This window comes from Bubalus kerabau, chromosome 12 (assembly GCF_029407905.1).
Source record: "Bubalus kerabau isolate K-KA32 ecotype Philippines breed swamp buffalo chromosome 12, PCC_UOA_SB_1v2, whole genome shotgun sequence".
Lineage (NCBI taxonomy): Eukaryota > Metazoa > Chordata > Mammalia > Artiodactyla > Bovidae > Bubalus > Bubalus kerabau.
Genome location: NC_073635.1, coordinates 79,690,507 through 80,267,222, shown reverse-complemented (window position 1 = coordinate 80,267,222; position 576,716 = coordinate 79,690,507). Strand labels below are relative to the sequence as shown.

At 44.3% G+C, this 576,716-nt stretch overlaps 4 protein-coding genes and 3 long non-coding RNA genes across 31 annotated transcripts; 3 read left to right on the top strand and 4 right to left on the bottom strand.

Annotated features, from left to right (window-relative positions):
* Window positions 1-9,339: 9,339 nt before the first annotated feature.
* Window positions 9,340-179,831, bottom strand: UBAC2 (UBA domain containing 2). Of its 3 annotated transcripts, XM_055542930.1 has the most exons (9): window positions 179,602-179,821; window positions 149,805-149,932; window positions 147,369-147,488; window positions 146,726-146,835; window positions 74,218-74,341; window positions 70,769-70,816; window positions 49,833-50,078; window positions 25,009-25,131; window positions 9,340-10,509 (listed from the first exon to the last, which is right to left on the bottom strand). In XM_055542930.1, exons 1-9 carry the CDS (start codon window positions 179,801-179,803, stop codon window positions 10,402-10,404), a joined length of 1,209 nt encoding a protein of 402 aa, XP_055398905.1. In that variant the 5' UTR covers window positions 179,804-179,821; the 3' UTR covers window positions 9,340-10,401. The 3 variants fall into 3 exon arrangements, with proteins under 3 accessions (XP_055398905.1, XP_055398906.1, XP_055398907.1); XM_055542931.1 differs by lacking the exon at window positions 70,769-70,816 and having other exon boundaries at window positions 179,602-179,824; XM_055542932.1 differs by lacking the exons at window positions 9,340-10,509; window positions 25,009-25,131 and adding an exon at window positions 39,482-40,193 and having other exon boundaries at window positions 179,602-179,831.
* On the top strand, window positions 79,387-93,852 carry LOC129624709 (G-protein coupled receptor 183). Of its 2 annotated transcripts, none has more exons than XM_055542933.1 (3): window positions 79,387-79,434; window positions 87,341-87,485; window positions 92,607-93,852. In XM_055542933.1, exon 3 carries the CDS (start codon window positions 92,625-92,627, stop codon window positions 93,705-93,707), a length of 1,083 nt encoding a protein of 360 aa, XP_055398908.1. In that variant the 5' UTR covers window positions 79,387-79,434; window positions 87,341-87,485; window positions 92,607-92,624; the 3' UTR covers window positions 93,708-93,852. The 2 variants fall into 2 exon arrangements, with proteins under 2 accessions (XP_055398908.1, XP_055398909.1); XM_055542934.1 differs by lacking the exon at window positions 79,387-79,434 and adding an exon at window positions 82,172-82,745.
* Window positions 140,164-141,303, top strand: GPR18 (G protein-coupled receptor 18). The gene has a single exon (XM_055542935.1). It carries the CDS (start codon window positions 140,164-140,166, stop codon window positions 141,172-141,174), a length of 1,011 nt encoding a protein of 336 aa, XP_055398910.1. The 3' UTR covers window positions 141,175-141,303.
* Window positions 179,832-200,919: 21,088 nt separating the features above from the next.
* Window positions 200,920-202,516, bottom strand: LOC129624184 (uncharacterized). The gene is made up of 3 exons (XR_008700803.1): window positions 202,392-202,516; window positions 201,308-201,440; window positions 200,920-201,014 (listed from the first exon to the last, which is right to left on the bottom strand). It is a non-coding gene; the product is annotated as an uncharacterized LOC129624184 (long non-coding RNA).
* Window positions 202,517-222,332: 19,816 nt separating this feature from the next.
* Window positions 222,333-223,846, bottom strand: LOC129624183 (uncharacterized). Its single transcript, XR_008700802.1, has 3 exons — window positions 223,526-223,846; window positions 223,249-223,423; window positions 222,333-222,847 (listed from the first exon to the last, which is right to left on the bottom strand). It is a non-coding gene; the product is annotated as an uncharacterized LOC129624183 (long non-coding RNA).
* A 26,799-nt stretch (window positions 223,847-250,645) lies between these two features.
* DOCK9 (dedicator of cytokinesis 9) lies at window positions 250,646-536,217 on the top strand. 22 transcript variants are annotated; one of them, XM_055542924.1, is made up of 54 exons: window positions 250,646-250,709; window positions 386,877-386,993; window positions 407,387-407,476; window positions 411,215-411,297; window positions 413,555-413,624; window positions 415,325-415,420; window positions 416,384-416,518; window positions 422,057-422,231; window positions 423,158-423,225; window positions 434,956-435,030; window positions 436,299-436,439; window positions 436,763-436,966; window positions 437,354-437,476; window positions 441,928-442,010; window positions 442,948-443,070; window positions 446,237-446,316; window positions 446,395-446,582; window positions 446,922-446,987; window positions 448,062-448,154; window positions 449,396-449,519; window positions 449,874-449,995; window positions 451,282-451,368; window positions 451,736-451,825; window positions 453,327-453,442; window positions 453,716-453,785; window positions 454,586-454,711; window positions 455,281-455,352; window positions 463,234-463,380; window positions 463,576-463,659; window positions 464,612-464,723; window positions 468,096-468,274; window positions 468,518-468,631; window positions 470,620-470,740; window positions 474,780-474,913; window positions 476,977-477,091; window positions 481,779-481,845; window positions 483,682-483,729; window positions 486,322-486,458; window positions 493,172-493,287; window positions 500,070-500,207; window positions 500,329-500,511; window positions 502,043-502,156; window positions 502,277-502,492; window positions 504,024-504,081; window positions 505,622-505,728; window positions 518,179-518,301; window positions 518,960-519,073; window positions 519,754-519,789; window positions 520,646-520,792; window positions 523,405-523,615; window positions 529,225-529,415; window positions 532,578-532,678; window positions 532,812-532,950; window positions 534,923-536,217. In XM_055542924.1, exons 2-54 carry the CDS (start codon window positions 386,964-386,966, stop codon window positions 535,043-535,045), a joined length of 6,105 nt encoding a protein of 2,034 aa, XP_055398899.1. In that variant the 5' UTR covers window positions 250,646-250,709; window positions 386,877-386,963; the 3' UTR covers window positions 535,046-536,217. The 22 variants fall into 22 exon arrangements, with proteins under 22 accessions (XP_055398899.1, XP_055398894.1, XP_055398890.1 ...); XM_055542919.1 differs by lacking the exon at window positions 250,646-250,709 and adding an exon at window positions 250,713-250,748; XM_055542915.1 differs by lacking the exon at window positions 250,646-250,709 and adding an exon at window positions 251,905-252,136 and having other exon boundaries at window positions 486,391-486,458.
* Window positions 305,059-306,698, bottom strand: LOC129624706 (uncharacterized). Its single transcript, XR_008701110.1, has 3 exons — window positions 306,593-306,698; window positions 305,947-306,032; window positions 305,059-305,165 (listed from the first exon to the last, which is right to left on the bottom strand). It is a non-coding gene; the product is annotated as an uncharacterized LOC129624706 (long non-coding RNA).
* Window positions 536,218-576,716: the final 40,499 nt, after the last annotated feature.

The following is a 576,716-nucleotide window of genomic DNA, read 5'->3' as shown; positions in this document are numbered from 1 at the left end:
CATGGGATTGCAAAGAGTTGGACTCAACTGAAGCGACTTAGCACACAGCGCGCACCTCTCATGTATTCTAATAAACACTGCTTCGTCCTTGGCCCCTGAAGGGTGTGCAGTTTCTTCTAGGAAAAGAGTATTTTCACATCAAATGCAGTCATGACCAGAAGAATCGTTGGCTGAGCTCTAGAGTCACAGTTTGGACAAGGTTTCTGATTTGGGGAGGCAAATTGTTGTAAAGAGCAAAAAATTACCCCTCCCCCAAAAACCAAAATCTCTAAAAGCTTAGAGTTAACGTTTGCAAAAATGCCAAGGTTTTCCTGACAAAGTACGAAAACGAGAGGAAGACACCCTTCAAGTTATTGGCCTGGCAGCCTCTGGGGTGGGGGAATGGGGGTGAGGGAGTGGGTGATCACTTTTGTAGGAAAAGTCTGATCTGGGGCAGAGGGTACACATTCCTGTATCGCGTGTGTGGGCAGGGACAGTCTGGGGGAAGGAAGAAAGACAAGCACGTGGGCGTGAGCGTACCTTTTTCAGTCGTGCGTGTCAGAAAGTGCGTGTGCACGCCGAGTGTTGTTTGCATTCAGTCAAAACAAACCTTTCATGGAGTTCAAAGCCAAGGGGTCAGTAGGGCTGGTTCCTTCTCAAGCTGCAAGGGAGACTGATCTAGGCCTCTCCTGGCTTCTGGCGCTTTGCTGGCAGTTATTGTGCTCCTTGGCTTGTGAAACATCACCCCCATCTCTGTCTCCATCTTCACCTGGTTTTCTCCCCGTGTGTCTCCATCTTCACATGGCATTTTCTTCTTTTCCTAAGGACACCAGTCACCTTGGATTTGTTGTTGTTGTTGAGTTGTTGTGTCTGACTCTTTGTGACCCCATGGACTGTAGCACACGAGGCTTCCCTATTCTTCACTTTCTCCTGGAGTTTGCTCAAACTCATGTCCATTGAATCAGTGATGCCATCCAACCATCTCATCCTCTGTCATCCTCTTTTGTCTTCAATCTTTCCCAGCATCAGAGTCTTTTCCAATGAAATCAGCTCTTCATATCAAGTGGCCAAAGTATTGGAGCTTCAACATCAGCCTTTCCAATGAATATTCAAGGTTGATTTCCTTTAGGATGGACTGGTTTGAGCTCTGTGCAGTCCAAGGGGCTCTCAAAAGTCTTCTCCACCCTAATGACCTCATCTGAACTTGATCACACCTATTTCCAATTAAGGTCATATGGGTTAGGACTTGATCTTATTTGAGGATCCAGCTTTTAACACCCATCCATTTCTGAGCACCCCTCTTTCCACTCTTCTCTGGAAGAGTCTCAGTCCATCCCTGACCCCTCCTGTAAGCCCCTGTGATACCACATCAGAGTCCCATGACCAAAGTGAGACTTGGAGGAAGGAGTAAGAGGGGTCTGCTTAAATACTAGTTGGTCCAAAAAAAATGTCAACTGCCACGGTTTGTTTTTCAGCCCCAATCAAAATAATTGCATGTCAAAATGGAAGCGTCAGAGTGACCCCCTCAGAGGGTCCCCTCACTCTGCGTGTGGGAGCTTAGTCCAGAGGAAGGTGTAGGGCCGGTGGGTGGGGGGTGGGCCCTGTGGGTGGGGGCTCTATAACAAGGTCACTGGGTCCCATTCTGGTGCATGCACTACCCGTGGAGGTGTCTGAAAGGTTCTGCCCTTGGGTGGAGGGTCTCCTCATGACTTCTAAGAATTTTAATCACTTGACAGCTTTAAGGAGGAAGAATGGAGTTTCAGAAATGGAGTTGAGAGATGCCCAAATGTCCCTCTGGCTGTCAGCTTTGAATCCCTACTCCGTTGGCGCCACCACCCACCACAAGCTAACCACGGCCCAGCTTTCACTACGGTTTTCTCTCTCCTTGCCATGCCACAGTGCACGGGCCAACACGGAGGTGAAGTCCCTCTGGCATGTGTGTGCTTGTGGGTGGCCAGGCTCAGACGGGCCAGGTCCCCCATGGAGACCCCAACCCTGAAGGTCGGGTCACACCTCAGGCCACAGGAATCCCTCATGATGGGGACACTGGAACTGGTGACACGCTGTCACTCGTTCGCTCCAGCTCAGTGAGGGCGGGGGCCATCGAGGCAGCTGGATAAGAAATCGGGGGCAGAGGCCCTTAAAATTTCTTGCCGCCCTTTGGGAGACCTCTTTGGCAATTTCCCCAATCTTTATGAACTTCTTGCTGTTCTTTCTTTGTTTTAAAATTTTAGATTTTTTTCTCCCCCTTTGTTTCCCCTCTATTTATTTATTTGGGTGTGTTGGGTCTTGGTCATGTGGGATCTCTAGTTGCAGCGCATGGGCTCTCTGGTTGTATTGTGAGAGCTTAGTTGTTCCACGGCTGGTGGGATTTTTAGTTCCCCAACCAGGGATTGAACCTGAGTCCCCTGCATTGCAAGGATTCTTAGCCACTGGACCACCAGGAAAGTCCTACTTACTCACTGTTGATGCCACGATAGACACTCTCTTAGCAGGCCTCACCCAGCCGTCTCAGGAGCTCTGTGGGTCTGAGGGTCACAGACTGCACACTGCCTGCTGCTGGCCCGTGGCTTCTGCCCAACTCCTGGCCTTCTGTGCCCCCAGTAGGGCTCTGGGCTCCCCAAGACACAGCTGTGTTTTTTCCCAAAGCTTCTCACATCAATTGTTATCAAAATTAAATCATGATTACATAAACCAATCAAGTATAAAGGCAAGAAGAAAGGGCTGTTGTTGTAAGAACTAAGTTAAATGCTTTGGGAAGTTTGGTGACGGTGAATCGCTTACAGAACAAAAAGTACTGTCAGGACAGGCCTGAGTGTAAAGTTTATAGGTCATTCGGAAAAATGCAGAAAACCAAGATGACACACACTCTGACTTCTTTGCTGAGTTCTGGAGCTAACTTCAATTAAAAAAAAATAATCCAAACTGGAACTCATAAGCGATGCAATGTGGGTGTGGATTATGAAAGACACACATTTGTAAGCAGTACAACTACAATTTTCAAAAAGGCCTTAGTGACATTAACACCATTGACATGTTTTAACTTAAAATATTTAATATATGGGCTCCTGTTTGTGTGTGTGTGTGTGTGTGTGTGTGTATATATATATATAATACTCATATGTAGGTGTGCTAAGGTGCTTCAGTTGTGTCTGACTCTGTGACCCAATGGACTATAGCCCACCAAGCTCCTCTGTCCAAGAAATTCTCCAGGCAACAATCCTGGAGTGGGTTGCCATGCCCTCCCTCCTCCAGGGGATCTTCCCGTTGACCCAGGGATTGAACCTCTTACGTCTCCTGCGATGACAGGCGGGTTCTTTACCACTAGCGCCACCCAGTAAGCCTCATGAGTCACTGAAAGTTCAAAATTTAAGCTGAAATGCATTAATACACATAACCTACCAAACATCACAGTTTAGCCCAGCCTACCTTAAATGTGCTCAGAACACTTATACTGGCTTACATCTGGGCAGGATCATCTAACACAAAGCCTATTTTTTACAGAAGTGTTGAGCATCTCGTGTAATTTATTGAATTCTGAGCTGGCAGCGCAAAACAGAATGGCCGTCTGGGTGCAGAATGGTTGTTTACCTGTGACCTCACGGCCGATGGGGGTCTGCGCCTGCCACTCCCAGCGTTACCAAAGAGGGCTGGGCTGAAGAGAACCTCTACAACCAGGAAAAGATAAAAATCCGAAATCCTAAGTACAGTTTCCACTGAATGGGTATCACTTTCACACCATCATAAAGTCAACAAATTATAAGCCAAACCATTGTTAAATCAGGCCCCATCTGTGTGTGTGTTCTGCAGTTTATCCAACTTTTTTTTTTTTTCATTTTATTATTCATTTAATGGAGAAGGAAATGGTAACCCACTCCAGATTCTTGCCTGGAAAATTCCATGGACAGAGGAGCCTGGCGGGCTACAGTCTATGGGGTCACAAAGAGTCAGACATGACTGAGCATGCATGCATGCAAGCATTTATTTAATATTTAAGCTCTCACACTAGATTTTTACAAGCTGGTGAACACTGACAAAATTATTTCTTCCACAGAACTATAACCAAATGTTCCTGGACAGTATACATATATGGTTGAGCTAATGTCAATACACATCACCATTTAATAAATTACATAAAGAAACAAATTGTCAAGTATCCAAATATTAAGTTACACAGCTCAAAGGCTTCAGTTTAGTTCAGTTCAGCCACTCAGTCATGTCCTACTCTTTGCAACCCCATGGACTGCAGCATGCCAGGCCTTCCTGTCCATCACTAACTCCCGGAGCTTGCTCAAACTCTTGGTGGTGCCATCCAACCATCTCATCCTCTGTCGTCCCCTTCTCCTCCTGCCCTCAATCTTTCCCAGCAGCAGGGTCTTTTCCAATGAGTCAGTTCTTCACATCAGGTGGCCAACATATTGGAGTTTCAGCTTCAGCATCAGTCCTTCCAATGAATATTCAGGACTAATTTCCTTTAGGATGGACTGGTTGGATCTCCTTGCAGTCCAAGGGACTCTCAAGAGTCTTCTCCAATACCACAGTTCAAAAGCATCAATTCTTTGGTGCTCAGCTTTCTTTAATAGTCCAACTCTCACATCCATACATGACTACTGGAAAAACCATAGCTTTGACTAGATGGACCTTTGTGGGCAAAGTAATGTTTCTGCTTTTCAATATGCTGTCTAGGTTGGTCATAGATTTTCTTCCAAGGAGCAAGCATCTTTTAATTTCATGGCTGCAATCACCATCTGCAGTGATTTTGGAGCCCAAGAAAAAAAAGTCTTTCACTGTTTCCATTGTTTCCCCCTGTATTTGCCAAAAAGTGGTGGGACTGGATGCCATGATCTTAGTTTTCTGAATGTTGAGTTTTAAGCCAGCTTTTTCAATCTCCTCTTTCACTTTCATCAAGAGGCTCCTTACTTTTTCACTTTCTGCCATAAGGGTGGTGTCACCTGTGTATGTGAGGTTATTGATATTTCTCCTGGCAGTCTTGATTCCAGCTTGTGTTTCATCCAGCCCAGCGTTTCTCATGATGTACTCTGCATAAAAGTTAAATAAACAGGGTGACAATATATAGCCTTGACGTACTCCTTTCCCGATTTGGAACCAGTATGTTGTTCCATGTCCTGTTCTAACTGTTGCTTCTTGACCTTCATACAGATTTCTCAGGAGATTTGATTCTTGACCTGCATATCAGATCTCTCATATGCCTATGTCAAAATGTTAAATGTCTGCTTGATTCATTAGCAGAAATCTACTTCTTATTTTTGCAAGAGAGGTTGGGAATCATACTTCAAACAAAATGAGCTGTAGTTTGCTCAACTTTTTGATGTTAATTGACTAACTACCGTTTCTCAGTCTAGGACAAGAAGGCTTCTGGCAGGTGGCATTTGTACTAAAAATCGTGATGCGATATTGATTCATTTGCTGTTGTTCAGTTGCTAAGTTATGTCTGACTCTTTGTGACCCCATGGACTGCAGTATACCAGGTTTCCTTGTCTTTCACTATCCCCTGGAGTTTGTTTAGACTCATATCCATTGAGTCAGTGATTCCATCCAACCATCTCATTCTGTCATCCCCTTCTCCTCCTGCCTTCAATCTTTCCCAGCATCAGGGTCTTTTGCAGTGAGTCGGCTCTTTGCATGAGGTGGCCAAACTATTGGAGCGTCAGCATCAGACCTACAAATGAATATTCAGGATTGATTTCCTTTAGGATTGACTGGTTGGATCTCCTTGCAGTCCAAGGGGCTCTCAAGAGTCTTCTCCAGCACCATGGTTCAAAAGCTTTCATAATATATATTTGGTCACTCAGATGACCAGAATTCTTTCTCATATATATTTGGTCTTCATCTACAGTTCCTGGCTCCCAGTTCCTAAACCTTGTAATTCCCTAAGTGCAGAGAATCATGTAGGTGTGTTTTATTATGTGAACAAGGTGATTTTTGGAAGCACCTAAGGATGGGGGCTGATCGCTGGGAGAACTAACCATCTGATGAAGAGCTTTCTGTCCCACCCCTCTGTCCTCCAGGCAGGGAAGCAGGGCTGGAGCTCAAGCATGCTTCCCCCTTTAAACCAGTCCTTAAGCCACCAGCAGGTGTTGATGTCATATTTATCTCTGTGCAGATTTGAACTAGACAGAACCCAGCCTGCTGAGGGCTTTGAAAAGACCTCTGACCCTGGTGGCTTGATGCATAGGAAAGGCTGGCGTCAAGCAGAGGCTACTGAAATAAGGGTTTTACAAAACCTGCACAGAAGTACTAGGCTGAGCAATGTTTAGACACAGTGCAGTACTTCTGAGGAAACTCAGTACCTAATGTTACACTAAAAACTCCACTCACACAACTCTCAGGATAGCAAACTGGCTGTGAGTCCCTGTGAAGAAAGGAAATGGCAATCTTGTAGGGCAGAAAAGTCAGCCACCTGGGCTGGGCTCCCCCACTGCCCTCTCGGGGGGCCCGGCACCTCTCTGCAGGGGCAGGGCGACCAGAACTGACTGATGAGCAGGGACATGGGACCCCTTTCCCACCACGACACAGGCCGCCGTCCCCCGCCCCTGGGTTCCCCATGTCCTTCTGACAATCCTCTTCACCTTCAGCCTGGAAGAGAGGGCGAGCATTGCAGGGGTTACCTGACAGCCACTATCTTCACCCAACTCAAGGGCTCAGTTCAGAGGCAGGGTTTACAAAGGCTCTGGGCACCGGGCCCACAGGAACCCAGGGCTCCTGGTTAAGGACGCCCAGAAACATCAAGACCAGTCTGCTGTTTAGGCTCTACCTGGCCACCTGGAAAAATGGAGACTTGTCCTTAATAACAATTTAATCTCAGGGTAGACGCTGTATTGCCAGCAGCGCTCCTAACCATCTGATGAAGAGCTTTCTGCCCCACCCCTGGAATGCTCCTGGAAGTCTGGGGGTCAACATCCTGACCTCGAATGTTGGGCCTGTTAGGAGAGCAGCTGTGGTTTCTCAGAAGCCCGGGATCAGGGAGTTGGGAGCAGCCTGGGGAGAGCTGGGTGGCCTTGGGCACAGTCAGTGGTTTGGGAAGAGAATTCTGGCCCCACAGGAGGAATCGGGGTCCCATGCAGAGAGGGTTTCCCTGCCCCTTCTCCATGCAGAGAGCAAGGCGGCCAGCACACAGGGAGGAGCTGCGGGCCCTGTGATGTGGTTGGAGCTGGGGAGACTGGGGCAGGAGGCAGACAGTCAGGTCAGTCCCCAGGGGAAAGGTTGGAGGTGGAACACGTGAGATTTTCCTTCTCTGCTCCCACTGCTGCTGCAGGTTGCTTGGGGGCTGGAATTTCCCAGCTGGACGCCAGGTCTGGAGCAGCCAAAGCAGCAGACACTGACTGCGGGGAGGGGTGACATGATTCCAAGAAAAAAAACATTTTGAATCCCAAACTCAGTCTAGGCTTAGGAGTCAGGACTTTGAAGGCAGGTTTTCCTTTATTTGGGAAGGGGAGAGGGTGGTGGTTCACTATAGACAACTTTTTTCCTTCTCTTACAATCTGGAATCCGCTCACTTGAAATTTAGGCCCAATCTGTTGCCTTTTGCACAAAATTCACAGCCTACATGATCTTTATTCTAGATCTTGGCAATCCATTCCATTATTCTTGCCTGGACAGAGGAGTCTGGAGGGCTATGGTACACAGGGTCACAAAGAGTTGGACAGGACTTAGCAAGTAAACAACAAAAGAAACCAAACCACATGGCTCCCTGACGCACCCTTCTGCCATGCATCCCCATGTGTGACTGCAAGAGGGGTCCTTGAGGGGTGCCATCAGCCTGAGACTTCGAGGTGTCTTGACAAGAGGCATGAGTGTCTTCAGGAACTCACACTCTGGTATCAGGTGCTGTCAGCGACAAACTGCTGGAAGCAAGCAGGTCAGGGGTGGGAACACAGAAACTCGTCTGGGAGTCAAGTCAGATGTGGAAGGGTGTGTGTGGGGACAGGAATATCCTAGAGGGCTGGTGATGGATGAAGGGGGACAATGGCCTGGAAGCTGCAGGAAAAGGATGCAAAATAAAGGGTTACCAGTGGGAAGGTGAGACCTTGGCAGCTGCAGGGAACTGGAAAAGAGGCTGAAAGAAGCTGTTACTGAGTCCCTGGCCAGTGAATCCCAGAGACAAGGTGCTGAGGCAAGAAATACGACTTTATTCAGCGAGCCTGCTGACTGAGAAGATGGCAGACTAATGTTTCAAAATAACCATCCTGTTGGGGTCTGGATGCCAGGTTCTTTTATGAGTCAGAGATCCGGGTGGCAGGGGGAAGGGAAGGGAGGTGAGGAAACAAAATAAAAAGGCCATTTAATCTCCAAGATATCTCCTAGAATGGTAAGCCTCAGGCAGGGGGATGTATTAATTTCTTCCTTCCTCCCAGGTAGACAGGGTCCTGAACAAAGGCAGTTTAACAGTCAGGCAGAGGGGCAGGATTCTCTGAGGCAGGCCAGTATATATAGGATTATAGTAACAAAAAGCAACGGAAAGCAAGTTGAAGAAACAGCTCTAACATGGAGTCAGAATTGACTTCTCCCTGCAACAAAGCCAGGACAAACCTGAAAGGTCATGCCACCCTCACAGACTTCAGTTCTGGAAAAGGACTGAAGCAAAGGGTGGCCGGGGCTCCTTTCAGCTGGCCAAGGCTCTCTCATTGAGGAGGGAATCCTGACAAGAAAGCAAACAGCTTGGGGGTGGTGAATCCTTTTTAAAATTTAGGCCTCACCTTGGGATCCTGACAGTGGGCTCTCAGCTCCCCATCCTCTGGGAGAGAGGTGGTGGAAAGTCTCGAGTGAGAATTTTGCCTCTGGTTTGGTTTTACTTCACTAGGCGCTGCCTGGAAGGGAGGAGGAACTCAGGAGATGGTGTGTTTTTGGACACAGTTGCTCCTTTCCCGTGACATGTTTGCACTGGAAGCCCAGAGGGTGGGTTTAGATTTGCCGTGGAGGTGACACACGAATCTGCCGTTAGGCCCTCTGGTCGAGCTCTGTCAGTGACCGTGGTCGAGGACATCCCTGCACTGCTGACTGTCCCTACAATCTGAGACATGGACACTCAGATCAAGTTGTGGCCTCTCCTTGGGACCAGCTAGGCTCCCAGAGTCACCTCAGCCCCCATTCTGAGCAGCCTGATGGCCCTGGCAAGCCTCAGGATGGGGTCTCACAGGGGCCAGTTCTAATTTACAGGCACCAAAGAGCTCCTCTCACTTCAAATAAGGACCCAAATCTTCTCCAGAAAGATGAGCAGTCTGGTTAAAAAAAAAAAAAAAAAAATTTGGCTGGTAAAGAATAGCATAGCTAGAACAAAGTTTTATTTAGGTTGACTCTAAAAAAAAAAAAACACACACACAAAAAACACCAAAAAGCAAAACACATTAAAAACTTTATTGTTAAGTACCACACATGTCTAAATTTGCATCAGTTTGAAACACTTCTGCTGGCTTTGCAGAACACAATAGCTGCAAGTTTCTTTAAATCTTAACAGTCCCTGCTTTAGGTCTTTCCAGGCTCGTCTGCTCCGGCCTCCCCCTCCTCCTGTGGTGGGGTCAGTCTACTCTGCCCCCACGCTGACATCAGGTCACCCCTGGGCCAGTGGGAATCTGCTTCTAGAGGGGTTGGCCCTGCAGCTAGGGTGGCCTGTACTCCTTGAGGAAGCCCTCTCTTGTTGTTTTCTCTTTGCCCCATTTTTACTCCCAGCCTGAGTGGCTAACTGGGGATATTCTAAGCAAAATTCACCCCAGTGAAGTTTCATGGAGTCTTCCAGAAATGCAGGCTGGTATCTGATAATTCCTTTTTTTTTTTTTTAATGGAAGTGGGGAGTAGCTGGGACAAATCCCCTGGACTGGAGCTGGGTAGAACAGGCAGAGGGGGGTTTAAGTTCCCTCTCCCTCCCTCGTTGGTGGGCCTGGCCAGCTCCGCAGGTAGGAACTACTTGCTCTGGGGAGTGAGGACCCTGAACAGCCACTGGAGTTTGAAAGCAAATTTGACGGGGGGTAAAAAAAAAAGCAATGAAAAAAAGTCCATAAATAAAATCTGACAGGTGCTGTCTGAATAACAGCCCCCTTTCTGGCACGAATGATCTGATATAATGTAGGAAGATACGTTACAGTAGAAAGAATATTACAGCAGCGGTGATTTCCCATCTGTAGCGCTATTCCCCCGCTTCCTGAAATCTGCAATTTGAGTGCATTTTAAACACATCAGGAATGAGTGATGATTCTCCAGACCAAGGGAAATACTCCATAAAAAAATAAAGATAGAAAAGGCATGCTATTTTAATGGCAAACTTATTTTGGATACTTAATGGTAACTGGTCTCGGAATTAAGGGAGGGAGCAGCAGGGACCCCTGTGCCCAGAGGCCAGCACAGGGCCCTGGGCTGGCCGGGAGCAGGGGCAGCGCTCGCCAGTCCCCGTGTCGTCGGCCGGGACCCTCAGTGCTGCAGCAGGAAGTGGGTGGCCACGTTAAGGTCGTTATTGGAAGCTCTCAGGGCTTCCAACGCGTCGCCCCTGGAAAATCCCATCTCCATGAGCCGGGCGACCTGAAAACAGAAACAAAACCAGAAGTCTGATGAGGAGGCTGACCGCATTACCACCAATCCACCAGCCCCACGATGTTCCTCATGCGAGTTTTAATGCTCCTTGTGAGCTTTTCAGGTTAAAAAAAAAAATAAACCACCCTTTCATTTGTGTGAAAGCTGATGTTTATGAAACGACAACGGACCCGTTTTCGGGTGCTCACTATATATGGTCCACAGACGTGCATTTTCTCACTGAATCCTCACTTTCAGGACAAGGAAGGGGGCTCCCGAGGGTCAGTGACCTGCCAGGACGAGCAGAGGGTGGCTGCGCTGTGGGCCCTGGCCTTGGGGGGTGGGGGATGGCAGGTCGTACAGCAGCCCCGGGCACAGGCCTTCAGGGTCAAATCGGATTCCTGAAGAATAACTTATCCCAGCCGCATTTCCCCGGGCAGGTGAACAGCTGCCTAACTGGGGATTTATTCCTGATGCTGGTGGACTCTGACGGTACACACTCCTTGGAGCTCCTGGCATGGCTCAGGCAGAGCACGGCCTTGGGGTGCCCGCCCCACAGCCTCTCCCAGGAGGTGGAGCGCCCCCGGAGTCCCCACCAGCAGAAGGGAGGAAGTCCAGGCACAACCTTGCGGAGGAGGCAGCTAGAGCCATGGAGGATTGGGAGGAGGAGGCTTGCGTTTTTTTCAAACACAAATCCTGAAGCTGTGAATGCAGAGGTTTCCTGTGCTTTTACATACAGGCGGTCTCCAAGGTCGAAACGGCAGGGTTATTGGTTTGTTCTTTGTGACCTGTTTTCCCACTTGAAAATGTATTACAAAAACATCTAGGACCCTGGACTAGCCGCAGGGGTCTTTTTTTTTTTTTTAACTTATTTGGAAATAAACTACATTTGCAATAACATATATTGAAAAGAGATACTCTTCCAAATGTTGAGATTTTCAACAAGGTGTAAGTTGACAAGGGACTGGGGACTTAGTCACCACTTCTAACCTCCTTTGGACAGAACGCGATGCCCCGGGGGGCACACAGCGGTCAGAGCTCTGCCGCCTCTCCTTGCCCTGCGGAGGAGGGTGTGGGCGGGGTGAGTGGGGAGGGTGGGGCGAGTGGGGAAGGAGGTGCAGAGCTGAATGGGCCAGAACCATTGAGATCACAGGTTCCTGGGCCCTCAAGGAATCTTTTGTTGTTGTTCAGTCACTAAGTAGTGACCCCATGGGCTGCATGCAGCACATCTGGTTCCTCTGTCCTCCACTCTCTCCTAGAGTTTGCTCAAACTCATGTCCATCGAGTCAGTGATGCCTCCAACCACCTCATCCTCTGCCACCCCCTTCTTTTGCCTTCAATTTTTCCCGGCATTAGGGTCTTTTCCAATGAAGTCAGCTCTTCACATCAGGTGGCCAAAGTATTGGAGCTTCAGCATCAATCCTTCCAATGAATATTCAGGGTTGATTTCCTTTAGGATTGTCTGGTTGGATTTCCTTGCTGTCCAAGGGACTCTCAAAAGTCTTCTCCAGCACCATAATTGAAAAGCATCAATTCGTCAGCACTCAGCCTTCTTTACGGCCCAACTCTCATATCCGAACAGGAATACTGGAAAAACCATAGCTTTGACTAGATGGACCTTGTCGGCAAAGTGACGTCTCTGCTTCTTAATACACTGTCTAGTTTTGTCATAGCTTTCCTTCCAAGGAGCAAGCACCTCTCATGGCTGTAGTCACCGTCAACAGTGATTTTGGACCCAAGAAAATAAAATCTGTCACTGCTTCCACTTTTTCCCCTTCTATTTGCCATGAAATGATGGGGCCGGCTACCATAATCTTAGTTTTTGAATGCTGAGTTTTAAGCCAGCTTTCACACTCTCCTCTTTCACCCTTATCAAGAGGCTCGGGAAGAGGTTAACCCAGCTGGGAGGAAACGAGGCACACTTTTCAGAAGCTGGGGCTCCAGCCGGTGTTTTTCAAACTGAGGCTGGGACCCCTCATCATTGGGTTAAGACCAAGATTAAAAACAAAGCGCATGGTGAGGGTCTTCCCTCCAAGGAAACCTCATTCTGGTTCCCCGCCTCCACACACGCCCCCGAAGGGTCGACCCTGGGGAGGAGGCCAGTGGCCCATTTCCAGCTCAACCTTCGGGCTGAGGCACTGATGGCTGGTGTGGGCAGAGGCGGGGGGCTCTGCTTCCAACTCCCCTCAGGGAGGAACAGCCGTTTCTGGAGTTTCAGGAACACTCCACCACTCGCTGGCTGGGACAGAAGGCTCTTCCTCAAGGGGGCCGATCTGAGTCTCACTACTTGTCACCCGTGGGGCTTCCAAGGCCTTGATCTGTTTTGAAGCCACAGGAAATGCCCCGTTTCCTTCTCTGCGTGAGGCCTCCAGTGTCCTCCTCTCTCGCTCCTGGTCCCTCCTGGCTGTGTGGCTCCGTGTCTCCCACCTGGTTAACTCGTCTTTGTCCCAATGGTCTCAGGGCCCCATGGCCTTTCCCGAGTCCCCCAGCTGAGGACGAACCCAGAGTGGGTGCCTCGTGGTCCTGCCAACTTCTGTCCTGTGCTCCTCCTGGCTGGGACTGGGCAGGTGGCTCCTCCTTATCCTGGTCAGGGCCTGGTGGCCTTTGCCAACCCCGTGTCTCAGGGCCCAGCACTGTCCGGCCTGCCCCTGCCTCCCAGCGCTTGCCTGTTTGTACTGCTGCAGGATATGGTGCTGCTGGCATGGTGTGCCCAGGGCAGAGTGCGCCTTCCTGTGATTCCCAGCCTTGGCACAGTGGGCGTGCACGTGTGTGCGCACGCGCACATGCCCTGAGTGTGTAATGACAGCATTTTGGGGTGGTGAGTGATGCTGGGCCTGCGATAAACTGAGCGAAATGTGCTCAAGCTAGGCCCCTGGGCTCTGGGTGAGTTTAACCCACTCGTCCAGGTTTAGGACTGGGCGCTGTCAAACTTCTGATCACTGTCTAGTAACCGAAACTGCCCTCAGCTTAAATTCTGTCCTCGATGGTGTTAGTCAGCTCCCTCAAACGGGTATCATCCCCATCTGATTAGCAAATGAACAAGCCACTCAAGGTAAACGCCAAGCAGACGAGATCAGAGGCGAGCCCAGAACTCACCAGAGCCCGCCCCTTTCCACCCAGGAGGCTTAGTCAGCAGTCTTTTTGCATTTTCACCAGTTTCAGATTCAGTGTTATTATCCGTTGCGATGTCATCAACATCCCTCTCGAGGGGACGAGAGGCGCATGTGTCTTGGTGGCATCCTGTGTCAACAGGAGCTGAGTGGGGCCTTCAGACCAAGGCCCTTTTCTTCCATGAGTGTCTGCTCCATCATCTGTCTCAGGCTCCTGCCAGACGTGACACGTCCGTTCTCAGGATCCACACTTTTCCCTTTTCCTTGGGGGGCCTTTCACACTGAGTGTCACTCGGGGAGAAGGGCCACAGGGCATGTGCTGGACATGTGGTCAACAGGGCGCAGCCACCTCGCCGGTCCAGGTAGGCCTACCAGGCTATTTCCACTCCTGGATCGACATAACCTTTCACGATGCTTATTCCCGTGACTTCTGGTTAAGGACCACGATATTTAGTAGAGTGAACGTGGCCCAGTGAGGAGGTGGGCAGCTCCATCTCTGCCATGTCCCTTACCCGTGGACACACACCACGGGGCCAACGATTTGGCCGTTTTCAATGATGGGGAACAAACCGCGTGGCAAATGCCACATTCGCTGTCACCTCTAGGACTTAAGGCCTGGCTGCTTCTTTGCACCCAGCGACAGGAACAAATTCATCTGTTTGGCAAATCACGATTCATAACCTGGAGCTGGTGACACAAGAGCCTCGCCTGGGTGCTGGCACTGGGCGGGGGTGCTGGCCACAGCTTCCATCTGCTGGAGTTTCCTGTCCAGCGACTCTGAATCTGGTTTGGAATCAAGGAGATGCTGAGCACAGGTCGCCCCCCACACAGAGCAGAGCACGCGTGGCACTGGGGCCAGAGGGAAAGCGGCTGGGGTCTGGGGTGCGCCGGGCTGCGTCTGAAGTGGAGAAGTCCTGGTGAGGAGAGACCCATTCCGGGCACGCCAGGCTGCCTCCGAGGTTGTTCTCTCCCAGACACCATCGACCACATGTGCCGTCACTGGTTTTGACAGCCGAGCTGGGTTTTTCGCAGGTCTCCGCGGCTCTGTGCAGGCCGCGCTGGCCGGCCATCATGAGCTGGGTTTTTCGCAGGTTTCCGCGGCTCTGTGCAGGCCGCGGCTGGCTGGCCATCACAGCCCCTTGCCTAAAGCTGGCTCTGGGGTCTTTTGGATTTCTTGGGCGGTGAGGAGACGAGTGTGATTAGAGAATCTGCACTGCTGAATGACCTGGTACTCTGACCAGAGGAGAAAGCTCAGAAAGTAGAAATCGGGTTAGCAGTATTTAAAAACTGAACAACACAAGGAAAGGGCACTTGTGGGTTTCCTTTAGTTTCCCAAACTATAAATACCTACAGAAAAATGAAACGGCAAGCTTGGGGTGGGTACGAGGAAAATATTAGAGGACCAGAAGGAGGACACTGAGGGGTTCCCACAGGGTCCCCATCACCCCACAGGGGACAGTGCTGGCTGGGGCGCCCACGGCCACACAGGAGCCCGCGCCTCCTGCTGCTGCCCATCCTCGGGGGCCCAGGGCTCAGCAGACGGTGCAGCCCCGGCCAGGGTGGACGCCAAGAACCATCATCATGGTCCTGCTTGTTAACCAGCGCCTGACTTGCACAGACCTCGAGCGTTTCGCAACCGTCCGGGTGTGAAGGCCGACTTAGCCTGTGACGCAGGGACTCCCGTGCTTGGGGGTGGCGAGAGAAGGCCGAGGCCACACAGGCCTGTGGTCGGGTGAGCGAGACTCAGGCAGGACTCTCTAGAGGCTCACAATTCCTCAAAGTAAAACCACAGGGGAGCTGGCAGCTGTGAAAGAGGCGTCCCAGCCCCGGGGGTTGGGAGGCGGGGACCCCGCCAGGTGGCAGAGGGGCTCCACGGAGTCACCAAGTGACCCCAGGCCAGGAACTAGGGCGCCGGGCTCCCAGCTCCTCACCGCTTTGGGGTAAGAGAGATGGGTGTGAAAGGCCTGGGACAGTGGCTGGCAGCTGGCAGGCGCTCAGGAGCATCTCCTCCTGTGATCATCCTGTGCTACCGAGAAGCCACTGGGCCAGGTGTGATCCCTCCCTCGGGGCCTCTGAGGTGACAGAACTGCCCTTGGGTTTTGTTTTCGGCACTCACTTTAACTGCTTCCACTTTGCTAGTTTTATATCCTTTGTTGGTCAAAGAACTGGCGTGTCTTTCATGAGATCAAAGGCAGGCTCGTTTTCAGAGGTGCCACGGCGAGCTCGGAGTGGCTGGAGGGGAGCAGAAGGGCCACCCCCTGAACCCTGAGTCACTGCCATCCAGAGAAAGGCTCAGGTTCTGAGATTCCACCCCAGGTCCACAGCCGAGCACCCGCCGCGCCCCCCCCCCCCACACCTCCCACCAAGGCTGAGTGTGGCCACGCTGAACAGCGAAGCACGGGACACGTCACCTGTTTCTAGTGGCTGCTGCCGCTGCTGCTGCTGTCGCTTCAGTCGTGTCCGACTCTGTGCAACCCCACAGACGGCAGCCCACCAGGCTCCCCCGTCCCTGGGATTCTCCGGGCAGGAAGACTGGAGTGGGTTGCCATTTCCTTCTCTAGCGTTTAAACCTTGCAGATAAGCATTGGCCTAACAAAACTAAGATGGTCAGCCCGAGTGAAGGTGGACAGAGTTGAGAGCACGTGAGTCAGTGCGGGGCTGGTGGGGCCGCAGCGGTGCCGAAAACCCAGGACAGGAACTTCCTAAAATGCATCTCCTCCAACGTTCCTTTCCTGTTTCAGAGCCCAGTGAGTCCTTTCTTCCTTCTGCCTGCCCATCGATCGTGGGAAAGTTTCCATCTAAAAATTCTCGACATGAAATATCAGAGTAGAGTTCCCCTTAGTTTCTAGTCTAAAAACCTGAATGATCCTTGCCTCTAACTTCTTTTGGAAACCGGGTAGAGCTGGGTCAATATCCAGAGAGGACGCTACGATTTTCCTCGTCACTTATACACAAAAAAGTCAGGTGACTTAAATGTAATGTCTCCAGGGCCTGTTTCTGGTGACTGAAAATGCGACTTCCCAGCATTATGATCAGAGGAATTGGACGGGGAGCAGAAGCGGGCACTGAAATTGCAGCTCAGAGGGAAACGTGAGTGCAGGGGCCCCGCAGTGATGTCTGGCTCCAGCTGCTGCTCCTGGTCAGGGACCCCGAGGCCAGCCTGGGGGACGGGAGGGGTCCTGTGACCGTCATCCACACGTGTGCTGTAAAGGAAGACACGGTGGAACATACTTCCCAAGGAGAGACCCCAGCAAGTGAGAAAAGAAACCTGAAGAGAGAGGAGATAAACCTGGGCCAGTGTTCCTTTCCTTTCCCCTTTTTCTTTTTTAAATCCTCTGTGGTTGGGACAATAACCACCTCAAGGTTATTCTTACTCAAGGAAAGGCATCAGAACCTGCCTTAACATTCTACTTGCAGTTCAACTACGCTCTGACCCGAGTGAAGCAGCGCGCTCATTCCAATGACATCTACAGCAATTCCTCTCAGTCTGAACCACTCTTCTGCTTGTTTTGAGTAAGACTGTGGTTTTAACTTCCCTTTAGCTAAGGGTGTCAAAAACAAATGGTTTTGGGGGTTCTTACTTCCCAAATTCTGACTCTTGCAAAAAGTCATGCCCACCTGAAAGGTGGTCCCAGCCCTCCCCACAGGCTGCCCTGGTGGCTGGCCACGTCCCAGGCCACATGCACGCCCTGCCAGGAGGGGCGGCCCCCTCTTGGGCTTGTCAAGGCAAGCTCAGGGCCAGAGCCCTGTGGGTCAGAGCTGCCCTCGCCCGTCAGCTGGCCCCCGCACCCCCTCCTTGGAGCTGCTGAACCCCTGTGGTCACACAGCTGGCTGAGTGGACTGGCTCTCCTCTGTGCCTGCCCAATGCAGGCAGCTCAGCGGCCCCTCATCTTTGCACCTTCCTGTGTGCTTTGGGGTTTGGTCCTGAGAAGACCCTCACTACTGGCTGCAGGGGCTCCTCTGCTTACATCTTTCAGCATTCAGCAGACTCAGATCAGATCAGATCAGATCAGTCACTCAGTCGTGTCTGACTCTTTGCGACCCCATGAATTGCAGCACACCAGGCCTCCCCGTCCATCACCAACTCCCAGAGTTCACTCAGACTCACGTCCATCAAGTCAGTGATGCCATCCAGCCATTTCCTCCTCTGTCGTCCCCTTCTCCTCCTGCCCCCAATCCCTCCCAGCATCAGAGTCTTTTCCAATGAGTCAGCTCTTCGCATGAGCTGGCCAAAGTACTGGAGTTTCAGCTTTAGCATCGGCACCCCCCAAATTGGCTGATTATTTGATTGCTTCCCAGTAATTCACTCTAACAAATCATGTGTTCTAACACTAGTATTAGAGATCAGAGATGGAAAGGGCTGACGGAGGACCACCCTCTAACACATTTTTAAGTGAAAACAAGAGTTCTTTTGAAGGAGAAGCCCTCCAACCACACCTTCACATTCAGGCCTCTAATCCCCTCCACCGGGGCACCTGCTGCCTCAGGCTCCGTGTTAGGAGAGAACATGGAAGAGAAGGTGCCAGCCCCCGTGCAGTTCACCATCTGCCAGGGAGCCAGATGGCGTGGGTGTCTCTAGATCAACACTCAGCTCACTGCGGGTTCAGACACTCAGGGCAGGAGCACTACGTGAGGGGCTGTTTTCATAATGAGCTCTGTGGAATTTAGCTGGGCTTTTCAGAGGCAGTGGTAAGGATCCCAGAGATGAGGGAAGACTTCCTGAGATTGAGATCCTCTCACACTGAAGAGATTTGGCTCCTTATTCACTGAGATTGAGTGTCTGTGTGATATCTCTCTCTACCGGGGCCAATGGGTATTTCAGAGGATGCGAATGGAATCCACACAACTCCATTCCAGTCTCACATATTATAAACATGTTAAGTGTAACCGTATCTCGTCTGGCAAGTCTCATAAGCACTAGGACTGTACTATGTTTCCCAGGCAGGGATGGAAGAAATTACATATGTGGTTATGATCATAATAAGCCCCTTCCTCCGTGTCTAATCCATCCTCTGAGGAAACCCAACAATGTGATTCCTTGTTTAAAATCCTGCTTGGTTTCCTAATGCCTAAAGTCCATATAGTCAAAGCTATGGTTTTTCCAGTACTTCTTTATGGATGTGAGAGTTAGACCATAAAGAAGGCTGAGTGCCGAAGAACTGATGCTTCCAAATTATGGTGCTGGAGAAGACTCGAGAGTCCTGTGGACAGCAAGGAGATCAAACCAGTCAATCCTAGAGAAAATCAACCCTGAATATTCATTGGAAGGACTGATGCTGAAACTGAAGCTCCAATACTTTGGCCACCTATTGCAAAGAACTGACTCACTGGAAAAGACTCTGATGGTGGGCAAGATTGAAGGGAGGAGGAGAAGGGGATGACAGAGCATGAGATGGTTGGATGGCATCACTGACTCAATGGACATGAGTTTGAGCAAGCTCTGGGAGTTGGTGATGGACGGGAAAGCCTGGTGTGCTGCAGTCCATGGGTTGCAAAGAGTTGGACATAACTGGGTGACTGAAGAACAGCCTAGAAGCAGAGGTCCATGCCCCGCTGAGGGCCTTGGGATGCCTTCCTGTTTATTCCCTACGTGGGGCCCCTGCCCTACCTGTCAAGTCCCACTCCAACTTCACCCACCTGTGCTCCCCAAATCTGATGTGCTTTTCACCAGGCTGCCTCTTTATAGACAGCATTGCCCTCCCTCCCCACCACACACACACACACACACACACACACACACAGACACACACACACACTGGCATTCCTTCAGCAGCATCGGGAGACTTGGATGCAGCTGACCAGAGCTGTCCCTCTGCCAGGGCCCCTGCACCAGGCTCTGCACCAAGCGAGGGCAGGAATCGTTGCCTCACTTATCTCTGTATTTCAAGAACCCAGCCCAGGGTTAGAGCAGGCAGAGCAGACAGCTGATAACTGCTGGCTGACTAGAAGGAAGGAAATAAATGGACGGAAGAGAAGTCAGTATTTGTCAAGTCCACATTCATCTTACTTTCGCTAAGTCCCAGCTCTGACTCCATGAGTCTAACTGTCCCGTCTGACTTCATCTGTGCGTCCCATTAAGCATGAAGCCAAGAGTCCTTTCTAAGCTTGGGGAGGGCTCAAGAGAGGCAAACTTGGGAAGTATTTCCCCCTTTTCATTAAAAAAAAAAAAAGATCAATAATGATAAAATTTCATTATTTGTTAATTTTGAGTTTGGGGGTAATATAAACAACCCTTGGTTAAGAAGAAAAAAAAATTTTAAAGCAAGAGAAATGCGATAATGAATAGATTTATTTTTAAGATAGTAGGGTTTGGGATGACATCTGGAATGGGAGAACTGACAAAGGTGCTGGCTGAAAGATAGTAGGGGTGGACTGTGAAGAACTGAAAATCCAGAAACTTAACAGCAAAAGTAGAAAAACTGGCAAATATTTCTACAGTCCTACACCAGACTATTATTAGACTTAATGAGGGATGCACATTCTTTCTTAGACTAGTCTTTGTTTTCATAATAGATGGACTATATTTCCTATCTTAAATATCTCTCACTAAAATTCCTAAAGTTTTTGCTCACATCAGAAAAAAAATCATTTCCCTTTTTCTTGGTTTAGAAAAATTACTTTTTCTTAATGCATTAAAATCACATGACTCTGATATTTAAATAAAGAAAATTGTTGTCACTGTTCAGCTGCTAAGCTGTGTCTGACTCTTTGTGACACCATGGACTGCATGCAGCCCACCAGGCTACACTGTCCTTCGCTATAAAGAAAGAAAATACAGCACATCCAATTGAAAAATTAAGCATAAAAAGGTTTTGTTAATTCCAACTATCTTAATGTTACTAACAAATAGTATTTATATAGTGTCTCAGTTCAGTTCAGTTCAGTTCAATCACTCAGTCATGTCTGACTCTTTGCGACCCCATGAATCACAGCACGCAAGGCTTCCCTGTCCAACACCAACTTCTGGAGTTTACCCAAACTCATGTCCATTGAGTTGGTGATGTCATCCAACCATCTCATCCTGTCGTCCCCTTCTCCTCCTGCCCTCAATCTTTTCCAGCATCAGGGTCTTTTCCAATGAGTCAGTTCTTTGCATCAGCTGGCCAAAGTATTGGAGTTTTAGCTTCAACATAAGTCTAATGAACACTCAACACTGATCTCCCTTAGGATGGACTGGTTGGATCTCTCTGCAGTCCAAGGGACTCTCGAGAGTCTTCTCCAACACCACAGTTCAAAAGCATCCATTCTTCTGTGCTTAGCTTTCTTTATAGTCTAACTCTCACACCCAAACATGACTACTGGAAAAACCATAGCCTTGACTAGATGGACTTTGGTGACAAAGTAATGTCTCTGCTTTTTAATATGCTGTCTAAGTTGGTCATAACTTTCCTTCCAGGGAGTAAGCGTCTTTTAATTTCATGGCTGCAATCACCATCTGCAGTGATTTTGGAGCCCCCCAAAATAAAGTCAGCCACTGTTTCTACTGTTTCCCCATCTATTTCCCATGAAGTGATGGGACCAGATGCCATGATCTTCGTTTTCTGAATGTTGAGCTTTAAGCCAACTTTTTCACTTTCCTCTTTCATTTTCACCACAAGGCTCTTTAGTTCTTCTTCACTTTCTGCCATAAGGGTGGTGTCATCTGCATATCTGAGGTAATTGATATTTCTCCCGGCAATCTTGATTCCAGCTTGTGCTTCTTCCAGCCCAGCGTTTCTCATGATGTACTCTGCATAGAAGTTAAATAAGCAGGGTGACAATATACAGCCTTGACGCACTCCTTTTCCTATTTGGAACCAGTCTGTTGTTTCATGTCCAGTTCTAACTGTTGCTTCCTGACCTGCATATAGGTTTCTCAAGAGACAGGTCAGATGGTCTGGTATTCCTATATCTTTCAGAATTTTCCAAAGTTTGTTGTGATTCACACAGTCAAAGGCTTTGGCATAGTCAATAAAGCAGAAATAGATGTTTTTCTGGAACTCTTTTGCTTTTTCCATGATCCAGCAGATGTTGGCAATTTGATCTCTGGTTCCTCTGCCTTTTCTAAAATCAGCTTGAACATCTGGAAACTCACAGTTCACATACTGCTGAAGCCTGGTTTGGAGAATTTTGAGCATTACTTTACTAGTGTGTGAGATGAGTGTAATTGTGTGGTAGTCTTTGGCATTGCTTTTCTTTGGGACTGGAATGAAAACTGACCTTTTCCAGTCCTGTGGCCACTGCTGAGTTTTCCAAGTTTGCTGACATATTGAGTGCAGCACTTTCACAGCATCATCTTTTAGGATATGAATTAGCTCAACTGAAATTCCATCACCTCCACTAGCTTTGTTCGTAGTGATGCTTCCTAAGGCCCACTTGACTTCACATTCCAAGATGTCTGGCTCTAGGTGAGTGATCACAGCATTGTGATTATCTGGGTTGTGAAGATCTTTTTTGTACAGTTCTTCTGTATATTTTTGCCACCTCTTCTTAGTATCTTCTGCTTCTGTTAGGTCCATATCATTTCTGTCCTTTATGGAGCCCATCTTTGCATGAAATGTTCCCTTGGTATCTCTTTTTTTCTTGAAGAGATCTCTAGTCTTTCCCATTCTATTGTTTTCCTCTATTTCTTTGCAATGATCACTGAGGAAGGCTTTTGTATCTCTCCTTGGTATTCTTTGGAACTCTGCATTCAAATGGGTATATTTTTCCTTTTCTCCTTTGCTTTTGGCTTCTCTTCTTTTCACAGCTATATGTAAGGCCTCCTCAGACAGCCATTTTGCTTTTTTGCATTTCTTTTTCTTGGGGATGGTCTTGTTCCCTGTCTCCTGTACAATGTCACAAACCTCCATCCATAGTTCATCAGGCACTCTGTCTATCAGATCTAGTCCCTTAAATCTATTTCTCACTTCCACTGTAAAATCATAAGGGATTTGATTTAGGTCATACCTGAATGGTCTAGTGGTTTTCCCTACTTTCTTCAATTTAAGTCTGAATTTGGCAATAAGGAGTTCATGATCAGAGCCACAGTCAGCTCCTGGTCTTGTTTTTACTGACTGTATAGAGCTTCTCCACCTTTGGCTGCAAAGTATACAATCAATCTGATTTTGGTGTTGACCATCTGGTGATGTCCATGTGTAGAGTCGTCTCTTGTGTGTTGAAAGAGGGTGTTTGCTATGACCAGTGTGTTCTCTTGGCAGAACTCTCTTAGCTAGCCTCCAGTTAACCCAGAGATCATATGGAAGGTACACTTGTAAATGTTACTCTAAGTGTCTCGAGACAAGGGCAGCATCTTTCCTCTCTTTTACAGTCTCTCGAGCACCTACCACAAAAACTACTGAGCATCTACATAAATAATGCCGGAGGAGGGGGACTCTGTGTCTTAATGTGGGACCGTCTTTAAGAGTATTTAAGGATAATCAAGAAACAAAAGACAAAATTCGGAAAAAAATCAATGAATAAGGAAGTTTATGTTAAAAACAACCTCTCATGTATTTACATCTTTTCATAACAGAGTCAAGAAGAAGCAAATGGTATTTTAAACTGATAGCAATAACATGTTAACCTCATTCTTGTCATTCTGGGAGGATCAAGGACAATGATTCATTAAAAAAAAAAAAACAACACTAAGACTTCAATTACACACATTCACCTTGTTATCACTTTTTAACACTTTTTTCCCCCCAAATGTCAAAACTAAGAACTATTTACCCTTTAAATACTTTCTATTGTTAACGGCTACTCTTTGAGGGATGTGAGCTGGGTTCTATTAAGGAGACAGTAATATAACATAACTTTATTTCCCTTCACCTGAATTTGAGAGTACTGGTTTATTTTTCAATCAGTTATCGTAAATATTTCACAAATGCCAAGTTGCTTGGCTTTAGTTTCTAATCATGGAGCTACCATTTTTCAGGTAATTCGTCAATGGAGGCGGAAGAGAACTATGGCTCCTTAATGCATCTCTCAACCCTAACGAGTAGCTCAAAGGATGAGTCTGAGCTGAGAAGTTAAGGGCGAGGGGCTAGGTCAACTTCTCAGGCACATTCAGCTGGTTTCTTTCACTTGTCGTGGCCTCACCCAGAGGGAACTGTGGAGGTTCTGCCCAAGAGCCCTTCTTGAGCTCTAGAAAAAGCCAGGATATGGACAGTTTTGCCACAGATGCTGAGGGCCTTGGGTTGGACTGGTGTTTGCTGGCTCTGGTACCGGGGGCGGAGGTGGGCATGGTGCGACCTGCTATGAAATGTTGACCTTGGTCTGCTTTCTTGAGAAAAAAGTGATGTTCACAGAACGAAATTTAAAAGGGTTGTTACTGAAATGCTCTAAACTGACTTTTATAGATTTTCAAAAACTTCCCAGTGTGAAGAAATCAGAAACATCAAGGAAAATTTCAAGAAGAGCACTAAGAACCTGATCACTCTTCCACCCAGATTCACCAATTATTACTTTGCTGCAGTTGCTTTCTGTCCATATGCACACACACACATGCTCTACACACACACACACACTCTCTCTCTCCCACTTATTTTCCCTGAGCCACCTGAGATGGAGCCGCATATATCCTGCCCCTATTTCCTTGTCTGCTCTAATCTACAATGCAGGCATGCTAAGCCGCTTCAGTGGGCGACTCTTCAGTGTCCGACCCTGTGCGACCCCATGGACTGTAGCCCTCCAGGTGCCTCTGTCCCTGGGATTCTCCAGGCATTTCCTTCTCGGGGGATCTGCCCGACCCAGGGAGTGTATCCAAGTCTCTTATGTCTCTTGCACTGGCAGGTGGGTTCTTTACCACTAGCACCACCTGGGAAGCCCACATACACAACATAATTTCAGAATTGCTGTATTCGTACCCATGAGGAGTTTGGGATTTGTTTGCAGTTCTTTTTTTCTGGTTTTTTTTTTTTTTTTTTTAGGCAGAGGACAGATTATGTTCACAAGTAACTGAAATTAATTTTCCCCCTTTCTTATATCATTCCCTTAAGATACAGTTGGAACATTTACTTCAGTTGTCTTTTAGTTTTATGGCTGTCCCCGTGTTGATTTGCTTTTTGAACCTGTAAAACATTTACTTGATTCCTGAAGTTAAAACCATACAGACAGAGAAGCTCCCGGACCTTCTGCTTCCTTCTCTCCCAGCCCTTGCAGTGAACCAGGTTCAGTAGTTGTGTACATATGAAACGTCTACACTTAAAAATAAGCAATCGCAATGCAATTTTCTTTGAAATTATATCCTCCTCAAAGTCATAAGACCCAGATAAGCCAATGAGAGGGCCCAAATGTCTAAAACGGGTATAGCTGGCAGTTTACCTGGTATCAAGATCTCTATTTATCACTATACACTTGAATTCTTTCAAGTTCTGTTCACCAGAACTGCTGGGGGTGTGAAGCCCGGGTTTAGGGCAAGTACCGGGTGTTAGGTTACCTGCTCCTCCGAAACCTCTAGAGGTGGGGACGCTGGTTGTTCAGCTTGCCGACCATCCTGATAGTTTACGTTTCTTCGCTGACGCAGAGGAGGGAAAAGACGGTTCCAGTTGATCATTCCTCCCTATAAAGAGATCATCACACAGAGATCAGACATGGAGGTGAGGAAGCCTCGTAACGCTCGGCAGAGCCTTCTCTGGTGATGCAGTCACAGCTGCAGACTGGAGGTAAGATGTCAGACGGATGTGCTGCACGCAAGCGGAAAGGGCCCTGCAGCCCTTCCATCAACACGCTGCAATCGGCAGCCTGCAGGAGATGCGCAGAGAGAAAAGGAGGGGGTGGGTGCTGCCAAAGGGATTTGTGTCCTCTGGCTGCGGAGGGTGGCGGAAGACGCAGGCAGTCACTCCTAACCTCAGCCCCACGGTGTCCCCACTGACGCCATCCCAACTCCACTGGGCTCTGGAGAAGCCGCGAGGAGGCTAACTCGGGGTGCGCAACCAGAGACCTGGCGCTTCCTTCAGCAGCTCTTTAAAATGCTGCTCCTCCCTCTTCTTGTTCTTTTTTAAAATTTAAGTAAATTCCGAGCAAGGTCAGCAGAGAGAGAGAGAGACTGCAGGTGGAGATAAACCCCAGGTTGGGGGACAGGCCTGAGAATGTAAAGGTAAATCCTCCACAGAGGGACAAGCGGTTCAGGCCTGTCCTCCGTGTGGCTTTCTGGATAACTTAACATTGATGGCGAGGTCACTTCTTGCCTTTTCTATGTCATCAGTGAACAAAAGCCACAATGGGAAGAAAAAAAAAGTATGCACCTCACGCTGCTTTTTAAAAATGGATGCTTTTTTACCCATATGCCAACTTTTTAACTGATCAACTTCAATCTGTTTCTAGATGTCTTCTGGTTCTGGAAGATTTAGAGACTAAGAAAACCTAAAATTTTTCCTACTATAAATACTTGTGGATAAAATTTTAAAATATTTCAAAAGCAGAGCTGAACACAAAGGGGAGACAGAGGCCCGAGGGCGACAGAAACAAGCTCTGGAAACCAGTGCGGTAAAGAAGCAGGGACAGGTGTGAGGGCGGGCACACTCTGCTAACTCAGACCCACCTGGGCACTGGCACCTATCTGGGTTCAGGAGTGGAGGCCTCGGGTCTGAAAGAGGCTATGACTGTATGCAAAGATGTGGTGAAATCGCTCAACGTAATACTGAGTAAAACAAGCACAAAAGTACATCTGTATGACTCCCTTTATGTGCTGACTTTTCTGTATGTTATACTTTAATAGAGTAAGTATTACAAGAAGAAATAGAAAACTTGACAAGACTTTTAGCCATTAATGTCACTGAAATAATACTTAAGGATAAGTCCATGAAAATTTTAAGGACCCGCTGTCTTATACAAATTGTTCTAGAGAAGAGAAAAGGAAAAGAGCTCTCCATCTAATTTTCTGAGGCTATGTAATGCTGTTTCCAAAATCAGAGAAGGCTATCATAAAACAGTCCATTTTTAATTTATGGACAGGTACAATAATCCTGAATAAAATATCAACAAACTCAGTCCAACAGTGTTAAAAAAATTACCATCTTATCCAATAAGATATATTAAATTAGGATTTATCTCAGAAATCTTAGAAAATATAGTAATGTAATTCACACATTAACAAATTAAAAGAGAAAAAACAAATGCTCACTCAACAGATATAAAAATAATTTGATAAAACTTGATGAAGAGATAAGAATGCCTATAACCACCTCTTGCATTCAACACAAGTCACTGCATCATGAAGACAGACCAATCAATTGTGAAAGAAAATGCAGCAGGATGGAAGGGAAGAAACAAACCTGTCATTCACACAGGATGACCGTCTTACCTAGACCATGAGGACTCACAAGACAGAATACAAGACACAAAAATATCAGTAACATCCCTTGCCTGCGATCACTGAGAAAATGTAACTGCAAAAAATTCCTATTTACGAAGAATAATAGAAACTATTTAGGTACTTAGGAGGGCTTCCCTGGTGACTCAGATGGTAAGAGTCTGTCTGCCTGCAACACAAGAGACGTGGGTTTGATCTCTGAGTCGGGAAGATCCCCTGGAGAAGGAAATGGAAACCCACTTCGGTATTCTTGTCTGGGAAATCCCATGGACAGAAGAGTCTGGTGGTCCATGGGGTCACAAAGAGTCAGACACGACTGAGCTACTAATAGCTCTCACACTCACTTATGGTCCTTATGCATTAAATCTAACAGAAGATCTGCAGGTCTCTATGAAAAATGGTAAGCTTGATTGAAGGGTATCAGTGGAAAGACAGCCCATTCCTGACCGAGAAGGCTCAAAATTGGCATCTTTCCACACTCTGCCAATTCCAGAGTGCAGCAGAGATGGTGGGCTGACTCAATAGCCACACTCTTAAAATAAGATTTCTTTTGGTGACACAGTTACTAGAACACATTCTCAGTGTCCCCTGCGTGGACTCAGCTGGGCCAACGGTACGTAAGCAGGAAGGGCACGCGGGACCCCCAGAGGGGGCCTTCGAGGGAGGGACGCAGCCCTCCTCAGTGCTTCCTCCTCCTTCCTGGCCCCGTGCTGAGGACAGGGCAGCAGCAAGAGAAGAGGACACTGGGGGCAGCAGCTGCTCCCGACGGTTCGGGGCTGTCAACGTCTGACTTGTTTTACACGAGACAGACTCACGCCTTGCTTAGGTTTCTGTGATTCCACGCTGCTGTCACATGCAGCTAAAGCGGTGTGTGTCCATGTGTGTTTTGGTGGAATGAGACAGCCTGAAATTAAGGGTCAAAACTAGACCTGAATACTTTCAAGAAGTATAAAGGAGGATTTTTATCTACCAGTTATTAGGACTTACTGTCAGACGACAAGAATAAAGAAGGATGGCCTGAGCACGTGATAGGTGAGCAGTGCAAAGAAACAGGCTGAGAAATCAGAAGTAAACATGGACACTTAGCACATGATGGAGGGGGCCCTGGAAGTCAGCCGGAAAGACACCATTTAGTGAACAGTACTGGGACAACTGGTAAAAAGACAGAATTAGACCTCACGCCACATACAAAATAAGCTTATTTTAAAATAAACCCCATAGATTAAAGATTTAAATCTGGAAAGCTAAGCTGTTAATAAACATTTCAAAAGAAATAAGAGATATTCTTTATGTTGCTGGGATGGGAAAGGATTTCTAAAACCAAAATATGAAGCATAAATCACAAAAAAAGGGTCGCTAACAATTACAACAAATAAGAATTTTGTGTGATTATAAACAACAGAGCTAGAAGACAAAGTATAGATTAAGAGAAGACATGTGTAACATATAACTGACAAAATAGTATCCAGAATATGTAAAGAATCAATGAGAAAAAATAAATAACACAAGAGAAAAGTGGAGAATGCATATGAAAAAACAATTTACAGAAGAGGAAACCCTGAATCAATAAACAAAAGATGCTCAACCTCACTAGCATGGGAAATGCAAATTAAAACGGCACTAAGTCATTTTATAACCGTAAAGTGAAAGTGAACTCGCTCAGTCGTGTCCAACTCTTTGCAACCCCATGGACTGCAGCCCACCAGGCTCCTCTGTCCATGGGATTCTCCAGGCAAGAATACTGGAGTGGGTTGCCATTTCCTTCTCCAGGAGATCTTCCCGACCCAGGGATCAAACCCAGGTCTCCCGCATTGCAGCCAGGCGCTTTAACCTCTGAGCCACCAGGGAAGCCCTAAAAGTGAAAGTCGCTCAGTCGGTCTTTGCGACCCCACAGACTATACAGTCCATGGAATTCTCCAGGCCAGAATACTGGAGTGGATTGCCTTTCCCTTCTCCAAGGGATCTTCCCAACCCAGGCATCAAACCCAGGTGTCCCACACTGCAGGCAAATTCTTTAACAGCTGAGCCACCAGGGAAGCCCTTATAACCGTAAGACTGGCAAAAATAAAATGTCTAACAACACCAAGGATGGGGCTGTTGATGAGAGTTTACACTGGCACAAACATTTCAGAGAACAATGTGTCAAGATCTAGTAAAACTGAGGATGTTCTATAGTCTAGCAATTTTATCTCCAGGTAGCTGTGAGTGCCTCAAGGGGCATTTAGAAGGATATTCTCTGAAGTACTGATTATAATATTAAGTAAGAAAGCGTAAAAAAATTCAACTGTCCGTAAGTAGGGAAATAAACTAGTGAGTGGTTCCATTATATAAAAGACTATTACATGTGCGGCTAGAATAAATGAACTAGATCTAATGGATACATCTCAAAATACAATGTTGAATGAACAAAGAAAGCTACATAAGAATACCTGCATATAAAACTATTTATATAAATTTAAAAATATTTAGAATAATTCTATCTAACCTATTTTATGGATATATATATGTATGTGTGTACACACACACACACACACACACACACACACACATGTGGTGATGCTGCCCCCACCCCCCAGGGAAAATTTGGGGGCAGATGTCTGGAGGCATTTTTGGTTGTCTGAGCGGGTGGGGAGGAGTCTGGGGAGAGGGTGGTGGGTGCTGTTGGTTTTTAGGAAGTAGAGGCCACAGCTGCTACTGTTGCCGCTGCTGCTGCTAAGTCGCTTCAGTCGTGTCCGACTCTGTGCGACCCCATAGACGGCAGCCCACCAGGCTCCCCTGTCCCTGGGATTCTCTAGGCAAGAACACTGGAGTGGGGTGCCATTGCCTTCTCTGACGGATGCTACTAAGCACCCTCTAATTCACAGGACAGACCCCACAACAAAGGACGGCCTGGACCGAAGGGCCCACAGTGTCCTGGCTGGGAAGCCCTGATATACACACAGGTGGTGAAGATACAAATACATGCAGGCAGTGGACACCGTAAAAGGCATCAGACACACAATACAGCTGCTTCAGGACAGGACAGTGGGAAGGGCGATGAGCCTTTGGGTGAATCTGTAACATTTTATTCTTCAAAGGGAGTGAGAGTGAAAGAATAAGCAAAGCAAAACAAAAAACCAACAACAAAAAACAAAACTAAACCCCAAGCTGTGATAGAAAAAAGTGCTTAAAAAGCAGAAAGTTACAGGAGCTCTAGGCTCTGGGGTGTTTTGACACTGGCCTGCCTTTTCTGTAGGTTCAACGTGAGCCTCTGCAAACAGGAAACACTTCCTTCACTTTGTCTTCTTCAAAAGCAATAACCACATACTCAAAAGAGGAAGGAGGAAACAGCTTGCATTTTGAAGAGCCATTTTATGTTATTAGTTGGTAAGGAGATTTTCAAATGAAGTCAAAGTTCTTCTGAAAACAAGCAAACAACTGATTTTCCAACTGAGAGCAGCAAACGATTGTTCATGTTGTATCATGTGGAAGTTACGTGGACTAGAACTCTATCTCTAAAGGTCCTGGCTGGTTTCAGAGGGGACTGCCAGGAAGGCCATGTCTACACCTAGAAGCCGGGTCAGAAGAGTCCCCCAGGGGCCCTGGGGGCACTCACGGCTTCCACAGGAGACACGAGCAAGGTGCATGGTCTGGTCCTTGATGCCACAGAGCTCCTGATCTCTCCGGGGAAAGGAAGACATCCAGAAAGGGAAAAGTCAGAACCAGGCAAGGAGGTCCAGGAAGGAAGCCACGAGGCATCAAAGGGCACAGCCAAAGCTCGGGGTGAAACTTCAAAGAGGCTGGGGGCTTTTAGCCGAGTTTTAAAGGTTGAGTGTGGTTTCAACCATGGAGAGGCTAGCCAGGCATTCTGTCAGGCTGTTCAAAGACAGGGGACTGAGAATGCATTTATTCCTACTTCAAGGGCCAAAACAATGCTCTGCAATAATGACGGAGGGACAAAAGAGTAGAGGAGGCTGAGTGACTGAGAGCAGTCTCTAGAGCCAGAATACCGGGTTCAAATCCCAGCTCTGCAATTATCACCTGACCTTAGTGAAAGTGGAACTGAAGTCACTCGGTTGTGTCTGACTCTTTGCGACCCCATGGACTGTAGCTGCCAGGCTCCTCCGTCCATGGGATTTTTCCAGGCAAGAGTACTGGAGTGGGGTGCCATTTCCTTCTCCAGGGGATCTTCCCAACCCAGGGACTGAACCCGAGTCTCCTGCATTGTAGGCAGATGCCCTACCGTCTGAACCACCAGGGAAGTTCACGTAACCTGAGGCTTTAGTTAAAAAACAAAACAAAACAACAACTTCTTTGAACTTCAGTTTTCTCATCTGTAATATGCAAATAACAACTGCACTCACAAGGACATGAGAAATAATGAGTTTGTATATGTAGGGAATTTAAAACAGAGCCTGAAAAACGTTTAAAAGCATATTACGTATATATTTAGCTATTATTACTGATACTTGTATGGTTATTTCTCATCTTCCCAGCTCAACTACAAGACCCTGGAGAGCTGCACTGGGGGTGAGATTTGCATCAAAGCCCCCAGGTGGCGGCACGACTCCCAGCTCAGTGCAGCCCGAAGCTGGTTCCCCAGCAAAGGGCGAGATGGAGGTTACAGAGCGGTATAAATGAATGTGATGGTTTAGAACAATGAAGTCTTTCCAAAAGCATCCTTATAATATTTTAAAAGGTTGGTCACTGGGGGCTGGGAAAACATCCTTTATTCTCTGTGTTGGTGATCTGAAAGCCTTTATCAGATGCTAGGTTCTGAACTGTGAAGCAGGTGGGGCCCTCTCCACGGTGGCTGCATGTGGACCGTGTCAGGAAGATGCTGGGGTGGGTTATGGGTTCATCAGGACATAGGGACAGGACTGCTCAGTGACACTGAGAGGCAGCACCTATGTAAGAACCATCCACCCTGCTGTGGCCCATGGCTGTCCAGTGGCCTCCACGTCGCGGCACGCACAGAGGGCTGTACGGGTGTGACACACGGGACAGAGGAAGCCCCCACACCTGGCCCGGCAGCTTCGGGCCCTCCCCGCCGCCCTGTGCACTGAAGGGATCGCTACCTCAGCCCACCTGTGACCGGGACCCAGGGGTTGGGAAGTCCTGCTGCAGACTCTAAGGAAACACTGCACGTTTAATGCGAGCAGCTTACCGTGGAGTTCAGACACAGGGAAGACCAGAGTGCTTCTGGTGGCTTGTTACAGTAAAATCAGCGGAAGCAGAGTGCCTGCTCAAGCACCGGTAAGAACCTGAGCCATGAAGCTGGAAAGAGAGCTCAGACGGCGTCCCCATCTTCCAGAAACTCCCAGTCTGGTATTCTATCCGTTAAATTGCTTTTCCTTCTTCGTCCAGGTTACCTGGAACACCCTCTGCTTGGTCAGTGGTGCCTCCTTCGCTCTACACACCTTCCTGGGACACTGGACCCCCCTGCCCCCACGCCCCTCTGGCTTCTGGAGAATCATGCTTTCCTGGTCTTTTGAGACTCTGGTCACTCCCTGAGTGCCCCTGAGAGCTGCTGCCTCTGGTCTGTGTCCTTAACACGCTGGCTGGTGTCCCTAAGGTCCTGTTAGGATCATTCCTCCTCTCTCTCCACGTCTGTCCCCAGGGCTTTAGTTTCCACGTGTCTGGTGGAGACTCCTACCCCGCCCCCCATCCAGGTGCTGCCCCCTGGAGCCACACGGCCGGCTCTCCCGACAGGTCCCCTCAGAGGCTCCAGAGACATGTAAGATGGAGCGTGTCCCAGACAAAACTCGTCATCAGTCCTGTATCTCTTCCTGTGTCCCCATTCCTGGGGAATGACACGGATGTGCATCCACAGCACAAGCCAGCTCACCAGCTCTGAGAACTGTTAAGTCCCGAGTCCTTCGGAATCCGTCTGCTTCTCTGAACTCTGACTCCTGCTGTCCCATTTTAGATCACCATCAAGGGTGATTTTCTGAGAGACAAATCTCATCATGCCATCTTTCCACTTAAAAACCCTTCAGTGTTTCCCACTGCCTTTCTATCAGTCTTAAAATACTTTTTTCTTCATTGATAGCAATCACAAACCCACTACTTGCTAACATACTTTTTTATGAAAAAAAATTTTTTCTGAAAAAAGATTATTAATTACTGAGAAGAACGTCATTATTTTCTATTTTTGGATACCTCTTTTATGTCTGGCTTAATGGAAGATAGCTGGATTCTAGCATCTCTGTCTGCAGTCAATTCTGCTACAAGCTTCTCTGGCTTCTGAAGTATATAAAAATATCTAGCCATATGGAGATATAGAGCTAGAAAAAAAATTAGAGTATATTAACAGCCTTCTCTGTAGATATTCTTTGATACTCGTCAAGCTCTTATTGGTTTTAGGATACAGTTCGGGTTTCTTACCAGAGCTTGCCAGCCTCCTGTTGACCACCCCAATGGTTTTCCTCACCACGCTGGCCTCAGTCTAGACACCTGCCCAGGAGGCTTCTCTAATCCCCGGGGTGAGCTAGTCTGGGGTGAGTTGCTCCCTCATGCACCTTGCCAAGGACAGTCCTTGGGACGATACACTTCAATCTCTGCTAGGAATTTTCCCAGCCGGTGACGAGATGCCATGAAGGCTGAGACTGTCCTTCTTGTCTCTGTATTAATAGACCCAGCCTTGCCTGCCACCCGGCATATCCAACTACTTAAGAAATATTCGCTGAATGAATAAGGCAGTGGACAAACATACAGCAAAGCATATTCTGAGTGAAGTTCTAGGAGGTTTTCCTTGGCAAAGACGGAACAGTGAGTTGTAATACAGGGCCCTAAGTGTCGGGATGGCCAGGGTGGGAGGGGCTGAGGCTGGGAGGTCCATAGAGTGGAGCACATCACATGGCCGATAGGACCTTTAACAGCAGGAGGTGGCAGGATGCACTGTCTCCCTCTAACCCGGGAACCAGCAGTTTTCAAAGAACCACGGCTGGGGGGCTGCGGTGGTGCCGGGAAGCTGGAGCTAGGAGCTCCTCACGGGAGGGGTGTTTATAAAGCGCTGACTGCTGCCCTGTCCACATCGCAGGCAGCCGCTCATGGTGTAAATATGAGCAGGCTTGGCTTCATTCCCGTACCTTCTATGTGCAGAGCGCTGCACGGGGCCAGGTGAAGAGGGCTGTGACACACCGAGAGGCGGCTGATTCCCACGGCCCAGAGAGCGCTTAGCTGAGCTGACAAGACAGAGGCATGGTGGAAACTGAACAGGAGGCACTGGGGATGCGGCACGTAGTGACCGGGGGCGATGTGAGAGGCCTCTTGTTAGATTGAGCGCCAGGGGCTGCTGGCATCAGCACTAGCTTCATGGCAAAACCCGGAAACAAACCCCATCAGAGCCGCCACACCCAGAAACTAGCCATACATCTATCCATCATGTAGATGAAAGATGGCAGGACAATCATAGGGCTGAGAACAAGCCCGATCACGTCTTTGGGAAGCGGATCCTGGGTCATGCCCAGGAATACGACCAGGAGAAGCACGTGGGAGATGGAGGCGGACATAGCGTGTGAAGCGCCCTGTCGTCACGTTTGCACAGATGCCAGAAGTGGTCACAACAGTGGCGCTCTGCACTGCCGGGCACAAGCAGTCTTAGCAGGTGCTTGGAGGAAATCATGGACTCGAGGGAAACCGGGGGGTGGCTTGAACACAGTCCCAGGTTAATTTGACAGCTCTCAGTTTTCTTTGGGGTTTATCTGACAGCCAGTTTTGGGGGCTCAGACACTTCACATCAACCACCCTTCTCAGCAAAACACAAGGCCACTTCCACAGTAGTGAGATCTGAGACAGGACTCTGCAACAGCCTGATGCCCTCTACCATGGTCCCCCCTCCTCCTTCTTGTCCTGGTTGGCTGGAGCTCTGGGGGCCACTCCATTGCTGGGGGGGGGCCCAGGCCACGGGTGTGGTCTGGACACTGGACTGGGGAGGCAGTGAGGAGTAGGGTAAGGAGGTGCCCAGAGTCCACAATTAGGAAGCAATGTGGCAGCCCAGGCCACTGCGCTCCCTGCAAGGGGCGCTCCGGCTGGTGTGCTCGCCACCTGACGTGCGTCCCGAGTCCTGTGTGTCTCGGATGGCACGTCTTGTGAGAGACCGGGGCTTCCCATCACCGCTGATCTTAAATTCTAACAGGCAGAGAAAACGACCCAGGAGACAAGAGCAGCTGGCTTCAGATGACCCTGAGGTCACGGGCTCCCCACCTCGGGGGGTGAGGAGTGGGGGTGATACTGGGGATCCCAGGTACTGCCATGCCTGGGGTGGGGTCGGGGTGCTCACATTTCCCCAGGGCTGGCTGAGCCTCCTCTAACAGGGACTGTCTCTTCCGTGGAGCGTCAGGATCAAAGGTTTCCCCGCCTTCTGGGGGCAGGTTTGGTTTTGATTTTGGCATTGAACGGGAAGGCACGCTCTCTTGTGAGGAGGAAGTGGTGGTGAGGGTGTGAGCAGCCCAGGCTGGGGCCATCTGGTGCAGGAAAAGGACATCTCTCTCTCGCTTGAAGGCGTCTTTACTATCTTCACTTGATTCACTAGCACATGTGTGTGAAACTGAACACAAGAACTGCACAGCACCAGGCACAGCTTCCTTGAAAATATGAAGGAAAGGGCATCTTTTGGCACTGGGATGACACATTTCCACATTACACTTTTTGTTTACAATTTGTTTTGCTCTTTTTTTTTTTTTTTGCTCCTTAACCTTAGCTCTACACAGAAATTATTAGATAAAGGTAAAAATTAAGTTTAGTTCTGGTATTTGTTACCAGTAAGTGTTTGGACAGAAGAAGAGGTGAAATTTGTTATTAAAACTGAGATTGGGGATGACTCAGTGTTTCCCCTCTTTTTACCTCTCCTCCCCCTGAGCGGTCACACATCTTCACCCTTCGGCAATCATCTGTCACCCCCTTACTCGTTTTCCGACCAGCACCGGGCCAGGGCAGACAGCATCTCCTGAAAGCCTGGCGACCCTTTTGGACTCAACTCTCTTCCCCGTACATCAAATCCAGCCCACTCTCAAGTACCACTTGCATTTCCTTTCAAGGGGGTCTGCCACTGTGTACATCTTCGCTGTCATCCTCTGTGATTAAACCAACAGATTCTTAGATGACATCACTGCCTTGGTTTACTGAACTTCACAGATATTCCATTTGTTACATATTGAAGGTCTGTGGCGACGCTGCACTGAGCGTATCCATCGGTGACATTTTTCCAGCAGCATTCACTCACTCTGTGCCTGTGCATCACTATTTGTTATGGTGATCTGTGATCAGTGACCTTCGAGGCTACTGTTGTAATTGTTTCAGGGTGCCATGCATGCTGCTGGCTTATTTTAAGAAATTGCCACACCCACCCCAACCTTCAGCAAACACGACCCTGATGCCTTGTCAGCGGCCTTCAGCATCGAGGCAAGACCCTCAGCCAGCATAAAGATTATGACTCCTGGAAGGCTGAGATGATACCTAGTACTTTTTTTTTTTTTACCAATAATGTATTTTTTTGATTAAAGTATGTACATTTTTAAGGACATAATACTACTGCATATTCAACAGACTACAGTATAGTATAAACATAAGTTTTATATGCACTGGGAAATCAAAAATTTGTGGGACTTGCTTTATTGAAACACCTGCTTTCATGTGGTCTGGAGCCGAACCTGCAGCATCTCCAGGTGTGACTATACTGTCCCCGTCCAACCTGTATGCCGTGGCAGGTGAACCGTGTCTATACGGCCTTTCACAACGCCACCACCTCAACTGAGGATCTTAATTACATGCGAAATCACATCTGAATTGTTCTGGCCTGTTTTGAAGGTCCTCCAAAACCAGCCTCATCCTAATAACTTCTCATCTCTCCCCTGCACGTTCCTGCCACTTACCAGGACCTCACTCACTGAGACAGCATCTGCCCCAATTGTGCCTGTTACCCAAAATGCCCTCCCCCGGCCCTCCACCCCTCTGTCACCCTACCAGTGTGTACAGGGCCCGGTTCTTGTTTTCCGTCTGCAACTAGCTTCTTTCTTTACCGTCCAAATCCTTACTGCTCTCCCCATCGCTGAACGTCTACAGAACTCAGTCAAGCAGCCAGTCTGAGAGGACGAGACCACCTGAAGGTCTAGGTTGCCTTGTGTGTACAACAGAAAATTGGACTAGATGTTCCTTAAACTAATCACTCCGAGTTGCTTCTTCCAAATCAGTATCTTACTTCCCTGGTAGCCCAGATGGTAAACAATATGACTGCAATGCGGGACACCCAGGTTCCTTCCCTTACAAAGAATGTCTTGAAAGCCAGGCAGTTCTCTCTCAAAAACAGGTTTTCCCTGTTGCAACAGGAGCCCTGGGGGCTACTTGCTGGAGCTACTGCAGAAGGTTCCTCGGGCAGACACAGGTCCAGACACTCTCCACTTTATCCCCTCTTGTACAGACTGCCTATGAGTGTCACCTGTACTGATGGAGGCACTCTGATGGGCAACTCTACTGAGCAAGGATCCTTGAGCACCACCCCTACGAAGATGGCAGCAACGGGCAGCTCAGGAACGCAGAAGTCAAGTACTGAGCGGTGATCTCTCATAGCCCGGAGCCCCTGCTCTGAACCACCAACGGAGCAGCACCTGAACCTCTCGCCCCACCCCGGGAATCCAGGCGAGACAAGGGTGTGTACACCACCATCACTTAGACAGTATGATTAAAAAAAAAAAATCTTGGTATTGCTAATCTGTGCTCTGATCTCGAACAGGAGATCATGACTCATGAGCCTGGAAACTCCTGTGCTCCTGCCGCCTTCTTCACAAAACCACGTCTGTCACTCGCCGCAGCAGGCCACAGGCCTGAAGCTGGGGTGGGTTCCATGAAAGTCAAGGCTTCTTGAGATGATCAGGAAGACTTTTTTGTCCTGAAAAACTCACAGGTAGCCCAGGGGTCTGTCCTGCCCTCGGACTGTTTACTGGTTTTGAAAACCCACAGGGATGGCTTTGATTTTTTTTGAGGAGGAAAAATTTATAAAATGATTACGGAGACACATTTTTTTCTTCTAATATTCCCCTGTTTAACATTAGGTGTGCTTCAAGATACATCTCTAAATTCATTCATGGTTTTAAAAAGCAATTGATAAATCAGAAAAATAAAAATAAGAAACAATGATGAAGAGAACTAGGACTGCTGATAATTTCAGTCTCCCCTAAACACCGAGTATGTGGTCATTGTATACTTGCGTCCTTAAGCACCATGAGACTATACCACCCTCTTCTTTCTCATGAAGACCAAGGCAGAGTGGAAAACAGAAATGATTTTCTCGAGGTCACTTAATGAGTCAGCCTTGGAAAGGGATTAGAATTTATATTGATCCTATCTGCCTGTTCTGAATTGTGTCACAAAGGTCACTGTGATCAACTGCAAGAGCACCCAAAACATAACAGCAGTTTCTGTAAGGAGGTGCAGATTGAGATAAACAGCAGAGCTTGAATTTCACTTGAAAATGGAGTTCTCGCACCTCGTTCTGATTTAATTTGCAGATTTTTATCAACCGAGCGCTAGTAACTTATTCCGTACCCGATACTACACACTTCAGACTCATAAAAGAAAAAAGTCATAAAAGAACTAGCTCTAACTGATTAGATTGCTTTGTTGACAAGGGAGCGCAGCAACTTGAAAAGGATGGCTTTAAAATCAAATTGCACCAAAAAGTGAAAGAGCAAAGCTGAAAAGGAAAAGTGCTGAGAAGCCAGCCACGTGCTCGGGTGCTGTCTTCAGGGCTGCCAGGGTTCATCTTGGCTGACAACCTGCTCCCTCTGGAGTCAAGGTGGACTCCTGAGCTACACACACACACACACACACACACCCCACATACAAAGAGACACACACACACAGGTTTAGGGATACAGCGTTCAGGGTTCCGTTCCAGACACACTTTTCTGGGGGAGGGACTTCTAGAAGAGCCCTCATGACAATTTGCTCCCTACTCTGATTCGGGAAGAGGAAAGACTGTGCTGTCTTGTTCGCTGTGGTACCCCCAGAGCCTGGCTGAACGCTAAGTATACTAAGGATGTTTTGTGGAAAGGAGGCTAAATGGAAACTAGTCTTGGTGAGGCCAAGAGGTGAGACCCAGGCAGATGAAGGGACAATGACAGAAACTGGAATGAAGGGCAGTCAGGCATGCTGCCACAAAGACAAACCTCAGAAACGTGAGGCCAAGTGAGGCCCCTGTCACAAAGGGCCAGACGGTACCTGATTCCATTCGGTGTCTAAAACAGGCGAGTCTAGAGAGTCAGAAGCCAGATGGCCGGCTGCCCGGGGTGAGGCGGGTGGGAGGATGCAGGGCTGACTGCTAATGGAAGTCTCTTCTGGAAGCAACACCCATGTTCTGAAACTGAATGTGGTGATGGTGGGAGAACTCTGAGGACACACTCAAAATCACTCAATTGTCCTTTTTTTTTTCGGCTGTGCTGGTGGCTTGAGGGATCTGAGCCCCCTGACCAGAGATCAAACCCCGGGCCCTGGTGGTGAAAGTGCCAAGTCCTATCCACTGGCCAGCCAGGGAATTCCCTGAACTGACCTCTTTTAAGTAGGTGAACTATATGGTATGTGACTCAATCTCAATAAAGCTACTACAAAAACTTAATAAAATTGAGAACCTGAGAGCACTTTTATTTACACTAAAAAAAGTGTCACTAAATTAAAAATCCTTGATTAATAAAAGGAACGCTCATGATCTGCAAGGCAGATGTGGCTCGTAACCATGCACATGTTAGATGTTACCTGACAACTGTTGCTGGGCTGGATGAGGAGAGAAACAATTTTCACAGCCACAAAATGTTACTAAGGGAAGGTGAGAGAATACAGCCAACTCAGTTCAACCAAATACTGAGAAAATAACTGAAACGCATGTGTGAATCACGGTCAGCTGCGGCAGGTGCCAACTCTCTCCTCGCAGGTCAAAAAGGCTGCTCACTGCTGAAAACAGAGGTGATAATCAACCAGGAAACACGGGCAGCCGGAGGGAGTGCAAAGGTAACGAGAAAATCAGCATCAAGCGACCTCACTGCTTTGCTGACGAAATTCCTGCTTGGCTTATACCAAGCACTGATGCGTTCACAGTGGGCTCCAGCGTACTTCTACTTCTGCAATACGTGGCGATCTTACAGAAATGCCTTAGAAAGGCTTGTCACCAAGTTCAGCCTGTGGTACACGATGGCACTGTCACCATCAGCCCAACAACAGAGGGAATGGCGGTTACCAGACGACCAAGCTCAAGACAGTACAGACTTCCTGGGAGACAGAGGTGCTTGGAAAGTTGCTGGCTACATAATCTTCCAGGGCAGAGGGTTGATAAAGCTCTTCTGTAAAAGGTCAGGCAGTGAACGTTTTAGGTTTTGAAGACCAATTTCAAAGATGATATGCAGGTACTTACAGAGCCAGTAAAAAGGTAAAGACCATTCTTAGCCTCAGGTTTGGCCCATGGGCCCGCAGCCTACTGACCTTAGTTCTAAAGGTTACAAGTTCCAGAGAGGAATAACAATCATGTTAGCTCCTAAATCAGGACTCTCAAACTTCCTGAGACCCTGAAAACAGACCTTCCGATGCAATCAGAATAATTAATACCTGATGGATCTTTCTGATGTGTCAGGTAATGCTGCACCAATTATTTTATCCTAGAGAGGCTGTGCACGGAGCTCCCTGTCCACCAGGGTTGATTCCTTGACTGCAGATTTCTTCCCCTTTTCATTACATCCTGTTGCTTTTCTACTGTGACGGCGGCACGACCAGCAAAGAGGGGAACGTGTGCTGAGGAGCTGCAGAGATTCATGGCTGCTCAAATGTTTGTCACAGAGGGGATTTCAGTGACTGTTCTGGAGGTGTGAGCGCCCTGGGGCTGGCAGGGCTTGACCCTTTACTCTCACGTAGCGAGGACGCCCTGCCTTACCCCACGAATGTCCCGAGGACTCAGAGCATCCTCACCATTCCCCAGTGGCCCTCCTCCTCCAGTTCCACCCTTCCCCAGGATCACTCACGTCAAGGCCAAAGTCATCTTTCTTAAGAGACGAATCTTACTTACTCTTCCGTTTAAAAGCCTCCACGGATTCTACTTCTTGCAGGACCAAAGAAAAACACTTTCAAGTGTGGCACAAGACCTCTGACACCCTGGCCTCACCTCACTGCCCCCTCCTGAAGGAAACCCTGAGCTCAGACAAATGCACTTGTCATCCCCGCAGCTGTCTCGAGCCCCTACGCTTTTTCTCCCCAGGCCTTCCTTGTGGAGGCCCTCCTCCATGTTTCTGGCCTGTGTGCTGGCATCTTCCCGAGTCTCCTCAACCACACAGGGCTTTGCAAACCGGGACTCTTCTGCTGGCATGGACTCCAATAGAAACCTAGCCCTGTGCACTGACTCATCTCTCGTCCCTCAGGGGGCTGCCGGCTTCTCAAGGGCCGGGGCAGGGTCATTTCCTCTCTCTGGACTGCACGCTGTGGTGGAACCAAGAGGGGCGCAAGCAAGCAGAGCGCACAGCTCTTGTCCTTCAGGAACTCAAACACTCTTCATGAATGAATGAAGCACAAGCCCCTGAGGAGTTACATAACAGTCTCGGCAGTGGAAAAACAATCAGCAGCTGCTAGTACCAAAATGACTGGGCGATGTCAGCCACCGTGGAGCTGGCGACCATGCTGGGGGCGGGGGGCGGTAGGCCCGGGAGCAAGGAGCTGGGGGGGTAGGCTACCGTGGAGCTGACATGCGCCCCTACGACAGGGTACAGAAGAAGGGGACGGCTCTGTGCTTGGGAGGGAGATGAGAGTGAGAAGGCAGGACCGCCTGGGCATCACTATGGAGTCAGCTCAGCTCTCATCGCGGCGAGTCCGTCAGAGCTGCTGGGGAGTGACCACCGTGGAAATGTCCAGAAAGGTTGCGTCGCTGGGCCCGACGATGAACTGAAGGGCACCTCGGAGTGGCCCTAATGTAAGCCCAGGGGGAGCGAGGTCTGCAGAGCTGCCACGCTGTCGCCTCCCTTCAGTACTGGGGGCATGCGTTCTCTGCAGAGTGTGGGACAACAGCTGCATGTTCGGAAGTGGGGACGTGACGCCCGCACGGGGTCTGAGGACGAGGCCGGGTGCTCTGAGCACGAGGGATGCTCACCTGTCCTCTGCGCCAGTCCCAGTACTGCTTCTTAACAAGGTGCCTTCCACCAAAACGCCTTTCACAAGGCAGCCGACTCCTGCGGTCTCCTCCTCACTGTCTCTGCCTGGCCTTTCTTTTTTTTTTTTGTTGGGGGGTGGGGAATGGCCTCTGAATCTGTTTAGCACCCCTACTCCATCCTTCCTGAATCACTCCGCTGCCCTGAACTCTCCTGGATGCCTCCTTGCCCCATGGATGGCCCTTCTTCCTCCTCTCTGCTCTCTCTCAAGCTGCATCTCAGGCTGTCTTTAGTGGTTTGCTCCAGACTTGCCCACTCATCGGACAAATATACGGTCCTGAATACTTTCCGGCTAGGACTATACACCTGCATTTGGCTGGTGATCTCAGTGTTTTTTTTTTTTTTTTTTGGCTGCAATATGTGGCAGGTGGGATCTCAGTTCCCCAACTAGGGATTGGATCTGTGCCTCTTGCCTTGGAGTCTTAACCACTGGACCAGCAGGGAAGTCCCTGGCATCAGTCTATTAAGAAATTCTGTAAATAGTTATTCTAAGCGTATGGAGCCACTAATTTCCTGAATACTGAGTTCCTACCACCACGTGCCAGGCATTATTCACATGTTAGAAATACAATGGAAAAAGTTTCCACCCCCCAACCCCACCTCCAAGACACACGGCTGGCCCTGGTGCCTGAGTAGGCTGTGCGGGGCTCTGAGGATGGAGAGAGGGTCGGAGCTGACCGGGAGCCTGGAGAGGGCTTCCCCGAGGAGGGGGTTTTAGAAAACATTCAAGGGTGAGCGGGAGTTAGGCAAGCAAAGGCCGCATAGGGTGGGGTGGGGTGGGGTGGGGTGGGGTGGGGAAGTTGGTGCAGGGGAAGTTTGTTGTCGGCAAAGGGCAGATGTGGAGGCAAGAAGTGAGAAACAACAGGGCTGAGATGCCTGCAAACAGTTCAGCATGATCAGCCGGAGGCGGCTGGGGGCTGGGGTGGGGCTGGCAGGGAGATGGGGCTAAGGAGCAGGCAGGGGCCGCACGGGTGAGCAGGAACCACCCTGGAAGCTGAGGCAGGCCTCCGAAGGCCCTGGTGGGATTCAGACGATCAGATTTGTGTCCACAGAGCCCAGATGGGGGCTGGAATGTGGGGCAGGATGGGGGGAGAGCGCGGTCGAGACAAGATTTTCCTAGGTGAGCGATGATGGTGGCGTGGACCGAGGCAGGGGATGGAGAGAGAGGCAATGGAAGGTTTATATGGAGAATGTAGACTCTCTGGGACACAGGTGAGGGAGGGGACCTGTGGGATGGGGAAGCCGAGGGCAGAGTCCAAGGGGAAGTCAGGATGCTCTGGTCTGGGCCTCCGGGAGGACGATGGTGCTTCCCATGAGGGAGGGAAGGAGGGGTGGAGGAGCCAGGTCAGCAAAGCAAGGGTACATTTTGGTGCCCCGGAGCAGGCAGGGGGAGATGCCCAGTGGTGGTAGGACGCTGAGGTCTGGAGCCCAGGAGAGGAGTGGAGGCTACAGGTCTAGGTCTGGGAGCCACGAGCTTAGCTCAGGGGAGCCTTGGACTGGGTGTGGTGGGAGTGTGCCTGGGAGAGCTGGGCAGGCTTGACCTGGGAGACAGCACGGGTTCAGAGCTCAGTGAAGAGACAGCCGTCATCCTGGCCAGGGGGTTCACAGAGCTGAGTGCTGGAATTCTAGAATCTTCTGTTGGTCTCTTCCTCCACGGTCTCTCCTTCCTCTTCCAATCTCACACACATCGATAAGAGGAACTTTGCTGAGATAACTGTCCTAGCAATACTACTGATTAAACCACTTTTGACAGCCTCCAATGTCAAGCTCCAACTCTGCCGTTGGGTTGAAAAACACCTCCCTCTGTTACGGTTGCTGTGTTCCTTCCCTTGGTCACTACGTACCTACCTCTCGGCCCCCAAGTCTCCTTGAGGGCCTTCCCCTTTCAGGCCTCCCTACTATCTCCAAGGCCTCCCCTCCGTCTTGCTGGTCCTCTCCTCTAGGATGATCGGCCTCATCCTCTCCACCGCCTACATCCTGTCCAGCCTTCTACTCCCTGAAGCCTCTCACAGCATCAGGCCCCCTTAGGGGTCTTACTGCCCTGGGCACTCTGGGCAGTATTTCATCATTCTTGATGTTTCTCTAATTCAAGTGTGTCTATTGAGTTCCCTGACATTGATCAAAACCTCTCTAAAGGGAAAGGACTTGCTTCATCATTCTCGATGTTTCTCTAATTCAAGTGTGTCTATTGAGTTCCCTGACATTGATCAAAACCTCTCTAAAGGGAAAGGACTTGCTTTTCACTTCTCAGGGGCCGAGTGCACCAAACTTGGTCACTGTTTCAATAATGACCGCTGGCTGACTGCAACTCCAGAGCCAAGTGCAGACCACAGGCGGGTGGACGACAGCGAGCACAAAGCAGGTGCCAGGCAACAAAATAAAATCTGACAAGAGCAGGCAAAGAAGTGCAAAGGAATACACCCAAACAGGACTCTGGCCTTATTCTGGAATGCTTGAAATTAAAAACTGCAGACAGATCAATCTAACACACAGTATTTAGGAGCTGAATGGCTTTCTGACCAAACAAATGTTGGGTTCTACAAAAAAACATTTGAAAACCCACAGCCTGTAAACAAATAATAAATTTATCGTAAATGCAATCATAGAATTTGAGGAGGTCTGCAATAAAGCAGAAGGATCCTAAAACAATCAAAAAGATATTTTAAAGAAGATGGAGGCAGGAGTACTAACTTTGGGTTTAAACAGTTAATTTGACTGAACCTTAAACTTAGCATTGAGTTTCCTACCAGCTGAAGCCAAGAAGGAAAGAAAAACCCAGTGAAGGACAGAGCAGAGGCCCTGGAGTGAGACACATCTGGGCCCCTGTTCTACAGCCCTCTCGGCAGCAGCGAGTGGGCGAGCCAGCACCTTGAGCCCAGGGTGCGGGCAGGGAACAGCTGGGACTCTCAAGGCTGATGCTGGGGATAAATGCAGAGGGAATCGAGTCAGTCCAGGACTAGGGACCCCCTGTGCTCTTCTCTGCAGCAGACCTCACAACAAGAAGCCAGTGGCAGGACTCCAGGGGCTAGCATACTGACCTGGGGGCAAGACCGACCTCAGAAAGTGGGGGAGCCTGCCCAGAGGCGGGCGGAGTCACAGACCAAAGGGCACCACTTCACGGCCGCCTGCTGGAAAACCCTTTAAGAAGGGCGGGGACCTGGGGCTGGTTTACTCATGGGTGCTTGGGCTGTGCGACCCAGCAGATGCTACGGTGTTCAGAGCATCTGTGGTGGGTAAAGACCCCAGGTGGAGTCCGCAGCCAGCCACAGGGGACAACCGTGGTGCTGATGCCTCGGGCACTGGGGCCAGGGCACGCATATACAGCAGAGAATTACACAAAACTCCAGTTACACTGCTGCTGGAGCCTTCGGGACAGGAAGTGCCTAACCATGGGTATGGAGTGAGCGGGTGGCCAGAAGTGTGAGACCTACCAAGTTCTAGTGTTAGGTGGGGCTAAAGATCCATCGCCCCACGGAAGTGGTGTGTGCAGGGTGAGCAGGAGCCAGGCAGGGGGTGCAGTGGGGTTGCGGAGGCAACTTCGCCTGGACCACCATGTCCATCACCCCTGTCGCGTAAAAACCTCTGCCCCAGTTCACACCTCCTGCGACACCAGGTTGGGTTCCTACAACCAAGTGACCAAATTCGGTTCACGGGTTAGCTCGGTACACAAGTGAAAGCTGAAAGCAGACAGTGGCTGCACTACAGCTCCAGCTGGGGGTCACCCTGGAAAGACAGGGACGGGGACAAGTGCCCCCAATGGGGAGACCCTGAGTAGTGCATTTGGTCGTGCACTTCTCGTGGAAAGAGTGGTGGCCTGAAGGAATAACATCTATGGACTCACCGGACGTGGTGAAGGGCTCGGCTGGGTGGCCAGGGGACGGGAAGGCAGGGGACGAGGCTGCCCGGGGAGAGGCGTGTGGTCCGGCAGGGGCAGGCAGGTAGTGTGACACCCAGGCCCCCATGCTAACCATGAACGCCCAGCACAGAAGAGGTGGGGACAGAGCGATGTGGCAGGTGGCCGTCGGCCAGCCCCTGGCACCGCTCACCCCGGGCTGGCACGTGAACAGTGCAGTCGAGGTGGAAGGATGCTGTGTGTGGGCCCCGCTCTCCAAGGTGGACTTGGCTTCTGAGGGTGAGCGAGGGCAGCGCTGAGCCTGGACACTCCACCACCTGTCCAGGAGAACCGACTGTGCCTGAGAGCCAGGCTGACTCTGCTGGGCCCTTACTGCTCAGGAAGGGGTGCTGCTATAGACTGAAACATGTACCCCCCACCCCCAAATTCATATGCTGAAGTCCCTGACCCCCCCAATGCAACCATACTTGTAGACAAGGCCTTTAAAGAGCACACGTGTGCTCAGTCATGTCTGCCTCTTTGCAACTCCATGGACTGTATCCCGCCAGGCTCCTCCATCCATGGGGATTTCCCAGGCACGAATACTGGAGTGGGTTGCCATTTCCTTCTCCAGGGGATCTTCCCGACCCAGGGATCAAACCCGGGTCTCTTGTGTCTCCAGCATTGGCAAGCAAGTTCTTTACCACTGGGGCCACCTGGGAAGCCTTTCAAAGAGGTACTTGAGGTTTAATGAGGTCATAAAGATGGGGCCCTAATCCAACAGGACTGGCGTCCTTGGAAGAAGAGACACCAGGAACACGCAGGCACCAGGGAAAGGCCACGAGACACACAGTGAGAGCCAAAGAGAGTCCCGACAGAAACCAGCCCTGACAGTGTTGATCTTGGACCTCCAGCCTCCAGAGCACTGAGGAAAACTTCTGTTGTTTAAGCCACCCAGTCCACGGTCTTCTCCTGGGGCAACCTGAGCTGACTGACAGAGGCAACAGTTCACTTTACCTGAAGGTGACACATTTTCCGGTCTCAGGGCCACCTGCCTTCTCTGTCACATGGCACCACTCCCTGTGGGCTGGCGGGCTGTGTGAGGGGCTGACCAGGGTGCCAGATGACCTCTCTCAGACCACAGGCCTGCTGCCAGCCAGGAGGGCAGGGCAGTGCCCAGACTATGGGGCACAGCGACCCTCTCACAGCATGACCCAGGGCTGCCCACTCGCCAGATGGACGGACAGCCAGGTGAGGCGAGAGAGACACCAACTTGCAGATGGCACCTGGCAAGGATGGCGCTTGGGGCTCCAGTGTGCAGAACAGCCCAAATCAACGACTGTCACTTTGGCGCTGTGTGCCCAGGAGGCGGAGCATATGGCTCCTGGCAACCAGGGGTGGGAGGAGAGGGGCCCTAACGATCGCCCTCCTGCTGACCTACTCGGGGCGTCTGGGCTCCCTGTCCCGTGACTCTGGACTCCCTGGTTTACACGGCCTGGCTGACAGGAAAGGAGGTTCCAGAGGGGACAACGCAAGAACACTGCTACTTCTTAAGTGACCACTGTGGTCCTGTCAGTTTGGGCTCTTCCGACCAAAAAAAGGAGGCAAGGGAAGGAGTCATTATCCTGCAGGAGTAATTAACCCTGATTATTAGGAAAAATTCAGCCAAGGGCACACAATGTGGGAGGGAAGACCCGGTGTGGCGCTCGGGTGACCTGTGAGGGCATCTCCTAAACCTCCTCACCTGTGTTCTAGCGGACACGTGTGTGGCAGACACAGCCCAGGAAGGACGCGGGGACTGGGGACCCAGACGCCACAGGGCTGAGCGCACCTGTCTCTTCATCCAGTCACCTTCCAGGCGGGGCCGGGACTCTTAAGCAGACCACAGAGGAGGGGCTGGTCACCAGGGTGCCCTCGAGGCCGGCTGCCGCAGAAGGGGAGGCAGTCAGTCCTGCGGACCTTCCGCTTAAGGTTTCCCCTGGGAAGAGTGCCCCTGCCACCTGGGAGGAGCTGCTCCAGGAATCTGAGTGAAACACGAAGCTCCCAGCAGCATGAGAGGCGGTGCTCAGGCCCCACCTCCGCCAGGAGTGGTGCTCGTCTTCCTGCTGTGGGGGTGACAGTTCTCAAGGGACACCGCTCTGTGGATGGAGTGCAGCTCTCAAGACCCGCAGTCCAACCCTGCGTCTGTCTGGACTGGAGACACTTTGGCAGACACTCTGTCAACGCCAGGGCTCCTGAGCCGTAAGATTAGCTCTCAGACCTTCCTTGTGACTGGTGCTCAAAGGCCCCCTCTGTCCTTCACCACCGCTCCCCCAACGCTATGATCATCCCAACAGTGCTGTCCGATCAGCTCTGCATGTGAGAATCTGCTGGGGACGCCAACTTCAGAAACACAACCTCCCGTTTTGCTCATGAGCACAAGACCACAGCTGCCTACTGGGGAACCCCCTCTCAGACAGCCCACGGGCACCCCAGTCAATGTACTTCTCCTTGTCTGCTCTTCTGTGCTGATGGGATGGTGCTGCCATTGAATCCCTCGTTAGCTGAGCCAACCATCTCAGATCACACACACTTCTTTCTCTCCCTCTCAGCTCTGTCCAGGCTATTGGAAAGTATTTATACTCATTATCACTCTGGACGCTGATTATTCTGAGTCCTCATCCTTACCATTCTTCCTTCCATTTCCTCAAAGAATTTCCCCTCTTCCTCCTGCTAAATACAGGCTGAGTCTGCTGCCTACGTTTCATCCCAGGTGTGATCCTCTGCAGTGGTCCCCGCCCTCGTTGGCACCAGGGACTGATTTCACAGAAGACGAATCGGGGGTGGGGGTGATGGTTCCAGCACATTCCATTCGCTGTGCACTTTCTATTATTAACACATTGGCTACACCTCAGATCATCAGGCGTGAGATCCCGGAGGTGGGGACCCCTGACCTGTTGGGTTCACCTCCCAACCCTACACACGGACTCTAGGAGCCATACCTGCAGCCCTGATCTCTCCAGGAGCTGCGTCTGTCTCCCCACACATCAACTTCCTTTACTGTACATTCTGGAGTCACCTCAAATTCAAATACACCTGCAGGGACCAGCCTTCACTTCCCTCTCTCTCACCTGCAGACCTGGCCCACTGATAAGGGAACCCCTTCTCCCCACCCCAGATGGAAATTCTGGGACCCACTGACGTCCAAGGATGTCACACCTGACATCACTTTCCAGACCACATGCAATGAAGACCGACTTCTCACACGCAATGCAGGCAGGTGATGTGGGAGAGAACAGAACTCTCTCTCATACCCCAGAGGGTAAAGGGGATGAGACGGGAAATGACAAGCCCAGTGTGCTGGGTCACAGAAGTGCCCAAGCAGGATCAGCTTGATTGAGAGAAACCCTGGGAACACCAGTGTGGTATCACGTTATTCGGACAGAGCCGTTTTTGTGGGCAAGTGCTCGATATTTCCTGACGATTAATGACAAGGCTGAGAAAACCCAGCACTTATCTGACCGACTCATTGGTTGTTTCCTTGAACTTCTATTACCTTCACAGTCTCTCCATCTCAACCAAGGAAAATCAAGAAGTCTGATATCTGCTCTAAACTCCAGAGCACACAATAATAAGCATTTTAACAGGAAGACACTGTGGCTTTTACAAGATGATAAAAACAGATAAATATTCCGTCTTGTTAACTAGGTTGGTGTTTCTCTAAGAAATCATGCTTATCTATTGGAAATGGAGCCAGAGTGTCCAGTTTGACCAGTCTTTCAGTGGCAAGTTACTTTTTTTTTTTTACCTTCCAAAGAAAACACTAATAGTCACGATCAGAGACCTTGGAAACATGTCAAGATATCCATGATGCAAGGCAGAGGAATGACACATGGTCCCAACCACATGTACGATCTCAGAGGAGATGTTTACGCAGGCCCCTGAGCACCTCTCAGCTTTCGGTTGTGACTGTTATGGTTTACCTGCTGCTGTCTTTGCCGCCTCACTTGTGCAAACTGTGACAGCGTCAGCTGCCTGTCCAGCAGCTCCATCCTCTGCTGCCTCTGGATGTCCACTGTGGCCCCCATCCCGACCCTGGCCTCACTGGTGGGCTCCGAGGATGAGAAGAGGGGCTCCAGGGTCCAAGCGCAGAACCTGGCCATCCAGCTGGGCACATATAGCACCTTGTGGACTTGCAGCATCCTGCTGTTGTAGCAGATCCCAGAAGCCTAGAAGAGAAAGAGTCCAACTGCATTGTTGACAGGTCATAACATTTTTAGGGAACATATCTGACACAGAAATCAGTGACCGTAAAATACTTCAGGTGGTGCTTCTGCCTTCACTTTCGTAGGGTGAGGTGAAAACCAGAATGCCTACAGAGTTGCGGGATACTAAGCAGGACAAACCAAACCAACAAAAAACTCAATCTCCTCAGTAAACAAATGTGTTTTTAGTAAGTTAGAAGAGACAGCAAAATCCTACCTATTTAACACTTGAAAGTACTGGCACCATACTTAAAAACAATGTTGTCTTTCAGAAAAAAAAAAAAAGCCATAAAATATCTGATTATCAAGACACTTTCACACTGTACTAACTTTGTGGTTACTTTTATTGGCAGATGGCCATCAGAGAGAGATACTGACAGAAAACAACCCTAATAGTCAGTGATGTGACCCAGACATACCTTTATCAGAAAATACAGATGATAAAGATGATCTAAAATGTATATAGTATTTTAATAAATTTATCAAGTATTGATTTTTCCTAGATTTAGAAATCCTTGCCAATAGTTAGCAATGAACAGCTCTGCTTACTATTTTTCATCTTTAAGGCAATTTACATGGTAAGAGGAATCTAAAGAGTCCCTGTGGTTTTCTAGGTAAACATGAGAATGGCTATTCCTTTGTTAGAAATCTTCAACTTTGTGAATCTGATTCTTAGGATAAGAAGTTATTCATATCAAATCAGAGCAGGTTTGGTAACTTTCTAGTAAGAGAAAAGTACACTTTAATATTTTATTAATAAAATTACCTAATTAGGCAAAAATCTATTGAGAATTTGCTATATACCAGGTGCTGTTCTAGGCACTTAAAACCGAGCAGAAGACAAGATACATAAAGCCCTACTCTGACAGTCATGGTCAATATGGAGATCGGACAATAAACAAGCAAACATATAAAATGATTCTGGATAAGATCTATGAAGGAATTATAGTAAGGTGACTTGGAGCAGGGATCTTCTTTAGCTCAGGTGGAAGTGACACTTGAGCAGAGTTTTTAAGGATAATGAGGTTCCAGTGATTTGATGAACTGGAGGAAGAACCTTTCAGGCAGAGAAAACGGCAAAGGCAATACAAGAATGAACTCAGGAGTATCTATGAGAAATCCTGGTGGAGCCGTCAAGTGGGTTGTTGGATATAAAATTCTGGAACTCAAGGGAAAAGTTAGCAGAGACAAAGATTTGAGAGTCCGTTGTGTCAGGCTACATTTAAAGCATGAGAACTAGAAGAGACCATAGGAGGGTGAAGGAATACTACAGAGGAGAGAAGAGGACTTTGGACTGAACCTGGGATACACCAGGATTTTGTGGATGGACAGAGTAGGAGAAGCCAGTGAAGCAATCTGAGAAGGGGCTGCAAGTAAGAAGGAAAACTAAGAGAGTTTAGTACTGCTGAAGCTAAGAGAACAGTGTTTTAAGAAGGAAATAGCCGTGTCTAATGCAGCCCAGAGTTCACGTAAGATGCGAGAGAGGAAAATGACAGTTGGATTTGGCAAAATTAACCAACTTTGGTGCAGTGGTAGAAGCAACAGACAGACTGCAGGAGGCTAAAGGGCGAATGGAAAAGGATTTCAAATAATTTCCATGCTACTTCCTTCATGAATTGTACAAAACAACAGAGAAAACGAAAACAGAAACAAGCTTCAGATTCAGTGCAACGAGAGAACATCTGTAATCCTCAACCACACTAACAAAATGGAAAACACACTTAGCAGTCGAGAGGAAGGGTAAATCCACAGGTGGGAGAAGGGCCCCAGATGGATGACAGAGGAAGGTGGGAGTGAAGGGGAGAATCAGAGGACTCAGTGCCAGAAGCAACCCATCTCCTCTGCAGGGAGGAGGCAAAGGCTCGGCAGGGCCTGCATCAGGGAGGCTCTGGCAAGGGTAGGGCAGCCCCTTGTGGGACGCCTGGGCTCCATGGTGGGGGCTCCAGACAGACACAGAGGCCCTCCGTGGATGTCTTCGGAGCTTCCAAAAGAAGACCACAGAGGAAATGTATGAAGAAGAAGACTTTGTTTCAAGAGATAATAACCGAGTTTTCCAGGATGAACAAAGAATATGAATACTCAAACTGAAAGTTTAAGAGTCCCAAGATAGATAATAAAATGAAATGTACATCTAGCTCCATGAGAGTCAGAGAAAAAAATCCTTAAAAGTGTGAACAACAAAAAAAAGAACAAAACAGCTCATTACACAAGGGTGAAGTCACAACCCATGGTAGTCATGCACTGACGGTGCGCCCTGGGGAAAGTTCAGGATGAAAAGGTAGGAGAAGGCACCCTTCGCTTCAGATACACAGGTCCCCAGATGGTCAGATGCACAGCTCAGGAAGTACTTTCAGTGACCTCAGATTCCTGCATCTTCATGTATAAAGAGAAGCACTAAAATGAACTTGAGATTCTGCCCTTTGTGATTACTGGTAATCTTTCAGCGGGATGTAGGCCTGACTAGATGTACTTCCCAGCCAATAAATCCATACACGCTCGCTTCATCGTGATTTGTTTGGCTTCATGACACTTAAAGAGTTTATGGACACTTTGGTGTGTATTACGTATCACGATAAAATGATTTAAAAATAAAGAATAAAGGGTACAGGATAGATGAGGTAATTTCAGGGAAGCATACTGAGGCCTATCAGATTATAAAGTATGCTATAAAGTTTGAGTAAGCAAAACAGGGTGGTCTTTATGGGTGTGTGTGTGTTACGTTGCTTCAGTCATGTCTGACTCTCCGTGACTCTGTGATCTGTACCCTGGCAGACTCCTCTGTCCATGATTCTCCATGCAAGAATACTGGAGCCGTGCCCTTCTCTAGGGGATCTTTCCAACCCAGGGATTGAAGCCGCGTCTCTTCTGTCTCCTGCATTGGCAGGCGGGTTCTTTACCACTAGTGCCACCTGGGAAGCCCCAGGTCTTTAACTAGAGTGTGTCAAACTGATGTAAAGAGCAAGGGCAGAGACATAGACTCGATTACAAGGCACCTGGTACACAGCAGAAATGGGTATGTCACACACGAAAAGAACACACGGGCCACACGGAAGGAAGAAGTCAAACAAGCCCCCTCTGCCTGATACCACACAAAACCTCCCAGTGGGTTAAGGACACAAATGTAATTTACGAAAATGCACATCTTTCTGTGCAAATATAGAAGGGACATCTTTTTGGCACTGGGATGAGAAAGGATTTTTAAGTAAGAAACATAAAGCCTAGATTATAAAAGAAAACATACATTCGTCTACTTCATAATTTAAAAGCTACAGTAGGCTAAAAGTTACATGAAGGGGGCGAGGAAGTAAGGATTCCTTTTCTGAAGGTCTGAGTAAAAAAGAAGATGGAAAATGGAATTGTGCAACAGCAAAAGCACAGTGATTCAGCTGAAGACAGCAAAATGTTGTCATAAATATCACGAACTGTGAAAAAAATCTAAACAGATCAGAATTGTGAGATTTGAATTAAGTAAAAAATTTAATTTTTATTTTTTTTTCATCTCAAAGTGTCCAGCTATGATGGTAAATTTATCCATTTGCCCACAGTTCTAACCCCAAGTATTTGGAACATGTTTGTGTAATGTGGAAGCTGTTATCAGTCACACATACATCAACCCTTTTGTCACAATAAAGTCTCCTTCTTTGTTTTCAGTGATACTCACAAAGTCTATTCTGTCTTAGATTAATGTGGCCACTTCTGATTTCTATTTGCGTATTAATCTCTCTCCATCCTGTTACTTTCAGCCTTCTGTGTGTGTGTGTGTCTGCGTTTAAAGTGTGCCTTGTGGAGAGCACACGGCAGTTTCTCACTTTTAAATCCAGTCTGACAATCTCTGCCTTTTGATCAGCATCTTTCCCTGTTCACACAATATATTTACCTTGATACAGATGAATTTTGCTGTTTGGTTCTGTCTCAACTGTTTTTTTTTTCTTTGCTCCTATTTTCTTATTTCCTTTTGCATTAAGCAAATACTTTTCAGTATTTCATCTTAATTCCTTTAATGGAATTTTTAAAGCAATATCTCATATTTTTTCTTGTGTTTGCTCTAGGGATTTCAATATACACACAAGGTGCTTAGAATTAATGTCAAAATACTTCAAGTAAAATAAAGGAAACTTACGAGAGGAGAGTTCCATTTAACATTACCCTCATTCACTGTGATACTTTTCTGTTCTAATACATTATGAACGCACATAACAACTGTGTTATTCACGCTTTATGCAATCATATGTCTTAAAGAAATAAGGAAAAAAGTAATGACAATGTACAATTGTTGCCTGTACTTAAGGAGCTCGCAATTTAGTAAGGCAGGGGTGGTTCTTAATGGGAAGGGTAGGTCAGAGATTCCTTTAAGGAATTGAGGAAGGCTGAAGATTTTTATTCTCTTGCCCATATCTATCCCCCCACCATTACATATACAATTATGAAATCATGTGTTCAATTTTAGGAGGGACAGCCTATGAAGAATTAGTACATTCTACTCAGCAATGAACAAATGCATGACTGCAAATTCTGGCAGGGATAAAGTGTGCTCATTGGCATAAAGCTCTATTCTAAGGCTCACTTATCTGAATGTATGTATGCTCTGGCAGGGGAAGAATTCTGGTTGATTTTGATCACTTCATGGCCTCTGCACCTAGAAGAACACCTGCTGGGAGAATGGTGAGTGAATGGTCTAAAAAATATGTCATCTTAGATTCTTTTAAAGGAAACTGGAAAGGTACCAAAGGACACACTTTTTCGGTGCTAAGTTCATACTTCCCATATGACAAAAACATAGAATCCACTGGTTCACGCCTCTGGTACCTCAGCACCACCTCAAGTCGTCAAATAAGTAAAGTGCTACTGTAAAATGTTTTGGGCGATGAAATAAAAATTTGTATGTTAAGGTAAGACAAGAAAAATTTAAACATAAAATTTTCTCTGCCCATTTCGTTGTTTCCCCTCTTCTTTACTGAACTGAACTGAACTGAACTGCATCTTCGTCATGTGGTTACCCAGCCCTCCCCATCGGCAAAAATTCCTGCTCAACCACAAAGATCAATCTTTTTCCTTCTGGCGCCTGCTAGGCAACTCCTTAGATGATAACACCCTTTACTCAATCCTGTGGGGGGTCACGATGACCCCCACATACCTTGTACGTGTAGACACCTTAGGTGAACAATGCCAAGACATCATTCTCCTCAAAGATAGAGACTGATGCAGAACAGACTGGTCAGATGACCTGGGGAGATACTGGGCCACACGAAATGGAAATTCATAGCTTAAATACTTATGACCTTATTTTACTTATATTTTGACTATTTTACAAGATTATTGTTACTTGCATTACCAAATCTGTGTAAAATAAATGATGACCAGGCGACGTGAAACAACTGACCAAAAGCATATCCTCTAAGAGCCAACAGTGTGACTCCAGGCAAGGGAAGAAGCAACAAGAGGGAACCATTTCCTAGAGCAATAACGCACTAGTCAGATGGGTGCTTCAGAGGCTTGTGGCTACTGTGAACAAGGCCTAGTCCAGTAACAGCAGTGAGTAGCCTAATGATGAAATCCTCCTGACCTGGGAACGAGCATTCCTAAGAGCACTGGGGAAAGCTGGTGACGAAATGTTTCCCAAGCCTTAGTGAGTATTACGACTGAAAGGGAAGAGAGAGAATGAAGAAAGCTGCCCACCATCCAGTTCTCTAAGAATCAAATCACCAGCCGCTGCAGTTGCTGACCTATAGCACACTCTGGGAGGAACTCAAAACAAAGTTCAGGGTGAGGCACTCTGTGCTCTGGGAAAACTGACAGAGCTGGCCCTCAGACAGCTAGATATTTCAGGAGGAAATGTCATAAACTCAGGGTCTGGCATTTTCCCACACTTAGAAAAGCACTCAAATCATTAACTAAGCTATCTGTTCCTTGCAAATAGCAGCAACCTTCTGCCAAGATGCGTTCTTGATTGCATGCACCCTTCTGTCAACATCACATATGTTCTGGTCACCTCCTTCCCTCTGCAAACAGTACTCAGAGCTCCCTGGGAGACTGTCCTGGGTTATAATCCTCAGGTTGGCTCAGATAAAATTTTCCATTTCTTTCTTAGATTGACTATTGATTAAAATATAAAGAGGTTTAAGAATTTAGTTTCCTATAAATATGTGATAATCACATCACTCTATTCTAGGAGAAAATGGGGGATAAGCACAGTAAACTTTACCTAAGTTATACCTCATTACTATCAAAAGCCTTGAGAGAGTATTATGAATTACGAATAATACTTATTCATTATACTACCTTACACATTACTTTTAACTTTCATTTTCATTATCTCATGAACCCCTCTTATATTGGGACTTCTGAATGAGAATTTGGTTGAAACCCCATAGAGTTTGTGGAAAAAAACAGGCTTTAAAAATAGACCATCTGCTGGGATTTGCATGTCAAGAGGCCAGGGGAAATTCTAAGGGAGGGGTCTGGCAGGCCCACAGAGCCCAGAAGCCCCAGATCAAGCTGAGAGACCCAATGACAAGGGGTGAAGCAGTGGCAGGGGTCTTGGGCAGGCTGGGAGACAGGTCTAGGATGTTCAGATACAGTGGGAAGGAACATGTGGGCTGTGTCTGCAAAGGCCAGGTACACCCAGAACCAGAACACTCAAGCGGCAGGAACTGGGAATCCTGGCCAGCAAGAGGGCCCCAGGGGTCAGGCAACCAGAGAGTGTTCTGGATCTCTTGCAGTTGCAAGTCTGGGCCAAAGGGGATAAAGAATTTAATTTGCTGGGTGGAACCATGCGAAACTCTTGATTACAGAGAGTAAACCTCAACTGTCCTCTGGTCTTGTTTAGTGTTAGCATGAAGCCACAGCCAGCAAAGGTGAGAAACCATGACATGGCACCAGCACGCAGGTTTCTACTGATCTCCTTCTCCAGTCAACTACGGCTGAACAGAGACCCACTTGGCAAACTACACTGCTGCGGTCCTGGTGAACCAAGGTCCCAACACGTGAGAAATTTATCTGGCGGGACAGCAGGACAAACACAGGGGCCGTCACTCTGGAGGAGAGCATGACTGTCTCAAGATAAAGACGAGACAGGGGAAGAGACGCCCCCTGATACCTGGACCCCTTCACACAGACTGCATATTCACTCACGACCTGAAGAAAGCAGGCCCACTGAGGCCTCATTTATTCATTCAGTGCATGTTTACCGAACTTCCACTATGTGCCCAGCTGTGTTCTAAAGGCAGGGAGCAAAACAAAGAAAATTCCTGCTCTGAAGAACTGTTCGTTTTCCTATTCCTTCTTCTTCACTGAAAATGCTAAAGAAAGAAGGAAGGAAATTACTTATTTTATTATGCAAAGAATATGTACACAAATCAGAAGTGCCCAAAATTATTTGTGCCATTTGTAATTAATTATGAAATGACTGTCCTTTTCATGACAGAATCAAGTAGCTTTAGCACTTATTGAAAGTCTTGCTATTTTGTTCTTTGTCAAGTACAAAAGTGATTCAGATGAATTTCCCATAGCTCTCTTTTCATTTTCATTATTATTTTGAACTATCTATTTAAAACACTGGGTATCCTTCTGACTCTTGGGAATTTGAATTAGAAGAGGAACAGAATTAATTGAACTAATAATAGATTATTTGTTTTTAAGAAACTGTCTTAGAAAGCTGCTCTAAGCTTTTCCTTTCAGTAAACCATGCATCAAGAGGATGAGGTTTTCTGCATGAAGCAGAAAACTGTAAATTCCAGTGGTTTAAATACAACAGAAATTTACTTCTCTCTCATGTTAGAAATGCTCCAACCATCTTAACTGCATTCCAGGCAGTGGGGGGAAGAAAATGAGGAAGAACAAAAGGACAAAAGGCTACTTTAAGGAGACTTCCTAGAAGTCCTGCCAATAAGTATGCTTGTAGTTCACTGGCCAGGATGCCAAGATTTAGCTTGACAGCTAGACCTAGATACAAAGGCAGCTGGAAAATGTGATCTTTTAGTTGGAGGTCCTGCTGCCCCTAATAAAATGAAGGTTCTGTTAATAAGGAAAAAATACACTGGGAGACAGCTCGAATCTCTAGTACATGGCAAAAAGCCTTAATCAAACACTAAAAGGTAAATACCTTTTAATATCCCTTCCAACAAGGAGACTGTCCTCTTTTATAATTATATTCACTTTCATAAACTGATTCAAAAAACTAAAATTAAGAAGTAAATAGGTTTATGTTAAAATCTGTTTCTTACATTGGACTAAAAATAATAAAAATGAATTTAAATATCAAGAATAACTTATGCATTTACAGACAGAGATTCAACAGGGAAAAACTCAATCCTTTCTAAGACCAGGAACAAGACAAGGATGTCTATTCACCATTCTTATTTAACATTATATTAGAGGTTTTAGCTAGTGCAATAAGGCAAGAAAAATAAAATGCATAGATCAGAAAGGAAGAAAGAAAACATATAAACCAAATATATTTCCTGATGACTTGATCATATATTAACATGTGGGAAACCCTGAAGAATCCACAGAAAAGCTACCATAAATAAATAAATAAATTGCTATTGTATCCTCGAGGATACAATAGCAATATACAGAAATCAACTGCATTCCATGTACTAGCAACAAACATTTGAGACAAAACTCCAATTAAAATAGCATCAAAACCTCACAAATTATTAGAAATACATTTAATTAAAGATGTATAGGGCCTATACATTGAAAATTTTAAAATTAAAAAGGGGAATTAAAAAATTACATAGTAGACACATACTATGTTTATGAATTGGAAGATCCAATATTATTAAAATAGTTGTACTAGTTACACATTACTGAATAACAAATTATTCCAAACGCAGTGGCTTAAAACAATATGCATTTAATATTCATACAGTTTATGTGGTCAGAAATCTAGGGACTGCTTAGTTGGGTGGTTGTGGCTCAAGGTCTCTCATGAGGCTGCATTCAAGATGTCATCCTACCTATGTTCATCTGAAGTCTCGACTGGGGTTGTAGGACCAGCTTCTAAGGTAGCTCAACACCCAACTGGGAGATTAGTGCTGATTGCTGCCGGGATGCCACTGTTCTTTGCCATGTAGACCTCTCCACAGGGCTGCTTCAGGACCCTTGTGACATGGCAGCTGGCTTCCCCCAGAATGAATGATCTGAGAGAGAACAATATGGAAGCAATATGTCTTTTGTGATCCGCCCTTTGGAGTCACACTCCATCATCTCTGCCATTTTCTATTCATTGTAAGTGAATCGCTGAGTAGAGCTCACATTCTAGAAGAGGGGAATTAAGTTCCATTTCTTGAAATACAAAATAATTTGTGGCGATATTTTTAAAATCATCAAAATGGCAATCTTTCCTTCATTGATCTATAGTTTCAGTGCAATCTCAGGTTAAATTTTAACTTTTTTTTTTCTTTTTTGAAGAAAATCACAGGCTAATTTAAAAGTACATATGGAAAATCAAAGTTTCTCAAATAGATTAACCAGCTTTGAAAAAAGATGAACAAAGCTGAAATACTTGCATTACCTGATTTTAAGACTTACCACTCTCAAAAGTACTCAAACAAAGTGGTACTGGCATAAGAGTACACATATAAATCACTGAAATAGAAAAGAAAGTCAAGAAACAGACCCACACTGGTCAATTGACTCTCAATAAAGGAGCCAGGGTAATACGCCAAGAAGTCTTTTTGACAAACATTGATGGAATAATGCTAGACATTTGTATGGGAAAAAAAATACATCTCAATCCTTAACTTCACAAAAATCATACTCAAATTGGATCTCAGACCTCAATGCAATAGCAAAAACTATTACATTCTAGATGAAAACACAGGACATAATGTTTGTGACATCAGATTAGCAAGTATTTGTTAAATAAGATATCAAAAGCACAAACTATTTAAAAAACTGAGACACTGAATTAATTGAGTTTAAAACTTTTGCTTATTGAAAGAAATAGTTTAGGAAACAAAGAAGCAAGCCAAAGACTGGCACAAAATTTTTATAAAATATATCCAACAAAGGGCTTATACCCAGAATATAAAATGGGCACAAGAAAAGATGCTCAAATCACTAGTCATCAGAGAAACACAAATTAAAACCACAAGATATAACTGCACGCCAACTAGAATGACTAAAATTAAAATGGCTAACAATGCCAAGTGCTGGCAAGGAGATGGTGGAATTGGAATGTTGATATATTGATGGTGGAAATGCAAAATGGTATAGTAACCTTGTAAAATAATATGGTACCATATATTTTTCAAATGATGAATTCCAGCAATTCTACTTCTAGGCATTTACCCAAGAGAAGTAAAAACATATGTGCACACAGAAATGCGTACACAGATTCTCATAGCAATATTACTCATAATCAAACCTGGATATAATGAACAGACAAACAAATTGTGGTGTAACATACTAGGGATTGATATTTACAATAACAAGGAATGAAACAGTAATCAAAGGTAAATGGATTTCAAAAACATCATGTTAAGTGAAATAAGTAGAACATAAAAGACTTCATACTATAGGATTCAAATTATATGAGATTCTAGAAAAGGCAAAGCTGTGGTGACATAAAGAAACCAGTGGTTATCTGGGGATGGCAGGTGGGTGAGAGCAAAAGGAATGAAAAAAAATGTTTAGGGAGAAGAGACTGTTTTCTATCCTGATTGTTGTGGTAGCTATTACAAGTACCCAAATTCACCAAACTGTACACTTAAAGTTGATATATTTTATTGTATTGTAATACTTTAATGAACAACAAAAAAATTTTTTCATAAAAGTAAATGTGAAGATCTAGGAAGACTGAAATTTCTAGATATATACTTCTCATCTTAAATTTTATAAAAGAGGTGAGACTTTCACAGACTGAAACCAGTCTTTAGCAACAAAAAACTTCTGATATCTTGAAAATATTTCCAGCTAACATAAACTAACATAAGAAGACATCGATAATAAGTTATGCTGTCGTTTATAATGAATATGTCAACTTCCCTGGTGGCTCAGACAGTAAAGAATCTGCCTGCGATGCAAGAGACCCCAGTTCGATCCCTGGAGAAGGGAATGGCAACTCATTTCAGTATTCTTGCCTGGATAATCTCATGGACAGAGGAGCCTGGCGGGCTACTGTCCGTGGGGTTCACAAAGAATCAGCAAGACTGAGTGACTAAGCACGCACATAATAAATATATTAAAAATCACATGCATTGATTTTACCATAGTTCTTTCGCAGAGCTGATCATAAAGATATAAGAAAAATATCAACATAATCAGCCCCAAAGAGGAAGGAACACTGGACATTTCTATTTCAAAACAATCAGCTGAAAGACATAATCAAAACTGATTCAAGACTTCCTATCTCTTGATAGGGAAACAACGTGAAGACTCTGTGAGAAAAGGAAAAAAGCACTCTGTGTGGCAACTGCCATGTAGTCTATCAGGAATCATCAAGAATGAAAACATCTGGGTGTTTTCTTGTTGACCTCTTATCTCCATTTCTTTTCCCTTTGACCGGCAGCAGTACTGACCAAGCTTAATATATTCTACAGTATCCTTAAAGCCTTCTCAAAGCCATCCTTTACTTTGTTTTCTTTTTATTATTATTATTATTATTTACTTTACAATATTGTATTGGTTTTGCCATACATCAACATGCATCCGCCACGGGTGTACACGTGTTCCCCATCCTGAACCCCCCTTCCACCTCCCTCCCCGTACCATCCCTCTGGGTCATGCCAGTGCACCAGCCCCAGGCTTCCTGTATCCTGCATCGAACCTGGACTGTCGATTCGTTTCTTATATGATATTATACATGTTTCAATGCCATTCTTCCAAATCATCCCCCCCACCCCCAGACAGTCCAAAAGACTGTTCTATACATTTGTGTCTCTTTTGCTATTTCGCATACAGGGTTGTCATTACCATCTTTCTAAATTCCATATATATGTGCTAGTATACTGTATTGGTGTTTTCTTTCTGGCTTACTTGACTCTGTATAATAGGCTCCAGTTTCATCCACCTCATTAGAACTGATTCAAATGTATTCTTTTTTGTTTGTTTTGTTTTATTTTTAAATGGATGAGTAATACTCCATTGTGTATATGTACCACAGCTTTCTTATCCATTCATCTGCTGATGGACATCTAGGTTGCTTCCATGTCCTGGCTATTATAAACAGTGCAGCGATGAACATTGGGGTACATGTGTCTCTTTCAATTCTGGTTTCCTCGGTGTGTATGCCCACAAATGGGATTGCTGGGTCGTATGGCAGTTCTATTTCCAGTTTTTTAAGGAATCTCCACACTGTTCTCCATAGTGGCTGTACTAGTTTGCATTCCCACCAACAGTATAAGAGGGTTCCCTTTTCTCCACATCCTCTCCAGCATTTATTGCTTGTAGACTTTTGGATGGCAGCCATTCTGACTGGCATGAAATGGTACCTCATTGTGGTTTTGATTTGCATTTCTCTGATAATGAGTGATGTTGAACATTTTTTCATGTGTTTGTTAGCCATCTGTATGTCTTCTTTGGAGAAATGTCTGTTTAGTTCTTTGGCCCATTTTTTGATTGGGTCGTTTATTTTTCTGGAATTGAGCTGCAGGAGTTGCTTGTATATTTTTGAGATGAGTTGTTTGTCAGTTGCTTCATTTGTTATTATTCTCTCCCATTCTGCAGGCTGTCTTTTCACCTTGCTTATAGTTTCTTTTGTTGTGCAGAAGCTTTTAATTTTAATTAGATCCCATTTGTTTATTTTTGCTTTTATTTCCACTATTCTGGGAGGTGGGTCATAGAGGATCCTGCTGTGATGTATGTCAGAGAGTGTTTTGCCTATGTTCTCCTCTAAGAGTTTTATAGATTCTGGTCTTATGTTTAGATCTTTAATCCATTTTGAGTTTATTTTTGTGTATGGTGTTAGAAAGTGTTCTAGTTTCATTCTTTTACAAGTGGTTGACCAGTTTTCCCAGCACCACTTGTTAAAGAGATTGTCTTTTCTCCATTGTATATTCTTGCCTCCTTTGTCAAAGATAAGGTGTCCATAGGTGCGTGGGTTTATCTCTGGGCTTTCTATTTTGTTCCATCGATCTATATTTCTGTCTTTGTGCCAGTACCATACTGTCTTGATGACTGTGTCTTTGTAGTAGAGCCTGAAGTCAGGCAGGTTGATTCCTCCAGTTCCATTTTTCTTTCTCAAGATTGCTTTGGCCATTCGAGGTTTTTTGTATTTCCATACAAATTGTGAAATTATTTGTTCTAGTTCTGTGAAAAAGACCGTTGGTCGCTTGATAGGGATTGCATTGAATCTATAGATTGCTTTGGGTAGTATACTCATTTTCACTATATTCATTCTTCCGATCCATGAACATGGTATATTTCTCCATCTATTAGTTTTCTTGTACACGACAACGCCAGAGACATAAGACAATGAGTTTGTTGAAGGTGATGTTTGAGCTGCATTTTTAATCCATCATATGGAGGACCAGTTAAATAAATATCTTTGATGGTCTTAGAAGAGAAAGTACAATACAGCTACAGACCAATTTCTTCGTATTAAGAAGAAATCAGAGGCTGCCAACAGGATAATGTTTTCTTGGATATTGGTCGGCCCACAAAATTCATAATGAAGGCTGCAGGAAACTATTGGAGGTATGGGTCTTTCAGCACCTCTGGATACTTTTAAAACTTCTTTATGACCAGGATCTGCCTCCAGAATCCAGTCTCCATGGATGATGATCAGGGCCTTACCTTAGTGGGGTTGGCAAGGGAAGATCTAAGAACAGCTGGTACCTAAGTGTCTTGTGTTTGAAGCAGACATGGATCAGAGCCTTGAAATAGGCACTGGAAGGCACTGGGCCCACTGCACCACCAGAACACCTGGCCTTTGGTCCTGGCTCAATCGCCCAGCAGTTGTGCAACTTGAGCTTCAGTTTTAAAACAAGAAGCCTAGGTTCCCCACCACTGCAGAGAGTGTGTCAAGAACCTAATGAGGCGGTACACATTGACAACATTCTGACAATCACAAAGAATAGCAGTGTTTTGTTGTACAGAAATGATTATTTTGATAATACTGAATTTTATCTGAGTTTTTAGAAACTCAGCAAGTATTTCTAGAATATAGATGAAATGCCAGATGTTTTGTTAGGCACTGGGGATGATAAAGAATAATGTATAGTTTCTAAATTGAAAGGGCAGATTCAGAGAAGGCTTCAGAGTTAGAACTTAAATGAATACGATTTTCTAGGAAAAGAAGGGATCTAATGGTGAAGGAATGGAGATGGCTGGAAGAAACTGCCATATGGTTATGCAAAGCTACCTCTGAAGAGCACAGATGCTACAGCTCCAGAACCTGCATTTGAACATTGTCTCTGCTACGTATCAGCTTGTATTCTTGGCAGATAAGTTCTTTGTGCCTCAGTTTCTTTATCTATAAAATGGGGACAACAGTGTCTACAATATCAGGTTTTTAGGAGGACTAGTTAAATAAATAGTATTTGTAAAGTGCTTAGAAAAGAGCTGTGTTAGTCTGCTTTCTCTAGGTTATACGGTGATAACAAATTATCCCAAATTTCAGTTGTTTTTACAAAGGCTGTTTTTCACTCATCTTGCACGTTGGCTATAGCCCTGCTCTGTGTGTTTTCTTCATTCTGGGATCTGGGCTGAGAGAGCAACATCTATCTGGCACGTGTTTTTCTCATGACAAAATGAACAGAGCAATGGTGGGACCGCACAAGGGTGCTTAAAACTTCTGCCTGAGAGGCACCCATCACTGCTGCTCATAGTCTGGTGGCTCACGTAAGTCACAGAGTGGAGTCTGACGTTCACACGGCCCCTAGAGGCCCTGCAGAGAGGGGTTAGGGAGATGGGGCAGCAAATACGCTCAACCAACAAAACAGCAGAACAAACAATATAATCTACTACCAATGGGTGGGACATAGCATGTGCCATGGGTTTGTTAAAGAAAAATAAGTGATGACAAAGAATCTCAAGACAGCATGAGATGTCAGAGGGGTAAAGTGCTCAGCGACTCCAGAGTACAGTGTCCATGGGCTGAGAGAGGGACCTGAGGAGGCCTAACATTGAAAGGCTCTGCAAGAGGGCAAGGTTTTGCCTATAGGTAAAAGACAGGTGACAGTAATGCCAATTATATAGCTGTATCTTATGAGGCATTCTGTGCCGGTTTTTATCAAGACACTGGCATGATTTCATTTGTTCTGCACTGAACATTTAAAAGTCTACCAGTCACTCCCCGTGCAACACTTGTCTAAGACAACACTCTGTCAGCAGTGGACTGAGTTGTAACTGTTTCAACAAAGAAGAGGACAGAAGGCTTCTTTCAGTAGGTCCAGGCTACCTAGGGTCAGGATAGGGGAAGGGGGCTCAGAGAGGAAGGGAGGGAAAAGAAGGGGGAGGAAAGAGAGGGTGTGAAAGAATCAGAGAGAGAGGGGGCACTGTACAATGGACTGATAAGCACTCAGTCTGGTGGTGGGATTGTAAATACTGTGTTAATTAGAAGACGGTGAAAGCACCCTCTACATATGGCTGCTTTCTAAGGATCCACTGTCTTCTACATGAGGTTCTTTCACAAGCCCAACCCACCTCAGAGCTCGACCACCCTTGACTTCCCTCTGCAGCTTCTGTCCTCATTTTCAATGAAATGCTAAAAAATCATCTCAATCCCTCAGGTTCAACTGAAAACCTTAGGCATCGGATGATGATCTGCTATGCTGTACCCTTCCTTTGGTGAGCTGGGAGAGGAAATCTAAGGGAAGAAAGAATAAGGAAGAAGAAAAGCAAGAGTGAAGAGCAGAGAAAGATGTGAAAAGGAGCAGAATCAACACCCATCCTCATTCACCTGGGAAACAGGTCAGGGCTCCAAAACTTCCTCCAAAGAAGTTCTGATTTCCACAGTGGCTTCCGCTAGGTCCGTCAGCTTTTTTCCCTTAATGATTTATCATGGAAAGCCCATCAACATAAGGTTCTGTTTGGTGCTTTTTCTTTTACAGTTACCATCAGACAATGTTTTACTTTTTGTCTTTAAAACTCTTGTGGTGGGAAGAGAGACAGGTAATTTACTGCCCACAGATGTGCCATCCTGATTCCTTCAAGGCTGCTCAACTCTCCCCTTCCCCGCTTCTGTGACTTACAAACCCTAATAAGATGTCTATAATCTCACACCATCATGAAGTTTTTGTTTGAAAAGCTTTAAAGATTTACTCTTTAAAGATCTACACCCACTGCCTACAGAAAAAACATACAAACTCAGACCACGTCCAAGGTCCTAATGAATCTGGTATGAATCTATGTTTCTAATCTTGTTACTGGGTAGGACAGATTTTCTTTCACACTACGGTGACTTGATTGTAAGATAATCAAAGTCTGACGTACTGTACAGAGCAGGTAACAAATGCAGGAAATGGCTAGACTGTGAAAGCAACAGGCTGATGGGGAGAAGCCAGAGTCTGAGGAGGACAGGCCTGCCTCTTCACCTGCTCTCAAACAGCTTGAAAGAGGACCAAACGATGATGAAGACATGAATTATGAAAAGAGAAAACTTGGCAACAGCAGGCTCTTTCTATTTTAATCATTCCAGAATCAGCTCAGGCCTGAGACTTCAGCTTTTGAGACTTCGGGTACATCCCGGTGGTAATGACTCACTACTATGATTCAGAGGATGGCAGAAAATGAAGAAGTGCAGGGCTACAGACAGCCTGAAGGCTTTCTTCAGAACCACACAAAGAACTTAAAGTTCAATAAGTAACCAATGTTTTCTTTAAGGAAAAAAGTCTTATTAACATGTAACAAATGTAGTGGAACTGTGGAATAGAGTGACTTCCTCCAAAGAAGGTCTCCCACAAAAGACATGAAGAAGAGAAAAAAAAAAGACATGAAGAAAAGTGAGACATGAGGTGGGAATAGGACTCAAGGAGGTGCAGACTAATATTTCTGAAGTACCCACTTAAATGGAAATATTTCACTTATGTACTATATCAATTATTATACAATTCTGCCAACTTTCAAGGAAACAGTCATATTTTTAGGCATTAACTGTTGGTATTCAAAGCCAGAACGGTCAATGGAAAAACAATGTGATATTAAAATAGGTATCAATGTTACATGTGAGTAATATCAATCTTTATGCAAAACCAAATGCCCTTTATACTTTCTGGGCAGCAACTGGAATCCCCAAGGGATCACAAAACGGATCCTAGCTGTTCTGGGCAAATCAATTCATTATTTCTGCTTGAAAGCTAAACACACTTCCCTAACCCCCTCTCCAATCAGGAAAAATACTTAAGTCCTTATTCTTTTCAGCGACATCACTCCCAACCTAGCAAAATACTGTACTAGTGGAATTCACCCTCCTTCTCCTCTTTTAATCAGTGGGATACTTTTAAGCTGGGTATTCAGAAACATTTCTAATCATGACAGGATGGGTGACACAAGGAGAGAGAAAAACTGGCCTAAAGCAAAATAAATCCACCCATAACTAAATAAAATAAACCCAAAGCTGGCAGCTTTTCAGAAAAGCATGAGTAAAGGTTTTGGTTTCTATGACAGCAGATAACACATTACTTATGTTTATACAAATTCTCTTTATAAGAAAAAAAAAAGCTCTTTCTCTTAAAAACACAGATTGAAATAAAATTACTTCCTTACTACACACAGTATGTTAGGAGAACTACTGATTTCAGAGCTAAAAGGTGATCTTTTATCAACAGGTTTTCTAGTATTCCTCCAAAACACTGAATATTATCTGTGCATTTTTGGGGGGAGAGTAAAAATTTTATTTTATTTTTAGTATTTTAACATAAAAAACCCCCAAAAAACAAAAAAAGGAAGTTGCTTGATAAATATGGGGAGAGGAGGAGTCACGCTGAGCAAGAGACATCTGGGACAAGTTGTGGCTTTATGAATCTCAGACTTCGATCCTATAATCAGTGGTGTGTGAACCAAACACTCAAAAACAACACCCTCCTTTATAATTATCCTTATCTAAAATATACCATATTGTATTAAATATGTCATAATAAAAGTCTGCTTCTCTGGAAAAAGTCAGAAACAAAATATTCATTAAATTCAAAACAAGCACTAACATCTACGGTATAATGTGAAGGAAAACTGGGGTAATTATCACTGACACTAATCATTTTAAGTCAACACAATTAGTATCATCTAACTACAGTGGGATAATAATAAAGAACAAGGTTGATATGAAGATTTATCAGATTTGTGTAATGGTAGGAGGTCTGTAACCCTGGTCGAATTACTTACAATAAAGTGAAGATTGAATTGGCTCAGAGATATTTATTAATAATGGGATTATTCTAAGCTACATTCATCTGAAAATTATATTTCAAATATCGAGCAACTCAATTCACTCTTCTGAATGTTAATGTTAAAAATTTGTTAAACTTCTGATTCCTTTATGAAATCAAATCAGCCCCTTACCACCTGTTAAGCATGTGTACTAGAAAAGACTGACCACAACACACAAACTTTAGATTTTAAAAAGACTAGAAAGAGTTGAGAAATGCAACCTTCAATTCTAGAACACTGAATGTCACAAAGTGAAACTTTCTGAAGTGGTATCAGGAACTTATTTGAAAACCAGGAGTCTGCAAACAGAATAAAGAAATAAAACGGGATGTCTTAAAACAAATGAGTCACATAGTGAGTTTATATTGAAGAAGGGCTCAGACAATGACAGCAAATCAATCAACAGAAAACTAACACAATGAGATGTAATACAATAAGGTACTTGTCAAATTTTTGGAAGTTTTAGGAAAAAAAGGACTGAAGATTATCACTGTTAAGAGAAACAGAATGTATCACAAATGAAAGAGTAAATTCTCAGGCTGCTCTCATTATGAAAGCAATGAACTCTCAACTTACTGTCTTCAGGTTGGTTAAGAACCTGCCAGTCAAGCTGGCAGATCAAGTGGGGATGAGATTAGATGGGGCAGAGCCTGGCCACTGTGCCTCACACGAGCAGAATGACCCCCGGCTGTCCTTAAGTCACTACAAGTCTTAAGAACACCAGGCAGCTCAGATGGTTTGAAGACCTCACAATGGACTTCAGCTCTGCAGTCCTGAAGCCAATCTGGGCATCGGTGGAAAGTGTTTCGGGAGAGGGAAACAAAGTGACTTCAGTCCTCAGAACTGCGGCTGGAAACTGCGAGGAGTGAAGGAATAAATCGTATATGAAAAGAACAAACACAGGAGAGCATAAAGGAAGGACAGAAGTGAGCCGGCTTAAAGTAATGACCCAGTGTCCCATCATACTATTCACCCAGGAAACAAGAGTGAGTAGTGATAACTTACGTAAAATGTCTGCAGTGGAATGCACGGGGGAGGGGGGGGGGGCTGGCTTAGTTGCTAAGTCGAATCCAACTTTTGCGACCCCATGGACTGTAGCCCACCAGGCTCCTCTGTCCATGGGATTCCACAGGCAAGAATACTGGAGTGCGTTGCCATGCCCTCCTCCAGGGAATCTTCCTGACCCAGGGATCGAACCCAGGTCTCCCACATTGCAGGCAGATTCTTTACTGCCGAGCCACCAGGGAAGCCCAGTGGAATGCAAAGTTATGTCCAAATCCTTTCCCTTTGATGTTATACATATCCCTGTGAATCCAGTCTGTAACTTTCTTAGTCATTTCCAAGAAAGAAATTAAAATTATGTTCCACATATACTGCTGCTGCTGCTGCTAAGTCGCTTCAGTCGTGTCAGACTCTGTGCGACCCCATAGACGGTAGCCCACCAGGCTCCCCCGTCCCTGGGATTCTCTAGGCAAGAACACTGGAGTGGGTTGCCATTTCCTTCTCCAATGCGTGAAAGTGAGAAGTGAAAGTGAAGTCGCTCAGTCGTGTCCGACTCTTAGTGACCCCATGGACTGCAGCCCACTAGGCTCCTCCATCCATGGGATTTTCCAGGCAAGAGTACTGGAGTGGGGTGCCATTGCCTTCTCCGTCCACATATACTAGTTATAAACATATTTTTTATAGAAATCTGGGTGTTCAAATTTAAGCCATGGATGAAAAATAAAGCTCAATTTCATGCTTTAGATTCCTTCTTGATACCTCATAGAGTTGAAGACGTAAGTTAATTAAAATAAAACAAAACAATACAGAGCATGGGGATGGGGAAGATGACGCTTCTGTGTGGCACACAGATGAGACACCACCCAACCCTTCGGCTAGCTCCTCTTCCTTCTCCGGCCACGCACCCTGACGAATCTTGCATCAGTTCTCATCCACCTGACTTTCCGCTTAACCTTATTTTTCCCCTTGCATGACCAAGTCTTTTTCCGAAAGAAACAAAATCTCTCTCCCTGCTTTCGGCAAATCCGACTTCTTCATTTTCTTTTTCTGCTGTTTTCGTCCTGCTATGACCTCAACTACTGCTAATGTAATTTTAAAATAACACAGACAAGAAACTCAGCTAAAACTTTCACTAAAATTACCTTGAAAACTGAGACAATCTGGTCTCTTCTGTCTCAATGATCCATGTAACTGGCTTTTTCATCACTAAGGAAGTGGCTTTGAGATGGAATCTGACACCTGAAGACAACTGAATATAACCCATAATCTCAATATGACATTTTCCCTCAAGTTTCTTCAGGAAAGAGGGGAGGTGAGGAGGGGGAGGAAATCACACTTACAAGTCCACTTATGGCTACAATCCAGATGTAGGAACCAGAGGTGAAAAGCTATAAAAGAAAAAAAAGGCAACTAAAAATGAAATTCAACTGCCAATCACAGCATATTTACTTTTACATAATTATAGTCATTACCATTTATGTTGTCTTAATTATATATATTCTTAATCTAAACAAATGGAAGATTACCAAATACTCTGTTATATAAAGGTAAATAATATACCAATTTTTCTTTTCTTTCCTCTTCTACCAAGACCTCACTCAGCTTTTCGATAGCCTAAAACAGATTGGTTGAAACCAGCCCACTCTTATGCAAAGAAAAATAAGTGAAATTCAAGCATATTCTTGTTTACAAATGGACATTAATTGGTTTACACAAAGTAAAATGCTATATGGACAGAAATTATTAGCATTAACAACACGGAAAATATGTAGTCACCGCCCAATGCTTAGTGTCAAGTAATGACATATATTATAGCTCCTATAATTCTCTTATTTCAATTTCTGATTATTGCTACTCTAGTTTTAGATGGAAGGCGTCTGTCAGCATACAGGTCCTTGCCCAATGCTGCTCTGCTGAGCCTCTCATTCCAGTCTGGCCCAGAAAGAGTGAACCAAGTAACAGGGCTCAGAGTTTATTAATGGCAAAAGTAGTTAGAAATGGGTCTCATGAAATCTCTGCCTTTTTCAAATCATTTACATCCAAGGATTGTGTTCAGGGTTTTTTTTTTTTTTTTAAGTCATAAGACATCTCCCAAGTGTTCCTGCAAGAAAGAAAAATTCATAGCCTAGTAACAGGATAATATCGGGACAACTGGTAAAACTGGAATAAGACTGTATCAATGTTAATTTCCCAATTTTGTTAACTGAACAGCAGTTATGCAAGAGAATGACCTTATTTATAAGAAATACACTGAAATATAATATTAATACTGAAATATTTAGAGAATAAAATGAAGTCACACATGCAGATTAAAAAAAAAAAGATTTGTATCTTAGTGTTTGTTCACAATTAGATCATTAGATCATTAGATGGGGAGTTAAGCATTTCTGCTCGTAGAGAAAGAAGCAGTTCATGGCCGACATCAGTGCCAGATGAAAACCTCAAAGTTGTGCACGTTTATCAAGGACAGATAGAAAAAAAGATACATAGAAAGAAGACAGATACAAAGGTAACAGATGGCAAAGCACAGGTAAAAAGCAGTCTGACAAGCTGTGCTCTTGTGTTAGCTCATGGAGAAATGAGCAATGGCTGCAACTCTAATCCCTTGATTTAAAATTTAATCCTTTGATTGAGCGTGGATGTTTGTTCAGTGTGAATGACTTTGAAAACAACAAGAATGAGAATTACGTGGAAAATTATTTTTCTGTAGTCTTCTTCCAAAAGTACAGAGAACAGTAATACTTCCACAGCACTTGCTGTGTGTTTTTTCTCACTGCTGGCCTCTCTGAGGGGCAAGTGCTGCATCTCAAGCTACATTTTATCCTCCATGGCCCCCAGCACTGGGCATTACGTGACTGGCTCTTGAGCCCTGGGCACGTCAATGTCCCTTCACAAACGTCTTTGCTCTCCTGAGAATGACTAAAGTCAGTCAGTCACTCATCTAGCAAATGTCCCTGGTTTCAAGAAGTTGCTGAGTAACCGAGGCACAGAAACAAGTATGAAGGTTCGGAGGGGAGGGAACAGAAGTCTGGGGAATAAAAGGTTCACACTCACGTCAAGGTTGGGGAAGGGTGGGAGTCGATACTGGATGGACAAGAAGAAACCCTGGATGCCATTTATGCTAAAGAGTTCAGATTTTATCAAGAGGCCCGGGGCATCTCCACCTCTACTTTCTGCATCGACTTCTACCCCACCAAAAAAAAAAAAAGACAAAACAAAAGCACTCACAATCTCAGAAAAACCAAAGGTGGCAGTCATACAGACATATATTATTAATATTAGGAACCAACTGACTTAGTTTCTTATTACCTGTTCTGATTACCCCCCAAAACTCACTGCTACAATCTCTAAATCTTCAAATGACCATGTGAAACAGGTATCATTGTTCCCACTTTACAGGTGGGCAAATGGGGGCTCAGAAAAAGTGATGGAAAAGGAAAGTAATTACCAGGGCAAGTACTTACACCAACATCCACTTGGCTCCAAAGACTTGCCACAGTGCTGCACTGAATCCCTGCTCTACAGGTAATGAAACAAGGTCTTCTACCCTCAAAGCTGCTCTCTAACTGGAGCCAACATGAGGACCAGAGGCTTCCATGACCGGACCCAAGTATCAAGCTTGCGTATGCCATGTCAGAACTGGAACTTGGGTCTCTGCCCCTGGTCCAGGGGACTCTGCGACCACTGCATTCTGCCTTCTGTTGGAACATCTTAAAAAGAATTAAGCATGCCACTGAAAACCCTAGTAATAAGAGTAAAACATGGAAATGGGATCTTAGGTTATAAGAGTATTAGAGAGGACAAAGGGGAGTGTAAAGCTACGTAGGCTGAGAGATGAGGAATAAACATATTTCATGAAAAATGGTTGTAAAAGTGGTAAGGAAACGCCCACCCCAGATGGGCCATTGATAACACGTCAGAGCAGACAAGAGAAGGTGGAGGAAATGCTAAAGGTTAAAAGGGGAGGGAGGAGGGCCCTGTACAGTGACACTGGCATCCGGTCTGATGTGTGTGGGATAAGGAATGTTATGAGTATTGACGGATCAAAAGGCCAAGCTACATATGGTACCACAGGAAACAGCAGAATAAAAGTTTACATTAAAAGGTGTGAGTGAAAGAAAAGTGACAGGTGTAATGCTACAGGTAGAAAACTGAAAATCAAACGTATCTTCTATTCCCGGGCCTGGAGCCTAGCAGAGAGCAATCAATATTCACTGAATGTTGGTAAAGACGATCTTTTTCGATTTAAGTCAAATGGTAAGTCCACTAATGGCCATCGGGTAAAACCATGTAGCGAAAGGCGACAGTGCAATCAAGCCTGCTGCGGCATAGGAGTCATGAGGCTGGCAAAGCCTATCTGCTTCCTGCTTTAGAGCTTTATTTGTGACTCTGTATTCAATGAATCAATTTTGGCAGTGGCTTTCCACGTTCCGCCTCTGGACTGTTCTCACGTTTCCGCTTCATACTGCGATTTTTGAAAAAGTACTTACATGCAATTGTACAACAAAATTAAAATATTTTCCACCAATACAAATTACAGTGAAAGCGCTTATCAGATTTCTAAAGGCTACGAAAGTATTCTAGTACCTTATATACCTTGATGTTCTCGTTCTGTAACACTTCCTTTGAACTTTTGATACAGATCATGAAGCCAAACTTATGGGAAAAAAAAAACTTTGTTTTTCAAGGAGATCAAATGAGAAAAAGACCAAAAAAAAAAAAAAAAGAGAGAGAGAGAGAGAGACAGATCCTGGTTAAAGAAATGTGAACAGAAAAATGTATACTGTACCTGTAGTCCCAATATATAAATCAGTGTCTTGTTTGTGATGGACAACGGGCCCAGAATATGTGCCACTTGGACTCTTGGGATGGAGCAGTAAAATGGTACAAAGAGAGCAAACACAGGTGCCAGGCTATGCAAACAAATAAAAAAAAAATCACTATGGTGTAATGCTCAATTTACAACACCAACGGCAAATGAATATCTGAAGTAACACTGCTTATCGTTTTATTTCAGTCTGAAAACATGATCTTAGATACACAAGTTGGTTTCTATATGTACAACACATCCAAAATAATTTGTACATATATATAATATTTTATGAGAACTCTATCTAATCTTTGTTAACTCTCCCAAAGCGATTGCAAAGTAATGGTTTGGCATCTACTAATGAACTATCAGCACTGTGAGAAAATGTAAAGCTGATGCTATGTTTTCTTTTCATGAATGACTTGAAATCTGATGAAAGAAGCGAGACAAACCAAAATCAAGAAACGTTACAATTCATCATGGCAAAATGCAAAATCTTCATGTCAGACTTGTCCGATTACATTTCACTGTAGCACTTGACAAGGCTTGCGCTCTTGTCCTCCCTTTCTCAAATGTCTTCCTGATTTTGTCTTAAACCCTGCTTCTTGCTGGTTTACCCACGATTTCTTCCACCTCTCTTCTACCTTCTCCAGGGTTCCACTGGAGACGTTTCTCTTTGCTCTAGTCTCTCTCTGTATAATCCTAAGCCCTTCTACGCCTTCAACTAAAAAAAAATGAAGTGAGTCCCCAAGCTGTCTGACTGTCCCCTCACCTTGGCTATGAAATTCGATCTGATACCTTCAAGTTGACATACTCAAAAGTCACAAACGTGTTGCGACATGAAGACTTGCTTCTCTTGAATCCACCTCCTAATACTGCCAACAGTATTTTCTTCCCCCACAGTTCTGATCATGTCACACCCCTGGTTAAAACCCTTCCTTCCACAGGCTCCCAGTATCCAAAGAGGAAATTTCAAACATCAGCATGAACTAGCAAACCCTGTGATTCTTTCTTACCAGTGTGGTTTCCTACGACCATCCCCTTTCCCCTTCCCCTGATCTGGCCCATCCCCTCTCACCCCCTCCCCGTCCAGATGCTCCCTGGGCACCTCAGCCTCTGCTGACTACTCACTGATGCAGGTTATTCTTTCAACACAAAAGCGTCGCACCTTTCTGCTTAGGAAACTTACGCTTATGGTGCTCGACAGAGCTCAGCTCCTCTCCCCAGTGATTTCTCCAACCCTCCTGGTGGTGAGCTGCTCTCCTTTGCCCTTGAAGCTACCCCAGTTTCACTGTTTGAGTGAATCAATGAATCAATCACCTGGGCGCTGTGCGAGAGGCAGCAGGCCAGGTACAGGAGCTCCATCAACACCTCTAAGTAGGAAGCAGCCCCTAACCTCAAGGAACTAGCTCCAGGATTGCAGACACACATTCCTACCAGGGTAAGGCAGCAGACATGAGCGAGTCCTGTGGTTTGGCACACACGTAACACACATTCTTCATTAAACACTGGTTAATTTAATTAGTCTTTTATTTCCTCGTATTTTGGACGAGTGGCATCACACAAAGAAATTATTGCATCATAAGAAAAATGCAAGAACTACTTTTCACTTCCACAAAGAAATGTTCTCATTACCATTTCTGTGGAAACAACAGGTCCCTCTAGAACATTTTCCCATCTTTGATAGAGAATATGTTATTAAAAAATCATCCACTGTCCTTTCTACTCTTAAACAAAACAAAAAGCCAACACATGTTGAAAATGAGGTAGATGGCAGCACTCTGAAACTTCTTCTATTGGTACTTGCTGAATAAATGAATTTCTCTTTAAAATGGTAAAACCATACAGCAGGATTTGCCTTTTGTTTTTAAAAGTCCCTTTTCTTGCTTTATTATTTTTAATGGGATTAAAACATACAGTTTTATAGATACATTCAAACTATGGCCTATTGTTCTCTTGGTAATAATAAGAAAACCCTATTTTGGTTGCACTTGAAGTTTCTGACTAAGGAACATGTCTTTAGGTACTCAATTTATAGAAGGTCTTCTGTTTACATTTAGCAATAAAATGTAAAGAGTGAAGGTATAACAAAACATCTGAAGCAGAGTTCTTACTTGAGGGTACATTTCAATGTAAACTAAGAAATATTGATAGGAATTTTAATGACCACAGTTCATATCTTACATACCAACAGAAGAAGTTTCAAAATTCCTTAGAAGTTATTCATCACTATATAGTTTTAAATGATGACTAAATACTAAACTACACCTACCCAATATACAAAAGCATGTATTTCAGACCATGGTGTGGTACAGGCTGCTGTGTAGAAAATTTCCACTGCTATTTCTATACACACTGAGTGTTATTAGTCACTGACCAGTCTTTCTCTTTTCCTTATTTTACAACAACATTTGTTCTTTATACTGTCAACAGTAACTCAGCTTGACCTTTTCATATTGAGAACAGCTAACTTCTGGAAGCCCAATGTGGTTTAAGCATACAGGGCCGAAGTACAGAAAGGAATACACGATATAAAGGATTCATTCACTAATGTCACTAACATTTGTTGAGTATCTCCTATATACTCACAACTATGCTTGACAGAACAAATAAAATAGAAGCACTCAGGTCAGGTCACAGATGTCCATCCTATATTTTCTATGGAAAAAGGACAGTGACTCCACTTTTATAGTACAACTAAAGAAATCCTGGTAACTTTCAACAATAAAAATAAGGCTTGTGAACTCATGAAACTATCTGATAGTAAACATCAACAGCATCTCAAAGGACAATTACCCTGTCACCTTTTCTTTATACACGTGACTACTCTAATACCAAAAAGAGGGGAAATCCAGTTTGCTAGAACATTTACTTTACCTAGATACGTTCATAAAATAAAAATGCTTTACTTATCAAAAATTATTTTGAAAATTAAAAGACAAAAACCCCACCAGGATGGCTTTTCAACAAATTGAAAAACTTCTCAACAGTGTCTTCTTCAAGGCTTCTTCGATCCAATTTTTTTTTCTTTTTTCCCTTCTTTTTTACTTTTTAAATTATGAAGCATGATAACATATTTACAGGAGATTTGGAAAATACAGAACAAAGTTACATATAGTTTTACTATATATTACAATTATTTTGTAAGTAGAAAAATTAAGATTTTTGGTTGTAGTTTAAACATCAAACTGTCAAAAATTAATAGAATGAATAGACAGAAAAGTAGGATACAGCAGATCTGAAAAGCACTATGAACAACTCAACATAATTAAGATCTATACAAATTTCACACAACAGGATACAAATTCTATTCAAGTTCCCACAGACTATAAACCAGGAGACAATGGAACATATCCAGGGACATTAAACAAGGTTCAAAAATTTCATGGTATAAAGGAGTATTCAAACCAAGTTTTAAAGGAACTAGTTCTGTAAAAGTTTATCACATTGACCAATCAAATCATAAAATCTCTGTATTTCCCCCTCAGAGAATTTTTATACTAGGAGTTACCTTGGTGATCATTTAGTTCAGTACTTTTATTTTACATAGTGGCATGGAGTCCCAAAGAACTGAGGTGAGTGTTACTCTTCTATTTGACAACATTTCTCTATGCATCTTCAGCACGGTAGGGCTTATAATAACCTCAATGGAATAATACTGAGAGGCTAAAAGTCCTCAGCACTTTGACAGAATCCTGGAATGGAAGGGTCTCTGAGGGCACAGAGTCACAAATCCCTACCAAATGATTCAATTCTCTCTACAACATCCCTCCAAACAGACACCTGGTTTATGCAAGCACCTACAGAAGAGATGGACTTCCCAGGTGGCTCAGTGGTAAAGAATCCTCCTGCCAGTGCAGGAGACTCCAATTCGATCCCTGGGTCAGCAAGATCCCCAGGAGAAAGAAATGGCAACCCACCCCAGTATCCTCACCTGGAAAATCCCACGGACAGAGGAGCCTGGCGGGCTACAGTTCATGGGGTTACAAAAGAGTTGGATATGACTGAGCACACAAAAACAAAAGGCAACATGCCCTTTTTTTAAAAAAAATGATCCCAACTTTTGAGAACTGCTTTCCTATTCTGATTTGAGAGCTGTCTCCTGTGACCTCCTCTTACATGCCTTCCTTTTACCCTCTGGAGTTAGGAAGATTGACACATGCAACCTAAACCCTTTACCGTGATCATGAAGATAATGATCACATCCCTGCCAAGCCTGGACATGCTCAGTTCATTCAATCTTTTCTCCTAAGACCTGGGACCGAGCCTACACCTCCTGGGCAGGCTCTAGGTCATCCATGCCTTGGCAAAATGCAGTTTCCTGCGCTCACTGAGAATGGCTAGATCATCTCTTGTATTCTGAGAGCTCTATTTCCATTAATTTAGCCTGTAAATCAATTTGCATTTTGATATCCATGTGACACTGTTGGTTTAAACTGAGTCGATTAAAACTCGAAGGTGAACAGCACAGGTCTGTGTGCATAACAGGTGATTGTAGCTGTAAGATGCCCCTTTCAATCTCTCCCTTGTTAACATGGGTTCATGAAGTCACTGATCCAGTCGGTTGGTCCCCTGCCTAAAAACACCAACTAATCATTATACACATGCAAAAGAGCATTTTCCTCCACTCACCACAGAAACTTCTATTTCTTTCTCATTAAGCTGCTGATAAGATACAGAATGAGTAAACTACTCCCTGCACCAAGTTTCCAGACACAATTGGCAAAATTGACATTTTTCCCTTAAAACATGTTAACACTCATACTTCACACATAATATGGATACAACATCATCAGTAGCTATATTCCTTTTTTCCCCCCCGGTTACGGTTTATTTCTTCAGTCTCTTCCAAAGAATTTTTTTTAACTTAAATCTTGATAGAAAAATTTATAAAGTTCCATAGATATCAACAACTCATAAATTCCAAGGGGTTTTTGGATAACCCTTTTCTAAAAAAAAAAAAAAAGAAGAATCACTAACAGAAAAATTTCACTTCCCATTAAAAAAAAGTGCACACGCACACATGAGGCTAACTGATCACTACTATGCTCAGTCACAGGGTGACAGAAAAAAAAAGCCACCACCATAAAAGGATGTCTGGTAATCTCCCTTAAAACAACATGCCAAGGTTAACCTACTTCAGTTTGGGCGAATACTGACTGCTGCCACACAGGGGCCCCAACAAGACACTGAGAGGTAAGTAACAGATATTTTGCTTTTTTCAACAAATTCTTGTAAGTTAAGAAAAACTTTGAAAGTCTAGTTAAGGTTTAAAGTAAAGGTAAAGAATCTTTGTAACAAAAAGCTATAAACATTTTTAACATCAGAAATCTTACCATTAATACAGTTGAGACTCTCTGGTGACTGGCAGTTCTAATAAGCTGATATTAAGCTAGGTGAAGGCAGTGAATCGGGCCAGAAATATCTTTGCCAAAAAAAATAGGGCTTACTTCGTATTTCTGTGTGAACTCACAATTACGAAAAACAGTATCAAGTAATCAGCAAATACTGCCAGTATTTCAGGAGACTTTATGAAGGAAAATAACAAAGTTATTGTAGAATGGAGCATTTCTACACCTAGATGTCCTGTGATGAAGTTATTCAGCACGATTGAAAAGTCAGTACATGTTACTATTTGACCACAGATCTATGTACATAAAAGTCTTTCCTGTATTTCTGTTACTTCTCTACTTTTATACTTTCTATTATTTCTCAGGATAGAATCTCAATAGTCAAATTCCTGGAGCAAAGGGTACACATTAAAAAAAAAAGAACTTTAATTAAAATGGATATTTTTCAGTTTACAGAAATATTTACTCTCCCACCAGTGGCAGACAGTCTGGGCTTCACTGCTTCTCTGACAACATGAGTATTTTATTTCTAAATATAAACTGTTAATCTAATAAGTGAAAAAGGAACAGCGCTTGTTTGCTTTATGTTTATCTGAGGATCAGAAAGGCTAAACACAGCTCGGTATTTTCTTCCTAGAACTTCTGTATGCGTAAAAAATATCACAAAACAATGAACTAGGTGCAGTGAACTGCCGATATTTATGTCCAGGTTGGGAACGGAGGTGACAGAAACTCTTGGTAACATGTAAGCTGTGCAGAGACTTCCTCTAAAGGAGGGTGTGCTTTTTGAGGGGGAGGGTCTTGCTCTAAGTGCGATATAGGATGGTGGTTAAGAGCATGGGCTCTGGAGTCAGGCTTGGGCTCTCTTACTTACCAGTTGCGTGACCCTGGACATGTTGCTTCTCGGGCTTCATCTGCCTCACTTGTAAAATGGGGAGTAACCATACTGCCCGGTCCTTGGGTGTCATAATAAGTGCTATATAATATTGGTTGTCATAGAAAGCACTGGAAAACTGCCTGCTAGCCTTGGTCTCTCCTCCCTCTGCCCATTAAACCACTGAAGGATGAATCCAATAGGCAAAGTTTCCCTGCCCTACCACTTCTGTGGGCATTTTCTTCTTCTTGAACTTATTTTGAGATCTTTAGAGAATATTTCACATGGAGACTGAGTCTATGGATGGCTATACACCTAACTGTGCTGCCTGCCTGGACTTTGCATCTGCTAGGATTTCAGTGCATGTTTTCTCTTGGGGGGTTAATCGTAGTTCTTGGACATGATGCTGCAAAGAGAACACGGCTCCAGAAAGCATCCTCACTCACTGGGCTCACGTATCATGTGAGTGGTGGGATTGCCTTTGATAAATTACTTTCAACTGGCTTCTAAGAGCTTCTCAGTAACATGGCCAGTCATCTAATGGAATAAATATCAACTCAGGTCACTCTATGACTTTTTATATATTTATGCTTTCCATAGGCATTGATTAGCTATCTGCAGCTGGCCAGATCTGAAACATTCTAGGGGATAAAATGAGATAAAATTGGTATCCTTTAAAAGTTTACAACTAAAAAAAGAGCTCCCCACCCAGTAAAGGAGTTTGGCAGGGACAGCAGTCTCTCTGCTACGGTTCAGGGCCTCCTGCAGCTGCTAAAAGGTCCTGGTTGTGTATATGCTAAGGATGTGTAGTATCCCCCAGTCCATACAGCTTCCCAGCCTCCCAAGACGCTTGTAAAACACAGGGATTCAATGGCAGATAAAATAACTAACATGCGAAAATCCCCTTAAAAACAAGAGGTGACAAAGATCCTTGTGGTATCTGGAAAGCCTGAACAGAGAAATAAAAATATTCTGTTAGATATCTGCAAATACTTAACAAGCATAAGAGCCATCCTAAGTATTCACCTTCTCTTGGTGGAAATTTCAATCCAAACTGTTTTCATAGACATCCTGTTTTAAGCCAGTAAAGTCTAAATTCATTTATGAAACTTTTACTTGCACTAAAATATTTTACAAATAAATTAATGAACTCCTTATTGATAGCAACTTATTCTTCTCCTTCCCTCTCTTGTCCCATCTCCCCAGCCCTTCTCTTCCCTCTGGTTCAGCCAGGTGTATGAACTGGTATGTGTTAAAAGTTCTGAGATGTCTTCCTATTTTACTTGTTTCCTACCAATAACATCAGATCAGGCTGGAAATAGGAGCGGGGGCTAAAATGTATTACGCTGAATGTCATTCCTGGAGCCGATCTGCCAGGAGTAAATCCTGACACTTAACAGCTGTGTCTTGAGGCAAGACTCGTAAGCGCTCTGTTCCTTGGCATTATTTCATCTGCTTCACCACTGGCAAAGGATTTGGGAAAGCTCTGTGAGAGTCAGGGTGAATATACCTAGGGAGCCCAGGGCACTGCCTGGGACACAATCTATGCTGCATACTACTGGCTACTTTTATTCATCAAACGCACCCTGTAGTCTAATAAAGAAACTCCGACTGAGGATCAAGAAAGCTGGGACTCTGCTACTCCTTAATGGGTATTTACTGAGCACCAATGATGGGCCGGCTGGAGATAACGCCAAATTAACAACACAGCCCCCACTCTCAGGACTTCACAGGCTAGCAGGAAACAGGAAAAACAAAACAAAACAAAAAAACAGCACAGATGCCAGTCCAGGGCGCAGGGCCTGGCAAGGGCGCCCCACGCTGCCTGTCTGCAGGGCAGGCGGGGGCTGTCGAGGAAGGAGAGGACAGGACAGAATCAGGGAAGCCTCCAGGAGCAGCTGATTTTGAACAAAGGCCTGAAAGAAAGAAAGCAGGAGTGGAGGATGCAGGCTTGGGCCAAGGAGGCGCCAGAGAGAAGGAAGAGGATCAGAAAGGAAGAGAGCTGGGAGAGAACACAGGGTATCAACAGGCTATTCCAGCAGGGCCTGAGCTCGAGGTCACGGGAGGGAAGACGGACAGAGATCCAGCTAAAGAGGGAAGCGGAGCCCGATCACAAAGGAAACTATGTGTCACCACAGACAGCGTGCAGTCTGCCCGGGGCCAGAGGGCACCGTGTGCGCCAGCGCGGGCTGCAGCTGCAGCTTCAGAGAGAAGTGAGGGCGGCTCGAGGCCAGCAGAGCAGAGGCAGCGGCTTGCACCCAGGCAGACAGACAGACAGACGGGTGAGTGCAGGGGGCAGGGAGGAGGGGCACAGCAGGCTGAAGGCCCAGGAACCGCTGCCTGGCAGGAGGCAGGGGGTGTTGGAGGATGCAGAGGCCTGGGCGCCTGCGTGGCCCCTGGCTCGGCACCTGTCCTGGGGGGAGGACCCTTGATCAGATCAGATCAGTCACTCAGTCGTGTCCGACTCTTTGCGACCCCCATGAATCGCAGCACGCCAGGCCTCCCTGTCCATGACCAACTCCCGGAGTTCACCCAGACTCACGTCCATCGAGTCAGTGATGCCATCCAGCCATCTCATCCTCTGTCGTCCCCTTCTCCTCCTGCCCCCAATCCCTCCCAGCATCAGAGTCTTTTCCAATGAGTCAACTCTTCGCATGAGGTGGCCAAAGAGGACCCCTGAGCAAGAGATCTAATCTCTCTGGAATTCCCTTTATCCATAAAATAAGGATATGTAATGTTTCTGACTAATTTCTATGAGATAATAGATATGAAATGCAAAATTTCAAACTCCCTCAGACTTTAAGGAGAAAAGGTACCTATTATTTCTGGAAACATTTTGGATTCAGGAGATAAAGGTTAATACTGACTCAGCCCTTCTTTATAAGGAGTCTTTATATATTTATATACATATATTTATGCAGTTGATTATCTTGCACATAGGTCCCATCATGCCACATGGAAATGGTCTTGTCTTCCTTACACTGAAAAGTGTATCAGGGTGGGAATTTTTTTTTTCTTTCAGTTGCTAAACAATATGCCACATATTTCGAGTCCTCAGTGCTATTACCTCCTTCTGTCTTCATCTCTGAAGACCTTCATATCATTTGAGTCAGTATTCAAGTTGCCAAAAAGCCACAGGAGGAATAAATAATCAGTGAAATGTGAGAGAAAAATAGCCAGATTATATAAAACCCCAAATGTGCAAGTGGGTGTTTAAGCAGGTAACACAGGTCAGGCACCTTTCACTTTCCCATCAGTTCTGACGTAGGTGTTTACAGAAGGTGCAGCGTCTCCATGGGGTTCAGGACACCACGGAGGCACAAAGAGGAAAGGACAGACCAGCCAACAATGGGGTGTTTTTTGTTTCTGAAGATGCACCCCACGCACTGGCCTGTACCTGACCCTGGGCAGACCTACCGGGAGGCGGTCAGGACCAGACCGTGTCCTGGGGTCAGCCGCAGGGTCACCCTTCCACAGACCGGAGAAAGCAAGCAAGCTCCCCGGGAGGCAGGGAGGAGAGCTGCCCTCAGACACACTGACCGCAGATGACAAGACTCCTGACATACACACTCCGGAGCATTGGGGGCGGGGGGGTTCCCTCGGAGACACGGAGGCAACTATCAGCCTGCTTTCTGGACGATATTCCCTGTATATCCTCCCCTAGAATCAATCTTGGACACGGCTACCAACTCAGGACTCAAAGTCGGTTGGGGTGGTGAGGGGTGGGGGGAACGACCCCTGAGAGCATAGGAAGATTTCTTTGACTAGGTTATCGGGTGTGGACTGACTATCACAGCGGTTCAGAGTGGCCCTGGAACAGGCGCCTGGCCACGCCAGCGGAGGGAAGCAAGGTTGGGCCTGTGCTGTTCACCGCCCGTCCGTGCCTTGGGGCTCTTTCCACAATCAGAATGACAATCAGGAATGACTCTCCTGCTCCTATTTTGCAAGGTGGGCTTCCCTTGTGGTTCAGTGGTAAAGAATCTGCCTGCTAATGCAGGAGATGCAGGTTCAAACCTTGGGTCGGGAAGATTCCCTTTAGGAGGGCATGGCAACCCACTCCAGTGTTCTTGCCTGGGAAATCCCATGGACAGAGGAGCCTGGCGGGCTGTAGTCCAAAGGGTTGCAAAAGAGTCAGACGTGATTCATGCCTAAATTTTGCAGGGCAGTGGGGACACACAGCTGCTCGAGTGGTTTCTCACCTTGAAGCCGGTGAAAAACATCCCTGGTTGAGTGCCAGGCGCCGGTGTGTGTGACACTGGACCAGGTTCAGATGTCCCTGTTCACTCAGCTTCCAGAACACGGAGTCTTTTCCAAGCCCCTGACAAATATGTATAAAAACAGGGTAACTGGAGAAAGCAACAGTGATTTCTTTCTTCCATGGAGTATGTCTGTTGTCATGCGTGCTAAGCCGCTTCAGTCGTGTCTGACCCTGCAGCCCAATGGACTGCAGCCCGCCAGGCTCCTCTGTCCATGGGATTCTCCAGGCAAGAATACTGGAGTGGGTGGCCACGCCCTCCTCCGGGGGTCTTACCGACCCAGGGACTGGGCCCACGTCTCTTGTGTCCCCTGCATGGCAGGCGGGTTCTCTACCACAAGCGCCACCTGGGAAGCCCGAGCGTTTGTCCTCAGAGGCGCTGAACAGCCTCAGCCTACTGTCCTGAAACGTCTGTTTCCCCAGGAGACAGAATCCTTGTCCCTTTGAGTCCGGAGCCTTTCTCTGCCCACTCCTTTCCCAGGGACTTTCTTTTCTCCCACTTAGAAATCTTTCCTCAATCTTAGCCCTCTTCAACAAAATAACCAAAGGACAGTGTATCAACAGAAATCAAAGAACTGGATCAGACAGCACACATCATTTAACAATAGACAAATATCATTTGCATCTGCATGTCCACTCTGGGGCTCCCCGGGTTGTTTTCAGAGCGTGCTCCAGGAACTTCCTCTCTGGTGCAGGCCACTGTGGGCACTTTGACTCAGATCATCTTGATGTGTAAACACAGTCCTGAGCAGACTTCACCTCATAGAGAAGTCACCTCTTAGCAATGATCCTGTTAGCATGCTTTGACCCATTCAGTTCATTGCTAAGGCCTGAAATTAAACAAAATTACTAAAAGATTAAGCCCTTCTCATTTTAAGTGTTGATGATTATTAAGTGAATACGTATTAGGGGTAAAGGTGGCATTTCAGGAATCGTAGAGCTAAACTCTAAAAGCCAGTATTCTTAAAAAAAAAAAAAAAGCCAGTATTCTAACATTTACTAGATCTTTGAATATAATGAAGACTTTATTCTGCTTCTGCCACAAATAAAAGCTAAGATAATAATTATCCAAGCAAGTAAGCTGAGATTGCAGAAAGTATGTATCAGTACCCTGTGGAAAAAAACCACAACTGCCTCCAAGTTGGTATCCAGGGTAAATATTTCTAGAGTACAAACCACATTAGCTCTTGGACAGTTTTCTGAAATACTAATAAATGAGTTTTGAGGGGGCTTTTTATTTTTTCCTTTCTGTGGCTAGAAAGAACTCGACAGTTCATGTCAACATGTCCGGTTATGCAAAAATGAGATGATAGTGTCTTAAGAAACGCTCACCACTCTAATTAGTAAGGAAACCAATCTACAGAAAACCATACACACAGGCCCACTCCCAAAAATGTAAGTGAAAATACTTTGGAGGATATTCATATTTTGCTGTGGAAGAACTTGCTGTTATATGTTAGGGTAACAGTAAAGTTAAAAGGATCGATATTGAGTGACAGAGATAAAACTGAGACAGCCTCCTTTGCTTAATAAGAAAAACTTTCAGAGGACTGGCACAGATGGCTGCCCTGTGGTTCCTTGGGTGGAACCTGAATAAGGACCCACACTTCCCGCAGCCCAGGTACATCTGCGCCCTCAGGGCAAGGCTTGCGCCCCTCATCCTTTCTGGCGTAAGGCACAGGGGATAGCTTAGCGACGTGGCGCGTCTTTTCATCAGAAAGCGTCACAATGAAATTCTGACTATTAGAGGTTCAAGTACTCTAAGGAAAAAAGATTTAGAGTAAGCATTTCTTTGTGCTTTTCTCAAGGCAATAAAAGGACAAGCCATGGGATTTTCAAGTACAACTCAGTATATCTAACCTCAGTAACATGTCAGATGCTGTTGTCTTAACAATTATGAAAAATGTTTAAAATTCAGTCTAGAATTAAACAAAGAGGTAAAGAAAGGAATGATTTGGTTATGACTAAAAGAGGAAGGATTAGAAACAGTTAAAAGGGGAATTTGCAATGCAAAGGTTGATAAAGGAGCACTGTAATGCAAAGAGCAAGCAGAACCTGGGTGTGTCAATGATATAACACCTCATTGGACAAGAGCACATTCCCAACATCCATTCGTCATCAGGTTTAGGTCCTTGGGCATTAAAAGTATCATGTCTGAATTTTCAGGATCTGGCGGATGGAGGGGGCACTAGAAAGCCATTTTTCCTGAATAAAAGCATGGAGTAAGTCAAGGTTCAGGAAAGTAATCCTGAATCCTAAAAGGATTAAAGGAAGGGACAAAATAGGGTTTCTGAGGGAATATGATAATAAATTGGGATTGCCTGATACAGGGAACAGGATAACAGTCAAATATGTGAAAGGATTTTTCTCTCAATTTGAAAAAGATAAAATGGACTAAAACTATAGCATTAATAATAACACTGGGTAAACACCACCAAAGGTAGTATAATACTAGAGCTGCTGACCGATGGAATCGACCTTCCAGAGGTTGCTAAAGAGCCAAACGCACACATTCCGAAACAGCCCACATTCCCCTTTACCCGAGAGCCTCTGGGTCAGCCCACGTGCACGTCCGCCTTGTGCAAGGGCCTTTCTCTGACTCGGGACGGGGCCTCTCTGCAGTCTCCCCTCAGGGCTCTATGACGCAGCATCCACCGGCCTGGCCTCGACCTGGGAAGGCGCCTCTCCTGGAACGGCTTCTGCTGGAAGAACTGGCCGCCCGCTCCGGAGCAGCTAGGCCACGTGTGCGCCGGCTGTCTGTGCACAGGTGAGGACGGCCCTGACACCTCGACCACCCTGAAACCACAGACTCTCGGTTCTTGAGAGGCAGCGTGGAGCGGCTACCCCTGCCGAGCGCTGGACAGGGTAGGAGGCTGGAAGCCAGGTAGGGAGGGAGAAGAATCCAGTGCGTCCTCTACCTTCTCTGAGAGGGGTCACCTCGAGGGCAGAGTAGGCAGGTGCTGGCCACACCTGGCTTCCAGGACGGCTGGGAGGGGTCTTCCAGATCGGACTTAAGGTAGGCACCCAGCAACAACTCAGGCCTGAATCTGAATAAAGAACACTCAGGGTGAGCTCTGAAACGCAGGTCAGAGGACAAGCTTTGGCAAGAAGAGCTGAATTGTAAATTTTTACTCACATTAAAAGGGAAGTATTCACCTATTTACTCATTCCGTAAGTTAATTCACATTCGGTGTTAAAATTGAAAAGGTATGAATGAAACTCAAAATTTACTTGTACAAAATGATGTGCTGGCCTCTGTGTCCACGCATGGATGTGTGTGTAAATAGCTGCTTTTCTTCTTTCCAAAAAGTGGCCTGACATGGAACCTGCTTTCCCTACTTAACATTATTCCCCGTCTGGAAACAGGCATCTATGTAACCATTTTCAGTGGCCGTGTCCTGGCATATTCCACTATAGGGCCATAAACTAATCAATTCCCTAATGATGGACATCTGATTTGGTTGCAAACTTTCACACTTAAAATTTGACACTGTTTTAAACATCTTTTCCTTAGGATAAAATGTTCTGAAAACACTGCCTTGTGTGTTTCATCCATCAAAAGACCTTTATTTTTGATGGATGCTACTGGATGCTGTACTTCACTCAGTGAAGCGGTTGGCCGTGCTTTCACAACTGGTGGGCAGTGACACATTCTCAGAGTCAGTGTAACTCTCCTAACCTCTACAACCATTATTATTCATATGGAAGATTAGCAGACTCCACAGTGTTGGTTTTTTCCCCCACCGTGTATTTCAAAGGCAGTTCCCAGGAACCTACTTTGGAAGATTCCTCAAAATAAAATTTAAATGTTGAGATTTTCAGAAAAAAATTTTTTCACAAAAATTCAAAAACTAAAGGTAGCTCTTGATGCCTGTTCCTGCAACCTGTGCCTGGAATTTCTACCTATGTCCAGACTCAGTTTCTGCAAAGTTGCTTTTCATTCTAATGAATAAAGTTTCTTCTATTTTTATTTCATAATTGCAATGCCACGATTTCCCCTTCAAGAATCACTCCATTCCCCCCTCCCCACCAAAACACACAAAATATAAAGCCCATACTTACTGGGTGGGTTTTGTTTGGAGTTCTAATCATCAATAACTCCATTTATTTTTTATTATTTTCTTCTATTTTGGGGGTGGGGGCAAACTCAGTTCTTTTCTAGCTTCTTGAGCTACATATTTAACTTGCTGCTGCTGCTGCTAAGCCACTTGAGTCGTGTCCGACTCTATGCGACCCCATATTTAACTTGGCTACTTTCAATTTTTAAAGAAATAAATGCCTTCAAGGCTTTGCATCAATTTTGGGTTAACTCTTTAGCTACGCTCCACTCTACCGTTTTATAAGATTTTTGTCCTTTAGTTGTAAGAACTTCAAAATCTGCATTGTGATTTCTTAACCCATAAGTTCCTTAGAAAAATAAATTTCTTTTTTTTTAGAAAAATATATTTCTAGAGTCCAAACTGATTCTTTACCTTATTTTTAATTTCTAATTTAGTCGTACTGTACTACTCACAAGGAATGTGAGCTGCTGTTGTGTTATACTGTGTTAGTTGCTTAGTCATGTCTGACTCTTTGCAATCCCATGGACTGTAGCCTGCCAGGCTCCTCTGTCCATAGGATTCTCCAGGCAAGAATACTGGAGTGGGTTGCCATTTTCTTCCCCAGGGGATCTCCTTGACCCAGGGATTGAACCCAGGCCTCCTGCACTGCGGGCGGATTCTTCACCACCTGAGCCACCAGGGAGTCCTTACTCACAAGGGGTGTGAGCTGCTTGCTAATGATTTTCCGAGACTTTGGAGACACATCTCATAACCAAGTAAAAGGTCAAACTTGCAAAGAATTCGAATGTGCTTGAAGCACAAATTCTGTTAGCATTTAAGTCCTGTTGGGTTAATCTTCTCCTTTTACCTATCATATTGTAATAAAAATGTGTTAAACTCTCCCATTACAGTTGTGGATTTGACAATTTCTCCTTTAAATTCTGTCAAATCTTGCTGTTACATGTAAAATTTATGATTATTTTTATGTCCCTGAACTATTCCTTTGAACTTGTGTAGTGAATTCTTTTGTTTCTATTATTGATTGTGTTTTGAATTCTATTTTTTTCTGATATTAATATTGCTAGTCTAGCTTTCCATTGGTGGATTCTTTACTGAGCTACCAGTATATGGCTGGATTTTTAAAAATCCAAACTGATAGTCTCTGTCTTTTAAGAGGTGAGTTCAATGGTGGCTCAGATGGTAATGAATGTGCCTGCAATGCAAGAGACTCAAGTTCGATCCCTGGGTCAGGAAGATCCTCTGGAGAAGGGAATGGCTACTTACTCCAGTATTTCTGCCTGGAGAATTCCATGGACAGAGGAGCCTGGTGGGCTATAATCCACAGGGTCACAAAGAGTCAGACACGACTGAGCGACTAACACTTTCACTTTCAACTTTTTGGGGCTTCTCTGGTGGCTCAGATATCTGGTAAACAATTTGCCTATAACACAGGAGACCTGGTTCGATCTCCTGGGTGGGGAAGATCTGCTGGAGAAGGGAATGGCTACCACTCCAGTATTTTTTTTTAATTTATTTTTAATTGCAGGATAATCGCTTTACAATGTTGTGTTGGTTTCTGCCATACATCAACATGAATCAGCCATAGGGGTGTGTGTGTGTGTGTGTATTCTTTCCCCCTGGAACCTCCCTCCCACCTCCCTCCCTATCCCACCCCTCTAGTTGTCACAGAGCCCTGGTTTGAATTCCCTGAGTCATACACCAAATTCTACTCTAGTATTCTTGCCTGGAGAATCCCATGGACAGAAAAGCCTGGCAGGCTACAGTTCACGGGGTCTCAAAGAGTCGGACACGACTAACACTTTTTCACATCAATGTATTTAAATTTGTCGTGTCACATTTCCTATCTTCTTATTTTATTTTTTCTACCTACCATTTTCATCCTTTGCTTTTTCCCAGAGTCTCCTTTTTTGTCTTCCCTTGACTAATAAAAAGTTCTATTTCCTTTTTTGCTCCCATTTGCTTTAGGTTGTAGTCCTATATTTTCATGATTAACCTATCAGCACTGTAGGTAATACACACCTATGACATTAGTACAGTCCTCTCAGAACCTCCTTGTTCTGTCGGTATCGCTGTTTTAAGATCGTTACAGAGATTGTTACAGAGCCTCCACTTCATTTAACACAGCAGTTGGAGATGCAGATGTCTAGTCAGTGCTTTGATAAGGCTAGAAACAGAGCTCTTCCCTTTAACATACAGTACCATCATTACTAGATATACTGACTTCTCCCTCAGTTACAGTGACTTTCAGATGAGATTTTATGCATAGAGACCTATCACAAAATTATTTTCCTTCTAAAAATAACTTTACAGGGGACTTTCCTGGCAGTCCAGTGGTTAAGTTTCCGCACTTCCAATGTAGTGGGGCTCGAGTTCAATCCCTGGTCGGGGAACTAAGATCCCACATGCCATGTAGTATGACCATAAAAAAAGAAAAAACTTCACAGAATTTACTGCTCTGCTGTTTCTTAGTTTTATTGAAGTTCATCCTCATATATGGATTTTTATTGTAGGAGTTTTTCACTCTCCATCTTAGACATTATTTATAATAAGAAAAGAGGTAGAAAAAATCCAGGTATTCATCAAGGATGTAAGGAAGCAAATTATGCATTACCGCTGGAACACTTCAGAATACATATTAAATGTCTACATAAGATCTACACATATGACAAGAACACAGACTACCCTGATACATGAACATAGTAAATGAACAAAACAGAACACAGAATACCACGTGTGTAATTTTTCCTGCTGTTTGCACATGTAAGAATGAACACTGCACACGTCAGTGGGGCACCTGCAGAATGATACACTTTAACACTAATTTAAAATTCTCCCCTCAAAACACTTTTTTCTTTCTCTTTTTGTTTCTTTTTCTTCTTTTTTTTGTTGTTTTTGTCATGGTTGTCGTGGTCATGGTCTTCTTCTTCTTTTCTTAAAGAAAACCTAACTTTCAGTTCCTAACAAAGGCCTTAGCTTGTTTCTCATAATTTTTGGGTTAACACAAATCAGACCACTGTGGTAAGTTCGTATTTCACTACATAAATGTGTGACTGATTTCATTTCCTGGCAGTGATATGCATTTGACGAAAAAAAAAAAAAAGTCCAACTGATATTCAATTTAAAAGCAAAGTTTTACACTTTCTGAAGTGTGGGGTGCTTTACGTGATTTTACTCTTTACCAGATAATGATCCAAAAAAACAAAGGGGAAATTTCTGCTTAAAAAGTTAGTGCAGTCCCTTGTCACAAAAATACATTTGCCCTATTTAAATGGTTCTATTTCCTTTGCCAGAGCTTTGCCAAAATGACCAAATTTTAAGAGTAAAAACATAAATTTCAGTCTCTGCTCCTCCTGTTATAATATAGTATGTAACCACATTACATACACATTTTTGAAAATTATATAAATTTTGACATTTTAAGTTAGATCTCAAGGAGTTAGTTTATATCATTTTTAGTTAAATATGCTTTCTGTTTTATTTATATTTTAAAACTTCTAAAATTAAAAAAAAAATTTTTTTTTTGGCTTCAGTGCTCAGCATGTGGGATCTTAGTCCCCCAACCAGGAATGGAACCTGTGGTCCCTGCATTGAAGCCCCAGGTCTTAACCACTGGACTGCCAGGGAAGTCCCTAAAAATGCTGTAATTTTTTTTTTCGATTGTCAATCTTTATTTTAATATTTGTCTTTAAAGCTACAAATTTCCCTATAATCAGAACTTTTAGTTGTATCCCACAAATTGGTGGCACTAGTGGTGAAGAACCTGCCTGCCAATGCAGGAGATTTAAGAGAATGCTTTTAATAAAACATGCCCTTCTTGGTTTTCTTAGAGACCCTGAACACCACTGATGGAAATAAAAATGGACAATTTTACGACACCCTCTGCAGCTTCTCTGGAAAGCGACTGTGATCTCTATGCCCACCGCCACACAGCCAGGATCCTCATGCCACTGCATTACAGCATCGTCTTCATAATTGGGCTTGTGGGAAACTTACTGGCCTTGATTGTCATTATTCAAAACAGGAAAAAAATCAACTCTACCACTCTCTATTCAACCAACTTGGTGATTTCGGATATACTTTTTACCACGGCTCTGCCTACACGGATAGCCTACTATGCGCTGGGCTTTGACTGGAGAATCGGCGATGCCCTGTGTAGGATAACCGCTCTTGTGTTTTACATCAACACATACGCAGGTGTGAACTTCATGACCTGCCTGAGCATTGACCGGTTCTTTGCTGTGGTGCACCCCCTGCGGTACAATAAGATAAAAAGAATTGAACACGCAAAATGCATCTGCATATTTGTCTGGATTCTGGTATTTGGTCAAACACTCCCACTACTCATAAACCCTATGTCAAAACAGGAGGCTGAAAGGACTACATGCATGGAATATCCAAACTTTGAGGAAACCAAATCCCTCCCCTGGATTCTGCTTGGTGCCTGTTTCATAGGATATGTACTTCCGCTTGTCATTATTCTTATCTGCTATTCTCAAATCTGTTGCAAGCTCTTTAAAACTGCCAAACAGAACCCGCTAACTGAGAAATCTGGGGTCAACAAAAAGGCTCTCAACACAATTATTTTTATAATTGTTGTGTTTGTTGTATGTTTCACACCTTATCATGTTGCAATTATTCAACACATGATCAAGAAGCTTCGTCTTCCTGGTCTCCTGGAATGTAGCCAAAGACATTCATTCCAGATATCTCTGCACTTTACAGTATGTCTGATGAACTTCAACTGCTGCATGGACCCTTTTATATATTTTTTTGCATGTAAAGGGTACAAGAGAAAGGTCATGAAGATGTTGAAACGTCAAGTCAGTGTATCAATTTCCAGTGCTGTGAGGTCAGCCCCTGAAGAAAACTCACGTGAAATGACAGAAACTCAAATGATGATACATTCCAAGTCTTTAAATGGAAAGTAAAAAGGAAAGGAGTCTTGGATTTATACCAAAGTAGACTGTATATTGAACTTTGCAAGACTTTTCTTATAACAAGTGTTAGATTTCCAATTAGGATTCTTTTGAATTCCTTTCACTGGGCACTATTTCTCACCTCCAACTTGGAAGTAAACTGATATATATATATATATATATATATATATTTACACTCAAGAACAACATTCAGCAAAATTCTCATTTGTAAATGAAACAGTATACCTTTAAAAGGGAGGGTATTTTAATAAATCTCAGTGTAAAAAGAAAAGTTTTGTGTTAACAAAAAACTAAATCATTAATGTTCCTCACCAATAATTCAAAAAAAGAAAAAAAGACTATCAAAATTGTATATTGCCAGTGTAGAAATGTTAATATTGTAATATTCCCTTTCTCTCTTTTTTTTTTTTTTTTTTTGTATAACATTTCAATTCATGTTTCTTTCAATCTTAGGCTTTACCTCCTCGATAATAACCATTTTTTTTTCTGAGTCATAAATTTTCATCTCAAGAAACTTGTTTTTGAATAAAGAGCTAGATGCTACACAATTATGAGTATGTCCTTCAATGCTCACCGTGAACTCTCAGCAAAAGTTACAGGGAAGAGGAAACTAGCAGCAGGCAGATTTTGGAGCAAAGCCTTATGATGATGATGGTGATGAAGGCAATGAAAGCTCTTCCCAAGCAGCCAGCACAGGGTTCAAGGGCCACTGCCCAGGAACATGACAAGGATCTCATATGGAAAGAGGGTCCACTTGCTAAATGCTTCTTGAGAGTTAAAAAAAAAATATATATATATATGTATGCAAATAGGCTTGGCTTTTTTTGGGTCCCTAGGGGATGGTATCTTGTTTATACAGAAGTTGGCAGTACCCTGTATCTGTATTTCAGTGGGTTGGTTACCAGGAAGGGTACGGAGGATGTGCAGTGGGGGTGTAATTGTGGCTTGCCTTGTTAAGATGGAGAGTAAAATGGAAAATCATGAACTTCACAGTCACCAGGATTCTTTACATTATCGTTGTTTAGTCACTAAGTCATGGTCTGACTCTTGTGACCAAATAGAAATACCTCTGTATAACCTGGGTTCGATTCCTGGGTCAGGAAGATTCCCTGGAGAAGAGAATGGCAACCCACTCCAGTATTCTTGCCTGGAGGATGCCATGGACAATAGCGCACCAGGCTCCTCTGTCCACGGGGCTGCACGGAGTCAGACACGACCGAGCAACTTAACACTTTCTTTACAAGTAGCACGGCCTCCCCAAGTACAGTAACCCATCTGCCAGCTCAGATTTGCTTTACTGGATCCCTCAACTACCTCAAGACAGTACCTATGTTAGCAATGACTCCACATTTGATAACTCAACTAAAGAAATGAAATGGTATATGATGGGTCATACTTAAAATTTTTATTAGGCTTTATATCCTGGAAATACTTTATTTTAAAGCCTTACCTTACTCACTTTCAGATTTTATCCTGTAAGAAAACTAATCTTAATGGTCGATTCAATACCATTTACTGTGTACTTTCAGATTTGTATTGTGTTAATTTCACAGATAGCTTAAAGCCATTGTCAAAAATAGCCATTGGTCTTTGTGACACCTTATGAAGATAGATGGAGAAAGCAATGGCACCCCACTCCAGTACTCTTGCCTGGAAAATCCCATGGACGGAGGAGCCTGGTAGGCTGCAGTCCATGGGGTCGCTAAGAGTCAGACACGACTGAGCAATTTCACTTTCACTTTTCGTTTTCATGCATTGGAGAAGGAAATGGCAACCCACTCCAGTACTCTTGCCTGGTGAATCCCAGGGACAGAGGAGCCTAGTGGGCTGCCGTCTATGGGGTCGCACAGAGTTGGACACGACTGAAGCGACTTAGCAGCAGCAGCATGGAGACAGATGACCGCATGGATAGAAGTCAGGAACTTAGGGCCTTTCCTTCATCTATAAACTTTTCCAAGTGAAGAAGAAAAAGGGCAAAATACTATATTTTATGCAAGGTGGCACTTATGTAGACATTTGAGTTTGATTCCCAAAGAGAAACCATTGTGAAAGTCACTAAATGAAAACTAGAAACAAAAGCTTCCTGAATTTCAGAGCATCTTTACGGCACACAAGTTGTATGACTGTGTTCCAGCACAGATTACTGTGTGTATGAGCCAATATGCTGCTTCATAGTAGATGAGAGAGTCCTCTTTGTGCTAACAGGGTCAGTTCTTAAGATCCTTCAAACAAGACAATAAATATCTATGTCATTTGACAAAGGAATAACGTGCTTTTTTCAGAACAGTCTTCTGCCTCCTCCTTCCACTATACCACAAGTCTATATAAACGATTTTATCCAATGATAAGGAGCCATACTGCCAAAACGGTAAACTTTAACTGCTAAGTCCCTTCAGTCGTGTCCGATTCTGTGTGACCCCATAGACGGCAGCCCACCAGGCTCCTCCGTCCCTGGGATTCTCCAGGGAAGAACACCAGAGTGGGTTGCCATTTCCTTCTCCAATGCAGGAAAGTGAAAAGTGACAGTGAAGTCATTCAGTCGTGTCCGACTCGTGGTGACCCCATGGACTGCAGCCTAAAAGGCTTCTCTGTCCATGGGATTTTCCAGGCAAGAGTACTGGAGTGGGGTGCCATTGCCTTCTCCAGGTAAACTTTAAACCTACCCCGAATTAATCTTTTTTAAAAAGGTCTGTACTCTAATCAAACTCAATTCTTTGTTGTCCTTCGAAAGGACCGTACTGCCCATTTCATTCATGAAGCCACGGTTCCTACATGGCCTTGGAGCACCCTCCCCCTGTCTTGTATTATTAGTTGGCTTCAGGTTTATTTCCCATGCGTTTCCCTTGGGAGCAGGTAACCTTGGAAAACAGGGTCAATGATGTATAATATTTGTATTTTGTTACAGAAAAATAGGAGGTGGCCTTATATATCACACATTATTTGAAAATCACAATCTATAAGTCCTTCTACATTGACCAGGTGATATTAAAAATTTTAAATAATAACAGGGAGGTAGGAAGAAAACACCTAAGAAAGCTGATAGCTACAAGGCAGCTAACCATATTTCCTCTTCCACAGTTTTATTTTTATGTCTAAAAGGATCATTTGGTTAATTAAAAAAAAAACTCTCAGAGCTACTTAGCTTGAGTCAGTATAAACACGTAGACTCTTCAATGGTAGTAGAGGAGAGTACAGAATAGTGAAGGTTAGATTTTAGAAATGACATCAGGTATATATGAAGAGTGCAACTGGTCCAGGAATTATGTAATGTCTTCCTTTTCACAATCTGTGAAACAGGATGAACAGACTGTATTGCTCACACTTTATAAAGAAATCCAAATTCAGGAAAGGAACCTGGTAAATTAAGAGACAGGGCGCAACAGGAATGTAACCCTAACTTCATGTCTCAGTCATTAAAAGAACTGAATCACACAGACTCAGAGAAAAAGTATGAGAAGGCAGGTTTAATTATAGGCCAGCAGGTTAGCTAACCCTTATACAGGACAAATAACCAACAGTGGGAAGACTACATGCTCCGGCTGTGAGTTCCCCGAGGATGAGGGTGTTGTAGGTTATACACAGCATCTGGTACACAGCCTGGCCCAAAGAAGTCTCTCAAATACCCAGCTAATTGCATAGCACCTGTTTTGTACTAACAAAATACTAAAGCCCTTCTGAAAGATCTCCAAAGTTATAAATTTTTTCAGGAAATGAAAAAGAAGTTACATATGCTAGAGAATATGTAATTGTGTAACTGAAGACAGGGCCTCTCAAAGACCCTGCAATTTAAAGTAGATATATTAAAGAACAGAACTAATGTCCCAAGAAGCCAGTTCATATTTAGTTACAGAAATATGTTCTGCTTGAAAACAACTTTAGATTTCAAGAGGCAAGGGCAGTGACTCCTACTGATCACTAATAAGTACCAGGCAATCTTAAAAGAGGAAGCACAGCCCTTAAATAAACTTTTAGAATAGTCTATTTTGGTTACTCTTAGCCCACGGCAATTTGTTATTCTTTGCAAAGCTAAAAACATCTGCTCATTGGACTATTCAGATAAGAGTGAAAAAATGAAGAGCTGATCTGGCGACAACACAGCCTGTGTTTTGGAATCTGGGGGCGACTAGATCAGCTCAGGAGAACTGATGTCACCGGCAGTTTGCTTTACATTAAACCCTGAAGAACTGGTCACTTAAAAAGTGATCCTCAGACTTCTATTCAACTGCAAGCTCAATTAGCTGAGAAGGAACAACTGCTGACTATTTACTACATGCCACTTTCAAGTACCTGACAGGCATTACCTCCCTTAATCCTCACTACTTTAAGAGGTGGGTAGAACTGTATCTGGGGCTTCCCACGTGGCTCAGTGGTAAAGAATCCTCCTGCCAGTGCAGGAGATGGGAGTTTCAATCCCTGGGTCCGGAAGATCCCTTGGAGGAGGAAATGGCTACCCACTCCAGTGTTCTTGCCTGGAAAATCCCATGGACAGAGGAGCCTGGCGCGCTACAGTCCACAGGGTCGCAAAGAGTCGAACACAACTGAGTGACTGAGCACACACACATAACTTTATTTTGCTGATGAGGAGACTGAAGTGCCAGGCCATGGAGACGTGGAGCTGGGAGCTCGATCCAAACCCTCTGGCCCCAGGGTAGTGCGACTTGGAGCATGAGGTTTTCACCACCTACAGAATTATGTTCATTAAGAGACGGCTCCATTCCTCCACTTCCTGTGGCTTCCTGGGCCTTGGACACGTCCCAACACCACATTGGACCTTCAGCTCATCTTCTTTCCCTGTGGGAGCACCCTAATTTCTCTGCTTCTCAAGCTCCATTCCCTCAGTCCCACACCCTCAGTCCCACACTCAGTCTCATCCATGGTTATTTGGCCAGTAAGCCCTGCTTTCATTTTCTCCTCCAGAACTCACTCTTGCCCATCTTTTCTTTGCCCCAAATCAGCATCCTAGGCTGGATGCTGGCAACACACACCTAAATGACCACAACGTCTTGCCCACTGCTCCCCTCACCTGGAGCCAGATGCTTCAGCCTTCCTTTCAGGTGCTATACCGGAAGTCAGCAGATTAATAACAAAAACCACGCTAAACAACTCCTAACAGTCACATGGTATGAGACTCTAAGGCTTTATATATAATTCAGGCCGACAATAATTCTTCAAGGCTGGCCCCACTGCTGCTGCTGCTGCTGCTGTGTCGCTTCAGTCGTGTCCGACTCTGTGCGACCCCATAGATGGCAGCCTGCCAGGCTCCCCCATCCCTGGGATTCTCCAGGCAAGAACACTGGAGTGGGTTGCCATTTCCTTCTCCAATGCATGCATGCATGCATTCTAAGTCACTTCTGACACTGTGTGACCCTATGGACAGCAGCCCCTCCTCTGTCCACGGGGTTCTCTAGGCAAGAACACTGGAGTGGGTTGCCATTTCCTTCTCCAATACATGCATGCATGCTAAGTCACTTCTGACACTGTGTGACCCTATGGACAGCAGCCCCTCCTCTGTCCACGGGGTTCTCTAGGCAAGAACACTGGAGTGGGTTGCCATTTCCTTCTCCTGGTCCCAGTACTATCACTGTTTTATAGATGAGGAAATTATGCCCCAGAGAAATTCAGTCAATTACCCAAAGCCACACAGCTAGCAAGCAGGGGAGACAGGCTCTTGACTCTACAGTTTGGCTCCAAGGTCTGTCACTTGTTATCACGGCATTGTCTCTTTTAAACAAGCAGAGTATATGCCCAGGTCCTCAGACAGCCTTGAAAGAGACACTTACTGCTCACTGGATATTCTCAACTTCCTATTGTGGCACATTTGACTACCTCCGGCCAATGGGTTGGCCAGAAAAAATGCTGTAGGTCCCTTCCAGGCTGAAGCTTTGGACGGCAGTGAGGGACCTCCCACACCGCTCTTCTGCCATGGGGACCAGCGAGGTTCTAGATGGTGGGACCTCTGTCAGTCTGGGTCCTTGAATGAGTAAAGGGAGAACTCCCCAGCCCATACCCCATCCATCTGTGTTGACAAAGTAGCGCAAACGAGAGATGCATTTATATTCAGCCACTGAGATCTCAGGGTTAATTTGGGGCCACAACAGATTCTAATTAACACACCTACCCATACACCAAGGGTAAGAAAAGAATGTACCTTCTATGCAGTTCTCCCAGCAAACAGATGTAATCTTCCCTAATCCCAGTTTCATCATGTCATTTCACGCTCCAGGATTGAGAATAGTTCCCCATCATGGACCGCATGAAGCAAAAGTTCCTCTCTTACACTTTCAAGCGTCTGCTACCTCACTGTTCTTCATTGCTCAGTAAGTACCTCTCAAGATAGCCCTGGTCTACCCCATGAATATGACAAATACTTGGTCCTCTTGGTTGGATTCTCCTTCTTTGCCATTCATTCTTTACACTCACATTCTAACTGTACCTCCTCCTTCCATTCTCCTTTGACTACTCAAAGCCACCCATCTTCCCTTTCCTCAACTTATTTGGCTTTCATATATCCTATGCCACACAGTTTTAACTTTAGACAAAAATTATCTTGCTACAAAAGAAGAGAAAAAATACAATGGCCTGGAAACCTGGTTCTGGTTTGACTGTGTATCAGCTACATCACCTCTTGTCAAGTCTTTTAGCCTTTCTAGATTTCCGTTATCTTATCAAAGAAATAACGGCACTACATGACATGTATGCTCCCTGCCAACCATCACACAGCCTGTGGTCTGCTATTTCACATGCACCACTCTTACATCCCTCAGTTTAAACATATGCCCCGTTAGGGCAAAGATCTTCAATCTTCCTTCTATTCTGGGTAGCTTTGAGCACAGCACCTTGCATGGAGATAATGCTCAAAGAAATATACATTGGGATTTCCCTGGTGGTCCAGTGGTTTAGAATCAACCTGCCAATGAAGGAGACATGGGTTCGATCCCTGGTCTGGGAACTAAGATCCCACATGCTGAGGGGCAACTATGCCTGTGCACCACAACTACTGAGCCTGCACACTGCAATTATTGAAGCCTGCATGCCCTAGAGCCTGGGCTCCACAATAACAGAAGCCGCCGCTACCAGAAGCCCATGCACTGCAACTACAGAGTAGTCCCACTTGCCACAACTGGAGGAAGCCCTCACGCAGCAATGAAGACCCAGTGCAGCGATAAATGACTAAATAAATTTTAAAAATTAAATATACACACACACACACATGTTGACTACAGGTCATCAAATGGTAGCTGAGGACATTATATGATTGTTGCTGTTATTCAGTCACTAAGTCATGCCGATTCTTTGAGACCCCATGGACTATAGCACGCCAGGCTTCCCTGTCCTCCACTATCTCCCAGAGTTTGCTAAAATCCATGTCCACTGAATCAGTGATGCTATCTAACCATCTCATCCTCTGCCACCTCTTTCTCCTTTTGCCTTCAATCTTTACCAGCATCAGAGTCTTTTCCAATGATCAGCTCTTTACATCAGGTGGCCAAAGTACTGGAGCTTCAGCTTCAGCATCAGTCCTTCCAATGAATATTCAGGGTTGATTTCCTTTAGGGCTGGTTTGACCTCTATGCTGTCCACGGGACTCTCAAGAGTCTTCTCCAGCACCACAATTTGAAAGTGTCATTCTTCTGTGCTTAGCCCTCTTTATGATCCAACTCTCACATCCATACACAACTACTGGAAAAATCATAGCTTTGACTGTACAGACCTTTATCAGCAAAGTGATATCTCTGCTTTTTAATACACTAAGTTTGTGACAGCTTTCCTTCCAAGGAGCAAGCATTTTTTAATTTCATGGCTACAGTCACCATCTGCAGTGATTCTGGAGCCCAAGAAAATAAAATCTGTCACTGCTTCCACTTTTTCTCCTTCATTTGCCATGAAGTGATGGGACCAGATGCCATGATCTTAATTTTTTGAATGCTGAGTTTTAAACCAGGTTCTTCACTCTCCTCTCTCACCCTCATCAAGAGACTCTAGTTCCTCTTCACTTTCTGCCATTAGAGTGGTTATCATCTGCATTTCTGAGGTTGTTGCTATTTCTCCCAGCAATCTTGATTCCGCTTGTGATTCATTCAGCCTGGCATTTCACATGATGTACTCTACACAGAGTTAAATAAGCAGGTGGCAAAATACAGCCTGACACACTCCTTTCCCAGTACTGAACCAGTCAGTTGTTTCATATAAGGCTCTAACTGTGGCTTCTTGACCTGTATACAGGAGACACATAAGGTGGCCTGGTATGCCCATCTCTCTAAGAATTTTTCACAGTTTTTTGTGATCTGCACAGACTATGCACAAGCTTTTGCATAGTCATCGAAGCAGAAGTAGATGTTTTTCTGGAATTCCTTTGTTTTCTCTATGGTCCAATGGATGTTGGCAATTTGATTTCTGGTTCCTCTGCCTTTTTTAAACCCAGCTTGTTCACTGGAAGGACTGATGTTGAAGCTGAAACTTCAATACTTTGGCCACCTGATGCGAAGAGCTGACATTTGAAAAGACCCTGATGCTGTGAAAGATTGAGGGCAGGAGGAGAAGGGACGACAGAGGATAAGATGGTTGGATGGCATCACCGGCTCAATGGACATGGGTTTGGGTGGACTCCGGGAGTTGGTGATGGACAGGGAGGCCTGGCGTGCTGCGGTTCATGGGGTCACAAAGAGCTGGACATGACTGAGCGACTGAACCGAACTGTACATCTGTAAGTTCTCAGTTTATGTACTGCTGAAACCTAGCTTGAAGGATTTTGAGCATAACCTTACTAGCATGTGAGATGAGCACAACTGTCCGGCAGTTTGAACAATCTTTGGCACTGCCCTTATTTGGGACTGGAATGAAAACTGATCTTTTCCAGTCCTGTGGCCACTGCTGAATCTTCCAAATTTGCTACACATTGAGTGCAGCACTTTAACAGCATCATCTTTTAGGATTTCAAATAGTTCAGCTGGAATTCCATCACCTCTACTAGCTTTATTTGTAGTAATGTTTCCTAAGGCCCACTTGACTTCACACTCCAGGATGCCTGGCTCCACATAAGTGATCACACGATCATGGTTATCTGGGTCATTAAGACCTTTTCTGTACAGTTCCTCTGTGTATTCTCACCACCTTTTCTTAATCTCTTCTGCTTCTGTTAGGCCTTTACCATTTTCTGTCTGTATTATGATTGTGTATGCGTGTGAGCTAAGTTGCTCCAGTCATCTGCCACTCTGTGTGACCCTACGGACTGTAGCCCGCCAGGCTTCTCTGTCCATGGGATTCTCCAGGCAAGAATACTGGAGTGGGTGGCCATGTCCTCCTCCAGGGGATCTTCCCGACCCAGGGAATGAACCCGTGTCTCTTACACCTCCTACACTGGCAGGTGGGCTCTTTACCCCTAAAGCTGCCTCAGAATCCCCTTATTATAATTAGTACTATTCAAGTATGATGGAGGAGAGGTCTTATTCTTGTGTGTGGTAGTTTGTTAGGCAGCAACAGATAACTAATACATTATGGTATTGAAATACTAATCCTGGAAAATATTTTAAATTGGAAACTATAATGACATTTAAATAAATCAAGACTTCTTTTCCAAAAAAAAAAAAAAGTTTTCTGATGAGAGTATAAGAGGCATGCCACTAGCTTTCCCTCTTCTTCCATATACACAGAGGCAACAGATGATTATGTTCATTTAATCTGTCCCTGAAAATGCAGATCCAGATATTAATTTTTCAATAGCTTATCTGCCCCCCAAATGGTAAAGACTTTCGCTTTCTCTTTATTTGCACACTTACTATGTTGCTTCTCATTGTTGACAGTGGTATATGGATATCTTGTCTATTTGAGTAAACTGCCAGCCACGTCTGGGCAGGAACCCTTCTGTCTCACATGGTACCTACTACAATGGGTCTGAACCAAGAATTCAAGTAATTTTTGATTGGCTTTTAACAGTTTTTTCAGAGTGTGAGAACATTTATTTCTGGTTTCCATATCTTGTAAGAATGACTTTTCCCATGCAGGTTTTGAGAAGAAAAAAAATGCGTCAAAATGAAACTACAAGGAGGCTGAAAAAGGTTTTAATCCTACTCTAAAAAAAGTAACATTTTGATGTGTTCTCACTGTTTGAGTTCCACAATTTTCCCCTTAAGTCCTGGAGTGAAATATCTGCTTCTTAAAATATATAGTAAAAATATATGGGGTCATTGTCTGTATCAGGGTTTTAAAAAAAATCAACGCAAACTACATTACTGGTCTATCATATATTATAATTCAACACAGTCCCTGGTGTGAGTTCCAACAATCTGGGAAGCGCTCACCCTGAGACTGGGCATGGATGGTGCCTGCACCCACATGCTCAGGTCCCCAGAGACCCAAGGAAGGGAGACTCTGGGAGGAGCGTGAGATCCCTAGGGGAGAGACCTGCGGAGGGGCTGGTCAACTGAAGGCAGGGGCAGGGCTGAGAAATACTGTAGGTCTTAGCCATGAAGAATTGAGGAAGCAAGAGTTAAATAGAAGAGAGAAAGGAAGAAGTGTCTCATAAGGGACCCAACTGTTGAACTATTTGAACTTTGGTGTCTGACAAAATGCTGACAAGGCGATGGGTACATGGTAGTCTTTCATTACACTGTTCTCTCTGCATTCACATATCTTTGAAATTTTCTGTCATAAATTTTTAAAATCGTTAAGTATAGTCTCCAATATATTCCCCATACTACTGAGACATCAGGGCCACTGGCGGCAGAAATTCAGGGATGAGTGGGAGGGGCAGGTGGTGGTCACACGGCTACTGGTCTCCACCTCTCACCACTAAGCCACACAACCCAAGTCACGTGGGAAGACAGGAATGAGACATATGGGGCCACGTTCATATGTCAAGAGTGCAGGGAAGTGTAGTCTAAAGGACCTATAAGAAGTCCTAGTAAGAAACGGCTTTTTGTGACAAAGTCACTAGCAGATTACAGGTTATACCAGATACCTGCATAAAAAGACTGTCGGGCTTTCATACACACACACACACACACATACACGGGCAAAAAGCTGCTTCCTTTCCCTTAAACTACATTCCAGTTCAAATCTGAATGCCTCAGATATGGGTATGTTGCTCCGGACACATACATCTGAAGTCAAAGATAAAACTTACGTTCTTTTGATTACCAATACTGTCAGCCAAGGTTCACCTACAGATAATAGAAACCTATCAAACTGTTTAGGGCAAGAGAAGATTCAGTATACAAAACTAGGCGTTTGTAAAATTTTTAAAAGGGCCAGAAGGGCAGATCCAGGCTTGGTGTCCAGGAACAGACTCTGAAGCAACACGTAAGGACTGGTCTACCATGAACACGGTTTCCTCTGCCAGAGTCAGGATGCTGGGAATCAGGAAGTCATTACATCATTTCAACAGAGTCTAGGAAGCAGGAAGTAGTCTGAACTGTAACCTCCAGGGCCCTGTGGGGTCTGTGGAAATGGACCACCAAAACGGGCATCTCAAATGCTACTGCCTCAGCTCACACTGAATTCAAGCACTGCACAAGACCCAAACCATCGGTAGGACTCTGGGTGCAAGGGAGTGTGAGAAAGATAGCATTAAGCTTTCCAACCTCTGTTTTCTGTGGATACACACTAAGAGGACCCTGGAAAAGGTAAAGAGCAAGACGATCCAGGCATAGTCACTATACCACAACAAATATTAAAGCTTTCCACCAAATGGGACGGAGTGTCTAATTAAAAAAAGAGAAAGTTAAGAGATACCATAACCAAATGCAAAACCAAATGTAAAGGACTTTTTCAAAGAGAAAAAATGAATATAGGAGAAGTCTGAATATAGTTTTGGTATTGTAAGGAATTATTAAGGAATTATAAATAATTTTGCTAGGTTAACGTAATATGTTTCTATAAGCAAATGCCACTACTTTTTAGACCTTCCTTAAATATGGAATATTCCCTTGTGCCTCAGATGGTTAGGAATCTGCCTGCAATGCAGGAGACCTGGGTTCAATCTCTGGGTCAGGAAGATCCCCTGGAGAACAGAATGGCAACCCACTCCAGTATTCTTGACTGGAAAATTCCATGGACAGAAGAACCTGGCAGGCTACAGCCCATCGGGTCAAAGAGCACAACTAAGCAACTTCCACTTGATTATGATGTCCAAAAACTGCTACAAAATGCCTGAAAGTATTTAGTTTTTAGGGGACTAGAAAAAGAATAGGGAAGGGAGGCAAAAATGTTAATTATTATTTCTGGGTTCTAGGGCTCATTTTTGGAGAAGGCAATGGTAACCCACTCCAGTACTCCTGCCTGGAAAATCCCATGGACGGAGGAGCCTGGAAGGCTGCAGTCTATGGGGTCGCTGAGGGTCGGACACGACTGAGCGACTTCACTTTCACTTTTCACTTTCATGCATAGGAGAAGGAAATGGCAACCCACTCCAGTGTTTTTGCCTGGAGAATCCCAGGGACGGGGGAGCCTGGTGGGCTGCCGTCTATGGGGTCACACAGAGTCGGACACGATTGAAGTGACTTAGTAGTAGTAGTAGTAGTAGAGCTCATTTTGGGTTCCCTGGTGGCTCAGATGGTAAAGAATTTGCCTGAAATGTGGGAAATATCCCTGGGTTGGGAAGATCCCCTGGAGGAGAAGGCTTCCCTGGTGGCTCAGATGGTAAAGAATCTGCCTGCAATGTGGGAGACCTGGGTTCAATCCCTGGGTTGGGAAGATTCCCTGGAGGAGGGCATGGCAACCCACTCCAGTATTCTTGCCTAGAGAATCCCCATGGACAGAAGAGCCTGGCGGATGACAGTCCATGGGAGCAAAAAGAGTCAGACATGATGGAGCAACTAAGCACAGGGCTCATTTTATTATTCTCTTTGCTTCTGTGATTGAAATTTTTCAAAATAAAAAGCTCTAACAGGTTATACCAAGAGAAACACGGAAGCACAAATTATTTTCATCTAATGCTTCCTTCAAAAACTTTAATTTTACTATATTATTAAAATCAGTACCATCTTCTATAAAGTAACTAGCTTATACTCTTCAAAATGTCAAGATCACAAGAGATAAAGACAGAATGAAGACTGTCACAGATAAAAGAGTAAAGGGACATAAGAATTAAACACAAGATGTAATTCCAAGATGTCCCATGGCCATCCTTTTTTTTTTCTTTTTTACTATAAAACTGTCCAACTGCTAATTTTATGGTCATATATACTGAGGTATTCAGGGATAAAGGGGCATTACATCGAATACTTGCTCTCAGATGATTCAGAAAAAAAAACAAAACCCTATAGAGAGGGAAAATGACAAAACAAACATAAAAAACATTAACAATTAGGGCATCTGGGTTTAGGGTCCTATTCTCGTAACCTTCCTATAAGGCCTGAGTTATTTCAGAATTTTTTAAAAAAAGTATAAAACACAGTGGCAACATGAGGGAGCTCTGAAGAGAAACAGCATAGTTTTTTTTTTTTTCCCCCTGTCTATTAAATTAAAATGATGAATCACAAGCTGGAATCAAGATTGCTGGGAGAAATATTAACAACCTCAGATATGTAGATGATACCACTCTAATGGCAGAAAGTGAAGAGGAACTAAAGAGCCTCTTAAGGATGAAAGAGGAGAGTGAAAAAGATGGCTTAAAACTCAACATCCAAAAAACTAAGATCATGGCATCTGGTCCCATCACTTCATGGCAAATAGAAGGGGAAAAAGTGGAAGCAGTGACAGATTTTATTTTCTTGGCTTCAAAATCACTGTAGATGGTGACTGTAGCCATGAAATTAAAAGATGTCTGCTCCTTGGAAGGAAAGCTATGACAAACCTAGACAACGTGTTAAAAAGCAGAGACATCATTTTGCTGACAAAGGTCCATATAGTCAAAGCTATGGTTTTTCCTAGTAGTCACAGATGGATGTGAGAGTTGGACTATAAAGAAGGCTGAGCGCCGAAGAACTGATGCTTTCAAAGTATGGTGCTAGAGAAGACTCTTGAGAGTGCCTTGGACAGCAAAGAGATCAAACCAGTCAATCCTAAAGGAAATCAGCCATGAATATTCATTGGAAGGAATGAGGCTGAAGCTGAAGCTCCAATACTTCAGCCACCTAACGTGAAGAGCCTATTCACTGGAAAAGACCCTGATGCTGGGAAAGATTGAGGGCAGGAGAAGAAGGAGATGACAGAGAATGAGATGGTTGGATGGTCCACTGACTCAATGGACATGAGTAGGAGCAAACTTCAAGAGATGGTGGAGGACAGAGAAGCCTGGCGTGCTGTGATCCATGTGGTCACAAAGAATCGGAGATGACTTAGCAACTGAACAACGACGACGACAACTTGAAACTTAGAGGCTACGTAACTGGAGCACTGCACAGGTGGTGCTCTTCACACAGCACCCATGGCGGATTATGCTTGTGATTCTCGTTTAGCAGCAAAACTTGAATGTCATCATACAAGTTGCCTTTAGAGACTAACATTTACTTTTATAAACATTTGCAACGCTGTAGTTGAAAATCCAAATAGGAAGTTTCAGTTTGATGAATTTATACACTCAAATTACTTTCTAAAAGAGTGAACAGGTGACCATTAATTGGATTTTTTAAACCTAAAAAAAAAAGCAAAGTGGCATTAAGGCTCTGTTGCACAGAGGGACATGTTTGTGTTGAGTCAGACAGGCATGAATTTCAATCTAGGCTCTGGCACTTAAATAGCTGTGAGCCTGATGATTAAATCAATTCTCAGACTCTCCGCTTTCTCATGAAGGATACAACCGTATCAATATCTACTACTCTTGCAAGACTGCCATGGGTGTTCATTTAAAAGGAACATATGTCAAACAGGGCTCTATGGTACAAAATAGTCATTTAATATTTATTGGTCAAAATTACTAAAGAAAAAGAGCTTATTTTGCTGCCAAAAAAATCCCCCAATCGAATGTATAATATTAACATTTCAACACTATTGTACTTTCTCTCCATGTTGTTGCTGATACTAATGAACACATGCTTTATCTCATATTTATACAAAAAGCATCTATTAAGGGCTTCCTCCTGTTTGTGGCGCCAGGATGCAAGGACTGAAAACAATACAGACCAAGTTACCCTCACAAATCTCATGTTCCACAAGTCAATATCAAACATTAAGTAGGCAGACAATCTTCCCTCAATGGGAAGGGATACATTTAAGTATTAACTATGGTTTCACTGCATCCAAGGCTGGATTTTTGCTCTCCCCCAAGTGGTCTCTGAACTACTTTAATAATAAACCCTCTTTCTACTAAATAAACCAGTGTTGGTTCTATTACTTCAAGTAACAGGCATGCCTGTGTCTTGTAATTCAGAAAGCCATTTTTTCCTTTGACCTCAGATAACAGAAGCAAATTAGATATTTCCGAACTCAAGGTATACCATATACCAAAAAAAAAACTCAACCCTGAGATAGAAATGAGATTATTTTTGTGTGTTACATATCTTGCCATGGTTACCAAGACGTGGTGAGCATTTTGAAATTTTTTTCTTAGAATAATACAATGATCTGAATCTAAAATCTTTGTAAAGTACAACTTCCAATGATAAACAAGAACAGGAAGTGAATCTTGAACAGAACCAGACTGAGTTCCCTTCAGTACTATTTACTCTGCTGTCATCTAGCCTGGTTAACAACATTAAACTTTTCACCATCCTAGCCTAAAGTTCTTAACATCTTCATTTCTGTTTCAATAAAACATATTTCCTATCAAACTGGAAATTTTGACATGTACTTAAATATTTTAAGTCCTAAGAGGAAGACAAGCTAAAATAAAGGAATTGAGTAGCGAAGTAACCGACAAAAGCAGAAATGAAAACAGATGTTAAACTTCTTTGAAACAAATTTTTACTGATAGCCTCAACCAAAGCTATTTCAGTCAATGACTAGAAATATTCTACCTAGTCAAAAGATCTCAACAAGCTTCATAGGTCACTGCCTCCTCCAGGGTGTGGGCTAACTCTTTTCAGGGTTCTATTTACCACCCAGCACCGTGCATGTCAAAACAGGTGAGAGGCTCTGTAAAAGCTTCGTTCGGGTCAGTGGTCTGCCATCAGGGGTAATTTTGCGCCCCTCAATGTCATCTGGCACTATCTGGAGACGTTTCTAGTTGTCAGGACTGGGAGGTGGGAGGTGCTGCAGGGCAGAGGCCAGGAGTGTTGTTACTCAACAGTCTGTGATGCACAGGACAGCCCCCCAACAGCAAAGACCTATGTGACCAAAAGTGCCAGCCGAGGCTGAGAACACTCTGGTTTGGGCTGACAGTATCACTGCCCTTCACATTCAAGTGTAAAATCACTGATGGGGTGGCTTCATATAACCTCTGATGATAGCTTACAGAGTCTTTCAAACAGGATACACTAAATCTACTCCTTGGGAAGATGCTCAGGCCACTGAAACTGCCAATGAAATCTCCACAGTGTGAAAAACCTGAGTCTCCTTTCACAATTAACCAGCTGTCTCTGGGGGTAAGAGACTCACTATTGATGTCACTTTTTTGATTCAAAAGACACTGGGCTTCAAACATTACTAACACCTTGATTACACTGAGTAGCAATCTCATTTTCTAGTCATCCCTTAAAACAGTGTCAAACACACAAGTGAAGTAACAGAAGCCACTTCCTCTCCTTATGTATCTTTTAACATCATCATGACTTTTCTTTTTCCACTTTACAGAAAATGCTGCTCAAGGCTTCTGAGCTGGCTTCCTCAGAGGAGATGACAGTTCCCACTGTACAGAGGATTAAAGTGACACCAGTGTGTGTGCAGACCGCCTGGGACGAGCATGGTGTGTGCTGACTCCTGATGGGTGACGTCAGACACACAGCATTAGACACCTGGACACTAAACTGAGAACTTCGGGGTTAAGATAAGAGCTATTCTGGGATGCCCCTGGTGGTCCAGTGCTTAAGAATCTGCTTTGCACTGCAGAGGATGCAGGTTCGATCCCTGCTCAAGGAACCTTAAGATCCACATCCCGCAGCCCACACATTGCAGCTCCAGAGCCCGCATGCCACAACTGGAGTGTCTATTGGCCGCAACGTGACGCAACTAAGGCTCAGTGTGGCCAAATAAATAACTCAAGACTTTTGTTTTATAAAAAGCTATTCTGGGGACTTGCGTGTGGTATAGTGGATAAGAATCGGCCTGCCAAGGCAAGGGACATGGGTTCGATCCCTGGTCTGGGAAGATTCCACATGCTGCAGAGCAATTACCCCCAGAAGCCACAACTATTGGGCCCATGAGCCAAAACCATCGAGCCTGTGTGCCCCAACTACTAAAACCCACAAGTCTAGAGCCTGTGCTCTGCAACAAGAGAAGCCACCGCAGGGAGCAGCCTGTGCACCGCAACGGAGAGCAGCCCCTGCTCACCCGCAACTAGAGAAAGCCTGAGCAACAAGCAACGAAGACCCTAGCATAGCCATAAACGAATAAATATATTTTAAAAAGAAAAAAAAACCTCTTCTGAGAATATAAGAATGAATGGATTGTATGTTTTTTCTCTAGATATGATACTGGAATGATTTTATAAATCAACAACATTTTAATCTTTTAAACATATCACTGAACTCATATTTGAAATTCAGTTTTTACATTTTTCTTATAAGTAACAGATTTGAGGTAAGTCACAAAAAAAAAAAAAGAAGAAGAAGAAGAAGAGAAAAGAAAGAAAAGAGCATTAGTACAAAAGAAAAATCAAAGTAACCAGCAGGTGGTAGATCAAAATTTCCATCGCGACAGGTCTCTGGTGTTCAAGAACACTTCACGGCTTCGTGCCACCTCCCTGATGCTCCACGCTGAGGAGCTTTCAACAAGAGAGGAAGATTTTGTTCCAAAAAGCACTAAGTTGAGAGAAGCGTCAATTAGGTAACCAAGTATAAAATCAAGTGGTAAATGTTACATGTAACTTGGAAGTACAGTCATCTGTGAGCACAAAGGAAGATGTGATCACTTCTGGCTGGGGTAGGGATTCACAGAGTAGAGATGTCCAAGGTGAGCCTTGAAGGTCAAGAAAAATTTTGCCAGGTAAAGAGGAGAGAGGATATTGCAATCAGAATTGTCTGATTTATGAATAAATTAATTCAGAGGGTGGTCAATAATGCAATTAGGCCAGTGTGTAGAGCACAAGGGGGAACTGAGTAGACGAGGCTGGAAAGGTGGGTGGGAACTCAACTCTGAGGTGCCTCACTAACAAGTTAGACTTTACAGCGCAGCAGTAGGAAGTCACAGGTTTAAGAAGGTGTAAAGGAATGAGGTAAGATCTTTTCTGGCGATAAAGTTCTGGAGGAGGGGGAACAGCACAGGTGACAGCGTGGAGCTGGTGACCGGATGCACAGTCGAGGGGCTACTGCAGTAGGCCACACAAAAGGAGATGAAATGGAAGCAAAACAACACGGCTTTTCATTCACGTATTTGCTCCACCCGCCACCATCCATTCACCCATCCATCCAACCACCCGCCAAACACAGTGCCCCCTGTGTGGGAGCCACCATGCTAACAGAGGCCTGACTGATGGGTAAGATAAGCAAGGCCTTTGCTTGCAAGAGCTTATATGCTATGGAGGAGATGGATATCAAACCACCTATTACACAATTAATTTTCATGGTGACAAGAGTTATGAGAAATGGCCTAAGAGAGCGTATCACAAGAGACCCTGCCCTAATCTCAGGGTGGGCATGGTCCAAGAAAGCTTCGAGGAGTGACCTTTTGGCTCTTCCTGACACCTTGGAATCGGGGGTATGTATTTTCTCACACCTCTCATTCTAAACAAAAATGTGAGAACCTTCTGTTTCACTAGTCCACTTTGCTTTTGTGCAGCCACATTTAAGTACTGACTTCCTAAAACCACTGATAGGTCTAACAAAACCAGTAGGCATGCGGGGAGGGGAAAGGAAGACTGAGGATAAACAGAGCGGAGTGGGGTGGGCACAAGCTAAAGGGTGAGAGAAGGGGAGGGAGGAGATGGTGGAATCTATAAGGAAAAGAGATGGGGCAACAGGGCTCGGGATCCAAAGGTTTAGCTTCACAATAGCAGACTCACTAAGGAGAGAAAGCCTAAACTGTTCTTGTGACTGATACTCAGAAACATAATCCTTTGCAGACTGATAAACATGAAGACCCAGCAGCCTGCCAACTTCCACTGCTTTATCTTGCCTGGGAGGCATTCTGATTTTAGAGTGGAGCAATCTAGGCCAAAACTCCAATTGACTTACATGCCCCTGGACAGATCTCTACCTTTTTGAGATCAGATAGATCTTTTCTTTTTTTTGAGATCAGATAGATCTTTTCCTATCAGTGAAAGAGATACCAAGAGATAGCTGCAGTAACAGGCAAATTTGGCCTTGGAGTACAAAACTGAAGCAGGGCAAAGGCTAACAGAGTTTTGCCAAAAGAACGCACTGGTCATAGCAAACACCCTCTTCTAAAAACACAAGAGAAGACTCTACACATGGACATCACCAGATGGTCAATACCGAAATCAGACTGATTATATTCTTTGCAGCCAAAGATGGAGAAGCTCTATACAGGCAGCAAAAACAAGACCGGGAGCTGACTGTGGCTCAGATCATGAACTCCTTATTGCCAAATTCAGACTTAAATTGAAGAAAGTAAGGAAAACCACTACACCATTCAGGTATGACCTAAATCAAATCCTTTATGATTATACAGTAGAAATGACAAATAGATTCAAGGTATTAGATCTGATAGAGTGACTGAAGAACTATGGATGGAAATTAGTGACACGGTACAAGCGGCACTAATCAAGACCATCCCCAAGAAAAAGAAAGGCAAAATCGTTATCTGAGGAGGCCTTACAAATAGCTGAGAAGAGAAGAGAGGCTAAAGGCAAAGGAGAAAAGTAAAGATATACCCATTTGAATGCAGAGTTCCAAAGAATACCAAGGAGAGATAAGAAAGCCTTCCTCAGTGATCAATGCAAAGAAATAGAGGAAAACAACAAAAGAGAAAACAACAAAGACTAGAGATCTCTTTAAGAAAATTAGAGATCCCAAGGGAACATTTCATGCAAAGATGGGCTCAATAAAGGACAGAAACAGTATGATCCTAACAGAAGCAGAAGATATTAAGAAGAGGTGGCAAGAATACACAGAAGAACTGTACAAAAAAGATCTTCATCACCCAGATAACCAAGACGGTGTAATCACTCACCTAGAGCCAGACATCCTAGAATGTGAAGTCAAGTGGGCCTTAAGAAGCATCACTATGAACAAAGCTAGTGGAGGTGATGGAATTCCAGTTGAGCTATTTCAAATCCTAAAAGATGATGCTGTGAAAGTGCTGCACTCAATATGTCAGCAAATTTGGAAAACTCAGCAGTGGCCACAGGACTGGAAAAGGTCAGTTTTCATTCCAAACCCAAAGAAAGGCAATGCCAAAGAATGTTCAAACTATGGCACAACTGTACTCATCTCACACGCTAGCAGAGTAATGCTCAAAATTCTCCAAACCAGGCTTCAACAGTACATGAACCGTGAACTTTCAGATGATCAAGCTGGATTTAGAAAAGGCAGAGGAACCAGAGATCAAATTGCTAACATCCGTTGGATCATCAAAAAAGCAAGAGAGTTCCAGAAAAACATCTACTTCTGCTTTATTGACTATGCCAAAGACTTTGATTGTGTGGATCACAACAAACTGTGGAAAATTCTGAAAGAGATGGGAATACCAGACCACCTGACCTGCCTCCTGAGAAATCTATATGCAGGTCAGAAAGCAACAGTTAGAACTGTACATGGAACAACAGACTGGTTCCAAATCGGGAAGGGAATATGTCAAGGCTGTATATTGTCACCCTGCTTATTTAACTTATAAGCAGAGTACATATTGCGAAATGCTGGGCTGGATGAAGTACAAGCTGCAATCAAGATTGCTGGGAGAAATAGCAATAACCTCAGATATGCAGACGACACCACCCTTATGGCGGAAAGTGAAGAAGAACTAAGGAGCCTCTTGATGAAAGTAAAAGAGAAGAGTGAAAAAGCTGGCTTAAAACTCAACGTTCAGAAAGCTAAGATCATGGTATCCGGTCCCATCAGTTCATTGCAAATAGATGGGGAAACAATGGAAATGGTAACAGACTCTATTTACTTGGACTCTAAAATCACTGCAGATAATAACTGCAGCCATGAAATTAAAAGACACTTGCTCCTTAGAAGAAAAGTTATGACCAACCTAGACAGCATATTAAAAAGCAGAGACATTACTTTGCCAACAAAGGTCCGTCTAGTGAAAGCTTTGGTTTTTTCAGTAGTCATGTATGGATGTGAGAGTTGGACAATAAAGAAATCTGAGGGCCGAAGAATGACTTGATGGCCATGATTTTGAGTAAACTCTGGGAGTTGGTGATGGATAGGGAAGCCTGGCATGTTGCAGTCCAGGGGATCTCAAAGAGTCAGACACGACTGAGCAATTGAACTGAATTGAACTGAAATAGATATAATCATACTGATTTCAAAAAAAGTGCTATTTAAAATAGGAATCAAAGGTGATAAGCTATTTGAAATAACTATTAGCTCAACCCATCTAATCTATTAATCTACACACAATAACATTATCGCTTCAAATCTGGAGGCCCTGGGGGCTCTATGTTTGACAAATAACACTTTACTTCTAAAGTAAAGGCATTGAACATTATTCCAGCTGTGATAATTAATTTGTGATCTGGATACTTAGCCCAAGTTCAAGCCAAAGGGACAAGTAATTTAGAAAGCTAACTGTCATTTATTGTTAACTTTGCCCACAATACCCACTTCCCTTAAAATATCCCAACGGTTGATATTCAAGATGACCACAGAAGATTATAGGTGTGCTGCTACTTTCTAATTGGCCGTCAGCTTGACAGAAACCTACCCCTAGCACTTTTGAGATTTAAAGTTAACACTGCCTCTTAGTACCAACTGTTACTACAGTAACGAGGGAGCGCAAATGAAAGTCCATTAAGAGCAACAAAATTAAGAAAGAATTACATTAATTATCTATGACTGTTTCTATTAAACAGGTCTAAATAACCAAGTCATTCCAATAAATAATTATGGTAGCACTGTAATATTTGTTTCCTAGCCTCCTGAATCAGCTGTGTCCAGTCCTAAAAGGTTTGATCCTTTGCAGAGTTAAGAGGGAGAATTAGATCTATGTCATACATATAATTTGATCACCATGAACAGCAGGGAAGGTCCCTCTATAACACTAACAGGAATATATCCTGCTAGAAATTGGGGACTTGCAGAAATGAGAACAATAAATTTCTGTGGACAGATCCTGAGACTGTGCAGGCCTGTCCCTGCTCCTTGCACTCGGACACTGGGCGTTCACAGTGGAATACCACAAGGAGGGGACCCCACCATGAAGTCATTCAGCCCCTAGCACACAATCTATTTCTTCAATCAGGCTTTTTTAGAAACTGGCACTTACATATAAACAGATAGCCAAAGGCTCAGAGATATTTAAGAAAAGCCTCTAATATCAAAAACAGAAAACAAGGAGAAAAAAAAGGAACTCAGACAAAACAGAAACTGTGCATAGAAATTAAAATCTTGAGGTAGAGGATTATCCTTAATATCATGAAAGACACAAGGGAAAAAAAAGACTATATCCATGAAACAAAAAAGCAGGATGCCAGCAAAACTGAATATTCGAAAAGTAAAAAAGAACTGGAAATTAGAAACTAGGATAGCAAAAATATTGTAAAGGTACTCAATAGGTGAAAAGGTACTTAATATCATTAGTCATCAAGGAAATATGAACTAAAACCACAATACATATCACTACAAATCCACTAGAATGACTGAAATGAAAAGGACTGCGAAGTCTTGGTGCACGCACTCTGGGGGAAGTCAGCTGTCAGATCATGAAGATGCTCAAGCAGCTTCATGGTGAGGAACTGAGGCTTCCTGTCCATGGTCATGTGAGTGAGTTATTTTGGAAGAGGGTCTTCCAGTTGAGTCAGGCCTCCAGACAACCATGGTGTCCGCTGGCATTCCGACTGCAACCACATGAGGGACTCAGGGCTGGGGTCACCCGGCTCAGCGGCTCCCAAATTCCTGACCCACAGGAAAACTGGCAGTGTCTACCAGAGCTAAACAGAGCTACTCCTTAGAACCCAGCTTTTAACTCCAAGGTACACAGACAACAGAAATGTATACATATACACAACAAAAGACACGATATCACTCAAATCAGAAACAAGCTCAATGTCCATCAACAACAGAATGAAGAAACAGCAGTAATTCATACAAGAGAATACTGCACAACGATAAACAAGCATGAACTACTGTGACGTGCAGCAACAACAGTGTGATATTGAGATAAAGATACTAGATATAGAAGAGCACATTTTCACTTACATAGAGGTCAAACCCAAACAAAATCCGACCAGGGTTAAAAGGCAGGACAGACTTGGGGAAGGAAGTGGTGACTGGGGGGCAGCACAAGTGGGTCTTTCAGGTACAGGTGATGCTCTATTTCTCCATCTGTGTATCCACATGGGAGTCACTTTATAAAAATTCAGTGAGCTCCACACTTAGGACACATACACTTTTTCATGTACATGCTGCACTTCAGTAGAAGTTTATTTTAAAATGGTAATTAGAATCGGAAGACAGAGCTCCAGACATCTCCCCGCAAGGAGAGCAAGAACACAAAAAAGAAGAAAAGAGAAGGGCGGAAAAGAGATGAAAACTGGACCTGTCCAGGAGGCTGAATACCCAGAGAGCAGGATTTTTTCAGAAACAGAGAACCAAGAATATTGAAGAGAAATAATCAAAATAATTCAAGAAAAATTCAAGAAGAGCAATGTCTTGAGTTGTCTGACTGATATCAAGGGTCTACTATTTGTACAACCAAAAGAGATGAAAGCCACATGGCAACGAAGCACCTCATCTAAGCTGTCTCAAGGTTTTCATCAGCAGATCTTCACACAATCTGTCCACAGCAACAGCGCACGGCTGGTACTGGTGACAAGAGAGAGCATCCCCTCACCTGCTTCTTCCTCTCATCCTCCCTCCTCCGCCTCAGACAAATTGCCATATTAAAAAAAAAAATGCTTCTTCTCAATGCGGTTTATTTCGAAGAGTTTGAAGGTGAATCCCCAACTAGGTTGCATGCCTGCTGGGATGTCAGCAAACAGGAGCGGGTAACAGATGGTCTCTGTGGTGATCGTGGGTTTTCTATCCTGGGGGCTCACTGCCCCCACTGATCTGCTCTGACATCGCCAAAACATTGAACACGGCTCAGGGGAACATGGGTTCAGAGGCCCAAAGAACTAGACATCCTTGGAGTACAATCACAATGAAAGAGAAACAACAAACAACATCACTAATGAAAGTGGAATTTTTAGAACAGGCAAACCTCAAGTTATAATATGTACTAGTCTCTATACATAAGATAAAATATTAAAAATATGAAGTCAGATTATGTGGAAACATTAAATACAAAAAACATAACAGATGGGATAAATACTCTTGAAGAACAAATTAACCAAGCTTGAAAAATAAACTTAGGCATCCTCCCAGAGGTCAGCATAAAAGGCTGAACACGAAAAAGACATAGAGATAACATGTTTAAAGAAACAGTAAGTCATTTAAAGAATGCACACATATTTCAACTAAAGGTCTCTTTGCCATACAGTTTAGATAAAGATAACCTATATGCAGACACACCATGGTGGTATTTAAGAAAGACAAGGGGAAATTCTAGAAACTTCCAAAGGCAAAGAATAAACAAATGACAAATGGATAAGATCAACCTCAAATTTGCAAAAGATACAAGGGATTCAATGAGATAATACAGTAATACTAGTAAAGTATTGAAGAAGGGACTTCCCTGGTGGTCCCCTGGTTAAGACTCCACACTTCCACTGCAGGGGGGTTGGGCTCAGTTCCTGGTCAGGGAACTAAGATCCCACATGTCATGCCAGGGGGGAAAAAAATAATTTAAAAAATTTTTAAATATTGAAGAAAAAAACTTCAACCTGGAATTTTTAAATATCCAAATTATTAAAAAGTGAGCAAATGAAAAATATCTTTATGTACATAAGGACTCAAAGCTCTGCCACACACTGTGAAAATGCTTATGAAAAGATTACTCCACTAAGAACTAAGGGGGAACTACAGAACGCTGAATTTAAGGGCGATCAGAAAGGAGAGACAAATTCACAACAAGAGTACTCAACATTCCTCGTTCTGTAGCTGATAAAGCAAGAGAACAGAGAACCACTTGGGATACAGAAGACATAAAAACGTACATCAACCAATGACCAAATTGACATTCACAGAAGATACCACCCAATATAACATCAGAATACACCCATTTTTAAAGTGCATTTGGAGTATTCAGCAAGGGGGACCAAGAAACAAGCTTCAACAAACTTAAAGGAACTGGAATCGTACAAAGTAGTTTCTCTGACTACACAGAATTAAATTAGCATTCAATACCAGAAAAATATTTGGAAAAATCCTGTAAATTAAAAACTTTTTTTGAATAATCCATGAATCAAAGAAGTCCCAGGGAATGTTGGGAATTGAACGAAAATAAAAACAACATAAAACTTGTGGGATGCAGCTAAAGCGGTGTGTAAAGAGAAACGTATAGCACTGAACACATGTAATACTAAATATTAGAAAAGCAAGGTCTCACTCAATGATCCAGGCTTCTATTTTAAGCAACTAGATAATGAGTATCAAATTAACTCCAGGGTAAGCAGAAGGAAGGCAGTAACAAATGATAGGAGTAAAAATCTATGACACCAAAAAGAGAAAGTAGAGAAAAATCACCAAAACTTTTTTTTCTTGTAAAGACTTCATTCTTTCTCAGTTCAGTCCAGTCCCTCAGTGATGTCCGATTCTTTGGAACCCCATGGACTGCAGCACACCACGTCTCCCTGTCCATCACCAACTCCTGGAGTTTACTCAAACTCCGGTGATGCCATCCAAGCATCTCATCCTCTATCGTCCTCTTCTCCTCCTGCCCTCAATCTTTCCCAGCATCAGGGTCTTTTCCAACGGGTCAGTTCTTCGCATCAGGTGACCAAAGTATTGGAGTTTCAGCTTCAGCATCAGTCCTTCCAATGAATATTCAGGACTGATTTCCTTTAGGATGGACTGGTTGGATCTCCTTGCAGTCCAAGGGACTCTCAAGAGTCTTCTCCAACACCACATTCAAAAGCATCAGTTCTTCGGCGCTCAGCTTTCTTTATAGTCCAACTCTCACATCCATACATGGCCACTGGAAAAACCATAGCCTTGACTACACGGACCTTTCTTGGCAAAGTAATGTCTCTGCTTTTTAATACGCTGTTTAGGTTGGTCATAACTTTCCTTTCAAGGAGCAAGTGTCTTTTAATTTCATAACTGCAGTCACCATCTGCACTGATTTTGGAGCCCCCAAATATAAAGTCTCTCACTGTTTCCACTGTTTTCCCATCTATTTGCCATGAAGTGATGGGACCAGATGCCACGATCTTAGTAGTTTTCTGAATGTTGAGTTTTAAGCCAGCTTTTTCACTTTCCTCTTTCACTTTCATCAAGAGGTTCTTTAGTTCTTCTTCGCTTTCTGCCATCTTTAGAGTTGTTAATAGGTAAAAGAAAATGAGTTCATAGAGGAATTTTTAAAAATCCTATCAATACAGAAAGTTCCAGGCCCAGATCGCTTCACTGGCAAAATTTATCAAATATTTAGGGAAAAAACATACTAATTCTACACAAACATTTCAAGCAAATGGGCAGAAGACATGTCCCAGACCAGCATTACCTTCATACGAAAAACCAAAGACATTATAAGGAGAGAAAATTATAGACCAATGTCCCACATGAATATACACATAAAAATTCTCAACAAAACATTAGCAAATCAAATCTAGAAATATATAAAAGGGATAGTACATCAAATGGAGTTCATCACAGGAATGTAAGGTTGATTCAACATTCAAAAATAAATGTAATTCACCATAAAGCAGTCTAAATAAGAAAACCATAGACCACATCAATAGATAGAAAAAAACTATGACAAAATTCAGTCTATTTATGATTAAAAAAAAAAAACTCTAGGCAAATGATAAACTAAAAGAGATTTCTAAGTGGGAAACCTTAAACTATAAAATTTCTACAAAAGGAAGAAAAACATCTCTATACTCATGGATGAGAGAAAGATTTCTTAGAAAGAACACAATAAATATGAGTTGTTAAAAAAAAACTGACAGTCTAGATACTATCAGAATTTATAACTAAGCTCCTCAAAGTTCACTATTCAGAAAATGAAAAAACAAGCAAGACTGGGAGAAAATATTGCAAAATACACATCTGATAAAGAACCTGCATCCAAAACCCAAAGGCCTCTCATAACTCAGTAATAAGAAAACAACCCAATTTAAAAAGGAAGGGGGCAAGATTTGAAAGAAGATGGATTAATAACACACAAGCACATGAAAAAATATTCAACGCAGGGAAATGCAAACTAAAATGACAGTAATTGTAACAGATTCCATCCACTGGAATGACTAAAAACTTGCTTTAAAAATTAATACACTAAATGACCCGAGGATGGGTATTAACTAGAATTTTCATACATTGCTAATCAGAGCACAAAATGTTACGGATACTTAACAAAACAGTTTGGCGGTTCCTTAAAAAGTAAAACATATACTTACCATGCCACCTAGAAAAATAAACAATCAATAAATAAGAGAGTTCAATATAGTTGCCAAATCCAAGATCAACTTATAAAAATCACTGACAGTTGTCTACTCCAGCAATAAAATAGCTACACTTGGGAAACATAATACATAAACACAACATCATTCACCATAACAAAAACAAAAATCTAGGACTACAAAAGATCTATAAGAGAAAAATTTTTAAATCAATTAAACAACATGGATGTTATGAATAAATGGAGAGATCCTTTATGCTCTTGGATTGGAAAACTGGATAAAGGTATCAGTTCTCCCCCAAATCAAACTATAAAAGCAATACTGTATCAAATTCCAGCTGAATTTAAGATAACTGATTAACTTACTCTAAAATTTATATGGAAGAATAAAAGTACATGTGTAGTTAGGGTAATTTTGCAATAGCTGAACAAAAAGTTGCTTGTTCCACTAAAAAGCAAAATAACTTAAAGATATTAGAGTATGGGGCACATGGACATATACAGAAACCAATGGCATACAATAGAGCACACAGAAGAACACACACACACATTTCTGCTCCTGGATTAACACGCCAAAGAGAGGTCCACTGGACTCACGTAAGTGTGAGTGAAGATACAGATAAAACAAGATGACCATGAGTTGACCATTACTGGAGATGGGTGCTGTTGAAACTGAGTTCCTTATAGTGCTTTCTACACTTTTTTATGTGCTTAAAACTTTCCATATAATAATCCCAAATATCTGAATAAAAATAGAAATCACGGCATGTGCTGCTTCAGTGATCCCCAAGGTAGGTACTAGATACATGCCCCTGGTGTTGGGGGCTGAATTTTCAGGCCTAAGACAGACGACACGGCCTCAAGCTGCTCAGGCAAGAAGACCTGGGACTGAGCACAGATGCTAAAAGACCTGTACTTTTTACAGAGAAGACTAGAAATATTCCATTCAGTCTGAGAAAGCGGTTATGACATTTAGCTTACACGAAAGGCCTTGGGAAAAAACCAATAAACAATCCCAACAACTAATCACAATGCAAGGCCAATATCACACCTGAATTTGTGGTCTAGATTTACCCTGCTTGAACGGCTTGGGAACTCCAACGTAAGAAAATAACATAAAAGCTATTCCAAGACAACAAAAACCCCTGGGGATCCAGCAAAAGGAAGCACAAAGTCCTCCTGCAGAAATGCTTTCATGAGCTAGGGCACATGGGGGCTCCAGCAGCAAACAAAACCCACAGAAAATGAGTTCACAATGAAAAATCACAAACCGCAAAACAGCAACAGACTGCCCGAAGGGAGAATTTGATAAGATGAGAACTAGAAGCAACAGAACAATGTGCAAACATGCAAAACTATTACACGTGCTTTTAAAGGAACAGGAACCATTTTTTACAAAACAAACAAACAAACAAACAAAGCCAACACTATAGGCCAATATGCCTCCATCTTCCAAAAACTCATGAATGGCTCCCATCACCCTCTAAGTAAAAGCTGAAGTTGGTACAAAGACCTGTAAAGCCTGGTGACCTCTCTTACCTCCCTGACTTCACCTCCTACAATTCCCTGCCCTCGGCTCCCTCTGCTCGGGCTACAGAGATGCCCAAGTCAGGCGTCCACCTGAGGACCCTCGTGCTGGCAGTTCCCTGCACCTGGATACAAGCCCTCCCATCCCCCCCGCATCACCACGTGGCTCTCCCCTGGACCCCCGTTCAACTGCCACCCATCCACTGAGGCCTTTACTGACCATACTGCTGAAAACGGCAACCCTGCTTATACCCTGGTGTTTCTTTTCCTGCCGGCCGGCTGGCTGATTTGTTTTTACACAGCATATATCAGCATCTGTCATATGATGTATTCTATTATCTTGCTTACTGCCTTCTATCCCAGATTACAACATAAAGTCAATGAGAAAGACTTGTATCTGTTTTGATCAGTGCAGGATCGTCAGAGCCCAAAACATATACTATGTACCACAAAGCAGGTTCTCAATAAATATGTGTTGAACGAAGAGATGGGGAAATCAGAGGAAGTGGACCGTTCTTGTAAGACATGAGGCAGAATTCTCATTCACTCATGCATGCGCAAATGCACCCTCAAACACGACTTGGTCGTTACCTTATACAAGGGAGTGTCAAGGTATTCTTTTCCTTACTGTGCAAATTCCTCCTTCACATCCTAAAAAATGACTACAACTGACTTTTCAAAAAATAACTTACATAAAACATCAGTACACTTTCTAAGGTATTAAAAGTACACAGTATAGTAAAAAGCACCCTTCATAGTTCAGCTTCCTGTTCCTTATTTTTATCTTTCCTGAGAAGTCATATGTATGTCCACACCATCAATTTCTACATATACAGAAACTATATAGTTCTTCTTAAGTACAAACTCTTACTCCTACTTCTTAAGTTCATGAGCTTTGAGAATATTCTACTTGTTGTTGATACCTATAGCGTTGGATATTAATACAGAAATGCTAGCACCCATCACTCCATTCTGTGCCCAAGAATCAGCTAAGATCCACTCTTTGGGAAGACAAAAGCTGATTACTGTAACAATTGCATGCGTGCTCAGTCGGGTCTGACTCTTTGCAACCCTATGGACTGCAGCCCACCAGGTTCCTCTGTCCATGGGATTCTCCAGGCAAGAATACTGGAGCGGGTTATCACTTCCTCCTCCAGGGGAGCTTTCTGACCCAGAGACTGAAATCACATCTCCAGTGTCTCCTGCATTGGCAGGCGGATTCTTTACCACTGAGCCACCTGGGAAGCCAATGACTATAACATGGCATCATATTATCACCTCTGCTAAATTCCAAGTGTCTTCTTATTAGTATTTACACACATGTGCGTTCTGATAAAAATATAGTTTGTGGCTCATAAAAGACTTCAGAGATACAAAACATAAAATAGTATGACTATATCCTTTTGACAAAAATCTCTCCTTATAATTCGCTTTGTTTATCCCAGATGACAGTATGTTTTTTTCCTTAAGATAAGTATTGGGGCCAAGAAGGGTATTACTTCACCTTGAATAGTTATAAACTTGGAATTGTGCAATTTTGAGCCCACTCATAATCAGAACCTAAAATTATTCTTATGTTTTTATCACAGGACTTTCACAATTGTTATACCAACAGTGTCTGAAATTACGTGCCATGTAATTTAGTAATAAATAAAACACATATACATAATACCATTTTAAAATTCTGACTACAGTATATAGGCTCTGAAGATAGTCAAAGGTTATCCAAACTGCTCAAGTTGTTTGTATAAACTATAAAATCTCTCGTATCTTTTGATTACAAAACGATTTCACAATTTGAGCCCCATTTCACACCTTTGGAGAAGGCGATGGCACCCCATCGCCTTCCAGTACTCTTGCCTAGAAAATCCCATGGATGGAGGAGCCTGGTAGGCTGCAGTCCATGGGGTCACGAAGAGTTGGACACGACTGAGCGACTTCACTTTCACTTTTCACTTTCACGCATTGGAGAAGGAAATGGCAACCCACTCCAGTGTTCTTGCCTGGAGAATCCCGGGGACGGGGGAGCCTGGTGGGCTGCCGTCTATGGGGTCGCACAGAGCTGGACACGACTGATGCGACTTGGCAGCAGCAGAGTAGATGCATCAGGTTCTGCCTAACACTGCCATCTAATGGTTCACAATGTGACTGCAGGCAAAGCCAATCAAACTGCCGATGTGCTGCTCGCTCTCAGAAAGGGGAAAATATCCCTCACAAGGAAGCTTAAATCGTTCATACTAAAGTTCTATAAGAACTGTTAGTAATATGTGAAAAATATAAATCACTCTGAATATTTTATTTTGCAAATGTTTCAAAGATGTCACCCGACCAACTCACTATTTAGGTCTTGTCATCTGACATTTAACTTGATTAAAATTGATTAAAAATAATTATTAAGATTCTTTTTCACTCTGGTTCTCCTTAAGTATTTATAAAGTATTTTCTGGAAATACTTCAAAAATATAAAAATATTCTTTGTTCATGAGCAAAATCAATCATTTAGATGATACAGAAAAACTCATTTTACAAATAGCTTATTTCACTAGTATAAGAACCTACTGCAGGGAATTATGTCCTTGTTATATTTATTGAGTAAAACTGACATAAAAGATTAGTTTCAGGTGTACAACATGATTCAGGATGTGTATATATTGCAAAATGATGCTCACAGTAAGTCTAGTTAACATCCTTCACTGTTTACAAAGTCACAAAACTTTTTGCTTGTGATGAGGTCGTTTGTGTTGTTTTTTTCTCTAGCTAGATTACCAGTTTATTATAAGAGGACATATTGTAAGAGGACATAACTCGTTGTTACTGAGAAGACAGGAAGATGAGGTCACTCTGCACGTGTGTACACAGCACGTTTTCTTTATCCCCTCACCCACTGATGGACGCATGTATCTTTGTTATTGAGAGGACAGGAGGACAAGGTTGCTGTGTGTGTGTGTGTGTGTGTACACACCATGCTTGCTTTATCCATTCACACACTGATGATGCGCATGTATTTGTTACTGATAGGACAGGAGGACAAGGTTGCTCTGTGTGTGTGCACACATTCTTTATCCGTTCACCCACTGAAGACCAGTCAGATGGAAGAGATGCGTGGGGCAAGACACAGCGAAAGGATGCGGAGCTCCGCGCTGTCTCCAAGCCGGCCAGCCACTCCGCACTCTCCCTCAGTCTCTGTGTGGCCACCAATCCTGGATGCCTGATGAGAACTTTGAAGATCTACTCCTTTAGTATCTTTCAAATACGCAACACAGGAGTATGAACTGTGGCCACTATGCTGCACACTGAATCCCCAGGAATTATTCTATACCTTTTGATCCCCTTCACCCATTTTGCCAACCGCCCCCACCCCCACCTCTAGCAGTCTGTTCTCTGTATCTATGAGCTATGTTTTTAAGATTTCACATATAAGTGAGACCGTGCACTGCTTGTCTTTCTCTGTCTGACTTACTTCACTTGATGTAACACCCTCCAAGTCTGCTGCAAAGGACAGCACTTCCTTCTTTTTATAAAGCTGGGTAAATATTCCAGGGGGTGGGGGTGTGTGTGTGTGTGTGTACACACCACACTTTCTTTATCCATTCACCCACTGATGGACACGTATATCTTTGTTGCTGAGAGGAAAGGAGGACAACGTCACTGTGTGTTGTGTGTGTGTGTGTGTGTATGCGTACACAGCATGCTTTCTTTATCCATTCACCCCTCATGGATGCATATACTTTGTTACTGAGAGGACAGGAGGACAAGGTCGCTGGACACCGCTGGGCTGCAGAGATCCTCGTGGGAAACGCCTGTCCCTCTGCTGGACTCCTATTAACGTCTCCAGGTCTCCAAGCCGACCAGTGGATCCCACCGCAAAGAAGATACAGGAGCAGAGATGCTCAGAGTTTCAAGGGCTTTCATGGGAATTTCACTCCTGCCACCTACCCAACCTGTGGGTTTCCTGGACATCCCTGCCTGCTGCTTTTCCAGCCTCTGCTTGAGAGTCTTCGTGTCAGCAAGTCAGCACCTCCCATGGGAGTCACTTTGCCTGGAGACAGACGGTGCCTCCGAGCTAGCCCTTACCAAGTTCAGTAACTTCCAGCAGCATTGCTGTAGGCTCATCATCACCCACCCCTGCCTGTGCCCTATGTGTCCCATTTAACTCCTCTTTCCTCGAGCAGCCTCTCTGACAGCTGAAGCCTGTTCTGCCCTTCTCCTCTCCAGGATCAGCACGGCCTGCGTCCACAGTTGCCCCTCCCGTCCTGATGCAGACAGGGACCGCCAGGGCTGCGCATGTTGTCCGACTACCTACACCATCCACAAGCATGTCCAGGTCCGCCGGCAGGCACATCGCAGCACCGTCTCACGGGCTTTGTGACCCCATGGACTGTAGCCTGCCAGGCTCCTCTTCCGTGGGATTTCCCAGGCAAGCAGACTGGGGTGGGTTGCCATTTCCTCCTGCAGGGGTTCTTTCTGACCCAGGGATTGAACCTGCATCTCCTGCACTGCAGGCGGATTCTTTACCACGGAGCCACCACTGGATTTTCTCTGCTCTGCTATTCCTAACATATCTCCCGAAGCTTTTGTAATTTGCAAATTTCATGAGCAAACATGCTCTTATTTTCAAAGCAATCATTGATACATATTTATCAGGCTAAGCAGGGAATGAGAACATTACAGAAAGGTAAATGCTGTTCTTTCATTTTCATATTATTACAATAATACAGGCAATTTCCAGAGTGTAAGAGAGAAGCACTTGCAAGTGGAAGGCTCTGTGTGAGCCAACTCTGGGATACGGCTTGCTTCTGCTCACCCAGCTTTTACACCCTGCTAGATGAAGGAAAGGCATTGAGGACTGGAGACAAATACTCGTCAGATTAAGTCACTGGGGAAAGTCTCTAAAGGACAAATGGAGGAAAATCTACCCTACCCTAGCTTAACATTAAAATTTTTAAAGCTTTTCAATTCATCCTTATCATGAGAATATAACTGGATGGACCTAAAACTATGCCAAAAACACTGTCTTACATCAAAGGACGCAAGCAGAGTTAAGGCAGTCTATGGAATAAAACAAAATATTTGCAAATCATAGTATCTGATAAAGGATTATACCCAGAAAATATAAAGAACTCCTAGAAGTTAATAACAACAAAAAAACTGATTAAAAATGGACATAGGACTTGAATTTCTGCAAAGAAGGTATACAAATGAGCAATAAGCACATGAAAAGATGCTCAATATCATCAGGAAACAGAATCAAAACCTCAATGAGATACCACCTCAAACCCATCAGGATGGCTACTATCAAAACAAAAAAAAACAGAAAATAAATGTTGGCAAAGACGTGGAGAAATTGGAACCCTTGTGCCTTGTGGCTGGGAATGTAAAATGGAATGGCTGCTATGGAAAATAGTATGGTGGTTCCTTAAAAAATTAAAAATAGCATTGCCACATGATCCAGCAATTTCACTTCCAATTGTATACCCAAAAGAACTGAAGCAGGGTCTCAAAGAGACATCTGTACTCCCATTAGTCACAAGAGCCAAAACATGGAAGCACACCAAGTATCCATTACCAGATGAGTGGATACATAACACGTAATACATCCATACTGCTACTGCTAAGTCACTTCAGTCGTGTCCGACTCTGTGCGACCCCATGGACGGCAGCCCAACGTCCCTGGGATTCTCCAGGCAAGAACACTGGAGTAGGTTGCCATTTCCTTCTCCAATGCATGAAAGCTTTGAAAAGTGAAAGTGAAGTCGCTCAGTCGTGTCCGACTCTTCGCGACCCCATGGACTGCAGCCCACCAGGCACCTCTGCCCATGGGATTTTCCAGGCAAGAGTACTGGAGTGGGGTGCCATTGCCTTCTCCAACAGTGCTTACTACACACCAAGAAAAAAGCAAAGCACTAGTCAGAAGAGGGGCAGGAGGGGAAGGGGGTGCCTCGGAGAGGTTGTCAGGACACAGAGTCTAACAAGAGGGCAATACTCACAGGAAAACAAAAGGATACAGCAAACTGAGACAAAAACCCAACAGCCACATTCACTCATTTAATTTATTCTTTATCAGTGCTGCATTACCCAGTAGGCAGAATGACCCAGAATTTATGGCAAACATACACACACAATCAAAGTAATTATCATGGAATAAAACAAGTCAGAACTTTGTCACAATAGTTTATCAATTAAAATAATTAAAGAAATTAAATTTATTTTTTAAAACTCTGATTTTCTTACACTCATCTCATTGGGGCCTCATTTTCTTTATATATGTTTATAATATCTGCCTGGCAGGTAAAGACTTAATAATGGTAGATAATCTCATATTACTGAGCCCTTAAAATAGTCCACAGACAGCCAGATGCTGAGCTTTAGGGACAAATAAAACTCTGTTGCCATTCACTTGCTAAGTCATGTCCAACTCTTTCTGACTCCATGGACTGCAGCACGTCAGGATCCTCTGTCCTCCACTATCTCCCAAGGTTAGCTCAAATTCATGTACTGAGTTAGTGATGCTATCTAATCATCTCATCCTCTGCCACCCTCTTCTGCATTTGCTTTCAATCTTTCCCAGGATCAGGGTCTTTTCCAATGTGTTGGCTCTTCACATCAGGTGGCCAAAGTATTCGAGCTTCAGCATCAGTCCTTTCAATGAATAAAGTGAAAGTGAAAGTTGCTCAGTCATGTCCGACCCTTTGCAACCCCTATGGACTATACAGTCCATGGAATTCTCCAGGTCAGAATACTGGAATAGGTAGCCTTTCCTTTCTCCAGGAAAAGAAATACATCCATATAACTGAATATTCAGTTCAGTTCAGTCGCTCAGTCGTGTCCGACTCTTTTCGAGCCCATGAATCGCAGCATACCAGGCCTCCCTGTCCATCACCAACTCCCGGAGTTCACTCAGACTCACATCCATTGAGTCGGGGATGCCATCCAGCCATCTCATCCTCTGTCGTCCCCTTCTCCCTTCTCCTCCTGCCCCCAATCCCTCCCAGCATCAGAGTCTTTTCCAATGAGTCATCTCTTCGCATGAGGTGGCCAAAGTACTGGAGTTTCAGCTTTAGCATCATTCCTTCCGAAGAAACCCCAGGGCTGATCTCCTTCAGAATGGACTGGTTGGATCTCCTTGCAGTCCAAGGGACTCTCAAGAGTCTTCTCCAACACCACAGTTCAAAAGCATCAATTCTTCGGCGCTCAGCCTTCTTCACAGTCCAACTCTCACATCCATACATGACCACAGGAAAAACCATAGCCTTGACTAGACGGACCTTTGTTGGCAAAGTAATGTCTCTGCTTTTGAATATGCTATCTAGGTTGGTCATAACTTTCCTTCCAAGGAGTAAGCGTCTTTTAATTTCATGGCTACAGTCACCATCTGCAGTGATTTTGGAGCCCCAAAAAATAAAGTCTGACACTGTTTCCACTGTTTCCCCATCCATTTCCCATGAAGTGATGGGACCGGATACCATGATCTTCATTTTCTGAATGTTGAGCTTTAAGCCAACTTTTTCACCCTCCACTTTCACTTTCATCAAGAGGCTTTTTAGTTCCTCTTCACTTTCTGCCATAAGGGTGGTGTCATCTGCATATCTGAGGTTATTAATATTTCTCCTGGAAATCTTGATTCCAGCTTGTGTTTTAGAAAAGGCAGAGGAACCAGAGATCAAATTGCCAACATCCGCTGGATCATGGAAAGAGCAAGAGAGTTCCAGAAAAACATCTATTTCTGCTTTATTGACTATGCCAAAGCCTTTGACTGTGTGGATCACAATAAACTGTGGAAAATTCTGAAAGAGATGGGAATACCAGACCACCTGACCTGCCTCTTGAGAAATCTGTATGCAGGTCAGGAAGCAACAGTTAGAACTGGACATGGAACAACAGGCTGGTTCCAAATAGGAAAAGGAGTATGTCAACTGAATATTACTCATCCTTAAAAAGGAAGAACACTGTGACACATGTTCCAACTCGAACAGACCTTGAGAACATTATGCGAAGTGACTTAAGCCAATCACAAAGGATATTCACTTACACGAGGCACAAGAGGAGGCGAATTCACAGAGACAGAGCAGAACGGAAGCGGCCAGGGGCTGGGGGAGCGGGTAAGGAAGCCGTTTAACGAGCACAGAGTTTCAGTTTGGGAAGAGGAAAGAAGTTCTGGAGATTGGCTGGGCAACAGTGTGAATGTACATAACACTACTGACTGTACCTTAAAAACGGTTTAGACAGTAAATTTTATGTTGTGTACATTATACCACCATTTAAAATTTTTAAGCCATATCAAATTTGTTCCAAGGTCGCCTTTATGCCTGACTCTTACTAGCATATCGGGCACAAACAACATTTAAAGCGGAATCTTCTCCAAGTCCTAGCCCAGGAACGCAAAGTCCTATAGAGGAAAACAGTTTCCTAAAAACAACAGGATGCTTCCCAGGAAAGATCTCTAAGCCAAAACATTTTAGAGAAATGAGGATATGTCTCCTACATAATACTGAATAATGTAGGAATACTGATAAATTAACATAGCACACAAAGATCAGAATTATCTTGTACCAAATAAAAGCTTTTGAAAACACTGATTTCAATCTCCCTGAGGCTTCAAATCATGGGAAGAAGAGCGCCATGGCTGGCTGTCACCTGTAGGTGGCAGTAGAGGCAAAGTATTCGTGTCAAAGCAGCCTTCAAGGTCAACCAGTATGGGGCAGCAGCAGAACACAGGCAATTCAAGTTCTGCTACATTAAATAAACTGTAATAAGTTCTCTGATACACTGTGAGTGCTTATCTTGCGAAAACACGTCCACCCCAGGGCCTTTCCTCAACCAACTCTATCTCTTGCCTCATTTTTTTTGCTTGATATGTTTTTGTGATCATATCTACTTAGAAATATTATACATTCATTTTGGAGGGACATGGTTTTCTTTCTTACAGAAAAAGAAATACACGCATGCTAGTGAAGTCAGAAAGCCTATTTATTGAGATCTGTTTTGTGCTAAGCATGGTGCTAGGTGCTCTGAGACATGTGAAGATAGATGGATCAGGTCCTTGTCAACAAGACAGACCCAAAATGTGAATAATAGAGATGAGCGTCCAATCAAGGGGTGAATAACAACACACTTGTGAAAGAGAGAGAGAACCAGAGACACCTCCAACTCCCACCTCTAAAAACAGGCTCCCACAACCCACAAACCTTTTGGTGAGTTTTACTGCCTATGTGTGAATCCCTAAATGCTTTATTTCAGTTTGGCCTATTTTCTGCTGCTGCTGCTGCTGCTGCTAAGTCACTTCAGTCATGTCCGACTCTGTGCGACTCCATAGACGGCAGCCCACCAGGCTCCTCCGTCCCTGGGATTCTCCAGGCAAGAACGCTGGAGTGGGTTGCCATTTCCTTCTCCAATGCATGAAAGTGAAAAGTGAAAGTGAAGTCACTCAGTCCTGTCCAACTCTTAGCGACCCCATGGACTGCAGCCCACCAGGCTTTGCCATTGCCTTCTCCGGGCCTACTTTCTGAAATTCATACAAATAAAATCGTACAGTATGAATTCCTTTGTGTCTGGCTTTTCTCGCTTCACACCATGTACACTACATTTGTCCATTCTGTTACATGCATCTCCTGTATGATCCATTTTGATTGTGAAAGGCAGAAAACTGTTTACACAACTGATTTATCAACTCTACAGTTGCTGAACATGTGGGTGGTTCCTAATTTGGAGCGATTAGAAATAACGCTCCTATGAACACTCTTTTCTATCATCTCCTGGTACACGGGAACATGCATTTCTACCAAGGAGTGGAATCTGAGTCACAGGTGTATGCATCTTCATCTTAGTACTTAATATCCAGCTGTCTGCCAAATTTAAGTTCCCACCGGCCATGCCCAAGAGTTCCTGGTTGCTCCACACCCTCGCCAACACTTCTTATTAGTCTTATTCACTGCGGCCACTTTGGTGTGTGGGTAGTAACATCCTTATGACAGTTTCAATTTTTAGTTCCCTGATTACTTATGAGGTTGGGCATACTCACACACGTTTTCTGACCGTTTGGATACACCCATTCTTGAGTGCTTCAAAGTCTTTGGCTCATTGAATGGCAGCAATCTCCCTTGCAAAATTAAATTTACAGGCTGACAGAATCCAGCTACAAAACCTTTCCTGGGGAATACCAACTCATTGGTGAGAAACAGGGATAGGACAGGAAGTTCTATTTCCTCAGAAGATTTTTTTTGCTACAGATTGAATGACTACTTTGACTATTCTCTACTAAGTAGGACCAACCTCAGCAAAACTTGCTGAAAGAAAGGACAACACCATAATAGAGAAAAAGCACAACACAATCTCACAATCTGAGAATCTTGAGTAAATATCCCTGGGTTACACCATCGAAACTACTATTGTGTCAACATACTTTGCTGTTGGCATGATGATTAAATTCTATGATCCCATGGAAAGTACTTAGACCTCTGCCTGATGACTCTTTACCTCGTAATATAGATAAGAGTAATGACAGAGATAATTTTTTCTTTAAAATCCTAAGTAACTCTTTTAAAACCAATAACGTTCAACCTATAGACACGTAGTTACTTTTTAGAATACAGATACTAAAAGCCTCCATCACACACACTAGTACACGAGGTTGGATATTTAAGTAACTCGATAACACACCTCTCATTTCTTTACCAGTCTTGACTCTCCACACTACCTTTTTCTTCTAAACTGCTATTTCACCATATTACTAGACATCTTCCCCTAGAAATTCATCTCTCTCTACACATACTATCTCCTTTAACTGTGAGACCAGACTCTGTAGGGGGCAGCCCAGTACATCACAATAACCAGAGTTCCACTCAACCAGTTGTGCCCAGGGACCCTGAATGACTCTCCAGGCAGTGAGTGAAACGTCACCCCACAAACTCCTGACCTGGGATTTTAGGGGGTCTAGGAGTGCTTTCACTGCCATAAGAAGCCTTATCCTAAGATCCTCTATGTGAAAGAATCTTTAATATCTTTAGGCAACTCTTTCATTGCCAGTTAAGATCTATTCTAACTAGAATTATTTATCACTTTGGTTATCTGGACTCAACTTCTTTGCTGTGAGGTAAGTAAATCATCTGATTGTCTATGTGTCTGTAAAATTGTGAAACTGAACAAAAATTGCCAAGGAAGAGGAATTTGGGAAATGCTCGATTTACAATACTGTTTAGAAAATCAAATGGAAAGGAGGTAGATACCAGTTTGGCTATAAGACTACAGCTGTTAAGTTGTTGGAGTTACAGTAACATAGACGGAGACAAACAGTATCTCAGTCGTTTTCATCCAGAAACCACTATGGGACATATCTGGCCCCCTCCAAAAAAAAAAAGGAGCAGTGACTTCAGAAGCGAACTTGAACAGAAAAGGGGCAGGGCGCAGAGATCCCTAACATCTAGGCGGGAGGCTGCCGGGCCAGGCAGGAGTCTCACTCTTGTTTGCCCCCCACCTCTTCTTTGTGGGGACTGGCTGTCTACCCACTGCTCTAGAGCCTTTGTCTGCTGACGGCCACCTGCGCTGGGCAAGATGAACAGTGACAACAGCAGGGTCCCTCATAATACTGAGGAACCAGGATAAGCCTCATGCCTGCTGAGGAAAAGAGAAATGTGTTAAGAATGAGAAATATAGTTTTATCTGTGGCACAGACAAAATCTCATGATATAAGAGCATGCTTTTATAATGGGGATTTACTGTGTAAGTCTATTAACTACATCCTTTCCGATAATTGTAAAATTGGCTTAACTAAATTATATTTGCTCTAAAACTGGCCTCGAGGGCTAAAATAAAAATTCATTTGGGGCTCTTAGTACTTAAAACCAGAATTCAAAAATGGAGCTGAAATGGATGGTTCCATAAGGTGAAGGGAACTCTTGTGAAATCCCTCTTTTGCAAGGTGACAATTTTCTTTCACTCATATCCCAACCTAAGTCAGGAAATTAAAGCTGCAAGAATGATCCCCGAATGAGACAAGTTCTTCCATCTGAATAAAAAATTCATTAGGTTCAAGTATTAAAGAAGCAATCTAGACATAAAAGTTTAATTCTTGATCCACTGTTTACTCACTTGCTGCCAAATGGTTTGGGGGAATTCTTTTTTTTTAAACTGAAATTCTTTTCCAACATAAAATTATTGTGAGAAGCCTGGAAACCCAGAGAGCAATGCTAAGTGCTGCAGTGTCAGGGGCGGGGGGTGGTCTTGTCTATATTGTTCCTTGCGATTGGCAAGTTCCCTTCACATTAGCAAGTCAGAATGTCCCTGATGCTGACACTGGGCTCAATATTTCATCCATGACTCCCTCAACCCTCGATTTCTTCACCTATGTTTTCAATCATACGTTAAACCAGTATTCACTAAATGGCAGTTAAACACATACATACACAACACATGCAAGCCCCCAAGGACCTCAATTTAGAAGAGGATAAAAGGCAAGTAAAGACCCAATAACAATACAAATACATGCCATTACAGAGGTAAGAAGCCAGTGCTAAAGAACCTTACAGGCACAAATAACCAACCAGCTTCAGGGGTCAGAGAAAATTTCGTGGGAAAGGCAACATCTAACCTAAAGCTTTAAGGATAAATAGCAGCCAGCCATACCAAGAGATGGGAGTGTGGTGGGAAGGGATACCACAGGTTGGTGTAACAGCCTAGGCTGGGATGAAGAGAAAGACAGGGCCCACCCTCAAGCTGTGTCCCTTGGTGCCTTCCCCCAGAGACTGTCGAGTCAGAGAAAGGATTCTCCCTGCGCAGACAAGGGACCTTTTCTTAATGAGATCTATGCCTTCCCATACCTGCTGACTTCAGCAGCAGAAGAACACTAACCAGCAGTGAATTTTAGAAGACCTGTCACAGGCTATAGGAAAGCAGGGCAATGAAAAGATTGGATCTGCAGGTAAGAGGCTCCTATCTTCAGGTAAAACAGCAAACTCCTATCCTGCATATGAAACATAACTCTGTGTGTAAAAAACTGACTATAATGTAACGAGGCAATGAGCCTATCACATCTAGTGAATAAATCAATGTAATCACCTCCCAATGGAAAGTCTTTACAGCAGCCAGGGCAGAAAGGGGAGGGTAAGGAACTTGGTACCAGAAGAGACTAGGCCTGGGTATCTGAGTTCTCAGCAAGTCACTGGCCCTCACTAGGCCTTGAATCTCCATCTACACAAGAAATTGTAGCTCAGGGTTGCTGCTTGTGCTTCTAAAACCCATTCACCTGGCATTATCACAATCAAAAGTATTTTAATCACCACAGGAAAGGGTCTAAGTAATTTGTAAGTCACAGATTTACTACAGTTTTGTCGGAGGAAAAAAAAGAGCATGTGCCCACAAGTTGTCTTAAATCAAAAAACCAAACCGTTAAGTTCACATACCTTTTAAAAGCTGACAAATCATGCATAACAAAGTATAAAGATAATTAAAATTTTAGGACAAGCAAATGAAATTATGATTTTTTTTTTTTTTTTAAAGAAAAAGAAAAAACAGTTAATATAGCCAAGCAGGCAATGATTGGAGTTGCTCACTTCTCTTTTCTTTGCTTTCACTTCCCTTCTTAGGTTAAAATACTCCTAATATGTAAATTATTCCACTCAAGACTCCCAGAGTCCTTTTTTTTGGGGGGGGGGCAGTATTTATTTTTAATTGAAGGATAATTGCTTTACAGTATTGCACTGGTTTCTATCAAACATCTACATGAATCAGACATAGATTTACCATGTCCCCTCCCACTTGAACATCCCTCCCACCTCCCTCCCCATCCCACCCCTCTAGGTTGTTATGGAGCCCCATTTTGAGTTCCCTGAGTCATACTTGCCATTGGCTATCTATTTCACACATGTTAATGTATGTTTCTGTGTTACTTTCTCCATAACTCCCACCCTCTCCTTCTCCCCAACCCCCCAGCCGTGACAATAAGTCTATTCTCGATGTCTGTGTTTCCATTGCTGCTTCCCAGAGTCCTTTCTTAGCAATTCATAGGGATGTTTTTGCCAAAGGAATTACTTCCAGTCTTCCATGTGATAGACAAGGGATATGAAACACTGGGTACTTAAAAAATAAAGCAAACCAGAGTAGGGAAAGGTATGTGCAAAGCTGAACCAAGTAACTGAGGGTGCCCAAATTTCTACCATTTAGAGATATTTTAGTAGCAAAAAGTAGATATTCGACGATTTTAGGAACTTGTAGTAAAGGGCTCCCACCAAGTGCCACCTTAGCACTTGGACTTTCCTGGTTTAGAATCCTCACAACCCTGCCAGATGGGTATTATCTCTATTTTAGCTCTACAGAAACTAAGTAGGAACAGAGGTTCATGGTGTTTAAGTAACTAAACAAAGTCACACAGCTTAGAAAGTGAATAAATTATACTATGAATTGTATTCTAGTCAATATCAAATCCCATTCTCTTTCAACAGATGATGCAGGCTTTAAGCACCAAAGTAAACAAAGTGAAGACATTTTTCTGTGATTCTCTTAAATACGTGCCATCATTTCAAAGGGAGCTTATGCTAAGCATGACCTCATAAACAAATCATTTGTGAAAGAGAAAAACCACATCCAGGGCAAAGTCATAAGTTGAAAAAGCCTTATTTCAGCGAGCACTTCCTGAAAGAGACAAAGCAGCAATTGCAGCTGAGCGAGTACCAAGTCCTATACCGAGTATTATATTTGAAACAACTTTTTAAAGCAACGGAAGAGCCTAAAACAAAAGAAATATAGCGTTTCTTAAATACACGGTTTCTAGAAAGAGCTATTTTAACACAAGCAACTCAAAGATATCTCTTTTACAGAACTGTGTTTACCGAAAAATGTTCTTCTCAAACACAGCCTTTTGATGGTCAGGAGGTAAGTAGCATTTAATCACTTTTATCACAAATTATCAGAGGTAATGTACTTATTTGTTAACTCTTAAGATCTTTGTTTTATTTTAGTAATATGTTGCTGAAATTATGTTGGTGAAGGACCTTCAAATGGGTTATACTGTCATCTTCCTATGTTATTAATATGATTTTCATTTATTTTCAGTATTTTTTACATTAATAGTAAACGTTTTTTTCAACTTACAGAGAATGTTGATATAATAAATTGTATCTTCAGGAGTCTTTATCACTTGGTTTTCAATTACACTGTTTCAAAGAATGTAGAAAGCTTTTAAAATGCTGACTTACAAGCTAATCGTTTTTCAATATTTATCCAAAAATGTATGTGTGTGTATGGAGTACAACCTGTATGGTAATGCCTTTACAACACATGTATCACACAGATTTTAGTCAACCTTAAGCAAATGAGCACAACTGTTCATGACATAATAAAGTCAGCTTGAGCCCAATGAGGAGGAAAAGATTCTTTCAGAAGAAGTTTGTAAGTAAGGAATTTCTGGGACAAAAATCAGGGATAAGGATGGGTGGAGGGAGTTCTGAGAAAAGAAGGATACAAAATGTCATTTATATTACAATTTCTACTGTGGAAAAATTCATTCAAAGTTAAAAATAAGAGCCAAGTCTCTAAAATGATTTTTTTTTGTATGATACTAGAGATTTAACTTCTCTATGTAGTATTTTTCTCATTTTATAGAAATTAATATTCCAGTCACCCCAATATGTGGAAATTTTAATTAACACAGGCTTTTAAATATATAGAATTCTACTTCAAAAATCGTATTTAACCTAAATATTCGGCAAACTTGGAAAGGTAGGAAGGAGGGAGGGAGGAAGGAAGAAAGCAAAGTCCTATCTTGTCTTTGTCCACAGCAACTGCTCTAATTAATTTTAAATTACTGCCCACGATGTCACTGAGCAGATGGCCCATCTCCCCCACAGTTTTTACTAAAGAGCCTCAGGGCTGAACGAGAGGAAGCCCACTCTGCAAAATGACATTTTTGAAGGAAACTTTCTTACACCTCCTTATTTCAAGGGGGATGCCACAAGGTTCCATCTGTGTGTAGCAAGTCTATTTTTAAAATCACTGCTGCTGATGTTATATCGTGGGTGATGGAAGTATCACACAGGGGGGTAGCGGGTCAATGATATTTACAATCACAACTCCTTTCCAGTAGAAATGGGCATTGCCGGTGGGGTGAGGAGTAGAAATTATACAGTTTCTGCAAACACATAAAGTCACTGAGTGACTTCTTGTTAATAACTACTTGTCTCAGACACTCCTTTTTTAAAAAATTAAAATTGACAGACAATACTTACCCTTCTGTATCTAGGCAGAGTGAGGAGGTGAAAGCTACTATCCTAGAAACAGCTTATTCTCAAGGTGGTGCGCTCTGTGTTCCTCTGTAGCCGTGACATCTCCTTCTGGGACACTGGTAAACACCATCTGGAGGATTCAGCATTAGGCAGTCCCAACTGCACGTTAAAAACTAGCCTGTCTATTGTTTTTAAGAGTCAAGCTCTTAATCTGCACACCATGGCACAAGAACTGCTGTTTCTAACCTACGATAGCTTAGAACATGATGCTATTAAGAACTGTTTGCCACTTAAAAAAAAAAAGTAGATTTAATGGCCAATTAAGCAATGTTTCATTGACAAACTAGAGAGTAGCTACTGTGGGTCACCCTGCCAAAGGTTCCTTCCTGCACTCAGCCATCAATCCAGCAAACTGAGCACCTACTGTGTACGCAGCAGGCAGTGCAGACAACACAGCAGTAAGAAGGAAAGCCTCCAGCTCTCAAATGAGGACATTTGAGAACTCAATATTCGGTAGTCAACCAGCTGTATGGTTTCTTTACTTTCTAATACATAATTTATACATTAATGTCTTATATTTAATGAGTAATAATCCATTATATATTAAAATTATACTTAATGAATAAAAATCAGACATTACTGAGTTACCAAGTATTTAAACAGAATAAAGATGATAAAAAGTGACAAGCTTAAGAGTCAAAATTCAGAATGGCCTTTCCCCAAGTAGTTCCAAACAAAGGATACCTAATATAGGAACAACTGCTACCCAATCCCATACTATAGGGAGACAGAAAATGAATACACTGGCCGGTGCATTGTGACACACCAGACCATCTTAATGGGCTAGTACATATTAGCAGTAACACCCAGGGAGTGTATTTCTTAACAAATACTAAGACACGTATATTGACTCTATGACATAAAGTACTCTCAAAATCCACTGACATGCCAAGCTGAATGTAAGAATGTTAAGCATTTGTTTTTCAACCAAGGTTTCATTCCTATTTCTCTTTTACAGTTTCTAAGTGTCATGCCCACCAACGAGCTGTAAGATGACCACCCTTCACAGTCAAGCTCAACCTGGCCATCCTATCGTCCCACATCCAGACCCACATCCAGATGAATACAAGATTGCAGCCCTCGTCTTCTACAGCTGCATCTTCATCATTGGATTATTTGTTAATGTCACTGCCTTATGGGTTTTCAGTTGTACCACCAAGAAGAGAACCACTGTGACCATCTATATGATGAACGTGGCACTACTGGACTTGATATTTATAATGAGCTTACCCTTTCGGATGTTTTATTACGCAAAAGGTGAATGGCCTTTTGGAGAGTACTTTTGCCAGATTCTTGGGGCTCTCACAGTGTTTTACCCAAGTATTGCTCTGTGGCTTCTCGCCTTTATTAGTGCTGACAGATACATGGCCATCGTACAGCCAAAATATGCCAAGGAACTTAAAAACACGTGCAAGGCCGTGATGGCGTGTGTGGGCGTCTGGATAATGACCCTGACCACCACCATCCCCCTCCTGTTGCTCTATGAAGACCCAGACACAGCCTCCTCCACGCCCCCCACCTGCCTCAAGATTTCTGACATCATTTACTTAAAAGCTATTAACGCGCTGAACTTCACTCGACTGATATTTTTTTTCTTGATTCCTCTGTTCATCATGATTGGGTGCTACTTAGTCATTATCCATAGTCTCCTTCACGGTAAGACCTCTAAGCTGAAGCCAAAGGTCAAGGAGAAGTCGATCCGGATCATCATCACGCTGATGGTGCAGGTGCTGGTCTGCTTCATGCCCTTCCACATTTGCTTTGCTTTCCTGATGCTGGGAGGGGATGAGAACAGCTACAACCCCTGGGGAGCCTTCACCACCTTCCTCATGAACCTCAGCACTTGTCTGGACGTGATTCTCTACTACATCGTTTCAAAACAATTTCAGGCTCGAGTCATTAGCGTCATGCTCTACCGTAATTACCTTCGGAGCGTGCGCAGAAAGAGCTTCCGCTCAGGTAGCTTACGGTCACTAAGCAACATAAACAGTGAAATGTTATGAATCGTCACTGTTTTGCCTTCAAGCTCTTTAAATACACTTTACTATCTATCTTAGTTAGGGTCAGTGGATATTCTCTAGGATATCACCAAGTCCCTTCTCTCCTGGAAAAAACAATAAAATAAACTTAAAAAACCCTTCCTCTTTTGTGGGATCTTATTATTGTGGTAGCATAATTAAATATATTGAAACATTCTAGTTCATTATTTTTATATTAAAAACTTACATAAAACACTTGCATGAATGATTGGGAGAAAAGCATCCAATTCCTGTTTCAGATTCAAGCCTTATCTAAATACATCATTGAGTGTTTGGATTTAACCCTATGTGCAAATGAGAATTACCTGATCTCAAATAATTGAGCTACTGTTTGAAATAATTTGAATTATTTTCCAACTAGATGCAGCTCCTTTTGGTTTGATTTACACTCAGAAATGGTGGTCTAAGTCCAGTTCTTTGTGTTCTAAACATAAAACTTCTGGGATTCCTATAAAAACAACTGTATTCAACACATCACTGTTACTGATGTACAGCAAAATCTGCAGAAGCAAACACCCGAGGGGTGATACAGGTCATCGCCATCAGCCCTCCCCTCCACTGAATTCATTTTCCTTCGGAAACAGACTACAGCCACTCAATAAATACTTACTGAGAGCCCAGTATGCACCAGACTCTACTTCAGACTAGTGGGGGAAACCGAACCTGAGACCCTATTTCTGCCCAATAATCTAAGTTCATTCCCATGACATGAGGTTTCTGCTATATGGTGAAATATGTTGTTCAGTAGCTAAGTCACGTCCTATTCTTTGTGACCCCATGGACTACAACACACCAGGCTCCTCTGTCCTCCATTATCTCCTAGACTTTGCTCAAATTCATGTCCGTTGAGTCAGTGATGCTATTCTAACCATCCCAACCTCAGCTGCCCCCTTTTCCTTTTGCCCTCAATCTTTCCTAGCATCAGGGTCTTTTCCAATGAGTGGGCTCTTCATATCAGGTGGCCAAAGTATTGATGCTTCAGCATCAGTCCTTCTGATGAGTATTCAGGGTTGATTTCCTTTAGGATTGACCATTTTACTAGTCAGAGACTAGTAAAACTTAGGCTTGGATTCATATCCAAGCCTTATCATTTAATTCCTCCTAACGAAGTAACCAAGTGACTTCTCCATTTAAAAAGGAAAGGAAGTCAACTATAATCTGTAAACATATTATTCTAAATATTATGAAAGCACATAAATGAGTCAGCAGTAACTTCCTCTTTGCCGAATAGCCTGCATGACTCTTAGCATGATCATCTCCTAATGGGACTAAGAATCAGATAAATGCACTGGCTATAAATATATTTCTATAACATGGGAAAATAAATATTCTTAAAAAAAAAAGAGATAAACACAAAGGAACCCAATCATAAAATAGCATTTTCATACCAGAAGATCTCTTAAATGGTCTTCCAGTCTAGTCCTTCTGCTTTAAATATAAAGAAAATGAGGTCCACAGAGGTTATGTGACTTGCTCAGCTAAAGCACAAGCATTAGAAACCAAGTTTAGCTCTCCTTTCATGTCAAGAACCAATTTTTCAATAGTAAAAAGCAAACAAGCTCACAGAATGTAAACATTCTCATAGCTACATAACGAAAAGGAGTCAAGATGGTACTGAGAGAAAACCACTTGAATTTTTTAGCTTTATTAGTCAAGTGAGCAAGACACTTAAATATCATTAAGTGAATATTGCTAAAACAAGAGAAACCTCTATTCAATATGTGCTATACAATCACAGCCTACTCTCATCTATACAGATTAATCTGCTCTTACATAATTCATTAAATGCAACTTCTCTGCAATGACTTTTCTTGATGAGAAGAATTTGAGAGCACATGATACAACTAAAGTCTTTATCAACACAAAGTCAAAAAAGCGAAAATGTATGTCACGGTTCTCACAATAAAACAAAAACACAGTTAATTAAAAATAATTTTATTCAGCATTGTAATCAGATACACTTTAATATGATATGTAAAACTTCAAATTCTACTTATTCTGGAGTGATTTGATTCTGGGAAACAATATATAACATCCACATATAAATACTAACAATGAAAAAAAATAATAGGTATGTAAGGACAGGTGTGTGATAAGCATGGGTTACTGGAAGAAACTAATATATAGCTACTTTCACAACCTAATGGTTGCGTTGTCCAATTATCAAGTAACAGTCATGAGAATCTATTACATGCCAGGTATAGTTTCTTTGTAAAGCACCAGAAAAAGAGATGAACATGTCTGTGGTTCAAAGACCTCACCTTACAGTCTTAAGGGGCTACACTACAACCAAGGCTACCCCTTCAACATTCGTGAGGGTGAGGCAGCGAGTACATAACAGAAAGCTGGTCTGCCCTCAGTGGGCTAGGAGGGCGGCACAGGAGGCCCAGATAATGACCGTGATGATGTGAAGCAATCAACGCTAACAGGGATTTTAATAAATGTGTTGGACTATACATAAAAGGACGAATAATCCTGCTGAAGGACAACAGGGTGCAGAAAGAAAACCAAGCAGATACAAGAATATAAATACACAGCAGGTCAAGAATGACAATGGGAAACTCTGGATTGGGGTCAGATTATAAGGGCTTTGAAGGAAAAGAAAAAACATATATACATATACACACACACATACGGGATGGGGAAGTTACTACTGCTAGGATGTTTGCATAGGTTATTTAGTTCCCTGTCAAGTACAGACCCCCCCAATTTACATATGAGGATTTTCTACAAACTGAGCTCAGGAAATAGAACTCTAGAAGTAACTTGCTCATGACGACACACAACACACGGCAGAGCGAGGAAACCTCAATTATATCTGGTCTACGTGATGGCAAAGCCTAAGCCATTCACACTATTCCAGACAGCCTTGACGCCATCTTGGAGTTTGATTATCATTCTGAAGAAAATAAAAATCTAAAGGTTTTTAAAAGGAAGATTAGTATGGTCAAACTTCTATTTTAGAAAGACAACTTCTGAAAACAATGCATGAAATGCTTTGGAGGTGACAGGTAGACTAGTTAGAGAATTATTATAAAATTTTAGGCAAGAAAAGTTAAAGACTAGTTAAGACTGAGATTACGACAATATATAATGAGGGGGTGATTCACAAGCACTTCGAATGAATAAGGCTCAGTGACCCACTCCAACGACGACAAAAGGGAAAGAGTTCCAGCTTGGATGACTGTGTAGATGGAAATGCCTTTAATTAAAGAGTACAGAAGGAGGAGGAGATGAGAGCACAGAAAGAGAGGTGATCAGAGGAGGTGAGAGCTTCTGAACACGACGAATTTTCTCGGAGTCTTAGAAGTCATTAGGAAACACGAGTAAAGATGAGGAAAGTAATATGAACTGGAAATGGAGAACTGGGACACGAACAACAGATGTTAACGATAGCTGAAGTCATGAGAGTGGACAAGATGGCGTAGAGGAAGCTTTTGGCGTAAGTGTGAGAAAGAAGCTGCCAAGAGTTAATAAATAAGCTCAGAAAGGACCAGGAGACAGTAGCATGCTAGCACTCAGGAGGGCAGGTTATTTCATGAAATAATGGGATGCCAAAAGCATACAGTGTGCTATTGGGGTCAAATAAGACAAGTGAAAACGAGCCACTGGCTTCAGAAATCAGTTGGTCACTGATGACCTTTATAGTTTTAATAGTGGTGAGCTTTAAAAAGAGAGACACAATTAAATAAGAAGTGAAGAACTGTTGGGAGTGCAGATAAATTTGGCACTGATGAGAAAGAAAAAAATATTATATGGAAAATATGGCACATAATGCACATACACCACACTGACCAAAAAGTTTCCTGAGTTTTTGAAGCTTTGCTACCATCACGTAAAAGATACATTTATAAAATGCAAAGTTTACTTACTGAAGTAAAGATTTATATTCCAAGAAGTCTATGTTTGAGAATGCTTCAAGATTCAAATAAGCCATATAAAAACAGAAAGGGAAATATTGTTTCATTTAGGTAATGTCTGAATTAACATCCAGTCTTCCAAAGGGGATCCTATAACTTTTGAATTTACCCAAATTTGCAATTCTTGCTACAGTTAAGATATAAATAGGCAAATGCCTTCTTGCCTTAAGAATTGATTAAACACACACACACACATTACCACCTATTTCAAAACTGAATCAATATTCCTTATATGTACCAGTTAGGATTCCATAAAGAAATGTCATTCATTACAAAGAAATAACTGTCACTCCACTCTATGTACAATAGAAAAGAAAGTCCTCACAAGAAGATAACGTAAATAATAATCAAAAGCTATGTCACTACCTACCCCCTAAATTCATTCTAACACAAACATACCTGATATGCATAACCTTTCCACAACTCAACAGGTCTTAGAAAGAACCAAAAGAATTGGTCTCGATGAGAAATGTGTGGGAAAAACTAATGATTCAGTAATGCTGCTTATTTTCTGAATCAATACAGCATCATTCCTAATGACTACACCATCTTCCACAATAGCAGAATAGCTGAACTTCTTAATCTAACTGCAATCACAACCCATGAAGCTCAAAAACTGCATAATTATGACACAGAACTTTATCTGTCTCCACTAAAAGATTATTCAGAATTAAACATTCATAAGACAACTAAAAATCGACACTCATGCCAATAATTCAGTAAGTCCACTACAACTGTTAAGTATTAACGATGTAAGTGTGAGAGCTATTAGATCACTAGCCGTATTTCAAAAATACAGATCCAAAGTGAAGCTGGATCAAGATACTTGCATAGCCTAATAGTTCTCAAAAACGCATACTGAAAATTAAAATAAGGCTTAAATTAGTACACATGAATTTTTAATATACACTGTCTTTATTTCACAGTATCTCATCTCTTAAATACAGCCTCAGAAACTTCATTCAGAGATGTTTCAGTATCATTTGTATGTGTTAACAACTCTGCTCCCTGCTGCTAGTTATTTCACAAACTAATACATGTTTTTTCATTTTGTTTTTAAAGAAGACCAACACAATATGAAAGCACAAACACTCTACAAGTTAGGCTGCCCGCTGCAGATTGGGCACAAAGTCATAACCTATTTATTTTCTTTTATATTTGGCGGAAATTTATCAACAATACCATTTTACAAAAGCATCATTCTTCAGAAGCCTAACTTCAGACAAATTAATTTTGTTTCCTAACTGAATCTAATTAAATGTTATATTTTTGTGTTTAAGTAGTTAAAGTTACAAAGACGAAATTTAACTATGAAAACACAATTCTATCTTCAGGACCAGAACAAAAAATTCATTTAAAATTCTCTAAAATATGAGACTTGAAAAAGACTGAAAATAAAATCTATTTTTCAGATCTATTTTATCTGCTTCAAGAACATAATGAAACTGTATGTATACACTGGATTTTTTACATATAAAATCAATTTTTACTACATCTAAAAGTTTAAAATATTCTTTTACTGACTTTCAAGTACAATAATGCTTTAATCAGATTTACATAGTTATGAATTAAGCTAATCTTTAGGAGCTACTTACAATCCAGAAGGCAAATTCCTGGCCATAGTGACACCAAAGGAATACCGCACAGCTTCAACAAGGATGAAGTCACCCACCACTGACAAAACCCAGGAGCCCAGCAAAAAGGACTAAAAACAAAACAGGAAGAACATTAGAGGGAAGAGACTTCTAAAAATAACCTTTATTCAATTAAAACCAACTCAGGTTTACACATATTTTTTTAAAGTTTCTTTTTGTTCCAAAAGACTTTTCAAAATGAGGGATTAAAACCGTATTGATCAAATGTTATTAACTTCCATAATTTCTAAGTATGCTGAAGAAAAGATATTTATAGCATGATTCATTTTTACAAGTAATGCACAAACCATTAAGCAAATTAAGTGATTAGAACTATATTAAAAGTCCTAATTAAAGTGGTTATTGCCCACTTGCACTGATATTATTATCTATTTTCACCATTATTATTATTTTATTATGCTAAAAGCTTCAATTTCAAATATTTCTTTGGTTAATGTCCATGCTCCAAGTCAGACAGAGGATTATGTAATAAAAAGACAACTGTTAAAAATAACACCAAGCGAACAAAACTACTTAAAAATAAGAAAACAAATATCTTTTCCCCGTAACCGAAGTAACAATGGGAAAATACATAAAAACTTACTGCAAATTTTCTGCTTCCATATCTTCTTTCAAATATCCTAAAATTATAAATAAGCAGACTACTGCAGAAAGTATCTTTCAGATCAAGGCAAATTATTCTTCCAGAAATCAACCTCCAGATCTATAGATGGGGAATTAAAAAAGAATAACAAATATGAGTAAGCTCTGTTGGGGGGTCTCTTCGTTAGCAAATTTATCATGTTTACTTCAGACTGCTTATTTTTAACACTCTAAGCTCAGATCTCCCAAGGCAGAACTGAAACTCTCCATCTCTGTAGCAGCTCTTAAGAGACGCATATTGAGGGAATCCTAGGAGGTTCTGGCAGGAGAGTGGGGCTATTCTCACTCCTGGACAGAGGATGGTTGTCCTCTACCCAGGCAGGTCCCAGCCCTAGAGCACAGATGCCCACAGAGTGGTCCAGGAAAATGGGACTGGTGCCAACTTAGCCAGATGAACCAAAGTAACACCACCCCGTGATCGGAAAGGCGCCAACTCAGGGCCTCAGGGCCCTGACACTCCCTTATGAGCAATGTTTCTCAGGGCTGGCCAGATGCTAGAATCCCCTGGGGATCTTTCTAAAAAGTACACCAACTCTTAGGCTCTCTGACTCAGCTGGTCTAGGGCAAGGTCTGGGCATCAAGAAAGAAAAATGGTTATGTAGGTGATTCTACTGCATGGACAGGGTTAAGAACCATTCTATTACAGCAACTGAAATCATAACGGAAGCTCTACGATATTCCCACAGAAAGCAGTAGTATAGATAAATAACTCAGTCATAGGAACCTGGTGAAGCCCACCTGAGCAATGGCATTAATGACATCCTTATGAAGAAAAAGCGTCATGCTCAAGAATGGATTAACACACCTGCCAATGCAGGAGAGGTGGGTTCAATTTCTAATCCAGGAAGACCCCACATGCCTTGAAGCAACTAAGCCAGTGCACAACGACTGAGACTGCAAGTCGACGACTAAAGCCCCCGCCCCAGAGCCCCTGCTCCCCAACAAGAGAAGCCACTGAAACGCGCAGCCCGAGAACTGCAGCTGGAGAGCAGCCCCCACTCGCTGCAACTAGAGAAATGCCCCTAAAAGACAAATAAATGAAAAATTAAAATGTTTTTAAGAAAAGAATGGACTATCATGCTTAAAATGGCTAATCAAGAATTTAACAAAGGAAAGGTGGCAATTATAACCATAATTTGCACTAACATTCTGTGATACTGTGATTTATAAATTAGAAATGGGGCTTCCCTGGTGGCCCAGCTGGTAAAGAAACCACATGCCAGTGCAGGAGATGCAAGAGACCAAAGTTTGATCCCTGGGTCAGGAAGATCCCCTGGAGAAGGAAACAGCAACCAGCTCTGCAGGAGACTGGGGGGCTACAATACAGGCCATGGGGTCGCAAAGCGTTGGATATGACTGAGCGCGCGCGCACACTCACACACACACACACACACACACACACACACACATTTAAAAATATATGTTTGGTTTTTGCCCATTTCTAGCACAGAACTCTTAAAGCCCTTAGAATTGCCAAAGTGAAGAAAGCCATCACGGTGTCTTTTGTCAGATTAATGAGGTGACTTTTGGAAGCACTTAAAAATGGGGACTGGCTTCCAGGAAACCAACCCTGTGATTAGAAGGTTGGAACCTTCAGTCCCACGCCCTGACCTCAGGAGTAGAGGAGCTGGAAGGTGGGTCAACTTACAGATGGCCTGTGATGTAATCAATCCTGCCTGTGTAATGCCCTGGAGGAGGGCAGGGCAACCCACTCCAGTATTCTTGCCTGGAGAATCCCCATGGACAGAGGAGCCCAGCAGGCTACAGTCCACGGGATCGCAAGGAGTCAGACATGACTGAAGCAACTTAGCACACCTGCATGCCTGTGTAATAAATCTCCATAAAAGCCTTAAAAGGACAGGCCTCTGAGAGCTTCCCGGGTGATGAATACATAGAGATTTGGGGAGAGTGGGGCAAAAATCCAAGAGAAACTTCTTATTGATTTAACCACCACCATAAAAGAAATTCACATACTCACAATCTGCTAGAGCTGAGAGAGCTTAGCACATCTAACAGATGCTCAAACTGAAGCAAGTTTCTGCAAATGTTAAGTATGCAAACTAATCATACCAACAAAACAGATTTAACACTGTTTAACTCTCTTGAAATGAAAAATCGCATTTCCATAGTAAAAGGTGAAGTTGAAAAGAAATGTGCAAAAGGAAACTGGAAATACTGCAACTGCTTCATTATAATCTGCTTTGCTGAAAATTATCAATAAATACAACTGGAAAAATGACTTGTTAATGGGATAGTAATAATAAATATTTCTTACAAACTGAGAGGCTATGAGACACTGAGACTGGCAGAAAGGAGGGCAAATCGGAGACAAGAGGCTTGCTTTCTCTTCTCCCAGAGCCAGTGGGGCGGCGCTCACCTGGAAGTCGTCCTTGACAGCCTGGAGGTCGTACACGAAGAACCTCTGACAGTGCGGCAGGACGAGGGCCAGCAGGAGGGACAGGGCGCTGGGGACCAGTAGAAGACACTTGGACACAGGTGCCTTGTCTGGGGGGAAAACAACATGGCTTTCAGAACGCCTGTCCCTAAGATTCTAAAGACTATACGAGTGAAGAGCAAGAGAATTCACTTCTTTTGAATTAGGATAAAGACAAAGTTCACATGCTCTGGAATTTAATTCTTATTTACATACATTTTCAAAATATTGTCCTGCAGAGGTAAGTGATCAAAGGGCACCGGGAAACGCATGGAATCTGCTGACAGGGGCTTCGTTGTCATCTGGTTTTTATATGAAACCAAACCAAGTTTACTTTCATAGACTACCTTTCAGAAAAGCAGCCACTGAAGTGTAAAGAAACAGACAAGCATGCTTTCCATCAAACTGACCAGTCAGCTCTTGAGCATGACTGGGATTCACGTACATAAACATTTATTTTAAGAAATTTAAGTTGCTCAGTTGTGTCCGATTCTGCAATCCCATGGACTGCACGGCTCCTCTGTCCATGGGATTCTCCAGGCAACAATACTGGAGTGGGTTGCCATTCCCTTCTCCAGGGGATCTTCCTGACCTAGGAATTGAACCCGGGTCTCCTGCATTGTAGGCGGATTCTTTACCATCTGAGCCACCAGGGAAATTTAAGAAACGGTTAAAAGTGCTAACATGGCTGACTGCAGTGGCCTGCTGAGATTTTCCACAACGGGCACCCCCGGAGCCTTGTCTGAATCTCACGCAGCCTTCAAATGACAGCTTGGTTTCCACTTCCTTCCAATCAGTCTCTTCCATTTTAGGGGGGGCTTTTCCCCAACCCCGCACCCCTGTCTCCAGATACTACTTTACCAGTCAGGGTCTGGAACTTTGCCTTCCTGACTACATTAAAGATTCCCAAGGAAGAATCTTCAATATGATTCTCTTCTATATGCTTCTGAATGCTGGCTATAAAGCCTAGCACAGCTCCTTGAGGGAATGAAATATACAGATCATCAACACTCAAGACCACAGGAAAGTGTCACCAAAAGGGACACTCTCAGATCATGTGAAGCGCACTTCAACGGTATTCATAATAAATTCCCTGGGAAAGAATCCACTGGTCACAGCTGGTGGTGTGGTTACCGCACTTGTTTATGCATATAAAAATAGCCCAACTATTTCCTCTCTGGTAAGGTCTTACCAACAGCTAAACTCAAACCACGGGTAAAGTCGCTGCATACTGCCTCCACCACTAAGATGCAATCAAGGCTCCAGGGAATTGAAAAGCTAACAGAGCTCCCCACCCTCTAGAAAATGGAGCCCCCTCCGCCCAGGAACTCAAACGTACAGGGAAGCACTACAGCTGTGAGCCTGAGCAGTTCTATCGAGCGCTATTTCACCCACAGTTCTCCTAACCTGTGAAATGAAGAGAAGAGAAGAGAAGCTCCCTCAGAAATCCTATTAAAGAATGAAGGCAGGGAAAACTCCTCCAACCACCGCAATCACCATCCCAGGTGATGACTGCGGCAAGCTCCTCCCTTACCGTTCAGACAGAACTGAGGGTCGCGCATGGGTGATGAAGGTGTGCCTTGAAAATTTCCTTCTTGACCCTGGACTTCATCTATGCTTGTGAAATGGGCCCCATCGTTTATTCCTGCCTCTTCCTTGCAGCCTGTAGGAACCACTGTAGGTTCATGGTCTCAGATCTCAAATGGACACTTCCACTGAGCAGCAACGCTACTGCTTTTCTCCACTAACCTTCCTGCTCCACATTCTCGGTGGCTTACATGTCACCATATGAATAAAGGGACAGTGTGCTCTGGTGTCCTCACTCATATCTCTACAATGAACAAGCTCCTGCTGCTGGGGACCACGCATCATCCCAAGGCCCTAAGATACAGCAACAGATGATGGACAAAGCTCCTCCCCTGTGGTGCTTACAGTCTAGACAGTGGAGAAAAGAAAATACACAAAGTGAGCTAAATACGTATCATGACAGATAGAAATAAATACTACGGGAAAATTAAGCAGGGTAAAGAGCGAGGCTGTGTGACCTACCATGGGCTTCCTGCTCTCTTTCCAGGTAAGAGACAGGACTGCTGCCCACCCACACCTGCCCCTGACTGAAGTGGGACATGGCGATGTGACCTGCTTTGGCCAACTCAACATGATGTGGCCAACTCAACATGATGTGGCCAACTCAACATGACGTCACTCCCAGGCAAACACCGGACAGCCAGTGACTGTCCTTAACCTGGGCCAGTGCTCAAGATGGAGGCTCGGCTATGAGTCAGATCCCAGCATGGAAGACAGAGTGGGAGAGGTCCTCCTGGGTGACTCACAGAGAGGGAGGCCATCAGTGAGAAACAAAGCTTGTCGCTGCAGACCCCTGATGTTTTAAAGCTGTTGGCTGCTGCAGCCTAACTAACTAGCCTGCCCTGGTGTAGGGGGAAACAGTGCTGGTGTGGAGGGAACAGGGAACTTAGAAGGCCCTTCTGACAAGGTGAGGTATGAGCAGACACCCAGGGAGGTGCCTGGGGAGCAGTGTTTCTGGCAGATGGAAGAGCAAGTCCAAGGGGTGAGACAGAAACACGCTCCACACGATGAAGTAAGGCTGCCAGGATGGCCAAGAGGAGAATGCGCGCAGAGCTGACAGGCAGGATATAAGGTCAGAGAAGTTGAGGAGCAAACAGTGGAGTGTGCTTAAAGGCCACAAGGACTCGACCCTTTCCTCAGAGGGTGGCAGGATGCTCTGGGGGAGGCTAAGGAGATGATTAACACAATCAGACGTGTTTTCACAAGATCGCTTTGGCTGCTATACCCCATAGGAAGGCAAATGGACAAGAAGCGAGACCAGGAAGGAGGCCACCATGATAATCCAGACAAGAGATGATCACAGCCTGGACCAGGGTGATTTGGGTTGGGGTGGTGAAAGTGGTCAGTACTGGCGTATGTTTTGAAGATGAGAGTGGTCAGAACTGAAGTATGTTTTGAAGGTGAGAGTGGTCAGAACTGAAGTATGTTTTGAAGGTGAGAGTGGTCAGAACTGGAGTATGTTTTGAAGGTGAGAGTGGTCAGAACTGGAGTATGTTTTGAAGGTACAGCAAGCAGGATTTGCTGGTTAATGGGGTGTAAAGCATGGGCAAATGGAGAAATCAAAGATGCCGCCAAAGTTTTTGTCGTGAGCGGTAGGAGAAATGTTGCCAGTTCCTAGGCTGGGAAATTCTGTCACCTTCACCCTTACCTTGCCTACAAGATCTACACCCATCTTGCAGAGCACTCTCTAAGCCCACTTCCACCCCCACCTACCAAGGCTCTAGCCTCTCACCAGTGCCACTCAACGTCACCAGTCCACAAGTTGTTACCGGTCTACAGTGAGAACAGAGTATTAACCAACACACTACGTCCTTCAGGTAGGAAGTCCTGCTATGAAAAAAATATCTGTACTGAACACACACTCTGCTCAAATGTCATCTTATCTGTGGCCACCCCATGTGATTCTGTCTCTCCTTTGTTCTAGTTTATTTTTTCATAGCACTTATCAACAAGTGACTTATTAAATAGTGATTCATCAAATCTATGATTCAAACTGACTGTAAGATACATCATTATTTTAGGTGTTACTAAAAAAGAAACACTGTCAAATGTAATTCTAAGATGGCACCAATTGTAAAATACAACCCAAGGCTAGAAACACTAAAATGTGAGAAAAATTACAATTTGGAATCAAGAAATACATTTCTTTGGGTACTGCCCATCTCCCATCCTCAGTCCCCACTAGAATATAAGCTTCTCTTTTTTTAATTATTTATCTTAATTGGGGGCTAATTACAACATTGTAGTGGTTTTTGCCATACACTGACTGTATCAGCCATGGGTGTACATGTGTTCCCCACCCTGAACCTCCCTCCCACCTCGAATATAAGCTTCCTGAAGGCAGAAGTTTTGTCTATATGTTCACTGCTGCAGTATCCCTCAGTATCCCTGCCTATAGCAGGATCAGGTCCATAAAGGCAGTCAACACATGTTCGTGTGTTGAAGGGTGACTAATGTCTAAGAGACGCTCACTAAATACCAGTGAAAGCAACCTAACATCCATGATGGGTAAGTAGATAAATAAAATGCAGTATATCCATATAATGGAATATAATCAATTATATTCAGTCTTTAAAAGGAAGGAAATCCTCACATGCTACAACATGGATAAACTTTTTGGACATTATGCTGAGAGAAATAAGTCACATACAAAATGATAAGCACACACAATATGATAACCACACACAAAATGATAAGTATGATTCCATTTATATGAGCTATCTAAGTAGTCAAATTCAGAGACAGGAAGCAGAATGGTGGTTTCGAGGGGCTGGGGGGAGGGAAGAATAGGGAGCTGTTTAATGGGTATAGAGTTTCAGTTTTGCAAAGATGAAAAGAGTTCTAGAGATAAATGCACAACAATGTGAATGTACTTAATGCCACAGAACCATACACCAAAAAATGGTTAAGATGGCAAATTTTATGTTACGTATGTTTTACCACAATTAAAAATAAAGACTGAAAATAAATAAGTTATTTACTGACTTAATAACTGATCCTATTTTTTCAACCATTTTCATTCTGTCTAGGACTAAACCACTAAAAATACAGATCTGAGTACTTAAATCAGAGAACCGTTAAGTTCTCCTCTTAAGGTGAGCAAAAATGAGGTCCCAAAAAAACCAATGAGGAAAGCTACAAGATAATATACAATTGTCCAAGAAGTCCTACATCACAGGGAAAGTATACAGTGTTACTGTATACAGCAAGATTTACTCAAGACCTGTACATTTCACCATATGAAGTTTACTTTAAGGAAAAAAAAAGAACTTGAAACAATGATTAAATTCTAGTTAACAACATGTACACGTAAGTGTTTAGAAATAAGTGACTACAACTTATTTTGAAATCATCAAAAAAATAAGACAAACTGATGAAACAGAAAACAGATATTTAATAGAACAAATGTGCAAAATGTTACCTGGAGAATCTATGTGGTAGGTATATGTGTTTATTACAACCATTCTTCAACTTTTCAGCATGTTTGAAATTTTTCATAATAAAACATGGAGAGGGGTACACAGTGAATCACAGAACTTGAGAGCTGAGAAAACACTTCAAAATACATTAACCAAAAACTTATAGAAACAGATAAATCCACAATTATAGTAGGACTCTTCAGCACTCCTGTCTCAGCAATCAGTGACACAAGTAGACAGAAAATCAGTGTCATGGACCGAAATGTCCACTGCTCTCCTCCAGATTCATGTGTTGAAGCTCTCACCACCAATTCCACTGCATTAAGAGAAAGGGTCTTTAAAGAGGTAATTTAAGGTTAAATGAAATTAAAAGATGCTTACTCCTTGGAAGGAAAGTTATGACCAACCTACATAGCATATTCAAAAGCACAGACATTACTTTGCCAACAAAGGTCCGTCTAGTCAAGGCTACGGTTTTTCCAGTGGTCATGTATGGATGTGAGAGTTGGACTGTGAAGAAAGCTGAGCGCCGAAGAATGGATGCTTTTGAACTGTGGTGTTGGAGAAGACTCTTGAGAGTCCCTTGGACTGCAAGGAGAGCCAACCAGTCCATTCTAAAGGAGATCAGCCCTGGGATTTCTTTGGAAGGACTGATGCTAAAGCTGAAACTCCAATACTTTGGCCACCTCATGCAAAGAGTTGACTCACTGGAAAAGACTCTGATGCTGGGAGGGATTGGGGACAGGGGGAAAAGGGGACGACAGAAGATAAGATGGCTGGATGGCATCACCGACTCAATGGACCTGAGTTTGAGTGAACTCCGGGAGTTGGTAATGGACAGGGAGGCCTGGCGTGCTCCAATTCATGGGGTCGAAAAGAGTCAGACACGACTGAGCGACTGCACTGAACTGAACTGAAGAGAAAGGGTCTTTAAAGAGGTAATTTAAGGTTAAATGAGGTCATTAAGGTGGGGTCCTAATCCAATCTGTCCTTATAAGAGAAGGAAGCACCAGGGCTGCACAGATACAGAGGAAAGACCATGTGAGCACACAGGGAGAAGACAGCCATCACAAGTCAAGGAGAAAGGCCTCACCAACCCTTTCATCTTGGACTTCCAGCCTCCTGTCCTGAAAGCAAATAAACTTCAGTTGTTTAAGACACCCACACTGCAATACACTATTATATCAATCAGTAAGAATATAGAAGACTTGAAAAACAGTATCAATCAATGTGACCTGATGGACATTTATAGAACACCCACCCAACAATAGAAAATTACACATTTTTTTTTCAAATGCATATGGAACATTCCTCAAGATAGACCAACCATATTCTGGGCCATAAAACACACCTCAATAAATTTAAAGAAATTAAAATCATACAAAGTATATTCCCTGACTACCACAAAATTAAAACTAGAAATCAACAACAGAAAGATGGATGGAAAATCTCCCAAATACAGTTGACCCTTGAACAACACAGATCTGAACTTCAAGGGTTCACCTATGTGATTTTCCCCCCCCAATAAATACATAATATGGCACTACATGATCCATTGTTGGTTAAATCCACAGATGCAGAACCATGGATATGAAGGGCTGACTATAGACTTAAACCTGGATTTTCAACTTCATGGGGGTCAGTGTTCCTAACCCCCATGTTGTTCAAGGGTCAACTGGACTTGAAAATTAAACAACAAACTTCTAAATAATATCTGGGTCAAAGAGGGAGTCACAAGGTAAAACAGAATATATGTTAATAGAATAAAAAAAAACAAGCAAAATCTGTGGGCGGCAAAGTAAGGAAATTTATAACATTAAATAGTTATACAGGAAAAGAAAAGGTCTCAAATAATGACAAAGGCTACAAGCTTTAATAAACCTAGAAAAAGACAAGCAAACTAAACCCTCACCAGGCATATGAAAAGAATTACAAGCAGAAATCAATGAAATAGAAAACCAAAATATAATACAGAAAAAAAAAAAATCAATGAACCTAAAAGCTAACTCTTTGACAAGATCAATAAAATGGATACACCTCTAGCAGGACTGATCGGGGGAAAAAAAAAGAGAAATAAAGGAGGGGGGCATCTCTACAGATGCCACAGACATTAAGAGCCTAATAAGCGGTTTATAGCATTGCAAACGGAGAAGGCGATGGCGCCCCACTCCAGTACTCTTGCCTGGAAAATCCCATGGGCGGAGGAGCCTGGTAGGCTGCAGTCCATGGAGTCGCTAAGAGTAGGACACGACTGAGCGACTTCACTTTCCCTTTTCATTTTCATGCATTGGAGAAGGAAATGGCAACCCATTCCAGTGTTCTTGCCTGGAGAATCCCAGGGACGGGGGAGCCTGGTGGGCTGCCGTCTGTGGGGCTGCACAGAGTCGGACATGACTGAAGCAACTTAGCAGCAGCAGCAGCACTGCAAAATGCACTTAATGCACTGGAGCATACACTTAAAAATGGTTAGAATGGTTAAATCTTATGTATGTACTTTTATCATAAACAATTTTTAAAGGATAATATGGGAATATCAGAAACAACATTTTGCCCACAAATTTGACAACTTAAGATAAAACAGGCAAATTCCTTGAGAGATACAATCTATCAAAGCTCACTCAAAAAGAAATGAATAACTTGAACAGACCTATAGAAATGAAGAAACAATTCACAGCTAAATGTCTTCCAACATAGAAAACACCAGGCCTGACAGTTTCACTGATGAATGGTACCAATCACTTAAAGGAAAAAGAAAACCAACCCTACACAAACTCATCCACCATGCAGAAAAGGAGAGAACCCTTCTGAATTCATTTCATGAAGTCAATGCTACACTCATACCAAAAAAAGACCAAGACACTCAAAGAAAATAACATACCAATTATCTCTTAGAAGCACAGATGCAAAATTCTCAACAAAATACTAGCAAATTGAATCCAGCTATACACAAAAAAGATAATAGTCACAACTAAGTGAAGTTAAACCAGGAATGCAAGGCAAATCAATGTAATTCACAACAATAAAGAAAAATGTGCTGTGCAACTCTATTCGCATGTACAATTCACTGTACAATTATCTGTGTATTCTACTACGCCAATTTTTGTCCACTCACGAGACAAAACTGGACACTCACTGTTGGGCAGTTAATGACAGGCTATTCCTGTGCTCTGATCTTACTACCAATACTATCCAGCATTTATGGATTACTCAGCAGTACACAGTCCCATCCACAGCACCTTATGTGAATGACCTTGTTCCTGAAGGTCCTATACCTCAGGGCCTTTACACCCGTTACTGCCTCTACTCAAAACGTTCTCCCCATGTCCAGCCTGTTCTCATCACTCCAGTCCTCATCTCAAACAGCACCTCAGAGTGGCTTTCCCGCATGACTCTGTATTTCAGTTCAGTCAGTCAGTCAGTTCAGTCGCTCAGTTGTGTCTGACTCTGCAACCTCCTGGACTGCAGCATGCAAAGCCTCCCTGTCCATCACCAACTCCTGAGTTTACTTGAACTCATGCCCATCGAGTCGGTGATGCTATCTAACCATCTCATCCTCTGTCGTCACCTTCTCCTCCTGCCCTCAATCTTTCCCAGCATGAGGGTCTTTTCCAATGAGTCAGTTCTTCACATCAGGTGGCCAAAGCATTGGAGTTTCAGCTTCAGCATCAGTCCTTCCAATGAATATTCAGGACTGATTTACTTTAGGATGGATTGGTTGCATCTCCTTGCAGTCCAAGAGACTCTTAAAGAGTCTTCTCCAACACCACAGTTCAAAAGCATCAATTCTTTGGCACTCAGCTTTCTTTATAGCCCAACTCTCATATCCGCACATGACAACTGGAAAAACCATACCCTTGACTAGACGGACCTTTGTTGGCAAGGTAATGTCTCTGCTTTTGAATATGCTGTCTAGGTTGGTCATAACTTTTATTTCAAGGAGCAAGGGTCTTTTAATTTCATGGCTGCAGTCACCATCTGCACTGATTTTGGAGCCCCCCAAAAATAAAGTCTGTCACTGTTTCCATTGTTTCCCCATCTATTTGCCATGAAGTGATGGGACCAGATGCCATGATCTCAGTTTTCTGAATGTTGAGTTTCAAGCCAGCTTTTTCACTCTCCTCTTTCACTTTCATCAAGAGGCTCTTTAGTTCTTCTTTGCTTTCTGCCATAAGGGTGGTGTCATCTGCATATCTGAGGTTATTGATATTTCTCCCAGCAATCTTGACTCCAGCTTGTGCTTCCTCCAGCCCAGCGTTTCTCATAATGTACTCTGCATAGAAGTTAAATAAGCAGGGTGACAATATACAGCCTTGACGTACTCCTTTCCCTATCTGGAACCAGTCTGTTGTTCCATGTCCAGTTGTAACTCTTGCTTCCTGACTTTATTAAATGCTAAACGGATCAAAGGTTTTAAAAATATATATAAGATCTCTGGTTAAAAAATAAAAAATCTACATCTAGGAATTTAGCCCAAAGTAATTATCATGAATATACAAAAAGATTTTTGCTATAAACACACTCATCACAGCATTGTTTGTAACCATGAAAAAACTAGGAACATGACTATCCAATAGGAAAATAAACTGTCCTATCCATAAAATTGAATGATATTCAATTTTAAGAACTAGGTTATAGAAAAATATTTCATGCTTTGGAGACATGTTCCTAAGAAGTAAGTGCAAAATATTTCTAGTAGCATTATTATATAACACTTTTAAAAAAAGTTCATACATGGGTTTTTTTTTAAGCATCTGTCAAAGTATTAACAGTGGTAATCTCTGAGTGATCTGTTCATGGGAGGTTTTAATTTTTTACGAAAATATTTTAAGAATTAGAAAAAATAATTTTGGTTTAGCTAGTTATTAATTCAGTAACAAGTGTCATTAAATCCTTACGCAGCAAGACAAGGCAAATCGCTAGCAATCTGCTGGCCCCTCTGTAAGTGGAACCAGGAAGTGGTTCATCCATGGAGAACCCAAGCAGGGATCAAATGGAAGGTTAAAAACAAGTCACTTCTTTGCAGTGGGTCCTTCCACTTTTGAAAACAGGGATGTTACAAACTTTGAGAATGACAGGCAATACATTAATCTAAAAATAAAAATGCAAAGCATCTATGGGAAAGACAACATAAAACACCAAAGTTTAGGGTGTCTCCTTTTGGGTCCCTCAACTCTTTGGCATGACTGAGGCACACAGCCATCTCTCCTTGGCAATGAGTAGCATCAGGCTACGGTGACTGTGTACTGCCCTAAAATAATTATTACAGTACATGTGGAGTGCTTTATGCCAAGCACTGTGCTAAAAAAAGCACTCAGTGAATGCTTACAGTACCTGAGGCAATAGTTACTTATCTGAATGTCTTAGGTAAAAAATAGGATAAAAAGGTTAAACAACTTCCTCAAGGTCACAGCTAGTTAGTAGAAGGGCTTAGATCTGAACTTGTTCTGCCTGACCCCAAAGCAAAGGTTTTCTAATATATAACAAGAAAATCTGATATCTTTGTATCCTAGTCCATGGTCCAAAGGGATTTTCACTATTACTATTTTTAATACTTCACCTGTACCTTTTTGGTTCCTCAGAAAGTTAAACATAGAATTACCATGGTGTCCTGGTGTTAGTCACTCAGTCATGCCCAACTCTGTGACCTCATGGACTGTAGGTCACCTGGCTTCTCTGTCCATGGGGTTCTCCAGGCAAGAATACTAGAGTGGGTAGCCATATGACCCAACAATTCATCTCCTAGTTATATACTCAAGAGGACTGAGAATAGATATTCAAACAAAAACCTGAATATTCATCACAGCATACCCTAAGAGCCAAAAGAGTAGAAAGAACCCAAATGTTTATCAACAGATGAATAAACAGAATGAAGTACACCCATGAAACAGGCCATCACTCAGTCATAAAAGGACACACGCTACTGACAGAGGCTACAATATAGAAGAATCTTGAAAAATTACGCTGAGTGAAAGCAGCCAGGAACAAAAAGCCACACACGATGATTCCATACACATGAAGTGCCCAGAATTCAAAAATGCAGACAGAAAGCAGATCAAAGTGGATTATGGGGCGTGGGGGGGCGGGTGGAATGCGAGGGGCTGCTTAGTGGGAGCTGTGCTTCTTTAGGGCGCGATAGAAATGGTCCGAAATTAAGAGACTGACCACTGCACAACACTGTAAATGGGCCGGAAGCAAACAGCGGTACACCTTCAAACGGTTAAAATGGTGAGTTTTATGTTATGTGAATCCTACCTGAATAAAAATATGCATCTTTTAGGTACTGAAGACACTAACCACAGGTCTTGCAAAGCGTAGCCATGTGGGCTCTTACAGAGCATCGTAGCTGACGAGCGCTGCAGGGGGTGGGGATGAGGGGAACGAAAAGGCAGCAACCCTGCCTGTTCCCACAAGTCACCATGTCACAGCACACTCGCCAAAAGCCCCGGTGTGGTTCGCACCCCTGGGAGGAGCGGCCGCCATATCCTACCAGTTTGGTTTTCCTATTTCTGAATACTTAACTATTTGGTAAACTTCTCAGGGGTCCCCCAAGAATGGGGTGACTTGGTGCTTTATGAAGTCACTTAAGCTTTTTCATCGAAAAGGGGTTAAGCTAATGTGTGGAAGTCCATGAAAAGGCAGAAACCTGTGCCTCTTGGGAGGGATGCCTTCAGCATCCACCTTGCTTTACTGTTCAGGACTATGAGTCTCCTGGAAGGAAACCTGATGAAAACATACCCTCAGTGATCAAGTGGAGGACAGCGAGTGCCTTCTGGTGACTGTCCCCACAAAGACATCCATAAAACTGCTCTATCGGGGTGGGGTGGGGTGCGGGAGACACAAACCAAACACATATCTGCAAGGCAGAGAAACCTAAGTCTGATTTTCAAGTTTGATGATCCAAGAAATCTCTTCCACTCCTGTCTGGTGGGAAAGTCTATGATTCAAGTCAATGTATGGCAAAAACCACTACAATATTGTAAAGTAATTAGCCTCCAAATAAAATAAATTAATTAAAAAAAAATAGAGAACCAAGCAGAAAGTCTTTTAAGCCTGGACTTGTACACACAGCCTTTTAGCACCTAATCCATTTGTGTACAGAGACGCTACTAAACATCTTAAACCACTGGTGCCAAGACTGGCAGGTCAGTAGGAACACAAAACACCCACTTAAACTCTAAAAACACTAAAATGAATTCTAAGCGGATTCAAGAATTGGATAAAAGCAATGAAACCAAAAAGACAGCTCCAGACAAAATTCCAGTTCAAGATGACAGACTCCGATACCTGTCCACGTTTCTTCCCTTCCTAAGTCATACTGAAATAAGAGGGCCCTCAGAACACCAGAGAAACATCTCCTTTCAAAGTCGTCCAGGGAACAATCAGTAAAGACCAAGACCTGGGAAGGAGCGATGTGCAAACAGAATTACCCGTCAGAACAATCTAGAGTATCCCTCAAACTTCAAGCATTTCCATTTTGGCACCACAAGTTTCGCTATATCCCAGTGCTACTCTAGCATTTAACACTTCAACTCACCTTACTATGATTTAGTCAAATAAATGTATTTTAAAAGAAACTTTACATCACTATAATAATTACAAAATGAGTGCCACACTGTCATCAGCAGGTGATAACTATAAAGTGAACACGCTTTACGAGCTTCTAACACTGCTGCTGACAGAAAGATGGCGGCCTGCCTCTTTCCTCCAGGTCACAGCTGGTGACTGGCTGCTAACAGCAACGCACGTCAGACTAGCACCTGACTGCGACTCTCCCTCTGTTACAATCAAGAGGAGAAAGAACTGACAGGGGAATTATTATCTCACGTTTGTCTCAATGGCCCTTGGTGTGGAGCCCACATCCTGTGTAAAACCATCCCCATATAAACGGCACACATGCCTGCCTTGCCGTGACAGGTGGGTGGCCCTTCCACAAAACCCCACCCCCAGGCACACTCGGATTTTCTCACCCACAGCCATTCATCTGGCATTTTTCTCCCTGGCAGGAGAAAAGGCCTGGCCCCCAAAATAAAATTCAAGAAGTGCCCTCTGAAGAAAGTGGCGATGTACTTGGGAGGACGCTGAGGTGTCTAAGGGCTGAGAAGGACTCGAAAAGAGCGCGGGTATCTCCAGACTCCCCCAGGAGGTGCCAGCCTGGGGAACGCAGATCAGTGGGAGGGGGTGGGTGGTAAGAGGAAGGGCAGCCTTACTCAGAGTGAGAGTTACACAGGGCTGAGCCCCCCAGCCAGCCCGCAGGCCAGCAGTCGGGGATTTCCTCCTGCTCCCCACCTCTGCAGCCTAGTCACAAGCTCTGCACACCTGAACAGGGCCTGCAGGCAGCCCGGCAGCAGAGGTATGGGCCTCCTGGGGACCAAGACCAACCCACACACAAAGAGGAAACCCACACCAGCTACTGAGGAATCCAGTCTCTCACCATGCACAAGAATGGCCAAGTGAGCGTCTGGAAAGTTCACCCTGTGTCCTCTGCACCAAAACGTTTACTGCAGGAGGGAGGCCAGGGGGAGAACACAGAAGACTTCCAAGAAGAAAATGATGCAAGGCTCAAGAAGCCGCAGTAGCTGAGGGTGAAATTAAGTAGTGAAGAAATAGTGAAAGAAATTAAGAGACTTCCTGAAGTAGCACAGGTTTTATGACCCAGGGCTCTATTTTCTCCTACGACTCCAGTCACACTCCTTGGTTCAACACTGACTGTGTGTAGGTGTGTGTGCTCGGTCATGTCCGACTCTTTGCTACCCCATGGACTGTAGCCCGCTAGGCTCCTCTGTCTATGAGGCAAGAATAATGGAGTGGCTTGCCATTTCCTCCTCCAGGGGATAATGAATACACAATAATAACAATGTAAACATAGCTATCATTATGATTTTCTGTGTGTGTATGTGTCTGAGAGAAAGAATGCATAGGTTAAGAACTTGCATAGAAAAATCTCTAAAAGAATGACCATTAAACTATCAGTAATAGTCATTTAGCTGGAGTAAAATGTGACTATTCCTTTCTACATTACATTACTTGTGTAATTTGTGAATTTTTTGGCAGCAAGTATTTTTCCGTTTTGTCATTAAGGCAAGACAAAAACAACACTAAAAGTCAGCTTTGAACATCATTAACAATGTTATTAATGATGGGGTAAATTTATTTAAGGCTAAATGAAAAAATCAGAACAGGAAACTGTATATAGATCCAATTTTGCTTTTAAATACGTTTACATACATACATATGTATGTAAAAATTTACAGAACACCAAGATATGGGTTTGGGTGGACTTGGGGAGCTGGTGATAGACAGTGAGGCCTGGCGTGCTGCGGTTCATGGGGTCGCAAAGAGTTAGACACAACTGAGCAACTGAATTGAAGATGTAAACAGGGATGAACTCTCGGTGGCACAGCAAAATGGAATTCTATGTTCTTCCTTTTATTTCCCAAATTTTCTACAATGAAGACCATGCCCAATAAGTCTTAGAAACAAAAAGTTAATCAATTTAATAAAGAGTTAAATTTCCTTGTCGCAGGGTCCATAAGCCTGAAAGTACTAACTTGCATCATCAATCTTTAAAAAACAACTAATACTGTGCTCTTTTCACAGTATCATGCTACATTCAAGGGACTAAGGTGACATAAGCATTGGAAAATGTCTGAGAACAGTGGCAATGTAACATAAAAATCTCATGAAAAATGTCTGGGAAAGGGAATCATGATTTACATAAGCAGTGCAGGGGGTCGCAAAGAGTTGGACATGACTGAGCAACTGAACAACAATAAAAATAACAATAATTTTCATTTATTATTTAAATGAGAGTTAAAATTTAAGCAATGTACAGCATGTGACGATAGGTAACAATACTGTATTGTATACTTGAAACTGGCTAGTAGATCTTGAATGTTTGACACACACAAAAAAGATCACTGTGAGGTGATGGGTATGTTAATTACCTTGACCACAGTAATCAGTTCACCATGTATACATATGACAAAACATCACATACAATAGAAACATATAAAATTTTTGAAAACTATATCTCAATAAAGCTAGAAAAAATGAACTGAACAATATAATTTTAGGTTTAAAAATTTTAATTAAAAAAAAATTTTAAGCAGCCCCACACACTACCAATGTGTTCCACAAAGCACACATCAAAAATGTTGGAGTCAATTATTATTTATGATATTCTTTATCAGGCTGTACTTATTAAAATTCCATAGAAATACATTTTTAAAGTAGCTTGATTTAAGGTAGGTTCTGACTTAAACTGATACTGCCATAAGCTGAGAATGGAAAAAGGTGGAAAAGGCAGATAATGGGCTAAGTCACTTTAGTCGTGTCTGACTCTTTGCAACCCTATGTATGGACTGTGGCCCGCCAGGCTCCTCTGTCCATGCGATTCTCCAGGCAGAATACTGGATAGGGTTGCCATGCCCTCCTTCAGGGGATCTTCCCAACCCAGAGATTGAATTCACGTCTCCTGGGTCTCCTGCATTGCAGGGCAGATTCTTTACTGCTGAGCCACTGGGGAAGCCCAAGGTAGATAATGTGCTTAGTTGCTCAGTCGTGTCCGACTCTTTGCAACCCAGGGACTGTAGCCCGCCAGGCTTCTCTGTCCATGGGAATTCTCCAGGCAAGAATACTGGAGTGGGCTGCCATTCCCTAATTAGGATTTTTTTTTTTTTGGTAGGAGCTAATTGAAGAAAGTAGGGAAAACCACTAGACCATTCAGGTATGACCTAAACCAAATCCCTTATGATTATACAGTGGAAGTAAGAAATAGATTTAAGGGACTAGATCTGATAGAATGCCTGATGAACTATGGACGGAGGTTCGTGACATTGTACAGGAGACAGGGATCAAGACCATCCTCATGGAAAAGAAATGCAAAAAAGCAAAATGGCTGTCTGAGGAGGCCTTACAGATAGCTGTGAAAAGAAGAGAAGCGAAAAGCAAAGGAGAAAAGGAAAGATATAAGCACCTGAATGGAGAGTTCCAAAGAATAGCAAGGAGAGATAAGAAAGCCTTCCTCAGAGATCAATGCAAAGAAATAGAGGAAAACAACAGAATGGGAAAGACAAGGGATCTCTTCAAGAAAATTAGAGATACCAAGGGAACATTTCATGCAAAGATGGGATCCATAAAGGACAGAAGTGGTATGGACCTAACAGAAGCAGAAGATATTAAGAAGAGGTGGCAAGAATACACAGGAGAACTGTACAAAAAAGATGTTTATGACCCAGATAATCACGATGGTGTGATCACTCACCTAGAGCCAGACACCCTGGAATGAGAAGTCAAGTGGGCCTTAGAAAGCATCACTACGAACAAAGCTCGTGGAGGTGATGGAATTCCAGTTGAGCTATTTCAAGTCCTGAAGGATGATGCTGTGAAAGTGCTGCACTCAATATGCCAGCAAATTTGGAAAACTCAGCAGTGGCCACAGGATTGGAAAAGGTCAGTTTTCATTCCAATCCCAAAGAAAGGCAATGCCAAAGAATGCTCAAACTACAGCACAATTGCACTCATCTCACACGCTAGTAAAGTAATGCTCAAAATTGTCCAAGCCAGGCTTCAGCAATACATGAACTGTGAACTTCCAGATGTTCAAGCTGGTTTTAGAAAAGGCAGAGGAACCAGAGATCAAATTGCCAACATCCAGATCATCGAAAAAGCAAGAGAGTTCCAGAAAAACATCTATTTCTGCTTTATTGACTATGCCAAAGCCTTTGACTGCGTGGATCACAATAAACCGTGGAAAATTCTGAAATAGATGGGAATACCAGACCACCTGACCTGCCTCTTGAGAAACCTGTATGCAGGTCAGGAAGCAACAGTTAGAACTGGACATGGAACAACAGATTGATTCCAAATAGGAAAAGGAATACGTCAAGGCTGTATATTGATTGTCACCCTGCTTATTTAACTTCTATGCAGAGTACATCATGAGAAACGCTAGGCTGGTAGAAGTGCAAACTGGAATCAAGATTGCCGCGAGAAATATCAATAACCTCAGATATGCAGATGACACCACCCTTATGGCAGAAAGTGAAGAGGAACTAAAAAGCCTATTGATGAAAGTGAAAGAGGAGAGTGAAAAAGTTGGCTTGAAGCTCAACATTCAGAAAACTAACATCATGGCACCTGGTCCCATCACTTCATGGCAAATAGATGGGGAAACAGTGGAAACTGTCAGACTTTATTTTTCTGGGTTCCAAAATCACTGCAGATGGTGACTGCAGCCATTAAAAGATGCTTACTCCTTGGAAGGAAAGTTATGACCAACCTAGATAGCATATTCAAAAGCAGAGACATTACTTTGCCAACAAAGGTCTGTCGTCAAGGCTCTGGTTTTTCCAGCGGTCATGTATGGATGTGAGAGTTGGACTGTGAAGAAAGCTGAGCACCGAAGAATTGATGCTTTTGAATTGTGGTGTTGGCAAAGACTTGAGAGTCCCTTGGACTGCAAGGAGGTCCAACCAGTTCATCCTAAAGGAGATCAGTCCTAGGTGTTCATGGGAAGGAATGATGCTAAAGCTGAAACTCCAGTACTTTGGCCACCTCACGCGAAGAGTTGACTCACTGGAAAAGACCCTGATGCTGGGAGGGATTGGGGGCAGGAGGAGAAGGGGACGACAGAGGATGAGATGGCTGGATGGCATCATCGATTCGATGGACATGAATTTGAGTGAACTCCGGGAGTTGGTGATGGACAGGGAATTCTGGCGTGCTGTGATTCATGGGGTCGCAAAGAGTCAGACACGACTGAACGACTGAACTGACTGAATATACTATGGCTGTTTTTATTTGCATAGTGTTCTTTTTACTTTCTCTTTATTAGTCAAGTTATTAAGAAAGAGAAGGGAAAAAGAACACTATGCAAATAAAAATAACCATAGTATATTAGTTCCTACAAGAAAAAAAAAATCCTAATTAGGACATAAAACATCTCTAGTGAAAACAGAACAAGATTTTGGTTCTGCTTAGGAAGAAAGAGGGAGACTCACGGACTGAAAGCCAACAAAAGGAACGTGGTGGACCCGAGAGAAAGGAGCTGCAGCAGACACAAGGGCAGCAACGAAAAGCAACGTGCCAGGACTCAGAGTGCGTTTTCAGTGACCGGGAAATAAGCCCCACTGCTGAGCAGAGCTGCTGTATTCATCACGAGCCTATGAACAGGGTCAAGTGGTCGAGAGAGCGAAATGTAAATAAACTTGAGTCTGAGCAGTAGCAGTGTGCATTAGTTGACAACACACAACAGGGAGCCAGACTGCATTCCAAGTCTAGCCGTGCTCCTCCCCAGCTATGATCCTGGACAAGTTACTTAAATACTGCACCTCACCTTCCTCATCTGCAAACTGCGAGGAATAACTCAGAAGAGCACCTCACGGGGTTGTTCTGAACCAACCAGCGGTTCAGATGGAGCCTAGTACTGTCATGTAAGTGTTACACGGTAAAATTTACAGTGTGATACAAGTAAAACTGGTAATGATGCATATTTTATTAGTTGTTGATTGAAAAATTACAGAGATACGCAGAACTCTCATTTAAATGATGATTCTCTTTCCCAGGTGTTTTTCCTAAGGCTTAGAGGTTATATTCCCATTGCTCCTAGTCAGAGACTAAATTCACATCAATTTAGTCTCTAATGTGGCATGACACAGTGGAAAAAAACACTGGCTTTGGAGGCAGGCAAACCTGAGCTCAGTCTTAGCTCTTCCACATAATTTGGACAAATTACACTCTGAGCCTCAACATACTCATTTGCAGAAAAATAGAGTAATAATACCTAGAGCGACTGTGAAAATTAAACGTGGTAACTTAAGTAAACCAATATTTTCTCCCTTAAAATTGCTGGTAAAGTTGTAGGTACCATCCTGTGGGGCTAGAATTTGGCAGTATCAAAAGTTAAAACACTCTTTATCTAGTCTTCTTTTACTTCTAGGAATATCTGAAAATTAAGATGCTCTCAGCATTACTATAATGGAAAAAAAAAAAAAAAAACAACAGAGGGAAGCACAAACCTAACTGTAAGAATAGTATACTAAGAAAATGCTTATGACAAAGGAGAAAACAGCAGAATATACACACAGTCATTATGACTGCATTTTAAGCGTGTTGCATGAAATAAAAGCAAGTTAGAAAATAGTATTCAAGTGTGATAAACTTAATTATTAATTTGGATATTCATTTTTGCAATGGAAAAAGTATAAACACCAAGATGTTAATAAATGATGTTTTTATTTCTTCCCACTACTTTTCCATATTTCAGAATTTTCTTTGGTGAACATGTATTCATTTTACAATAACAAAATCAGTTAATTTAAAACAAGAACATAAATGTATAGAGGGGAAAAGATTAAGAAAATTAACTGAAATGCTAACTGTGGTTTTTCTCTATCTTGCAAGCTTTCTATAATGTGGTTAATCTTACTTTAGATTGAAAAGAAAAACATTGTTTTTAAAAGCATCCTTGCTCAGGTTTGCCCTTTCCTACTTAATATGTCTTTCCTTCTCAATCAAAATTCTTGAATAAAGAGTACTGTATTTCTCAAGAGTTTCAAAAAATCAGTTCAGTTCAGTTGTTCAGTCGTGTCCGAGTCTTTGCAACCCCATGAATCGCAGCTCGCCAGGCCTCCCTGTCCATCACCAACTCCCGGAGTTCACTCAAACTCATGTCCATCGAGTCGGTGATGCCATCCACCCATCTCATCCTCTGTCATCCCCTTCTCCTCCTGCCCCCAATCCCTCCCAGCATCAGAGTCTTTTCCAATGAGTCAACTCTTCGCATGAGGTGGCCAAAGTACTGGAGTTTCAGCTTTAGCATCATTCCTTCCAAAGAATACCCAGTACTGATATCCTTTAAGAATGGACTGGTTGGGTCTCCTTGTTTCAAAAAATACACTCCCTCAAAACTTAAGAAATCTGGGAAGCAGCTTATCCCCAAGAATCAGGCATTAAAAGCAACTGGTTCAGGGGTTTGGGCAAACCAGGCCTGCTCAGTTAATCCCTTACTGCAACAAGGAATCAAATCTGAACACAAATACACAAAGTCACCTCTAAAGAGGCCAGCCAAGTAATCCTTGGCCCTCAAAACAGAAACCTAACTAAAACAAGATGGCAAAATTGCAGGTTTCACTGAGGTACTGAAATATTAATACAAGAGTCGCTGAAGACCAAACGGAGACTCCACAACCAAAATGCAGAGTTTACAAAGAAAGAGCACCAAGAGAGTCCTCTCGGTCAGATCTTGAGTATAAAGAGCAGAAGGGTGAGAGCTCTCTGCTGTGGAGAGAGGACATCACGAGGAAGACGAGTGGAGTGAACCACCAACCCACTGTGCGTACATCCAGGCCCTCGCGTCAAGCTGAGCAAGGGGTGAGCTGAATACTTGAGCCCTGATAGGAGGTGGGGGGTACAGTGGGTTTCTGGAAAGCAGAAGGAGGAGAAGCCATGTTGATCAATGTGATAAAAAATGTACGACCAGGACAAAGAATCAGCAATTCCAGCAGAGCAGAGGTGGACCACAAGCCAGAGGCGTCGTCTTTGATTTGTCCAACAGTACCCTCAAGCAAGCCAAACAGGCCTTAGAAGGAAGAAACTGCAGATGGACCTAAGTTTCAGGAAGCTAAGGAAGAGTCACCAAATGAAGCCCACCAGCCTAACAATACATCCCCCAGAGGTCAGGGGAGCAACCCACATGAGTGCCTCCCCAGACATCGAAAGAACCTACAGGACAGAGTCAGCTTAAACCACTGGCCAGGCGCAGAGAGAAGCATAGAACAGTCTGAGCTCCTCACCATTTCTTCATCCTCCCACTCTGCCCCATCTAGAAACCAGGAAGGAGAAACTGGAAATTTCAGGGTCAGTTGGGACACAAAAGGTCAGAAGCTAGTTACATCACTTTCTCTGACAAGGCATTACCAGCTACAAATCCCAATTGAGAGAAAGAAGAAGGAAAAGTCTTAAATTTGAATGAAGGCTGAATGAACTGAACTAGGTACTTTCAATCTCTAAAGAGGGAGAAAATCTTAACTGGGAGAAAGAGGGAGAAAAAGTCTTACCTTTGGATGAAGGCTGAATACACTGAACTGGGTACTTTGATCTCTAAACTGAGCTTATATTTTGTGACTTCTGTTCCCTAAGGTTACTGCCACCTGAATGCACCTTTTGTCTTTCACTTACTACTGAATCCCGAGCTCCTAGAAGAATAGCTGACTCACGGGTATAGTAAACAGCTGTTGAATCAATAACTTAAAGAGTGAATAAAAAGTCATAAAGCCTGATGCCGTTTCCTAAAGGCAAAAAGCTTCCCAAGCCAAGTGCATTTTAAAGAGATGGTGAGAGACAAAAATATTTACTTTGATCATCTCCCACAACTTACTTATGTATTCAACACATTGAGTACATACCTGAGGAAAGAATGTATCAGAATGTGGTATGGCCCTTCCTGGGAGCACCACCAGAGCCGCAGTGCGAAACTATGGAAGTGTCGTGTCAGCGCGATGCTGGTGCGAGTGCTCGGCTTCTGAGGCCATATCCTAAAGCTGAAATGAGGGTGGGGTTTGTAGACCCTGAGTGACCCACTGGTCCTTACGGCTCACCCATCTCTAGAGTGAGAAGAATGTCCTTACCACAGGCTGGCACCACGGTTACCGCGGATTCATCAACTGCATTTGACTCGAGCTTCCTAACTAAGGTTTTTGGATAAAGAAAGAAGAGTTTCACTCAAAGGAAATTTCCAGCTCAGCTGAGAACGAATTTCGCACTCCGATAAATTTATACTGGTTCCCAACTCAGGGCTATGTGAGCTTTAGTTAGCATGATACCCTTGGGTACTGACAACCATACGAATCTCCAAAGGGCTGACTCCAGCTCTGTCTTCCTGAGACTCGCTCAGCTGTCCATCCCAACAATCCACTCTATTTCTACTCTCTACTTTTGGCTCATGGGCTTCCCTGGTGGCTCAGTGGTAAAGAATCCACCTGCCAATGCAAGAGACCCAGGTTCCATCCCTGGTTGGGAAGATGCCCTGAGAAAGAAAATGGCAACCCACTCCAGTATTCTTGCCTGAAGAATCCCCATGGACAGTGGAGCCTGGAGGCTATAGTCCATGGGGTCACTAAGAGTCGGATATGGCTTAGCAACTAAGCAACAACAACCTTCAGTTCACTCTTTACTTCGACAGAAATAGGTTTTGGCCTTAATGATCCACTGAAACTGCTCATCTTAAAGTGACAATAACTTATAGCCAAATTCAGGAGCCCCTGAGGATGTGAAACAAACTAAGTAGATGTCGTCAGGAGATGAGAGGAGAAAGTCAAAGAACAAGGAATTTTAGAAAGGTACAGACTACCAGGTATAAAATAAATAAGATACAAGGAGGTAATGTACAGCACAGGGAATATGGCCAATATTTTATAATAACTTTGAATGGAAGGCAATCTATAAAAACTGCTTATCAGTATGCTATACACCTGACACTAATATAAGATTGTAAATCAACAACACTTCCATTTAAAAAAAAAAAAAATCGTACAAAAAGTGTTCATCAAGGCCAGTGTGAGAGAACATTCCACTAAGACAAGGAGTGAGAGGCCCGTATGTGGACAAGGAAGTCTCTGGTCACTCACTCTCGGTGGTATGTGGGGGAGGGAAGAAGGCACGGTAAACGCCAGGCCGCAGCCGGTGACCATCAGAAAAAAAAACAAACAGCTAATTAACTGCAGAGCTTAAGAGTGAAGGGAAGTGAGAAAGGAAAACAAGTGAAGACATCTTTCAAGAAGCTTGGTAGGGAAGAAGAAACAAAGTCATTAGCAGTTGGGCACGTACAGAACACAGTCAATGGATGAAGTGGTTATGCTTCTGTATTTTTAAGACTCCAAAGAAGTCTCCAGTTAAAAATACTTCACCCTAAGACTATACTTTCAGGGATCATTTCCATAGGTTGTTACTAGAGGAGTCTCTCTGCTGTATGACACAGGGAACTCAAACCGGGGCTCTGTGACAACTTAGAGGGATGGGATGTGGTGGGAGGTAGGAGGAAGGTTCAAGAGGGAGGGACACATGTATACCTATGGTTGATTTGTGGTGATGTATGGCAGAAACCAACACAATATTGTAAAGCAACTATCCTTCAATTCAAATTAAATTAATTAAAAAAGAAAAAAAATACTTCACCCTACTTATTTACTAGGCAAAACTCTAGGAGTTTACACATGATAAATGTTTTCATCTTCACAACCACCCGAAAAAAATAGGGAATAACATCTCCTTTCCACAGAACTAGAGCTTCCCTGGTGGCTCAGATGGTAAAGCATTGGCCTGCAATGCGGGAGACCCGGGTTCGATTCCTGGGTCAGAAGATCCCCTGGAGTAGGAAATGTCAATCCACTCCAGCACTCTTGCCTGGAAAATCCCATGGACGGAGGAGCCTGATAGGCTACAGTCCGTGGGGTCACAAAGAGTCGGACATGACTGAGGGACTTCACTTTCACTTTCACTTTCCACAGAATAGGGATCTGAAATATCCTGGGGATCTCCGAAGAGCCCACAGCAGAAAGCACCAGCTTTAACTCGTGCCAGAAGAGAGGAGGGAGTGTCACTAGAAAAGGCAGCAGAGGATGATTTCCCTGGTTGCCCAGTGGTTAAGACTCTGAGCTCCCAATGCTGGAGCCGCAGGTTCAATCCCTGGTCAGGGAACCAGATCCCACATGCTGCAACTAAGACCCAATGCAGCCAAATAAATAACAAAAATACGTTTTAAAAGAATGAGTTAAGAATAGACAAAGGGTGGGCCTCAATTAGAAGAATTCTTTGAGATTGGGGGGAAAAAGAACTACGTTCACATGCCTGACAAACCCTTACTCGTCCCTCCAAAATCAGCTCGAACATCACCTACATTAGCACATCTCCTCTAACACCTGCTAAAGAATGGATACAAACAAGTTAGTGAGAGGATGTGCCCAGGCATGGCCATGGGTGCCAACACCCATGGCCCTTGTATCTGGGATGGAGTAAGCGTGGGAACAGCCTGGATGATGAGACAATGGAATCCAAGAAATGGAACTGAGCAGCCGTGCCAGGACTCAGCTCGCATGGACACCACACATTAGGATGAGGCTGGGGTTTTGCCAGGTGGGCAAAAGGGATCAGCAGGACAGGGATCCGAGGTCGCCAAGGGTCTCGACGGCAACGCAACTCGGGGAATCAACCGTGGTCTCCACACTGGAAGTGGAAGATGCCAGAAATGGGCTGTAAACTGGAGACAAGGAGATCAGAAGTCTGGCCATCAGAGTCACCATGAGAGAGTGGGAAGAAGCTGCAGGAGTTTGTTTACAAAGAAAGCAGGCAAATCAAACTAGGTCAGGTGAGGACAGTTTTCTCCTAGAGAAACACCCATGTCTGCCTACTCTGTTGTCTCCTGTCTCCCTACTCTGTTGTCTCCTGTCTCCACTGCGTCTTCAACACTGGTTTGGAACTGCCTAAAGTTTTACTTTGCCAACAAAGGTCCATCTAGTCAAGGCTATGGTTTTTCCAGTGGTCATGTATGGATGTGAGAGTTGGACTGTGAAGAAGGCTGAGCACTGAAGAATTGATGCTTTTGAACTGTGGTGTTGGAGAAGACTCTTGAGAGTCCCTTGGACTGCAAGGAGATCCAACCAGTCCATTCTGAAGGAGATCAGCCCTGGGGTTTCTTTGGAAGGAATGATGCTAAAGCTGCAACTCCAGTACCTTGGCCACCTCATGCCAAGGGTTGACTCATTGGAAAAGACCCTGATGCTGGGAGGCATTGGGGGCAGGAGGAGAAGGGGACGACAGAGGATGAGATGGGTGGATGGCATCACTGACTCGATGGACCTGAGTTTGAGTGCACTCCGGGAGTAGGTGATGGACAGGGAGGCATGGCGTGCTGCGATTCATGGGGTCGCAAAGAGTCGGACACAACTGAGTGACTGAACCGAACTGAACTGAGCTGAAAGTTTGTCCTCAGCCTTCCAGGTCTACTTGCTGCTCCCGGTGTCGTCATTCACATCCAGGGCACAACCCCCACGTAATGGCCCGTGTCCAGGCCAGCTCCCTCTCTGCAGATGGCCCTTGGGTTATCTTCAACTGGACTTCCCAGGCCCTCAGACACTAAATGTCTTCCCCCCAACTGAGCCCTCCGTTTCTACACTCTCTGCCTCGGTGAACAGGAACGTGTCTACCCGGTCACCTTCAACTCCTTTCTCTCTCCCGATCTCATGAGCTCTACTGACACAGCCTACCTGCCTACACATTTTTAGAAACCTCCTTCTCCCCCGTGTCTATCTCCACTGCTCCCACCTGCACCTAAGCCATCAGCCTCTCCCGCTGGACTCTGGGCCCCTCCTGCTGGCCACCCTATTGCCTTGACCTAAATCTGTCCCTCAGAATCATCCCCCTGGTTTTAAAAATTCAGATCTCTAATGGCCACATTAGCTCTTCTGAATGTGACTCTCTGGGGATGGGACCAGGAATCTGAAAGCTCCGTGGCTGCTCTCGCAGCCAGGACACAGGCAGCGTATGGAAAACCCTGCTCGCATCCCCAAGGGGAAGCTTCCATTTTGCCACCCACAGCAGCGTGAAGCCTCCCCAACCAGAGTTTCACAGCTTCACCTTCTCCTGCTTCCTGAACTCGGCTCTACCATCCGCTCCTGTCTGTGTTCCTGGGGAGGGGCAGCTGGCTACATCTGCTCTTCAGGTTCCATCCCCAGCCCTCGACTCACTGGCCTCTGAATGACGTCACTGCACACACCTCTGTGCAGGAAGTGCTCCCCTCCGCTGGAATCAGCAATCCCCTAACTGATCACTTCTGGCCTCTCTGCCAGGCCCTGCCCAGGCTCCGTCCCCCACAGAGGCCCTCTCCCTACTTGCACGCCTGAGCAGTTCGTGCTCAGGCTGCAAAAGTCAGCTGAAGCATCGCCCCACAATGGAAGTCTTAACAGCGCCTCTCCCCTCCCGAGCCCACCCCCTGCCAGAAACCCACAGCACCCAGTACAGACATTGTCTCATTGCTTTTTGTCAACTTTTCTCCCGCTAGACACTGAACTCCTTGAAGGTGGGACCTGAAATTGGAATACATTAGACAATGGGAGAAGGCAATGGCACCCCACTCCAGAACTCTTGCCTGGAGAATCCTATGGACAGAGGAGCCTGGTAGGCTGCAGTCCATGGGGTCACTAAGAGTCGGACACGACTGAGTGACTTTACTTTCCCTTTTCACTTTCATGCATTGGAGAAGGAAATGGCAACCCACTCCAGTGTTCCTGCCTGGAGCATTCCAGGGACGGGGGAGCCTGGTGGGCTGCCGTCTATGGGGTCGCACAGAGTTGGACACGACTGAAGCGACTTAGCAGCAGCAGCAGACATGCAATGAGTGTTGCTTGAATCCACGGTCAGAGTGAGTACACTGTGAAGTAAGTCATGGGACCGCTTACTAATAAATGTCAGAAATAATACATCTATTACTCAACATGTAGTCGTCTCTAAGCAAGGATCTAAAATGAGGCATGAACATGAGTCCTACGCACGTTTATCCAGTCCTAATCACCCGACAGCAGTACAGTTTCAAAGACATGGTTGCAAATGCCTTTTGCTTGATTCACGACCCTGGCAGCACCAGCTTTCTTCAACACCTGGAAAACGCCCTGCTCTGCCTGCTTGAGAGTCTCTGCGCTTGTGTCTCCCCTTCTGCAAGATGCACACTGTTCAACAAAAACTCACCTGTTGGCTCCTTCACACCATTTCGGTCACCTTCCTGAACGTCTTCTCTGACCATGACAGCTAAAGCAGCATTCTTTGCATTCTTCCGGCTTCCTGCTATAGTCCTCTATAACTACAGTCTACGCCACTGCCCTTGAATTTTCCTCACGACACTTACCACTATGTGCAATCCCATGGTAACATACTTATTGGATGCTGGTCTGCTTCATCCTGTGTACCACTTTATCCTTTGTACACAAACAGTATGTGGCTTATGTACATAGTCAACAGACACTTGCAGAATAAATAAATAAATGAGAGAGAGAGGAAAGCAAGTGTAACATGAAAACACCATCATCTACTAGTCACAGAGGTGGGAAATATGCAGGTGGTAGGAAAGAGCAGGGATTTTTCCCTTAAAAAACACACCTTGGGGCAGGGTTAGGCAAACATTCATCCTCAGGACACTTAGGATCAGAACTCTCATTTACCAAAGGGCACATGACTTATCTAAAGGAAATCACTTCCCTTTCAGTGGGGAGCCTTGCAAAGAAAACTTTAGAGCAAGGAAAATTTTCCTGCCTAGACTTGCCAAAAGACCAGTCCGGGGAAAAAATGGTGCCTAAACAACACTGTAAGTTCTGCAAACACTGGGACCAAGACTTGTCCAATGTCAAGTCCCCAGAACCCAGCAAGAGTTGTCACATCCCCAGAAACCAACTCATAAGAGTTGCTCAAAATGTTTGTTAAAGGAGCATATAAGACAGGACTTCTGAGGAATGGCCATTCCACCCATTTTTATGCTTCGGATACATTTATTTCAGAAACAAGGCAAGACAGCTAAGGAGGAGCCTTGGGCCTAGGCCTCTCCCCAGGCTGCAGTTTGGCTCCTAGAAATCAATACTTATCAACCATGTGCCACAAGTAATCATGTCTTACCTTCCCCAGAGTCACCTTATATCAAATTTGAATATACTTTGGCAACATAATGGCTAACAGAGCATAGTAACCAGTAACAGATTTTGCTTGATGTTTTTTGATTAGCAAGGAAGGATGGCTCAAAATGATGAAAGAAAACAAATAAGACTGAAGAATTCTACCATTGATTGTGGTGCTGGAGAAGACTCTTGAGAGTCCCTTGGACGGCAAGGAGGTCAAACCAGTCCATCCTAAAGGAAATCAACCCTGAATATTCATTGGAAGGACTGATGCTGAAGCTGAAGCTCCAATACTTTGGCCACCTGATGTAAAGAGTCGACTCATTGGAAAAGACCCTGATGCTGGAAAGATTGAGGGCAGGAGGAGAAGGGGATGACAGAAGATGAGACAGTTGTATGGCATGAATGGACATGAATTCGGGCAAACTCCATGAAAGAGTGAAGGACAGGGAGGCCTGGGGTGCTGCAGTCCACTGGGTCCCAGAGTCGGACACAACTGACCGACTGAACAATAACAACCGCTAATTTCCTATTCAGCAGTGCATGGCTCATAGTAGGATCACAAGAAAAACACACCACCTTCTCAACTATCAGTTTCAACAGTCATGATGTTCTCTATCCAAAAGGTACTCTGAGGAAGATTAACTACCTAGTAGCTGTTAAGATACTCTGAGGCCAGTGCTTGAAAAATGCCATAAATCAAATCATGAAACAAGGTAAATCATAAATACTAAGCCCACTTCAAAACCTGAGAAGCTGAGAAGTGAGGAAGATTTATAATTATGCCTGTCACCCTGATACTAACTTACTCCCAGACTAAGATATCAATTTACTGACAAGGTATCTTAATACATCTTTTGTTACCAGAACGTTTATTGACCAGAGACATATTAATATTCACTTATGTAACAAACTGCTGACCACAGGTGTTAATTTCTGCAAAAATCCCCTGGTCAATAATGCGATCTGTGTTCTCGAAAAGATTCCTAGCTTTCACAAGAGATCATGAACGTTTGGAAATGTCAACTGCCTCTGTACTTGGTAAGATTAACTTCACACATTTGGAGATAAGGAAGCATGAACAGTGACAAGCAGTTGCAAAAACTGTAGCTGTTCAAACAGTTCGCTGTTGCTCTGTCAATGCCTAACCTCAATGCTGGTCAGCTGACATACAGTCCATCTTGAAAGTTAAAGTGAAAGTTAAGTCGCTCAGTCGTGTCGGACTCTTTGAGTGCCCGTGGACTGTAGCCCACCAGGCTCCTCCATCCATGGGATTCTCCAGGCAAGAATACTGGAGTGGGTTGCCATTTCCTTGAGTCAATTAGGCCATTTCAGCAAGAAAAAGAAAGCTGTTTAAAAGGCTCTATATATTTCTCTACCCTCTATCTGTTGACACCCCACCGCTGATACTCCACTAAAACATAACAACATCCAGCAGCAACGGCCCTGCTTGTGCCAAACTCCTTCCAAACTTCCTTCCACTTTCAAGTACTTTTAATCAGTTTTTGTTTATCTAAATACTCCTAAGGGAGGCTGAGGAGGAAAAAAAAATCAAAGTAAAACTAAGGGGTCAGGTTCTGAAGCAGAGGTTTGAAATCTGCATCTGAGGGAAGCCAGTTGGGGTCCCTCGGTAGCCTAAAATGAATGGAGCAGGTTTCCAGCATCGCCTCCACCCGGACAGCCTCTGGTTTCTCCGCTGAGGGCAAGAAGCCGGGCCAGAACACCAGGCAACCCAGCCGGACCCTAACTGCCCAGCCCACTTGGCGGCAGCCCCGGAGCACCTGAGCATCGAACCTGGGGCTCACAGGCGGTAGGGGGCGAGGGGAGCTGGAGGCGGGACTCAGTCCTCACTGGCCCCTCCAGGCTGAGACGGGGGCGGTGACCGCTGGCCCCAAGGGGCAGGAACTACCAAGGTTCTGGCAACGGGGATGGGAGATCCGCCCCCCACCACCCCACCACACACACACACACACAACCTCCTGCAACCCCCGAATCCCTGCCGCCCCCAGCCTCCTCAAGGAGGTACCCAATGGGTGCCGTCTAGGGGACACAACCAGGATGGCGGCGGCCGGTACTCACAAAGCCCACTGGAGCCGGTGCTGGTGAACATGGTCCCGGCGCCGGACCCAGAGCCCCCGCGGGGGACAGGGGGAGGGGAAGCGGAGACTGAAGAGGGGGGGCGGTGTGGAGAAAAACCCTGTGACCGCGCAGGCGCACTCCGGGCGAAGCGACGAATCGGGCTACTCGACTCCACACATGAGGCCGCCAGAGAACAACGCATGCGCGGCTCGTCCGTTGTTTAGTGTTTCTTTCTTTTTTTTTTTTTTTTTCCAGCCCGCTCCGCCGCCTCACCTACTTCCTGCCGTGAAAGGGAAGTGCGTCCGAAGTGAAAGGGGTCCGCCTCTTCGGATTTTCCCGATGGCCGCGGGAGCCTTGGGAAAGGAGTGGGGATGGCTTGTGGGAGGAGTGGGTGTAACTCTGGGGAGACCGCTTTAGTACTTTAGCGCCGCCCCTCGCCCCGTGGAGTCACCAAAGCAACATATGCCTCCGGAATGCCGGCGCGGGGGACATTTCCTCTCCGCTTGACGCCAGGCGCGTTCCGCGCGTGCTCAGTCCTTTCCGGGCCGTCACGGAGCCGGCTCCCCGGCTGACTGTTGACACGACCGCCTCGCGTTCCGGTGTCCGGCCGAGTGCTGAAGAGACAGCTTCTCGGATGGAAGAGGACCCGGAGCTGGAAGGCCGTCCTTGTCGCGGGGAGCAGGGCGGTCCAGCTGTTCCCTCCGCCTTGTCCCGTGTCAGTCTCTCGCGAAATCCCCACAAAAAGCGCCAAGTGCCGTGGTCCCTGGACCCTCAACCCCTCTCCGCCGTGGTGGCCCGTGTCATGTCACTAGCCGCGGTGAGTCTGTGGCGGAGCGAACCGACTCCCCAGACTTCTGTCATGGAGTCCTTAAACGGACGCTTGCCATTAAAAAAATTTTTTTCCTCCTTGTAAAATTTTTACTGCTTAGTAGGAGATCGGTCCTGGGTGTTCTTTGGAAGGAATGATGCTAAAGCTGAAACTCCAGTACTTTGGCCACCTCATGCGAAGAGTTGACTCATTGGAAAGGACTCTGATGCTGGGAGGGATTGCGGACAGGGGGAAAAGGGGACGACAGAGGATGAGATGGCTGGATGGCATCACTGACTCGATGGACGTGAGTCTGAGTGAACTGCGGGAGTTGGTGATGGACAGGGAGGCCTGGCGTGCTGCGATTCATGGGGTCGCAAAGAGTCAGACACGACTGAGCGACTGAACTGAACTGAAAGCAAATTTACTTTTCTTTTAAAGGGAGGTTGAGCTTGAAAACTTTAATGTTATGCGGTCGTTAAAGAGGGCATCCCTGGTAGTTCGGCTGGTAAAGAATCCGTCTGCAAAGTGGGAGACCCGGGTTGGATTCCTGGGTCGGGAAGATCCTCTGGAGGAGGGCATGGAAACTCAAGTTTTCTTGCCTGGAGGATTCCATGGACAGAGGATCCTGGCAGGCTACAGTTCATGGCCTCGCAAAGGGTCGGACACGACTGAGTGACCAAGCATGCGCACAGATCTTAAAGAACATATATGGGGAGGCTTTGGACACCTGATGTGAAGAACCGACTCATTGGAGAAGACCCTGACACTGGGAAAGATTGAAGGCAGGAGGAGAAGGGGACGACAGAGGATGAGTTGTTTGGATGGCATCACCGACTTAATGGACATGTTTTTATTGAGTCGCTCAGTCCTGTCTGATTCTTTCTGACCCCATGGACTGCTGCAGGCCAGGGTTCCGTGTCCTTCACTATTTCTCCCAGAGTTTACTCAAACTCATGTCCATGAAAAGGAAGGATACACCCGTCTGAATGCAGAGTTCCAAAGAATAGCGAGGAGAAATAAGAAAGCCTTTGTAAGTGAACAATGGACATGAGTTTGAGCAAACTCCAGGAGATGGTGAAGGACAGGGAAACCTGGCATGCTGCACTCCATTGGGTTGGAAAGAATCAGACACAACTTAGCGACTAAACAACAAGGGAATTACATTATTATAGTTATTTCCAACAGCCTATTTAGGTGAAGAGTTTCAGTACAGTGAAATAATTCTGGCAAAAGCAACAAAGTGTAACAGAACATTTGAGATTTCTTTTGACAGAATTAGAACATCTTTAAATTTGATCAATCAAAAATGTTTAAATATTTCAGATTATTACCATCTCTTTTAGTTTCTGGTCTGAAGTTGCTTGGTTGTGTCCAACTCTGCGACCCCACAGACTGTAGCCCCTTAGGCTCTTCTGTCCATGGGATTTCTCAGGATTTGCATCCCCCACCCCCAGTCTGCCTCCAGTACCCACTTTAGAAGTCCACCTCATTACTCTATAGAGTTTTCTTTCATTTTCTTTCTTTTCCCCTTCCTTTTTTTCTTTCTCTCCCTCTTTCTCTCCCTCCCTCCCTTCCTTCTTTCCTTTCTTCGTCTCTTCTCTGTTTTCTATCACATAGCAAAGGCTGTAGTCTCCAGAGTCTGAGTTCTAGAGACAGATCATATGCCCTAACACGTGGTGGGGTGTCAGAACGGGAAATCAGTTTTCTATCAGACTTCATTACTCCCACTCAATGCATAGGGAAGTATTTTAAAGCAACTCATGGAGCCTGATTGTGAGACAGTCGAACATCCTCATCTTCACTCTGACCGTCTGCTCTTTCTTGGAGGCCAAGCGAAGGTTCCTTGTCTTTCCCATGTCACAAACATAATCTGGTCTGCTGGTACCATGTGTGCACATTCTCAACCTCCGTTAGTTATTTTTCTGCTGTGCATTCATTTTTCTATACCTCCTGTGTGGGATCACTTCTGATCTTCTGAGTTCTGTTTACAGGGGAATGCTAGTGTTGTTGCTGTTTAGTCAGTCATGTAGGACTCTTTTGGGTCCCCCTGGACTGTAGCCCACCAGGCTCATCTATCCATGGGATTTCTCAGGCAAGAATACTGGAATGGGTTGCCATTTCCTTCTCCAGGGGATCTTCCCAACCCGGGGATCAAACCCTCATCTCCTGCATTGCAGGTGGATTATCTAACCACTGAGCCACAAGGGAAGCTCATCTCCTACTATAGTCATGTCCAAACACTCACATCAAAATATGTATTAATTTCTTATACATTTCTTTCCTTTGTTTCATTGCATAAAAGTAATGGTGTTATATTGATTATTAAAATTACACATAGCATATTTTCCTGAGTTTCATTTAGGGTATTAGAATTACAGAATATTTGTTATAAAAGGGAGAGTTGGATCTCCTAGAATTGAGAGCCATTAGACTATATTGTATATGCCATGCATACATTTGACAGACTGTAATTGGGTGGGCTTCCCATGTGGCACTAGTGGTAAAGAACCCACCTGCCAATTCAGGAGATGTAAGAGATGCAGGTTCGATCCCTGGGCCAGGAAGATCCCCTGGAGGAGGAAATATCAACCCACTCCAATATTCTTGCCTGGAGAATCCCATGGAAGGAGGAGCCTGGCGGGCTACAGTCAGATCGCAAAGAGTTGGACATGACTGAAGCGACTTAACATGTATAGTTGGGTTCTGGATGGCCTAATGTGAATAAAGACCATGCAGTCTTAGGGCATCTTCAAAATTACATATCAGGTGTAAAAGACATTTTCTTGTGGCTTGTTTTTAGGTATATGACATAATAGGAGACATAGAAGCTCTTTATTAATATGACCATACATATTCCATAACACTAACTGTTGGTTAGAATATTTGTAAGTTATATTATCCTATTGTAAATAGGATTATTCTGTCCCTTATCCATTTTTTCTCCTCTGAGGGTAATTTTGATCTAGTGGATGGGGTCTTGCTCATAGTACAAGAGCAGTAATAAAAGTAGAATGGATACCTAACTTCCCCTTGCAGGGTTGTCAACACCACACCTTCATTTCCTAGCCCATCCGTGTTGTTTAAACAAGTTGAATATTCCTCACTCAAAGAGGCTATTGGATGTAGTGCTGTTAGTTCATGTTCTCCCAAAAGCCAGCCTTGAGACAATTTCGATGCAAATCCCACCCCTCCATTTGAGAGGTGACTCTAGGAAGCATGGTGAGGACCTAGGGAAGTGAGGGGAAGAAGGTGGTCAATAATGAATGGGTTACAGCTGTGAGCGCTTGGAAGTGAGTCCTGCTGCTGCTGCTGCTAAGTCGCTTCAATCATGTCCGACTCTGTGGGACCCCAGAGACGGCAGCCCATCAGGCTCCACCCTCCCTGGGATTCTCCAGGCAAGAACACTGGAGTGGGTTGCAATTTCCTTCTCCAATGCATGAAAGTGAAAAGTGAAAGTGAAGTCGCTCAGTCGTGTCCGACTCTTTGCGACCCCATGGACTGCAACCCATCAGGCTCCTCTGCCCATGGGATTTTCCAGGCAAGAGTACTGGAGTGGGGTGCCATTGCCTTCTCCGGAGTCCTACTAGAGACCTTCTAAGAGACTGACCAGAATGCATCTCACAACTAGCTCACTAGCAGGCAAGGAAGCCAAGCTATTTTCGTACCAACTCCCTTTCTCATTGGATAAGGGTTGCTCCTGAGGGTTATAACACCTTGCTATGCTTTCAGCCATGCTCGTGCATGCAGAGAAAGCCCTCGGGCAGAGAGACACACGTACTTTTACAATTGTCCCTGAAGCTCTAGATGACCTTCAACATGGGCAAAGAGGCTATGGTTGAGACAACAGCAGCATCTGCCAAAAGTGGAAAGGAGGCATTGAGGCCAAATGACCAATTCCCCTTATCCTCTTACTGCAGGCCACAGGGCAGGACGTTTTTACTGGGCCAGCATTCTCCTCCCCTTGATGGAGATGGCTGAGGATTCATACGACATGACTCATCCTGGCCCATGATGTAGCTGTCCTAGATCCTTGTCAGGGTGCAGGCTGGATTTCAGGGCATCATCAAAACAGGACAGACATGCCAAACTTCATAATCTCATGCCCTGCCCACGATATGTCCTCTTAGGAATCTGCCCAGTCGCCTCCTGTCCATTTGGGCAAGGCTAACGACCAAGATCTACATCCCCCAGGGTTGTATCAACAGAAGTGGGAGCTTGTCTCTCACTGGCTTACTCAGAGATGTGAGGGTCATTATTGGCTCAGATGTTTAATTTTGCTGTGCATCTCATGGCCAGGTCATGCTGACCAGTGATAGCATGTTGATTTGATATGTTCAACATAATGTCCTAAAACAAGATATATTCTTTTATGAACTTCCCTGGAAGTCCATTGTTTAAAACTCTGTGCTTCTACTGCAGAGGTTGAGAGGGCTCAGGTTCAAGCCCTGGTCAGGGAACTAAGATTCTGCATGTTTCATGGTGCAGCTGTAACACATATTCATTTACTTTTGTAATTATTCTTTTCCCAAGTGGAGATAATCATAATGATTTTGTGCAGGAAACACCTTATCACTCTTATTTCCATTACTAGTAATATTTAGTAATACTAATAATACTAGTAATACTAGTAATCTATAGAAATTCCATAGAAATATGCATACTTAGGAATATCATTACCATAGCAGCTGGTTTAAAGAAGAAAAAAAGAACACATGGAAATATTTCCTAAATTTTAGGAAATAAGCTGGAAAACAAAGGAAAGTACTAAAGACTGACCATCATATGCCACTTTACTTTGCTTATTGACTTTGTCTTTTCTATTTTTATTACGGAAAACTAAATTCAGGACCCTCTTTACCTACATCTTTAGTTCTCTCCCTGTTTTGAGTTGAATTGTGTAACACCCACCCCCCCAAAAAAATGTCTGTTGAATTCCTAACCCCAGGAATATCAGGGTTTGCTTTTATTTGCAAAAAGAGTAATTGCAGGTATAATTAGTTAAGATGATGTCCTAATGGAGTCAAGTGGGATCAAAGTGGAACATGATTGATGTCCTTGTGAGAAGATGTCCCAGACAGACACAGGGACAACGCCATGTGACCACAGAGGCAGAGACTGAAGTGCCTGTATCTCTAAGCCAGGGAACACCAAGTATTAATGAGAAAACCCTGAAAATGGAAAAAGCAAGGGAGGATTCTTCCCTCTAGGTTTCAGGAGAGCACAGCCCCCAGAAGTGTGAGACGATACATTTCTGTTGTTTTAAGTCAACTAGCTGGTGTGCTTTTATGGCAGTTCCAGGCAGCACGCATCTTTTCTCTTTAATTCATATTTTAAAATTTCTTATTCTGTCTGCTATTCACCTGCTACCCCTTTCCTCTTAATTTCCACCTACATAAAAGCTGACATTTGACTTCTGCCCAGCAACCAGAAGGCCAAGCTCACCATGCCCTTTCTAGCAATGCCTTAGTCCCAAAGGTGACAATAGTCTGCTCTCGTATGTCATATGTCTGATGATAAGATCATGAACCCAAAACTTCACTGGTAAAATATTTCTTCCCATGATGCTCACCAAATCTGCTGTAACTTAAGGCTGTTGTTTTCTTTCTTTCTTTTTTTGGCCATACCACACAGCATGTGAAACTTCCCTGACCAGGGATCGAACCCTTGCCTCCTGTAGTGGAAGCATGGAGTCTTGACCAATGGACCACCAGGGAAGTCCCAGGGCCGTTGTTTTCTGATCGGACCAGCATCAAGGAGAAATAACCATTCTTTCACTCACCTGGCTTCATCACCTGTTCACCTGGCACCCACTCTTCCCACAGTCATGGCTCGCCTTGACCTCCCTCTGCATTTGAACCTGTGGTCCAGTCAGTAGGACCAGTTCTGATGTAGGGTAAGAGGAATTTGAGAGACTCCAGTCCCCTGCTCTGGGAGGGTGGCTGGATTCCATCCCCTTGAGAGTGGAATTCCTTTGTGAAAGTGAGTACGCACTAATGCACTCACCAGTGATTGCCTGTCTCCCCTACTCCACTGCGAGCAGGGCCTGTCTTTAATCTTTTTATCACCTTGGCACAGTGATTGACACAGTAGATCTTCAATATCCATATTTATTTATTGAATGACGTGAATGAGCCATGCTGGCTGCTCCAGCTCTACGGTTGGGTGGGCTTCTGCTTTTCCTGAGGTCAGTGTCTGTCTCCTGCCCCATGAGTAGTGCATGCCTTATGCCCCCAGCCTTCTCACCCTTACAGTTGTCCTTCGCTGACCCCATGTGTGATGGTGAATTTCATGTGCCAACTTGGCTAGCCCACAGTACCCAGACATGTGGTCAGATACATCTGCAGTTACTATGAAGGTATTTTTTAGATGAAATTAACATTTAAATCGGTAGACATTGAGTAAAGCAGATCAGCGTTGCTCTGGATTGAATGTTTTCGTCCCTCTGCCAAGTTCCTATGTTGAAGCATTAATCCCCAGTGTGATAGGGTTTGGATGTGGAGGTTCTGGGAGGTAATTAGGTCATAGGGGTAGAGCTAGTGTCCCTGTAAGAGGACATCGGAGAGAGGTGACCTCTCTCTGCCATGTGAGGATGCAGCCAGACGCTGTCAGTTTGTAAACCAAGAAGAGGGCCCTCACCCGAAGCCAAATTGGCCAGCACCTGGGTCTGGGACCTCTTAGCCCCCAGAACTGTGAGAAATATATTGTTTAAGCCACCCAATCATGGCATTTTTGTTGTAGCAGCCTACGTAGACTAAGAAAATCCCCCACAGTGATGCAGGCAGGGGTTGGGGGCACGCTCTTGCAAATAGTCCAAGGCCCTATAAAAAAGACTGACTTCCTCTAAAGAAGAGGAAATTCTGCTAGCAGATGTCTTCAGACTGGAACTGTAGCAGCAACTGTTCCTGAATCTCCAGCCACAATCACATAAGCCAATTCCTTATAATGAATCTCTCTCTTGGCCAGATAAAGAGAGAGATGATAGAGAGAGAGATAGAGAGACAGGGAGATGATAGAGTGAGAGAGAGAGAAAGAGAAATGATAGATATCTATGGGGAGACAGAGAAATGTGTAGATGCAGAGAGATATAGTTACACATCCTACTGGTTCCGTGTGTCTGGAGAACCCTAACCAATACACCATCCCACCCACTTCCAAGGACCAGTGACCTTTCTGGGAATGCTGGGCTCACTGGCTCCCTTGCTGACAGATGGTCCCTGTGTGCTCGGCTCTCTAAGTAGAGTGTGTTTGTGCAGCCCACACACTCCGTGATCAGTGACAGTCCCCCGACCCTCGTGCTTTGACAGGCACACTCGTTGCCAGCTGCTCCGCTCCCCAGGTGTGTGCAGCCCGTCTAGATTTGCCCTAAGCCTTTCACGGACTCACTCAAACCTGGTTCTGTGACTTCAGACTTCTGTATTCATTATGGTTTTTTTCTGTTTTATGATGATTTTACATTCTGGGGAAAGACTGTTGGAAAGATTCTTGGAAAGACTGTTCCTCTCAGGACTAGGGATTCCTAGAGATGGTGAACAACTTGCCTGGGAGCATGACTTTCATAGGCAAACCAAACCGGCCAAAACCCTCATTCTCGGGCTCCTCTTGTGTCTAGCTCTCACGTACTGTGCTGTGCTTAGTCACTCAGTCGTGTCTGACTCTTTGTGACCCCGTGGACTGCAGCCCGCCAGGCTCCTCTGTCCATGGGATTCTCCAGGCAAGAATACTGGAGTGGGTTGCCATGCCCTCCTCCAGGGGATCTTCTGAGCCCAGGGATCAAACCCAGGTCTTCCACATCGCAGGCAGATTCTTTACTGTCTGGACCACCAGGGAAGCCCATCTAGCTCTCATACCCCAAACCAATCTTTCCCTGCTCTAACTCCCCACAGGGCCCAGCATCAGACTACTAGAGACCACCCCTATAGCCCAGAGGCCACCCAAATTATTCAAGCCATCCAGTCCTAAACTTGCTCAACTTTGCCTACCCTTCTTGGCCCGTTCCTCCCTGTAGAAACCACAGGAAAGACTCTGGACCATTCTCTCTTCCTTTGCTTCCAGACTGCCCCTAGTTCTTCCCCCTCTGTAGCACGAGGTGCTTCCTCCCCATGGAAATTGTAAGTAGTAAACTTTTCTCCAAAGGCAGGTGTCTCCATGGCTGTCACCATACCATACCCGATTAAAACAAAGCCCCGGTCTGTTTCAAGATAAGCCCACCTCCCGGCCTCCCTCCCCTCATTCCCTCACCAGGTATGGACAGAGGATTTCCAGACTCATTGTAAGATAAATCACATGCTAGAAGAGTCTCAGAAAATCTACTGGTAGAACTGCATCAATAAAGGCACTTAATATTCTCCTTTATATTGCCTCAATGATAATAGGTAGCTTTAGAACTGGGGGTTGGTTAAAGTGTTAAAATGAGGTGGTGGTTCTGATTTGGCAAGTATTTACATCCCTATGCCTGCTGGGACTGCAGTATTTATTTATAAGGGAATTATTCAGCAATGAGTGCCCCGCCAATGGCCAAAAAGATGAAGGAATAATGACCTGGGTTTTCTGAACTAACCGATAGCAGTCTGTCCTCGTGTGCAGGCCAAGGAGGTTTTTACCTGTGCAAACATGCGAGGCGGACAGCCTGGGACTCAGGTGGACCCTGCATGAGGGAGCCCGACTCCAGGGGGAAAGGAGCACCCACAGGACAGGTGGGATCCTGACTGACCTTGATCGTGCCTGTGAGCATATGTCCATCTGTCTGTGTGTGTGGGTGCTAAGTCACTTCAGTTGTGTCGGACTCTGTGTGATCTATGGACTGTAGCCCGCCAGGCTCCTCTGTCTAAGGGATTCTCCAGGCAAGAATACTGGAATGGGTTGCCATGCCCTCCTCCAGGGGATCTTCGCAATCCATGTCTCTTACTTCTCCTGCACTGGCAGGCCCACTATTGCCATTCAGAAAGCCCCATCTGGCCGAGAAGCCTTTTATAAACCACTGCCTTTGTGCTCCTATCATTATCTGAACTAAAACATGCCCATCACTGGTTATAACCCTCATCTCTGGTGCTGATGCCCCTAATTTATTCCCTTGTAGCTGCTCTGTGTAACATCCTTAAGCAGACCTGCTCCACTGGCCACCAGCTGACCAGACATCTGTTCAATATCCTCCTGCATCCTTAGTCATTTTTGAAGTAAGTTTTTCAAACACCTCAGCCTGCTCGTCCCCAGACTAAATATTTCTGTAACCTTTTCACCCTTTGATTATTTTTATTCCTTTTTTATTCCTCTCCAGTTTTCCATATTATTCTTACCCTATGGAGTTTAACTGGTATATGAAATTCTACACATAATATAGAGGCATAAAATACTTGGTATATCATGATCATGATATATTTGTGATGATAACTGACAAGGTCTAATCCCTTGCTCCAGACTTCTAAAGGAAAGGAAAGGACATTCTAACACAATCTGCCATTCAACCCAAGATAAGGAAAATAATAAGGACATGGAATAATAAGGGAAAATGGATAATGAATAATGGATAATGAACTAATCTATTTCTATTTTTAAGATAAAAGGTATCAATTAAAAAATTATTCTAAGCAAATTCACAGCAGAACAACTGCCCCCCAACACACACAACCAGTAGTTTATATGAATTCCAGCTAACTATCCATCATGCCAAATATAAAAAGGTCAGAGCTTTTTATCAACAATTCTATTTAAAAGAAATGATTTGTATACTGTTACCATACATTGAGGGCTTCCCTGGTAGTTCAGACAGCAAAGAATCTGCCTGCAACGTGGGAGACTGTGGGTTGGGAAGATTCCCTGGAGAAGGGAATGGCTACCCACTCCAGTGTTCTTACTTGGAGAATTCTATAGACAGAAGCCTGGCAGGCTACAGTCCATGGAGTCACAGAGTCAGACACGACAGAGTGACCAACACCATGCATTGCATGCTCTTTATTGTCTTAAAACGTGAACACAGATGTGTTAAGCATATAAAATATAAACAGGTGGTCATGTCCTCTAATCTTGATATATTGTAAGAGCTGAACAACCCTAGGTATCTGTTCACCTCTAGGGGGAGCCAGGGTAGTGTAGTGCAATGGCCAAATGCTCAGAGCCAGAAGCCTGCCTTCGAATCCCACGTCACCTCTCAACTAGTGTAGACCTGGGGCTTCCTCAGTGGTCCAATGGCTGAGACACCATGCTTCCACTGCAGGGGGCACAGGTTCAATCCCTGGTCAGGGAAATAAGATCCTGCTTGCCTTGGAGTGGACTTCCCTGGTGGCTCAGATGGCAAAGCGTCTGTCTACAATGCGGGAGACCCTGGGTTGGGAAGATCCGCTGGAGAAGGAAATGGCAATCCACTCCAGTACTATTGCCTGGAAAATGTAGGCTACGGTCCATGGAGTCGCAAAGAGTCAGACGTGACTGAGCAACTTCACTTTCACTGCCTTGGAGTGTAGCTAAAAAATAGGGGAAAAAATTGCTTGGGAAAAAGTAAAAAACTAGTGCAGACCTTCAGGTAGTTCTGCTTAACTCTCTACACTTCATTTTCTCATCTGTAAACAGAGAATGATGATGTAATAGTATCTACCTTAGGGGTCTTCTGAGCATTAAATAAGTTAATACATTTTTTAAAAAAGACCACTTTGAACAGGTCCTGCCCATAGTCATTTCTTGAATTATTATTATTGTCATTTTCATAATTATATTTTGAACACTGGCAAGGAGGCTGAAACAGTTCTCACAATCGAGGCTGTCTGTGCCAGAGCACTCGTGAGGCAGTTTGTCCCAAAAGGAGTAATTAGAAATAAAGAGCCGGATCAGCATGATCACACCATCTGACGAAGGACCTGGGGATGCGGTTTCTGGCTTAGCTTCGCCAGATCCTGGTTCTCTGGGGACTTGAGCTGCTCTCCTCGAGGTGTTCCCAGGGCGTGCAAAAAGAGGGGAAGAGTCATCCTCCTCCTTCTGGGCTTTCCTGATAGCTCAGTTGGTAAGGAATATGCCTGCAATGCAGCAGACCCCCGTTCAATTCCTGAGTCAGAAACATCCGCTAGGGAAGGGATAGGCTACTCTCTCCAGTATTCTCGGGCTTCTCTTGTGGTTCAGCTGGTAAAGAATCCGCCTGCAATATGGGAGACCTGGGTTTGATCCCTGGGTTGGGACAATGCCCCGGAGAAGGGAAAGGCTACCCACTCCAGTATTCTGGCCTGGAGAATTCCATGGACTGTATAACCCATGGGATCACAAAGAGTCGGACACGAGTGAGCGACTTTCGCTTTCACTTGACTTTCCCCTTCCTTCTTTCTCTATGATCCACCTTTGGTCTGTTCACTGCTGCAGCATCTCTTGCTGACCTGGGGTCCAAATGGGGGCTCAAATGTCCACAGAGGCCGTCACTGAAAGAAAAGTCTGGCCATAAGCCATCACCAGACACACTTAGCTTGCATCTTAGTCATGCAGGAAGATTCTCCCACCTACACAAATAAAGATGCTTTCTTGGGACTTCCCTGGCAGTCCAGTGGTTAAAATGTGCACTTCCACTGCACAGGGCCCTGGTTCGATCCCTGGTCGGGGAGCTAAGATCCTGCATGCCACGTGGCATGGCCAAAAAAAATGGGAAAATTTTTAAAAGGAGAGAATGTTCCAGTGCATTTACTGTGGAGAGCAAACATCAAAAAAGATGCTCTCTCCCAGGATTTGAGGACATAGTCTCACTTCATTTATCTTCCATTTTTCCACTTTTGATGGTGACCCAGATATGGAGAAGTATTTTTTTTTTCTGTGAAAAGTCAACAATACAGGCGTGATAATAACAGCCCTTAAAGTGTAAGGGGGCTTCCCTGGTGGCTCAGTCAGTAAATAGTCCACCTGCAATGTGGGAGATCTGAGTTCAGTCCCTGGGTTGGGAAGATCCCCTGGAGGAGGGCATGGCAACGCACAACAGTATTCTTGCCTGGAGAATCCCCACGGACAGAGGAGCCTGGTTTGCCTGGAGAATCCCCATGGACAGAGGAGCCTGGTGGGCTACAGTCCATGAGGTCACAGAGTCAGACACTGAGCGACTGAGTGACTAAGCACAGCAAAGTGGAAGGATCAATAGGGCGTGGCAGAGACTGTGTTGAAGGGATCAGCACACACCTCGTCTGAAGAGCTGAGCCACTCTGAGCCCCATGAGGAAATCCCAGGAGGGGTTGGGGCGGGGGAGATACAGTAATGCAGCCCAGAGTTTTGGGCTTTGATGAAGAATTCCCAGCTATTAAATGTTGGCTCATATTGATCTCCGTGGGCCAATCCAAACGATACCACAGGAAGGCCTGCAGCGGTTGTAAATCCATGGTGTCTGCTGCAGAGCCCCCATTAACACTGTCAGTGTGGCCACGGCACCAGTGGTGATCTGGGGACCGTGCAGCGCGGTGGCCTGGGTCCCGGCCACAGCCAGCGAGGAGCCTCGAGTCCTCTGAGCAGAGGGTCTCTAAGACGCTGATTCTCAGACACATGTGCACAAAACCACCCATACGCTTGTTTTAAGTGGTTCGTTATGTAAGATTCTGAAGGCAGGCCCAGGGATTTGCATTTTTCAAAGAACCAAATATTTTTCAATAGACCTTATTTTTTAGAAAAGCTTTAGATTCACAGGGGGGAAAAAAAAAAAAAGAGAAGATAGTACAAAGAGTTCCCATAAGACCTACACACAGTTTTTCTTATTAGCATCTTACATTACTGAACATTTGTCCCAATCAGCAAACCAATACTGACACATTATGATGAACGAAAGGCCATGTGTTATTCACATTTCCTTTTTACCTGCCATCCTTTTCTGTCCGGAGCCTGTCCAGGATAACACATCACATTTAATTGCCACATTTCTTTAGGTTCTTCTTGGCTGTGGCAGCTCTTCAGACTTTCCTTGTTTCCATGACCTTGACTCTTTCGAGGAGTATCGGTCAGGCGGTTTGTAGAACTTGATTAGAACCTGCTGGATGTTTTTCTCACGGTAAGATTGAGGTTATGGATTGCTGAGGGGAAGATCCAAGGGTAGAATGCCGTTTTCATGACTTCACAGCAAGTGTGCATACTGTCAGGCTGGCTCCTCACTGTCTGTGTTGACCTTGATCGGCAGGCTGAGGCGGTGTTAGGTTTCTCTACTGTCAGACTAATCTCTCTTTCTTTCTCACATATATACATGCTTTTTCGTACTGCCCTCTTTGAAAGGAAGCTGCCACGTGCAACGCACACTTGAGGGTGAAATGAGGCTCTGTGTCTTTAAGGCAGAGGACCCGCGTGAATTATTTGGAATTCTTCTGCACAGATTTGCCTCTTCTCCCCTGTTTATTTACTCAACCATGTATTTACGTCAGTATGGACTCACAGATGTTTATTTCATATTCTGGGTTATAACCCAGTACCACTTTGTTGCTCAAACTGTTGCAACGTTGGCCACCGGGAGCTCTTTCTCCCAGCTCTTGTGTCCCTTCGAGCACCCCTTCCCCCTCCCATGTGGGTTGTGAGTCCTTTTTTTTTAGCAGAATCCCCAAGTGATTCCGGTGCAGGTGGTCCAAGGGCCTCAAAGGGAGAAGTGTGGCTCAGGTATGCCGTGGGCTCTGGCTACAGAATCCCAGCCACTCACTGATCCCTTCAGCAAGCAGGTGAGGGGTGACTCCCTGTCCATCTTATCCATTCAGCAAAGACACTGAGCGTCACCACCCTGCCTCCTCCTGTTACCCAACCAGGCTGCTTTGCCCGATGCAGGGCAAGCTAAAATGCTGAGATGCCAAGGCAAAGCGAGGGTCTATTCGCAAGGCAGCTCAGCTAAGAAACAAGTCTCAAATCTGCCTCCCTAAAGGGAAGGTGTCTGGGGTGTCCACAAGATAAGGAATAAAGAAGCAGGGCGAGAGGATTCCCTGGCGGTCCAGTGGTTGGGACTCCACGCATTCACGGCTGGGTTCACCTTTTGCCTGGGCTCAATCCCAGTTGGGGAGCTAAAATCCCACAAGCCATGTGGTAAAAGAGAGCGAGAGAAGATCTTTTTTAAAAAAAAAAAGCAGCAGCAGGATGGGCTTAGACACGGGGAGCGTGGGGGCAGGTGACTGGGAAAAGGTGTGGTGATCATTAGTCTGCACAGGTGTAACTAGCCAGCAGGCCTCCACGTGTTCGAAAGATCACTCACACCTGCCCAGCTGGACGGCCCGTGGTCCTAGCTGGCCTTCACCAGCTCAGCTCAAGCTAGACACCGCTGACTCCAAGTTTCTGGGAAAGAACTCTGGTAAACATCTTATTGTTTAGACTATGTACAGCTGGGAGGCCTTGCAAGTCTTAAAACGGCCTTGATTAATGACGGCAGGTGAGATGACTCGACTCCTAACCCAGGGTGTCACTCCCTGCCCGGCGCTCTGCTGGGTCCCGGAAATTCAGACTTGGGGGCAGACCGGCAGTGGGGAAAGACGGCTGTTGCTGACGGGAGGGTGGAAGAGGAGGGCCTCCCGGTCCTTTGATCCGTCCTTCCTCAGTTTCCCGGAGACTATGGAAAAGGGCCTGCTAGGACTTGGGAGAAGCGGTGGACTTCTCTAGCAGTCCAGTGGTTGAGACTTCACCTTCAGTGCAGGGGGTGCAGGTTCGTTCCCTGGTCGGGGAGCTAAGATGATCCATGCCTCGTGACTGAAAGACTAAAGCATGAAACAGAAACAATATTGTAATAAATTCAATAAGGACTTTAAAAATGGTCCACATTTTTAAAAATCTGTAAAAAACAGAAAAAGAATTTAGAGAGGATATAGGGACAGAGCAGGCACCCCGAGGATGTGGGAGGGGATTGGGCTCCAAATCACCCATGGAAGATTTGGAATTAAATAGGAAGGGACTTCCCTGGTGGTCCAGTGGTTAAGACTACTAGCTTCAACTGCAGGGGGCTGAGGTTTTGTCCCGGGGCTTCACTGATAGCTCAGTTGGTAAAGAATCTGCCTGCAGTGCAGGATTCCTGGGTCAGGAAGATTCGCTGGAGAAGGGATAGGCTACCCACTCCAGTATTTTTGAGCTTCCCTTGTGGCTCAGCTGGTAAAGAATCTGCCTGTAATGCAGGAGACCTGGGTTCGATCCCTGGGTTGGGAAGATCCCCTGGAGAAGGAAAAGGGTACCCACTCCAGTATTCTGGCCTGGAGAATTCCATGGACTATATAGTCCATGTGGGAGAATTCCATGGACTGTATAGTCCATGGGGTCTCAAAGAGTCAGACATGACTAAGCGACTTTCACTGGGGAACAAAGATGCCATATGCCATGTGGCGTGGAAAAAAAAAAAATCACAAATCCATTACAGAATAAAATGGGCCATAGAAATTTTTATAGATGGGGTGGAGGTGGGCTTGTCTGAGGTCCCTTCATCTATAATATCTTTAATTTTCTGGATGAAACTGGAGACCAGGTGAATCCTTACTTAGAGCAAAGAGTTTGAGTTCAAACATGGGGTCTGGGAGGGCATTAAAGGTTTGAGATAGTGGTGTGGCAGTTTGAATCTAGTCAGGAGACAAAACCCACAGCAATAATTTGAGAAGAGAGAGCTAAATATAAAGAATGGTTAACTACATTAAAGTTAAAGAGAAGGCCAAGATATCTTAGAGGAGGCACTTATGACCTCTCAGACTGGGAAAACAAAGGCAGATGGGTGGGGAATTACTTAAACCCTCACACATCAGAGGAGTGGTCCCTTGGGACCAGGACCCAGCTCTCTGAGGAGTGGGTGCTGGCGGGCTGGTGATGGTCGGGGAGCAATGACACCATCTCTGTAAGCGCTGGAGTAACTGGAAACTGGATTCAACTGCTGTTACAGGAAAGCACAGCCCCTGCCATGGAAGGAGGCATTGTTGGGGTGTTGCTCTGAAGAACCACAAGCAGAAAGGAGGTCTCAAGTCCCTGCCTCTTCCTGCAGGCTTGCAGCCTTCCTGTTGCACCCCTAATCGCTAGAGCCCAGTGTGTGGTTTGCAGAACCTTCGCCCAGTAGCATGAAGCCAAGGAGAGAAGCTCGGGTTTGGAGCTGAGAGGCAATGATCATCACAAGGAAGTCGCCCCTCCACTGCACGAGCGACATTTAGTGCCTATACACAGATGCGAGTCTGCATCCTGGCTAAATTTCTTTCCTCCCTTGTCTGAGAATCATTTCTATGGCTCTTTGCTGAATTGGAGCTTTCTTTGCATCCCAGAGCTCAGCTGCTGTGGGTTCCCTTGGTGGTTTATCCCCTCCCAGAAAATTCCTGATGTATTACCTAGCTCAAAAAGAACTAACAAAGGGTTACAAATATCCATCAACAGACAAATGGATATGCCAGATGTCATATATACATACAATGGAATTCAGCCTTAAAAGGGAAGAAAACTCTGACATATGCAACAACATGGGTGAACCCTGAGGACATTATAGAAGGCAGCTACAAAGTATTGTGATTCCACTTACATGAGGTACCTAGAGTCTTGTTTTTTGTTGTTCCGCCTCTGAGTCATGTCCGACTCTTTGTGACCCCATGGACCCGCCAGGCTCCTCTGTCCACGGGATTTTCCAGGCAAGGATACTGGAGTGGGTTGCCATTTCCTTCTCCAGGGGATCTTCCTGACCCAGGGATCGAACCCACGTACCCTGCATTGGCAGGCGGATTCTTTACTGCTGAGCCACCAGGGAAACCTAGACTACAGAGTAGTCAAATTCATGGAGACAGAAAGTAGAGCAGTGGTTGCCTGAGGCAGAAGGAATTTTGTTGTTTAATGGGTACAGAGTTTCAGTTTTGCAAGATGAAAAATATTCTGGAGATGGATGGTGCTTACCGTTGCACAACAACGTGAATGCACTAAATGCAACTTTAGAAATTGCTAAGATGGTAAATTTTATGTTATGTGTATTTTACCACAATTGTGCTCAGTTGAGTCTGACTCTTTGTGACTCCATGGACTGTAGCCCACCAGGCTCCTCTGTAAATGGGATTTTAAGGTGAGAATACTGGAGTGGGTTGCCATACATTCTTCCAAGGGATCTTCCAGACCCAGGGATTGAACCTGAATCTCTAGAGTCTCCTGCATTGACAGATGGATTCTTTACTGCCACCTGGGAAGCCCCTTTACCACAATTACATGTTTTTTTTTTAAGTAACAAAGGTCTGCATAGTCAAAGCTATGGTTTTTCCAGTAATCATTTACAGATATGAGAACTGGACCATAAAGAAGCCTGAGGTGATGAAGAATCGATACCTCTGAACTGTGATCCTGGAGAAGACTCTTGGGAGTCCCTTTGACAGCAAGGAGATCCAACCAGTCAATCATAAAGGAAATCAACTCTGAATATTCTTTGGAAGGACTGATGCTGATGCTCCAATATTTTGGCCACCTGATGTGAAGAGCTCACACATTGGAAAAGACCCTGTTGCTGGGAAAGTTTGAGGGCAGGATAAGGGGGACGACAGAGGATGAGATGGTTGGATGGCATCATTGACTCGATGGACATGAGTCTGAGCAAGCTCCTGGAGTTGGTGGTGGACAGGGAGGCCTGGCGTGCTGCAGTCCACCGGGTTGCAAAGAGTCGGACACGACTGATCGACTAAACAACAACAAAAAGGAACTAAAAGGTTCCGGTTGGAGCTTCCAAGTGGGCAGCCCCTCACCTGACATGTTATCTGTGCTTCCCCACAGTGATTCATTCCTCAACTGACCTTCATGAGCAGCACTTTCTAGACTTTGCTCTGTAAGTTCCACCAGGCGTGTGTCCTTGTTTGCTCAGCCAAGTTGTATATGTGCAGGGGCAGCCTTGCCCTTCCTCTGCTGCTGCTGCTGCTGCGTTGCTTCAGTCGTGTCCAACTCTGTGCGACCCCATAGACGGCAGCCCACCAAGCTCCCCCGTCCCTGGGATTCTCCAGGCAAGAACACTGGAGTGGGTTGCCATTTCCTTCTCCAGTTCATGAAAGTGAAAAGTGAAAGTGAAGTCGCTCAGTCATGTCTGACTCCTAGCGACCCCATGGACTGCAGCCCACCAGGCCCCTCTGTCCATGGGATTTTCCAGGCAAGAGTACTGGAGTGGGGTGCCATTGCCTTCTCTGAATAGTGATTCGCAATTTCTTAAGGTTATACTCCATTTATAGTTATTATAAAATATTAGCTATATTCTCCAGGTTGTACAATGTATCCTTGTAACTTATTTTAAAGATAGTAGTTTGCACCCCTTCCTATGCTCAGTGGTGGCTGACTTTTTGAGGCCTCATGGACTGTGGCCCTCTAGGCTCCTGCTGCTGCTGCTACTAAGTGGCTTCAGTCGTGTCCGACTCTGTACAACCCCATAGACGGCAGCCCACCAGGCTCCCCCATCCCTGGGATTCTCCAGGCAAGAACACTGGAGTGGGTTGCCATTTCCTTCTCCAATGTATGAAAGTGAAAAGGGAAAGTGAAGTTGCTCAGTCGTGCCCGACTCTTAGCGACCCCATGGACTGCAGTCCACCAGGCTCCTCCATCCCTGGGATTCTCCAGGCAAGAGTACTGGAGCGGGTTTCCTACTCCAGGGGTCTTCCTGACCCAGGGGTCAAACCCACATTGCCAGCATTGGCAGGCGGGTTCTTCACACCAGCGCCACCTGGGAAGCCCGTGCCTCTTACTCTCCCACTCCTATCTTGCCCCTGCCCTGCCCTTTCCCCCTGGTAGCCACTTGTTTGTTCTCTGTATCTGTGAGTCTGCTTATTTGTTACAGTCACTAGTTGATTGTGTTTTTTAGATTCCACATCGAAGTGAAATCATGCAGTATTTGTCTTTCTCTGTCTGACTTTTTTCACTTAGCATCTATGTTGCTGGACTCCCCAGGTCCATCCATGTTGCTGCAAATGGCAAAATGTCATTCATTTTATGACTAAGTAGTATTCCATTATATGCACACCACCTCCTATTCGTCTAGTCATCTGCTGATGCGCTTAGTTTGCTTCCATATCTTGGCTATTATAAATAATGAATAATAGCCAATATAAATTGGATATTTAATATGGGCTTCCCTGATAGTTCAGTTGGTAAGGAATCTGCCTGCAGTGCAGGAGACTCCAGTTCGATTCCTGGGTCGAGAAGATCCCCTGGAGAAGGGAGAGGCTACCCACTCCAGTATTCTTGGGCTTCCCTTGTGGCTCAGCTGGTAAAAAAATCCACCTGCAATGTGGGAGACCTGGGTTCAATCCTTGGGTTGGGAATATCCCCTGGAGAAGGGAAAGGCTACCCACTCCAGTATTCTGGCCTGGAGAATTCCACAGACTGTATAGTCCATAGTGTTGCAAAGAGTCGGACCCGACTGGGTGACTTTCACATAAAACATAAACACATAATATGACAAGCTCATTTATCGTCCAAAGCAACCCTGTGTTGTAGACGCTGTTCTCATCTCCATTTTACAGATGAGGAAACTAAAGCTTAGAGGGGTTGTAACCAGCCTCGGGGCGTTTATCTGCTAAGTGATGAAGCCAGGGCTGAAGGGGTTCTCCGGGTTCCGGACTGTATCTTGAACCAGTGGACTCTACCGCCCCCTAGTGGATCCCCTGATCTTGCGTTGCCTCACTGACACCAGGTCCCCAGCTTCGCTGCCTCCAGATAAGAAGACATTTCACAGTCGCTATTTTATGCACTAATAACGCCTCTATTGGGAGCAGGCAATGGCACCCTACTCCAGTACTCTTGCCTGGAAAATCCCTTGGACGGAGGAGCCTGGTGGGCTGCAGTCCATGGGGTCACTGAGTCGGACACGACTGAACGACTTCACTTGCACTTTTATGCATTGGAAAAGGAAATGGCAACCCACTCCAGTGTTCTTGCCTGGAGAATCCCAGGGACGGGGGAGCCTGGTGGGCTGTCGTCTCTGGGGTCGCACAGAGTTGGACACGACTAAAGCGACTTAGCAGCAGCAGCAACACCTCTATTATTTTATGCACCGCACCAGCCATGTTCCAGTGAGTGGCAGCAGTAGCTGAGTTTTGTTACACCCCTGATGAGCATCCCTGGATTCTCACCTCCCAGGAGCAGCAGGCCTGGTGGCTTCCAAGGCTCGTGGCAAGATTATCATATGTCGGTTACAGCAGCCTTTCATTTCCTGCAGGAGCATCCCTGAAAGATTTCAGAGCTTTCCTTGGCCTCTCTGGCTGTCCTGATCTTTAGAATGAATGGTAAAGAAACTCCTGGACTTCTCTAACCCAACTACATGGGTGGTTTGGGGAGAAGATAACTCTCCCAGTTTCTCTCATGATCTGAGTCATCTGCCTGGGGTCCTGAGTGGGGGGTATCCGTCTCTTGAGAAGAGTCCTTTCCACACCACAAGGGCCACTGTGGCTGCCTACGGGGCTCCTGGCAGGTAAGTCCAGGTGTGCCAGTGGAGCCAGATCTCTTTTGTTGTTTGGTCCAGGAGTCAATGAGGTTCATGCCTTGCACTGGGTTGTCATGTTCATTTAGTCTCTTTTAGTCTAGAATAATCCTCCCTTTCGCCTTCTCGGTTATTATTTCTGTCACGCTGAACTTCTTGGAAGGGTGAGATGTTCTAGATTGTCTTCCATGCCGGATTTGTCTCATAGTTTCTTCACCACTGGACTCAGATGCCATGCTTCTGGCAAGCCTGTTTTGTAGATGGTGTTTTATACTTCTCGTTACCTCATGTCTGGAGGCACAAAGACCTCATCTGGGAAATGCACTCAACAAATATATATTAAGGGTCTATCGTGTGATGTGCTGAGCACTCTGTTATCCTGTGAAGACACATGGGAGCTACTGATAATGACTGTGAGGTGAAGTCATAAGGAAAACAGAAGGGCAGGTTGATCAAATAGGAAGAGGTTTAGCTACACTGAATAGAAAACTCACAGTAGCTGAGTAGCTGAACCAAATGGAGGCTTGGTTTTTCTCACGCACCTGCGAGACAGGAGACAAGCAGTCCAGAGCGGATGTGATCACTCCACCGTATTCCGGGGCTCTTTCCCTCTCTCTTTCTATCTGCCGTCTTTATGGCTGTCGTTCCCATGGGTCCAAGATGGTGCCTGCCTCCCTAAACAATGTGATGCCCTTTCAGTCAGGAAGGAGAGAAGGGGCATGCCCACTGACTCCTTGCCACTGAAGGAGCTTTCCCCAAAGGGTACCCAGTAATCTGCTCGTGGCTCATTGGTTAGGACTGTGTCACGTGCTCGACCCAGTACGCAAGGTTGTCTGGAGAAGGTACCTGTCGGGAACATTGTTGTTGCTGTTGTTTAGTCGCTAAGTCATGTCTGACTCTTTGCGACCCCGTGGACTGTAGCCCATCAGGCTCCTCTGTCCACAGGATTTCTCAGGCAGGAATACTGGAGTGGGTTGCCAATTCCTTTTCCAGGGGATCTTCCCCAACCAAGGATCAAACCCACATCTCTTGCGTTGGCAGTCGGATTCTTTGCCACCCTGCCACCTGGGAAGCCCTCCATGCTGGCTTACAACAGTCTAAAAGACCAGCAGGCACTCTGCTTAGACAGTAAATTAACTGACATGTATTTAACTGAGTCTGAAGATACTGTCGTTCACACTGATTTTTCTTATACTGATAATGCGTGTCACTGCGTTGTGCTGAAAATGGAGGAGATCTAGATTTGTAACCCCAAGAGAGTCACATAACTTGTATTAACAGTAGGCTATGTTTTCAAAAGATCAAAGAATGTACCCAAATCGGGGCCTGGGAAGGATTAAGCCAAGTATTTGTACAGTATCTATCTCAAAACGGTCCATGACCCACACCCCAAGCAAAATATGAAGTGCCCCAACTTCAAAAACCCTGGCCTTTAATAATTTAGACCTACAGCTTAACCGTACTTGACATCTTGACACAGGCTGTGCCCCTGGGCTCAACCAGGTCAAATGAAAACCCAGACGGGACATCTACCTGTGTCAGCGACCCCAGGACCCTCTGCCCGAGGGCTGCATCTTTCCTTACCCTAACCGGGCTCTATGTGCCCCGCAAGCCAGGGCCACTCACCAAGGGTTCTCTCCAAGCACCCTGGTCAAAAAGTCACCCAGCGGAGGCCCTGGATGACTCTTTTATCTTGCTTCTGCGAGGCCCCATCGTGGATCAGAGCAGAGCTGTTCCCTTGACAAAAAAGCAGCATTCTGCTCTTAAGGAAGAAGAGGGAAATGGATACTATGTAGGCAATTAGCTTCCCCCCCACCCCCACCCCCCCACGCGGCTGGCTGTGCCTCGCAGCTTGTGGGATCTTAGTTCCGCCTCCAGGGATTGCATCTGGGCCACAGCCAATCACCAAGTTCAAATCAGTGGCCCACCAGGGAATTCCAGCAATTAGCATTCTTTGCCAAGGAGGATAAGGCAGATTTTCAACAGCTGGAGAAACAGCTACACAGAAAATATATGAAAATTAAAATTTTCCTACCTACCTAAAAAAAAAAGCTGATTGTAGTCATGGTAACAAATACTCAACAGAATTAGTTTCACATCCTTTTAATTGATTCATGATGATGCCTGCAATGCAGCAGACCCTGGTTCGATCCCTGGGTCTGGAAGATCCCCTGGAGAAGGGAATGGCTACCCACTCCAGTATTCTTGCCTGGAGAATCCCATGGACAAAGGAGCCTGATGGACTACAGTCCACAGAGTCGCAAAGAGTCAGACACAACTGAGCAACGAACACCTTTGCTTTCTCTCAGTGATACCCTTGTACAAGTTAATCAGTCAGTTCAGTCCCTAGTTTATGAAAATCAGCCAATCAGCAATCGACTCACTTTAATAAATATACCTCCCAGTGCCAACCAATCAACAACAGCTCGGTGGGCATCATGCTCCTACAGATGATGTCAACCCGCTTATGCCTCTGGAAGTCTCCTGATCCCTGATCTCCGTGCTTCCTAAAAACCCTATATAAACCAACCCTGCACTCTGCTCAGAGATATCAGTAGCACAGGATGATAAAAAGGATGGAGATATATATTTTTTTTTCAGATTTTTTTCCTTCATAAGTTGCTACAAAATATTTAGTTCTTTGTGCTATACAGTAGGTCCTTGTTGGTGTAGTAGCATGTATATGCAGAGAAGGAAATGGCAACCCACTCCAGTATTCTTGCCTAGAGAATCCTGTGGACAGAGGGGCCTGGTGGGCTGCCGTCTATGGGGTCGCACAGAGTCAGACATGACTGAAGCGACTTAGCAGCAGCAGCAGCAGCAGCACGTGTATATGTTAATCCCAAATTCCTAATTTGTCCCTCCCTCTCCCTTTCCCCCATCTTGTTTCATCTTAACTACCTGTTTCAAAGGCCTGTGTCTAAATCCAGTCACATTCTGAGGCTGCTGGAGTTTAGACCTTTAATACCTGAATTTTGAGAGGACACAATTCAGCCTATAACAGGGTCCCTACTCCACACAGGAAATACCAGACCCTTAACGGCGCAACAGGTTCTTGATCTGGCCTGGAAGCAATGGTGTCAGAAGTGAAGAAAGATACACTGATGTGCCCTGACTGCGTAGGTGCTGGCTTAGACTGGGCAGGCCTGAGTCTGCGGTGGAGAAAACTCATGGTCTCAGAGCCTGCTGAGGACGAGTGCTAAAGACTTCCTTGTTGACAGGCTGTCTTTTTGTTGGTCAATTAACTGCAGAATTTCCCAGATTTTTTTTTTTTTAATAACAAGAAAGAATAAAAAGAAATCTGCTATAATTTTAGCAGCAATTAACCTGAATTCACAGAGGAGTGCTTTCTCCCTGCTGTGAGCCAGCTATAGCCAGGGTGGCCAGTCCAGTTTCCGGCTAGGAATCCTGCTCCCAAACCCCTCTCTGCCCCGTGAGCATCATTGTTGCCCTCACCCTGGTCCGTGGTTATTTCGTCTCCTTTTCAGAAAGTCAGGACTAGGGGTTGCTTTGAAGAAACATGACCACATACACTTTGGGGCCAATATATGCCCCTGCCCCTCAGTGGAGACAGCTGGGGCTAAACATATCACATTTTTCTTTCTTCCATCTGCTTCAGAGGCAGAAAAATGCTACAGTTTCTGGCCTATGACAAGAAAAAAAATAAAGGGAAAAAAAGCCTATAGGTCCCCACACTTTAAATGCCAGCCAATGGAACAAGAATAGAAACTTTAAAATGTTCAGAACAAAAATTTCACCTGGACTGACCTTGTTTCATTTTAGGACACTGGAATGGATTCTAGTCAGGTGAATTTGAAGCGGCAGAGATAAAAGATCCACTTATAAGAACTATAATGCTGCTGCTGCTGCTGCTAAGTCGCTTCAGTTGTGTCCGACTCTGTGCGACCCCATAGACGGCAGCCTACCAGGCTCCCCCATCCCTGGGATTCTCCAGGCAAGAACACTGGAGTGGGTTGCCATTTCCTTCTCCAATGCAGGAAAGTGAAAAGTGAAAGTGAAGTCGTTCAGTCCTGTCCTACTCTTCGCGACCCCATGGACTGCAGCCCACCAGGCTCCCCCGTCCCTGGGATTCTCTAGGCAAGAACACTGGAGTGGGTTGCCATTTCCTTCCCCAGTGCATAAAAGCGAAAAGTGAAAGTGAAGTCGCTCAGTTGTGTCCGACTCTTAGCGACCCCATGGACTGCAGCCCACCAGGGTCCTCCATCTATGGGATTTTCTAGGCAAGAGTACTGGAGTGGGGTGCCATTGCCTTCTCCGAAGAACTATAATAGGACAATCCTTTTAAAATGGCTTAAAACCAGCAAAATGTTTCTAGTGCCCCCAGAATGGTTCGGTGAATGCAGAATGGTTGGTTTAAGATAGCGGTTCTTTTCCCCGTCTGCGCTGGGTATTTTTGTTTTTGTTTTTTAGTTTTAGGTTTACAACAGAGAGGAGTTAATTTATCAACAGCCTAAAACTGTTGCCAGTTTTTTTTTCGTTAAAAAATTTACAATCTCATCGGTAGCTCCCTTCCTCCTTTCCCCTCTCCGACCTGCCAGTTGCTGTTTCGTATTGGTGTGTCCAGGCTGCCCTTCGCCTCCATCTGTCCAGGTATATGAGGCAGGGAGCCTGGGCAGCCTTCCTCTCAGTCATCGTTCACCCCACTTGAAAATTGAAACAAGAAGACGTTGCTTACAAGATTTCATCTGTGGGAACCACAGCTCCTGGTTGCCTTTCTCCTGTGTATGTGTAAATTCCTTAATAAACATTGCAGGGAAGCACCGCTCAAAAAAATAAAATAAAATAAAAAATAAGATAGCGGTTCTTGATGAAACAGAAGAAGCTACTCACTTCCAAATTAGATTTTAGTACAATGGACTAGATATTAAAAGTAAAAGGTGCTCGCAACCAATGTATAATTTCATCTCCTAGCGCTGGTAGGAGGACAATGCTTGTTCCACTTAAATATACGATGCACCACTGTCCTGAACATCCTCTCCAGTCTGTGCTCTCTGGAACATTTGTTTCCAGCTCTGTGTCTCATTGTCTCCCTCTGATACACCTTCCTGCCCTGACTTTTCTCGCCACAGTTTCTCCTAGTTCTGACTTCATCAGTTTCTCTCTACTTCTAGGTCCTATATCCTCTCCTATTTGGATCCTGCATCCTTTGTGTAGGGAAGCACCAGTGCCTCTAAAGTTTATCCTAGAATTACAGTCTGGTGCATCGGGAGCGGGTGGGAGTTGGTCTATAGGGGCTTTAATTCTGTCCCTTGAGTGTCCCCTAACCCACTAAGGGGTCATATTGTCAGGTGGCTTTATGTAGTGTCTGGCACAGAGTAAGTATTCAGTAATATTGTTTTTGTTGTTTAATTGCTAAGCTGTATCTGACTCTTTTGTGACCCCATGGATTGCAGCCTGCCAGGCTCCTCTGTTCATGGGATTTCCCAGGCAAGAATACTGGAGTGGGTTGCCATTTCTTTCTCCAGGGGATCTTCGCAACCCGGGGATCAAACCCAGGTCTCCTGCATTGGCAGGTGGATTCTTTACCACTGAGTCATGAGGGAAGCCTTCTCAGTAATGTTAGATACTATTATTGACCAGACAGGCTCCAGCAAGCCTTCATTGGAGGCCAGTGAAGATGAACAGGTAACTGACGGAGGCAATATGAGGAATATAAACACAGTCTGTTTTAGAAATAATCTCTATGGCCACCATCACTTTCCTTCAGTCCTCAAGGCTTAGGTTCCCTTCCCTTGGCACAGGGGGTCCCAAAGAAAGAGGGCTCTTGTCCTGTCTCTGTAGGTGGTCCCAGCTGACCTCCCACCACCATGTTCCTCCTGGGCACCTTGACCTCTTTGTAATTTAACCCAAAAGAAAAGGTCTCTTTTCATCATTTAGGGCCTTCCTCCCCATTCTAGCTTCTGGCCTGAAAGATTGACCCCTCCTCTGAGTATTGATACACTCTCAGGTGGCTCAGATGATAAAGCATCTGCCTACAATGCAGGAGACCCAGGTTCAATCCCTGGGTCTGGAATATCTCCTGGAGAAGGAAATGGCAACCCACTCCAGTATTCTTGCCTGGAAAATCCCACAGACGGAGGAGCCTGGTAGGCTACAGTCCATGGGGTCGCAAAGAGTCAGACATGACTAAGCCACTTCACTTTCTTTTCTTTCTGAGTATTGACCCCTCCCCTGACATCATGAGAGACTTCACCTTCCTTCCCTACTTTCCATTCTCAGGTGTCATTCCTGAGCATAGGGATGGATGGCTCCCGCTCTAATATTAGTCCAGCTGTATAATATTGATACCTTGATCACAGGTACCCATGGTGGACCCATGTATCTCAGTTCAGTTCAGTCGCTCAGTCGTGTCCGACTCTTTGCAACTCCATGAACCGCAGCACGCCAGGCCTCCCTGTCCATCAACAACTCCTGGAATCCACCCAAACCCATGTCCATTGTGTCGGTGATGCCATCCAATCATCTCATCCTCTGCCGTCCCCTTCTTCTCCTGCCCTCAATCTTTCCCAGCATCAGTCTTTTCAAATGAGTCAGCTCTCTGCATCAGGTGGCCAAAGTATTGGAGTTTCAGCTTCAACATCAGTCCCTCCAATGAACACCCAGGACTGATCTCCTTTAGGATGGACTGGTTGGATCTCCTTGCAGTCCAAGGGGCTCTCAAAGAGTCTTCTCCAACACATGTATCTACACCTCGAGAATAAAAGAAGGGTGGCTCCCTCATAACTCAGACTGACACTATTATTTGAAGTATAATATTAATACCTGCCTTGAAGATTTGTTTGAATTAGGTTGAGACAGTGTCCACTAACTTGTGGACAAATTCACGGACTCACACTAGTTTTAGGAGAGACCTAGAGATTAAAAACTGGAACTATGGAATTCCACTTCAACTATGAACTTGAATCCTTGTTCAAATACAACTGTGGAATTGAATTAAAGTGCCAAAACTCCCTCAAAGGGAGCCATGTGAATTTGCTACTTCTTATTAGATACCTGTGATTTCATTAACTGAGATTGGATTGTGAAAGTTTGTGTCTAGGAAGAGAATATAAGAAGAAAGGAAAGAAAAGAAGAACCCTAAGGACAAAGGAATAATCAAAATGTAGATCCTGGAAACAATGTATCAGCTTCATAGATTTGTCTTTATCCTTGTCTGTCCTAAGATCGGAGAAGGCAATGGCACCCCACACCAGTACTCTTGCCTAAAGGATCCCATGGACGGAGGAGCCTGGTGGGCTGTAGTCCATGGGGTCGCGAAGAGTCGGACAGGACTGAGCGACTTCACTTTCACTTTTCACTTTCATGCACTGGAGAAGGAAATGGCAACACCCACTCCAGTGTTCTTGCCTGGAGAATCCGAGGGACAGGGGAGCCTGGTGGGCTGCCGTCTATGGGGTCGCACAGAGTCGGACATGACTGAAGCGACTTAGCAGCAGCAGCAGCAGTCCTACGATACCAGAGATGGTTTGATGTCTTCCCCATCACCAAATAGTCAGACCTTGATTATGACCATGTGAGTCTGTGTGTTCTATTCCCTTCTATAAAAATTGCTGCCCACTCAGCCTTGGTACCATCACTATCCTGTGAATAATATCAGTATGAAGTTCTTGTACTATTCTCTAAGGCCAACTCCTTAACTTTTGAATTGTATCTCATTATCTCTCAACTTTTCAAGAATAGACACAATTCTTTCTTTCTATTGAAACAACCATTTTCCACTTCCTATTAGATCCTTTAAAAACATCCTGCTCCAAAGTATAGATCCTTTCCTTCTCCTTGCTTTCTCACTGTCTTCTGTGTCCCTTTAGGAAGCATCTCAGAGCTGGCACCTGCTGTGTCCATTTCCTCATCTTCCATCCTCTCTGCAACCCATTCCAGATCGACTTTTGACACACGATTCACTGAAATCATGCTCATTAGGATTATTGATGGCCTCTGCCTTTGGGTAGGACCCAATGATGGTGAATCAGACCCTTTGTCCTAAGCATACTGACTCTCAGAAGTTTTGAAGGGAATCAATTATTCCCACCTTTTAAAAAATCAATGACAGTTTTATATATTAAAAAGATAAGATATGTGTTAGTGGCTCAGTCATATCCAGCTCTTTGTGACCCCATGGACTGTAGCCCCTCAGGCTCCTCTGTCCATGGGATTTCCCAAGCAAGAATATTGGAGCAAGTTGTCATTTCCTCCTCTAGGGGATCTTTCCAACCCAGGGATAGAACCTGGGTCTCCTACATTGCAGGTGGATTCTTTACCCTGTGAACCACCAAATATAATAAACATGGGTGTACCCACTGGTGGTTAAAAAGTAGAGAACTTCCACTGGAAACTCTCATGTGTCTTTCTCAGATTGCTTATCTCTGGAATATGACCACCCTTTGGAATTTTGTGCATATTATTCCCTTGCCATCCTGCATGGTTTCATTTTACCCATGTATTTCTCTAGCAATGTGTTATTTCATTTTGGTTTTATGAGCTTTCACATCAACAGTAACTTATTGCACATGTCTTTGTAACTTGCTTTTTTTTCTTTCCACATTATTTTTCTGAGTTTTATTCATGATGCTGCTTATAACCCCAGCTTGTTTCTACTGCTGTGCAGTATCTATTATACACCTGTATTAATTATCTACTGCTAGGCAAAAAATTTACTCCAAAATTTAGGAGTGTGAAACAGTGATAAACAGTTTCTGTAGGTCAGGGATTTAGGAGACACTTAGCTGAGCTATTCTAATTCAGGGTCTCCCATGAGGTTGCATTCAAGATATTTGCTAAGGATACAGTCATCTGAAGGCTTGACCGGGGCTGGAGACTTTGCTTCCAAGATGGCTCAGTCAGGAGACTGGGAGTTGGTCCTGGTTGTTGGAAGGAGCCTCAGGTCCTTGCCCTGTGATTATCATCACAGGGCTACGTGAGTTTCCTTCCAACATGGTAGCTGGCTTCTTCTAGAGACAAAGATTCAGGAGAGCAAGGCAGAAGTCACAGTGACTTTTATTACCTGGCCTTGGAAGTCATGTGCCATTATTTCTAAAATATTCTATTGGTTACACAGATCAGCTCTATTCAGTGTGGGAGGGAACAACACAAAGATTGTGAATAACAGGAGCTGACATCAGTGGCCATCTTGGAGACTGGCTATCCCAATTTATCTATTCTCTTGTTAATGATAGTAATGTCATTTCAGTTTTTAAAGTTATAAACAGTACTTCTATTCTCATTCTTGTTTAGGATTCCTGGTGCACATAAGCAAGAGTTTCTCCCAAGGGAGACTCTGGGTCACAGGCTATGTGCATCTGCAAATAGATTAGCTAAACTAAAATTGCCTGAAAGTGGTTAAACAGTTTATACTCCTATCAGCAGTGAGTAATATTTCCCATGCTCTATATCCTTGTCATTATTTGGTATTGTCATATTATTTTATTTGGCATATTTTTAAATTGATGCCAATCTGGCAGGTATAAAATGATATCTTTTGCAGATTAAAATTTGCATTTTGGGGACTTCCCTGTGGATCCAGTGCTTAAGACTCCATGTTTTCAATGCAAAGGACATGGGTTCAATCCCTGATTGGGGAACTAAGATCCCACATGCCACACAATGTGGCCTGAAAAATAATAATAACAAGAAATTAAATAAAATTTGCATTTTTCAAAATTACTAATGAGATTGAACACCTGTTCATATGTTTACTGCCCATTCAAGCTCCCTATAATAAGTAATGCCTAGTAGTGGCATCTACACTTTTTTTATTGGCTTATATGTCTTTGTCTTACTAAATTGTAGCAGTTCTTTTTCTAGTCTGAATTATTTAGAAGCTTCTGGTGATTATAGGTGCTGCAAAGATTTCCTCCAAGGTTGTGCTCTTTTTACTTTTTAATACTAGTTTTTTAATGACTAGAAATATAAAATGTCTTCTCTTAGCCCTCTGTGGTATGTGCTATTTATGTCTTTTTAGAGACATTATTCCACTGACTGAGGTCATAAAAATATCTGCCTACATTTCCTTCAGAAAGGTTTTAAGTGTTGCTCTCCACATGTAGGTCAGGCGGAATCTATTTCTGCACGTTAGGGGAGGCCTGGATTACCACTTGCTCAAGACTCCTTCCTAAAGCACTTTCTGCCCTTGACTTGAGGGACATCTCCTGATTTTCCTCCCACCTGACTCGTTGCCGTGTTCACTGCAGCTCTTCCTCTCTGTAGCCACTCCGTGAGTGAGCGGGCGTGCCCTCTCTCCTGTCTGTCTGGATACCCTCACATTCTCACCCAACTCCAGGGCTATAAATACCCTCTGTGTGCCGAACGCTCCATTCTCACACCTTTACCCTTGTCCTTCCTATCCCCACGGGGCTCACTCCTTCCCATCAAATGTCACCTCCTCAGAGAAGCCTTCCCTGAATGCCCTATGTAAAACAGCAGCACCCGCACCTCCCCACTATACTTACCTTGCTTTATTTTATTTATTGGCTGTGCTGGGTCTTTGTTGCTGCACACGGGCTTTCTCTAGTGGTGGCGAGCAGGGGCCACGCACCAGCTGTGGCATGCAGGCTTCTCCCTGAGGCGGCTTCTCGAGTTGTAAAACGTGTGCTCTAGTGCCCGCAGGCCTGCTTCAGTAGTTGGCGGCACTCAGGCTTAGTTTCCCCGAGGTATGTGGAATCTTCCCCAGCCGGGGATTGAACCCATGTCCCCTGCCTTGGCGGGCAGATTCTTAGCCACTGGAGCACCAGGGAAGTCCTGCTTTATTTTATATCAAGTATAATCAGTCGTCTCCTGCTTTTATATTATCGATAGACTGTATTATCGGTCCAGTATTTGAATGTGTATCATGGACTTTGAACTGTTTGCTAATGCATCTAAGTGACTAAGAACAGTGCCCAGCATATTCTAGATACACAATGAACATCTGTAGTAAAAAAAGAAAAAAAAGCAATGATAACCTCTATTTAGTGTTGTCCTTTATAGCTTATGGAGCTCTTTTATGTGCAGTTATGTTCCTCCATTAGGAACATATCCCCAGACACATGGCTTTGCCTATGTTTGTGAATATCAGAGCAATAACTTCTCTTCCTTCAGAGGTCTCTTAACATGTTTTTTCACTCAGGATGCTTAATTTTATTCCCAGCTGTGTGCATTATTAGGTGTGTGACTGTCACTTGAGGAGACTGAAATATAACTTGTCTCAGATGACCATACCAACTATTATTTGATGTCTCACATAAAAGGAATGTGGTTCTGAAAAAGGGACAAGTGATTCAAATTAATGCACGTACAAATGTACGAATGCCGAGTCTCAAGCTATCCAGGGCTATTTAGACGAAGGGTTCTCAGTCGTTTCTTTTCAGCCAAAATACATGCCCACAGGCTACTCTTACATTTATACCACCATAAACATTTTTGTTGGAAGCGAAATACTGTGAAACGTTTTTATTCACCACAGCTGTCAGCCGCTAACTCGCAGAATCCCAGCCGGCACTTACACGTGGGGTTTATCTAGCGGACCCCATCCTTGCTGCAGAGCCCCTGCAGGAGATGTGCCGATGACAGTGTCCAGGCCTCTTCCCACCTGATGTTATTCCTAAGCCCATAAATCTATGTAGCTAAGTCCATAAAAATACACATTTGGCGAGTTTGAGCGGCCGGAGAAATCCATCCATTTACTATGTCTACTGAGTGTTTTTGAACTTCATGCATGAAAATTTGGTCACTTGTGTCCAATTACTGTTTTGCACCCTGACTCATTCCACAACCCCAAATTTGAGCATATCTCTCCCTGTGGACACAAAAGGCAAACTTGAGGCTGATATGCAAAGCGATTTCTCACTTCTTGGAACTCAGTGGGCTGGTTTTATGTTATCAAAAGTTCTGGCACTATGGGGCAGGCTTTACCCGGTGCTGACAGTTCCCAATCTCAAAGCACACATCCAAGAAAACGTGGGAAAGATTCTGGGGCTTTGCAGGAGGCGGTAAAGCTCTAAGGCCTGTTGACAGAGCTGTTGAAGACCAACTGTACATCAGGGAACCCTGGACAGTCGAAGCTTCTCATCAGCAACACAGCTAACTGTCCTCAAGAAATCTCCTGCAAAAGTGGTCGGACCAAGTGACACCGACTGAATAAATCAGACACTAAACTAAGAGGAGTGAGTTACCTGAGGCCCCAGAAAGCACAAAACTCATGTTAAATCAATCCAATAGCTGGACTTCTCCCTGCTGGCTCAGTGGTAAAACATCTGCCTGCCAATGCAGGAGACACGGGTTTGATCCCTGGTCCGAGAAGATCCCACCTGCTATGGAACAACTAAACCCATGCTTACTTAGTTCAAAGAAAGGAGAAGTATCAAAGAAAGGAGAATACAAGCTTCCTATTTAGGTAGATTTATGTTTAGGAATTACATAATTCTTTAATTTAAAAAGGCTCTAATTTAAAGTACACAGGTAATTGAATTAGTCTAAAAACACATAGGGAGGGGTGACAATGAATAAAATCAAAGAATATATTTCTCATAGATTGTGCCCACAACAACAACAATAAAACCCAGTATTTTTTCTACTGGACTATAATTATCCACCATTTTTTTTTTTAAGTGGTAAAGGAGAAATTGCAGAGAATTCCTGCTCTGTGAGAAGAATTCTTTTCCCGCCCTACATCTTTCCATCACTAATACAGAGCCCAGGCCACATTTTTGGCCTTTCTCCTTAAGAACATTCTTAATCACATTCTTAGTTGTTCTATCTCCAAGTTAGAAAGTGAATGTGTATTTTATAATGAAAAGCACAGCAATACTTCTGGAAGCTGTAGCTTTTTGTGCTCAGTCTGGCCTAATCATCAGGGACATGGTCTGCTCACTGTCCAGGAGGTGCTGTAACCCCCTGAATTACTCATTACAGCTAAGTTTCTGCAGTAAAATTTTTTGTGGTTAAATGTATGTAACATGGAACTTACCATTTTAACCAATTTCAAGTATGCAGTTCAGCGCCATTACGTTCATATTGTGCAGCCATCACCGCCATCCATCTGCAAGGACGCTCCCTCCTTCCCAAACCCTACCCGTTAAACAATAATCCCCACATCTCTCTCTCCTCAGCCCCTGTGGATCCTTTGATGCACCTTGCAACTTTCTGTCTCTATGAGTTTGACTATTTTAGGTATCTCATATAAGTAGAATTAAGTACTAGCTGTTTTAAAATCATCTCTTTTCTTAAAAAAATAAATCTCATGTTATGCGTTAGAAATCTTAAGCACCTTGGATTAAGTGAACTGGTGGAGTTTATTCAAAAGCCTGGGCTTCCCTGGTGGCTCAGCTGGTAAAGAATCCACCTGCAATGCGGGAGACCTGGGTTCAATGCTTGGGCTGGGAAGATCCCTAGGAGAAGGGAAAGGCTACCCACTCCAGTACTCTGGCCTGGAGAAGTCCATGGACTGTATAGTCCATGGGGTCGCAAAGAGTCAGATAAACTGAGTGACTTTCACACATTCAAAAGCCAAAATAAATCTTTTTTCTTAATTTTCCCCTCTATTTCAGATAAAGAGTTATTCAAATTGTATTGGGTTGGCCAAAAAGTTCGTTTGGGTTTCCTACACAGGGAACTCTACTCAATGTTCTTTAATGACTATATGGGGAAAGAATCGAAAAAAGAGTGGATATATGTGTACATGTTGCTGATTCATTTTGCTGTACAGCAGAAACTAACACAACACTGTGAATCAACTATACTCCAATAAAACTTAATTAAAAAAAAAAAAACATGGGCTTGTGCTATTTAGAGTCTCTGAAGATGTTTCGCTCCTCGGTCATAGGAAAATATCCCCAAAATTCTGGAATTTCTCCAATCTCCAGGAAAGAAGAAGTTCATGCTTCTTAATTGTTAAAGTGAAAGGCTTTGGTTTTGCCTTCTCCCATTATATATCAATTTGGGAGAATGTTTGTTGAGGGGAATACACACTTTGATATCAAATCAAGTGACTGAACTTAACTGATTAAAAATTTCAGTATTCTTTTAGAGGTCTTCTGAAAAGAAAGTGAAAGTGTTAGTCTCTCAGTCATGCCCGACTCATTGTGACTCCATGGACTGCAGCCCACCAGGCCCTTCTTGTCCATGGGATTTTCCAGGCAAGGATACTGGAGTGGGTAGTCATTTCCTTCTCCAGGGGACCTTCCCAACCCAGGGGTCGAACCTGGGTCTCCTGCACTGCAGGCTGATTAAGCTACCAGGAAGCCCAGAGGTCTTCTAGTTTTATTAAAATAAATAAAATTAATACATAATAATACGTTAAAAAATTAAATAAACTAATTCTTTAGAAAATTCATGGAGCATCCTTTGGTCCATCGGGAACCTGGTGCCTTAGGTCAATTTTGCCCCCTTCTGCACTGTTCCAGGGTGCTCAGTATGGCTTCTTGGAGGGCTCAGTGGGATCCAGAGTCAGCAGGTCACAGCAGTGCGCAACTGAATAAAACACCTCCCGACTGTTTTTGCCTTCTCTCGTATTTCACTCTTCCCAGTCGTTCATTTTTTGGGGGGATTGCTTCCCAAGACAGAATACCCTCACACAAGTCCTTCCAGAGATAATGTCATCCATATCTCTCTGTGCCTCCCTGTCTCCCTCTGTCATTGTCTATCTGTCTGTCTCTCTTTCACGCGCACACACACACACACACACACACACGTACACCCATATCCACTCACTCCTCCAGTCCGCTTTCCTCCCTGTTGGTTTCACTCTTTGGTAGGTTGGAGTCAAGACACCACCACTTTTTGCACCTTGAGGCATGTGGGATCTTAGTTCAGCAACCATGTATTGGAAGGCGAAGTCTTAACCACCGGACCAGCTGGTAAGTCCCCCATCCACATTTCTAGGCTTACATCTCCTCACTTGTGAACCCAGAGGAGAGAAAAGCATATTTCCCCCCCCAGTAGTGCTAGCAAAATTCCTGGCATGATGCTTCCTGTCTCTGATTGGCCTGGCCTAGGTAGTGGGCCCCCTCTGAACCAATTACTGATTTGGGTCAGGAGCCAGGTGGTGGGGTCAACTCCCACCCACCCCATGTACACTGAGAATAGGAAAGGTATGCTTATCCAAAGGTGAATCAGGACGGCCCTACATGTCGCCAGATCCATGCGCTGGGGAGATTTAATTCTTCTTCAACCTTGCTACTGCTGCTGCTGCTAAGTCACTTCAGTCGAGTCCGACTCTGTGTGACCCCATAGACAGCAGCCCACCAGGCTCCCCCGTCCCTGGGATTCTCCAGGCAGGAACACTGGAGTGGGTTGCCATTTCCTTCTACAATGCATGAAAGTGAAAAGTAAAAGTGAAGTCGCTCAGTCGTGTCCGACCCTCAGCGACCCCATGGACTGCAGCCTTCCAGGCTCCTCCATCCATGGGATTTTCCAGGCAAGAGTACTGGAGTGGGGTGCCATTGCCTTCTCCGTCTTCAACCTTATCTCTGCCTAAATTCCTTCCTTCTTGCTCTCAAGACATCCAGGAAGCAGTTCTTGCCCCTTTCTTGATTACCTCGTAACTTAGGCCAAGTGCCAGACCGCACTGGATGTGTGGGCGGCTCTCTTACCAATGTGGTAAAGTGCAAGAGACAGAGGTTCTGACCTCATCAACATGACTCCTTCCCCTTTATTACACAAGGGAAGGGCCTTTTAAAAAAAACTTTTATTTTGTATTAGGGTCTAGCTGATGAACAACGTTGTAATACTCTCAGGGACTCAGCCATTCATATACATGGAACCATTCTCCCCCAAACGCCCTTCCCATCCAGGCTGCCATGTAACATTGAGCAGAGCTCCCTGTGCTCTACAGTAGGTCCTTGTTGGTGACCCATTTAAAATACAGCAGAGTATGCATGTCCATCCCAAACTCCCTCACCATAGGGAAGGGCCTTATACACATAGGGATTTTTAATGACGATGCACAGCTGGGTTACCCTCCTTCATGCTTCCCATCACCGAGTGTCCTCCAATTGAATTCATTCTGACACTAACTACCTAGAGTTAATGCAGACCCCCACAGACTAGGGCTCAGTTCTACAAGACGGCTTCCACTTCAGGTGACAGCCACAGGTCCTAGGGCCACCCGCTCCTCTGTCCAGCTTGGCTGAAAATTCAGGAGTCCTCACAATGCCCCTCTCACGTTTGATAACTCACTGGAAGAACTCACAGACCTCAGGAAAGCTTAGGGTCGGGATGAATTGAAAGATTGACATATATACACTGCTATGTATAAAATACACACACTACTATGTATAAAATGGGCTTGGCTGTTAGCTCAGCTGGTAAAGAATCTGCCTGAAATGCAGGAGATGCAGGTTCAATCCCTGGGTCAGGAAGATCCCCTGGAGAAGGAAACAGCAACCCACTCCAGTATTCTTCCCTGGAGAATCCCAGGGACAGAGGCGCCTGGCAGGCTACAGTCCACAGGGTTGCACAAAGTCGGACACGACTTAGCGAGAAGCACAGCACAGCACATAAAACAGATAACTAATAAGAACCTACTGTACGGCACAGGGAACTCTACTCAGTGCTCTGTGGTGACCTATATGGGAAGGAAATCCATGAAAGAGGGGATACATGTATACATGTGACTGATTCACTTTACAGCAGAAACTAGCACAACATTGTAAAGCAACGATACTCCAATAAAAAGTAATTAAAATTTAAAAAAAATAACCACATGTGCAAAAAAAGAGAGAGAACTCAGGAAAAGTGCTGTACTTAAAATTATGATTTTATTATAAAAGATACAGTTAAAGAGCCAGATGAAGAAGTACATAGGACAAGGCTTGGAAGGGTCTGGGGCACAGGCGTTTCTGTCCCTGTAGGGTCAGGGTATGCCATCCAACTACATCAACTGTTCACCATCCATGAAGCTGTTGTTTAGAGTTTGCTAAATCGAGGTGTCACTACATAGGCAGATTGGTTAAATCATTGGTCACTGGGGATTGATCTCAATCTCCTGCTCCGCTTCCCTCCCAGGAGGCTGGGATTGGGCTGAGGAGGAATCTGGCTGCTTCCTGAAACCAGCCTCAAGAGTAACTGAAACAGCTAGAACGGCCCTGTTCTCAGCAGCTGGGATGGTGGTCTCAGCACCAGTTAGATTACTGGTGATTCCTGAACTTCTCCTTAGTTAGGCTGGAACCATTCCAGATTATCGTTGTTCTCCTCAAAATGATCATCTGAAGTGCTTCTCCTTCCCTGAATGGTTCTTTTTCCTTCCCCTTAATCAACTTGAAGTTGCTTTTGAAAAAATCAGGGTTTTTTCCCCCAAAATAAATGACCAGTTTAAAAGAGTCTATACTCCTACCAAGTTATTTTGAGGCTTTTTTCATTGGAGACTTTCACTTCCATGGTCTCACCTCTCACCTAAGCATAGATGGCTCTTCAAAACTCTTGCCTTAACCTTTCTCCTGATAACCAGTTTAACTTGTTTTTCCGGGTCTGTCTCTGACTTTATCAGCTGTTACATAAGTATATAAATTCTGTGTTCCGGCCAAGTTGATCTATTCAATCTTGAAGCATTAGGCATATTTCTAAAACCACACTTCTATCCATGCTGTCCCCAGGCCTTCTTCTTCTCTGCTTGCTGCACTCCCCTATCTGTTCATTTTCACTCAAAGTCCCTCTTCCTCAGGAAGACGTCCAGCCTCCACTGATCCTTTTGTTCCCTCAGTTCAGTTCAGTTCAGTCACTCAGTCGTGTCCGACTCTTTGCAACCCCATGAATTGCAGCACGCTGGGCCTCCCTGTCTATCACCAACTCCCTGAGTTCACTCAGACTCACATCCATCAAGTCAGTGATGCCATCCATCCATCTCATCCTCTGTCATCCCCTTCTCCTCCTGCCCACAATCCCTCCCAGCATCAGAGTCTTTTCCAATGAGTCAGCTCTTTGCATGAGGTGGCCAAAGTACTGGAGTTTCAGCTTTAGCATCATTCCTTCCAAAGAAATCCCAGGGCTGATCTCCTTAAGAATGGACTGGTTGGATCTCCTTGCAGTCCAAGGGACTCTCAAGAGTCTTCTCCAACACCACAGTTCAAAAGCATCAATTCTTCAGTGCTCAGCTTTCTTCACAGTCCAACTCTCACATCCATACATGACCACTGGAAAAACCATAGCCTTGACTAGACGGATCCCTATGCACCTATATTTAGGAGTCACATGCTACCCTGAACCATTTCTTACTCTTTTATGTTAAGTGTTCCTTCTCCACATCTCAACTGCACACAGATTCTTATATCTTCTGTAGAGTCTAGTGCTCTAGAATACTCAGTGTGTATTCATTGATTTTACTTTCCCTGACCCCTATTTCTCCTAGAATGGCAAACGTTTCAGTGACTATTCCTCAATAACAAGCCGTTCACATTTCTGAGGGTTGACTGAGCTCAAATGGGGAGTTCTCACTAGAGGTCTCTCGTGAAGTGGCAAACAGATGTCAGCTGGCATCTCAGCGAGCTGGAGACTACTCTGGACTGAACATCCAAAGTGGCTCACTCTCATGACCTGTGGGTGAAGTTGGCTATTGGTTGAGAGCTCTGTTGGGACAGTCAACCAGAGCACCCAAGCCTGGCCTCCCCATGTGCTTTTCACAGTCTGACAGCTGGTTCAAAGAGGGAGTAGCCCAAAGCAAGAACTCCACATTCCCAGGCAGAAGCTGCAAGGCTTATTATGATTTGTCCACTGAAGCCCAGAACATCCCTTCTACAACATTCTCTAGGAAAAGTAAGTCACTGAGACTGGTCCAGATTCAAGGTGCGGGGAATGAGACCCTCAGTTGTATGTGAGAGTGACAAGATCACGTTGCAGAGGCACACAGGGCTCTAGTGTTGCCACCATCTCAGTTCAGTTCAGTCCAGTTCAGCTGCTCAGTCGTGTCCTATTCTGTGACCCCATGGACTGCAGGACGCCAGGCTTCCCTGTCCATCACCAACTCCCGGAGTTTACTCAAACTCACATCCATCAAGTCAGTGATACCATCCAAGCATCTCACCCTCTGTTGTCCCCTTCTCCTCCCGCCTTCAATCTTTCCCAGCATCAGGGTCTTTTCCAGTGAGTCGGTTTTTCGCATGAGGTGGCCAGAGTATTGGAGTTTCAGCTTCAGCATGGACTGGTTGGATCTCCTTGCAGTCCAAGGTCACCATCTCAGGAAAATACAATTGGCCAAGGCTGGTAACCTGAGCCTTTCCCTTCTAGAGTTATTCTAGTTTGTAATCCCCCTGCCGAGGTATTGAAGCTCCCTTGTAGTGCGTGTTTGTGTTCTATTATCCTAGCCTCTGGATAAACCTCTAAGACAATATTAGGAAAGTCAGCTGGGTGACCAGAACTGAAAACATTCAGTGGCTCAGAACCAACAAAATAGCAAAGGAAGCATCATAACTAAACAGTCTACTCTCTGTACAATGAGCTTATTCTTTTCCCCAATTTACAGAACACCACAGAGGGGCTGGGAATGTTTGATATCTTGTGGTGGTGAGGCACAGTTTTACTCATGAAGCTGCGGAAAGAAGATAGACAGATTTGAAAGAGGTTGAGGAAGATATTTAGGGCTTGTGATTGGAAGAAGTCAGGGTGTTCCTTGGCAGCTGCTCTTCATTGCATCCTGTAATGCTTGGCATTAATTTTACTGTCAAAGGGATACACGGAAAGACAAATTAAGAGACTCTGGGAGATTTCCTTGAGATTGGCTTAAATTCCCCTTGGAATCATCCCACAACACTGATTTCTACTTTCAGTAAGATTTTCTCCCCACTGTGTGCCAACACCCATTATATTGTACAGAAGTATTAATCATCCATGTGGAATTTTATGTTTATAAAGTCTCTGAAAATATCAACCCTTTCCCCTGCCCCCACCAACTGAGCTCACAGACCATGGCCCTCTCTCTGGACATGTACAAACCAGTCTCATTTTTTTTGTTGTTCTTGTGTTACCAGGGCCAAGGTGTTAAACTGACTCAACCTGCCAGTTAAATACCTGTGAATTCAGGGAAAACTAGTCAACTCATTTAAATCAATCCCAGACACAGAGCCAGGTCAGGGGAAACTAGTCAAACTCATTTAAATCAACCCAGGACACAGCTCCCAGTGACTGCATAGCTGAAGTCCCCAGAAGAGACCACGTTGCAGGTATGACGTTAGCTCTCTGGGCCTCGAAGTCACCACGTCTGAGGACATGCAACTTAGTCATGACTGTTTTAGACATGCTGAGTAAGTAGTTTGACTCAGCACTTCACTTTGATGGGAAGAACCTCAGTAGACAATGAAGGAACAGGATCGAATGTATCACCTTGTGTGTGTATCACATTATGAAACCAGGCTTGTAGAAGCATGTTTTCAAAATAACTTGTAGTTCAATCGTTAAGTCATATCTGACTCTGGGCAACCTCATGGACTGAGGCCCACCAGGCTCCCCTGTCCCTGGGATTCTCCAGGCAAGAATACTGGAGTGGGTTACCATTTCCTCCTCCAGGGATCTGTCCGACCCAGAGATAGAACCCACGTCTCCTGCATTGGTGGATGGGTTCTTTACCTGTGAACTTTCAGGGAAGTCCAGTTATAGACTTTCTCCACCTAAAATCTTGTCCGTCTTAGTCAGTGACATCATCGTCCACCTGGTTACTCAGGCCAAAATCTTCAGAGTGAACATCTCCTTCTCCCACCTTGTCCGTTCCACCTCCTGCCACTGCTTTTAATGTATCAGCAAGCTCTCGCTTCACAAGACCTGTATCCTGCTGCTGCTGCTGCTAAGTCGCTTCAGTCGTGTCCAACTCTGTGCGACTCCATAGACGGCAGCCCACCAGGCTCCTCTGTCCCTGGGATTCTTTAGGCAAGAGTACTGGAGTCGGGTGCCATCGCCTTCTCCGAGACCCGTATCCTTACCTATCATTTATTACCACATCCACTAGCATCGCTCCATCCCAAGCCACCTGACCCTACTAACTGCACAGTCGCAAGTCTCCGACCTTATTGATAGATTTAACCAAAGAAAAACTATTATATTTGGGGGGTATATATCCAACAGTGGTTGCCCTGGAAAGGTCATGTGCCAATTTGGGAAAAGGGGGAGGAGACTTACTTTTTACTATATTTCTTTTAGTGATGTAGACAATTAAAATTTTTTTTCTCATGAAAGGAGTTAGAACAATAACTTTATCTTGGTAATAAATAGTTTAATTCAGAAAGACAAAGAGAAAAGACTAATTATAGTCTCTCATTTTAAAGGAAAATATTAGTAATGCTTTCCTGGATAAGTGTGAGGTTTTACCTAAAAAGATAATAAAAAATTTCACTTCTATTATGTCTTTACATTTTCGGACTTATTATGTATAAATGAATACCTCAGACAAAATAATAGCTAATATTTCAGAGTGTTAACTATGAGCAAATGCCAAGCAGAGTGCTTTAAAATAACAGTACTGTTCTCATCTCCAGTTACAACTGAGGGGATGAAAGTTCAGAGAAATTAATTAACTTGCCTAAGGTCACACAGCTAATAAGTTACAGAGCTGATGAGAACCTAAGCTGTCAGACAGGAGAGTCCACATCCTTAACCACGGCACAGTTTATTTATTATATTGTTAATGACTCATTTGTTTCATGCAAGTAACACTTAAGGGTACATAATTTCCAATTTAAAACTAGGACTTACCAGAAAATGGATCTAGCTTTAACTATAGGAAGTAAAAAACACAAATGTAAATATTGGGTTGGCTGAAAAGGTCAGGTTTTCTGAATGAACTTCTTGGCCAACCCAATACTTAAGTCTCATAGATAAAGTGATACAAGACCTTTACAGATATAATCAAGTTAAAATGAGGGTTATGGCCCCTCATCCAGTATGACTGGTGTCCTTAGAAGCAGGAGAGAAGACACATGGACACGGGAAGAACCCCCTGTGAGGACAGAGGTGGAGACTGGAGTGATGTGTTTATGAACCAGAAGATGCCCGGGATGGTGAGCAACACCAGAAGCCGAGAGAAAGGCCTGGGCCAGATCCTCCTCTAGAACCTTCAGACGGAGCAAACCCTGGCTGGCACCTTGATTTCGGACGTGCGGCCTCCAGAACTGTGACAGAGGGCATTGAAAAGTGAAAGTGTTAAAGGCTCAGTCATGCCTTGACCACTGGGCCACCTGGGAAGCCCCATGTCTCCAACGGGAGCTTAGAAGGCATGGTCTCCTCCCGGTGTTGAGGAATCCTGCAGGGAACCATCCCGTGTCTTAGCCAGGGGGAGGGGCTCTGCGTTCAGCCTTGTTGTGGGGCCTGTGTCCCATTGGCTGGCCCCTTAAAAAAAAAATTGTATACAATTAAACATTTTTGGACTGGTGCTCTACTCTTAGATGCTCCTGAGTGACTTTATACTTCCATGACCCCCAGTGAACCAGGCCCCACCCTGGGTTCTACCTGCACACAAACTCTCTACTTATACACACACACACACACACACCATTTTGCACACATTCCCTACCCTCAGCACATCATCTGATTTCTGTTGATTTCCTCCGAAGGGTTCTGGTTGAACTGACCTGGGAACGCCTCCGACTCCCTGGGTTGGTTCAGGTGCTGCCTCTTTCTGGTCCTTCTGCAGCAGCGACGGGACCCTTCGTGCTCCCAGCTCAGGAGCCCCCAGCGCCCAGCGCACTCTGAAATTATGAAATAACAAATTCCGCGCTGGCCCTGAATCCTTGGCGAGAATTAGAGTTGACAGTTTTCTGGAAAAACACACAAAATTTGTCACTTCTCACCTGGCCCCTTATGTCTTCTCCCCATAGAACCTTGCCAGTGACTTCCTAAGTTGGTTAAAATCTACTGGACTAAATTCCATATCCTTCAGTGCTCAGTTTTTTCTTTCTTCACTCCTTTCCTGCTGTGGCTGTGAAACCAAAATGTCAAAGAGCAATTAAAAAAAAAATAAATATGTTTAATAGCTCTTCCCTCTTATTAAACTCTACATAGAAAAAAATTTAAAAAAAGAAAACAAAAAAGAAGCAAAACAATAAAAAAGAAAAGAAAAACAAGAAAAAAAAAATAAACTCCACAGCATTTCTGCATGTCCTCCTTCCCCCACCCAGCCTTTCTTCCACTCTCTGGCTCGAAGGACTCCCCTGCATTCTGGCTGCCAAAGTTTGACTTGTCTTGGGCTTTCATTCAGATCCTTTCCTTCCAAGTTTTCCAGCAGTAAACTTGTCTTCTGAGAGGGCATTAGAGGAAGTAAGGGGCTGATGGCAGAGGATCGGTCCTCCTCCAGCCAATGCATGTACATGTATGTAGACTATGAGTTTCTCCTTGGGCCCAAGAGCCAGGAGAGCCTGGTTATTATTGAATGTTATCTAATCCAACACAACACTGCCAGAAAGTCCCGGTAGAGTTTCTCGGGGATTTTTTTTATGTGACAATTTAATTGAATTTATTTCTCTTTCTTTGATTATGGTCTAGAAAATAAAACAGCAATAAAAACGAATTTTTCCACGCTGTTATCTGATACGTTAATCTGTTACTTTCAAGCTCCCTTCCTACTCCTCTTATCCATATTTTGATGAGTTTATGTTAATCAAAGCAGTAACGAGTTAATTTTTAATGATGGATATTTTAATCACTGGTCTCCTAGTGGTCAGCCTCAATGTTTGATGTAGCGGCTTATTTATGAAGACATTGGTTCTTTTGACTATTTGGGTATTTTGTTTGTGACTCATTTCTCTAAGATGCCATTCTTTTAAAATGCTGCAGCACAAGGAAGGACAGTTATATAATCAAATGATGGCTTGACAGCAGGCACCCTGGGCATCAGCCATGAAATATACATTCAAGATCAAATAGCAAGAAAGGAAGAAAGGAGACTGAGGGGAAAAAAGAAATCAGAGCCTCAGGGACCTGTGAGACAGTAACTAAGTATCTAACATCTGTGTCATTAGAGTCCCTGACCTTTGCCCAGCAGGAGACAGAACCCCAGTAGAGGCTGGAGAGTCAATTCTACCCTTTCTGAAAATCTTTCTGGGATGCAGCGGTTTATACCACCTGTCTGAATACATCACACAGGGCCAAGCTTACAGCTGAGCTTCTTATGAAGCTGTAGGCAGCTCAGTACATATCCCTTTATAACCAGCCTCCCTCCTTCCCTGCCTCATTCCCATCTCCCTCTCCACTGCTTCCGGGAGCTTGCACTCCCCATGAACATGTTAGCACAGAAGATTTGATTCTATTTTCTAGCAAACCTATTTCTCTTTATCTTTCTGGAGTCCTCTTATTTCTGTTTTTCGTCTTGTTATATCTTTGGAGTTTTTTTTCCCCCTCTTGTAGTTTCAATTTCTTTGTATATTCATTCTGTCTTTTAAGCTTCTATTATATTTGTCTTCCGTAAGATTATCAGTCACTATTTTCTCTTTTAATATATTAGTTAGAAGTGTTTTTAGTTCTGGAAAGGTTGTGGGTGATTGAATCTCGTCATGTGCTCTTTTTTATATTTTAATTCAACTTTTTTGTCTGTCTCCTCCAACAATTTTATTTCTCTAAAACCTAACTATTGTGACTATCCTGATTGTTTCTCTGTGGCTACTCTGTCTTCGTAAGGCATTCATATTAGTGTCCTATTACTGCTCTAACAAATCACTGCACTCAGTGGCCTACAGTGACTTAATGTATTACTGTTCTGGATGTCAGAAGTACTAAAATTAAGATGTCAGCATAACTTTGTTCCTCTTAGAGACTTTGGGGAAGAATTCGTTTCCATGTTTTATCGAGTTTGTAGAGGCTGCCTGCATTCCTCGAGTGAGTCCTGATAAGTCTGGCTGGATTTTTCTGAAAACTTGTTTCTCATTCTAATGGCTGAACACCCTGTCCCCACTTAGCACTTGGTTCTAGTGTCTCTTGACTTCTAAGCTTACCTTCGTGGCCTGACAAGCGACTGTTCCTTTAACCAGTCCTCTGGCTGTCAGACGTTATTGCTTGTCCTTTTGAATCGTCACATATCACCCACCACTTGCTGCCCTGCCTCAGTGTCTGCACAGCAGCCATATACTGTGTTTGTCCCTCAGTAGGGCTGCATTGGAGAAGGAAACGGCAACACACTCCAGTGTTCTTGCCTGGAGAATCCCAGGGATGGGGGAGCCTGGTGGGCTGCCGTCTATGGGGTCGCACAGAGTCAGACACGACTGAAGCGACTTAGCAGCAGTAGTAGGGCTGCAAGATTGGTTCCAGGGAGATATACTCAAGTCCTTTATATAAAATGGCATGGTAGATGCAAATACATCTACACCATCTTCTCTATGTTTGAAATCGTCTTTAGATTACTTCTAATACACAATACACGTGCTATGTAAATATTTGTAATTACAATGTAAACACTATATAAGTTTTTTGTCCTTTCTTTGTGCTTAGTCACATTCTGTCCTGTTGACTCTTTGCAACTCATGGACTATAGCCCGCCAGGCCCCTCTGTCCATGTGATTCTCCCTACACAAATACGGGAGTGGGTTGCCATTCCCTTCTCCAGGGGATCTTCCTGACCCAGGGATCAAACCTGGGTCTCCTGCATTGCAGGCAGCTTCTTTATTATCTGAGCCACCAAACAGTTGGCACCAAGTGGCAAGTTCAAGTTTTGCTTTTTGGAGCTTTCTGGGGTCCTCCCCCACCCCAACTCAAGGTTGGCTGAATCTTATGTTGGTTGAATCTGCAGGTGTGGAACCTGGAAATTCAGGGGGCCAGCTGTGCTTTTTTGGATTTCCCAAGTGCTAAGCACTGCCTGACTCACTCTCAGTCATAGTCCTCTCAGCAGGTGAAGTGCTACCTGCAAGCGGGTCCCCTCCCTCCACACATCTTTCTTAGCTCTAGGAGCTGTGTAGCCTCCAGGTGCAGACCCCTCCTGGGCTCTCCTGTTCTGTCTACTCCATCCCCAAGCTCCTGTTCTGAAAGAAAGGGTGTGCAATTCAGGAATTTCCCAGCAGGGTGACTCCTTAGAGGTGGGGACCTCATTTTGCATATGCTCAACTCCAATACTTTGGCCACCTGTTGCAAAGAGCTGACTCATTGGAAAAGACCCTGATGCTGGGAAAGATTGAAGGCAAGAGGAGAAGGGGACAACAGAGGCTGAGATGGTTGGATGGCATCACTGACTCAATGAACATGAGTTGGAGCCAACTCCAGGAGATGGTGAAGGACAGGGAAACCTGGTGTGCTGCAGTCCATGGTGTTGCCAAAAGTTGGACATGACTTAGCAACTGAATAACAACTGCATTATAACTCCTGTGTGTGTGTGTGTGTGTGCGCGCTTAGTCACTCAGTCATATCCAACTCTTTGTGACGCCATGGACTGTGGTCTACCAGGCTTCTCTGTCCTTGGGGACTCTCCAGCAAGAATAGTGGAGTGGGTTGCCATGTCCTCCTCCAGGGAATCTTCCCAATCCAGGGATCAAACCCAGGTCTCCCGCACTGCAGGTGAATTCTTTACTGACTGAGCACCAGGGAAGCCCAAGAATACTGGAGTGAGTAGCCTATCCCTCCTCCAGGGGATCTTCCCAACCCTGGAATCGAACTGGGATCTCCTGCATTGCAGGCACATTGTTTACCAGCTGAACTGCCAGGGAACCCATTAAACGCCTAGCTGTTCTGAAAAAACACCTGATTTTGTTCAACCATGTTAAACTCATCATTGTTATGGGGGAAAAAAAATCTGATTTTCACATTCTCATTTTACCTCCTAAATGTATAATTTCATCAAACTCCCTTTCACAAATGGCTCTTCTATAGCTCATTAACCACAAGATTTTGTTCTCTTATAAAAATATATCAGGAGGATTTGAGAGTCTGAAAGTGTGATGAAAACCCCGTGTTGGCTCGAGCATACGAGGAGAATCATCGGGAACATTCTCTTCCAGCTGTCCTCAGACGGCGGTTCAGAGTCTTCGGCACGTTCTTTTGACAGATTTTGTGCCTCATTTCCTCACTTGTAACGCAGAAATACGAATGCAGCGCCAATCAGCCTTAAAGGGGTGTTCTGAGAATCCTAGCCACATGGTAACTAAAATTGTATTTCGTGTATGATTTCGACCTTCTGTATTTATAGTACTCTAGGGTCCGAATATCTTATATTACTTTTGGCTCCTCTTGTTGTGACTAGAAGCTGTGAATTATATAGACTGTGATGGAAAAATAGCTCCCTGCACAGAACCCTGGACTGCAGTGTCCATAAAAGGCAGCGTGCTGGCTCCAGGAATTGCATGATTTCATAGCTAACCTGTGGTTCTACTTCCCTCCCCTTCACATCTGAAAGCGCATTGGTGCAGAAGGGAGAAGAGCGTCTCTCTCTCTCTCTTTTTTTTTTTCTATTTTCATCTCACAGCTCTGTTTCCAAGTCTCCTAGCTGGAAAGCTATTTCTATATGGGAAAGTTATTGCTCCTGGAAGGGTCCTATGGTCTAGCCTCTCTCCCAGGGCAGAAATCCTCTCTGCCAAACTAAGAGATGACCTGCCCAGTATTACTTAATGTAGGCATGCATTTATTGAGCACCTACTGTGTGCCTGACATTGTGTCAGGCCTCGCACAATGGCAATGTTTGTCGCTCAGTCGTATCCAACTCTTTGTGACCCCATGGACTGTAGCCTACCAGGCTCCTCTGTCCATGGAATTCTCCAGGCAGGAACATTGGAGGAGGTAGCCATTCTCTTCTCCAGGGGATCTTTCTAACCCAGGGATTGAACCTGGGTCTCCTACATTGCAGGCCAGATTCTTTACGACTGAGCCACCAGGGAAGCAACACATGAGACCTGGGGCTGCAAAGAGTCAGGCACATTGGCAGACCCTGAGATAAACATATAAGTCAAGTAGTTTGGGTGAGAGAGGGTCCCAGGAAACATTGGACATGGAGGATGCGAGACAGGGAAGGTCTCATGTGAAGGAAGACATGAAGGTCATTATCAAGCAAGTTGCTACTGAGGGCAAAGAGAGTTCAGTCCCACTGGTGATCTCAGAAAACCATGAACTGAAACCCAGGATTAACCCAATCAAGGAACAAGGGGATGGGAATTCATCCACAAATTCTCCACTGGTTCAGGGTGCTTTCAGGGGAATTCACGGTCAGCATTTCTGACTTTCTTGTGCTTGGACACTGTGTGTTCCCCAAGGCAAGAAAAGACCTTCAGGTGGAGATTTTCGAGGTCAGTCTTTGATTCTGGAAGCGAATGCCAGAGGATCTGGGGCTAGGGGCATCTGTAACATCTGCTCCATGCGGGGAAGACAGAAAGAACCAAGATCCCCTTTCCTACTCCTACTGTGACCCGAGGGAGGGATGGGACACTCACTCCTTGAACCCAGTGGTGTCCAAGCGGGTGGGGTAAGGGTGGACGGGGGAAAACCCTGGAGTAATGGAGGTGGCAAGTCTGAGCGAACGTTGTGCCAAACCTGAGTCACACCGGGTGAAGGTGAGCAGCGAGAACCGTGGCTCCAGATGACCTCAGGAGTCTGGAACCCAAATGATGAATGAGGTGGAAACACCATCTTCCAGCAGCTGATGGAGATGCAGCTCCCCGGGGAGCAGGGGGGGTGGGGGGGGAAGAACCCCGACACAGGGCAAACCTTAGGCAAAGAGGTTAGAAGGAAGCGGGTAAGCTTCTCTCTTCCTTTCCTTCCTTTCTCTCTTCTCTCTCCTTTCTGCGAGAGCTAGTAGAAAACGCGAGAGTCGGGGAGCCAGGCAGAAGGGCCAGCAGGGCGGCCACCCAGGGGTGGGGAGGGTGCTTTCCCTAGGCCTGGCTTCTGCTAAACAGTACTTAGCAAAGCCAGTGCACAGGATGCCAAGACAGGCCTAAGCTCACTGGCTTGTGGGAAGGAGCAACAAATACCAGCCGGGCTGCAGGTCGTGTGGGGCATGGGATGAGACAGGACTGAGCCTGTGTGAGTCAGAAAGCACTCAGGGGCAGGACTTCCCTGGGGGTCCAATGGTTAAGGCTTGGCCTTCCAATGTAGGGGGTGCAGGTTTGATTCCTGGCTGGGGAACCTAAGGTCCCATGTGCCTTGGGGGCCAAAAAACCAAAATATAAAAAATATTGTGACAAATTCAATAAAGAATTTATTGAATGGTCCACCTCAAAAAAAAAAAAAAAAAGGCTACCATGGTGGCTTAAAAGAATCTGCCTGCCAATGCAGGATCCCTGCTCCAGGAAGATCCCACATGCTACAGAGCAACTAAACCTGTGTGCCTCTGCTATTGAGCCTGTTGCTCCGGAGCCCAACACACAACTCTGAGCCCACACCCTAGAGCCGTGCTCCACAAGGGACGCCACACAGTGAGAAGCCTGAACACTGTAGCTAGACAGTATGCTACCCTCCCCCCTCCACCGCCAACAGAACGCACTGGTCATAGCAAACACCCTCTTCCAACAACACAAGAGAAGACTCTACACATGGACATCATCAGATGGTCAACACCGAAATCAGATTGATTATATTCTTTGCAGCCAAAGATGGAGAAGCTCTATACAGTCAGCAAAAACAAGACCAGGAGCTGACTGTGGCTCAGACCATGAACTCCTTATTGCCAAATTCAGACTTAAATTGAAGAAAGTAGGGAAAACCACTAGACCATTCAGGTATGACCTAAATCAAATCCCTTATGATTATACAGTGGAAGTGAGAAATAGATTTAAGGGCCTAGATCTGATAGATAGAGTGCCTGATGAACTATGGACTGAGGTTCATGACATTGTACAGGAGACAGGGATCAAGACCATCCCCATGGAAAAGAAATGCAAAAAAGCAAAATGGCTGTCTGGGGAGGCCTTACAAATAGCTGTGAAAAGAAGAGAAGTGAAAAGCAAAGGAGAAAAGGAAAGATATAAGCATCTGAATGCAGAGTTCCAAAGAATAGCAAGAAGAGATAAGAAAGCCTTCCTCAGTGATCAGTGCAAAGAAATAGAGGAAAACAACAGAATGGGAAAGACTAGAGATCTCTTCAAGAAAATCAGAGATACCAAGGGAACATTTCATGCAAAGATGGGCTTGATAAAGGACAGAAATGGTATGGACCTAACAGAAGTAAAAGATATTAAGAAGAGGTGGCAAGAATACACAGAAGAACTGTACAAAAAAGATCTTCACCACCCAGATAATCATGATTGTGTGATCACTCACCTAGAGCAAGACATCCTGGAATGTAAAGTCAAGTGGGCCTTAGAAAGCATCACTATGAACAAAGCTAGTGGAGGTGATGGAATTCCAGTTGAGCTATTTCAAGTCCTGAAAGATGATGCTGTGAAAGTGCTGCACTCAATATGCCAGCAAGTCTGGAAAACTCAGCAGTGGCCACAGGACTGGAAAAGGTCAGTTTTCATTCCAATCCCAAAGAAAGGCAATGCCAAAGAATGCTCAAACTACTGCACAATTGCACTCATCTCACACACTAGTAAAGTAATGCTCAAAATTCTCCAAGCCAGGCTTCAGCAATATGTGAACCGTGAACTTCCTGATGTTCAAGCTGGTTTTAGAAAAGGCAGAGGAACCAGAGATCAAATTGCCAACATCCACTGGATCATCAAAAAAGCAAGAGAGTTCCAGAAAAACATCTATTTCTACTTTATTGACTATGCCAAAGCCTTTGACAGTGTGGATCACAATAAACTGTGGAAAATTCTTCAAGAGATGGGAATACCAGACCACCTGACCTGCCTCTTGAGAAATTTGTATGCAGGTCAGGAAGCAACAGTTAGAACTGGACATGGAACAACAGCCTGGTTCCAAATAGGAAAAGGAGTACGTCAAGGCTGTATATTATTACCCTGCTTATTTAACTTCTATGCAGAGTACATCACGAGAAACACTGGACTGCAAGAAACACAAGCTGGAATCAAGATTTCCAGGAGAAATATCGATAACCTCAGATATGCAAATGACATCACCCTTTTAGCGGAAAGTGAAGAGGAACTCGAAAGCCTCTTGATGAAAGTCAAAGTGGAGAGTGAAAAAGTTGGCTTAAAGCTCAACATTCAGAAAACAAAGATCATGGCATCTGGTCCCATCACTTCATAGGAAATAGATGGGGAAACAGTGGAAACAGTGTCAGACTTTATTTTTCTGGGCTCCAAAATCACTGCAGATGGTGACTGCAGCCATGAAATTAAAAGACGCTTACTCCTTGGAAGGAAAGTTATGACCAACCTACATAGCATACTGAAAAGCAGAGACATTACTTTGCCAACAAGGTTCCGTCTAGTCAAGGCTATGGTTTTTCCTGTGGTCATGTATGGATGTGAGAGCTGGACCGTGAAGAAGGCTGAGTGCCGAAGAATTGATGCTTTTGAACTGTGGTGTTGGAGAAGACTCTTGAGAGTCCCTTGGACTGCAAGGAGATCCAACCAGTCCATTCTGAAGGAGATCAGCCCTGGGATTTCTTTGGAAGGAATGATGCTAAAGCTGAAACTCCAGTACTTTGGCCACCTCATGCGAAGAGTTGACTCATTGAAAAAGACTCTGATGCTGGGAGGCATTGGGGACAGGAGGAGAAGGGGAGGAGAGAGGATGAGATGGCTGGATGGCATCACTGACTCGATGGATGTGAGTCTGAGTGAACTCCGGGTGTTGGTGATGGACAGGGAAGCCTGGCGTGCTGTGATTCATGGGGTCGCAAAGAGTCGGACACGACTGAGTGACTGAACTGAACTGAACTGAGAGCCACAAATATCCAGCACAATCAAAAATAATTTTTTTTAATTAAAAAAAAGAACTCATTCAGGGGTACTAGGGCTGGTGGGGGGGGCGGTGACTCTCCAAGGCAAAGCAGCTTGAAGAGAAGCACTCCACTTGTTAGGATGGTTTTCTCTGGGTTGGACTATAATCTACCTCCCTTGTACTTTTCCTGGGACCCTCGTGGATTCCTTGATCAGTCCCAATAAAGCCTTTGTCGACATAGTGCCTGGTCCCTGGCAACCAATAAAAGCTCCCCTTTGGGTATGTGTTATGCTTTGTGAGATTCTGGGAAGGTTATTGGGCTTCCTTGGTGGGTCCCCAGTAAAAAATCCACCTCCCTATGCTGGAGACTTGGGTTTGATCCCTGGGTTGGGAAGATCCCCTGGAGGAGGGCATAGCAACCCACAGTATCGTTGCCTGGAGAATCCCCATGGACAGAGGAGCTTGGCAGGCTATAGTCCATGGGGTCGAAAAGAGTCAGACTTGACTTAGTGGCTGAACACAACAGGAAGATTATGATAAAAATGTTGTGACTAATGTCCCCTCCCCCAATTTCAGCTGGACTCTTCTAGTCCTGATATTTTCAGGGAAAGTGACTCTGCCCTGGACACAGGTTGGGCTTGTAGTGCTCTACTGCTAAGCTCCTCATCCCTGACCTTCTATTTCCCATCCCAGGTTTGCAATCCAAGGCATCATCTCAAACAGCAAGGTCCTTCTTCTTCAATTCACTCTGGTCTACCTTTACAAGCCCACCACTGAGATTTCTCTCATTCTGATGCTCAGCCTCTGACAGAACTGTAAATGTACTGAAGTGTGTTCAGTTTACCTCTCATTGAAAGAAACATATTTTGCTACCCCGTGAACCTGCCATATTAGACAAAAGGGGCTTCAATTCATTTTACGTTGTATGAAATGTAGAGCAAAAAGTACGCTTAGACTGAAATGCTCTACACCTTAGGTGACAGAGCACAGTAACAGTGTATATGGCTGCTATCTCATTCAAACCAAACCAAAAGGGGAAAAAAAACCACAACAAAGCAACTGCCATTTTTAGCCAAAGCAGCGTCTTTAAGAATGAATGACAATGGTGCACACATGTTGGCAAGCCTGCTTGTGGTCACTTTGCAAATTTGCATAAGTGATACTCTTACATCCTAATTAGGATCTGAAACATTAGGATCTTTTACAACGGAAACAAGCCTTTTATTGTTTACTCTGCTTTATATAGTACCACTCAACCACAGACGGGAGACAACTAGATTAATGTACAAATTGTAGAAGGGAATTGAAAAGTTTGGCTAAAAGAGCTGTGACTTTTGAGCGAAACATTTTCTGTTTCATTCTAATTGCATGTTTATGGATTCCTGAGAAATTAAGAATGATGTGTCCTCCTTACAGCAGGCATCCACACCAAAGGGAGAGAAAAATAAAGGGGGCAATTTTACAACCAAAAACTCAGAGGGAAGAATAGGATTGTTTTTCTTGCCCAACCAAAAAAAATAATAATAATAATGGGCTGTCTCAGTATGGGGCACAGCCTTTTCTTTTTCAATTCACATGTTGCTGTTCAGTTGCTCAGTGGTGTCTAACTCCCTGCAACCCCATGGACTGCAGCCCTGTTCTTCATCATCTCTTGGAATTTGCTCAAGCTCATGTCCATTAAGTCGGTGATGCCATCCAACCATCTGATTCTCTGTCACTCTCTTTTCATTTTGCTTTCAATCTTTCTCAGGATCAGGGTCTTTTCCAGTGAGTTGAGTCTTTGCTTCAGGTTGCCAAAGTATTTGAGCTTCAGCTTCAGGATCAGTCCTTCCAATGAATATTCGCATGTGGTTGTCCCTAATTCTCATTCATTTTGCTAGAATTTTTAATAATGTTCAATATCTCAGCAATGAATTTTCAATTCTAAATTCCATTGACAATGTAGTTTAAAAAATTCAATCTGGAGAATTTATCTATACACCCACACACAGACACACACATATGCTCTCCAAGTTTAAGTGTGTGTATATATATATGTATTTAGGGCCTCCCTGATAGTTCAGTTGGTAAGGAATCTGCCTGCAGTGCAGGAGACTCCAGTTCAATTCCTGGGCTGGGAAGATCCCCTGGAGAAGGGATAGGCTACCCACTCCAGTATTCTTGGGCTTCCCTTGTGGCTCAGCTGATAAAGAACCCACCTGCAACGTGGAAGACCTGGGTTCGATCCCTGGGTTGGAAAGATCCCCTGGAGGAGGGAAAGGCTACCCACTCCAGTATTCTGGCCTGGAGAATTCCATGGACTGTGTAGTCCCTGGGGTCACACAGAGTCAGACGCGACTGAGTGACTTTCACTCACTCACTCATATATGTATTTAAAATAAACACTTTCTTTTCCTTAGTATTACTGACCCTGAATCTGACTGTTTGTGTGTTTAATGAGAATATATTTCTTTTATAAATGACCTTTCTTCTTTTCCCATTTTTATTGGGAACTGCATTCCCATTGATTCCCATTCTACCAAAAAAGAAACCATTTTTAAAGTCAGGTTAGAAGTATTTTTCCTTTTCTTTTGATCTTAATAAGTGACATAAAAGTAGGTTATGTCCTACTTCTAGAAAAGAGCCTGTGCACACTGAGGAATACGTGAAGGGAAGCTGTAGTTTAAAAAAGTCATTGTCATTCTCTATTTTCTGAAATATTGAAAATATTAAAGCTGAAATCATCCCTAAGCATGATTTTGCTTCTTTTAGAGAAATGTGGATTTATGTCAAAATCTAAATCCTAGAGAAAAACTAATGACAGTTTTAAAAGAAAAGCAAGTTTTTCAAAATATAAACAGAGTGAACAGTGGTAGATTCATAAATGAGGTCAAAAGAGAAAGAACACGAAACATCTGTTGCTAATATTCCTTTAATGCTTATAGTAAAAATTTCCAAATTAAGTAGTTCTAAGTTGTAAAAACTTGCTTTCTGAATTTTCAGTGACAGAAGGGGAAGAGATCAGAAATCTCAGCAAACCATTCTTGCCTGATAATTGTTCTCATTTTTTTTCTCATTGTTTTTGAGTAAGGTAAGATTTTTTTCTGCCCATCACCAACACTGTCAAATAAATTTTGTTTAGATTTTTTGAAGCAGGAGTTTAGACGGATGCTTCTGGGACTGAAGCCTGGAATAGAATCATCATTTTGTTGTTGTTCAGTCGCCAAGTTGTGTCTGCCTCTTTGCAACCCACAGACTGCAGCACACCAGGCCTCCCTGTCCCTCACCATCTCCCGCCGTTTGCCCAAGTTCATGTCCATTGAATCGGTGATGCTATCCAACCATCTCATCCTCTGTCGCCCTCTTCTCCTGCTTTCAATCTTTCCCAGCATCAGGGTCTTTTCCAATGAGGTTGATATAATAGACGCAAGAATGTTCATTGCATCTATTAACTCTAAGTGCCCCCCAGACATTACGATCTTAATTCTTCCAAAAATGAAAGTGAAGTTGCTGAGTCGTCCAACTCTTTGTGACCCCGTGGACTGTAGCCTACCAGGCTCCTCCGTCCATGGGATTCTTCAGGCAAGAATACTGGAGTGGGTTGCCATTTCCATCTCCAGGAGATCTTCCCTGATCCAGGGATTGAACCCAGGTCTCCCGCATTGCAGGCAGACACTTTAACCTCTGAGCCAACAAGGGAAGCCAAATTCTTCCAAACAATCCTATAAATCAGTCATTGTTATCTCTACTTCACAGATACGGAAGAGTGAGTCTTAGATTCAACAACTAACAGAAAGTGGAACTGAGATTCAAGCAGAGGTCTGTCTCCAAACTAAAGTATCAGTGACTCCCATATAGGGTTAAACAAGCTGATGAAAGATAAAGGCGAAGAACATGGTGGGAAAAACAGGGTCAAATATGGGCCACTTTCCTCAGAGGTATTAATGAATAGATTTGTGGGTCAAAATTGGATGTAAGTGATAAGGCAGGAATTGAAAGAAATCATTAGGTTAGGATTCAGTTTCCCCGACAGCTCAGCAGGTAAAGGATTCATCTACAATGCAGGAGACACACAGATGTGATTAGATCCCTGGGTCGGGAAGATCCCCTGGAGAAGGAAATGGCAACCCACTCCAGTATTCTTGCCTGGAGAATCCCAGGGACAGGGGAGCCTCTCGGGCTATAGTCCATGAGGTTGCAAAGAGTCGGACACGACTGAGCACACGGCATATGATAAAATACATAGGATTCAATTTAGGGCTGGCTTTGAAGTTTGGATTTTATCGAGAGTTTTGAAGTGGGCATGGCTTTTTATATTTGAGATTGAGTTTAGATTCAGAGCAGCATTTGCATTAGGACTGCAAAAGATGGGAACACAGCAGTGTTAAGTTCCCACAGGACAAGAATCACCCTGGGGAATTTTTGGAACTACAGATTCCTGGTTCCTCTCCGCCCTGATGAATCCACCTCCCTGGGTTAGTGACGAGCCATCAGAAAAGTAGAGAAGTGGCTTCCTAATAGAGAGTCAGATTCCCTGGTGGCTCAGACGATGAAGGGTCTGCCTGCAATTCGGGAGACCGGGTTCAATCCCTGGGTCAGGAAGATACTCTGGAGAAGGAAATGGCAACCCACTCCAGTATTCTTGCCTGAAGAATCCCATGGATGGAGGAGCCTGGCAGGCTACAATCCATGGGGTCGTGAAAAGTCGGACACGTCACTTACTAGAAAGTCATACGGATCTTTATCAATCTTCTTTATGAATGTTGATGTCTGGGCCCCACCCCTCAGTTAAAACCATAATCCAAGGGGATGGGAGCAGTTGTTATGTTTTAAAAGTTCCCCACATGATTCCAATGGGAAGCCAGGGTTGAAATTGCAAATAGATGGTTAGAGATGAAAAGAGATAATTTCTCTTCTGGATTCATAAAGCTCTTTAGTGAACCTCTTCTTTGTTAATTTTTGCACACTGCTTCAGTTCAGTTCAGTCGCTCAGTCGTGTCCGACTCTTTGCGACCTCATGGACTGCAGCATGCCAGGCCTCCCTGTCCATCACCAACTCCCAGAGTTTACTCAAACTCATGTCCATAGAGTCGGTGATGCCATCTAACCATCTCATCCTCTGTTGTCCCCTTTTCCTCCTGCCCTCAATCTTTCCCAGCCATCAGGGTCTTTTCTAATGAGTCAGTTCTTCACATCAGGTGGCCAAAGTATTGGAGTTTCAGCTTCAGCATCAGTCCGTCCAATGAATATTCAGGACTGATTTTCTTTAGGATGGACTCGTTGGATCTCCTTGCAGTCCAAGGGACTCTCAAGAGTCTTCTCCAACATCAATTCCTTGGCATTCTGCTTTCTTTATAATCCAACTCTCATGACTACTGAAAAAACCATAGCTTAGCCATAGCACACTGCTTAATTTATGTATATTTGCATGCTTTTTTAAAAAAAATAATAGCATTGTAGCCTTGAAGGACAGAAACACTGACTTTATCACCCGCATACTTAGCACTGTGATATTGAGTAAATAAATATCTGCTCTGTGCATATAGGCATTCCAAGGACATTCTTGGTGGCTCTATACAAGGATAAGAAATATACCCTGTACATTACACGCAAATTCACCCAAAGAAGGGATTTCCTCTCTATTTTATTTATGAATTATCAAGATGCACTCAACGTTAAGCAGTTTAATCATTCACTGGAGTTTAGGGAGCCTTGGTTCTCCAAGTCCTTATCTCATCCACAAGCCTTTCCTGGCACCAGCCTTTTCTGAGCAGTTCCTGCCTTATCTCTCCTGAATTCAGGCTGGCCCTTAGTTACTTGTTTGATAAGTAGAAGATAACCTTTGGGGACAGCCAGTGCTAGGCCATAAGAATCTTGCAGCTGTGTTCTGAAGCTCTGGGAGCATCCTTGAAGCCCTGAACTGCTGTGTTTAAGTTCAGCTACCCTGAGACCATGATGCGTAAGAGACCACGTGGTGAGTCCCTGAAATTACGAGAGATGCCTGGCCAACCCTGGAGGCACCTCTGGACAAGAGTAATGTCAAAAGACTTAAAGCCCTCTTTAACCTGCCAAAGCATGTCATACAAAAAAACACTGTGATGCCCAATCTACAGTATATATAAAATAAAATGTAAGTAATTTATAATAAAATATAGGTTTCAATATTTCAATGCCTCAAGCAAAGCACACAATAAGCAGAAAGAAGAAGGCAGGTGTATAAAGAATCACTGGAGAATACAAAATTACAAATGCAGCTGGCAACCCAAATGCCATAAACACATTTTTGTATAAACAAAAAATCAAATACAGTATCTCTTGATTTTATATGTTAGGTACATTTCTGGAAAATTCAATATATATCAAAAGAGTCTATATATTAAAATTCAATATGCATCAAAAGCCTTCTGTTTAGGAGTTCTGGTTCTGGGTAAAAGGGAGCAGATGGATTGGGAAAGAAGCCCGGAGCTCAACTACCACCAGATGCAAGTGAGCTCCTATTTTTACTGCCTCCAGTAGCCCCCATACCTGGACTCAGGGTTGTTTGAAACCTAGATGTCAACTCTAGTCACGGACAGAAAGAGCTTTAGGAAAACTCTTTAGGTCTGGCAGAAGCAACCAGAAAGAGGACTCCTAATGGAGTTTGGGAGGAAATCCAAACTCTTTTTTGCTCCTTCTCTTCTCTATTTTTTGAGCCGTGAAGTGAAGTCACTCAGTTGTGTCCGACTCTCTGCGACCCCATGGACTGTAACCTACCAGGCTCCACCGTCCATGGGATTTTCCAGGCAAGAGTCCTGGAGTGGGGTGCCATTGCCTTCTCCAAGGGATCTTCCCAACCCAGGGATCAAACCCAGGTCTCCTGCATTGTAGGCAGATGCTTTACCGTCTGAGCCACTAGGAAAAGTCCTACCTCCAGGCAATCCCAGTCACAGCAGCAGCAGTGGGAGCCCATAGGTACTGAAGAAAACTCTGCAGCGTGGATGCCTTCCTCTTTAGTCAGAGGAGCTGTGATGCCATGAGGGGAAGCAAATCCTAGTGCTTTCTCCTCCCTCTGCGCTCCCATCTCTCAGTCCTGAACACAAGTACTGTTCTGAGACGTGTGCACCCGAGTGGGATAGCTTTCAAGTTGGAGGACCAACAAGGGAACCCCAGGGAACTAGAATGGACCAGCACCACGGAGCAAAGGGAACACCTCAGCAAAGTTCCTGGCGCTGAGAGAGCACACAACAGTTTAGGTCCTCCTGCTTCAGACTGCAGTAAAGACTGATCAGTTGTCACCTGAAGGTTCCAGAAAAATTGAGCCCAGGACTATGACCATGGTTGGTATTTCCCATTCCTATTCCAAGGGTTTTTATTGGGCTATATCAGACCTGATGGAACTTAGTTCTTAAAATGTTTTCTAACTATGTAAACACAGGAAGAGAGAGGCCAAGATCACATGCAAGGAAAAAAAAAGAGATGAAGAAATGAAGATGAACATCGTGGGCATGACTAGAGCAGTAGAGCTGGGGGAACCTTGTTCATTCGCTAAGTCCTGTCTGACTCCTTTCGACCCCATGAGCTGCAGCACGCCAGGTTTCCCTGTCCTTCACCGTCTCCCGGAGTTGCTCAAACTCATGTCTATTGTGTCAGTGATGCCTTCCAACCATCTCATCCTCTGTCACCCCCTTCTCCTCCTGCCCTCAGTCTTCCCCAGCTTCAGGGTCTTTTTTAATGAGTCAGCTCTTCACATCAGGTGGCCAAGGTATTGGAGCTTCAGCTTCAGCACCAGTCCTTCAAATGAATATTCAGGGTTGATTTTCTTTAGGATTGACTGGTTTGATCTCCTTGCTGTCCAAGGGACCTTCAAGAGACTTCTCTAGCACCACAGTTCGAAAGCATCAGTTCTTCTGTCCTCAGCCTTCTTTATAGTCCAAATATCACATCCATACGTGACTACTGGAAAAACCATAGCTTTGATTATATGGACTTTTGTCAGCAAAGTGATGTCTCACTTTCTAATATGCTTTCTAGGTTTGTCAGAGCGTCCTTCCAAGGAGCAAGTGTCTTTTAATTTCATGGCTGCATGGGGAAGCTTAACAATCCTTTTGTTTTTACAGTTGAGGACAATGTGACTCAGGAAGTCTTCCCCCAAGTTGCATGGTATCTGATGTCTGCTGGATCGCATTAGCAAAAGCAGTTTGCTCATCTCTCACCAGAAATTGTTCAGGTCTTGACTCAGAAGACTTACCTTGACACTTAGCAAGATGATTAGGATTCTTCCATGAGCAGTCTGCTCTTTGAAATTATCACTTCCTGGCACTGAGAATGTAATTCAATTTTGCATTTGCATAAAACTGAAATCACGAGGTGTTGATAATGCACCTGACAGTTTGGACGTCACCTCATTTGAAAGCCTGCAGGCTCCTGAATCTTCAGTTCGCTCCTGAGATCAAAGACATGTGGAAGGGCAAAGTGTGGTTAAGAATAGAGATCAGATTCAGGGCACAGAGGTTGTACTTTTCTCTTACTTTCTTTTTTTATAGGAGAATTTTTTCTCCCAATTTTTAAAGTCTTTATCAAATCTGTTACAATATTGCTTCTGCTTCATGTTTTGGCACGTGGGATCTTACCTCCCTGACCAGGGATTGAACCTGCAACCCCCTGCTTTGGAAGGTAAAGTCTTCACTACTGGACTGCCTGAGAAGTCCTTATATTTTTATTTCCATTGAACAAAATATGTTCTTTCTTCATGTGGACTAAAGGAAAAGTTCAGCCAGGGTCCCTGCTTGGTCCACAGACTGCCCTGTTCTGTCCCATGCCATAGGCAGCTCTGGGTTAGCGTAGACCTGACCTGAGACTCCCAGAACCCTGGGAGGAGGAGAAAAACCCAGCAGCTGCCAAAGGAGGATGAGAAACCTTTCCATCAGGCTAATGAAACCTGTCAGCACCAGCAGGGCCCCAGAACCTGATCTCCCAGGATGCAAGAAGGATGGAAAAGCAGCCAAAAGAGGAGGAGGGGCGGGAAGGGAACAGGATTCTTCACTACATGGATTAGGGCAAGAGAGGGAGGAGTTTGGCAGGAAGCCATCACGAAGCGAAATAAAACTAAAATATGGTACAACAACTGGCAAATCGCTGACTTGGCACTCTGGACTTGACCTGTTCCTAGGGTGCAGCTTCTTTGGGGCTGGCGGCCTGGAAGCGGGTTTGCCTGAGCTTCAGGGTCCTCTCTGATCTGTCCTTTCCAAGGCTAGGCAGGGGTCCTAGCAATGTGTTCATACGATCTTAAGGATTTTTTTTTTAATTAAAAAATACAGAAAAATTTTTGAGACGTTGAAGACTGTCACCAGAAATCTAACAACTCAGAGACAATCACTGTTAACATTTTGGTAGACACTTTTCATACACACATGAAGACTTCTATCTCTTCAAATACACACCTACACTGATGTATTCAATTTTATATGCTGTATATGCTACTCTGTAACCTACTTGTCTCACTTGTTGGGACATCTTTCTAAGCAACTAAAAATCATCTTCGCTTTTTTTTTTTCCTTCCAGTTTTATTGACATGTAACTGGTATACAGTGCTGTGTAAGTTTGAGCTGCATGGTATAATGATTCGACTTACCTAAATCATGAAATGGCTATCACTATAAGTTTACTGAACATCCATCATCTCATATAGATACAAAATTAAGTTTTTAAAAAATTGTGGAAGCAGGACATTTTAACCATAGTCAGTTAACCCCACTGTGTCTTTCCATCTCAACTGCCTTCGTGGATAGTTTTTGGATTTTCCAAGGGAGGGTTGAGTTAGGAATACCCTAAATTAACTGCAACTGAGAGAGATGTTTGGGAACATTTTGACAAAAACACATGAGAAATGATAAGCTTCTACTTAGATATATATATAAAGGGTAGCTATTTTACATTCTTTAAATTCATTTATTAAAAAATTAGGAGAAAATTCAGGTTAAAAATTACTGGAATAGGAAATAAAACAGTTACAATGAGTGATTAAGTCAATAGAAGTTATACTGGTATGGAGAAGGAAAGTATAACACAGATTTCAGATCATACTAAAACCAGTCATTCATTATTAAAAAGGAAAATTCTATCAGGAGAAACAAATGGTATTTGGACTGTTTGAAAATCCTTTTAATGAAAAGTGGATCGTGTGAACTCACTGGAAAAGAATTCTAAAAATTCTTACAGATTAACCCTGAAATGTTGACATTGATAAGGAGAATATAAAATGTAATCCTCCAATACACTGAGGATTTTGGTGATTAAACTATTGAATATTGTCAATTTGAAGACACTGACACACCAAAAAATGCTTAAAATACTCTGAAATCTTACAGCTCATCTAGGAAACCTGCCTGCTTTCTCCAAATTTGACAAAATCCAAGAGTTATAAGACACTACTAACAGCTAGTTGCAAGGTTCAAAGAAATCTCTTCTACATTATCAATAATAAAAAAAATTCAATTAAGTATGCATGAGGAAAAGACTGAATTTTCTTTCTATACACACTATAAAAATAGTAAAAAAAAAAAAAATCACTGTCTTTTGAAGAGACTATCAGAATGTATGCACTAACATTGTAGGAAAAAAAGCATTTCAGAGATGCATGAGGAAGTCAATTAGTTATAAACACTGTTACCTTTCTGGATTTTGTAATGTTTGTGGTATTTAGTAGCTTTAAAAATTGTAGTTTGTGTGATTTTTATTATACTAAATATCCACTTTTTTTTTAACCCAATTTGATATTTATAATTGTGTACTCTTCCTCTAAAAGAGGGCCTCTTGAAATTTTATAAGCTTTATATCTTTTATATATTTTTTCTTTTTAAAATATCTTTAATACATTAAAAAAAATATCTTTAATACATTTTAACACTGTGGTAAAATATATATGACATAAAATTTACCACCTTTTCTTTAGCGGTAGACCTTTAAACATGTATTATTTACTTTATTTATGTACCTGGCCGCAGCAGTCTTAGTCGCAGCGTGAGAACTACCAGCTGTGGCATCTAGTTCCCTGAGCAGGAGTATAACCGGGGCCCTGCACTGGGAGCCTGGAGTCTTAGCCACTGGACACTAGGGAAGTCACAAAATTTACCGTCTTAACTGTTTAAAAATGTACAGATGAGTGGTATTATGAATGTTTACCTTGTTGTATAATCATTACCACCATCCATTCTTTTCATTTTTCCAAACTCAAACTCTGTGCCCATTTAAACACTAACTCCCCATCCCCTTCTCTCCCCAGTCCCTGGTAACCACCATTCTTCTTTGTGTGTCTACAAATTTTAACTAAGCTACATATACCTCACTAAGTAGAATTCTGTAGTATTTGTCTTTTGTGAGCATATGACTTCACGTATCGTAATGTCCTCAAGGTTCATCCGTTTGGCATGTGTCAGAATTTCCTTCCTTTTTAAGGCTTAATAATATTACTTTGGGTGTATATACCAAGTTCATCCATTTGATTATTATTGGACACCTGAGTCATTTACACCCCTTGGCTATTGTGAATAATACTTCTATGAACATGGGTGTACAAATAGCTCTTCCAAATCTGGCTTTCTGTTCTTTTGGATATATGCCCAGATATGGAACTGCTGGATATGGTAGTTCTCTTTTTAATTTTCAAGAAAACACCATATTGCTTTATACAGTGTGGCCGTAGCTGTAGTACTCCATCAACGGTGAAATCTCTCCACATCCTTGCCAATACTTACATTCTGTTTTTTTGGATAATAGCCATCTTAATGGGTGTGAAGCCCTTACTATATTTCTAAGTCATGACTGGGATTCAGTTTTGCTGCGTAAGCTTCTACACAGCATTGCTCAATCAGTTCTCTCTTCATGGCCATGTCCACGGTCATGGTTAGAACACAGCTCAGCCTTTGAGAATCGCTGCTGTTTTCTCCTTTTCTCTCTCTTGAAGTTCTTGGCATCAGTTTATTCAAACTTGCTTTTGAGCAATCACAGATCCCATCTTTTTGGGCTTATTGTTTATTTCTGTTTTAGAGTTTATTGTATCTACATATATTTCTACCCTGTTAATCAAGATGATGTATTCTCCTTACTTGTTCAATTTCCTATCTGTTAGAAAACTTTAAGGTTGGTCTGTATCATTCCCATATATACTCAGTGTCTGGTTGACATTAAAGCTGGTACAGCTGGGACTACAGGACCTGTTGCTAAAACACTGAAAATAATATCTTTACTGGCTGATAAATAGCCACCACTTGTAACTCTGGGTCCTCTGTACCCTCTTGGGATCATTTAAAGGGTTAATGATTGATGGTGAAAGGGACCTCCAGGCCTGTGCTTAGTAGGGCCTTTGGGCTCTTGAAATTCTTTTTATTTTTTAAATTAATTAATTTGGCTATGTTGGGTCTTAGTTGCAGCACATGGGATCTTTCGTTGCAGAGTACAGGTTTCTCTCTAGTTGTGACACACGAGCTTGCTTGCTCTGCAGCATGTAAGATCTTAGTTCCCGGACCAGGGATAGAACCCACATCCCCCACCTTGCAAAGTGGATTCTTAACCACTGGACCACCAGGGAAGTCCTTTGAAAATTGTTTTTGAAAAACAGGGCCCACATTTTCATTTTCCACTGGGCTCTGCAAATTATGTAGACAGTCCTGAAGAGATGATGTAGATTATGGCAAATTATATACATAGTCAGTGCTCAGAAGAGTCATTGCCCTTTTAGACGCTGGACCTTTTCCCAAGTGGAAAAGGGATTCTGCCTTAAGGTTTCTGCCAGGTCCAATGTAGGGGCTGCCATGCCAAGCCTCTTTGTGCTAACCACAGATTCTCTTTGGCCCTGCTCTTGTGCCATTCATCCTGGCCCACATTCTTCTGGAGCCCAAGCCTGGAAAAAGGCATTTAGAGATCAACATTTTTCTGCTATGAGAAGTTTTATGTTTTTAAGAGGCATAGCCCTGTTCCAAGCTCATTTTTTACCCCTGATTTTCATTTTTTCATGGTCAACTGTTTTAGGTCCCCATCTGTTTAAATTATGTATTTCCTAGAAAAACTGTGTAAATTTTGCTAAATAAATCTTTTCCAAAGGAAACTGGCTTTTGGATCCTATTTTAACCAGGTAGACGTTGCAAAATCATGCAGAATTCCTGCTCAATTTCTGCTTTATTGGCTCATTGGAAAGACTTAACTACAATGGAAATAATTCAGGAAAAAGCTCTAGTTATTTCCTCAGATATGTTCTTGATTTACAAGTCCCATTTGAGCATGTTTGGTGAGAGAATTACCTCGGAGTGCATCTCTATTTGTGTTTCTATACCTCATCTGTGATGTAAACTTTAACTCACTTAGGAATATTGTGCAAGATTTTTCCAGGTGGCGCTAGTGGTAAAGAACCTGCCTGCCAATGAGACCTAATGAGATGTGGGTTCAATCTCTGGGTAGGGAAGATCCCTTGGAGAAGGAAATGGCTACCCACTTCAGTATTCTTGCCTGGAGAATTCCATGGGCAGAGGAGCCTGGCAGGCTATAGTCCATGGGGTCACAAAGGTCAGACATGACTGAGTGACTTTACACACACACACACACACACACACACACACACCTACCTCATCTTTGATGTAAATTTTAACTCACTTAGGAATATTGTGGGGATTCATTTGATAAGGTCAGAATGGTTTCAATAACAGCATTTTTAAACCAAACTATTAGGATTATGCATTTGGTGTGATTGTATATGATCATTATTTGGTTATACCTAGTATAGCAATCGGAGAAGGCAATGGCACCCCACTCCAGTACTTTGCCTGGAAAATCCCATGGATGGAGGAGCTTGGTAGGCTGCAGTCCATGGGATCACTAAGAGTCGGACACGACTGAGCAACTTCACTTTCACTTTTCACTTTCATGCATTGGAGAAGGAAATGGCAACCCACTCCAGTGTTCTTGCCTGGAGAATCCCAGGGACGGGGGAGCCTGGTGGGCTGCTGTCTATGGGGTCGCACAGAGTCAGACACGACTGAAGTGACTTAGCAGCAGCAGCAGTATAGCAATAATCACAGGTTATTGAGATTCAATGATATTAAAGCCAATTTTCATTCCTCATCTTTCCCCAGCTCTCTTTTATGAAATGATGACGAACTTAGACTTTGCAATACACACTGCTACAAAGAATATTAATGTCGTTTTGGACTGCACGCTGCAGAACAAAAAACGAGATGAACAAACATTGCTTTTTTGGTGTCAGTCAACCTTTGGAGATTATGAACCATGTTCACAAATTAGAGCAAAAGTGCTGCTGATGAACAGTTGAAAAGGAGGGAAAATCTGAGACTAATTCAAAAAGAGGCAGAACTTGGTGATGAAAGTATCTGCTTAGTCTTGGGGTAGGGAGTTTTATGTCACAATCTGGACCCTCCCTGGATGCACAGTAAACAGCTCTGATGACAATTTCTTGAAATATCCTATAATTATTTAATAGCTAGTAATGACTGATCATTTATGACGTGAGACAGATCCTGAGATGGTGTTTTTCAAACATTATCATGCAAATCTAACGTGCCTCAGGTGCTCTCTGCCGAAGTTGTTCAGACAATGGTCACAAGGCAGCCTCCAGGCAGAGCAACCAGTTCCAGCTTCCTGTTCTCTGAGAAACTGCCCCTGGCTCATACCTCTCAAGTTGGTTGTTTCTCCTTTGTGGTCCCACCTTCCTGATCCGTTGGATCACAGTTATATTTACAGAGGGGTCTTCTCCACTAGACTATGAGTAGGTTTTCAGAAGCATAGGATGCTTTTTATGCATAAATTAATAGACATTGTCGTGGTTCCCTCTGGTTGGGTTGTTGCCACCTACCTGGTTTCTGGAGAAGGAAATGGCAACTCACTCCAGTATTCTTGCCTGGAGAATCCCATGGACAGAGGGGCCTGGCAGGCTCCACTGTCCATGGGGTCGCAAGAGTCAGACACGACTTAGCGACTAAACTACTACTCCCTGGTTTACCTCCTTCCATTCTCTTTCCCCAAACCCCAGACTGTTCTCAATGTAGCTGTAACTAACAACACTCAAACCTGAGTGGTTTAGCACAATTTTTCTCTTTCTTACTTACTTCACTCTGCATAAAAGGCTCTAGGTTCATCCACCTCATTACAACGGACTCAAATGCATTCCTTTTTATAGTCAAGTAATATTCCATCGTATATATATACCACATCTTCTTTATCCATTCCTCTGTCGATGGACATTTTGGTGGCTTGCACGTCTTGGCTATTGTAAACACTGCTACAAAAAACACTGGGGGTGCATGTATCCTATTTGATCCTGCTTTTCTCTGGATATATGCCCAGGAGTAGGATTGCAGGGTCATATGGTAGCTCTATTTTTATTTATTCAGGAACTTCCATACTGTTCTAAAAGGGGAGAAGCTTTAAGGGCTTTCGGTTTGCCAAACTGCTGGAAAGGGAAGTCTAGATGCTCAGCGCTCACAAAACGTGCTCTGTGCCCCGGCAGCATCCGCCTGGGGGAGGAGTTTGACATCAGTGGGGAGCTTGTTAGAGCTGTTGATTTCGGGTTGTCATTCTTGTTCAGTTGCCCAGATGTGTCTGATGCTTTTGCAATCCCATGGGCTGCAGCATGCCAGGCTTCTCTGTCACTCATCATCTCCTGAAGTTTGATTTCGGGTACCACACCTGATCTTTTGAATTGGAATTTGTAGTGTAACCAGATCCCCAGGTCATTTTTATGCACAATAAAGTTTGAGAAACTCTGGTTTCAGTGATCTCATAAGGACCTCATATTTCATTTTCACAGATGTGCTCTTTCAGGATAACCTAGAGGTTTTAAAATAATTATGTATCATTAAGAAATACACAGATCCTAAAGCTAACCTAACAAGAAATGATGCAGTAAGAGATTATTATTAAAACGTGGATAATGCTTAAATTATAAATATTTGGATGTTGTACTGTCACTTATATGCAAATCTTCAAAACTGGCTTGAATTATATTTCATTTCCAGTACCTACTAGTATGATCCTCAACAAAAAGGATGGCTTTCTTCCTACAGTTTTGGTGAAACAAAGATGGGGTTACCCCCTCAAGTTAAAGTAGATAGATGTAGCTTCCACCACACCTTAAACAGCATCCCTCCCCATTCCATGCAGGATCTTCAACCTTGACCTGATGTGCCTCCTTCAATAAAGGTATGACTGCCTCTCTCCAGGAGTTGATGCAGTAAGAATTCACACAATTCTAGGTCCACTCTGGTGGGGATTAAAAACAAAAAATGACAAACAGCCTTTGGTAAGTGTGTGAGTTTCCGATGACTATTGTACCACAATAAAGCATCACAAATTGGGTGTCTTAGAACAAGAAAATTTATTCTCTCATGGTTCTGGAGACTAGAAATCCAATTAAGGTATCAGCAGGGCCATGCTGTCTCCAAAGATTCAAGGAAGAATCCTTTATTTCATCAAGCTTCCGGTGGTTGCCAGCAATCCTTGGTGTTCCTTGACTTGTAGATGTTTCATTCCAATCTCAGGCCTTCTTGCTGTGTGTCTCTGACTGTGTCTCCTCTTCTCATAAGAACACTGGTCATATTGGTCCAGTATGACCTCACTGAAACTTGATGACATCTGCAAAGACCCTATTTTCAAATAAGGTCACATTCGCAGATACTGGAGTCAGGACTTCAAAATGTCTTAAAAAGTGAAACTGAAAGTCGCTCGGCCATGTCCAACTCTTTGCGACCCCATGGACTATACAGTAAATGGAATTCTCTAGGCCAGAATACTGGAGTGGGTTGCCATGCCCTTCTCCAGGGCATCTTTGCAACCCGGGGATCGAACCCAGGTCTCTTGCATTGCAGGCAGAGTCTTTACCAGCTGAGCCACAAGGAAAGCTCTTGGTGGGGGGCGGCAGACACAGTTCAACCCAAAACAGGAAGGATGAAATTTCTGCTCAAATTTAAACCTAATAAATGCCCCATTTGTTAACTTCACCAGGAAGAAGAGGCTGTGCTCTGGGTCGCTGGAAAAATCAGCCTTCCTGGACTTAGTTCACATTACCATTCCTCCTTCTCTGTCAGAACTTGTTCTTGTTTAGACATTGTCTGTGACTACTGGCAGCATCTTACAGTTCAACCCTGCTTCCTAAATGAAAATCTGCCAATTCTAGAGCATAATGAATCAGTAAGCATTTCTAGGACTGGTAGAAATGGATACTCTTCACTTTCCAGATACATGCTCTTTTCTGTGTTCATCCATTTCTTAAACAGAACAAAGCAAAAAAAAAAAAAAGAAAGAAAAAAGAAAGAAAGCTGCACAACATTGTGCGTTTCTGTTGTTTTTAATTGAATAAAATCTATTATTTGCATTCTCTGGAAGTAGATGCGATTTAGAGAGCCAAGGCAACTCAGTAGGGGTAAAGGTCTGTGCTATCTGGAAACTTCTTCAGGTGTCAGAAGCTCAAAGGGAAAACTTAACGTTTCTCAGACCAGCTTCTAACAGTAAGAAGAAGTAAGAAGTGAACTAACCTACCCCATGCAGCTCAGCGGTACAAACCGGGGATGTGCATGGTGAAACCAGACACCGCAGGCTTCCGCGTGAAGCTGCGCCTTCTGCCTCTGGGGTCACCCAGCGCTCCCCTGGAACACGAGCAGCCTGGTTAATATCTAGGCTTTACACAGCAGAGGAAATAGATTAGTGTGTAATTGCTCTTATTATTTTCACACGTTATTGTTTTGTCTTCCAGCTTGTCAGGCTCACGTGTAGTGCTACATCCCGCGTCTCAAGACACGGGGAGAACAATCCGATCCAGCAAAAACATTTATTGAGTGCCAACTGCATGCCGAAAACTCCAGACTTTATCATGGACCAGACCTGCCCATTAAGTCCTGAACGGTGGTGTTTTGCTTTCTACCCTAGATTAGTAGTTTTCCCACATTTAAGATTCTGCTTTGGGCCAGTGTTTGGCTTTCGAGCAGGGTGGGAGGCCACTGGCGACTTCCTTCACTGGCTGACGACGGCTAGGAGGCCTCCATGCGCTGAGGCCACACCGGCGCGGGAGGGATTCCTCTGACGGCTGGGTCCACACCTCCACCGCGCGCGCAGGTGAGGAGCTGTCCATCAGGCACACGATAGGCGTGGTCCGCGCAGATCGACCAATCAGCAGAGCCTTCCTTAATCCAAACTCCCGCCTCCAAACCAGAACAGTGAGCATGCGCCGTGGGCGCTACGCAAATTCCTCCCTCTACTCAAGCCCTCACCTCAGGAGGGTCAGTTAGGGTGCTCCACGTTTCCTCAGAAATAAGAGAAGAGGTGGGGATCCCCTTAGGAATGGGGAAGCCGGAACAGCGGGTATGAGGAAGCTCCTCAGAGCCGCGGCTGTTGCTCGCGGCCGCCAGCTCCCGGGGTCACGTTGGGCTCGCAGGCCGGCGCTCCTGGGTTTTCCCGGGCTTGGCGCCCAGCGGTCCGGCCGGGCCGCGGAGCAGGGGGGGCGGCCGACGGCTCTCGCCGTGTCACTTCAGCCCCTGGGCAGGTTGCGGCCCTCCGTTTACAGAGGAGTGGGGCGAGGCTCAGAAGTTTTGACGGTGACGCAGCAGCTGGTCCCGGCCGGCCAGGGTCTGCGTGACTCATCGCGGACCCCTCCCTTGGGCTCGCGGAGGCGTCCACGCTTCGCGCGACGCCTCTGGGGGCCGAAAGGGGTTTGGGAGGCGGAGAAGCGCCCCCGCCAAGTGCGTGCGGCTCTCGCTCTCGCCGGCTCCTGGGCCCCGGGGCGCTCCGTCCCGCTCCGCCCAGCCCGGGCTGCCAACCGCCCTGTGTTCTCCCGAGGGCCGCTCACAGGCCGCTTTCCTGAAACTTCCGTCCCCCCATCAGCGGCCCCGGGGGGGCGTGGTGCCACCCTCTCCCGACCCCTGCCGGTCCCCGGGATGCTGCGGCTCCGCCAGCCGGGAGCCCGGAGTCCCCGCGTACAGGTGCGGGCCCCCGGGAGGACTTGGCGCCACAGCCCCGGGGTCGCGCGCCCTCCCGGCGGGGTGCACGGCCCGGCCTGGGGTCTTCGGACGTGCGGCTCAGGGGAGTAATCGGACCCGGGAGGAGGCGCCCCCACCCCTTCTTACTCCCCTCCCCTTGGGGTCCCCACCTGCCCCGCCAGGGCTCCGGGACGGCGAGCAGCCCGGGGTCGGCGGGGGCCCGCAGTCCCGCCGCGTCGGCCCCTCCCCCGCCCGCCCCGCCCCGCCCCGCGCCGCGCCGGACACCCCGCCCCGAGGAGGCGGCCCGGCGATCTGCCGCCGAGCGAGGCTGGTGGCATGGGGGAGCCGCCGCCGCCGCCACACGCACGGTCTTTCCTAGCGAACCCGGGCGCCGCTCGGAGCACTAGCGACCCGGACGCCTAGGGACGGTGGGGGGGCGGCTCGGGGCGTGACATCCAGCGGAGGGCGCGGCCCGGGCTGCGCCTCCCGGACGCGCGGCGAGCCGCGGGGCGGTGGGGGCAGCGGGCGGGCGGCGGCGCCGGGAGAGTCGCCGGCGGGCCGGGCCGAGCGCCCAGGGCGCACCTGGCGGCGGCGCGGCCCGGCCGGACTGCAGGAGCAGGCTCGGCGGCGGTGGCGGCGGCAAGGATGTCGCAGCCGCCGCTGCTCCCCGCCTCGGCGGAGACTCGGAAGTTCACCCGGGGGCTGAGTAAGCCCGGCACGGCGGCCGAGCTGCGGCAGAGCGTGTCGGAGGTGGTGCGCGGCTCGGTGCTCCTGGTGAGTGCGGGACCGCGGAGGGAGGCGGGAGGGCGGGCGGCCACCCCCTTCGCGCTCCTCTAAGTCGACCCGGCTGGGGCAGAGCCACCGACCCTCCTGGGTCTGCAGGATTAAGAGGTGGTGGAGGAGGCGGGTGTCGGACAGGGGAGAAGGGAAGATACTGGAGAGGGCACCAACTCCACCCTGCGCCCGTGGGTCCTCTCCCCGCTGCTGCCCACCTCCCTCCTGGGAAATTTCCTGGAGGGAAATCGCCATCTCCTTCATTCCAACCCCCACCCCCCAACCCCAAGTTTACCAACTGAGAATTTATTCTCTCCTTTCCTCCATCCCTCCCACCCCACCCTTCTCCTCCTCCCTTATTTCGGGGGGTCGCGGGGGGGTGGGTGCTTGACACCTGTGGCCTGGAGGGGCGCAGGGGAATGGATGTGGGAGCTTCCTCTTCCAGTCCGACACTCAGGGTGGGATACGGCCCCGCGGACCCCCTTTGGGTGGGCTGAACCCCAGAAGGGCAGGGGTTTTGCAATCTCTCTTCCACTCCCTCCCCCTAGCCGGCATCCTGAGATTTGAGCGCCTCTTAGGAAAGGTTAAGAGGCTTGCTAGGAATCGCTGGTGACTTCCGCAAGAGTGCAAATGACTACGATTTGGGGGATTCGTAGCAAGCTGCCCCGGGGATTAATCTGGTCCTAGCAGAAAGTCTTTTGAACATAGGCCTCTGAGTGTGAGGAAGATGAAGTTTTAAATCAACTTTTCGACTACTCGGTCTTGGTCCTGCTGTATTTGGAAACGCAGTACGCCCTGATCGCTTGGACGGTGCGAGAGAGGAGCGATGTCTGAGCAGCAGCGTGCCCTCGTGGGTAGCTGGACACTTTAAGCAGTTCCTTGCACCGGGCTCTGGCGTTTGTTTTCTTGGAAGGGGCTTGTTTGTGGCTGAGTGACTTGTGCTTGTTGGGCCTTGGAAGTGATTCTTAGGGCTTCGTGGGGCTGTGTGTGGGGTATTGTCTTGGTGGATTGCTGGGTCCCTTAACACAGGGCCTGGCTTATCCTTTTGGTGGCAGATAGATGCCCTTCCTGGCCAGACGCAGAATGACATGAGTGATGTTTGTGGAGAATGGAGATGAAGCTTCACTGATTTCCATAGCTAGTTGGCTCAGTTTTATTTTTCTCTCCATGGCTCTGACAGCTCTCTCTAGATTCCTTAAACTCCAATCTGTTCAGTAATAAGGAATTTTTGTTTTTCTGTTTTTACTGAAGTAGATCATTTGATGATAAGGAGTAAAGCGGGAATTGATAATGACCAAAACCTGGGATCTCTTCCTGCCTTTCATTGCTTTGGCCTAAGTAGTATATCCTGCATCTTCCTGACTTTTGCCAACATGTGTATGTTAAGGATAAACCCCACAAACATCTGTGGCATCCTGTTCTGTTGTGAAAGGAAACTTAGTTCTTTTAACTGGGGGCACTAATAATATCCCACTATTGGAAATTTGAATCAAAAGAAGAATAAATAAAATCATGAGTTCCATACTGCAGACAGACCTGGACTGAAAAGGAGGTTCTAATTTAACAAGCCATTAGGTTAAGTACAACACTGCTCACCACTGCTGTGCAGCAGTCCTTGAATTCAGCAGCCTTTCCCGTAGGGGGCTGGCCTACTGATAGTGACCCAGTAGTATCCATTCCTGTGTGTGACATGCTGCTGCTGTGTTCCATCTCACGACACGTACAGTACATCTCTTGTTCCCTGGACACCCTGAAGCATGAACAGTCAGACGTTTGGCTGATGTCTCAACTCGTAGCGATGTCCACCTGCAACCGCTTGTCTGATGAAACAAACTCAAAATATGGGAAAGTCAAGTGGGCCTCCTTGGGCCTTTGAACGGCTCCCGGGCTAAAAGGGAAATGCGTTGCAGTGGTTCTGCGTTGCAGTGGTTCTGCTTTGCAGTATGGAGAGAATTTGGAATAACTTACAGATACTAAAAATTACCCATCACCCTTACCCCCCTCACCTCCTGCCGGGACCTCTGCCACCACCTGCTGCTTCTTGCTGCTTCCGTGTCTGTCAGGAAGCACAGCAGGTGCACCTGTCGCGGCTTAGTTCTAGGAAGGTCTAAGAAGGTGCCCAGATCCTTGCAGGAGGCAGAGCAGCAACCAGCCCGGGGTTTGGAATCCCAGGGTGCACTGGTCAGCCTGGATGGAGGTAACACTCTGCTCTCTCTGGCAGCCCGAGTCGGTGCTAATAGCATAGTAAGCACACAGGAAATGCTTCTTACCTAGCTGACTCCTATAGCAACTCTGTAGATTGACTGAAAGAAAAACACCGAGTATGGACTTAACTAGCTCTTCTCATGCTTCTAGTACTGCTGAATGGCTGTGACATCAGAAACAACAGAATTAAATAATTCAGTGGGTGATAAAGGCTGCCATTAACAAATAAGGTGTACTCATAGATTTTTGTTTGTTTGTTTGATAGGTTCACTTTTTATAGGCTCAGGTTTGTGGGCCTTTAAAGATGATATTAATTTGTAAACCTTGGGAAAAAATGCAAAAAAGTGGAGAGAATATCATAATGAACCTTCATAATCCATCAACCAGATTCAGTAATTATCAAGATTTTGCTAAACTTGCTTTAACTGTCCCGCTTTCCCCCACCATTTTTGTGTGATTGCGAGTTCTATGGTGCCCATCATTCATCCATATAATACCCAGTTGTTGTTTAGTTGCTAAGTCATATTATTAAAAATAGGTATATTTTCCCACATAACTGTAATGCCATTATGTCAAAGTTAGCAATAATCTGTTGAAATACTCTTCAGACTTCCCAGTGTGCTTCAGAAACATCTTTGAATGGTGGTAGTTTGTTCTCATCAGGATCCTAAAAAGTTTTGCTGGCCATTTCAAATGTGGTTTGTTCTTTCATGAGCTTTAGAATTAGTAATGACAGAGTGAACCCTCCCGAGAGTCGGGAGTCCTGGGTTTTAATCTGAGAAGTTTGGTAGTGCAGAGCGTGGGCTGTGAAGTCAGAGCACCTGGGCTGTAGTTCCAGCTCTGCCCTGTGCAGTCTTAGGCACATAATTCAGCCTTGGTGAGTTTCCTCACGTGTAGCACAGCAGAGATAGTATTTGTACTTACTTTCCATGGTTATTGAGAGGATTCAGTGAGCAATATGGGTAAAGCTCTTAAATGGTGCCTAGTCAATATCCTACCAGTACTTAAGTCACCCTGGGTTGGTCCTTCAATTTCTCTGCACCTCAGGGCTCCTGTTCTTGTAAATGAGAAGCTGTTCTAGATTGCTCTAGAGTCCCTTTCCCGACCAACAGGCTTCGATTCAAAGATGCTTTTATAGGTGTTGTTGTCATTGTTCAGTCACTGAATTGTGTCTGACTCTTATAAGAGCAGTAGAGCTACTGCTACTTGTAATGTTCCTAACTGTGGAAGATGTCATTTATGATTTTGGGTAGTGAAAGAAGAAGCGTCACAGTTCCAGAATCAGCTTTCCGTGATTGAGCACAGTCAGGAGGGCAGCACGTTCAGATCATAGGCAAGCTGAGGAGAAAAACTAGAAATAATTCCCTGAGCAGTGTTGAGTAGTGATTGGACCTTTCAGATGTATTAAAGATAGCATCGTAATGGCCTAGATCTAAGGAAGTATACCACCCAGGGCCTAAAAATATCCTTTCTCTGAAAGATCTGTGTGAATATTGGGACGGGGCCCTTCATGTGGGTTTGGCAGCTCCACGCGCTTGGGTATCGCTGCCCAAGTCACCTGGCCTCCTTGCCGATCTTATCTCAGCGTGCCCAGCTTGAGGCCCTCCTTCGCCATCAAGTCCCTGCTGGTGACACCATTCCACAGGCATCCGAGAACCCTGCAGTGTGAGATGAAGTAAAACCAAGTTAGGCCGGCACCACAGTTCCCTTTGTGTAACTGGAGGGGGACAGACAGGCATGATAATCTCCGGAGTGCCGCCCTGGGGCCCTTCTCACCCTCCCAGTTCAGTATGATCCTAGGTAACCTGAGACCCGAGGAGTGGTGTTCTTTGAAATCCCCAGATAACGTAAAACTTCATTTTGGCTGTAATTTTAAATCAGATAGGATAGTAAATCGGTAACTGGACTGGCCTGGGCTTCACCTCACCGTCTTTCTCCACCCTCTGGTGGAGTCCCAACAACAGAAATGTCCCAGCATACAGGAAGCAGGGTGAAGGCCCATCTCCAACTCGATAATCAACAACAGGTGTGTGTTTCTTTGGTTTCTGGTCTATTTGAATATTGGGAGACAGGAGAGCATTTGTAATGCCTTGAGTTTGAAAAGGGAGGAGTGGAACTGTGAAACCTTTATCCACGTTTGTCGAGGGCCTGTTCTGTGCTAGGACTTTTTGCTGGGTGCTGAGGATCTGCTGTTGTTTAGAGCAGGCTCTTGCCTTGAAGGGTTTATGATCTAAACTCTCAGCAGGTGGACAGGTCAGTCTTCAACACAAGGATAGCAGTAGGCCGAAACACATCAAACACATGTGAAGGAACACATGCTAAGAAGGAGCAGAGAAAGATGACGTAACAGAGAATTGATACACTCAGCAAAGGGTTTGTGAGGAACTGAACGGGACCTGGGAGATGCCGAGACAAGGGAGACTTTTCTCCCAGAAAAGAATGAGAGGCAGAGACCAAGCACATACTTCGAAGGCCTGGCTAGGCCAAGAGGGAGCAGAGCAGCTTGGGCAGGGAAGGGTAAGGTTTAGGAGGAAGGGAGAGAAGTTTTGAGAAATACAGTTGCTAACTTGGAGGACAGTTTTCAATGACTGGCTGAGAACAGATCATAAAATAGACGTTTTTTCTTCTTGTCTTTTTGAAACCTATTTTAGGAAAGAGGTTCAAACCAGTCCCTGAACATACTCTTCTTAGAGATCTTTCCCTCTGCGTAATCTTGGGGGTAAATTATGTGACAGTTTTGTGTCACACAGTCCTAAGGACACAAAGTGAAGTCTTTGGCATAGAACAAAAATGGGCCTCTGTGTGTGTCAACTTTTAGGGTACACACGAGTGAGCAGTAAGTCAAACATGGTGGGTACACCACTGAGTAAATTATGTCACAGAAAAGTATTGACCCCACCTTATATATCACATACTGAAATAAGTGATAACTACATGTAAGAGACACACGTAAAATAAGTCAAAGAAACAGCATAAAACACGGATGAATAATCATGTAAGGGTAGAGAGGGGTTTCTTTGAAGAATGAAAGTAAAGGACAAAACCAGTTTGGCCTGGGCCTGGGAGGTGAACTCAGGGCCTTGCCGTTGATGAGCTGAGGACTTTGATCAGGTTTCTTCACTAAGTCTCAGTTTACTCATCTGAGAATTGGGATTGTTGGGTATTATTATCGCAGGGAGTTCTTAAAATAAAGATTAAAAGATTTAATGTGTGTAAAGATACTTAATAGTAAGTGCTTAACAAAGGTAAGCTCATATTGTAATAAAAGATTGCTCATCTTGACTAAATGAATCTGGAGACAGCACTTACTAAGCACTTACTGTGTCCTAGGATATGTGTCAGGGCTTTACACATGGGAGGTCAAGTCATTTCAAGGTCAGAGGCTGTAAGTGGGGGAATCTGTGTCTTGAACCTGGGGACTGTGGCTTCAGACCACGTGTCCCTGCTCACCACCCTGCCTCCTGCCTCCTCAGGCAAACACTCAAACCTACGTTCTCTGTGTCACAAGCACCATAAATTTAAAAGCCAATAATAAGCTTAGAAACAGTATTTGTCCTCTTCTGTATATCTATATCTCAGTCATAGTGTTAAGTTTTAAAAAAATATAATGACAGCTCTTAGGATTCAATTAAAAAAAGAAAAATATGCCGGAAGAAAAATAGGAAAGGACATTCATAGGTAGTTCCTTAAAGAAAGGAATACAGTTAGCCAATAAAGAACAGGAAAAAAAAAAAAAGTTCAGCCCTGCCAATGATTACAGAAACACTAATTAAAACAGGATGCTATCATTGCCCGATAAATTTGCAAAGATAGAGAAGGTTTTGCAAGGATGGGTGAGCCAGGCACTTTTGTTTGCAGGGTCGCCTCATCTCATAGTTCCATTCGTATGGCATTCTATGAGAATTATGTCTCCTAGATTTTTTAACGTGATGAATGCTATGACTACTTGAGCTGGGCTATATGTATCAAGAACTTTAACATGCTCCATTCTTTGGCTCAGTTCTTAAACAAGTGTAGGAACTCCCCCTGAGGACTGGACTGAAATACACCTAAATGACAGCATCTAAAGTCACAGTGCTGAGGGTTCAGGACAAAAAATGTAAACCACCGACCCACTGCAAACTCTCTAAAGGTCTTAACAGTAGTCTAAATGAATTGTGGGGTTGGGTTGTTTATGATGCCATGAAGTTTAGTTTTAGAAGAATAATGACTTGAGAAAATTCTTCCCTGATCATGTTGGGAGGCAGTGAGGCCTGTGGTCAAGTTCGGGGGCCTGGGTTCTGTTACCGCTTTAATACTAACCACGGGGTGACTTCAGGCTGTGGCCCCGCAGCCTGGTTCTGCCCTTAGTGTGGGGCAGAGTCTCAGTCCTCACCCCTTAAGCCTGTCACCTGCACCGTTTGGTACCACTCAGCACCCCTTCCGCCCCCCTCCTGTGGTTCTCCTCTGGCTCCTCCGTCCCCTTGCTCCTCACCACCCTTCCTAAAGAGTTCCTTGTCTTCCTTTGGCTCATAACATTTTATCGCTTCCCTTGACTCTGCAAGGAGCTGGGTTCCTTCATTGCAGTTTGCAAATCTTTATCTCAGTTTTGATTCCCCCCCTTCAGCTCAGAGCTGCTTTTCTGCTAACTTGCCTGACATACGTACTCAGCTGTCCTACCAATCCCTTACATTTGGCATCTGTGAAATCATAAACCGTCACCTTTCGTCCCAAACCAGCCGTCTTTCTTGCGTACTTGTTTTCTTTAGTGAGAGGCATCATTGCACAGTCACCAACTCTGAAATCTCTGATTCCTCCTTTGTCTCTTCTGTTCACCTCCTTTTGCCTTCCTCATCCTATCGTCACGGCATCTATCACGTTTTATTTCTGCATCAGTCAGAATGGGCTGATGACTCCTGCATCTCAGCGGTCTGAAATGGAAAGGCTTGTTTCTCCCTCATGCGGCCCTTCCGCTGCGGGTGGCTGAGGACCACGTTGTCCACATCTTGGGATCTGGGTTGATGAGATGGCCCCTGCCTTGAAAGAGGTGGGTTTTCTTGTGCCAGGAAAGCATGTGGGGTTTCCCTCATAGGTTCTTGGGTTTCCACCCATCCCTTTGGCTTATGTTCTGTTGGCTAAAGCAAATCTCTTGGCCACACTCCCAACTGCAGAGGGCAGGGAAGCCCGGTCCTGCCTGTGGGCCTTTGGAGAGTGGAAGTCTGTGGTGAGCCGCGCTCCGGGCTGCTGCCGCCTGCCACCCCGTTCTCCGGCTCCTGCCTCTCCTCTGGCCCCTGCTGGTTAACACCCTTCCTCTCTGGTCTCTGCTTTCACTCTTACTCCATCCCTAGGACTTCAGTTCTGAATTCCTAACGCACCAGTTGGAATAGGAAATGGCAACCCACTCCACTGTTCTTACCTGGAAAATTCCATGGACAGAGGAGCCTGGTGGGCTACAGTCCATGGGGTCACAAAAGAGTCGAACACAACTGAGCGCGCTGCACACCACACCGGTCCCCGCACTGCCTCCTGCTGCCCTGGGATTAGGAGCCTCTTCCCTGGACTGTAAGGCACTCTCCCTACTAGGCACCACCTGTGCATTGCTCACCAGCCCGGCTTTTCCATCTTCTGGTTGCCAGGCTCTCTCGTACCCCACGGCCTTGGCAAGAGCTCTTGCCCCTGCCTCGTATAGAAATCACCACCCTGCCTCCTTCCTCATGGCCAGGCCACCCGCCTGGGTCTTTGGAACTGTGCCTGCAGGTCCTTGCCTCTCAGAGGCCTTGCCTATCCACCCAGACTGTTCTTTCCTTTGTACCCCTTAACACAAGTTATATATTGACGGATATATACGTTTGTGTCACCTCTGTTTCCCTCCCTGGCCTGTTGGTTCACTATGGTTTCCCCAGTACCTGGCAATTAGCAGGGGCTCAATAGACATATGGGAGAAGGTAATGGCACCCCACTCCAGTACTCTTGCCTGGAAAATCCCATGGACGGAGGAGCCTGGTGGGCTGCAGTCCATGGGGTCGCTAAGAGTCGGACACGACTCAGCGACTTCACTTTCACTTTTCACTTCCATGATATTGGAGAAGGAAACGGCACCCCACTCCAGTGTTCTTGCCTGGAGAATCCCAGGGACGGCGGGGCTTGGTGGGCTGCCGTCTATGGGGTCACACAGAGTCGGACACGACTGAAGTGACTTAGCAGCAGCAGCAGCAATAGACATATATTTTTTAAAATTTTTATTGAAATGTAGTTTATTTACAATGTTGTATTAGCTTCAGGTGCACAGCAAAGTAATTCAGTTATGCATATATATATATATATATATATATATGTATATAAAAGTACTTTTGGCATCACCAGCTCAATAGACATGAGTTTGCGCAAACTCCAGGAAATAGTGGAGGACAGGGAAGCCTGGAGTGCCGCAGTCCATGGGGTTGCAGAGTTGGACATGACTGAGTGACTAAACAGCAATAACTGTATATTTTGATGAATGAAAGATTCCTAAAGTCTCTACATCTGACATGTTTTGTTTTAAAATCTTTTTTTGATTCCCCATCGCCCCTAATTTGTCTGTCTCCCCTGCAACCCATTTCTATTTATTTCATTCCAGCCTATCTCCCTCCGCCAGGTTAATTTTCCTAATGTACAGGATGTGTTGTATCATTAGTTTCTCATTGCCGCCTGATAGATTTGATAACATTCATGTAAGTAAGAATGCATCATTTTGGGGCTGGCCCTTTGCTTTAGTTTAGGAAAAAGCGGTTGGCAGTACACCTGTATGACCTTTGCATAAGTTTTGAGAGCGGCTACACAGTTTAATTTAACCGTAACTTGGTGATGGCTAGGGAAGCCTGGCGTGCTGCAGTCCGTGGGGTCGCAAAGAGTAGGACACGACTGAGAGACTGAACTGACCCGAACACATTTTAATACAAGTAAGGTTAATTTCCTTTTTTAGGGCAGTTTGTTTTCACTAACTCTGTTGAACTCCAGTGTGTAAAACGACACAGTGATCTGATTCTTATGTTAGGTATTTGGTAACTCGTTTATCTGAGAGCAAAACAAAAACACAAAGAATAAAAATCTGGAAGTGTTTTTCTATCACTAGAATCATCAGTTCTGCAAATCATCAAGAGTACTTGGATGAGGAAGTTTTTTTCAGTTTCATTTACATCTCTGTCACTTTTTCTTGAATGGACTCCTTTAACTCTTATCAGCAAGTTGAAGGCCAGGAGACTTATAGTCTGATCAGGACTCTAATGCCAAATGGTGTGTTGGAATCTCCCTGTCCCCCATTTCTTTGAAGTTGGCAGGAATAAATCCAGTTAAGATAGTGCTTGGGTATGTCTGCTTAGGGAGGCTGGTTGGGTCAGTGCGTGTGTTAGAGACATGCCCACTTAATTTATTATAGATTAACATTTGTTGAATGTTAATCTGAAACTGAATCTGAAAGCAAATGTCAGTGAACTGCCTACGGTCTCCATTGGCCACGAGAAGTTTATTCTCAAACTGTTTTGTATTTACAGATTCACATACTGTTTTCATAGAGAAAATACACATTCTGTCATCTAGATTAAGGAAAGTTCTTTACCATGAAGAGTTAAAAAAATATATAAAAAGTGTATATAGGTTATTCACTTTTTAAAGTATAAACACTATTTTGTTGATGAAGAAGTATTATGGTATATGCTAAGTCACTTCTGCTGCCGCTGCTGATGCTAAGTCGCTTCAGTCGTGTCCTACTTTGTGTGACCCCATGGACGGCAGCCCACCAGGCTCCCCCGTCCCTGGGATTCTCCAGGCAAGAACACTGGAGTGGGTTGCCATTTCCTTCTCCAATGCATAAAAGTGAAAAGTGAAAGTGAAGTCACTCAGTCGTGTCCGATTCCCAGCGACCCCATGGACTGCAGTCTATCAGGCTCCTCCGTCCATGGGATTTTCCAGGCAAGAGTACTGGAGTGGGTTGCCATTTCCTTCTCCAATGCATAAAAGTGAAAAGTGAAAGTGAAGTCACTCAGTCGTGTCCGATTCCCAGCGACCCCATGGACTGCAGTCTATCAGGCTCCTCCGTCCATGGGATTTTCCAGGCAAGAGTACTGGAGTGGGGTGCCATTGCCTTCTCCGTAAGTCACTTCACTTGTGTTCAACTCTTTGTGACTGCATGGACTGTAGCCCACCAGGCTCCTCTATCCATGGGATTTTCCAGGCGAGAATACTGGATTGGGTTGCTATTTCCTTCTCCAGGAAGTAAAAGTCGCTCAGTCATGTCCAACTCTGCGAGCCCATGGGATTTTCTAGGCCAGAATACTGAAGTGGGTAGCTATTCCCTTCTCCAGGGGATCTTCTCGACCTAGGGATTGAACCCAGGTCTCCCACATTGCAGGCGGATTCTTTACCAGCTGAGCCACCAGGGAAGCCCAAGAATGCTGGAGTGGGTAGCTTATCCCTTCTCCACCAGTGAATCTTCCCAGCCCAGGAATTGAACTGGAGTCTCCTTCATTGAAGGCAGATTCTTTACCAGCTGAACTGCCAGGAAATACTGGAATGGGTTGCCATTTACTTCTCCAGGATATCTTACTGAACCAGGGAATGAACCCAGGTTTCCTGCATTGGCAGGAGGATTATTTACTCTCTGAGCCCCCAGGGAAGTCCATTAGGAAGGAGGACAGATAGAAACAAAAAGCAAAAATGATGATTAATCTAAAAAATTAAACTATGCTCTTGTTTCAGGAATAAGTTAAATATCAGATGTTTAGTCTCTGACTTCTGGGACATAGGAAATACCCTGGTATACCCAAGTTCTGTTAATAGGGGAGTAATTCTGTGACAAGTGGTGGTAGGATATATTGGATAAGAACCTGGGCTCAGGAGATCCTAGACTCAGCTCTTCAGAGAAAGCCCTGCTTTCTCAATCTCTTGACCCCAGGAATGGATATCATAATGACACTTTCTTGTAGATGTTTGTGGTGATTAAGTGAGAAGATGCATAAAAAACACTTAGAATAGGGTCTGGTGCACAGTATATACCCAATAGTACACGCTTTTGTGATTTATGAGGGCATCCTAAAGGAATATCATATAACTCTAATAGAGCTCCTTCAGGAGAACTTATAACTGGAAAATTATAATGTTGGGTGAAAAAGAAATAGTACGTGGAAACATTAATAGGCATGTCACAGTTGTGAAAGAAATAACCTGTGGGTAAGAGAAATTTTGAAAGAAAATGCATGAAAAGGGAATATGACTTGTTCTTTATATATTCTAATGTTTCTTAATTGTCTAGCTTTCATAAGTGAATAGATAATTATCAAGAAAAAAGTAATGAATATAGAAGGAAAATTTTGGTGCTTCATTTAAGACACTCAAATTAGTACTCTTTGAAAATTGTACCTCTTAACGTTTATATACGTGTGCACCTTAATGTAAAATGTGTTCCTGGAATAAGATATACACGTGCATCTTGGTAGCAGAAATACTGTCAACCAGTTAAGAGTTCTGTTTTGAATGTTCAAGGAGGAAGGAGACCCATGTTAAATAATTAAATCTTGCGTTTGGCAGTTTTATGAAATCCTTTCCAAAGAACATCTTGCTTGGGCCTCTGGAAAATCTAGTTAGACAGACTGGGATAGTGAGTTTTTGTTGTTTTTTTTTTTTAATTTCTTTTTTGATGAGGCGACTGCAGACTAGAGAAATCGAGTGACTCACTTAAGGTCACCTGGCTGATAGCTGACATTTTTTCTTGATAAGATGGCAGGGACTGTCAGAAGATATCATTTTAAAATTTGAGTTTCTCAGAAACTTTTAAATGGTTAACTCAAATCATTATGTGCCTTTCTGGAAAGTACCATGAATTCTCTGGGTTGGTAGAAATCATACTGTTTTGGAGGTAAAAGGTAGTTTAGAGGTTGTCTGTTCCAGCTTCCTAGTTTTACAGGTGAGGAAGATAAGGTGTGCTGTGGTTAACTGATTTGTCTGTGGTCATACAGTCTGTATTACAGACAGGAGTGAGATCCAGTTTATGGCTCTTGATCCAATGTATTTTCCGCTGATCACAGGAAATAATTGAATTTACCTTGTTTGCTCTTGCATTTCATCAAATATCTTTACAGACCGTGGTAATCAGATAATATCAGAATATGAAACATCTATTTGTACCATGATCTCTTTCCCGTTTATATATTTCATTGGTCCTAAGCCAGTTTATGGGTGATTGACATTCACTTTTCCATAAGCCAAGAAATACATTCTTCATTTCGGTTTAAGGAATATTAGGACAGAGAGAAAGAAATAAAAAAGCCAGAATGACAAGATTAATCTAAAAAAGATCTCAATAGAAACTTATTGATGAAGGAAGAATTAATTTAGTAGTCAAATAATATTTTTTAAGGAATATAAGATCATAGTTTTAGGTGTACTTTGGTTAAAATAATTATGTAGCTTGAGGGAAAAAACCTTTCCTGGACCTACTAATCTAAAGTTCTTTAATGTAGAATAATAAACTCTGTTAATCTAGGTCATTTTACCTTTCAGGCTGCTTTCCCTTGGCTAAAATAAATATTCAGCTATAAATGGCAGTTTGTTCAAGTTATATCATTACAGAAAGTTGCGTTTGTAATACTGTTTGGAGAATTTATTTAATCTGTCATTCTAACATATTGCTGTTTTCTTAAGTAGAAAGCAGAGTTCCTATGGTGATAGCAGAGGTGCCATAATATTTATAGTATATTACATTCATTTATAAACCATTACACTAGCTAGAATTTACAGGGTATTTAATTTCTGAGGTTAACTTTTTTTTTTCTCTCCAGTCTTTTAATATGTTCATAGCCATTTAATATTTTTTTTATTCTTGGAAGAAAACCTTCTGAGAGAATGTTGGTTATTTGTTTTCAAAAGAACAGAAATAACTATTTTATGATTTTTTTTTAAATGGAAGAATGTGTGTACTCTACTGATTTCTTTGTAGGTGATTTTGTGAAAAACCAATTAATACATCAAATTTTAATTTATCAGAAGCCAATTAATGCATCAAATTTGTTGTTCTTCAGTCCCTCAGTCCTGTCCGCCTCTTTGTGTCCCCATGGTCTGCAGCATGCCAGGTACTGTCTCCTCACAGCTTCGTTGAGTCATGCAAGCCCCTTCACCACAGCAAGGCTGTGATCCATGCAGGGGACTTAAAACTTGAAGCCACTTAAACCCGAGATGGGCTGAGATTCCTGACACAATGTGTTTCTCCAGTTACTGTATCAGGTGTACCTGCTGGAGACTGTCTAGGTGGGATGGTGGGGATGGGCTCCTTTGGTGGATATTGGGGAGAGGGGTCCAGAATAGCTTCCAGAATCTGAGAGAATCACAGATGTCCTCTCCCATAGCTTCAGTTGTTGGAAATGACCAGGAAGAGTCCTGACTTCTTTGCTTACCACTTGGCGTCTTGGTGTCTTAAAGCAAGCCCCACCCACCTACCCCCCATCCTCCCAGCATGCCCCAGTGAGCCCCATACTCCCTGTCAGGAGACCTGGACTCCCCCTGTGATGCCCGCCTCTTCATGGTCTTGACCCAGTGTCACCTGTGTGACGTGGGGGGACGCTGACCAGCCTGCAGGGGATTTAAGCTCCTTTCTGACCAGGTTTTTTGCTCTGGAGCCTGGCCTGGTGCTGCCCTGGAGCTCATTTCCATCAGAGGTGACCTTTGGGAGAGGAGGGGCAGAGGCCAGATGGAGCCCAGTCTCCTCTGCTCCAGGCTTCCTCGTGATCTTCTCTATTATCAGGCCAGGGTGTCTTGCCCTGGAGCCTCCTGAGATTCAGCTCCTCTTGTTTATCCTTTAGTTGGGATCTTAGCAGATCTTGAGGCATTTTTTTCTATTTGGCTACTTAACAATGACATTAGCAGACAAAAATGCCCTGTTGTTAATACCATTTTTTAATCTCTTGCGCTGTAATGTTCACTAGATCCCCAGTTGTCTCTGGTCATCAATGTACTCAAATAGACTCTGAAGGATAAACATTGAGATAAACCTTGTCCTCGGAGAGTGTGCAGCCTAGAGGGAAAAGGAGCGCAGACAGGACCCAGGGAGCTCTTGTGTTGGTGTTCTCCTTCAACAGTCTTTTGCCTCTTGGCTGTTTGCACCCTGGAAGGAAGAAGGACAGTTGTGACGAGAGCAGGTCAAGTTCCTAGGAATGTGCTAAGAGTGAAGGTGGCTTTTGGGGGACCAGAAGCGTACTGGGACCTCAGCTATTACACTGCTTTCCTGAGACCCAGGAAACATGAAGCTTGACCTGCATGTTCACTGTAGGAGTAGCGACAGGGTGTTTGTCTCATGAAGGTATTAAATAGAGGAAATGCACCTCAATGGGAAGAGTGCAGTGGGAATTGTGGGTGAGGCTCAAAGGCACCGAGCAGGAGCGCAAGAGAGGGAGGGAAGGGGTTTCATTTTTATGATAATGTTGCTATTGATGTCCTAAAGAGGCCTAAATTAAGATCTTTAGCTGTGCACAAGTAATTTGCCAACTAGGAAGAACAGATTGGGCATTTAAGAGATTTATTTCTCATGGCATCTAAAATATGTTCTGAGTCACAAAGACCCCCAAATATGCAAGGATTTGGATCTGGATCCTTATTTAGTCCTTAAGTCATATGAAACTTATGTTAAATAATATAGTATCATATTAACATATTAAACTTATGTTAAATAATATGGTAGTGTATTATCATAGCTATTTATATTGCTATCATTGAGGGTGTAAGAACTGTAAAACCTCAGCTTTCTTCAGAAGTGAAAAGGAAACCAATTTTCGTGGGGCTCCAGATTAAAAATAATCTGAATTGATTGTGAGAACTGTGCATGAAAAGGAAATTCAGTTTTTTATGCAAAATTGTTGGTGACTTTAAGCTCTATGGAACACAGATTTGCATGGTGCTATTGCCTGGGTTTTCAGTGATTGTAAAAGATAGTGACTACTTAGCATGTGGGCTGTTGGAGGCAAGGTGACATCCTGCTGATTGCGGTTAGGCTAATACTGATAGGTGACAATACTGATAATGATATGTAATAACAGGCATAGCTGATACGTGAAAAGCGCCACTTTTCAAGTGCAGAGGAATATCTTTATTCATAAAATACTAAAACTGGTTCTATATAAAGGTGCGTTACTTGGTTTAGGCTAACTTCTTATTTAGTTTCATTGATTGATTTTGATTTTTGCTTCCTACTTTAAGACTGTATGGATTATGTTAGTAAGCCCTTGGGAAAAGAAATGAACAAGTGCTTGACTGACAAATAAATATACATATTATAGGTGCTTCCACATCTGTATTTCTATGTATCTGAATAGATTTTAAGTTTTTAATTGTACTATGCCAAAGCTTTTGACTGTGTGGATCACAATAAACTGTGGATAATTCTGAAAGAGATGGGAATACCAGACCCCCTGACCTGCCTCTTGAGAAACCTGTATGCAGGTCAGGAAGCAACAGTTAGAACTGGACATGGAACAACAGCCTGGTTCCAAATAGGAAAAGGAGTACGTCAAGGCTGTATATTGTCACCCTGCTTATTTAACTTCTATGCAGAGTACATCATGAGAAACGCTGGGCTGGAAGAAGCACAAGCTGGAATCAGGATTGCTGGGAGAAATATCAATAGCCTCAGATATGCAGATGACACCACCCTTATGGCAGAAAGTGAAGAAGAACTAAAGAGCCTCTTGATGAATGTGAAACAGGAGAGTGAAAAAGTTGGCCTAAAGCTCAACATTCAGAAAACTAAGATCGTGGCATCTGGTCCCATCACCTCATGGCAAATAGATGGGGAAACAGGGGCTGACTTTATTTTTCTGGGCTCCAAAATCACTGCAGATGGTGATTACAGCCATGAAATTAAAAGACACTTACTCCTTGGAAGGAATGTTATAACCAACCTAGACAGCATATTGAAAAGCAGAGACATTACTTTGCCAACAAAGGTCCATCTAGTCAAGGCTATGGTTTTTCCAGTGGTCATGTATGGATGTGAGAATTGGACTATAAAGAAAGCTGAGCGCCGAAAAATTGATGCTTTTGAACTGTAGTGTTGGAGAAGACTATTGAGAGTCCCTTGGACTTCAAGGAGATCCAACCAGTCCATCCTAAAGGAGATCAGTCTTGGATATTCATTGGAAGGACTGATGTTGAAGCTGAAACTCCAATACTTTGGCCACCGGATGCGAGGAACTGACTCATTTGAAAATAACCTGATGCTGGGAAAGATTGAGGGCAGGAGGAGAAGGGGACGACAGAGGATGAGATGGTTGGGTGGCATCACCGACTCAATGGACATGGGTTTGAGTAAACTCCGGGAGTTGGTGATGGACAGGGAGGCCTGGCGTGCTGCGGTTCATGGGGTTGCAAAAGGTTGGACACGACTGAGCGACTGAACTGACTGAACTATAGTTGATGTTCAATATTGTATATTATAGCTGTACAGTATGTATGTGAAGTGAAAGTCGCTCCTTTGTGTCCGACTCTGCGACCCCATGGACTATGCAGTCCATGGAATTCTCCAGGCCAGAATACTGGAGTGGGTAGCTATTCCCTTTTCCAGGGGATCTTTCCAACCCAGGGATTGAACCCAGGTCTCCCACATTGCAGGTAGATTCTTTACCAGCTGAGCCACCAGGGAATATTGATTCACAATTTTTAAAGGATATATTCCACTTACAGTTGTTATAAACTACTCACTGCATTCCCCATGTTGTACACATGCATGGAGTTAATTGAACATCTGTTGGGCTCCTGCCTGTGCCAAGCACTGAGCACCTAGGGGGAACCAGGATGAATAAGATATCCTTTCCTACCTTGCTGAAGGACTGATAGGGGAGAGAAGATGGCCAAATAAACTTTATACATGTTTAAACTGAAGATGAGCTTCCCACGTTGTTCACTGGTAAAGAATTCACCTGCCAATGCAGGAGATGTGGGATTGATCCCTGGGTCAGGAAGATCCCCTGGAGAAGGAAATGACACCTCAATCCAGTGTTCTTTGCCTGGGAAATCCCCTGGACAGAGGAGCCTGGTGGGCTACAGTCCATGGGGTCGCAGAAGAGTTGGACACGATTCAACAACTAAACACAAATAACAAATCGAAGATAAGAAAATTAATGGTTACTCAGCAAAGAGCCCATCTTTGCATGAAATGTTCCCTTGGTATCTCTCATTTTTTTGAAGAGATCTCTAGTCTTTCCCATTCTGTTGTTTTCCTCTCTTTCTTTGCATTGATCACTGAGGAAGGCTTTCTTATCTCACCTTGCTATTCTTTGGAACTCTGCATTCAGATGCATATATCTTTCCTTTTCTCCTTTGCTTTTCGCTTCTCTTCTTTTCACAGCTATTTGTAAGGCCTCCCCAGACAGCCATTTTGCTTTTTTGCATTTCTTTTTCTTGGGGATGGTCTTGATCCCTGTCTCCTGTACAATGTCACAAACCTCAGTCCATAGTTCATCAGGCACTCTATCCATCAGATCTAGTCCCTTAAATCTATTTCTCACTTCCACTGTATAATCATAAGGGATTTGATTTAGGTCATACCTGAATGGTTTAGTGGCTTTCCCTACTTTCCTCAATTTAAGTCTAAATTTGGAAATAAGGAGCTCATGATCTGAGCCACAGTCAGCTCCTGGTCTTGTTTTTGCTGACTGTATAGAGCTTCTCCATCTTTGGCTGCAAAGAATATAATCAATCTGATTTCGGTGTTGACCATCTGGTGATGTCCATGTGTAGAGTCTTCTCTTGTGTTGTTGGAAGAGGGTGTTTGCTATGACCAGTGCGTTCTCTTGGCAAAATTCTGTTAGCCTTTGCCCTGCTTCATTCCATACTCCAAGACCAAATTTGCCTGTTACTCCAGGTGTTTTTTGAATTCCTACTTTTGCATTCCAGTCCCCTATAATGAAAAGGACATCTTTTTTGGGTGTTAGTTCTAGAAGGTCTTATAGGTCTTCATAGAACCGTTCAACTTCCGCTTCTTCAGCGTTACTGGTTGGGGCATAGGCTTGGATTACCGTGATATTGAATGGTTTGCCTTGGAAACGAACAGAGATCCTTCTGTCATTTTTGAGATTGCATCCAAGTACTGCATTTTGGACTCTTTTGTTGACCATGATGGCTACTCCATTTCTTCTAAGGGATTCCTGCCCACAGTAGTAGATATAATGGTCATCTGAGTTAAATTCACCCATTCCAGTCCATTTTAGTTCGCTGATTCCTAGAACTAAATCTCCTGTTTGACCACTTCCAATTTGCCTTGATTCATGGACCTAACATTCCAGGTTCCTATGCAATATTGCTCTTTACAGCATCGGACCTTGCTTCTATCACCAGTCACATCCACAACTGGGTATTGTTTTTGCTTTGGCTCCATCCCTTCATTCTTTCTGGAGTTATTTCTCCACTGGTCCAGTAGCATATTAGGCACCTACTGACCTGGGGAGTTCCTCTTTCAGTATCCTATCATTTTGCCTTTTCATACTGTTCATGGGGTTCTCAAAGCAAGAATACTGAAGTGGTTTGCCATTCCCTTCTCCAGTGGACCACATTCTGGACCTAACAGAAGCAGAAGATATTAAGAAGAGGTGGCAAGAATACACAGAAGAACTGTCCAAAAAAGATCTTCATGACCCAGAGAATCATGATGGTGTGGTCACTCACCTAGAGCCGGACATCCTGGAATGTGAAGTCAAGTGGGCCTTAGAAAGCATCACTACGAACAAAGCTAGTGGAGGTGATGGAATTCCAGTTGAGCTATTTCAAATCCTGAAAGATGATGCTGTGAAAGTGTTGCACTCAATATGCCAGCAAATTTGGAAAACTCAGCAGTGGCCACAGGACTGGAAAAGGTCAGTTTTCATTCCAATCCCAAAGAAAGGCAATGCCAAAGAATGCTCAAACTACTGCACAATTGCATTCATCTCAATGAGTACTTTACTCATTACTTTGAGTAAGGTAATGCTCAAAATTCTCCAAACCAGGCTTCAGCAATATGTGAACTGTGAACATCCTGATGTTCAAGCTGGTTTTAGAAAAGGCAGAGGAACCAGAGATCAAATTGCCAACATCCACTGGATCATCGAAAAAGCAAGAGAGTACCAGAAAAACATCTATTTCTACTTTATTGACTATGCCAAAGCCTTTGACTGTGTGGATCACAATAAACTGTGGATAATTCTGAAAGAGATGGGAATACCAGAGTACCTGACCTACCTCTTGAGAAACCTATATGCAGGTCAGGAAGCAACAGTTAGAACTGGACATGGAACAACAGCCTGGTTCCAAATAGGAAAAGGAGTACGTCAAGGCTGTATATTGTCACCCTTCTATTTAACTTCTATGCAGAATACATCATGAGAAACGCTGGGCTGGAAGAAGCACAAGCTGGAATCAAGATTGCCGGGAGAAATATCAATAACCTCAGATATGCAGATGACACCACCCTTATGGCAGAAAGTGAAGAGGAACTCAAAAGCCTCTTGATGAAAGTGAAAGAGGAGAGTGAAAAAGTTGGCTTAAAGCTCAACATTCAGAAAACTAAGATCGGGGCATCTGGTCCCATCACTTCATGGGAAATAGATGGGGAAACAGTGGAAACAGTGCCAGACTTTATTTTTGGGGGCTCCAAAACCACTGCAGATGGTGACTGCAGCCATGAAATTAAAAGACGCTTACTCCTTGGAAGGAAAGTTATGACCAACCTAGATAGCATATTGAAAAGCAGAGACATTACTTTGCCAACAAAGGTCCATCTAGTCAAGGCTATGGTTTTTCCAGTGGTCATGTATGGATGTGAGAGTTGAACTGTGAAGAAAGCTGAGTGCTGAAGAATTGATGCTTTTGAACTGTGGTGTTGGAGAAGACTCTTGAGAATCCCTTGGACTGAAAGGAGATCTAACCAGTCCATTCTAAAGAAGATCAGTCCTGGGTGTTCATTGGAAGAACTGATGCTGAAGCTGAAACTCCAATACTTGGGCTACCTCATGTGAAGAGTTGACTCATTGGAAAAGACTTTGATGTTGGGAGGGATTAGGGGCAGGAGGAGAAGGGGACGACAGAGGATGAGATGGCTGGATGGCATCACCGCCTCGATGGACATGAGTTTGAGTAAACTCTGGGAGTTGATAATGGACAGGGAGGCCTGGCGTGCTACAATTCATGGGGTCACAAAGAGTCGGACATGACTGAGCCACTGAACTGAACAGCAAAGAGAATAGTGGAGGGAATCATAAAGAGCTTAATGAGGATGGTGGCAATTTGAGCTGGAAGTCGATTTGAGAGATGACAGCTCCTCTGGGTAGAGGGACCCTAAGGTGAAGGTCTCGAGGGAGGAATCTGCTGAACGTGGTCTTTTGAGTCTGGTGTGCTGTTGGGAGAGCAGCCAGATCCTGGTGACCCAAGGAGGGCTGGAAAGAGTGTGTGCTGGGTGTGAACTTTTTTCTTTGTTTGGGTTTTTGTGCTGGAAGGTGCCTGGATCAGAGCTTTGCTAAGGAAATACGGTGACAGCGATGCTGAGCCCAGTGGCTAGGGTGGGGTTGGAGACAGAGAACTGGGGGTTTAGATGTTACTTATGGTGCTTTGCCATAATTAGGCAAGAGGTAAAGAGGTCATGTGTAAGAAGAATTTTGGGATAAAGCTGGTAAGTATTTGAGCCTGATTGGATTTGGTTTCAGTGCAGTTCAGTTGCTCAGTCATGTCTGACTCTTTGCAACCCCATGGACTGCAGCATGCCAGGCCTCCCTGTCCATCACCAGCCCCCGGAGTTTGCTCAGACTCGTGTCCATGGAGTCAGTGATGCTGTCCAACCATCTCATCCTCTGTTGTCCCTTCTTATGCCTTCAGTCTTTCCCAGCATCAGGGTCTTTTCCAGTGAGTCGGCTCTTCACATCAGGTGGCCAAAGTATTGGAGCTTCAGCTTCAGCATCAGTCCTTCCAATGAACACCCAGGACAGATTTCCTTTAGGATGGACTGGTTTGATCTCCTTGCAGTGCAAGGGACTCTCAAGAGTCTTCTCTAACACCACACTTCAAAAGCATCAATTCTTTGGTGCTCAGCTTTCTTTATGGTCCAGCTCTCACATACATAGATAGCTTTGACTATACAGACGTTTGTCAGTAAAGTAATGTCTTTGCTATTTAATATGCTGTCTAGGCTTGTCATAAGTTTTCTTCCAAGGAGCAAGCATCTTTTAATTTCATGGCTGCACTCACCATCTGCAGCCATGGATTGGTTATTTATTTAGTAAATATTTACCAATAATCCTTCCACCTCCTGCACCGGGGTGAGCTGGGTGGTCCATGGCTAAGTGAGATTGGGAAGCTGGAGGCATTAAACAGAGCCTTAGGTTGCAGGTGGGAGACCAGGAAGGAGGTGACATAGAAATCCAAGAACACTCACGCCTCTTCCTCAGGCTTTGAAGGGAGTGTCCAGTGTCCAGTTTATCTGGTCTTCTGCTTTCAGATAAACAGACAGGTGAGAGTCTCATGTCCCACTCTCCACCCTCACTGGAGAAGGGGATCGGCAGTGACCTGCTAGGGGCCTTCCTTTTTTAGAGTGTTTAGGGTACAGCAGATAGCTTTAAAAACCCATGTTGTCCTTTTTAAACTGCTCCGTAATTAGCGTGCCCCAACCAGCTGCCTTCACCACCACTATGTCCTCAAGGCTGATAGTCTGCCTTCATATCAGTTTTCTGGAATGACCTTTACCCCCTCCCCTTTTAAAGAAAAGTTAAAGCCTTTAAAAATGGTAGGTTCATAATTATTTAGAGAGAAGATAAATAATAAGTAATTCATTTTGTTACCCATTTTTTGTGCACATTTCTGTCATTTACTTGGTTTAGACAAGAGAATATAAATGTGACTGCTTTGTACAGTGGGGCCCCAGTTCATCTTTGGATGTGAGCTTCTTTAACATTTCTGATACAAGCTAAGTCACTGCATGGGTTGATAAATTATAGATGGAAAAGCGTTCTCAGTTTTCCTCCTCTTGGATTTCTTTGCTTCCTTTGGCCATAGATCTCGCCTCTTTGAAATCCCATCTTCCTTTGATACTGTTGCTGTTGTTCAGTTGCTAAGTCGTATCCAGCTCTTTAGGACCCTGTGGACTGCACGCCAGGCTTCCCTGTCCTTCACTATCTCCAGGAGTTTGGTCAAACTCAGGTCCATTGAGTCGGTGATACCATCCAGCCATCTCATCCTCTGTCATCCCCTTCTCTTCCTGCCCTCAATCTTTCCCAGCATCAGGGTCTTTTCCAGTTAGTCTGCTCTTCACCTCAGGTGGCTGAAGTATTGAAACTTCAGATCAGTCCTTTGAATGAATATTCAGGACTGATTTCCTTTAGAATGGACTGATTTGATCTCCTTGCAGTCCAAGGGGCTCTCAAGAGTCTTCTCCAACACCACAATTTGAAAGCATCAGTTCTTCTGTGCTCAGCCTTCTCTGACATCTGTACATGACGACTGGAAAAAGCATGACTTTGACTACATGGACCTTTGTTGGCAAAGTGACATCTCTGCTTTTTAATATGCTGCTAGGTTTGTCATAGCTTTTCTTCCAAGGAACAAGCGTCTCTAACTTTTGTGGCCTCAGTTGCTGTCTGCAGTGATTTTGGAGAGTGTGGTCACTCCCTGGCTATTCATCAGTATCTGATAGTGGTAGTCGTGCTAAGTGTTTGTTCATGTGTTTGTTTCTCTCTCACTCTTCCCTTTTCTGCTTCCTCATGTCCCACACCCAGGTAAGGCCCAGCCCTAGGATTTGGTAGGACTGTGTATTACCCCGCCGCCAGGCCCTTCTACTTTTTTCAATTTAAGTCTGAATCTTAAAATAAGGAGCTCATGATCCGAACCGCAGTCAGCTCCAGGTCTTGTTTTCGCTGACTGTATAGAGTGTCTCCATCTTCAGCTGCCAAGAATATAACCCTGAATATTCATTGGAAGGACTGATGCTGAAGTTGAAGCTCTAACACTTTGGCCACCTGATGTGAAGAGACAACTCATTGGAAAAGATCCTGATGTTGAGAAAGATTGAGGGCAGGAGGAGAAGGGGATGACAGAGGATGAGAAGCTGGGGCTTCTGGGCCATCACTCATGGTGTGACTTTGGGCTCACCAGATATGAACAGGTTATCGTCTTTCTGTGTGCCCTGAGATTGCTTTTCCTCTTTTACTTGTCCTCATTCTTTCCTGCTTGGACTCTGTCTAGACATTCTGCACAAACCTTAATGTTTCCCCAATGCTTCTTTACAATTTTTCTAACATTAAAAAGGATTCCTTCTGTTGATGGTTTTCCTGGACCCCTTGTCTTCTAAACCGTGCACCTTTCCGTAGGCCTTTTCCTGATTCTGTCACTTGTCTGCCAATGGCCGGCTTTTCTTTCTGCGGAAGGTGGTGGTGTGATGGATGCCCAGCAGATAGATATTAACACCAGCAGAGCAGATTCTGACTTCCTGGGCTGGCAGCTTCCTAATTCTCTATCTTTTCCGCCGAAGCGACAGGATATTAAACCACTGAGCTGGCGCGGCCCTCGGCTGCCTGCCAGGGGAATATTTGGGAAAAGAATGGACCAGCTTTTGTTTCTCTTGCCTTCTGTGTAGCCTTGGGGTGGGTTCTGAGGGGATGTTTTCCCTCGCCGCTCTAACCCATTTGGTATTGAGAAAGCAGGAAAGCGAGTTTTCCTGTTCTGAGCAATGAACAAAAAGCGAGCAGCGGATGGAGATATCCTGTTGGAGGAGGCTTGGGGTGTGAATGCCGACAAACACACCTCATTCTTCCCGTGTCTTTAAGGAATAAGAGGAGTTGGGAAGGAAATCAGCCAGGCCAAGTCAGAGGGTTCTCCTTTTATTTACGGTGCTTAATAAGATTACAAAGTGTGTGCTGTGTGATTTAAAAATTTGTCAGACACAGAGATCAGTAGTAGCACATGACAAATTGGAAGAAATGAAATAGTTTTTTGTTTCCCATGAGGTCGTTCTAAGTTTGCCTGGGAGGGGGCCGTGAACTGTACGAGTAAATGTAAACGCTGTCCAAGTTTTATTTATTATTAAGTTTAAAAATCACTTAAGATGGGAAATTCTTGTTGAATTAGATTTGTAAGAAGCCGTTTTGGTATATGCTCTTAGGGAACCATTCTTTGGTGCTTTTAAAAACTATTTCATCTCACTACAAGAGCAAGACATGTTTGTTATAGGAAAATTAGAAAGCACGTAGGGACAACAGAACAGTACAGGAGTGGGCTAGCAAGACATGGAAATGGAAAATTAGCACAGTGTGGCAAAGGAGAGAAAAATCAGTGTCTTCTGGGAGCAGTGGGTGTGGGGAAGGGTCAGAAGCCCTCCCCCGGCACCCCCAGAAGGCCGTCTTGCGTGCATGCCACACCCTTCAGTGGTGACTTTTTACCCTTTGAGGCTGGCATCCCCACTCTGCCACAGGTCAGATCTGATCGTTCCAAGATTGTTTGGGTCTGGAAAACTGTGTGTTGACAAGCTGAAAGGCCAGTTGACTCACCGTGTTTCACACCTTGTCTGTGTAGATGGAGTGCTAGCCAGGGAGTATCTCTGAAGAGAGACAGGTTTATCTTAGCGAGTGAGTGAGAGGTGTGTGCGTGTAAGTAAATCTGAAAACCTTGGCTGTAAAGGAGATGAAATTGTAAAAGAAGATGCAGAAGAGTAAAACACAGTTTTGGGGGGGAGATGGGGTGAGGGAGAAATGTATAAAACTATGGCCCCTGTCATCCTTCTGTGTCTTCTTGACCTTCCCACTTCCTCCATGTCTCGCAATATTGGCAGGCTTAGGTGTTCCATGGAGTAAGCTTGTTTCACTGTTGTTCTCAGTAAACACTTAGAGCAGCTGTCAGCAGGCCATACTTTTAGTCAGATTTAAATCTCAGATTTACTGAGATAATTTTATAAGATAGGGATTAAATTATCTTGCTTTTAAAAAAAATGTGTGGAAACTTATATACCATATGCTAGCCATTTTATTACTGGTAATGTAGGATTAGCATGTAAAGTGGCAAGTGTAGAGGCTTGAACTGGATATACATTTGTCATCAATTGATTTTTCACAGGAGTAGCAAGACTGCTCAATGGAGATAAAATAATCTTTGTAACAAACAGTGCTGGGACAACTGAATATCCATACGCAGAAGACTGAAGCAGGACCCTTCTGTCTTACCACGTGTAAAATCCCACTCAAAACTGATCACAGACCTACACGTCTAAGACCTAAAACTATAAAACATGAAAAACAGCACAGGCGTAAATCTTCATGACCTTGGGCTAGGCAGTGGTTTCATAGATTTGCACAAGCAACAGAAGAAAAATAAATTGGATATTATCAAAATGAAAACTTGTGTTTCAAAGGACACTGTGAAAGTGGGAAAATAACCCACTGAATGAGAGAAAAGGATGTGTAAAATAACTCTTACAACTCGTTAATAAAAAGACCATTCAGTTAAGAAAATGACAAGGAATCTAAGGAAATGTTTCTTTAAAGAAAATATACAAGTGGATCTGCTTATCATCAGTCATCTGGGGAATGTAATTTAAAGCCACAGTGAGCTACCACTTCACCCCTGCTTGGATGTGGAGCCCAAAGACAGGCAACAGCCCTCGCCTGTTATTGTTGTGTTGGTGAACTTGTGGACAGATTTGAGTCCTCGTCCATTGCTGAGGGGAATGTGAAACGGTGCAGCCACTTTGGAAACAGTTTGGCAGTTCTTCAGAAAGCTGAATATAGAGGGGAGGGGTAAATTAGGAGTTTGGGATGAACATATGCACACTACTATATATAAAATAAATAACCAGCAGGGACCTACTGTATAGCACAAGGAACTAAACTCAGTTCAGTTCAGTTCAGTCGCTCAGTCGTGTCCGACTCTTTGCGACCCCATGAATCGCAGCATGCCAGGCCTCCCTGTCCATCACCAACTCCCGGAGTTCACTCAAACTCACGTCCATTGAGTCTGTGACGCCATCCAGCCATCTCATCCTCTGTCGTCTCCTTCTCCTCCTGCCCCCAATCCCTCCCAGCATCAGAGTCTTTTCCAATGAGTCAACTCTTCGCATGAGGTGGCCAAAGTACTGGAGTTTCAGCTTTAGCATCATTCCTTCCAAAGAAATCCCAGGGCTGATCTCCTTCAGAATGGACTGGTTGGATCTCCTTGCAGTCCAAGGAACTCTCAAGAGTCTTCTCCAACACCACAGTTCAAAAGCATCAATTCTTCGGTGCTCAGCCTTCTTCACAGTCCAACTCTCACATCCATACATGACCACAGGAAAAACCATAGCCTTGACTAGACGGACCTTTGTTGGCAAAGTAATGTCTCTGCTTTTGAATATGCTATCTAGGTTGGTCATAACTTTCCTTCCAAGGAGTAAGCGTCTTTTAATTTCATGGCTGCAGTCACCATTTGTAGTGATTTTGGAGCCCAGAAAAATAAAGTCTGACACTGTTTCCACTGTATCCCCATCTATTTCCCATGAAGTGATGGGACCAGATGCCATGATCTTAGTTTTCTGAATGTTGAGCTTTAAGCCAACTTTTTCACTCTCCTCTTTCACTTTCATCAAGAGGCTCTTTAGTTCTTCTTCACTTTCTGCCATAAGGGTGGTGTCATCTGCATATACTATATACTATACTCAGTATCTTGTAATAATCTATAAGGGAAAAGAATCTGAAAAAATACAGATATAGATGTGTATATATGTATATATATATACACACACACACACATAACTGAATCATTTTGCTATATACCTGAAACACAACATTGTAAATCAACTATACTTCAATAATAAAAAAATAATTGCAATGCCAAAGAATGTTCAAACTACTGCACAATTGTACTCATCTCACACGCTAGTTAAGTAATGCTGAAAGTTTTCCAAGCCAGGCTTCAACAATACATGAACCGAGAACTTCCAGATGTTCAAACTGGATTTAGAAAAGGTAGAGGAACCAGAGATCGGATTGCCAACATCCGTTGGATCATAGAAAAAGCAAGAGAATTCCAGAAAAACATCTATTTCTGCTTCATGGGTCACAAAGAGTCGGACATGCCTGAGCGACTGACAATATACCTATATTGTTGTTGTTATTTAGTCACTAAGTTGTGTCTAATTCTTTCGACTGCATGGACTATAGCTCTTTAGGCTTCTCTGTCCATGGGATTTCCCAGGTAAGAATCCTGGAGTGGGTAGCCATTTCCTCCTCCAGGGGATCTTCCCGACCCAGAGATTGAACCCATATCTTCTGCTTGGCAGACGGATTCTTTACCACTGAGGCACCTGGGAAGCCATATACATACACACACACATGTGGGTATATATATATTAATATATATTGATCTGGTGACTCAGATGGTAAAGAATCCACTTGCAATGCGGGAGACCTGGGTTCGATCCCTGGGTCAGGAAGATCCCCTGGAGAAGGGAACGGTAAACCCACTCCAATATTCTGGCCTGGAGAATTCCTTGGACAGAGGAGCTTGGCGGGCTACAGTCCATAGGGTTGCAAAGAGTCATACACAACTGAGCGACTTTCACACACGTACACACACCCATGAAGAAGTTTACTGTGAAGAGTTGGCTCGTGAAATTACAGAGACTGAGCGGACCCACAGTCTGCTGTCTCCAGGCTGGAGACCCAGGAAAGCCAGTGACCTGAGAACCAAAAGTACCAAGGGCAGAGGGAGATTGACGTCCTGCCTTAAGTCCTCGGGCAGGAAGGGCTAGGTTTTTCCTCTGCCTTTTGGTCCTGTTTCAGGGGGCTGTATTGATTAGATGATGCCCAACCACACTGGGAGGGCAAGCTGCTCTACTGAGTTCACTGATTCAAATGCTAATTTTATCCAGAAACACCCTCACAGACACACCTAGAGCACCCTGTGAGCCAGTCAAGTTGACGCATAAAATTAACCATCACAACAGATGTTCATAGTAATATTATGGGTAATAGCCAAAAAAAAAAAGAAAAAAGTAGGGAATCCACATATCTAAAACTGGTGAAGAACAAATATAGTTAACAAAATATAGTATACCACACAATGGAATATTATTTAGCCATAAAAAGGAGTGAAGTACTGATACATCCCACAACATGGATAAACTTTGAAACATGCTAAGCGGAAGAAGCCAGATAAAAGCACACATATTTAGGATGTCCAGAATAGGCAAGTCCACAGAGATAGAAAGGAGATTAGCCATTGCCAGGGACTGGGGAAAGCGGGCATGAAGAAAGACTGCTCATGGGTTCGAGGTTTCTTTTTGGAGTGATTAAAATTAGATTGTTGTGAATGTTGAGAACTCTAGATATATTGAAATCAGGGAATTGTATACTTTGAATGGATTTTATGGTGTCTCAATTGTATCTTTCATATGTGTGTGCTAAGTTGCTTCAGTCGTGTCCAACTCTTCAAGACCCCATGGACTGTAGCCTGCCAGGCTCCTCTGTCCATGGGATACTCCAGGCAAGAATACTGGAGTGGGTTTCCATGCCCTCCTCCAGGGGATCTTCCCCACCCAGGGATCGAACCTGCATCTCCTTTGGCTCCTGCGTTGCAGCCAGCTTCTTTACCACTGAGCCACCGGGGAAGCCCGAATTGTATCTTAATAGATTTTTTTTTTTAATGTAAATTTTATCCTGAACTTGGTTGGGGTCGCCTGAAGGATCCTCAGCAGGGTGCTGACATGGTTGGATTTGGTTTTGGAAGATCATTCTGGCTGCAGGGCGAGTAGCTTGGAAAGGTTGAGACCAGAGGCAGGCATCCCTCTAAGAGACTCTGCTGGCTTCAACTAAGGAAATGGCAGTGGGAATGACAGGAAGTGGACAGTGAACTTAACGGGGCTCGGTGATTGATTAGATGTGGGAGGGGCAGAGGTAGGGGGCCCTCAAGGGCTGTGCCTATATGCCCAGCTTAAGCCACAGGTAGAGGAGCGAGCAGGTGAGCTCAGCATGCCTGCTGAGATACCTACTCAGTATAGAGGTGCTGAGTAGGTGGTTGATACAGAGCTCAGGATCCAAAACCTCAGGGGGGCTGGTTAAAAATGCAAATTCTTAGGCTTCGCTTTATGTGTATTAAGTCGGTATCTCTGGTCAGGGTGGATCTACCCCAAGAGTTGGACATGACTTAGTGGCTAAACCGTAACCTAATTTAAGGCCTCCCTGGGGATATAGCTCGAAAGGAAGAGAGTGGTGTGAGATTTCCTATGGAGAGACTCTGGAGGAGAAGAGAAGTGGCTCCATCACCATTGATGGACTCGGTGGTGGAAGAGGAGACCTCACAGGGGGTCTGGACCCTGAAAGATACAAGGCATCCTGGAGGGTGGGGTGTCGGGGAAGCCAGGAAGAGTGTTTCAAAGCATGGACACATGAGCTTGTCATAAGCTTCTGAGAAGTCAGGTAAGGTAATAGATGCAAACTGGGTGTTGGATTTACCGACGAGGTGGTGCTGGGTAAGGGCCGTGGATGGTGCAGACATGTACCCAGAGCAGGGCTGGCGTGGGGGTCCACAGGAGGCCCCGGGGTCCTTGCAGGGACAGAATGCGGGTGTTGATGGGCAGTGCCACCCAGCACGCTCTCCTTGGCTCTGCTCCATTCCACAGCTTGGCCTCACTGGAGCACGATAGATATGTCCAAGGGCCTCCGCTGGGTGAGTTTTTGACCAGGGTGCTTGGGGAAAACCCTTGGTTAGTGGCTCTGGCCTGTGAGACATATAGAGCCTGGTTAGGGTAAGGGAAGATGCAGCCTTAGGGCAGAAGGTCCTGGGGTCGCTGACACAGGTAGATGTCCCGTCTGGGTTTTCACTTGACTGGTTGAGCCCAGTGGCACAGCCTGTGTCAAGATGTCAGGTAATGCCATATGCGTGCCTGCTTAGTTGCTCAGTCGTGTCTGACTCTTTGCAACCCCAAGGACTGTAGCCTACCAGGCTCCTCTGTCCATGGGATTTCCCAGGGAAGAATACTAGAGTGGGTTGCTGTTTCCTCTTCCAGGGGATCTTCCTGACTCATGGATCAAACCCACATCTGTGTCTCCTGCATTGCAGGCAGGTTCTTTATCCACTGAGCCATCGGGGAAGCCCTGGACTGCTATGCTGTAGGTCTAAATGGCTAAGATTGGGATTTTTGAAGTTGGGCATTTCATATTTTTCTTGGTATGTGGGTCATGTTTGGTTTTGGGAGAGATATTATACAAATACCTGAAATAGCCCCCCCAACTCTGATTTTGCCTTTTGAAATATTGTCCAATACAAGTTAGGTGATTCTCTTAGAGTTGTGAATGTAGATCTCATCAGTTTTCAACATAATAAAATTAACGGTGTATTGTCAGTATAAGAAAAATCAATGCGAAAGAAAGTGTCTTCAAACTCAGTTAAATACATGTCAAGTTGTTTACTGTTTACTGTTTAAGCACTAGCGTCTTTTAGTCTCTTGTAAGCCAACATGGAACTCCGCGTTTGTTTATCTGTATTTTTGAAACCACTATCCCTTAAGGAGGTTTTACTTATTGTTTCAAAGAGCTTTGAAGCTGTTCCACTTTTAATTTATAATATGCATACTTAACCTTTATCTTATAAGATACAGTTTTTTCTTTATTAGAGGCAGCACAGTAGTGTTAAAGGCAGGACATTAGTATTACAGAAACATTTAAATATCCAAATAACTATTCTTTTATTTGGAGGAAAATTGTGTAATAGCAAGATGTGGAAGTCCCCTAAATGCAAAATTGACCCTAAGTCAGTGGTTTAGTAAAGAAATCAGAGATGAAAACCAGTCAACCAGCTCAAGCCAGGACTTCCCCTACCTGAGTGGCAGGGAAATGATTTTTAAATTAGGGCTTTAAAAATATCATTTCCCCCCTATTCTATGGTATCTATTTTGTGCTTGCAAGATTTTATACCCAAGGTATCTTTCACCTGGTATTTTGGACCAGTTCTTTAGTGTGACTGCTGAAAATCTTGGTATTAATTTGGAATTTTGGTTCCAAGTGACATAAGTCAGTCTAAGTAATTTAAGTGAAAAAGGACAGTCAGTATATTATAAAGGTGCAGGGTGTCTCCCAGAGCCTTAGGGGAGTGATGCAGCTGGGTGTATCTAGGGGTTTCCCAGCCTTCAGTAAACTCTCCCTTATCCCTGCTGTTCTCCTTAAGGTTTTGAGTCCTTCTCTACTTGGAGATTGCCTTGCTTTGCTCCCAGTCTTGTTGTGGTTCAGTCACTAAGTTGTGTCCAACTCTTTGCAGCCCCATGGGCTGTAGCCCGCCAGGCTCCTCTGTCCTCCACTGTCTCCTGGGGTTTGCTCAGACACATGTCCATTGAGTCAGTGATCATCGTTTCTAACTATCTCATCCTCTGCCTCCCCTTTCTTCTTTTGCTCCCAATCCACGTGGTGGGAAATGGCACTCTTGAGAATCCAGCTACTTGACAAGAGACTGGCCCATCTCTGATACCCACAAGGAGGGGACCTGGATTGGATCTGATGACCATACTTAGAACCTGCCTCTGTAGCTGGGGCCTCGGGTCATTGTAGGAACATGGCTTCAGGGAGCCCCATGGCTACACCTCTGATTTTGTAAGGCTACTTACTGCCTTTCGTCAGAGCAAGGGACTGCTTCTTGGCCCCAGGGATGGACTGGCCTGGGCCGCCTTCCAACCTGTTCTGGCATGAGTGAGCCCGCCCTGCTATGGAGGGGGTTATAGGAAAAGGGGCATTTCAGAAAAAAAAGTGTGTGATGGGGCTGAGGGAAGCGCTGGGCAGCCATCCAGCAAGTGTTCACTTCACAACACCTATTTTAACTTAGACAACAGAACTGGGGAGGACAGTTTGTTGCCCCAAAATATAAATCTATTCAGAAATGACTTGTAGATCGCTCGTTTCTTTGTTCTGGATGACTAGGAGCTGGTTTTACTCACAGTGAAGCCTGGGCCACACCTAGTTGAATCATTACAGACATAACATCTTTTTTCCCCTCAAAGTTAATACTGTACAAAAAAATTTAGTTATCTTTTATAAAGATATTAACATATCTATATAATATTTTGAATGTTTAGTATTTAAGTCTCCCCTTGATGTTTTCCAATAAGATTTGTTTTAAAGGACAAGCTCAAAAACAACTTCCTCAGCACCATTTAAGGTTCCAAAGCAGTGTCAAACAGTAAAGTCGCTGGGTGCCCAGGGGGAAGTTAAATTGCCTATTATTAGTCTGTATGGCAAAACTACTCTCACAGTTGCATTTTCATATATTCTAAAAATGGTCCAAAAGTATATCTAGTGCTTTCTTCCTAAGAAAAAGAAAAAAAAATTTTCCAGGGAGGTACTTGTGTTCACTAAACTGGAAGAAGACCTTCTGGAATTTAAATTTGTCATCTTCGAAGCATTTGGTGTGGAATACAATAACCAGACGAGGTTCTGTTCATTCAGCTACAAAGGCACTTTGGTTAGATGCCTCGTCCCTGCCGTGCTAGTGCAGCCGATCCTCGGTTTGGAGGGTGCTTTGGGAAAGCTCGGAAAAAGCGCAGATGCCTTGGGCTAGGAATTTACAATAGGCCTCAGATTCTGGGTCTAGCATGGCATACTTCTAGGACCATTCCGAGCTCTCTTCTCCGTATCTGCTGTCTGTCTGCATTTAAAGCTGAAGAGAGGCTGTACAGGCTTATGAGGGAGTCCTGTTGAAAGCCTGGAGAAAAGTTAGGAACTCGGGTGCAGAGTAGTAATTAATATAATTGATTACGTCGCTTAGGTCCTGTGTAATTGCATATCGTTTTCCATTAAAACCCCAATCCAAATTCCTTGTACCTCTTTTCCCCTCAGCCCTGTGTTTCTGGCCCGACCGCAGTTAGCTGAGTGCTTGCCAGGCTGCCTTTTCTTCCAGTCCCTGCCCGCCCTCCATCTCCAAGCAGAGAAGCCCAGCTGGCTTTCCCTGCCAGGTGTCCTGAGATGTCCTTCCCCACTCGCGAGAGTGCCCCCCGCCCAAACAAACACCCCCTCTCCTAGGAGAAGAATCCTGCTTCCACACAGGGATGCAGATTTTGCTTTTGAAAGTTTCTAGAAAGCTCCTTTAGCATTGGTCTTCGGCAGAAGGAACCCTGTCCCACACGGAAGGCAAATTACTCACCCCCCCCCCCATTCTATTTTTGGAACTTTTATTGAATTTCAAGCTTGCACACAAAGGCAAGACTGAAACCAGGGAGTGCTGTGCACCCTTTACCCAGCGCCCCTAGGTGTTTACAGTAGGCACAGTTATTACTGATCATCTTCCTGAAAGAACACGGGTGAAGGATGAACCAGGTGTAATTTCTTCCCTAGTCTGAAATCCCACTAGTCTGACTTCCCAGTACTTCTAGGCCTTTTTCCCCTTTCCTTTTCTTTTCTTTTCTTTTTTTTAACTCTATCTGTGTTTATTTGTGTACTTATATCAAACACTATTTAGTATTGCAGCCTCTGAAATTCCCAGTGCAGAGCTAGTGAGAACGTGGTTTCCCCTGTTACTCTGTAAAACCTGCTTCACAGTGATTTGCGTTATTTCTGCTGTCGTGAGCTCAGTGTCTCTCTACTGTTTCAGATGTACTAGGATTCTGGGTTCAGCTATCTTGGCCTCAGTCCTAGGTGGTAATGGGTCACATGCGCCCACCTTCTTTCACATTTTCAGCTAGGTGAGAAGCTAACCTACCTTAAGAGTCTTAGAGAATGGAGAGGAACATTTTCTGTGTTATAATTATAAACCGAGTCTTCATTTTTCTAGGTGAGAGCACTGATATTTGTAATTTCGCAGCCTTTGGGGTTTATAAATAGATCCGATAATCCCCATGAACTAGATTTCGGAGCAGCCCAGCAGAAGAGCCACATCCTTTGACAAACTCCAAGTACCGCAATGTCCTTTATGGTGGAAAAGGAGAAAAATGGAAATGATGCTATATAAAAATTCACTTGGGCTTCTCCATGGTCCCCTTTTCTTGCTTGATGTGTTGGGGCAGATCATCTCTGAGATGTGGCTTTTAACCTGCTTTAGCCCCATCTGTTGTGTGTTTTTTCAGTGCAGAATGACCCTTATTCTCAGAACCATCTGATATTTTCTTGGGAGTAGGGAGGTGAGGGGCACAGGTGGGCACTGGGAGCTTTGCTTCCCTTGGTGATAACCCTGCGTTCGTGTTATCTGATGGGCCCAGGGCACAGGCACTGTCTATCACAGGGGACCAGGTAACGGCTTGAGGTTTCCCAGTTACAGTAACTGATCCTGACTCCAGGCCATGGCAGGAAGCAGATTCCTCTAGCAGTTACTGAAACCTGGGACCCTGTTTTTTTTATTCCTTGATCCTGGTATCCAAGTTACAGAGGTCCCTGCTATTCTCAGAAAGTTCTTACTGTTGATCTTAAATAAAACCAGGTGACATTTTGGATCAAGTGGCTTATAGAAAGAATATCTTTGAAAACAATTTAATGCAAGTACATTAAATTTGATTAAATTGAATTTGAAGAATTAAATTTATAATCTTAAGCTTTTTCTTAAAAATCTAATGTGATATTTTGAAAATAGGTATCAGAGTTGCTGGGTCTTTTTTCCCTCCTCCCCCTTTGACAAACGTGATTAGTGTGGGAAATTGTGGTAGCTCTTGCTACAGTTTTAATTAATGTACTGGGTATCCAAAATAGCTCAGTTGGGAGAGCGTTAGACTGAAGATCTAAAGGACCTTGGTGGCTCAGATAGTAAAGAATCTGCCTTCAGTGTGGGAGATCTGGGTTCAATCCCTGGGTCGGGAAGATCCCCTGGAGAAGGGAATGGCTGTCTACTCTAGTATTCTTGCCTGAAAAATCCCATAGACAGAGGAGCCTGGCAGGCTACAGTCCATGGGGTTGGAAAGAGTCGGACATGATGGTACCCACTGCTGCAGTTTTAAATAACGTACGAGTGACAAAACTTACCTTCTTAGTTCTTTTTGCAAACTTACCTTCTTTGCAATATTATAGGCTTGTGAATTTTTACTTTTCTCCTTTAACAAAGTCCTTGTGATGTCTGTGGTTTAAGTTACTGACAGAATTCTTGCCTGGCTTCAGTAGGAAAGGACAGTAGGAAAGTAAAACAGTGGAAATGAGGAGGGGAATGGTGGAGATGTCACAGTAATCCCTTTGAGGGGGCAGGTCGAAGCTGCCGCCCAGGACTGTTTAGGAACTGTGCTTGTGGAGACAGCTGAAAAACGGGACTGAAAGGGGTGACGGCAAAGACTTCAGCCCACCATGTACTCCTGAGGCTTCAAAAATCTACCATTAGTCCTTCATTTAGTTGTGTTAAGCACAGCTTTCTTCCTGTGGACTCCTTTATGGAGGATTTATCTCTAGGAGCAATAATGCCTCAACTCACTAGTATCACAGTACAAATTCATTTCTATATGAGATTTTCTGATTAAATTTTCGATGAGATAATTGTCCTTTGAGATAAGAGAGGCCATAGAAAAGGGGAAGAGCACAGAATGTGAGAGCAGCTTCGTAAAGCTTCCCAGTGACCTTGGTTCAAGGCTGGGTTAGCAATAAGATTGGAAATTTCACTATCAGAGTCATTTCTGGCAAGAATGGATCTGCCGTGATCCAAAGCAGCTTTTATCTATCCCTAATTTTATATTCTAATCTGGGAAGACAAAGGATGGTGTGTATAAAATATCTGGCTTAAGCTTTGGCACCTTACAGGCACTGAATTTTTGAAGCCTCTTAAAAATGTTGTTGGTAGTTATCAATCACTAATAATATAGTTTTACTCTCAGTTCAGTTCAGTCACTCAGTTGTGTCCTACTCTTTGTGACCCCATGGACTGCAGCACGCCAGGCTTCCCTGTCCATCACCACCTCCTGGAGCTTGCTCAGACTCATGTCCATTGAGTCAGTGATGCCATCCAACCAAAGGCAAAGGCCTTTTGGGTAAAAAATGTTACAATAAACCCCATATTATCTTTCTTCCTTGGAGACTGAGGCAAGAGGATAAATGAAGAAATTGATACTTGGAGTAGAGAGTATTTTATATGTTGATCATTACTCCTTCAGAGAGTGTAGGGAGATGGGGAGCCAGCGTGGGAGTCAGCTGGGTGCTAGCCTGTGTTTTACACGAGATTCTTCCATCCTGCCTCAGGCCCAGGTGGTGGGCAGTGGGCCAGGGGCAGTGGTCCCTGTGGAGGAGAGGAGGCTAGGGTTCTTCCTTTGCTGGCTGTCCACCATACCTGTCAGGTGTCTCAGGGTTTCCGTGTGGAGTGGTCCGCTTATGCCTCTTCCCTCCACCGCACGCCCCGGTTCTGCTGGCACCCGCGTGTTTCCATGAGAAGACGACCATGCTGAGATGCCAAGAGCTAATGACTTATGGTAATTAAGGATGTTTTGAATCTTTAAACAGGAACAGTCCCTTGGCTGAATATCAGTTTGGCATTTGTTGCTCCTTGAATTTCTTCTTTATTTTCAAAAAAGCCAGCTCGTTTCTCTTTCCGAAGAGGTATTTCCTGTAGTCCTTGTATTTTTGTGGGCAAATGTATCCTGAGGGAAGTTCAGCAGATTGTGAATTTCGACTTTTTCTTAGCCCTTGGAGGAGTGAAGTATCTTTATCTCCCAGTTGGAGACATAGGTTGTTTTTATTTTTTTACATTAATTTATTTTTAATTGGAGGATAGTTGCTTTACAGTGTTGTGTTGGTTTCTGCCGTACATCAGCATGAATCAGCCGTAGGTGTACATGTATTCCTTCCCTCCGAACCTCCCTCCCACCCCATCCCAGCCCTCTAGGTTGTCACAGAGCGCTGGGCTGAGCTCCCTGTGTTACACAACAACTTCCCACTAGCTATCTGGGTTGCATATGGTGATAAATATATTTCAATGCTGCTGCTGCTGCGTCGCTTCAGTCGACTCTGTGCGACCCCACTGACGGCAGCCCACCAGGCTCCCCTGACTCTGGGATTCTCCAGGCAAGAACACTGGAGTGGGTTGCCATTTCCTTCTCCAATGCATGAAAGTGAAAAGTGAAAGTGAAGACGCTCGGTTGTGTCCGACTCTTCGCAACCCCATGGACTGCAGCCCACCAGGCTCCTCCATCCATGGGATTTTCCAGGCAAGAGTACTGGAGTGGGCACTCTCTCAAAGTGCCCCACCCTCTGAAACATAGTTTTTTATTTGCTGAGTTTTGAGAGGGTTTATATATTTTGTGGCTCATTCTTAGCAGCTGGGGTCATTTTTGTCTGGGTATTGATGTAACTGCAGGTAAAAGGGATGAATATGGTGATGGAGACAGACTGCTTTCTGGAGCTGGTTCAGGTCCTCCCAGGGACTGTCCCCATCATTCCTGTCTCTGCTTTCTTTGATTTGCTCCTTTGATTGGCCTATCTATCAGTGAATGACTTGTAAAGCATTCTCATAGCTTTAAGTTCTGGGTGTTAACCATGGCGGTCGGGGGAAGGATAAATTAGAAGTATGGGATTAATAGATATATCCCACTACATATAAAATAGATAAATGGCAAGGATTTACTGTAATGCACAGGGAACTACGCTCCATGTCTTGTAATAACCTATAATGGAAAAGAATCTGAACAAAATATGGATAATTGAATCTCTATGTGACTTCCCTGGTGGCTCAGACGGTAAAGCGTCTGCCTACAATGTAGGAGACCTGGGTTCGATCCCTGGGTGGGGAAGATCTCCTGGAGAAGGAAATGGAAACCCACTCCAGTACTCTTGCCTGGAAAATTCCATGGATGGAGGAGCCTGGTAGGCTACACCCCATGGGGTCACAGAGTCGGACACGACTGAGCGACATCAATGTCAATGTCAATGTTGTACTCCTGAAATTAACGCCATATAGTAAATCAACTCTACTTCAATTAAAAACAACCCCCTGGAATTTGTTTGGATGATATTTTCCTGGGTACGAAAGATGCAGGCTTAGGTTCTTGTTCGGGATTGGCAGGGAAGAAGGGAGGATGAAGAGGCCTCAGGCCCTAGGCCCCAAACCTGGGGTGAGATGCGTGTCCCAGGCTCTGAGGCAGTCTGAGGTGTGTGTGCAGGAAGAGTGAGCATGTGTGGAAATCAGTGAAGTAGGAAGCACTAGCTGAGCTTTGGACCCAAAGAGCTGGGGGAGATAGGTGGCCCAGAGGTCACGGTTTTAATTGCCGGCTCCCAGCCGGTAAAGGGCATGTGGAGCTGGCCACAGAGCAGAGAGCTGGGTGAGGTGTCCCCACCTTCCAGGTGCTGTCTTTCCTGCTGCACCAGGTGACAGCGGAGGGACTGACGGCTGTGAGTCCACAGAGGGCAGTGGCTCCCGCACCTTCGCCTGCTGGACGGAGGGGCCCCGGCAGAGGTGGGAAGGGGGTGAGAGCGAGGGTGGGAGGGTGGAAGGCAGTCTCCCACCTGCTCCTCACCCTTCTTCTTCCACCTGGGGAAATGGGCTTGTCGGGCTTGGCTTCAGGCATTGGGCAGCCGTCTCTGAAAAGGTTTGCTCTTTGATTTGAAGGGTCAGGCACCTTTGCGTCAGAGAAGAACCAACATTTGGGGTGGTCTTGGGTCTGAAATAGGATCCAGTTTGAGAGCCAGAGGCACTTTGGAGTGGGTCGGGCTGCAGCTGCTCCAGGTTATAGATGAAGAGATAGATGAAGAGAGCTTATGGAACTTGATGATGGTGTCTGGAACACAGTGGGTGCTTATGAAATGTTTACTGAGTGGCCAGGAGAGTCAGTGAGTCATTGAGGATCACGCCATGGCTGATTCATGTTTCTGCTCTCTTAGGTATTTCTTCTGACATATCACCCCAAAGCTGTCTTGTTTATATTTCTCCTACAGGCCTGAAGTATGGGGTAAAGTATAGGCACTGGGTTATAATGAAAACATCACTGAAGTTTTATCTGCTGCTTTATGACACAGTATAAACTACACATTCCAGGGTGGGGGAGGGATAAATTAGGACTTTGGAATTAGTGTATATAAACTACTATGTATAAAATAAATAGGATCCTACTGTATAACACAGGGAACTATAGTCAATATCTTATAATGAACCATAATGGAAAAGAGTATGGAAAAGAATACACACGCACACGTGTATGTGCACAAAGAACTACATATTCCATGTGTGTTTCAGTTTTTCATTTTCAAGTTTTTACTCACTTTCTACTGCTGGAAATTTTCGGCAAGATCCAAAATGTAATCCGATGTCATTTTACATTCTGAAGCTTAAATATCCTTGATAAACTTGGAAAACTTTGTAAGTTATTTAAAGTATTTTTGCTATATTTGTTGCTTATGTTTTTAGGTATAATGAGGATATTGGCCTAAGAGAGTATCTATAGCAGTGGTCCTCAGCCTCGCCAGCACCAGGTACTGAATTCATGGAAGACAGTTTTTCCACGACTAGGGAGGTCGGGGGATGATTTCAGGATGATTCAAGCACATTACGCTTTTTGTGCACTTTATTTCTATTATTATTACATTGTGATGCGCAATGATGTAATTCTGCAGCTCACCGTAATGCAGAATCAGGGGGAGCCCTGGACTTGTTGTCCTGTGCCCAAGTGGTAATGCAAGCAGTGGGGAGCGGCTGTAAATACGCAGGAAGCTTTGCTCACTTGCTCGCCTGCAGCTCACCTCCTGCTCTGTAGCCCACCTCCTAAGACACCTTGGACCCATCCCCTTCCATGGCCTAGGGGTTGGGGACCCCTGATCTCCAGCTTTGATGATCTTGAAAGATCAACAGTTTCCAAATGAAATTCAATGTTTTGTGTTAGGGATCATTAACTGGCTATAGTATATGTCTTATCTTCAATTATCTGATATACCAGTAACCTTTAACTGGCACCCTCAAATCAGATTTGCCTTTTTCTGGTACGTCCTTACCCCCTGGCTGAGGCAAGCTTCCTGAAGCTCTGGGCTGGCCAAGGTCTGATGAGACACATTGGCATCACCTGCTACCTCTGCTTGGCAAGATACCCTGAGGTTGGAAGGTGAGGGGGTGGGAAGGGTGTATGAGTTCAGAGGTGTTGTAAACATAGTCACATGAACTCAGTGTTACTGTTGATGAATTTTTGCTTCATGGTTGGGCCTCCCCTCCCAAATTCTTGAGACTACCCATTGATTACTCTGCCAGTTAGAACCATGAAATGGAGGGATTTATTGAGGTCCATATAATGCCAAAATGTATTTTTTACTCTTCATTTTCATTCCATATTCAGGCACATGATTTATCAGCTAGTATTAGTGCATGCTAAGTCCCTTCAGTTGTGTCCGATCTTTGCGACCTTGTGGACTGTAGCCCGCCAGGGTCCTCTGTCCATGGGATTCTCCAGGCAAGAATACTGGAGTGGATTGCCATGCCCTCCTCCAGGGGATCTTCCCAACGCAGGGATAGAACCTGCATCTCTTGTGTCTCCTGCTTGGCAGGCATGTTCTTTACCACTAGTGCCACCTAGTAGCAAAGCTAAATTTCAGTGATTGAAATTTCACTTTTTGGTACTTGACATCTTTACCTTACACATTGGGAAGTCATGAGAAACTCTCAGTGATGGAGTAAGATTATAAAGTGTATTACTTAACGTTACACAGGTAAAAATAGTGACTGTGTGAGCACAAGAGTTTTGTTTGTGTGCTTCCTTATCTCTCATAGTACAAAGTTGATTGAAAATGCTTAGAAAGGGTACGTTTAGAAAATCTGCATATTAGATACAGAGGGAGCTCAGGAGAAGTCACTGAAAGGATTTGCCTCTGAGGAGCAAGGCTGGGAGTGGAGTGGGGTGAACTTGCTTTTCATTATAAGCCCTTTGGTAGTGTTTATGTTTTTTGTTATGTGCATATGTACTTTGACGGATACAAAACATATATTGTTAAAAATTCCAGCTATCTTCTGGCCAGAGTAGGGCCAGACAGTAGCAGAGTGATAAAGTTGCGCAGTGGGAGTACGGCATGAAGTTTGGGATGCCTAGAGTCCTGTCTCCAAAGCTCACAGATTGGTGAAAATCTCGCCAGAGCTTTGTACATGGAAAGGCAAACAGAGAAGTAAACCAAGAAGGAAAGACAAACAGAGAAATAGACCAAGAAGCAAACAGCGGTGGATCATTTTTTAACTCCTCTTCTTCGACCTTGAGCCTGATGGGATACGTCATCTGTCACTGGGCACCAGTGTTGGATCAATGCTTGTGCTGCCACTGTGGTTACCGGAGCTGCCCGTGGCTGGGGGGACTTGCCGGGGTGAGAAACTTGTGGCAGAGCCGATTACTGGACTAGCAGGAGCCCTGCTGATGAGGAGTCCTGCACTCCTGGACGTGAAAGCAAGAAAGTGAGTTACAAATAGGAGAGGAGAAAGGAAGGGAGAGTGAAATGTTGAGTTTATGTTCAGGGACGCTTTGCAGGAAAGGATGTTGCTTAAAGCTGGTGCTTCTTCGAACCACTGATTTGAGAACAAGTTTGACTGTGGAGTTTAATTTTTTGTTTCATTACTTTCATACCACACCCTAGAGTGAAAAACAAAGAAAGTATTAAAGAAAATATTCTTAGACCTGAAAAAATAATCCCCTGATTCTTGTTGTCTGATTCTAGGACCTTGACAGTCACAAACCTGCGTAGGGACAAACTTGTATGGTAGGGGCATTTCTCAGTCTGGTGGCTCTTTCTAGAATCTGTGCAGTTGTTCTTCTTAAGGTGGTCCCGTAGGAAAGGCTGTGTGTTCTGAGGAGATCAAGAATAGAATATTTACTTTTTTTTTGTTTTTGCAAATAGGCCGTACTTTACTTCCAGGGTCAACTGGCATGTATTTTAATTAGCACATCATCTTGGGAAATTTATCATTGAGCAAAGTGTACTGAAAGGCTTGGCTCAGTTTATTTATTTGGCTTCCAAATGTGAGTCCAACACAGCCACCAAAAAAATGGCATAGATTTCAGTGGCTCTTTGACATTGTTTTAAATAAACATTTTGTCTGTTAACTCTTAGGGATACAAGAGAGTAAACTTGGTTTGCTCAGCTTTTGCTCTCTCTTCATCCTCGCCCTGACCGGAGAGGAAATTTCAGGATGGATTTTTCACCTGAAGCATCACCTAAAGGGAAGTCCGGTGGTTAAGACTTTACCTTCCAATGGAGGGGATGTGGGTTCAGTCCCTGGTCAGAGAGCTGAGATTCCACATGCCTCATGGCCAGAAAGCCAGAGCATAAAACAGAAGCAAAATTGTAACAAATTTAATAAAGACTTAAAAAAATGTCTTTAAGAAACACCCAGAGCTACTTCTTGTAGCATCAATGCAATGAAAGTAAGCATAGGTTATTTCCGGGGCTAAGAGCTATGGGTCACGGGAGTTGGATATAATGAAAAGGAAAAAGCAAATGGTGGAATCAGGCAGAGATACCCATATCTGAGTCTATACTCTGAGTAAAACAGGTTTCAAGGGTGTGGGTGAAATGCATTCAAGGTATTTAATACTGCAGTGAGTCAGAGTGGCTCTGCAGGACCCCCCGCCCCCATGCCCCTCAACTTGCCTGTTGACTGGGCAAGTTCTACAGGCTGTTGGCCGCCAAGACAGGGCCTAAAAGTTGGGCAACCGTTTAATTGTTGTTTTCCAGAGTAGAGCCAAAGCAGGGTTAGCACACTGGTTGTAAAATCCTTCCTCCTTTTGAAAACCTCAAAACCAACAAACTACTTCCGTTCTTAATGTCTGAGAGGGCGAGTGATGAGGCCTAGCCCTTGGTTATGGGACATGAGTGGCCCTGAGGTCAGGTTCCTCCTCCTCAGAGCATGTGGGCATCGATCCAGCAAAACCTGCTGCTGGGCGTCCCACCTTCCCTGGAGGAAAGGCAACTTTGGAGAGGTCACTCAGCTGGGTTCTGCGAGTCTGGGGTCACTGGGTTAAAAAGGAGTTCCCTCCTTTTCTGTCTGCTCTAAGGTTTCCTGGTTGTTTTCTTAGTGGCAGTGATATCAGTTCTGCTGTATACCCGCTAGGTGTTGAGGGGACACTTGTAAATAACACTCAGTGCTATTTGCTGGGTTTCCTACAGGTTTCTTTGATAACCATTTTTTAAAAAAAGCTGATTAACATAGTGAGGCAAGTTTTGTAGAAGATCTGTCCACCTGGGTGCTACTCAGTGGCTTGTGGGTGATGATTTTATGGATTGGATGAGGTGGGAGGTTTCCTTCCTTTTTTTTTCCTCTGTGTGGTAAAATCTTGTCCTCCTGTTGAAAAACACTGGGAGAAATGGGAATAGGTGTGTTACGGGGGGAGGGGTGGGAAGGTGTGGGGTGGAAGCGAGTGTGTGATGACAGCAACCAAGCTTGTAATCGGGCAGGTTCTTTTACTGTAACTTCTACTTATGGTTTTAATAACTGCATTGTACTAATAATTTAGGGGAAATGATTGCCCTTGTCTTCAACCTGTTGCCCATATGGAAATGATCTCTAAGGGAGCCCAAAGCAAGTGTCTTTTAAGTTGCTCTCTAAGTTTTTGGATTTCCCAATTCCCTTTTTTTGGTGTGTGTGTCAAAATTTGCACTGATAAAGCATCAGTGAGTCGTCACTCTGTGTTACTTTCAAGAAGCAGGAAGTCATGCTTGTTTTCGTGCATAGAGGCCTGGTCTGTTGTTCCTCTCCAGTGGCCACCTTGTGCTGGTCCTGGGTGGTGTGGGTCTGGCCGGGGCCCTCGGCCGGGTGAGAGGGCATCTGTTGTCTGCAGAGCTCGAAGCATCTCAGCTGTGGGAAGCATCTGCTGCTCCAGGAAAGCCTGCACTGAGCACTTCTGGATGTCCTGCTGCATACCTGCGAGCTGCCCAGGGGACGCACATAAATAACCCGGCTCCAGCTGCCGAGTTGCCCGCAGGCTTCTTGTTTCTTGCGCCGGTGAGTCTTGCAGTCTCAGGAGAGCTGGCTGATTGTTTCCCTCAGTGTTGGTGCTTAAGATCAGTTGGTGTCATCAATGTGGGGCGTGAGCAGTCAGGCTGGGCCCTGGGTCTCCACCTATGAATTTCAGCAATGTCGCAGGAGCAGTTGAACGTGCTTGACGACCAGCAAACCATGACCGAGCCTCCCCGAGCCATTGTTAGCAGATACTTTATAGCAGAATTAATGTGTTGAATAAGAATCACAGTAATTAAATGTAAAGGAGAAGTCCGTGCTCGTGTCATTCATTCAGCAAACATTTACTAGAGGCCTCTGGCACCAGATGATGCTTACCCCTGCCTTGTAGAAATGTGGGCACATCAGTGCGGTCCCAACTGCAGTGAGGCCCACATAGAGGTCTTGGAGGGCTTCAGAGAGTGGCTGAGCTGAGAGGGGGCAGGGAATTGGTGCTTTGGGTGAAGGGGTCAGTTCCCCTCCAGTTACCCCTGCCTACTTGCACCATCTTCCTCAGATCCCTCTGGGCTGTTCTCGCTCACCTTGCCCCACCTTTGGTGGATAAGGGATAGAGGTGGTCCTTGGCAGCTTCACTTTCATCTGCCTCATCTTGCTCTTGGGTCCTGTTTGTGTGCGCGCCTGGCTGCCTTCCTCTCTGCTGGCTGAGTTCTGTCTCCTCAGTGAGAGAAAGCTGGAGGGGCTGACATCCCAGGACAGGAAGCTGTAGAGAAGGAGAGCCTGTCCAGGATGTCTGGGGCAGAGGGCCAAGTGTGTGCCCACCCAGGCGACTGTAGTTGCTTCAGGGCCAGTTCGCAGGGAAGTTCAATTTCCAAGGCAAGGAAAAGACAGCATCATTTCTTCCCAGTCTCTTTCTTTTGCCTCCAAGTCATGCTGTGACTGTAGGGGGTTTGAGGATTTGGGGGCTGACCAAGGAAAAAAGGCACAACCATGAGAGGCAGTAGTAACACGCAAGCTTGATTGGACAGCGCTTGGACAAAGTTGTACGAGACCAGCTAGCCAGAGGCTTCCAGCCAGGGGAGCACCATTCAGAAAGGGAGGAGGGCTGGGGACTCCCCTCCCTGGAGTGGGCTGGCTGGGGGGTAGGTGGCTGGAAGGGGCTCCCATGTTGAAGTGACCTTGCTCAGCGGCAGAGCGCTCCGAGAGCCCTAGCAACTTATAACTGTAAGATCCCACCTTGTCAATGTCAGGTGTTGTTCCATGGGTTCTGTAAAGCAGCCTCATGGTTAGAAATCTGCTTGTTTGTTTTCAAAATAATCAAATGTGTGAAAAATGAGTTTGATGCCAGTGGGCTCTTGAGCTAACCAGTCTCAGCCTGATTTCTTCTTTCTTCAGCAGTGAAGAAATAAATGACCCTGGGGCCAACGCACAGAGGACGTCTTTGCCTCATTTATGTAACACTGACACAGCGTTCTGTGCCACAGTTGAAAGCAAAATGTCTTAAACTGTAAACGCATGAGGAGTTGTTACTCACTGGTGTTGACATAGTTTACTCAAAAGTTTGAAAACCTGTCCGGGTTCCTTCCTCCGTTGACCGGGGATCTTCAAGTCTGGGAAGCCTCATTCTGCCTGGCAGGATTAGGCCGGTGACCGGTGATACGCAGGAGGAGGGCTGGACGGTGTGGTGAATTTACATGGTGTCTGGCTGGAAGGCGTGGGGTGCAGGGAGAAGACCACGTTTAGTGGAGCCTGGGGTGTAGAATGCCACAGCAACGTCTCTTGCTCCCTGATCCTCAAGTTCAGTTATGGTGCATCCGTGACTAAGTCGTAGGGTGGAGATTACACCTCCTCCCTTGGCAGTTGCTTAGAATTATTAGCTACAACAGAAATAAAGGTGCCTGACCCTCCGCTGCCAATAAAAGCCCACTAGAAAGGCCTTAAAACCACAGGGTTTCCTGTATTAATCATGTGGGTCTCTGTGTTTGTTTCCTATGGCTGCTGTAACAGATTATAACAAACTTGGTGACTTAAAACAACAGAGGTTTACTCTCTCAGCTCGGGCGCTCTCAATGTGAAATCTGGCTGGGCTCTGCTCCTTCTGAAGGCTCTCAGGGAGGTGCCTTCCTTGCCTCCTCCAGCTCCCGGGGACCCCCTCTTCCTGGGCCCATGGCTGCATCACTCCACATGGCCTCTCTGGGTCTGTGTCTTCCCCTCTTCTCTCTATTATATGTAAGGACACTTGTTAATGGATTTAGGGTCCATCTGGGTAATCCAGGATGATCTCATCTCAGCATCATTACATCCGCAGAGCCCCTTTTCCACAGATTTTGGCGATTAGGAGGTGGACATATCTTTTCAGTTCAGTCACTCAGTTGTGTCTGACTCTTTGCGACCCCATTGACTGCATCACGCCGGGTCTCCCTGTCCATCCCCAACTCCCGGAGCTTGCTCAACCTCACGTCCATCGAGTCGGTGATGCCATCCAGCCATCTCATCCTCTGTCGCCCCCTTCTCCTCTTGCCTTCACTCTTCCAGCCTCAGGGTCTTCTTTTCCAACCAGTCAGTTCTTCCTATCAGGTGGCCAAAGTATTGGAGCTTCAGCATCAATCCTTCCAATAAATATTCAGGACTGATTTCGTTTAGGATTGAGATCAAACCAGTCAATACTAAGGAAATCAGTCCTGAATATTCATTGGAAGGACTGATGCTGAAGCTGAAGCTCCCAATACTAAAAGCCATCTTTTGTTACACTGCTGAGTTAAGCAGTGATAGTTACTTGGGGGTGAGGCGGGGAAGAGGCGGTTCCTCAGTGGAGCAGTGGGCAGGAAGGGGTTGGTCAGTATATTTGTTAAGAGCGTGTCCTCCCCCTCCTCCCCCCAGTCTGCCCACCCTGCATGTTGTCATCGGCTCCTTTAGAATTCGAGCAGGCCTTCCCTCTGTGTGCCGTCCCTGAGGTCTGGAGCGGAATAGGAGCTCTCTGTATTTGGCTCTATGTTTGGTGAATGAATACTTGAATTCTGGGGATCCATGAATGATTTGTGCAGCCACTAGATATCTGGTGCAATATTTGGATTGAATTTTGAAGTAGTATAGTTTACTTAATCACTATGTACACACTTTGCTGAAATTTTTATATCTCTGACCATTTCTTCGGTTTCTCAGAAAGTCAGTGTCAGGTTTTTTTTTTTTTTTTTTTTTCTATTTCTACTCAGTTCTCAGCAACTCTTGTAGATATTCCTCTTGCTGATTGTGATAGAAAGAGAACTGTGAAGTGATGTTATTTACGGGGTACTTACTATGCTTAGAGGTGGGTACTGCCTCTGTCACCATTTTAGAGATGGGAAAGCTGAGCCTTGGAGAGCTTCAGTAACTTGTTCAGAGTTATGTGCCGGTAAGAAGTGGAGCTGGAACTCCTCAAACCAGAGCTGTCTGACTCTAGAGCCCCTCCGGGTTTTGAGCACTCTCTCAGTAGTATCAGAAAAGTGTAACTCCCACAGGTGATTCAAACAGGAATTTGTAATCCAAGTATAATGGTGCTCAGCCTTTCTTAAGCTGTGGCTGGGCTGTTGGTTGAACATATGTGGAGGAGGAAACGCTTGGAGTCAGTTGCCAAGAATGGGCTTGTCTTCACCTTTCGTGCAGAAAACTTCTTCACTAGACAGAGACCCTCATGGGATTGAATTACCTCTTCTCCACTGCATTTCCTCTGCCCAGCATAGTGCTTGCTGAAAGACTGATAACCCCAAGGCATCGCTGGGCAGAGAGCAGCCACTGCTCTATTGTTACCAAGATTCGACTGAAGTATTATATATGTAACTTTCTACCAAGGTTTCCTTGTAATAGTTTCCCACAGTGTCATTTGAGAGAGGTTTTTAAAAAATTTATCTTTTGTTTTTAATTTTAGTAGTTAACAATGAAGCGACTCCCAAGTGTTAAGAAATGAAAACCATTTTTCTCTTCCTGTGAGTCATGGTTGACAGTAATGTCATTTAACTCGTACAGCCATTTTAATACCCATAAATTACAGAGCCTGTTTTATGAGCTGAGTGTTAAGACTTTTAAGGTCTTGTCTTATGTATTGGAGAGTTTACTAGCATAATTATTATGTGTACAAAACAATACATTTTCTAACTTCAAAAAGTGAAGTATTTTATTTACTAATCTATTGCCCACACAGATGTTGTTTTTTAAATAATGCATTTTAAAGTGTTAATCTATGAAAGACGTTTCCTGAAAACTTTGGTAATTCATCCTGGATATACCAAATACAATAGCACAGATTTTTATTTAGAAATTCTCTAGGAAAGCAAGTGGATATAAATTAAGTGAAATAAAAGTTAAACTACTGCTTCATATTTTACAGTTGTTCTGAGCATGATGTGGAATAATAGTTGTCATGCCCCAAATGTGCATGATTTCCAAGATAGCCAACAGATACTGTATTTGTTTCTCCTTGTGTTTGGAGACATTCTCATTCTGGAGTCAGGAGAATTTTCCTTCATCCGCTGGTGCATGATAACTTCTAGGTACCACTTATCCTCCTTCTGTAATCCCCCTTTGTAGAATATACACACTCACAGACTGAGTGTAAGTCTACTTTACCATAGTACACAAAAATGGCACACAGGAAAACTGAACCCTTATTTTTCAAAGGACGGAGAGGCTGAAATGCATGTTCTTCTCTCTCCCCCCCCTTTTTTTTTTCAGAAATCAGTTTTGTTTTCACTTAAAAGTGGCATAATGTCAGGTTTTCATCTTAATAATTTGTAATACTGGGATATTTTAATAGCCTTAGCGCACGGTCTGAATTAGATTAGTTCAAGCTAAAAACGTGTACATTTGAGAGACTGAGTGAAAATGCTCCAGTAAGATGTTTTGCCCGTAAGTAGTTTTATTGAGGATACCTGACGTACATTAATATGCACATACTGACAATGTAAAATGTGATATGTTTTGACATATGTATACATCTGTAAAACAATCACCATATTCAAGACAAGAAACAGATCCGTCACCCCCTAAAGTCTCCTTGAGTCTTTTTGTACTGCTTTATCTTCTGAGAGAATCACAGATCTGCTTTCCGTTACTATTGTTTTTTTATAAAAATGCCAGCATACATTGCAGACTTTTTTGGTGTGTCTTCTTTCTTTCAGCATAATTATATTCAGGTTCATTCATCTAGTTCATTTTTTTAAATTGATGAGTAACATTGGAGTATAAGGGTGTCCTATAATTGATCAGTCTTTCTAGTCACTTGGACATTTGGGTTGTTTTCAGTTTTTGTTTATTACAGATAAAGTTGCCATGAATGTTTGTGTATAACTTTTGTATGGGTGCATGTTTTAATCTCTGTTAGGTAAATAAATATAGAATGGTTGGGTTATATGGTTGGTAAATGTGTTTACTTGTTAAACTGTCAGACTGTTCTCCGAGGTGGTTGTACCATTTTACATTCCCAGAAACAGCTCATCTGAGTGTATAAGAGTTCCTTAATCCCACATCATTGGCATCACTTGGGGGGGTGTATGTGTGTGTGTGTGTGTGTGTGTGTGTTAGTCACTCAGTCATGTCTGATTCTTTGCAACCCCATGGAGCCCTCCAGGTTCCTCTGTCCATGGAATTCTCCAGGCAAGAATGCTGGAGTGGGTTGTTATTCCCTTCTCCAATCACTTGGTGTGGTCCGACTTTAATTTTAGCCATTTCAGTAGGTGTGTAGAGGTAGCTCAATAGGTTTTAAAATAAATTTTGCTAACTACTAATGATGTTGTGCATTTTGTAATGTTTCTAAATATATCTAGATATAGTTTTGTGACGATTTTTTTAAAACATTTTGTCTATCTTTATTGTTTATTATTGTTGAGTTTGGGCTTCCCTGATAGCTCAGTTGGTAAAGAATTCACCTGCAATGCAGGAGACCCGGGTTCGATTCCTGGGTCAGGAAGATCTGCTGGAGAAGGGATAGACTACCCACTCCAGTATTCTGGCCTGGAGAATTCCATGGACTGTAACATCCATGGGGTTGCAAAGAGTTGGACACGACTGAGTGACTTTCACTTTATTACTGAGTTTAGGATTTCTTCTTATCTGGATAAAAATCCTTTATCAGATATGTGACTTGAAAACTTTAAAACACTGAGTTAAAATTTGTTTCTTCTGAATTTTTCCTTTTTTGACAATATTTTTTTCATTATGGAAATGTACATATAAAATGTACTGTTTAAACATTGTTTAAGTGATTTGTTCAATGGCATGACATACATTTGCATTATTTTCTTTTTTAATACCATGATCCAAAGTCATTCAGCCCATCAGTGTATGAGCTCTTAGAGGATAGGAACTGAGTCTTATTCTCAATTGTACATTTAGAGTCTGTAGTATGCTTGGCTGTAATGGATCCCCGATAAATATCTGTTGACTGGACAAAATATTTGTTTTCAGGTTTGTAGTTATTTCAGTATTTGTTAGGATTAACTTTAGTAAAGACTAATAAAACAGTGGCTTATAAAGGATGGCAAATTTTTCTCACAATAATTGTCCAAGTGTAAACAGCTTGCTTGAAGACTCTACCATGTGGGGTCCAAGTTCCTGCTAGCTTGTTGTCCTGCCATCTTCCACAAGATATTTCTTCTTGTAGTTTTAGAAGGGTGCTCCAGCTCCTGCCAGCTGGTCTGTGTTCTGGCCAGCAGGAAGGGCAGATAGCATGAGGACGGCACACGCCTTCCCGTTTAAGTGCACGACTTGACATGTGCACGCATCACTTCTGCCTACATCCAATTAGCCAGGACCTGCTCCTGTAGCCACAGCTCACGTGAGAGAGGCTGAGAAACGTAGTCTCTGGCCGGGTGGCCACCCATTCATTGTGAAAGGGGAAGATAGACATTGGGGTGAGTGAGGCAATCGGCTGTCTCATTCATATTTTATGTTACGTTACAGTTAATAGTTTAATTGGAGTCAAAGATGTTTACTGCTGTTAGGAAACACGCTTGCTCAAAACGGATAGGTTGAGAGTTATGACACAGCAAAAGGTTCATAATGGACATTATTTGATGTTTCTTCAGCACTTAAAACACAAGTCTAGAGTGAACATGTGCGTGACAGTTGACATTCCAGTTGCAAAGCTGAGACAGAAGACAGAAACACAACTTTAAGAGCATCCTATTTTATAATTTAGGAAATAAGTTGATGAAGTTTTGGATCCGTGTGGGATCAGGGTCAAGAAAGGGTAATGTCGTGGCTTTTCATTGACTGTTGGATGAAACTCAGCCACATTAGTGAGGTTTATAAGGACCCCTCTTGTTTCTCTGTTTTTCTGGTCATACTGAATAAGGGACAGGTTCTTGACTGCTTCTTATCATCTCCATATATTCTAGCAACTCTGCTTGCCATTTTGATGTATTACCTTTTTAAAATAAAAATTCGGGGGTGAAGGAAAGGAAGCACCCATAAACAAGAAGCCTACTTGAATCCACCTGTCTGTCTCTGCCGTTCACTGAGCGCTGTGGGCCCCTGGAGGTGCTTGACACCGGTCATCCCTCGTCATCCTTGTGGCATCGTCCACGTTTTACAAAGGAGGGACTTAGGCAGCAGTTGAATGACTGAAGGTTGCAACATTCAGAAACTTGGCAGGACCAGGAATGTTGGCTGACTTCTGAGTTGGGTTTTTCCCATCACATCTTACTCTTTTTTTTTGAGAGGAGGGTCTGCTCATGGGTTTGAGGTGACAGTAACCACAGTAACATCAAGAGACTCTGAATTTCAGAGTCAAGTCTGAGTTATACCTGCGGGGCATGGGTCATGTGAGAGCTTTTACTTTGATTACCTGTGAGGTGACCTACCTCGTTGACTTATTTCCTTATGCTGGGGAAAACAGGGAACGAGGGAGGAAGCAAGTGTGGAGACCGGTTTTAACTCATTGGAAAAAATTTATCCTTGACTCTTGGAAGCTTAGAATGTTTCTAATCTCTTTTTTTAGTATTGGCATTTTGGGTGGAGGTTTGCGCTAATGTATGCTTCACGGGTGTGTGAACTGAAGAGAGCTAAAGACGTGCATTTCCCTCTTCCTGAGGCTCTCCCATGAATCCACTAGATGGAGCACATGGTTTGCATATGTTTCATGATGAAACCTTGGAAGAAAGATGTGGTCTTCACTGGAGCCATATTGCAGCCCCCCCCACTCCTGAAGTTGGGCAGGCATTTTAATCTGTGGGTTTTATTTTTTCCTCTATTAATGTCAAATTTTCTTTTACTTGCTTAGTACTTCTGTGTGTAAGGAATGAGGTTCTTTGGGGGCCTGACGGGAAAGCATCATGGTAGAGTAGAAAGAGTCTGAGTCTGGGGATGAGGGACGAGAGGTCCTAATTCAGACACCCAGTGTGCTTTGACTTTGGTCATGTCTTCTTTAAACGTCTTTGAACCTCAGCGTCCTCGCTGGTGACATTATTGTACTGTGCTTAGTGGCTCAGTCATGTCCGACTCTGTGCAACCCCATGGATTGTAGCCTGCCAGGCTCCTCTGTCCATGGGATTTTCCAGTCAAGAATACTGCAGTGGGTTGCCATTTCCTTCTCTAGGGGATCTTCCTGACCCAGGGATCAAACCCAGGTCTCCTGCATTGCACGCGGATTCTTTACCAGCTGAGCTATGGGGAAGCCTAGGTAATATGTCAGATAAATCTTACAAGGTATATCTTACATACTTTATGAGGCATATTGGGCCTTCTGTGCAATCCCTTTAAGTTACCTGTGCCACCAAAGATTCACTCATTCCCATTCCGCCTGGCTGGAATCGCACTCACAGCCAGTGCCTGTAAAGCGGAGAATCCATCAAATTGTCGGACCCCAAGGGGCCTTTGATGTCCTCTAGTTCCGTTGCCATTGCAGTACGTCATCACTCACTGGCATTCCTGCTCCTGTTTGTTAGAGAAGTTTTGCATATTGATTCTGGTGATCCCTTCTAGAGCAACCCAGATCTTGTAGTGTGTTCAGTCTTCCCTATTCAGATTTTCTGTTTTAGAGCCAAGGTGGAACATTCTTCTTTGCCTGGCTGAATTAAATGATCTATAAGAAAGAAAAAGTATTGTAAAAATGTTTCTCAGTCTTTAGTTTCTACCTGGTGGATTGGAAAGTGGCCATATATATTTACATCTGTTATCTGTGCCCACATATATATGCTAAAACATTGTTATGTCCTAAGTTTTTTAGCTTTTATAGCAGGGAGCTATTTTTCAGCAGTTGTTGGTTGACACATTTTTTCCTAAAAGCCAGTGATTATCTTAGACTACTTGAATCTGCTATTAATGTGTGGTGAAGTAAAATGAAAAACTTTCATTTTTTTAGGCTACTTTGAACTTTCTGTGGGAATGTGTAATTTTACCATTCATAATTTCTGGTAATTTTAAATTGAGTAGATGTCTGCTGAATAAAGACCTTTAATTTAGGTTGATCTTCTTATTCGTTACCAAGCACAAAAAAGTTTGTGAAGTGTTGAAACATACTCTTCAGAATTCCTTTAAAATTACACATGTTTGGTATCCTCAGTGGAAAATCAATAAAGCATCAATTTATAACATATAAATTAGTAAATTTACAGTACCACTTCTTTTGGTTGTTGAAAAGGACCTAGTCTCAATATTTTATTTCCCAAATAGAGGGGTTTTAAAAGTTCATATATTTGAATGGATTTTGGAATCAGTTTGAACTTTCGTGTATAATCTCCATTGTATCTTCATTGGCACTGAAGTAATGGAGTAAGTGTGTATCACCGTATTCCTCTCCAGTGGGTGAGGGAGATAAACTGAGAAGCTTCCTCAGACAGAGGCCACTAAGGATAAAGATGTACCTTGATCTCCTGTGACCTCCAGCTAGTGACCAGCGATGGTGACTCTGATGGGTTAACAGAAGGAAATGCATCATTCCTCGTTTTTCCTAGGAAATATTGAATCATCAAGATATTTCTTTAGTCACATGATAGGTGTAATCAAGCACTGGTCATTATGAAATTGAGAAGCATGTCTTAGGGGAAGTGGCCTTGAGTTTGTTCATTTGTGGAAGGAGGGGGACTCCAGTCTGTCCCTCCCATCAGTGGTGTGTGCTCAGCAGCCAGCTGTGACATCGGCCCTTGAGTCCTCCGTGGTTCTTACCAGGAGCAGTAGGGTTGACTCCTTACCTTCTGTGGATTGGAGGGATCTATGTCCTGAGTAGAACACAAGGCTGGCCTTTTGAAAATGGAAACTGCACTGGCTGTGTATGAACCACTTCATATTTTAGAAGTTTCGGTGGAAGGCGGGAATAATAAAAAGTATACCTGCCTGCTTACTGAGCATCTTCTTCGATGCTCTTCAGCTCTAAAGGATGTACCTCACCTTTCAGTTGATGAAAAGGACCTAACCCCAGCCTTACATTTCCCAAATAGAGGATCAAATCTATTTTAAACTAATAACACAACTTGATAAAGCACTGGAAGTTCATATTTTGTAGCATCTTACATGTATTGGTGAAAGTGAAAGTCGCTCAGTCGTGTTCGACTCTTTGCAACCCCATGGACTGTATAGTCCATGGAATCCTCCAGGCCAGAATACTGGAGTGGGTAGTCTTTCCTTTCTCCAGGGCATTTTCCCAACCCAGGGATCAAACCCAGGTTTCTCACATTGCAGGCAGATTCTTTACCAGCTTTAAATACCTCTTGTGTAATCATCATCATTTGTTAATGGGATTGAAGACATGTTGGAAAGAGCAAGGGCCTAGGAGCCAGGGATCTTTGGTTCTTATCCCACATACCAACTATGTGCCTTTGGTCACATCAGCTCCACTTCTCTGAACCTTGGTCTTGTCATCTGTAATGGGAGATAATACAGGCAACCCATGTCTCATGGCCTAATTAGTTCCTGGATAACATTAAATTTCCCGTACATTTCTCTTAAGCACAATGTTACAAACTGAGTTTCTTTTGTAGAACATACTTTTATACTATAAAAGCATGAAAGATGATTTATAAGTTGGAATAATGAGTATTAGCTTTTATAAACATTTATGTAAAATGATATTTATTACAAAATCTGTTATCATTATATTCCTTTTTTGAGATATTTTGCATGGAGTTTTGGGGAAAAGTCTTCTTTAAATATGAACGCACTGCAGATGTTCATCTGAAATTTTTGGTGCTGATGCCTCGTAGAATATTAAGCAAAACACAGTGTTACAATAAGACAAAAAAAATTTCCAGTACGTACTGAATTTCACAAAATAAATTTTTTATAGCTTCAAAAACAAAACAGCAATGCGAATGCTCTGAACTCTGGGGTAAAGGATAGTTCTTTTCTCATAGTAAACGTAAATGTCATCTGTGCTGTGCTTCGTCGCTATGTCATGTCCAGCTCTTTGTGAGCCCGTGGACTGCAGCCCACCAGGTTCTTCTGTCCATGGGATTCTCCAGGCAAGATTACTAGAGGGGGTTGCCATGCCCTCCTCCAGAGGATCATCCTGACCCAGGCGTCAAACACAGGTTTACCTCAGTGCAGGCAGATTGTTTACCATCTGAGCCACCAGGGAAGCCTGAGAATCAACACAAGAGTTCAAAATCTGAGTCATTCGTTCTAAGAAAAAGTATTTGCCTGTCTGAATCATTAGTCCAGTGGAGGGAGTTTTTCCATCTTTAGAGATCCCTTACTTTTACATTGTAGTGATGTCTGTGTTCAACCTTTTTTTTCAAGGTCAAGAATAATTTCCGTGATGTGTGTGTTTAGTTGTATTACGCACCTGTGGTCGATCAGTCTTTGCTGGTTTGTAATAAGGCATCAGCAGTCTGTCTTCCTTGGCAATGACACTATCACTGTTAAGGGCATTCCTTAAAAAATGAAAAAAGCCTGTCCGTTCACGGGAAAGAATTTTCTCAGCTTCAAAACAGTATCTCCCTATTTGATGACATTGGCTAGATGTGAATGCTGGTACTATCCTATTTGTTCAGTTTTGAAGCAGTCAAAAAACCATCATTCACTAGAACTGAGCATTTCTTTAGTGCTACACACCAGACCTATTCTTAAGCATTTGAAATAAAGACATTCTGTTTGCTGAAATGGTTTGGTTCTTAGGCATCCTGTATTTATCACATGCAATTATATGTATGTCCAGACACAAATGTTTCATTTTATTTATTAGTGCATTGTGGTTTCTTATCATGATTTATTTCCTTTGCTCACCTCACTAGAGTTTCTTCAATTTTTTCCCCTAGATTTTTGTTTCACAACTTCATTGAGGTATCATTTATATACCACACAATTCATTCTAAATTTTGAAGGTACAGTTCAACAAGTTTTAGTAAATTTGCAGACTTGTGCAAGTGATCTAACTTTAGAACACTTCTAACAGTGTCAGACTTTAATTTTTTGAGCTCCAGAATCACTGCAGATGGTGACTGCAGCCATGAAATTAAAAGACGCTTACTCCTTGGAAGGAAAGTTATGACCAACCTAGATAGCATATTGAAAAGCAGAGACATTACTTTGCTAACAAAGGTCCATCTAGTCAAGGCTATGGTTTTTCTAGTGGTCATGTATGGATGTGAGAGTTGGACTGTGAAGAAAGCTGAGCACCAAAGAATTGATGCTTTTGAACTGTGGTGTTGGAAAAGACTCTTGAGAGTCCCTTGGACTGCAAGGAGATCCAACCAGTCCATCCTAAAGGAGATCAGTCCTGGGTGCTCATTGGAGGGACTGATGCTAAAGCTGAAACTCCAGTACTTTGGCCACTTCATGCGAAGAGTTGACTCATTGGAAAAGACCCTGGGAGGGATTGGGGGCAGGAGGAGAAGGGGAGGACAGAGGATGAGATGGCTGGATGGCATCACTGACTTGATGGACGTGAGTCTCAGTGAACTCCGGGAGTTGGTGATGGACAGGGAGGCCTGGCGTGCTGCGATTCATGGGGTCGCAAAGAGTCGGACAGGACTGAGTGACTGAACTGATCTGACCTGATGGTAACTCTTTAACAGTTTTTGGCAACAGTGTTTCCCATAGTGGCTCTTCTAGCAACTTACTAGAGTTCTAGCTATTTTGCCAATGTTTAGTGTGGCCAGTCTTTTTAGATTTTAGCCATCCTGGTTGGTATGTCTGGAGAGGGAACTGGCAACCCACTCCAGTACTCTTGCCTGGGAAATCCTATAGATAGAGGAGTCTGGTGGGCTATATATAATGAAATATCATTACAGTTTTAATTTACATTTTCTTAATGATGTTAAACATCTTTTTTATGTGCTTATTGGTTATTCTCATTTTTTGGTGATAATTTTAAAAATTTCAAAACTAATTAGAACCTAGTATGGTTGGGCCTCTGTATCTGTGGATGCAAAAGTTGCAGACACTGAGGGCTGACTGTACAGTGCCACTTGAGCATCTTTGAATTTTGGTATCTGCAGGGGGTCCTGGAACCGATCGTCTGCACATAACAAGGGCTGACTATAGCATCACAGGGTACAGCCAGGAAACAGAAATCACATCAGTTGTTTTAATAGAATTAAACATAAAGACTTGCTATTAGGTATAAAATTGTTATGTAGGTATTAAAAGATAACAAGAGAACATTCACATATCATGGTGGTAGTGGCTGCAGGAGCTAGGGAGGACCAAGGGTTGAGGCTGTGTTATTAAATCTTAGAAGCTTAGAGGAGGAGCTCCCCGGAGCTGATACCCAGACCTCTGAGGAGTGGGTGCTAGGCAGCTGGTGATGGTGTTTCTGGTGGCAAGTGTAACGATGGTCCTGTAAATGCTGGAGACATGGCAGACCTGATGCTCTTGCTGCACAGGGAGGACTTTCTGCTCCCAGGTGAAGCAGCAGGAAGTCTTGCTCAGTGATTGTTGTTGTTGTCCAGTCACTCAGTCGTGTCTGACTCTTTGTGACCCCATGGACTGCAGCACTCCAGGCTCCTCTGTCCTTCACTGTCTCCCAGAGTTTGCTCAAATTCATGTCCATTGAGTCAGTGATGCTATCCAACCATCTCATCCTCTGCTGCCCACTTCTCCTTCTGCCCTCAGTCTTTCCCAAGATTGTCTTCCCAGGTGGCTCAGACAGTTAAGAATCTGCCTGCAATGCAGGAGACCAGGGTTCAATCCCTGGGTTGGGAACATACCTTGGAGAAGGGAAAGGAAGGCAACCTACTGCAGTATTCTTGCCCGGAGAATCCCATGGACAGAGGAGCCTCGTGGGCTATATAGCCTATGGGGTTGCAAAGAGTTGGACTGAGCGACTAACACTCTCACTTTCACTTTCGCAGCATCAGGGTATTTTCCAGTGAGTCAGCTCTTTGCATTAGCTGGTCAAAGAATTGGAGCTTCACCATCAGCATGAGTCCTTCCAGTGAATATTCAGGGTTGATTTCCTGCTGGTAATACTGGGAACCGAAAAGCAAGTAGGAAGCTGGCATCAAGGAGCAAGCTCCTTCTCCCCCAGGCTTTGCAGTCTCCCTTTGGTGCCCCCTGCTGGTGAACCTAACAGGAACCCAACCAGTAAAACTGTGGTTTTCAGAGGACCAGCCCTGGCATCCTAGAGCTGAGTGTGGAAGGGAGGAGCGGAGCTGACAGACAATAGCTTAGCAACTGGCACAGCCCTCCCCTTTGACTCGTCAGCGTGCAGACCCAGCCTCTGCACACCCAGCCTCTGCACATAATTGACCTTCCATACGTGTTTCAGCCTAACAGAGCATAGCTATCCTTCAGGCACAGGAAGGTGTTCACTGGCCCCTCAAACAAGGAGTCACAAAGTTTCCATTGTATCTTTCTTTGGGAGGGAGTATCAGCACCCATTTCTGAGCCTTGTTAATTAATCCTTAAATTCAGTAGCAGTCTTCGTGTGAATATGTGCTATGCAAAGTCTAAATTGTCAAGTTTCAACAATAACTCTTGTGTAAAATAATGAAAGAGGAAGGAGGAGGAGAGATGAAATTGGTACACACACACATACCCAAGCAGGAAGGAAATATGCATAGGTGTTGCAGTGTTCACTTCTCTAGCTGGCTGTTTGGCTGTAGTTGATAATTATACATTTACTGTCCTCTTACTCATTCCATATGTTTTTTTGCCCACTTCAACTGATTAGCCTTCTTTACCTGAACATCTGAATTCTCAGTAGTCCTGCCTTTCTTTGAATCGCTGTGGTTTTTCATGAATTTGTACTGTTGGAGCTAGAAATACTAAGATGTCCTGGACAATCCACCCTGGGGTCCAGCCATGGTCCTTCCTGACCCTTTGGAAGGCAGCAGCCCAGTTTCGCCTTTGCTGGTAGAGTATCCTGCTCATTTGCCTTCTGGTTCAGCAGCTTACGGAGCCCCCAAATGGCCAGGTGGCCGCCTCACCTTTCCATTCATTGTGCTTCATTTTCTCCTCTAATTGCAAGCATTCTTCCCTTTCAAACCAGGCCCTGTGACCAGCAGGGGTGGAGTGTGTTATTAGGGTAACAGAGTGGCCGCTCTAACCTCTACCCCTTGATTCCTGGGCCAGCTTCTTCTGACTTGGTAATGTTCTTACAGCTGTCATCTTCAGCAGGCCCTTCCATCCTACTCTTGGGCCGGGATGAGCTGCTCGTAGGGAATGGGATGTGTCTTGAAACTGGTGATTCCAAGTGTTGACAGACACGACTGTGTGTCATGGTACCATGTCGAGGAGAGAGGACAGGTACATGTGGGGTTTCCAGCTGTATGCGTGAACTGTGGTGGTCCTGAAGACGGTTTAGTGGGCTCTGACTGTCCCCCTCCCTCCTTCCTACATTTCCTCACTTCCTTCTGTTTTTCTTCCCTTCTTTCCAGTGAGCTAGAATGGACTAGAGAGGCTGGGACAGAAAATAATGCAGTAACACATGTTGCAAGGGTACGTATTTGGGGGGAAATATTCTTCTACACACATATATCATGATTTAAAATTCATTTCTTAGCGTAATTCACGATGACAGTACTTTGAGAGCTACCAGTCTAAGGGGACATTTGAGCTTGTGGGTTCCTCTTGTCCAGCACCCCCTGTGGTTGGTCAGCCCCAGGCCACACGGTGTCAGTGTTGGGCCAGTGCACCAGGAGGGCTTCCTGTGGAGACCTTGTTTACGTGCAGCAAGATCAAGGGATGGCAGTCATGGGTGAGATCACCTATAAACTTAACTTTTAGAGTTGTGGAGACAATTAAGTGAGACCGTGTGACCGAATTTCTGTGTTCAGCCTCTGGCATGTAGTAGGAATTAGGTACGTGTGACAGACTCTGTTAAAGATGTGCCCAGCACTGTTTATATAAAGTTTTTCTTTAAGTTTTACCATAGAAGTTATTTTTAAAATGTAAATCCCCTTCATTGTCTAGGTGACTAGAGTGTCCTAAATAGAGCCCATTCTGTGATTTGAATAAAACTTCAGCTACCCCGTTTATCATCTCTCTCTTTCCATCCCTCCTCTGACTTTTTCTCCAAGTGGAAATTTTTGGGGTTTTTTGGACCTTGAAAGCCTTGTGGTTATAGCAGAGATGAAAATTTTGTGGGGAAAGATCTGCAAAATAAATTTCTTAGAATGAATTGGGATAGATGGCTCAGCCCTCAGGCCCAGACCTCGCCTCACAGAATGAATGAGCCAAAGTTATTGACTCACCAAAGATTTCCCTGAAGTGCTCTGTGAATTTAATAAAGTTGGATAGCTCTAACTGGCCATCATTGAAGAAGTCATCTTACCATTCCCTTCTGAATTCTCAGTGCCAGGAATACTTTTGGGAATTCATGTGTTGGAGACAGTCCTATGCTTTGGAGAGATAACTCTGTCGAGGATAGAGTGCCTTCAGGAGAAATTCAGCTTTTTTTTTTTTAAATAAGCTACAGGTGTACAATATAGTAATTCACAGTTTTTAAAATTTAAATGAATAACTGCATTTGTAGTTATTATAAAATATTTGCTGTATTCCCCTTGTAAAATATATCCTTGTAATGTATTTTATAGGTAATAGTTTGTACCTCGGTTCCTTCCCCTTATATTGTCCCTTCCCCGTTCCCTCTCCTCAACTAGTAACCACTAGCATATTCTCTGTATGTGTGAGTCTTCTGCTTTTTTGTGACACTCTCTAGTTCGTTGCATATTTTAGATGCCACATACAAGTGATACCATGCAGTGTCTGTCTCTCTCTGTCTGACTTGTTTCACTAAGCGTAATGCCCTCTGAGTTCATCCAGGTCGCTGCAGATGGCGTCGCTTCCTCCTTCTTTCGGCCGAGCAGTGTTCCATTGTGCGTGGGTGCTGTGTCTTCTTTGTCCATTCTTCTGCTGCTGGACACTTGGGTTGTGTCCATATCTCGGCTATTGTAAATAATGCTGCAGGAACGTTGGGGTGCTTGTATCTTCGAATAGTGTTTTTGTGTTTGGATATATACACAGGAGTGAGATTTTGAGCTGCAGTTTTTTTGAAGTATAATTGCAATAGTTTTAAAATGGCAGACAAATTTTATGTTTATATTTTCCTTTATTTCCTTTCCTTACTCATATTGAGACAATATTTCTATATGGACACAATGACAGTACAATTTTTAAAATATTCAGCTGCTAAAATCCAAGATACACGTACTTGAAGTGTTACGGAATCTGAATTTTGTCTCTCCTCACATGTGAGAACAGCTTTCCAATAGCTGTAACTCCGTATTTGAAGCACATGAACTGTTTTCGTGAGTGCATGGGTGCTCTGTGGCTTGGTCGTGTCCGAGTCTTCATGACCCCCCTGGACAGTAGTCCGCCAGGCTCCTCCTAGAATTTTCCAGGCAAGAATACTGGAGTGGGTGCGTTTTTACACAGATTATGCTGTGTACCTTTTCCATTGTTTAAGCTCAGTATACCTTGCCACCGAGTGATTTCTTCAGATGCCTGCCTAAAACAGCGTCTCCTTAGAGGAGGCTGGCGGAGGCCTCTCACTCAGCCATTGCATCTGCCCTGCTGCCTTCTTTTTCACTCGTGTCTCATTTGCAGCTTGGGCCTTGGCGCTCGCTGTATTCATTGTGCTTTTCCGTGCCTCCAGCCCCCTCCAGTGCGCCCCTCCCTACCCAATGTGTTCAATAAGGATGAAAAGCTTTGCAAATAGCTCTTTGGCAGCTTCTCATATTTGACAAAGCATCGGCATTTGTGGGTTTATTGGTTTCTCTTCAAAAAACTAAGCTCCCTCAGAAACCGTGGTTTTGCTCCACGACCTCCGGTAACTGTGATTGAAGTTCCGACTTCGCCTGCAGCTTCCTGAGCTGAGGGGTAAATCAGCACCTGTATAAACGCTCTGGGTTCATTCCTTTTGTAGTGTGGAATGAAGAAGCAGTTGTCTATCAGTGAAGAATTTCAGTCTCAGCTTTGTTTTTTTCAGTGATGGTACATAGTTTGAAGCGTTTTTCTAAGAAGTTCATTACCAAGTGTAATGAGGAAATACTATAGTTATTAGTTATAGAAATTATACTACATAAGTTAATCTAATATAAACTAGTTAAAACAGATAGAAGGAAAATGGGCACATGAAGCCTGTTTCTTGGGCTTATCTGTCCTTTGTGAGGGGTGGGAGGAGAGAATGGGAGGTAAGACCAGTTACCCTACCGGGTTTCCTGTTATTTCATATCAGTTGTTCCTGGAAGTTATAGGAAATCTGTGCCTAGTAAGTAAGTTGGTTTTCTATTTTTTTAATGTATATATAACATATCGTATATATAGCATAACATGTACCATCTTTTTAGGTACCATTTGGTGGCCTTCAGTGCTTTACCTTGTTGTGTAACCACCCATCTTCAGCACCCTTTCATCATTACAAACTCTGTTTCCACTAAACAACAACTCCCCATTTCCTCTTCCCTCCAGCCCCTGGAAACCACATTCTACCTTTTGTTTTCTTTTGTTTTTTTGGCCACGCCTCATGGTTTGCGGGGTCTTAGTTCCCTAAGGGTCAGATCTCTGCTGTCCACAGTAGAAGCACAGAGTCTTAACCCCTGATCGCCCAGGAAAGTCCCTCTTCTTTCTGTTTCTATGAATTCGCCTGTTCTAGGCACCTTGTGTAAGTGGACTCATATAGAACTTGTCCTTTTGTGGCTGGCTTATTTTACTTAGTGTAATGTCCTCAGGGTTCTTCCGTGTTGTTGTAGCCTGTGTCAGAATTCCTTCCTTTTTAAGGCTGAATAATATTCCATTGCATGTACATACCCCATTTTGTTTATCCGTTCATCTTTTGATGGACTCTTAGATTGCTTCCACCTCTTGGCTGTTGTGCAGCTATGATCATGGGTGTATATAAACATCTCTTTGAAACTGCACTTTCAGTTCTCTTGGGGCTGGACCCAGAAGTGGAACTGCTGGATCATAAGATAATTATGTTTAATTTTGTGAGGAATCGCCATACCATATTTCAAAGTGACCTGCACTATCTGACATTCCTACCAATAAGTAACTTGTTTTTTTTTTTTTAGCCCAAACTTTTCTTCCTTTTGGAGGTCTGTTTTATTTTAAAGGTTTAACTTGGTCTCCTGCCAAAGAAAAAGGAGGAGTCTCTCTCCCTTTTTTGGGGGGGGGGGTGCTCTGGTCGTCTCTGGAAGACCACTGCCCTTTTTAATGATCTTTGCTGAAACTTCTGCCCCTTCATCAACTATCTTAACTCCTTTTTCCTGTTCCTACACCCACATTTCTCTCTTTTAATTATTTTTTTATTAATAGAAGTAATCTATAGTTTGACTTGATTGCATTCTCATATACATGGATTTTGTGAAAAGGGTGCTTATATTTTTGGAAGAACTATCTTGCTCTTTCTTCTTACTATCAAGGAGGAAAATTTTTAACGTGGGGTAAAAGAGAGAGACCAGCATTTATTGGGCATGTGGTATATACTAGGCCCTCTGCTAGACAGTAGACTTAGTGTTTGATTATACTAATTGAATAAAAAATAGAGTGTTGACAGGTCAATTTATGTAAGGTTTCTTTGCTCAGCAGGATTCACTGCATTAACTTATGGATTGTTAGGGATGGAAATAAGCTCTTCGTATGGACTGGCCATCATGAGGGCACTTAAATAGAATAAATGACACATAAGATCGAATTCTACCCATGCCGCATTTATCTGGGTTTTATGAAATGTGACTGTATCATATGTGGTATATTATTACATAAGATGTAGAAGTTATTTAAAACAGAAGGACACTCGGCAAGGAGAGAGGTTGCCAGTGGGAGCAGCAGCTCCAGGTGGTATGCTTTGGGGGCGAGGGGACTCAACGCGCAACACCTGTGTGCCGAGGCGTCTGTGGCTGAATGGCTGAGGCGGCCAGATGACCCAGCCCTCCCTGACCTTACTCTTAGTACAGTATGGAGCCCCTCTCCCAGCTCTGGCATGCATGCCCTGAGGACAGCCCCAGGCACCTTCCCTGTTACTTGGTTAGTGTAGTCCAAGAAAAAGTGAAGCAAAGTGAAAGTGAAAGTCCCTCAGTCGTGTCCGACTCTTTGCAACCCCATGGACTGTCCATGGAATTCTCCAGGCCAGAATACTGGAGTGGGTAGCCTTTCCCTTCTCCAGGGGATCTTCCCAACCCTGGTCTCCCGCATTGCAGGTGGATTCTTTACCAGCTGAGCCACAAGGGAAGTCCATTCCTGAGAATTGGGGCCAAAGCAACCTTCAGACACCCTTGAATTCCTTAAGCACGGTGGCTGTTTTGAGTGGCACTGTAAATCCTTTGTGAAGTATAAAGCAACAACTATGAATGTATTTACAACAGTTTCTTGGTTGAGTTCTCTCCTGTTATTTTATTTGAATTTTGAGGACCTTAGGGGGTTGGCAGAATTAGGTACAATCCTATTCACCTCTTCTATCTTAAATAATGGTTTTACTGAGATATAATTTAACATTGGAGTTGCTCTACAGACATAGGATTGACTCCCACCCAAAATTTGCTTTGTATGTTGAGTAATGATACCACACACACACATACACACATGCCAAGAGAGTTTACACATACACACACCAAGAGAGTTTGATAAGGTTTACTACTCAGGTAATGAAGTTCTGTAAGGAGAGGGGGGCTACACCCAAGCATGTCTGAAAATGGCTGGACAGGGCAGGGAAAGGAGACTGGCTTGGGGATCCTGTGGGAGCTGGGGCTGGGCTGAGAGTTCCTGACAGTGGATTGAATTCCCCACTGGCATGAAGGGAGGGAGCCATCCGGCCCTCCCTGTCACTTGCCCACAAGGATAGGAAGGAGAGGTAAGACTTAAAAGCCGATAGCAGTAAAACATCAAAAATGGAGTCAGGCTCTTTGTTGTGTTCACCTACAGCAAAATCCACTTTTTAAAAGTGTTCTTTATACAACACAGGGAATATAGCCAGTACTTTTTAGTGGCTATAAATGGAATATAACCTTTAAAAGTTGGAAATCACTATATTGTATACCTGTAACTTATATAAAATTATACATCAACTGTTCCTCAATAAAAAAGAAAAACTGTTCAATCTAGTGGTTTTTAGTATATTTACAGACTATGTATTATGTATAGATAGCGTATATGCTAGAACCACTAATTTCTGAACATTCTCATTAACCCTAAAAGAAACGCCATACCCATCAGCAGTCATCCTGCATTCCCTGAAATCTACTAATCTACTCTCTATCCCTATGAATTGACCTAATTCTGGACATTTAAAAAAATGAGATAATATGAGGTCTTTTTGACTGTCTTCTTTCACTCAGTGTAACATTTTCCAGCTTCATCCCCTTTGTACATGCACTGGGATACCATTCCTTTTTATGGCTGAGTAATATTCTGCTGCTCTCCTACTTTGTCATATTAAAAGGTGATTACCTTGGATCTGAGGGTGTGCAGGTGATGGGAGAACCAGGTATCATTATTAGCAGGAGAGATAGACATAGACTTGGATCTCAAAGGGAGTCAAAGGCAGACATCCTGTCTTGGGAGATGTGTAAATTAGGGGTTACATTTCAAGATGTGAGAGTAAACGTGATCCTCCAAATTGAAATATGTCCTCTCTAGGTAGTGGAGATGATTGCCAATAGATATCAGCCATCTATTCATGTCCTCTGATGCGGTTCATGGTAATTATCATTTTACACTAGTCCAAGTTCATTCTGATGAGAGAACTCAGCAAAACCAAATACACATTTTGAGTGATTCATTTTGTCATGCTTCTATTAGCATGAAAATCACTTTTTGGCCTTGTATCCTTCACTCTAAATGTTTTCTGTTTTCCTTGCTCACTAATTTTGCTGGTTGGAAAATGATTGATATTTACAATTGATACAGGTTGCTTAAATGGTTATTAAATGTATCTCTAGGAGAAATTTCTTTTTTCCTCTGAATGATTGTTAGGAAATTGTTTCATTCTCTTTCATTGTTTTAAATATTAACTTTTAGGGTTGTTTTTTTTTTTTTAAGTAAATCAAATAGAATATACCAGCAGCTTCATATTCACTTGCTTATCATTTATGATCTGTTGTAAAGTTCAAACATCATCTTTTGTATATTAAGTAGTATTCACTGGCTTCTGCACCCCAGATGTCTAAGTAATACTAGTAAATTAAGTTTAAATTTGTAGGTATTATCTTTATTTGATTCATTTAACTATTACTTTTTAAAAAATGTTTCCCTTACAGTATAGGAGTTAGATTAGTTGGTGAATTTTATGAAATCTTAAGACAATTTTTGGGAGAAGGCAATGGCACCCCACTCCAGTACTCTTGCCTGGAAAATCCCATGGAGGGAGGAGCCTGGTAGGCTGCAGTCCATGGGGTCGCTAAGAGTTGGACACGACTGAGTGACTTCACTTTCACTTTTCACTGTCATGCATTGGAGGAGGAAATGGCAACCCACTCCAGTGTTCTTGCCTGGAGAATCCCAGGGACGGGGAGCTTGGTGGGCTGCCGTCTATGGGGTCGCACAGAGTCAGACACGACTGAAACGACTTAGCAGCAGCAGCAGCAAGACAATTTTTAACCCAGGTGTTTACTGATTTACAGTCTACAAGATTCAATTTCTGTGCAGGTGAGTGCCCATGTTATTTATCTGCCATCACTGTGATGTAAGGGCTTCCCTGGTGGCTCAAACAGTAAGAATCCACAACCTGTGCAGGAGACCTGGGTTTAACCCCTGGGTCGGGAAGATCCCCTGGAGAAGGGAATGGCAATCCACTCCAGTATTCTTGCCTGGAAAATCCCCACGGACAGAGGAGGAGCCTGGCGGGCTACAGTCCATGGGGTCGCAAAAGAATCAGACATGACTATCACTCTCACTGTGATGTCACATGAAGACTTAGATCTTCTAATGTCAGAACGTGGGTGTGATAACTTTTCTTTAAAGGAATTGCCTTTTTTTTTTTTTTTTTGTAACAAGTTAAATAAAGACTTTACTTAATGGTGTTCACAATAAACACCCCATCCTACCCCTCTCATTTCAGTTCAGTTCAGTCACTCAGTCATGTCCTACTCTTTGCAACCTCATGAATTGCAGCATGCCAGGCCTCCCTGTCCATCACCAACTCCTGGAGTTCACTGAGACTCACGTCCATTGAGTCGGTGATGCCATCCAGCCATCTCATCCTCTGTCGTCCCCTTCTCCTCCTGCCCCCAGTCCCTCCCAGCATCAGGGTCTTTTCCAGTGAGTCAGCTCTTCACATGAGGTGGCCAAAGTACTGGAGTTTCAGCTTTAGCATGAGTCCTTCCAAAGAACACCCAGGACTGATTTCCTTTAGGATGGACTGCTTGGATCTCCTTGCAGTCCAAGGGACTCTCAAGAGTCTTCTCCAACACCACAGTTCAAAAGCATCAATTCTTTGGTGCTCAGCTTTCTTCACAGTCCAACTCTCATATCCATACATGACCACTAGAAAAACCATAGCCTTGACTATACGGACCTTTGTTGGCAAAGTAATGTCTCTGCTTTTGACCTTTGTTGGCAAAGTAATGTCTCTGCTATCTAGATTGGTCATAACTTTCCTTCCAAGGAGTAAGGGTCTTTTAATTTCCTGGCTACAGTCACCATCTGCATGATTTTGGAGCCCCCAAAAATAAAGTCTGACACTGTTTCCACTGTTTCCCCATCTATTTCCCATGAGGTGATGGGACCAGATGCCACAATCTTAGTTTTCTGAATGTTGAGCTTTAAGCCAACTTTTTTACTCTCCTCTTTCACTTTCATCAAGAGGCTTTTTAGTTCCTCTTCACTTTCTGCCATAAGGGTGGTGTCATCTGCATATCTGAGGTTATTGATATTTCTCCCGGCAATCTTGATTCCAGCTTGTGCTTCTTCTAGCCCAGTGTTTCTCATGATGTACTCTGCATATAAGTTAAATAAGCAGGGTGACAGTATACAGCCTTTTCATACTCCTTTTCCTATTTGGAACCAGTCTGTTGTTCCATGTCCAGTTCTAACTGTTGCTTCCTGACCTGCATATAGGTTTCTCAAGAGGCAGGTTAGGTCAGGCAGGTGGTCTGGTATTCCCATCTCTTTCAGAATTTTCCATAGTTTATTGTGATCCACACAGTCAAAGGCTTTGGCATAGTCAATAAAGTAGAAATAGATGTTTTTCTGGTACTCTCTTGCTTTTTCGATGATCCAGTGGATGTTGGCAATTTGATCTCTGGTTCCTCTGCCTTTTCTAAAACCAGCTTGAACATCTGGAAGTTCACGGTTCACATATTGCTGAAACCTGGCTTGGAGAATTTTGAGCATTACTTTATTGGCGTGTGAGATGAGTGCAATTGTGCAGTAGTTTGAGCATTCTTTGGCATTGCCTTTGTTTGGGATTGGAATGAAAACTGACCTTTTCCAGTCCTTTGGTCACTGCTGAGTTTTCCAAATTTGCTGGCATACTAAGTGCAGCACTTTCACAGCATCATCTTTCAGGATTTGAAATAGCACAGAGTCGGACACGACTGAAGTGACTTAATAGCAGCAGCAGCAACTGGAATTCCATCACCTCCACTAGCTTTGTTCGTAGTAACGCTTTCTAAGGCCCACCTGACTTCACATTCCAGGATGTCTGGCTCTAGGTGAGTGACCACACCATCGTGATTCTCTGGGTCATGAAGATCTATTTTGGACAGTTCTTCTGTGTATTCTTGCCACCTGTTCTTAATATCTTCTGCTTCTGTTAGGTCTATACCATTTCTGTCCTTTATTGAGCCCATCTTTGCATGAAATGTTCGCTTGGTATCTCTAATTTTCTTGAAGAGATCTCTAGTCTTTCCCATTCTGTTGTTTTCCTCTCTTTCTTTGCATTGATCACTGAGGAAGGCTTTCTTATCTCTCCTTGCTATTCTTTGGAACTCTGCATTCAGATGCATATATCTTTCCTTTTCTCCTTTGCTTTTCACTTCTTTTCTTTTCACAGCTATTTGTAAGGCCTCCCCAGACAGCCATTTTGCTTTTTTGCATTTCTTTTCCATGGGGATGGTCTTGATCCCTGTCTCCTGTACAGTGTCATGAACCTCTGTCCATAGTTCATCAGGCACTCTATCAGATCTAGTCCCTTAAATCTATTTCTCACTTCTGTATAATCATAAGGAATTTGATTTAGGTCGTACCTGAATGGTCTAGTGGTTTTCCCTTCTTTCTTCAATTTAAGTCTGAATTTGGCAATAAGAAGTTCATGATCTGAGCCACAGTCAGCTCCTGGTCTTGTTTTTGCTGACTGTATAGAGCTTCTCCATCTTTGGCTGCAAAGAATATAATCAATCTGATTTTGGTGTTGACCATCTGGTGATGTCCATGTGTAGAGTCTTCTCTTGTGTTATTGGAAGAGGGTATTTCCTATGACCAGTGCATTCTCTTGGCAAAACTCTATTAGTCTTTGCCCTGCTTCATTCCATATTCCAAGGCCAAATTTGCCTGTTACTCCAGGTGTTTCTTGACTTCCTACTTTTGCATTCCAGTCGCCTATAATGAAAAGGACATCTTTTTTGGGTGTTAGTTCTAGAAGGTCTTGTAGGTCTTCATAGAACCATTCAACTTCAGCTTCTTCAGCATTACTGGTTGGGGCATAGACTTGGATTACTGTGATATTGAATGGTTTGCCTTGGCAACGAACAGAGATCATTCTGTCATTTTTGAGTTTGCATCCAAGTACTGCATTTTGGACTCTCTTGTTGACCATGATGGCTACTCCATTTCTTCTGAGGGATTCCTGCCCACAGTAGTAGATAAAATGGTCATCTGAGTTAAATTCACCCATTCCAGTCCATTTTAGTTCACTGATTCCTAGAATGTCGACGTTCACTCCTGAATGCCGTCCTAGCCTTCTAGGTTCTCACAAAGCCCTGAACTGAGCTCGCTGTGCTACACAGCCACTTCGCGCTAGCTGTCTGTTTTACAAATGATATCTTATACCTTTCACTGCTGCTCTCTCAACAGAGTTACCATTCTGAAGCTGATTGCTTTAGACCACATATAGTTATTCTGGTTTTTTTTTTTGTTTGTTTGTTTTTTGCATGTGGCCAGTATCTACTCCTTTGATCTCTGTAGCTATTTGATACACTTTGCATAAAAATTCAGGAGATAGACAAATCCTAGACTTCTGCTATCTGTTGGTCCCAATAGCCGTAGAAAACACAAATGTTGGAATTATGTGATTGCATGTTATTCTCTAAAGATTTACCTTCCCTGCATGACACAGGTTTCTGTTACTAACCTGTAGGTACTCAATTATAATTCACTCTAACTTTGAAATCTATAGCTAGAAAATGAAAACCATCTGTTGCCTTGTGAAATAAGGAAGAATGTCAGAATAGATTTTAAAAGAGCAGTAACTTTTTTCTAGATACATGTTGTAGGTGGGAGGGGTTTCCTTGTGTGTTCATGATGGTCTTTTTACATAATTTGCTTTTCATTTTCTAGAAGGAAAAATGGCAAGAGTCAACTTGGTATTATATCAGTGACAAGCTTTCCTATCAGCTAGTCCCAAAGATATCACAAGGTAGAACAGTGTTACTGAATTCAGTCTGCAGTTGAAGGACTTGGATTACTTATGTACCAAACATAATAACCTTGTTGCCTGTGGCCCTTAAGTGTGCATTTACCCTTGCATACCAGAGCACTGCTTCAGGAAGCGCCAGGTAACCCTGTATCCGTGTTCTCATTTGCATCTTTGGGTACCAGACAGGGGGGAATTCTTCTTTTAAGCAGTGCAAACTTGCTAGCCCCCTCTCCAGCAAAGAGTGTGAGTGGGCAGAAGGCAAGATTGACACAGCAATTTCATGTTCCCCTGTGGTTTGCTGTCAGCAAAGCTGTTACCCACACACGCCAAAGGTTGTTTGAAGTGGGCTTACACATGTTTCCATAGCAGCAGTCATCTTAGTGATTCCTCTCGTTTTTTGGACTTTTTTTTTCCCCTTTTGCTTCTCTGTTCCTCACTGATGCGGGATTAAACAAACAGCATATTTAGGTCAAGGAAAGAGATGTTTGCTAATATAGATGCTGGGCTAAGCATTCTGGGAGCGAGGTTTCTTGCAGCAGATGAACATTCTTTGTGCCTCCGGCAGCCTCTGCAGCAGGGTGACTGTCTGGCTCCGTCTTTTTCATTTTGGGGCAGGTTCTGAGATTCAGAACAATCCCGAGCAAATCACCGGAGCCGGCAGTTTTCCAGTAACCACATGTACATCTTCTGCTTATTTATCCTTTGGTATTAACAGTGAGGAAGTCTGTTGGAAAAAATACAATACTTTAAAGATTTTGGTGCATTCGAGGTGTGTCATCTTGTTTTGCACCACACCTCCTGTGTTACACTCGGAGCTCGGAATTTTTTTTTTTTTTTTGTCAGGCGGCTGGGCAGGAGCAGCATCTAGTACAGCAGCTCAGAGCTTCCCTTCTGTTCTGGTGTCGGCAACTGCCTGTCGTGAAGATGGTACAGTGGGAGTCTGCTCTGAGGAGCCAAGGAAGATAGTGTGGAAATGGAGTAGAGATTGCTAGAGACCTGAGCGTCCACAGCCTGGGGATGGGCTGCGCTACTAGTGTGATTCTGTTTAAAGGCATCCGCACCGTTTTCGAGAGAAACTGTGCTTATATGTGCAAACATCAAGGAGAGAATAATGCCCTTGAATGCACAGCATACAATTGGACAAAAGAAGACTCAGAACTATTGATCGCCTCCTGTCTGGTAAATGCTGTCTCTTAATTAACAAGTAGTTGGTTGGGGTTAGAATAAAACTAGCCTTTACTTGTAAAGCAAATATACTCATTTATTTCAGTATGCTTATGTATATATAGCTTGCATGTGTCAGTGGGTAGTGAGTGGCCTTCAGTTTCCAATTGTGAGGTGCCTGTTTGTATGTGTGAGAATGTCATGTGTTAATCAGACCTGAAATACATGCAGAGAGAGCAGCTGGAGTAAGGCATGTGGTCACAGAACAGTTTTCTGAGTTAGCTTTATGCGCTTACATGTTCTCAGTATAGTGCCAGAAATAACAGAGGGCACAGCCGGTATCTAGGGTCTTAGGGATTGAACCCTCTGCCTGTGATGGTGAGTTGCTCAGTCCCTTTACCTCTTCTCCTTTCACTTGGCTAGATTTTCCTTACTAATGGCTTGTGGTTCGTCCTTTGATTTGGGGCAGAAATGTAAAGGAAACATGAAAGAAAACTGTAGTGGGTGTGAGAAAGATATTTACAGGCTTATTATTTTAAATCTGGCCATTTAGAATTTTGTGAGTGAAGGCTCTTAAGAGTCAAAGGAAGCTCAGTTGACATTCCTGTGATGGTTCCTCCTTCCCGGGGCACGAGGAGGTGTCAGGTCACAGATGGGTGTGCCTCTCCGCGGCCTTCTCACAAATACCAGGCTCATGAGAAAGCTCCGTGTTGGTTTCCTCCCTCGGAATGCCTTGCCGTTTTTCTTTCTGTTCTTATGGCAGTTCTTGTCCAAATAAGAGGGGAATAATACATGTGGGCGTTTTTTGTGGAGGGGGACGGCCAGCAGGAGCCCAGTATGGCCAGAGCAGGGTGTGCGGAACCCCCGAAACCTTCCTGGTCGTGGGCTGTCATCCGAGACCCGGAGGGCTGGCATGCCACATCTCTCCCCCCACGCTCCACTCCCCTCCCAGGATCAAACCAGGTCGGCCCAGCCTTGCAGGAGCCCCAAGAGAGGATGCGTCTTAGGGAGAGGTTTACATGGTGTTAGCTCTCAGAATCCCTGGGAGGAAAGGGAAAGAGAGCCTTGGATGAGCCCCAGATGCGTTTTGGAAGGCATGAGTGTTACGTGTGGGCATGCAGTTTTAAGTGGTGCTGTCTTAACTATTAAATATTTTAAACTCCTAAGTACTTTGGGATATGCTTTTGCGAATGACTGGCATCACAGCTGAGGAGGACTGGCCCATTAGAGTGTCTGTCCCATTGGGGTAGTCCCTCACCCCGGCAGCCCTAGGACTGCCTGGCCGTGGTGCCAGCCCCTCTCCCACGCCACCAGCCTCTTTCCTGCTTCTGTGGCCCACACTGACTTGGTGCTTGGTTAACCTGCCTGCGAGAGACCCTACTTGTTTTTCCTTATCGTTTATTGCATGAGGGAATACTAACCTGCCCCAGGGCTTTTTTGGGACTCTAGGACTGGATGTGAAGCCCTGGTCCTGTGCCTCGGGTCGGATGCCCTCAGCTGCCACCCTCGCCTGCACTAGCAGACCCGGAAAGTTGACGAGACCACATGTGCCTGTGGCCGAGGCGCTGTGGGTGGAAGGGTGTACCCTCTCACTCCAAACTGGCCTCCCAGTCTCTCTTTCCTTGACCCCTTGGAGTCTTCTCTGCGTAACTGACAGTGGTCTCTGGGGAAGGGAAGGCAGACCATCCTTCTGCTCAGAGTCAGATCCAGAATCCTTCAGATGACTTCTGGGTCCATCCCCAGCCTGCCCCCCAGGCCCTGCTTCCTCTCTTCACCTTTCTCCTCACTCCTGGGATCTCGACCCCGGCGTTTACCTGGTCCACCCTGGCCTCCCGGTAGGCTTTGCCCAGAGTTCCCCGTGGCAGCGAGGCTTCTTTGACCCCTGGTGTAATTGTGCCACACCACCTGTGCACTCTTCTCTGAGTCCCCGCCATACCCCTGACACAGTTAGGTGAGACTAATACCGTAAGTATAGTAATAGTAATTATTGGTAAGTGTTACTTACGGTACTTACACAGGAATAAGATTTATGATGGCAGGGGTTTTTGTCTGTTTTACTGACTGCTTCTGCCTTCAACAGCCAGAACAATCCCTGACTCCTAGTAAATGCTCAGCTAATGAGTGAATTCCGAGGAAATGGTTTTATGGTCCTGAACTCGAACTTGGAGAAGCTGTTGAGAAGATCTTCTGAAACCAGGCTTTTTTTTTCCCCAAAACATTTTTGTCTTGGAGTTACCCTAAGAAGTTGCATGGTCCTAAGCTGGCCATTCCAGGGGTTTGCTATGATCCTTCAGCAACAGTTGAGGATGCTGTCTTTGGGTATTATCCAGACTGGCTCTGCTGAGACCTGTTCCATGGCGTGGGCTTCTGAGGACCTTCTCATCCTTTGGTTTGATCCAGCCAAGCTGTTGATTAAGGGAGAATTGCCCCATGGCCCTCCCTTGGGCCTGCTCCATACAAAGTAGACTGATCCTTTGTAGGTCTTTGTCAGGCTCCTCAGCCTTGGTTGGGAGAGTGTCTGTCCTTCTTTCAGCTGACGTAGTGACTGGCTTGTGGCTGCACCTGAACTGTCAGCACGCCAGAGCTGTCCCTCACCGCTCCTCAGAGTATAACCCCCTCCCTGGCCACTCAGTACATAATAAACCGTATGGAGCAAAAATAACGTTCATGAGGCCACTACTCTTCTAGAGACTCTAAAATACCCCAGTTATCTGCCTGTCTGTCAGAATTCACTGGGGTGGACTGGCTCATTCTGGCCTCAGAGGAATTGCTGCTTCTGAACTAAGCTTTTTGTTTTTCTCTTGCCCACAGTGAAGGGCATGAAAAACATCCTTACTTAGGTGATGTCTACCACGAGGGTGTGGAGGGCACTGCTCATTTGCTTTCGGAATGGCGAAGAGTCACCATAGTGTAGTGACTGAGAGTCCCAAATCCACAACTTGCTGGCTGTGTGACTCTGGGCAATTTACCTAACCTCTCTGTTCCTCAGTTTCCTTATCCATTAGATGCAGATAATAACAGTACTTACCTCATAAGGTTGTTAAATGAGTGACTGTATCTAAAGTCCTTAGGACAGTGTCTTTGTGTAAGTTAGTGCTAATTGTTAGCAATTATAATTACTTGTATTTTTTAGTGTTTCTTTTATGAAGAGCCCTGGAAGGAATTTCTTCTCTTCATGCTCTGAATGATGGCGCTTTTCCTGAGGAGCTACTTTGTGTAGCATAAGTGCTAATCGAATTGTATTTATTTTATATACATTATGATTCACGTAACTGACCTCAGCCACCTCTTCAGTCCACTGTTAAAAGAAAGCTTAGTTTCACACACATGACCTGATTCTAACAGATATATGGGCTCTTTCAAAATGATTTGTTTTATATTTCCTTTAAACTTTGCTTCTTTTTTTTCCTGTACTACTATTTTATCACTGCCTGCTTTTTCTCATCGGCTTATCAAAATACTTTTAATCTTCTTCTTGCTTATGTAAATCACTTTAAATCCCATTGAAACAAAGCAGAGCATGAATTAATAAGCTAGTAGAGAACTTTGGTGAAGAACAAACCTTCAGGTTGGCTCTGAAGCAAAATCAGATGTCTTTTTTTATGTGGGTTAAGTTTCATTTGGGGCAAAATGAGAACTGCAGCCTGGGAGACAGCACCTCAGATCTCCCTGTGAAAAGAGGCAGGGTAGGGAGATCAGTATATATGTGATTTTGAAGGGGGAGGGAGTACATGCAGTCAGGCATACATTTTTCCAGAAGGTTTTGACCAGTCTCATGAAGCTTTGGCTAGTCATGAGGAACAGTCATCACCATGAAGGATTTTAGTGCTTTTCTAGATGTGAGGAGATACAGATGTCTTTTTTTTTTTTTTTTTTTTTAATGTTAATTTAATTCCATAAAAATCTTGTTTTATTTAGCTTGCTTTTTTTTTTTTTTACTTTTTATTTTAACATAAGTTGACTGCTTTTTTGTTGTTGTTGTGCCAAAGGCTAAATCAGAATTAAGACATTTTTATATCATTCAGTTAACACTTACAGTGCACGTTACATCTTTATCTGTTACCTAAAAATTACCTCTGTGATTTTTTTAAGATTAGTGAAGTTGACTAAAAATCTGATGTCTTGAGTGTGAACATTAACTTTGTAGGGCTGCAGCTGTCCGATCTTGTGCAGGAAGCTCTTTTTTCCTTTTATGTCCAAAAGACATGAATCAGCTCCGTGGTGGGTAGTACCTGGGGAAAAGGGCTTCTCTGGAAGTTGTGGACTGACCCTTCAAGTGTATCCCTTGAGGTTCAGATTGATTTTGACCAGTAATTCTAAACTATGGTGGAGGGGCAGGATTGAGTTAGGGTAGATTTCATTCGTGAGTACAGAATTTTCCTAACGTTTTCTCTTTTCTAAGTAATGGACTGTCCAGGTCATTCAGGAAACACCCTTGAGGGGACTTCCCTGCTGATCTTTTGGCTGGGACCCTGTGCTCCAGTTCAGGGGGCCTGGGAACTAGATCTCGTCATCCCGCAGCTAAGACCTGGCACAGCCAAATAAAGAAAGAAGTAAATTAATTAGAGTGAAAAAGGAACACCCTTGAGTGCTTCTTTGTGCTGGGTGCTAGGTGTACAGAAATAAGGAGGAAGCTCTCCAGTCTCCGCTGCGGGAGGAGGCCCCACCCATTGCCCAGGCACCTTCCATGAGGAGGGGCAGCTCGAGCTGAGACAAAACTCTTGTAAATCCCAGTTTTTCCTCGTCTGTGAAGGTTTGTGATGGACCCAGTCCTGTTGACCAGGACCTGATCTGTTTTCCTCGCTGCCGGTGGTAGCTGCTTCCCTTCTTGATGTGTCTGTCATGGAAGAATTGAGGAACTGTGGGATTATCTGTAGCATGTTCTCGTTTTGCGTAATGTAACTGACGTGGGAGAAGCCACTCAGTTCTAACCTTGATAGCAGCTAGGATTCTGTCAGCCCTTCACAGACAGCACATTACTGCAAGTTGCAAGGGGAGAAGACAAACTCATCCTCAGTTTCTTTCATGACATGTTGGGATAACAGAGCGATAATCTTACCCATTGTAAATGGACAGTTGATCTTTTTTTCTTGCCCTCCTTAAAGCTTTGAAGTATTTCATGGTCCTCCTATTGAAAGATTTGTTGCACGTCTTCAACATGTTCTCAACCTTTACTGCTGTATAGAATTTTATACAGAGACCACTTCAGTCTCTCCAGGCGAAACAGGCCTTCCTCATGTGAAACACCAACTGGTTATGAAATTCCTTTGGTTTATTCTGTGTGCACTGTGCAAAGAGAACAGAGCTGAAGGTGATATGATCACAAGAGCCTGCAGCCCTGCTTGTGTGTGTCTGTGGGGCTGTGGGGCTGTGCGGATGGGTGGCTGGTGGGAGGGGAAGGTGGAGGTTGCGGTGTAATCAATGACTGGGGTTAGTGGAGACTGGGATAATAATACACATCAGCTTGAGGCTTTGGGGAAGGTAAAGGCTGGATCTTTATATTTTTTAGATGTTCTCTCATAACTGTTTTTTGAACTGTGATAAGTATCTTGAGGTGTAAGAAAGCAGAAATCTGCTTGATTGCCTTCTGGAACACTCCTTTGGTTCTTGGTTCGGTCATGGGACCATGGCTTTGTGTTTTCCATTTTATTGCTCATATCCTTCCTAATGATGCCATGTGGATTTTGTTGCCTGTTTGACTGGAGCAGTAAACTCGGCTGATGTTTTCAAGGAACCGTCTGCTCTGATTCCTAGATCCATTTGCTGCGTCCTGGGATTGCGTTGCTTTGTTGATGCTGTGAGTGCAGCCAGCGCGAGCTAGCACAAGAGAGTTTATATTGTCCCTTTCCTCAGTGCTTTTTAAGAATTGACCATCTTTTTAATATTTATTAAATCATAAGCAGGAGATTAACATTCATTGTGGAAACCAAGCCTGTGGTGTTTGCTGCACAAAGATAACCACTGATAGAAACATTTTGAGGCAAACCTTCTATGTTTTCCTGGTGGCTTAGATGGTAAAGAATCTGCCTGAAATGCAGGAGACCTCCTGGGTTCGATCCTGGGTTGGGAAGATCCCCTGGAGAAGAAAATGGCAACCCACTCCATTATTCTTGCCTAGAGAATTCCATGGACAGAGGAGCCTTTTGGGCTATAACCCATGGGGTCATAAAGAGTTGAACACGACTGCATGACTAACACTTCTAGAATTTCATCCATGTATAGTCTTATTCATAAAAATTATATAATGGGTTGCTGTGGACTAAATTGTGTTGTCTCTCCCCCCACTCCAGTTTGTATGTTGAAGCCCAGAACCACAATGTGACTACATCTGGAGATAGGGTCTTTAGGATATAATTACATTAAAGGAGATCATAAGGGTGGGGCCCTAATCCAATAGGACTGTGGCCTTTCTAAGAAGAGTAAGAAATCTCTCTCTGCCATGTGAGCACACAGTAAGAAGGCAGCTGTCTGCGAGCCAGAATGAGGGTCCTTACCAGGCACCAGCTGACCATGCTGGCACCCTAACCTTGAACTTCAAGCTCCAGAACTGTGAGAAAATAAATTTTTGTTGTTTAAGCCACTCAGTCAGTGATATTTTATTCTGGCAACCCAAGTAATACATAATAATATACATGGTATTTTGTTATATAGTCTTGTTACTTGCTTGAATAGACTCACAAACATCTTTCCATATCACTGAGTACACGTTTATTTCTCATTCTTAATGGTGTCATTTCATTGTATGGATGAGCCATTTTGGGCTGCTATTAACGGTATAACATAGACGGAGTGGCTTGTAAACAACTACCATTTCTTTCTTTCCTTCTTTTTTTTTTTCATATTTACTTGGCTGCACTGGGTCTTAGTTGCGATATGTAGGGTTTTCAGTCTTTGTTGTGGCATGTGGAATCTTCCAGTTGCAGGATGCAAACTCTTAGTTGTGGCATGTGGGATCTGATTCCCTGACCAGGATCCGAACCCAGGCCCCCTGCGTCGGAAGCACAGAGTCTCAACCACTGGACCACCAGGGAAGTCCCCTCCCATTTATTTCCTGCAGGAGGTTGGGAAACCCAAGATGGAGGCATCTACAGATCTAATACCTGACGAGGACCTGCTTCTTGGCTCGCAGATGGCCGTCTTCTCACAGTAACTTCTCTTGGAGGAGGCAGTGAGCGAGCTCTCTGGAGCCTGTTCTGTAGAAAGCCCCAGTCCCCTTCTTGAGGGTTCCACCCCCAAAGGCTTCCCCTTCAGACAGTGTCACATGGGGAATTTTGAGGGGACTCAAAAAACAGTCACACTGGAGGAGGTGACATTTTGTCTATTTGTTTGTTCATGACATTGTTATTTATTCTACCACACGTTGATTTAAGGGCAAAGATCCATGACCTTGATGAATGCTTAGAGATCTAACATGTGAAACTGCTCCTCGAGTGTTCTATATTTTTTAAAAATGGACTAAGTTAGGCTCTAAGGCAGACTTAGGCCTAAATTTTTTACCTTTTTTTTTTTTTTTTGGTACCAACCAATTTGTAGCATTTTGTGAAGTATTAGTTCCCCGTATTCACAAACTTCACACAGACATCTGGAAGTGACATTTTATTTAACACATTACCCAGTATCCCATTTTTTCCAATTGTAAATGCTGTGATAAACATCTTTCCATATGTAATTTAAACACTTGTTATTTTCTTAGCACAGACTTCTAGACTTGGAATAGCTGCGTCAAAGAGTATTTGCTATTTAAGCGGTTTTTATATCTATAGCCAGACTGTCCTCCAGAAATAACTGTTTTGAGATTTTTTTAAAAAATTGAAGACAAGAAAATTTGTTTTCTCCCCTTGTGACTTGAAGCAGTTTGCCTTCGTAATGGCTTTATATTAAGCGGTTGATGGAGTTATCTGCTCAATAGAATAATATCAACTTAGATTGCTGTATGCTTAGGCAGTAAGACTCACACCAGGGTTCAAATTAGTACTAATTTTGTCTCAACTTCTGGAAGCATGACCACTAGTGCTAAATCTCCCTGAAGAATTCTGAAATGTTCCATTGTGGAGGCTGGAATGTGTTTGTTCTGGGAGGTCTTCAACCTTTTGGAATTGGTAGCTGTTTCATAGACATTAAAGAGGAAAGAGCAGCAGAAATACTGAATAGAAACAAATGAGTAAAGGCCGTTATTGCTTTGTTCAAGTCTTGCTTTCTAGATATTCAAAGTAGTTGATTTATATTTCTCCTTCAGAAATGATGAGAAGCAACAACTTCTTTGCTTTTTAAAAGTAATGTTGATTGTCTTTCATGTTTAGAATACATAATTATTTTAGAATATTTAGAGACTACAGGGAAATATAAAAAGGAAAACAAAATCAGCCATAATCCCACAGCTCAGAATTAATTACTGTTTAGCATGTAGTGCAGGCTTCCCTGGTGGCTCAGACAGTAAAGAATCCACCTGCAATGCAGAGGACTCGAGTTCAATCCCTAGGTGGGGAAGATCCCCTGCAGAAGAGAATGGCTACCCACTCCAGTATTCTTGCCTGGAAAATTCTATGGACAGAGGACTCTGGTGGGCTACAGTCCATGGGGTTGCAAAGAGTTGGACAGGACTGAGTAACTAACACTTTTATTTTCACATCTAACATGTAGTGCATGTTTTCTGATATCTTTCTGTGCTTATACAAATATCAAAAATAGTATATCCCATAAATAATCCTGATGCCCTTTCCTCTTATCATTTTTATGGCCATTTTCTTATGCCCATAGTGTTCTGCTAACATACTATTTAATATATGCTTAATATTCCACTGTAACGTATATACCAAATTTATTTTAATGCTTTTCTTTTGTTAGGCATTTAGGTTGTTATAGACTACGTTTACTGAGGACATCTTTACCCAAACATATTTTTATGGGTCTGTAATTATTTTTATACATTAGATTCATAAACATGAACTTGTTAAGGCGGGAATGAATTTTTTAAAGGCTGTTTAATGCATATTGTTTTATTGCTTGATGATTGATCCAAGTTACATTCCTGTTCTGTGCTGTCGGTGTAGAACAGGTTGCTCAGTCATGTCTGATTCTTTGTGATTCCATGGACTGTAGCCCACCAGGCTCCTCTGTCTATGGGGATTCTCCAGGCAAGAATACTGGAGTGGATTGTCATGCCCTCCTCCAGGGGATCTTCCCAACCCAGGGATCAAACCCAGGTCTCCCACATTGCAAGCAGATACTTTACCACCTGAGCCACCAGGGAAGCCCAAGAATACACCATTGGGTAGCCCATTTCTTTCTAGGGGATCTTCCTGACCCAGGAGTTGAACCAGGGTCTCCTGCATTGCAGGTGTATTCTTTACCAGCTGATCTACCCAGTGAATATTAGTCTTGTTTTATATAGCTGATGATTGCCAGCATCATTTTGCAAATTTGAGACACAAAAGATAATTTTCAAATTTATATCTTTTGTCATATTCAAGTATTTCTCCATTTTGTCATTTGCCTTTAATTTTGGTGGCTCAGATGGTAAAGAATCTGCCTGCAATGCGGGAGACCTGAATTTGATCCCTGGGTTGGGAAGATCCCCTGGAAAAGGGAGTAGCTACCCCCTTCAGTATTCTTGCCTGGAGAATTCCATGAACAGAGGAGCCCATGGGGTTGCAAAGAATCGGACACAACTGAGCAACTAACACTAACAGCTATAGCACTTATTTTACTAACAGAAGTTTAAATGTAAGTGATAAGCATAGTAGTCTTTTCCTCAGTGATTTCTTCCATTACTTTTATGGTTAGAAATTCTTGCTTATCTCAGATCAGATATTCACCAGTGTTTTCTTTTGGAATTTGTTTTCTTGATTATTTATTTATTTACTATTATATTTGGCTCTTGCATCCAAGGGTCCTTCTTGCCAACTGGTTTTATGAATGAAGTTTAGTTGGCATTTTTTTCAGGCCATTTTTTTTCATGTCTATATCTTCTTTCTTAGTGGCAGAACAGAATAGTTGTGACAGAGATCTATAATATGTACTTTCTGGCTTAAAATATTTATTAGCTGATCCTTTATAGAAAGTTTGCCAACCCTTGCTTTAGTCAACCTAGAATTTATTTGATATATAGTTTAGCCGAGGCCCTAATTTGATTCCTTCCTTACCCCTAACACTCATTTTTCTCAATTTTGTGTTTTGAATAATCCATTCCTTAGACACTGACTTGTGATCCTGTCTTCATTATATTTTCTGTTCCTTTTTGTACTGGGCTTTGTTTCTTTGTCCATTATAGAAGCAAAGTTCTTATCCAGCTGTGAGTTCAATTACAGTTTAATAAAAATGGAAACAAGAAATTTGGAGAAACAAATACTACACTTTTAAGATTTATCTACAAACAGGTTGTACTGCACACATTGCTGAATTAGGTAGTTTTATAAAGCATATATTGATAAAGGTTCAGGGGCTAAGGGATAAAGACTGAGTGTAGAGATGTGTATATTTGTAAATTTGCTCTCTTGTGAAGCAGCCTGCTCATAGAGGAGATCGAGCTTGTCTTTATGAAGACTCTCTGGTGCATTTTGATGAAAGCAACATTCATCGGCGTAGCAGCTGCATCCTCAGGTAACCTTGGTTTGAATCTACATTTTTGCGTATCCCGTCTCTTGCTAACAAAAGGAGTCCCAGCAAACTACAAGCAGAGGCACTACCAGAGCTTCCAAACTAATTGTTTGTGTCTACAGGAAGTGTATCTGTATCTTAACAGATGAAGAGTGAATTCTAGTTTTTCCTTTAAGATAATTCATTTCCCTCCTTACCTACATTTAAATGTGTGTTAAGTTTTGGACGTGCATGCGTGTGTGTGTGTGTGAATCTGTATTCGACTGTGTCTACTTGTGTATGTGTGTATGTTTTTTGTTGTCATCTCAGTGCTGATATATTGGATAAAGTATTAGTTTTTTCATATGTCAGTGAACAATCCAAGGCTTTATCCCAGGGTGCATTTCAATAAACATCTGTTTTGCTGCCAAGGAAAAACCCATATTCTAGAAAAATGAAGTAGATGTGACTTGTGAGCCTAAGCAGAGGGGCATGGAGTTAGTTCCCAGTGGATAGGCTTTCTCTTCTCTTCTGGAGTAGCTTCTGCCTTTGCAGGGTCTGTGTAATGAGAGTTTGCTTATATTATACAGTTCTAAGATGTGGGCTTGGTGGCAGGCAGTCCTATTTGTGAAGAGTTTTACCCTTCTGCATATTTGCTATTCCTTGTGTTTTCTGGGCTTATGAAATAGCATCATTAAAGCATCGTAATAGCATCATCAAAGAATTAGTCTTATAAGTTACTCTTATTTCTCTAGGGTTTCTCTATTGTTGTAGAGCAATCAGAAGAGAACCCAAACTTTTTTCTTATTTTTTCCATTACACTGGAAAAACTATTTTCTCTGCTAACAGCATGTGCTGTGCTAAGTCGCTTCAGTCGGGTCCAGCTCTTTGCGACCTTATGAACTGTAGCCCGCCAGGCTCCTCTGTCCATGGGATTCTCCAGGCAAGAGTACTAGAGTGGGTTGCCATGCCCTCCTCCAGGAGATCTTCCTGACCCAGGGGTCGAACCCTTGTCTCCTGTGTCTCCTGAATTGACAGGCGGGTTCTTTACCACTGGCGCCACCTGGGAAGCCCTACTAACAACATTTCTGACACCAAATGTGTGGGTTTTTTTCCCTCACATTAAATAATTTGGACTCTTAACTGCCCAGATCTCGTGCAGATCCCCACAGGTCAAGGGCTCAATTCTACAAGACTTCCTCAAGACTTCCTCCACTTCATATATTCCCAGCTTGTCAGCTGTGCTTCTGACCCACCAGCTGTAAATCAGTCGGACCTCCCCCCAAACCCGCACTGCCTTGGATTTGATCATTTGCTAGAAAGGCTCACAGAACTTAGAAAAATACTTAAAACACTTCCTATTTCTGGTGTGTTAGAAAAGGTACAACTCAGAAATAGTCACATGGAGGAGCTGTGTGAGGCAGGGTGTGGGGAAGGGCTGAGGGGTGTCCATGCATCTCCGGGCAGGCCTCTCTTCTAGCACCTCTGTGTCTTCACCAGCCCAGAAGCTCTGCAAACCCCTGTGTTAGGGTGAACACGGCAGCTCCATTAGGTAGGCGTGCGTGCGTGCTAAGTCGCTTCAGTCATTTCCGACTCTCGGCGACCCTAATGACTGTAGCCTGCCAGACTCCTTTGTCCCTGGGATTCTCCAGGCAAGAATACTGGAGTGGCTTGCCGTGCCCTCCTCCAGGAGATCTTCCCAACCCAGGAGTGGAACCTGCGTCTCCTGGGGATTGCCAGCAGCTTCTTTATCCCTAAGTCACCAGGGAAACCCCCATTATGTAGGCACGATTGATTAAATCATTGGCTATCGGTTATTGAACTCAACCTGCAGCCTCTCTCCCGTCCTGGGAAGTCAGGGAACAGAGCCGGAAAATAAGACCCTGTATTCACTGGGTTGGTTCCTCAGGTAACCAACCCCTCCTGTTCTAAGAGTCACCTCATTAGCATAAACTCAGGCATAGTTGAAAAGGAGTTATTATGTATCACAGGGTACTTCTCTCACCCCTGTTACTCACAGAATTACAAGAGTTTCAGAAGCTCTGGGCCAGGAAACAGGGCAGAGAGCAAATACATATTTCATACTATGTCGCACCTGATAGCCATTGGATGCCTGCTGAAACAATGGTGAATGGCCCGCTGTCCGTGCTCTCAGAAGGCCTGGTGAACTCCTAAGTGGGGTACAGTGTGATGGGGATAAGCCCAGCCACCACGAGAAAACCTGCAAGGGACTCGTAGCTCACCTTGGGGGCAGAGTGAAGGAAGGAGGAGGTGATGTCTTACTTGAGTCTTGAAGGAGACAAAGAAGTCAACCAGATGAAGGGGTTAAGAGAAGGACATGTCTGCAGAAGGAGCAGAGTCCCAGGGAGGTGGGGGGAAAGCTGAGACCTCCTTACAGCTGCAGAGGGCGCTATAGAATCAGAAAGGGGGAGACTGGAGGCAGGGGGACCAGGGGTGAAAGCTCTGAGCATCCAGACAAATCTTCTCTGAAGGAGGTCATGGAGGGAACAGGTTAGACCAGAGGGATTTTCTCTGGAGCTAGAATTTACTTGACTGTTGGCACGCTGGAAATAGATGAGAGAGCAGGGAATAACAATGCCCAGTTTTCTGACTCGGAGAAGGCAATGGCACCCCACTCCAGTACTCTTGCCTGGAATATCCCATGGACGGAGGAGCCTGGTGGGCTGCAGTCCATGGGGTCGCTAAGAGTCGGACATGACTGAGCAACTTCACTTTCACGCATTGGAGAAGGAAATGGCAACCCACTCCAATGCTCTTGCCTGGATTATCCCAGGGACGGGGCTGCCGTCTATGGGGCTGCACAGAGTTGGACACGACTGACGCGACTTAGCAGCAGCAGCAGCAGTCTTCTAACTCGGGAGGTGGTGATGCCATTAATCAAATGGAGGCACGGAAGTGGAGGGATGGGTTTAAGCATAGTTGGCTTGGAGCAGAGGAAGGAGAAAAGATCATGGGTTTGCTTTTGGTCTTGCTGTGTTCAAATGCCAGAGGGGCCTTCAGGTCAGGGACAGATTCAGCTTTTGTCGGGCCTGAAGCTCCTATAGTTAAGAGCCCTCATTAAGGGAACTAATAGGAACTCGAAAGACCAGCTTAGATACAGGACTCTGGGAGGGGCTCTGCCAGGAAGGGTCCTGAAGTGTGAGCTTCAGTAATTTCCAGTGAACCTCCTCCTGCGTCTGGGCAGATGCCCAGGCTCCTGGGGGTCCTTTTCCCTCTCTGGTGTCCCCTGCTGTGTCCTTCTGCATGTCAGAAAACCCCCAGGTTCCTCTCTGAGCTGCAGGCAGGTCGTCATCTTGTGTAGACTGTTCAGCTCAGTTCAGTCGCTCACTTGTGTCCGACTCTTTGTGATCCCATGGACTGCAGCACGCTAGGCCTCCCTGTCCATCACCAACTCCCACAGTTTACTCAAACTCATGTCCATTGAGTCGGTGATGCCATCCAACCATCTCATCCTCTGTCATCATCCCCTTCTCCTCCTGCCTTCAATCTTTCCCAGGATCAGGGTCTTTTCCAGTGAGTCAGTTCTTCTCATTAGGTGGCCAAAGTATTGGAGTTTCAGCTTCAGCATCAGTCCTACCAATGACTATTCAGGTCTGATTTCCTTTAGGATGGACTGGTTGGATTTCCTTGCAGTCCAAGGGACTCTCAAGAGTCTTCTCCAGCACCACAGAAATTAAAGTTAACCCGAGGGTTACCTCAATGTGAGGAAGGCCTGTGCTGTACCTTCTGACTTTTCAGTGGAAAAGGTACCCTTCTTCCCCCATCTCCCTGACACACAAGTGAAACAGAACAAAAAGCCACAAAAGGCTTTTATATTATAGGCCCAGGGGTTTGGTTTGTTACCACTCTCTATGACTAAGAGAGCACAGTGATGCGAAGTTACGTTCTATTTAGATCATCAGCAGGAATTGGCGGCCATGTGTATACATTGAACTGCGTGGTACTTCCAGCTTTTCCTGTTAAAGAGTTTTGAGGACTTATTTTACCTAAAGCCTCTTAGAATAGAGTCTTTTAAGTCAAATTTGTGTGGTCTCCTGACAGAGATTAAAAATGTTTTCATAAGAGCCAGTCAATGTAAGGTAGCACATTTAGATAATAATTCCAATAATGTGTACATAGAGAGGTCTCTAGCTATAAGAGGGAGTGGAGAAGAGAACGTAGAGTCATTGTTTAGTCTGTGTCTTTGTTACTTGGCTGCAAAGCCTTTTCTTGCAGGGAGATAATTACTGACATTACCAAGGACAAGGTTACATTTGGGTCAAATGTCTTCTCTCCTGCTGCACCTTGGCCTTTGGGACACTCCCCCCCGCCAGTGCCTCGTCCTCTGGGCAGCCGCCCCCCACCCCAACCAGTGTTCCAGAAATCTACCCCCACTCTCCTTTCACTGTCAGTCTGCGTGTGAATGATCTCAGCTAGATGTTAGGCTCTTATCTGATTAAAACATTCACACCGTGGTATAAATAGCTCACAGAAATGTATCTGTCAAAGGGTGTTTGCACTTTAGAGGGGAGTTTCTAACTAAGGGGAGCACTACAGATGATGGAAGATTTTGGAGCCATTTATCATTCGTTTTCAAACTGCAGAACTGAATGGAGTTTGTATGCTAGTTCCTGTGTGTGTTTGGGGTTTTGTTTGAATTATAGGAGGAGAATGTTTTTACCTCATTTTTCTTTCCCCCATCCCCCTCCTCCACCCCCAGGTAGGCACAGGTTTTCTACCTATGTTTATCTAGTAGCTGAGTCGGTAAAGAATCTGCCTGCAATGCAGGAGACCCAGGTTCGATTTCTGGGTCAGGAAGATTCCCTGGAGAAGGGAATGGCAACCCACTCCAGTATTCTTTCCTGGAGAATCCCATAGACAGAGGAGTCTGGTGGGCTACAGTCCATGGGGTCCCAAAGAGTCAGACTCGGCTGAGCAACTAAACCACCACAGCGCAAATTTTAAATGTTTAATTGGGGAGGGGGTGAGATTTTCAGTGATGGCCTTATCTGCTGCTTTTTGCCACCTGCAAGTTACCAAATTCCCAGAAAGAAGAGCATCTTGGAAATCTAGCACGTTGCTTTGGAAAGGTTGGCTCCTGCTCTTGTGAACTGAAAATATCTGCAACTTACATCACTGGGCCTGAAATCCCAGGGCCTTGTAAAGAAAGAGTACCGAGATGTTGCTTTCTGATTCGTATCCATGACCTGCTGGTGTTCTGGAGTCAGTGCTGAGAACTGAGTGCTGCATCTGAAGAAAGACCTGATAGAGCAAAGAGCCAGCGAAAGGGCTGTAAAAGGACGAGTGTGTATTTTTAACTGAAAGTTGGTGTGTGGGAGCTCCTTCTAAGTATGTTCTCTCCAAGAGCCTTGCATGCATGCGTGCTAAGTTGCTTCAGTCGTGTCCGACTCTTTGCAACCCCATGACCGTAGTCCGCCAGGCTCCTCTATCCATAGGATTCTCCAGGTAAGGATACTAGAGTGGGTTGTCATGCTTTCCTCCAGGGGATCGTCCCGACTCAGGATCAAACATGCATCTCTGCGTCTCCTGCATCGGCAGGTGCATTCTTTACCACTAGTGCCACCTGGGAAGCCCAAGAGCCTTGAGTCACACCAGAATCTGACTTGCAGGGATGACTGGGGTGTGGGTTATTGAAGGCAGGCAGAGCCCTGAATGTTTTAGCCACTCCAGAAAAGTGGACACCATAGTCTTATTTTTGGTTCCCCTTTGATGCTAACTGGAGTGGGACTTCACCAGTCCCCCTTCGGCAAATGAATAAACGAGGGCACATTGATAGTTTCTGGGAACTTGGAGGGATCCAAGAGAGTTGATACTGAATTTCCGCTTTCACTTTTCACTCTCAGAACTCAACCACCTTTAGAGCACATGCCTCTTGTGTTATGGAGGGCTGCAGGCGGCTGTCCAAGTCATACTCTCTTGTGACCGGTGCTATAAAACCAGTGGAAACTCTGATGGTTTCTGCAGATGCGTGTTTATCTGAAAAATGCTGGGCCCTGTCCAAAGGGAAAGCAGGCAGTAATGGTCTCAATTTCAAAAACAACCTTCAGCTGTACCAAAACTTTAAAACCTTTTTCATTTTTATGTCTAATCACCCTCTGTTAAAAATGAAACATTAAAAAAAAAAAAAGATCACTGAAGCTGTTTTAGGATTGCTGATGTTGTCCGTCCTGCAGCCCCAGACTTGGAGCACTTGGCTGCAAGCAGGCAATTCAAGAATTCAGGAGAAGGGTGGGTGATCTTGAAACATGCAAGCGAGTTCATAGTTTAAGAATTTTTTTCTATTGGGAAATGAATTTAAAAAAAAAAGCCCTTTAAACTCTTTTTGCTTTTCTTATTAAAAAAGAGTTGTTTTGTTATCGTTTCCTTGGCCGTCTTCATGTGTGCATTCATAAACTGCTCTTACGAACCTTGTCCCAGGCCACATACCCACCCTTGAGTCTGTGAACAAGATTAATGAGTCAGAAAGACTATTGAAGGAACTCAGAGAATTGCCACACTAGGTTTTGAGAGGACACTTAGACCGTTTCTTTGCATATATACAATGTTTGAGCTTCCAGTGCCAAACTCTTGAGTCTGGGTTTATTACAAAAGTAAAAGGGGGCGTTGATGCCTCTCTCTGACTTCCTGTCCACTCTGTTGTCTGTGGTTAGATATAACAGAACTCTGTTTCCAAGCTTCCTCACCCTTTTCTCTCTCCTCCACTCACCCCCGGTGATGCTGTGGCTGTCTTCTTCCACTACCCACTCACCGTATACTTGGGATCACATGCTAATTTAGAAAATAGCCCTCAAGATGAATCCAGCTGCTCTGATCCATAAGCAAATACAGATGGCCTTGGGTCATCCACCACGACGGACTATCTGCCCCATCGCTTCTCTCTGTTCCTATTTCAGAATTCATGGAGAGAATCCAGAATGATCTAGAAGAGTTTGTGTGCTCAGAGTTTAAGGAATTGGGAGTGTTAGCTGCCAAGCAGCCTGCCTTGAGAGGTGTCCTGGTAGGAGGTAGACTGGGGAGGTCTCAGCCCGGCAGGGTGCTGGGGAGGGTGCACCGAAGGGGGAGATGCTGACCGAGACTACGTGCCCTGAACCACAGGCCCTTTGCAGACTTTGTGAACCTTAACGAGTCTCTTGGGTCAGAAGCTTGTATAGTATTTGGGCACCTTGGCTCTGGACTCTCTGCTTCTGCATGATTCAGATGGAAACCAAAGCTAGGAGTGCTGTAAGTGCACTTGAGGTCAAAAAGGGCTCATCCCATCAGGGACAGGCTTTTTCCTCTTTTCTGTCCGCCTGGCCAGATGATCGGCCCTTTGCCGACAGGAGAGGGTGAGCACAGTTGGAGCCTCAGAGGTGGGGTGGTTCCTGTCTTCAGGGGCTTCCGTTTCTTTTAGCGAGATGCACCCCGTGTGGCTTTGCTCTGACGCGTCCCTTCATGCCTGCGCTGTGGCTCCATCCTGCATCCAGGTCCTAGGTGAGCTCTTCTCAGCCGTGACTCACCACAGAGGAGCAGCCGAGTGCGAAGCAGACGTGGTGGGGGAGGCTGTCAGGTCAGCCGCTGTGGACTCACTCACCACCATCCTGGGATGTTTCTCAGGTTGGAAGCACGTCTTGGCAAGGAGACCAGCCTCTGCCTGCCCCTCTAAGAAGCCCCTCAGGGTGTTAGCAAAGAGGACGCTGGGGTTCAGCAGGGATGGGGTCTGCAGAGGCCGGACCTGGCAGCCCCACGCCCTCCCTCACTGTGAGGTTGCAGAGTGGTGCGCGGGCTTCTCAGCCGTCCTCCCACCATCCCACGTGGAAGTGTCTTCTGTCCTGTCACAAAGATGCTCGAAACCAGGGGCGCATGTGGGGTCTTCTTGACCACCCAGGACCTCGCGTCTCACCATGGTGGTCTGAGACTCTGCGTCGCACAGAAACAGCAGGGTGAGCTCCCCAGGAAGAAGCCGTGGAGGCTGAGCATGGCGAACCCTGGGAGATAGTCTGAGAACAGAGACGCGGGCGCTGGGGCCAGAGGGTGGGCGGGAAGTGCTGAGAGGACCCGAAGGACAGCAGCTGGTTTTGAAGACTAACCTTGTTTCACGTTGTTTTTATTTCAGGTGTGGCAAATAGGAATCTAACAGTCAAGCAGGAGACGTGTTATTATGGCCCTTGAGAAAGGTCTTCTTTGCAGAGTGTTTTAGGCATGGCAGCTCTGAGGGCTCAGCATGGCTGAGGTTAAACAGAAGGGTTTATTTAGAAGTTTGTGCAAAATTGGATTCTTTTTGTTTTTTTATCCCGCATTTTCGTATTGGTCCTGATTGGGGATGGGGGCGGGGAACCGTACCTTTTCAGTAGAAGGAAAATGTGATGTCATCTCTGGAGGAATCACGTTTCACTCTCTGGTCCCTGAAGTTCGATACATGGCCCCTCGGGGGCCCCTGTTAAGCAGGTGTGTTCTAGGGTGAGCACCCTGTGCAGGTCTCTTTTCCTTCTCAGAGGTCAGGGAAATGGGAGCATGCATCTTTTCTTCTTTTTTTTTTCCTGTTAAATCAGCTAAGAAATGAGTACACATTGGGCTCAGCACAGATGGAGTCTCTTTGGGTTTCAGAACACTCAGACTTTTTTGTGGAATGCTTATGCTGTTTGCTTTACCACTGGCAGAGCAACTTAATTCCACATGAATATTATAATAAGACACAAATAAAGGTTTACATGGGAAATCAGGCACTGTGGTCCTGGACATCCTCCTATAACACCCAGCCCATGACCAGGGTGGACAAATGTCGTCCAGGTTCCTTAACTTCCCTGAGCTACCCTTCCTCTTGTGTGAAGGCAGGTTTGGACTGGATTATCTCTTCAAGCTCAGAAACTCCTTTATTTTAAAATGGATAATTGGAACATATATAGGTCATCAAAGAAAAGTAAAATATGGTCCAGCCAGAGTATGAGATATAAATATATGAAACATTGACAAAGTGTGTAATATCAGTCTTGGTCTTACCTCGGGGTGACTGTAGAAGGTGTAAGTCAGCTACTGGTGAATTGCCGTGCAGATCTGGAAAAAAGATGTGTGATCACTGTCATCGTTGAGCTGGTTTGTACCATGGAAGCAGTGTGGGCGAGGTGGGTTTTCAGTAATTGCTAGTGGTAGCACCTGTGTTACTCAGGGCCCTCATCTTCTTGGGTGATGTCATCCACTCTCATTATTTTAGCCACCACCACCCTGTCTGTGGTCTCCCACCGTATCTGCAGCTGAGGCTCTGTTCTTATCTCCATGCATGTGTGGCCACATGTCATTTTCTGCTTCAGTTTAGTTGCTCAGTCATGTCTGACTCTTTGCGACCCCATGAACCGCAGCATGCCAGGCCTCCCTGTCTATCACCAACTCCTGGAGTCCACCCAAACTCATGTCCATTGAGTTGGTGATGCCGTCCAGCCATCTCATTGTCTGTCATCATCCCCTTCTCCTCCTGCCTTCAATCTTTCCCAACATCAGGGTCTTTTCAAATGAGTCAGTTCTTCGCATCAGGTGGCCAAAATATTGGAGTTTCAGCTTCAACGTCAGTCCTTCCAGTGAACACCCAGGACTGATCTCCTTTAGGGTGGACTGGTTAGATCTCCTTGCAGTTCAAGGGACTCTCAAGAATCTTCTCCAACACCACAGTTCAAAAGCATCAATTCTTCGGTGCTCAGCTTTCTTTATAGTCCAACTCTCACATCCATACATGACTACTGGAAAAACCATAGCCTTGACTAGATGGACCTTTGTTGGCAAAGTAATGTCTCTGCTTTTTAATATGCTGTCTAGGTTGGTCATAACTTTCCTTCCAAGGAGTAAGCGTCTTTTTAATTTCATGGCTGCAGTCATCATCTGCAGTGATTTTGGAACACAAAAAAACAAAGTCAGCCACTGTTTCCCCATCTGTTTGCCATGAAGTGATGGGACCGGATACCATGATCTTTGTTTTCTGAATGTTGAGGTTTAAGCCAACTTTTTCACTCTCCTGTTTCACTTTCATCTAGAGGCTCTTTAGTTCTTCTTCACTTTCTGCCATAAGGGTGGTGTCATCTGCATTTTCTGCTTAAAACCCCTTAATGGCTTCCTGTGCAGCTCAAGCTAAGACACACAGTCTTTAATACACCTATCAGCCCGATCTGTACTCTGCTCACCCCACTAGGCTGAGCCTGTGCTGCCCTCCCCAGACCACTGCGCTGAAGCTGAGTGGGCCATCTTTCAGTTCTCCAAACCCGCAAGCTCTTTTGTGTCTCAGCATCTTGGCACATGCTGTGCTATCCCCTCTCCCCAGCTCGCTCAGCCATTCTTTATTCAACTGCACTCTTCCTCTGGCCACAGCTCAAGAGTATCTCCCTCAGAGAGGCTTATTTGAGCCCAGACTGGTTGAGCATCTTCTGCATTTCTTTCAGTGCACTTATCACAGCTGCATGTAAACCAGCAGTTGTGTGGCTCCTTACTTACTGGGTGATTCCATAGGGACCTTGGCACAAGTTTATAGAGACCTTGGACTGCCAGCACGTCTCACTGTTCTCCTTCCTCCCAGCCTGCTTTCCATTGCATGTGGTGAACCATAGTGATGTTATCACTTCAAATGGTCCCCGGCATTAGCTTTACATTAAGGGATGCTATTAGTGGAATGTCCACAAGCAAAGCCCTTTCTGGGAAAAGATGTCTCTGTCATGGTGGGACTCGGGGTCCTCTGTGGCCCCATGACCTGCACATTGACCTGGCAGAGAGACTTCCAACAGTATGATTCAGACCCAGGGTATTTTTTTTTTTTTTCCCCCCTGTGTGTACATTTATTTGGAACACCTGGGTCATTTATACAATTTCCTGCTTGTGAAATGGTAGTAACCATATGTTCCTAACTTTTTAAAAGTTTTCCACTTGTCTACAGTTTAAACTGAATGCAAACATGAAACTTAATGTTTAATATTGTTTGGCTTCTAGAATGTACTGTTCTAAAACATAATGATCAAATATTTTAAACACAAAAAATTACTTACCATATGTAAGGCCTGGGTTTTTGATAAGCATGTTTCTAATTTTTTTTCTAGAAGCCATACAAAAGAATGGAAAGAAAAGAAAAACTACCACTTTATATTAGGAGCACAATTGGGAGGAAAGAACAAAGATAATGAATTAATTGACCTTGATTAGGGACATGATTATTTATAACACGTATATATGGAGTGGAATGCTCACTCACTCAGTTGTGTTCAGCTGTTTGCGACCGCCAGGCTCCTCTGTCCATGGGATTCTCCAGGCAAGAATACTCAAGAGGGTAGCCATTTCCTTCTGCAGGAGATCTTCCCAACTGGGGGATTGAACCCGTACCTCTTTCATTGGCAGGCGGATTCCTTACCACTGAGCCACCTGGGAAGCTCCACTCACAAATATGATTTTAAATAACATGATTCTATAAGGTGTGATTATGGGATGAATGCACTGAGCTCTCTGAGACTGCATCCCTTGTGGCAGAAGGCCTTCTCCTCCTCCTCTTCCCCATCTCCCCCTGCTCCTCCTCACCCTCCGCCATGTATTATTAATCTAATTCTAACTGCACTGCGAGAAAACACTTCATAAACTGTTTTTTAACAAACTATTTTAAATCATCCCCCCCACCCATACACACACACACAGATGATAACAAAGAGGCCTTTAGATCTTTAGATCACAAAGGGACCATTTCTGTTTGAGCAAAGAATATGTTTTGCTGAAACAAAACTCTTCCTCCTTGTACTGTTAGAAAGAAAAACGCTTACTAAAATATTTTCCCCAGCATTTGTTTGGATACAGCACAAATAGCATGCCTGTTTCAGCATCTTGCACCTAGATGTCTGTTTTTACCATTTAATTTTTTAAAAAGTCATGTTGCCTGTATGAATAAACATCTGTGGTAGGAATGGGAATTTGGTATAGTCATAAACTAGGCTATGATTCATAGAATCCTGTTAACAGTGATATTAGAGTTTGTCTATCTCAGTGCCACACTTTGTAGCTACACGGAGGGCACCAATGAGTTGAGTGAGTTGGGGGCCGTCACTGTTTGTGTGTGTGTCCTGAATGGTGGGAAGGAGGGGCACTCAGCACTCTACCACTGCAAGGGATTCCTGGTGAAGTCGTGTCCTCACAGTCCCTGGCCTCCCTAATCTAGCCCAAGCCCATCTGTCTTCCGTCATGGTATTTGTCAGTTCTGGTAGCTTCTCTCCCAGACACTTAGCCATTTGTATCTCACCAGGTTGAGCAGCACCTATTAAAATAATAGATACTCTTTGAATGTGAATTATGTATCTTTTCATGGGAACAAATTTTTGAAACTTCCACATGTAATCTCTCAAGGATTTCTATAAAGTACATTGAAGGCAAATGTTACTCTGCTTATAGCACACACACAGCAATTACATGGCAGTTCAATTGTTTCTCGGGTCACAAAACAAGATTATAATAAAGGGGTGGTTGATCCAGAAATTATGATTTTGGAGTCTCATACCTGTCCATAATGGATAAATCACCATGCTCGACCTCAGTCCTTTCCCCAGCAATTTTGTAGGTAATTGAAGTGTTAGGAGAGAAGAGTAATTATTTGTATTACTACATATGCTGTGAAAGGAAAAATGGTTGCTTTAAAGTTCTCATTGAGGCGGCAGAATTCACTCCTGACTGCTGAATGCAAGTCTCTGTTTTTCTTTTTCTCCCCCTTACTCCTTTCCTATGCCCCGTGATGCTTCTTCCTGAAAAGTCTTGCGGCTCCCCAAACACACCATGCTCTTCCAACCCTCCAAACCTTTCTGAACAGTGGTTTCTTTTCCTTTGAGTGCATTTTGTTCTGTTCACAAAGTCTTGCTCCTTCTTTAAAGATGTTGGTTTTCAAGATTTGTTGCGTGGGTTAGCAGCATCAGCACACTTGAGAACGCGTCAGAGCTGCAGAGCCTCACCGGCCCTCCAGGTGCCTGCACTGGACATTTTGGGGGCAGGAGAGAGAGATAGCAGCTCAGCGGAGGGTCTTGGGGGAGCCCCTATGCCCTTAGAGGGCCAGCATGCACAGACAGACCTCCCTCCCCAGCTGGATCGTCCTTGAGAGGATTGGAAGAGGGCTTGGCAGTCTGTGCTCTAACAAGCTCTCTGAGTAGTTCTGACGTGATGGAGTTTGAGAATCACCACATTCAGACACCTTTCACATGGCACCTCATCCCAGAGGCTCGTCCTGAGAATTCTTGAGCAGGCAGTCGTCTCTTACGTTGAGATAGTTTTTGTTAGTGTGTTAGTCAGGGAAGGCTAGCTGGGGTAACCAGATGGTGGTAGCTTAACAACGAGTTTATTTCTCACTCGCGACAGGATCCTATTGGGTCTGCCTCCCGTGGTCTTCCATGTGATGATTCAGAGCCTAGTTCCCTTATATCCAGGGCTTCTCCCTTGCGCATGACCTCCTCACAGCTCTCTGTGTGGTCTGCACTTTCAGTGGGCCTGTCAAGGAGAGAGAGAGCGAGCGAGCGAGCTGGGAGTCTTGTGCACCATGTTTTATAACCGCACCTAGGCTCTGCTACCTCACTTTTATGATATTCCTCAGCCAGAACCCAGTCACATAGTTTTCAGCCTGACTGCCAGACAAATTGGAAGGGTGGTCTTTCTTTTTACCCCAGGAAGGAGACATGGGATTGGGGAGCATCTGGTCCCCTTCTGTCCAGTCACAATACGGTGCCAGCCATAGATGTCATTGTACATTTGCTAGTAACTGCATTTTAAAAAGTAAAAGGAAACAAATGAAATTAATTTTAATAATATATTTAATTTAATCTAGTATATACCAGTATTATTCAGCATGTCAGCAATAAAAATTATGAGTAAGATATTTTGTATTGTTTGTTTGTTTTTTCATCCAAAGCCTTTGAAATTTACGCTGAGAATTTATTTCCATATGACTAACCAAATGTCAAATGCTCAATAGCCCGGCGTGACTAGTGGCTCTGCTATTCCTAGTGGACAGCACATTTCTAGCCAGTCCCTGCCACACTTGGTATGTAAGTTCCTCATTTGAATCCTTCCATCTTTCCTCTCCCACTGGACTGTGTTCCTTACGTCTCAGTCCTTGCACAGTGCTCTGTGGTTAAGAAATGCTTGTGAGTGGTTGAGCAGGCAGGAGATTTAATGCATGAAGCAACTGAGTCATGAATGGAGTAATGAGTAAATATGGGAGAGCATTCCACTTGGCTCTTTGGAACTACTCTCGTGAAAGTTCCTAAGAAGTTCTCTGTTGGGACAAGTGCGGGTTTGCACAGAGTCTGACAAGATTAGTGTCACAGCAGAAGAGCATGCCGGGTTAGCTGGGGAGCTAGTATGTAGTACTGAGCTGCAGGAACCTGAACTGAGAGCACCTGATCGTCGGAAGGTTTGATGTCCTCGTTGATGAGCACGTGTCCCTGAGACGAGTGGAGACTTGGAGCTGGCATGTTAGTTCCAGGGAGCTGGGTCTGCTGACACTTTCGGTTGATTTAACTCTACTGCAGTAAATCTAAAGCCCTGTGTTTCCCCCCGAATTAATGAACACATATCATGGAACATGCTGCCATTATTTCAAAACGAGATGCTAGGAAAATTGTTAACATGGTCTCAGTTTAAAAATGCTGCTAAACAGAACCTCTTTAAGATTTTTTGTTTGTTTGTTTTACCACCTTTTCTTTAAGTCTCCAGTCGGGAACTAGGAACGCTCATGTAAGTTTTATCAGTCTAGTGTACACATCTGAGATCCTACTGAGGAGGAAGACAGACAGGGGTACATTAGACAGCAGTATTGGATTAGGGGTTTTTTTTTTTTGTTTTTTCATTACTGCCCTAACTGCAGTGTGGAGGATACATATGGAGGATGTCACTTTGGCATCTTATTCCTCTGCAGCAGGAAGAAAGGAAATCCTTAGAAATGCATGTTGCCTTTCTCTAAACAGATTGCTTCATTGCTTTTAGTTAGCCGCCATTGTGGTCACAAATTTGAACTTGATTGAGCGCTTGTAACTCGGCTGGCAAATAAGGTATTAAGGAACTCTAGGCAACAAAACCCTAGGGGCTTGGTTTTGTTCTATATTCTCTTCAGGGAAGTATCCTGCTGAGCGCCCATTTCAGTGTGTGAGCATACCATTAAAACATCTGGAGAGATGCAGGGGGCTCTTGCTACTCTGGATGGCCTTTCTTATTGGCTTGGAGTTGAAAGGCATTTTATTTTGGCAGGGGTCGGGGAAGACGGGGCAAGGAAGGTGGATGAAGGGTGATTCTGATGGAAGAGCCCACCCGCAAAGTTGTATTTTTTTCCCCCCAAATCCAGGTAAGTAGAAATGATCCATGGAAACCTGCCATGGCATTTCAGTAAGACTAAGGTGTGTGTTGTGGAGAAGGAAACAGTAACCCACTCCAGTGTTCTTGCTGGGAAAATACTGTGGACAGGGGAGCCTGGCGGGCCAGGTCTGTGGGGGTGCAGAGAGTCGGACACTACTTAGCAACTGAGCCCAAGCACGAAAGTGTGTGTCCATCCCCTGGAGGATAGTGAAAGTTTTGGCCTCATCCCTGTCCTCTGCTTTCAGCTACGTACAGTTATCTGTGTCATGCCTGTGAGAGATGCTAATATATCTGGGAACCCGTCCATGTTTCCTTGTATTGGATCTGGGCTTAAACATTGTGGGTGTTCTTCCTCTCTTTTGTGTTTCTAAGATCAGTGACTCTCTGGCTGAGGTGAAAGCCTACAGCATTAAGTATCGCCTGGAGGACTTCCCGGGTCTCAGCTCAAGGCTCCAATTCAGCAGTTCTGGGTGGAGTCCTAGATCTGTATAACAGAGGTGAGCAGGCATCTGGCAGGTTAAGATCAGGAGGTGGTGGAGAACTTTCCAGGTTGACAGCGTTTCTGGAGGCGTGGAGGTGAGGCGCGAGGAGGCAATACAGTCAGTGTTCCTGTTCGTAAGATTCGGGACGAGGGTGGTGAGGAGGGCAGGGGAGAGCACAGTGGCTGTAGGTGGCTGTAGGTGAAGGGCAGTCATGGTTTAGCCCGTGGAGAGACCATCCTGCCCTGGGAGCTGGATCTCAAAGGTGTACTGTCTGTTTCTTCTTTCGCTCCTTGGGGGGATTAACATGGGCAGAAAGTCTTTGCCCTCACATTTCCATCTTTCCTCACTCTGTTCCATACTTTGAACTGTTAGGTTTCACCTATGTGTGAACAATAAAATAAGAGGAAAAAGATTTCAGTAGAGTGAGGTTTTGGCCCACATGGCCCCTGTAGGGGCTTTCCAGGGGGCACTAGTGGTCAAGGACCTGTGTGCCAATGCTGGAGACACAAGAGATTGCGGTTTGATCCCTGGGTCAGGAAGATCCCCTGGAGAAGGAACTGGCAACCCACTCGAGTACTCTTGCCTGGGAAATCCCTTGGACAGAGGAGCCTGGTGGGCTACAGTCCATGGGGTCACACAGAGTTGGACATGACTAGGCATCTGGTCCCATCGCTTCATGGGAAATAGATGGGGAAATAGTGGAAACAGTGTCAGACTTTATCTTTTTGGGCTCCAAAATCACTGCAGATGGTGACTGCAGCCATGAAATTAAAAGACACTTACTCATTGGAAGAAAAGTTATGACCAACCTAGAGAGCATATTGAAAAGCAGAGACATTACTTTGCCAACAAAGGTCCGTCTAGTCAAGGCTATGGTTTTTCCAGTGGTCATGTATGGATGCGAGAGTTGGACTGTGAAGAAAGCTGAACGCTGAAGAATTGATGCTTTTGAACTGTGGTGTTGGAGAAGACGCTTGAGAGTCCCTTGGACTGCAAGGAGATCCAACCAGTCCATTCTAAAGGAGATCAGCCCTGGGTGTTCTTTGGAAGGACTCATGCTAAAACTGAAACTCCAGTACTTTGGCCACCTCATGCGAAGAGATGACTCATTGGAAAAGACTCTGATGCTGGGAGGGATTGGGGGCAGGAGGAGAAGGGGACAACAGAGGATGAGATGGCTGGATGGCATCACCGACTCGATGGACGTGAGTTTGAGTGAAGTCTGGGAGTTGGTGATGGACAGGGAGGCCTGGCGTGTTGTGATTCATGGGGTCGCAAAGAGTCGGACACGACTGAGTGACTGAACTGAACTGAAACTGACTTAGCATGGCATGGCCCCTGCGTTTACTTCGTCTTCAAGTGAAGACGAAGTGAACACAGGAAGAAGAACTCATGTTGAGCTTGATTTCAAATTTCAAGTTGTGGATGATATCTGAAGGTCTGATCACTTGTAGACCAGTTTTAAAAGTAGGTGTTGATTTTATCTTTATGGTCAAGGCAAGTAAAAATGACCTCTCGTTAATCTGTTTAAAAGTAGTTTTACCACGTAGGACCTCTGTGACCTTGGACTGACCCCCTAAGTTCAGTGCCTCGGTTTCCTCGTCTGTAAAGAAAGGGTTGGTGGAGGAATATACTGCTCATCGCACTGCCAGGCACTGAGTAAAACCATACTGAGCAGAGCTGTACTGGAGCCTGAAGCAAAAGGAAAAAAAAGTCAGTAGTACTGATCTTTATTTCAAGTTGTGATTTGTTTATCATGGCTTTTTTGGAGGATATGAACTGTGATTTCATTTGAGTGTTTCATTAAATTTTACTTGATTACTGAGTTTTTAGTGCTGTCTTAAATTCTGTCCCTCAACTGAGTGCTCCACTTAACTCATCCCAGTCATGACCATGGAGGAAGTATTTATTTATGCATTAGCTACTTATTAGACATTATTTTAAAAGTTTCCAAATAGGAATAAATGGCTTTAGAAATTTTAAATAATGTTTAGTTTAAAATAATTCATGCTTATTAAGGGAAGTCTAAAAAGTATAGATAAGTAGAAAGTAGGGAAGAAGAAAGCCTTTGTTCCATATTTCAGACACAGCTCTATCAACATTGAACTTCAGTTTTCATTTCTTGTTATCTTCCATCCTAATATTTTCAGGCCTCAGAAAACTCTGCAGTATTTTCTGTGGCTCCCTTAAGGCGATGTGTGTGTTCGAAAGGGAGGTCAAATTCGTTTGAAATAAAACTTAAAATATTCTGATCTACTTAATTATTAGATTTAATGTTAATTTTGAAGCAGGGCTCCAAAGCATAGTAGCTATGTGAACTTAAGGTAAGTTATTTAGTTTATAAGAACCTCGGTTTCTCTAAAGAAAAATACCTCTTTATAGTGTTATTATTGTAAGGGTTGAATTGAACTGAATTAAACGAGTATGTATGCTGAATGCCTAGCACACAGGAGGGACTTGGGAATGTTCTCCTTGCCCCTCTCCTCCAGATCCCAAGGCCATTCATTCTCATTCCTTTCCACTTCTCTTCTGTATTGAAATTCCTGTGTGACAGTCACCTAAACAAATAAATAATCATTGACTTCTAGATATAGGTCTTGGCAGAGCATAAATTGAAGCGTGTGCCTGGAGAGTTCCCAAACGCTTCATGGAACATTGGAAGCCTCATTTATATTGTAGTTATTTAACCTGCTAGCTTTGAATCGACGGCGGGACTTTAAGACCTGGCCCCTCTTGGTGGAAAGGCCAGTGGGATAGTCATAGCTACTTCTCAGAGCCTGATTAAACACCCCACCGCCACCCCCCTCACCCTCTCTCTTTTAGCCGTGCTTTTCCTGGAAGAGTGTTTTCCCTTGTGTGGGAGGGCAAAGCCGAAGCCCATTGTGTTGCGTGTGTCACACTTTAGGAATGTGACAAGTAGCACTGGCCTGTTCGGCAGCTTCAGCGAAGGACCAGAGGTGGCTGCAGCTCCGTCACCATTCCACCTCCACCACCACCTTTGGTCTCCAGGCTGTGTGATGTGTGCGTGTCAATTCAGTAGTGGGGAGAAAGGAAGCCCCCAAAGCCTACCTTCCCTGACATCTGCCCTCCTCACCTACCATGTTTTTATCTCCACCTCTGGTTACTTTTATCTGTAGCTTATCTATGAAAGATTCATTGAGTTCAGTTATGTATTTTTACAAGTACTCGGGGGGAAACTTTGATTTGTCAGGATGTGTGGTTGTCCGGGAATAAGGTTTGAGCCCCTGAAACCGCTAGCTTTGTTTTCTCTTCCTTGTCAGTCTCTTAACTTCACAAAGGAAATCAGTCACAATGAGCGCTCGTTTAGGCAGCAGGATGAGAAAGGAGACATCATCTTCACCGCTGATGAGTTTATCTTATGGAAAGGACGTAATCTGCTGCCGCTGCCAAAGAGGGGACTTCCCAATCATTGTCAAGGGACCGGCATGACTGTCAACAATCATTATCTTTTCGTCGTCCAGTCGCTCAGTCGTGTCAGGCTGTTTTGTGACCCCCACAGACTGTAGCCTGCCAGGCTCCTCTGTCCATGGGATTCTTCAGGCAAGAATTCTGGAGTGGGCTGCCATTTCCTTCTCCAAGGGATCCTTCTGATCCAGGGATCAGACCCAGGGATCGAACCTGCATTTCCTGCTTGGCAGGAGGATTCTTTACCACTGAGCCACATTGTCTTTTTAATGCAAGCTGAATTTGCCCAGATCTGCTGGATCGCTTTGTGGAGTTTCCTCAGGGTGGGTTTGCCCCTTGATGCCTGGGTGTGTTTCTGTTTTTGCAGAAGTCGGTATGCCGTGTTGGCTGGACCATTCTCTCTCCTTTCCCCAGGTTAGGGAGCTGATGGCCATGGACTGTGACACCTGGAGGGTAATCAGAGCCCTGTGACCTCTCCAGCTTGTCGCTTTTCTGTCATGGACACATCAGGATGGTCCCCAACTTTCTACCTTCTAAACACTCATGGGACTGGCTTTAAGTAAATTAGCATACACAGATATTTTTATGAAACCTATAACCTCAGAGGGTGGCTCTTTGCATTTTTCATTATGTTCTTTTGAGAGGTGGATGGGGGAAAAGTGAAAGAACGGACGTTGGTCTTCCATTTATAGCTGAATAAGGCATCTGAAGGGAAAACTCTAGTGCTTAGGGCCTTAAAAGAAGGTTTTGATTATCTTTTCTCACCAAGCACACATTCTCTGGCCCTTCACCTCAACGTTTGTCATGTGGTGAGGAAAGTTAGAAAATGCTACGTTGTGTGAACTCCCTTGGTGCTGGAGTTTGTGATAAATCAAGCCAAGGTGAGACAGTTTCACTGTTTGTTCTATAAGCAGACATGTATGGGTTATCTACTGTGCACACAGCACACAGCCGTTCCCCGCCACCGCCCCGGTGCTCAGAGCTGACCAGGGCCGATGACACACCAGGCTAGGTCCAGTCCAGGTGGGGGCCACGGCGGCCCCGCTGTGGTAACTCAGGCCGGGAGTTTCATTTCCTGAGAAAAATCCCAAGCACGTTATGTTTCCCTTGGCTTTGGAAGTTTCCATCTCTGAAACAAATCATTGACACCGCTGGCTGAATGATTGTCATTGTGACCAAAACAAATAGTTCACATAAAAACTCTTGGTGTCCAGAGTATAAGAGCTCTATATCCAGCCCAAGGGGATCCTGATCCTTCAGTGAATCCATCTGATAAATGTGTTCTGAGTACGTACCCTGTCTTAGGACCTGGGAATAGACCAGTACACAAAATAGACAAAAATTTCTGTCTTCCCAGAGCTGCTGCTTTTTTTAAAGTGGAGTTGGACAGACACTAAACAAAGAAGGGAAACAAGAGTATGGAACGCCAGATGGTGACAGAGGCTGTGCGGGAGTGTAGGCAGGGAAGGGGGATGTCATGGGTGGAGGTGGGCTGTCTTCATGAGAAGCTTCTAGATCATTCACGGCTGCTGGCAGTGCTGACAGTGGGACATGTCCGTTGTCCCCTTGGGCCTTGGGAGTGAACGATGTCTAGCTCAGGTCATCATGGTGATCCCTGTCTTCCAGGTGAGGGAAGTGGGCCCCCAGAGTGGTGAAGTCACTGTCCTACATTCACAGAGCCAGTCCCAGAGAGTACCCTAAGCCTCCCCCATCTAGAAATGGGAGGACTCCACGCGTCTTACTTCCTTCATCTGAAAACGGAGTCTTCTCTAGGGCCCCTTCCGCTGCCCCAGCACCGTGGGCTCACCCCAGACGTGGAGAGAGGGCAGTAGGCCTGCTCCCCCGCTTCTTCACAGTAGGACATCCTTGTCCTCTGCCAGACTCTCAGCTCTGCCTCTGTTGGAAATGAGGCTCTGACACATTTAAACATAGATCCACCTTTTGGTCTGTGTATTTCTCTTCCACGTGTTCTAGGGCAATATGATGCTGAAATGTGTATGTAACATCTCATTGGAGTGGTTTGTTGTTGTTCAGTCACTAAGTTGTGTCTGACTCTTTGCAACCCCACGGACTGCGGCATGCCAGGCTTCGCTGTCCTTCACTGTCTCCTGGGGCTTGCTCAAACTCATGTCCATTGAGTTGGTGATGCCATTCAACCATCTCCTCCTCTGTTGCCCCCGTCTCCTCCTGCCTTCGCTAAAAGCTGCTCAGTGAAGGCTTCATCTGATGATCTGTTGCCTTACTTGGGTGTCAGTTGGGGCTTCCTTGGTGGCTTGATCTTGTTCATTCAGCCAGATCCAGGGGATCTTCTCAACCCAGGGATCGAACCCAGGTCTCCCTCAATGTTCTGGAGAAGGGAATGGCAACCCACTTCAGTATTCTTGCCTGGATAATCCCCGTGGAGAAAGGAGCCTGGAGGGCCACAGTCCACGGGCTCACCGAGAGTCGGACACGACCGAGCAACTAAGCACGCACAGGACATCAATCGGCAAATGAGTAAGATTGCAAGTGTTGACCCCGCTGATTGCCGTCTAGTGTCTGCTGATTTAACCATTTAGATTGCTTTAGTGTCTCCTTCGGTCAAATTTAAACCTGCTCAAGAGCTTTGTGTCTTAAAACTTTGGTTGACTATCTGGCTCATCTCTCTGGACCTCAGTTTCCTTATTCTGTAAGTGGAGGATCTTCCCCTGGTCCCTTGTCTAAGAACTAGATAAACTCTAGGGGCTTCTCGGTAGAAATTACAGGAACACACAGTTAGGTTTAGAAGGGTTCGTGGACCATTTTCCTCCATATCCAGGCTTGGATGGATTCCAGGCTAATAAGAAACACTAGGCTAGATGATAACGTGCATCTCATTTTTTGTGATTATCTGATTAAATCTCTAATGACAAAAATCATCATTGAGGTGAGCATCTAACTTCGTGAAAAGTGAAGTGAAAGTGTTAGCCTCTCCGTCATGTCCAACTCTTTGCGACTCCATGGTCTGTCTATGGAATTCTCAGGCAATAATACTGGAGCGGGTTGCCGTTCCCTTCTCCAGGGATCGAACCCAGGTCTTCTGCATTGCAGGCAGATTCTTTACCATCTAAGCTAACAGGGAAGCCCTATCAGATTTCATATCAGAATGTATTTCTTTGATATTAACTCTTCTAAGAGGCCCCGAGGGTGTGATTTAGCAGACCTCCCTCCTCTCCGCTCCCACTTCCACCTGCCTGTTTGTCGCCATGCCCCTCCTCCGTTGTAGCTTGCTGTTCAGCAGCCTGTTCCCACACCCGTCGTCTCTGGTCTTGTCCTGACCTCTGTTCTCTCGCTTCTACGCACCGTATTTTTGTTTCCTCAGGGGCAGATCGCATTCCCAACACTGTTTCTTTTCTTTGGCCAGCAAGCTGACCGGTAACAGTACACTATGGAAATCTTTAGTCATTTGTTTCTTTTTGTAAGTTTTCTTAATAATTTTTTCTTACTCTTTCACTTTTTCCCATAAAGGAGAAATGGAGTGATTACTTCGGAGTACATATTTAATATGTATTTAAGTCTCCACTTCAAAGTATGTGTATATGTATATTTTTTATTATTGTTGTTCAGTCGCCAAGTCATGTCTGACTTCTTTGCAACCCCATGCATGGCAGCACTCCAGGCTTTTCCTGTCCCCCACCATCTCCCAGAGTTTGCCCAAGTTCATGTCCACGAACATGAACATGTTGGTGATGCCATCCAACCATCGCATCCTCTGTCGCCCACTTCTCCTTCTGCTAACCATCTCATCCTCTGTCACCCTCTCCTCCTGCCTTCAATCTTTCCCAGCTTCAGGGTCTTTTCCAGTGAGTCAGCTCTTCGCATCAAGTGGCCAAAGTATTGGAGCTTTAGCTTCAGCATCAGTCCTTCCAGTGAATATGAAGGATTCATTTCCTTTAGGATTGACTGGTATAAACACATGTTTTATATATTTAAATATACTTTACAAGTATACACACACACACATGCACACACATATACACACAACATACATATATACACATGTATACACAACATACACACATATACACACACACATATATACACATACACACATACACATAAATGTGTATACACACGTATACACAGAACACATATACAAACATATATATATAACCATATACACATATATACACACTATATATATATATACACACACACACACAGATATATATACACATACACAGATATACACACAGAGATACACACATACACACATATATATGCACACACACATACACACACACACACACACACGTGTGTGTGTGTGTATATATATATGTTGCCTTTACAGTTAATTGTTATTTTGTAAATATCTTCCTGATTGGCCAAGAGCCTCTAATAGGAGAGTAAAAACAATTCTGCTGAGATAATTGATATTTATTCCTTGTACAGTCATTCTTTATATAGCTGCTAGCTATAGCAAAATGCAGTCTCAAATTTTATATAATTCATTGCTAAAAACAAGTTTATTTACACTTCTTAAAGATTCAGTTATACTGTTTCCAAGGATACCTTGGTCTTAAAAAATGTCTGGCAAGTTTTGCAGAATAACATTTTCTTAGCTGGGAGAAAGAAACACTTTAATTATTAGTAAATGATCCATTGGGGTTTAGCATATGAGCAGTTGAATGCTCCTGCCTTAATTTGGGCCACATGAAAATATTTGCATATTTTTACATCCACCAAATTTGTGCATCAGGGCTAAAGATAATCAGTGACATAAAACTGACACAAGCATTCAGTTCAACCAATACGTTTTGAATGCTTGCAGAACCTCAGACCCTGGGGACTCAGCTCCTGTCCTCATGAATTTAAAGGCTCACTGGAGAGTGCGGCACATACACCCTTGGTAAAAGGTAGACTGTGACAAGCTCCGAGATGGCAGTAAATGAAAGAAATGCCCAGAAGGTGCCAGAAGAGGAGCTAATGCAGCCTGGCCGGGAGGAGCCAGGGGTTTTCCTAGGAAGGTGGCATTTAAACTGGGTCTTGAAGGTCGCGTAGGTGTCCTGTGGGTGAGAGGGTCCTTTATTCAATTTCCTGCTTCTCAGAATTTGATGGAACTTCATTGTACGGTGGGTGGGGGATGACAGGGTCTTTGGAGTCTAAAGTTAGACTTCCTTATAGTAAATAATTACCCTTGGAAAATTCCTTAAATTCCCTATACAGTTTTCATGTTTTTTTTGTTTGTTTGTTTTGTACCCAACCTATATAATAATGTGTGTGTGTATTAAAATCTGAGAGCTGAAATCCATATATGGAAGCATCTATTTCATCTTATCTCTGGAATGTTCCTACTTTGCCATGGGTTTTCCTCCATTCCCATTCTGTTTTAATAATAAAACTCTATACCCTTAATGCATGCTTTTTTGGGGGGGAGGAGGAATTGTCAGTATATGGATGATATTTACCTATTTCCATTTTTAAAATTTATTTTTTAATTGGAGGAAAATTACTTTGTAATGTGTTGGCTTCTGCTGTACAGCAACACAAATCAGCTGTAATTATACATATATCACCTCCTCCTTTATTGCATGTTAATAGATGTATGTGTTATTATAAGAGTTAAACTGGTTAATGTGTGAAAGAACTTAAGGTTGCTAGTGTCTGAAGGTTGGTAAATATTTGTGGATTTGAATCCAGAGGTCCTGCATATACCTTCCCTTTGAAATATTGTAAAGGAAAACTTGACCACATACTTCCTGTCCTTCTATGATGGCATTTCCTCTTGTGGCTGCTCTGACCAGATGTCGTTCTCTTGTCCTCAGACACCGATTTCATGAAGCCCTTAGAGAAACCACATCCTACTTGTTGGTTTAGGTTTAGACGCTCAGTGCTGTACCGTGTGACCCCTTGACAGGCAGACTTACTGATACTAGTGTGTGTTAAATGAGCAGAATCAAACAAGGACCTCTTACGTTGCCTGAGAAGTTAGTTAGCAGGAAAGGCGACGGTAGTATCTCCACTCCTCTATGTCCTGAGAATTTCCTTCCTTCATAAATTAGACCCCCTCGAAGGTGACAGACCAGACCAGTGTCTTGCTCTCAGAATTGCTTTCCTTTATCTGGATTTAGGTATAATGCTCTGAGTTGGTGGTGAGAAAGCTGTGTGAATTTCGCTACTGCATTTCCTGTGAACATGCTGGGCACCTTATCTAGACACTGATCAGTTCTCTTCTATGTAAATTTCTCTGTGAGAAACTAGAAAAAATGTACTTGCCTTATAGCTTGGTATGTTTTTCCTTTTGAGGATGTGAATTATGGAACCGATTATGTTTGCCTTTGTATCTTGACTACTTAGAAGCTTAGAACCAATTCATAGTTTTTTCCTTGATTACAAAAGAAATATAAAATTCACAGCTACAGTTGTGAAAAGTAGAAAGATTTCCAGAAGATGCCTGGATCATGGCAGAACACAAGGGGATCAAGACAGCTATTGGAAGACAGTTGTCATAACCAAACAGCAAAGAGGGAAGGGCAGTGGGTTTTAAATTGCTGAAGCACTTTGTTATGTGCTGTAGCAACGCTGCTGGCGGAATTGTCATTTTTGATTACACTGCTGAAGTCCTGAATTTAAGACTAAGGTTAATTTCTTCAGATTGGAACAGCAACAGCAACAATAATAGTTACCATTAAATGAGCACCTGCTATGTAACAGGCGCTGTGCTGTGCTGTTTTTACACTTTTGCCTCTTCACTGAAATTATCTCAATTGGATTAAACCCAGATGTTGCCTTTGTCTTTAATTGGTGGTCAGTAGCTTTTACCTATTTGTGCTCTCTAGCAGTTGGCGTAGTTGCAATAGACAACTGATTCTGCATAGCATCATGCTGACAAGTGTGTCCGTTGCATCTATAATGCACTATGTGACCTTCTGCACATAAAGCAACCTTTCTGGCCATCAGTTTCCTCATCTGTAAAATGGGAATAAGGATGTTTCTGCTTCACAAGGTTGTTAAAGGAATTCCCAGTTGGCTCAGTGGTAAAGAATCTGCCTGCTAAGCAGGAGATTCTGGTTCAATCTCTGTGGTCTGGAAGATTCCCTGGAGAGGGAAATGGCAACCCACTCCAGTATTCTTGCCTGGAGAATTCCATGGAGAGAGGAGCCTGGTGGGCTGTAGTCCATGGGGTCACAAAGAGTTGGACACAACTTAGCGACTAAAGAACAAGAGCGACAACAAGGGTTGTTATAATGATTAAATAAATCACCTCTGCAGGTCTGGGGACACAGCGCTTAACAGTGTTCATAAAATAAATAACCTTGTAAGTTCCTTTTCATTGCTTATAGAGCGTCAGGGTATTTTGACCCATTAAATAGGATAGCATTTCTCTCCTTAAAGTCTAGAACTTCTGGTGGCCTACTCTCCTTCCCTGGTGGCTCAGAGGTTAAAGCGTCTGCCTGGAATGAGGGAGGCCCGGGTTCAACCCCTGGGTCAGGAAGATCCCCTGGAGAAGGAAATGGCAACCCACTCCAGTACTCCTGCCTAGAGAATCCCATGGAGGGAGGAGCTTGGTAGGCTACAGTCCATGGGGTCGCAAAGAGTCGGACACGACTGAGCGACTTGCACGTCACACTTACCCACGTGCTTTACTGCGGTTCAGCTTGTCTGTTTAGTGCCTGTGGCTTGCCTCCTCTAGTTTAGAGAACATCTGTAAGTTTTGATTTAACCATTATTTCACATCTATATTTATGTAACTGAGGTTCTTTGTTTTTTTTTTTTTTTTCCTATCCTCTTATAACCTTACAAAGAGAGATTTTAAAAATTCACAGATTGTATTTATTTTGGAGCACAGATATGGTGAGTTTATGTTACCCTGAAAGATTACCCAAGATTGAGAAATTGAGTAGTTTAAAATAAATTATTATAGAGACCACTTTTTTTTTTTTAATGGATTCATAGAACCTTTGTGACTCATTACTCAGTGCTATCCACACTGAGAAAGATTCCTGAAATTTGGGTGGCAGAGACTGGGGCAACCTTCGCAGGCCCTGGTGAGAGGATGAACATGTGGACATAGGGTGCCATCTGGGCTCCCCTGCTGCCCCCTGGGGACCCTGCCAGCCTCAGTCACTTGGCTGGGGACGAGGAGACTTGTGCCTGTATCTTATACAGCAGCTTCTGTGTTTCCTGGGTATAGGTACCTGTATACCTCTGGCACCTACTGTTGTTAGTGATACCTTGTTCCATTGTTTACATGTTACTACTACCGCTGCTATTATTTACTGTTACCAAATTCTCCCCAGTCTCAATGAAATAAGCAGGATAACTAATTGGGAGAAGCTCTACAGCATTCCAGGAAGTACAGGTAAATACTTAATCCCATCTTATGCTCATTTTCGCATGTAGTTTATTAATAAATCTGTTAACGCTTTTGGTTTTTCCTGAGATGATTTTAAAACGATCTAAAAATTACTCCACTATTACTGTGAGGAAATGATGAAAATAGGAGGCTTTTGGGGAAACGCGTTAAGTGCTGTCACCGCTGAACCACGGATGGTGACCTGCTACTTGCCTGTGCTTCTGTGTAAATCCCTGTTAACCGTGTGACTCTGTCCTTCACGATGTCTATTCATCTTGCCTTCTCAGCTTGTTCTGACACTCGTGGAAGGTGGAGACCCTCTCCTCTGCCTTACCTTTTCACCACGATCCTCTCGGTACCTAGTACCAGACTCATTACCAGGTGGTACCCACACAACCGTTGATGGATATTCTGTTTAATAAAAGCATTTATTGTGATATGTGGAATCTCATGAAAATGTGTGATGACCTCGCTTTTTGTCTAGTATAAAATAGTAGATAAATTAAGTTTGCCCTGCCAGGGGCTGTCATGCAATGAGAAAGTCTCCCCTTCTGCCTGCCTGTGTGGGGTGCTGGCTACAGGAATCCCTCCTGGTTGCCCCTCCCTGCTTTGATCATCAGCCAAGCATTTGGTGTTTAGTTATAACATGAAGGAGAGCCTCCTGAAACTGTAAGAATCTGAGAACAGCCAGATGACCTGGCTTCTCTTCAGCTCCCGATATGGAGTAATTACGAAGGAGTCTCACGGTGACTGGTTTGCTTTTCCACACTGCACTGTTTTGATTGGGGTCCATGTGGCCCACGCCGCGTGGAGCAGACACAATGAGGCTGGTCTTCACGGGAGAGGCAGTGCACTGTGCATTGTACGCTTTGGGGCTTGTTTTCCTCCGGCCGGGCGAGTGGGAACCTCCCATTTTCCGAGCAGTAGTAACACCCCTGGAGGCTGGCCCTCCCACCCTGGCGGGCTCCGCAGACCCAGCCGGCGGGGCTGACCACTTGTGCCTGGGAAGGCAGCTTCCTTTCCGTCCTCTGGCCCCTGGCACGCGTGTGCCTCGCCCGGCCAAGGACTCGCAGCTGTCTCAGTTGCAGACTCTGTGACTTGCATTCTCAGCCGAGGATGCAGGCTGATAAATGCAGGACAAGTAGCCGAAGTGTCAAAAAGGAGCTGGTGATCGAGTCCCCGCTGCGGTGCAGGGATGCAGCCCAGGGCGAGGTGGAAGCAGAGAGCCCAGGGCCCGTGCTGGTAAGAGGGGCCGGTTCCCGGGGCTTCTGCTGTCTTCCTGATGCCGTGCTTTCATTGCCTGTGCACGCTTCGTGCCTTCTGGCCCTTCGGTTTGATTCTAAACTTGCCTGTCTCCGGCGAGCTCTCTTCTCTGTCTCCTCGTTTAGATTTGACTTGGGTTCCACTTTGATTCTTCTTTGGGAGGAAAGATAGGTTGACCTCTTGTAGGTGAACTTGGTTTCCCAGAGGCTTATTTGTATATACAACAACTACATATTGTTGAAAATTGTCTCACCTCGCTGCACAGTTGCCACATGTAAACTTGGGAGGCACACTGGAATTGCCCTTTAAAGGATTGAAAAAGATGCCCTTTGCAGAATTAAAACTTGTTCACATTATGTGTTTGTGAAAATTAGGATGGTAACGTGGGGGTGTGGTTTAGGGAACCTAGCTGCTGAACTTAAATGTGTCCTCACCCCTTTTAAGAGGTTTGCCTTGAATTGAACAAAGTAAGAAAGAGCCTGTGCTTAGAAACCAGTTGCTAGAAAAGTTTCTATTCTTAACATTAGCTAAACTCAGAGCAGTCTGGATAAATTCAAGTGCCTCCGTAGACTTTGTAAGGGCAGAATGTGAAAAATGGTTTTGTTGTTAGCACCAATGAGTAGGTTGTGCTTCTCTCTTGGAATTTCTTCAGTACAATAAAGGCACATAACTTTTAAAGCAAACTGCAAAAAGCCATCAACATGCACATGGGAGGGGACAATTAAGCCTTTCAAATGATCTGTTAAAGGGATCGTTACACTCATACTTAGCAATTTTACATAGTGATTTTTTTTTTTAAACATCAAAGTTCATTTGCTGTTATAAAGTGTTGGGTTAATTAACTTATTTTTCAATTAATGTTTTTAAGAATCTAAACCTAAACTTCTCTATAATGGATTTGACTTGAATTAAATCGCCTTTGATCTGTGAGACAGCCATATATTGTACTGCCTTCAAAATTATGTTGCTAATCCAGAACTGAGAAAGTAAACGGTAAGGGGCTTTTTGCATGTAGGTTTTTCATCTGAGAGATTTAGGCCCCCCTACCCCCAACATTGTTTAAAGATGTTTTTCGTTATCTTGGATTCCTTTCTGCTAGCACAATAGTTCATTTATCCATTGAGAAGCATGAGCTGCTTACATGCGGTAATAGATTAAACCGGTTAAAGCTCCCAGCTGATGTCGCTTGTGATTTCTTGGAGGAAGTTGTGTGGTTTGGGTTCCCTTGTGAATAGTCTTAAAAATCTTTTGTCAGTGATTCTCCAGATGTGTAGAAATATTTGTCCAGAAGATTAAATACACTGTAGAAAGATGCTCTGTGATTTTTTTTTTTGAATCACCCTAGTGACTTTTAAAAAATTTGTTTCTCTTTCTTGTGCTCAAAAAAAAGAGAGAGAGAAATTCAGCCGCTCATGTCCCAGTTATTTGTCTAGGTCGAATCTCACCCCGGGCAGTTCCAGGGGGAGTTTGTTCTCCGCTGTAATGGATAAGGCTGGGCCGGCTGCGGCTGCACCTGGTGGGGGTGCTCGTGGGGGACCCAGAAGCTCCCGGGAGCGTAGGGAGCTCTGGCTGTATACCTGCGGAGAGGCGTGAGGGGGACGGGGAGGCAGCAGTGATCCGAGAAGGAACCAGTTCTTGTCTAATAGTGTTTTTCTCTCGCATTGTGGTGAACAAGATAGAAAGAGCTACCACAGATAAGAGAAGCAAGGATACTTAAGCAGAGCTTCTGCCCTAGGCAGATCTCCTTACCTGTGATTCTTGCTGCCCTCGACAAATGAGCATTCAACACACTGCTAGGAGTGCAGCTTTTCTCCAAGACGAGTTTTTAAGAGTTACACAGCGCAACCTTGAGATCTGTGTGTTTTGGCACCATTCATTATTATTATGTCAGTAGCTCGCTTGCTTGTTGAGAATCCCCAAGTCTGTAATGTTTAAATGTAAGTAACTTATTTTATTCAAGAGGTAGAATCTTGAAATCAAGTTTCACCAGTTTTTGTTATGTACACAATCAGTCCTCGGGGAAAATATGACATAGTTTAGAAAGCCAAAAAATAATTAATGCATATAATTAGAAATAAGGATAGTATAAAATAGGGAAATGTAAAGTGTCCTTACCTTTGATTTCCAAAAGTGCCCACAGTTAATTACTTGGTAAATAACTTTCTCCCATGCATGTGAAAATATAACTTATTGTATGTCTTTGGAAAATGTATTCTACTGTAAACTTCTGCATTAATTTTCTCCCAGAACATATCAGGAACATCTTTCTTTGTCACCATGTATAGATATATGCCATTATTTTTAATGGCTGTACCATAATTTGATTCAGTTTGTTTCCAGTTTTGGCCACTAGTACAGTGTACAATCTTTGAGAAATGACTCTGTGGCCTGTGAGTGACTAGCAGTGAATGTACTGGTAAATGTTTCTGAAAGCACTTATGCCAGTGAGAAGAAGCCCTTTTCCTGTAAAACTTCTATCAGAAGTTAATGCCTCTTTCGCCTCTGCCAGGGCAACAGTTAAGTCTCCCTTAGCCGTGGCTGCTTGTTCCGTGCTGGGTAGAGTCAGTGTTTCTATTCTAAAAGAAGTACGTGTTCAGAGGCTGTAAGGTTCAACTAACAGGCATCTACGCAGGTGGGTCTTGTCCCTTCATTGTGACCGTAGCTGGGGAGGAAGTGCATGGTGAAGTTTCCCCATTCCTCTCCAGGCTTACTGCCAACCCCATGGAAAAATGACTCTGTGGGCTTTGAGTGACTAACAGGGGAACAATCAGGATACTCTTGATGTCTACAAGTTAGTTACCCCGCTGACATTTGAATACCTATTTTTGCTCCCCAAACTCTAATGCAATTCCTGGAAATAATGTATTCTAATTGTTACGGCTCAACAATTTAGAGGAAAAGGGTGTGGCTTCAGAGACTCGGGACTGGCTGGGGCCTACCTCCTGGTGTTGCCCTTGCATTGCTCACTTTCAAGAGGCAGGTAAGGACCGCAGCTCAGGTCTTGGGGAATTCTGAAGGTTGAAAGATGTGAAGATGGAGAGAGCTGCATTTTCACACGTTAGGTATATTTGTTAGGTATTTTTAAAGCAGTATCTTTTTAGAAACATCTGTTGTATTTTTGATATTTTTCTTTTCAAAGAAATAATTTATTTGTGCATTTGTTTATTGGCTGTGCAGCATGCGGAATCTTAGTTCCCAGACCGGGGTTGAACCTGTGCCCTCTGCAGTGGAAGTGCAGAGTCCTAACCACTGGAGGGCCAGGGAATCCCCAGTTTTTGATATTTTTCTGGGATCTTCAAGTGTTCAACACTAAATCTGAGTTCTTATTTTACTGTTTTAAAGAACAAGTAGTTAGCTAAATGACCATATGAGAAGGCAGCACATGTACCCATGTAGAAAGAAATAGGAGACTGGGCTTCTTATTAAGTCAGTGTATTACCTGGGGAGGCCCTTTCTTCCATAAGTTCTATTTACCCTAGAACTAGCAGAAGCGAATTAAGATACAAACCCTGAAGGATAAGCTTATGGGTAATGTTCATGTTGTTATCAGTATCCTGTAAGACTTTAGCATATTGTGATTGAGTTAATTTATATTTGTAAAGCCCTCTGCGCTCCATGTTTTTCTGCATCCTTATACTATCTTTAGAAATAATTAATTAATTATATTACATTGATATTATTCAGTAGGTAGTTGTTTTTGTTTTTGTTTTTTTGAAATATACTGAGTGGTGAAGGAAGGAAATTCCTGCAAGCTCTGTGTAATGACATATTCCCAGGTGACCAAAAAAAAAAAAAAAACAGGACGTTTTCCTTACTCAGAACCACCGCCTTCACTGTGCTCCTCTGTTTCCCCTTCACTTGTGTCTTTGTTCATTCAGCCACTTTTTTAAGAACCGAGATTTGCAAATGTACTGGGTAGTGCAGGGATACAGAGGTGAGCGAGACCCCGTTCTTCTCCCCAAGCAGCGCGGCGTGGGCAATGAGGGGCTTCTTTCCTCAGAAATGCTGTTCCCTGGTATTTTTTTAGGCCCAGCAAGTGTCGGTTTCACCCATCCTTTTCCACTCAGGCAGACAGCGCTTAAGTCATCTTTGTCATCGGCTCCAGCAAGGACGCGTTCTGTGTTTTTAGCACCTAAAGCAGGCGTAGCCCTGCTTTACTGAGGGCATGGGACCCTGATCGTTTGTGTGCGCACTCTGTGTGAATGAGGCCCCGCTGTGCCACCTGTACTTTGGGGGGCAGTTGCTGGGAGGAATCTTCGGCAAGTGGATGCTTCTCTCACCCTAGAGAAGCGGCTTCCACAGCTCGCGTCACTGTGTCCTTAGAGCTCTGGGCCTCTCCCACCTTCCAGGAGGCTTGCTCGTTTCTTTTCTCATGTGTGTCAGTAACATGGAGGCAGAGTGGCTAGGCACTGTTTTTTATGACAAGGTACTGGCAGTTGCACTGTGGTTTTTTTTTCCGATGTAAAAACAAAAATAGAAAATATTTATATAGTGTCTTCCTTTGTGCCAGAAACTGTTTTAAACCTATTAAATATGTTATGTCAATTCATCCTCCAAGAGGCAGTTACTATTATTATTAGTCTTTTTTACAGATGAGGAGGCTGAGCCCAGAGAGGTAACCTACAAAAAATTGTACTTTTAGGAAGTGACAGAGCCAGCTTTAAGGTGCCAGTCAGGTTTTCCAGAACCCATACCTGAACACATATGTACGATTCATTACCAAAAACCAATGTATTCCTTATGCTTGAAGTTGGGATTATAAAGAAAAAAGAGAAGTTCAAAACTCCCTGCCCCTAAGAAATTTAAAACTGGTTAGAGAAAGGCCAATTTCTAAGTGGCAAAATGACAGCAGTTGAACAGCACAGACAGACAAAGAGGATGGTCATGGCTAAAGGAGTTGGAAACGTGAACAGGATGGAGTTGGGGGTCACGTCACTCTTCCTTTGGGTCCCGTTTTATCATCCTCCCAGAAAATTATACAGGAGCATAGATAGATTGGTAGAATATCTGAGAATCTGGAGATATCTTATTTTCCTCCCTAGATTTCTTTTTTTTTTTTAATTGATTTCCATGATAACCCTGAAATGTTTATTTCCTAATCAGTGAAAAAGGCACTGTGGTCCTCACGGTGTCTATAGGAGGCTGCCATCTGCTCAGTGTTGCCTAGCCTCTGATAGGTGGTGGCCAAACACGAGACAGCAGAGCCATGTCACCGCCCGTGAGTGATGTGGCTGGTCCCAAGAAGACCGTTTGGAGACCAGCTTCAGATCTGGTCAGGGATCTGCCTTTTAATCTCTGCAGGTGACCGCCCTTCCCTCCCTCCCATACCAGCCCTACCCTGACTTCAGCACTTTTCTTGTCTGTAAAATGAGAAAGTGAAAGTGAAAGCTGCTCAGTTGTGTCTGACTCTTTGCGACCCCATGGACTATATAGTCCATGGAATTCTCCAGGCCAGAATACTGGAGTGGGGAGCCTTTCCCTTCTCCAGGGGATCTTCCCAACCCAGGGATCGAACACAGGTCACTCACATTGTGGGCGGATTCTTTACCAGCTGAGCCACAAGGGAAACCCAATGAGAAGAAAAATGAAAAAAAAAAAAAAAGAAGTAAAATGAGAAGCGTGTAGTAAATAACCTCAAAGTTTCCATCTGGCACTAAAAGCCTATGTTTCAGGATCATTCACTTTGGCCCACAGTATGCTGTGCTGGGGTCACATCAGGACCTGGGGGTTTGTTTTAGGTTCTGAGCTCAGTTTATCCAGAATCGTCTGGGTTTTGAGTTGGAGGAGCTATAAAACAGGAGATACTGGATTTCAACCCAATGTAATGAATAAGACAAGTGCAGTGGGTTGGCAAACCTGGAAATAAATAGAAGTGGTATGTCTGTAAGTCACTCAGTTGTGTCTGACCCTTTGCAACCCCATGGACTGTAGCCCGCCAGGCTCCTCTGTGCATGGGATTGTAGACAGACAAGAATACTGGAGTGGGTTGCCATGCCCTCCTCCAGGGGACCTTCCCGACCCAGGGATTGAACCCAGTCCCACATTGCAGGCAGATTCTTTACCATCTGAGCCACCAGCGAAACAAATAGAAGTGGTAGCAGGGAATAATGTACAGGAAAGGCAAGAAGATCTGGCTTGAGCCTACAGATGAGACGACTGAGTCTAATTTTAGAAGCAAGAAGACTTGGAAATTATAGTTTATCCTCAACTTTCCAGAAGTTGGAAATATCCCTGTAATGTGATACAGCCTGTCCTAAGTTTCTCTTCGAGTGTCGTTTGAGGCTTGAGAACTTTTTAGTGCTCGCCTTCCAGACAAGCGGACGTGCCACTTCCCAGCAGGGCTCGGGGAGGAGCTGGTCCGGAGTTCTGTTTCAGGGTCTCCTTGCTGTGGAGCGTTGGTGCCACTACTAAGGCAGAAGTGGGTCGTGCCAAGGGCCTGCCCTCGCAGTCAGAAGTCCTGGGCCCTATGTCTTCTAAACACTTCATTTTTCTAAGCCGAGATTGTTTCTGCCGGATGGAGATAGTCACCATGGCTGTCCTCCAGCCCCGTGTCTCTGAAAGGCTGTCTGGGCTGCCCTGGTCAACTTAACCACATTCAGTCTCTCCTTACTTTGAGCCCTGCCCTTGTATGCCACCAAGCCAGTTGCTCCACAGTGCAGATAACGGCCGTTCATTTCCTGCTTAAACCCTTTCGATAACTTGTCTTTGCAGAAAAGGCAAAGCACGCCTACTTGACCCTCAGAGGCGGGGCTGAAGTTGCTTGCAGGTCTCTCTTGTCTGCTGCACTTCCCAAAATGCGTCCGGACCCTGGCCTTCTATTCTTTGCTCAGGGTGCTTTCACACATGGGCACAGCGCTGCTTTTTGCCTGGCAAGGCTTCACTGCCCAACCACTTTCTTTCATCTTTCAAGTCCCAGTCACATACCAGCTCCTCAAAAAAGCCTGTACTCTCTCCCCACATCTCCCTGAAGACTGTGTGCTCCATGGCTCACCGTGAATCATTATTCTAGCGTGTTAGGTTATCATGCTTCTCTGCTGTGTTGTGCTGAGCTTTGTACAGTCTCCCTCTCTAGTGGGGGGCGGGGGTATATACCCCATAGGAACCCTGTGTTTTGTTTTTATGTTCCATTTCTGACGTAATGTCAAAGCTCCCGCCACCCCGCCCCCCCCTCATTTTCTTTCCTTCTGGCATGGCCCTTGTCACCTTTGCAGGATGTAAGGCACGGGTTGCCGAAAGGGCTTTTAGGAGAGACTGGACCTGAGGATCTTTCTCCCTCTTCTTTCTTCCCTCTTTCACCTTCATCGGTTTTGCCACCAATATTCAAACATGCTGAAATGCCAGAACAAGTAAAAGGGGGTGCACTAGAGGAGCCTGCTTGACTAAATGTGATGTGGGTATTATGCCCCCAAACTCTCCTGTGCTTCTGTTATTTTTGATCTAAAGTAAAATATTGGCTTACATTTTGTGACTTAAGGACACAAATGCAAACATGGGTGATCAGGGTCCAAACCTGTCTCTCTCTCTTCCTCTCAGCCAGCACCCATCGTTTCTGTATCAGTTCTACACCAAAACTGTAACATCATGATCTCTGATTCTTGTAGGACATTTGGGAAAGCTCATTGTGTGACCCTATTACCAGAATCCCAATAAATTGATTGTATGTGGAAAGGGTAGTGGAGACCCACAAGATGTAGGGCCAAGAAGACAGTTAAGTGGGACCTGTTAGCAACACTGAACGATCCAGTTCTCTGCTTTAACTTCGTCACAACTTAACCTGACTGTTTTGTCTCCAATGTGGGTAGTTTTATCTCCCTAAGTGAAAATTTCAGGAAGTTTTCTGTTCCTTGTTCTGCCCTGAAGTGTTAAAAATTATTTGTAAAACAAAAAGTATATTTCATACAGTCTCTCCAGGCAAGAATACTGGAGTGGGTTGCCATGCCCTTCTCCAGGGGATCATCCTGACCCAGGGATAGAACCCAGGTCTCCCGCGTTGCAGGCAGATGTTTAACCGTCTGAGCCACCAGGGAAGCCCCAGTGGAATTATAGCCTGAGGCACATATGTAATTCTAAATTTTCTTGTAGCCAAATTACAGTGAAGTAAATATGTGTAATTAATTTTAGTAATACAGTTTTTTAACCCAGTATTTCCAAAATAGTATCCTTTCAGCTTTTAATCCTTATAAAATATCAAGGCATTATACATTCTTTTATTCATACTAAGTCTTTGAAACTGGCTGTCTATTTTACACCTGTAGCATGTCTGAATTCAAGATGGTCACATGTCGCTAGAAGCTACTGTACCAAACAGTGCAGGTCTGGAACCATACACACTCCAGAGCGTCAGCACCTCCAATCAGAAAAGTTGTAGGTTTTTTTGTGGGAGTGAGTCATATTTGTGAATCTGGGTTGGGGAGGAAACGCATGATTTAAGTTTAAGGTTGGGTTCTTGCCACGATCATGTCCTTGAAGTATTTGGAAATAATGTGAATGAGCTTTTACCTAGTGGCATTAAAACCTCATGTTCAAATCTGATTCTTCAGGAAGATTTAGTATTTTGGAGTATGATTTGTAATGTATCAATACTTGATACAGAAAATGATCTTTCAGGGAAGGACTCTGCTTTTTCTCTCTCCCGGTGTGAGATTGTGGTGCCTGGGCAGTTCAGTGCAGCTTTATGTTTCTGGATCTCAGAGGTGGGCAGAAGGCCTCAGATTCCTGTCCTCCCTGGAGGTGTGGAGGCTGGGGCAGCGTGGCGTGGCCCAGGGTTGTGCGTTCCCGGGACAAGAAGTGGGGGCTCTGGGAAGGGGCTTCCTGTTCTGGAACTCTGCAGTGCTGTTACGTGTCACATGGGAAAGGTCGTGGGCTTGGCCCCAGGAGACCCGCAGGTCACCATCTGTGAGACCTTTGTTGATTCATGGAACCCCTCCGAGGTTCAGTTTCCCCATCTAGGAAAAGATGGTGATGCAACCCTAAGAGTTTCGGGGCAGGTTTAGAGAGAGAATTAATGTGTGATCCAGCAAAGGCTTGTTTATGCTCTAGGGACTAAAATTCTCTGTATCTGAATGAGCTTAACTACGTATGATCCCCATGACCAGTGCTCTGAACCACACACTGTATATTGAAACCCTTCAGTGACCCTGTGATAAAGATAAGAAGAAAGTGGTATTTTTCAGTGCTCTGAACCACGCACTGTATATTGAAACCCTTCAGTGACCCTGCGATGAAGATAAGAGAAAGTGGTATTTTTCAGTGCTTTGTACCACGCACTTAATATTGAAACCCTTCAGTGACCCTGTGATGAAGATAAGAGAAATTAGTATTTTTCCCATTTCAAATGTGGATATGGAGATTGAGTAATTTGTCCCAAGGCCACATAGTCAACAAGCAGTCGAGCCAGGATTTTTAAAAAACACTTTGTAATATGAATTTCTGGAACATACATGAAGGTAGACAGACTAGGAGAGTGGTTTTCTGACTTGGGTGGCATCACAGGCACCCAGATTGCCTGGCCCCACCCCCAGAATTTCTGATTTGGTGGCTCTGGGGGGAATGTGCATTTCCAGCAAGTTCCAGGCAGCTCTGGTACTGCTGGCCTGGGGCCATACTTTGAGAAACACTGGTCTGATATGATGAACCCCCATCCACTCATCACCACCTGCAACAATAGCAATTATTTTGGGGATCAAGACTTTAATCCTGACACCCCATTCCTGCCTTTGCTGGTGTCTGAACTGCCTTCCTGGTGATGACGTGCTCAGAAACTCCTGTGAACCAGAACCGTGTTCTGAATGTTCCATTCCCCACCCCACTCCCCCCTCAGTGTTCACAGATAAGTAGTTTAAAGTAAGTTGTTTTGAAATCTGACTAAATCTGGTTTTTAGAGCCTTTCAGCTTAATTACTTGACCTCTTCATTTCAGGGTTTCAAAAATAACTTTTATTGACATAGGAAGAGTGAAGAATTTCAGTCTATAATACTAAAAAAAGTGGGAGGGAAATTATTGACGGGAACGGAGTCTGTGGTGTGGATTGAAGCTAAACTTCTTTAGGCACCTATCGTGGTGTGTGTCTTTCTCTTTTGCCTTCATCGTTGCTTTTCACATGTGAAAAAATGTCAAGAGAATCAGCAGCTGGCGTGTTGTGTGTGTGAGAGACGCGTACAGAGGCGTCCCTCGGACTCTCCGCCTGTTGGCTGTCTCCTCCCTCCCTTCCCTGCCTCTCTGGCTCATGCCCTGCCTCAGGGCAGAAAGAAGACACTTGAGATGCAGTCTGCACAGGCCGCACTCAGCTCCGCTCAGGATTCTCAGGGGAACAGGGTGTGGAGGAGGCCCGCCTAAGCCCCTCACTGTCTGTGCCCCCCCCACTGAGCACAGCTGACTGCACGCAAGCAGTTATGTGGGCTTTCGTTAATTAGTATTATTAGCTTCATTATTACCTCCATTGCCATTCCATTTTCTAGATGCCATTGATTCGACAGTTTTTCATAGTCTCTAATTCTGTTCACTTTAGTAATAGGATAATAATTTTTGGAAAACCACACTTATTTATAAAAGTGACAAATACAAAACGCAGGCTCTTTTCCTTCCATCCGACTGATTGATTTTGCATGTCCAAGTATTGCTCATACTGCCATGGTGATTCAGTACAGTCTGTCAGTGACAAGTTCTCTCATTTGAGTGCTCATTTCAGCCCTGTGTAAAAGAATTCAGCATCTTATCAGTGTTTGTAATATAAAAAAGCGGTATTCACAAGTGTGTCATTCTTGGTGTTAGTCTCTTCTGAGGATAGCACCACATTTCAGCATGAGAAATATATTTAGATGTCTGCAAGTTTGGTGTTCATTACAGGTCCTTCTAAACATTCTCCAGTTCACCAGCTGTTGTGGTTTCATGCTGAGGTTCGAGCTTTCTTCTCAGTCCACGCTAAGATAGGGTCCCCCTTTTCTCCAGTCTTCTGGACCAGGTGCTTGTGCATGCTGTCAGCGAGTGTGCAAAAATTTAAAATGTAGAGGCTGCGAGGAGGAGCGGGGACCAGGGAAGGGCGTAGTCCAGGGGTCAGGAGACCCCGGACACCAGCCCAGCTTTGCCAACAGCTCCTCCTGGGACCTCAGGACAGTCACACAGCTCCTACCCATGCTCCCAGGTGTCCCTGTCTGTGAGACGGGAGGGTTGGACCAGACAAATCTCAGGTTCTGACGTTTGCACAGTTGCAGCTCTGTTCTTACTGAACCTCCTGCTCGTTTTAAACAAGCCCGATTCTGAACAGCTGCTGAGGCCTTTGTTCCAGCACACATTGTTAGCAGTCTGCAGAAGAACGTGTATTGCTGGAGGAGAAGGTGATCAGATGTTGGTTGTCAGGGTCTCCCGAGTCCTAATGTCCTGGGTTAAGGGAAGAAGACCGCGTGTGTTACAAGGAGATCGGAGGCCATTCTCCACGGCTGGAGGATGTATGCGCCTCGTTTTATGTCTCTCAGTCTCTTTTTGCTGGCTTCCTCAGGGCCCTTCCCAACATGGCCTGTCTGCACTGTAGCCTCATCCTTCACCATAGGCTGTAGTCCAGGGGTGGCTTGGAGACATGTGAGCTAATCATTGGGACGACCTCAAACAGATGCTGTTCAGAGAGTTGTTTGTGTTAGACGAGGACCAAGGGCTGCCTGAGGCATTGGTGGAGTGGGACCCCTTGCGCAGAGCTCTACGCCTCAGCTTCCAGGGTTCCTACCCATTCAGAGAAACTGAGGCCTTGCGGGTAACTATCCATTGCTTCCTAAGCATATCCATCCAAGAGTCCACTGCTGATTTCAGGTGGCTTGTTCATTCGTGCTTTGCAGCCGCATCCAGTACTCTCAGAAAGGAGTTCTCATAAACACAGTTTTCTGCGTCACACTGGGTTCCAGCGACGCTGTCGCACCCTACAGGAGGTGCTCCGAGCCCTTGGCCTGTGGGGGCCCGTGCCTGCTGTGAGCTCTGCCTGGCTATCCTGAACTGCCCACCACTTCCTGAACTCAGGGCTTCCCTCACAGCTCAGTTGCTAAAGAATCCGCCTGCAATGCAGGAGATCCCTGGTTCGATTCCTGGGTTGGGAAGATCCACTGGAGAAGGGATAGGCTACCCTCTCCAGTATTCTTAAGCTTCCCTTGTGGCTCAGCTGGTAAAGAATCTGCCTGCAATGCAGGAGACCTGGGTTCCATCCTTGGGTTGGGAAGATGCCCTGGAGAAGGGAAAGCCTACCCACTCCAGTATTCTGGCCTGGAGAATTCCATGGACTGTATAGTCTATGGGGTCGCAAAGAGTCGGACAGGACTGAGCGACTTTTACTTCGCTTCACTTCACTTCCTGAACTTACTGTTCAGAGGGGATTGACCAGGCCCCAGAGGAGACCCCAGCAACTTCCTAAACCCCATTCCCCTTTTGATGATACAGATTTAGGGCCCCACAAAATCTGATTGCACCCGTGAGCATGCTCCTTAGCTTCTCTGTTTTCTCTGCAAGGGGTCTCCAGGCCACCCTGAAGCCTGACTGACTTGTTCACCTCTTGGACTCAGCGCTAACCACTTCCTTTAGGAAGCACCGCACTGTCGGGCCCCTTCACTCACCGCGTGCCTGTGCAATGCAGGTTCTGTTTCAGGGGCTAGACAAAGCAGAAATCATTTAGACATAATACCAGTAAATAAAACAGAGATCTTTCCCTTCCTGTAGCTGGTACTCTAACAGGAGTGGGGAGGGGAGGAGAGTCAGTTTCACTCTAGTGGGTCAAGTGCCACTCCTGGGTTCCCATTGCTGTCGGTCACCGTGTTCTGCCTCGTTCACACGTCCACCTGCCCACTGGCTTGTGAGCTTGCTCGGGCAGGGGGGTAGGCTGTGTCTTTTTCATCTCAGGATCCCAAAGACCTGGCACCATGCACGTGAACAGGCTGCATGAAAACGCATGGAGAGAACGAACACATATCTATCTGCTCACAGCCCTTGCACTGGGGGAGGGGGACAGCTGCTCATGTCCTGCGCTCACCCTAATTATAGGAAGGTGAGGATTGTTCCTTCAAATCTGACAGCTTCCAAGAAGTTCCCGGTGGGAGTATGGAGTGAGAGTTGTGTGCAAGATGGAGGTGCAGACAGGCTCAGGGCTGCAGGATTAACTCTGCCTTCAGAAGCCCCGTTCCTTCTTATTGCAAGCACCCCCTCCCCACCCTCCACCCCAGCAGCAGTGCTGGGTCCTGTGGGGCAATGTGGAGAAGTGCACCATTTTGAAAAATGGACTCAGTTCCATGAAGCCTTTTCATCCCAGCCTATGGAGGAGGTTTTGTAGCTCACAGATAAATCAAGGAAGTCCTAAATTCTTTATAAGCAGAAGCGACGCATTTCTCATGTCTTAAAATAGAGTGCTCCAAGAGCTGCCGTTTCCTCAGTTTGCTATTTCAAGCAGTGGCGTTCAGGGTTTCAGCTTGTGTTAACATTTAGTTACCAGACACACAAAGGCAAGAAATGACTAGAAAGTTCACGGGAAGCCATCATGTCAGAGGGGAGAGCAATAGAATCAGAAAGCCTTTTTGTTCAGCTCATTTTCGAGGCTTTGTGCACACTTGGCCAATGTCGAGCTCATTCGTGGGCCGACGCTTTCCCATTCTGCTGGATTCCAGAGGAGTCTTGTTTTATTGGTGCTGAGAACATTACCTGACCTCCGATTGCCCGTGGATCTGGAACTTCAGTTTGCGTGGATGTCAAGCGGCCAAACCCAGAGCAGCAAATGCGATCGAAAGGACTGAGTTCAGCAAGGCTCTGAGGGAGATGGACAGGAGGGTGTGTGGGTCCTGGCCTTTGGCGCCCGTGAGAGCTGCGTGGTCACTGGAAGCCGGCCTGCTGCCTCCTGCTTTGACCAGTAGATGGGGAAGGGGGCCCTGGGCGTCAGTGGCTCACCTGGGCCCAGGGTATCCCTTCAGATGGAGCCGCTTCTTCCTACCATCTGGTCACATGAACAGCCTCAGGCTGTTCCGAGTCTTGTCCAAAGAAGCCAAGGCTTTGATTCATTGAGAGAAAACCGTCTCTGGGCCCCCCGAGGAGTTTGCTCGCTCCATCCCCGCCCCCGCCAAGACTGTTCTGTCCTTTCCAATACCACCTGTAATGGAAGTGTCTGTCTGGGTTTTCTTTGGGCTCAGACCCTGAATTCCAGTGTCCTCTCTGTTTATTATCATATAGTTTTCTCCATGCTCGGCCTTTTGTTTTTCCTTCTCTATGAAAGTCCTAGCCATTGTTGTCTGTTTAATATGTTCTTGGAGCATAGAAGAAAGGTTTTGTAAACAGGTTGGTGACATTGAATGTACGTGTAGTACTCACTCAAGAACAAAAAATTCAGATTGCTGTCATGCCAGCAACACTTTTAATAATAATATTATTAAAAGTGGCATTAAAAGTGCCCCCCGTCCCCATCTACTGGTCAAAGCAACACATAATAGTAATAATTACATTTATTATGTGCCTGCTGTTTGCCAGGCTGTGTTGAGCATTAATTCAACGAGGCCCAATAACAGCCCCACGTAACTTCATGGGCTCAGTTTTTTTAACCACTGTGCTAAAGATGGCCTTCAACTTGATCAGTATCTGTGTGATATATATATGGCCCTATCAGAGCAGATCCAGATTTTCCGAGCAGTGAAGCTTAGACTTTGGGGGCTTTAAGAAAAATAACTTAAGTTACAAATACATAATAAGGCACGGAAGTGAATATTTATTTAGAATTTGAAAAGAAATCACAACCAATTACAATGTTTAAAAAGCCAAATTATTGACATCGAAAATACAGGAAAACAATACATTTTAATCAGTGAACCTCTTGACACACCTGAGTAATACTTTCTTTGAGACATTTTTTGGCTTCATACTCATATCACCTCTTCATACGATCATGACTTTGTGTTATCAGTCGGTGTCACAAGAATTAGATCATTTCGTCTTTCCTGTAGCAAGATTAGTTGAAATTTGTATTTGATTAATCATAGTTTAGAAGCGTTTAGCTTTGCAATGTTTGGTGACATCACATGAACTTTTAGGATTGAATAAATCTCTGTTAGGGTCATCATATAGGAGCTGTGTGCCTTGGGGGCATTCTGAGTTTGTGTGACAACTGATCTGCGATACCTCCAAGCAGTTCTGGCCCAAAATCTTGGGATGTACCTGTGTTGTGGTACTGCTTCTGTGCACCTCCTTGTCGTATCGCCTACATGACGTTGGGAGGACCGACTTAATGAGCCACGTTCCTGTAAATCTTCCTAAACCAAGATGCCAAGCAACAGTCAACCTCAACAGGGATGTATGGAGCCTGGAGAGGGGCTGTGCAAGGGAAGGGCATTAAGCTGTCACGGCGTCCCTGGCTCTGTGCTGAGGGGGCATAGAGACAAGGAGAACCGGCCCTGTCCCAGGGCGCTAACAGTGGGGGAGATGAGCTGTTCATGGGTCATTTCAACGCACGGCTGAAGGAACTGCACCCTAGGACTGCTGCTAACGAGGCCGCAGTGGTCAGAGAAGGGATAGGCTGCCTTCTGATGGGCTGAGGTGGTGCCCAGTTGTGTGGCCATGCGCTGCCTGCCCCGGGGCTAGAGCAACCCTGCTTTCACTTTCTTGGCAGCTCTGCCTGTGTCAGATTTGTTTTTTTAGAGCAACGATTCTGCTCCTAAAATAAAGCCTCTGTGGACCGCTGCAAAGGGCTGTAGGACTGTGACAGGTGGGCCTGTGTGGGGAGTGCAAGCGCACTGCCTGTGTCCTGGGCCCCCGGGTTAGAGACGCCACAGCAACCCACGTATCCACGTGCCCAAGGAGGGCTGAGCTGTCGGCTCAAGGAATTCAAACCCTTGCCTCCTGAAGAATTCTCATTCTTCCCTCAGCCCTGGTGAGGCAGCACTTGCTTGGTGACATGAGGAGATCTCACAGCCCATGGACGGCAGCTGGTGCCATCTCATCTCTACTTTCAGCTCTGCATCAGCATCTGCCGGCACCTGCCACTAAACTAAATCAGGTGTTTACGAGCCTGCCTCTCCCACCTTCCAGGGTTTCTTTGACTCAGTTCCATAGCTAGTCTCCAGGGAAGGGCAGCCCTCCCTCCGCCCCAAACTAGGTAAAAACTTTGGCAAGTACTGTGCATATACATTTCTGAGGGGAGGGGCCCTCGGTCTCAGGGGGTCCATAACCTCAGGGAGATTAAGTCTCTCACCATGGTATTGTTCCGTGTTCACCCCTGAACTCACAAATTCCAGCACAGTTCCTGGGCCATCATGATAGTCCAGGTGTTCTTCAGAGTCCCTGGGAGAGCTTCTTCTAGGATGGTTGGTCCCTGCCTGGAGCTTCTGATTCAGGCTTGGGATGAGGCCTCAGAATTTACATCTGTATCAGCTTCCCAGGTGATGCTGACGGTGCTGTTCCCCGGCCCCTGCTTTGAGAAACACTGCTGTAGACTGTTGTGGCCTCGTAGCACCACAGACCTCTCCCTATCTAATTTCACAGTAACGGAGAAATGAATGTTCATACCTAAGGACTTTTTTAAAAAAAGTATTTATTTTTAGTTGGAGGATAATTGCTTTGCGACGTTGTGTGGGTTCCTGCCACGCATTAGCATGAATCAGCCATAGGCATGCACAGGCCCCTGCCTTCCTGAAGCTCCCTCCCACCCCATCCCACCCCTCCAGGTCATCACAGAGCGCCAGGCTGAGCTCCCTGTGTCAGACAGCAGCTTCCCACTAGCTAGCTATTTTACACATGGTAATGTGTGTATTTCAGTGCTGCTCTCTCAACTTGTCCCATTCTCCTCTTGCCCGACTATAACCATAAGTCTGTACATTATGTATGAGTCTCTATTCCTGCCTTGCAAATAGGTTCATTGGTACATTCCATATGGGGATTCCATTTTTCTAGATTTCACATATTTGCATTAGTAAACGACATTTGTTTTTCTTTTTCTGACTGACTTCACACTGTATAACAGGCTCTAGGCTCGTCCGATAGATAAGAACTTTTAAGCTCCCAACGAGGGAGGAAGCTGAAGGACTTGAGTATAGATTGAGTTGCACTTTTTACACACTGTGAAAGCACAGTCACGCACTGGACATGTTCCAAACATCCTACTCGGGAGCTGGCTGAGCCCCATCCCGCCTAGGGAGACACAAGTGTCCTGGAATATTGAAAATTCAAGCAGGTAAATGTGCAGAGTTCCAAAACCTGGTAGTTCTAATGGCCAGGAGCATTGTAAGAGCATTGGCCATTCATCAATTTAGGTAATTCTGGACCCACATAAATCAAGAACTGGTATGTCAATTATACCTCAACTGAAAAAAATAAAGTAGCCCTTCATATAATCAGGCTTCATAAGATGCCTGAACTCCTGCTCTCTGTACATCCCAGCTTGGCCCGGCGCTGCCTCAGCCTTACTTTATGTGCATGGTTGCCTCCCCACCTTAAGCTGGAAGTTTAATCAGTAACCCCCTGTGTGATTGGCCCGATCCCCCGCACCCCTCAGCTAGTGGCTGTCCTAGCCCTGAGTCTAGACGGGCTCCAGTATGCGAAGTCATCAGCAGGAAACAGCGGTCCTCACTGCGACTTCCAGCCCAGAGAGCTGCAGGGCATGCGTTCCAGCTGCTCCCTGGCACCTGAGGGGCCCTTCTGACGTCAGGCCCCCTGTCACTGATGGCCAGCCCTCCCCCTTGCAGTGAAGATTGCTGTCATGTCCTGCCTCCCGTCAGCTGTACATGGCCTCTGACTTGTAAGAGTCCCCGCCCAGTACATTGTTGATTTTCTCTATCACTGACTCCAGGTTCTTTCTTTGGCCTCATGGCTGGGCAATTGCAAGGATTGCAGGATTGTGGGGTGCCGTCCAACACTCTTGAGTCATGTCACCAGGAGAAACATTGAGCTTAGGTTTGTCGAGATGGCTTTAAAGCCAAGGTCATGAGCCAGCTCTGCGCTAAGCCTCTTTCTTCTGAACCAGGAGTCTGGCTGTCTGATAATTAACTTAATCTCGTTTTGCTCTTCAGTTCAGTTGCTCAGTCATGTCCGACTCTTTGCGACCCCATGGACTGCAACACACCAGGGCTCCCTGTCCACCGCCAACTCCCGGAGCTTGCTCAAACTCAAGTCCATCGAGTCGTTGTGCTATTTGTGTGTCGTTTCTGTCACCAGTGATGCCGCAGGCCAGCTTCCTACACTGGTAGGCTGAGGTTTCCCCTCGACACCAGCCCCCCCCCAACCAAAAAAAAAAAAAAACACATGTGACCAGCTGGAAAAGCTTAGTGGAGCTGAAGAACAGTGAACAGCTGTAACCAGTGAATCATCAGTTTAAAGAGGAGTGGAAAATAGGCAATTGTGCTCTTAACCCACAGCTTGGTAGATACTGGCCCCCTCACGTCTTAACCCACAGCTTGGTAGATACTGGCTCCCTCACGTCTCCCAAGCCCCCCTCTCTGTCATTTCTGTGTGTCTCCTGTTGCTGTCTTTATCTTGCCCTTATGTTTCCTCCATCTCTGTATCTTCTACTTCCGCCACCCCAAGGTGGCTGTCACCTGTGACTCTTCTCCCCCATCTCCATCTTGGCCCTTTTCCTGTCTTTCTTCACCAGTCTCCACTCTCAGCCTTTATCCTCTGATGGTTTCTTTCTTCCCTCCTCCTAAAAGCCACGTATGGAAGGCAGGCACTGGGCCAGCTATCCGTGTTTGAAGCAGGAGCTTTTTGCCTTGCTCTTAGGCAGCAGGTGGGTGGCTCTCCTCTGGCCCCTTTCCCCTGGTGTCAGTGGCTCTGTCAGGGACAGTGCCCTGTGCAGTTGCTGAAAACCTCCCCCCGGTCAGGTCTCCAGGAGTCGTTTCATTGAGCAACTTAAGGGTGTGTACACATGTCAACTTTTCCCAGTCCTGGAGACCACAGAAGACATGTTATTCTTCCCTGCTGCTGCTGCTAAGTTGCTTCAGTCGTGTCCGACTCTGTGCGACCCCATAGACGGCAGCCCACCAGGCTCTCCCGTCCCTGGGATTCTCCAGGCAAGAACACTGGAGTGGGTTGCCATTTCCTTCTCCAATGCATGAAAGTGAAAAGTGAAAGTGAAGTCACTCAGTCGTGTCCGACTCCTAGCAACCCCATGGACTGCAGCCCACTAGGCTCCTCCGTCCATGGGATTTTCCAGGCAAGAGTACTGGAATGGGGTGCCATTGCCTTCTCCGATTCTTCCCTGAGATTTCCTTTATTTCTAATTCTTCCCTGAGAGGTAGGCTTTGAAACATTGCCATCCTCCTATGAGTTTTCCTGATTCACATGCACCATCCGTCTTTTAAAAGAGAGGTCGACACTGTACCATGGTTGAGCGTTGGTGAGCACTGACCCTTCACAAGCAGCCTGGGGAAGGAAGACTTCCGACCGACAGGAGACTGTGTTCTCGTCCCGTCTGCTGGCTACTGGGTGGCGGTCAGTGTCAGGCCGTGAGCTCAACTTCTGATCCTTGGTTCTGGGGCTCCGTCAAATGGAGTGATGTTTCCACGCCTACCTCTTTGTGGTGTTAAAGGACAGCTGAGGCATATTAAACATTTCAAGAGTTGGTTTGAGCAAAAATAGATTCGAATTGAGCAATACCCAATTGCCAGAGGTTGGGAGTGCTCTGATGGTAGGAGCTGGGGAGAGACTTCTGTAAAGAAAAGCGCAGAAGCAAGGAAAGGAGCTGTCGACTGGCTCCAGCACGGAGCCTAGTTGGCTGCTTGTGCTGGGTTGTCCTTAGTGTTTTGATTTCATAACCTTGAGGCATTTACAGGCTTACATTTCCATTTGCTTACATAGGCAGCCACCTATGGCATTAGAAGCACTTTGGACTGATGGCCTCTGAGTTTAATTAACTTAACAGTGGATTAAGTGTGATCATCTGTGTGAAAACACCTTGAAAGTTAACAGTGGCCCACAGAAGCAAGGTAGCCCTAATACCTACAACGTTACATTAAATACTGCCAAGATACCTTCAGGGGAAAACAATAATTAACCTCATTAACAAAAGCATTAGTTGTTGTGCTAAATACCAAAAGTGATTTATGACTATGTAGATAGTTTTCATTTATGGAAGATTTAAGAAGTCCAAGTTCAGTCAAATGGTGAGAGCTGTCATTAAATGCACTTAAGATGTAAACGTATTGTCTGTATCGGTCCATGGGCAGGAAACACATCACTTATTTGAATGTGGACAATTAACATCCATTTTGCTAACAAGCACCCGTAGACTGATTACTATATACAGCATAACAAACTGAAATAAAGGAGGAAATTATTTAAGTTGAATTAACATACTTTGGCGGAGAAGGCAATGGCACCCCACTCTAGTACTCTTGCCTGGAAAATCCATGGACGGAGGAACCTGGTAGGCTATAGGCTACAGTCCATGGGGTCGCTAAGAGTCAGACACGACTGAGCGACTTCACTTTCACTCTTCTCTTTCATGCATTGGAGAAGGAAATGGCAACCCACTCTACTGTTCTTGCCTGGAGAATCCCAGGGACGGCGGAGCCTGGTGGGCTGCCGTCTATGGGGTCGCACAGAGTCGGACACGACTGAAGCGACTTAGCATAGCATAGCAACATACTTTGGAGAAGACTTTCATTTTCTGTGACAGTTCTTACTTGAAAATAACTATCCACTCCAGTACTCTGGCCTGAAGAATTCCATGGACTGTATAGTCCATGGGATTGCAAAGAATCGGACACAACTGAGTGACTTTCGCTTTCACTTTCAAATCTTTTTTGGGCCTCTTTTTAATGTAAAAACAGTTTAACATTACAAATATTTTGAAAGAAGAAATTACCTCCACTTTTCACAAGATAGCTTTACTTTTTTTGATTGTATATATTTTTAATCTCCATCCATAAACATGTACTTTTATAATAATTGTGCACTTATTTGGGCACTGTTTTTTATCTCAGCATGTTTTGTAGAGTCTACTTAAATCAAGTAATTGACATTAAAGATGAGCATTTTATACTTCTGCTAGAGCAAGGTGCGGAGAAGGCAATGGCACCCCACTCCAGGACTCTTGCCTGGAAAATCCCATGGGTGGAGGAGCCTGGTAGGCTGCAGTCCATGGGGTCGCTAAGAGTTGGCCACGACTGAGCAACTTCACTTTCACTTTTCCCTTTCATGCATTGGAGAAGGAAATGGCAACCCACTCCAGTGTTCTTGCCTGGAGAATCCCAGGGATAGGGGAGCCTGGTAGGCTGCCATCTATGGGGTCACACAGAGTCAGACACGACTGAGGTGACTTAGCATAGCATAGAGCAAGGTGACTGCCTCAGTAAGAAAATTGAGAACTCCATGGCAGAACACAGTAGATGCTTTACTTCTTGTTCACAGGCTGTTTCAGTGCCTGTTGTAAGCAGGCAGCCTTCTGCTGGGTGATTCAGAAGCCAGACTCCTTCCATCTTGGGGTTGCACCCTCCGCTCAGCCTCCTGAGTCCACTGCTGGGTCCACTGTGTGCTGCTGGCAGGGGGGCGTAGGGAGGGAGCAGGGGAGAGAGGCTATCTCTCAGATCCGGAGGCTGGGAAGTCTAAGATCAAGGCATGGGCAGATTTAGTGTTTGCCTAGGGTCCACTTCGGTTCATGGATGCTCTCTTCTTGCTGTGTCCTCACATGGTGGAATGGACAGGAGAGCTTTTGGAGGTCTCTCTTATAAGGACACTAATCCTGTTCATGAGGGTTTTACCCTCATTATCTAATCACCTCCCCAAAGCCCGATTTTGAAATCCCATTGTTTTTCAGGATTAGGTTACAACACATGGGTTTTCAGGACACAGTCAGTCAGTCAGTCTATAGCAGAGGCTTTTTATGAGCCAGGCTTGGCAGCAGGCCACATCCCTTCCACTCACATGCCATTGGTCATAAGACAGTCATGTGACCACACCCAACTATGGGGAGGCTGGGAAATGTAGTCCAGCTCTATTTGGAAGGAAAGGATACAAATTTGAGGAACACAGGGCAGTCTGTCACAATTTCTAATCTAGTTGCCATATACCAGATATCTTTAGTATTTTTCCTATATATGAATTGACATTTTACTACATAGAGCATTTGTTGAAATTGTATATATCGGATGTTTTTATAAATAGTTTCAGAAATAATATTGCAGTAAAGGATTTATTGATATAATGAATTTATTTCTGATAACTGTGTGTGTGCATGCGTGCATGCAAATGCATCTCTTTAGCACTTGGCATACTGTGCTGTAATTAGTTGAATATGTATCTTTACTGTTGAGTTAGCCCACTTAGTGCCTTGCATGTGGAAAGTGATCACTAAACACTGTGACAATGACTAGAACTAGACGAGATTTTTTACTAACTTTGGAAATGGCTAGAAACGGCATATTCTCTCCAGCTCGTTGCCTCATTCTTCTGATTAGTACATGCTAGGGATGGCCACCCCTATCCCCTGGGGCTCACCCACAAGCCCTGGTTTAAGTACTTTTTCCCCCTTACTGGCCTGGTTTTAGTCCTGCTCACATTTCTCTATATTTCAGTGTTGCATATGTAAGTAGGTAGATAGATTAGACAGGGCTATTTTGAGACCCAGAGAAGAGTTTCACAGAGTTTTATATAAAATATTGAGCTCTGTGGATGTTTTAAGCCCAGGGTTAGGGTTAGGGTTAGCCCAGGATCAAGAAGAGATGGTCATGGCTGGAGCCACTGGCCATCGTTGCCAGATCATGGCTGGATTCCCAAGCAGAGTGGCTCTGGCAAAGCTTAAGGCTTAGTAGGGGACTGACCTAGCCAGGGGTGACCCAAGATGTGACTGGAAGTTCCACCAGACCCCATAGCCTCCTTTGTACTTAAATAACCAAACAAGCAGAGGACCAGGAAGTGTCTTCTGTTCTTTTGAAAACAACTTGTTTCTCTTGCTTTTGATTCTTTCTGATAGCAAAGCTGCCACACTCTCATTGTAGAGAAGTTGGAGAATGCAAAAACATGTAGAGTAGGATGGATAAGGGACCTATGCTTCGGGCTTCCTGGGTGGCTCAGTGGTAAAGAATCCGCCTACCATTGCAGGAGACTGAGCTTTAATCCCTATGTTGGGAAGGTCCCTTGGAGAAGGAAATGACTACCCACTTCAGCCAGTTTATTCTTGCCTGGGAAATTCCATGGGCAGAGGAGCCTGGTGGGCTACATACAGTTAGGGGTCGTGAAGAGTCGGACACGACTGAGCGCATGCATGCAAGATGTATAAAGTTCTTCAGTCTTGAGAAGTTGCATTTATCTGTAGGTGTTTCAATTGCTTATCTCTTCACCTTCCAGGCCAAGCCAAAGCTCATTGAGCCACTGGACTATGAAAATGTCATCGTCCAGAAGAAGACACAGATCCTGAACGACTGTCTACGGGAGATGCTGCTCTTCCCGTATGATGACTTTCAGGTGAGGGTAAATAGCACCGTGCTGTCGAGCTTTACAAATAGTTCTTTTTTGTCTCTTGGTTTATTGTTGGGTTAGTTCATTTAGGGAATTAAAAAGATGAAAAGAAGAGATGCTATTTTAGAGAGAAAAGTTATTGCCATTATCTTGTTCCAAGCGTTCCCTCATGACTTGATTTTTTTATTGGTATTGTTGTACATATATGTGTTACATGTGTGTGTATGTGTATACACACAGATATGAATATATGTTACGTGTGTGCATATCACACATACATATATAACACAAATGTTTTCTCAAGCATTTATCTTTTATCTTGAATAGAAGTGGTATCAGTTCAGTCGCTCAGTTGTGTTCAACTTTTGAGACCCCATGGACTGCAGCACGCCAGACTTCCCTGTCCATAGTCTAGGCTAATTCTGTAGATTCAAGTGCCTCCTACATCTTAGGAAATTTGTTTGAAGAGGATTTTAAGGGTTTTGCCCAGTGCCTTGGAGTCTTAAGGATGGGATTGGCTCAGAAGTGGCAGAAGGTTTTGTCAGGCATCATTTTAAGCTGTCACTTTGGGAGACTGCCTGGAGAGAGGCCCTGAACTGCGCGTGGGCTCACTGAGAAGAGTTTGGGGCTCCTGACATCCAGGAACGTCCTAACATGTACCTCACTGATGCAGTGACAGGTGCTGTTTCTGGGAACTCAGTAGCTGCCGGCAGGGCACTCAGCATAGCTTTGTTGTGAGCAGCTCTTTAGATGGCTGCTTGAAGCCTTTCAGACTATGTCCTGTGCTCAGTGACCCACAACAGCTTCCAGGCCAGTGAGGAGTGATGGAACCCCAGTCGCGTTAGATGCTTGGCAGCCTGGAGTCACATCCATCCATTGGAGACTCCAGTTACTGCCCTTGCTCTCCTGGGATTTAACCTTGGAGCGTCCTTCTTCTCTACTTGATGCCGTTATCATCCTAGACTTCTCTGTCCTGAATTAAACTACCGCCCCCTGTCCCCGACTCTGCCTTTTTTTTGAAGCTTCTTTGATTCTTTGTTGTTTAATTTTAAAAACTAATATATGCTTGTAACAAACAAATAAGCAGGTCCTATTGAAACACTTGACATTAAAAAGCCTCCCTTCCACCTTCTTTTTAATCCCACTCCCCAGAACATCACTTGCTATATATACAGTTTTCTATATATTCAATTGTCTTTGGAAACTTCCATGTTAATAACAATCATCAAATCATATTCCTTGAAGTTTTGTTTCCCCCATCAAATTTAAGAGCTTCCAGTTTACAACAAAGGTGAGAATTTTCACAAATATTCACTTGTTCAAACTTGTGAGAGATACTTGTGGAGAAAATGATGATTCTTCAGTTCTTTCCTGAAAAATTAGGAATGCCACAGAAATGAAATTGGGCATTAATGGGATGTTCCACTGATAAATGGTTTCAAATCATGCCCCAAAATACAGTGCCCTTGAAAACTTCATTACAAGAATAGGTTACCCAACTAAAGGATGAATAAATGGAAACCTCAGAATGAAGTCTTTCCTCTGTGATTTTGACAACAGTTTTGTTAACATGAGGAGTTAAATTAGATGATTATAAATTAGACTCCATGTTGACATATTTTTCCTGCACTGTGCTCTGAGGAAGCTAAAGCTTATCTCAAGTTTCTTTGAGCATGAAGTATTAGTATCTGTTCTTCTTAGTATCAGTTAGAGTAACAAAGTTATTTCTAGTTTTGCAGCCTAAAATGAAAAATTTTAGTTGAAAACTGGAGATCCAGTTGTTTCAGAAGCAAACCAACCCCAGAAATAAGATACAATTATAATTTCATTTTTTTATCTCACCAACAGAGAACCTGGATGTTTAAGCAGTTGTAGAAACAGATGATTAAAACTTTGAGAAAAACTCCTTTTTTCCTTTCGCCTGTAACAACTTTTCTGGGGATATCAGACATAAATATTCTAGGAACAGCAAAGAACTCATTGACATTTTGCTAGCCAAGATTGATGAAGAGTGTTAAGTTCTGTTTAGGGGAAGCTTTTTCAAAGATTAAGGAGCTTGAATTTCAGCTTCGATCCCCATCACAGTAATTGCAATGGGCCACGTGGAAGTTTAGATGCTGCTGTTTTCTTTCTAGGAGTCCTCCTGTATCCCAGTCTGGGAAGGCCATGTGCTTTCTTGCTAAATTGTCTCAATGCTTTTATGACTATGTAGTTAGTTGATCCAGTGACATGTCTTAGTGATATCATGGATTTCTACTGTCTATCCCTGCATTTTTAGGCAGAATGAGGGCAGAATTATTATTGTATTATCAGAGGCAGAGGGAATAAATTAGACAGGGGCAAGTATTTTACTTCATGTGAAATCAAGGTAGCAAGTTGGTTAGGAAATGGGTCAGCTAGTGAGCAAAATGCATAGTGGGGTTGAGTTGTAATCCTACACTTTCCAGTTAAACAATATTAGTTATTATATTATTATATATTATAATATATAATATATATTATTATATTATTATTAATAAGATAATAGAATTTGGTGTGAAATTCTGTCACATATATTCAGAATGGTAATTTACTAAACTGTAGGTGTGTATAGCTGGAGAAGGCAATGTCATCCCACTCCAGTACTCTTGCCTGGAAAATCCCATGGATGGAGGAGCCTGGTAGGCTGCAGTCCATGGGGTCTCTGGGAATCGGACACGACTGAGCGACTTCACTTTCACTTTTCACTTTCATGCTTTGGAGAAGGAAATGGCAACCCACTTCAGTGTTCTTGCCTGGAGAATCCCAGGGACCGGGGAGCCTGGTGGGCTGCCGTCTATGGGGTCGCACAGAGTTGGACACGACTGAAGCGACTTAGCAGCAGCAGCAGCAGCAGGTGTGTATAGCAATGATACATTTATACAGGTCACGTGTAGATCTGTGTTGGTATTGGTCAGCCCCTAAGGATGTCTGAGAACGAACCTTGTGGAGAGAAGATTTGTTGTTGGATCTACTTGTCTAAGGTGGGAGGAGAGTGTTTAAAACAAAAAATCCTGAGAGACAGAAAGTCAATGTGAATTTCAAAAAGACAGTTCTCAGCTGTCAGAATATGTATGAAGTTTTATCTGCCAAGATTAGGGCAGGAATGCCGAAGCTCAGACAGCCCTCTCTAGCTGACTGCACTTGTGTTTTCAGAATCAGACTCTGGTGCTCTGGGGTCGTTCTGCTCTGTGTCTGCCCTGGCGTCCTGGTTCTCCTCCCCAGCAATATCTTCTCTTCTTTCCCAACCTTCTAGAATGTTTTCACCCATGAGGCCACTTCAGATTCCATGTCTTCTGAAGCTGTTCAAGTCCACAGTAATTTTTTCCATTTTCTCTTCGTTCTTCTAATACTTACTGTCTGCACTGTGTATCTGAACACCTAAGTACATTGTCTAGAGCTTTTCAGTGATGGCTTCTCATGCTTTCTGTCTTCAAGTGTCTCCACCCAGACTGTGGCCTTGAGGAAGGCTCAGGTACTCGGTTGGTGCCTCTTTGACCTCCAGACATTAGACTTTGGTGTTGGACATAAACTAACGAGGCATAAGGTTTGTAAGAAAGATATGAAAAGAGTATGTCATATTCCACTTCTGAGGATATACCCAAAAGAGTTGACAGCAGAGACTCAAAGAACTACTTGTACATCCCACATTCCTAGCAGGGTTATTCATAGTAGCCGAAAGGCAGGAAAAAACCCAAGAGTCTATCGATGGGAGAATGGATAAACAAATTGCATGCATATGCACAATGGAATATTACTCACCCTTAAAAAGGAAGGAAATTCCGACACATGCTACAACATGGATGAACTTTGAGGCGTTATGCTAATTGAAATGAGTCAAAAAGGAACAGATACTGTATGATTCCACTTATACGAGATACCTGGAATAGTCAATTTATCAAGACAGAAAGTGAAATGGTGGTTGCCAGGAGATAAAGGGAGATAATTGTTTAATGGGTACAGCGTTTCGATTCCACAAGATGAAAAGAGCCCTGTGCAAGATGGAGAATGTTCTTAATGCTACTGAATTGTACTCTTAAAAATGGTTGAGATGTAAATTTTATGTTACGAATATTATGCCACAATGGAAAAAAAGAGCAGGTTGTTATGAGATTTCTGTGCCATACAGATCTGAAATTGTTGTCTTCTAGACGCTGTATGAGCAGTCAGGGCAAAGCGTGACTCTCTGATGCTCATTCAATTGACATTTCAAGGTGTATTGTCAGTGTCAGATCTCTTCAACAAAAAAATTTTAAGGGAAAATGGGAAAATTATTAATAATTGGAAGCGCTAGAAATGTTCACTTTTGGAAATGTTTAGTTACAGGAGAATCCTAGAGTATTCTCAGCATTGTATCAAAAAAATGTGGTTAATTCATTTTCCTTTAAACAACATCCTGATATTTATTTTTCCTCTGTTTCTTTTCCTCTTTGGCTTACATGAGACTGATAAAGATCTACAAACCACTGACCTAAAAAGGAAACCAGGCCCCACTACTTACAAAGGGCTTGGACGTCCCTCATCTCATTTCCCATCTGTCCTTTTGAAAAGAACTTTTTTTTTAATTCCTGAGTGAGGTGTTTTGTCCTCACTTTTTATTATATGCTGCCAAAAAATAATTTCAATACTTTCTTTTGGGCTTTTTATTGCAAAGTGCTCTTTTGATAAAATTCCTCAAAATTTTTATCAGTCTGCATTCAGTGGTCAGTGATGTCCATTTCCGTGAGCATTGTGGTTTCTGGGATATTAGTTCATGTCGAGGACTGAACCTACCTGAAAAATCTGGATAAATAATGTTTCTGAATTGACATTGGCCAGACTCTCAGGAGATAAGGATTTTAATTCTACGTCAGATAATGCCTTTAATGGAAAACGGTGACAGGTCTTTTTTATCTTTTTTTTTTTTTTTATCATCAACTATGTCTTAAAAAGAAGAGCTTAGTTTTTTGGACAGCACCAATCAGCTGAGTTGAAGAGTGTGTTTATTTAGCATATAGTTTGTAGTTATACTGATTGTGCAAAGGGCTCAGACAGGGTTCTTGCTTTTGAATTGCTCAAAACTTAGGAAAGGAGCTACTGAATTCATCTTAATAATGAGAAGGAGAATGTGACTAGTATCAGGACAAATTGAATCCCATGGAAATTTATTTTTGGAAGTTTAAGATAGTGGGACGTCCAGGTGCTGAGTCCTTTGTGCTTGTGTGCCTGCTAAGTCGCTTCTGTCGTGTCTGACGCTTTGCAGCCCTATAGATTGTTGTCCACCAGGCTCCTCTGTCCATGGGGTTCTCCAGGCAAGGATACTGGAGTGGGTTGCCATGCCCTTCTCCCGGGGCTCTTCCTAACCCTAATCCTGCATTAGCAGGCAGGTTCTTTACCACTAGCGCCACCTGGGACACCCATAGTGGTTGGAATTGCAGAGGTCCAGCCTAAGAGCCAAGCCAGGGTTACTGATCTGGGCTCACCCACAGAAACATGAGACAGCAGTCAGAGGGGCCGAGCGCTTGAGGGTGCCCTCAAGGGACTGGATCTCGGGGAGCACCTTCACCTAGGAGGAAGGGAGGTGAGTGAGAATCAGACAGAAAGTGGGAGGAGGACCAGGAAAGCAAGGGGCTCTGGAAGGCATTGAGAGGGCTTTGAAGAAGGCAGGCAGAAAGAGCCAGTGGCCCCGCACTCCTGCCACTGAGGTGGGAGAGTGGTCCTCGGTGCCAATAACCCAGGCGTTGTTGTCTTTGTTGTTCAGTCACTCAGTCGTGTCCGACTCTTTGAGACCCCATGGACTGCCGCATGCCAGGCTTCCCTGTCCTTTACCATCTCCTGAAGCTTGCTCAAACTCATGTCTATTGAGTCGGTGATGCCATCCAACCATCTCATCCTCTCTCGTCCCCTTTTCCTCCTGCCTTCAGTCTTTCCCAGCATCTAATGAGTCAGCTCTTTGCATCAGGTGGCTGAAGTATTAGAGATTCGGCTTCAGCATCAGTCCTTCCAATGAATAGGCATGTCGTTCCAATGAATAAGCATCCTAGGCATTGTTGCCTAGGATGGTCGTTTCCTGCTGGGGCTGAAGAACTGACTGAGCGGCGCATAGAGGTCAGCGTTGAATGTAGCAGAGAGAAGGAATCCTCATGACTCAGAGCAGTAACAGGAGGTTTTGATCAGGATTGGGGAAATGAGAGAACAAGCTAGGAAGGGAAGCCCAGGAGTGAGGAAGAGGCCGAAGAGTTATGAGGGATGTATTTGGAAGCGAGGGCTCTTCAGAGGAATCTGTGGGGATGGAATGAAGGGTCTTTACAGGAAGAGTTTAGGAAGGAGGAGAGTTCTATCTCTAATCGGGAGCAGAGGATTGGGTATTAGAGAAATTGAGAGGTGGATTGGGCTAAGGGAGGGAATGTCAGGCTGGCCTGGTGAAGAACAGCCTGGGGGAGGGTTCGGAAGGGCAGGGGTGGGGAGGGCGTGGCCGCAGGTCACCCCCCACTGCTGTCACCGTGGCCGCAGCCCTCATCCTTTCTTACCTTGGTTAATCCAATCAAGTCTTCCAGGCCCTGTCCTTGCCCTCTTCCCGTCTGTCCTAACAGCATAGCCAGGGTGATCTTTTGAAAAGTAAGCAATTGGCAGGTCTGATCACCTCACGCCTGTGTTCAAAGGCCCTCAGTGAAGTCTTACTGTGGCTTACTGTGTTATCATCACTGCCTCCGGCCCGCTCTCTGCTGCAGCCCCGCTGGCCTCCCTGGGGCTCCTCTGGGAGCCTCCTGCCCCAGGGCCTCTTCTCAGGCTGTTCCCTCTGCCCGATGCACTCTTCACCCAAGCTCTCCCCCACCTCCCAGCAGGCCTCCCTCCAACCCTTGCACCCTGGTGGAGCCCTCACCCTCTGCCAGGCCCTCCACCTGCTTCTGGGCCTTCTGGCTGTACCCAGCGCAGTCCAACTGACGTGGCACCCAGGTGGGTGCTCCGGCCCTCCTCACTGCCCCCCTGGCACCCCTCTGGGTCCCGTGCTCTGTCCTGGCAGAGAAGGCCCATCCCAGAGTGGAGCGGGGCCAGTGCCGCGCTCCCGTGGGCAGCTCTCGGGGGCGTGATGATGTGTGTTCTGCTTTCTGTTAGGGAGCTGCGGCATTTACACAGAAGGTGGGGTGAGGCTGCCCCAGCAACTGGCGGCCCCGGGAGCTGCGGCTCCTCCTGCAGAAACCCTTAGAGAAAACATCTGTCACGTTGATCTCTGTGTTTACCTAGCACTTCAGACATCTTCATTTTTCCTCAAGACAGCTTGGTGAGGCAGTAGCTTTTTTTTTCCCCCCACCACACAGGCAATGTATGGCATGATTTTTGTTAGAAACACTATGTGGTGCTTAGGAAAACTTGTTATTGAGCAGGGAGTTGAGATTACCTACATAAATAACTAGATGAAATAAAACACACACACACTCACAATATCACCTGCATAAGTGAGTCTAAGATTTGATTTTCTCAGGTGGAATGAAAGGTATTGGATGGATCTGGAAGTCCATTACCGAAGCAGTGTCTTCCCCATATCAGGCCCAGTTTGTTTCCTTCCTCCTTCCCTCTTCCCTGGTGGCTCAGCTGGTAAAGAATCCCCCTGCAATGCAGGAGACCCCGGTTTGTTTCCTGGGCCGGGAAAATCCCCTGGAGAAGGGAATGGCTACCTGCACCAGTATTCTTGGGCTTCCCTTGTGGCTCAGCTGGTAAAGAATCTGCTTGCAATGCGGGAGACCTGGGTTCAATCCCTGGGTTAGGAAGATTCCCCTGGAGAAGGGAAAGGCTACCCACTCCAGTATTCTGGCCTGGAGAATTCCATGGACTGTATAGTCCCTGGGGTTGCAAAGAGTCAGACATGACAGAGCAGCTTTCCCTTTCCCTCCCTCCCTCCCTTCTCTCCCTCTCATTCTCTCTCTCTTTCTTTCTCAAATCTTTGCTTATTAAAAATAATGGGGCTTGTTAGCTGACATTTTAAATAGGCCTGAGAGAATGACGACACTTGCACGGTGAGTGGGACTAAGCACAGGCCACCGAGCAGCCAGTGAAGCGCAGAAGGGCACTTCTATCTGTGTGATCAGCGTACGTGTCTTAGGTTATTAAACACAACGCACAGTCATTGATGGGGAAGATTTGAAGCAAGAGGGAATCTTTGCACAGTGCAAGCAGGTGGAGGGCTATTTGTACTGTCTGTCTACCATTCATTGGAAGTCATTCTTTATTATAGTTATTTGTAAGTATAAGACCTTATTATTCTGTCCCCAAATAAAAAATAAAATCTCCATGAGAGTGGCAAACTATAGTCACTGGGTTTTTATTATAAATCATAGTGGTTTTTTTTTTTTAATTCACCTTTGCATTTGCGATGTTCCTATGACAGTGTTTTTATCCACGGTAGGCACTTAATATGTCTTGAATAAATGGAAGGATTTGGAATCTCAACACCAGCTGCCTTTGAGATCGTGAAAGCCTAGCTCAAGGTGGTGGATGAGGGAGACAGAAGAGGGGGAAACGTGTCTGCATGCAACAACAAAACCCCCAAGTCCTTGAAGAAAATGCAAACCGAGGTTTGGGCCTCAGAATTATCAGATGCCGTTTAACATATTACTGGACACACGCTTGGGGCTTCCCTGCTGGCTCAGTGGTAAAGAATCCACTTACCAATGCAGGAGACATAAGTTTGAACCTTGGGTCGGGAAGATCCCCTGGAGGAGGGCATGGCAACCCACTCCAGTATTCATGCCTGGAGAATCCCGTGGACAGAGGAGCCTGGCGGGCTACAGTCCATGGGGTCACAAAGAGTCGGACACAACTTATTGACTAAACAACAAGAGGCACACGCTGTGGTTCCTGCAACCTGAACGGGTCCTGCTGTGTCCGCCCCTCTGCCTGGCCGAGCCCAGGTCCTGCTGAGTGTCCTGCCGGGGCCTGAGCGGCCTCGTATCAGCAGCACCTGGAGTGTGGGCCCGAGGCCCCTGAGGACGAGTTCAGGGAGCTCCACGAAGTCCCCTGACGGCAGGAGACCTCCAGTCAGGACTTCCCCGTCTGCTCAGCATTTTATCCAGAAAGCGTAACCTCCGCTCCACTGTGATTGAGATGGACTCTGCCTGGCCTGCCAGGTGTGGAAGTGCTGCCCCGACAGGACCACCATGGTGATGGTGCTCACAGAGGGGTCTGTGTGAGGTTCCCCTTCATGCAGGAGTGAGACCTTACATGTGAACGGAGGAGTGTGCCTTCCTAAGGCAAGCCCTGAAAGGAACCTTATTGGGATATTGGAATTATATAAATAGTGGACATGTTTTAACTTGACACATATTCACTATTTGGGCTTCCCTGGTGGCTCAGTGGTATAGAGTCCACCTGCCAATGACGGAAACATGGGTTTGATCCCTGGGTTGGGAAGATCCCCTGGAGAAGGGAACGGCTACCCACTGCAGTATTCTGGCCTGGAGAATCTCCATTCACAGAGAAGCCTGGCAAGCTACAGTCCATGGGATCTCAAAGACTCAGACTTGACTGAGCGACTAGACAACAACATATTCACTATTCACTATACTAGGTGTTCCCACAAAGTGAAAGTGAAGTCGCTCAGCCGTGTCTGACACTTTGCGACCCCATAGACTGTAGCCTACCAGGCTCCTCTGTCCATGGAATTTTCCAGGCAATAGTACTGGAATGGATTGCCATTTCCTTCTCCAGGGGATCTTCCCAACTCAGGGCTCGAACCCAGGTCCCCCACATTATAGACAGACACTTTACTGTCTGAGCCACCAGGGAAGACCAAAGGTAGGGTCTTTTTAACAACTAAAATTGCATTCTAAAGAAGACACAGACAACTAGAAAATAAAAGAACTTATTCTTGCCCACTCCTTCCTCAAGGCTTTGTTACTGAATGGAATGCTAGGTGCTCTAGGCACCAGGGTGGGCTTCCCTTGTGGCTCAGCTGGTAAAGAATCTCCCTGCAATGTGGAAGACCTGGCTTGATCCCTAGCTTGGGAAGATCCCCTGGAGAAGGGAACAGCTACCCACTGCAGTATTCTGGCCTGGAGAATTCCAGTCGGACACAACTGAGCGGCTTCCACTTTCACATTTCACTTCCCTAGGCACCAAGGTAGGGGTAAGACCTGAGATACAGTCATCTGGTTCTAGATTTTAGCCCCAGTCTGTCTGTTAGTAATCTGGGTATTTTGGTAAGCATGAAACCGTCCTAAAATTCACTTTTCTTAACCTGTTATTCAGAGGGTACATTTGCCCTAAAATCTGGGTTCTCATTAGATGTATGAGAATCCACAGGGGCAGCACCGTTCACGGAAGCTGTCTGCACACCCTGACCAGTGTCCTCTAGGCGGCACAGAGGGGGTTGAGTGACCAGGGTGCCTATCAGAGCGTGTTTCCTCTCTAGTAGCATCGTTTTGTTTTTGAGGGTGGCAGTTTTTAGTTGCAAAGTCATACGATGTGGAGAGCAGGCTGAGCCCTTACTCATGGGGAAGCTGGCCCTGCCACTCGTTCCCTGGCTGCTCCTGGTCTTCTGGGCACCCTCTCTCTCTCCATCCTCACCTGTGCAGTGATACTTAGGAAGTGATTAAAAACGAGCCTCTTTGTTTAATACCAACCCCCTATCTCTCTAAAAACTGAACTTAATTGACGAGTCCAGTCACTAAGTATTCTGAACATTTAACTTAGTTAGAATTTACTGCACTTGAATAAGCTGTTATGTCATATATAATCTGGGAGGGTGGGTTGCAAGGTAGCAGAATGAAATTTTTATGACTCTCAAAGGTCTGCTGACATTTATAAATGTACATATATGTCACTTTAGGAAACAGGACATTATGCAGTGACAGAGCTACTTGATGTCTCACCAGTTGCTAAGACAGTGTCTCATTTGGAGCCTCAAGTGATCTTTCTTTTTTTAAAAAAATTATTTATTTTTGGCTGTGCGGGGTCATTGTTGCTGTGCACAGTCTTTCTCTAATTGTGGCAAGCGGGGGCTACTCCTGTTGCAGAGCACGGGCTTCAGGAGTCACAGCTCTAGGAGCACAGGCTCAGCACTTGCGGCACGCGGGCTTCGTTGCTCCAGGCACATGGAATCTTCCCAGACCAGCAATTGAACCCGTGCAGATTCTTATCCACTGTACCACCAGGGGAGTCCACCTCAAGTGATCTAACAACTAAACAAGACAGCCTCCGTTTAAAAGTCCCGATGACACATTCACCCAGACATTTATGTTACAAAGGTGGTGGAGAAGCGAAGATGACTAGCACAGTCTGCGGTTCTTGAGTCTGGTAGGCGATACAGCAAGGTTTTTTGAGTCATTTCAGCAGAATCGCTTGCTGTGTGCTGCAGGAGGTGGGAGTGAGCCGCTCCACCAGCCAGGCAGAGGGGGCCAGTTCCTTAGGGAGTGAGAAGTAGCTTGTGTGCTGGACGGTGGAAGAAGGGCAGGAGGAGAGTCCAGGAGAGTCGGTACCACTGGTCACCAAAGGTCTTAGGTCATGCCGAGCAGTCTGGAGTTTATTCTGATGGCAGTGAGGGGGTCACTGAAAGAATTTAAGCTGAGACATTGACGCTATGGATGAGAGTTTTAGTAAGATGACTGACATCTGTGCAGAGGGGTGGTGGAGGGAAGGTAGGCCTACCTGTCGGGGAGGGTGCACACTGAGGGTCACACAAGAGCGCCCTAAATCGTGTGTTGTCATGGCAACGGACAGCAAGGAAAGTCCTTGAAGCCACAAGGTGACACTGTGAGGGAACAGAGACCGTTAAAAGATAGAAGCTAGGGGGCCGTGCAGGGGCTGGTAAAGAGGAGCTGTCAGAGGCAGATGTCCACTTCTCTGTCCACATCAGGCTTGTCCTTGTGATGTTTTAATTCATTTCTTGGGCGTTTTGTTGTTGTTTGTTTGTTTTTGATGTGGGCCATTTTAAAAGCCTTTATTGGATCTGTTACAATATTGCTTCTGTTTTTTGTTTTGGTTTTTTGGCCGTGAGACATGTGGGATCTTAGTTCCCCGACTGGGGATTGAATCCGCATCCCTTGGCCTGGAAGGTGGAGTCTTAACACTGGACCGCCAGGGAAGTCCTGGGAGTTTGTCTTTTTTGTATGTTTGTTTAAATCCCTTTAGAAACCTAAATGGAAATCTTTCTCCCGACTCTTGTCTGGTCCCAATGCTTTGTTTGTTTCCTTGATTATTAGTGAATTAAACACTGAAAATCCTCAGGAAACTGCCTCCCTGGAAATGGACTTGTCTGATCTTCATGGAACACTGTGGGTCCGCGGCCAAGCTATGATCTCCGCAGTGAGATGTGGGGAACGCCCTGGGTGAATTTTAGTTTCCAGTGTAGCTTGGGATTGAATCTTCTCGAAAGCGAGTCATCTGCTCTGAAACAAATGCCTCTGCCAGATATCTGGAAAGGTTCCATTACTGCTGTGCCCAGTAAGTGGCAGTAAAGTCCCCAGCCTCGTCCAAAGGGAGGTCTAACACTGCGCTGGATTCGCAGCGTTTTACTGCACTGACAGATGCATTCAAGGGGGCATTTCCGGCAGATTCGCAGGGACCCAGAGACGAAAGGAAGTAGGTGTTGGGCGCTGTCTCTCTAGCAGGGGATAGTTGAAAATGCATTTGGCCCACCTGACCACAATACAAATTCAACCCAGGGCTTAACTCTTTAGCGAGGGAGAGGGGCTGGGCCCCAGCGACGCCCGCCTGGGAACTCAGCCCTCCTGGGCTTTCGTTTCTCACACACCCACTTGCCTCCCTTCACAGAGTCCTGGCCTCTCCCACCCCCACTTCAAGGGTGCCTTGCTTCTGGTAGACCAGAGTACTCGTTCTCCAGCAAATGCATTTGAAGGGCTAGCTCTGCTAAGAAAATGATAACAAACTTAATAATCAACACAAGTACAGGTGCTTCCCAGGTGGCTATTGGTAAAGAACCTGCCTGCCAATGCAGGCGATGTAAAAGACACGCGTTCAGTCCCTGGGTTGGAAGGATCCCCTGGAGGAGGAAATGGCGACCCACTCCAGTATTCTTGCCCGGAGAATCCCACGGACGGAGGGGTCTGGTGGGCTACAGTCCACGGGGTCGCAAAGAGTCAACTGGGCATGACTTAGTGACTGGTCTCACACACACAGACACACAGTTCCTTCATTTGGGATTACAGACAGGAGAGGTTGCCTGCTAAGACAGTCCACATCTCAGCCTGTGGGTGGGTTGGAGCTGACAGATCTTGAGGCCTGGTGGAGGCCTGGTGGGCTGGACTGTCCAGCAGGTGGTCAGAGTGAGCCTGGGGCCCTCTCCTCTCTGACTTTACGCCATCTCCAGGCCCCAAGATCCATCTTAAAGACAGTGGGAGCCTAGGTATTCCCTTCTGTCTCTCTGCTCTGCAGCCATACCTGCTGACCAGTTGCCAGGGAGGACCCTCTACACCTCTTCTAGCTCTGTCTCATCTGGTGCACTAGGGCCCTGCCTTCCTTTGAGGCTGTTCTGCTCAGGACACCCGAGGAGCCGGCTCTGAGCCCCACACTCCCTCCTGGGCTGCCACTGGTATTTGTTTTTCTCCCTTAGGGTAGAGACTCCCAGCCCTGTGCTCCTTTGAACCAAGAGATGGGGAGAGTCTTTGTGGATCTGCACAGCTGGCTCGGGTTCCAGGCCACCCACTTCTCTGGGATCTTGTCTCCAGCTCATTGTTCCTGTGTCCCAGGGGGAGGGTGGGCCTTTTGTTTCAGTGTCTTAATTGAAGTCCTATAAAATAATGATATTTTAAACACCCAAGAGATATGCCTACTTCCCACCAGGAATGAAGAGGGTTGTTTAATGCCCATTATAAAACGATTAATAAAAAAATCAGATGACCTACGAATTGAGAGGATTAGAAAAATAAAGAAATGATGATACAAAAGAACATCTTTGTTAATACTAACAGCCTGTATTTAAGTCAACACAGTGAATCTCCCCTCCTTGTAATCCAATTCCTTTCAAAAAAACACATTAAAACTATTCCTTTAAGAAAATAAGTGGGATAATATGACTGAAAATCAAAAAAGATATTCATCTTGTTTGTGGACATCTTTTAAGTTTTTAGTTTCTCAAAGAGCAATTCGTAGTGCTCAGATAATAAATCATTTGTGGAGAGAGAGACAGAATTCCATGGAACTGTGGAGTTTTTAAACCACAAAGGAAACCTGGAGATCCTAGAAAACCTTGGATGTGGAAGGTTAAAACTTTCCTCCAAGACCATACAGCTAATTAGAGGCAGAGCTCAGATGAGAACTCAGGTTTCCTGGCCCTCAAGTCCAACCTCTTTCCAAGATCACTTCTCAGATTCTTGCGTAGGAAGTTTAATTAAATTATGCGCCTCACATGGCTTGTGGTTTGAAACATGAGCGCCTTGGTATCCCGGCTTGAGTGGGGTCAGGGTGGCGTGTTAGACCACACTGGTGCAGGAAAGACGGAGCCCTGGCCAGGTTGGGGGCTGGAAATTCATTAGTAAGAGGGATTCCAAGTTGAAGCTAAAGAAACAGGGCCGTGGCAGGCCATCAGGGAAGAGCAGTGAGTGGTGAAGAAGAGGAGCAGAAGATGCCAGGAAGCCTGGGCTGGGGCCCAGGTGCGGAAACATGGTACCCTTCAGAGGCCCTGATTCTTTGGGCTAAGCATCCCACTTTCCGTATGTGGCTCATAGCTATTCAAGTGACCCCCGTTTTTGGAGGGAATCATGTAAGCCAAGAGAAAAAAGTTTATAAAATAAAAGTCTCTATTTGAAATTTGGCCTTCCAAACTAGACGTGGCTATAGTCATAAAATGTAACCTTCCTACTGGGGTCTGGGGGTACCTCTGCATTTTATCATTTCACTCCATTAAAAAAAAGTTCAGGGACTTCCCTGTTGGTCCAGAGGTTACGACTTCGCCCTCCAACACAGGCAGTGCAAGTTCGATCCCTGGTCAAGGAGCGAAGGAACCCACATGTCTTGTGCCCCAAAACTGAAACATTGAAAGGTTTCAATAAAGACTTAAGAAAATACAGCTTTAAAAAAATCTAATAAAGCCAATAAAGGCTCTCAGGTGTTCATGCATCGTTATGTAAGCCCTTTGGAAGAGAACTTCACCTTTTCCTCCTCCTTTTGCAGTCCTAGTAAGTTTCCTTTTTAATTAATCTTAAAGTTTTGTGAAAGGTCTCATAAGACTCATGCCCATGCTTGGCCAAGGTGATTAAGGGTTTCTGTGCGTCAAGCACGGCCCAGATTTAACCTGAGTAACAGTATCGACTGGAAATGATTTAATCTATTATAGTAGCTGGAAGAACACTTTTATTTTTAAACTGTATTTTGTGCTATTAGATTTATATCCCAAAGGTTGTCTGAAATGCTATGTTTAGGTTCAATTTTCAGATTTTATCACACTTCATAGTGTGTAATTTTTTTTCTCCCTACCCCTTGCACAAAAAAGACTTGTACTTTTTCAGTAGAAAAAGGGGTCACCTGTGGCTTTCCAGGTGGTGCTAGTGATAAAGAACCACCCTTACCAAAGCAAGAGACATGAGACATGAGTTCGATCCCTGGTGGGGAAGATCCCCTGAAGGAGGAAATGGCAACCCACTCTGGTATTCTTGCCTGGAGAATCCCATGGACAGAGGAGCCTGGCGGGCTACAGTCCATGGAGTCACAGAAGAGTCAGACATGACCTAAGCAACTTAGCACACATGCACCCCTTGTACATTGACTTTTTAGTAGAGTGGAAATGATTTATTTCCAAACAAAGGAATGGTACTAACGCTCTTTAAATGTCCACCTTGGTGTTGATTATATAAAGTGGCTACAGACCTGTTTTTTAGCAGGAATATGATTTTAATGAGTGGGAAAGAATACCACAGCAATGAAAAAGAGAACTAAGCTCATTTTTGAGATGAATTTTAGTCTTCAGTGAGTAGAAATCAGATATTGATTTGGAGTCTGTTGTAAGTCAGATAAATGAAACTACAGAAATTTAATGTGAATTGATTTGACATCCAATAGACTATTACCTGAATGTGACTTTTAATACATAAACTATATGGAGAAATTAAAATAGAGCATTCACTTACTTATGCGACAGTCTTCCCTTGTCAATTCCCATAATGGACCGGAGGACTTTTTGAAATGATAGGGAGGAAAGCTGCAAGGAATGGATGATTATTGGTAGGCTCCTATTTCTATCTCCATTGACTGTTTTATCCATTCATTTCTTGAAACATTTATTGAGTACTTAGCAGATAGATAGATACGTCTTCTGCCCTCAAAGGAACCCAGAGTTTGGATGGAAGGGGAAAAAAGGACATGTGTCTGCAGAAGGGTTTTGGATAATGGAGTCAGAGATTGACGAGCTATCAGAGGGTGCCTTGGGGGGTGTGGTTTATAAGGTCACCAAGGTCTGGGTTCAGATCTCGACTTTCAAAGCCCGGAGCCTGGGTTTGGGCTAGTGTGACCAGAGTTGTTTGGGCTCAGTGGAAATGACCTGTAGCAGCTAACTATGAGAGAACAAAGCAGAATACCATTTGATTCTGTGCACTGACAACTAGTGGGCTTCCCTGGTGGCTCAGCTGGTGAAGAATCTGCCTGTGCTGCTGGAGACCTGGGTTCCATCCCTAGGTTGGAAGATCCCCTGGAGAAGGGAACAGCTACCCACTCCAGTATTCTGGGCTGGAGAATTCTGTGGACTAGATAGTCCATGGGGTCACAAAGAGTGACTGAGATTCGACATGACTGAGCAACTTTTACTTCACTTCACTTCACTTCCACTTTCACTTCAATTCACTGAGAACTAGAATTAATAAGCAGATCATAATACATTCATTGGCTGTGTGTTCTCTGATTAGGAGAGTCGACATGGGAATTATAATAAACAAGTGACTTGGTGAGACTAGACTGGAAGCAAAGGCAACAAGTGGAAAGACCTTGGAAACCAGTGGCATCAAACAGTGACTCCTCATTGGAACCAAGTCCAGGAGTCCCCCGGGGGTCCCAGTCTTTCCTATTAGATGGTAACAAAGACACTGACAGAAGGGTTCTGGTCATACAAGCCCAGTTCTTTCTGTTGGCCCATTCTTTCCTTATAAAACCATCGACTAAGCTATAGGTTGGTGCAGTTTTAGAGTCATGTACTTCAAGCCTAAAGAGTTCTAGGCATTTTCCTTTGGCATAGGATGTGTTTTTTAATTCTAAGACTAAATGGGTTTGTTTTTTTGTGTGTACACACACACACACACACACACACACACACACACGAAGAGTTAATCTCATCTATTATGACTTGATTTTGTTATTTTGACTTTCTAAGGGTAGGGTTATCTTCACATTTCTCTTCCTTTCCGTACTAAACACAACTTATACTCGTCCTGTGAAGTTTAACTGAAGCGTCTTTGCCTTGGTGCACATCTTCCTGGCGTTCTCTTCTCCTCCCTGTTGGATTTGGACTCTGCTACCCTTTCGTCTCATTCCAGCCTGTGATTTTGTGTTCTTCTTTCCTACACCTTTCTGGTATGGTGGGTGGTTAGAAACACATGATTGATTGGTTTAATTATGCCCAATGCTCTCTTATCTGTTAAAGATCGTCTGTCTTTAATGATTAAATTTGCTTTCTTTTTAGAATGAGAGCATAATGTCACTTTGATCCACAATAAAAAAAAAAAGTTCATTTCCTATTTCTCACCTTAAAGAAGTATTTGGAAAAGTGTCACATAATTAAAGTTTCTTGAGTTGTTAATTCCACCAGGAAAATTTCTATAGTAAGTTTTCTTTCTTCCTGATGTTGTGATGGGGATTGGGCCAGAAATGACCCTAAAAGTCCTATTTCTTGGCCTGAGTTATTTCATGAACATTTTAAAAGTCTGATAATTAATTTTTAAAAAATCTTGAGAGAACCAAATAAATCAAGATAAGGACACAGTAAGTGAGGGTATAGAATATGTCCTCCTTTGAAGTGTATGTAATTTCTTTATTATACCTGACTCTTAGCACTTTTGACAATCTCTTCTAATGTGTGACTTTGAAGCTTTTGGAATAGATTATGCCTCCAGTGCTTACTGTCACTCATCTCTGTGGCCTTTCGTGGAGCCAGGTGTATAATGAGGGTCACTGTTTGTGACTTTCACGAAGAAACCAAGGGCCAGTGTGTTGAAAGCCCTCCTGGAGGAGGCTGGATGAATCAACAATTCACCTGTAAAGGACTTAGGTAGAGAACAGAGTTCCTCGCCTCCCTTCCTTTAGCCTGCTGCTGCTGCTGCTAAGTCGCTTCAGTCGTGTCCAACTCTGTGCGACCCCACAGATGGCAGCCCACCAGGCTCCCCCGTCCCTGGGATTCTCCAGGCAAGAACACTGGAGTGGGTTGCCATTTCCTTCTGCAATGCATGAAAGTGAAAAGTGAAGTCACTCAGTCTGTCCGACTCTTCACCACCCCATGGACTGCAGCCCACCAGGCTCCTCCATCCCTGGGATTTTCCAGGCACGAGTACTGGAGTGGGGTGCCATTGCTAAAGGAGGCTTATTCTAAAAGTTGAATTTGATTATTTTCAAAGATGGACACAGTGCAAGTAAAGAGTGAATACAGGTGAAGCGGACACAACAGGGGGTAAACATAGGCAAGAAATAAGATTATTTAAAAAATGTATGCCCTTTATACCCTGAGAAAACCATGGTTGAAAAAGACACTTGTACCCCAGTGTTCATTGCAGCACTATTTACAGTAGCTACGACATGGAAGAAACCTAGATGTCCATCAACTAATGAATGGATAAAGAAGCTGCGGTACATATATACAATGGAATATTACTCAGCCATAAAAAGGAACACATTTGAGTCAGTTTTAATCAGGTAGATGAACCTAGAGCCTATTATATAGAGTGAAGTAAGTTAGAGAAAAAGATCATATTTTAAAGCATATATATGGAATTTAGAAAAATGGTACCAATGAACCTATTCAACTGAAGTGACTTAGCAGCAGCAGCAATGGAGATACAGACATAGAGAACAGATTTGTGGACTTGGGGGGAAGGAGAGGGTTGGACAAATTGAGAGAGTAGCATGGAAGCATACACAGTACCCTATGTAAAATAGATAGCAGTAGGAATTTGCTCTGTGACTCTGGGAACTAGCCTGGAAGGGTGGGATGGGGTGGGAGGTGGGAGGGAGTTTCAAGAGAGAGGGAACGTGTGTATACCTGTGGCCGGCCTTGTAGCTCAGTCGGTAAAGAATCTGCCTGCAGTGCAGGAGACCTGGGTTCGATCCCTGGGTTGGGAAGATCCCCTGGAGAAGGAAATGGCAACCCACTCCAGTATCCTTGCCTGGAAAATCTCAGGGACAGAAGAGCCTGGTGGGCTGCAGTCCATGGGGTCGCAAAGAGTCGGGCACGACTGAGCGACTAACACTAACTAACTAACTAAGCAGAAACCGACATAATACTGTAAAGCAGTTATCCTTCAATTAAAAATAAATTTTTAAACAGTGTATGCCCTGGAGTTCTTCCCCTGTGCTGGAGAGGGAGGGACCACAGATTTTACCCAAAGTTTCCTCCAGCCTTAGAAAGAAGAGAAACAGCTGGACAGAGGCTGGGCAATCCCAGCTTAGTAATTAGCCCAAAGATGGATTCTGTCAACACGACGGTTTCACGTGTGCTGTTTTTATAGCTGTGATCTGTTAATAGTAACCCAAGAATTACAGTCCATGGGAGAAAAAAAAAATCTAGAACATTCCTTTCTGAAACCCAGGGCCTGGTTATCTCATACTGACACTACAATCCCTTCCAAACAGCATTAATTAGGGTAGATTAATTAGGTAGATTTGCTGCCTAAAGTGAGACTTTTTATTCTTTAAAGTATGCATTTAAGCCTCATGATATAAGAGCAGTTCCAAGTTATAGGGGGTAAGTTAGTGTTCACAAATTACAGATTCAGTCAACAAACATGGATTAAGGACCTGCTGCGTGTCCCACTGGGGATGTGGCAATAAATAAGAATGGGTGTAAAAGGCAGGTAAGAGGTGGATGTACAACAATGCGAATGTGTTTAATGGCCCTGAACCTGGACACTTAAAATGGTTCAAATGGTAAACGTAGTGTCTGACTTACCACGATTTTAAAAAGGCAATTAAGGCAAGTAAAAGGCAACACAGTGGGACTAGATCAAGCATATGGGCCGGGGGAGCGTGAGGGTCTCTGAAAGTGGCCTCGTCCCTGCCTGCAGGGGGTCCCTGGGCCCCAAGGTGCAGAGGAACTTGGGAGCCACTGCCCTCACCTTTTGTACTTGAAGGAGCCAGCTGGGGTCTGGGCTCTGCAGCGCCTAACCTGAGGCGAAGGGGAAGGGCCCGCTGCCCCGAGAGGCCGGCGCCTTTCCGTCTCCACTCATCAAGCCTCGTCCTGGTGCTCTCCTTCACAGACGGCCCTCCTGAGACGACAGGACCGGTACCAGCGCTCCACCGTGCCCCCCAGCGCACTGCAGGACGCCCAGAGCCTATTCGTGACAGAGGTAATGTGCTGCTTCTACGCTAGCTCACGTGTTAACTAAGTGATTTTTCTCTAGTGCCGCCTCCCCCTTTAAAAATTTCAGTGGTATTTTCAAGACAGTGTCAGGGAGAGATAATTACATTTTTATCATAGCCGTTAAAATAGTCAGTAGAATAAAGTGCAGTTTTCCGAGTCTGAAACGTGGGCAGAAATGTCAACAGGGGTCCATTTATGACAAAACACAAATTTGACAGAACTTATTTCATAGGCTTAACAATAAAGAGTAACTTGTAAATGGACACCAGGCAGACATTGATATTCTTTTCAAGGGAAACTCAGCACACGCGTTTATGTATTTGTTGACTTCATTTATATGTTTGTACATGTAACTTTTTATCAAGACTAGTTCAGTATTCATGAAGTGGCAGGTAATAATGAGCATAATAACTATCCTTTATCAATATATGATTATTATTACTTTTGTTTGCTCATACAGGTAATGACTCTTTTGTTAAGGAGGAAAGAGAAATTACTGCATCGAGATTGCCTTCTTTTTCTTTCTTGGGGTTTGTTTCTTCCTCCAGGTGCCTTTAGATGGGATGAATGAATTAGGTGTTTTAACCTTGTTTCTTGAAGTGCTCCTTCATTTTAAAAAAAAATAGTGAATTTTTATCCCCATTCTTCTAGTTGATGTTTAGAAGCTAACCGTGCCATCAATAAATTTGCCTGCTACAAGGAAGTTACATGCTATTGTAAGTGAAGGCCGATTACAATAACAACATTTGATTCCATGGATTACTAAAGAATTTTTTTTTTTTGATGTGGGCCATTTTTAAATAGCTTACTTATTTTGGACTGTGCTGGGTTCTCGTTGCTTTGAGGGCTTTTCTCCCCTTACAGTGAGCGGGGGCCACTTTTTGTTCAGTGGCTTCTCCTGTTGCAAAGAACGGGCTCTAGAGCACAGTCTCAGAAGTTGTGGCACGCGGGCCTGGTTGCTCCAAGGCACGTGGGATCTTCCTGGATCAGGGATCGAACCCGTGTCTCCTGCATTGGCAGGTGGATTCTTCACCACTGAGCCACCAGGGAAGCCCTCCATTGGGATTTTTCAAAAAACTGAACGCGGTTACATTGTCTGAAGTGTGTTCTCTTATCGTTCTGAAAAGATAACTTCTTGCTTTATCTCCTTTGCCACTCTGTTCGTAACACTGATGCAAGACAAATGCGTTCCGATAAGTTTCAGTTTACATCATCTCAAATGTTTATTTTAAAACAGGACACAGGCGAACCATCCTGCAGCCTGTTTTGCTAAAGAAAGTCACATTGTGGCACAGCCACACCCCTCGCTCACATATGCCTGTGACTGCTTGACATTACTGCTCAGACTCAATGGTTGCGACAGACAGAGTGTCCCTCAGAGCCGAAAACATTCACTATCTCGCCTTCTGCAGAAAATATTTGCTGATATTTGTTTTAAGGCATATCATAAAACTGTTAATTACTAATTCAACTCTCCCAGTTTCTTAAAAAATAGGATTTTTGAAGGATGCCTCTCCATCGAGTTCTTTCATCGCTGCAGTCTGAGCAATAGCGACTTTACCCTGTGTGCAGGGGCCAGCACAGCCCCACCCTCCTGGGCCCCTTCCACCAGGGTGGAGTACCCCAGCACTTCCTCCCCGTCCTCTCGTCCATGGGAGAATGACCTAATGGCTTAAAAAAAAAAAAAAAAAAAAAAAAACCCTTTCAGTATAACCTCAAAATATTATTGAATTTCACGACTTTGGAAGGTCAGTCATGAAACCAGCCAGTCAGATTCCTGCCTCTTTAGAGATAGTTCTCCAGGTACTGATTTCTGATCGAACCCCTTGTCTTCTGGACTTTCTGCACCCCCAGTCTCGTGGAGGTTGCTAGCTTGTTCTCTGTTTCTGCCTTGGAATTCAGCTTGTGCCTGCCATGTGGGCAGTCAACAATGGCTTATGAAACAAGTGACTCTCTGGTTACTTAACCTGGTTAACTGTATCTTTTGCAGTTTCTAATTTTTTTTTTTAATGCTTGCTCCTTGGAAAAAAAGCTATGACAAACCTATACAGCATATTAAAATGCAGAGACATCACTTTACCAACAAAGGTCCATATAGTCAAAGCTATGGTTTTTCTAGCAGTCATATATGGATGTGAGAGTTGGACCATAAAGAAAGCTGGGCACGGAAGAATTGATGCCTTAGAATTGTGGTGCTGGAGAAAATCTTGAGAGTCCCTTGGACTGCAAGGAGATCCAACCAGTCCATCCTAAAGGAAAATCAGTCCTGAATATTCATTGGAAGGACTGATGCTGAAGGTGGAAGCTCTGATACTTTGGTCACCTGATGTGAAGAATTGACTCATTGGAAAAGACCCTGATGCTGGGAAAGATTGAAGGCAGGAGGAGAAGGGGATGACAGAGGATGAGATGGTTGGATGGCATCAGCAACTCAATGGACATGAGTTTGAGCAAACTCTGGGAGATAGTAAAGGAGGGGGAAGCCTGGCATGCTGTAGTCCATGGAGTTGCAGAGTTGGCCACGACTTAGCACCTGAACAACAAATAGTTTAAAATATGTAAACTGTAATTATCTTTCTTATCCATTTTGCCTAAGATATTAAAAATCTGGGCACTCAGGTGTCTGTTCATAAATACACTGATTGTGTACAAGTATATACTTATTTGGGCTTCCCTAGTGGCTCAAGTGGAGAAGGCAATGGCACCCCACTCCAGGACTCTTGCTGGAAAATCCCATGGGCGGAGGAGCCTGGTGGGCTGCCGTCCATGGGGTCGCGAAGAGTCGGACACGACTGAGCGACTTCACTTTCACGTTTCACTTTCATGCATTGGAGAAGGCAATGGCAACCCACTCCAGTGTTCTTGCCTGGAGAATCCCAGGGATGGGGGAGGCTGATGGGCTGCCGTCTCTGGGGTCGCACAGAGTTGGACACGACTGAAGCGACTCAGCAGCATCAGCAGCAGTGGCTCGGGGGTAAAGAATCCACCTGCAGTGCAGGAGCCACAGGAGATGCGGGTTTCATCCCTGGGTCAGGAAGATCCCTGGAAGAAGACGTGGCTACTCACTCCAGTATTCTTGCCTGTAGAATCTTATGGACAGAGGAGCCTGGCGGGCTACAGTCCGTGGGATTCCAAAGAGTCGGACACAACTGAATCGACTTAGCACGCATGCATACGTGAAGAGGTCATGGTGTCTCTGTGAACTGGAATCTAAATCTTTCTTCCTAGTTACCTCACACCATCCCTTATAAATAAATGAGATGCTGAGGGCAAATGTATGTAATACTGACTCATGAGCAAGTTGTAATGTGTGTAAATACCATGAAAGAGTCTTTCGGGTCGCACTTTTCATTTACTTTCATGTTCTCATAGAGGCCACATGACTTCTTAGGAACCTATTGGGTTTAAGTGAGGAGCAACATGTTGTTATGTAAATGCAGCAAGAGGAGGTGAGGTTTGTCTCCTTGTAACCCCTGCTCCTGGACCACGAATGATAGTGACTTTAATGACCTCTCTCCCAAGGGTAATGTTTCGGTGGTTCTTAAGCTTCAGGGAACCTCTCTCCGTGGTGGAATTTCAGGCATGAGAGGGTTGAGGGGAAAGAACTATTTTGATGTTGGTGTGGGTGTGCATTCATAAACTTTCCCAAATGTTCTCCAGAAGTCATCACATGTCTTTTTCCTTTTTTTCTTATGCTTTCTATTTTTTCTGCTTCTCCCAATAGTGCATCAAAACCTATAACTCTGACTGGCATCTTGTGAACTATAAGTATGAAGATTACTCAGGAGAGTTTCGACAGCTTCCAAAGTGAGTACACGATCCGACTGCACAAGATGGGGTTAAACACACAGAAAAAGTTCTTTGTACTTGAAACACCCAGGGAAGTGAGTAACTTCACATGCAGTCAGAGTGATCAGAGAACGTGTTTCTAGATGGTTTGTGTGTATGTGGAGGCTTCCTTGGTAGCTCAGCTGGTAAAGAATCCTCCTGCAGTGCTGGAGACCCCGGTTCAATTCCTGGGTCAGGAAGATCCCCTGGAGAAGAGATAGGCTACCCACTCCAGTATCCTTGGGCTTTCCAGGTGGCTCAGCTGGTAAAGAGTCCTCCTGCAATGCAGAAAACCTGGGTTCAAACCCTGGGTTGGGAAGATCCCCTGGAGAAGGGAACGGCTACCCACTCCAGTATTCTGGGCTGGAGAATTCCATGGACTGTATAGTCCATGGGGTGGCAAAGAATTGGACACAACTGAGTGACTTTAACTTTCAATACTTTTCACTTTTTGTGTGTATGTGGGTTAGCTGTTGTTTATAAGGAATTTGACCATAGAACTCAAACCTAGTAGTATGGGATTGGTCGGTGATAAACTCACGGATGGTTTAATTGTGTTCAGTACCACCCAGGGTACCACTGATAAAACACAAACAGGTGAGGGTTTGTTTGTTTGTTTTTTTAAGTGAGAAATAGGAAACAAAGTAAATATAAGGGTATTGAACTATGTTGGGGTGTGTTTTATCTTAAGAAGACTATTTTGAAGAGACATGAAAAGCATTTTATATTGAACAAATTTTATATTTTAAAAAGCATTTTCCCAAATTTCTTCACTTCCTTTAATGTATTAACTCATTCTGAACTACACCAAAAGCCAGTGTGTTTAGATTGATAAGGGTAGTTAAAGTAAACCAGGTATAGATAGGTCTCACCTTGAGAGGAGATCTATTATAAAATGGTACATCCTGAAATGATACAGTTGGCAAATTTTGGTTTATTATGAAAGTTGAAAGCAAACAGTGATGGATTCTGTGTCAAAAGTAACTGTTGCCAATGAAAATTGTACTTGAGACTCTATTAATATATTTTTTCTTTGTGTTTGTTGCATCTGTGAGTTTGAACTGTTTTTACTGTTCTCAATGGACTTAGCTGTTTGTTTTTTTTCTGTTTGTGTGGTTCAGCCACTCCTTAAGAGTGTTCAGCCAACTTCCCAGTCTTCTCTTTTAAACCTTGGCTGAGAACACTCCCTTCCAGCATTGTCTTCTCCAGATGGCTCTGTTCCTTGCTTCTATATTTATCCAACACTCATCTGGGGCCTTGCTTCTTCCCCTTTGATTGAATTCACCTATGGTTACTGATAGGCTTGTTCATGCTGTTCTCATGACTGAAAGAGAATAGACTGAGGATATAGTATATTTACTACACGATATACTGTTGCTGCTGGTGGATTTTACCTCTGAGCATTAATAAGAGTTTCAATCAGGTGATGAGGAGGAGGAGTTTGTAACAGTGACTTAAGAACATAGATTCTGTAGTCTGCTGGCGTCATCTACCTCCTCTGCCCTCTGTAAGCCTCAGTGTCCTCATCTGTTAAGTGGCCTTAGCACCGGTTCCCGCCATCTAAAGGATGAAGGGAAGTGCCACATGTGGAGTGCAGCACAGTGCCTAGCATGTAATAGCTGGAACTGTTATTGTCCTCCTTTTATCATTAATACCATCTTCATTAAGACTGCTTTGCAGTCACTTCAAAGGCAGTGACCTTATTTAAGCTTCATATTAAAGTTATTCTGCTGCTGCTGCTAAATCGCTTCAGTTGTGTCTGACTCTGTGCGACCCCATAGACGGCAGCCCACCAGGCTCCCCCGTCCCTGGGATTCTCCAGGCAAGAACACTGGAGTGGGTTGCCATTTCCTTCTTCAATGTATGAAAGTGAAAAGTGAAAGTGAAGTCGCTCAGTCGGGTCAGACTCTTAGCAACCCCATGGACTGCAGCCTAGCAGGCTCCTCCGTCCATGGGATTTTCCAGGCAAGAGTACTGGAGTGGGTTGGCATTGCCTTTTCCACCACGTCTTTATTTCTTCGTACACATTACCATTATTAACATGCCTAACTCCCAGCAAGCTATGCCATCTTGTCTGTATAGCTTTTGGGAGCAATGTCATCAGTTGTTTCCATTCTTCAGCCAAGTGGGCCAGCTTTGGATTTGTTAAAGGCTTGCTCCTCTGATGTGGGAAGAAATCTGGCATCTCTTCATAGACTAGGTAATTATAAAACAAGTTTCTTTCTTCTTTTTAAAGCAAAATGGCCAAGTTGGATAAACTTCCGGTTCATGTCTATGAAGTGGACGAGGAGGTCGACAAAGACGAGGTAGGATTGCTCGCTTATGAATTTAAAAATCGACTTAGTTCACAGTTAGACGACTTATTGGAAAATTACCAACATGTATCCAAAACAGGAATTGGAATGTTTCTTGAAACAGGGGAAGAATTTTTTAAAAATATCTTGTTTGATTGAAATAATGGTCTCTGTTTCAACTCGACTGCATAGCATTGCCTGTTCCTCTGGTCCTTGTTTATTTGTTCTGAGATGGTTTTCAAAGGCAAGATTTGGCTACATTGTTAAAAAGATCAAGATAACTTAGATCTCAAGTTTGGGTTGTTTTTCAAGGGATATTTGACACAAACTGGCAGCCAGTAGGTTCTAAATGGCTGTTTCTTCAGGGAGAGCTTTGAGTGAAGTAAATGGGACCCAGAAGCTCTGATTTTAACCAGCCCACTTTCCCTACTATTGGAGGATGGATGATGACTAGGCATGTGTAAAGGATGCTGAACTGGGGCATTAAGTGTATTGTGTACACCTAGCAAGGAAAACCTAATAAAAAAGTTAGTACCGCCTGTCTCTGCATTTCTTCTTCTCCCCTACTCAGCTCATTGTGGGCATTAACAATGTGCACAGCAGCAAAGTATTTCAGAAACCACTTTAGAAATATTCTGGGAAGAGTCAGTGGTCATTCAAAATGAAAAACAAGATGTTAAAACCTTGGCGTGAATTAATAGTGAAAGGAGGACTAATTGAAATAACACAGCAAACTGTGAAATCCTAGGCAGGTGGGTTGTTTCTATTGTTGCAGATAATAACAGCAGCAGTAGAATCACCAAGACTAACATTGAGGTGATCTCAGACAAAGTATAAGGTGGGTCCTGCATTTATCTACTGGACTGTAGAAACGGGTCATAATTCGACTAGTGCGTAGGAGGTGTGAGCTGGGTGAGTGACACTGTGTGGTCCTCTCTTCCTAAAGTTCCTACTGAAGTGTGTATTGGGCCCAGCCTTAAAGGGGAAACAGCATCACCAGTGGGGGATCTTAGAGAATGAGGAAGGGGCCCTGGTCAGAGTGTCATGGAAAGTTTGTGTGTTTGTGTGTGTGTATTTCATGTCTGCTTATTGTATGTAGAAATATATACCTGACCTATTTTTTGCAGCATCTGGCTGCCCCATGCCCTTAAACCCAGATCTCAGAGGTGGGGTCAGAGCTTGAAGAAACAAGTTTTATTAACTTTTCTAGCTGTTGCTCTTCCCTTCTCTCTCTCCCTGCTGTGTTCTCGCCTCTCTTTCCCTCTTTTCTATTGCCCCAGCATTTTATCTCTCCTTTCTCTATTGCCTCATATTTCCTTCCTTTCTTATTCACCTTTCCCTGAACTAAGCCTCTGGGAAGTTTTCCAGGAATTTGCTTTTGTCTTCCAACTATAGGGGAGTGTAATGTGAAAACATTTTTCATGAAACCGGGCGAGACCTTACAACTTGAGTGGTCGAGTATGGTATGTACTTTCTGTGGCTCATTAAACACTTAAAAATGAAACAACTTGGACTGGAACAAGCTTTGCTTTTTAATGGACTGGAGTTTGCAGAAATTTAGGCTTGTCCCCCTTATATACTGGTAAGTGAACTTAGTAGGTATAAGTGCCAGGCGGATTCCAGTAAAGGAGTGAGGGGCCACCTGGCATGAATTGAACGGATCTACCATCTGTGATAATGGGAGATTGACTGGTGGTGTCCTTCTCTCCTAGGATGCCGCCTCCCTCGGCTCTCAGAAGGGTGGGATCACCAAGCATGGCTGGCTGTACAAAGGCAACATGAACAGTGCAATCAGCGTGACCATGAGGGTAAGGAGGCCCACCACCCTGCTCTCCCCTGATTAAGCCCTTTCTGCTGTAGGTCTTGGAATGATGCTCAAGATGAATGGGGATGCTGTTCTTCCCAACAAAAGTGACATTGTCTGGTTAATTAGATGCTTCCCTGGTGATCGGTGATCAACCCTCACTGGTACAGTTTCTACCCCCTCCACTTGTCACCCTCCGACCACCAGTGTGACAAGATTATTGGGAGGCTGGTGTGAAGGAGCAGTCACCATATAGCCTTTCTTTCTCTGTGTTGATTACAAAAGGGGTACTCAGTACCTCGCAGAGCATCACCAAGGGGCTACACCTAAGCAATTTTGCTTTCCTGCAACAAAATCAAGAAAAGTGGAAATCAGTGACTAAAGGGAATATGGTTAAGTTGGAAAGGAGGCTGCCAAGAGAAAAGTAAAACTAGTGTAAAAACTATCCAGGAGAGAAGTAGGAGCAGAGAAAGACCAGAATTAATAGTAAAGAGAAGCAATGGAAGGGAGGTGGGATGGGCAGGAGAGAAAATTAAATCAGGGGAAATGCTGACTGTCGTAACCCTGAGGCTGAAAAGTCGTCCAGTATCGTGAGGCCGAGAACACTTTCTACTCTGGGCAAGAAACCCTGGGGATTTGAGAAAGTTTCCATCCTTTCCAGCTGCATCCCAAATCAGAACGCACTGCCCCGATTCTGGGTGGTTATGTAAAAATCTCTGATTCTCTGGGTGAGAAAAATGACCCAGGAATGTTAAGTGAACCAGCCCCTCAGAATTTAAATGCAGGGAAATTATTAGATGCGATGGAGAGTCTTAACTCACCCAGCTACCTGGGCGCTGGCCAGAATGAGATTTGTTTTGGAGAGAACTGAAATGGTTTTTACATCAGGGCATCATTGTGAGTTATTGAGAGAGATTGTGGCTTCTTTCGTTTTGAAACAATCACTGTGTGTATATTTTTCTCTCAGTCATTTAAAAGACGATTTTTCCACCTGATTCAACTTGGTGATGGGTCCTACAATTTGAATTTTTATAAAGATGAAAAGATCTCCAAGGAACCAAAAGGATCAATATTTCTCGATTCCTGTATGGGTGTGGTTCAGGTAAATATGAAACAAGTTTTATCATTGAGTTTTCTCATTTGTAAAAATACTATTTATGAATTAGCAGATTTAAGCAAACACTTCCAAAAATGGCTATATTTGTGGTAGAAATATAATGGCAGATGTAAAAATTGAGTAAGGGTTTGTTTTTCATCAGTTTAGAAGACAGTGGATGCGCGACAGGTGGAATTATGTTGTAGGAGGCCCGAGTGCTCTGGCAAATGTTTTTCTTCTTAAAACCTGGCTCATCCACTTTTTAACTGTGTGACCTTGGACCAGCTATTGACTGAAGTTTGTTTATATGCAAAATTCAGATAATGATAATATTTCCTTAATAGGGTAAATAAGTTAAAGGATTAGATGAATTAACTTGGAAATATTCGGGACAGTTCTTACCATCTCAGTGATGACTTTTATCATCATAATATCCATGGCAGAGTAGTATATATGGATCAAGAGGTTGGGTTTCAGGTGCAGACTGAGTTCATATCCCCATTCTACCACTGACCAGCTCTGTAACCTTGGAGATATGATTTAACTTCTCTGTACCTCAGTTTCCTTGTTTGTTAAATGGGGATAGTGGTAGCACTGAATGTGGTTATGGAGAGGATTAATCAATACATGTAAAGAGCTCAGAACAGGGCTGGCACTTGGTAAGCATCAGCCAATATTAGGTATTTTTGCTGCCATAAGTGCTGTTATAGTTGTAGAGTGAATCTTAAACGTTATTTTAATTATACATAATAGATGGCACTAGTGGTAAAGAACCCGCCTGCCAGTGCAGGAGATGTAAGAGACATGGGTTCGATCCCTGGGTCAGGAAGGTGCCCTGGTGAAGGACATGGAAACCCACTCCAGTATATTTGCCTGGAGGATCCCATGGACAGAGGAGCCTGATGGGTTACAGTCCATAGGGTCACAGACTGGAGTGACTTAGCACTCACGCAGTACATGAGCATGTTAATATTATAGAAGATTAGACAGTACAGGTAATGCAGAAGTCCCCGTTGGCCCCCATCTTTCCCTTTCTCAAAGAGCTGCCGTTAACAGTTTGATGTGGTTCCTTCCATACCTGTGCGGAACTGCCTTTGAAAGCAGGTTGGCAGTTTCTCCATCTGCACGTTCATCCATCCATCCACTTATCCCCTCCCCTCCCATTTCCCAGGAGGATCTAAGGTAGCAATTTACAAGGGAAACCAAAAATATAGGATATTATACATTTAAAGTGGGTGTGAAAGGTGAACCAGGAGTCAGAGTAGGGAAGAGATGAGGTAGGATTAATTTGAGGGAAAAGCATATATTTTAAAGAACTAACGCCTGCTATGGGTGGGTGACACACCAGCTCTGCGCTTTCTAGCTCAGAGACCCGTTTGGTGGCACAGTGTCTGTAGATACAAACAACCCAATTAGTCAGAAGCTGCCCGAGTAATCTCAGAATGAAGCCCATTCAGACATTTCTCTTGGGGGCCCTCATACAGAGGGCACTGTGTGATTAATGAACAATCTCCTTGACGATTCCTCACAATAGACGCAGTCACCGTGATCAGAGAGTGCTTCCTTAAAATGAGTCAGTATCTGCTGATGACATCGGCCCAAAGCTCGGTCCTTTAAGAAGGGTTGTTTTGTGGGGCCAGTGTGACTAAGGTTAGAGACACAGCTCTCTGGTTTGGCCCTTGCTTATGTATTCACATGTTTATTTAGAATTAAATTTTGTTCTCATCCAAAATAGTACGTTCATTTGGTTTAAATGTCAAAGAGCACAGAGAGGAAGCCCTAGAGGTGCATTCCTGCCAGCATCACCCTCACTTTGCCTACTCCCCACTCCCTGAAATGATCATTTTCAACTTTTCCCACTATTCTAAGATTTTTTCTGGGCTCTATGTCCATATTGCTAGATAAGGAGTGTTTGCTTCTCTTTGTTCATCAACTGTGGACGTTATGTAATGCTAGAGAGGATTTCAGCTCCTGCAGCCCTCCTAACTGCTCTAATCTGAACCAGTTCAAATTAGATGGTGACTCTCTACAGTCACCATTCTGGAAATTCCCTTTGCCTTCCTCCCTGTGTCGGAGTCCCTGTTTTCAGGATCCTGTGTCATCTTCTTTCACCCTTTGCTTTCTTACTTGAGAGGAACACATCCTCCAATTGCTTCCTGGGAAATTATTCATAGGATCTTAGTTTTTTGAGTTAGTCTGTCTACAGACACCTTTAGCTTTGCATTCATACTTGATTGACAGTTTGGCTGGGTATCAAAATCCAAGGTGAAATTTACCTTAGACATTGAAGATCTTCCATTGTCTTCTAGGTGCTAGTGTTATTTTTGGAGTCTGATGCCATTCTTACTCCCTATTGATCTTCTCTTTATCCCTTATGGATGGTAACCTGAAGTTTAGGTTATTGTGTCGACTTTTTTTTTTTTTGAGTAGCTTTTTTGGTGAAGCATAACATATAAATAGAAACCACACAATGAATGTGTTTACTAAGTTTGGGTCTCTGTTGTCTGTGTGTGATGAGAACTCTGTTCTTGTTCTGGAGACTCTGTCCTGCGTGTTCTGTCCACCTACATCTTGTGAACTCTGGGCAGTCTCTTCAGTCAGCAGAACTGTTGGACTCTGTTCAGGCTCACCTTCCCAGGGTCCAGGCAGAGAGCTAAGGTGCTGGTAGGGCTCACCTCATTCGTTTCCTTTCCATCAGGGATCGTAGGGCTGCACCGCTGGTTGCAAAATATCTGGAAACAGTTGTTGCATCTCTTTTGCCCAGTTTTTTAGTAGTTAATGATGGGAGAAGAAGTCCAGACTTTGTTGTTTCATCACAGTGAGCATGGAAGTTAGGGGTCCAGACGGGTCCAGACTCAGATGGCTGCAGGTGCCAAACCAATAAGTTAGGTGGAAGAAGAGGCGTGCTTGTAAAGCAATGGGGAATGCTGGGGACTCTGACGAACTGGAACACAAGGGCTCCCTTCAATGGGGAGCTGATGCTGCTGGTGGCACTGCCAGCTCAAGGCTGCTAGATCATCTGAGTTTTTTTTTCAGGAAAACCAGAAATACAAAATTTTAGTTAAATCCTGGTCTTTTAAATTACTGATGGTTACAACAACAGCAGAAACCCACAAACACTGTGCAGAACTGAAATTTTAAAAGGGGGTGGAATACAGGAAAGTGTACCTAGGCCCTAGGTCGAGATGACAGCACCACGTAATGTCCGCTGAAAATTAATTTTGCACCAACAGCTAATTGCGCCCACGGTGCTCTCAGCTTGTGACCCAGCCTCAGCTGAAAGCTGCCACTATGTAAACCAAATTATATCAAAGAATGTTTATTCAGCACGTAAAGGGAGCCATACCAGAGTGCATTATCAATGACAGTGAAGTAACTTCTTGTGTGGGATTCCCAAGTGGGAGTTTCATTTGTATTCTTAAGCTGAGAGACCTTTTCATTTATGTTTTAGTTGAATTTTCTATCACTGACTTTTTAAAAAAAAATGATTAAAGCAAAACTATATATAATTGGTAACATCATTTAGAAAGTAGAAATAATTACTTTTGTTTTATAAAATAGTTGTGATGCCTGTCTTCAGCAGAGTATATAGATGGTCTGCAATATGGAGTCAACACATAGGTGGTCTGCAATACAGAGTCAGTACATAGATGGTCTGCAGTACAGAGTCAATACATAGATGGTTTGCAGTAAAGAATTCCTGATCATTTTGTCTCTGGAGCATATTTCAGACTCTAAGGTTCTGAGCTCAGTGGCCATCACTTCCTTTATATTCCTTTTGCAGGTGTGGCGGATGGCATTTTGCATTTAATGAATTGTATCTAAGGCTTCAAAATTTTTAAATCATTTGTTTCTATCTCCATATCTGTTTGTAAGCTAATCACCAAAATTAATGGTTTAAGTGTTACAGGTTTGTTTTTTTCCCCTAATATTGCTTTTGGACATTGTAAAAAAATTAGTTGATCAATGCTGTGAGTTCAAAGAAATGCCTAAACTAAAATTTAAAAATAGACCCAAAATGAATCTTGAGCCCCTATTTTAGGACCTTGAAGTTGATTACACTTATTTTGTGGAGAATGAAACTGAGGCTGAGAGAGAGGAATAACTGGGAATCAAGACCTGCTGCTGGCCCTACTTTTACCATATTTTCCTAATAAGAAGTGCATGAGGAGTGCTGAGAACTTCTTTCACACCCGCCTTCAACCCCTCCTCTGACGCTTGCTGTGAAGTGCGCCCAGGGCGTGGTGGTCCACATGCTCCTCGGGAGCAGCTCTCTCCTGAGAACCATGCTGTAGAGGACTCAGAGCCACCTTTGGGAGGCCACCCTGTCTCTGAGACCTTCACTGAGGCCCCCCAGGGCCAGCGGCTAACCAGCCAGCATTTTAATGAGTGAGCTCTCTGCCTGGCCCCCGCATGTAGGTGGCAGTGTGTGATGTCACGTCCCTCACCCTGTCCTCGCCAGGAGTCTTGTGTCATACTCCTCGGAGCTGAACCTCTGTGTAGTGCAGGCCCCAGGGTGATTGTACCCCCGGGGTAAGATTGATATTATATGGAGGCAGGTTTGTATCGTCACAGCTGGGGGTTCTGCTACTGGCATCCGGGGGTAAGGCTAGGCTGCTTCCACACAGGCTGCAGGGCCCAGGACCATTCCCATAATAAAGGGCCCAGGAGTCAGCAGTGCCCAGATGCAGAAACCCTGGTCTCCCAGCACGTTCATCCTTTGAATACAGTGCACGTGGATTACGGTTTTTATACTTTGGGCAGAAAAGCTGGGGGCATGAGGGAAGCTGGGGGAAGGGAGACCTGGTGCCTAAATACCTTCTGAGACTCATAAGTGGTGAGAAAGTTCCAGGTAAGGGAGTCAAACCTAACTGGTAGATAATAGTAGTGTTTAGTAGTGTTTGTCGCTCAATCGTGTCCAACTCTTTGCAACCCCACAGACTGCAGCCCACCAGGCTCCTCTGTCCATTGGATTCTCCAGGCAAGAATACTGGGGTGGGTTGCCTTTCCCTTCTCCAGGGGGTCTTCCTGACCCAGGGATCGAACCTGGGTCTCCTGCATTGCAGGCAGATTCTTTACCATCTGAGCCACCAGGGAAGTCCACTGATAATGGTTTGCTTTAAAAATGTGATACCACATTTTACTTCATTTAAAAAAAAAATAGGAGCTAGAGAAATTGAAAATTTTCAGTGAACTTTCATTCATTCAGATATTTTTTAAGGGCCTATTACCTGCCAGGCAGTGTTCTAGAAACAGGGATGAAGGAGGGAAGAACAGAAATCTCTGCCCTGAGGAGCTCCCATTCCATTGGATGAGCCAGGCAGCAAATAAGATAAATATGTAAAACCTGTAATGTGTCAGATGGGAAAATAAAGCCACGAAGAAGATAAATCAGGGAAGGTGGAGAGTGATGAGGGCTTTTTTAAATGATTTGATCTGAAATGCCGGTGAGATAGTACTCACCAGCAGACAATAAAGAGAAGAATTTTCAAGGGTGTCCCAATTCTTCTAAAATATGTTTCTTTCCCTCCTTCCCCCTTTCAGAACAACAAAGTCAGGCGTTTTGCTTTTGAGCTCAAGATGCAGGACAAAAGTAGTTACCTGTTGGCAGCAGACAGTGAAGTGGAAATGGAAGAGTGGATCACAATTCTGAACAAGATTCTCCAGCTCAACTTTGAAGCTGCGATGCAGGAAAAGCGGAACGGAGACTCTCATGAAGGTAGGCAGGTGTGGCTCTCTCCAGGTGTGCGAACGCTCCACCGTGTCTTCCGTTTCCCCAGAGGATGCAGGAAGTAGATTACTGACAGGTACATGGAGGTGGGACACACGTGAGCTCCTTACAGATGGGCTGTCTGCATTACACTAGGATGTTCTACACTGGTATCATTTGTGTAAGGAAATCGTGTAATGGGAAGAACCACAGCTTTGGAGGCAGAAAGGAAGACCTGAGTTCAAGTCCCAGCAATACCCTTCGTCAGCTGTGAGACCTCAGGCGAGCTCCCTATGTTTTCAGAGCCGTGGTTTACTCACTTGTAAAGTAGGAATAAAAATGGAACTTGCTGGTTGGTGGGAAGGTTAAGCAAGATGGTGTATCTCAAGTGCCTGGCAGAGAGTAAGCACTTAAAATGCTAATTATGGTTTTTATTATTATCATTAATCATATCCTTTGGAATTTTCAAGTCAGAGTTAGGATGGGCAGAAGCCACGGATTAAATCAGTGGGTGGGGAAATCTGGCTACATTCTCGACAATTCACGTTTTATTTCAGGCCTTTGGACAGGTGATTCCCAACCCTGCTGGCTATGCCTTAGAAGTGCCTGGGAACCTTTAACAAATGCCCTTCCCTTTGTCCCACCAGAGATTCTGTTTTAGTTGGCCTGGTGGGTGTGGCCACATGGCCTGCTGTCCATAGCTAATGCCAGTTCTGCTTAAACACTGCCCAGGCTGTTCCACCATCAAATACTCCGCACTCACCCCTGGGCCTGGCATCAGCATTTTTTAAAAGCCCTGAGGTGTTTCTGTTGGGTATCCAGATTGAAAACCACGGTATTCCAGGCCACATAAGAGAAACAGCCTTCTTTCTCCTGTTTTAAATAAAATACACTCAACTACCAAGTGACTTGGGTGATCTCTTTTACTGTTTTAGATGATGAACAAAGCAAATTGGAAGGTTCTGGTTCCGGTTTAGACAGCTACCTGCCTGAACTTGCCAAGGTAACCCCATGTTAAATCTTCCACTCTTCATAGGATGGGGTTGAAATGCTTCAAAAATACGTGGTAGTGAACTGCTAAACTCATGGTGCTGCTGCTGCTGCTGCTAAGTCGCTTCAGTCGTGTCTGACTCTGTGTGACCCCATAGACGGCAGCCCACCAGGCTCCCCTGTCCCTGGGATTCTCCAGGCAAGAACACTGGAGCGGGTTGCCATTTCCTTCTCCAATGCATGAAAGTGAAAAGTGAAAGTGAAGTCGCTCAGTCATGTCCAACTCTTAGCGACCCCATGGACTGCAGCCTAGCAGGCTCCTCCGTCCATGGGATTTTCCAGGCAAGAGTACTGGAGTGGGTGCCATTGCCTTCTCCGAAACTCATGGTGCAGTTACTGCTGATCTTTGACCACAGTCTTTGGTGAGGTAGAATACCATTACTGACCTGAGTCGGGTTTCAGTTTGTTTTCCAGAAAGTGCCTTGTGACATATTCTCTTTTTGTTATTCTTTGTTTTTCCTCCATAATATTTCATGCCACATTACACATATTGAAGAAATAACCAAGATGCACAGGTAAATGTTTCCATGGTAACATGTTACTTACTGTGTTCACACATATGCTCCCTTATTTAAGTTAATAGAGACAATTCCAAAGAGGATGGATCTGTATTACTAGTAATCTTGTTACTGAACCAAAAAGGGTTGCCTGAGTTATATGAATTGTTCCTGGGTCACTCTGAATGGAAGAAAAAAATAGTTATACCTGTTTTTTTATATAATTTTGAGAAGCTCATAAATTACTGAAAAGCACAGAGAAGATCAAAACATCCACATTCCTACCACCCAGATTCCACACTTCTTACTGTATTGGTCTTTCAGTTTCAATATCTTTTAAAGAAATAAAATATCCTTTATAGTTGAAATCCTTTTTTAAGTATCATCCTTACTCCATTCCCTTCTTCCCTTACAGCCTCATCTAGAGACAACCACTATTATTGATCTTCTGGGGATACTTCCTTTTGTTTTCTTATCTTTACCAGTATATCTATCATAATAATATACAGCTGTGTTTTGCATGTTTAAAATGTTATTTAAATGATTACATAGTCTTCTGTACTTGCTTTTATTTTTAATTCAGCCTCATTTTTGAGATCCATCCAAGTTGGTGTGTAGATCGAATTCATACCCTTTATTGCATTGTGTAAGCATTTTATTTTAGCAGTTCTCTTATTTTCAATTTTTTTGTTACAAACAATGCTACAGTGAATATCCTTGTACTTGTCTCCTTGTGTGCATCTATGAATGATTCTTTTTAAATGAGAGAAATATCTTTGTCTTCCTTGGCCCTTTATATTCTTCCTCTGTTATTCCCTTTTTATTCTGTCTCTCTCTTTTTTTGTGTGTGAGAATACAGTGAAATAGAGACCCTACACACCCACATCTTAAACACTGTAATAGACAACATGGTTTATCTATATACCATTATAAACAGACTGGCATTCAACATTGACCTTCACTTTAAGACAACATAGCTGTTCTAAAATATAAAACTTACCTCCCTGGCTGGGACTTGAGAATATTGTTTTTCTTTGGACCCTGACTGTTACCGCGGTGTCTTTAGCACCTGCCTATTACGGCTAATTTTAGTACCGCCCCTGTAACCTTCTAGGCTGGAAGAGTTTTGGCTCATGTGTTTGTTTTGTGTTATGAACTTCTGTGTACCGTATTTACATTGAGATTTGCTTTTTTGTTTCTGGATATTTTGGGGTTTGTGATTTCTCAAAGCAAAATGTTTGTTGAAACAGATAATATATGCAGTTCAGTCTATAATTCAAAAACATAACTTTGTCCATTTACTGGGTGAACACAGTGGATACCTAAGAGAAGACTCATATTATTTGAGCTTTGTTTTTGTTGTTCAGTCACTCAGTTGTGTCCAACTCTTTGCCACCCCATGGACTGCAGCATGCCATGCTTCCCTGTCCTTCACTATCTCCCAGAGCTTGCTCAAACTCTTGTCCATTGAGTCAGTGATGCCATCCAACCATCTCATCTTCTGTCGCCCCCTTCTCCTCTTGCCCTCAATCTTTCCCAGCATCAAGGTCTTTTCTAATGACTCAGCTCTTCACATCACGGGGCTAAAGTATTGGAGCTCCAGCTTCTGCATCAGTCCTTCCAGTGAATACTCAGAACTGATTTCCTTTAGGATGAACTGGTTTGATCTCCTTGCAGTCCAAAGGACTGTCAAGAGTCTTCTCCAACACCACAGTTCAAAAGCATCAATTCTTTGGTGCTTATCTTTCTTTATGGTACAACTCTGACATCCATCCATGACGACTGGAAAAACCATAGCTTTGACTTTATGGACCTCTGTTGGTAAAATAATGTCTCTGCTTTTTAATATGCTGACTAGGTTTGTCATAGCTTTTCTTTGAGCTTAATATTAAGTAGAAGTCTGTATTTTTCCTGTGAAGACATGTAAGAGCTGTGCCTTCCTTTCTTCTCATATTGACTACTGCTGCCTGGACAGCATGATTTAGAATTCCTTGGTTGTCAGACTTAAAGGAGACATAGATCACATACATTTATTCTTTAAAGAGTATATTTATAAGATATATTTGAAGCTGTTTTCAAACAGTGGGTAACGAGCAAGTTAGCTGAAGCTGTTTTAATTGGTAAAAGGTAATTAAATTGGTTTTAACCTCCATTTCTCATTTATTTTTTGTTTTAATGTTTTATTCTTTTTTTTTCTTTTAACTGAAGTAGGACTTACATAGAATGACGTGCCCGGGCACTAATTGTATAGCTTGCTGGATTTCACATTGGCACACACACAGAACCCCCACCCATGTCAACATATAGAACATTTCCAGCACCTCAGCAGACTGTCTTGTATCCTCCATCTCAGCTGATACCCTTACCGTTTTGACCTCTATCACCATAGTTCTAACTCTTCTAGAACTTCCTAAAAATGGAAGCATACATACGTACTCTTTGTGGCAGGCTAAAGCTCAACAGTATGTGACCCAGGATAAAAAAGTGGATAGAATTGCATAGAGAATACTAAAGTTCCCTGCCCTTAATAATGATAGATATTATTTAAGATACTATATATTATGCATATAAACACTTATATATGGAGGGAGAGAGAGAATATGTGTGTGTGTGGTTGTGATGTAAATGTATTTCTTACTTCGAGTCATGGTTGAAATATAAAAAGTACAGCATTATAAGGGGCTTTAGCCAGACATCCTGCAATGTGAAGTCAAGTGGGCCTTAGAAAGCATCACTACAAACAAAGCTAGTGGAGGTGATGGAATTCCAGTTGAGCTATTTCAAATCCTGAAAGATGATGCTGTGAAAGTACTGCACTCAATTTGCCAGCAAATTTGGAAAACTCAGCAGTGGCCACAGGACTGGAAAAGGTCAGTTTTCATTCCAATCCCAAAGAAAGGCACTGCCAAAGAATGCTCAAACTACCGCACAATTGCACTCATCTCACACACCAATAAAGTAATGCTCAAAATTGTCCAAGCCAGGCTTCAACAATACATGAACCGTGAACTTCCAGATGTTCAAGCTGGTTTTAGAAAAGGCAGAGGAACCAGAGATCAAATTGCCAACATCCGCTGGATCATGGAAAAAACGAGAGAGTTCCAGAAAAACATCTATTTCTGCTTTATTGACTATGCCAAAGCCTTTGACTGTGTGGATCACAATAAACTGTGGAAAATTCTGAAAGAGATGGGAATACCAGACCACCTGACCTGCCTCTTGAGAAATTTGTATGCAGGTCAGGAAGCAACAGTTAGAACTGGACATGGAACAACAGCCTGGTTCCAAATAGGAAAACGAGTACGTCAAGGCTGTATATTGTCACCCTGTTTATTTAACTTCTATGCAGAGTACGTCATGAGAAACGCTGGGCTGGAAGAAGCACAAGCTGGAATCAAGATTGCTGGGAGAAATATCAATAACCTCAGATATGCAGATGACACCACCCTTATGGCAGAAAGTGAAGAGGAACTAAAAAGCCTCTTGATGAAAGTGAAAGAGGAGAGTGAAAAGTTGGCTTAAAGCTCAACATTCAGAAAACTAAGATCATGGCATCTGGTCCTATCACTTCATGGGAAATAGATGGGGAAACAATGTCAGACTTTATTTTTTGGGGCTCCAAAATCACTGCAGATGGTGATTTCAGCCATGAAATTAAAAGACGCTTACTCCTTGGAAGGAAAGCTATGACCAGCCTAGATAGCATATTCAAAAGCAGAGACATTACTGTCCCAACAAAGGTCCGTCTAGTCAAGGCTATGGTTTTTCCAGTGGTCATGTATGGATGTGAGAGTTGGACTGTGAAGAAGGCTAAGCGCCAAAGAATTGATGCTTCTGAACTGTGGTGTTGGAGAAGACTCTTGAGAGTCCCTTGGACTGCAAGGAGATCCAACCAGTCCATCCTAAAGGAAACCAGTCCTGGGTGTTCATTGGAAGGATTGATGCTAAAGCTGAAACTCCAATACTTTGGCCACCTTCTGTGAAGAGTTGACTCATTGGAAAAGACCCTAATGCTGGGAAGGATTGGGGGCAGGAGGAGAAGGGGACGAAAGAGGATGAGATGGCTGGATGGCATCACCGACTCAATGGACATGAGTTTGAGTGAACCCTGGGAGTTGGTGATGGACAGGAAAGCCTGGCGTGCTGCAATTCATGGGGTCGCAAAGTCGGACACGACTGAGTGACTGAACTGAACTGATAAGGGGCTTAACTGTTGTTCCCCCTCCCTACCCGCCAGCCCACCTCATGCCAGCTCTCAAGTGTTCTAAAACTATTTTACTTAAAGAAGGTAGAAAAAGGCAGAAGGTAATTTTTCAAAGGGAAAAAGAAAACTTAAGCTGTGCCATCGCTCATCGGCATGCTGCCCTCCCTGCCCACTGTGGGGCAGGTGTCTGTTCGCGAGACCTCTTGTCCAGGTGCCTGGTTGGTGGCCAAATACAGTATGAGGGGCTCAGGCACCTGTGTGCCCGACTCTCAGCCCCTCCGTCATCCAGGGCTCCGAGTGTGAGTGGTTTTGACTGTTTCCAACTCCCTTCAGTGTTTCTGGAGCGGGGATCATCGGTACCTGTTAAGAAAGGAGGAAGGTTGATTGATCACTGGTTATCCTGATTTTAGAAGGAATGGATTCCAGAGCTGCAGAATCTGAGACTGAATCTGGGGAGGTGGGGAGCAAGGCTGGAGTCCCACAGCTGTACGAGAAGGGAGAGTTCAGTCAAGGGATGAGGAAATTAAGAGGTCAGTAGTGGGAAACAGTCCGTGGGGAGGTCAGGCCACTGTTGAGCTGGATTGCAGAGAAAGGACTAGAACAATGGGGGCAGGCAAAGGTGTGATTTAATGGCAGGCTCCTCTCAGCGCAGCCACTCTTTCTGCTTCATTCATCCTGTTGCCTCAGCTTTTGTTTTCTGCTGTGCCTGAGACATAACCAAACAGGATGTGAGTGAGAGGAAGTTGTTTTAGTACAAAAATAGTTGATATTTCATTGTGGAATGAAATGCAGGGGCCCTTGACATACAGTAGGAGTGATGTGGACTCAGGTTTTCGGCATATTTTGTATATTCCTGGCCCTTTTGTTGCTTGTACATTTAGTACTGGACACCTTCATTGTTTTCTGATGGAGACATACTGTGTATACCCTAAAACCTGTTCCTTTCCTTCTGTTGTCTAATACAGAACCAAGTATTTGTTCTAAATGTACCAGCATTTAAAGTATCAAGAGTACATAGTCTTATAAACATTTTTATTAAATATGCAAACTGTAGTTAAAGTTAGTTGATTGGTTTCTCTTCTTCAGTGTCGAGGGGTAATATGATCATGTGGTAAACCTGATTACGATTTATTTGATAAATATTTTTTTTCTAGTTGCATTTACCTTAGGTAACATTGGAATGAATATGCACACACATATATATATCCTCTACTGTGTAAAGATAGTATGAAGAAAACTCTCATTCTCCTTATATTTTCCTCCATAACTTTTCTATTTTTGTGTTCTTGCTGTACTCAGAAACAGCTGCTCAGTCTTAATTTGGTCTCCCCAAGTGGTTACAAAAGAGAATCGTTGTTTGATGCTGAACCAAAATTGCTCCCATCCTATTACTGTGTAACTTGTTTTTAGGGAATGAATTTACCTTCCTAGGTAAATTTTCCACAGTTGAATACGGGCTAGAAGGTGGTGTTTCAGACTTTAGAGTCTCGCTGAGGTTCAGTAAGCATCAGGGTGCCAAACTCACAAGTATTTGTTAGAAACCAAAGAATTTCAGACACTTTCTCTGAGTTTTTAAACCACATTATAATAAATGCTTCCTTCCCTGTATCCTAGTCCAGAAAACTATGTCACTGTGTTACAACACAAAGGGATTGGCTAGGGTTGTGTTTGTGAGGTCAGCTGGCATTCCATTCCTTGGGCTTCCTTATCTAGAATGTTTTATTGCAGCTTTGTGTCACAGAGGGTGCGATAGTAGTCCCGGGGAGTTAAATATCAGGGAAGTAGTAGAAACAAATCATGACAGCTCTTTAAATTAAAAAGTATATTCTGACTTCAAAGGATTTTGCAAAGTCTTCCTATTTCCAACCCATTCTTTTTAAATGAGCCAACAGTCAGAATATTTTTCTGATGACTCACCCTCAAAGTACAACACTCTGGCCTCCGATTGTTTTACCTGTTCAGAGGTAAACTTAAGCTGTTCAGTTCAGTTCAGTCATTCAGTTGTGTCCAACTCTGTGACCCTATGGACTGCAGCATGCCGGGCCTAAACTCTGCAGTAGTTCTTCTGGGAACTCTTGAATGGATGGTTCATAACTGAAGAAAAGAAGAAAACATTGTCAGGCTGTATCATTAGTGATTAAACTTGGGCTTTACAGGAGTGGGTGGAATGGCTTTTGTTTTAGACAATTCATTCTCTTCTGTGATTTCTGAGAAGTGTCAATTTTTACAGAGAATGGCTCTGTCGTTACTTTTCTTTCTGCATTTTCCTCTTGGTTTCCTGTACGTGGAACCCAAAGTATCAGAAGGACAGTGGGTAGGACGGCAGCAACCGGATTTGGGGAGAAGCAATTGAGTTCTTCTTCCATCCACAGTATGGACTGACCTCAGGTTATTTTTAAGAGTAGGGCTGGTTTCTGTCACTTTGAGAAGTGCTGGACAGCATTGTCTGTGGGCTATTTTTTTTACAGTTCTGTTTTGTGGGCTCTTAGACTGTGAAAGTACTTATTACCCAAATTTATTTTATTTCATTGTCTTTACTAGAACTTAAGTGAAAACAAATATGTTTTCTATAATACTAAAAATATTAAAAGTCACATAAAGAAAAGTTCATCTTTTCCCTTCAACCTCCATCCCCACTTTCCTGAGAGCACCAATGTTATTAACCTGTTATAGTTTCTCCTTCACTAAACCAATTGCTGATGGAAACATGTATACACATGTGTAGTGGTTTTGGTTATTTGTTTTTTAATGTGCTCATGATCTACACATTACTCTGAAATTTGCTCCACTTAAAAATATTTGTTTAAGGGTCCCTCTAGGGCCACACAGGGTCTAGTTCACTCATTGCCATCATTCAGTTCAGTCGCACAGTCATGTCCAATTCTTTGTGACCCCATGGACTGCAGCATGCCAGGCCTCCCTGTCCATCACCAGCTCCTGGAGCTTGCTCAAACTCAGGTGTATTGAGTCGGTGAGCCATCCAACCATCTCATCCTCTGTCATCCCCTTCTCTTCCTGCCTTCAATCTTTTGTCTTCATACTCATTTCCGTAGCTGCATAATATTCCAAATATGGATACTGCACACTTTATTTAGTCATCTCCCTATTCACGAGCATCTAGATAATTTTCTGTTTTTAGCCTACACAAGCACTGCACAATAAACATCGTGACATATTTAAAACTTGAAAACTCATGCTCTTATCTCAGTATTAGGACTTCCCCAAGGTGGGATTTCTGGGTCACAGTTTATCATGTTTTTAGCGCTTTAAATATTACCATGGTACTTCCCCAAAAGGTTATAATAACTCATATTCCTGTTTATCTGCATCCAGAGGAATAAAAAATGATGTTTCTCTGCTTTAATTTCTATTCTGCTTAGTAGTGATATTTTTCATATTTTCATGTTTATTTGCCATTTGGTTTTTTTGCTGTCTGACTTGCCTTTTTATATTCTTTACCTATTTTATTTTTTCTGGTCTAATAATTAAAGAGTGTCGGTACTGAAACCAGACAACCTTGGCTAGAAGCCAGATTTCTATTTAGTGTTGTGAGTTTGGAGCAAACTTTGGAGCAAAGTGTTTGCTCCAAACATGTCCCTCATGCCTCAGTGTTTTCCCTTAAACAAGGATAAAATAAGACCTGCCTCCTAAGGTTGTACCAAATTTAAATATGCTCTTAGGGTAACATCTAGCATAGAGATATTGGCTGTTATGAATGAATACCCCGTTTTATCACTGATACCTTCGTGTATTTTATTATTCTCTGGCTCTGGGGCAAAGCCACATTTTCTTACTGCCTAAGTTTTACTTGGTAATTGTTTCAAACACTATTTATCAGACGTACCCTCTTTTTAAAGCACTCTAGGCCTTGGGAGGGCTGGGAGGAACTTTAAGAAGCTGAGCCTGCTTTTTATCTATCTCAGAGCAGAGCTGTTGACGTGTGTAAGGTAGAGTATACACTCTGAGGTTATTTTTACATCTAACATTGTCCCTTCTTCCCCATTAAGTGGTTTTTCTGGTGAAGAATATATCTCTTGGATATTAGTGGCAACATCAGCATGCTTTGAGTCTATTTTGGCTAGTTGATTTTTTTTTTTTTTCTTTTAATGTATCTGCATCCCTGTTTGCCCTCCAATTATATGGAGCCCTTAGCAGTCATTCCTGCTTTGTTCATTTCTCATCTCCTAGTCCGCTTGAATCAACAAACATCTTTCAGAAAGGCACCAGGGAATGCTCCTACATAAAGGACCCATTCCCTGGTGGCTCAATGGGAAAGAGTCTGCCTGCCAATGCAGGAGACATAGGAGACTCGGGTTCAATCCCTGGTTCGGGAAGATCCCCTGGAGTAGGAAATGGCAACTGATTCCACTATTTTTGCCTGGAAAATTCTATGGACAGAGGAGCTTGGTGGGCTGCAGTCCATGGCATCGCAGAGTTGGACATGAGTGAGAGCACGCTCTCCTGCTACTATGCCAGTTGTGCCCCAGTGTCTGAGATCATAAAGGTTGCCCCTGTTCAAAGAATCCAGCAGAAATTCAGGAAAAGAATGTGTCACTGTGGGTGGTGGCTCACAGCATGTAGTACTGATGTTTTTGTTAGGAAACCTCATGGACAAAGTAAAGCAAATTCTTCTTTGGGTTCAGCTAAGTATATTCTGCGTGCACATATTCTGGCCCTTTTGATGTGAAAAACCAGGGAAAATGATGGGCTTGATGGATTTCAAACTTTGTCCACTCCCTCCCAGCTGCCCTGCAATGGGCAAAAGCATGAGCTGATCTGTAGGAAGGCCCCTGAGCCTCCAGAAGCCTTAAAGCTGCAGGGAGAGGAACAAGATCAACTTTGTCATGGAAGGAGACTTGAGCCAGCACCTTGTTGAATATGTTTACTTGGAAATGAAAATCGAGTCCAGGGAGGCTGAGTGGCTTGCTCAAGTTCACACAGCTAGTTCACAACTGAACTAGAACTAGTATCCAGTTTCTTAGCTGATATTCTGGTGGTCATTTCATTCTGCTCGATGTAGACAGTTGTTTAAATATAGTCATGATGGAGTTTGGGTCATTGAATTACAGGTAGATTCTTTACTGTCTGAGCCACCAGGGAAGGCCTTGCATCATGGCTAAAAACATTTTAGAATAACTCCATGGCTGGGAAAATGAAGAAGATACTTAATTTCCAGTTGGCCATGATTAGAAATGTGATAATAGACCTCGGTAAGCTACCAGCAGAGAGGACTAGATGCCCTCTCCAGTGGTTGTCTCTGCTGATCATGTGCTGAGATGTGACTCATGATCTTTGAGCAAAGGAGCAGATGAGAGAGGACATTTTATTAAGAGCTCTGACTGCCAGGAAGAGCAGGGTATAGATTTAGAGGCATCAGGTGTGAGGCATAATGTGGCTGGAGATGACTTCTGTGACTCTCCTAGAAGCTTCCTCTTCTGCCCGTTCCCAGATCGCACTGCTCCAGCCCCCATCACTGCCGCTGTGTGTCTTCTCTTCTTCTGTCCATCCCTTCAGTGTTGGGGCTTCTGGGTTTCCGTCCACAGACTTGCTTTCACACTTTCCCCAGGGACCCTCACCCACCCCCCAAGACTTCTGTGCTGAGGTTCTCCTTGTCTGTGATTCCAGCCTTCCTCCCCACCCTGTGTTCACATTGCATCTTTCCGGCTGTCTACTGGATGTTACCAGTTGGGAATCCCTCAGGCATCTCCAGAATCCAGTCTACCACCTCAATAAGCCTGCTCTTCCTCCCAGATTAATTGTCAGCCAGCAGGCCACCCAAGGCTAGGAAGGTGGGGTTTGTTATGGGCCTTGCTGTGAGGCTGGGAGCCTGTTGTCATAACCCGGGAGAGACCATGTAGATCTCTTGGTCTTTCCCTTTTTAATCCATTGCTTCAGCCCTACCCGTGGGGCAGATCTATTGTAAAATGTAAATTCCCCTGATAAAAATATTGCACAATTTTTTGATTCTGGATTCTGGATTTTGGATTCTTAATGAAATCCCCAGGCCTCACTATACAAACCTGACTCATTTCTCTACATTTTTCATCATGTGCCATTCATTGTAATGAATGACTTGGTCATTGCTCAAGTGTGAACTTGTGCTTTTATACCTGTAGTCCCTCTGCTTAGAACACCCTTCTCTCCTTTTCTGGCCAAGTGTCCTTATCCTGTGATATGGACTTTCCTCTGGGAGCTCTTTCTCGTGGCCACCCCCTGGTGCAGGTTGGCTCGCTGTATGCACGGTTTCCTTTGCCATTCGTATTGCTGTTCATATCCTGTCTTCCCAGATGGTATTCCTTGGGGACAGGGACTGCTCTTCACTCATGTTTGTGTCCCTAGCCTGACATAGAATATGTGCTCATGAATATTTATTGAATGAATCAGCATTTCCCCCCTTGCCTGCCACCGAAACCAATGGCTGTCCCTCAAGATCTGCCATAGTTTTCTTTATTCCACCATCCAGAACGTCTTCCTTCCCCATCCTTTGCTTTTACCCTCAATTCACAGGCTGGACTGTAAGTCCTTATCTATCCTTTCTCTGCATCCTTTTCATTTGATCTGAAATGCACATGTTTTCCTCCTTTTTGCTGTCTAAATTCTACCTCTTCATTCAGAGCTGGTCACCTATTTCATTACTCTATGAAGCTTTTCCTGATGGTAATGTTTAATTATTCTCTTTTGCTTTATTTGCATTGGTTTTGACTCTCCAGTCAATTGTCAGCTTCACAAGGGCAGGGATCAAGTCTTAGTTTCTCTTTTCCCCGCACAGATCTTACATTGTGTCTGTCCTTACCGCCTATCCACAGTACTTACATAGTCTGTCCTTGTTCGTTGACGTGCAGGTGACCCACCAAGATGAGGGCAGAGTTGTCCAGCGTCTGGCTCTTCAGGATGGGGTAGCTTTCAAACATACTTAGACACCTCTGTAAGAAAAGGAGGTTTTTAAATGTGATTTTTATTTTTTGTTTTATCTTGTTATCAGAGTGCCAGAGAAGCAGAAATCAAACTGAAAAGTGAAAGTAGAGTTAAACTTTTTTACTTGGACCCAGATGCTCAGGTAAGAAGTATTTTAATATTTAGACTAGTTCAAGGAAAGAAAAGCTTTGATAGGTTATTTGCTTGCTTATTTGTTTGCTTATTTATATATTTTGGATGAAAAGCAATATGATAATATAGAAAATTCAGGAGAAAGAGAGAAAACAAAAACTGGTAATTTCATTTGATATTCCATGGATTGTTGAAAATTGAAGGAGATTTATCCAAAGATGTGCTAGTCCACAAAGAACATATATAATTTACCCCGTAAACCCACCACCAAGAAAATAACATGATCTCTACAGTTGCCCAGTAGACGGTACTGTTTCCTGATTGGCCCAAGCTCAGTTCCAAACACAAGCCTTGCCATCCTTCTGTGCACACCTGTGTCCTGAGAACACCCCAGACACACGTGGCGAGGGCCTCCAGGGCTGCCCACACACAGGGCTGCTCGGAGGGCCAGCTGTCCTGCTGTGTCTCCTCCCATAGTTTCCTCTTCTTCATTTGTTGTCTTTTTTTTTTTTTTAATAGAACTTCTTTTCCCCATTTAATAATCAGTATTTCTGTCTCTTCTCAGACTTCAAAACCATATAATTTTTTGGATAGGTTTTTGTTTAGTGTGATGAAATATGCACAATATAAAATTTACCGCTTTAACCATTTAAACATACTATTCACTGGCATTAGGTAGAGTCACATTATTGCACAAGTATCAGCACGATCTCGTTCCAGAACTTTTCCATCCTCCCAAACAGAAACTCTGTGCCCATTAAACAACAGCTCCCTGTATCTCCTTCCCCGCACCCTTAGTAACCTCTATTCTACTTTCTGTCTTTAAGATTTTAACTGTTTAGGAAGCTCATATATGTGGAATCATTTGATATTTTCTTTTTCATGTCTGGCTTGTTCCACTTAGTATAATGTCTTCAGGGACCATCCTTGTTGTAACATATGTCAGAACTTCATTCCTTTTTATGGCTGAGTAATATTTCATTGGATTTATAGTATATGCCACATTTTGATTATAGGTACTTCAGTTGATGAACACTTGAGTTATTCATAACAATAATTTTAAAACTCTAAATAATCAGTCATTGGGTAGATATACCATCATTTATTTGACCATTATTATATACTACGTAAATGTATAAAATAGTAAACACAGTTTGCATAAATAAATATGTATAGCTTTTCCATATTTTAAGCAGTTTCCTTAGGATACATTTATTATGGGATTTTTTTTCTTAGTGGGAACATAATACATTTATATATTTGCATTTTCTTTTAAAGAAGCTTGACTTCTCATCAGCTGAGCCAGAAGTGAAGCCATTTGAAGAGAAGTTTGGAAAAAGAATTCTCGTCAAGTGCAATGATTTATCTTTCAATTTGCAATGCTGTGTTGCCGAAAATGAAGAAGGGCCCACTACAAACGTAATTTTCCTTTTGAAAAACTAAAATTAAAAAAAAAACAACACATTCCGAGGTTTCAGGTGAGCCCGTTGCAGTGCGGTCATGTCACGCAGTCCTAGTTCCTGGTGTTGGAGAACGGAGGGTGAGATCAGAGCGCAGAGGGTCATTTGGGCCACCAAACAGGACGTTCACGGTACAGGACAGGGAGGGAGGCTGTTGCACTTTGGCAGTAACTTGTAGCAGCAATCACACACAGGTCTAGTCGTCTCTTCTTTGATAGCAGCGTTCTCTTGTCCCAACAGTTTGAGCCCTAGTAATGGTCTGGATTGTTTTGTTTTGTCCAGGTCGAGCCTTTCTTTGTCACTCTGTCCCTGTTTGACGTAAAATGCAACCGGAAGATTTCTGCCGATTTCCATGTGGACTTGAACCACTTCTCAGTGCGGCAAATGCTGGCCACCACGTCCCCGTCTCTGAGGAACGGCGACCGGCAGAGCTCGCCTGCCCCGCTGGGCATCCTCCACGAGGCCTCCATGCAGTACCCGAAGCAGGTGGGGGGCTGGCCCAGTGGTCACACCGCTAAGGCTTACCTTGTGCAAGCTGTGTAAATACATAAATGAAGCGTAAAATGTGCAGTTTGAGTAAATGAGACTCTTAATTAGATTGATTGCGTATATCACGAGGCTGTCAAAGCAAGCTGAAAGAGAAATGGCTTTTGACTTCTCATTTCTTTTTTTCTAAACTTGCTGCTAGTTGCCTCCTCCGCCAAAGGGCCTTTTTGATTGAACGATGAACTGTTTGTTGCTGAGTTAACCAGTTTGGTGCTGGGTGCTTCTGAGTAGTTCTGCTGTTTGCTGATTAAGAATCTTTAATGTTCGTGAGATTTGTTTAATGTGACTGTAAATTCTGCTCGCTAAAGAAGATGGTTTGTTCCCTAGGGGATATTTTCAGTCACGTGTCCTCATCCTGATATATTCCTTGTGGCTAGAATTGAAAAAGTACTTCAGGGGAGCATCACCCATGGTGCTGAGCCATACATGAAGAGTTCCGACTCCTCCAAGGTATGGATGATTTTGGGATGATAAAAAGCAGTGGGGGAAAAAAATAGGAATAGAAATGCTTAAAGAAATCACAGTTAAGCCATATTTATGTTCTAAAAGAAATAGACAGCTTTCACTGTTCTTTGTTCAATCACTCAGTCGTGTCCGACTCTTTGCAACCCATGGATTGCAGCACGCCGGGTTTCCCTGTCCTTCAGTGTCTCCCAGTCCATTGAGTTGGTGATGCCATCCAACTGTCTCATCCTCTGTCATCCCCTTCTCTTGGAGCCTTCAATCTTTTCCAGCATCACTGTCTTTTCTGATGAGTCTGTTCTTTGTATCAGGTGGCCAAAGTATTAGAGCGTCAGCATCAGTCTTTCCAATGAATATTCAGGGTTGATTTCCTTTAGTATTGACTGGTTTGATCTCTTTGCAGTCCAAGGGACTCTCAAGAGTCTTCTCCAACATCCCAGTTTGAGAGCATCAGTTCTTGGCACTCAGCCTTCTTTATGGTCCAGCTCTCACATCTGTACATGACTATGGGCAAAACCATAGCTTTGACTATATGGACCTCTGTTAGCAAAGTAATGCCTCTGCTTTTTAATATGCTGTCTAGGTTTGTCTACTCTTGTAGATTTACTCTTAAGAGTTAACCTTATGTGTCCAGTTTTCAGTGAAAAGTAATTCCATGTATAAATAAATACTTCATTTGGCTAGACTATCCTGGCGAAGGAATTACCAGCTTAATAGTAAACTTTCTTTCATTAAAAAGTACATATATTATATTTATATGGAGTTCATTTCCACTTGCTGGCATGTGTCCAAGGTCCCGGAAATGTAAATTTGGATCCATTTACTCTTATATGTGAGTCCGGAGACTAGGAGGTGACCTGGCTGGGATGGTTTGGCCGGTAGTGTCCGCCGATCGAGCCCACTTGTGTTTTGTCAGGTGGGACAGGGCTCTGGTGGCAGAGGCAGAGTGACATGAGGCAGGAGAGGGAAGGGAAATACACATGTGGTGTATGTGCTCTGTGTTCATTACTTTGGTGTAGTGTTCGGTACCTGGGGGTACCCAGGAGTGGACATAAGTCACACTTCCAAAAACTTAGATTTACAAAGGTTTAGTTGCCTGCTCAGCTTCCCACAGCCAGAGTCACCAAAAGACACATGACTGTCACTTTCCAGCATATTGAGCTGCCTGGTTTGAGTCAACCATTTGAGTGCTGCTCATGCCAGTTTTACAGTACTTCTATTTCTTAAACAATTTTTTTTTAATAACTGATCATCTGTGAGATGACCCTGATACATTGATTGACAAAGACTGGTCAGCAGGATTCGGGACACCCTGGCGGCTCTCACTGAGGTCTTCTCAGCTGATTCAGAGCTTCCTCTCTGTGGTCACCAGTCCATCACAGGCGTGTCCACGAAGATGCAGGATGATTGTTAAATGACAGGTCCTAGGAGTCAGAGACCTGGGTGCTGAGTGCCCAGCCAGCCTGGACATGTCCTGTGACCTCTCTGGGCCCCGGGTGTCACATGTGTAGTTGAAAGATGGTGCTGCTACCTGTCCCTCCCTTCCCTCAGGAACAGTGCTAAGATCAAACAGATAATGTACAAGTCAGTGCTGGGAGACTGTAAATCAAGCCACTGACACATATAATGGGACATCATCATCAATTACTACAGCCCCCATCAAGGAAGAGCCCATGTACCCAGGCACACAGCTTCAGACAGGATGCCCTTCTGGCTGATAAAAGCTGAGTCAAGTTTATCTGGAGAGAAGCTGTTTTATTTTTTAAATCAAGTCTGTAAAACCTGGGATGAGAAGCTCTTTTAGTCTCTTTGGTGTTTTGATTAATAATCAGTGAATGCCCAGGATAAGATCTATTCCCCTGCTGTGTGCGCAACACGTTTCCAAGGCTAGTGTGCACCAGCTTGGCCGCTTCTGCCTGCCATGTGCATGGTTTGGAATTTGGCAGCTCACGCTGGTGCGAAAACCACGTATCCTCGCAGGCAGGATGCCGTTCTTCCCAGTGTCCACTGAGCATCTGCTGAATTTACTCCTCCTTCGTACTTACGGGATGTGAAGCTCAGCCATGTGTACGTTTTCCCATGCGTCCACAGCTCCAAAGCAGTCAATTCAAGCAGAGATTAAGACTCAGCCATCTTATGTAAAAATAGAAGCTTCACTAGAGATTTTACTGAGGGATAGTTTTTTCCTGTGTATCAAAATTGTCTCTTCATGGCCTCTCCTTTGGGGTTGGCCCACCCTCATACCTCAAGGGTGTACTTCCCTTTGCTTGCCAAATAAAACTCTGAGCTGTAATTGAGCTGTAAAAAAAAAAAAAAAATTGTCTCTTCATGTTTCCCAAGATGGCCTAGGGCATCGTTTGGAGGAAATCATTGGTTTGGAGGAAATTTTTGGGAGGAGTCTCTGTAGGTGTCCACCATGAACAGATTTTTTTAAAAAAGAAAAGTGGGGGAAAAAACCCAAAGGGCACACACTAGTTTTTCACTGGCTTTCACGTGCATTGTATTCCATGTGCATCCTCAGTAAATCTGAGAGTTCACTGCAGGCAAGAGTGAAACATATGCAAATATTTCATTTTAGTCCACAACACAGTCATTATTGTTAAAACCTAAAAGCAATTGTTTCTACTTGAAAATGTGCAAGTAAAATGGCCACTCCAGGAAGGCTGACCATTCTACTGTATGATCTCCGAGTTTGTGTGGACGTGCCCCCCTGGAAGGAGAAAGGGAGGGACTGGATCCTAAACCTGTTTCAGTGGAGAAGTGTTTCCATCATCACTCCTGAAGGCCTCCGTTCCCCAACGTGGTTTCAGTACACTTGTCATATTTAGTAGCTGGAAGGGATGCTGGCAAGTCGAGCCCATGCTCTTCATTTTGCAGGTAGGGAAGCAGAGTCCAGAGAGATTCAGTGGTCCAGACTCACACAGCTGGTTTCGGTTTGACTCAGAAGCAGACAGGATGCTGTTGTTCTCCTTCCGAGTCTTCTAGATGAGCGCTTCTCAGACGTGGTGCACACAGATCACCAGAGTTCTGGTCAGATTTCAGGTTCTAACCCAGGAGGTCTGAAGTGGGGCCTGAGGCCTAGCTTTCCTGACCAGCTCCCGGTGGAACCCATGCTGCAGCTCTGCAGAGTTCACACTGGTTCACCGGCAGTACAGCATGTTGCCCAACGTTGGTTTGATTCTGATTTACTTAAGTAATGTAAAAGATCTGTAGTCACGTACGGATGTAAGAGTTGGACCATAAAGAAGTCTGAATGCTAAAGAGTTGATGCTTTTGAACTATGGTGCTAGGGAAGACTCTTGAGAGTCCTTTGGACTGCAAGGAGATCAAACCAGTCAATCCTAAAGGAAATCAACCCTGAATATTCATTGGAAGGACTGATGCTGAAGCTGAAGCTCCAGTACTTTGGCCACCTGATGCAAAGAGCCGACTCATTGGAAAAGACCATGATGCTGGGAAAGATTGAGGGCAGAAGGAGAAGAGGGCATCAGAAGATGAGATGGCTGGATGGCATCATCAATTCAATGGACATGAACTTGGGCAACTCCAGGAGATGAGGGACAAGAAAGCCTGGTGTGCTTCAGTCCATGGGGTCACAAAGAGTTGGACATGACTTGGCGACTGAACAGCAATAGCAAAAGACCCTTCACACTCTACTCTGACTGAATCAGTCAGACTTTGTAGTGGTAACAGTGCAGTATCCCAGAACAAGAAAATCTGGGGATATTAGGTGTCATCTGCTTTAGTGGTAGGGGTATTGTTGATAAAGAGACCTGCCATGCATGCATCTTAGGCCAAAACTAAATCTGCTTCCCTCTGCACTTTAGAGTTAATCTACCCCCCACCCAAACCAAAAGTGATCTTGACAAAGTGAAAGTAGCAGTAATTTATACCTAGAAAGAGAAATGTGGTGTTTGAAAGCCCTGGCCTAACTTAAGTCAGTACCTATCATGCCTTAATAACAAGCATATACTCCCCAAATCTGGGAAGTCTGCATAGGCCAGTGCACATTAAGAGTTGTAAAAGCTTAGTGTTTTCATTAGTGTCCTCATTTAAACTCCCATGGGATATATTGGGGCATGAATACCAAGTACTAGTAATTACTGATAACTCAGGGGCTTATACTACATAGCCCTTAGTCATAAAGAAATACAAAAGCCTATGAAATGGCATGCCTGTTGCCTATGAAGTCCAAAGAAAAAACATACGTTTTGGAAACAGTTTTCATTTGATATTCTTTGGAAATCGTGCTAGAGAATATGATGAACAGAATCCTCTGCACTAGAGTGAATCCAGCTGTGTTACATTTAGATGTGCTTGTCCATGCATCTGACACTACAGGAAGCGCTTGTTCAGTGACTGTGAGATAATAACTGTAGTTCACAATTCTCCCTTCAGTGGGGTACAGTAACTCATAGTTCTACTCTGATGTCTTTAAGGTTGCTCAGAAGGTTCTGAAGAATGCCAAGCAGGCATGCCAAAGACTAGGGCAGTACAGAATGCCATTTGCTTGGGCAGCAAGGTAAGGGGAACATCTTTTTTTTTTTTTAAGTATTTTGATTGTTTTTTGTACATGTCACTTTTTAAAGGAGTTGCATTTTTTTTCTAGGGTTTTTGTTTTAATTGGAGGACAATTGCTTTACAATGTTGTGGTGGTCTCTGCCATGCAACAATGTGAATCAGCTATATGTGTACCTAGTTCCCCTCCCACTTGAGCCTGCCCACCCCCCATGCCACCCCTCCAGGTCGTCACAGAGCACCAGGCTGAGCTCCCTGTGCTGTGCAGCAGCTTCCCACTAGCTGTGTGTTTTACACAGGGTAGTGTATATATGTCAGTGATACCCTCTCAGTTCGTCCCACCCTCTCCTTCCCCTGCTGTGTCCAGGAGTCTGGAGGAGAACATCCTTTATACCTTTTATATAGGTACAGCTATATGGAGAGACAGACAGACAGACTGACCAACCCATTCTGTTTGTTGTCCAGAAGCAGAAGATTTAAATCAAACTGAAAACCAAGCAAGCTGCCTATCTGAAACATCATTTATTAGAGACCCAGAGAAAGGTGGTGCTGGCTGGAGAAGGGCGCTGTCAGCCCTGGCAGGATGGACAGGAGTGTGTGTGGCAGAGCTGGGGCTCCGGGTTCCAGCACGCGCCTCCAGCTGGGAAGGGGGTGGCAGCCCGGTCAGTGAGGCCCACAGAACCTTTGTATTTTGAGTCATAAGCATTTGGCTGTGTGTGTTATTTCCTAAGCGCAGGCCATTTGCTGGAAATATTTTCTATGTAAATTGAGTTAGCTGTGTTCATCCTCATAAATACCTTCCTCGTCTTTCGATAATGAGATTTCTGCTGGCCATAGCCAGTGGAATGACAATTAGTCTTCACTTAGAAACCAGAGTCCAGCTGTGGATTTATTTTGGTCACTTGGAAACTCAGCTTAGACATGTCGTTCTGCTATTTCAGGACGTTGTTTAAGGATGCATCTGGAAACCTTGACAAAAGCGCCAGGTTTTCTGCTCTCTACAAGCAAGACAGCAATAAGCTATCCAATGAAGACATGCTCAAGTTACTTGCAGACTTTCGGAAGTGAGTCTCAAGGCCTTGCCTGTTTCTTCTACACCAGAGAAACAGAAGTTACTGTATGAGATGGGGGTGGGCAGCCCTGTGTCAGAAGTCACTCCCTTGGCTGGTTAGCTTGAACCCCACACCCTGCCCAAAGTGACCCCGTTTGGGGGTGGTTTCGGCTCACAGTCTGGCTTCCTGGGTGGTGCTTGGAGGGTGAAGTTTGCAGGGCCATCAGTGAAAACGTGGTACGAGCAGAGAGCCTACGGCCAAGCAGCTAAGATCACAGGCCTCCACTGGTCCCGAGCACGGGGTGGTTCTCCCTGTGCACCAGGCCTCCCGTAGGAAGGGTTTCCTGGGGAGAGAGTGGTCCAGAAGGTCAGCGAGAGACTGAGAAACCTGGAAATAGGGACCCAGTGCTGTCAAGCACAGAAGATGCAGTACCATGAGGGAGGCTGCAGTCCTTTTTCATTATGAATCCGAAGAAATGCCACTGTGTCTTTGAGTGTTTGTCACACTTGAGTTAGGGAAGTAGAGAATTCCTTTTTCGTTTTTTTTTTTAAACCTTAGTGTTGCTTTATTTTCTTTCCTTTTTTTTTTTTTTTTAACAAAAAATAATCACATGTCGGTGGCTTGGACCCCAGCTTGGATCCAAAGCTATAGTTTCTGCTCCTGTGATTCTCTCAAAAGTCATTTAGCAGTGGACGAGAAACATGTTCTGAAGCTGCCCTAGTGTTTAGAAAATAGCTGTCAAAGCTCATGAGCCACGTTGCCCCTCCCCCTTGTGGTGATCATCAGAGGAGCCAGTCCAGGATTTAGTCAGAAAGTAATCCTGTCAGAGAGATGGTATTGCTGGCATGTGTGCTCCAAGAAGCATCCGTCTAAGAAGAGGGATGCAATATTTTATATTTATTTGATTTGCTCACGGTTGTGTGTCTTATTTCTGCAGGGGATCTGAAAGCCAAGTATAAAAATAGAACATTTTCTTTAAAATGCAGATCTTCTTTAAATGCTACCGTATTGGGTAGTTTAGGTGATAATGCTGTTAGTTTCTGCACGAGGTTTACAGATGTATACAAAAGGCTGGTGGAAATGACAGGAACCCTGAGAGAAAGTGATTCCATTAGTTGGGGCTGGTCAGGGGCAAAGATGATGACATTCATCATAGGCTGTAGTCATGTGGGAGCAAGAATTTGGAACCATTAGGGACATCCAGGTTCACATGAACAGAACCGCAAGATATCTTGACCGTGAGACTGCTCAAGACAACAATGATGATGTCTGAGGAATCTTAAAAACAAGAGTTGGGAACTTTTCAAAACTGGGAACAATTCAACCAAATGCTGAATCTGTGAGCCACTGAGCTGTGATGCTTCTTGCCAGTGATCTCAAAGATGTTATTAAACAGGTGGCTTTTGAGGAAGAATACAGGAGGCAGCATCCTGTGTTCTGGGAACTAGTCATCCTAACCAGATTTCTGCCTCTCCTTTTTTACTTGGGTCACTAAGCTGGTTCGACAGAAGAATGTAAAGCACATATTCCAAGATGACCAAGAAGTCAGAGAAGTATGAGAGAGTGAAAAATTGTTCAGTGCTGGAGTAACCAGATGCGAGGAGGGGTGACGGGTGGCTAGTCTCAGTCTGGCGATGGGCTTCTAGGGGTTTGAGAGGGAGCTGCTTCTTGGCAATAGTCTGCGCAGTATCTTCATGAGACTTTTATGAGAATGTAAAGTGCTGATGAATGTCTTCGTGACATATGTATTTTGGAGAAGGCAGTGGCACCCCACTCCAGTACTCTTGCCTGGAAAATCCCATGGACAGAGGAGCCTGGAGGGCTGCAGTCCATGGGGTCGCTAAGAGTCGGACACGACTGAGCGACTTCACTTTCACTTTTCACTGTCCTACATTGGAGAAGGAAATGGCAACCCACTCCAGTGTTCTTGCCTGGAGAATCCCAGGGACGGGGGAGCCTGGTGGGCTGCCTTCTATGGGGTCGCATAGAGTCGTACACGACTGAAGCGACTTAGCAGCAGCAGAATCTGGATTTAGGAGGGTCTTGATCAACTACAAATGACTCAGTCGTAAAAAGGTAAAATTTCATTGGGACAAAAATCAAATCCTGTTTTGATTTCTAAAAACATAATTGTATAAAGACAGGATGGAGAGATATAACAAGATAGTAAAGCATATAAAAAAAGATATAGGGATTTTAGGTGACTGTATATTTAATGTGCCTCACTGGAGTGGTGTGACTGTGTAAAAGTAGTAGACTTTTGGCTGCATCAGTAGAAAGGTATATTGTTCAAACAGGCAGCTGCTCTACCCAACCTGTTCAGGCCCCGCTGGACCTTACTACAGTTCTGGGAGCCATGATATAAATGGGGTGTATTTAGGGGAGAGAGATGGCATTGGAGGAAGACCCAAAAGGACTGAGAAGCAAGGACTTCAGGAAGATGTGATAGCTGTCTATTAATGATTTAAAAAGTGTTAGAGAAATTTAACTAGGCTCCTTGATGAGTGAAAGCTTCAGCGAGGTAAATTTTACCAGGCTGTAAGGAAGAGCAATCTGGGTGTCAAAATGGCTATGTTGAAGGTTTCCTTGTCACTAGGAAGGGCTGAGGGCATGCTTGTCAGGACTGGCACAGAGGACACCCTGTATTGGATGGAGTCAGACCAAATACAGACACCAGACAATTCACTCAGCACCTTCTTTATATCCAGCATTTCACTAGACAATGGAGCCTCAGATGGCTCCTGAACTTTCTTAATTCTATTTGAGCCAAGAATGTATGTTGAGAAAGGAGTGGTTCAGGAAAATCTCCACTGTAGCATTTTGTCAATATTCTTATCTGGGCTTGTGGTGCCCAGCGCAGCAGCCACTAGCCACGTGTGACCGTCTAGTACTTGAAATATATGTCCTGCGGAGATGAGCTCTAGGTATAAAATACACGTCTGGTTTCAAAGAACTAGAATGTACTTTTTATACTGGTTGCATACTGAGATAATATTTTTAATATATTATTGGTTTAAATAAAATATTTTAAAAACTAATTTTACCTGTTTCTTTTTAAGTGTAGCTTCTATGAAGTTTAAAATTATTTTTGTGGCTTGCATTATATTTCTCTAGGAAGTGCTGCTCTAGAATTCAGAGCTAACTAACTTGTTTGACTTTTCTCTTCTCTTATTTGTAGACCTGAGAAGATGGCTAAACTCCCCGTGATTTTGGGCAATCTAGACATTACAATTGATAACGTTTCCTCAGACTTTCCTAGTAAGTGTACCTTCTGTGTAATAAACAGACCAGCTTTTGTTTGGTTTTTACTTCAGTTTGTTTAATTTTTTCTTTTAGATTATGTCAACTCATCATACATTCCTACAAAGCAATTTGAAACCTGTACTAAAATGCCGATTACGTTTGAGGTGGAGGAATTTGTACCCTGCATCCCTAAACACACTCAACCTTACACCATCTACAACAATCACCTGTATGTTTATCCTAAGTCCTTGAAATATGACAGTCAAAAGTCTTTTGCCAAGGTGAGTGCCAAAATTGAGTTTTTATTTAGTTTTTTAAAAATTTGCTTTATTTGTTTGTTTATTTTTGGCCGCGCTGGGTCTACATTGCTGCTCGAGGGCTTTCTTGAGTTGTGCACGCGCTTGATTGCTCCGCAGCACGTGGCCTTTTCCCCGACCAGAGACCGAACCTGCGTCCACTGCATTGGCAGGCAGGTTTTTAACCACTGGACACCAAGGAAGCCCAAGTTTTCTTTTCGATACCAAACTTTCTTAGGTTTTTGGCTTCTCATGTTCTTTCATAAATAGTTGCATACTTTAATCTTTTTTTAAATTCTCTTTTTTATGTAACTGTCGCTGCAGGCCAGAAATATTGCTGTTTGCATTGAATTCAAAGATTCAGATGAGGAAGACGCTAAGCCTCTGAAGGTTGGTACTTTATGTGTCCACGTTTTTCCATTTTAAAAATGCAGTTCCTGATACTGCATAGCCAAAGGGACTTCTTAGCACATTTTAGTTGACACAAAATACGTGACATCACAGACTATAGCCACGTACACTGAACCTTACAGAACAGGAATAACTGAGTGCTTGCTCTTAATTGGCAATTTCTGTTTTGTAACACTCTTTAGGGATGGTGTTTTCTTGCGCGTATTCAGTTCAGTAAACATGTGCCTCGCTTGAAAATGTTGATTCTGGTTGTAATAGTAATAGCAGTAGGTTATTGGCGATGTTGGTGAGTGCTCACTCCATTCCAGGCTCTGCTTGTGCAGCCTTATAGATACTAGATTCTTTCAATGCTCCTAACAGCCTTTGGAGTTAGGAACCATTATTATCTGCTTTTTTTTTTTACATGATGGGACTAATGCTCAGAATTTAAATGAATTGTTCAGGACCATACATTAATGGACCCAGTGTTCAAACCCAGGCAGTCTGGCTCCAGACCCCAGATTCTTCACTCTAACTATGTGGAAGTGACTTTCCCCAAAGGGAAGGAGATAATATGTGAAGAATATAATACAGTTTTTGCCCTCAAGAAATTCATAGTTTAGTGGGAAAGGCGGTCATGGAGGAAAAGCTCCTGACACATAGAAGATACTGAAATGTTTTTTTGGATAAAACCGAATGATTAGTGTAAAACATTGCCAAAAAGGATACAGGAAAGAAATGAATCATTTCTTGAAGGACGCATGAGAGTTTGCTTGTTGTACATGGAAGGGAAGGTTCTTCAGACTGAGGGATTGTGTCAGCAAAGGCATGGAGGTGAAAGTAAGCAGTGAGCTGTTGCTGTCCACGGAGTGGAGTAGGGATAGGGGAGGGCTGGGAGGTGAGCGAGGGGAGCAAGGGGGCTTGTGGGTCTGGAGTCTTGTAAGTAGGAGAAATCCATCAAAGGGGGCTTCATTTATGCTATAGGAATGCTGCTTTCTTTACAACACATCTGAGTTTAATTTCTTGCTCTATTGATTGAATTCTGGTATCTCCCTTTGCTAATTCTCATTTTAGTGCATTTACGGCAGACCTGGTGGGCCACTATTCACAGAAAGCGCCTTTGCTGCGGTTTTACACCATCACCAAAACCCAGAATTTTATGATGAGGTAAGTGAGGTTTTCAAGGGAAAACCTAGTTTAACCAGTTTTGAGGAAAACTCTAATTTCTTTGCCTAGCAAAGCAAAATTCAAGAGAAGCTGCATATAACACTGAAGTTACAGTGCTAGAACTAAATGTTGAAATATTTAGTTTACTTAACTTTTCTAATTATAAGAGCAACACATTTATTTAAAAAAATAAGTTGGAAAGTACAGATAATGCAGAAAAGAAGAAGTCAAAATTCTTCCTGTATCACTACCACAATTAATATTCTCACCTATTTCTCTTCATACTTAAGTATAATTAAACATCTGTTGGACCTGAGAATCTTCCTTATTTTGGGGTTTCCTTATGTAGAATTTTACGCTTCCTTGGTGGCTCAGACGGTAAAGAATCTGCCTGCAATGCAGGAGACCCAAGTTCGATCCCTGGACTGGGAAGATCCCCTGGAGAAGGAAATGGCAACCCACTCTAGTATTCTTGCCTGGAGAATTCCATGGACAGGGAAGACTGTCAGGCTACATACAGTCCATGGGGTCACAAAGAGTCAGACACGACTGAGCAACTAACACACACGCATGGAGAATTAGAATGTAGTTCACTCAAACTACTGTGGGAATCCTGCTTTTAAATAGTCAAACCTGGTTTTTCATTATGGCTTGGCTGTGGTAACAAAATGGCATCTCTCATGTGTTTTCCAGTTCTTTCTAGAGTTGAAATACCAACTTTCCTGTTTTGGGTCAGTGAATTTAGTCCATTCATGCTACTCTAGCAAAATACGACAAACGGGGTGGCTTGTAAAGAGCAGATATTAGTTGCTCATGGTCCTGGAGGCTGGAAGTCTAGGATCAGGGACCAGCCAGCATGGTCAGGTGAGGGCCACCTCCCAGGTCACAGACTTCTCAGTTGTGTCCTCACATGGCAGGAAGGATTGGGGAGCTCTATAGAATCTCTTACAAGAGCATTAATCCCATTCATAAAGGCTCCACCCTCATGACCTAATCACCCCCAAAGGCCCCACTTACAACCATCACCTTTGGAGCTAGGATTTCAATTTATGAATTTGTGGGGTGGACACAAACAGTTAGACCATAACAGTGTGTTAAGGATCCATTTCTTCAACAGTCTCAGATCCCTTTAACTGCAGGCGTTAATAAATCAGTTTGGAGACCAAACACACATTTGTGCATGGGTGACATGTTGTTGTTTTGGAATATAAGAAAGATTGTTATTTTTGTCTTCCCTGCAGATTAAAATAGAATTGCCCACCCAGCTACATGAAAAGCACCACTTGCTGTTCACATTCTTCCATGTCAGCTGCGATAATTCAAATAAAGGAAGCACAAAGAAGAAGGACGTCGTTGAAACACAAGGTTTGAATGTCATCATCCCTTTGATTGTTCACAGCTTGTGCATTAGGTTCTTAAATTTCGTTTTGATTCTAAATTTGAGTACTTTCACTGAGGGAGTGTTTAGATGAATTAGAGAAGGTAGCATGCCTGGCTCACATGTGTACATTTTATAGAACATAGTTTTAGAATGCTCATCCCGTGGAGGCCGACATGCTTTATGACTCTTTTCTGCAGAGGCTATTTTCTGAGTCGTCTCAGTTTCTTAGTCATATTGGTATTAGCAGTTCTTAAAGATCGGGCAGTTTAGTAACGTGGCTGTCTGCATCATTTTCCTACACTTCCAGTAATTGTTGTTGTTGTTCTTTGTTTCAACAGTTGGATATTCCTGGCTTCCTCTCCTGAAGGATGGAAGGGTGGTGACTAGTGAGCAGCACATCCCTGTCTCAGCCAATCTCCCGTCTGGCTACCTTGGCTTCCAGGAGCATGGGATGGGCCGGGTATGGGACTTTAAGATCAGTTTACCCCAGTTCCTTCCAAAAGCATGCAATATATTTTCCAGTCCCAATATTTTGGTTTTAGTTATTCATTTTACAAGTAAACTTAGCCCATTGGAAGGCTTCCATGGTGACTCAGATGGTAAAGAATCAACCTGCAATGTGGGAGACCTGGGTTCGATCCCTGGATTGGGAAGATCCCCTGGAGAAAGGAATGGCTACCCACTCCAGTATTCTTGCCTGGAGAATTCCATGGACAAAGGGGACTGGAAGGGTATAGCCAAAGGAGTTGCAAAGAGTCAGACACAACTAGGTGACTTTCACTAGGCCACTGGAAGGCAGTGCTGGTAATAGTTATCATAATCTAGAATTATAGTTTGGGCATTTTATAAGCCCTGAACTGGCACTGCTTCAGCAGGGAAATGGAAACTTGAGGATGAGATGGGAGTTTGTCTCTGCAAATTAGCCATGCTCAAATAAAAATATGTTCTTACAGCCATGCAAATGATTAGAAATTGTGTTCCAGCTTATTGTAAGTCTAGTAAGCAAATCCTTTATCCACTTCGTATCCCTTTCTGATACATTTCTGATTCATGAAAGCCTGAGTCTTCTCAGATTTCTCCAATTGGTTTGTTGATTTTATATTCTTTTTAGCCATCTTAAATTTTATCGACTTCAGTTTTATAACATACTTAGTTAAGATCTGCTCCATTTCATTGTGAATGGCTTTTAATATCTCTGCATTTAAATAGCACCAAATTTGGGCCAATGTTATGGACAGATAGTTAAAATATTCAAAAATAAGGGTAAAATCATAATAGTATTCAGTTGTTATGATTGTTATTATATTATTCCTAGTCTGAGAATGAGAAAAGTGGAGGTTTCGGAAATAAAAACAAGCACAAACATGACCAACCGTTTTCAGGTACTTGGAATACTTACTGTCCTATTTATTTTATCTGGTACCTTATGCCATCACTTTCAGAATCCTGAGTTCAAGTTTGGTCAAGTGATTGGTAAAATTGGAACCTTTCCCTCTCAGATGGACAATAATTTGTAGAGCTGCAACTATATAGAAAAGATAGCTTAGACAATCTATTAAGAAGAGCATTGTACTTGGGAGAAGGAAGTGGGCATGGTTACATGCCTACCATGAGCCAGGCATAAATAACAAGTCAGTGAAGCTGTCTGGCGTTCAGTACTTCGTCAGTACACTCAACTGAAGATGCTGTTTGAAGCCAAGGTCACTAATCTGTTGGGATGTGTTTTTTCCCTCCATATTTTTTCAGCATTATGGTCCAGAAATTAAATGGGTAGATGGAAGCAAGCCTCTGCTCAAAGTTTCAACTCATCTGGTTTCCACAGTGTACACTCAGGTACATGCTGTTCCATTAAAATTAGCAGTGACGGCTTTGTGAATGAATTTGCATGATTTTATTAGCAGAACAAAATCATAATTGATATGTTACATAGATATATTTTCACTCTGTAAGTCTTTTTGTAAAGAAAGAAAGTACATATGTGGTGCTCTCATGTAATGATATAAATGGATAGTACAAATAACAGTTCTCACAATAAATTTTCCACTTTTGTTGGAGGACCTTTGAAGTCTTTTGTTTAATTTTATTTTTTATGATGTTTCATAGTCTGAATAAAACACGCATGCTGCAGAAGCAAATACCTCTGTGTCCACACAGATATGCTAACAGGCTTTCATTTTCCTTTCTTCTTTTATCTCCGCAGGATCAGCACTTACATAACTTTTTCCAGTACTGTCAGAAAACCGAATCCGGAGCCCAGGCTTTAGGAAGTGAACTTGTAAAATACCTTAAGGTATCAGATGTCTTTCTTAGTAACTCCCTTTTTTCTGTTTGGTGGTGAGTGTTGTTCCCACCCCTGAAAACCTTATAAGGCTGCTCTTCACCAGATGTTCTCACAGTGATATCGTCTCTAGGGTTTTAGATAGGGGCAAGGAGTAGACTCAGAAATGATACGACTTCTGAGTATGGTATGGCAGTCTTCACCCAGCCCCACATATACTTTCTCAGGCCGGCCTAAAACGTGATTCCACATAGAAAACCAGCCACTTGTAGGCTTTTTCTATGAGTGCTCACTGCACACAGAGCACGGTCACAGGAGCATAAAAGACAGTGACTTCAGTCCCACCGTTAAGTAACTTCTAGTTCATTGTAGGGGACAACATAACCTTGGTAAATGTATTCTAGGTGGGAAAAAAAAGAACAACAGAAATAATGCACATAAACTCCTGAGGGCAGGAGGAGAAGGGGATGACAGAGGATGAGATGGTTGGATGACATCCCCAACTCAGTGGACAGGAGCTTGAGCAAACCCTGGAAGACAGTTAAGGACAGGGAAAGCTGATGTACTGCAGTCCATGGGGTTGCAAAGAGTCGAACACGACTGAGTGACTGCACAACAACAATGCACGTAACCAGCCCTAGCTTTGTGCAGACAGGAGGCTCCTGGGGCGAGCAGGAGGGTTGGTCCAGGGGAGTCTCACCCAGAACGTGATTCTAGGGGAGCAGTAGCTAAAAATGTGTTCTAGGCATTGGGACAAAACAGACATAGTGTGAGAAGTGGAAATAGTTTGATTTAAGCAAGGAAAATGGAATGGGGATTCTGAAATCCCTGCTTCAAGTCCCCTTTCAGCTATATCATAGGAGCCATGCGACTTGAAGAGGAACCTTTTATTCATTCTCCATTGCTGCTCTAACAAATTACTGCAGACTTGGTGGCTTTAGCGACTTCATTTTCACTTTCACTTTGGTGGCTTTAAACAACACAAATCTGTTCTCTTGCACGTCTTGTAACTCTGAAGTCTGACATGAGTCTCACTGGGCCAAACCCAGGACGTTATTAACAGGGCTGAGTTCCTTTCTGTAAGCTCTGGGAGCTGATCTACTTCCCGGCCTTTTCCAGCTCCTCAAGGATCCTGCACTCCTTGGCTTGTGGCCCCTTCCCACATCTCAAAGCCAGCAATGTTGCATCTCGGAGCATCCTTCCCCACCACTCTCCTGCTCCCTCTTTGACTTCTAAGGACCCTCGTGATTGCTTTGGGCCCTCCTGAATAATCTAGCAGAGTCTCCCATCTCAAGGCCAGCTAATCTGACTAGCAGCCCTAATTCCCCTTTGCCATATAACATAGTCACAGGTTCTGAGGCTTCGGACATAGACATCTCTGTCCAGTAGGTTGCCACTGTCTCCGTTTGTTTCAATGGGTTTCTTCCGTCTGTGTTTGAAGCTGAGTGGAAATTTCTTGGGGTCGGTTTACTTTTAAAATGATAACACGAACCTTGCCATCCTACGCCTGTAGAGCCTGCACGCGATGGAGGGTCACGTGATGATCGCCTTCTTGCCCACCATCCTAAACCAGCTCTTCCGCGTCCTCACCCGAGCAACCCAGGAGGAGGTTGCGGTCAACGTGACACGGTGAGCGAGGTGGAAAGGTGGTACCCTTCTTCCCTCTCAGTGTGTCCACATCTGGAGCACAGCCATACGTATCTGGGGTGCCAGTACATGTTGAACATGATATTTAAGAAACTTGTTTTGATCCCGTATGTGGGGACCCCATCCAATGCCTCGTTTCCTCGTTTCCTGTGGTGCCAATAGCATCATCATTGTTCTACTGCTACTGTGATAATAATGAAATGTTTCCATTTCCACATTACTATTCATTGCTTTATTCATTCCTGTGGTGTGTAGGGTCATTATTCATGTCGTTGCCCAGTGCCATGAGGAAGGATTGGAGGGCCACTTGAGGTCATATGTTAAGGTATGTAAATTAAACTGCCCCGGTCATTCAGATCTGTGGCTCTCCAACTTTTCTTCTAAGGACCTATTTTATTTTCCTTAAATCTAGTTATTTGAAGGTGTATTTTGGATAACACTTAACACCTCTGCTTTCTCTTCTATTCCTGTGCACCTGAATGAGGGGGATGTCCAAAGAGGGGCAGCCATTCATTTATTTCCTTAATTTCATCCTTTCAGCTACATTTCTTTCTTTAAGGGTTTTTTCAAATAATGTGACCCAAATGATATAGAGGTTTAAAGATGGAAGGTTAGCTCTAGCCACCATCAAATTGGACTATGTAGGAAAGCAAGAGATGACATTAGATAAATGTCAAAAAGTTCATCATTTACATACAATATTCAGTGAACATAGTGGCCTTTACTGTTCTGAATAGTACACATGTTCTATTTAGCCTTGAACACCTCTGAATTGTAGTTGTGTATTAATTTATATTTAAACTAAGTTGGGGTGCTTCAAGGAATCAGTTGCTGCATGTCAGTCATGTGACACGTTGATTACAGTTTTGGGGAGGTAGAGTTCTGTCCTGGAAGACCCACCAGCTGAGTCAGATGGTTCACGTGTTTTGATGGGTTCCCTGAAGACACCCTGGGCTCCCTCTTCCTGTCACATGACACCCACCCTTCCCACCTTCCGTGTCCACACCTTCCTCTCCCACCCATCAGTGATACCTGGTCCCTGGTCTCCAACCTTGGGAGCCTCTCCAACTCTCAATCCATCTTGGAGAACCAGTGCACTAAAGTATCTTTCCCCTTTCTTCAAAGTATGCATATAAGGCCGAGCCATATATTGCTTCCGAATACAAGACAGTGCACGAAGAGCTGACCAAATCCATGACCACGATTCTCAAGCCTTCTGCCGACTTCCTCACCAGCAACAAACTACTCAAGGTACGTCGGGAGGGCCAGTGTGGCTTTGCGGTGGGCAAATTGAAGAAACTTCAAACTTCCTGGCCTGATCAATTTCACCCTCTTTGTGCTTTTGGAGACAGTCAGCAGCTCCTCAAAGCAGGTAACAGAGATAACTCTTCAGTAGCAACTCTGCTGTTAATGCTTCTGCTCCAAAGCGAGCCACAAGGCATTACTACATTCAGAGTTTCACAGTCATATTCAGACCAGTGGCAGACACTGAGTTAGAGACTGTAGAGGCAAGAGCCCGCAGGTGGGAGTCAGCCGAGAGGAAGGGCCTCGTATGAGATCCGGGGCGCCCGTGGCTGGCTGTGCCATGGTAGGTGTAAGTGCCCAGTTTCCCGGTGGGACAGCGCTGTTTACTGCTGGACACGTGGAAGCAGGTGCATATCTGCCTTGCCCCTCGGGTCCGATCGTTCGTCAGGAGGTTCAGCTGTGTTTTCAGGTCACACTTGTTTCGTGTCAGTGACCTTACTAAGAGAGTAAATGTCTCATCTTCTGATTTGTTGTTTTCCTTACTGGATTCTTTTTTTTTTTTTTTTTTTTTTTAGTATTCGTGGTTTTTCTTTGAAGTTTTGATAAAATCCATGGCTCAGCATTTGATAGAGAACTCCAAAGTTAAGGTACGTCACTTCCTCTCAAAGTTCGCCCAGCAGTTCTCAGGGGAAAGTCTCTCTCATTGTAGCCAGCACTTATTAAAGCTCTCTGGGTGCCAGTCCCAGTACTGCTCTAGGGGCTTTCTGAGTAGTAAGGCATTTTAGCTTTACAACAACCCCACAGGCGGAAGTGCTAGTCTCGCCCCTTGTTTTATGGATGAAGAAGCTAAGACCAGAGTGCATGAGTGCCCAGGGCCGTGCTATGGTGCATGGAGGGAGGGGGCTTTGTGACCAGTCAGGCTCCAGAGCCCACGTTCATGGAGCACTGTTATTAAAAATCCAAACAGAAGTATGTCTTTTCCTTTGACTAGCTTAGAAGTCTTCACATTTGTGGAAGTAGGAGTAGCAGCTTAAGCATTCATTTAAAATGTAATTACCCGGTGTTTCTTAAGTGTCTTGAACATGGTACATTATTCTCAGGAACTTGGATGGGAAAATCTAATATGACCACACAGCCTCGGTAGCCAATGAGTGGACTCAGAGACACAACTCCATCCCCACCGCACACCTTCTCCCTGTGGTTCCCAGATGTGTGTGACTCTCTGGGTCCCAGGCTGTCCCCTGGTCCCTGCTGGATTCTGCCACAAGATGAACTGACTCTGGACTGACACCACCGCTGGCTGTCTGAGGCTCAGTGTAGATACATATTTATAGGATTCCAATGCAGTAAACCCAGGCGGCCATGGGCAGAATTGCTTCTGAGACTCTCTGGGTCCCAGAATTGCTGTGTGACGGGATTCTTGCTGCATCTTAGCTCCGCAGAAGTGGAGTCTCGGGGCATGTGGTTGGGCGCAGTGGGTGCTTGAGCAGGGAGCAGCCGTCTTGGAGCCCAGCAGCCCCTGCAGTGAATGTGGGAAGGATAAGGGGGCCCGAGGGAGGGAGGCTTGAGCTCTGGGCCCCCTGGACCAGGGATCTGGGTGCAGAGCAAGCCTGGGGAAGGGCCTGTGGATTTTGTCAGGTGGGAGGGTGTGGCTCAGAACCTAAAGCTGTGCTTTCTGCTATACAGCCAGTGCTGGAGCCTGAGGAGGTTTCCTTTTTTTTTCCCCCTTTTTAAATCCAATTTTAGTGCACAGGAAGATGCCAGATGGAGGTGGGCCCTGCCTTCCACAGAGTAACGTACCATCTAAATCATGCCAGCACAGCCTGCCAAGGGAAAAATCTAGCAGATTGTCTCCTTGGCAGTATGCAGCTAAGTAGGCACACTCACACACGTGTGCCGTGCGCACACACACACACACCCTCACCATGTTATGTTATAGTGCCTTTCTGTTAAAGATGTCATCTCCTATTCAAGACAGCCTCTAGGCCAGTCTTAGTCTGCTGAGACTGCCACCAGAAATACAATACTCCGGGGGCTTGAACAACAGAAACTCATTTCTTTGTGATTCTGGAGGGGAAAGGTCTGAGAGCAAGGTGTCTGTAGGGCTCGTTTCCTCTGAGGTGTCTCTCCTTGGTTTATGGGGGGTCTTCTCCCTGCTTGTCTGCATCCTAATATCCTCCTTGCGTGTCCTGTAAGGTTAAGGCTCATCTTGATGACCTCATTTTTATCCTAATTTCCTCTTCGAAGCCCCTATCTCCAAAAACGCTCCCATTCTGAGGTGGGCTTAGGACTTCAACATCGGGCTTTTGTGGGGTAGTCGGGGAGAGGGACACAATTCAGTTCACAACAAGGCCCTACTGGATTTTCATTATTTTTGTCTTTAAACGGGATCACTTCAGAGACTGGCGACTTGATTATATTTTTTAAAATAGCCAATTTGTTCAGAAGGTATTCGCTGAGCCCTTATTATATGCTAGTCTCAAAGGTTATGCAGTTAAATGCACTGTGGTTCGTGCCCTCATGGAGATCAGGTGGGAAAATGTGCAGTTAGACCACAGGAGCTATGGTCAAGGAGGTGAGGAACACGTCTGAAACATTTCTGAGAAGTGTATTTAAAATCAAATATCAAATGGCACTAGTGGTAAAGAGTCCACCTGCCAATGCAGGAGAGGCAAGAGACATGGGTTTGATCCCTCGGTCAGGAAGATCCCCTGGAGGAAGAAATGGCAAACCCACTCTGGTATTCTTGCTGGGAAACCCCATGGACAGAGGAGCCTGGTGGGCTACAGTTCATGGGGTTGCAAAGAGTCAGACACAACTGAGCACACACAGATCAGTGTCTAGCCTAGAACTGTGATGGAAAGTTAATAAAGGGTTGTGTGTGTTCTTTTCTCAAGATGCCAAATTAAACCACAGAATTTTGGGATCAGTAGCGACCAGAAAGCCACCTTCTTGTGCAGCTGCCCCCTTATTTCACAGACGTGGATGGTGGAGGTCTAGACCCATGAAGATCTAGATCCTTGCCCAGGATCACACAGCCTCACAGAACCAAGAATCATGCCAAAGTCAGAGTCAGCCCCTCACCAGTGTCTTGCCATTCCCAGCCTATTGCCCAGTTCTCTAGCTCCACAGATAAACATTTAGTTTATCCTTTAGGGCTTTACACAGGCCCCTCAAGTGCTGCCATGCACAACCTTTTCTGTAAGTTAATTATATCCTGATCTCAAAACAGCATTCGGAGGGTTTTTAGAGGTAGTTTATTTTAAAGCATTCCAGCTTGAAAAGAAACACAGGCATCCAAAAAGAGAATGCTTAACCATAACATAATTTACTATAAAAAGGGATTCTGAACACCTGCCCACCACTCGGGGGAGTCCGACACTGGTCACTTTCAGAGGGGCTCCCCTCCCCCGTGACTTCTGCTTCCGTGTCACCCAAGATACCACCCTTTCCCTAAATCATGCTTCCCTTCCCTGAAACCACACGTTTTTAATTTTTGTAGGACTTAAAAATTGAAGTAGAGTTGCTTTACAATATTATATAAATTACAGGTTGTAATTGTAATTGTGATTCATAATTTTAAAGGTTATATTCCATCTGTAGTTATTATAAAACATTGGCCATATTCCCCTTGTTGTACCATATATCCTTGCAGCTTATTTTACATCTGATAGTTCTTGCCTCTTCTTCCCCTGGCTCTATATTGCCCCTTCCAATTCCCTTTCCCCATGATACTGCTACTGCTAAGTCACTTCAGTCATGTCCAACTCTGTGCGACCCCATGGACTGCAGCCTACCAGGCTCCTCCGCCCATGGGATTTTCCAGGCAAGAGTACTGGAATGGGGTGCCATTGCCTTCTCCGTTCCCCATGGTAACCACTAGCTAAGTCACACCTTGGTCTAGGAACTTCTTTTCTGCTTTTGAAGCCTGCAGTCACTTTGCCTCATATCTTAGGTGATGAGTTGTGTATGGTTGCATCAGCTGTTTTAGTGCTTGTCTTGCATCTGTAGAGTTGCATGCCCTAGTCTCCAGCCCCTGTGCTCTGGATTTAGGGAACAAGTTCATATTCACCATTTCTGTACCATTGGTGGTTTCCAGAATCATGGTCAAATCCCCTTAGAGTTTTTCTGTTTTTAGGCTGAAGATTGTCAAAATACTCCAATGTGTTTATAATCCTGACCTTGACCTTTTTCCTCATTGGTGAGTCTTATCTTCAGTTGCTGTAACCAGGCACACACCTGTCTCATAGGAGCACCTGGGCCATGGTTCACAGAAGAGCTAGACAGTGCTTTCAGTGTCCTTTAAAGTCTGACACAAACCAGCACTTGGGGTCATAGAGTGTGATGAGCCTCGGTCTTCATTGTCCACTCCTGGTGCTGGCCAGGCTGTTTCATCTGATGCACACGTATAGGGAGGGATAGACCTGCACGCTGTCGTGCCGAAGGTAGAGGCAATGTCATGTGTCCACCTTCCCATCCCCAGCCAATCAAACTATGACCCCTTTGCGGAGGGGAGCTGAGAATCAGAGCCTCTCTCTGAATTAGCATCTGAAATAGTCAATTTCCATATCACTGCAGATGGACCTGCGAAGTTTGGATTGATTACTTGAGACCATTCCAGACTTCAGTGTTCCATAGGTGATGTACTTAGAATGTATAATAAGTAGTTTTGGGGGGAAAATGCAAAATAGGCCTCACTGTGGCCTCCTGAGGAATTCCCAACCCCCAGCTCCACCCTGCCTCTAAGGTCAGCGTACTTTAGGTTTTTCTTCCCTGTGGTTTAGTTTTAGCAGCTATAATTTCAGCAGACTCATTTTGAGTTTCCTTCCCTCCCACGTTGACTCAAGCAAATTGTTAGCATTCCACAGGTGCTCTTGCAGGAAGCTGGAAACCTGGGTGGGGACAGGCCGAACCTCTTCCCTTAAGTCTCAGTTGTTTAGCTTTCAGCCATTTTCTGTCTTAATTGAGCAAGAAAAGAGCTTCCATTTGAAGAGTGAAAGAAGGGAGGTGTGTTTCCTGTTCTGAGTGGACTGCCCAGACTTCTCCTGAACAATATGTGAAACTCTGTGCATCTGAGATGGCAGAATGGTTAACAGCCATGCTTCCATCCACAAGGGCGTGTTTCAAACAGTGTGTGCTCCAGGCAGAGCATTGAGGAGAGATGCAGGCAGAGTGGAGAGTGTGGCCTCCACCGTGCAGTTGACAGAGTCCTTGGAGAAGGAGAACACGCATTTAGAGGAAAGTGTGTGAAGGTGTCCGTGTGAGCTCCAATACAAGAGGACATTTGTGTGGTGCTGGAGCTGGAGCTCCACCTGGGCCTTGAAGGCCGCCTCCCTTGTGGGAGGAGAATGGGGGTCCGGCAGAGGAAGGAGCTCATGCCCAGGTACGGGCTCAGGCTGAGGGTAGAGGGAAGAGTGCAAACAGGATTAGCTCAGAGACAGCGAAGAGACTGTGGGGGAGCTTTGCGGGCAAGCAGCGGACAGTTAGAGATCCTGGAGAGGAAGGGTAGTGACAAGGTGAAATTGAGTGTGCATTACCAGAGTGGTTGGAAAACTTTTATACCAACAAGTCTGCCTTCCCCCTGGAGTTTGAATAGTCTGTGGGCGGGCAGACCTCTCACCAGCAGCATCTGCTGGAGGCAGAGATGGTGGGGGCTGGGCCGCCATGGACGCGGCCGCAGCACTGAGGGAAGATCCCCCAGCAGGACGTGGTCAGGAGTAGCGTTTCATTTGGCCAGGAAGTCCCCTGCCATCTCAGCGTCCTGTCCTGAGCCACCACTCATGTACTTTTACTGCCCTAGACATCAGCTCGTTAGCCTAGGTCATGTGCTTCCATCTCAGTTTATAGCGCTCTCCGTAAAATCGTCTCATCACCTCAGTCTTTATCACCCTTCCATGTGCATCTTACCTCATTGCTGTGTTGCCAAATTAGGACTCTTGACAATAGCTGTTTGTCACAAGGGGGGAGCTTCATCTCACCCTTCAAAGGCACTGAGTTACCACCTCCTAATCGCCAAGCAGTATTGTTGGTTGGTTGGTATGTTAATTGTACACCACTCGTCACCACACTTCTTTCCTTTTAATAAAAAAAAATTATTATAGAAAATTTTAAAAGGAAAGGGAGTAGTTTAATGAATCTCACGTACCTCTCACCCACTCAGCTTCAACAGTTATCAACACTCTGCCATTCTTGCTTTATGTATCCACCCCCACACTTCTCTTTTTCCTAGCGTATTTTAAGAACATTTCCTCAATATTTTATCATTTCCTCTGTAAAACTATAGTGTATAATATCCAATGGGTAAAGCCTTTAAAGAATAGCCATTGCACCATTTTGATAATATCCAGTGGGTAAAGCCTTTAAAGAATAACCATTACACCATTATGACACTCAGTAAAGTTAGCAATATTTCTTTATTATCATCTAACACCCCATCTGTATTCAGTTTCCCCCAGGTGTCTCGAAAGTGTCATTTTACAATTGGTCTGAATCGGGATCTGAACACTGTCCACACATTGCCATGGGTTGATGTGGCCCTGAAGTTCTCTTGGACCCTCACACTGTTCCTTCTCCATTTGTTTGTTTCTTAATGCAGTGTATTTGTTGAAGAAAGTAAGCCACCTGACCTGCAGAATTTCCCACACTCTAGATCTGGCCGATTGTAAGCTTGCAGTAATACACTACCTGAGTCTCTGTACCCTCTGTTTCTTGTGTAGTGATATCTAGAGGCTAAACTCCTTTCAGGTTTGATTTTCTATGTGGCAAGGATACACCTTAGTTGGTACTCCTGTATCTTACTTATCAGGAGGTATAGGATGCCCAGTTGTCCCACTTTTAGTTGTGATAATATTGACTCATAGGTCCATGTGGCCCACCCCATCCCTCCATTATAGAATTTTCCATCCACTTTTCATGGTTTAAGCAGCTGTTAACTCAGCACCATTCGGTAGGCTTTTCTTGGGAGACCTCGTTTTTTAGGAGTGGCTGGCTTGGAAGCTACCTGGCAGTCATGTCTAGTGGTTAGAGTTGGCCTTGCCCGAGTTCCTGATAGCTAATGGTTGATGGAGGCTGACACCTTGGGATCTAGAGTTACTGGTTTGCCAGAATGGAACAAAATCCTTTTGGAATTTCAGATTTTACTGTTCTGTTTATGAAAGTAGATAAACTTCCAATTCTTATGACTTGATCCTTCCCTCACTGGATTCTTGAGTTTATGTACATTTACAAAGATTGTCTTGTTATTGGTGTGAGAACTGAGATTACTGTAAAGCTGGAGTTCCAAAATTTCATTATAGTTTCTGGTATTTAAAGCATAAAATAATGCATGCTCTCATACCAAAATACCTAGGCTCCAGTTCTAGTTTTACAAAATGCTGTTTGTTTGCTATTAAGATACTGGTTTGGCTCCTCCAAAATAGGCCAAAATAATAGTGGCTTTGATAAGACAATAGGTTAATTTCTCTCTTTTAGAAAATTATGATCCATAGGCAGCTCAAACAGTGGGAAGCTTGTCCTGCAAGGTCATTTGGGGACTCATGTTCCTATCCAATTATCCAGCCCAGGTAGCATCCTTGTCTGCATGGTTGAGAAGCTGGCTCACCACCACCCCACATTCCAGGCAGTGGCAAAGAGAAGGATTCGGAAGGCAAGCGTAACTTCCTCTTATAGCCCATTGGCCAGAATGAGTCGCATGACCATTATCTTGCCACAAGTTACCCTGGGAAACGTAGCCTCTAGCTGGGAGGCCATGTGTCCCTGTCAAACCCTGGCATTCTGCCACTAAAAGGGAGAAGGGAAGGAAGGATATTAAAGGTCAGTTAGTATTCTTTATTGAATCTTTTCAAGCTTCAGTTTCCTCTCGTCTGTAACATAGGGATGGAAACACCCCCTGCTATGGCGTTAGAATCACATGCATGCATGGACCATCCAGTACAGCCCGCTTCCCATTCTGGGTCCTCAGTAAATTGTTCCACTTATGGAGCAGGAGAGGGGTGGGAGAGGGGGCAGTACGGCCTCACAGAGCAGAAAGCACACAGGCCTTTAACTCACTGTATAAATAGATCCAGGTTTGAGTCTCTGTTATTGTTAGTTGTGTGACTGAAGCCGCATTTACCTGACCTCTCTGATTCTCTATAAAATGAGAGTGTTTAAGAATTTAATGAAAAGGCTATATAAAAATATCTAGTACAGTGCCCACTATGTAGAAGACACATGGTAAGTAGTAGCTAATCGCTAAGTGATCGTGTGTAATTTCTTAGGTATGCATTCCTGACAGAGAAAAAAATTACTATGTAAAGTTAAAGAGGACTCCTCCTGAGCAGTTTCAACTAGTGACATACAGTCACCATTCTGTGTGTGTTCAGTTTGAATACTTGAGGCTTAACCCTAAGCCAGTGCTTTCTAAAGCAATCTCTGCATTTTACTTTGGCTGATTTGAATGCCTGTACCTTTCAGAGATGAGATTTCTATTCCCCAAAAAACAGTTCAACTTAAAAAAATAATCAGCGTTTGCTCTAAACCCTTTTCAGCTGTTGCGAAACCAGAGATTCCCTGCCTCCTATCATCACGCGGTGGAAACTGTTGTGACCATGCTAATGCCTCACATCACGCAGAAGTACCGAGATAACCCGGATGCGTCCAGGAACGCCAACCACAGCCTGGCTGTGTTCATCAAGGTGGGGGGCCCTCCAGCGGGGAGGGCGTCCACTGGGGGCCACATGTGCTCTTTCTAGCAGAGTGACTCGTACGCAGTAGGTGCTCAGCGAATGTGTTTATGCCAGAGGACAAACTTATTCACAGTAAACACTGATTTGAACCCAACTTTCCACGACAGCCTGAATACTAATCTTTGTGGGTTGTTTCCTCCGCAGAGATGTTTCACCTTCATGGACAGGGGCTTTGTCTTCAAGCAGATCAACAACTACATCAGCTGCTTTGCTCCTGGAGATCCTAAGGTAGTGTGTGTGCCTGCATGTGCATGTGTGTGTGTGTGTTACACACTTCTTTTTGTCTCTCTGAGTGAATCCAGATACCTACCTATTTCTCTGGGTTCACATCAGAATTTTCTTTCAGTCCCAGAGGCACTACTCACTGCCCTCCCTTGGAGATACTAACTATTAATAACTAGAACTCACAGTAGTATGTGAGATATTGTGTGTGTGTGGTGTGTGTGTGTGCACGCACACACGCGTAGTCACCAGGTCATGTCCAGCTGTTTATGACCCCTATGGAATCTAGCCCACCAGGGTCCTCTGTCAGTGGGATTTCCCAGGCAAGAATACTGGAGTGAGTTGCCATTTCCTTCTCCAGGGGATCTTCCCAACCTAGGGATCATTCCGCATCTCCTGCATTAGCAGGCTGGTTCTTTACCACTGAGCCACCAGGGAAGCCTGTGTAAGATATTAGAGACACAGTAATTCCAAATGCAACATAAACATACCTGTTGGTTTTTCTCATAAATACCTGAAATGACTCTCAGCTGCACAACTAAAAGTATTCTTGTTACAAATCATAGTTTATTTAACAAGATAACAGAAGGAACCACACAGCCTTTCTCTGCTAGAATTTTCTGTTTCTTTCCTTGTGTGTCTATTTTAAAGGTCTGCCTTTCTCATTTTTTTCTTGCTTTGAATCTGGTCTGTAATTATAAGCTGCCTGAAATCCTTTATTGAAGTTGGAGGAGCATAAATAATAAATGCCCTAAAAGTCAATGGAGAACATTATTTAGCAAAATGTGTTCCCTGTTTTCAAGTGAATCCCTGAAGCCATGCTGAAATCTGTAAAGTACCCTAGAGCATGTAGCCCTGAGACAGGGAAGAAGCCATAGGCACGTCATTCCTCAGGGGTTTCTTAGGAGGCTGTGCAGAGTATCCATAACTTATGACTATAACCCTTTTTTTCCTGCAGACCCTCTTTGAATACAAATTCGAATTTCTCCGTGTGGTGTGCAATCATGAACATTATATTCCTTTGAATTTACCAATGCCATTTGGAAAAGGCAGGATTCAAAGATATCAAGGTAATCTATCTTTAAATATATTAATCCTAGTCTTTTTAAAAACAGAGCCATTCATTTTAAATAAGAGAATTAGTTCACACATGACATTAAGAATATCTGACGTTTTTCATTGGTGAATTCATTTTTTTTCTCGTTTCCATTTTTTAAAAAAAATTGATAAAATGCTTCATAGGAACTTAACTTTTTTTTTAGCAAACTTAACAGACCATTGATCATGCCAGTGTGACTCTTTTTTCATTGAACGATCCCATTGCTTAAACAATAGAAATCCTTTTTATTTACTGTAGTTTATTTTTATTTGTTTCACTTTTCCTTTTTTCTTATGAATTAGCTTTTCTTTCACCAACTGTGGAGTCAAATGACACTCCTGTAGGTAGGTGTGGGGTGTGACGCTGCTTTCTTGCATCTTCCTCCTTTAAAAGAAAAAGAATGCAAGTGATTGCTGAAATGCTTACGTGTGCTATGCATTTAGGCATTTCCCATGTACTTGGATCAATTTTAAAATTCACGATAAGCCAGTGAATTTGTTCTCACTGTAGCTAACACATCCGTAACATCCCCGGGAGGCGTCTTGTTTCTTGCTCCTGGGATCACTAGGTCCTCTAGGAGGTTTCTTTAAGAAGTAAAGCAAACAAACAAAAAACACTGCTTCACTTCTAAAGTGTATTCTCCCACTGTTTTCCTAGTCCTTGTTTATAGCAGTAGCCGTAACCTTTGTCACACGCAACACGGCTTTTCACATGCTTTCTATGTTTGCATGTTGAGTCTTTATTAACTGTTCTGTATCCTTTCTGAGTTTGAAGAGAATTAAGCTCACAGAGATTTCTTAGTCTTCACTGAGTACGTAATTGAGTAAGACTAGTAATCCACCTAGTCTCTCGGGTCTTTCATAGTAAGACTGGTAATCCACCTAGTCTCTCGGGTCTGTCATAGTGCGGTATTTAGCACCTTGTATGCGCTCAGGATTATTTATGCTGCAGGAGAGAAAAAGTGGAAGGATGCCACCAAACTATTTGTTGTTGCCTAGTCACTCAGTTGTGTCCAACTCTTTGCAACCCCATGGACTGTAGCCCGTGAGGCTCCTCAGTCCATGGGCTTCTCCAGGCAAGAATACTGGAGTGGGTTTCCATTTCCTTCTCCATCAAATTATTGATGACACCTAAATCAAGTGACCCTGAAATTCAGAGAGAAATACACAAAGGCATTCATTCAGAGACATAAATATCTTAAATGCCCAAAAGAGGCTCAAACTGTCTATAAAAAGCAAGATAGGGACCGTGGCCTGACATTGGTTATCATGCATTCAGCAAATATTTGCCCAACACCAACTCTACCTAACCTTGGGATACAGTTGTGGACAACAAGGATGAAGTCCCCGCCTGTCAGAGTGATGAGTGCTATGGAGAGGAAAAGTGAGGGAATGGGATAGGAAGTAGGTGACATTGAGATCTGGTGGCCAGGAAGAGCCTCACTGAGAAGGTGACTTTGGGGTAATAATTGGAAAAGGTGCAGGGTTGAGCATTCTGGGCCATTCAGAATCCCCCGCCCAACCCTGCCCCACCACCTGTCTCCCCCTGAGCTGTTCCCCACACGCCAGACACACCTGCTGGTCCCAGCTCCTCACTCCTGATGCTTCTCAGCCTCACACAGCACCTCGCTGGGGTCCTCGTGTTCCTCCCAGCCAGTCACTCGGCCAGTCACTGGATCTGGGCCTGGCCAGGTCCTTGCCTCTCCCAGCACCCCACCCTGCACCCTTAGCCCACCAGCAGTTACTGGCCCACCTGTCCTTGGGGACCATGACTGTCTTTTCCTCTCACCTGTCAGGGTGCTCAGGACCTCTTTTTCTGCCCAGTGGTAGGGCAGTGAACCTGTATTAATCTTCCCCACTGGCCCACCGCAAGACTTGCACAAACTCTTGTAGACTATCAGAGAATTTGGAGCTAAAGGGACAGGTGGCTTCGGTATGAATTTTCATAACTGCACCAGTAGGAATAAGGTTTTTTATTTTGTTGTTTTAGCATTCTCCTTCCTCTCACCCTTCTCACCTGCTCTTCCACCTTCCTCTCTGCACACACACGTACTCACATGCACACATACATGTGTACAGTTAAACCCATAAATAGTTTTCTTCTAAGGGACTCATGTGAATTCAGGCTATGAACTGTCTTTTCAATAATCTCTGCTTAAAACAGTGGACACAAGTGTTCTGGAAGGTCCTGGAAAGGGTTCCTAGGACTTGAGTGAGAATCTAAATAGGGTTAGAAACAACTGCCCAGCGTGAGATTAAAACCAAAGTAGAGGCCCATTGACTTTCCTCTAACAATGGATGCGGTATAAGAATTTAAATCCAAGCCACAGCTTACTGGAAAAGTGTTATTTCAGCTTTAGAGTGTGGTGTTTAGCTACTTGTTTCTACCTTCCCTCAGTAGAGTTCACATTTGGTTACATCTTTTTTCTAGAAGAGCTTTCAGTCTTGTCTCTTAGCTTGCTGATGACTTAGCTAGTTTGATTTGGTGCTTTGTCCATTTTAGTTCTAGTTTATATTAGTTTTCTATTTGCTTTTTGAGGTACAGAAGTTTTAAGAGTATATTTGAGAAGATTCTATATTAAATAAGATCTTCAGTGATAGCAAAATAAGTAGGTTATATGCTAACTTGGTCATTTTAAACACATTGGGTAGAGTATATGGGCATTAATGACCAGGAAATAGATAAATGAACCCATGTAGTGAAGAACATTTTAATAGGCCATGTATATATTTATTCCTTAGTTATGTGTTTGTTGTGCACAAATTACTCCTCTATAATGTTGTCAATTACTACAATATTTGAATTTCATATCAGTAACAAAATTACATTTGTAATATAATGTGCTGTTCTATATTCTAAAAATTGGTCCTAAAACTATTTACTGACTTAATAATTATGTAGGATGTAATACTTTCTATAATCAAAATCCAGTGCATTTATATGGTGGTGGTGGCTTGGTCACTAAGTCGTGTCTGACTCTCTTGCGATCCCTGTGGACTGTACTCCACCAGGCTCCCTGACCATAGGATTTCCCAGGCAAGAACACTGGAGTCGGTAGAAATTTCCTCCTCCAGGGAATCTTCCCAACCCAGGGATCGAACCTCGGTCTCCTGCATTGCAGGCAGTCTCCTGCATTGTGGATTGATTTAATTGTATTTAAACTCTGTTTACATTTTGGAGTGTAGAGCAGTGTTTTAGGTTATCAGCCTTTGGGAGCCAGATGTGACCACCTGTTGACACACACAGGGGAGCCTGAAAGGAAAGGGTGGGCTTGGTTTTTATTTTATTCAAAGAGTATTACATCCCTTCTAACTAAAGCAGCTTGTTTATATGCTCATTTCAGATCTCCAACTTGACTACGCATTAACAGACGAGTTCTGCAGAAACCACTTCTTGGTGGGACTCTTACTGAGGGAGGTGGGGGCCGCCCTCCAGGAGTTCAGGGAGGTCCGAGTGATTGCCATCAGCGTGCTCAAGAACCTGCTGATAAAGCACTCTTTTGACGACAGATACGCTTCCAGGGTGAGTGTTCTCTGATGCATGGAAATGTGACTGATAACATGACCTTCATTTTGAGTAATCCAAAGAAACAAGCAATTAGAAAATTAGTAACAATAGCACAAAAGCTTTCTCTGTTTATGCAATAAAATCTAACAGCTGCCTTTATAGGAAGGGTCCCAGTACAGGGCCTGGCCAGTGCTCGCCCAGGCCATCGTTAAGCTCTCCAAGGCTGGGATTCACTTACACTGTGCATCTTTGTTCCAGAGCCATCAGGCGAGGATAGCCACTCTCTACCTGCCTCTGTTCGGTCTGCTGATTGAGAACGTCCAGCGGATCAACGTGAGAGATGTGTCTCCCTTCCCGGTGAACCCTGGCAGTGTACGTAAGCACACTCACACAGACACGGCCTGCATTTGTTTCCTGCAGCTTCCCTAACAAAACACCTCGGACAGGGTGGCCCAGAGCAAGTAGGAATTTATTCCTTCACTGTCAGAGGGCCAGAGATCCAAAATCAAGGTGTCAGCGGGGTTGGTTCCCTCTGGAGGTGCTGGGTGAAGAGCTAGGGCTGTGCCACTCTCCCAGCCACTGGTGCTTGCCTGGAACGCTTGCCGTGTTTGGCCGTGGCTGTGTGACTCAGTCTCTGCCTGTCTTCCATGGTGTTCTGTCTGGTGTGCGTCCGTGTCCCTGGTATCCTGTCCCATCCTTATAAGGACACCAGGGCTTGGATTTCATCCACAGTGACCTCATCTTATCTTACATCTTAATGACATCTGCAGAGACCCTCTTTCCAAATAAGGTTGCATTCTGAGGTTCAGGGTGGATGTGCATTTGGAGGGACACTCTTCAACTATATACCCCTCCTTTTTGCCCCCCAAACCATAATAATCTACAGTAGTCTTGGTAAATTGCATTTCTGGCTAAGATGGGGTCAATCAGTAAACCTTCAGCTCTTGTTAAAAATCATTCTTAAAAAGAAAAATATTATAAAAAGCCATGCTTTCCTGATGGCTCACTTTCTTATAAGATGTCAGGATCTTTGTGTATCCAAGAAAAACTTATAGAGGAAGGAATTTATTAAAAAAAAAATCATAATTCTACATAATTCTAACCTGTGTATTACGAGATGTCAGTGCTAGTCCCAGTCCTGGTGTATTAATAGCATACCACACAGTCTTTGAAAAGCCACTTCTTTGGGCTTAATTTTCCATGTGTCTATAAAATTAGAAAGATAATCAGACTAGATGTCGGCGGGGCCAAGGTGAGCAATCCCACCTTCCCTAATTGACCACCTTAATTTATTTTAGCCTTATGCAGATATTTAAAGGTATATTGGAAATGAAGTTGAGTGAAGGGTGATGCCAGATATGATCTCAGAGCCTTTTGGTTGGAGACAGTCAGCTGTTAATTTGGACAGGTTAGCAGTTCAGTGTCCTTTTCCTGTTTATTCTAGACCCTTGTACTGGCTCCATCGTTCATCTTACCACTGTCATGATGGCATACACTGGGGAGTTCCCTTGTGTGTTTCTTTTCTGTCCCTTTTTCTCCTACAGTGGTGCTTTGTCCTGGTTTTTATACCTCTCTCCTCTGAGTACATCTCCTACCTGATGGTGCATTGAGAGGAGCCCTATTTGTAGAGCGTGTTTTGTATCAATAGTTCCAAGGAGCATGAGTGGTCACTGTCCTTAAATGGGCTTCACCACACTCATCTCACCCTTGCCAACACTGCCCAGCACCTGTGTGTTCTCTAAATCTGTCTGCTTTTCTAATCAGAATAAGCAATTCAGGGTCCTCTCTGTACTCCTTCAACCCTGAGAAACGTGAACACCATCTTTTTCTCTGGCTTCCACCGAAGTATAATCTCTGTTACGACACAACTTCACAATGAACACAATTTCTTGGGAGTTCACAAGAAGCGCCTAACCTGCAGAGGTTTTCACCACCGCTATTGTGAGGTCATGATTGCTCATTTGGGAGGATTTCTGATGTGAGAGAAAAACCAACATTCTAGTTAGAGCACTCGAGGCTTCTTCTGAAGGAAGAAACCTGCTGAAATAACCTAGAAAGATGCTGGGTATCCAAGCTGTGGAAAGGGAGAGATGCTAGACCTTCTGGGGGAAGACAGGACTCCCTGGGCCAAGGCTGCTCTGCCCCCCAGGCCTGAAGTGCCCTATGCTCCCCACTCCTGCTGCAACCCGCCCCCTCCGTCCTCCCCTCACAGGCTCCATGCTGGTCCTCCCACCCACACGTGATGGGCAGGCCAGGCCGTTCTGCCCTGTTCTCCCGCTCACACTCACACTTCCAAGAATGGTCGGTGACTCTTTTAAAACCATCTTTAATGATTTCTTGTCTCTCTCCCCCTTCAACAGACTGTGAAGGAAGAATCCCTCACTTTGCCGGCGGTGAACCCGTTAGTGACGCCCCAGAAGTCTGGGGGCACGCTGGACGCCAGCCTGCACAAGGACCTCTTTGGCGCCATCTCGGGCATTGGTAATGCTTGGACTCTGACCTGCTTCTGGCTAGTTGTATTCAAAAAGTGTCTTTAATCCAGTCATCCATTAGCTTTCAGATCAGAACTTTGAAGTCTTGAGTTTCTGCTTCACATGTTCTTTTTCTTATTTTGCCGCTCAGCTCTGAAACCCCCCTCAACCCTACCCTGAAATAAAGATCCCCAATTTGCAGGAATTCCGAATATAGTACACTTAATTGCATATTTGTCTTGTTTGCTTTGTGTTTAATGCATGTTAATTTTTCATTTTAAATCTTCAAATTAGATTGTTTATGCCTTTAGGAGAAGAAAATCTTTGCAGGTGTGTGTGTGGGGGTGGGGGGGTTAGGGTTTATTTGTAGTGTTAACCATTTAGATGAAATGTGAGAAAGTAATTCCTGAAGGAGTTACTGGTTTATGGCTCGAATGCAATGCTGAAATCAGTTTTCTAAAATCTCTTTCCTAGAATGTTTTTTTTCCCTATCTAAATTAATGTTAGAGCAGCCCCCATGGGGAGGAAAACAGATGGCATAATTCAAGATTCAAACTGAGTAGTTTTTCCGTTTAAAAAAATGCCTGAGAAATGTACTGATTAATATTCTGACTAATTGAGCCCATGTGCCAGCTCCTTCATAAAGATAATGGTACAAAAATATACATACATCTTCACAGACACTCACAGGCTTATGCTGTCTCTATCTCTCCCTCTGTTTTACACCACAGTTTGAATAAATGAAGCACCCAACTGTGGCTGGTGCTCAGACCACCCAATTTTGGAATTAACCCCCAGGGCAGAATAAAAGGGCAGTCCTTTTATCTAATTAATCTGCAGGCTTATTGTTCATTCTGAGTTTATGTCCTTAGCTTTTGTGTTGTTCTTGTTGTTAACATGCTATTTCATGTAGGCAACGAAGCTGGCCAGACTATAAAATTGGAAATCTCACACCAGTGCTCAGATTTATCCTCGAACACCCATACAGTCTTTAATCTTGCTTATGTTTATGTGTATTTTTCATAGTTCTGTTTACCTCATTTGGCACCATAAAGATGAAATGAGTTAATTCATCCAGAATGCAGAGCCTGGCACACAGCATTTCCACTGCCTTCCTCCTGGGGCTCTTGCGCTGACCACTCACCCAGCCACTCTCTGGAAGTGGGAAGGGGTCCCTTCCAGGCTCTATCTGCAGCGGTCCATGGCACTGGCTTTAAAGTCAGACAGTTGTGTCCTTGGGTCCAGACTTCCACCATTTACAATTGCAAGGGCAAGATGTCTGTCCTCTTCATCCTGTGCCCACATTTCAAAAACAGCCCTGGTGAGGGAAGAAGAGCTAGTGCGGTGCTGCAGAGCTTGGCAAGGTAGACACCTCAGTGTTGTTATTTGACGGCCATTGTAACAAGCACAGCTCTTCAGCGTTATTCATGCTTTGTGATGGACTCTTAGTAGCCAGTCAAATGAGTCCCGCAGCCTAAATCTTAACTCTGTGTTCCCTCTGACCAGCATTTCTGTAGGATCCAAGGCTTTGCGGAAACGGTGAAACTAGAATGAGGTGATGTTTTGACTCTGGCTTGATTTCTCCAGTTCCACATTCGCCTGGTTAGGGTTTGGGATTCCTTGAGAGCATAGAGCTGAGCCGTGGGGGGCATCTTCAGCACAACTTCAGTGGCATAAATGGCCTTCGATTGCTCTGTGTTCATGGTGAAGTTATGAAAAGTACTTGAGACTAATTTTGTCTTTTTCATTCTTTCTTGAATTTTAAGATCTGGATCCACTTTTCACGGGGATTCACCGCAGCAGACTTATTTATACTTGGGCTTTTATCTATGACCCCACCTTCCCCTCAACCCCCCATCTTTAAACACTGTAATCCTAACTTCCTTTTAGAAATGCCTTCCAGGGAAGCCCCCACCTTTGAACTGGGTTTGCTGGTTATTTTCTGGTAGCTTTAGCTCTTCTTTTATTCACCAGGGAATTCCATATCTCGAGGAGATTCTCCTTCCACACTTACTGAGGATGTGCCCTCAGCGTTTTTTTTTTTTTTAATGCCTTTGGAACATGATGCATGAAAATTTCTAAAACCAATTCATCGCCTGAATAAAAACTACTGTAAGATTACATTCATTTTAAAAGGCATGCATTCTTAGGCTCAGAGTTCTTTTTTCCACCTACTCAGTGTATTGCTTTTTGCTGTCTGTACCAAAGGGGAGAGAGTTGAACTAAAGTTCTCTGAAAAGTTATGCACCGGGCCAGGATATTAAATACAGACAAACACAGGCAACAGGAACATGGTTCTAACTAAGCCTGTTGATTTTGATTTATTGCATTTCCATCTGTTTGCCTTTAGATTAGGACTCTTGTTCTGGAATTGAGCCTAAACTCTGAGAATTCAGGGTCTAATTTTACTTTCCCCAGAGTCTCTTTCTCCTGAGCTCCACATTAAATATGAAGTCCGGTTATATTAGGAGGCTGATCGTTATAATTTGGTCACAGCGCATGTCTCTTTTCTGAGTACAGAAAAAGACTCATTGCTTTTTCATAGTGTTTTGACCTGCTGCTCGCGGCAGTCACACAGTTCCTGTCCTGGGGCCGTGCTGCCGGTGGCCTGTGGTTTACATGTTCCCGCCTTCACTTACATTTTCAGATTCTGCTGACCCTTCTTTCCTTGATGTACTTAACTCACTGAATCGGTTTTAGGGATGGTGGATAAGACTGTGGGTGGGGGTGGACTAACTTAGAGGTGTCTCAGTCCACGGCAGCTAATTGGCAGGCTGAAACCCAGAAGGGCCTGCCTGTCCTGAGGTGCCAGGTGACGGCATCTCTCGTGAAGGCAGCTTGGGAACGAGAGGGCCATGGTCACAGCCTGCTGCGTGGGGCTAGGGGTCTTCTCCTGCGGTTTGCACAGCCAACCAGGCCTCTCCGCCAGGGGCGTGCCTCTTGGTTCAGCCCAGAGTGTGCGAGTCTGAGGGTCATTTTTAATTATGTGATTTAATGAAATCTTATCTAAGCAGGAAGTCAATCTAGTACTTTTTAAAATTCCATAGTCTCGAGGTAGGGGCTGACTTCTGCCTTAAAATGCAATTTTTTGTTTTTTCCCCTCACAGATGTCACGAATTTTATTTCCAAGTTAGATTTCCTCTCTGCTCGTAAATGTTTATTGCAGAGATTCCCAAACAGTCTCAGTTCACAGCACCCTCATTATCAAAGTGGTTTTTTTCATGGCATCCCCAGGCCAAAAGAAACACCGAGCGGTTCCGTTTATTAGGTACTTAAGGCCAAATAACTTAGTAAGTGTGTATAACCTGACAACTTAAGAGTCATTTGAAACCTATGTACGTAAATTTAAAGGAAAAAAATTTTATTTTTAATAACCACAGTTCTTACTAATGGGGTGTGTGTGCCTATTGGACGCTGCACAGCTTCTCACATTTGAAATCAGATTGCTCACCGGCATTCTCATTTCCTGTTCCACACTGATTTTCACCCAGTACTTGGCTTTTATCACAGCAACCCCACTTCAGAGAGATATGACATCATGGAAAGGAATGTAGCAGTCTGAGGTCAAAACTATGGTTTCCGACAGATGTCAAATATTGTGTTTTCCTTGAAAATTGAAAATGTCCCGTGACACCCCTCGGGGTTTTCTGGGGCTCCTGGGCATGCCATTTGAGTACAGTGGGTTTATTGCATGATTTAAGTTTTTTTTATTTGAAGGTTATAGGTGGATTTATCTTTTTAATTTTTTGAAGTCTTTATTCTACCCCAGTCTGAAACAGCATGTTCTCCCCAAGTCTGAGCAATCCAAGGTGGTTTCTCGTAAGTGAATTGATAGTTATGTCGGAATGTTTCAGACTCAAGTTTACTTTTACGCTACGTGGCCCAGTTCTTTAAAGGAGAGGTAACTGAATAAAAGTCTTGAGCCAACTTCCTCACAGAAAAAACAAGTTTAAACAAGTGCCCTAAAAGCAGTCTCCTTTAAAGCTGAGGGCTTACCTTTATTTTGTTCTGTCTCACCAAATCTGGGTCTTGGCTTGACCTTTGTTTAGCTTCTCCATATACGAACTCAACTCCCAACATCAATAGCGTGAGAAATGCTGATTCAAGAGGCTCCCTCATAAGCACAGATTCCGGGAACAGCCTTCCAGAAAGGAATAGTGAGAAGAGCAATTCTCTGGAGAAGGTAAGTTCCTTTCCGGTAATTTAAGTGTTTTCTTATAACTGATGGATTCAGCCCAAAGTAGGCATGCTTCATGTTCACATGTTCATCAGGTTGGACCTTTTTTTCCCTTTCTTTCTTAAACAACTCAGTTAAACCCAGGGTAGTCGGTCAGAGTGTGGTCTAAGGGTGGGGCCCATCCCCTGCACCCCTCTATTCCTGTTCCAGCATTTCATCAGTGTTCACAGTGAGCACTTTGGTTCTGGCAGTTTAGACAGATAGGGAAGTCAGAATGCCACTCGCTAAGAATCCCCACAGTCTGTGTGCCAGAGAACAGTGTTTATAACACAGTTACCCATGCAAATGGGCGCTGGATCCAAAGCTGGCTCCAGAAAAGATTAATTATGGATGACTCAGGGATAATTCCTTATTGGGAATCACTCCATTCACCCTGTGCCCCCAACACAACACATCTGCTCATATTGAACTATTTTTGTTAAAATAACAAAAACTATTCTGAATTTTGTGCGCATGGATAAAACTTAGATTTAGACCTGGAACCATGATAGATGAGTCTCACCTTGGCCACTGTTTTCCTAAGTTATTTCAAGTTATAGGCAAGCACGTGTATCAGTCAACAGGTGACCCACTTAGGGATGCATTCCCAATTCTCAGACACGTGGAGGCCATCCTTCCTTGGAATCAGGTGCGTAACCTTACCATGGGGTTGCGGGTCTGGCCTCTCCCTGATGGTGCTCAGCCACGGTCCTGGAGCCATGCGGACGTCTCCGTGCAGGGGTCATGACCTGTCGAACTTTTCCCTTGACCCTGACACGCCTTCCTGCATAGAGGGAGAGGCTGCTCAGAAGGCACTCGGCTTGTGTCGTCCACGGTGCTGGAGAGGAGGAGGAGGAGACTGACCAGCTGGCCAAGAGACACCGGGCCACCGTGGACTTCTCGCTCCTGACTCTGCCACCTCTGCCGGAGGAGGCCCCGCTGGGAGGAGGCCTGAGCTCTCCCAGGGGCACTGAGGAAGTGGGTGGGCAGCAGGGTGCCCCCGCTCTGCAGCTTTGCCACTGATGGCACCGGGTTCCTCCCTATGATGGAACTACTCACGTATGTTGTTATTCGAGCCTGAAAATAAATTGAAAAATGATTTATTGAATTGAAATTGAACTGAATTGAAAAATAATTATATATTTTTTCAATTGCCCACCAGTGCCTTGAATGAAATATTGAAATGAAAGACAAAATATTTTTTTCACTGATCTTTCTGCTTTGGTATTTGGAAAAAAAAAAAAATTCCTGATTCCAACTGGAATTATAACTTTGAAGATTTTCTAATTTCCTGTGTTCTCTTTTAATGAGATGAGGTTCTTGTTCTTTTTTTTTTTTTTTTTTTTTTAATGTGAATAGTTTGGAAGTGAACCTGCTGCCTGGTGGCAAAACTGCCCTCGCCCTGTGCCCTGAGCTGTGTGAAGTGTGCAGTGTTGCGCTGAGCTGATGGTGGCGTGATAGCAGCAGCTCAGGGCCTCTGGCCCTGCTGGGCTGAGATGACCCTGTTTGCCCCTATCAGGCCGCTGCCCGTGGTCCTCCCTGAAGGCTGCTCTAGAATGTAACAGAATGACCATGACTCAGCTCCAGGCTTCAGTGGCTGATCCGCGGCAGCACCTTGGACTCAGTTTGCTGTTTCAGCCACTGACGTGGCTTGGTTTGGCAGTGTCTTCTGAAGCATCGTTTCTGTGTTCTGTCTTAGCACATAAACTTTTCTGCATGAAGTTTTACTTGGCATTTCAGAACTAAGCCAGTAACCACGACTGTGGTTATTCAGTTTGAAAGGTCCGTGCCTTCTGCCTTGTCCTGGGAGAGTGTGCAAAGGAGACAAGACAGCACTCCCATGGATTAGCACATGTGTGTGTGTTTGGTGACAATGTGCCTGTGGTCTGTTGACAAATCATGGATACCTGCCAACTTACATGATTTGACTAAATTCTGAAAATCTTTCTCTTCCAAGGGAGAAAAGTGAACCTAACTTTGTTTTACTTGTAACAAAGGAGAAAAGTCACCTGTGTTTTCTCCTCCTTTAGCACCAACAAAGTGGCACTTTGGGAAATTCTGTCGTTCGCTGTGACAAACTGGACCAGTCTGAGATTAAGAGCCTGCTGATGTGTTTCCTTTACATATTAAAAAGCATGTCTGACGGTAGGTAAAAAAATGAAGAAATCTGCTTTACTTTCCTTGTTTCAGTATTCAGTTTATCCTTTAAAAATTGTAGTTGGTTGAGAGGGTTTAAGGATTTAAGTGGATTTTTTTTTTCTCTCTTGTTTGAAATACATGTTAATTTAATAAATGTACTAGAAATGAAAGTCTTAATTTGGACATTTATTTTCATTAATTACTATATTCTATAAAAAGAAGTTCTAAAGTGTGAAGTGTGAAGTTCTAAAGTGCAAATTTTAAAATTTTGTACTGAACTCAGACATACGTCTTCGCCAGAGGAGACAGAAGCAGATAAATGAAAGGAGCTTTTTTTATTATTATTATTAAGTTTCATTTGTCCAAACAAGCTTATGGACCACTTGCCTAATTTTATTAGTCAGTCTCCTGAATTAGAGACTGTAGTGTCGACGACCTGAGCACGTGTGTGCAGCATTCCTGGCTTTAACTACAAGTGAGGTGCGTTTAGTTTTCTAATGGAAGTAGTGGTATCCTGGTAGGTTGAGTTTCTGATTAAGGGCTTGACGACCCCATTTTTAAACAGAAATGACCACGACCGTTAATGCTTTATCCGCACCTTGTGAAGCTTGTGAACATCCATGGCAGGACAGTTGCAACTCTGATTTAGTGTGCTATAAGCAATGGTACAATGTCACAGTTCTTGTCTTGGCCAAAAAATCTTCTTATTTCCCTGTAACAAATCAGAAAGTGTTCTGTGAACTCCGTTAGGGTCATGGAGAGAAGATGAACTCTTCTGAAAGGAAAATGCCATTTTTGGAGACCGGAAGCCCACCTGTCTGGCGGCAGGGGCTGTGGCCATTGAGCCTCCAGGGAACGGCACTTCTGCCTGCAGATAGTGCTTCTTTCCTATCGAGCTCCCATTTCAGCAGCACCAAGAGCTGACCCCTGGCTCAGAGGTTAGGAGTAGCGTGCCAGTCCTTGAAATGCTTTGTGACTGGGGTATTTTATTCTTCTGTCAGTATGTTACTTTAAAATAGCTATTTAAAAAAAAAAACCAAATAGACAAGGTTTTGTTTGGTTTTGTTTTGTTTTGGCCAATGATGACCAAATATAAAAGCACCGGGCACTTATTCTAATATTTCAGTTAGAATGTTGAACTTCTTCCCATTCAGTCAGAACTTCTGAATTTTCATCATGGTAGCGAGTTTTAGCCAGCATTATAATCCTGCTTTTCCTTTGTTAAAGATTTTCTTTAAAATACTTTACATTTCAAATATTAAATATGATGCATAACTAGAACATCACTGTTTTTAAAAAAACAAATATACAAGAAGTATACCCTTTTAAGTCAGCCTTTTGTTAAGGCCAGGCAAATATTTTTAAAATGCAACAACCTCTTCAAAATAGTTATAGAATATTCTCTTTTATCAATTACTGTGAAGTATAATTTTTTCCCCTTTATAATTAGAATTTCTTTATGTGTGTGTCTCATTTAAGAAATCTGTACCTACTCTCAGGGTCTGAAGATATTCTTTTGTATTTTCTTTAAAAGCTGTATTATTTCAATTTTCACACTTAAATCCTAATGTCTACCAAGCATTGATTTTTGTGTATGGTATGAGAGGCAGGAGAAAAATTGCCTTTAGAATAATTTACCAGACAGACAATCAGAATCAGCTCTGTAACTAGCTCTGTGGCTGTTCTTTGCTTTCAGTTCATTCGTGTCCGACTCTTTGCAACCCCATGAATCGCAGCACGCCAGGCCACCCTGTCCATCACCAACTCCCAGAGTTTACCCAAACTCACGTCCATTGAGTTGGTGATGCCATCCAGCCATCTCATCCTCTGTCGTCCCCTTCTCCTGCCGCCCCCAATCCCTGCCAGCATCAGGGTCTTTTCCAATGAGTCAGCTCTTCACATGAGGTGGCCAAAGTATTGGAGTTTCAGCTTCAGCATCAGTCCCTCCAGTGAACACCCAGGACTGATCTCCTTGCTTTATCCTACATTTAATGAGCACCTTGGACACGCAGGGCCCCTCACTCGCCCTCTGCTCCTTTTTGTGCTTCCTCCCTCCTTAAGGGATAGGCTACCCACTCCAATATTCTTGGGCTTCCCTGGTGGCTCAGCTGGTAAAGAATCTGCCTGCGATGACTGAGACATGGCTTCAATCTCTGGGTTGAAAAGATCCCCTGGAGAAGGGAAAGGCTACCCACTCCAGTATTCTGGCCTGGAAAATTCCATGGACTGTGTAGTCCATGGGGTTGCAGGGTCTGACATGACTGAGCGGCTTTCACATTCACTTGCCCTCCTTAATAGAACTTAGCTCTGCCTCCCCGCACCCCCAACACATCCAACAGCCAGAGTAAGGAAAGGCCGCCATGGTATGCCCAGCTGGCCAGCCAGTTCTGTTTCTTATGTGCTTGGGGAAGAGGTCTCAGAGGTCTGCAGGTTGACCCAGAGAGGCTCTCAGCATCCCAGGAACTCCCTAGGTTCCCACCACACACAGATGACCAACCTCCAGTAACCAGAGTCTTGTCTATCTGGATTCTGAACTCAAACCCCGCCCCCAGGAAATGGAAGCTCTGCGACCCACCCTCTGGTCTCTAAGGCCAAACGTGGGTTTCAAAATCAGGTGCACTTGGTTTAAATCTCCATTCCACCAGCATTCTCTCCGCTGGTCATTGGGAGAATTGCTTAGCATCTCTGAGCCTTTATTCACTTCAGTCATTCAGTTGTGTCCGACTCTTTGCGACCCCATGGACTGCAGCACACCAGACCTCCCTGTCCATCACCAGCTCACGGAGTTTACTCAAACTCATGTCCATTGACATCACCAACCATCTCATCCCTTCTCCTCCTGCCTTCAATCTTTCCCAGCATCAGGGTCTTTTCCAGTGAGTCAGTTCTTCACATCAGGTGGCCAAAGTATTGGAGTTTTAGCTTTAGCATCAATCTTTCCAATGAACACACAGGACTGATCTTTAGGATGGACTGGTTGGATCTCCTTGCAGTCCAAGGGACTTCAAGAGTCTTCTCCAATACCACAGTTCAAAAGCATCAATTCTTCGGCATTCAGCTTTCTTTATAGTCCAACTCTCACATCCATACATGACTACAGGAGAACCATAGCCTTGACTATACAGACCTTTGTCAGCAAAGTAATGTCTCTGCTTTTTAATATGCTGTCTAGGTTGGTCATAACTTTCTTCCAAGAAGTAAGCGTCTTTTAATTTCATGACTGCAGTCACCATCTGCAGTGATATTGGAGCCCACAAAAATAAAGTCTGTCACTGTTTCCCCATCTATCTGCCATGAAGTGATGGGACCAGATGCCATGATCTTAGTTTTCTGAATGTTGAGTTTTAACTCAACTTTTTCATTCTCCTCTTTCACTTTCATCAAGAGGCTCTTTACTTCTTCAGTTAGTCCATCTGTAAATGGGAACTCTGCCTTGAACACGGTGAAGATTCAATGACGGGACACATGTGAAGTCTTGAGACCCAGTGGAGTGCTTGGCACATAACAGCTACTTGCTATGCATCCCCCCACTTCTCCCGCCTGTTGTCACTGCTCTTGACCATGTAGAATAGAAGTCTACGGCCGTGTATCTTTGTGGGCCTTCAGCCTCTCTGCACCCACCCACTCCCTCATCTCAGGCCCCAAAGACTCAATGGCTTTTTCCCTAAGAGAAATCTTATAACACGTGTCTCAGCTTCTATATAAAATGTAACCATGTAAAAATGGTTAACTCCTAAATGATAACATGCAGTGCTGCATGCGTAAGGGTCAGACACAGATAATGATTGCTTCCTGTAAGTGAATTCATAGGATTTGCCTTAACTGAAAATGTGCCCAGTTGCTTGCGATAAAGAGTAGGTTGACCCAGAGGTTCAACCAGTAGGCGAGGTTCTTAAGCACAGGTACATTGTGCCATCGGGCTGGGAAACAGGAGCTCTCATACACTGAATATTCAGAAAGCGGTTTGACAGTATCTGTTGAATTTTAAATGTACAAACCATTAACACAGTTACTTCACTTCTAAGAATTTGTCCTGTAGATGTGGTTGGACAAGTGTGCAAAGACCCATGTTCACTGAAGCATGATTTATAACAGCAAAAAATTGAGGGGAAGAACAAGTAAACATCTGTCAGTCGGGGACCTGGTAACTTTGTTATAGTGCGTCCATGGAGAAGAATATTATGCAGCTTGGAAAAGATTGGGGTAGATCGAAGCTCTGTTGTTGAATTAAAACTCAGTGAAACAGTGCACATAGCATGCGTGTTTCCATTTCAGTGTGTGTGTTGGGAAGGGGTTACTTATGTACATATAAGAATTTTCAGGAGATTCTCTACTGGGGAGGGATTCTGTAGTTGGTAAAGAGTGAACCTCCCTTTAGATTGTATACCCACAATGTATTCTTTGAATTTTCTAACCCATTTAAGAGCACATCATGTATAAATTAAAATATGTACCATGTCGGGTTAGATGATGCATGATGAAATTAAAGTTCAAGTGTTCAAATGTAGCTTCTCTACCCTGACTAAGCTGTTGTACGTGTCATCTGGTATAGAGTGGTCACCATAGTTCATTCTTTGATCAGTTATGAAAGGGGGCTGGGAGGGTTTGGAGGCCTACACTCAGGTCTCTTCCCATATTACATATGTAGAAAATAAGCATCCTGATTCTGACCAAATACATGTTTACTTTCCAGATGCTTTGTTTACGTATTGGAACAAGGCCTCAACAGCTGAACTTATGGATTTTTTTACAATATCAGAGTGAGTAGTTTTGTCTTTGCTCATTGACTCTTGATTTTTCCTGGCTAATTAAGGGGTGTGAAAAATACTCTGTTGTTGAACCAGGAATGCAATGTATGGTCACATCCACTCTTATCCTTAGTTAAGCTCTTTCTCCTGGAGCTGACCCCAACACCCAGTCTCAGGAACTCTGGCCCAGAGGACAGTGACAGCCCTGAATTATTACATATGTGATGATTATAGATGAGAGGTTACTACTTGTGTGGATAAGCCGTTTTAATAAAATAACACAACATTTGTTAGCTGAATTGGGTGGATGCTGCATTTCTGAGTTGACTCTAACTTAAGCAGATGCCGTAACCAAGACAGAAAAATTGCTATAATTTAAAAATATACAGTAAGTAAAAGTGAAATCTTAAATACAGTCTATATTATTTGATCTCTTTAAGTTTCTATTTTTTCCTTTAAGCTTTTTATTTTTAGAAACACAGATCCACAATCCCTTATCCAAAACCAGTGGGGCCAGATGGTTTTTCAAATCCAGAATTTGGGGGATTTTTGAAAAATTTTCATAGAGAGTATATTCCGTAACACCCAGTAGGGTGTCAGGGAGCAACCCACAGTCAAGCACATTATTGTTTTTGCATTAAGAACTTATTTCTTCAATACTGTGATTGTTCACAGTAATTGGTTAAATCACGGGCTTCCCTTGTGGTTCAGCTGGTAAAGAATCCGCCTGCAATGCAGGAGACCTGGGTTCTATCCCTGGGTTGGGAAGATCTCCTGGACAAAGGAAAGGCTACTCATTCCAGTATTCCAGCCTGGAGAATTCCATGGACTGTATAGTCCATGGGGCCACAGAGTCAGACACAACTGAGTGACTTTCACAAGTAGCTTTATGTCTGCTAGTTGGGGTCATGATTTGCTGCCCCACGTGTTTGCATGAATTTGGGTGGAAGTCCATGACGGTCAGAGCTTTGTGCATTTTGGAGTTAATGGCCTTGATTCATGAATTCACGGCCATTTCCTCTTTAGTATAGATAATATTAGAGATATTATATCTTGTTGATACTTAACAAAGATAATAGTTGTCACATTTGAGATAAGCTTCACCACCAGAAGAACTTCCTAGACATTATTTTAACTGCCTCTAATTAAATATATGATTTTTTTAAAGCAATGTTATGGATATAGTAAAATAAACAACAACAACAACAAACATACTTGATGTCTGTAAGGGACCAGTCCATTTACTTGAATCAAAAAAGAAAGTTCCAGGGGCTTTCCTGGTGGTCCCGTGGTTAAGACTATACTCCCAATGCAGGGGGCACTAGTTTGATCCCTGGTTGGGGAACTAAGACCCCATATACCATGTGGTGCAGTCAAAATAAATAAATAAAATGAAGAGATGTTGTCTTGCTAAAAGGAGTAAATATAATGTTAAAAAAAGAAAAAAAGAAAGCTTCTTAGGTTGAATGAGGATGAATAAGCAACTCGGAGCAGTGCATGGGGTTTTCACTGTGACTTGCAAGACGAACGTAGAATAAGTGTCCAAGCTCTAAGTCAGAGTCAATCCTGTCCCTCCTGGGCCTTTCTTCTGTGTCGCTCAAACCATCCTCCACGGTTCTGATAGCAGCACAACATAGGGCCTGCCTTGAGTTTGATCACTTTCTGTGGGTTTAAAGGCACCTTGCAGAGAATTTCTGAAAACCAGAAGTAAGGGGCCAGTAATATAGGTAAGAGCTTATTGAATGAATGTGTTACTGTAAATGCATTTAAATAAAGTAACGTGTCAGAAGTGATTTTATCCCCAGTAATTTTGTCGCCTCCCCTAATAATCTTTCATCCTATCCACAGAGTCTGCTTGCACCAGTTCCAATACATGGGGAAGCGCTATATCGCCAGGTACTGTGGGGGGGTTTAGTGTGACGTGTTGTGTCATTCTGTGTATTACTTGGACCCGAAAGTGTGGGAGTTGTCGTCTGTGGTGATTGGCAGTTGGAATTCTCACAAACAGCCGTGAAGACAGTTGGCGGGTCCTTGGATCGCTGCCATGAAACCTGGCGGCCTCGCTCGCCGGCGTTCCTGCGCTCCTTCTGGCTCGCTGTCTCAGGCGAAGCTCTTGGAAAGCTTTTCCTCCGCGGCCTGGTGCCGCAGCTCCTTCCAAACCCTCCCTACGCTCTGTTCTGTCTCCTCCTTCTCTTTTCACCGTTCCTCTGGCTGTGTCTTCTCACTCCCTCTGTTTCCTTCCTCAATGATCTCTCTGACCATCTCACTCTCAAAAGGTCCTTTTTTCTTTTTTTCTTACCATTCTGCCTCCCAGCTCCCAAGACACTAACTTCTCAATCCAGCCCCTTTGCTTCTTAATGAAAGAAGGTTTTGAGCCCATCTCCGAGCCGTTCAGACTGCCACCAGTACCATCTCTCCAACTGAGCCTTTTCTCCGCCCTTCCCGAGTAAGCCAACTGTGCCCTGCCATTGCCTGACCAGAGCGCTCTGTTGAGCGTTGTGGAGCCTCACTGCCCTATGCCCAGCCCCTTGGCTCCGCACTGAGTCGGGGGGAGCTGGACACTCCTTGCTGGCAGGCGGCTGAGCAGCCCCTGCTCTGGCAGTATCAGTATCTCCTCAGAGGGCGTCTCTTCCCTCCTCCTGCCCTGTCGCCACCCAGCGTGTCTGTGTCTGTTCTCTTCCGTGTTGTGTATCCTGTGATGATGTATTTGTGGAGTCTTGGTCCAAGTGTCTTATTTCTCTCTTGTTACTGTTTTAAAATTTTAATGATAAATAAACATATTTATGTTTTAAGAAAAACTTTAAAAGTTTAGTTGTCATTGAGGTTTTTCGCTTATCTGTAATTCTGTTTTACAGCAATGAAATAGGAAAGAGATTTTTAATAGACTTTCTGAATGTCAAGATTTTGCTTTTATGGTAACATTGTTCTTTTCTTGAGATATCTGAGAAATTTTCAGAATTGTGTTAAAAGTAAAAGTATGTTTTCTTGTAAAAAACAGATTGAGAGAGACTATATTATGCTTTCCTCCCATTAATACTATTTTTAATTGAAATATGGTGGCGCTTAACGTCCGCTAATCTCAACTCTTTATTTTTTTTTATCATAACAGTAATTTTTGCATTTGAGTTTTTTGAGTCCTAAATGCAAGTATATACAGTGTGTCCTTATGCAATAACCTCTTTATATGGTAACTTCATTCCTTTTGACTTTGTCCCGTGAAGATGGTTAAACAGTATATTTGTAGCGGAAAGACACTGTGCTGGGGGAGCTTCTCATCCTCTTTTAGTAACTGTCACCCACGTCACAAGATGGCATTTGGAATGTGTTGTGCAAATAGAATAAAATGCCTCAGAGCTAAACGTGGTGAACGTGAGAAGCCAAAGATTTCGGCCCCAACAAACTGTTGCGGAATTGGGTTTTGTGAAACAATTAACTGATTTTTTTTCAATGGCTATAAATTTAACCTTTTTTTAAGAAAAAATCTTCTGACTTCCTAAGCACCCTGTATATATTTGCATGTAAAAGAATGCTTCCTGGGACTGTCTTAGAAGTAAATGAGCAGAGAGGCGGGGGAGGAGGCCGGTGTTGCTTCATTTGGTGCAGAGCCGCGTGCTGGTCTATAGGAAACCGTGCGTGGTCTCTGCTGCATGCGGACAGGATCCCGAGTCGTCCGTGTTTGGCCTCCGTGGGGCTCCCGTCCTGGGAACACCGCACCTTCTCATTGTGTCCCTTTGAAATCACCCAGCAGCATGCTGCCCCATGAGACTCCATGCATGCCCTGCTGCACTCCACACAGTAACACAGTGAGGGAGCCGGTTGGCCGCGGGACGGGGGACAGGCGTCGCTCCGGCGCTGGGCTCAGGTCTCGTCTGCTCTGGTGATGGTACACAGTAGAAAGTCAGCCGTTTGACCGCTAACCCAGATCACTTTTCTGTTTTCTTCACTTGGCTGCTGACAAGTCTAACAAAGGGTGTGGCTCTTCTCCTCCTTGCCTGGGTAAGAATCAAAGGTGTTACACCGCCTCACAGAATCCATCCCACTGCATGTTTGACCTCTGTTTTCTTCCAATGCCTTTGTTTTGACTAAAAAAATAAAATTGTTTCCGCTCTTCAGTAACATGTATGATCTGAAAAAGCACGTGCTGTTTTGGCCGTTGTCCAGATGCTGGTCTTCGGCACCACACTGGACTGATGCTCACCTGTTTAAAAAGGAGCATCTCTGAAGGGCTTTCCGACACTGGAAAGGCCTCTGCTTTGGCCTGGTTCTCGCTCCTTCGTCTTCAGGTGCTTTGCTCTGAACTCTGTGAGCGCTGCCCCCGCCGCCTGTGTGTCTCTGGCTCCCGGGCCCCAGACGGGCTCCGCTGTGCTTGGTCTGTGCGTGGCCCGTCTCCTCCGTGCTGTGTCCCCGGCCTCACTAACGCCCCTCCCCGTCTCGCCGCAGTGTAACAAGTCTAACTTTGGCTCCTATCCCATTTCACTCATGTTGCAGGAACCAGGAGGGGCTGGGACCCATAGTTCATGATCGAAAGTCTCAGACATTGCCTGTTTCCCGTAACAGAACAGGGATGATGCATGCGAGATTGCAGCCGCTGGGCAGCCTGGATAACTCTCTCACTTTTAACCACAGTAAGTCCCATGACACACCATCGTAACAGCCAGCCATCCCACGTGACAGCCCTGAGGGGACCGCCCCCCCACCGGCCACTGCGCCGCACACCGCGTCACCAACTCGCCTTCTCTTCCAGCTCAGAGCAGTGGGACCAGGAGCTCGCCGCGCAGTCCCCTTCCTCAGAGGAGAATGACACAATGTGGGACGTGGTCAACTGCGGCAGCAGACCCGAACGCTCAGCCCCTCTGCCCCACGGGCTCCGCTTGGTGCTTTTAAGACAAAATCCAGCCTAATTGATGATGATAGCGGGACATCCTCTGATATTTTTAGTTCAGTATTTTGATCCATTGCCAGGAGCCACCTTATCATCATTTACTGCCCCCCACCCCTCCGTGACTCCTGAGAAACCTCTGGGGCAGGTTCCTTTCGCCCTTCTGAGGCCATGCGTGTAGTTGACCCAGCGTCCCCATTCTGACATTCCAGCCTTGAACATATGTTAATCTTTAAACTGCTGCGAAGCTGTAAAGCCCGTGAATCAATGTGTGAGGGTGTGGAAAAGCCAATAACAAAGTGACTTTTTCTGTGTTTTCAGTGTGAGAAAGATATCAAGTGTGCTTGGGATTTCTGTAGACAATGGTAAGATTTAATCAGGTCAAAGTCTGCTTATGAGGCTGCTTCACTTGCAAACCGAGACCTCTCGTTCATCTTGCCTTCCTAACTTTGGGGCTTCCTAACTTCACAGTAGAGACTTTGCCAAAACATAGGAGCATTATCTTTAATTCACTCTTATCAATTGCCAGAGGGCACCTGTGCTGTTTCCAGAAACCTAAGTGTAAATTTAATCTTCTTAAGGGTTTCTTCAAGCAGGAAACCTATGTCAACCTTGCAGCACTTTAACGCGATCATTTCTGTCTGGTGTGGTCTCTGAGTCGTCCCATCCTCGCTCCATGCATGAGTTAGCTAGTTATTGTGCCATGTAGACAACTATTTATACTCATTCTAAGCAACATCTTTAATACATAGTCATTAATATCTTCTCATTGTTTCTAATCATAAGAATTCATCCCATGAACTGTGATGTCCATACCTCTTTCTTTGTACAGGCTGAGAGTCAAGACAGTATACTCCTGACACCTTAAATTGAGAATAGTTCAGGTTGAGAAATCAAAATACAGCAGCTTCCACCCCCTCTTCCACCCCCAGCAAAGTTAAATGTAGTGGGTACAGTCTCTCTCTATAAACTTCTAGGCTTAATTTAAATCAATATTATGTCAGTCTGCCACACACTGAGCCGGTAGCCTTCAAATGCTAGTTCTCAGTTCTATACTTAGCTGTACCTTGTACAACACATGTAAGAATTTGATTTATCCACCTCTGTTAGGGCTTTTTCAGCTCTGCAGACATGAGGTTCAAACAAACAGAACAAGGAGTTTCACTATTTTTAGTTTTCATTTCCTATTTAGCACACAAATCAAATTTCCATTCTTCTGAAGGACCTGCTACATTGCCTTTTGCCCAGAAAATTTTTAACACAAGGATTATCTCACTATCAGTTGAAATACATGCTTACACTTTAAAGCATTAAAAAAAAAAATCATAAGCAGACCAAGGCCCTGCCTGCCAAGGTAATTGTTTAGGAAACATAGAAAACAGACAAAAATAAACGGAATGATCAGCCCATGAATAAATAACCTTAATCCACTACGATGGGCAGCAGTTCCTCCCACTGCAAATGGGCTTTGCGGTGGTGGCTTGAATTGGAGGAGAGAGACAGCTGGCTGTGTTCTGCTGCCAAAGACCATATTGTTAGCGTTGTTGATTTCCATCCCGTCTTCCTGCTGCCCACAGAGAACCCCGTCCTACCCACCCCTCTCCTCTTTTCATCCTGAATGTGTTTCTTCAGCCAGTTTTCAGCAAGACCATCCTCAATCAAAGCTTCTCCTTTGGCCTTTCCAATCAACAGTGAATAGCTGATTATTTTAGCCTTCTAAAGTGTGCCTGCAATTCCCACTCACCCCAGATAGCTTCCAGTGTCTCGTAGTCCATGCATCTTCCCCTGGAACTCAGTCTTCCCTTATGTCTCTATTTCTGATTTTGTATTTGGGGGGCTTTGGCCCCTGCCTCCATTAGCTCTTTGAGCTCCACATCATCAACTCAGCCAAAAGCCAGAGAGAAGGGAGTGTATGCTGTATGTATACATGTGTATGTGTGTGAGCATGTATATGTATATATACATAGATGATTTTTTACATCTGGAACCTAGGCATTTTATGGGAAATTTGTAGCCATATATGTGTCTTTAAGAAAATTCCTATTTAACAGTGAATACAGTACCTTCTGTTGGGCCAACCAATATGACAGATACCCAGTATGCGAGAGACTTGGCTGGAATGCCAGAATCTAAAATGGATTTATTTTAGAAAAGGATGAAAATAGAAAGAATCCCTTCAGTTCAGTTCAGTTCAGTCGCTCAGTTGTGTCCGACTCTTTGAGAATCCCGTAAACACCGGCATTTTTTCATTTCCTCTTTTCTCTAGTTCAAGAAGGAAAGGCTTTGTTAGACCTCAGCATGACCAGCAGGGGGCAGCAGAGGACCGCAAAGAACTTAAGCCAATGCAGGCCAGACTGCCCCCTCCCCATCACCAGTTAACAGTAAGACAAGGGAAGAGACCCCATACTTACTGCAGGTATAACCCTAGCAGGCACTTACTCTCGGATTTTTACAGCAATTAATGAAAGTAACAATTTCACGGTGACCAATGGGCTTAGCTATTTTAAAAACACTCAAAGCATAGGAGTTTGTTGCATGGGTCATTGCCCAGGCTTATAAAAAGAAAATGTTTGCAACATTAAGGTATTGACCTGTTTACTGTAACATGTACTCACTGTGTATCGGTAGAAAAGACTTATGCCAGAGGACAAATTGAGAGCGGTAGGTGCCCGGAGGATATTTTATATAAACCAAGTGATGAGGGGAAAACTGAGTGAAGCACATTTGCAAATAAGTGGTACATTCACAAAATAAAATAACACTCTGTATTTAATGTTATATATTATTCCAGGAATATGTTAAATTCACTTGAATGATAATCTGTATTTCCCACTGATTAATGGGAGAAAAGCCAGTCAAGAGATAAAAACCCTTGAAGAAAACCTGTATTTCATATAATTCAGTATAAGAGATGGTTTAAGATCACTGGACTAAGTTGCAGAGAATTGTTGTTTAGTCACTAAGTTGTGCCTGACTCTTTTATGACCCCATGGACTAGTAGCCCGCCAGGCTCCTCTGTCCATGGTGTTCTCCAGGCAAGAATACTGGAGTGGAATGCCATTTCCTCCTCCAGGGATTCTCCCCAACCCTGGGATCGAACCCACGTCTCCTGCATTGGCAGGCAGATTCTTTACCGCTGAGCCACCTGGGAAGCCCTTGCAGAGAATTAGATGTGCCCAGATGTCCTGTGACATTTGGAAAAGGCAAGTGGCTGTGGATCAGCTTCCGCCCTTCCCACCGCATCACCTCTGATGTGCGCTGGGGCCGGGGGCCAGGGATAGTTATAGGTATGGTCAGCATTGCTACACCAGGCTTTTCAGGAAACAGAACTGCATAAAACGGAGTAGAGTTAGTTTAAACACAGCAACTGACATTAGAGGGGAGAAGGTCTCATCCTTAGCCTTTGAGTGGGATTTTAGAATAAATCCCATATCTGAGTGACAACAGACTGGAAACTGTGTGCATGTGAGCAATGGGTCCTAAGGTCTCTAAAGTGACCCCTGACGTGCCGGCCAGAGATGATGGTACATCAGGGAAGTCCTCCCCACCCTGACCTTCCTCAGTGACCACACTCAGTGCCTGCGCCCCGAGGCACCACTGCCCCCTAGTGGAAGTCAGTAGGGTTAACAGCACTCCTTACTGGCCTCCGTCAGAATCTTCTTCATCAGCTTTAAAAAGTTCCTGACTGATGCTTTGAGAAATGACTGTGTCTCTTAAGACCCCTTCTTGAGTTTGCCAGCTCAGTTTGATTTTCCTGTGTTACCCAGTAACACGGTGACCACCTGTTAGAGACTTCCCTCATACACTGCTCTGTTCCAGGCCTTAAGACAGGCTGTCCCCATGGGGGTGTCTGTTGGTGGATTGTTCAGTCAATCTGTATCACTCACATAGCATCCTATGCTGCTACTTATTTTCAGGAATAATTCAGGAACACTAGCTCAGGAATCCTACTGATTTTTGAGACGAAACGGTTTAAAGAGAAGCAGAAGGCATCACTGACTCAATGGACATGAGTTTGAGCAAACTCCAGGAGAAGTTTGGTGAAGGACAAGGAAGGCTGGCATGCTGCAGTCCATGGGGTCGCAAAGAGTTGGACATGACTGCGCCACTCAACAACAGCAACAACAAATTATAACCAATTGTGGCTAAAAGAACTGCTTCTTTGATATGAATCGGACACAGGCAGGAAGATTTTATATGAATTTGAGTCTTATTCTGAAAGAGATTAGATAGCCAGTGTAATGGCTTATGGGTGGTGTATTATAGTAGCTTAGAGAAATTTTGTCATTAATTAGCATGGCCCATTGATAATGTATGTTTTTTTAAAAAAAATCACATAGTCACAAATTGTAATTCCTGAATCGTTCTAGACATTCAGCTAGATAAAAGTAAACTCTGTTGGAGTTCTTCGGTGTGTAGACCATCTCACCTGTAATGATCAAACTCAGATACACTTTTCCAACAGTTTGTCTAGAAAGAGAAAAGGATCATTCTGTGCAGAGATTACAGTTCATCACCGAAGCAACCGCCTTGTTACAGGTTAACTCAGATTCTAAAGCTTCATCTGGGGTAAATGGCAGCCCTCAAAATATCCCGTGCATGATAGTTTTTGGTTGGTCTGATAAAGGGTGTTGTATTTGGTGTTTTCGTCCTCTCTCTCGCCCTGGTCTGTGATTACTGCAACAATAATCACCAGTTTGTTTTCCTCTTTTGCTGGCTCTGTATCTCACCGAACAGACCTTGCCAAATGAGGAGATGCCTTGGCTTACAAAGGCGGTTCAATGAATATTAGTCCCCAAAAACGTCCGTCTTTCTTTCTGCTGGATTTCTGGCCCCCGAAAAGCAGAAATAAAAAGAAACAGAGCTGGTAGCATCGTACTAGGGCCAGATGTGTTCCGTAGCTTCAGTAAGGACACGATGACGCTGTTGCAGTGTGAAAATGAGGCAGGATACACAAAACCATTTTCAAAGCAAAACAAAGTTGGATGAAAACACATAATAGTTTTTATTAAGTCATACTTTAAAAAGCAACTTAGAAGCTTGTGTAGCCTTTCAAGACTCTCTGACATTTATTAAAGTCAGAAAAACATCATGCTAGTTACTTTATAATGGAGATTATGATACAGTGACCTGGATAAGGAACTTGGAGTGTAGTTTCTGGGGTTTTTTTTTTCCCATTACTGGCCTCCAGAAAACTCTTTAGGCTTTCTGTACTTCATTTTCCTGAACTGTGTACAAAATGTCCTCCTCTCTGGAGTATTAAGAAAATTACCTACATAGTAAATGTTGATTGGTTTTGCTCCTTGGAGAAAGGCATTACATGACGTTTTATTATATTGCCATCTTTCTTTGTAATCTAGATCAATACCATAACATCTTTGCATCCCTATATATATATTTCTGCTAATGCATTACCATTTCATAATTTAATATCTCAAGTTATATGTCAAACTACATTTATATCAGTACTAAATGGATTTTACAGCCATGTACAGAAGATATCAGTTTGTGTTTAAATTACGATTCTTCAAGTCTCTTCTTTTTCTTAAACATTTCTTTCAGTCATAGTGGCTTTCATGCTTTTTATTAAAGCAAGTAGAATACTATTAGCGGTACAGTCAACTCTTGGTTATCATTCATGATTCTAGCTGATAAAACTAATCGTTATGTTATTGACTTGAGACATCCATAGCATCCACTATGTGCCAGGCACTATTCCATGAGCTTCACAACGATTAACTAATTTAATGGCCACCACAACCCTTTGAGGGCAGGTACTGTTATTATCCCCATTCTACAGATGAGGAAACCGAGGTAGAAAGGGCTCACATAACTTGCCCAAGGTCACACAGCTAGTAAGGGGCCGAGCTGGATTCATTGACCAGCAACCTGACCCTCAGCTCATTTTCCTTCCCTTTCCAATTAAGCTGCTGCCTCTGTCTGTATGGAAGCTTCAGAGACCTCAGCCTCCTGCATTCCCCCACCCCCCTACCCTCATCCTAACAACTCAGACAAGTGGCTCAATTGAGTGAACTCCAGTCCAAGTAGCAGTCCTGGCTCCCCTGTTTACCAGCTGTGTGACTTAAGACAAGTCTTAGCCCTTCTGTGCCTCCATTTCCTTACCTGCAGAAAGGGTTTAATAAGTGTACACACTTCATAGGGCTACCGAGGGATTAATGAGATGATCCATGTGAAGTTCACAGAATCGTGGCTGGCACATAGCAAGTGCACAACACATGCTTATTGCTGTTACTCCCCGTCCAGAGTGGGAAAAGAGTCATAATGGAATGGAAACATTATTAGTACCCCCTTTTCCCCACCCACCAAAAAAAGGCCAACAGGGAAATAAGGCCCTGAAGGAAGCCTTCTGGAAATAATCAAAAGTTGACTGTGACTATACTGTCCGCCAGCCTGTGCTCTGCAGCCACCGACAGTGACCTTGTGTTATGACCCATGCAGGCTACGGCCACTCGGACGCTGACGTTCTCCACCAGTCGTTACTTGAAGCCAATATTGCTACTGAGGTGTGCCTGACAGCGCTGGACACCCTCTCTCTCTTCACACTGGCGTTTAAGGTTTGTATTGAACAGCTGTTCATGGTCAGAGCCTTTCTGAAACTCATTTTTTGCTTATTTAGCTGAATCAGCAAGAACTTCTTAATGTTGCAGTTTTACTGCAGCAACTGTTTTTGCCCCTGTAAGGAAGCCATTAATCCTTAAATTCCCTTAGTGAAAGCATTCCACAGTTAATGACCCCAATTCCCTGAAATATAGTACAGCTTAACTCTAAGCTGAGCGCCGAAGAATTGATGCTTATAGAACTGTGGTGTTGGAGAAGACTCTTGAGAGTCCCTTGGACTGCAAGGAGATCCAACCAGTCCATTCTAAAGGAGATCGGTCCTGGGCGTTCTTTGGAAGGAATGATGCTAAAGCTGAAACTCCAGTACTTTGGCCACCTCATGCGAAGAGTTGACTCGTTGGAAAAGACTCTGATGCTGGGAGGGATTGGGGGCAAGAGGAGAAGGGGACGACAGAGGATGAGATGGCTGGATGGCATCACCAACTTGATGGACGTGAGTTTGAGTTAACTCCGGGAGATGGTGATGGACAGGGAGGCCTGGCGTGTTGTGATTCATGGGGTTGCAAAGAGTCGGAGACGACTGAGCGACAGAACTGAACTGAACTGGTCAGAGTGTGCTGCCTGCTTGCAACTGGTGGACACAGGCTTTGTCGAGGTTAACCCTTGGCCAGATGAAAGCATTTACCAGGAACGTGGCTTTGCTCTGCCTTCAAGGATGATAAATACAGGAGCCTAATCAGGCATTTTTGCCTTCACTGTCTTTAAACATATCCAAATGTGGTAGCAATTAAAATTAAATATTTATATGTAGAGGTGTGTGCTCAGTTGTGTCCGACTCTTTGCTGTCCCATGGATTGTAGCCTGCTAGGCTCCTCTGCTCATGGGATTCTCCAGGCAAGAATACTGGAATGGGTTGCCATTTCCTACTCCAGAGGATCTCCCCATCCCAGGGATCAAACCCACTTCTCCTGCATTAGCAGGTGGATTCTTGACCACCGAGCCACCTGGGAAGCCCATACATAGAGGAGCAATACGTAAAAACACATTCACCTTTTCAATTTTTTTTTTTTATCCGTTACTAAGTTAAATGATAGAAAACATTTCAGGTATAGAGAATAAAAAGTGGTCTTAGTCTTATCTTTAAGTTGTAGTGAGCCACATTTGCACAGGTAAAGACGGTCTCTTCAGCCACTCTCGTTTTTTGGGACCTACCCCTTCCCATTCTTGCTCAGTAACTGCTTAGGTTTTCAGAGAGACTGAGTTAGTGCTAATATGCTCCGAATATGAAAACAGCATGTTTATTTGCAAGGCAATTTGGGAAACATACCCAAAGGCATTCTGTACTCATCTTGTCTTCTCGTGAAGTACATTCCCTTATCACACAGAGTAAAGATAGTTACGGGCCATCACGTTGCTCTATTGTAATTCACCATTGCTCTTAGCATTCTTGCTACCCGTGTCCCCAGGAAGTGTCATCACTAGGAACCCCGCCGAGAGATGAGGAAATGGTGAGTCCCTAGGGTGAGGATGGGGGCAGCCGTGTCTTATGTGGAGCCTGACCCCAGCGGTTCTCGGTTGTGGGCCCCCAGCTGGCGGCAGCTGCAGGCCCTGAAGCTTTGTTAGAGGTGCAGATTCTTGGGTCCTGCCTGACCGAATCCAACCCTGGGAGTGAGACGTAAACAGTACGGCTGAGGAGCACTGCTGTACTAGAACCACATTTTGAGCCTCTTTCTGTTTTCTTTTGGAGATTTTTAAGTAACGGTTCTTCTGTAAGTAGGCAGTGAAATTTGTAATATATTTGCCCTGTGCATATGCATCCATGCTAGCTGATAAGCTCAGATGCATCTGTAAGGTCAGAAGAGCAGTTGGGACGCTTTCTCCCTCTGTCTCCTGGGCCCCAGCAGGAAGCCTCAGGGCTGCCCAGTAGGTGTGGTCTGGCCCCACAGGCACGTGAGCGCACACGCAGCACAGGTGTGGTCTGGGAGTGTCGTGAGGTCAGTGACGGTCTCCTTACTGCTGCACAGCCTGCAGTCCATCCTCAGCCTCCCTTAAATCGCCTGCTTCATATGAAAGAAGAGCCTTGGTCAAGGTTCCCAGGTCTCCAGTGTCTGACCACTGTTAAATTAACTAACAGGTTCTGACTCGAGAGAAACAACATCTGATGGTCTCTGATTGATGACTGATTGGGACATTTGTTGGGTGACCATCTCTGAAAAAAATCACTTCATGTCTCCAGACCTAAGATAATCTCATTTGTAAGACTGAAAGAGTAGGATCTGCCTCCCAGGCTGTTGTAAGTTACAGCAAGATGACCCCTGGAAGGGCCGAGCACTCTGCTGATACAGACCGGGCTCCAGGACATGTGGGATCAGGCCGTTGTACAGAAACACTGTGGGCTTCAAGCCCCAGCCACACTGTTAGCCAGACGTTAGGCCTTGGGCAGGTCTCCTTGACATCTGTGGGCCCCGATTTCCTTCCCTAGAACATGCCAGTTATGCCTGCTGTGTCGGGAATTGATATGAAGTACCCAGAAACACCTACCCTGTGTTTGGCACGCAGCAAGAGCTCAAATGTTGACTCTAGTTCAGCAGTAAGCACTTTCCGCTGTGCTCATGCCTTCCTGGTCCTCAAAGTAAAGGATCTGATTCCTCAGACACACAGGCAAGGTTGAATTTTAGGGCTGAGGTGGCCTCTATCAAGGTCTGTATGCCTCTGTGCAAAAATCTTTGTTTAAAGCTCAACACATATACACACCCATTAAAAAATGGGAAGATACGCAAATCTTAACGGCCTTAAAGGATGTCATGGCAAGCAGTAGATCCGCAGTAGTACCCAGCCTAGGTCCACAAGGCCCACTGGTGTAGCAGGCCCTGGGATCTTCCTACGTATATATTTATTCAGCTGAAGCATCACTCAGAACCTATCAGAAAAATTAAAGTATTACATTGAGTTAGCTGACATAATTGTTTGCAGATAGTCTTCTTCGACAAATGGATCTCCATCATTACTGAGCCTCTTAAATGACCACATCTCATAAGTTGCCGAAGGCAATCAAGAAATCACATTCTAAATGAGAGGAAATGTTTGAAAAGATTTAAGCCCTGAATCCCAGTTTATTATTATATTAGCTTCCTGCTGTTTACTGCCTTCTGTCTTCAGCGTCAGTCCTCACTACAGCCTAGCCCATAGAGCTTCTTCTCCCTTTTACAGGTGAGGACATTGGGGCTGAGATGGGCTGGGAAATTTGCCCAAGATCACTATACAAGTGACATGTCAAGCCCTTCTTCCCTGCTAAGGCAGTCATGTGCATGGGGCAGAGGGGCGGAGGGGGAAAGGAACTAAGCTGGGTGAGTGTCGAGGTAGTTGAATCACCTCCCAGACAGAAAAAAGGAAATGAGCAAGCACCGACTAGATGCTGGCACTGTGTGGGCACTTTCACATGGGTTATCTAATTCATAAAAAGATGTGTTTTGTAAACCAGGGTAGTTATATGCAGAAAAATACACCACTTCTCTGGCTGTTTTAAAATGTCTGTTAATACAGTCCCAAACCAATGCTAGGAAGATCCCCTGGAAAAGGGCATGGCAACCCACTCCCATATCCTTGTCTGGAGAATTCCACAGACAGAGGAGCCTGGCAGGTTACAGTCCCTGGGGTCACAGAGTCAGACACGACTGAGTGACTTTCATTTGCAAACCAATGATAACCTTTAAATAGTTGATAATAATCAATATACTTACAAATTTAATCCAAAAATGTATTTTAAGCAATGCCACATGGTGCCTTTTCTTGATTTGGGGTGCACGGTGGGAACCAGGACGTGCTGAGAAGGATTGCGGTGCATGGCCAGGGTGGGGAACGCGTGGACAGCGGGGTCAGCTAGGGAGACTGGGGTCCACTTTATATAGCCATGAGCCTGGGCTTCAGGTTGGCTCAGCGACCGGCGAGCCTCTGTAACAGAGACAGCTCTTCTCTAAACTAGATGTTTATAATCAGTGTTTAGACGAAAATAAAGCCATATGCCTAGGAAGAACAGAGCTGTCTTAAATAACACAGTTCCAGATATCTCATTTTGGTATCCAAGGTTTAAATTGTTCTCCTGTTCATGGCTCTTTAGAAATCCCTGATACTGCATGTTCGTTCTCTGAAAGGCCCATTTCTCTGAGGAGGCTGACAACAAACTTGAATCCACATCAGACAATTCCTGAGAACTGTTTGTAACCTCTGCTCCACCTTATTGCTAGAAACGCGTCATGCCTTTCTTATTATTCTAACATCTCATCTAATTTTCTCAATGAAATTCTCCCATCTTCAGTAACATCTATAGGGAGATAAAGGTAGAAATGAGATCCTCCATTGTTATCTGTGGTTATTTATAAATGGAAAAATGAAGGCGATTTTTGTTCTGCTTTTTTTCCCCCCTTCTCTGGGTCTTTCTGAATGTTCAAAGATTTTTATGTTTAGTATCTATTACTTTCTAATGAGAAAGAAAGAGACACACAAACAGAAGAAAATAGGAAGGCACCTGGTAAACTGGGGTATATTCAGGATGAAAGGCCCTTCACCCCTTTAAATGAGCAGTTATGTATATCTTGGTGTGAGTTTTTACTCCATTCTTCAAACAACTTTTGCGATCAGAGCCCAGGAAGACTAAATCCTAAAAATGGGAAGCAAAAACCTTGACCAGAGGCAAGAGTAAGGAAGTTTAACTCCAGTGTAAGAACTTGAAGACAGGCCAGTTCAGAACAAGACCAGAGGTCTTCGCCATTTTTGTACGAACCATCTCTCCCAGAAGAGTGCTGAGAAAATAAAAGCTGACATCCAGATTCATGCAAACCTTCCTCCAGCTGTAATGAGGAAGGGCTGCGGCTCCAGGGAAAAGCAATGCTCACAAACAGCAAACCGTGTAAGCAGTTCCCCGAACACTGAAAGCAGCCTCTTTTTTTTTGTTTGTTTTTTCTAGTTGGTGAACAGCTGCTCGTGGTTGAGAATTACATCATATTCAGTTAATTAAGTCACATTTTCTGCTCATTAAATTGTTTCTCTTTCACACAATGGAATTCAATGCTGTATCTCAGTATTACATGATATAAAGATCACAGGATTCCAGGTGTCCACCAGCTGTGAATACACCTGTGAGTCAGTGGACCTATAAAAACAAAACTTACTCCTTGAGTTAAACTTTTTCTCCAACAATAAGATGAGGTGAATTTCAAAACTATTATTTCAGCTATAATTTGCTCTACAACAGAACTGGCCAGACATAAGTCATTTCTGCTCATTTCACTGAATTATAAGATTGGTTTCAGGTACTGGCCTCTGGACTTTGTTTTGTTTTTTTAATGACAATCATTTTTGCCTACTTTTGCAAAATGTACATATTCTCCCAAAAGCACGCCTTTGTCTTGACAGGCCTGTCTGTATTTGAAGAGGCAGGTCTCCAGTGTCACACACGTGTCGTGGCTGCATGCTGGCCTCTGGCTGGGCAACACATCTGTCTACTGTACGTGTTCAACGATCTTTGGGAGTTTTAGCCAGCCAGGCTTCCGCGGTGTTGAATCAGTGTGGATTTGCTGCTGGTGGGAGGAAATCATGAAAAACGAAGAGGAGAAATTAGTGGTGGCCCTCTTGGCACTTACCGAACAAATCAAAGGGTGGATCAAATACTCCCTATGTGTGCTTAGCCGCTCAGTCATGTCCAACTCTTTGCAACCCCATGGACTGTAGCCTGCCAGGCTTCTTTGTCCATGGGGATTCACCAGGCAAGAATAGTGGAGTGGGTTGCCATGCCCTACTCCAGGGGATCTTCCCAACCCAGGGATCAAACCCAGGTCTTCTGCATTGCAGGCAGACTCTTTACAGTCTGAGCCACCAGAGAAGCCCAGATACTTCCTATACTTGACCTCAAGTCTTCACAGTAGCTCAGTTTTAGGGTCACTGTTTCAGGGATGAGAAGGACCAGGCTTGGTTTACCTGCAAATCCATACACAGGAGTGTGTGCTAAGTCACGTCAGTCGTGTCCAATTCTTGTGACCCCGTGGGCCATAGCCTGCCAGGCTCCTCTCTCCATGTGATTCTCCAGACAAGACTACTGGAGTGGGTTGCCATGCCTTTCTCCAGGGTATCTTCCCAACCCAGGGATCGAACCCATATCTTTTAAGTCTCCTGCTTTGGCAGGCAGGTTCTTTACCATTAGTGCCACCTGGAAAATACACATGAGAAACAATGCCTGACCAAAGCCTGTGCATTTTTGCCCTCACCAGACGGCCTGGTGGGTGATGCATGGCTTCACAGAGTGCTTGAGAGCCTGCGGTGGGTGAGAAAACCCAGCCATCACTGATAGGGTATCTGTTTCATAGGCCTCACTTCAGTATTTTTCCAGCCCATTCATTAGCCGATACCTGTAACGACTCTTCTCTGCTGGAACTGAGGTGTCACAAACCTTACCTCTCTATCAGTTGCTGGGCACAATAAAAATAAGTCAATAAATGAAGCCCAGTCAATACTGAGATACTGTGGTCCTTTAAACCATATCACCATTTGCTGTGAACTTTTAAAATTAGTCCCTCCCTTAATAATAAAAGCATAAATTTATTGATAAGCTTATTTGTACTACAGGAGACTTCTGTGCTCTCCTAGAAGGTTTCTGGCAAGTTTGTTTAAATTATAAGTTGTCCTAGTACCTGGAAAATGTAACCTTTGAGGCTGGCAGTTATATGAAACCTGTTAGCAATGTCTGGCATGTCTCACTGACCAGGCTCTTCTCCTGTATTTTAAGAACCAGCTCCTGGCTGACCATGGACATAATCCCCTCATGAAGAAAGTTTTTGACGTCTACCTGTGTTTTCTTCAAAAACATCAGTCTGAAACGGCTTTAAAACATGTCTTCACCGCCTTAAGGTCACTGATCTATAAGGTACATGGTCTCATCAGGGGTGGTCGTCCCCAATTGTCACCTGTTCTCCTCTGTCCCCCTGGGGCTGAAGGGGGCGCTAACTAACCTCTCTGGGCCCATTTGCTTCCTCGGGTCCATCTAGTTTCCCTCGACGTTCTACGAGGGGAGAGCGGACATGTGTGCGGCCCTGTGCTACGAGATCCTCAAGTGCTGCAACTCCAAGCTGAGCTCCATCAGGACCGAGGCCTCCCAGCTGCTGTACTTCCTGATGCGGAACAACTTCGACTACACCGGCAAGAAGTCCTTTGTCCGGACCCACCTGCAGGTGCGTGTGCTTTAGCTTTCCAGGACACGTGCGCCCTGTGGAATTCTGCTTCCGCAGGAAGGCCGTGCATGTCGACGTTTACCAAGTTACCTCAGTGTGAGTTCTGAACGGTCTGGCAGCAAGATGGAAAACTCGAATGTCACATTTACTGGTTTGGTTAATTTCATCCTCCACGTTGTACAATTTGGGTCCAGGATGTGTTTCTGTTGGTAAATTGACAGTTAAGTATTGAGTCAGTTCTGGACTGACTGAAATTACGCTGGGCTAGGATGTACAGAACCTATGAGAGGATTCCTCGCAGTAAACATCTCAGGTAAGACACAGAGAGCCCAAAGTAGTCCTTTTCTGTCGTCCATCTGTCAATACACCTGCCATTTCTCCAGAGTTAAAATGCGCCAAATTCCCCGTCCTGTAAACTGCCTGACACTAGGGGTCTCAGGTATTTCTGTAGACCCTCTTTTTCTACAAACACACACAGGAGTGCCTTCTGTATCTCTGTACTTATTCCTTTTTGAAAACAAGTATTTATCGTTTGCAAACTACATGCTAGAATTCCTGGGTGCCGGGAACAAAGCAGGACCCTCTCCTGGCCCGGACAGGGTGTCGTCATCCCCGGAGGACAGGCAGACCGCAAGGCTTCTGTGCCACGTGCCCAGGGCCGTAACAGGAGAATTTCAGTGCACCAAGGAGCGGGCCAGGGGCTTCCCGGTGGGTTGAAAGATGAACAGGGGCTTGGGGGTGAGCATGTTCCAGGCCCTGGATGAGAAAGGGGCCAGCCAGGGAGCTGGAGAAGGTCTGGACAGTAGGGTTGAGAATGTGGAGGCATCATTGCATATTCAGGGGGATCACCTGGACTCCAGACTGAGAAAGGATTGGGAAGTCGAGGCCTGAGCTCGGAAGACCTTGGGGAAACCATGTCAAGTCTAGGCCAGAGAGGATGGAGTCCTGGGTCAAGGAGAGGTTAGAAAGAAAAGGAGACTGCGTTAACAGTACTTGGTGACAGTACTTAGTACTGGCTGTGATGCAGGATGGGGGGACAGGTCACAGTTTAGTTGAGTAACTAGGTCAAGGCAGTGCTAATATAGACCCCCAAAGACAGATTCCCCCATGCCATGGTTAATATGTACATGTTTTAATAATAAATGCAGAGGGTCATCCACTTTTGAATACTGAGCCCATATAAATCCAAGCCAAAACCAAAGAAGTAAATAATAAGGTCTCCACGTCTATTAGAGAAGGTGATCCGTAATTATCCAAGTGACATGGGCTCATCTGCTTCTCATTCCTCTACACTTGCCTGGTCACCATTTTGCTATACAAACAAAAGACGCAAGGAGAGCAGAGTCACCTTCTGGAATAATTCTTGGAAGTGGGAGGGGAATACTCAGACACTGTTTCCCACACTGGAGCGACCCCTGCTCGCAGGCTTCCCGTTGCCCCATCCCCATGCACACCGTGACCAAAGTCAGGGGCCGAGCCAGGGGCATCACGTGAAGGTGAATTGATTAGCTCACGTTTGTGTGTCCCTCAGATTGTTATTTCAGTCAGCCAGCTGATAGCAGATGTTGTTGGCATCGGGGGAACCAGGTTCCAGCAGTCCTTGTCTATCATCAACAACTGCGCCAACAGTGACAGGCTCATCAAGGTAGGTGGCCCAGTGCCGATTTACTTTTTACCCCCCGAGACCCGGCCTTATCATCTGGGAAATGTGTGCAGACAGACAAATCACAGCTGAAAGCCTGTCTTCCCTCCACCCTTGTTCCAGCACACCACCTTCTCCTCGGACGTGAAGGACTTGACGAAAAGGATCCGCACAGTTCTGATGGCCACGGCACAGATGAAGGAGCATGAGGCTGACCCTGAGATGCTGGTGGACCTCCAGTACAGCCTGGCCAAGTCCTACGCCAGCACCCCCGAGCTCCGGAAGACGTGGCTGGACAGCATGGCTCGGATCCACGTGAAGAACGGGGACCTGTCGGAGGTAGCCCCACGCGCCTGTCCGTCCAGGCTTTTTGAGAAAACGAGTTATGCCCCACTCACTGAAAGAAGCTGATTATGAGAGAAACTTCCCAGTCATTCAAGAAGCCAGCTAAAAGCATGTGATACTTCAGTGTTGGGCTCAGAGCTCCTTCATAGTCCTTTAGCAGTTGTCCAGTTGGGAATATCATAAGGGGCTTTCTCTGCCCCAGGAGCATAGTCTGTGAGCTCTTAGAAGACACCCGTGCTCACACGGGCCCGTCAGTGCAGGTGTGTTCGGCTTCTGCATCAGAAGTCCTCTCCTGATCTAAAATGCAACTGTTTTATGGTAAAGTGAGATTTTCCTGATACAGAAGTCAGCCGGGGCATGGCCTTTTCCTCTTCGAGGCAGTGGTTTTGTCTGTGAACACAGCAGGGGTCAGAGCCGCCCTGGGTGCAGAGCCATGGTTCAGTGAGCGACAGCATGGCAGGTGCGGAGGTGGGGCGCGCGGGCTTCGAGGAGACCGGCTCCCAGATCCAGCATCGACTAATTCGGTGACACTGAGCCTGTTCTTAACCCCGCTGTGTCTCAGTGACATCATCTGTAAAATGGGGGCAGTTAAGGACAATGATGGGCTGTAAGGAGGGTTCTCTTCATGTTCCCACAAAAACTCTGCTCAGGGTTCACGCCCATGGCATTTAGATGTGATCAGGAGAACGACCAAAGAAATATGCTTTTACTTTTAAACATGCTAATTGCTTGAATTAGTGAAATTGTGTCCTATATCTGAAAAGTGTATGTAGCAATTCTTACTTTTTGATTATTCAGAGTCCATTCTGTTTGATCAGAAGTTTAATCTAAAATATCCATTAGCCATAATAAAAATGAATTACGCACTTGTTAGTAGTAGTAATTTTTCTACCATTCTGACGAGAACCAGGGCTTAGGCATTAGAACCTTACAGTAGGTTTATTTCTAACAGCTATGTTTGATGTTTTATAAACCATGGCAATTTGGTTAAAAGAATTTATTTTTGTTTTTTCTTACATTTTAAAGGTGTTTATAATGTTATCCATTGGACATTACATTACTTTCATTTAGAATTCTATTTTTGGAAAAAATTTATAACTTCATTGTTTTTCAGGTTGACAGAAAAATATATTAGCCCCTGAAGTTTGAGCAGTTCTCTCTGAATATAGGAATGCACATGCCTTTTCTTCAAGGGATCATCTTTTCCCTTTAAGAGAAATAATGCCAAAATTTTAGATATAGTAAGATAAAATGCTTTTTAAAAATCTTTTATCTTTAATAAAAGTTAAATAATTCTAGATAGAAATGGGCCTTACCAAGCTTGTTGCCATTCATCTGAATTCAGAGTTTCATAATTTCAATTTGTGTGAATTGTCCCACTTTTTTCTATAGGTAAGATGTCAGCCATTAGGAACACTAGCTGATGCCTTGAGATCTAACATAAGTACACACAGTCATTAGGTTTCTGATGGTGAGCTTTGTGCGTTATAACTGGTGATTCTGAAGCATGTGTCTTTTACTATAGGCAGCAATGTGCTATGTCCATGTCACAGCCCTGGTGGCAGAATATCTCACACGGAAAGGTAAGAAATGATTCTGTGTTTTGTGAAACAATTATAAAATTTTACAAAGCAGCAAAGACAAGCGAGAGCCATTCAGAAAGATTTGAGGTGGAGGATGTGTGTGTGTGTGTGTGTGTGTGTACACTATATTGTTGTTGTTTAGTCACTTAGTCATGTTCAACTCTTTGCAACTCCATGGAGCCTGCCAGGCTCCTCTGTCCGTGGGATTTCCCAGGGAAGAATAGAATACTGGAGTGGGTTGCCATTTCCTTCTATACTTACTCATTGTTTTTTTTAATTCGCTGATGTGACATTTACTTGACGTGGTAGGCACCTCAAAAATGCAAAACAAAAGTAGGTGGCATGTTGTCATATAACCTCTTGCTAATAACTCCATCTTGCAAAAACTAGTTAATGAGCTTTGCCTCCGGTCTTTGACTGGCTGGCCGGTCTCCAGCTGGAGCGATTTTATTTTCCCTGAAGGTAGTTCCCTGGAACTGTTTATCCATCACACGGCAGCTGTAGCAGGTCATCAGACAGCATTTTCTGGAGCACAGCCGAGTTGGCTCTGTCGTGCAAGGAGGCAGTGTGCAGGCTGGGACCTCACCTCCCTGTGGAAGGGGCGGGTGGGAGTGTGCCCCGCCCCCTCGTGTGTAAGGGCTGGTTTCCACGTCAGCAGGCTGCAAGTTCTCTCACGGCCCCTCTAGTCAAACACCCATTGCTCATCTCCACTTCCCAATTGAGAACACGGGGCTTTCAGAAAAGCCGGCTGTGTTCTCATGTGTCCTGGAGCGCACAGCTGCGCCGGGTCTGGCTGAACCCTGCACTGTGTAAGGAATAATGTTAAGCCACTGCAGCCGCCCGGTTACATCTTGGCGGACCGCTTCCTGCAGCAGCAGGGCGAGTTCTCTCCGAGTTCTGGGTCACCCCCCAGCGAAGGGGGTGACATGAGAGCTGGAAAGAAATAGAGTTGTTTCTGAGCCTGTTTCTCTGACTGGCTTTGGCTCCTTCAGTTTTCTTGGTATCTGAGCATGGGTCATCTTATCAAACTATTGTTGTTACTGTATTTTGCTGTTAATTTGACTCAGTGCCTATTTCAATTTATTTAAGGATTACATACGTTTTAATAAAGGTGGGTGAAAAATGAAAAGGGATGAGAAAGGACTTCCCTGGTGGTCCAGTGGCTAAGACTCTGTGCTCCCAAGGCAGGGGCCCCTGGGTTCAATCCCTGGGTCAGGAAGATCCCCTGGAGAAGGAAACGGCAACCTACTCCAGTATCCATGTGCCGCAACTAAGACCCAGCACAGCCAAATAAATAAATAAATTTTTTAAATGGATGAGAAAAAGAAATAAATGGAGGGCAGTGGGGGTCAAATACGAGGAAGCAAATGAAGGCAAGTGCCTGGTGGCCCCAAGGTTCCCTGTGGCAAAGCTGGCGTGAGACACAAGATTTCTAGATTGGTTTTCATTCAGCCCAGAGACAAACCAGGGCAGGAAGCACCCTCACGGCTCATCTGCCTTCAGGCTGATGACTCCAGCTGTCTCCTGCTCTCAATTCCAGGCATGTTTAGACAAGGATGCACAGCCTTCAGGGCCATCACCCCGAACATCGACGAGGAGGCCTCCATGATGGAAGACGTCGGCATGCAGGACGTCCACTTCAACGAGGTGAGGACCGCAGCCCGCGGAAGCTCGGGTCACCGAGACTCTCGGGTGCTGCCGTTCCCCACCCCTGCCCCCAAACCAGGGTTTACTCTCTGCAGCCGCTGTGTACACGCTTTGCTCTAACTAAGATAATTCTCCAGAACACTGGCACAAGCTCCTGCCAGTCCCCTTTCTTGGAACTCCTCCTCTCCTCTGGAGAGAGTTTGTTGTTGTTGTTGAGTCTCTCAGTCGTGTCCAGCTCTTTTGCAACCCCATGGTCTGTAGCCTGCCAGGCTCCTCTGTCCATGGGATTTCCCAGGCAAGAATACTAGAGGAGGTTGCCATTTCCTTCTCCAAGGGATCTTCCTGACCCAGGGATTGAACCCATGAGTCCCACATTGGCAGGCAGATCCTTTATCACTAAGCCACAAGGGAAGCCCTGAGAGTTTGCCAAGCCAGTTAGTAGCGATGTAAGACTGAGAGCTTAAACTCTCGTGGTAAAAGGTACACTGTTTTGAACCATAAGGTTTCTCATTCTTTTCAGCAATTAATTTCTCTGTTTTATGGGGTTTATTTGTTTATCTGTTTTAATCTGACTTTTCAATCAGTGTCCCCAGTCATGCAAGGCCATGAGAGGCCAGCCTGGGCTTGGGGGCTGAGCAGCCCCTGTCCACATCCTTGGATCCCTGCTTCTGCTTGAGTGCTGCCCCCAGGGTCTGCACATCATGAGTAGATAAGACCACCCTGTCCCACCCCTCAGAGAGACCAAAACATTTGACTTTAGATCACTGTAGCAATTTCTGCAAGTTTCTTGCCAAAGCGGGGTCACCTTGCAGCCACTTCTCTGCAAGTAGACAGTTTTGAAATAAAGCTAGGTATCTGAAAAAAAGCCAGTTTTCTGCTACGTTCCCTGATTTCTTCTTCCATGAGTGTCTGCCAGAAGAGCTTTTCATGTGTGCCTGCCTCCCCTCAACTTTAAAGCAAAATGAAACAGTCGGGAGAAAGCTTTTTAATCATGCCCTTCTTTTAAGGAAAAATAAAGTGGTCTGTTTCTTCATGTGGAGAGAAAGAACAGAGAAAGGAGTAAACATCTTCTGCCTCTGTTGTAGTTGTTTTTGATGAGTGGAGGTCCTACTTAATATCAGGACTTTTGATCATGTTCATGCCAGTAAGCAGGGCCCATGAGCAAGCATCCTCCATGACACTGACCATCCATGAATCAGAAGTTCTCAAAGTGAGGCCCCGAGGAACCTGGGGTCCCCAGTAACCTTTCAGGACGTCTTTGAGGTCCTTCCTTTTCCACCTGTCTCCTTGAGGCTGGATTTTCTTTGTCTGCATCATCCAGAATAATATATTGAAGAGACTGAATGCAAAAGCAGAGGCCAGAATCCAGGCTTCTCCTATGAAGCCAGACATTAGAGTAGCAAAAATGTAGAACAATGCCACTCTTCTTAATTTTTTTTTTAAATTTTCCCATTAAAAACATTATTTTTGTTAACATGTAATCGGTTTACTATTATGAGTTTAAATTAATGCATAAATGTTTTTACATTTCTTCAGTGTTCACTCCTAATATTGTAAATATTGAGAGATAACACCCATATACATAAAAGTTCTCACCTATTTTTGAAGAATTCTCCATGATTTTTATAATATATAAAAGGATCTTAAGCCTCAAAGGCTTAAGAACCACCATCAAAAATTCTGTGGTTTCAAATGACTCCCTAAATTAAAAAGTAACCATGAGAAAGAAAGATAATATATTGAGTGACTTTATATGTAGAAATTAATTTTAGCCAAAATATGTAAAGTTCTCTTAAGTATTCTGAAGGGGGGAAAAAAAAAGCCAGTTGTTTATTACATGGTATTAACCATTCAACTGTCTCTCCACCTTGACATGCCTGGACCAATGATAGTTTTAAATTTTTCACTCTGACATGTAAGCCTGACCCTCAGCAACAAGGCCCGCACGCTCTTGGCATTGAACTCTTCACTTCAAGGTGAGCTTGACTGGGTTTTTCCCTGAAAAGAAGCCTGAATGCATCGGCTCCCTGGAAGAACCACCCTTGTCCCTTGTCGCCCAATCAGTTCTCTGGAGCACAGCACTTTTGTTTAGAATTCGCGATAAGGAAAACAGCGATACCAAGAACAACTAAAGATTTGAAAGTTAAACAGTTCTGAATAACCTGTCCTCAGGGATGATAAAATGAAGTTCAGGATGGCTCATCAGATTAAGTCATGGAAAGAGACTCAGGAGCAGAGCCTAGGCAGTAGCCTAGGGAGTGAGCCCCATGAAACCAAGGGCAGATTCATTGGGGAAATTTGTGAGTGGCACCCACTCTGAATAATGACTAAACATGTGATGGGGAAAACTTTATCAGCTCTTTTTCAGAATATAGATTTTCCACCCTGTCCTCAAAGCATAAAGTTGGTAAATCTTTAACAAGGTCCATAGTCCATGACGACCTGTCATGATTAGGATGCGACCTGGGGGGTTGTAAAGTCCCAAGCAAGCCCTGCACGTTAAGATGGAAAGCAGCCAGCAGTGAAAAAATAGTGTGTACCAAAAGTCACAACGACGGAAATTGCCATGTAACCATTTTTGCCCTGGCCCTCAAGAGGTTTCAAGGAAAAGGGAAAGTTGAATATCTCTGCCAGAGGAGTTTTGGGGAAAGCTGGTGGGAATGGGTGTGGAACAATAGCTTAATAAGAATCATTGCCCTTGTAATCTGCATTGTTGGATATAAATGCCTAAGATGCTCTCCTATGTGATTTTAGAGACACGACCTAAAAATGTGCGATTCTCCTGGCAGGAGACCTCAGATGAGCTTTCACTGGTAGCAGTCCGTCCTGCCTGACTCCGACCCAAAGAGCAGACTCCCTCCCAGCTGCTTTTGATTAAAGAGAAACAGCCCACTCCTGTTTGCATTTTGTCTTACAAACCGGAGCCTATGCAGATGGAAGCATTCTGTCTCCTGGGGTGTCTGAATTGCATACAACCCCGTGTCGTCTCGAGACCCTCCCTCTTTATCCCATACAGTCAGAGTCCCAGAAGGAAACCGCACATGCAGCAATGGAAGCAGCTCTAACAAAGAGACTGTTTTGAGAAGTTTGGTCAGGGTTTAGGGGAACCAGCGAGGAACACTGCAGAACCCTGGAGGTGGGCAGCAGCTGGCCTGCCACCGTCCACCCCTGGGCTAAGGGCGGGGAGAGAGAAACCACACAGAGGGGGTCCCCTGCCCAGGCTCAGTCCTGGCACGGGGGCAGGGAGGGAGGGAGGGACGGCCACCCCCTGCTCCTCCTGCCCACCAGTCTCCTGCTGGCCTGGCACTGGCTGAGCCCAGCCAGCAGCCAGTGGACGAGGAGTCCACCAGGCAGGCCAGCGGTCCTGGTGCGTTGGCCCCCACAGCACAGAGCAAGGGAGAAACGGGACTAAGAGGGACTGCAGTGGGGAAATGGAAAATACGGTCCACCCTCGTTACTCTCACAGGTGCTAAAATTGCTCTGTAACCCCCCAAATCAACATGCGCTGAAGCGCTTTTGCAGTCATTTGGGGACCTGCACAGAGCCGCAACAAGTTTAGAGCCCACACGTTCCCAGATGAGGCCGAGCAAGTAACACTCTGCCTCCTTGTTTAGCTCCTGCTGTAAACAGGGGTCGTTGCCCAGCCTCAGAGTGTGGTACTAAAATGCTGTCCAGTGTTCCTGAGCTCAGGATGTGCCTGACTTGTTGGATAAGCTCTGTTTACACAGCAGTAACAGCACTTTTGGTCATGGGTTCAACGTTAATCATACAGTAGCAGTATATGCCTGGAAAATCCCATGGATGAGGGAGCCTGGTGGGCTGCAGTCCATGGGGTTGCTAAGAGTTGGACACGGCTGAGTGACTTCACTTTCACTTTTCACTTTCATGCATTAGAGAAGGAAATGGCAACCCACTCCAGTGTTCTTGCCTGGAGAGTCCCAGGGACGGGGGAGCCTGGTGGGCTGCCGTCCATGGGGCCGCACAGAGTCGGACACGACTGAAGCGACTTAGCCGCAGCGGTATATGCTAAATTAGCTGTCTTTAAACAGAAACACACAAAACAAGCTTATGTACTAATCAATTGTCAAAATTTTATAACCCGAGCCTAACCCTGTATTTCCCTGAGGAGTGGGGGTTCAGTGTTCACACATTCAGTGTTGGTGGTGACCTTATAGAACATGACCACAGTGAATAATGAGGATCGACTGTTTGGCACACTCCAGTTTTGTTCCCCAGACCAATAATGGTCACTGTTCACAGAGTAAGCATGTGAGGTCAACCAGGCAGGTTACTGCTTTGTATTAGCCAAACGGTCTCTATTCAGAAACAACAAGCATAAAACGTTTACACCTACAGAACATCCCAAGAGAGAGTTATCAACACAACATCTTCTGTGGTTCCTCTGTTTCCATCTCATCCAAGCTCAGTGACTTTGTAACCCTGTAAGGGCTAAGCATCTACTTTTCCGTGACCGAGACTGCTCTTAGAACCATAAAAGCTATATAGCATATCTTCATTTTCACAAGGATTCTCCAAGCCAGTAGCAGTAGGGAACGTGGCCCACGGAACTTACCTGCTCTCCCTCGGCTCATACCAGGACATACCGCCCTGTTGCACGTTGCAAGGATTTCCTAAGCTTCCTTGTGCTGGAGACACAGGTGGACGTGATGCAGCCGCTGCCCTCAGCACACGGCACGACTTCTGATGCTTTGTTGCCTTTGAGGAGAATCTAAACCTAAACCACAATCTGAACTGAAAGTCATCTCAGCTCTATGTGGCCTGGAAACGTCTAGCACTTACGTGTGTCGATTTGTTCCATAACTAGCTATATGCCATGTGCTGACCCGGGGCATATAAGAGGGGCACCTGCCTCAGGAAGTTTCACCTGGTGTGATAGTCCTCAAGCTTTAGCTTGCTTAAAACTTACTTAGATTCCTGTTACAAATCCAAATCCCCATCCCCACCCATCCCCAGATCCAGTTGGGTAAGTGTAGTGCCTGGGAATCTGTATTTTTAACAAGCATCCCAGGTGATTATTCTGATACAAGGGATTTTTAGCTATATCTTGAGAAAATGATAATACAGTGGAAATATGAATGATGCCATGATGTAGGCCATTGCCCAAGTCAGGTCACATGCTGACAGTTATTCCCAAATGGTAGATAATCGAGACAGCTAGCGAAGGGCTGATGCTGAAGCTCCGGTACTTTGGCCACCTGATGTGAAGAGCCGACTCACCAGAAAAGACCCTGATGCTGGGAAAGACTGAAGGCAGGAGGAGAAGGCACAAAGGATAAGATGGTTGGAATGGCATCACCAACTCAATGTACATGAGATTGAACAAACTCTGGGAGATAGTGAAGGACAGGGAAGCCTGGCATGCTACTGTCCATGAGGTCGCAAGGAGTCGGACACAACTGAGCGACTGAGCAACAACAAGCTTCATAGGAAAGGTTAAATTAAATCAGTCAACTGTAAGATGCAGCAAATATTATTTAACTGAAAAATTTTAAATCCCCTGCACACACATAGGCTCATAAGGCATTTTCAAGCATACATGCACACACACCCACACATGTGCACCCATGCTCAGCATTAGCCATTTCCAGAGACAGGTCCTCGCTGCCCTCAGTTGCCCACACCTAAAAACAACTGACTAGCTCCAGGTTAAACAGCTTCCTGAATGGCTCATGAGCTTAGTGTACAGAGACCTTTTTAAGACTAGTCTAATATCATAAAATGTGTACTTTCCAGATGCATAAAATTCATCAAGGTTTTTATCCTTCCCCCTGACCATTAATTACTTACAGTTCTTTGAGCGTATTGACAATTTAGGGAAAAAAAAAACTTGGCATTTAGATTTTAAACAAGAGGGGAAACTGTTAGACTTTCTGTATGACCGCTTTTCAAGGTCACTGCTATCTGACTACTATCAGTATTAGTTCTGATTTTCAAGGGATTCCTGAGAATTCAAAGTAAATTAACGCGTGGAATTTCTGTTGAGAAAATTGTTCATATATGCCCCAATGTTTAGTTACTATGAAGGCTTAGTTGTTATTACTCTTTGTAATTTTGTGTTGACTATGGTCTCTCAAACTTAGTTATCTGTGATTGCTGGTTATTTCAAAGAACCTAATGTACCAACTATAAACATCTAGTTGTAGAGTTGATATTCATTTCGGTTCAGTCGCTCAGTCGCGTCCGACTCTTTGCGACCCCATGAATCGCAGCACGCCAAGCCTCCCTGTCCATCACCAACTCCCGGAGTCCACCCAAACCCATGTCCATTGAGTCGGTGATGCCATCCAACCATCTCATCCTCTGTCGTCCCCTTCTCCTCCTGCCCTCAATCTTTCCCAGCATCAGGGTCTTTTCCAATGAGTCAGCTCTTCGCATCAGGTGGCCAAAGTATTGGAGTTTCAGCTTCAACATCAGTCCTTCCAATGAGCACCCAGGACTGATCTCCTTTAGGATGGACTGGTTGGATCTCCTTGTAGTCCAAGGGATTCTCAAGAGTCTTCTCCAATACCACAGTTCAAAAGCATCAATTCTTCAGCGCTCAGTTTTCTTGATAGTCCAACTCTCACATCCATACATGACCACTGGAAAAATCACAGCCTTGACTAGACGGACCTTTGTTGACAAAGTAATGTCTCTGCTTTTTAATACGCTGTCTAGGTTGGTCGTGACTTTTCCCTCCAAGGAGTAAGCGTCTTTTAATTTCATGGCTGCAATCACCATCTGCAGTGATTTTGGAGCCCAGAAAAATAAAGCCTACCAAATTAAACTTTGATGCTCAGTAATCCATACTCTACCCTTATGAGAGAAGGACTAACCTTTTTAAAAATAAAAGCCATTTTTAGTTTGTTATTAGGTAAAATCTAAAACTACTCTGCTTTTTATGGTATACATTATCATTTTTATAATAAGTGATATTTAGACTGATAAAATATAAATCCTAAATGCCTCCTGATCAGAAGCAAAGATAAAATAATGTCCAGGAGCATATATAAGTCAATATGCACCATCAAATTGTGATACTTATGTCATAATTATTTACTAGGCTCTATTCACTTTATCAGACATTCCTGTTTTCCAGCCATTCTGGGGCATTGCTCTGGTTGAATGGCAGATTTTTCCATAATGAAATGAATTGCTCATCATACTGATACGCTGCTTGAATTCAGATGTCCTTGTTGTTAAACTTCCCGTGTGTTTCTTGTTTGACAAATGAGTAAAAGTAGTATTCACAACTTAGTCTCACAATTAGGAGCACTTGGCCCAGGAGATTATTTATAAGCTCTATTTGATATACATTTATGCTGTATTTGACATATATTTATTAAGTGACTAAATCGCAAACCATTTAAAATATACCTGAAAGGCTGGGTATACCTAAGGTATACACAGATACCTTAGGAGGATAGACATAACATCATTTTAGAATCAAGGAACATCTTCCTCATAGAATACTTCCTGGTTGGGGCAGTTAATCTATGTTTGTATGCATTTTCATGTCTCATAAAAATTATCTCTATTCAACTATTAATTTATTTTTAACATGGAAAGGTGCTTCCCTGGTAGTTCAGGTGGTAAAGAATCTGCCTGCAATGTGGGAGACCTGATTCAATCCCTGGGTTGGGAAGATCTCCTGGAGAAGGGAAAGGCTACCCACTCCAGTATTCTTGCCTGGAGAATCCCATGGACAGAGGAGCCTGAGGGGTTATGGTTCATGGAGTTGCAAAGAGTTAGACACTAAAACCCTGAGTGTGGCTATTTAATCAGGGTTTTTAATCGTTCTGCCTCTTCAGCCTCATCTCTTGGCACTGTCTGATTCAGATTTTATTCTCCAGCCCCTCAAACTACTTAAGAATTTCTCACACATCACGCTGCCATCATGCCCATGTCTCCACCTATGCTGGTCCCTCTCCTGAAATGTCTCCCCTCGCTTCCTTGCTATTCCCACCTTTCACCTTTACCCCGATAACTCCTGATCATTGTTAATACTCTGTCAGTTGTCCCTTTCAGCAACCTTCCATGCCCCTCCCTTCCCCTGTCACTGGATGGTTGCTGCTCCTCTCTGCATCCCTGGTTCCCTGGGCTTAGCCTTATCAGCACACTCACCACCATCTTTTACAATCTCTTTATGGGTCTGCGGAGAGACTCTGAGCTCCATGAGAGCAGGAAGCGCTCTCTTCGTTTGATTGTTGGCCACCCCAGGACTCACCCAGAGACACACAGACTACTGTAAAGTCAGCAAGTGCCTACTGCTCTCAGTTCAGAGTGCCACCCTTCTGACTTGCAGTTTGGCATATCTCTGAAATCACTGTGGGTTTTTTTCTCTGTCCTCAGTTATCTGAACATGTACGTCACATCTCTTCCATTTGGTGGTCATGAGTCTCTAGTCCATCAGTTCTAGCTGCTCTGAAGGATAACCCGTGTGTGTGTTTGGGGGCCTCCTCCTCAAAGCCAGTTTCATGTATACCACATCACCTGCTAAACTATCCCAACCTGCCTTCCACATTTGGTAAAAATCTATAGAGCCATTTTTATACATTACAGAAACTAAATTTTATTTATATAGACTTGTCTTATAAACCCAGTGTCAAGCACAATGCCTTGCACATAATAGATTCTTGGTAAAATGTGTAGGTGAATGAATGAAGAATCAAGTTAATGATGCGGTAGTGACTGTGCCTGGTTATAACATCTATAACTCTTTGAGAAGAATTTTCAGTTTTCTACGAGATTACATTAAAGTTACTCTAGTCTCACTGTGCTGCTGTAACTGCTCTAGTGTAGAATTAAGAATCTTTAGGTCTCTCTGATCCCATCCACAGTAAGTCGGGTGTCATCACTATAGGTATTTACATCTACAGTGTGGACCGTATATAGTTTCAACAAAGCCCAGTAGTGAGAAAAGAAGGGGCCAAATGACTAGTCCGTAAGTTAAACCTGAGAATAGTTTTAAGATGGGTAATTTCCCATGCCTTTGTCTATTTCGTTATCAGAAGAATACCTTGGTTGTACAAAATTTCCTGATGGGAAATTGGGTCTTCTCAGAATTCATTCACCTCTGCCATAGTCCCACAGCATCAAGGAGAATGAAGATGCTCAGTAAATCCCCAGTGGTGATGTCTATGATGTAAGATATGTAAAAATTGCAAGGCTTTGATACAGGAACTCAACTCATTTCCTTACAGTGAAGGACAGCTGTTAGTAATATTGTAAAAATGCAGAATGATTCACTCATCCAAGAAATTCTTGCCTACCAAATATGTATTGTGGCACTGTGGGATATTACATTACTCAGTAGAAACAAGGTTCATTTCAAAAATGAATACAAAGTAGAAGTGATGATTGAAATAAGAGAAGTTTGTTTTACTGGTCTGTTATTTACTTACAACATTTGGTTTTCAGAGCGTTTTGATGAGCAAGATTTTATTTCATCCTTACAACTCCCAAATTAGATTAGACCTTTATTACATTTCCCAGTTTTATAAATATGGTAAAGTAAGTATATGGATACTGATATTATATAGATTATATTTTTACGCTTTTCTTTTATGTAGCTTTTTATAATCAGAGAAGCATGAGAAGAATCATAAAAGTTTGCCATGTTTAACCTGGATAGATTCTCCACTGGAAAAGATCTGAGACAAAACTAAGAGAAAACTGAGAGAGGCTTTGCACCTTCATAATACAGATACAGATGAACAGATATGGTGTTAGGACCTTTACTGATGTTTTTCTTTGTCTGTAGCTGTTAGGATAATTACTACACATATCTGATTTTAGTGTTTGCACTTAATGAGACTAAGCTTTGGTACAAAGTTCAGTCACACAGATGAGCTTTATGATTTGTATGTTGTAAATATGACATAGGAGTTAAATGTCTTGTTTTAAAGATGGTTTATTTAAGTCAGATCATATTTTCTGGTGAATTGATTCGAAACTGCTTTTTAAATGTTTATTTTCTTTGGACCTATAAATCATAGCCATTAGGACTATAATGAAACATGAGGTTGGTAATGAAACACACAGGTCCTGCCATTCGTGTACAGAATAATAGGGAATACACACGTTACAAGGCAACTATAAAAGCCTTGAAAATAGATTAACAAATTTAATCCAGCAATATATAAATAAGAGGAATACATTGTGACTAAGTAGGGTTTACCCTGACAATGCACCGTTGGTTCAGCCCTGGAAAGCCAATCAATATAAATCACCATATTAACAGAACATATAAGGAAAATCATATGACCATCACAATAGATGCAGAGAAAGCATTTGAAAAAATTCAATATCTACTCATGAGTTTGCAGGGGGTAGGGGAAACCTAGGAATAGAAAGGAACTTCTTCAAGAAAAAGATTATCTACAAAAAACCTACAGCTAACATCATACTTTATGGTGAAGGACTGAATACTTTCCACCTAAAACTGTGAACAAGATAAGAATATCTGCTTTTACCACTCCTGTTCAACACTGTGCTGCAGATTCTAGTCAGTGCAGTAAGAAAAGAAATAAAATCGCCTATGTTGACAGAAGATGTAATTGTCTTTTGTGACAAGTAATCCAAAAGAATTTACAAGAGAAGTTACTAAAACTGAGTTTAGCAAGATCATAGGATAGAAGATCAGTATACAAAACTCAACCAACCTTCTTCACACTTAGATACTTATACCATAGTTGCACCATGCTGTCAACAATCACTTTGTATAATTCCTACAAACATATGCCGGGTGACTTTAAATCTTACTCAACAAAGGCTTTTACTGCAAAAAAAAAAAAAAATCAAAATTTAAAAACAGTACTGTTTATAATAACATTAAAAACCTGGAAAAATTAGGTATAAATATGTAGAGATTTGTATGCTGCTGCTGCTAAGTCGCTTCAGTTGTGTCCGACTCTGTGTGACCCCATAGACGGCAGCCCACCAGGCTCCCCCATCCCTGGGATTCTCCAGACAAGAACACTGGAGCGGGTTGCCATTTCCTTCTCCAATGCATGAAAGTGAAAAGTGAAAGTGAAGTCGCTCAGTCGTGTCCGACTCCTAGTGACCCCATGGACTGCAGCCTACCAGGCTCCTCCGTCCATGGGATTTTCCAGGCAAGAGTACTGGAGTGGGTTGCTGTTGCCTTCTCTGATTTGTATGCTAAAAACTACCAAACACTGATGAAAGAAATCAATGAAGGTCTAAGTCAGCAGGGTGAGACTCAGTATTGTTGAGACATCAGTTCTTCCTAAATTGATTTACAGATTCAAAGCAATCCCAATCAAACTGCACCTGGAGTTTTGGTAGAAATTGACAAATGGGTTCTAAAATTTATATGAAAATCAAAGGAACTAGAGTAGCCAAAACAATTTTTAAAAAGTTGGAAGAGCCATGCTACCCGATTTCAAGGTAAAGCAGAGTGGGGATGGTTAGGAAATTTCACAGAGAGATTGACAGAAGTCAACCTGAATGTCTAACAAAGTGATAAAAGATAGTCACTTTGGAAGGAGGGAGGAGCCCTCCACGCTGCTACCATGGCAGACAGGCCCCTGGCTGGCCAGGGCAGGGATGCCACCAGCCCCAGCCAGTCTACCTGCCGCCTCCCTATGTCCATTCTGCTGACAGTGTCTGTCCCAACATTCCAAATGGGTCCTGAAATTCACCCTGATTGGCCAATTTAGGTCACATGATAAAGCAATGACTGGCCAGGAAATAGATTCACGCTGGTTAGTTTAAACCTGAGCCACATGTCCAGCCCTTGAGTCGCAGATGGTGTTAGCTTCTTCTAAAGTTCAAGGACTTTAACGGAGGCAGGGTGACTGCCCAAATTCAGTAGGTAAGAATTTTGAAAGGAAAAGGATGTTGGCGAGGCAGGCACAGTGCCTCCCAGACTCCATCACTAAATTCCTCTAATATATTTAAGTTGAAGTCATGCTGAGTGACTCTCCATGTCTCAGCATTGTCATTCTTCCTCAGAAAGGGAAAAAAAAAAATCTAAATCATATTTAGAAAATGAGAACTAAGAACAAAAACTGAGAGCCTGTGTGAAGCTATCAATTTCCATTTTTTTCCCCATGCAGTTAACTACTACCACAGTCATACAATGAGACCTTAATTTCTGTCAGTAAACATGACTGCAAAGTAGCTCATGGCAAAATGAATGTAGACGTTAGTATCTAAAAATATTACATATTTTGAGGGGCTTCCCTGGTGGTCCAGTGGTTAAGACTCTGCGCTTCCACTGCAGGGGGCAAGGGTTCATTCCCTGGTCTGGGAAGTAAGATCCCACATGCTCACGTGCAGCCAAAAAAGTCGAATAAAGTAAAATAATTTTAAAAAATATATTACATATTTTGAAATCATCTTCACCATTTATGCGTTCTGCAAGGATCGCAGTGTTGGTTTCCCTGTAACACTCTCCTGTAACACTCTCTCCTTCTCTTTGATCAGGATGTGCTCACGGAGCTCCTGGAACAGTGTGCAGACGGGCTCTGGAAGGCTGAGCGCTACGAGCTGATCGCCGACATCTATAAGCTCATCATCCCCATCTACGAGAAGCGGAGGGACTTTGAGGTATCCGAGTGGTCTGTTTGTTAACTTTTTCAGAGGACGGGGGAGTGACACACATCCCCAGACATTCTTACACGCAGAGAACACAAGCAGGCCGCTTGAGCACGTGGTCTCTGCCCCTGCACGTGACCCTGGAGGCCACCACCCTCGGAGCCACGAGATATCACACCTCTACCCAGACCTCCAATCTCGAAGGACAGGGGTTGGGGATTCTGGCACTCCACTTGCATAAAGTTGCCAGGATCCTGACTTTTAAAATCCCCAGGTGCCTCTTCTCTTAGAACTCTCCCTTACTCCACTGATGGGGGAAAAGAGTGACCCTTTCTGCCTTTCTGGGCTGGGGATGCCGTCCGGTTTCTCTTTAGCACATGCTAAGGAATGGAGTAGGAAAAGCAAAAACTACAAGCAGCATCAGAGGACTGAACTGACTCACTGCACTGGGAATCCGATGGGTTCTCAGTATGCCAGATGGCCCTTCGAGTTGGAAACCTAACACTTGGAAATGATCACTACCAGTTGTCCAGTCAAAACGCATTCTTGATTTTTTTTTTTTAACTCAAGTCCAAGGAGTTTTCACCTGCATGATCTCATTTCATTGTTAGTTTCACATGAGTTCTGCTAGCTGCAAACGGGAAGAAACGAGCTGTGTTCTTCCTTGCAGAGGCTGGCCCATCTGTACGACACGCTGCACCGAGCCTACAGCAAGGTGACCGAGGTCATGCACTCCGGCCGCCGGCTCCTGGGCACCTACTTCCGAGTGGCCTTCTTCGGGCAGGTGAGCCTCCTCCCAGTCCTCTAGCGCATCCCCAGTCCTTTTTTGTTCTTGTTTAGACCCTATAAAGTGGTATTTTGTAAATTTCCCATTTTCTAGAAATTCTAATTTGATGAATTTGTCATGTTTACTATGGTTCTTATCTTCCTCAGTAGTAAACTTTCTGCCTTTTTTTTTTTTTTCTTTCTTCCTGTCTTTTCTTTATTACTTTCTTAAGGCAGCGGTAAGTTCTCCTCCCATAAGACATTCTTAGCGGCATCTTTGGTACCTCAGTGTGGTTTGCAAGTTTCCTTTTCAAGTCTGTATGTGTATCTGTCCAGTCATTACACACTCAAAAAAAAAACCAGATTAACATTTTATTCCATTTACAGAAATAAATCACCTGTTCCCTTACACATCTATACTGCATGTTTTAAACCAAAATTAAGACTTTCTGGTTTCCTTTGTCCCTGTGCGTCTCTTTATCTTTTATAATATCTTTGCAAGTAGATTTACCATTGTAATATTTCAGAAACCCTTTATAAAGAGGTTCATTTATATTTAACTGAAAGTTTAACCTCCAAGTCTCTAACATGATTAAATAGTATAAATTATAATACATGTATTTAGGGTGTGTGGTTTTCAATGAGCTTTATATAACCTTCGATTTATCCTGTTATTTATTGTCTTTTATAACTTTATAGCAATACCAGTTTACAGACAGTGAAACAGATGTGGAGGTAATTACAGTAAATGCTTAAAAAGCAAGTAACACAGTGAATCACTGCATCTAAACTTCTGAGTTTGATGTGGGTGTTTTTTGTCTCATGTTAGCCTGCGTTTTTTTTCTTTTATATACCGTGTTTTTTGCACCATTTTCTCTCTTTTATTTTAGAGGAGAAATGTTTTTTTAAAAATTTATTTCAAATATTAACTCAAATTCGGGCTTTTTAGTTTTCAACCTTTTTCACTTCCCAAGCAATTTTCTAAGCCTTGTCGTATTCAGACCCAACTGGTGCTAAAACAGGTGATGACTGGCGATTATAAAAATATTTTCTGATATTATGCGACGTCCTTTCCTATTTTTCTCATCAGTGAGGCAAAATGGAATTTACGCCAACTTTACATAACTTTTGCCAAACCTACTCTCCAGGCCAGAATGCTTCTGTTTATACTGTAAAATCCCGTGTAGATGGGAGAGGTCAGGAGAAGGGGTGTGTGTGCGTGTCTGAGGTCAGCCCATCGGCTGCTGAGACATGTCTTAGTGAGTTCTTCTGTTCCTTGGGAATGTGAAACAGGCTTGAGTGCCATCATTCGACTTCACCGAGAGAACACAGTCTTGAATCCCCAATTTCTCATTCACTCAACACTTAATGACCACATTCTTGGATGAGTTTGCAGTTTCGTGTTTTTCCTTTATCTTCGCACCCAGACCTCACATTATTATTATTTTCCTTCCTATTTGGAAAGCCTGATTTTGTTTTTAGAATCACTCCCTTTTTTGTTGTTGTTAACCCTTGTAACAAAAGACTCCTTCCCTGTGGTCAGCCTTGGGCTTGTATCTGGGGGCAGCTCTAATTGTGCATTATGTCACAGGGGTTCTTTGAAGATGAAGATGGAAAGGAGTATATTTACAAGGAGCCCAAACTCACACCTCTGTCAGAAATTTCTCAGAGACTTCTCAAACTTTACTCAGATAAATTTGGTGCTGAAAACGTAAAGATGATACAAGATTCTGGCAAGGTATGGACCATGCTTGTAAATGTATCACAGCAATGTAATATTGTTTTTTCATGTATGATTGATCATATATATTCATAAATGTGTGCCAAAAAAAGAAGATGCAGGGAAAAGTTAAGAATGGTTGACTTTGAGTGACAAGTATATTTTTTTTTCCCCTAATACTTTTCTGTGCTTCCCTGATATCCTTCATGAAGTAGTCCTTTATTTCATAACTTTAAACAGATATTCTTTTACAAAATAATTAATATCTGAAAGGACATACCATGTTTAGTCCAGCTATTTAGAAACTCCATCGGAGTAGGGTCCTACGTTCTGTCTGTCGCTGCTCGTTTTCCTTGCACTTAGCACAATATCTGGTTGATTGACTGATGGACGGACAGAGGGATGAGCAGACAGACAGACCAAGGAAGGAATTAACTAGCCAGCACATCTGTAGGAATGAGATTTATTTTCTCCTTAGAGAGGCTGTCCTCTGCTGAGTTGCCCTCACACGAGGACCATTTCTGAACCTCCGCACTTTCCTTGTGTATTTACGTGTTGCACCGACTTCAGGACATCTCCCAAGAGATGAGATCCTCTTGCCTCCTGAAACTCAGGTCTAGTGGAGCCCCTGTTCTTTGCATTTACAAACGCCCCTCCTGTTCAGTTTCCAACAGCAATAAGCTCGACCTCTTTCTCAGTTCATCCTTTTGGAGGAGCCTCAGTTCATGATTTTGTCCTGAGCCCTGCGTAGGCATCCCCAGTGTCTGGAATTCATGTCCTTGGGGCCCTTCCCTTTCTCCAGAGAAGAATCTTGCAGTCTCCTGCCCAGGTGGTAGGAAGGGGACAAGGGAGGAGGTAATTCTGGATGCTGGAGGCAGGAGATGAGCAAGGGTGAAGGTCCCATGTTCAGCCTGCAGCCTTCCACCTGCCCTTCCACCTGCGTCCTACTCTGTACCTTGCCCCCGCTTTCTGCTGAGACTGGCGAACCCACTTAGACTCTTTCCAGACCAGTTTGTCCAAGGAACGATCTGTTCTTTTCTTGGGGGTGGGGACTTGGGAAGGGAGCCTGGGGTTCTGCCACTACCCGGCACAGACTCTGGGCCACTCACCAACCCGTACCTCCCCTGGTCACCCTAATCCTAGTCTTCTCCAGATGCCCGTATGTTCAGGCTGCTGTAACAGATACCACAGATCAGTTAGCATACAAGCAACAGAAATTTATTCCTCACAATTCAGGAGAGAGACTGGGAAGTCCAAGGTCAAGGCACCAGCAGACTCAGTCTTCCGAGTGAGATTCTTTTAACTGGTGCATAGACTTATCGCTGTGTCCTCATGTGGAAGAAGGGCTGAGGGAGCTCTGTGAGAGCCTTGTATAAGGGTACTAATCCCATTCATGAAGGCCCCACCCTCCTGACCTAATCATCTCCTACCTCCCAATACCATTACATTAGAGGTTAAGATTTCTACATGAGAATTTTGGGGGAACACAGATGTCCAGTCCATCACAGCAGGCTTCTGAGGGGTGCTCTGGCTTCCTCCTTGTTGCCCCTTTCATGGGAATGTGGATTAGAACTTTAACCCCCATGCACCTGCCTTCCAGATATTCATTAAACTCACCCACTGCTGTTCTTCCGTCCTCTCTTTTTGTCCTTGCCAGTTAATTCTATACTTTGTGACACAGCTGTACAAAGGAAGAGGAAGGAACATGCATTGTTGGTCCATTTTTAGCCAGAAACCTCAACACAACCTTATTAAGACCTACTTCCTTTCTAGACCAAATCACTCAAGTCCAACTTGCCTTTTTCTCTAAAGCCAAAACCTTTGTCTGGATCAGGCTGTGTCTTTGACCTAACAACTTCTCTCAAGATGCTCATGCATTCATCTATTACTTGTATTAAATTAATTCATACCCATGTGTTTATGTCTAATCTATCTACAGGTTAATTATGACTTGAGGGCTTGGCTTTAAACACTATTACTAAAATAAACATTTTTCTCTCTAAGCCAAATATGTAAAAATATAGCTTAGGAAAGAATCAGAGGAATCCAGATAGGGAGTCACTCCACATGAAAACTAGCATGATGTCTTTAAAAAAGTCAATGTCATGAAGAAGAATAGTCTGGATTAAACAAGACTAAGGACCTATGACTAAATGTAAAATGCAATGTTTGATTAGATTCTGGTTTAAATACAAATAGCCAAAAATACCATTCTGGGACATTTGAGAATTTTTCATCTAAACTTCGTATACTGGGTACTATTAGGAGATTAGTGTTAATTTTGTAACATTAACAAAATGATGATGTATTGTGGTTATGGAGGAGACTGTCCTCATGTTTAGGAGATGCTGGCTCAAGTGTCATGATGTGAACTACTTACTTTGAAATGCTTCAGCCAAAAAAAAAATCTACCTGTATGTATGTGTAAAGAGGCATATATAAACAAATAGCAAAGTATTAGCAATTGTTCTAAGTGGTGGGTATGTGGCATTTGTTGTACTGTTTTTTTCAAACGTTCTGAGTCTCCAAAACTTTTACTCATACAAAGTGGGAAAACACAGCTTCAGCGTGCATTGGAGGGGTCCTTCACACACCAGAAGCTGTATTCCATTCCCTTTATTCATTTAAAGGTCAACCCCAAGGATCTGGATTCCAAGTATGCGTACATCCAGGTGACTCACGTGATCCCGTTCTTTGATGAGAAAGAACTGCAAGAAAGGAAAACGGAGTTCGAAAGATCCCACAACATTCGCCGCTTCATGTTTGAGATGCCCTTCACCCAGAGCGGGAAGCGGCAAGGGGGCGTTGAGGAGCAGTGCAAACGGCGCACCATCCTGACAGGTACGGCTTCCCCCTCCCCTGACCCCTTCCGGTAAGAGCCACACCCAGCTCTTAGCACAGAGGGCGAGAGAAAGAGCCTCCAGAAGGGATCCAGAAGCTTCTAGAACCGGAAGGGCCTTGGGAACTTAGTTAATTTTCCTTACATACCTGCTTCAGTTTAACACGTATCTCATGCTCGGTTCTGAAAACTCAAAGGACATTTTTCTGTTTTACCTGTTGGGTATCTTCCATCAGACCAGAATTCAGGTCCAATGTCACGTCACTTACCCTTTTTAGAATCTGGTGAAACCAGTGGGCCCATTTTCTTCCCAGAACGCTCTGGCATGCTGTTTCGGGCAGTTGGCAGACTCTCCAGCTACGTGTCCCACTCCCGGGTCAGGAACCGCTGTGCACAGTGCCAAGGCTACCTACATCATGGGAGCAGCCCCCTGAAGCATCTGTGCCTCGCAGGTCCCGGCCTGAGCCTGCTCAGACTCTAGGGGGCGGGAACAAGTGGGATAGAGGCCCCCCTCCTCCCTGAGTGGCTGGCCAGCCTCAGCTCTTGCTTTTAGAATAAGACAGCACAGTCTCAGCTGCTAGTACCAGGAAGCCCACCGCATTCACAGGCTGCCCACTCAGCGGTGGCAAGAGTTTCAGTGGCTCCTCTGGCACCGCTTAGTAGCCACTGATCACCCACCCCCCAGAACTATGCTGTGTGACACACATAGAGCCGTCTTGGGAGTAACCTAAGAGTCACCATCGCTCTTAGGTTAGGGTCAGCAAATGACAGGCAACCTTTAACCTTGAACAGGCAATAAAAGGCTTTCTTAAAAAAAAAAAAAAAATCAGGAGGCTATTGAGAATGCCACGTGTTGTCTGTATCTGCTATTGAGGCACATTTTTCAGAGTGGCCATAGTTAAGTCGAACCAGGAAGGCACCCAGTCCTTGTCCAGCGGTTGATGTTGTCAAGTGTTCCGCCTGGTCAGGAGCAGGGAGCACTATAATCATCAATGAAAAGAGTTCTGTGAGGATGGCGCAGTTTCGGGTGAGGTTCCACCCTCGCCAGGGGATGATATACTTTAAATGGGTGAATTGCGTGGTGTGTGATTTAGCGGTTACGAAAGAGTGTGGTTCATGATGAAATAGCTCAGGACAGCATATTGCATAGGATTTTTTATTCTTCCTATGAGGGAACTGAGATAAAAATTAAAATTCAGCAAAGAACCCCCGAAACCCTACATTCTTTTTCTTATTCTCGAAGGTATTTTATTTTTTAATTAAAGGATAATTGCTTTACAGAATTGTGTTGGTTTCTGCCAAACATCAACATGAATCAGCCATAGGTATACATATCGCTCCCTCTTGAACCTCCCTCCCACCTCCTTCCTATCCCACCTTCTAGGTCGTTACAGAGCCCCAGTTTGAGCTCGCTGAGTCGTACAGCAAATTCCCATTGACTTATCTATTTTACAAATAGTAAGATAAGTTTCCATGTTACTCTCTCCATACATCCCACCCTCTCCTTCCTCCCCCACCCTACATTCTTTAAAAAGGAGCTTCTGCTCCTGTTTTTAGAAAAATAAGACGACCTGTAAAACACAAACAATATTGTCCTCAAAAACATCAGCCCCTCCCCATAGATTGAAAGTGAAAGTGTCAGGCACTCAGTCATATCCGGCTCTTGTGGCCCCATGGACTGTAGCCCGCCAGGCTCCTCTGTCCATGGAATTCTCCAGGCAAGAATACTGGGGCGGGTGGCTGTTCCCTTCTCCAGGGGATCTTCGTGACCCAGGGATTGAACCCAGATCTTCTGCATTGCAGGCAGATTCTTTACCATCTGAGTAATGAATTGTTTTTCTGATGGACACAGTGGCAAATCCTTATTAAACAAAATAACTGCATTTTTTAGATGGAGTCATTTTACAAGAATTACCAGCTTATCATGTTTATCTCTCCAGCAGTGATAACCTCAGATCAGGGCTTATCAAAGGTTGTTCCCTGTCTGCGGTGTCAGCAACACCTGGGAACTTGTGGCACGCTGGGGGCGGGGCCCAGCTGGTGTGGTTAACTTAGCCTTCCAGGTGTTTCTGACACTGCTCAGGTTGGAGAACTGCTGATTTAAATAAACCGAGCTCACTGATGAGTCAGGGTCAGGATTTGTATCATGATTATCCCACTCAGGGAGCATGCTGATTCATAAACAGTTACCATGGGGTGTTTTCACTAGCCAGTTTCCCCTTTTGTCACAGAAATATTTTAGATTAGATAACAGACCAGAGCAAAGCTCTGTACCCGCCTGAGCAGAGGGGACAAAGAGTACCGCTGCTACAGAGAAAGGAAATAATCGACTCAGGAAATAATCACCCTGAGGAGGTGTGGGCAGCACAGACCCCATCACATCCTCACTGTGTGACCTTGGGAAGGTCACTTAACCTCTCTGCACCTTAGTTTTTCATCTGTAAAAACAAAGTTATACTGTCCATCCTGTGTGAAAGGATTTGGTAAATTATGCCCAGGTGGGGAAGGAATGCACTTCATTTTGCTACAATCTCATCTACCATTGAGCTCCTTGCCTTTTGAGGTTGATGATGAGCAAAAGGAGATTATAATGCAACAAAAGAGCAAGAAAGGGTGCAGTTTCTGCCCTGAAAGATCTCAGAATTTCACAAGGCTTAACTACTGGTAGCACAAAGATTTAGAGAAGGGGTTATAAAGATGCTACTGAGAACCTATAAACTATACCAACCTTCAGTTAAAGACACACAGGCCAGGATATTCTGCATTTTCCCTTGTGTTATTAATCCCTTAGGTTCTTCTTCCTTTGCATTGCTCTAGAGCTGTCCTTTGGCCTTCAAATTGTGTAGAAGTCCCTGCCCTCCAAACCCAGACAGGTTCACTTTCCTGGATAGTTCCCTCAGTCAGCTACAATGGTGGGGTCATTTGAAAGACCTAATGATCACCCTCCCATCCCCCTCGGTGTCAATTCTGAGCCTGCCTCCCTACCTGACCCCGTCTGTTCCTTCTTTCATGGAGCTCATCCCATGGAGTTTCTTCCTGGTCATTATTCCCCAGTCTCCCAAATCACGTCCAGACTCCTTTTCAGGTTGGAAATAATTCCCCCAGCCCTCACCCCCGATCAGCCTCACCAGACCGTACACTCACACCCCTCAGCCGTCTCTTCCTCATCATCCTGACCAAAGGGCTGCAGACCACTGATGCGGGCTGTTGATTGATGATGTGATGGCTCACTCAGTCCACCACCTAATTTTCCACTTTCCAGGCCTGTTTGCTCTTTCATGTAGCCATTTGGGAGGTAATACATTCTAACATTCAGCAAAACTTACGGAGCACGGGAGGGCAATGTCCAACCCGGCATATCAACAAAACAGAACTCTCTGTGCAGTTGAATTCTAGCAGGAGGAGACAGACGATAAACAGTAAACATAACAAGTCAATGTGTCTGTGTTGGAAGGTAATACGTGTTCTGGACAAAAGCAAAGGGGGATTGGAAATGGGGGGGTCAGGGAAGGGGAAGGCTGCAGGTTACATGGTGGGTTAAATGGAAGCCCTCTGGGCTTCATGGAGAGTCCAGACTTGAAGGAGATGAGGGAATGGTCTGTGCAAGTGTCTGAAGGAAGATGGAGCTATGGGGGCAGAGGCCAGCGGTGGGGGTCCCTGTGCCCACCACGCTCAGGGGGTGACCAGTAGGCCAGCGTGGCTGGAGCCAAGTGACCCCAGTGAGAGGAGACATGAGGCCAGTAAGGAAGGCTGGGCCAGGGGGTGGTCCTGGATCATGTGCCTTGGTGGGCTCATGCACAGACCCTGAGTTTTCTCTATCATTTCACCTCTCCTGTGCCTCTTTTAGCCCCCTGTGACCATCATAAGAAGCAGTGACTCAGACCTTTTGCTGAGTGGAATCAGTGTAACATGGACATCTCACAAATACCTTTGGAGTTGTTTTTTTTTTCTCTCTGAAATAATGGTGCTACCACCCCATATCACCCAGAAGCACTGTGATAACACTAGTCAGTGTGTTTTGACATGGCGTGAGCCTCACGAGACGTGTGTCCTGACAAATGAGCACACAGTTTTCTCCTCACTGTAAAGCACGTCTGTCACGTCCGGGCACACCTGTGGTTGCAGGGCTGTTCCCATCTCCCTGGCTGATAAACAGCAGCATCTAGTTCTTGTCACAGGAGCCTTCAGTCCAAAGAGGACTTACCAATCCCAGTGTCGCCACTTAAAAACTGTGTGTCCGCAGGGAACACAGAAGAAATGGCAGACACGGACCCTCGGCCTTAGATTGATAAAGCATCTAAGGACAGGCCTGTAAAGGGTGTGACAAACAGGGCTGGATCAGGTTGAATGTCTTTCCCGCTCTGGACTTTTGGGTGGTCCTGAGGGAACTTTGGGAGCCAGCCTTTCTCATTTTGTGATCAGTCCTTTTTGAGTAATCCCTCCCCAACCACTTACTAAATAGTAAAGAATCTAAACATAACACTCCTATCTTATTTCCACTTGTTAAAAAGTAATACAAGCTTTAAGCATATAGCTACCTGCCTATTCATAAATACATATATGAAATAAGAATATTATATTTACATGTACAATATATAAGCAGTAGGGGAGAAATGTGAAACAGTATTGAATTAGAAACAACTATTTTTCTATTCTTTTTTTTTAATTGGAGGCTAATTACTTTACAATATTGTGGTGGTTTCTGCCATACATTGACATGAATCAGCCATGGTTATACATGTGTCCCCCATCCTGAACCCCCCTCCCACCTCCCTCCCCACCCCATCCCTCAGGGTCGTCCCAGCCCTGAGCACCCTGCCTCATGCATCGAACCTGGATTAGCAGTCTATTTCACATATGGTAATATACATGTTTCAGTGCTATTTTTTCTATTCTTTTTTAAACCAACTCTTTGGTGTTATGTTCAGGTGTCTTAAAAGAAATGAAAACAATATTGAGTGGCATCTTTTTGGTTAAAAAAATATGTGAGAAAAACTAAATATTTTTTAATGTTGTTCAATCACTCAAGTTTTAAAACATCTTTATTATTGCAACTCAAAGTTTGTGAATTTCCGGTTCATAAAATACTTTGCTTGGAAATACATTCTCACATGTTATTTTCATTGATTTCTCTGAGTTGTGCAAACTTAAGCATGTGATTCCAAGTTGTTCCATGGCTCAAGGATATTCCTATGGAACTCTTTTCTGGACTTAACTCTGTTATATGATATCTCAAGAATGTTTAGTTAGTCTTTTTTATATTTGCAAAGCTGTCTCATGCCTGCTAGCTCATTCAGCTCTCACAACTTCCAAGAAAGGTTTAGCACATTTATGGGCAAGAAAGTTGAGCAAGAGTGATCAAATGACTTCTTCAAAGGCAAACCTCTCTATTAAAGTTAACAAGAACCCGACCCTCTTGACTTTATGTGGTGCCTGTGGTTAAATGCACACCACAATAAAGGAAGGCTGGATTCTGGTTCCACGAAGTGCCAGCATGTGTCCTAGACACGCCTCAGGTTCCTTACCTACTGGGGCGTCGTGATGAGCTGTCCGTCGGGACGAATGTAGCGTTGCAAGCCATGGCCTAACTCTGTGCCGTGTTCCTCCGCAGCGATACACTGCTTCCCGTACGTGAAGAAGCGGATCCCGGTCATGTACCAGCACCACACGGACCTGAACCCCATCGAGGTGGCCATCGACGAGATGAGCAAGAAGGTGGCCGAGCTCCGGCAGCTGTGCTCCTCGGCCGAAGTGGACATGATCAAACTGCAGCTCAAGCTCCAGGGCAGCGTGAGCGTCCAGGTGAGCCGGACGCCGCGCCAGGCAATCCGCAGGGCAGCTCCTGTGGACCCGGGGAATTTCAGGTCGTTCACACCAGGTCCAGAGGCGATCCCCACCCCCTCCCTTCCGTATTTGTGCGGTTTCTCCCGATCCCAGACGGGCGGCAGCCCTTTGGCTACAAGAGCGTCATTGTCACCAAGCTGTCTGCGAGGGCTGGAGATGGGTACAGCCTGGCTTCTCAGAAATTTGGTTAATTCTGATTGCCTAATGGAAGCATCAAGACTTAAACAGGATGAAGTATGGAGAGCTATAGGTTTTCATATGAAACTATTGTTTTCTGGTTTCTATGAAAATTGTAACTGAAAAGGTACCTTAAGTTTCACTCTTCTAATGGTATCGTTTGATTAGTGAAATTCTTCATTTCAACATAGCCCAACTAATCAATAGTTCCTTTATTAGTAGCAGATTTTGTATCCTCTATAGAGATCTGTTTCAGAGATGTTCTTCTTTTCTTTGTTTATCTGAATTGATTTTTATGTGGTAAGAAATAGGGGTCAAGACCTTTTATTTTCCTTTAGCTGTTCAGGTGAAGTCATACTGGATCTAGGTGCTGACCTTTTTTTGTCCTTTTTATTGGAGTGTAGTTGATTTATAATGTGGTGTTGGTTTCTGCTGGAGAAGGCGATGGCACCCCACTCCAGTACTCTTGCCTGGAAAGTCCCATGGACGGAGGGGCCTGGTGGGCTACAGTCCATGGGGTCGTGAAGAGTAGGACGACTGAGTGACTTCACTTTCACTTTTCACTCTCATGCATTGGAGAAGGAAATGGCAACCCACTCCAGTGTTCTTGCCTGGAGACTCCCAGGGACGGGGGAGCCTGGTGGGCTGCCATCTCTGGGGTCGCACAGAGTCGGACACGACTGAAGTGACTCAGCAGCAGCAGTTGGTTTCTGCTGAACCGCAAAGTGAATCAGTTATATATATACATATATCCACTCTTTTTTAGATTCTTTTCCCATTAGGCCATTATAGAGTACTACGAGTAGAGTTTCCTGTGCTATAGAGTAGGTCCTTATTAATTATCTATTTTATACATAGTAGTGTGTATAGGTCAATCCCAATCTTCCAGTTTTTCCCACCCCCCCCCACCCCACCCCCAGGTGCTGTTTACACAGGTATGTTCAGTTTGTAAAAATTCGTCAAGCTAAACACTTATATGCACCTTTATGTTGGTATGGTACACTTCAATCATAGGGATGTTTTTCAGATATTGTGCTTACATGGTTTCCTAAGAAATTAATAAGTGTTGAGTTACTCCCTCCAGTGACCAGCATGCTTCTTGCTTTATTGATGTTTTTAAGTATGTATAAATAATTCTAGCCACCTGCATTATGTGTACATTCCTATATCCGCTTCTTTTCTCTTTCAAGAAGAATGTGTTTATGAAGGTTACATGTAGATTGTAATACACTGGTTTCATTTTCTGAAATCGGTTTTTGTCAACTTTTTTATCAGATCAATGCTAAGCTGTTACCTCACATTTTTCTAAATGTCATTCACCTCAAAAGTATTTACAGATGTTTTCAACCTCTTCTCTTACGGCCCAAAAGACTAATGTACCAAAATAAGGTATCAGGTGAAGATGGTAAATACTCCAACCACGTGAGTGATTGCATAACGGGCCAGAGGCCACGATTTTCTGCAGCTTAAAACAAAAACTGCTCAGTAACGTGGCCTGGGCCTGGAAACAGCCAGCCTCTGAAGAGGCCAGTGAGGAGGGAAAGGCGTGCCAGGGAAGGGTGGGGCTGGGCAGGATGCACTTTCCAAAGGGCACGTGCCCTGCCTTTTGATAGTGACCTTAGCGTTGGATAGATGCCTGATCACCTTTAAGAGCAAAGCATTCTGTGATGAAACGAGGTGAAGGTTACGCGTGTGCACCCTCCAGAGTAACAACAAAGCTGGAGTCCGGGGAGAGAAGCCTGATCCTTTTATCTGTGTGTCTTTAATTCTTCCACTGAGAGCCTCTCTGGGGTGGCTGTTGCATAGGACAGAGCCATCGGGTGGCTTCATGACTCAGTGCTCCACTCCAGGGTCTTGGCATGTTGACCTTATGAAGTGTCATGAGCTTCCTTCTCCACCTTCTTAAAACTGAAGATACACATCACTCTGGATATTCCTTCATTCGGGTCACTTTTAGGTTATTGACAAAGCTCCCCACATATATCCAGGGATCATACCCAGTCATCCCTGAGGGTTAGCTAGTTGTCCCTATGTCAGAGGGCCCCCCTCTAACCTCTGTGCCCCCCGTCTCCCCACCCCTGGTGTGAACTCTGTCAGTTCAGTTCCCCTGCCATTACTGCAAGTCCTACATGCCGTGGGCCAAGACCACCGCCCATGCCCTTCACCCACAGCCACAGCCACGCCCTCCCTGCTCACTTACCTCCAAGTCCTCCAGGACACACACCCCACCCCCACCCCAGAAAAGTCATGCAATGATCACGTGGCCCTTTCCCAAGTCCCAAGTGCCTGGAACTTTCCCCTTCCCATCCAGTGTGTCTAACCCTCTTTCTCTCCACATTCCCACATTTCCTGACTTACTCAGCCTCAGAGAACTCTGCTTGGTGAATTAGAGGAGACATGCAGGGCTCTGAGTCCCTCATCTTGTTGCCAAATTCCCCCGAATCTTCGGCCTCCCAGCCCCTGAGATGGTTAGTTCATTTAAGGATAGCAGATCGGCTTTGCAATTCCACAAGGGGAAGAGTTGGTTCTTTAAAACTGGCATATGTACTTTGTTTTTCAGTTTTCATTGAACTCACCAGATTGACCTCTTAGTTCAGTGTCATTTAGCACAAATACCAGCTGGAAGACTGGCTCTGATCTCAGGTGTCTTACTTGTTGGCTGTTCGACCTGAAACAGGTCCTTACATTTTCCAAGCATTAGTTCTTCCTACATAAGATGAACCATCATCACAAGTGCCCTGAGGATGGCTGAAATGACAGACATCAAATAGCTTATAGCAATATGAGCCTGATTCATGGTTTCTTCTTTGGGGTCCTAAGTTCATGGAGGGCAGAGGTCATAACTAACTCACTCAAGCAACATTTTTAGCAAATGCCAGCTGAAACTAACGATGATGGGCATTTTCTTCAAAACCTAATTTTAAATTTTTGTTCTTTATCCAGGTCAACGCCGGTCCACTAGCATATGCCCGAGCTTTCTTAGATGACACAAACACAAAAAGATACCCTGACAATAAAGTGAAGTTGCTTAAAGAAGTTTTCAGGTAACGCACACTGGAAATGTCTTTCTCTTGAAGTAGCGATCGTTTCTGTGCTCGTTCAGGAAAGAGATCCTGCCAGTGGGGCTCACCCTTTGTTCTGTTCATGCCTTGATTTCCCTCTCCCGCACCGTTTCAGGCAATTTGTGGAAGCTTGCGGTCAAGCCTTAGTGGTGAACGAAAGGCTCATCAAAGAGGACCAGATAGAGTATCAGGAAGAAATGAAGGCCAACTACAGGGAAATGACAAAAGAGCTTTCTGAAATCATGCACGAGCAGGTAGGTGCCACACTCGAGCGCTTCTCATGTGTAGACCCACCGCATCACGTGGGGGTCTCAGGTGCAACCTGCAATGGTCTGAATGCCCCAACATCCTCCCAGAATGTTGCTCTCTGAAGGATAGTGTAGCATGCTGCACTGCTGCTACTGTCTAACCACAGGGGCTTGGGGAACAGCTAACAACAAGCTAACAACAAGCTAACAACAAGCGTCATTGCCTAACCCCCCTCTCTATCACTCAATCCGTCAATAGCTCAGAAACAACTCACATTAAAAAAAAACAAAAAAAAAACAAAAAAAAACAGTACTATTCCTGGAACTCTTTATTCACCCAATCCTTTGGAAGAAGAGGGTTTGCCAGCCTGCTTTAAGAAATTCTCCGTTGCAGTAAATGTCTTTCACCATTAAAAAAAATAGGGTTGTGCAGAGTGTGACTCCTTACAGCTGACCTGGGTGCCCCAGTGCGTCAGTCCTCAAGGCTGCTGCTTTGTTCCTTGTCATTCTGGGCAGCTTTCCTGATTACACTGCGACCACCATCTTCCTGTATGAATTCCTTGCAGTGGGATTACATATGTGGGCTCAGCGGTCATCGATGGGGACAGCTGCCCAGGGACTAAATGGATGTCAAAGGCCGCTTCCTGTTGCTTTCTGAGGGGTCTGTTCTCCATCAACCACAGAGTTGATGGAGACTTCTTCTGTGTCAGTCTTTCTGATCAGTGTTGGCCCCGTAAGCGGCCCACGTGACTGCTTCTGTCTGTTGCCTACATTACTGGCTTTCATTCTTTAAAAAAAATGGAAGCCAGTGCCATTGTGTCAGTTAACCTGTGATGATTTAGTTAGGAGGCTTCTGTTGCAGAAAACTAACTTAAATGTCTAAGCTTTAACTTGCTTTTTTTCCTCCTCCATGCTCACACGTTCAGATGGGATGGTAATGTCATTTTCTACTTTTATTTCTCTGGATCTTAATAACTGGCTCACAGAAAGTTGCGACTGAGTTTGGACAACTGTAGACACCAACATAATGACAGTACATGTGCAAAAAGAAGGCAGCCCTCTTCTGGGCATTTAGAAAAGTACAAAAAAAAAAAATAGAAATGACTAAAGAAATAAATATGTGAATAATTGAGCAGAAAGAGAGGGTTTTGTGGGAAAAGTGTCTGGAGAAAGCTCAGGGTCTTTTGTGTGGGGCCTCCAGGTAGGATGCAGAGCTTCATCAGTGGCTGTCAGCACTTGGCTCTAGACAAGATGAAAGGAGGGGGAAAGAAATTCAGAGCTGAGAATATTAAACTCCCAGACTGTGTGGACATAATGCCGTGCTGGCTCTTAACTGCACCTTGAATTTTCCATTATCCCAACAACTGTGAAGATTAAACTTTGAACCCTTAAGCAAAAAGGGTCTTGGCCTGGAGTCTTGGATTTTCCAGGGGAGCCTCTGAGTGTGTATGTTCCTCTCAGTGTCCACCCAGCACTAGGTCAAGTCTTGTGCTTAGAATTCTTCCCTGTGTTATTGAGTGTGAAAGAGACTTGTTGAGAGTCAGCGAGGCGGCCACTCTCTCTCTCCCAGCATGGAAATCTGTAAGATCTTGAGAAAAGGAGCTGGTGGAGAACACCGATGCTCCAGATTCATTCTTTAAAAAAAAGACTTTTCCAAGGGCTGGGACCAGGTCGTGTCCCCACCAGGTACATGCAGGATAGACTTCAAGGTGCTTTATGACCTGGTGAGCGTAGAAGGCTCTCTACTCACTAACCTGTAGAGGAAACGAAACACGCTGTCCTTGACTTGCTCTTTAATACCCTGATCCGATAAACCCTGATACACAGTGGGAGGTGCGCTGACCCGCTCCCTCAGCCCTGCACTGAGGCTGAGCTCCCTGGGGGCGTCACGGTCACGCAGTGGCCGCCGGGTGATGAGTTGTGAGAAGTGTCGCTGGGCGCGTTGCGCGTGGGTAACGCTGTGTCTCTGTGCCTCGAGATCTGCCCCCTGGAGGAGAAGACGAGCGTTCTGCCAAACTCCCTGCACATCTTCAACGCCATCAGCGGGACGCCCACCAGCACGCTGGTGCACGGCATGACCAGCTCGTCCTCTGTGGTGTGACCCCCGCCGCCTGGTCTGCGGGTGGGGACTTGCTCTGTCATTTGCAAACTCAGGACGATGACTCCAAAGCTAATCCCTGGGCACGTGCCCGACGCGGGGAGACCGAGCACAAGGAGGAGCCAAGGGCATGGAAGAGTTACGGGAAATAAAGAACCGGGTAATTTCGTAGCACGTTTCCTGGAGGAGTCCTCCTCAAGAGAGCACTCGTTATTTTTTTTTTAAACCTCTCTGGCAATATTCAACGTTTTCATTGTGTCTTAACAGAGGTGTGTGGTGGACACTCTTTGGCTGGAGTTAAATGTTATTCTTCCTTACAGAAGTAGTATTAAAAATAAACGGCCTGGAGAAAACACATGTTTTGGAATGCACATAGCACTGAAGTCGAGGCTGGAGGGTAACCCTTGGCCTCTAGGCTAAGCTGGAAAATCTTGAAAATATTTTTTTTTTCCTGTGGCACATTCAGATTGAAAACAAGAACTATTTTTGTGACTAGTTTTTGATGACCTGAGGAAACTGACCGTTGTAGTTTTTGTACCAGTGAACCAGGAAAGCTAGTGCTTTTGTACTCATTTCCTTGCATTTAAGAAATAGGAAAGCTTAAGAAACTATGGGAGCTTAAAACTAGTCAAGCAGTTTAGAACCAAAGGCCTGTATTAATAAACACAGCTATGCTAAACGTTTAAAGGAGTACAGTATACTGTTATGTACATAGAGTTTGTTAATACAGTCTTGGCATTGTGTACATACACGTATGACATTTCTACGTTTTTAATACATCAGCTTCTGCATAAAGTTTAATTGTGACAGATTTGTGCTGTTCTTAGTATATGCAACACACTTGACTCTGCTGTTTTATTCTTGTACATAAAAGCAGTGCAGTATGGAGGTGTATACAGTCTTTGCTATGTTAGGTTTATAAACCATTTTAAAAATTTCATCCTTTTGCCAAAGTGGTGGAGTATGTCATTGATAAACCATAAATCTTGTGGTGAATAGTGGTGTAATGTAAAGCCTTCACCATGTTATATTTTCTTTTCAGACATTAATTGAGTAATTTTATATTTGGGAAAAATAAAGGTTTTTAATTTTATTTAACTAGAATCTCTGCCCTGCTGTAATTAAACATTCTGTACCACATCTGTATTAAAAACAACATTGCTGATTTTCCTGTAGCAAGTATTGGGTATTTATTGTTGGACAGCCTTAAGAGAGGGCAGGATATTGAAATATTTGGGGGTGAAATAACGTGGTATATGAAATTTGCTTAAAAATGCTTGAAGGGGAAAAAAGAGGGTAGGGATTTGAAACAAGCTTGACAAATGTTGGCTGGTAATCGTGGAAGCTGAGGTTGGGTGCCTGGGGACCGTTGTACTCTGCCTTTGTCTAAGTTTCCACGGTATAGATTTCAAGAGGCGGACTGGGGGTCCGGATCTCCCAGAGGACTTGGATAAGCCCTTTGTCACCCTGCAGTCTGGCTCTGAATTCTACTGGTTGTTCCCAAGGATGCGTAGACACGTTAATCCCTCTGTCTGTTCCCCTTCCACTCCTTCATCACCTCCCTGGTTGACTCCTCTGGGACAGGTGGTCATTTATCCCAGCAGGGTATCCTGGCCAGGTGAGCTCACCTTCTTGGGCCCCTACAGCGTCACCAACGCTGGACCCGAGTCAAGTGACAGCTCGGACCACAGGTGCTGGTCTTGCCTGTGACACGCCCAGAGCCCTAACCATGATCCACTCAGCCCCAGAGAGTTCCAGCAACAGAAGGACAAGGAGTCTTTCCACAAGAAATAAAATAGCCGCTTTTCCTACTTGGGGGCTTTTGGAAGCTGTCTTTTTTCATAACCGGTGGAGGAAAGAAAGCGTAACACTGTGTACCTCTTGAGCACACAGAAGCCAAGGATCTTCTGGTGCCTTTGGAACGTTCTCTGTCAGTGGGCAGGGCTGTATTTTACAGATGGAGACAAGGTTATGAAGAAGAGATGTGAGGCATTATGACAGCCCACCAGTCTGCAGCCCATTCACTAGCGGATCCGGACTTAGGGCTTGAGAACATTCTCTACGTTTGCCCAGAGTCACTGACATCCCTGCCCGATGTAATAAACCTTAACTCTAACACCATCAGGGAAGAGGTCTACAAGTTTGTCTCCTGTTGCTGGGCTGGATTTCCTCATCATAAATGCCTCATTTAGAAGCCATAAAGTTCAAGTCATCATGCAGTAAGATAAATATATGTCTAGAAAGAGCTATCTTGCTATCTCATGGTTAAACTTGGAAAATAGTTTGTACAGATTTCATGTCAGATAAGATTCAGCTTGGAAGGTGACCAACCCTTGTTAATTACAACAGCAGAGAAAGGAGCTATCTCTAAGTTGAAGACATCTACTGTGGAGGCTGTACCAAAACACATTCACATATGTTAAAAACCTTATTTAGTTTATGTATAAAATTTTAATTTTGGTATAATGTAACCCATTAAGGAGAAGGCAATGGCACCCCACTCCAGTACTCTTGCCTGGCAAATCCTATGGATAGAAGAGCTTGGAAGGCTGCAGTCCATGGGGTCGCTGAGGGTGGGACACGACTGAGTGACTTCACTTTCACTTTTCACTTCCATGCATTGGAGAAGGAAATGGCAACCCACTCCAGTGTTCTTGCCTGGAGAATCCCAGGGATGGGGGAGCCTGGTGGCTGCTGTCTATGGGGTCACACAGAGTTGGACATGACTGAAGTGACTTAGCAGCAGAAACCCATTAAAGTATCCATTTATTGGGGAAAATTGTGGGGTTTTTTTATATTAAGAAATCTTTATTGCTATTTTTCAGTAAATTCTTAAATGCTTTCCATAGATCTTATTTATTCTTTTTAGAGGGTGGGGAGGTGCTGTGCTGGGTCCTCATTCTTTGCGTCGGTTTTCTTCAGTTGCAGCAAGCAGGGGCTACTCTTCACTGTGGTGTTCAGGCTTCTCGTTTTGGTGGTTTCTCTCGTTGAGGGGCACAGGCTTCAGGCACACAGACGTCAGTAGTTGCAACACGCAAGCTCAATAGTTGTGGTGCGTGGGCTTACTTGTCCTCAGGCATGTGGAATCTTCATGGACCAGGGATCAAACCTGTGTTCCCTGCATTGGCAGGTGGATTCTTACCCACTGTGCCACCAGGGAGGTCCTGTTCTTTTTTTTTTTTTAGGTAAAATATACATAACATGAAATTTTCCCTTTTAACCATTTTTTAAGTATACATTTCAGTGGCATTAAGTACATTCTCATTGTTCAGCCATCACCACCCTTTATCCACAGAGCTTTTCCATCTTCCCAAACAGAAACTCTGTACTCATTAAACAAGAACTCCCTGTTCCCCCTCAGGGAAAACTGTTTGAAGTAACTTTGGAATTAAAACACTGTTTAGTACCCTATCAGGGATATTTTGTCACCTGGGAACTAACTAACACTAGGTAGCACACATAAATAAAGCCAGGCCCTTGCATGGAGAAAGCTGTAGAGAGAAGGGATGCAAAATTACAAGGTGACTTGTGTAATAATTATCAGGGTTTACATAACCATATGACAGAGTCACTCGGTGTAGAAACTCCATTCAAAAAAACATTTGATTTCCAGCAACACGATTGTTTGCATAAATTATTGTACATCCACACAGTGGAGTACTGTGTAGCTATAAAAAGAAGTAATATCTTTGTTCACTGCTATAGAGTGATCTTCAAGATACCCTAAGTGAAGAACATAAGATAGAGAAAAGCAAATAGTGCGCTATCCATTATTTAAGAAAGGAGCGATAAGTAAGCAGAGATGATTGTTTTTCTTTAGATGAAAGGGAAAGTAAAAAAAAAAAGTTGTTGCCTCTATGGGAGAAGGAGAATGATATATAGGGGACAGAATTAGAAGATTAACCTGTCCAAATATAATTTGCTTTATAGATTTGGCTTTAGAATCATTAGAATATATCATCATTAAAATAAAATTTTAATTCCTAAGAATTGAAAATAAAATGAAATAAAGGGACATAACCATATATGTATCAAGTTGGCAACACAGATACTTAAGACCTATTTCAAAAGACTTTAAAATACAGGAAATTTCACCATCCATCCCCAGTGAGATATGCCCTCAGGAGAAAAAGTAGTAGCAACAAATCAATAAATGATTGGTTAATAAAAAATTTCAGTAATTGTTTTGTTCCGTGGAAGCAGTGTTTTGTTTTTGACTGTATGTCATCTGTTTGTTTGTTGTTTATTTTTGACTGTACTGTCATTCTGAGACAGTTGTGTGTTTATTGCTGGAGAGAGTGAGTGAGTGTGTGGATATCATTGGGAACCACGTTTTTGGCATGGGAGAAAGAAAAGGTTGCCTCTGTAAGCCAAAACAGGTTAAATTAAAACCCTTCAGTTCTGAATTTCATATGGAAGTATGAATTTTTGCTCATCAGATATTTATCTTAAATATACACTTATTTCCTAGCTTGAAAAGACCTAAAAACAATGACCAAGCTGATAAATAATGAGCAACCCTACGTGCCCAAACTGTGGTCTCTAAATAGCTTTCTTACCAAAAGGATCCAGGCTTGCTAGAGAATGGCTGACTCCAGTTGTAGGGCAGAAAATGTCCAAGGCGAGTCTGAGCATCTTGTCCTACCTGACTCCAGAGGACTGGCTGAGACACCACAGACCCCGTCAGAAGTATTTTTAAAAGCACCTTTTAGGTAGACATGGGGTGAACATAAACAAGAAAATAATAGCAGTGGATTAAAATTGTAAAATTTAGTCTATTCATACCTGATAATACTAGAAAAATAAAGAAAACTGGGAACAATCAAAGGAGTTAGTATAACTAAGAGAGACCAAGAGGTGACACGTGCCTCCGAAGTATACATCACGCTCTGTGACGGAGTCCTGCCAAGAATTCTAACCTTGTGTCAGAAGCCAACACAGTTTGGTAAAGCAACTATCCTTCAGTTCGGTTCAGTCGCTCAGTCTGACTCTGTGACCCCATGGGCTGCAGCATGCCAGGCTTTCCTGTCCATCACCAACTCCTGGAGCTTGTTCAAACTCATGTCCATCAAGTCGGTGATGCCATCCAACCATCTCATTAAATGAAAAATAAATCTTTTAATTAAAATTAAATCCTTCAGTTAAAAATAAACTTAAAAAATAAGATGCCATTTTCAATGGGAAAAAAAAAAAACAAAAAACCCTAGCCTGAATCTGATCAAGTCTGTAATAGAGAGCACAGAGGAACATGCCAAACGGCAGCACAGGGAATAGAACCAGCAAATCCAACCTATGGGAAAGCTCCACACATCAAATAGCCTGGTGTCCTGAGTAACTGACAAGAGTGAAAGAGATGGCGAAGGCACTTACATGTTGAAAGAGATTCAGGGTTCTTTTGATACGGTGTATCCACCATATAAAGTAAATAAACTTTTCCCTACCCCTTACACTAAATACAACTAAAATCCCTGGAGATTATACATTTAAAAACAAGCATCAGAAGACTCTGAAAGAAAAAATGAAAAAGAGACCAGCTGGAAACCTTGGAATCCAAAGAATGATACATACAAATAGATACAAATGAGACTTACTTTGGTAAGTCTCCCAAAGTTTTCTTTTTGCTTCATATTTCTCATACTTGGAGCTGAAGAAGACAGCAACACAGAAACATGTACAGTAACAGACAAAAAAAAAATCACACTACTTCACACACATTATTATAGCTATTAAAAAAATAGCTGGATGAGGACATTGAGATACTTACGCGTTGTTGGTAGGAATGTAACCTTATACAGCTCTTCTGGAAGACAGTGTGATGGTTCCTCAAAGATTACACAAAACTACCATATGATCCAGCAATTCTACTTAAGGAGATGTGCCCAAAAGAATTGTAAGGAGGTACTTGAACAAATATTTGTGCACCTGTATTCATAGCAGCATAATTCACAGTAGCCAAACCATGGAAGCGATTCAAGTGTCCACTAGTGGATGGATGGATGGGTAAACCAACTGTGGTATACACATACAGCAGTATGTTCTTCAGCCTTAAAAGAAATGGAATTCTCACACATGCCTCAACATGGTGGGACCTTGAAGACATTATGCTCAGTGAAACAAGCCGATGACAAAAGAACAATCCTGTGTAATCCCACTTGTATGAGATCCCGGAGCAGCCAAATGTATAGAGACAAAGTAGAAGGGCGGTTGCTCGGGCCTGGGGGTGGGGATGGGAAATGGGGAGTCGGTGTTTAATGTACAGAGTTGCAGCTGGGCACGAAGAAAATGTGGGGCTGAATGGTGGTGTTGGTTGCAAAGCAGCGTGAATATACTTGGTGGCTCAGACAGTAAAGAGCCTGCCTGCAATGCAGGAGACCCGGGTTCAATCCCTGGGTCCAGAAGATCCCCGAGAAAAGGCATTGGCAACCCACTGCAGTATTCTTGCCTGGAAAATCCCATGGATGGAGGAGCCTGGCGGGCTACAGTCCATGGGGTCGCAGAGTCGGACACAACTGAGCAACTTCACTTAGTGTCACAGAACTGCACACTTTATAAGAGTAACTTTTATGTTATATGTTTTCAGCCAAAGTTAAAAAAAACCAAAAACCTGCTCTCCCTAGCCAAAGGAAAATGCAAAGGGCAGTGTAGCAAGACAGAAAATGCTCAGGCACTAGTGGTACTGCTGGGGCCCACCGCGCAGCTGACGCCCCGGCCCGCCCGCACCCCCAGCAGCATGGAGAGCGCACGCCCACCCTCTCGAGGCTGGAGCAAGGCTTCGGCACACCTGCCCGGCTGGAGTCAGAGAAGGCCTCATGTGAGCCAGGACCCTCATCCATGCTGCCTAGCAAGAGTCCCACCCACGGAGACCACCAGGGAGCAAAAGCACGGCCCATGAAAGGACAAATTGAATTTTCTTTAACTTTAGGGGTTCTTTTTTTTTTTTTTTAATATTTTATTATTGATTTATTTAGCTGTACCAGGTCTTCATTGTGGCATAGGGGGATCTAGTTCCCTGACTAGGGGTCGAACCTGGGCCCCCTGCACTGGGAACACAGAGTCTTAGCCACTGGACCATGAAGGAGGTCCCTCTTTATTTATTTATTTTTTAATTGGAGAGTAATTTCTTTACAGTGTTGTGTCAGTTTCTGCTGTAGAACAAGGTGAATCAGCCTTAAGTATTTGTATATCCCCTCCCTGTGGAGCCTCCCTCCCACCACCGCCACACACTGCCCCCCCTGCCCCCACGCCATAAATTGAATTTTAAAAGTAAAAGTGAAAAATTTTGCTCTGAGAGGAGCCTGTTAAGAGTGTGAAAACACAAACTACAGACTGGGAGAAAATATTTGCAAACCAATACATTTAACAAAAGACTAGAATATTTAAAGAATACTCAAAACTTGATAGTTAAAAAAAAATCAGAACATGGGCCAAAGCTACTGGGAAGAACATTTGGCTGGGGAGGACAGGGACACCACCAAATGCTGGTGAGACTACAGTAACTGGATCGTTCATAAATTGCTGGTGAAAACTAAATTTGCCAGTTTGGCAGTTTCTTAAGGAGCCAAATATGTGGTTCCCTGTGACCCAGGGACTGCAGTCTTGGGCATTCATCCCACAAGAATGAAAACTTCTATTTATTTACTTAAAAAAACATTCAGTTCAGTTGCTCAGTCGTGTCCGACTCTGTGACCCCATGAATTGCAGCACGCCAGGACTCCCTGTCCATCACCAACTCCTGGAGTTCACTCAAACTCACGTCCATTGAGTCGGTGATGCCATCCAGCCATCTCATCCTCTGTCATCCCCTTCTCCTCCTGCCCCCAATCCCTCCCAGCAGCAGAGTCTTTTCCAGTGAGTCAACTCTTCGCATGAGGTGGCCAAAGTACTGGAGTTTCAGCTTTAGCATCAGTCCTTCCAAAGAACACCCAGGACTGATCTCCTTTAGGATGGACTGGTTGGATCTCCTTGCAGACCAAGGGACTCTCAAGAGTCTTCTCCAACACCACAGTTCAAAAGCATCAATTCTTTGGTGCTCAGCTTTCTTCACAGTCCAACTCTCACATCCATACATGACTACTGGGAAAACCATAGCCTTGACTAGATGGACCTTTGTTGGCAAAGTAATGTCTCTGCTTTTGAATATGCTGTCTAGGTTGGTCACAACTTTTCTTCCAAGGAGTAAGCATCTTTTAATTTCATGGCTGCAATCACCATTTGCAGTGATTTTGGATCCCAAAACAATAAAGTCTGATACTGTTTCCACAGTTTCCCCATCTGTTTCCCATGAAGTGGTGGGACCAGATGCCATGATCTTCGTTTTCTGAATGTTGAGCTTTAAGCCAACTTTTTCACTCTCCTCTTTCACGTTTATCAAGAGGCTTTTGAGTTCCTCTTCACTTTCTGCCATAAGGGTGGTGTCATCTGCATATCTGAGGTTATTGCTATTTCTCCCGGCAATCTTGATTCCAGCTTGTGCTTCTTCCAGCCCAGCGTTTCTCATGATGTACTCTGCATATAAGTTAAATATACAGTATACAGCCTTGACATACTCCTTTTCCTATTTGGAACCAGTCTGTTGTTCCATGTCCAGTTCTAACCGTTGCTTCCTGACCTGCATATAGGTTTCTCAAGAGGCAGGTCACGTGGTCTGGTATTCCCATCTCTTGAAGAATTTTCCACAGTTTCTTGTGATCCACACAGTCAAAGGCTTTGGCATAGTCAATAAAGCCAAAATAGATGTTTTTCTGGAACTCTCTTGCTTTTTCGATGATCCAGCATTACACAAGTGTTAACGGCAGCTTTTTATACAAATAGCTCAGGATTGGAAGCAACCTAGAAGATCTTCAACAGAACGCGGTGCACCCAGGTCGTGGAGGCTACTCAGTGGCAGAGCAGAGTGAACCGCAGGTGCACGACACCTGTCGATCTCCAGGAACTGTGCCGGCGAAAAGAGCTTAGCCCCCCAAGTTATATGCGGTATGATTCTGTCCACATAACATTCTTGAAAAGACAAAATTACAGAAGTAGAGGGCAGTTTAGTGGTTGCCAGGGGTTAAAGAGGGGGTGGGGTGCAAAGGAAGTGAGAGGGCAGCCCAAGGGGTACCCGAGGCTAGTGCTGCTGGTCCGGCCCTGTCTCCTGCCCAGCCAAGCCCTCTTACTGCCAGGATGGACTGTGTCACCTTTAGTGGGGTCATTCAAGCCAAGACCACGTCTGGCATCGAGCAGAGTGTGTGTGACCTTGAGCTGCCCACTCAGGGGGCCAGGCTCTACCTGGAACTGGGGACACAAACACTGTCACATGTTTTGGTGAAGTAAAGCTGGCCTCACGGTGGTAGGAAAATGATGAAGTTGCCTTTTCCTGACCCTGGTCATCGTCTTCATAGCTTTATCCATGTCTCCATTCTCCTTGTCAACATTTCCTCGTTCTGACAAGTAAGGAGGAGGGGGTCCCCGTGAGCACAGGTAGAATTTGGATGCACGTCTGTCATTCTCTCGGCACTCTTAGTTTTCAGTCCACTCAGTGAGATCTTGGCCAAGCGAGTCTCTGGATTGTGCCGGCCTTGAGACAGAGCCTGAGAACTTGGCCTGGAGGCCTGCCATCAACCACATCATCCCCTCGGCCATCGTGCACGTCAGTTCCCATTCCCTGCTTTCACCAGCTGATGGGCTCCATGTTACATCTTCAGTTCTTGAATACTTGCATTGCTCAGTATTCACGGAAACAGTAGCCCCTGTTCCTTGGAGTGATGAGCTGAATAGTGGCCCCTGAGCAGGAGACCATCCTGTATTATGCGAGTGGGCTGATGTAATCAGAGGGAGGTCCTTATAAGAGGGCTGCGGGGGGTGGTGGTGAGAGTCAGACAAGGTGATGTGATGACAAAGCAGAGATTGGGCTGATGTGCTTGCAAAATGCAGGAAGGGGCAACCTCTGAAGCTGAAAAAGGCGTAGAAACAACTCTCTCCTGGAGACTGAAAGGAACCTGCCCTGCCAACACCTTGACTTTAGCCCAGTGGCACTGATTTCAGACTTCTGACTTCCAGAAGTGTGGGATAATGAATCTGTGTTGTTCTAAGTCCCTAAGTTGATGCCATCTGGTTGCAGCAACAATGGGAAAGTGATGCGCCTGGTACTCCTGTAACTGGCACTCACTAGGACCTGACCAGCGAATCATCAACACCTGGCCTGCGCTTCCAGCGACATGCAATCCAAAGCCCCCTTCTCTTCCAAAGGCCCCTGTGTGCTCTGTGGAGCCTTGCTGGCCTCAGATGAACTGTGCCATTTGTCGAAAAGTTCCATTTCCTCTGTCCATGAATGTCACCCCAGGAGGCAGAGGTGTCTTCCGTTCTAGACAAGTCCAGCACAGGCCTGAACAGCAGGGCAGCCCCCGGGATTTGGGCATAACCACCTCATTCTGGTTGGCAGCGACCAATCCACTTTTGTCCTCCCCCATGTACACCTCCCCTCTGACCACCCCTGTGCCCAGGGCACTTTATAATTTTCTTTTTTTCTGATTTGCAAGGGTTACACCTGCACCTTGCAGAAAATCCAGAGTATAGAAGCATATGAAAGTGAAAGTGTTATTTGCTCAGTTGTGTCCGACTCTTTGCAACCCAAGTGACTGTAGCCCACCAGGCTCCTCTGTCCATGGAATTCTCCAGGAAAGAGTGTTAGAGTGGGTTGCTATTCCCTTCTCCAAGGGATCATCCTGACCCAGGGATTGAACCTGGATCTCCCACATTGCAGGTAGACTTTTTACCATCTGAGCCACCAAAGAAGCCCCATAGAAGCATATTAAAAGAAGTGTAACAGTGGCAGTTTGCCCAGATTGCGCTCCAAAAAATTACACAAGGGCAAGGACAGAGCTCATTATTTTGTCTCCTTTAAAACTAAGCATCTTTCCTGGGTTTGTGGTAGTATTTGAGAGTTTTCTGACAAATGTTCCAATTACAATTCACTTTGCACCGTAAAATATGCTGGGACAGCTTGATTGTATTTTTTGAATCTGAGTAACTAGAAAAAGACAAGGAAATTAAGCCAGCAGAGGTGAAGCGTGTCTTCATTCAGTCTACCCTAGCTATTGAGCCTGGGCAAGTTTAACTTGGAGAAGGCAATGGCACCCCACTCCAGTACTCTTGCCTGGAAAATCCCATGAACGGAGGAGCCTGGTAGGCTACAGTCCATGGGGTCGCTAAGAGTCGGACACGACTGAGCGACTTCACTTTCACTTTTCACTTTCATGCATTGGAGAAGGAAATGGCAACCCACTCCAGTGTTCTTGCCTGGAGAATCCCAGGGATGGGGGAGCCTGGTAGGCTACCGTCTATGGGGTCACACAGAGTCGGACACGACTGAAGTAACTTAGCGTAGCATAGCGTAAGTTTAACTTTCCTTTGTCTGTGACTCCTCGTCTGTGAAATGGGGATGATAATGGTTCCCAAAACCCTGAGTGGTCCTGAGAGTTACAGGAATTAAGAATTTAACTACTGACTGGCTTGTAGCAAGCTCTGAGTAAATGTCACTTAAAAGTCATGACTCAGCCCAAATGAGGAAAGAGGAGAAAATTCAGAATTAATTCTTGCTCAATAATTGCTTAGGCCATTGTTTTCCTGCACTTGTTCTATGGAACATTGCTGATTCCAAAGGATGTGGGATATCAATGGGTGTTATGAGGAAACAGTTAAAGGATGAGTGCCGCATTTTATGGGTCCAGCAAGGCTGGAGTTAGCAGGCTCTGCTTGCGGTGCTCCTCAGAAGCTTCCTTATGGACTTTGCTTCCAAGACGTCTAGACCTCTCCCAAGGGCCATTTCCCCTATAAGTTGATTGAGGCACTCCATTTTGCCTCTCTGTATTCTGTCCCAGGACCGGTGTTTCATGGAAGGCTCTCTGGGGACCCCTCCATTAGATCCCACGAGACCCGTCCCCTGCCCTGCTTCCTCTCCCTGTTCCGCGAGGAGCAGTGGCCCCAGGACACTTGTCAAGACTCCAGCTGGGCACACAGATGCAGTGGTCTCCTCCTCCAGCTGGGCAGATGCCCTAGGCGGGGAGGGTCACCTCCCAAACCTGAGATCAGCTGAGCCTGTGTACAGATGAGACTTCATGTCACCCAGCTAGTGCCTGGGGCGTGTCACGCTGCACCAACATTGAGCAAGAGGCTTGGCATCAGAGTCTGGAGCTTGCTCCTTCCGTGTCCACACATGACATGAGCAGACGTATTTTTCACTCTCTGACCCTCTGTCTACAAAGGCAGGGATAAAGCTGTATCATGTCTTAACCTCAGATGGAGCTGATACACATGTTGAAGGGGGACCCTGGAGGCTGAGAAGGAATGCCCTCCTCTTGTTCGGAAAAGCGAGAACAGCACTTGCGATGGTTCCCTGAAGTCGGTGTCAATTAGAGTTTGCTGGAATGTGGACCCACTGGTTGGAATTTGGGCGGTGGCATCTACAGCTATGCTGGCAATAGTCACCTGGAGTGTACGTGTTTTATTAGTCTGGGCTCTCCAGAGAAACAGGACCACTGGAACGTGTGTGTGTGTGTGTGTGTGTGTGTGTAAAGATTTGTTTAAGGGACCTGTTCACACGATTATGGAAGTCAGCAAGTCCTAAGATCTGCAGGATGAGTCAGAAGCAGGAGACCCAGGAAGAGCCACTGTTTCATTTTGAGTCCAAAGGCAGGAAAAAAAAAAAAAAAAAGCTGATGCCCAGTTCAGAGGCTGGCAGGCAGGAAGACTACCCTCTTACTCAGGTTGAGGGTCAGCCTTTTGTACTATTCTGGCCTTTAACTGATTGGGTGAGGCCCACCATATAGGGAGGGCAGTCTACTGATTTAAGTGTTAACCTCACCCAAAAACACCCTTAGAGAAATACCCAGAATAATGTTTGGCCAAATACCTGGGCGACCCATGACCCAGTCAACTTTACACACAAAAAATCAACCTTCACGCCAATGATCTGTGCACTGTGAAGGAACCATGGGTGAAGAAATGAGGCTGAATTGCAAAACCTTAGAAATTGGAGCAGCATCACCCCTGAGTCAGGCTTTCCTGGTGGCTCAGACGTTGAAGAATTCGCCTGCAATGTGGGAGACCTGGGTTCAATCCCTGGGTTGGTTCAGTCCCTGGACAGAGGAGCCTGCCAGGCTGCAGTCCAAGGGGTCGCAAAGAGTCAGACACAGCTTGAGTGCCTAACATACTCCTGATTCAAGGCCCAAACCCATCCTTAGGTTGTTGAGGTCACCAGGCATGAGGAAAGTTGAAAGAAAACTTCTTTCTTTGGACGCAAGGTCGTTGAGCTGAGCTCTGAAAGGTGCTCAGTGAGGAATGTGTGTCCCTCAGAGCAGAGGCCCAGAGGCAGTCCCGGGTCCACCTTTGCTTTGGGTGGGGCTGACCCAGCATCTCAGAGGTAGAACGGGCCTGGCCTCTTGCAGCCAAAGCTGGTGATTTGCTCAGGTATCGGCCGTGGCCTCACCTCACTGCTTCCTCCCAGGTGCCAACACTTCGCAGACACGGTTACTCTTCCGCCTCATAATGACCCTGTTAGGTAGAAAGTGGTTTCCTATGAAGAAACCTAATCTCAGAGAGATGGAGGAAACTGCCAAGGTCATACAGTAATCGATGGAGCTGGGGTTCTAGCTAAGATTCTTCTGACCCAGAATCCAGGCCAGCGGCTGGCCGACTATGCCCTGGCCAGTCTGCATGCCCGGGGCCACCTGGCAACGTGGGCCTCTGCAGGGGTTGTCATCCAAAGCACAGGCGGAAGCAAGCACTATGGGCTGAATTCTTTTCCCTCAAATTCATGTTGAAGTCCTAGTCCCTGTACTTTAGAATTTGATCTTGTTTAGAGACAGGGTCTTTATAGAGGTTGTTGTTGGTCAGTCACTCAGTCACGTGACTCTATGCAACCCCCATGGACTGCAGCACGCCAGGCTTCCCTGTCCATCACCAACTCCTGTAGCTTGCTCAGATTCATGTCCATCAAGTTGGTGATGCCATCCAACCATCTCATCTTCTCACCTGCTTTGCCTTCTGTCCTCAATCTTTCCGAGCATCAGGGTCTTTTTCCAATGAGTCAGCTCTTCTCATCAGATGGCCAAAGTATTGGAGCTTCAGCATCAGAACTTCCAATGAATATTCAGGGTTGCTTCCCTTTAGGATTGACTTGTTTTATAGAGATAATCAAGTTAAAATGAGGTCATTAGGGTGCTCCCTAATCCAGTATCACGAGAGTCCTTTTAAGAAGAAGAAGCTTGGACACAGACATGCCCAGAGGGAAGATGGTATGAAGACGCAAAGGGAAGACGGCCGCCTGCGAGACACGGAGAGAGGCCTGGAACGGATCCATCCCTCGTGGCCCTCACCTCGATCTTGGACTTTGAGTTTCCACAACTATGAGGAAACTAGCTTCCGTCCTTTAAGCCCCGCACTCTGTGTCGCTCTATGTCACCACGGCTTGGCAGTCCTAGCAGTATAACCAAGCGAGATTCCCAGACATGAGAGACGACAGAACAGAGGCTTCCCCGTTGTGTGGAGAGACTCGGGACCCTCAGGGGGAAGGCAGTTTGAACAGAAATGTCACCAAGCCAGGACAGAATGAAGACAACAAGTCTTTGGAGGAACGAACCCTGCCTCTGAAACCAAGATTGGGAAATATTCACCATCACCATTGGCTTCGGCAGTCTTGTTCGGCTGGTTCTTCCCCAAGAGCTGTGTGGGCCTGTCACCTGGTCAGCTGCTTTCAGCCTTTCCCAATGGGGAGTGACCAGGAGTGGGTGGCTATGTGGACAGCCCCTCCTGTCACCCTCCCTGACAAGCGGTTGCAGACAGCCATCCTGATACCCCGGTGCTAGGCGTGGCACAGTAGAAGAAACACTGGATGAGAAGTCTGAAAAGTTGGGTTCTAGTTCAAAGTGGATCTCAAAAGTTTCGTCATCTGTAGATGAGATAAATCCCTGTTCCTCTTCACAGAGGTTTTCTCTCAAATAAGATCATTTATTATTATTGTGTCCCACTCACTCTCCAAAAGTACTGTGGGGACCTTGTAGAAAAGACTATTACATGGAACCATCTAAACAAGCATAGAATCATGGAAGTCAGTGAACAGAGGGAGGAGATGGTTGTACAGCTCTACAACATGGAGCCTGAAGCTTAGCTCTGAGCATCCTGGCAGCCAAGGGGAAAAGTGAAATACCTTCAAAAATAGGGGAAAAACCCTGTGAAGTATAAGATATTGCTGTTTCACTTATTGTACTCATTTAAAGTAAAACATTATGTTGTACTAAAAATGATTATTTTATTTCAATGTGCAGATTCCAAACATGAAGAATAGACTCTATCCAGGTTCTGAACTCAAATTGCCTACATTTTTAGGCATTTTAAGCTTTCTAGACTTGTTTAGTTTTTTATTTTGTTTTATACTGCTCACATCACGTGGCATGCGGGATCTTACTTCCTCAACCAGGGATCGAACCCATACCCCTTGCATTGGGACCGCCAGGGAAGTCCCCAGGCCTATTTAGAATAGATTAATTTATCCCTGTAATCACTTCCCAGTCACAATCTCACGTTCTGGGCAAAGTCAGTAAACTTTTTTCTTGTTGTTTTAGAAAAAGTGCATCTAGGATTTTTTCTAGTTGGGAAGCAATCCCTGATCCTGGGAGAAAATGTATAAAATTCTGAAAAATATAAATGAGAATAAAACCACTCATAGTCCTCCATGCCCTGTCCCTTCCAGATAACTGCCGTCGACATTTCAGTTGACCCCATTCCAGTGTTTCCTCCACGTCTTTTGAATCTCCTAGTGCTTCTTGAACCTGGGTTTTGGTTTGCCTCAGCCTGGGGAGTTTTTGCTCTGAGTAAAGACTGTGTAGGAACATCTAGAATTACCAGTCTGTCAGCATCTCCTGCACTTGGAGCTCACTTCCTTTAAAAGCTAGCTAAGCAGCCCGTCCTGGGCCACCTTCCCCTCGTCCTGCCTGGAGAGCTTCGGGCAGCATGTGGGATGCTGGCACTGGGTACCAAATGCTACCAATTCCTGCTCCAAAATGGGCTCTGTTCTACAATTTGCAGGCGAGCCCAGCCTAGTGAGAAACCTGACTCCAAGACTCTGTCATCTCTTCGCCCAACATTCCTATCTTTTCAGTGAAAATTTCTCTGGAAACCTAGTGGACGTGGCGAAGGGGATCCTCATAACCACCCCACTTTTTTCCTCCAAAATCCTTTTGTAGCCACTATGGAAAACAGTATGGAGGTTCCTTAAAACCTGAAAATAGAGTTACCGTATGATCCAGCAGTCCCACTCCTGGGCACATATCCAGAAAAGATGAAAGCTTTAATTCCAAAAGATACATGCACCCCAATGGCAGCACTGTTGACAACAGCCAAGACATGGAAGCAAGCTAAGTGTCCACCAACAGATGGATGGATAAAGAAGATGCGGTACCTATATACAATGGAATATTACTTAGCCATAGAAAGGAATGAAATAATGCCATTTGCAGCAACATGGATGGACCTGGAGATTAGCATACTGAGTAGAGTAAGGCTGACAGAGAAAGACAGACATCATCTGATATCACTCAGATGTGGAACCTAGTAGGAAATTATACAGTGGAACTTGTTTACAAAACAGAAACAGACACAGACATAAGAAAACAAATTTACGGTTACAAAAAGAGAAAGCGTGGGGAAGGGGTAAATTAGGAATATGGGATTAACAGCAGACACTGCTATGTGAAAAATATTAATAGATGAACAATAAGGAACTTCTATATAGCTCAGGGAACTATATTCAACCACTTGTAATAACCTATAATAGAAAAGAAGTTTTTAAAAAGCCTTTTGGCACTTGGGTTTTCTTGCCATTTCTTCACTGTTTGGAATTCCATCAATGGCAGATTCACACAAATGAACACATGTCATTCAAAAATCTTCCAGGATAAATATGATCAATCGATCTTTGTGAGAACTGTTTCTACCTGTGATTCCGCCTCTTACAAATGATGCTACCTTCTCCAGTGGGCAGCGGGGTGAGGGTAGGCTTATTGGAGGGCATAGGAGAAGTCATGGAGAAGGGAAGGGCAACCCACTCCAGTATTCTTGCCTGGAGAATCCCATGGACAGAGGAGCCTGGCGGGCTACAGTCCATGGGTCGCCAAGAGTTGGATACAACTGAGCAACTAGCACACACAGAAGTCACCTTAGATCTGAGGGGAGGCAAGAGAGCCCCCGCTCCGTGGCTGTGCAGGGAAGTCATGTGGCCTGCCAGGGTGCTCAGTCCCCGGACAGTCATCACCCTGCCTACAGGCTGCCCTCGCTCACTGCGAGAACACAACCTCTCTGGCTGTCCTCCACCTCAGGGTCCCTGCCCCTCAGATGCCCTTGCTGCCCCACAGCTGCTGCCTTCCTGAGGCCCCGGGACTCAAGGCATCACTTCCTCTGTCTGCCTTCACCCCGTCCCTCGGTGACCTTGACCGACCTCCTCTACGCACTGCTGTATGACGACATCCACGTGTATGTCTTCAGCACAGACTCCTGCAAACTGCAGACACTACCTTGTCGGAACCCCAGTTGGAAATGGATTAGAATCTGAACTCAGCATGTACCAAGCCCAAGTATTCATCACTCATCGCCCCGCCATGCAAAAAATGAGGTTATGTGTCATGAAGTGGGACTTTATAAACGTTGCTCTAGTTTTAGTTTTGCAGAGCTGGGAAGGATCTGGGGGGGAAAAATCTGTCAACTCTTTAGGGAGCTCTGAAACCACAAAGGTCTGTGGGTTCAAAGATCAGCTCGGCAACTCACCAGCGACACGGCTTTGTGCGGGCCCCTCGCGCTGTCTGGCCCTGCCAGCCTCTCGTGGTTGTTGGCAGGACCCTTTGATGTGCACACAGAGCCTGGCACCTGGTGGGCTGTTAGGGAATGTCCCTTTCCACTCTGCCCTTGCACTGCCTTGAGGACAGAACTTCAGAAACATCCTGGGGAACCCATGGACCAGCTCTCTGTCCCCACTGGGGCCCAACAAACTCTTCTCTGTTGCTTCAGTCTGCCCTGACCTTGAGGGTTCAGCATCTCTACACACGAAGCAACCTTGGCCTGGGGTGCCCTGGCCCTACTGCAGCCCTCTTATGGGCCAGGGCTTTGAAATGGGGGTGCTGGTGAGCTGTGGGCTCCACTGGGGCACAGCCCACAACCTCCCCCCAAGCAGAGGCAGACCCACATGGTGCCCTGTATTTCCTGCTTAGCCTTTGTTCATTCAGAGCTCTTATCACCATTTGTAAAGGTTGATCTTTTCAAGTTACATCTTGCTTATGATTTGGTAGAGGATTCACAGAGCACGAAAAGACATGGAAGAAACTGAAGTGCATGTTGATAAGTGAAAGCAGTCAACCTGCAAAGGCTACAAACCACGTGATTCCAGCTAACCACACGGCCGACAGAACACGCAGGGCAAGTGTGACTTCTCAGCATGTGATCCGCCAGCATTCTGGAAAAGGCAAAACTGGAGACAATAAAATGATCAGGGGTTGCCAGGGGTTACAGCAGAGGAAAGGCGACTAGGTGGAGCCCAGAGGATTATCAGGGGACAGTGAAAATAGTCTGAAAGCTACCGTCAGGGTGGGTTCAGGTCATCATACATTTGTCAGAATCCAAGAGTGAACCCTAATGTGAGTGATGGACTTGGGGTGATCATCACTGCTGCTTCACAGTATGGCAATGTCCCACTCTGGTGCAAGATCTCCACCTGGGGGGCAGGGGCTGTACTTGTAGGGGCATAGGGAGGAAGTACATGAGAGCGATCTGTGCTGTCCACTCAGTTATACCAGGAATCCAATGCTACTAAAAAGTAAAGTCTGTTATTTCTTCTAATTCCCATAGTTGCCAAGTCAAACATGTAAGAAAAAAGAGGTACAGTTAAAGAAGTCTGACTTCTATGCTTGTCCCTCTGGTCTTTCCTACTCCCTAAAGAAAACCAATCTTAAATGTATTGGATGATCCCATTCATTTCTTCAGTACAAGACACACACACCCCCACCCTTTGTCCACTTCCTTAGACAGGTAGCAGCCTGCCCTGCCCACCTCCCACTCTCTCTGGGGATGTCTCTGTAGTTCTTGAACAGGTAACTTTGTATCCTGCTGCTGCTGCTAAGTCGCTTCAGTCATGTCTGACTCTGTGCGACCCCATAGACGGCAGCCCGCCAGGCTTCACCATCCCTGGGATTCTCCAGGCAAGGACACTGGAGTGGGCTGCCATTTCCTTCTCCAATGCATGAAAGTGAAAAGTGAAAGTGCAGTCGCTCAGTCGTGTCCGACTCTCAGCGACCCCATGGACTGCAGCCCACCAGGCTCCTCCATCCATGGGATTTTCCAGGCAAGAGTTCTGGAGTGGGGTGCCACTGCCTTCTCCAACTTTGTATCCAGAGACTTGTTTTTGTTACTAGTGAAGCACAGGTGTTTTCCCAACTATCGAAATACCATCTTGTTTATCTCTCAGAGCAATAAAAGCGAATAGCGCATTTTCAAATAAGCGGGCATCCACGTAGGCACGTTTCGCTCTCTCTGTGGCTTTCTGTCTCACCTCTCTTGTCAGGCGGGGCTGAGATGCTGGCTATGGGATGGACCGGCCCTGGGCCTCTGCCCTGTCCTGTCCTTCCAAGCACTGATGAGTGCTGAGTCACTGGCTGCTCGTCCAGCCCTGTCTAAAGCCCCTGCACGCCTCCTAACCCCGCGGATAATAGGAGCAAAGTCCCCTTGTAAAGAAAGTCTGTTTTCTGCTGATTTCTATGAATTGCCCTCCAGCCTCTGAAGGAAGCTCTCTCAGATCTGGGGTGAGCAGCGCCGGTTCCCCCAGGCAGGCTCACACCTGTTCCGGAGGTGAGGCCCCTGTGTGCAGAGAGCAGGTGTCCTCTCCCTGTCCCCACACCCACCACACCACACATGGGGGTCCCTTTAATCGTGCAAATGCAGCTTCGCCCAGTCTTTGCTGGGGGTGGGCAGGCTGCTGCCCACGGCTCTGGTAAAGGCAGGTTGACCCTGGACTTTATACCTTTAAAAGGATACTTTGACCAGCTCTGGAGTCATCTTTTCGGGGCTTAGTGGCATGTGTGTCTTGATGTGGGCTTTCGATCATAGAAACTTGGACTCAGGGGAGTCTTTGACAGTCATCTGCCCAGTGGTTCTCAGCTGGGTTAACAACTTTGGTTTGGTCCCAGGGCACATCTGGCAATGTTGGGAGCCTTTTCTCAGTTGTCACACTCGGGGGTTGGGGCTGCTTCTGAAATCTCGCTATCAGAGCCCAAGGATGCTGCTGAGGGTCCGCGCTGCACAGGGCAGACCCCACGACAGGGAATTTCCCCACCCAGCCATCAGTGGCGCCGATGTTGAGAGGCCTTGATCCCATTCCTTGTTGGTCTTGGTCTGGTCTGCACACCAGCAGCCTCAATGAGCACGTGGAGCTTGTGAGATGGAGGGTCTTGGTCCCCCACCCGAACCCCTGAGTCAGAATCTATGTTCCAACAAGATTCTTCTGTCCAGTGAGGTCTGGGAATCGCTGCTCTAGCAACCCCCAATCTCCCACCCAAAGTAGCAAAAGTCAGACCTCCCACCAAAACTCAGTGCTGAAGACAGCTGAAGTTGTCTCAATAGCCAGCTCTTTTAAAATCTTCAAGACATTTATTTTAAGGAACGACTTAGCCTAATGAAATTCTATATAGGTACCATATGACCTGTGGAGGCAGGTACCACCATCGTTTCGATTTTGCATCTCAAGATAGGAAGATTCCACAAACCTTTCAGGAGCGTGTTTCAGGGTTTTGAAGCTCCTCCATTAAGGCTTTTGGTCGGCACATCTCCTGGTCGGTTACAGAGGACGCAACTTTGAAACCCTCCACCCAGCCAGCCCCAGTTGTTGCCTGAGTATCAGAGTAACCTGCCTGGAAAGCAAGCTTCACCGGAGCAGAGACGGGGGCTTCTTCTCACTGTGTCTCCTGGTGCTGAGCGCAGTGCCCGGCGGGCGGCTAGTAAATGGTCCACGCGTTGGATGAACGGAATTGAGATTCAGTGGGGGTGAGAGTCGGGGGAAGCAGGGTGAGAGAGGGAGGGAGGGAGGCTCCCTCTGCAAGACACTGAGGACGCTGACGCAGGCGTCCAGGAGAACAAAGCCCCCGCAAGTGCAGCCTCACTGCGGTCACCCCCACCGCTCAAAGGGCCGGGAAAGCGGTGAGCTAGCAGGACTGGTCAGCTCCCTCCAGTCCCCTCTCAGGCCTGAGGATTGCTTCAGAATGTTCTTCCATCCAGGAGTCATCAGCTTGAGCCTGCACTTTCTCCCTCTGTACCCACAGCAGCACACCACTTCCGGAAGGCCCATCTCTGTGGACTGGCCAGGGCGCTAGGCAAGAATGTGAACCTGACCCTGAGCGGTCTGCCCACTCCCGGTTCCCCTCCCATGAACACTCGAGCGAAACCCGAGGGCTGGCGTTCAGTCACGGTAACAGCTGTTGCCATGACGATGCCTGTCACTGGGCTGATTAAGCGTCTGCCCGAGTGCTCTGCGCTTATCTTGTTACTCTTCACCGCTTCATCCTGAGCTGCACGACAGGAGGAGGTTCAAAGGTACAGTGATTTACTGGCAAAGGCAAAGGCAGGACCGAAACCCCAAATGCCCCCAGCCAGTGCCCCCTGAGCCGTGCAAACAGCAGTCATTCACAGGCTGCTCAAGAGATGATAAGGTGAGAAAAGACAGCCCTTTCCTCGTAATACTGACTTTAACAAGTTGAACTAATTTATGTATATTTCACATCGTTCCAGAAGTAATTTCAAGTGGCAGGTGGAAGGTGGGTAGAAAGAAGATAACCAAGCCAGGAACATAAAAGAGAGGCAAGAGTGGGGCTGAGACGAAATTATATATAAAGACCTGGACAGCTTCCTGGTGGCTCCCGTGGTAAAGAATCCGCCTGCCAATTCAAGAGATCCAGGTTTGATTCCTGGGTCAGGAATACTCCCTGGAGAAGGGAATAACTACCCCCTCCAGTATTCTTGCCTAGAGAATTCCATGGACAGAGGATCCTGGTAGACTACAGTCCCTGGGGTCACGAAGAGTTAGACACAAGTGAATAACACACACCAAGACCTAGACATTTGCCCACAGGGAGGCACACACACTTGGCATTTTAGTTGCCACTGGGAAAAGAAACTCAGGTTGATACATGGCAGAAACCAACACAACATTGTAAAGCAACTATCCTCCTGTTAAACATAAATAAGAAAAGAAAGAGAGACTCAGTTTTCAGTAAGTGAGTAAAGCAATTGCCAAAGGAAAACAGAAGCGGTCCTGAAACCGAAATAGGTTCTGAACTTCTCCTTAGTGTCCCTAAAGAAGGGCCACCTCGGCAACAAGCTTCCAGTAGACCTTGTGTATCAAAAATCAAAGGCAGCACACAGGAGAGCAGCCCGACAGGAGGGGTTCTGTGAGCGGTGCACCACACAGTCCCACACACGTCCCTGCAGGCCTGCTTCCTTCCAGGGTGGACCTGAGTCACCAAAGTCCACCTCTGCTCACGACCACCACCCTGCTCCCAGCATCCTGCTCTCAGCCTGTGACCCAAGGCTCTAAGTCTCCTAACTTCTGAGAACGGCCCTTCCTTAGACGCTCTGTCTTCCCAAGGGCTCCAGCATCGCTCCTTCCCCATCCATCCCCGCCAGAAACAAAAGCATGGCCAGCATCCCTCCAAAAGGAGACCCTATACCCATTAATAGTCACTCCCCGCCCCCTCCTCCCCGCTCCTGGCGGCTGTCAATCAGTTTTCTATCTCTGTGGATCTCACTATTCTGAACATTAGTAGACATATATCCATATAATATGTGGCCTGCTGTTTCTGGCTTCATTCACTTTGCATCATGTTTTCAGGGCTCATACATGTTCTAGCGTGGGTCATTCCTTTTTATGGCTGAGTAATATCCCACTGTATGGATATACTGCATTTTGTGTATCGTTTATCAGGTCATGGATATTTTGGGTTGTTTTTGGCTATTGTGAATGATGCCACTATGAATATTTGTTTACATGTTTCTCTTTTTTCAACTCTCTTGCGACATCCCTAGTAGTGGAATTGCTAGATACAAGACTGAATATAAGTGGCTGGAAGCAGGCATCCTTGGCTTTGTTTCTGACCTGAAGGGAAAGGTGTCCTTCATCAAGTTGAAGTTCCTTCTAGTCCTAGTTTGTTGAGTTTTTAACATGAAAAGTTGTTGGATGTTGTCAAATGCTTTTTCCTGTGTCTATTGAAATAATATGGTTTTGCCCTTTATTCTATTAATATGGTGTGTTACATTGATTTTTGTGTGTTAAATCTTGCATTCCTAGGATAAATCCCACTTAGTCACACACAATCCTTTTTAGTTGTTGCCAGATTCAGTTTGTTAGTATTTGTTGGGAAATTTTCTGTTATTCACAAAGGATATTGACATTTTCTGGTGATGTCGTTATCTAGTTTTGGTATCAGGGAAATACTGCCCTCATAGAGGGGCTTCCCAGGTGGTGCTACTGGTAAAGAACCCACCTGTCAAGGCAGCAGACGTGAGACGTGGGTGCAATCCCTGGGTCTGGAAGATCCCCTTGAGGAGGTCGTGACAACTCACTCAGTATTCTTGCCTAGAGAATCTCATGGACAGAAGACTGGCGGGCTACAGTCCATGGGGTCTCAAAGAGTCGGACACGACTGAAGCAACTTAGCACACACGCCCAGCCTCATAGAATAAATTGGGAAGTGTTCTACTTTTTCTCTTCTATTTTTTAAAAGAGCTTATAAAGATTTGGCATTAATTCTTCTACTGTTAGGTAGAATTAACCCATAAGGTCATCTGGGCCTCTGTTTTCCTCTGGGAGAAGTTTCTGTTCACTCATTCAGTCTCTTTATTTGTTATTGTTGTTTAGTCGCTCAGTCATGCCCAACTCTTTGTGACCCCATGGACTGTAGCCTGCCAGGCTGCTTGGTCCATGGGATTTTTCCCAGGCAAGAATACTGGAGTGGGTTGCCATGCCCTCCTCCAGGGGATCTTTCTGACCCAGGAATCAAACCTGCGTCTCCTGCATTGCAGGTGAATTCTTTTACTGCTGAGCCACCAGGGAAGTGCTTATTAAGGGCTATTAAGACTTTCTATTTCTTGTTCAATCAGTCTACCAGTTGGTATCTTTCTAGGAATTTGTCCTTTCATTTAGATTATCACTTATCAATTTAGATTATTGAATAGTTGACATTTAACTATATATTATCTGTATGTGTTATAAACCCAACAATATAATGCTACAGTTATTGATTTACATAGATTTTTAAAGAAATTAAGAGTAGAAAATTAAAGAAGTCTACTTACACAGTGTTTTATATTTTATATCATATTTTATGTTTCCCCTTGAATTATTTCCAGCACTCTTAATTTTTTCATGTTACTGTCCAGTGTCATTTCCTTTCAGCCTAAGGGGCTTCCTCTAGTATTTCTTGTAAGGCAGGTTTGCTGGCAACTAAATATTTCAATCTTTGTTTAACTGGAGGTTCTTTAATGCATTTATCTTTTAAAGAATAATTTTTGCTTCTCAAATCTGCTATTAAGCCCATTTAGTGAATTTTTCATTTTGGTTATTGCTGTTTCAACTGTAGAATTTCCACTTGGTTCCTGGTTATAGTGTCAATTTCTTTATTGTTATTGTCTTATTTGTTAAGTCACTATCATCATATTTTCCTTTAATTCTCTAAACATTGTTTCCTTTAATTCTTTGGACACAGCTATAAAAGCTGCAGAGCATTTTTTTCTATGAAATTCAGTCTCTGGGCCCATTCCAAGTCAGTTTCTGTGGACTATGTTCTCTTAAGTTGGGGGTGGAGGGGGAAACTTTCCTGTTATTCACCTGTCTCATACTTTTTTAGTTGAAATTGGACATTCTACATACTATATCATTCTAACTCTGAATTCTGGTTATTATCCTGAGCCCCATATGTCATTTCTATTTTTTAGGGAATTGTCTATTTCATATATATTTTTAAATTTATTGCTACATATTCATTAGAATATCCAAAATTTCTTTTTAACGTTAAAATTTACAAGTACAACAATAAAAATGCTTTGAGTTTAAAATAGTATTTCATTATTTTTTAAAAGGTGCCTTTTTAAAAGAGATTATAAGGCAATTTTTGATATATCTATTAACAAAAAAATTCAACACCAACAAAATATGAATAGGAAACTCTGTTTCTTACTTCTAATTTGGTAAGTTGTCTAAGATAAACTTTTAAGCTTACAGAACCGAGGTACAGAATGTATGTACAGACTGCCACCATTTATATAGGTGCTAACATTTGTTTGTATGAACCTAAATTATCTCTGGAAGACAGTTTGGCTATTGAGAAGAGAAGCAAGTAGCTAGGGAATAGGATAGGAAGAAAAGTTTGCACTTTTTAAAAATATTAGTTTGAATTATAATATTTAAAAAGAAATTTTGAATAATGACTTCTAGCTGTTGGGGCTTCTCTGGTAGCTCAGACAGTAAAGAATCTGCCTGCAATTCAGGAGACCCACGTTTAATCCCTGGGTTGAGAAGATCCCCTGGAGAAGGAAATGGCCATCTACTACACTCCAGTATTCTAGCTGTTAAAATAATGAACATCTAATAAGTACTTATAACAGGCAGGCATTTGTTAACTCATCGGGTCCTTACAAGTAATGCTCTTAATAAGACATAAGCCCTGTGTGAAGCTCCATTTTATAGATGAGTAAACTGAGACACAGAGACCTCCACAGAGCTGGGTGTCCAAGCCGTCAAAGCCAGTGAGCAATTTCCAGGCCCAGGCTCTTAAGATCCCATGTGACACATGGCTCTTTGTACAGCTTCCCCTTCCTCATGGGCCACGTAAATGCAGAAAAATCACCCTTTAGTGTACATAGCCTGTCCCACAAGATTGCAAATCCTACACCTGGGAGGGCTTCTCATTTTTAGTATTATGCACATAATGAAAGTGAAACTGTTAATCACTCAGTCGTGTCTGACTCTTTGCGACCCATTGGATTGTTGCCCACCGGGCTCCTCAGTCAGTGGAATTCTCCATGCAAGACTCCTGGAGGGGGTAGCCATTCTCCAGGGGATCGTCCCAACCCAGGGATCGAAACTGTGTCTTTTGCATCTCGCGCACTGCAGGCAGATTCTTTACTGTCTGAGCTAGCGGCAAGGCCCATTCACATAATGAACACTCAGTAAATATTTCTGAGCAAAAGAGTGGATCCTGCTCAGAGCATTTTTTATGCCCTGGGTATAAAATGGGCTTCCCTGGTGGCTCAGACAGTAAAGAATCTGCCCGCAAGGCAGGAGAACAGTAATATTTCCTCAGGTCACCCTGAAAAAGCCATTAAACACATTTCCAAACGTCAGAGACCCTAAGGGGCAACTTAAGAGTCAATTTAAAGCAAAATGTCTGAAGCCTCTAGCACCCATCCCTGAGCCCCCAGCCTTCTCTGAGAAATGTAGCTTGTGTACTCACAGCTCAGGCCATTTGTGTATGTGGGCCGTGTGTGCAGTATTACAAACCACCCTGCCCTCCCTCTAGTCCTGGCTGAGGCTCAGAGGCGTCTCGCCTGCCTCTGCCCATCTCCTTCCCCTGCTCCCTGCCCTGGTGAAGTCCAAAGTCACAGAGATTATCTAGATGAACACTGCAAACCATCCCTCACTGGCTCTAAGACACACGTTTTCCTATTGAAACCTCTCTAAAATCAGATACCTCCTGCAGCCAGTGATAAGAAAGCCTTGTGTCATCGTTTAGTCATTGTTTTCTTTCTTAGTGATCCGTGCAGCTTCTCAGGGTAGTTGGGAGCTTAGCTCTGGTGAAATTGGCGGTGGGGGTGGGCGGAAGGGTGTGTACCAAAGGACAGGCAGAAGTCTATTTCCTCTAAGAGCTGCTGCTCAAGTCAGTTTTGATTCTACACTCAGGTTTTGGATATTCCAGAGTCACACCATGAATCATAATGTGAAGACAGTATCCGGACAGCCCTTGTTATACGCCACACACTGAATGGAGACCACCTCTCAGCCCAGCCCAATCCATCCCTCTGTTTAGAGAGAGGAATCGGAGGAGCAGACAGCTCGAGTCTCCAGGCAGCCACATGTGTGGTCAGTCTGCCCTTCTGTTAATGAAGGACATCTTCTTGGGGCTGAAGGTAGAGCTGCACTCCTCCAAGCCCTCCAGCCTGGGGGCTCCCTTCCTCGGCCTGACTCAGCCATCACTCCAGCAAATGTGCCTGGTTTACCAGCTGTCCTGCGGTTCCCAGCAACTTGAAAGCCAAACCTGAGGACACACGTAGCCGCCACTGTGCGCTTTGCAAAAACACTGTATGGGCTGCATCTGGGGTGGAAGTGGAGGCCGCGGACCGGTGCAAGATCAAGTGTCAGAGGGTGAGAAGGACTGAGGAAGAAGCAGGCACAGGGCAGCAGGCCGGCTGCAGAGGGGTTCTCACCCCAGGGAGCTGGTGGCCACTACCTGTCGTCGGCCATTGGCTATTTGCCAACAACGTCCTGCGTGGCCAGCTCACATCCGTAAGTGTTCACAGCAGTCTTGGAAACATTCCCTAAAATCAGGGTGACGTGAAATATTCTCCTTACATTGATGAGATTTTATTTCACATTCAGTATATTTGGTTCATTGCTTTCACGCACTGCAAGCAAGACTCTTTCTGGAAGACAGTTTGGCAATGCATATAAAGAAGGCCTAAAATTGTTTCCATACCCTTTGACCAAGAAATTCCAATTTCTAGAGATTTATACTGGAGAGATCACCACTGGAGAGACATAAATACTTCTGTCCTAGAGTGTTTACTGCCGGGTTGTTAAAACAACCCCAAACAAGACACCAGCCTAAAGGCCCAAATAGAAGAGAACAACTTAATCATGGTGCCTCTTTCTCTTTACAATGAAATACTGTAACCCCTAAAAAAATCACTTTAAGACGACTTAGCAACATGGAACAATGTCCATGATAGAAAGTCAAATGAAAAGGTTATAAAACAACATGTATGATGTGATCTGATGTTGCAAAGTTCATTAACTTATATATGAAAAAAGTCTACAAAGAAGTACAGCCAAATATTAACATAGTGGTCTCTAGATTTTTTTCCTATAAACTTTTCACAATTTTTCAAAATCTTTCATAATGAAAATGTATTAATTTTACCTTCAGAGGGTGAGAAAAGCTAAATAACACTAAATGTCCCCTTGATTTTGCTGACACAGGAGTAACTTTCTTATCTTCAAAAAGGAAGTTAGCTCTTCTTGGGAACTAGGTTTAGAGATACAGTTTTTATGGTTAAAAAGAGAATGTCCTAGGACTTCCCTAATGGTCCAATGGTTAAGACACCACACTTCTGCTGCAGGGGACATGGGTTCAATCCCTAGTCGGGGAACTAAGACCCCACATAGCATGTGGCATGGACAAAAAAATAGAAAAAACTTTTTTAAAAATTAAAAGAGAATATGCATTTACTGTGGAGAGCAAACATTACCTACCAAACAGACTAGGCTCGGCAGAACATATCTAATCTCTGCAGATTCCACTGTGTCCTCACTGACAGTAACACACTAGGCTCTTAGGACACAGTTTCCTGGACGATGAGAAAAAGGAGTATTACTTGGTCTTTTTTTACAGATAAGAAGACTTCCGTATAGAGAAAACTTTTTCCCTCCAGGCTTATTGGTTCAATAAAATCAAAAGTAAGACTTATTCTTTGAGTTGTTGCTTGTAGGATATTCAGAGAGTAAAATCCCCAGAAGTAATACAATACCCTGATGTTTGTTCCAGAAAACCTTGTTTTCAGAGATCAGTAACACATAAAGTTAATGGCAGCTGTTTTTCTTGTCTGATCATCGACTCCCATGTTGAAAGGGCAAGCATGCTTTATGGTTTCACACTGTCCCCACGGAAGTGGCGTAGTTCACCTTGCTAATAAGTAGGACAATTTTCAGGGAAGGTTGTTTCCATGGTAATGAATGAATGAAATCTATTCACCGAAAGATAACTGAGAAATTACAGCCAAAGGACCGATGGGGGCACAGAATCCACTTAAAAATAAGGTTGAGAGGAAAGCAGAGTTGAGAAGAAAGTTACAGGGCAGAATGTACATGTTTTTTGCTTTGAGAAGCTAGAAAGGACGCATGTGATAAAGCTCACTGGGGAAGGGGACATGGAAAGCAGAATAAGCTTGTTGATTGCTCACCTGTACTAGCTGGGAATCCAGAATATCCCTTAAAGGGACAAGTCAAGTAACAAGTGTAAGTGTATGTACCAGTACACATGGAAACACTAAGCAAGAGACCACCACTAAATCCCATGGTGAAGGAAAGGGATGAAGTAAGAAGAGAAACATTTTAATGTTATTTCACATAGTCAGGAAGGATAATATCAAAATAGATAGATGACTAAGTTCGTCAAGGCTGTATATTGTCACCCTGTTAACTTATATGCAGAGTACATCATGAGAAATGCTGGGCTGGAGGAAGCACAAGCTGGAATCAAGATTTCTGGGAGAAATATCAATATCCTCAGATATGCAGATGACTCCACCCTTATGGCAGAAAGTGAAGAGGAACTCAAAAGCCTCTTGATGAAAGTAAAAGTGGAGAGTGAAAAAGTTGGCTTAAAGCTCAACATTCAGAAAACAAAGATCATGGCATCCGGTCCCATCACTTCATGGGAAATAGATGGGGAAACAGTGAAAACGGTGTCAGACTTTATTTTTCTGGGCTCCAAAATCACTGCAGATGGTGACTGCAGTCATGAAATTAAAAGACGCTTACTCCTTGGAAGGAAAGTTATGACCAACCTAGATAGTATATTGAAAAGCAGAGACATTAGCCAACAATGGTTCGTCTAGTCAAGGCTATGGTTTTTCCTGTGGTCATGTATAGATGTGAGAGTTGGACTGTGAAGAAAGCTGAGCACCAATGAATTGATGCTTTTGAACTGTGGTGCTGGAGAAGACTCTTGAGAGTCCCTTGGACTACAAGGAGATCTAACCAGTCCATTCTGAAGGAGATCAGCCCTGGGATTTCTTTGGAAGGAATGATGCTAAAGCTGAAACTCCAGTATTTTGGCCACCTCATGCGAAGAGTTGACTCATTGGAAAAGACTCTGATGCTGGGAGGGATTGGGGGCAGGAGGAGAAAGGGACAACAGAGGATGAGATGGCTGGATGGCATCACTGACTCGATGGACGTGAGTCTGAGTGAACTCCGGGAGTTGGTGATGGACAGGGAGGCCTGGCGTGCTGCGATTCATGGGGTCTCAAAGAGTCAGACACGACTGAGCGACTGATCTGATCTGAAGAGTATTATATGTAAGATTATAATTATAAATAACCACCTGTACATAAATACAAATCTTCCTCCCTAAATATCAGGAGAAACTAAGACCTCCCCAAATACAAAGAGCTAAAAACTCATCAGACTGCACTCTTAGAATCAGTGAACGTTATATGAATTGTATCTCTAAAAAGCTGTTCAAAAATGTGAAAAAAAAAAAGAGAACCACATAATGAAAGCGTTTAGAAACTATGAAAACATAAAATAGGAAATAAAATAACATGACTGAATTAAAATCAGATATCTTTAAATAAGCTTAACTTGCCTGTCAAAGAAAAAAAAAAGTTTTCAGTTGGTTCACAAAGAAAATCTCAACTCTATGTTGTTTGCAAGAGATACACCTAAAACTAAGTGATTCAGAAAGATTGATATAAAAGGATCGACTAAGTTTCTTTCTTAATTCCAGCTTCTTATAAATGATCCTCACTTTTTCCAACTCAACAAGCATGGTAGTCTGCTAACAAAGTGACCAGCTTTTGATGGTATTTTACAGAACGCTTTCATTTATATTGATGCTATCTCCATTAAATTTGTCTGTAACTTGATGAGGCCAGCTATATTGTTACTGTTACAGAAAGGGGCTCCTAGGACTAGATCTTTTATATATTATACCCTTAATTTCCACAACATCACTCTGAATTAAGTATCATTATCTGAGTTTGTTTCATTTGTGGCCAGAATGGTTAAGTAATCTGCTGATTTACACACAAAATAAGCAACAAAGCTGAGACCCCAGATCAGGTATGTATGACCCCAGAGCTTGTTAGTTTTCCAGTGTGTTCCTAATTGTGATGTCATGAAAGGTTGGGACTGCGAGGGATGAAGAACTTGAACAGAACCATCGACGCTTAAACACATTTTATACTTCATAAAGTGAAAAAAAGTGAAAGTGTTAGTCTCTCAGTCATGTCCAACTCTTTGTGACCACATGGACTGTAGTCCACCAGGCTACATGGAATTCCTATGTCCATGGAATTCTCCAGGCAAGAATACTGGAGTGGGTTGCCATTCCCTTCTCCAGAGGATCTTCCTGATCCAGTCATCAAACCCAGGTCTCCTGCATTGCAGGCAGATTCTTTACTGTCTGAGGCACCAGGAAAGCCCAGATGTGTGTATATTTGCACATGAAACTAGCATCACATAATATAAAGGTGAACAGTAAAAGTCATGCTGATAATTTAAAGTTTTCTTTATGTAAAATAGTGTTAAATAGCAAATAGTATGAGGGAAACTGTGGAGGGAAAAAATCGGTTTTTGTATTTTCAGTGTCACTTTTGTCCTGCTTTTTGAACAAGAGACCCTGCATGTTCATTTTGTGCCAGGTCCAAATCCAAAAATTATGTAACTGGCCCTGAATGAAATACACACACACAAACACACACACACACACACACACACACACACAAATATGTAAACGTGACCTTTTGACAAACAGCTGTCCAGTTTGCCAGTACATTTACACTGTAAATATTTGCAGATTTGGAAATTTCAGTAACATTTTCAACTTCAAAGAAATGCCAGTCCCCAGTTCTCATCAGTTCAGCTCAATTCCATGGTCACACAGCAGCGCGCCCAGGGTGACTTTTTCTTTGCCACTGGCTGGCTCTGAGACCGTGTCCATCACCCCAGGTGTGGCAAGCCCGTCGTGTTTCACTGAGGTGGCATCTCAGTTGCTGTGTGTTGACCTTGCCCAGAAGAGGTGAGAGTCTTGAAGGCTCACCAGCACAAGTAAAAAAAAAAAAAAAAAAAAGTCAGTAGGTGAGATAGGTTAATAAATGGCCTCTCCAAAAACAGGTTCTAATTCCTGGAATTTGTAGATGTTAACGTGGCTTCCCTGGTGGCTCAGCAGTAAAGAATCCGCCTGCTAATGCTGTGTCATGGGTTTTACCCTCGGGTTGGGAAGATCCCCTGGAGAAGGGAATGGTAGCCCACTCCAGTGTTCTTGCTTAGGAAATCCCATGAACAGAGGAGTCTGGCAGGCTACACTCCATGGCGTCCCAAAAGAATTAGACACGACTTAGTGACAACATTTTGGAAGAACACAGTTTTTATAAAGAACATACTTTTATAAATGTATTTTATAATTAATTTTGAGATTGTGGGATTTATATAATCATTAGAAAGAACTGTGTATAATGAACCATGTAACAAAATGACGCTCTCACATTACTCATTTACAATCTGGCTTCTGCCAAACTCGCTTTCTTCTGTGCACTTCTATACATGCAGTTTTCTCCCTGCCTGGCACATCGATTTGTGCCTTAGGGAAGCTGGTTAATCTGCAGTTGGGAGTGTTTTGTACTCTTGTTACTTTCATGCTGTTTACCCAGTGTTTTCTTTTTTTTTTTTTCCAAGAAATAGATTTAAACAATATAGTGTGAGCAGATATTTGAGGATGGTAGGTCTGTATAGATATTTGAATTTCATATGAATAATAGATTTTGTAGCATTGAAATATAAAACATAAAAGAAACAGAAAACCATATGGCCTTAAGATAACGTGATATATAAAAGTTACATTATTGGTGTTTAGAATGGTATGCTTGCCAGTTAGCTTCCTCTTCTCTTCCCTCACCTGCCTTTTAGCAGACCTAAAATGTATGTTTTAGTACAAAGAGCCTAAAGTAGCCAAAACAACTTTGAAAATGAGGAACAAAATTGGAGGACTTCCATTCAGTTCAGTCACTCAGTCGTGTCTGACTCTTTGTGACCCCATGAACCGCAGCACGCCAGGCCTCCCTGTCTATCACCAACTCCTGGAGTTTACCCAAACTCATGTCCATTGATTCAGTGATGCCATCCAACCATCTCATCCTCTGTCATCCCCTTCTCCTCCTGCCTTCAATCTTTCCCAGCAGCAGGGTCTTTTCTAATGAGTCAGCTCTTTGCATCAGATGGCTGAAGTACTGGAGCTTTGGCTTCAACATCGGTCCTTCCAATGAGTACTCAGGACTGATCTCCCTTAGGATGGACTGGTTGGATCTCCTTGCAGTCCAAGGGACTCTCAAGAGTCTTCTCCAACACCACAGTTCAAAAGCATCAATTCTTCAGTGCTCAGCTTTCTTTATAGTCCAACTCTCACACCCATACATGACTACTGGAAAAACCATAGCTTTGACTAGATGGACCTTTGTTGACAAAGTAATGTCTCTGTTTTTTAATATGCTATCTAGGTTGGTCATAACTTTCCTTCCAAGCAGTAAGCGTCTTTTAATTTCATGGCTGCAGTCACCATCTGCAGTGATTTTGGAACTCAAAAAATAAAGTCTGACACTGTTTCCACTGTTTCCCCATCTATTTGCCATGAAGTGATGAGACCGGATGCCATGATCTTCGTTTTCTGAAGGTTGAGCTTTAAGCCAACTTTTTCACTCTCCACTTTCACTTTCATCAAGAGGCTCTTTAGTTCTTCACTTTCTGCCATAAGGATAGTGTCATCTGCATTTCTGAGGTTATTTATATTTCTCCCGGCAATCTTGATTCCAGCGTGTGCTTCTTCCAGCCCAGCGTTTCTCATGATGTACTCTGCATAGAAGTTAAATAAGCAGGGTGACAATATACAGCCTTGACGTACTCCTTTTCCTATTTGGAACCAGTCTGTTGCTCCATGTCCAGTTCTAACTGTTGCTTCCTGACCTGCATACAAGTTTCTTAAGAGGCATGTCAGGTCGTCTGGTATTCCCATGTCTTTCAGAATTTTCCACAGTTTATTGTGATCCACACAGTCAAAGGCTTTGGCATAGTCAATAAAGCAGAAATAGATGTTTTTCTGGAACTCTCTTGCTTTTTCAATGATCCAGCGGATGTTGGCAATTTGATCTCTGGCTCCTCTTCCTTTTCTAAAACCAGCTTGAACATCTGGAAGTTCACAGTTCACGTATTGCTGAAGCCTGACTTGGAGAATTTTGAGCATTACTTTACTAGTGTATGAGATGAGTGCAATTATGCGGTAGTTTGAGCATTCTTTGGAGGACTTACACTACCAAATTTCAAAACTTATTTTCTAAAACTACAGTAATCAAGGGAGTGTGGGATTAGCTTAAAAACAGAAATATAGACCAAGGCAAAAGAAGGGCAGGTCCAGAAATAACCCCTTACATTTATAATCAATTGATTTTTGATGAAAGCTCCACAGCAATTCAATGGAAAAAATAATGGTCTTTTTAACAGTTGGTAAGGAAACGGCAACCCACTCCAGTGTTCTTGCCTGGAGAATCCCATGGACAGAGGAGTCTGACAGGCTATAGTCCTTGGGGTCGCAAAGAGTCGGACATGACTGAGCACCCACACACATTGTGACAATTGGCTATCCATATGGGAAAAAAAATAAACCTCAACCTTTACCTTACACCATATAGTAACATTAACTCAAAATGGATCATTGACCTTAATGTAAGAACTATAAAAAACTTACAAAAGAGTCATAATAGCAAGTTTTTGCAATCTTGGTAAAGGAAAAGGATATGAATAGCTGTGACAATGAAAGTATGATCTTTTAAAACAAAATTGATAAATTGGCTTCATCAAAATTTAAAACTTTGGCATCTCAAAGGACATTAAAAGGTATGCAATTGACTTGGGAGAAATATTTGCAAATCATATTTCTAATAAAGGACTTATATTCAGAATATATAAAGGACTCACAACTCAATAATGAGACTGACACACAATTTAAAAATGCGCAAAAGTTCGAATAGACATTCCCCCAAAGGATATATACAAATCACTATTAAGTGCATGAAAAAGTGCTCAATCTTACTAGTTATTAGGAAAGTGGTAATTAAAACTCCACCCTCATACCCCTAAAGTGAAACCTGCCTGTCACCCTCATTATCAGTGATGTGTTGGCAAATATTAACAATCAGGGGAAAAACAGCCCTAATGAATAGCATCTGCCAGTGTCCTTGGTGTAAATGCTCCCACCATGGCTGATCCCAAGCCACCCACATGTAGTCTGAAAGTGGAGTTGGGAAGAAGGGTTTGCAGTCAGCTCCCGGATCAGGGTGGAGCTTCTTACACACCAGACCAGCCATCACTAGCCTCTCGGTTCAGAGGAAGGCCCATTAATCCATCTACCCAACTGCAGGGCAACTCTTGTCAGCTGCCTAGAAAGGTCTACACGTTCCTCCATTCTTTAAAGGGACAAATAAGTAAAGGCTCACTAGGCATAAATCCAGCAACTTGGAAGGGACAAGCCCTGGTTGGGTGCATGAAACTCTGGAGGAAAGCTGAGATGATTTAAGTCTGAGAAAGGGATTTTATCCTGAAATTTCCATTTGGATCCTCACAGAGACTCAAGAAGGTACTCCATCTTTTAAAAAAAAAAAAAAAAAAGAAAGAAAGAAAACCAATAAAGAGCTCTTAGAAATTAAAAATGTTTGTTGCTAAATAAAATTTCAAGGGATGAAAAATAAAGAAATATCCCATAATGCCAAGAGACAGACAATGTGGGTAAAAGAAAAGAGAGGATCAGGTCTTAACATCTGACTAACGGTTTTTGAGAAAAGGAGAAGAAAGGAAATGGAGAGGAGGAAATAACATAAGACATGATAGAAGAAAATTTCCCAGGGCTCAAGACACCTCCCAGTTAAAAATACTCAGGAAAATGAATGATAAAAAAAAAAAAAAACCCCACCACCTCTAGACACATTCTCATGAGAAGAGTTAAAAACACAGTTTCCAGAGGGAAGCCTACAGTGAAAAAATAGGCTGTCCAGCAACCTGATACTAGAAGATAAGAGGCAATGTCTTTGTAATTCCGCAGGAAATTGAATTCCAACAAAGTTTATTCAAGTGCACCCTGGTGGCTCAGATGGTAAAGATTCTGCCTGCAGTGCAGGAGACCTGGGTTCCATCCCTGGGTTGAGAAGGCAGGGTAGGGTAACCCCCTCCAGTATTCTTGCCTGGAGAATCCCCATGGACAGAGGAGCCTGGAGGGCTGTAGTCCGTAGGGTTGCAAACAGCCGGACATGATTGAAGCAATGTAGCACGCACGTGCACACGCACACACACACACGCATTTATTCTAGCAGTAAGAACAAGCTAAAGGCAATTATGAAAAAGAAAAGTGATTCAATAGTTGGTGTAAAGCAAACGAAAACATGCCGCAAATGGAACGATTGGCGGGGCTTAGAAAAGAAACCAACATCTGGGACATCCTCCTTGGTACAGGAGTGTAACAGTGAAACCATGGAGTAAATGTGATCAGAAAGGGTATTAATACCGGGGAAAATAGATTATATTGTCTGGCTCTACAGTGAACATTTACAGTTTTTATTTTTTTATAATTTTTTAAGCTTTTTACTTTATTTATTTTTGGCTGTGCTGGGTCTTCACTGCTGCAAGCAGGCTTTTCTTCATTGTGGTGAGTGGGGGCTACTCTCTAATCGCGGTGTGCGGTCTTCTCGTTTCGGTGGCTTCTCCTGTCCGCGGAGCACGGGGCTCCAGAGCACGTGGACTCAGTGGTTGTGGCTCATAGGCTTCGTTTCCCCTAGGCATGTGGAATCTTCCTGGACCAGGGGTTGAACCTGTCTCCCCTGCGTTGGCAGGCAGATTCTTAACCACTGGACCACCAGGCAAGTCCCTTAAAGTGAATTTTTCAATGGCTGCAAGAATTTCCTTGTAAAGAGGCACCATGATCAAGTCATTCCCTTTTATTTGGTCCTTTAGGTTTGGTTTCTTGTTTGGGGCTATTTTAACAACACTGCAATAAACACTCAATAAACACTTTGGTACAGAAATATTTGTATCTCTCCAGTGGGAGGGCGGCTCGACAAGTAATCCAGGCCTGGACTAGATGCTGGATTCTACCCTAGAAGCCCCAGAATGGACCCAGCTTTGCTAACACCTTGATTTAGCCTCACCAGACCTTTTTTGGACTTCTGACTTCCAAAACTGTAATAAATGTGTATTATTCTGTGCCACTAAGCTTGTGGTAATTTGTTACAACAGCAATAGGAAACTAATACATTGCTTTAAAAAAAAACTAATATTTACTTTTGCTAGTAATTTAATATAGATTTGAGTGGTATAAAATCTGAAAGATAAATGATATGTTATAGAAATACCTGAATTTTCTAAATCTTGCCATCCATGGCATTTAAAGTGATGGTATACCTTTATTAATTCTAGGAAATAAAATTGAATAATTAAATGTGAGCAACTTAGACCTGAAAGGTATATATTTATTCACAGTGAATTCCCAAGACTCCATCATCTATACTGTTTTAGATTTATAGTAATTTACTAAAGCAAGTCATTGGATAAATGCACTTTGACAAATTCTGATATTTGCATAATTGAACATGAAGTGAATAAATGCGGCATTTGTGTCTTACTTGTGTCAGATGATAAATAAGTTGTAATATTATTGGTACAGAAATCAATAATGCATAAGGTGTAACCATTTTCGTCTGGCAATTAGGGATGATTTCGGAAAGTGAGTTCTAATGAGGGTTTTTTGTTTTTGTTTTTAATTAAAAGACAAGAGCAGTGAAGAGAGCACACTGGATGTTATAAGGATCTCTGCTTCCTTTTTTTATTTTGATATATGTCCCAGGGATTCTGTATAATTAATTGGAAGAAGTTTCTCCAAAATGCATTTTTCTAACACTTTCTGAAGCAGTGATATTTCAGATAAGGAAAATGAAAGTGAAAGTCAGTCAGTCATGTCCAACTCTTTGCAACCCCGTGGACTGTACAGCCCATGGAATTCTCCAGGCCAGAATACTGGAGTGGGTAGCCTTTCCCTTCTCAGGGGATCTTCCCAACCCAGGGATTGAACCCAGGTCTCTTACATTGCAGGTGGATCCTTTACCACTGAGCTATGAGGGCAAAGCTTCCGTCTAGATGGACAGTGTTTGTAATTCCTTGTATCCCCGTCACCTGAAACTGTTTCTTGTTCCTTGGTGCGTAAGGAAGGTCAACTTTATTTGAGGGTAACAGTTATAGTCTTTAATTATATACATTGGCCTCTCAACAGATGGAGGTGAAGAATTATTTGATAGCTTTTATTTCTCACCTCCCCAAAACGTGATATAATTTTTTTATATTATATAATATATTAATATATAATATATTATATATTATATAATAATTAGGTTCTTTGGTTGGTTTCTTTCTTTTTTAAAAACACTTCTTGTTTTGTATTGGGGTAGAGCCGATTAACAGTGTCATGATAGCTCCAGGTGAACAGCGAAGGGCCTCAGCTGTGCGCATACACGTATCCATTCTCCCCGGTCGGTTTCTTGCTCCATGTGAAGGAGGACAGGGATATGTCGGTGATGACAGAGATTAGACTTTGCAGCACCCCCCCAGATAAGTGCCCCCCATTTTTCGTTTCTCTCTTCGCTGACCTACAGGGAACACCAGGGTAAGGTCACGTATCCTTGTCTCCCCCAGACCCCCCTTGATTTCCCATAACTTTCGGCCCAGTGGCTGGTAGGCCAGGCCATGTTGTGAGGATGAAAGAGGAAAGCCTGGGAGGCCGTGACTCAGGGGCACCTCGGCCACCCCACCCAGCGCCCTGGGGCAGCCAGTCCTGTGTGTGGGAGGCAGCCCATGCGCTGCAGGTTCCTGAATACGGGGAAGAAACTCATGCCTCTAGAAACTTCTCTCAATTTCACAACTAGAGTTTATTTTAAATAGATGCTCCTCCCCTCTTCTGTTAAAATGCAGATATTCTGAGAAAAAAGTAGCATTTTAAGGTTTCAGGGACATTTATTTCATCATGTGGGTGAGTTACCAGATTTCTTCCTGAAAGTAGATTAGATTCCTTTTCTGAGAGAGATTATGAAGACGTCTTAGAAACTATATATGTATGTGTGTGTGTACATATATATGTTATATATATATAACATATATCTTATAAATTATATATATAACATATGTGTCTGTATATATGTGTACATATGTACACACATATACTCACACATGTATTTTTCAAATGTATACACTTCTTTTTAACATGGTACAAGATTGATCCATGTCATTATAAGAATGAGCATGAACAACAAGTATTTGTTGAGCACTTACTAAACGCCAGACATTGTGCTTGTAGATGGGGACACAGACGAGCGAGAACAAGACCCCACAAGCACTCGTGGCAATGATTCAGCTCACAAACAACTACCTTCCAACGGTGAAGAGACTCTCTCTCCCCCACAATAAACATAACACCACAGTCAGCCTCTACTTTGGAACCTTGTAAAGAAAATGAACCCAGCTGCAGAAGGCCAAGCTCCCATCTAACAGGAGAGCAAAAAGTCCCAGCGAGGCAAGGTGACCCACCCAAGGTCACCCAGGGTGACGCCACTGGGCCCTCAGTTCAGTTCAGTTCAGTCGCTCAGTCATGTCCTACTCTTTGCGACCCCATGAACCGCAGCATGCCAGGCCTCCCTGTCTATCACCACCACCCGGACTTTACCCAAACTCATGTCCATCAAGTCAGTGATGCCATCCAACCATCTCATCCTCTGTCGTCCCCTTCTCCTCCCGCCTTCAATCTTTCCCAGCATCAGGGTCTTTTCCAGTGAGTCAGTTCTTCGCATCAGTTTGAATCCACTCTTGAATTCATGCAAATGCATAGCTCCCTGACCCAAGAAGATGCTGAGAAAGCAGTCTGGGCTGCTACCATTGGCCTTTCTTCCTCACTGATACTGTGACAGCCTGAGCCCACCTCTAAGCCAGCACGAGGACTTGCCGAAAGCTTGCGTGTCCCCAGCTCTCCCTTCCGCCCTCTGCAGGTTTCGCCCTCACAGACAAGGCCCCGCACCCTAAAATGTGGGTCCACCATTCCCTTGCTTTAAGAAAGAGTTTGGTCAGCTATAAACGCACTTGGCTAAAGTCATTTAGAAGCTTTATAATGGGAGGCATGTTAAAGAAGAGGAAATCGTCTTGTTTTATTTGTATGTATTTCCCAATGAGGTGCTTCTGCAGGATGGGGTCCCAGCAGCCACATGGAAGGGACTTGGTCCAGCAGAAATGACCTGGGCTGTGAAAGCAGACAGCTGGCTTGAAATGGTGCCATGCTGTGCTGGGGAAGAGCTCTGTCGTTTGTCTAGTTCCTCACTCTATCACATCCATTTCCTAATATACAGTGGGATTGCTCTGGTGGACACAGGGAGGGTTGGAAATGCTGTTTTGGGTTAACACAGAGCAGATCAGTAGGGCTGGTCTCTTCCATCCCCTGGAGTTTTGTTCTTCACTTCTACTTCTCCACCTCTAGGAAGAGCCTGCCTGGGTTTCTCCCTACACACCACAGCCTTCCGGTCAGCATGGCCAGGGACATCGCTAAGACTCAGAAGCAGACAGAGACAGATGAACAGCTAAACAAAATGTAATGTGTACCCACAGTGGAATATTATTCAGCTTTTAAAAGGAAGGAAATTCTGACCCATGCTCCAACATGGATGGACCTTGAAGACATTACAACACATGTAAGAGGCAAGGACAAATTTTGAATGATTCCAGCTATATAAGGTATCTTGAAGAGCCAAATTCATAGAGACAGAAAGTAGCATGGTGGGCGCTGGGGAGGTGAATAGGGAGTTAGTATTTCAGGGGTACAGAGTTTCAGTTTGTTGTTCAGTCACTCAGTCGTGTCTGACTCTTTGCAAGCCCGTAGACTGCAGCACACCAGGCTTCCCTGTCCTTCACCAGCTCCCAGAGTTTGCTCAAACTCATGTCCATTGAGCCAGTGATGCCATCCAACCATCTCATCCTCTGTCGTCCCCTTCTCCTCCTGCCCTCCATCTTTCCCAGCATCAGGGTCTTTTCCAATGAATTTCCATTTAGGAAGATGAAAAAGTTTTGGAGATGGATGATGGTGACGGTTGCACAACGGTGTGTGTACTTAATACCACTTAATGCACATTTAATAGTTAAGATGGTTAGTTTTGTGTATATTTTACACGATTTTTAAAAAAAGACAACAGAAACTCACCTTCCTTTTCCCTTTTAATGTTCCTTTCAGGGTTGGCAGAGTACAAAACCCCTCCTCAAGTCAGAGGAGTAAACAGAAAAAAAGATCTGGAGCTCCTAGCTGTATTATTATTTTTGGTTTTGTTATTCTTAAAGGAAGGAACTATAGAGTTCTCCAGAAGTGCTTTCCACAGCTCACAGGCCAGGTAAAAGCCACACATCTGCAGCACGCACAGACATTGAGCTGACCAACCTTCCGCCCATTGTTGCAGACCTGGTGCTTACCCAACGCAGTACTGCTTTCCGAAGTGGGGTCCCCCGACCGACTGCCTCACCTTTAGCATGTGTTAGAAATGCAGATTCTCGGGCCCC

Coding starts and splice junctions, on each gene's coding strand:
- LOC129624709 (XM_055542933.1), top strand. CDS start 92,625: ATGGAAATAAAAATGGACAATTTTACGACACCCTCTGCAGCTTCTCTG.
- GPR18 (XM_055542935.1), top strand. CDS start 140,164: ATGACCACCCTTCACAGTCAAGCTCAACCTGGCCATCCTATCGTCCCA.
- UBAC2 (XM_055542930.1), bottom strand. CDS start 179,803: ATGCGTTGTTCTCTGGCGGCCTCATGTGTGGAGTCGAGTAGCCCGATT. Junction 70,817..74,217: donor TTTATATATTGGGACTACAG/GTACAGTATACA, acceptor TTTCTTTTATAG/CTTTTCACCTCTGGTTCCTA. Junction 50,079..70,768: donor TTGTAGCCATAAGTGGACTT/GTAAGTGTGATT, acceptor TTTCTCTTCTAG/GCTTCTGGGATCTGCTACAA.
- DOCK9 (XM_055542905.1), top strand. CDS start 324,051: ATGGGCTGCGCTACTAGTGTGATTCTGTTTAAAGGCATCCGCACCGTT. Junction 451,369..451,735: donor TTTCCACAGTGTACACTCAG/GTACATGCTGTT, acceptor TTATCTCCGCAG/GATCAGCACTTACATAACTT. Junction 455,353..463,233: donor TAGAGAACTCCAAAGTTAAG/GTACGTCACTTC, acceptor AACCCTTTTCAG/CTGTTGCGAAACCAGAGATT.